Raw genomic sequence first — 576,716 nt, 5'->3', positions numbered from 1 at the left:
GACCCACACACCACCAAAACCAACCTCCACCAGGGAATGAAGACAGTCGCCGAGTGGATGAGGAGCAGCCGTCTGAAACTGAACTTGGACAAAACGGAGGTCCTCATCCTAGGTCCCACCCGCTCTGCATGGGACGACTCCTGGTGGCCGACCACACTGTGAGCAGCCCCAGCACCCACGGACCACGCACACAACCTGGGATTCATCCTCGACTCCTCCCTCTCCATGTCAAAGCAGGTCAACGCCATCTCATCCTCCTGCTACAACACCCTCCGCATGCTCCGCAGGATCTACAAATGGATCCCGACCGAAACAAGAAGAACCATGACCCAAGCCCTCGTCAGCAGCAGGCTAGACTACGGCAAGGCACTCTATGCAGGAACCCGGCCAAACACCTGCGACGATTACAGCGCATCCAGAACGCCTCAGCCCGACTGATCCTCAACGTCCCCCACCACAGCCACATCACCTCCCACGTAAGAGACCTGCATTGGCTCCCTGTCAACAAGATGATCACCTTCAAACTCCTCACCCACGCACACAATGCACTCCACAACACCGGACCAGCCTACCTGAACGACAGACTCAACTTCTACACTCCCGCCCGCCAGCTCCGCTCCGCCAGCCTCGCCCTTGCCCCCGTCCCACGGATCCAACGAACAACCTCCGGCGGCAGATCCTTCGCGTTCCTCGCCGCCAAAACCTGGAACACCCTCCCCACCCATCTACGGCAGACCCAAGACCTGCTCACCTTCAGAAGGCTCCTCAAGGCCTGGCTCTTCAAGCAGTAGCACCCCCCCCCCGCACCCCCTCTCCCAGCGCCTTGAGACCCTCACGGGTAATTAGCGCGCTCTACAAATTCTCTGATTGATAGATTGATTGGTCTGTGTGGTTATTGCTTTTAAGTTTCTCCTTTGGTTGAGAAGTAAAGGGTAGCTGCATTTAAATGTATGATATTCTTACTGGCCTGTAACAGTACTAGTACATATTCTTATATCACATTCTCACTACAAGGGCAAAAAGTACTTTAGAAGGGCAGACCTTTCTATTGGGAGGGCACTGGTACTCCCCCATTTGAAAGGTATTTTCATGTACAGCACTGTTTGAAGCTACCAGCAAATTAACCCAGCTGCTTCCTCCCAGTAAAACTAATTTCATTCTCGAGGGATGAGCCAGAAAGATGAAATACTGAGCCAACGAGTGGGATTGGCACGGTAACAGTTGTTTGGAAGGACTGCACCCCTGAGGGAATTCTGAAAACAATATGGCCTAATGATGCATTGTACACCTCAGTTCTCAAAGAATTTCCTAGGAAGTCATCAATGAACACTCATAAAACAAACAAGTTCAGCAAAGACTTCTTCAGGCAAGTTGAAGCGGCTAATGCTTCCAGAGAAATCATTTAAAATAATGGGCCCACATTGTGCATTTTATCGAACAAATTCCAAATTGGCCACAAACATCTCTAGGTTTTAGATGCAGTTGTGAAGGGGCAATCAGAGACTGAGTTCCCAATTAGATCTTGTATTGTTTCTCCCACTTTTATTTCATCTTGTTTTCTATGCATCTTTCCACCTTCAAATGTATTTCCTTCTTTTTTCTTCTTCTATTTATTTTCTATTTGCATATTTTGTATTCATTTTTTATATATTTATTTTTCATCTTTTAATCTTTCTTTCAATCCATCTTAACTTTTGTTCAATTTTTTGATTCTTTACTTCTTATGTCCTTTCATCTTTCTTTTGTTTTTCCTTTCCATTTGTTCATATTTCCTTCTGTTTACCTTTCCTGTTTTTGTATCTGCTTTCATTCATTTTTCCCTGTACTTAACCATATCCTTCTTCTTCATTTCATTATTTTATTTACTTCCTCGTTTGTTTTCTTCTTTCTTGCTTCTTTTTTTCTGCTCCTTTTTGTCTTTCAGTCCTCTTTATTTTCCCTTCCTTCTTTCATTTTCTTGTCTTCTCTCAATCCTTTCTTCTTTATTTTCTTCTTTCCTCAACTCCTTATTTTTTCTGTCACTTTTTTATCTTCCCTTTTGGCTCTCTATCCTTCTTTCAGCCTGTTTCCTTTTTCACTTTTTCTTTTCAACCATCTTTCTATTCTTTTTCCATCTTTCTTTTCTCCTCCAATCTCCCCACCTTCTTTCTGTCCTTTTTTCATCCATGCTTATTTCTTTGTATCCTTCTTTCTTTTCCACTCCTCTAAGCTTCCTCCTTCAAACTATATCCATCCTAGTGCTGAGGGGGGGTGGTGGGGCCACTGGATGGAACGGGCTGATAATTTAGGGACAACTTGAGGGTAGGGGTGGGTGCGATAACTGTCTAGACTGGACAAACACTATAATAGACTAGCGGGCTGGCTGCGAAACTGTACGTTGTCTACCTTACTATTGAGTCATACGTTGAGTTACGTTTGCATAAAATATAAAAGCGAGACGAAATTTGTTTTGATATAAAAGTGATGTAGTATTGGTTGCCGCTATGATTGACTTTGCTGCCGGACCGGAGGTTGTCGGCTGAACAGCTGTGTATCCTTTATCTGAAACGAAATTTAAGTGTGGCAGCCGGCCTCAGGGTTGTAGGCGTAATGTTGTATATTGTTGGCAATTTTCAATAAAGTCTTGCGAAACAAAAAAACTAAAACTATATCCATCCATCCATCCATCCGTCCATCCACCCATCGTCTATTGTTCTATCTGTTCCCCCAACCCAACAGGTTTATAGTACTGCCCTCTTGCAAAGGTATGTGTGCGCGTCTGTTTGGAGATCAGCCCCGGGTCTCTACTATCAGAGTCTATTAAGCAGTACTTTGGTGGCAACCATCCCTGCTCGGGTAGCAGATGCTGGAGCGCTGGGAGGGCTGGTGTGTGAGGCTTCATGGCGCTGCAGTTAGAAATCTGTGAGGTGACGTCCACCCCGTGGGCAGCACGTGAAGGCAGACTCAGGCACATGGGAAGGCCTGCATGCGCCTACCTGGTTTGGCCCAATCCTTTTCAGGCAACGCGGTGAGAATCTGGAACTTAGTTCCGCCTCAGCTCCGGACCACCAACTCACCTCAACCCCCCTCCCCCCCCCGTCCTTCAAAACTGACCTCAAACTTCTCCTCCTTCCTTCCAAACGTATTTCACACCATATCTATTCCCTCAAGGAAGTAAGTTCTTTCACTGTAGGTAATACTCCATGCCTACAGAAGTGCCTTCCCAGTGTGTTCTTGTGTTTTGAATGACTGCCACTTATTGCAGTATTGTATTATATCTCTACCTGAAACCAATATGCTTATGTAACTTACAGAATCCATGCCATATCTATTCCCTCAAGGAAGTTCTTTCACTATAGGAAATTCTGTACTCCATGCCTATAGAAGTGCCTTCCCAGTGTGTTCTTGTGTTTGGAGTGACTGCCACTTATTGCAGTATTATACCTCTATTTGTATCCTGTACGCTTACGTCACATGCACACTTGTCACTCTTTCCTCTTGTAACGTATCGTTTGCTACCTCATCTTGTTTACTGTTGTTACTTGCACAATTGTCACTTTTTCCTCATGTAACGTAACGTTTGCTCTTGTACTATGCACACTTGTAATTTTCTCCTCATGTATCATTACTGTTCTTACTGTGAAGCGCTTTGACACCTTTGTGCAAAGCCCGCGCTATATAAAAACGCATTAATAAATAAATAAATACTTCATTTAACACTGTGAACATTCCCAGAGTGGGCCACTAGGTGACGCTATTTCCATATATCATGAATGGCAGTATCTTGACACTTACCGAACTGGGGGGCATATTATCAAGGACCAGTGTTAAAATTATCGACGTTTTATCAGCAGGAAACTCCCGATAAAACTGTGATAATGGGCTTGATAATACGCCCTTGTTAATTCCCGTAGAAGACCATGTTAACACCAGAACCTGGGCTTCTATGGGAATTAACAAGGGCGTATTATCAAGCCCTTTATCGCCGTTTTATCGGCAGTTTCTTGGCGATAAAACAGTGATAATTTTAACACCGGTCCTTGATAATATGCCCCTGAATTAATTCGGGCAAGTACTTTGTATTACCTTGGAGAACCTCTCTGGTTTCTTTTATTCATATATAAGTTTTATAAAGCGCTGCATGCTTTGTTTCCAGTAAAAGAGTAAAGAGCTCTATACGAAGAATGTCTCTTCCCCCAGCGCACAGACCCGCCCGGCTGCGTGCCCGGCCCGCACATGGCACCGCGCCCTCCCTGGAGGATACCAGCCCCGCTCCGGTTACCGCGGGGGCCTCATGAATGATTAATGCCCCCTGGCAAGAGAATCCGTGAGAGAGGCCTACCACGTGGAGCCCGGAGGAGTCACTGCCGCTACCTGGACAGGAGAGTGTCCAACACATCCTAATACTGCTACTTATTATTATTTTATTACTAGTAGTATTTTACTTTGTTTATTATTCTTGTTATGGTCATTATTATTTTTTTAACATCCGTGAAACCAATAAAAAACACCGAGAATGCATCTAGCATGCACTACCAACTCCGATGTCGCTCGTCAATGTGTAAAAAGTGGGGGTCTGTATTAACCAGCTCAGTGGCACTCCTTTCATCAACCCCAGAAGTAAGGGGGGCTGAGTCGGCGCTGCTAATGTGAGTATTTGGTCATCAGGAGTGTTTTTTGCTCTCTACAACAGGGCATTCAACCCACTGAGATATCTCACTAGTAAATCTTCGTATCAAGCATATAGAGATGTGCTTGCAGGCGTGGGGAACACATTTCTACGTGGGTTCAGCGTCTGCTGTGGATGAACTGTGTTAAACCTCAACGTTCAGACCCTGGCAGGGACGACTCCGCCTTTCATCAATGCCCGGTCCATGGAATGGAATGTTGTCCGGAAGCGCCCGGCAGCAGCTGGAGGTGTGCGCGTCACGAGGCCGCTGGACCCCGTCCAGCTCCCGCCAGTAAAAGTCCTGCTGGTGACCGAGGGAGCCCCCCCCCCCCCCCCCCCCCCCCTGGACGGCTGCCAGGGCTTTTCACCCTCTGGTTGTGTTTCCGATCGCTCTCAATAATTGATAGCGGCAGGAGCCGTGCCCGGGGAGGAGGCTTGCGTTTCGGAAAAGAGGGAATCTTCTGCGAGGCACGCACCGTGCCAGGGCCGCGGGCCAGCTCCTGCCAGCTGTCTCAGCTTTCCCGCCTGTCTGCCGCCATCCCAGGGCACGGCGCGCAGGGGCCGAAAGTGCTGTTATTTATATTTATCAGCCTGGACATTCCATCATTTAATTTGACTGTATTTAAATGGTACTCTGATGAGATGCTAAGGGCACTCCGGGGCAATGAATAAGTGGCCGGTATGTTCCAGCTTGAAATACAGCAACCACAGGCACTCCTCCCCCCTCAAAGTAAGTGCCACCGAGGCAGCTATCAGCCAACACTCTATAGGATGTTCCACCCTTTTATGATTTTAAGAAATCAAATAAAAGTATAGGATGGTGCAGGTAATTATGGAGCATGAAGACAGACTCTAAACACCATCCCTCTTCAGTAAAAACAACACAGCAACTAGAAAAGTTGGAAGAAAACAATAAACAGTGACAATTAAAATAAAATCACCATGAGATAAAACTTGCCAACAAACTATGACTGGTTAATAAAATAATATAATCACGAGGTAATACTTGCTAACCAGCTATTATTGCACAACAATAACTTTAAGCTGATCAGAAATACATCTACTGGTATAAGAAACCATGTGACGTGCCTCACTACTATGTATCACCACCTCTCCACCATCCAACCTCACCACTGTGTATCTCCACCTCTCCACCATCCAACCTCACCACTGTGTATCTCCACCTCTCCACCATCCAACCTCACCACTGTGTATCTCCACCTCTCCACCATCCAACCTCACCACTGTGTATCTCCACCATCCAACCTCACCACTGTGTATCTCCACCTCTCCGCCATCCAACCTCGCCACTGTGTATCTCCACCTCTCCACCATCCAACCTCACCACTGTGTATCTCCACCATCCAACCTCACCACTGTGTATCTCCACCTCTCCACCATCCAACCTCACCACTGTGTATCTCCACCTCTCCACCATCCAACCTCACCACTGTGTATCTCCACCTCTCCACCATCCAACCTCACCACTGTGTATCTCCACCTCTCCACCATCCAACCTCACCATCCAACCTCACCACTGTGTATCTCCACCTCTCCACCATCCAACCTCACCACTGTGTATCTCCACCTCTCCACCATCCAACCTCACCACTGTGTATCTCCTCCTCTCCACCATCCAACCTCACCACTGTGTATCTCCACCTCTCCACCATCCATCCTCACCACTGTGTATCTCCACCTCTCCACCATCCAACCTCACCACTGTGTATCTCCACCTCTCCACCATCCAACCTCACCATCCAACCTCACCACTGTGTATCTCCACCTCTCCACCATCCAACCTCACCACTGTGTATCTCCACCTCTCCACCATCCAACCTCACCACTGTGTATCTCCTCCTCTCCACCATCCAACCTCACCACTGTGTATCTCCACCTCTCCACCATCCAACCTCACCACTGTGTATCTCCACCTCTCCACCATCCAACCTCACCACTGTGTATCTCCACCTCTCCACCATCCAACCTCACCACTGTGTATCTCCACCTCTCCACCATCCAACCTCACCACTGTGTATCTCCACCTCTCCACCATCCAACCTCACCACTATGTATCTCCACCTCTCCACCATCCAACCTCACCACTATGTATCTCCACCTCTCCACCATCCAACCTCACCACTGTGTATCTCCACCTCTCCACCATCCAATCGATTACACACAGGATCAAGCTTATCTACCGGGATCACAGCCACTCTTTCCTTGTTCCATACACGACCATCACTCGTCCACACCTCACTGGATGAGACATGGACCACTTGCACAGGGATGAAAATGTAGGCGCTCCCATCTGCACATGTCTAGGATTTCTGACTCTGACCCAACACCCAACTATCAGCTTTGGGTCCTTCTCATTCTTACCCCTACTGTCATAACCTCTTTGCACTTTCTTCCTTAGATCTATTACATTGTGTGTAGGTGCAGATCGGCCCATCCATTCCCTGTTTAATTTGAAATCTGGGCCTCGTCCCCTCAACAACACAAGGACAAAACACCCGTGCTCACATTTGGTGCAGTTCTTATACCCTACACAATATTATCAGCTGGATATCTCCAGTTTAGTCTATTATTCAATGCTAATTGAAATTGATCTTCCAACATACAATAGGAACGTTCGACTAGCCCATTGGTCCTAGGATGATACAAAGCTGTACGTATGTGTGTGCATCTCCTCAGAGACAAGTTGCTTACCAGTATCAGTAACAAGCTCACTGGGACAAGCCTCTCTACCAAATACCCATTGTGAGAGCAAGGTTATGGTGTACGTGTCCACATTGTTTACAAAGGCAGCTTCAGGCCACTTGGACATATAAGCGAAGGGCACCAATGCATACTTGGAGGATTCCTCCAACACCTTGAATGCATCAGATATATTGAAAGCCAGTTTTGTCCACAATACCATAAGTGCTTCAACAGGAGTTATGGGAGCGGAATTGGCCACCTGCAACTTATTACCCAGTTTTCACACCCCACAATCCCTTACAAAACATTCTACAGCTTTAACCATGCCAGTCCACCAGAAATCCTCACATACCCTCTGCTTTATTGACTGAATGCCCATGTGAACCTTGTGAGCCAATTCCAATACCCTTTTTCTTAGGTTTACTGGAACACTAACTGACCAACTCACTAGACTAAACATCCATCACAAGACAATTTTAGCTCTATTTCTGGTAAGGGCTAATTCTGCACTCAGTCCCTTAACAATTAATCAATCAATCAGGGGATTGTATGTGCGCTACTCACGCATGAGGGTCTCAAGGTGCTGAGCGGAGGGGGCGGTACGCAGTTCCGTTCAGTCGAAGAGCCAGGTCTTGAGAGTCTTCCTGAAGGTGGTCAGGGAGGGGCGCATCTGATGTCTGCCGGTTACTTGTTCCAGGTCTTGGCTGCAATGTGCAAGAATGATCTTCCACCTGCTCTGGCTCTGTGAATGCTCAGGACTTCAGCAAGTGCAAGTTGGCACATCGGAGGTTTCCTTTGGGTACATGGAAGTTTATTCTGTCTTTGAGGTATTTGGGTCCGTTGTTGTGAAGGCATTTGTAGGCGTGAGTGAGGATTTTGAAGGTGACTCTCTTCTCCACAAGGAGCCAGTGGAGTCTCCGCAGGTGTTGGCTGATGTGTTCGTGTTGGGGGATGCAGAGGACGAGTCTGGCCGCAGTGTTCTGTATAGTCTGTAGTTTGCGGAATAGGGACTTGTTGATGCCGGCGTAGAGAGTGTTTCCGTAGTCCAGTCTGCTGGTAATGAGTGCGTGGGTGACTGTCTTCCTTGACCCATTTGAAAGTCTTTCGAAGGATGCGGAGGGTATTGAAGTAGCTGGAGGTGACTGTTGACCTGTCGTTTCATGGTGAGTGGTGAGTCGAGTACGATGCAGAGGTTTTTAGCGTGGCCTGAGGGGTTGGGTGGGCTTCCGAGGGCGCTGGGCCACAAGGCAATATTGACAACAACCAATTTTGAAATGATCATTAATAAATTAACGCAAAAATTACAGGAAAAGTTGAAGCAATCGAGACCTTCAAAAATCCAAAACAAAAATTCAAAGCTAACCGCCAGTACAAAGCTTTTAAATAAACTGATAAGAGCACAGTTCCTAGAAGGACTATCGTCTAGACAGATAGAAATTAATAAACTAAAGAACCAACTCAGGAGGGAAAAACAAAAACATAAGAGAATAGCCCAAGACAAAAACTGGGTGGATCTGCAGACAGCAGCAAAGCACTACAATCAACGTGTCTATTGGTCTATAATCTCCAAAGAAACAGGCACAAAAAAAGCACTACAAGCTATCCCAGTCCCCCCAAAAGAATGGAAAACTTATCTCGCCAATCTATATAAATTAAATACCATTTCAGAAATGGCTCATACGTTTTCAAGCAACCCAGATACTAAATCTCTAAACAGTAGAACATCTACCCCCTTTTCTATTGAGACGCACATTAGAAAAGCGAGATCAACAGGAGCTACAGGCCCTGACCAAATTCCAATCAAGGTCCTCCAGTCCGACCCCAAAGGATGGAGCAAGATGCTTTCCCCCCTTTTTAACTATATCTTTAGCACTGGGGAAATCCCGCAGTCCTGGAAGGGGAGCATCATCATTCCTATTCACAAAAAGGGATCAAGACTCCAACCTGGTAACTATAGAAAAATAGCTCTTCTGGATGCCACAGGAAAGATCTTTACGGCAGAGGTCTTGGACCAACTTAAAAACTGGGCCTTTTCATCTGGACTGATTCCTCTATACCAGGCAGGCTTTAGGCCAAAGCATTCAGTCACGGACAACATCGCGGTGCTGCAAACCATCCTAGACAAATATGTGACAATTAAATCTCAGATCGTCTATGCAGCTTTTATCGATTTTTCGACCACGTTCGACAGAGTGGACAGAGGAACACTTTGGAAAAAACTCAGTAAAATGGGTATCCCAAATCAACTATTACGAATATTAATCTCTCTGCACACAGACACCTGGTGCCAGGTCCAAATGGGGAGGGAAAAGGGCCTAACTAGTCCTATCCCAACCCCTAATGGCCTCAAGCAAGGATGTCTCCTCGCCCCCCTATTATTTTCACTCTATCTTAGTGACATGCCTCAACACTTCCAGCAAGTACATAATTTTCCACCAAAGATAGCCTCCCTTAATATACATACACTGTTATATGCAGATGATATTATCATATTAGACCTAACCCCATTCGGTCTACAAAACAATTTTCAGGCACTGCATAAATATACAGAGGAAAACTACTTCATTCCTAACATCACTAAAACAAAAATAGTCTAGTTTTCGGGGAGGAAAAAGAGCCCGAAATATTGCTGGACCCTTGGGGGAGAAAAGGTGGAAGAGGCGAAGGAATATACCTATTTAGGCAGAATTTTCTCCAATACTCTACAAAATCGGCCACATATTGTGAACCTGATCAGGGAATCTGACGTACATGCGGGAGCTCTTTTAAGATTATACGCAGCCTCGGGACACAGGCACTTCTCTTCCCTGCTTAAAGTGTACAGTGTCAAGATACCACCAGTTCTATCATATGCCCTGGAATATATTCCTATAAATCAATGGAGCTTCCTAGACCTAAAAGAAGGGAAAATACTACGGAGATTAATGAAGGTGTCTCAGGCTGTTCCAGTTCAAGCTCTTCGCCTCGAGTTTTCACTAGCCAGCTCTTATTCTCGAGGAATCGCTAATATTATCAGGTGGGCGTACAATCTCCTACATGCGGAGGAAGGAACTCTTAGATCTCTGCTCAAAACTGAGACCTTTGACCGAGACTCGTCTAAACATGTATTTTCTAAGAACATGTCAATAGCTTTTAAGCTATCAGAGATTAACACCGATTTGCTGCTAGCCTGGACACCAGCCCAGTTGAAGCTCTTTTTAAAACATTTTACTTCAAGATTTAGCTTTGATCTAGACTCCTCGCATTGCTCTAAACTAAATGTTTATAAGAAATTTATTGAATTAATAACATTCCAGAAACCTCAGCAATATATTGCTTTTAATCTTAATCATGGCGTTAGAAGAGCGATCGTTCTGCTCCGGTTTGGCATATTACCAGTCAAAACCGTAACATCTAAATGGCACTTAAAGGAAAGCCCGATATGTAACTTGTGTAATGGCGGAGAGCAGGATCTAGAGCATTTAATGTTTGTATGCCCAAATCCAAAAGTGGTGACGGCAAGGAAAACGTTTTTGCAAGCTATATACGTCAAATGTAAAATTAACTTAGCAAAGGAACTGATCGTTGTATGTAAATTTCCCCTAGATGAATTTGTCTGTCATAAATTTTACAAATTTTTTTAATTATTTTTAACTTTGTATTAACATGAGAAATTTTAAATGGTGTAAAAATTGAATTTTATGCTTAAAATATTTGTGGTCCTCAGTTGAGTACCAAAGCAAATAAAAATAAATAAACTTGAAACTTGTCCCATGCTGATGTGGTGGTTCAGAGTACGAGGACTTCTGTCTTCTCACCGTTGAGTTTGAGGCAGCTGTTGGTCAAACGGGACTGTGACGTCTTGCATTCCTTTCTGGAAGTTGAGTTTTGCGGTTGTCGGGTCTCTGGTGAGGGAAGAGGATGAGCAGGGTGTCTTTGGCGTAGGATAAGATGTTGAGGCCTTGTTGTCTGACGATGGCTGCGAGGGGGGTCATGTAGATGTTAAAGAGGGTCAGGCTCAGTGATGATTCCTGTGGGACTCTGCAGGTAGTTTTCGTGGTGGCAGAGGTAGTACGATCCTTTGGCTTCTTCTGGTGAGGAACGATCGGATCCAGTCCAGGGCTGTTCCTTGTATGCTGGCGTTGTGTAGTCTGGCGACTAGTGTGCGGTGAGAGACGGTGTCGAAGGTTGCCGACAGGTCAAGTAGAATGAGGGCTGTGGAGTGGCCTTGGTCCAGGAGGATGCAAATGTCGTCTGTGGCGGTAAGTAGGGCAGTCTTGGTGCTGTGGTTGTTTCGGAATCCGGATTGGGACGGATCTAAGATGGCGTTCTCTTAGATGAAGCGTGTCAGTTCCATGTTGACTATTTTCACTTTGTCTGCAATGGGGATGAGCAAGATGGGCCGGTAGTTGTTGAGGTCAGTGGGGTCTGCCGTGGGTTTCTTGAGCAGGGTCCTGACTTCTGCACGCTTCCAGTCATCTGGAAAGGTGGCTGTCTTGAAGGTGGTGTTGATAGTGTGTTGTAGTTCGGGGGCGATGGTGTCTGCGGCTCTGTGGTAGATGTGCAGGGGTGCGGGGGGCAGGGGTAAGAGGGGGCCCCCTAGTGGATGCCTTTCATGGTCATGGTGGTGTCAACGGTTGTGATTTGTGTCCAGTTGGAGATGGTGGTTGGCTGCTGTCTCTGGGGGTGTAGGGGGGTGGCTGTGGCATCTTGAGGGTGGTCGATGAAGTTGCCGTAGTGCGTTTTGATCTTGAGGTGGAAGTATGTTCCTAGTTTGTCGCAGAGGTCTTGGGAAGGGATGATGTCTGTGGCTTCGCTGCATGGGTTGATGAATTCTCTGATGACACTGAAGAGTTCCTTGTAGTTGGTGGAGTTTGCGGGGATTTTGTTGTGAATGAAGTTCCTCTTGGTAATTCTGACTTGGTTGTGGTAGTTCTTCATGGAGTCCTTGTAGTTGGAGTAGTTTTCGGTTGTCTCTGGGTTCCTCCAATTCTTCTCCAGGCATCTGCAGGTGCGCCTGGCTTCTTGGAGGTCTTTGGTGAACCAGGTGGCTTTCCTGGGGCGCTGTTTGCCAGGATTGCGGAGTGGGGCCAGCTGGTCTGCGCCGTTGGAAATCCAGGTGTGGAATTCTCTTGCCGCGATGTTTGCCTCAGATGTCAAGATATGGCTCCCTCGGGTGAGGGTGGAGGCCATCCATTCACCACTCATGCCCTGACTTGTTCCAATACCAAATTTTCATATAGACCAATCATACATTCTAAATCAGAAATAGCTCCATGCCACATAGCCTAAATATGTTTATCCAAGCACAACAATTCTTCTTCTTCACTTATGCTCTCACAAGTGGCAGTCTTGACAGGAAGTCATCAACACATTTTACCTTCATGGCACATAGTCCGATGATGAAGTACGCCCCCCTTGGGTAGGCGAGGGCTTTTGCTCTGACAAGAAAGCACTTTTTTTTACCATATTTTGTCTAGGGCACTACATTTTGACACCCTGACTTTTAAAAGGAACTTCACACTTCATTACATATGTATACTGTGTAAATGTATTTTTGCACATGGAACTGCCACTTCGCTATCCTTAGTGTGAGTTTTCCACCAGCCTTTGCACTTAACAGGTCGACCAAAGGCTTGTGGTCCATCAGTACCTCAAAGAGAACCCCCCAAACATGTGACCTGTAATGTGGTGCTCTCCACCACAAAGCTAAGGCCTCTTTTTCAATGGCAGAGCAAGTTGCTTCTGCACCATGGAGTGCTCTTGAAGCAAACACCGCCATTTCTTCTCTTCCATCTTCTCTTTTTTGTACCAACACAGCCCTCAGACCGATACTGGCATCGGAAACAATGATGCTTAAGTCCTTGGTGTCATAAGGCATTGATGGCCGAGCAGTTATGATGGGAAACATCACTTACAACACAACTTTTACCACGCAATGCTTTTACATCGCAACTTTTACAACGCAAACCATTACAACGCATTGCGCTGGGGGGCGCTCTAGGATAGGGAATAGATTTAATTTACTATCCAACACCTTCCCTACTATCCACGGGGACTGGAGTTGGAATAGTAAATTAAACTATTCACTATCCAGCACCCCAAAGCGCTATGCGTTGTAAAGGCATGCGTTGTAAAACCTGCGATGTAAAAGCATGCGTTGTAATGTCATACATCCGTTATGATGTATGTATGAACTCCATCAAACGCACACTGACATCCCTCACTCCATACATACACTGCTCCCTTCCTGAGCAGCTTCCTTAACGCGCTGTTTTGTAAGAAAAATGTGAGATACATTTCGAGTAGAACTCAACAAAACCCTAGAAGGATCTCAATTGCTCTTTGTTCATGAGAGCTTGGCTCTCCTCGATTTCCTTTAGGATTTTCAGGGCATATTACCAAGCAATAGCGATAATTATCGCTATGCATGGTTAGCGGCTAAAATTATATCGCCGCGCTCCGACGATTTTTACCGCTGAGATACCTTGCTATTATCAAGGTTTATCTCAAAAGCGGTAAAAATCCTGCAAAATGCATGAATATCGCTGAAAAATCAGCGATATTCATGCATTATCGGGACAATGCTCTTAGCCATGTTATCCACCTTCCATTGGATAACATAGCAAAGAACTGCTCTGGGCAGGCGTTAGCTTTTGGAGATATTCGCGCTTAGCGCGAATATTTCCAAAAGTAAGGCTTTGTTGATAATTGGAGATAGTGATGTTAGCGACTGTTTACAGTCGCTAAAATCTTGGCACGCCCACTTTGCATGTCATTAGCGATAAATATCGCTGACATGCAAAGTGGGCCCCAAGATGATGGCTATCTCCTACTAGCTGTCGCTAACTTGTGTTAGCGACAGCTAGGTAATAGGGCGATACAATTATCACCGCCTTAGCGGGAAAAAGTCCCGCTAAGGCGGCGATAATGGCCCTTGGTAATATGCCCCTTCATCTTTAGTTTTACCCGGCTCTTAGATATGTGATGGCCCACATAATCTTCGCTGTCTTCCTCAAACTTGCACTTGTCAAAACGCAAAGTCAAGTCTCTGTCATGCAACATTTTTAATCCATTGTCTAGTTGGGTGTTGTGCTCTCCCACATCTTCACCATACATCAAGATGTTTTCTTGGAACTAAAATACCCTTGATGCCCTGGAAGATCACTGTCACGAGTCTCTGAAACACAGAAGATGCAGACTCTAAACCCAAAGGGATATGCTTACAGCACAATAAAAGAAGTGAGATGTTTCGAATCTTCACTCAACAACTCCTGATGATGGTCCACAAACATATCAAGCGTAGTAAATACCACTGCTCTCTTCAACGGACACAGCATTTCCGAAATGTTTTGCACAGGCTCACAATTGACTCATATGTTACGAGTTCTGTCGAGTAAGTCCACACAAAAAAATACATGTTTGTCCCCCTTATGCATCAGGTTAATGGGGCCAACCATTCCTACCCCTCAAAGGGTTTTATAAGATTCAAGTCACACAATTTGCCTAGTTTTTTTAAAGTAGATCTTTCTTTAAACACAAAAGAACTCCCTGCATGTGATGAGCCACCGGCACTGCTTGGTCCTTCTAAATAATCTTGTGCTGAAGCCATTTAATCTCCCTAATTCTTTACCCCTTACCGACCTTTGACCCTGCTCGCAGGCAGGTCGCCCCCACGCCGCTGCTCGTCTTCTGACTGCCTTGGTTCCTGCCTCTTTTTTGCCTGGGTTTCTCCTTCCCCATTGCCCTGTGTGCCGATTCCCCCCGCCGCTTCCATCCCGACCCTTTCCCGCCGCTGCCACCCTGCGGCCCCGCCCCCCTGCACACCCATTCGCCTCCCCGCTCCCGCCTCCCAGCTGCTCCTCCCTCCCAAGCCACCTCATATGCAGGCCCCGGAGCGGTAGCAGGAGCGACCTTTGACCCTGCTCGCAGGCAGGTCGCCCCCACGCCGCTGCTCGTCACCTGACTGCCTTGGTTCCTGCCTTCTTGCTGCCTGAGTTTCTCCTCCCCTTCAGCCCTTGTTGGCTGGGTTTCTCCTTCCCCTCTGCCCTGTGCGCCGATTTCCCCCGCACCCCCACCCCGGCCCTTTCCCGCAGCTGCCTCCCTGCATCCCCGCCCCCCTGCACACCCATTCGCCTCCCCGCTCCCGCCTCCCAGCTGCTCCTCCCTCCCAAGCCACCTCATATGTAGGCCGCGGAGAGGCTGCGCAGCAGGCACGCCGCTGGTGTGCCGAAGGCGTGCCTAAAGCAAGCCTGTCTGCGCCCGGCCGCGTCTGGACAGCACCCAGTACCAGAACCCCTGGCCCCCGCAAACGCCACAACACCAGAATCCACTACGATGCCAGCAGCCTCCACGCACTCAACGCCGGCCGAAACCACACCTGCTTCTGGGCCGCCCTGAAATGGACCGACGGACCCTTCTCCTGCCACACCTGCAGCTTCACCTGTGACAGAACCACCAAACCTCCAAGGACTGGACCCAACCACCTCCGCTGCATACTCCTCAACACCCGCTCCGCATGCAAACATGCCATCGAGCTCTGGGATCTGCTCGACACCTCCGCCCCAGACGTGGCCTTCCTGACGAGACCTGGTGGAACGACTCTTATCTTTATTATACAGTTAATAAAAACCGTAATGTACAAACAGAGCAATGCATGTTAGATTAAAATTTTAAAATAAATAACAACATGATCAAGTTCTTAATGCTAGGCGTTTATGCAGTGCAGTTAAAATGATATTGACAAACTTCCCAGCTCTTGCTAAGGCCTGGGTTGAATTGTTACTAAAACACAAAGTCGAAGCTTCACTACAGTGTCTCAGTGATTGTTCCCGAAAGACGGGGATTAGTAGGCGATGTCGATCGGTGGCAAAGAATGGGCAACAGCAAAGCAGGTGGAGCCAGGACTCATGTATATATTTGCAAAACCTGCAAGTGTGCTGCTCATTCCACCGAGCCCACTGTGGGTTAAAGTCAAAGATTGGTAGGGCTAGCAGCCTCATGTATAATATTTTGTTGCGAGTCTGGGGGTTGAGGGAGTAGTTGAAGTATGTTTGAGGTTTCCCCTTGATATATGATTCGTTCAAGGCGGTGAAAAGTTCGTTTTTAGATAGCCCGGCAACGTTGGTCTGAAATGAAACTGAGATGATTTGTTTTGTTATTGTTTTTTTCCACGTTAGCAGAGGAATAGTTGGGTTAGTGAGAGAGGTTGGTTCAATCTTTAATGTGGAGATGGCAAGGTGCAACTGTTTGTGCCAAGGGGAGTGTTCGTCTTTAAACACAGCTTGTAGTTGCTCTTTCAAAGATTGTTCTGGTGCTCGTAAGGTGTGTATATAGTATTTGATTAGGTCGCCCAGGCAATAGAGGTTTGCGCATGTCAGGCACAGCTCGAGTCTCATCCTCGACCTCCTCACATGCTGCGGAACGGAGAAGATTTTCTTGTAAGCTTTTATTTGTAGGTTACCCAGAAATACGTCCATTTTCCCGGGAAAGGCCAAGTGGCCATAGGTCACTGCAGGTAGTAGTTTGGCCCGTAGCACCCTTAGGATTGGTTCGGCTGAAGGGCTGTGCACATGACGATTCAGACGCCTAAGGCTATGGATGATCCTCATACCCTTAGACCTTAAGTGTCTAAGGTGTACTGCTTGGTTTGCCCTGGCGTTGAACCAAACTCCTAGGTAGTTGTAACTGGTGCAGGTCGTTATTTGTGATCCCCCTGCTCTCCAAGTAAGATTTTTCTTTTTGTAGCTCCCAAAGATCAAAATTTTGGTTTTCGATGTATTCATCACAAGATGGTTCTTTGTATTATATTTATTGAGAGCGGTGAGCGATCTTTGCAATCCTTTTTTCGTATGGTCCATGATGATGATGTCATCGGCATATTGCATTGTCTGTAGGCGCAGCCCGCCCAGTTTTGGGGCAGCCAGGGCTGCGTCAGCCAGTTCCTTTGGTAAATCAGCGGTGTAGAGGTTGAATAGTAGCGGAGCAAGTACACAGCCTTGTTTTAGGCCGTTTTCAGTTGCAATTTTTTTGGATAATGTTTGTGTACTGGTTTTTAATCCTAACCCAGGTATTATGGTGCAAGGATATCAAGGCTGAGAGAAGAGGAGATGGTATTCCCCAGGAGTTTAGTTTGTTCCACAGCGTCCCTCGGTTGACCCGGTCGAAGGCTGCGCTATAGTCCACGAAGCAGAAGAATAGAGGTAGTTGGCAAGCCAAGGTAGCTTTCCGCGACAAGTAGGACAGTGCCATTATGTTGTCCATCGTGGAGCAGCCTGCTCTAAAGCCTGACTGGGAGTGAGGAAGGATGTTATTTTCGCTGGCCCAGTTTTCTAGTTCCGCCAGTAAGACCCGGGCGTATGCTTTGGCTTCGATGTCTAGCAAGGCTATCAGTCTGTAGTTGGCCGGATTTGAGAAGTTGCCCTTTTTGTGGATTGGGTGTAGGATTGAGCCCTGCCAAGAAGGTGGAATTTTGGCTGTGTGAAAAGCATGTGCAAAAAGGGGTGAGAGGAGTTCTACCCAAAACTGCCGGAATTTTTTAAAGACTGCTGCAGGTATTCCGTTTGGGCCTGGTGCTCCGTCGTTCTTCATGCGACTGATGATCTTACTTACTGCGTTTTCAGGTAAGGCCAGACCAGAAGTATTTCCGTTGAGTGGAGCTAGAGGCGTAGGGGTGGATGAACGCTCCCGTGCCCCGCCATTATAAGGTTGGTTAATGTGCTCCACCCATACGTTTTCAGGGACTCCGTTTTCTCTGGTGTGTCCGTTGTTACTAAGCTGGTTGATATACCTCCAGAAATGGGCCGGATTTCTTTCCTTTAAGAGGGAGAACATTTTTAGCCAGGCTTCCTCTATACGTTTGTTCCGTTGGGCCCATGCGCGTTTCTTACGAGCTGCCCTGTATGGCCCTTTCCTGGATAGCTGGGCAGCTCTTTCTGCTTTTTTCCTGCTATTTGGGCCGTTTTGCCTCTTTCGTTTATTTTCAGATGTTTCCTCGTTAGAGGGTTGGTTAAGAGCCTTTGTCATACGTTTTTTCTGAACGGCGGATGAGCCCCCCAGAGCCTGATGCAAGTCGCTCAGAAGAGTGGGCCAGTGATACAAAATGGCTTCTGGGCCGATAACGCTTTTCAGTTGGGCGTTTTTCGTTACCCAATCGGCCAGTTTTGGATCTAGGTTAATGGACCATTTAATCCTGCGTGAAAATTGCTCATTTTCCTCGCCTGTGGGTTCGCCTATTGGTGTAAATCTGCAGGATGCGGTGAGGGAAAGACTAAAGGAAGCTCTTAAAGGCCTGTGGTCGCTCTCGGTTCGATGATCGATGTTAAAATCCGTTAGGTGATGGGCAAGCGTATTTCCAATGAACAGATAGTCAATAGTGGAGATGTTTCTATAAGTTGGAAGGGGTGCCCATGTGTGGTCATTTGGTTTTCTTAGGCTGGAAGCAGATGATATAGAGCTAGCTTTAAATAGAGCTTGTAGATGCGCGACCTCTTTGGCGGGATTGTTTTCATTTGGCGGTTTATCGAGCAATCTGTTGTTAAAGTCCCCGGCTATGAGTGGGTTGTGGTTGGGGTATTTAATGAGAAAGTCTCCAATTGTGGCGGCCAGGGCGTCCAGAGCTTGGTTTCTCGGATGTAGGGCAGGATTGACATAGCAGTTGAAGAGAAGCAAACAGAGCGAGTTGTTGTAATTTTTTAGTGTGTTGATGCATACTACTTGTGTTCCGGTTGAGTCAGATCCTTTCATAGTTGCTTCCAGTCTGCGAGAGTGTTTGATATAGACCGAGAGTCCGCCCATTGGCCGCCCAAAAATATTCCGTCTCGTGGCTGGGACATGGAATTCATAGTATCCGGGAAGGGCGGTGGTGGTGGTTGCCCATGTTTCCTGAAGGCAGATTAGATCGCCACTTTGAAGGTACTCTACAGCCGGGATGTTCTTGATCATTTTCTGGAGCCCTGCCACATTCCAGGATATGATTGTGAGGCCATAGATTTGATTATTCCAAGTGTAGTCTGTTTTGTCTTTGAGGAAGTCAAAGATACCGTTGAGCGGACTGTCGACCATTTTCGACCTGGTGTCCTAGTTGGTAGCTGAGGGCCTGAGAGCTGGAAAGGACCCTTCTCTGGTTGCTGGAGCAAGTGATCCTCAGTTGTTCTTGCTGATGAGGAATATTGGCCTGATAGTGTCCGGGGCCCGGATATTCTCCGCACTTTAGAATGGAATAAGTGTTTTTTGGAATTTTCAGCTAGGACGTGAGGGTATCTAGGTTGAGATTGGGGCCTGATCTCTATGCCCCAGTCTGCAAGTTGATTTGCTTCACGTAGTATTGCTGTCAGGTGTATCTGTTGATTTAGCCCTACCACAGTTGACTCGTCGTGGGAATCGCCTGGCAGACTTAAAAATGTCACCCAGGCGATATCAGCGGATCGTATATGGTTCAAGGATGGAATGTGATTGAACAGACACAGAATATTTCCCCTGTTCAAGACGTCGTAATTGCCTTTAGCGTGGTATCTTGGAGTGAGTACGGCGGAACGACTCCTCGGCACCCGACATCGCCATAGCCATCCCGGATGGCTACAAGATCACCCGCAGGGATCGCGCCAACGGAATCGGAGGAGGAATACCCATCGTCCACAAGTCTACCCTCAAGGTCGCCACCCACGCAGACGACACCCTCAACACCGCCCAACACCTGCACTGCCGGATCCACACCGACCTCAACAACACCCTCATTTACAGACCCCCGGACCCCAGGCTCAGTTCAGCGACTCCATCGCCGACCTCGCCAGCACCCAAGCACTCACCTCCACGGACTACATCTTCCTCGGGGACCTGAACTTCCACCTCGAGAACAACAACGGCGCCAACGCCGCCACCCTGGTCGCCAACCTCGCCAACCTGGGCCTCAGACAACTCATCACCGCACCCACCCACGCTGCCGGCCACACGCTGGACTCCGTCTTCTCCACAGGCTCCCACGTCACCTTTGACCACACCACCGAACTCCACTGGACTGACCACCGCTGCATCCACTTCACCTTCAAGAAACCAACGACGCATCACTGCACCTAACAACTGCCTCACCACAGGTGGAGCAAAGTCACCGAAGACCAGCTGATTACTCCCTCGCCAAGAACCGATCCACAGACCCCCCCCAACCCAGATGCTGCAGCCCGCAACCTCAGACAGGGGCTCTACGACTGCGGCAACACCTTGGCCCCGCTCAAGAAACCCTCCAACAGCCACACTAACAAGACAGCCACCTGGTTCACCGACGAGCTGCAGACCTCCAAACGCGCATGCCGGAAACTGGAGAAGTCATGGCTTCACGAACGCACACCGGACAACCACGCAGCCCACAAGGACGCCACCCGCAGACATCACCACCTCATCAGATCAGCCAAGAGATCCTCCTTCAAAGACCACTTGGATAACAACGCACACGACAGCAAAGACCTCTTCAGCATCGTAAAGGAACTATCCAACCCCAGCGCCAATGCCAATGACATCCCACCCTCACAAGAACTGTGCGACTCACTAGCCATCTTCTTCCACCGCAAGATCGCTGACATCCACGACAGCTTCAACACCATGACCGCCCCGACCACGCCAGACTCCACCTCCCCTGTGAACACAACCAGCGCCAACCGCCTGACCTCCTGGTCCAACGTCGACGACGATGAGACACGCAAGGTCGTGAACTCCATCCACTCAGGATCTCCATCAGACCCGTGCCCACACCACGTAATAAACAAAGCAGACGCAGCCATCGCACCCGATCTACGGAAGGTCATCAACATTTCCTTCGAAACAGCAACATTCTCGGAAAGCTGGAAGCACGCCAGAATTAACGCTCTCCTCAAAAAGCCCAAAGCGGACCCCAAGGACCTCAAGAACTTCCGGCCCATCTCCCTGCTCACGTTCCCGGCAAAGGTCATCAAGAAAATCATCAACATGCAACTGGCCCGCCACCTGGAAGACAATAACATCTTGGACCCGTCCCAGTCCGAATTCAGACGAAACCACAGCACTGGAACAGCCCTCATCGCCGCCACAGATGACATCGGCCGCCAACTAGACAACGGCAAAACATCAGTCCTCATCCTCCTGGACCTGTCAGCCGCCTTTGACACAGTCTGCCATCGCACTCTAAAGACACGCCTCCTAGAAGCCGGAATCCAAGAGAAGGCCCTTGACTGGACCACGTCCTTCCTCTTCCGATCCGAAGCCACCCACATCATCTGCAGCATCCCCCAGGGCTCATCCCTCAGCCCGATGCTGTTCAACGTCTATAAGGCCCCCCTCGCACAAGTGGCCTGCTATCACGACCTCAACATCATATCCTACGCCGACGACACCCAGCTCATCCTCTCCCTCACCAAGGACCCAGACACCGCCAAAACCAACCTCCACGAGAGAATGAAGGCCGTCGCCCACTGGATGGGGAGCAGCCGTCTGAAGCTGAACTCGGGCAAGACAGAGGTCCTCATCCTCAGACCCACCCCCTCAGCCTGGGACAACTCCTGGTGGCCGACCACACTGGGAACAGCACCAACACCCACCGACCATGCACGCAATCTAGGATTCATCCTCGACTACTCCCTCTCCATGTCTAAACAGGTCAACGCCATCTCCTCCTCCTGCTACAACACCCTCTGCATGCTCCGCAGGATCTACAAGTGGATCCCGACCGAAACAAGAAGATTGGTGACACAGGCCCTGGTCAGCAGCAGACTGGACTACGGCAACGCACTCTACGCAGGAATCCCAGCCAAACAGCTACGACAACTACAACGCATTCAAAACGCCTCCGTCCGACTGATCGTCAACGTCCCCCGCTGCAGCCACATCACCCCCCACCTGAGAGACCTACACTGACTCCCTGTCTACAAGAGGATCACCTTCAAACTCCTCACCCACGCACACAAAGCACTCCACAACTCCGGACCAGCCTACCTGAACGGCAGACTCAGCTTCCACACCTTCACCCGCCAGCTCTGCTCCGCCTGCCTCGCCCTCGCCGCTGTCCCCCGCATCCAACGAACGACCCCTGGCGGCAGATCCTTCTCCTACCTCTCCGACAAGACCTGGAACACCCTCCCTACCCCCCTACGGCAGACCCAAGAACTACTCGCCTTCAGAAGACTCCGCAAGACCTGGCTCTTCGAGCAGTAGCAGCACCCCCCCCCCCCCCCCCCCCCCTTCCCTCAGTGCCTTGGGACCCTCACGGGTAAGTAGCATGCTTTACAAGTACTCTGATTGATTGATTGATTGATTTCAAAGAAAATGTCAGGGAATTTTTTCACTCAGTAAAACTTTGGGGACACATTCAGACAATTCCCAAACAGCATACTGAACAATTTAGACTTCCAGAGTATACACTCCGGGTGATTGGGGGTCTAATATGAAAGCCAAAACTATAAGAATGGCTTGGGCGGCTGGTTTTAGTTGTTTTGATTGTATATTGAATTAATAAACTGTTTCCCATACTTTGGGACTGTTATTTTATATGCCATGATAAAATGATAAATTAAGTTTAAAAAAATCAACAAACAACTGTTGTTCTGCTCATCTTTTAATTGCACAAACAGCGCCACCATGTGTGTCATAAGTGCCGGTGTTGACAATTAAGAGCCAGTGCCGAGCACCAGAAACCACCGGCTCAAATGAAACACTGTCCATGACAGCGCTGACCTCTGCATACCGCTCTGATGCTTGTAAATCGCGGCTACTCACCCGTAAGGGTATCAAGGCGCTTGGGGGGAGGGCGCTCCTGATCCGTCTAGTATTAACCAGTGGCTTTCCTGGAGCCACTGTCAGCTCTGCGCCGGCTCTCAGTGTCGCTTTGAGCAGGAAGGTGGGATTGTGCATATGGGAGGCGGTCGGGTTGTTCTTCAGTTTGAGTGTGTGTGGGGTACATTAAAAGGTAGTGTGGGGGGAGGTGGGTGACAGCAGGCAAGGTCGTTTTTTTATTATATTTGGGAGGTGAGCCACGCTATGTATGGCTCCCCCATCACTCCACTGCCCCTCTGCAGCTATTGAAAGCCAGGGCTGATGATACAGGGGCGCACATCACATACAACTGTCGATGGGTAATCGGTGAACAACAGGGACGATTTTCACTTTGGGGTTTTGAGTGACATCATAGGCAGTGGTCTCTGTGTTTGTTTATCCTGGAGTCGGTGCATGCATCGCCCACCCCTGCTTCAGTCTCCTTATGTCTAGTCTGTGTAAATGTAAATGTAATTTGCACTTGTATAGCGCCTATCACCCAGGGGTCTCTAAGCGCTGTACGAATACCGCTGTGGAAAACTTCCTGGCCTGTTCCTGTGAGGTGTCCACTCCTGGGCACCCCCAGGGTGAAGCCAGGCATCCCAGCGTTGTTAGGGCCAGTGTGGAGACTAAGCAAGCTATTGCCCAGAGTTGCAGAGTGGGACCCATGATTAGAATAGGCACCAAGGCGAGAATTATCAGGTCCGAGGACATTGAGCCCGAGACCCGCCGAGGCGGGAATTGAACCCTGGCCCCGGGCTAGACCTCTGCATCAGGGTCTGCCGCTCTAACCATTGAGCCACACTTCTCCACTGTGTTGCTTCAATGTCTATCTGTGTCTCCCCACCCCACCCCAGTGTCAGTGTCTCTCCCTCCTTGCTGCTGTGCCTCAGTGATCCCTATGTGTGGCTCTTACCCAGGGCCGGACTGGGGTCTCAAGGTAGCCCTGGCATCGTTTGTCAGACCAGCCCCAGTACAGTGCCTAACGAGTGAGCGTAGCAAGCGAGACTGACCACTACAAGCGAGTTTGGGGGAAGGGGTCCTCCAAGAAAAGTTGGGAACAAATGGCAAACATGGTGCATTCTACAACCCTTTTTTCATTATATATTCAATTATATTAGCTTTTAAAGTATAGAAAAGTGTGACATTGCAATGCACCAGGGCACCCAGTCATGCAAACAGATATTCTTATGGAGAACACAAAAAACTAAGACATCCTGCATGAAACATTAATTTGAATATAGCATACGTGCACACATTCACTGAAAACCCGATGAAAGACAATTTTGAAGGATGTTAGCATCCTCTTGGAACTTCCACCCCACTAAGCGGCACAGCAGGGCTGGCCTTAGCCCTGGTGGCTCCCCCCCCAAAAGGGCCTCCTCCTCTACAGAGTCCCTCACTATCACTCTCCAACAGTGCCCCTCATCTCCCCAGAGCCCCTCTCTCACATGAATCTCATTTCTTTAATACTGCCTTTCACACCAGTGTGGGTGGCAAAGCACTGTACATCACACACACATACAGAGACAATGAATCATACATGTGTAAATCAATGTATACAAAATGTTACATAAGACAAAGGTGATTAAAAGATGTAGGATTCAAATGTCATCCATAGTGGTAGGCGTCTTTTTAAGAGTAATTTGTCTGGAGAGTGCAAACTCAGGATTAAAAACATAACACAGGGGTTAGGGTTGGTTTTACTAATAATATTTTATTTCTACCCAAACAAACCCTTTTTTAGCAACATTAGGATACTGAAAGATTGGGAAAAAAATATAACTTTCTAACCTGTACCATTCAGTTTGCTTGTAGCTCTTTGATGGGAGATAATAGCTCATTGTGCTATATTAGGATTAAATCTTATGAACTGCAAGGAAGAAGCGGATCTCTATGACAGGAGCAGTAACCCACTGAGCGATCCATATAAACTAAAGTTCTGTGATTTGCATGGTACACTTCTTTGAAGCAGGCTTATTAACCGTCTGCGCTACTTTAGATGAGTCAAAACTACCACTAGGCAAAGCTCCCCTTCTCCAGCAGGAAGATTAATCACCAAAGTTATCTTGGCATTTTATTGTTGCCTGAAAACGTCTAGATATAAAAGGAACTTGGTGCTACATTTTTTGTGTTCTTTTTTTTTAAAGGACACACTCCAGTGTATGTGTAGAGTGCTGGCTGACCCCCCGGGAGGCTGGAACAGGAAGTGAGTGGATTTGCTTGCAAGCTGATTTGTTACTGGGGGGGCAATATTGCATCAGAGGAGCAAACCTGGCCCCCAGTAACCAAATAGGCCCTCAGGAAAAAAAAGTACCCCACACATACAGCCTCCCGGGAAAATGCCCGATGCCCCGTTTGGCCAGTCCAGCCTTGATTTTACCTACCTGTGTCTCCGCACTCCAGTACCAGTGTCTTTATCTCATTATCCGTGTGCCCGTGTGCCACAAATCTGTGTCTGCTCACCCCAGTGCCAGTGTCTGCACCTTCTTGCCCCTGGGTCTGTGCCTCTCCAGTCTGTCTGTCTGTCACTGCCCTGGTGTCAGTGTCTGTCTTCTTGCCCATATGTCTGACTGCTCTCTAGCTGTGTCACCCTGCCCAGGTGTCAATGTCTGAGTCTCACCACTCTCTCTGTGTCAGTCTGTGTCTTCTTGCCCCTATGGGTGGTGTTCTACCTGCCTCTTCCTATCTCAGTGTAGTATCTGTGTCTTCTGACTCCTGTGCTAGTGTCTCACTGCTCTCTGCCTCTGTCCCCCTACCATGGTCTCAAGGTTAGAGGTGAGTCAGAGAGCCTTGTAGCCCCAGCAGATCCAGCTGTATGGCAAGGCCGAGTGTGCTCTCTGTTCTATGTGTAGAGCAGGCACCTGTGTTGCTGCTGTGTGTGCTGTGTGAGCGAAGCTTGTACTGCTGGTGCCAATGCAACACCTGTTCTGAGTGAAAAGCTTGCAGTGCTAATACTACCCTGTATGTGTTTTATGTGTAAAGATCGTCCAGCTTAGTATTGTGCTCTCTGTGTTCATTGTGTCAGGAAAGCTTGCATCACTGCTGTCTGCTCAGACTGTATCTGCTCTGAAACTTGCACTCTTGCTGCTGGTGCTGTACCTGTTCTATAAGTGAAGCTGCATTGCTGCCACTCGTGCTGTATCTGGTCCGTGTGAGTGAAGCTTGCACTCTTTTCTGCTGGTGTTGTACCTGTTCTATAAGTGAAGCTGCATTGTTTGCACTCGTGCTGTATCTGCTCCCTGTGAGTGAAGCTTGCACTCTGCTGTTGTACCTGTTCTATATTTTAGCTGCATGGCTGCCACTCGTGCTGTATCTGCTGTGAGTGGTTGAAGCTTGCACTCCTGCTCCTGGTACTATACCTGCTCTGTAAGTGAAGCTGCATGGCTGCCGCTTGCACTTTATACGCTCTGTGTGGGTGAAGCTTGCACTCCTGATCGTGGTGCTTTACCTGCTCTGTAAGTGAAGCTGCTTTGCTGCCAGTCGTGCTGTATTTGCTCCGTATGAGTGAATTTCACACTCATACCTGTTCTCTAAGTGATGCTGCATTGCTGCCACTTGTGCTGTGGCCGCTCTGTGTGGGTGAAGCTTGCTCTTCTGCTGCTGGTGCTGTACCAGCTCTGTAAGTGAAGCTGCATTGCTGCCACTCGTGCTGTGTCTGGTCCGTGTGAGTGAAGCTTGCACTCTTGCTGCTGGTGCTGTACCTGTTCTATAAGTGAAGCTGCTTTGCTGCCACTCGTGCTGTTTCTGCTCCCTGTGAGTGAAGCTTGCACTCTGCTGTACCTGTTCTATAAGTGAAGCTGCTTTGCTACCACTTGTGCTGTGTGTGGGTGAAGCTTGCTCTCCTGCTCCCGGTGCTGTACCTGCTCTGTAAGTGAAGCTGCATTGCTGTCGCTCGTGCTTTTTTACGCTCTGTGTGGGTGAAGCTTGCACTCCTGCTCGTGGTGCTGTACCTGCTCTGTAAGTGAGGCTGCCTGGCTGCCACTCATGCTGTATTTGCTTCATGTGGGTGAAGCTTGCACTCCTGCTCCTGGTGCTGTACCTGCTGTGTAAGTAAAGATCCATTGCTGCTGCTCGCACTGTTTTCGTTCTGTGTCAGTGAAGCTTGTTCTACTGGTGCTGTACCTGTTCTGCAAGTGAAGCTGCATTGCTGCCACTCGTGCTGTATCTGCTCCGTGTGAGTGAATCTCGCACTCATACCTGTTCTGTATTAAAGCTGCATTGCTGCTGCTCGCGCTATATTCACTCTGTGTGGGTGAAGCTTGCACTCTTGCTGCTGGTGCGGTACCTGTTCTATACGTGAAGCAGCATTGCTGCCACTCGTGCTGTAGCCGCTCTGTGTGGGTGAAGCTTGCTCTTCTGCTCCTGGTGCTTTACCTGCTCTGTAAGTAAAGCTGCATTGCTGCCACTCGTGCTGTATCTGGTCCGTGTGAGTGAAGCTTGCACTTTTGCTGCTGGTGCTGTACCTGTTCTATAAGTGAAGCTGCTATGCTGCTACTCGTGCTGTATCTGCTCCCTGTGAGGGAAGCTTGCACTCTGCTGTTGTACCTGTTATATTAGTAAAGCAGCATTGCTGCCACTCGTGCTGTATCCGCTCTGTGTGGGTGAAGCTTGCTCTCCTGCTCCTGGTGCTGTACCTGTTCTGTAAGAAAAGCTGCATTATTGCCACTCATGCTGTGTCTCCTCTGTGTGGGTGAAGATTGCTCTCCTGCAGCTGGTGCTGTACCTGTACTTTAAGTGAAGCTGCATTGCTGCTGTATGTGCTATAAATTCTCTGTGTGGTTGAAGCTTGCACTCATGCCCCTGGTGCTATACCTGCTGTGTAAGTAAAGCTGCACTGCTGCCGCTCACACTGTTTTCGCTCTGTGTCAGTGAAGCTTGCTCTACTGGTGCTGTACCTGTTCTGCAAGTGTGTAGGAAGGTGGAATCTGACTGCATGATTACCCCCACTGTTTTCCTGCTGTTTTGCTGGTTTTCGACTAGTCTGACTGGGATCCTGCTAATCAGGACCCCAGCTTATCTGCTTTCTCCCTAAATTGGTTGGATACTGGGGTACCCTTATCAGTCCCTAGTATATGGTATACTATGTACCCAGGGCATAGGTACCCCAGAGGCCTTCCAGGGGCTGCGGCATGTATTATGCCACCCCTGAGAGACCATTCAAACTGACATCACAGGTCTACTACTGCAACCTGTGTAAGGGGGCGCATGCACCCCTTATTTAGATATAGGTTCACTATATCTATTTTTAATCACCGCACAAATAAACCTATCAGTCACCCCTATGGCAGGCCTTATCAATCCTGAAGGCAGGGTGCTGGGTTTTATGTGAGAAGGTGCACCTGCATGAGCTGAGCCCCTCTGCAGCCTTCAGAACCTATTTTCCGGGGTTGTTTGTGTGATGCAGCCAACCATATATATTTAAGTGCATTATAACCTCGCGGTACATGCTAACTTTAAAACTGCTGCTTAGAAACATGTTGTGTTTGGTGTCAAATACCTTGGAATCATACCTCCATATCAGTAGCTGGTGTGGGAGGTATGATTCCACCCTTCTAGAGGGACATATGTGACACACCTGGCTACACGGTACCAGGTTTCTAAACCTGGGCATCACAAAATGGATGCTGTCAGCCACTGACACGTGTCTGCCCTCCTGCTGCTGAGCCAAGCTCAAGCAGGGGAAGGCTTGACAATAAGTTTCCTGTCACAATGAGGTGTGACCACCTCCCATACAGGATTTAGTGTATTGAGGCTGGGTGGGTGCACTCTGAGAGTGTTTGAAGTCTGCACTGGGGCCACATTTGGTGTCCCTCTGCATAGTCCAGTTTAAACCGGTTGCAAGTGCCATTGGCTCCTGCTCTGGTACGAAACTGGACAAAGGACATGGGTGCAGCCACCCCTCTGTCCTGACCCTCCCATAGGTGGGTCCCCAGAGTTTGTCCCACCCCTTCCTTGGGTATAAAGTAGGAACCCCTGACTACAGGACTTTAGATTTTACCTGGACTAAACTCTGATACAGAAACCAAGTACTTCGACGATCTACACTTCACTGGACGACTGAAGAATCTCCCTTGGAGTAAAGGAGTTACTCCCCAGCAGCAGCAGGCTCCTAAATGCATCTGACCAGTTTGCATCTCCTGAGCTCCTGAGGACTCCGAAGATTTCTGCAACACAAAAGGTGGGGTCCCTGCCGTCCCTGAGGTTGATTTGACCTCTCAGCTATTCTGAAACCAGTATCTCTCGTGGGGACCGGGCAACCTGAACCCCTGTGCACCGTGTACTTTTGCAGCAGCATATGCTTTTTGGCAACCCCTGAGGCTGTGCTTTGGGCTACGTGTAGTCCTGACCCCAAGCAGTATTTTTACTGAAGATTTCCGGCCTACACTCCACGAGTGTTCCGTGAGCTGGTAATTCATGATTCAGCTCGAGGTCCCTTCGCGATCCCTGGTCCGTTGGGCTGTGGGTCCCTGTGAAGGTAACTTTGACTTTCCTTGGGCTTTCCTGGTTGCCCCAGACGTGTACTGACTCTCTATTGGTTGGAGAATCCCCAGGACCTTGCTAGTCCTCACCATAGCTAGTTTCCTCTGCCTGCGTGGGTTGCAGTTGCCAAGACTTGTTGGTGTTCGATCCGGACACTTACCCCCCACACTCCATATCCTTCATGGGACAGCTCACCTCCGGACTTTGGTCATCATCGACTTCTCCTGGTCCCCATGACTGCAGATTCAAGCACCCTATCTTCTCACCTGAAGCACCCGACATTGGTGGGCATTCATCTACTGAACCCCTGGTCACCCTGAAGTGACCCGGACACTGTCCCCTCTGCTTTCAGGTTCTTCTCACCTCGGATACAGGCTTGGATTCCACAGGACACTTTGATCTTCCCGGCAGCAGCACTTCTTCGCATCACGCCATTGAAAACAACAAGGGTTACCAACAGCACTTGACCCCTATGCAATCTGGGATAGTTCACCAGGGTACCTCACTACTCACAAGGGTGCTTGCCTTAGAACTTTCTATGTTCCAAAGGGTTTGCTTGAAGTCCTCTCTGAAGTGTCCTTAAACTGTAATTTTCCAACTGCGACTTTCCCTACGGTTGTACGGAGCTTGCGCCTGTGTTCTCAAACTGCACCCGTCCTCCGTGGGTCCCCTGGGTCACTACTTTGGGTGGTTCCTTGGGGACCCAGTGATTCTACGTGCTCTAGGCACTGTGTCTAGTTAAGTCATGGTTGTTAGTAGGGAAGAACGCAAGCTTGTGGGGCGAGCACTGGTGGCCGAGAGCCCTGGGTAGTACTCCTAAGCCAAAGGAGGTGGTTAAGACCTGGGGGTCTGGATGGATTCTTCTCTCAGCTTTCAAATCCATACCAAAAAAGTTGCTGACACGTGTTGTGGCCTTCTGCGAGGTCTCAAGCCCCTCTTGAAGTTTTTTGAACCACTGACACGCCAGCTGATTGTCCAGTCGACTATTCTATCTCAACGGTACTATGCCAGCTCTCTGCTGTTGGAGGCTAATCAGGCTGAAATTACTCGGATGCAGCGTGTTCAAAACGCTGCTGCCAGAACCTTGCTGGGGCTTCCTCGGTTCTGTCCTGTTGCAGGCACCATCCGGAAACTTCATTGGCTTCCCATGGCGGAACGGATTCAATTTAAAACGCTGTGTCTTTCTTTCAAAATACTGAAGCTCGCTACGCCTCGCCTGCTCTGTAATTTGCTTACCCCATATACTTCCCCCCGCCAGTTGCGCTCCTTAGGGCAGCACCTGGTCATTGTTCCCTGTGTAAAACGCTGTCGAGCGGGGTGACGGTCCTTCCGCTGCTTGGGGGCCAAGTTATGGAACTCCCTGCCTGTTCAAATACGTAGTTTGGAGAGTCTGTTGGACTTTAGAAAAGCCATCAAAACCTTCCTTTTTCCTTCAGTTTAGCTCTTTCTGGTCTTTCTTTTTGTTGGAGTTGTCCTATTGTAGTGGTTAGGCCCGTTTTCTGATGCTGGAAGCGTTGGGACGCCCCTTTGCTGTGGCAGCTGTGCGCTGTATAAGCACTGATAACATAACATAACATAACATATACCACTTTCTTAGTATATGGTTCTGTCTCCCCCTTGAGCCCACTGTGTATTGTGCTATTTACTGTTGATCTAGTGATTTAATATTGTGTGCTTTGTGCTCTAATCTCATAAAGAGGTTAGTAGAGAGTGTGGAGAAGTGTGGAGGTGGAGAAGTGTGGCTCAGTGGTTAGAGGCGGCAGACCCAGAAGCTGAGATCGGCCGTGGACCAGGGTTCGATTCCCCGCCTTGGCGGGTCTCGGGCTCTAAAATTCCACGGACTTGATAATTCTCGCTCCGGTGCCTACTCGACTCACAGGGTCACACTCTGCGACTCTGGGCAATAGCTTGCTTAATCTCCACTACGGCCCCTCGCGGCGGGATGCCTGGCTTTCACCTTGTGGATACCCTGCTGGGGTATCTCACAGGGGAATACCAGGACGGGTTCCCTAAGCAAGCGCTTAGATACCGTGTCGGTGATTTGCGCTATATAAATACATGTACATTTACATTTAGTAATAACTACATATATTTTATATATCTCTTGTGTGGTTCTCCTTACATTTGGTCCTTCAGGAGGTTCTGATCTGGTAAAACAAGCTGCTTTACATTCCTTCTAGACAGCCTGACAGCTGCTCTCCACAGCTACCACTAAGATAGCTTTCTATAAAGGTTGTCTTTAACCTACCATCAATAAGGGTCGTTTGGACTGGTACAAGGTGCCACTTTAATTAGTGGTCAGCATATACCAGGCCAACTTCTCACAAAGTGAAGCAGCATTGCTGCCACTTGTGCTATATTCGCTCTGTGTGGGTGAAGCTTGCTCTTCTGCTCCTGGTGCTGTACCTGTTCTGTAAGTGAAGCTGCAAGCCTGCCACTCGTGCTGTATCAGCTCCGTGTTGGCGAAGTTTGCACAGCTGCTTCCTCGGCTGCACATGCTCTGCCTGAAGTTTGCACAATGATAATTGTGCTTAACCTGCTTTGTTTTGGAGGAAAGTTTGCACATCTGTTAGTGCTGCCTGTTGGTGAATAAACATTGAGCTACTTAGATTTGTTTGGTAGTTGTCATGTGTGAAGAAAACATGCATGAATGATGATGGATTCAACCCAGATCTGTGACTGAGGGTGAATGTCTGAAAGGTTTCAGCGCTCCGTCCATCTCCTTATATTTGCTTTGTTCACCCTCAGTTGGCAGGGTATGCCCCAGATGTGAGTCCCTTGCTCACTTTGCCACTGGATTCAAGCTAGCCTGACTGAAGAGGGGTGTTACCCCGAAACTTGTCCCAGGATGCTTGTTTCCGGTCCAGGGAAGACATGGCTTGGCAGTTTGGGCTGGACTGTTCCCATGAGGTACAGGGTCAAGACTGATTTGCATATGGCTGGGTCCAAACTAGGGTGGCCAAGTGAGCTGAAGAATGATGATGGATTCAACCCAGATCTGTGACTGGTGGGGAGTGTCTGAAAGGTATCACCGCTCCGTCCATCATCTCCTTGAGTTTGCTGAACGGTATCTGTTCTGTAAGTGAAGATGCACTTTTGCCACCTGTGCTGTACATAGTCTGTGCATTAAGCCTTCACAGTTGCTGCCCAGGAAGTACCAGTTCTGTGTGCCAACCTTGCACCCCTGTGTTATATTGGCATGGTTTCTTTTCAAAATGCACAGCTACAGCTGGTGTGGTCCTTGTGTGTGTACGCGTGTGTGCCTGCTTACATGTGTGCGAGTAAGTGTAGCTTGCTCTGTTATCTGATCTGAGTGTGAAGCTTACATCACTGATGCCTTTGCCGTAATTACATAGATCTTATTATATTTGGACGAGTCACTGAAATCTTGAAGCAGGCTTGAGACAGATGCATGGATCTGGCTGTTTTAGTTTCTCTCGGAATCTTGAGTTCAAAACAAGGCAAACCTCCATTTGGCTTCTGCCTGCCACCTGTAACCGATGCACCTAAAATAAAGACAAATCAGTGATATTGATGTAAAACGACAGAGGAAGAGAGATGCCCATTTTCTGGCTGAATTTCACAATGGCGTCAATCCCACTTCCCCCCTTGTACAAATTGTGTGATCCTAGGCATATATTTTATTTCACTGAGTCCCTTTTAATTCATTACTATATATGAGCGCACCTTCAAATACGCGAGTTCAGAATGCGCGCTGTACAAAAACCTCTTGCGGTTCATTTAATAGACTATAATATTACTCCATCTATAATAAGAATCTAGGCTAAGTATAGGAAACAAATGACTTGCATCTTAGCTCACTAATGGCATTGTGGTCAAATTTGGAGGCTAGGAGAGTTTTTTTCATTCATGTTTAAAATAAATCCCTCACAATGCAATAATACTTTCAGAAGGTAAAATGCTTTAGCGCGTTAAAGACATACTTTTTTTTTTATTTGAAGAAAATTTAACATATTTTTATATGATGTTTGTTGCACGATTTACCTGCTAAATATTCCCAGGGCTTGGGTCGTGCACGGGCTCTTAAAACCAAGCCGGATCCTTGACTCGGCTCTGGCTCGCCTATCCCTGGATTCGGCAGGAAAAAGCCATTTATCAGCTTGTTGGCGCCACCATACATCTTCTTCACGTGATTGGTCGACGACTTTCAATTTTGAGGGCACAACATGTAACTGACCATTCACCTCCCGAGGGGCTTCTTTGGAACTTCCCCAGCACCTCACCAAGGAGTGCAGCCTGCGACCGACTGTGACGTCACTTCCTTACACCTCATAATGGCGATGTGACGTATCAGCAGCCTTGACCAGTGGGGGAGAGTGCCTTGGTGGGTGGGGCACGCGCCTCCTTTGGATGAGCTCAGAGGCGCGCGGGGGCGGGGCACAGGACGGAAGAGCGTAAAACAAAAGGACTGGCCACGAGCCGGCACGTGGAGGGAACACCGGCAGGAAAACAGCACCAGGTTAGACAGGCCCTTTCAGGTGTGGTTTACTCTGCGGTGGAATCTTCATTATTATTGTTGTCGTCAATAACAGTGTAATAACGTAATAACAATCATAATAGTTTAACTATAAATAGAAACAATCACGATAATAAATTCATAAAGAAAGAGCTTCAGTAATGTTTAACATGACCTTCTACTATTGTTAGCAATGATAGGAGGACGAACAGTATGTACTCAAGAATAATGCTAACAAAATGAATCAAGATTACTTTTAGTGATGTAATAAATGCCTTCGTTAGTCTTGTGGAAACAGCTCAAGATGGGCCCGTAAGGGGACGGCAAGCTCTTTTAAGTGTTACAAGGACTCTGTGACCAGATTTACCAAGGGTTTGCGCTGGTGGCTTGGGTTACACTAAGTGATAAGGGCAGCCGCGGCCCGTGGAGGGAGTTGCGGTGGGGCAGAGAGGAGGGCGGGGGAGGGCAGGGTGAGGAGAGCAATTTAATTATTTGCATTTTGCGATGCAGGGCTCGCTACGAAATTCGTTTTATTTATTAAATTGTTTACTTACCTCTCATTATCCATATTCCCGTTTTTAGCACCCCCCACCCTGCCCCTCTCCCGCCCCGCCTCTCTGCCCCACCGCAACTCCCTCCATGGGCTGTGGCTGGCTCAAAGGGCTTTAGCTCCACCCCTGCCCCTCGTGTGTGTCATCCTGGGCTGAGATAGTTTCCCAGGCACACACACAGACAGTTTTTGAGCTGCGGTAGGCTGGCTGGTCTGGTGTCCGTTTTATCGCAGCCGCACCTAAGTACTTCCCAGGTTTTTAAAAGACCATTTACTTGTTAACGAGACTTTGGTGTTTTTTCACCCCTTCTTAGAGCCCTTGCATCTTCACTCTGCCTATTGCTGGAAGAATTAGCCCTCCCCAAATCTTTATTAACCCCCCCCCCCAAATTTGTCTCTAGTTACGCCTCTGCTGACACCTATGGGTCAACCCCCGGTAAAATATTCCAGGAGGGCGTTACTGCGTGGACCAGAGCAAAACCTTTGGTTTTCGTGCAAAGCCAGATTTATTAAAATAGTATGATCTGGCTTGGGCCCAAAGCCAAAGAAAAGCAGGCGCAAGCAAGTGGTCAACCTGTATATCCAGTCCTTAATTTGTAAAAATAGTACAGCGTCTCCTTTGCATCACAGCGTGAGGCTCTGTGAGATACAGAACAACTTCTCAAACTAAGGGGGAGAAAGAGGGTCAACAGGGCGCGTCCTCCTTCCAAAGCATAAATAAAAGCAGAGAGCCCAATTGTTTCTAAAGGACTAACCCTCCCAAAGGAAAGAAAGCAATAGGTTTTCTTATGAAACCCTCACCCACCAGGGTTACCCCTTGGTGGCATGCTTCATCTTCAGGTCTATCCTGTTGCGCTGTTGAACAAGGCGTGCTACGACATACGATATACGTGGGAGCAATAGCAGTGGAAAGGTTTTTTGGAGAGTGAGATTAAAAATACCTTCCCAGTAGATGAAGCACTATTTTTTCTGGCCTCTAGTCGGTATGGTTAAAAACAACTGCCTGCCGTCCTAAAAGCTCAACATGTTTCACCCCAAAGGCTTTTTATCAGGACCAAGGGAAACTAACTGCCTGCTACCACTCCTGTCATGCTAATAACACGCAGACTGCATGCCAAACAGGACTATTTTAGTTTGCTTTGTTCAGCACCTGCTTGGTAATAACTGCCTGTAACTATAAACGATGCAAACATTTCCACATCACGGGTCCTCCGGTTGTGAGAGAAACCTGCTGTCACATTCACTCCACAGCTTCACCTCAACTTATCAACCGACTGACTCATAGACCGGAGTCCGCATGTCAGTTCCAGGGCCCTCATCAGGAGACCACTGTTTCTTTCATCACCCATTGCTTCTGTCAGTGCTGCCAAAGACAGTAACAAACTAACTACTAACCATGACACTCGTACAAGTGTGATCATGCATACTATACCAGCAGTAGCAGCCCGTGAAGGGAAGAGCGGTAGGGCCAAAGCCGCTGCTGTATACCAGGCTCCCAAACCTATGAGAATGTGGCAGGTATTAATCATTGTTAATGCATACATATATAGACACACACACACTCTCTTATACATATATATATATAATATATATATATGTCTATATATATATTATATATATATATAATATATATATAGACATATATATATATATTCCCATCCAAATGCCTGAGCTTTCGGGAGGTCACTTGACGGAGCCTCGCCTTCTGGCTCCCAAATGCAGTCTGCCTTTCCGCTCTCCAAATATATATATTTTTTTTTGAAAACTTTTTATTGAATTTAAAGAACAAGAAAACAGAGAAACAAAAGAAAACAAGGCAGTACAGTACAAACGTGTCACCACGTGGTTCGCGGGGGGGGGGGTACAAGTGTAAAGCAGACATCATTGCATTTGAAAAATACTGTGGGATGGGGGGAAGAGAAGGAGAACAGAAGCAAACAATACATCTATAGTCCTGCGGAGGAAACATCAGGTTGGGAGGAAGACAGGTCGGTATCAACTCCCGAAATGGGGGGGTACATATATCTCCACGGTATGCGTTCCACTGAGTCCAAATTTTCCCCCATTTGCCAGGCCTGCCTCGGGAGACATACACAGTCTTTTCTCGAAACATGGACCAGTCCATGTTCTGTTGCCATGCCAGAATCGTCGGAGGCCTCTGAGCGCCCCATAGCTGGGCAATGTCACGCTTGGCTATCATGTTACTCAATGTCACCCATCGAAGCTGCGCCTGGGTACAATCATTCGGTTCCCAGACATTCAACAAGCATCTCCGCGCTTCAGGCATCAACCGCACACCCGTGACCTCACTCATAACATCATGCACGCGAGCCCAATAGCGCAGTACAGCGGGACATTCCCAAATGATATGTAGGAACGTGGCCACCATACCGCAACCACGTCTGCACAATCCATCCGCCGAGAATCCCATGCGCACCAGACGCGGACCAGTCACATACACCCTATGAAGAATTTTGAGCTGGACAAATCGAAGGAGTGCCGGAATAGCTACCTCCTTAGGAGAAGAGAGCGCAGCCTGCCAGTCCTCGTCATCCAGCTCCAGACCATCACTAGTCCACAACTCTCGAAGGCTATCCAATAGATCAATCCTGGTATTGATTAACTTTTTATAAATGAGCGAGATCGTGCTATCAGGGACATGCCCATCTAGTATCCGATCTTCAAGCGGGGACGCTTCCGGAACATCCGAACCCAGGGGAAAAACAGACAGGACCGCGTGTCGGACCTGCGCATATCTAAAGGATTCCCTATCATTCAGCCCATATTCAACTTTCATTTCCTGAAACGACTTGACCCTACCCTTGATCCACACATCATCAACCCTGCTGATCCCAATCATGTCCCACCGATCGAACCCCTTCGACTGCCAGAGGGAGCCAAGTTTATCTGAAGCATAAAGCGGCGTGGCACGGGTCGGCTTGTCAGCCCATCCTGTAGCAGCTGTGGCCCGACGCCACACCTGCACGGCTGTTTTAGTGGGCCCCGTAAGCGACCCGACGGTCGACTTCGCATACAGAGCCCTGTTGTAGTCACCACCGGGCAGCAACCATTTATCCATCGCAAAGGCCGGGTTTAGCGAATGAGTGTAAGTGCCATGGTTGATGGCCCCCAGCTGAGAGGCCCAATAATAGCGACGGATGTCAGGGAGAGCAATGCCGCCATCGTACCACGGGAGCGTGAGCTTCGAAAGGGCAATACGAGAACGGCCCCCCCATAGCAATTGCCGCGGGAGGCTTTCAATCTCCCGAAAATAGCCAGCCGGTACAACATCAAGCGTGTTTTGAAGCGCATAGAGAAATCGGGGGAGCGACATCATCTTAAACAACGCCGCTCGTCCCAGAGGAGAGAGAGGAAGCCTACTCCACGTTCCAACATCTGCACGGAGGCGTTGGAGAGGGGGCAGCAGATTGCGTTCATATCGGAGTACAGGGTCCAGGGTAATAAAGATTCCCAAATACTTAAAACCCTCCAGTGCCACCGAGATTGGACATCCACGTGGCAGAAGGGGAGCATCACCGGAAAGAACATAAATACAGGATTTTGACCAGTTGATAACTAGACCGGAATTTTTATGAAAAGAAGTCAAAACGTCATAAAGGACGATCAACGACTTACGAGGTGACGTAAGGTACAAAAGTATATCGTCTGCATACAGAGATATACGATCTTCAAATTCCGGGGACCATCTAATGCCCTTCAAGGACGGTTCCCATCTCAACCAAGCCGCCAGTGGCTCCAGAGCAAGGGCAAACAAGAGCGGGGATAGAGGACAACCCTGGCGTGTCCCCTACCAAGAGCAAAGGGGGTCGAGGCACGCCCATTCACCACCACCCGGGCTAAAGTGTCAGCATAGAGCAATTGCACCCAGCGGATAAAGGCGGGTCCAAAACCGAATTTACTGAGGACCGCCCAGAGATAAGGCCACTCGATCGTGTCAAAAGCCATGGTGGCGTCTAAAGACGCCAAGACGGCCGGCTCCCGCAGAGTCCCCGCTCGCGCGAGGACTCCATGCAGTCTCCGAAGGTTAAGTGCCGTGTTTCGGTGTGGTATAAATCCGGACTGGTCCGGGTGAACAAGATCGCCTATAACAGATACCAGACGATTAGCGAGGACTTTGGCCAGGATCTTAGGTTCAGCATTTATCAGGGAAATAGGTCTGAAGGATTCACAACGGTCACGTGGCTTACCCTCCTTATGGATAACCACTATGGAGGCCAGTCTCTTGTCAGGAGGAAGAGACCCCTCCTCCAGTGATTCCAAGAACATCGATCGGAGATACGGCGCCAGTACATCCGGACAGAGCTTATAAAGCTCAATGGGGAGTCCATTAGGGCCTGAGGCCCTCCCCGAGCGAATCGAGCGGATAGCGGTCGCAATTTAATCCGCCGTGGGCGGAGCTTCCAACAGATCCCTCTCTGGAGCAGACAGGCATGGGAGCGAGATATGACGTAGAAGCAAGTGGGAGTCCTGCTCCGGTCGGTCAGACACAGGGGAGTACACTACCCGAAAATAGTCAGCAAATCACGTAACGATCCCAGCTGGGTCAGTGAAATCTACACCATTCACATCAACCACAACAGGAACCACCCGACTCGCGCATTCTCTCCTATCCAACCAAGCCAGCAATTTCCCAGCCTTATCTCCCACATCATACAGCCGCCCCTGCCGTTCACGACCCATCTCTTTCGCTGCATCAGTCACCAGCGCTCTAAATTCAAGCTGTTTCAGGTCCAGAAGGTGCAGCCTCTCAGGGGAGACCCCAGAGTCCAACTCCCCCTCAAGAGCGGAAATTTCAGTCTCAAGACGGACAACCTCCTCCCGCCTACATCTCTTAACATTGCTAATCGATGAGAGGGCCTGGCCTCGAATTACAGTTTTGTACGCTTCCCATAGAGAAATAGAAGAGGTCACTGAATCTACATTTTCAGCAAAGTAGTGATTGATCGCTGCAAGGAGTTCCTTCCTGATCTTAGGATCGCGGAGGTACCATGGGTTAATCGGGGCGAGACGACCCTCCGAACCCAGGTGCGCGTTCACAACCTACCACAACGGGGAATGATCCGAGATACCCCTGGCTAGATGTTTTACCTCCCCTATAAGGGAAGCCTGAGAGGAGGGCATCAGCACATAATCAAGTCTCGAAAGGCTGCCGTGGGCCCCAGAGTGGAAGGTATATTGCTGTTGCCCAGGATGATGTAAGCGCCAGCAATCGGCTAACCCCAGCGCCTCCAGGAAGTCCCCCAGCCAGGATTGAGACTGTGCGATAACACGGGGAGGGTAACGATCAAACATCCTAGACACTACCGAGTTGAAATCTCCCCCTATTACGAGCAAACCTTCGGGGACTCCCAGAACCACTCTTCCCAGATCGGCATAGGTCGTAGTTTGAAGGCCAGGCGGTATATAGACCGAAAACAAAGTGATCACCCTCCCCTCCCATCGCCCAACAATGGCGGCGTACCGCCCTCTATCATCAAGTATAATGTCGTCAACGGCAAGAGGGAGGGAGGTCCGAACCATAATACCCACCCCCCTGGAGCCAGAAGTGAAACCTGAGTGTGCAATGAGACGATAGCCATGCCTATTCATTGCATGGCACGTGTTGCCAAGCAGATGCGTCTCCTGAAGCAAAACCACATCTGGAGATAGGCGTCGCAGCAACTGCAAAACCACCCCCCTCTTAATTCTATCACCCAACCCATTGACGTTCCAACACAGTATACGTAGTCCCCTATCCCCCATCCCACAGACCACCCCAAGGTCCCCCCCACTCCAAACGCGACACGTAAACACAGAAGATCACCAGTACAATGCCTTGAAGAGAACAATGAAACACAAACCGAAACCCCTCAACCCCCCAAAACATCATCATACCCCCCACCCCGCACCCCTGCGTAAGACTCAAAAGCCACCCCAACTTGCAGTGTGCCTGTCGCCCTAGTATACAACTAATCTACGAAAAGAACCCCAGAGGAGGAAGATTCACCCGACCCCCACCCACACCCTGTTCAGACAACACAGTAGCAAACAATAGTAGCATAGCATCAAACCACTGCCGAAAGTCAACATGTTGGTCCGGGAGCCGATTTCGCTCCTCATTCCTGCTCCACCGGGCTGCCCTCCGCACCATCGGAGTGATCAGGACGGTCAAATTGTTCTCGAGGGGGCAGTGAGTCCAGCCAGTCGCTGGCTGCTCCAGGATGATCAAAGAAAAATGTTCTATCATTGTAGACCACACGCAGTCGAGCCGGGAAAAGCATGGCATACTTCATTTCTCTGTCCCGTAGTCTCCTCTTCACCCCCTGGAATCCAAGGCGCTGCTTCTGGACCTGCTGGGTGAAGTCCGGGTAGAAGTTAACCGCGGCATTGCGGGAAGCCTGTAGGATCACGTCTCTGTCACGAAAGTTAAAGATCCGTGCGATGATGGGGCGCGGAGAAGCTCCAAGCTTAGGTGGGCCACCCGGGATACGGTGGACCCGTTCTACTGCAAAAAACTTGCTAAGGCCCTTGGGCGCTAAGTGATTCAGGACAAGGTCCTCCACCAGTAGGTCCACCGATGACGATTCCGTCGTCTCCGGGACCCCGACCAGTCGGATGTTGTTCCGCCGAGCGCGGCCTTCAAAATCGTCCAGGCGTCGAGAGAGGTAGTCACGGGCGGACCTCAGGTTACCAACCTCAGTCTGTAATTCGGAGACGTCGGTAATAAGACTAGATGTCTTCAGATCAAGGCATTTGACCTTCTCGTTAGTCTTCGCAAGGTCCGCCCTGATCAGGGTAACATCTATGGCAACTGTGTCCAATTTATGGGTCAGGGCCTCATATTGCTGTCCTAGCGTGGCCTTCATCCCAGTAATGGCGCCCATGATGTCTTTCAACGATAGATCTCCATCCAACAGGGAATCGTCCCCAAGGTTGGCCGGGGGTTTGGTCGATCCGCCTGGAGTGCCCTTAGTGAGGGTGTATCGATCCATGACGTTGGACTGCACAGAGCCTCCTCGAGCTGCCGGTCTGGTCTTACGTCTTTCTCCCTCGGGCTTGGTGGCCATTTTAGGTCGTGCGCCCCGGAGGGTATTCTGAGACCTAGTGAAAATGGCTACACTCGAAGCGCCCTCAGCAATTCGGAGAATAGTTAAAGGCCAGCCACCAGTCAAGAAGCAGTGAAAACCAGGATCGCCAAGCAATGGCGCGCAATGTGAAAGGAGAAAACCACCAAGGCGACCAAGGCAGAGTCCATTAGGTGGAGGCACAAGAATCGAAACCGAAAGTTGAAGACCCGGCAGGGGAGAGTCGTACGTGCCGTTGTTATTCAATTACCACCCGGCTGGCAGGGAAATCAAGCCCGGGGCAGTACCATGGAGCAGGCCGAAAATGTTCAAAAGTCCATATCTTCGGCTCCCGGGAGCCAAGACGAAATGCGGAAACAGGGAAATGATCAGCAGGGTCACGACCACAGAAGCCCGTCAAATCAGGATAAGGTGCAGGATAATCGGTGGAGGTGGCGAGGGTCCGGGAGCTCTGAGCTCACGCGACCATCTTGGGTGCGCGCTAAGCTCCTCCTCCGCTCTCCAAATATTAAATATTAAAGCCAACGCGTTTCGAGGGAAAGTCCCCTTCTTCTTGAGCTGCCTGCAGAGAAACACCGTAGCCTCACATTCATTCATTAGCAGCTTTTATTGATGTATAACACCGCCCCTCAATGGACGTTTACGCAGTGCAGGTTCTAGTGAATGCTGGGACATGCAGTCCTAAATGCCAGCGTCAGTTTTCACTTACGGTAAGTTCAAGTGTTTCAGTGCACATTGAGGCTCAATACAATCCTTAGTAGGTGCTGAGTGGGATGGCAGGCTCGATTAGCATATGAAGCTCCGTGCTAATCGCTTTGATTAGTGCAAACAACAGCCTCTCCAAGCTGGATATGCATTTCCCTCCAGCCCGTGATGGTGCTCCTTCCCGTGGCCAGGCCGCCGTGTTAAACAATTTCATCCAATTGCCTGAGCTTTCGGGAGGTCACTCGATGGAGCCTCGCCTTCTGGCTCCCAAATGCAGTCGCCCTTTCCGCTCTTCAAATATTAAATATTAAAGCCAACGCATTTCGACGAAAAGTCCTCTTCTTCATGGGCTGCCTGCAGAGAAACACCGAAGCCTCACATTCATTCATTAGCATTGTGCGCCCTGCATCGCAAAATTTACGAAATTTGTTTTATTTTTCATTGTTTGCTTACCTCCAATCATCCATATTCCGGTGTTTACTACCCCCACCCTGCCCCTCTCCCACCCCACCTTTCCGCCCCACGGAACTCCCTCCACGGGCCGCTCCTGCCAGCAAGACCCACCACCCTGTGCCTGCAGAAAAGAATCATCCCCTTTCCCTGCTGTCGCTGACTAACAGCTTACGGAGAGCAACATTTCGACCTCCCGACCCCCATGCCCCCACTCCTCCGTCCCCTAGTGCATCCACGCCATGTGTAAGAAAAGAAAGATAAAGAAAGGAGAGAGTAAAAGTTCCAGAGGGGCTCCTCTGTGCTCCCTTTAAGTGCTGTCACTCCCCCTCTTTTTGTTATTTTTTAATTTTTTTTCCATCCCTAAGTGAAGTCGGACTCCCACCTAGCAAGGGCTTACTTTGTATCAGTCTCTGTATAGCAGAAATACGACCGTCCATCTTTAAATATCTTCAGCCGGGCTGGTGCCTGCAAAAACTGTTTTAAGAGGGTCGATCAACTGGCAGAGCCTCTATCGTCGATCCATTGTGGCCTTGCAGAGGTCCAACCTTACGAATATAAAGATTGAGTCCAGTTTGACAGGAGTGGAAGGACAAGTTTGGCATGGATCACTTGTCAGAGCAAAAATGACCTATAAATACCAGTATTGGATGAGGAATGAGATTACTTAGCTTGATTCCGTTGTGAGCTAGAAGACGGCAATCAGTGTGCCCGCTGAACCTGTGAGTCCATGTCCCAGTTGGCTAGGACTGGGAATGCCTGCTGGAATAGACTGACTATGTAGGGCCTGGGGTCCGAGCCTTTACTCCTGTCAGGCATACTGAAGACCCTCAGATTGTTTCGGCGCTGCAGATTTTTCAGGTCCTCGACTATTACCTGCAAAAGCATCATCTGGGTCTCTTGAGGTTTAATGTTCTTGCAGCGAAGGTGTTGACTTATTCAACTGCTGCGACCCGCTGCTGCAGGTCAGAGACATCGAAAGAAAGTGAGGTGACTTTAGTGGTGACGTCCGTTAGTGCCCGTTTTATCTCCCGACTGTTGCCACTGGCTTGGAGATAGTATTCTTGGGCTTCCGCTCTTTGGGTGGTTAGAACCTGTAAGATTCTGGATAGAGAAGGTTCCTCACAGTCAGTAGATCTCGAGCTGCCAGCCGGCGATCCTGCCATAGGGTCAGGTTGATTCATTGCTAATGGTGGCAGAGGTGAATGGCCCAATGAGTCAGAAGTCCCATCTTGAGTGCCGTCAGGACAATCTGATTGAGCCGGAAGAGAAGTGAAAGTATTGCTGTCAGCATGGGCGAGTTTGGGTAGCTGCCCCCCTTCGGAAGAGCTCACTAAGATGTCTATTCTACCTGGGTCAGACAGTCGAGAGACAATAGCTTTAACCTCAACCTTATATGCTACCCATCTGCGTAAAGGACTGGCGCCACAGTTAACCTTTGTCCGAATCATGGCCTGCTCTTTAGATCGCTCCTCCGAAAGAGTGGAAGGAGGTTTGAAACCTTCTTGTCCTTTCCCTCCTTTACCCCCTCCTTTAGCCCCTCTGGCTCGTTTGACTCCTTTCCCTCTTGAGGATTTGTCCCCTGACGGGGTACTAACCAGTTCTGCATTGAACTTGGCAGCCTCCACCGGCTCGTTCGATTCCATGTGCTGTACTGAGAGTTCCGGTTCGGCACTAGCCGGAGATTTTGAAGCAAAGTGAGTAGCTGCCAATGCAGCAGGTTGTACCCTTGGTAGCTCCATCTCAGGTGTAGTGAGGGGTTTCCATCATTCCCAGGATTAGGGGAATTTGTGGCTCAGGACCAGCCGAGGAGTCAGCTTGCAGATTTGAGTCCACGCCATCTAGCATTGTTACACTTGTATACTGCTTATACACGGTTGTGGACATGTGGAAGATATAGGGAGAGTAGTAGATAGCGAGAGGGCACGGGGGTAGCAGATGTCAAGTTAGCACTGGCTGCCATCTCAAACTCTGAGTGTCCAGAGTCTTGTACAATGATATTGGTGGAAGAAGGGCTAGCTCCCACAATGCCCCCCTAGTACCCGAGGAGCGGAGTAACTTTACCAATAGCAGGATAGGACGGGGACTGACCTTGGCACCCCAGCCCTCCTGCCCTGCTGCAATCAGTACGTCAGCCAGCTCGGGTCCTGGAGTGGAGTTCTCCAATCCTCAGGACTGGAGTAGACCTCCAGCCCTCTCGGAGAACAGCAGCAGTCGAAGAATTGGTTTGCCTACCTGAAAGCCGGGGGCTGCCTCAGATGCCCGCGCCGATGCCGATACCTTCACTGCTTCCCCCATGGGTTCTGTGGCGTTCTGACCTGCGGCAGCAAGAGTCTCGTCGCCTACAGGCCCTTCCACCAGCTCGCTAACTCGGCCACGTCCCTTCTGGGCAGCAGGTCATTGAGGAACCATGCTGCACCCTGCCGCAGCCCGGGTCAAGATGGAGGCAAAGTCATAGTTGAGACCAGTGAGGGGAGCCAGGGAAAACCACCTCGCCCATCTGCTCAGCTGGATGAAGCTGCAGACCGCAGCAGAACAGAGCTGGCACATCCACATTTTAAATGCCAGTAAGAGCAGTCCTTTTCTGCCGTGGGGTTTTAGCTGTTTGTTATGCAGTCTATGCATGGGGAAGCAAGGAGGAGGAGATGCCGAGGGCTGAGGGCCGGGGGAACCGGCGGGAGACCGCTGCAGGTGGTGCTCTCCTTCGCGGAGTCAACGTAACATTTTAAACAAACAAAAACACAGACATTCACTGGCTATATAGATATTTCAGGCACCCTTGCCATGCACTGCTAATTACCCCACACATTACATTACTCATGACATCTTCTAGGACATCATTGATAATATCACTGCAACATTTGCAATGAAATTATTGATAAAAAAAGCTGTTCATGGCGGGGGCTACAACAGTGGCGTAACGAAGCTTGAGGTGGCCCCCCTGCAAAGTAAAAGTATATGGAGGGGACACCCCTCACTACAGGAGCTGCGGGGGCCTTTGTTACCCCACTGGGATACAACTACATCTTGTATGCATTCTGATGGATCTTGAAGTTCTTTTAAGTTAAGAATATGGCTAGAGATTCCATGGAGATTTTGAAGGGGACTGGTAACAAGATGGTGGCTTGAGTTTTAGCTGCAGTTCGCTAGGATGCCCACAAGTCCAGGGTTGGCATCTGTCAGGCAAGAGGCGAAGTAGTTCAAGACTGTGACAGCAAAGCCCATTCATAAATAATGCGAAGATGTTGAGCGGGGCTTGATGATTGACTGTGTCAAATGCTATAGAGAGGTTGAGGAGCTGGGGGGGGAGCAGGGGGGGGGGCGCCATTTCCAGTAATAATGGAGGGCATCGTTTTTCTCCTGGGTGGTTTCTATCTCTATGGTACAATGCTCCTGTGTGAGGACTCTGCTCTTGCTTGAGGGTGTGCAAAGTTGCTATTTTATTTCTCGTGGACATCTCACAAAAACTGTAAAAGATTAATTTCCACACAAAATGTGTTTTTGCATGAAAATGTGCACTTTTAGAGTCTTTTGTGGTATTTTATGTTAAATCACTTTCGAGAAAAAGCTAGTCAAGGTATGCACCCACATGAAAAAGGCTTCCGAGTTTATCATGGCCACTGTACACTTGCAAGCCACAACTGTGTAAGTGTGTATGCTGGGAATTCTGTGACTAGGCCAATATTTAAGAATGCTGTGATGTTATGCTGATGAGAATAAAACTGTGCATTTCTCTGATTTTTAGGCTGCCATTTAACTGGCACACACTTGCTTTCTCAATGATCTTGCCTAGGAATGTTGCAGGTGTGAATTTTTTTCAGCAATATCAGAGCCTACCCAGGCCTATCAGGGAAGATGCCTTAGATGACAGGAGCGACCATGATGTTTAGTTGGTGCTTCACTGATTTTGGGCCTCATTGAAGAGGAGAGGATGATTCTGTCTTCTTAAGATGTGATCTTGAGGGATTCAATGAGGTTGAAGTTGCTGGTGATTTGTGTCATCGTGCAGCTGTCTCAGACAGGAATGACACTTGTTGCTTTGGTTTAATTTTGTGCTTTCTGATTTTGCCTACGGTTGGTTTGTTGGTGGGTCTGGAGTTGGTTTGACGCAGTGCTTGGTAGCTTTGAACAGAGCTCTGCTTCTCTTGGTCATTGTTTTTATGGTGTTGATGTGATGGGTTGCTTTGAATTTGAAGATGCTGCATACGGTGTAGAGACTTCTGGAGTTGTGATTAATGCCACTTCTTCTTGTGGAGTGTTCACCTGTGAGCTTGTTGCATGTTCCAATGGAGTATTTGGTTGGCTAGAGTAGTATGGTGCCGTGATTGATGGATTTGAACAGAAATCTGCTTCTGTTGGTACCTTTGTTTATGATGTGAGTGTGGTAGGTTGCCTTGGCTTGAAGATGCTGCAAGAGTTTTGGTGAGTGCTCCTGGAGAGGTGAATTACAGGTCAGGTACTTCAGCCTGTCGTATTTTAGCAAATTAAGCGGCTAAATATAAGAAAATACTACCACAGGTAAATATTAGTATTATATACAAATATATGTTAAGCTATTTCTGTATTTAAGGACATGTCATCCTATTTTTTTAGCTACCTATGCGCTCAGCTGTGAACCTGGAATTTATGAATGGAGAGTCGCTCATAAGAGCCTCAATTTGCTATACTTTTGCTCTTTTAAAAATACATATAGACAGGAAACACATTTTTATTTGTCAATATTTATCTGTAAAAATCTGTAAAAACAGGAACCTGCTGCCTGTTATACCTTTTCATAATAAAAAGTTTAGAATTAACGTTGTGGCAGCTGAAATAACCTTATCAATGTTCCAGTTAGACAACTAACCTTTATCATTGGCTTGTCACCATAACCAATTAGGAGCTCCTGTACTGAGCATATGTCTTCCCACAAGACAGCCTTTAGGTACACTGTATTACAATTAGAAATATGTGCCATTGTCAAACAACATAGCATCCCTCCTTAGAGGGGCTAATAAGGATAAACATTGTGTAAATATTCTATCCGCGTGGTTCCTTCGAGTCACCACAAACCCTGCCTGTTGTGGTAGTCTGTCATAGGCCATGCAACAACATGCCTGCGTACAGCCTTTAGCACGGTGTAATAACAATACGCCCTTAAAGCCTATTTCCTTTAGCACATGCTGTTCACAATAAGTAAGCTAGGCCTTATGGCTTTGTCATAACTTTTCATAATAAACAGATCAGACCTGTGGCATCGGACATAACTTTTCCCGATAAACTCCCCAGCCTTGTAGCATTTATTATTGGCTCGGCTTGATAACCAACTCAGTCCTGCTGTATTGAGCATAACATGTCTCACAAGGCCAGCTACTCACCTCCCTCGCCAAGAACCCACCCACCGACCCCACCAACTCTGACGCCGCAGCCCTCAGCCTTAGACAGTGGATCGACAACTGGCCAACACCCTCGCCCCGCCCAAGAAACCCTCCAACAGCCACACCAGCAAGTGAGCCACATGGTTCACCAACGAGCTCCATGCCTCCAAACGCGCATGCCGAAAACTGGAGAAGACATGGCTCTACAAACGCACACCAGACAACCACGCAGCCCACTAGGACGCTACCCGCAGACATTACCACCTCATCAGATTAGCCAAGAGATCCTCCTTCAAAGACCGCTTGGATAACAACGCACACGACAGCAAAGAGCTCTTCAGCATCGTAAAGGAACTCTCCGACCCCAGCGCCAACGACGTCTCGAATCACAAGAACTGTGCGACTCACTGGCCATCTTCTTCCACCGCAAGATCGCTGACATCCACGACAGCTTCAACACCACGACCGCCCAACTACGCCAGACTCCACCTCCCCTGTGAACACCACCACCGCCAACCGCCTGACCTCCTGGTCCAACGTCAACGACGACGAGACACGCAAGCTCATAAACTCCATCCACTCAGGATCTCCGAGTGACCCGTGCCCACACCACGTATTCAACAAAGCAGACACAGCCATCGCACCCCAACTATGGAAGATCATCAACATCTCCTTTGAAACAGCGACATTCCCGGAAAGCTGGAAACAAGCCAAAATCAACGCCCTCCTCAAGAAGCCCAAAGCAGACCCCAAGGAACTCAAGAACTTCTGGCCCATCTCCCTGCTCCCATTCCCAGCCAAAGTCATCGAGAAAATCATCAACATGCAACTGACCTGCCACTTGGAAGAAAACAACATCCTGGACCCGTCCCAGTCCGGATTCAGATGAAACCACAGCACCGAGACTGCCCTCATCGCCGCCACAGACGACATCAGGTGCCAACTAGACAACGGTGAAACATCAGCCCTCACCCTCCTTGTTAGACGGGGACCTGGAGGGTCGGCCGAGCACAAGGGGAGAGGCCTCCGGTGAGGGCCATCTCCAGCGATCGCACAGACAAGTAACTTCCCCCCCACAGATGGACACCACACGAAGATCAGATTAACACCTTTTATAGGCAGTTCTTGGAGTAAGGTAGTACGATACAAGGAGATCAGGACACGATGATCCTCTCAATTCTAGTCTCTAGTAGGGAAAAGGGGGTAGCGGGACAGTCTTGGTACCCACGGGTACTGCGATGACGGTGGTAGCTCACAATCCTCGAGCTCGGTGTTCGAACAGGTCAGACCGCGGCAGCGCCAGCAGGTCCCAGCAAGGATGGTAGTTACAAACGGGCCGCGGCAGCGGCAGCAGGTCCCCACGAAGATGATGGTACAACGGGCCGCGGCAGCGCCAGCAGGTCCCACGAGGATGAAGGTTGCAGAAGGCCGCGGCAGCGCCAGTAGGCAGGACGATAGTTCACAGGGCAGGGCTGCGGCAGCGCCAGCAGTCCGTCAAGGATGAGTTCTTCTCGGTGTCTCTCGACTCCAGGATACAACTGCCTTCCTGTTCTGGGGCTGCCTCAGTTATAGGTCTGGCGCCCTTTGATGTCCGGACCCTCGCTCTTGGAGGTCGGGAGGTCTGGGATGAGGGAGTCCAGACACCCAGCAGGGGGGTGGAGCCAGCGCCCGAGGAGGCTGGGGGTGATCGGCACCTGGCGGGAGAGAGCCATCGACACTTCTTACTCCCATTGACCTGCCAAGTGGTCCGTTCACCTCCTGGGTGGATGGTGGTGCCGGGATGTCGGGGCCTGGCCAGGCCCAGGGTCGGGGTCGGGCTGAGGCCGCGCGGCCGCGTGGTGCCGTGTCCAAGATGGCGGCTGGGCCGGGCAATGCTGCTGACGGTGGCCCGGGCCCGTGACACAGGGACATCCGGGAGCAGGCGTCCCATGGGGGACGGGTTGCGGGTTGGTTCTGTGGGTAGCACCCGGAGAGCCGGTGTCTGGGCTCTGTCATGCGGGGAGGGAGCGAGCCCGTCATGGGGCCTGTCCAACATGCGTCCCCCCCAGCTGAAGGCGGGGAGAGTCACCCATCCTCCTGGGGACTCTCCTCGTCGAGGCGGAAAAAGCGGGACAGGCCATCCGCGTTGGCGTGGTCTTGGCCAGGGCGATGTTCCACAGTGAAGTCCATCCCCTGCAGGGAGATGGACCATCTCAATAGTTTGGGATTCTCCCCCCGCATTTGCATTAGCCATTGCAGGGGCCGATGGTCTGTTTGTACCCGGAAGTGGGTTCCGAAGAGGTAAGGCCGGAGCTTCTTGAGGGCCCACACTACAGCGAAGGCCTCCCGTTCAATAGTGCTCCAGCGCTGCTCTCGGGGCAGTAGGCGTCTGCTGATGAAGGCCACTGGTTGGTCGACTCCCTCGGGGTTCAGTTGGGAGAGGACGGCCCCAATACCATGGTCGGAGGCATCGGTCTGAACGATGAACTCGCGGCTGTAGTCGGGGGCCTGGAGCACAGGAGCGGTGCACATGGCGGTCTTCAGCTTCTCGAAGGCCGCTTGACAGTCGGGCGTCCAGTTGACTCTTTTTGGGTGGTTCTTAGACGTGAGTTCCGTGAGGGGCCCCACAAGGCTGCCATAGTCCTTCACGAACCGCCGGTAGTATCCGGTGAGTCCCAAAAAGGCTCGGACCTCTGTTTGTGTTTCGGGGGGTTGCCAGGACTGAATGGCAGCTACCTTGAGTTGAAGGGGGGCCACCAGACCGCTCCCCACTTGGTGTCCGAGGTAGGTCACGGACCCCTGGCCGATTTGGCAATTGCTGGCCTTTATTGTGAGGCCGGCCTGTTGGAGGGCCTGCAGGACTTCTCGGAGGTGGTGGAGGTGGTCTGTCCAGTGGCGGCTGTATACTGCGATGTCGTCCAGGTCTGCGGCGCAGAATTCTTCGAGGCCCGCCAACACCTGGTTCACCAGTCTTTGGAAAGTGGCTGGAGAGTTCTTCATGCCGAATGGCATCACTCTGAACTGGTAGTGCCCATCCGGGGTGGAGAAAGCGGAACGTTCTTGGGCCCTGGGGGTGAGGCCGATTTGCCAGTAGCCCGCTGTCAGGTCGAAGATGCTTAGGTAGCGGGCTGCCCCCATGCGGTCGACTAGTTCATCTGCTCGGGGGATAGGGTGAGCGTCGGTTCGGGTGACCGCGTTCAGACCCTGATAGTCGATGCAGAATCGGAGTGCAGGTGTGGTGCCCGGGGCCGCGGCCTTGGGGACCAGGACGACCGGGCTGGCCCAGGGACTGTCCGAAGGTTCGATGACTCCGAGGGCGAGCATCTTGGAGACTTCTTCTTGGATGCAGGTACGTACCCGATCCGGTACTCGGTACGCCCGGTGTCGGACAGGAGGACTGTCCCCAGTGTCCACGTCGTGCCGGCACCAGGAGGTGACTCCGGGTGCGAGAGAAAACAGGTTTGCGAACGGTAGCAGGAGGGCCCGACAATCTTGACGCTGCTCCGGGGTCAGGGCCTCGGAGAGTCGGACCCCGTCCACTGAACCATCTTTTTCACGGGACCTCAGTAGGTCAGGGAGGGGCTCGGAGTCTCTTTCTGCGCCACTGTCGGTAGCCATCAGCAGGCTGAGCTCTGAGCGCGCGAAGTGTGGTTTGAGTCTGTTGGCGTGGAGCACCCGGAGGGGGTTCCGGGGGGACTCCAGGTCGATGAGATAGGTGACGGGGCTCTTGCGCTCGATCACCTTGAAGGGCCCCGTCCATTTGTCCTGCAAGGCGCACGGTTCGATGGGGGACATCACCCATACCTGCTGACCCGGTTCAAACTCGATTGAGGAGGCATGTTGATCGTACCACTTCTTCATGTCCTCTTGACTGGCCTCAAGATTGGCTTTGGCGATCTCCCTGAACCCCCGGGTCTGATTGCGGAGGGTCAGGAGGTACTTGTAGACGTCTGGAGGGGTCTTCAGGGGGGCCATTTCCCATTCCTCCTTCACTAGGCTGAGAGGCCCGCGAACGGGGTGTCCGTACAGGAGTTCGAAGGGGCTGAAGCCGAGGGACTTCTGGGGGACTTCTCGGTAGGCGAAGAGGAGGCACGGTAGTAGCACGTCCCACTGGCGGCGTAGGGGTTCTTCTAGTCCCATGATCATCCCCTTGAGAGTGCGGTTGAACCGTTCAACCAGTCCGTTTCCCTGGGGGTGATAGGGGGTTGTGAATCGGTAGGTGACCCCGCACTGCTGCCAGAGGGATTTCATATACTTTGAAATAAAGTTCGTACCCCTGTCGCTGACGACCTCCCGGGGGAAGCCCACTCGAGAAAAGATCCCCATTAAGGCTCGACCCACTACTGGGGCTGTTATAGTACGAAGGGGGACCGCCTCAGGATAGCGGGTGGCGTGGTCCACCAGGACCAGGATGAAGCGATGCCCTTGTGCTGTTCGGGGGTCCAGGGGCCCCACAATGTCTATTCCCACCCTTTCGAACGGGGTGGTCACCACGGGGAATGGCTGTAGGGGTGCCTTGAGTTTGCGGCCGCTCTTCCCGCTGGCCTGGCATGTCGGGCAGGACCGGCAGTGGTTGGAGACGTCATTTCTCATTTTGGGCCAGAAAAAGTGAGTCACCAGGCGGTGGTAGGTTTTGTCTTGCTCCAGGTGCCCGGCCAGGGGGACATCATGGGCCAAGTTCAACAGGAAGTTTCGGAAGGGGAGGGGCACCACCAGCACTCGACCGGCCCCCAGCTCTGCGATTCTCTGCTCGCTGTACAAGAGATCATTGTCCCAATAAATCCAGTGGGCCCCGGTGGTGTCTCCTTGGCTCTGGGCGAGCGCTTGCTGTCGCAGTCCCTCGAGGGAGGGACAGGTCTTTTGCTCCTGCCGGAATTGTTCTTGGGTGGGCCCCCCTTCTTGGCGCCACTGAGCCAGGTCGGGAAGTTCGGGGGGCGGTGCGGACTCCTCTGGGGTTGGTTCCGGGTGATCGGTATAGATGGAGTCTTCTTCTGGGGCGATCGGGGGCGGAGGAGCTGACCAATCGGGTTCTTCTGGTCTAGGGATGGTGCGGGTGGCCATGGACCGGGTGGTCACGCACGCCCAGTCCGGGAGACCCAACATCCCCAAATGCTCTCTTCTTTCAACGGCGGCCCACGGGGAGCTCTCGAGATCGTTCCCCAGGAGGCAGTCCACGGGGGCATCGTCGAGGACAGTTACTTTCAGCATGCCGGACACTCCTCCCCATTCGAAGGGGACGCAGGCCATCCGACACAGGCTCTCCGAATTGTCTGCCGATCGGACGGGGCACAGCACGTTTGGTAGAATTTGTTCTGGGGTCACCAGGTGACAACGGACGGCCGTCACACTGGCCCCGGTGTCACGCAGGGCTTCGGCCTTGCGCCCATTTATGCTCACCCATTGGCTGTACTTCCGCGTGTTGGCTGGCAGGGGAGTCCGCGGGACCATGTCTCTTCCCCCTAGGCAGGCCAGGGTCATGGCGGCGGGTTCCCACTCGAACTGCTCCGACTCGTATGCTTCAGGGTCTTCGGAGACTTGTTCTTCTCCTAGGGCGGCGGCCGCCACCTGGCGGGGCCCGGGAGCCGGGTTCTTCGGGCAGGTCGGGTCACTGGCATAGTGGCCGACTCGCTGGCAACGGTGACACGTAACGTTGGCTCGGAACCCCGGGCGCATCGGGGGGTTTCCCCGGCCGGCTGGGGGCGGGGTGGTGTTCGCTGGAGTGGCCGGGACCGCGTCTCTGCCCCGGCCCTGTCCTCCTCCTCCTCCTCGGGGACGATGATGACCTTGGTTGGTTCTGTTCTGCTCGTTCGGCCCACTTCGGGCCACTCGGGTGCTCTCCCATCGGTCCGCCTCGGTGGCGAGCTGCCGTGGTTCAGTCAATTTACTGTCGAGGAGGTGCTGCCTGAGCTCGACGAAACAGTTGTTGGAGAGGTGCTCCCACACAATGAGATTGAAGAGTTGTTCGTAAGTGGCTACGTGGTTGCCCTTGATCCAGCCCTCGAAGGCTCGGCTGAAATAGTTCACGTATTCCACCCAAGTTGTACCTGGGATCCGGGTGCAGTTGCGGAACCTCTGGCGGTACATTTCGGGCGTAAGCCCATATCGACTGAGGAGGGCGGCCTTCATGTGGTCATAGGACGTCATCTGATGGTCCGGAAGCTGCAGCAGGGCATCCCGGCCCTCATTGACGAATCTCCCCCATAGACCGGCTCCCCAGTCACTTCGAGCGTTCCGGTGGGCAGTCATGGCGATCTCATAGGCCTTGAACCACTGCTGTATGTCGTCGTTTCGGTGGTATTCTCGGACCACATCCTTGGGGATGTGGACCTTCTGCTCGGTAGTACCCGGGGAGCGCGGTGGTTCGGGCTCCCCTAGGTTTTTGTTCAGTTTGCGCATTTCTATCTCTGCTAGTTTGCACTCGTGTTCGTATGCCAGTTTTTTTTCTTCGAGATCCCTCTGTCTCTGTTTCTCTTCTCGTTCTTCTCTGAGCCGTAAGTGTTCTAAGTTTATTTTTTGTTCCGCCAGCTTCAATTCTCCGTCTAATTTGAGCCGTGCCAAGTCTAACTCGTGTAGTCTATTTTTTTCCCGCTCCTGGATCTCTTCTCGGGAGGGACCTGTTCTCCGTTCTTCCGTCAGGGTGGTGTTGACTTCCGGGGCTTCGAGGTCCCGGGGGGTGGCGGTATTCGTCTCTGTCCAGGCCTCTAGGGCATTTTTGAAGTCTTCCTTTGTGCTTAGCCCGGTGGTAGCAATGCCTAAGTCCATGCAAAATTGTTTTAGCTCTCGGTGGTTGTATTCCTCCAGCTTTTCTATCTGGAACTTCTCTGCCGATCCGCTCTCTTTGGTCGTCATTGTGGTTTAGTCGTAGGGTGAGTTACTGTCTGTACGGTACGCGTTGGTTCGGATCGCGCCGCTGGCCACCAATGTTAGACGGGGACCTGGAGGGTCGGCCGAGCACAAGGGGAGAGGCCTCCGGTGAGGGCCGTCTCCAGCGATCGCACAGACAAGTAACTCCCCCCCCACAGATGGACACCACACGAAGATCAGATTAACACCTTTTATAGGCAGTTCTTGGAGTAAGGTAGTACGATACAAGGAGATCAGGACACGATGATCCTCTCAATTCTAGTCTCTAGTAGGGAAAAGGGGGTAGCGGGACAGTCTTGGTACCCACGGGTACTGCGATGACGGTGGTAGCTCACAATCCTCGAGCTCGGTGTTCGGACAGGTCAGACCGCGGCAGCGCCAGCAGGTCCCAGCAAGGATGGTAGTTACAAACGGGCCGCGGCAGCGCCAGCAGGTCCCCACGAAGATGATGGTACAACGGGCCGCGGCAGCGCCAGCAGGTCCCACGAGGATGAAGGTTGCAGAAGGCCGCGGCAGCGCCAGCAGCCAGGACGATAGTTCACAGGGCAGGGCTGCGGCAGCGCCAGCAGTCCGTCAAGGATGAGTTCTTCTCGGTGTCTCTCGACTCCAGGATACAACTGCCTTCCTGTTCTGGGGCTGCCTCAGTTATAGGTCTGGCGCCCTTTGATGTCCGGACCCTCGCTCTTGGAGGTCGGGAGGTCTGGGATGAGGGAGTCCAGACACCCAGCAGGGGTGTGGAGCCAGCGCCCGAGGAGGCTGGGGGTGATCGGCACCTGGCGGGAGAGAGCCATCGACACTTCTTACTCCCATTGACCTGCCAAGTGGTCCGTTCACCTCCTGGGTGGATGGTGGTGCCGGGATGTCGGGGCCTGGCAAGGCCCAGGGTCGGGGTCGGGCTGAGGCCGCGTGGCCGCGTGGTGCCGTGTCCAAGATGGCGGCTGGGCCGGGCAATGGTGCTGACGGTGGCCCGGGCCCGTGACACAGGGACATCCGGGAGCAGGCGTCCCATGGGGGACGGGTTGCGGGTTGGTTCTGTGGGTAGCACCCGGAGAGCCGGTGTCTGGGCTCTGTCATGCGGGGAGGGAGCGAGCCCGTCATGGGGCCTGTCCAACACTCCTGGACCTGTCAGCCGCCTTCGACACGGTCTCCTATCGCACTCTAAAGACACGCCTCCTAGAAGCCAGAATCCAAGAGAAGGCTCTTGACTGGACCTCGTCCTTCCTCACCGGCAGAATCCAGAGCGTCCGCCTCCCAACCTTCCGATCCAAAGCCACCGACATCATCTGCAGCGTCCCCCAGGGCTCATCCCTCAGCCCGACGCTGTTCAACGTCTACATGAACCCCCTCGCACTAGCGGCCCGCCACCACGACCTCAACATCATCTGCGCCGACGACACCCAGCTCATCCTCTCCCTCACCAAGGACCCACACACGGCCAAAACCAACCTCCACGAAGGAATGAAGGCCGTCGCCGACTGGATAAGGAGCAGCCGTCTGAAGCTGAACTCGGACAAGACTGAGGTCCTCATCCTCGGATCCACCCCCTCAGCCTGGGACGACTCCTGGTGGCCGACCACACTGGGAACAGCACCAACACCCACCGACCACGCATGCAATCTAGGATTCATCCTCAACTCCTCCCTCTCCATGTCCAAGCAGGTCAAAGCCGTCTCTTCCTCCTGCTACAACACCCTCCGCATAATCTACAAGTGGATCCCGACCGAAAGATGGAGAACGGTAACACAGGCCCTCGTCAGCAGCAGACTGGACTACGGAAACACACTCTACACAGGAATCCCAGCCAAACACCTACGACGACTACAACGCATCAAAAAAGCCTCCTCCCGACTGATCGTCAACATCCCCCGCCACAGCCACATCACCCCCCACCTGAGAAACCTACACTGGCTCCCAGTCGACAAGAGGATCACCTTCAAGCTCCTCACCCACGCACACAAAGCACTTCACAACACCGGACCAGCCTATCTGAACAGCAGACTCAGCTTCCACACCCCCACCCGCCAGCCTCGCCCTCGCTGCTGTCCCCCGCATCCAACGAACGACCTCCGGCAGCAGATCCCTCTCCTACCTCGCCGCAAAGACCTGGAACACCCTCCCCACCCACATACAGCAGACCTAAGACCTACTCACCTTCAGAAGACTCCTCAAAACCTGGCTCTTCGAGATGTAGCAGCACCCTCCCCCCCTCCCTTCAGCACCTTTGGACCCTCACGGGTAAGTAGCGTGCTTTACAAGTACATTGATTGATTGAAGGCAAAACGAGAATACAAGCACTCTTTTACAGTGGAAGCATACAACTTTAGCCAAATAGAATGTGGTACTTGAGGTGATCAGCATGTGGGTGGAGCCCAAGTCCCTTTCTTATAAGTATCTCTGAAAGTTGTTTTTCTGTTGATAACATAAGATATGTGACAACTGCATTGTCAAGTGGAACTTAAAAACTAATACAACTTGCCATGTCTAGTCTTCCAGCACTAAATTTGGCACTTTATGTGTTCAACTGGCCATTTATGTGTCTTACATGCTGGTGAGGGCTTATTCAGCGCTTATGCAACTCACTTTGAGGCTGTTTCAAAGCGCTACAGATGAAGCAATGAGGAGCAGACACGATGAAGGGAGTATGATGTCACATCTTGTTATTCTCTTTGAAGTGCCTATTTGGAGCTCTTTAATTGAACGATAGGCTTTTGAAGTGCTACAGATATTTGTTAAGTGTTAAGTATATTGTGTACGTTCTAGTGTTGTAGGCGCTATGTGTGCATTTGAAGCACTGTATAGGCTCTGATCGCACAACCTAGACACTTTTTAAGTAGTGGCTATCCACATTAAGCTCTACATAGGCTCTTTAGGCGCTAGTTCTTTATATTCATGATATGTTCTTTAAGAGTCAGAAAGTTTCTTTAGGTGGCAGATAGCGCTTCTTTTTCTCGTTGAGTGCGACGTGGATTTTCGCAAGTTGCAGGGACACGTTGTAAGCACAGCATGGGCCCCTTGAGTGCTGATGTCGCTCGCCGGGTGTGTGCCAGGTAGCACTCAAGTTCTACGTTGGTTTTTCAAGTTGTATGCAGAAGGTGTGCACAGTTAAGTGCCAGATGTGCACTTTGGGTGCTATATACTTTGGATAGCGCCACCCTGCGCCCAGTATTGAGGCGTCTTCTGTTCTACACGCCCCCTTGAGCATCCAGGGATGCTGTTTTTATGGAGAATGACGTCACTGGTGCCTGTGCCCTTTGGCCCTGCTCGGTCTCACTATCTCTCGTCTGTCTGGGCAACAGAGTCCATCGCATCCCTGCCTCCTGCTGCCAGGGCCTTGAATGACACCGGTGACCTGCCCCCGCGCCTTGGAGCTCAGGGGGAGGGGCCGGGACTGGGAGCTCAGGGGGCGGGGCCAGGGAGGCCTGGGGGCGGGGCTGGGAGCTCAGGGGGCGGGGCCGGGGAGGCCTGGGGGCGGGGCTGTGAGCTCAGCCCGGACACTCCCTCCAGGCACAGCCTCAGCACCACAGCCCATGGAGAGCTCCTGCTGAAGAGGACGAGGAAGGGACCGAGAGGAGGAGAGGCTGAGGGTGAGGAGGACAAAGCAATGAGGAGGAAGAGAGAGAAGGAACTGGCGGGGGAGAAGTGAAGGAGAAGAGCCCCGGCCCCGCAGCCAATGAAGATCCGGCGCCGGCGCTGGCAGCGAGGCGAACTTCGAATGGGTAAGGGACGGCGCCCTCAGCCCTGTGCGTGGAGTGCACGAGAAGAGCTCGTGAGAATTAGTGCACAGAGACAGACATGACTGCCTGGGGCACGTCTCGGTGCGGGCCAGTGTGTGCGTGTGCACGGGAGCATGCCTGAGTGCACAGACATGCGAGAGTCCACGGGAACACGCGTGAGTACACAAGAATATGCGTGAGAGCACAAGACCATGCCTGAGTGTACTGGAGCATGCGGGAGTGCACGGGGAGCATGCGTGAGTACACAAGAATATGCGTGAGAGCACAAGACCATGCCTGAGTGTACTGGAGCATGCGGGAGTGCACGGGGAGCATGCGTGAGTACACAAGAATATGCGTGAGAGCACAAGACCATGCCTGAGTGTACTGGAGCATGCGGGAGTGCACGGGGAGCATGCGTGAGTACACAAGAATATGCGTGAGAGCACAAGACCATGCCTGAGTGTACTGGAGCATGCGGGAGTGCACGGGGAGCATGCGTGAGAGGCGAGCACAGGAGCCTGCCTGAGTGTGCGGAAGCTTGAGGGAGAGCACGGGACACTGCGGGAGTGCGCGGGAGCACGTGCAAACGAGAGTGTGAGATTCTTAGGGGATGTGGTCATTTCTCCGTTCGCGCTTATATGTGAGAGTGTGGGAGCACCGGACTGAGTACACAGAAGCGTCCGTGTGTGCACGAGAACACGTGACTGCCCACGATCATGTGAGAACGAGCCCACAAGTATGTTCAAGCGCATGGGTGCATGCCTGCGTGCTTGTGAATATGTAGATTACATGCATAATTGGATGCAACTCGCATTTGCTACTGCGCGCGAAGATATCTGGGAGTGCATCGAAGCATGTGTGAGGGCATGGACATATGTGTACGCGCACCAGAGCGCATACGAGTGTTTTGGAGCATTTTTGAGTGCTTGCTGCTTGTCCCTGTATCCGTAAGGACAGGCGTGAGTGCACCAGACCATGTGTGAGTATCGGGCGTCATGGAACAAGCGAGTGCAAGTGGGTAGGTGAGAGGATATATAAGGAGAAGAGCGCACGCGTGACTTCATCATGTAATTCTATGAGTGCACGAGAGCGTGTAGTACATACACGAGCATGTATGAGTGCACGCTATTTGAACACACACAAGCATGCGTGGACACAAAGTGCACACAAGCATGTGTGGACACAAAGTGCACACAAGTGTGAGTGCACGAGATCATGTGTGCATGCAGGGATATGCATCTTAGTGCGGCAGAGAACGTGTCCAAAAGTACATGATTGTGCAAATTCCCATGATGAGAGCATATATTCGTGAATGAAAGTACGTGTGAGAGCATGCACATGGACACGAGGCGAGCCCCGGGGCACGTGCTCCAATGTACATCACTGCCTGAGTGCGCGTGAGCCTTTGAGTGCATGTGTCCACGTGTGACTAGGTTCAGGTATTTTACTGTAGTTGTGAGTGCACATGTGGAGGAATGCGAGTGAGTGCATGTGTACATGTGTGAGGGTGTATTTCTAGATACACGATGAGTAGAAGGATGGATCGCTGGATGGATGAATGGATTTGAAAGATGGATAGTTACATTGCACGAAGGAGTATGTCTGGAGTGATGGGAGGGTAGCTAGATTATTGGCTGCACAAGAGCTACAACGATAGATGGGTGTATGGGGAGAGGTTATCGATGGGTGCTTACATTGCCGGGTGGATGATGAATGAGTGATGGGTGAATGAATGAGTGAGGGATGCATGGTTGAATCATTAGATGGCCAAAAGACTGCAATATTAGATGAATCAAACCTGAGATCTGTGGCCCGTGCATGCAGTGTGTGATGGCGCAGTGACTGATGCGATTGATACACGAGTGACTAGAGTCATGGATGAATGAGTGGGTTGTAGAGAGGGAAGCTAGACTGACAGATGTGTGAATGGCAGCGTTACTGGCGGATAATGGTTCCTTAGATGAGTTGATGGGTGAATGGAATGGATGAATGAGTTACTTGGGGAATGTTGGCTGCATTGGTACGCAGATGCATGGATGTGTGGCTAGGTGCGTTGATTAAGGTATAATTGAATTGGTAAATGAGTGACTAGATTGATGAGTGAATGACTAGAGTGACTGGTTGATGGCTGGATAGAGAAAGGTGTGAGAGAGCGCAAACTGATATAAATGTATGAGTACATCACACTTACCTATAGTAAGCACAAGTCATGATGAGAAATGCCATGAGTGCTAATAGTATCTGAAATTATATTCTAAATGTATAGCTAATATAGAGATTTAAGTAGAAGTGGAACTAATACAGAAATGTGTGACATTATATGATTTTATTAGACGTGATTATTTTGAATCTATGTCGTGTAGCTGTTAACATATAAGATGGTCTGTGGTAAAACGCAGAACGTGGTAGGCCTCAGGGCCAGAGCTGGAGCTAAAAGGGAAGGTGTTTCTTTTCACGACACAGATTGTTTAACGTTTTTGGTCATTGCATTAATGGGCCATGATTTAGAGTAATGTTTTCTAAATAATAGAATAAGAGTTTTAACATGCTTTAATTAAATGAAGAAATTGAATGCTATAATCATAATGTGAAATATTGTAGGCCTGAAATGTTTTAGCAGTGATTTACACGTACATGTCTGGGCTGAGAAATGTTGCAAGCCTTTTTAGAAGTCTATGAGAGTTGGGTTCTTGGCGGCAGATATCTGTCTGCAACAGGAAAGGGGGGATCCAATTATAAGTGAATGAATAGAGGTCTGTTCAGTAGACGGCCCAGACATGGAGGAGGGTTCTGGAATGTTTAAGGGGTATCAGCGGGCCGGAGAAGAGACTGAGAAGCAAGGTCAACTCTAACGTCTGAGGCCCAATACAAAGCATCATGGAAAAAGCCTGAAGTTGCACCACGTGAGAGGCGTTTCGCAAGGGGCGTCTCAAATGTTGTTGACTGTTTTGTATTAGGGACAGCACCCCTGGGTGGAGTTAGAGCAGAGACCTGAGGACCCTTTAGAGAGCGGATGGGTAGGCAGTGAGGGGTCATGACTGGAGAACTTTAGGTTTTCACCAAGAGACTTAGAGTGGGTGACTTCCCTTGGGGGTCATTCATTGCTGACACCTTTGTTAGGTTGGGATTTGGTTAAGTAGGGATACCATCTAGAACAGGGTAGGGACGCCTAACCTGTGTTTGTTTTCCTCCAACCTAAATGAAGGAGAGATATGCGTCTATGCTGATAGCTTTGCTATTTTTAGAACTTGTGTTAGTGATTTCTGTTGCTCGTCTGAGGGCTTTTCGAGAGCACATGTATGTAATTGGACCTGTGTATCTCGTGAATCTCATTCTGAGATGCTTGTATTTGCAGCTCATTATATCTTTACAATAAACTTTTGAAACCTAGAAGTTGTCCGTGATCTTTGAGAGTAGAGTCCTTTCTTGGGTGAACTAATTTGCAGATAGGTGTACTGTTTCCTTCCAAGACAGGCAATAAAGGTTCAGTCGACCAGATCGAGGTTTGGATCAATAGAGATAAGGTATCGATCAAAATCTCGCCCTTTCAGTTGGTAGCTATAGAGGATGGTTGCCTTCTTGAGGACGGTGACCTAGGCCAGGTTAGCTTACCCCAAGGCCCCTAGAAATCGATGATCGGAAGAACAGCCCGCAGATGAAGATCCGGATGACGTGAGACAGAAAAAGCAGCAGTATCAGAGAGAGTGAGTATAAAGGGTTATGCGTGTTAGATTGCGGTGTTTTGTATTGTATCTATGTTGTAATGTCTGGCGGAGTTGAATGTTTGTAGAGTGACTGTGGAACAGGTTGTGAGCGCGCGCAACCGGTGGAAATCTTAAGTTCAAGGAGAGCTTAAGTGGTTCGGGTGTATCGGACACCCAGAGTAATTGTCAACTAGTGTGAAGGGGGTCATGAGGTACCATTGATCACCCGAGAGACCGAGATAGGGGGAACGTAAGAGTGAGTGCGTGAGTAACGGACGCTGGTCGGAAGTTACTGTGTGTGTAAGTAACCTATCAGAAAGACGATAGACATCTCGTCAGTTGTGTTGACAATTACAGATAGACTGTGGACGTACAGTCGAGAGAAGTGACCGCTTGGTCGGAAGTAGTCATTTTTCAGTGTATGAATGGGACGCATGCATAACCGGGAGACGAGTTGAGAAAGGAGGGGTGCTGCTGCGAAGCGGAGAAAAGAGACGTCAGGTGGTGTCGCGCAGCGATTGGCCAACAGGAGAAAGACCGCGCTGTGATAGGCCAAGCTAGCAAAGCCGCGACAGGATTGGTGGATTGTCATCAGGAAGTAAACAGAGTAGCGAGGCTGGATTTTGTGCGCATAATTATGAAGTGTTTTAAATGGTTGAAAGCGCTGTTTAAGAAAGAGAGGAGAGGATCGTATGAAGGGGAAGAAGCCCCGCCGGAGGGTACGCCAGCTCGTTATATGGCTGTAAATGTTGGGTTGCATACGATCCTTTGGATATCAGAGTGGAGTAAGATTACTGAAGGAAATGAGGAACTGACGTTCCCGAAGTACGGGACGTTCAGATTAGAGGTGTTACATCGATTGAAATCAGTCATGACCTCAAAGAGACCCTTGCCTAGACCAACCCAGTTTGAAGCCCTTGAAGCATGGCTTAGGGCAGCGCATGAAAGGAATATGAACAGACGGCAAGAAAGGGTGAAACGCTCGGTAAGGGCAGTACAGGATGCCAGGTGGGATGCGGATGCTAAAAGATGGAGAGTGCATAATTTGGAAATAAATAAACTGTACCCAGTGTTAGAGGCGCCAGTAAATAAAAGCCCCCTAGAAGAAGATGACGAGAGCGAAACAGAGGACAGCCTGATAAACAGATTACTGACAGACAGGCCACCCCCGTATAATAGAGCAGGGGGAGAGGTCGAGAATACTGAAGGAGAAAAGGGGGGCAATGCAGGAGAGCATAGACTGCTTCCCAGTTCAGAGTGGGATCCTGAGCCAAAGAAAGAGTTGCTCCAGCCTAGTCAGGTGCAACAGGTAGTCGGTAGGTTTGTGGTACAAAGAGCGCCGGAAACGGAAAGCGCCACATCCTACCCATTACCAGATGCACTACAGGTACCTGTTACCATAGGTCCTATAATATCGATATATGACCAAGAGAGAGCAAAAGGGGAAGAACGGAAACGGAAAGACAGAGAAAGAGCAGAGCAGGCAAGGAGGAACGATACCACTAATTCCCCAAGTCAGATGCCGATACCCAGAGAGTGGAGTACCCCGATGCACACAGCAGGGGACCCAGGAGGAGATCCTGGGGGCCCCAGATGGCCAATGGATCTGAGGGGATCTGGACGAAAATCCTTTCAAGAGCTAAATGAGTACATGAAGCAGTGGGATGAGGCAGTGAAGGCTCAAAAGTGCATCAATGCTGCAGAAGCAGAAAGGGAAAGTCAGGACAGCAGAGCACGAACTCACTGCGGGGCTGGGGAGAGTAGCCCGGAGTGGGACTGTAGAGGGAGTAGGGGAGTCACCCATTGGGCCCGGAATGGAGGTAGAACAGACCTGGAAAACGGGGGCCCCGGGAGTGAAGGGGTGGCGTGCCCAATACTCAGTGAAGGGGAGAGGAGAGCGCAAGAGTACAGGAACAGCTTTAAGTGTCCACACTGTGTGCCTGGCACCAGAGAACAGAATGGGAGTTGTGAGAGGTCGCACCATAGTCCCTGTGATGGCAGAAATGAGCGCAGCCCAGGGAATATGGGGAACCAGGAAGGATCGTATCGGATACTGAGCGATACGAGGCAAAGGGAGTGTAGCGACCAGAGGGAAAATAACAGAGAGATGTGCGGTGAGAGGAGAGAAGAAGACGAGAGTGGGCAGAGAGAGAGTAGGGATAAAAGGCCCGTGTTCCATCACCTTCCAAGATTGGATGGCCGAGCATGGGACCTGGAGAGATGGGAGCAAGGGAGGCCACCCATTAATTCTCCTGAGCCCAAACGCAGAGCTCGAAGTTGGGATGGTAGGGAGACCAGTGAGCCCCCTTCAAAAGACATATTGCGAGCTGAGATAAAAGCCAAGAGACTTGATGTCTCCAGCTTAAGGTCAGATCTGGATGACATGGTAGATGGTACCCTGCCTTTAGAAAGAATGGAAATGTATGAACAGGATGAAATACTGTATATGGCAAAGGACATCACACGAAAGGCGAGAGCAGTCCATGAGAAGTTAGTCGAACTAGCAGGCAAATATATGGTGGACTTGTCAAGAACCAAAGCATTACAGGGTAACCACAGGCTACATTACTCAGATCGAGATCTAGATGAGAGGAGAACGATTGGGCTGAAAACACACATAAGGGAACTGATTACTGGAATAAGGACATGGAGGGCACTAGATAAGTGGGAAGAGAGGTGGTCCAAGAAAGGGACCGGCAGGAGAAGCATGATTGGTATAACACCAGGACAGCAGGGAATAGAAGCTTACCCTTTGCGTGAAGTTGCCAATGGGAGCTATGTACATGTCCCTTGGAGTAGGGGAGATTTAGCTGCTTTTACCACATCTTTCCCCAAGTTACGAGAGAGCCCCGTGGAGTGGTACAAGCAAGTCGAGAGGTTTGTAAAGATCTCAAAAGTCCTATGGATAGATCTGAACACGCTGTTTGACATTGTAGTACCAGGAGATCTGTGGACAGCATGCAAGGTTAGCGCTGAGTGGCCCACAACGGAGCCAGAGAGAGATGCTAGGACTAATGGGCCGTCCGAGATCGTGATGGCAAAATTCGAGAGAGTGATGACTTGGCTGAAAGAAAAGGTGCCAATGCAAGACATAGATTGGGTCAGAATAGACAGAACGAGACAAGAACCCAAAGAGACAGTCCATGAATATTACGAGAGATTGCTGAAGGCGTTTAAACAGTATAGCGGCTTGGATGTAATGGATCCAAAGGACATAGGGCAATTCGTGTCCAAGTTCGTCCTGGGACTGAGACCGGATATTAGTTTAATGATTCAGCAACACTCGATTTGTTGGCAAAGTAGACCCCTAGATGAAATACTGAGATATGCTAGGTACTGCTGTGATGAGGTAGACTCCAAGGCTAAGAAACTAAAAGAAAAGCTGATGGTGGTACAATTGCAGGCAGCAGGGAAGGGGGGACCGCAACAACAGCAGCAAGGGACAGGTACAGGAGGTAAGAAGCAGTACAGTCAGAACAAGGGTAATGAGGAGAGTACTACCTTCAGACCCAGAGTAGACATAGCTACCTTGAAGAAAACGACTAGGTGTCACCAGTGCAACGAGTTGGGGCATTGGAAACGCGAGTGCCCTTACAATGTAGAGATCGGAGAGCAAGAGATAGAGGAGGAAGAGGTCCAGAGCGCACCTATGAGAGGGGCGACGCCATACCAAGGAAAGGTGCTCAAAGGGGGGGGGGCTCCTCCCCGAGCCCAGTTCCCGCAACCTCCTCGAGTAGGGAGTATGGGTAAGACCTATAGACAAATGCCCCTGTTTGTGGAAGGTGAAGAGTGCTATTATGTGGACCCATTAACCGGACAGAGAGTGGAAAGAGAAGACTGCACCCTCGGGGCAGCCTTAGAGGTAGATCAGAGGGGACCCTATGTGGAAGCAGAAGTAGCAGGGTGCCCTACGACATTTCTGGTGGACACAGGAGCCACTAGATCCACGATCAGATCAGCTGCAGTTCCAGACCTGCCCATGTCTGGAGAGACCATACAGGTGGTAGGGGTCGCAAACAGGAGAATAACCAGCCAATTGACAGAACCGGTACAGGTGAAAATAGGGAAGTACAGCGATGAGCACCAATTTGTAGTTTGCGATTCAAGCCCTGTGTGTCTGCTAGGAAGAGACCTGTTGTGCAAATTGAATTGTACTATATATTGTACACCCCAGGGAGTGGAGGTATTGACTAATGATGATGATGCAGATTTCAAAGTTGCAAACTCAAGAATATGTGTGGAGCTGTACCCTACTTTGACAGTAGACGAGCTTCCCTGGGATTTGAGAGAGACAGTGGCATCAGAGGTATGGGATTTCACTGGGGAAGAGATTGGATTGGTCAAAGGGGTGGACCCAGTGAAAATTGTAGTGAAACCGCATGCTGAGTTCCCAAGAACACCCCAGTATAAATTGACTCCAGAAACGATTGCAGGCATAAAACCCGTGATCGAGTCCATGATTAAACAGGGAATACTGAAAGAAATCGTGGGTAGTCCATGTAACTCCCCGATTATGGGTCTGCAGAAACCAAATGGGAAATTTCGGATAGTGCAGGACCTTCGAAAGATTAATAACATAGTCGTTTCATGTTGTCCAGTGGTACCGAATCCATCAGTGATACTGTTTCAGATTCCATTCCAAGCAGAGTGGTTCACTGTGATAGATCTTTGTCAGGCTTTCTTTTCGATCCCTTTGGACGAAGATAGCCATTTTCTTTTCGCATTTAAGCTGGAAAATCGCGTCCTAACATGGTGTCGTATCCCTCAGGGGTATACAGAGAGTCCATCGATCTTTAACCAGCTTCTGAAGAAAAATCTTGAAAGTCTAGTGCTGCCCCAGAAGTCAGTTCTGGTCCAGTACATAGACGACCTCCTTGTGGCGTCAGAAACAGAAGAAGCTTGCAGGGAAGATTCCATTGCTTTGTTAAATCACCTAGCTGCCAATGGGCACAAGGTGTCCCCGGGAAAATTGCAGTACTGCCTGACAGAAGTACAGTACTTGGGACACAGAATTGAGAAAGGCAAACGAAAAGTGTCACCAGACAGGATAGAGGCGATCATGAAAATGAACGCGCCTCAGACACAGAGAGAGGTCAGGATGTTCCTAGGGATGGTGGGTTATTGCCGACAGTGGATCGTGAACTTTTCACTGAAAGCAAAGCCCTTGCAAAAACTGACGCACAAAGAGGTGAGTGATCCGGTACCATGGGACAAAGACTGTTTGATGGCGTTCCTACAGTTGCGAGAGGACCTGTGTCGTGCTCCGGCATTGGGAATGCCTGATTACAATAAACAATTCTTTCTTTACTGTTGTGAGAGAGAAGGTTGTGCGTTGTCTGTGTTGGTCCAAATCCATGGGAATGCCCGTAGACCAGTTGCTTATTTTTCAGCTACTTTAGACCCAGTAGCCGCAGCGTTGCCCGGATGTCTCAAATCCGTTGCTGCAACGGGTGTCAGCATTGAGAGATGTGAAAATATCGTTATGGGGCACCCGTTAGAGGTGTGCGTGCCACATTCTGTTGAACTGTTGATGACCAGGACCAAAACACAGCATCTGACCAATAGCAGGCTCACGCGCTATGAGCAAGTTATTCTTGCTGCAGAGAACGTGACCCTCAAGAGATGCTCTGTTTTGAACCCTGCTACCTTAATGCCACTTCCAAATGATATTGATGATGATGATGAATATACAGACCATGACTGTCTCGATGTGACTGAACTATGCACCAAACCCAGACCCGACATCGTGGATGAGCCACTGACGGACCCAGATGAAGTTTTCTTTGTCGATGGCTCATGTGTAAGAGACGAAGTTGGGCAGTTGAGAGCAGCTTATGCTGTTTGTACAATTGAAGGAGTTGTGGAAGCTGGGTGCCTGGAAGGAGTACACTCCGCTCAGGTAGCCGAGATTATTGCCCTAACACGTGCTTGCTTAGCAGGCAATCAAATTCGAGTCACCATCTACACCGACAGCCAATACGGGTTTGGGGTAGTTCATGATTACGGGCAGTTATGGTCTCAAAGAGGGTTCATGACTTCTTCAGGCTCTCCCATTCGCAATGGAGAGTTTGTGCGCTTGTTGTTAGAAGCATTGCAATGTCCAGCAAGTATCGCAGTTGTAAAGTGCATCGCACATACCAAAAATGAGGACTTTGTTTCGAAAGGCAATAGATATGCTGATGAAGTTGCGCGGTATTGCGCAGAACAAGGTTACTCTTTCACAGAGGTGGATGTGGGTGGAATAAATGTAAGAACTGAATTAGCCATGATACTGGAAACTGTTGATACTTGGGATGAATTGTCAACCATGCAAGAAAATGCTCCTGATTCAGAAAAGGAAACATGGGTAAAGGCAGGATGTGTAGTGGGTGAGACTCATTTTTGGGTCTCAGCAGACGGCAGAGCAGTGTTGCCCAACGAGATGGTGAGTCCAATGGCTAGACTCATACATGGTCCCGTACACTTAGGGAGAGATGCTATGCTGAGAGTGTTTAGACAGACTTGGTACAATCCTAAGTTTAGAATAGCAGCAGAAGCAGTGTGCCAGCGTTGTGTGACCTGCCAGCAGCTGAATGTAGGGAAAAGAACACCAGTTGCACTAAGTCACATAGGAAGGTCTGGAGGTCCATTCAACAGAATGCAGATAGATTTCATTGAAATGCCAAGATGCAACCGCCTCCGCTATGTCCTGGTGGTTGTTTGTGTGTTCTCCAGATGGGTTGAGGCATACCCTACACGTAGGTGCGACACCCTCACAGTGGCTAAGTTACTGCTTAGAGAACTTATCCCTCGGTTCGGGGTGCCGGCCTTTTTGGAATCAGATAGGGGAACACATTTTAACAGCGAGCTTGTGAAGATGATTTGTGTTGCACTGAATATAGACCAAAAACTCCATTGCAGTTACCGACCAGAAGCCTCAGGAATTGTGGAACAAATTAATGGCACGATCAAGTCCAGAATAGCGAAAGTTTGCTCCTCAACGACCCTGAGTTGGCCTGACGCCCTGCCATTGGTACTCATGAGCCTTCGTAGTACCCCAGACAGAAGAACAGGGTTGTCACCACATGAGGTGTTAATGGGGAGAGCAATGAGACTGCCATCTATTCCAGCTACTGCACTGTTAAATATCACAGATGATATGATCCTGGACTATTGTAAGGGGCTGTCTGACGCCATGCGTTCTGTGTCCCTTCAGGTGCAGGCTGCAGAGGTTCCAGCGTGCCAGGGCCCTTGCCATGACCTGTATCCTGGGGACTGGGTCCTGGTGAAGAAACATGTGAGAAGAAGCTGCTTGGATATTCGTTGGCGTGGGCCCTACCAGGTCATCCTGATCACAAGTACAGCTGTAAAGGTGGGAGGCCTGCCCAACTGGATACACGCGTCGCATACGAAAAGGGTTCCAGCACCTCTGGAAACAGCTCCTCTCTCGGATGGACGTCCAGCTGAGGACCAAGAAGCCATAGAGGGGGCTAGCCAAGCTGTAGAGGTGCCAGTGGAAGCAGGGAACGAGTCTGACCAAGCTGAGGACGGTCAGTACAACAGCGAAACAGAAGACGCTACAGAAGGAGAAGACAGCTGGGAGTACGAGTCTGACCCTGACAGGTCTGAAAGAGAGCGAGAACAGACCAGAAGGAGAAGGAGTAGAAGGGCACGTGGAGAAGCAAATTGGCCGCAAAGAAGAAGTTCTAGCCTGAGGTCAACTCCAGAAGCAACCCTTCCTCCGATATCAGAAGACTCAGACCCAGAAGAAGGTGCTCAGGGCGCTGAAGCACCAGACCGAAGAAGGTCAAGAAGAGTGCGTGTGCCTAACAGAAGATACTCCACACCTGAGTGGACATATCTGGCGACAAATGTCTGTGAAACCGGAGACAGGGAGGATCCGAGCGGTGGTGGTGTCCAGTTCTGAGCCCATTATCACCGTGGAAATACAACTGTTGGTACCCGGTGTCGAACAAGAAGGGTCACTAACATTCGTGCTCCCCAGACCTCCCCGCCTCAGCAAGTTAAAACACATGTTTCTTACAGAATTGAAATTCCCCGACTTTGGTACCACGATAACAGCACATGAAGAGCATACTCTTCGCATGGAAATATTGAACTATGCTATTGAAGCTGCAACCACAAATCTAATAGTCGATTGTTAAAGGACTTTGTAAATAAAGCAAGCAGAAGAAAAGAAGATTACCTAGCGCCCAGGAAGCAGAAAATTTTAGGGAACCCCTTGAGTGGATGGAGAAGGGCTAGGGTTGTCTTTTTGAACTGTGAAAGGACTTTTTGCGAGAAAGGCTGTCAGCCTCCAGCTGTGTGGATTCTAAAGACAAAAAAGGATTGAAAGAGACTGTAAAGGAACGAGAGGAAAAGAACTTTTTTGCAAAGAGAAAGGGAAAGCTAGATTGTCTGACGAAATGGAGGCCGGCACCCCGAACCGCAGAGCTAAATGTATAATAGGTACACTAATAGTAGGAGTGATAATATTAATAGCTTTAGTGGTAACAATTTCTTATGTAAAGGGACATGAGGAAGAGGTAAAGGTAACTGATGCGAATTCTGTAGTAACACTTACACCCACTGTTGCAGGTGAGAAAAGGGAAAACACTCAAGAGAAAGCGTTATTGGCTGCAGAAGCCCGCAGGTTACATGTAGACGAGTCCCAAGGAGACTTTAGGTCAAATGCTTACGCTAAACTTTTGTATGAATACGTGGATGCCATGGAGGTTAAGGATTGCTACGTCTGCATGCAGTTGCCTGCGTCTGTAGATGAAGGAATTCGATATCATCACCTCCCTCTGACATATGGCATTACATGTAGCTTATTGCTTAGTATATTTTATGAGAGAGATAGTTTTGAATACTATTTCTCCAATTATGATTCTGTGTTGCCAGAAGTCCCGAATTATAAGCAGATGAATAAATGGGATTACTGGAAGAGTGAAGACAGATTGGCCAAGTTCTTCATTCCTTGGATTACCTTAGATACTTCACATGCCCGTAGAAATAATCTGACATGCAAGGTGTCAGAAGTCGAGAAAAAGTTCATAGGGCAGGTGGATGATCGTTACAGGAGACAAAAGATTTTGAAAAAATCAGGACAAGGGAAATTAGATTGGACCGAGGAAGAGAAGTCACACAAGAGAAAGGGTAGTAGTGGTCCAATAGCTTTAGATAAAGCGCAGAAAGGAAAGTTATGTCTTCACCGAGCCAAAACGTATTATGAAAATGTATACGTGGGTGAAGTTGACTGTGAACATGCTTTTAATTTAGAGTACTACACTAAGGATTTCCTGAAGGGAATGCAAGTGATTCCAAATGTGTATTTTGTATGTGGAAGAAATGCTTACGTGAGACTACCTGACAACTGGTATGGATCATGTTACTTGGCAATTGTCTTCCCCAAAATATATCATGCACAAGACTTATTGATCATTGAGGGCCAGACATCATCGAGGGGAAGGAGAGATTTAGGCGATGCAGAAATGGTTGGAGATGTCTTTGGAGCTATGTTCCCTCTTTTGGGAATAATCCTTAATGATGTTAAAATTAGACGACTGGCAACAGTTGTCGACAGGTTGTCTGCCAGCACTGCTCAGTCCTTAATGCTGGTAGAAGGAGAGATGCAATCGATAAGGGCTATGGTTCTTCAAAATCGGCTTGCATTAGATGTCTTATTAGCAAAAGAGGGCGGAGTCTGTAAGGCTTTGAAGGTTCAGGAATGTTGCACTTACATTCCAGACCTTTCAAAACCCCTTGAGAAAGTTATTAAGAACATAACTAATATACACAAAGAGATCGAAGACTTGAGTAGAGAAAATGTCTGGGAAAAGGTGGGCCACGGAATGAGTACAGTTGGAGGGTGGTTTTCCACCTTAGGCAAAAGCTTTATTTGGTATATCCTAAAGCCTATCATCATAATATTGATCTGTGGGATAGTATTGTGGGGATTGGTGAGGGTATTCAAATGGTACAGAGCAAGAAGGTCAGAAAGGGCCCAAAGAGAACAGTTGCAGAGATTGGCTGCCATACAAGATAATCAGTACAGGAGCCTGAGAGCTCTGGAAGCGCAGAGAATGCCAGCAATAACTGCAGTTTAAATGTTAGTGATGACCCCGAGAGGTCATCAAAGGGGGGAACTGAGAGAGCGCAAACTGATATAAATGTATGAGTACATCACACTTACCTATAGTAAGCACAAGTCATGATGAGAAATGCCATGAGTGCTAATAGTATCTGAAATTATATTCTAAATGTATAGCTAATATAGAGATTTAAGTAGAAGTGGAACTAATACAGAAATGTGTGACATTATATGATTTTATTAGACGTGATTATTTTGAATCTATGTCGTGTAGCTGTTAACATATAAGATGGTCTGTGGTAAAACGCAGAACGTGGTAGGCCTCAGGGCCAGAGCTGGAGCTAAAAGGGAAGGTGTTTCTTTTCACGACACAGATTGTTTAACGTTTTTGGTCATTGCATTAATGGGCCATGATTTAGAGTAATGTTTTCTAAATAATAGAATAAGAGTTTTAACATGCTTTAATTAAATGAAGAAATTGAATGCTATAATCATAATGTGAAATATTGTAGGCCTGAAATGTTTTAGCAGTGATTTACACGTACATGTCTGGGCTGAGAAATGTTGCAAGCCTTTTTAGAAGTCTATGAGAGTTGGGTTCTTGGCGGCAGATATCTGTCTGCAACAGGAAAGGGGGGATCCAATTATAAGTGAATGAATAGAGGTCTGTTCAGTAGACGGCCCAGACATGGAGGAGGGTTCTGGAATGTTTAAGGGGTATCAGCGGGCCGGAGAAGAGACTGAGAAGCAAGGTCAACTCTAACGTCTGAGGCCCAATACAAAGCATCATGGAAAAAGCCTGAAGTTGCACCACGTGAGAGGCGTTTCGCAAGGGGCGTCTCAAATGTTGTTGACTGTTTTGTATTAGGGACAGCACCCCTGGGTGGAGTTAGAGCAGAGACCTGAGGACCCTTTAGAGAGCGGATGGGTAGGCAGTGAGGGGTCATGACTGGAGAACTTTAGGTTTTCACCAAGAGACTTAGAGTGGGTGACTTCCCTTGGGGGTCATTCATTGCTGACACCTTTGTTAGGTTGGGATTTGGTTAAGTAGGGATACCATCTAGAACAGGGTAGGGACGCCTAACCTGTGTTTGTTTTCCTCCAACCTAAATGAAGGAGAGATATGCGTCTATGCTGATAGCTTTGCTATTTTTAGAACTTGTGTTAGTGATTTCTGTTGCTCGTCTGAGGGCTTTTCGAGAGCACATGTATGTAATTGGACCTGTGTATCTCGTGAATCTCATTCTGAGATGCTTGTATTTGCAGCTCATTATATCTTTACAATAAACTTTTGAAACCTAGAAGTTGTCCGTGATCTTTGAGAGTAGAGTCCTTTCTTGGGTGAACTAATTTGCAGATAGGTGTACTGTTTCCTTCCAAGACAGGCAATAAAGGTTCAGTCGACCAGATCGAGGTTTGGATCAATAGAGATAAGGTATCGATCAAAATCTCGCCCTTTCAGGTGCATGTCTGCATTGGGTGGATGAATGGATTGTTGAGGACTTGGGAGATACACAAATGGGTCATCACGTTGTTTGGTGGATGGTTGCTTAGATTGTCAGATGGGTGGATGATATGATGGGCACGCCAGTGATACCTGGGTGGATGAATAGATGGGTGGGGTTGATGGTTGGATGTGTTGATGTCTGAAATGATGGATAAATGACTCGGTTGCTGATGTATGGATGGTAAAATTGGTTGTTAAATGGACTCAGTCGTTAGAGGAACGCCTGGACTGATTGAAGACTGAAAGCTGCATGGGTGAATTGTTAGATGAATGAATTAGATGGTTAGGCTAGATCAGTGGATACCTAGATTGGTTAATAAATGGGCTAGGTTTGGAAGTATGAATGGCTGCATTGTTATGAGGACACACAGCTGGATTGTCGGTGGATAGAAAGGCAGCATGTTAGGCGGGTAGGGTGTCAGATTTAAGGATTAATGTGGCTATGTTGCTAATGATTAAGTACAGGTTTATTAAAAATGTACTTGACGGGAGTTAGGAGATTGGTATTTTGCTAGATTCTTAGCTCAGTAGGTCGCCCGATCTCGAGAGTGATCTGTGGAGAGCAGGCTCGATTTACAAATGGATCACATATTGTGTACTTGTAAAGCGCATGTTCACCAAGAAGGTGTCGTCAACCTCGGAGGAATCCTGATCATCTCCCATCTCACCAGCATCATCAACACCTCCATCCAAAGTGGAACCTTCCCAGGCAACTTAAAACACACAGAAATCGTAGCTGCCCTGGAAAAAAACCCACGGCAGACCCCAAGGAGCTCAGCAACCACAGACCCATCTCACTCCTACCTTTCCCACCATCTTTCCCATCCAAGGCTGTGGACAAACCTATCATCAGTTCTCCAACTCTCCAGCATCGCAAATCAACTCTTACAGAGACTCCAGACCACCCAGAACCCTGCTGTCAGAGTCTTCCTTAACACCCCCGCAATGCACACATCACACCCCACCTCAGAGAGAGGTGATAGATGAAAGAGTAGATTGAGGCATGAATGGAAACCGGGATTAGTAGGTGGGTAGTAGATTGTCAGATTAGTTCTAATCTAGGCTGGTGGGTGGGTGGATGGCTAGATTGATGTGTAGATGGTGTCTATAATGTTGGACAGGCCACTAGATTATTAAATGAGTTAATGGCTAAAGTGAAGGATGGATAGATGGATGGGTCAACTTTGAGACAGAAATGTGGATGGGTGGACTGATCGATGGTTTAGAATGAAGAACAGAAGAATGATCGCTCAGACAGAGAGATAAAATGATGGCTGGTTATATGGATTTAGAAAGAGGAATACTAGCCACAGAAATGGTTGAATGGCTGTCATTTTAGGCAATTTCCATCACTCCCCACTACAATGTGATTAAAAAAACAACGAAAGGTTATTTGGCCATGCGCAGGAACGAGGCAGAAAGCGAGGTGCGAGGTGACTAGAATGCCCTTGTTTGTATGGCGGAGTACTTTATTCCTCATAATACATGGCGTGCATGGTGACAGTCATCCTGATCCATGGGCGCTGCTGTCATAATTCTGACGGAAACCCCGTTTTTAATAGAATTATGGGAATTAGATACCATTTGTCTTCATCCCAGGGTTTTGGAGAGCTTTTAAATCCTGTAAAGCAGTTTACTTTCGGATCATGTTTTAGCAGTTGTTTCTCTGTAAATATATCCTGCTCTCCGGGTTTGAGCAGTGCTCTAAGTAAATAGAGGCGTCTAATTGCTCCCTCATCAGCTAAAGACTGCGGTCTGACAGAGGAGGAAAGTTGACATGAAAGGAATGCGAAAGAGCCCTCTGACGGGTGCACGTGGCAGCGGGCGCCCTGCTCCGAGAGCGCTCTTCTGCCTGTCGATGGCTCTCGCGGGATCCCCTGTGACGTCAGAACTCACCTACCATAAAATGGATCGTTACAGCGGAGACGCCATTTTATTGTTACAGACCGGACATGATGTCACAGAGGAACTCTTCGGACATTTGTATTTTTTTTCGAGGTATTGCAGTGTCCCTTATAGTATATTAGATGCCTTGTTTGGGTCACAAACCCTATTTTTCGCTGCTATCTCTTCATTTTTAGATTATTTCTGATACATTTTAAGGTAGCCTTCCCTGTTTAATGGGTTTGCTCATATGCTTTACCTCCTTGCCGGTGTGACCAAACCATGAAACAAAGCACTAGCCATTTTATGTTCTTCTGCTCATTATAAGCTGCTCCCAGACGTGAGTTCTTGAGGCCCGTATTACTGAAAACCAATCTGAGTGATCCCAGGGAGGCTTTGACCTTATTACAACATCTTTCCAGTATAGATGCCTGCTTTGCCGTACTTCATTTCATAAGAGGAGCAGTAGCGATCAGAAAGAAATATGAGTTGATCACTCTTTGATAAAGGAATTGGATTCTGTTTCGCCCCTGATGTTTCTATACTATTTTTTTTTAAAACATGTTTTTATTGAATTGAACATGGTAGGCGATTAGACATACAGTTGATCATCATAGAGCATATAGAGTAAATACATCACTTTACAGTCAGGTTCATCCAGTATAGCACCATCAAACAGTAGGAATTCCAATAGGTGAGATGCAGCCATAACACAGCGCACCTGTACATAAATACAACTCTCAATCTGAGGTAACCTCATCCTCGTCCAACCGCAGGGGTTCGCATATATCACCCCTGAACTTATTCCATGCACCCCATATTTGCTTCCACTTCCCAGGGCACCCACGGTGGACAAATACCGCTTTTTCGGCCACCATAGCTTCATCCATGTCCCTGCACCAGTCCCTTAGTGTAGGCAGTACATCAGAACCCCACAGCCTAGCAATATTGCGTTTCGCCATCATCATACCCAACATAGCCCAATCCTGCTGACGATGAGTTAGATCAGTCGCTTCCCATATATTTAACAAACAGCGCCGGGGATCTGGCAGTAGGGAAACAGTTAGGGTCTGGGAGATGGTGCGCATCACAGCAGTCCAGTACATTTCCACCCGACCACAGTCCCATATAGAATGATAGACTGTTCCCTCCTCCCCACATCCACGCAGACAATACCCATGTGATGACTTCCCTATCTTGTAAAGGACCGTTCTGGTGTAGTATGTGCGGTGCAATATTTTCAGTTGGACTAATTTGAGCCTGGAGGGGATAGCCGTCTCCCGTGGGGAGGAAAGGGCCTCCTGCCACTCCGAGTCATCGAATTCATCAATATCACGGGACCAATTCAACCTAAGCTTAGATGCCATATCAGGAAGGTTGTTAACCAGCTTACGATATGTAAAGTATGTCGCTTTGCACAACATATGTTCCGTCAGTAACCTATCCTCGAGAGGGGTGGATTCCTGCAGGTCTGTCCCTGCCGGGATGGTTGTTTGTAATGCATGTCGAAGTTGGATATATCGAAACCGCTCCGTTTGCGCCATATCGTAATTGGTTTGCAGGAAAGAGAAGTCCACCACCTTGCCTTTCTTCCAAAGGTCTCCTACCTTCTATACTATTTTTAATGCCTTTTTAGCTTGTTAATTTACAAAGTGTCAAAGAGATTGAATCATGGTCCTCGTTGTAATGCTCTTTTTGAGATTGTGTGGAAATGCACCCTTGTATGTAGAATTTATATACAACTGCCTTAAACTCAACTCCAACAAAATAGAAGTTCTGATCTTCAGTGGACACACCACTCTTTGGAATGACTCCTGGTGGCCAGCGGAGCTCAGACCCACCCCCATAGCGAGAGACCACAACTGCAACCTCGGAATCATACCAGACAGCGAGCTCTCCATGAGACGTCGGGTCAATGCCGTCACCTCAGCCGGCTTTCACACTATCCGCATTCTCTGAAAGATCTGCAGATGGCTCCCCATTACCACCAGGAAGACGGGGACGCTGGCCCTCATCACCAGCCGACCTGACTACAGCTATGCACTCTCTGCCGGCACCACCACCACCAAACTCGAGCAAAGACTCCAGACAATCCAGAACGCAGCGGTTCGGCTGGTCCTCATCCTGCCGAAGAGGCCCCACATCACCCAACACCTGAAAGACCTCCACTGGCTTGGTGGACATGCTATCCCTGCCCGACATCAGACAAGCTTGCTTTAGGTTGTCTTGTGGCTAGACTCACACCTTCTTAGCACCAGGATACTGTTAGATTTGGGGGTCTCTAGTTGGCAGAGGTAGGCACCTTTGACCAAATAGGGACCCTTGCGTCTAGTCAGGGTAAGGGGGTACACTCCAAAAATAACCCCTGCTCACCCCCTTGGTAGCTTGGCAGGAGCAGACAGGCTTTTCTCAGAGGCAGTGTGTAAAGCATTTGTGAACACATACAGTAACCCAGTGACAACACTACAGATGGACACCACACAGGTTGTAGTATAAAAATAAGTATGAAACGTCGGGTCAATGCCGTCACCTCAGCCGGCTTTCACACTATCCGCATTCTCTGAAAGATCTGCAGATGGCTCCCCTTTACCACCAGGAAGACGGGGACGCTGGCCCTCATCACCAGCCAACCTGACTACAGCTATGCACTCTCTGCCGGCACCACCACCACCAAACTCGAGCAAAGACTCCAGACAATCCAGAACGCAGCGGTTCGGCTGGTCCTCATCCTGCCGAAGAGGCCCCACATCACCCAACACCTGAAAGACCTCCACTGGCTCCCAGTCCAGAAGAGATGCCAGTTGAAGCTCCTCACCCACGTCTACAGAGTCCTCCACCAAGGACCAGACTACATGAAGCACCGCCTGACCTTCCACCAATCCACCAGAAACCTCAGCTCCGCTCCACACACCTCGCCCTCGCTCAGACATATCACATCTGTCGTAGCCACGCCAGAGAACGTTCTTTCTCCCACCTCGCCTCAAAATCCTGGAACTTCCTCCTCCTCCACCTACGCCCCGCACCCTCGCTGAATCACTTCAGAAAGGGACTCAAGACCTGGCTGTTCAACTGGTACCTGCATCAAAGTCCCTGAATACTCACCGAGGTGATTAACCGCGCGCGCTATACAGATACAATTTGATTTATCGATTATGCTTTCATGAACAATGCTGATTTTAATAACTGTGTTTATAATTCATACGATAAGCACCTGTACTGTATAATTTATCTCTGACTTTTATGGCTCGGGCCAAATTAAGATTTTGATTGATTGATTGACATATCGAGATTATGTTCTGTTTTGCATACTTTATCTCTCATGGATATGTGAATTTATTCACATATCCATCAAACTCTCAGGCTGATTGCAGCCTGTGTTCCTACCTGCTTGATATCGTAGTTGCTCTGCCTTTCATCTACATTCAGTACATTGCTTACATTTATATTTATACTTCAGACTGATCATCAAAGGAACCTGGAGGGGAAATTTTCAACGTTTCACTTTTTATGAACATGTCTGAAACTGTAGGGCACTCAAGTACAAAATTGCAATAAACTGGAAAGTTTGACATGCTAGAACACCCCATTTTCTTGTAAAGTGTGTATTTAACATTTTTCAATTTGATACAGTATATTGAATGTCCTCACATTTTAGAATCCCCTTTACTAAGGTCGTGTGGCATCAATTTTCAGTGCTTAAATCAGATATGAGTGTGTTTTCAACTATAATTTATATACCACTTAACACAGCTGCACCAACCAGAACTGTAAATACCAGGTACCCATTTTATCCACGTCAGAATGATTAATGGCTGAGTTTGCTTTACTAGTATTCAACTCATGACTTACAGATCGCACCAGAAGACAGTGGCGAGTGTTTAACTCAGTGAACAGTCTCATCAGAGTATACTTAGTTGCTAGAAAGATTATCATAGATTGATAGATGGTGTATGGTACTGATGTTTTAAGATTGCCTGAAGCTGATCATTGTTCTCAACACCCTGCTGTGAGGTGTGATGGTCGTATTAACACACTCATTATTGTATTACGATTGTTTGACGCCTCTTAGTGGTTGGGCCACCAACCTCCTTACCGTGGCGACCATTTTGGAGTTCATTGCACAGATGGTTAGGTCTATTTACTAATCCCTAGCTTGAATTTCTTCCATGTATAGTTTGAACCCATTATTGGTTGGATTAGCATTTGTAACTACAGTAAACCTTTTCTTGCTTGTTAATTACTCCTCTTTAAATATTTATATAGTGATATCATATTTTCCCTGCAGACCAGGAGTGCCTAGCACATGTCCAGATTTTCAAGTTGTCCACATAAAATAAATTTAGATACAATGGAATAGATTTACAAAAGCAATGTACACTTTTCAGTAATTTACACTTTTGAGTTAGTTTACTACTTGTTGGCTGTTCTCAAAATCCAAGCGTAAAGTTACAACAATGTTTTAACTTACACGTTCCCCTGAAAATAGGTTGGACCCAAATTTATGAGTGTCATACATAGCCAACCTCTGGTACGAAAACAACATCCCATAGAAAATAACGGTGGTAGGAAATTTCAGTTACATTTCCTCTAGAAAATAATGCTAGATTAAATATAATTATTATAAATAGTTGCAAAAAAATAAGTAAATGTAATATAATGTTCAAAATATATAAAACAATGCATATTTATTTCTACATTTTAAAATATTTTAACAATTTTAAAGTAAACGTTCATGTAAAATGTTTTCAAAAATATAATTGAATTACTGGTAAATAATTCGGTATACAACCTTTACCACGCAACTTTTACCACGACCTACCTTTACCACGCAATTTTTACAACGCAGGATCCATTACAACGAAGTACCATTACAACGCATGTATTTACAACGCAGTACCTTTACCACGCATCCCATTACAACGTGGGGTCTCCTAGTGGTAAAGTATAGGGAAAAAAATAATAATATTTAACTCAAAAATAAAAATTACAAATAATTGATGTTAAATATTACTGTGAATTCATTTATTTTAAACTAGCAGCCCGTCCCGACGTTGTCCGGGTATGAAATGTTATGTGTGTAATGTTTGTAATAGTAAATCTTAATTTATTGTAAGATTTCACGGTATACCACATTTTTTGTCTCATTTGAATGTGGCCGTAGAATAAATTGAGTTTTGCAGCTTTTGTGTGTTGGTTTTATAATTCCCAAGCGGGTTGTCTTTGACGTTAATGTGTGTAGGCTGACAGTGCCCGGCGTGATCCTGTGTTTGCGAGGGCTGGTTTGAGGCCCCGCCTGAGCCCCGGACTAAATGTTAATTGTGAAGTGGCTTATATCGTGTGGTACGCTGCCTGCCTTCAGTGTCCGCTGGAGCCGTTGGAGCGTGAATGTCGCGGTGAGTGAATGGCGCGCTTGTGCGCCCCTTTTTTTTCTTTCCTGCAGCCACTTGTGAGAAATCTTACGTTCCTAAAGGAATAAAGTTTTGTTTTGTTAGTTTAATTTTGTAGGCAGTATGGCAAGGTCCGACAATGCGGCGCCCGTTGGTGTTTTGATACGGCCGTGTGAGAAGTGATCAGAACGCCAAGGCGGAGCGTGAATGGGCGCGCACATTGGTGGCAAAAGCCGCGCCCCTTTTTTTGTTAATTTTAGTGCAGCCCCCTCTAACAACGCTGATGCCCACAAAGTTTGCGCCGCACTATATATCATTAATGTCGCGTCATCAGAACGCCAAGGTGGAACGTGAATGTGCTCGCACATTGCTGCCGAAAGGCGCGCCCCTTTTTATTTTAATTTTGGTGCAGCCCCCTCTGACAACGCTGATGCCCACAAAGGTTGCGCCACACTATATGTGATTAATGGTGCCTGAATGGCAAATGCGGCGCAGCTTGGTGTTTGTAGACGGACGTGTGAGACGCGAAGGTGGATTGTGAATGGGCGTGCACTTTGTTTCTGAAAGGTGCGCTACTGAAGTACGCGCCCATTTTTTGTTTTATTTGTGGCATGGCCCTCTGACAACGCTGTTGTTCCACGCCCCCCTGTCAATGCTGCACGCCCACAAAGGAATAATGTAGTGTAGTTTGACACGCCCACGCCAACGCCCACAAGGGACTACTATACCCCTAAGGTTGTTTGACCTCTGTAATGTATATGGTGGCCAGCTGTATAGCCTATGTCCATCTGCTGCATCTCCCCTTTACAATTCTGTATTGGGTGTTGTGATTGGTGCTGTACTTCTTGAGTTTACCCGCCTCAAAGCTTTCAGCTCTCTCTTTATAATAGTAGTATAGATGTAGGGAAAAAATACTACAGCACTATTAACTTAGTTTTGAGAAAAAGCTTTAATTAATAATAATATATTACATTAACTTAAAATTATTTTTCTGAAGTTTATATTAAAAACTAAGGGCCTCATTAGGATGACGGTCGGACTTATGTCCGACCGCCGCCGGTTCGGAAATGGGACCGCCAGATTTCAAGTCGGCAGTCCCGCCAGGCCAACTAGGATGTGACTGCCACCACGGTGGTTACAATATCTATATTTTGTATTGAGGATGGTGCTGCGGGGTGCAGCACATGCTGCAGTACAAAAAATGGACATTACACATATCCCTGCACTACGTGGCAGGCACCATTTGATGCTTGCCACATGGTGCAGGGATATGTAGGGGGGGCACCTTAGGTTCCCCCCAAAACTCAAAGCTGAGGCCCAGGGGTGAAGCGGGGACTGCTATGGGTCCTCAGTGTCCCTTTCCGCAAGCCTTTTCATGGCGGGTTAACCGCCATGAATGGGCCAGCGGAAGGGAACATTGTAATACCTACGGCAGTGCATTGTAGGTATTACTGCACCTCTGACAGACCAAAGGGCTCCTTGAGCCCATCGGATCCATGGAGCCTGGTGTCTCCAACTGCCAAAGAACTGCCCGCCATCATAATGAGGCAAGCGGCAACGCAGTCATGGATGGCGGTGGGACCGCCACCGACGGGGTGACAGTGGCAGTCCCACACCATCCTAATGAGGCCCTAAGTTCCCACCTGAAGAAAAACATTTCTTAGGATTCCATTAATAAATATTAAAATTGATGTATAGAAGTAATTAAAATCGTTATAGTTTAATAAAAACATTTTTTATATCAGGTATATAAGGTATTACAATATTTTAAGTTAAATAAATAATACATTTGTACTATTTTATAGTTTTGTTTTACATTAAACTATATTTATATTTTTAGATCTTTTAATTAAAAAAATGTAATTTAACATAATTTCCTATGGGGGATTATTTTAATTCTCTACATCCATTATTTTCTAATGGAGGGTGTTGCAGTACCATTGGTTAGCAATGTGTTATGCTGGACTTACTTACAACTGTTTTTTGGTAGACATTTACAATCGGATTATGTTAATACACAAAAGTAGTACATTTATTCAAATTTGTACATCTGCTCATGTGCATCTGCTCAGTCAGTGGTTATTCTGAAACTCTGGAATGGACGTGCTATCCCTGCCCGACATCAGACAAGCTTGCTTTAGGTTGTCTTGTGGCTAGACTCACACCTTCTTAGCACCAGAATACTGTTAGATTTGGGGGTCTCTAGTTGGCAGAGGTAGGTACCTTTGACCAAATAGGGACCCTTGCGTCTAGTCAGGGTAAGGGGGTACACTCCAAAAATAACCCCTGCTCACCCCCTTGGTAGCTTGGCTTTTCTCAGAGGCAGTGTGTAAAGCATTTGTGAACTCATACAGTAACCCAGTGACAACACTACAGATGGACACCATACAGGTTGTAGTATAAAAATAAGTATTTTTATATAGACTTAACACAAGACCACTAATGACAAAAATCCACAATAATGTACTTAAAAATGGTAGAATTAGCTTAGTTCTCATGTGATGTAAAATGTGACACTTTGAGTTCAATGTGCCTTTGGATGCGTAACGCTATACAACGAAAGTGTTGCAGGGAAGGTGATGCGTCAGTTCCTTACACGCAAGAACGATGATGCGTTGGGTCCCTACTGATGTGTAGGGGATGCATCGGTTCTTCTCAGCATGGGGAGGTGATGCGTCGGTTTCTTACTGCGCTTCCGTGGCAATGCGGCTTGCAGCGCCATGATGCGATGTGTATTAAAAAAGTATAAGAACTCTGATGCTGTGTGCAAAGGGGGCAGGGTGAGTGAGTGTGAGGGCGGAGTCAAAGATGTGGCAAAACAAATTAAATAGTATGTAACTTTTTTCGGTCTTTCACCTTCAGGTAACTACATATAAAATAGTGAACAGTTTAAATGAAAAATAAATAAATGCAAGATAAGTTAATCAGGGAGAAGTCCACTATCGTACATTATGAAACAACTATTAGTTAATGCACTGCAGAGGTCGGCATGTGTAACCAGAGAGCCATAGAATTGAATCCAGGTTGGTGCAGAGGAGAATAGAGGAGAATAGTGTCTTGTGTATGTTTAGTGCTATGAAGTCCCAGTCTATGATAGAAAGCACTACAAATATGTAAGTGCATTTTTTAAACTTGCATTAAATACTCTATAAGATAGGCTGCTATTAAATGCTCAAAAATGTGTAAGATAAAAAGTGCTTGCCAAACATACATTTTTATAATACCCAGAATGTAAATAGTGCAATTTTTCTAAAACTGTCCTTTAAAAATATACATTTCTGTCTAGTGGTGGGTTATTGATGGAAAAGAGATGCAGTCATGGCTATGTGAGTACAAGTGTAATCTTCGGTATGAGTTGAGGTAAGCCGAGGACAAGTGGTGCAAGATGTAGTCTGGTAACACTCGATGGAGAGCCCGTTAAAGTGGTGAGACCAAGGTGGGGGATGTGATACATTGCATAGGCTGCAGGAAAAGACATACAAGCGCCAATTACGTTGCTGCGCAGCATCAATGGCCACGCTGGTGGTGTGAGAAACGCTGGGGGCGTGTGTCCGGCCTTCATGCCATGTGAACGCAATTGCGCCGCATCAAGGGGCACGCTGGGGGTGTGAGAAACGCTGGGGGCGTTGCTATGTTCCGCCCTTCATGCCATGTGGGTCGTACATTAATCAGAAGATCGTCTGCTGTAGCCGTGTGCTGGGGGCGTGACAAACGCGTTCACCTGGAGGCCTGGTAAGTAACGTTACTGCAGCCTCTCCTGCGCGTTGTTACTGAACTCTCTCATTCAACGAAATTACACGCGCCTGCTACCATCCACCAGGGCTCTAGCCGGGCTCAGGCGAGGATCAGTACACTAATTACACGCGCCTGATAACATCAACCAGGGCTGCAGCTGGGCCTCAAGCGGGGGAACACGCGCCTGATAACATCAAACAGGCCTGCATCTCGGCCTCAAGCGGGGGAACCCGCAAATGAGCTTCTCTGCGGGGACAATTACTGCAGCCTCTCCTACTCGCTGTCCCTCAACTCTCTCATTAAATGGATTTACCCGCGGCTGATAACTCTCTCATTCAACGACATTACACTCGCCTGCTAACATCAACCAGGGCTGTAGCCGGGCTCAGGCGGCGGTTCACTACACCAATTACAGTGCCTGCTAACATCAACCAGGGCTGCAGCTGGGCCTTCTCCGTCCCTATTGTAATGAAACAAAAAATGTTGTCTACCGCGAGATTTTAAAATAAATTGCCCTTGCCAAATACACACATTCAACAATCAAAGCGCCAGACCTCGGGGGTCTGTAAACAGTATAAAGGAGCTATACTACTGGGCCGTGGAAGTATGATTCAGTGCGGTTAAGTAAGATATAGAAAGACAGTAATGCAGAGTCCACAGCTTGTGTGAGTTATAGTAAATTAGAAAACATTTTATGCCTAATGTGTTGTTAGGAAAGGATAAGAAACATAGCATTTCTGTATAGGATGAATCATGCCTTCGCGGAGGGAGCAGGTCCTGTGTCCATCATGGTTCGCGGCTCTTCATCGAGGCCTATCAGTAGCATGCTCTCTGACTCTGGACAATGTTTGGTTAGGCGCCTTGACGCCCGTTGGGCAAAGTTTGCGCGTTATAAATTATGTTTCATTTCATTTCATTGGTAGAACCTCTTTCACCTAGGAACAGATGGAGGTCCTTTTGGCTGGTAAAGATGTGGTTTCCTCTATTAACAGTGACTTTGAATTTCGTCGGTCCGATGAACGAGGATTGAAGGTTTTAAGACTTGAGTTTTGGGTCTGAGAGCAAGGAAGCCCTTCCTTGTTTCCAGTGTAGGCCTTGAGTAGTCTTGGGATATATAGATGTTATGGCCTTGCCAGAGGATATGATTGTTTTTGCGCACGTAGTTGAGGATCAACTCTGCATGTTGGTATCTCAGTCTTTTTTGAAGGAGAGGCATGTCATTTGGGGAAGCTATTTCTGTAGGAAGTCCAAACATGAGATAGATGAGTCTTCTGTTCCTTTGGGCATCCCAAAGATAGGCAGATTACCCCTGCGGTTACTATCCTCCAATTCACCACATCTTTTCTTCAGCGTATCTATATTGATTTGTAATATTATTAATTCTTTCTTTATTCCTGTGCAAAAGCATCCATAAAAGATACAAGAATACAATCACACAATAAAACAAGATACATTTTTTTTTGTTAATTTATTTTATTAGCATATATAAAGGGACATTACAGAAAAAACAATAAGAAAGAAAAACATGGGCAATCCACACGGGCCATGTCAGTCCTCATAAATAACATAAAAAACGGGACCTTAAGCATATAATAAAGAATAGCAAAAATACACAGGCAATGAAATGACACATTGGTAGACAGCAAACTGCAGGTCGATACATCTTATATCCAGAGACCCTGACTCTCCGGAGATAGCACCATTCACCCTAGCACTCATCAGGGGCACCCGTGGGACCCGTCGCCAAGGTCCAGTACCCCCCTCCCCACCGAGAACAGTCAATATTGAATCGTTTACATATCGGTCTCCGTCATTGTAGTCAGAGCAGTGTCAGTCAGTGGGGGAGAGGAGTTCTCATCCGACTCATCGTCACCTGTGCGGCGTCTATCAGTGAACAGGGTCCAGTAGTTCTTAGGCCTATTGCGCGGCGGGAGCAGGTCGCTATACAGTTCCGTCTGTGTGCAGCAGAAAGTCATTTCCCTAGTCCATTGTGCTAATGTAGGGGCCGGGCCACGCATCCAAGTACGCGCAATACACCGTTTGGCAATAAGGAAAGCCATATCTACCAGTCTTCTATACCTGGGGCGAAGGGGCTTGGAGTATCCCAGTATGGCCAACAGGGGGTCAGGACTCAGCGCGAGTTGCTTGATCTCGTTGACTTCACGGTACACTGAGTTCCAAAAGGCGAGGACACCTGGGCAAGCCCAAGCGACATGTATAAAATCGGCTAGTAGAATTCCACATCTCTCACACTTAGCATTGTCGCGTAGGCCACATCTATGTAGTCTATCGGGGGTGTTGTACACCCTGTTGAGATATTTAAAGTGCTGCAGCCTAAGTCTGCCATTTAGAGATATTCTCCTCGTGCTCGTGCAGCAGTACTGCCACATCTCTTCCCCCAGTTCAATTCTCAGGTCAGCCTGCCACGCCAATCTCGGTTTGGTATATTCCGCTGTTCTCTCAGAGAGGACAATGCGATACAGATTAGTGATTAGTTTAGAAGGGGCCTTAGCATTGACAATGTAGTCAAAAGCTGTCACTATCACAGGTTCCTTCATGTACTCCCCCAATAGGCCCGAAGAGCGAGCCGCACTCTGTGGAACTGGAAGCGTGCTAAAAGTGAATGCGACCCATCCTCCGTCTCTATCTCACTCCAACTCCGAGCAAACCCCACAGAAAAGAGGTCACCCATAGTATGGATCCGCAGCCCCTTCAGAGCCTCCACCACTCCTCTGTCCCTACATGGAGGTAACCACGTGCACCACTCCACAGGAGCGTTAGGGGCGTATAGGAGGCTACAAGCCTGGATATCCATCATATGATGCCAGGCGTGCGTGACAACGTTTAGAGAATCAAGGAGACCTGTTTTGCGATCCGGAGGTCTAGATAACAGTGCCAGCAAGGGCGTTGGGTCTGCTACTATGGACTCTATACGTATATGGGGAATGTTCACTGGTCGGTGGATCCAGTGGTAGGCGTGGGCACACTGCGCCACCCGGTAGTAAAGCTCCAAATCCGGGGCTCCCAGCCCTCCCGTCTCGTATGGAGGCACTAATATTTTCCATGCTACTCGGGGCTGTTTCCCGGCCCAAGCCAGTTGCAACATTAGTGATTGTATTCGCTGGAAAAAGTGCCGCGATAAAACCATAGGGATGTTACTGAATAAAAACAAAAAGCGCGGGAGAACAACCATTTTCATCGGGGAGATTCGTCCCATCAGCGATAGTGGGAGCGCTATCCATCTCTCCACATCGTCCTCTAGCTTTGAGACCGCCACCCCATAATTCTCCCGGAGTACCACTTCCGAGTCCGTGTGGAGACGTATCCCCAAGTACCGAACTGCGTCTGTGGACCACTGAATAGGATAGTCCGGCTCAAAGGGCCGCGTGGCGGGGGTGAGCGGAAACATAAGGGTCTTCTTCCAGTTGACATGTATCCCCGATAGCGAGCTAAACAGGACCACCTCACGGAGTACAGCCGGCAGGTGCACCTCCGGATCCCTTACATAGAGGAGGGTGTCATCAGCGTATGTAGAGACGATCAAATTATAGGTGGGAAAGCGCATCCCTCTGTGGCTATGATATTCCCGCAAAGCGCAAGCCAAAGGTTCAGCAACCAGAGCGTATAATATAGGGGAGAGGGGGCATCCCTGCCTCGTGCCTCTGCCAATCTGTATAGGATCCGAAGTGAGAGAACCTATGCGTATGCGGGCAGACGGGTGGGTGTACAGCGTAGCCAGTAATTGCAGAAACAGCTCGCCCACCCCCATGCGACTCAGAACCTGGCGAAGAAAATGCCACTCAACGGAGTAGAAGGCCTTCTCCATGTCAAGAAAGACCGCCACCGCGGGGACCTCAGGACGTGTGTGTTGAAATGCCGCAAAGACCGTCCGGAGATTGTACGTGAGGTTTTGGGTCGGTACAAATGTGGTAAATAAATAAATAATACCTCTATTTTTGACTGGATATAACAATAACAGATAGCTCAATAAATAAGAGTCAAGATTCGAGGTAGTAGGAGTTTGCAGGTTTAATACAGCATAAAGGACAGGACCAGGACAACCTGCACGGACAAGATCTGGGATGGCTAGCAACTTTTAATAACAGTGCACAAGTATATATACTAAAACAATTGCATTACAGTTCATACAGTAGGCGTGGCAGTGGGTGGGGTTCGTAACAGTTCGCGAAAGATAAGGGTGAAAGTAGGTGTAACAAGAGGCGTGAACAGGGCGTATACATAGACATGTGATGTAAACGTAACAGAATATGTCATAAATGGGGCGGAAACATGGAGGGGGCTACCTAAGGAGCCGGGACCTCTAACCTAGTGGTGCGCGCAAGCTGGCAATGACGTGTTACTAGGGAGAAGCTGGGGGCTATGACTTCTGCGCTAGGAGCAGAGACTGAAGTCTGGAGAGTCAGAGCGACATGTACCTAAACACTATCTAGTATCTGATGTTTTAGAGAACATGTTGATAGAATCCAAAAGTTATCAGGGTAAAGGCTAACAGATTCTAAGACTGGTGCATGCATTATTCTACATGTAGTACGTGTTGGGGAATATTAAATGACCATTAATACAGTATTTCTCTTACATGGAGACGTAAAGGCTAGACTGTGACGGAAACTATTGATGCGATTCAGTAGCTTAGGAATGCAGAGAAGGAGGGCTGGACTGATAACTAGAATCATAACATACTCTTGGCAGACTGGCAGGCAGAGCCAGGACGAGCCGGGCACTGTGAGGCAGGAAGTAAGTGAAGGGTCAGGGATACAGGTGGGGGCTGTATCGCTCCTCAGCGAGGGTTCAGGAGACAGGAGCTGAATCTGAGTCCGGGCCCTTTTGAGGCCTAGAAACGGGGACTTTACAATGAAATAACGTGCACACTGTGAAACGTGGCAACGTAGCTTTACATAGGCCTGATATTCGTTGTATTCACGGAAACTGGGGACTGACATACTAGAGTTGGACACAACTGTAATTGCGTCTTTAATCGATCATGGGGAATACATATGCATATTAATCATGCACATATAACATAAGATGGGGAACACGTAGGGACACAGAACATGGCAAAATTTACTTTTCCACATTCCCTCCTTGTCACTACGTTTCCATCAGGAAACATCAATATTCATGATACCATCTATCATTTCATACAGTATCATTTGCTCGTCTCGAATTGTCTTGGAACGGGATTTAGGACGGGACTTGGGACTAGGAATACAAGAGGTAGCACAAATGCCGCAAATCGCAGGGCCACATTGTATACAGAGGCAGCAACTGAATATGATCGCTACTGCAATACCTAGAAATGACAATACTTTCCATCCCCAGGCAGAAATTATACTCCAAAACCAACCGGACCATGTCCAGGTGCCTGGATTCTGGTGTAACTGATGGGCAATTTTATGAAGTCTGGTTATAGCTGAATAAACAGACGGCGCGTTATTAGGAATAAAAATGCAGCAACTAGATCCGATGACTCTACATGCTCCTCCTCTATCGGCCAGTATGACGTCAAGAACGAGACGATTTTGGAGCACGACAAATCTCATAGCAGATTGCTCTTCGGTTAAGTTACCTAGAGCAGAGGCAGTCTCATTAACTACTGCTTCAAGGGTTCTGGTTAATCTACGTATTAACTTACTATTCTGGATAGGGCCTATAAAGAAGAAGAATCCTCTATTGAAGTCTGTATACTGTTCTAGAGCAGTTTCAGTTTGATCGACAATCGGGGACTCGATCTCCCTTTTATGTCTAATGTGTACTAGATGTGTGTTTCTGTGATAATTAGACGGGGCTAGGAAAACTGGTGGCAGTAGGAAGGCAATGTAACAGGTTCCCTCCCAATCGAGGGGCAGACGAACATATGCGGTCTGACCACAAACAAAATAAGAATGACGTGAAGCTTTGAAAATAGATTTCCCACTGTCACTATACTTGATAATAGTAGTACAATCACTATGTCCTACATGTACGGAACCATTATTTCTAACACATAATTCGCCTTTGACTGGTAGTACTGAAATAGCAGGTAAGTCTGGAGTAGGATCAGACTGAACATTCAGGACCATGAAATTCGAAGAATAATTACCTAAATTATAAACTTCATTTTCTAGATCTAACCCGGTTCTATGGGAAAGACCTTGCTTGTCTGGAAAACATGTACTGTTCAGAAAGGACATATCTGTTGAAGATGACGTTAACATGGACCATGCTCCACACGAACCATTATGTGAAAATGGATAAGGAAACAGTGGCAGAACTCCCTTCGGTGTCTGGAAAGGGGGGAGTCGACCACACACCCAACAATTAGTGGCATTGCTGGTCTGGTGTGAATAATGTAACATACGGATAAATGAATTGTTGCGCATAGCAAGACGATAAGATAGTTCATGAGGAGGCAGATCACTAAACGTGTGCTCTACTGTAGCATTAGAAAACTTATTTACATGAGAAATTGGAAAACATAAATGAAATGCATAACTTGTGCAGGTAATCATCAAAGTCAAAAATAATATGAAACTTAGAAAAACGATACATCGGATTGAGTTTTGACTAACTCTCTCACTATGGGGGTCTATTTCATACATGTCAGAAACCTGTCTAACCGTTTCACCTAGGGGAGGACTTAGACAATTAAACTGGCTGACTTATTTTACTAGACCGTAACTTCTTTTTATACTCCTGCTGCGGAGTTTCCTCTAACAGGGGAGGCTTGGTATCAATGTCATTTGCGGGACAGTCCTTGAGAATAGTATTTTGGCAGTCTTTAGGTAAAATGCAATCCTTGGCAAAAGTTTTAGGTTTTAGTCCATGAAATTTCTTGACGTGAGACAGATGGACCCACCCCTTATGGCCCTCCAACTTCACGGCCGTACGGGTGGTCAGAAGGACTTGCTTCGGTTCCTTCCAGCGAGGCTCCAGCGGACTTGAACGATCAAAGTTGCGAACGAGGACCAGGGTGCCGGGAAGGATCTCGTGTGGCTTGACTTCAGTATTGTCGGGAAATGCAGCGGCAACCTGTGAACGACAAGAGTGGAGGGCAGACATCAAGGAAGCTAGGTAATCTGTCAGCATATTACTGGAAACATCTGTAATACTTCGGGGTCTGGGTGTACCCCACATATTTGGGGGGCGGCCGAATACGACCTCATACGGGGACAGACCTGATCTGGAATGTGCGACCATGCGCATATAGAATAGGGCGACTGGCAGAGCTACTAGCCAGTCCACACCTTTCTCTTGACAGATTTTAGCAATACGTATTTTCAAGGTTTGATTATGTCTCTCTACGAGACCGGCTGCTTCAGGATGGCGTACACAATGAAACTTCCACTGGTACCCTAACAAAAGGGAAACGTGCTTCATTAGTTCGGATGAGAATGGCTGGCCGTTATCAGAATACACGACCCTAGGGAGTCCGTAGCGGGGGAAGAATTCACGAACCAACTGCTTGGCAGTGGTCGCGGCTGTATAATCTGGAACTGGATATGCTTCTGTCCACCTGGACAAAGCGCATACAACTACAAGGACATACTTGAAACCTCGACATCGCTCCATCTGAATGTAATCCATTTGGAGGACTTCAAAAGGGTGGTCAGGAGGCTGGAATCCACCTTGTTCCACCGGGACACTTTTACCTGGATTAAACTGGCAACATATCATACAAGTACGGACTTTCTGCTTGGCTGCAGCTCGTAAATACTTGTTGAACCAAATGTTCTGGATACTGTCTAACATGGCTTTTTCTCCTAAGTGTGCTGGACTATGTGCGGTATTGATAATGACTTGAACCATTGAGTCGGGGAGAAACCATGTGGCTCTTCCCTTCGTCAACCATCCCTGATCTGTCTGGACCCCTCCTTGTTCGGACCATTTCTTGATTTCTTCGGGAGTAGCATGTAACTGGATATCTATGACATCTTGAGTGGGGTCCTTAACTGTCATACAAGTAGTCGGATCTAGAGTGGATGTCGGTGTCTTGTTAACTGGTATGTCTGGTGTCTGTGCTGTAAGCTTGGCTGTTCGATCTGCTAGATCATTACCTTGGGAAATAATGTCTGTGACTTTCGTATGTGCTTTGCACTTCATGATAGCGATAGCTGTCGGTAAATGTATTGCATCTAACAGAGCCTGAATAAGGAGACCATGCTGAATCTTGGTTCCATGAGAAGTCATGAAACCTCTCTCCTGCCAGAGCACTCCAAAGTCGTGTACGACTCCGAATGCGTAGCGTGAATCTGTGTAAATATTAACTTTCAGGTTCTTAGCGTGTATGCAGGCTTGAGTCAGAGCAACTAGCTCTGCTGCTTGAGCAGACAGGGTGTCAATACGGTGTGTTTCAATAACTTCAGTGTCAGTAGTCACTGCATACGCGGCTACTAGATCTCCTGTACTTGTTCTCATACATGAACCATCCACATAAAGTGTCAGGTCGGGATCTGGTAATAGAATATCTGTCAGGTCTTGTCTTGGCTTGGTCATGGTGTTAACTACTTCCACACAGTCATGTGTGGCAGGATTTGAAGTAACTGACGGTAACAGTGTAGCAGGATTCAGAACATTGCAGCGTCTGATTTCTATGTGAGGCTGGAACAGTGTCAGTTCATAACCTGTTAAACGTGCAATTGTCAAGTGCTGAGTCTGTGTTCGATTTAAAAGAACTTCCACGGAGTGTGGAACTTGTACTGTCAAGGAATGTCCTAATACTATGGAGTCACTTTGCCTGATAGCTAGTGCTGTGGCTGCAACTGACTTGAGGCACGCAGGCAAAGCCTGGGCTACAGGATCTAGTGTGCTTGAAAAATAAGCACAGGGCTTGTATTGTCCTGCTTGATCTTGCGTAAGAACAGATAATGCTGTACCATCACGTTCTGTGACAAAAAGTGTAAAAGACTTACTGTAGTTCGGTGTAGCTAGAACAGGTGCTTGGCATAAAGCTTTCTTTAGCTCATTGAAACTAAGTGTATGTTCAGATGTCCAAGGGAGGACAGTCGATACGGCTGCCTCCTGTGTCGTTAACTGTATCAGTGGTTTGGCTAGAAATGCATACTGAGGAATCCATTGTCTGCAATAAGAAGTAAGGCCGATAAAAGCACGTACCTCTTTCTGTGTCTTGGGATGAGGAAGACTCGCTATTAACTGGATACGATCGGGTGTCAACTGCCTACCCCACTTGGACAGTAAGTGGCCTAAGTAGATCACTTGCTGGACACAGAATTGAAGCTTCGAAGGGGACACCTTGTGCCCCATCTCGGCTAGGAAATACAGAACTGTAAGGGATGCTCGCTCGCAAGCACGTTCAGAACGGGCCGTGATCAGTAGATCATCGACATACTGGAGCAGGGCAGTGTCAGTTGGCATGTGAATATTGTCTAGTTGTCTCTTAAGTGCTTGACTGTAAATACTAGGACTTTCTGTGAAACCTTGAGGAGCTCGTGTGAATTTATAGCTCCTTCCATTTAAACAAAAACCGAAAAGGTACTGGCTGTCTGGATGAATGGGGACACTGAAAAATGCGTTCTTGAGGTCTATGACAGTGAAAAATGTGGCTTCAGAATCAATGGCTGTCAATAGGGATGAGATATCTGGAACAACTGGATACTGGGGAATGATACATTTATTGAGTTCTCGAAGGTCAATCACTAATCGATATACTGGGGGTGCATTTGGATCAGTACGTTTCATGACTGGAATGATAGGAGAATTACATACATTGGAGTCCGTTTCTACAACTACTCCTTGAGCCATGAGCTCGTCAATAATTTTGGATAAGGCTGCTACAGCCTCAGGTGGCAATCTGTACTGTCTGATTCGTGGTAACACTACACCTTGCTTGAGAGTCACACGATGGGGTGTGATTTGCATAAAACCAACATCAGTTGGACCTTGTGCCCATAGATGCTGGGGGACATTCAATAATCTGGGATCAAAGTCACGTACAACATAGTGACCCTTGAAGTCACGTAAAAACAAACGTATTCCCTCTGGGGAGCAGCAAATAACTGCACCTAATTCTTTCAGTGTCTTAATGCCTAACAAATTTTCTGGACATGATTTCGTAAGTAACAGGTCAGTAGTTCGGGACAATGGACCTACTTCTAGAGTTACTGGTTTTGATATCTCGTTTACAATAGGCTTTCCTGAAAATCCAAGGGAAACATTTCTTGAGCCTGAGAGCGGAGCCCCTGGAACCTCGTCGTGACTTATAGTCGTCCTACTTGCCCCTGTATCAATCAGAAACTTTCTGTCTTTCCCTAATACTTGACTGTGTACATAGGGACCCTCTTGATCTACAGGTATCTCGATGAGAGGCAAGCCTACCTCCCTCTCTAGGCTGTTTCATGAATACTGCTGGTACTCTGGATACTCGGACTGTGCATACTGGTACATCTGCTGTGTAACATGCTGAGTTGCAGCAATAGGCTGCGGTGCTGGAACTGTCGGTTGTACATTCTGTGGTGTCTGAGAAGTCTGTGAAACTTGCTCTTGTCTAGGCGGACGTGGTCTTTCTTTTGTTTTACCGGTAGCTATATTGTGTTTCAGAACTGCACACTCGTTTATAAAATGACCTGGCTGTTTACAATAATTGCATGTCCCTTTAACGGGAGCTGCAGGATGACTGGCTTGATTCGTACCCCTCTTCTGACTGTCTTGAGGAACAGATTGTGCAACTAGTACTTTCATTTTCGTGTCTTTCATACGTTTCCTTTCATGATCTTGCTCTTCTCTGATTCTATTCTGGTGATACTGGAGCATCTGAAGCATTTGGGACGGAGTATTAGCTTGCCAGGTACTTTCGACTTTCAAAACTCGATTCTTAACTTGTGGACTCGAATTCTCGACTAGTTTAGTAACAAAAAGATGAGGGTATGACTCACTACTCGTCTTGAGACCACTGTTAATGCTAAAGCATTTCTCGAATCTAGAATAAAAATCACTAGTATCTTCGTCTGGTTTCTGTTTACAGGCTGAGATTGCATCCCAGTCTTCCTTTTTAGTGGCTAATAATCGTGGCAAAACTTGTATTAACAGTTCGGGTAATTCTTTACATTTACCTCCTAGACCGGTACCTGGTACACGTGTATTTTCTTCAGCTTCTAGAGCTGTCCAATCGATCTTTTTCTCTCCCACCTCCAAATCTTTTTCCTTGAGTTTTTCGTATATGCCCGCAGGCAACAGGACTTTTAGCATTTTAATAATATCTGGATACGTATATTCTCCCATACGGAGCATGTCCTTTAATTCTCGGTGGAACCCTGCTGGATCTTTGTCGTGACAGGGAATTAATTTCTTCATTTCTAAGAGTTTCATCTTGGTAACTGGGGTGTAAACAAATACTCGTTGCATTTCACCACCCGCTGTCCTAACTGGGTGTACTTCTCGTAACGGATTCTGTCTGTCTATGTAAAACGGTTTACTTTCTGGGGGTGAGACATGAACAAAATGTGGGTTCAGAAACGTTCTATATTTGTGGCGTTGTTCTAGAATGACACTAATTAAATCGGTACCTAAACCTTTCCATCTATACTGGAGTAACTCGTTCAGGATATCATGTAACGGACCTGGATCGGAATGTTGACCCTCATACAGTGTAATGAGGTGCTGGATCATATACATACCCACCAGTCGCTGCTCGGCTGGGGGCAGTTTCAGAAACATTTGTGCCACTATTTCGTCTGGAAAAGTGGTGGAATCAGTAATCCATCGGACTGCTGATCGGGCTAGTTCTTGTTCATGCATAGTACTTAACTCACTATAACCGATTCGTGATCTCAGAATTTGATCCGTAGCTTGAAATACTTGTTCTAGAGAGCCTTGTTCTGATGCTGAAAGATGAAAGGTTTTCTTGTGTTCTAGGCGTAAATGTCGGTCTGGAAATCTAGATTTACCTACATACGCTATTCTGGCGGTATTCTCGTCCTCTACCTCTTCAGTAGAAGAGTCATTTTCTTTCTCGCTTCCTAGAGCTTCTTTGCGTTGTTCGTGTAACCTTATTATTTCTTTACGAATTTTCTTGTACATATGCTCTATACTATTGAGTGTCTTGTGCTTACCCTCGGCTATATTATCACTCCACCTTGTCAGAACTTTCATTTCGACCGGATCTTTAGTCGGGGAATCTTGTTCCCGTATTAAACAATTGATCAGGAACTTTAATAGCATGAACTGGATCTCAGATTTTCTAAGAGACATGACTTCAGCAATACTTTCTGGATCTTGTCCTGTACGAATGAAACGATACATTCTGTCTAGATCTTCTTTCATATTCGGTAAGGTGACCAAATACTCGGACACCTGCCTTATACGTACGGAATATAGAACCATACTATCCTCACCTGGGACTGGATCATAACAACATTCAGTAAGAACTCGCCTGATTTCTGCAATGGACTGATATTTGGGTGTACGCTGTAACGCACGTTCATGTAACTCGACTGTTCCTAAACGTCTACTTGGCGGCGGGGTACCAGGAGGACCTCCTCCCGCGGCCCCTATACTGGAATCATCGACTGATACTCTTCGTGCTGGCAGAGTGACTGATGTGGCGGGGATTTGTACTACGGGCTGGACCGGGGGTACCGTAACAGGTACTGCAATAGGTGCCCCGGTGACTGGAGGAGCAGGAAATACATTATTCACAGGAGCTGGCTGAGCAGGATTTGCATATTCTGGGACTGTGTCGTCCAAATAGGACGAGAGAAAAATATCAGCTGCGGTCGGTTTGTGACGTAGCTTGGTCGGAACTAACGGTGGCGGAAAATTACTGGATGCTTCCGGGGTTGCTTTTGGCAAGCCCTCGGCAAGAAGAGGATACATACCCTTAATGAGGGCATTTCTCTGTCTGTCTGACTGTTCGGTTTTAACTCGTTCACTTATCTCGATTAGTTCCCTTTCTTGGGCTCTTTCTGCGGACTCCCTACTTAATTCTGACTTCCTGATTTCTTTTTCTGTTCTTTTATGAGATTCTTTGCGCCATAACTCGATGGCATCTTTCTGTGACTGTCTGGCTTTCTTTTTCCATAATACTTCTTCTACTTGCATGATGCACTCGGCATCCCACGTACCTGATACGGGCCATCTATACTTCTCCTCTAATTCCTTGGTGTACTCCACCCATAAATCTAGATATAATATGGCGCTTATGCCATGCTTTTGATACATAAAATGACCTGGACTGTCCCTAGGCGGGACAGGAACTGCTTCTTCGAGCAGACCTTTTCTAGTTTTTAACTGACGTAACTTGGAAAACAAAGGCATGACTGGGCTGGAGTCTAGACACAATACAATACACAATAAACACGATAATGACTAAAGATACCCCACTTTCATACCACGACATTGAAATACATAAATGACATTTAAAATAACAGTTCTGACAAAAATACTACCTGGAATACTGAGAACAGAAATACATGAATTTCTCGAGAACAGAACAGACTAGAACAGAAACTAGATGCACTGCTAAAACAGTACGAAACTTACCGGTCTCATAAAGAGACACGTCAGGACCCGCATCCACCTAAGTGGACACTTCGTGTTGGATCTGTGTACCCCAAACCCACGGACCAGAGACAATGCAATTGACCCTGTCTAGATACTACCCCAGCAACGGTACTCACCGGGCAGCAAGAACGGAAGGCCTCGGACTGGACTGGACTGCTACGACGCCGGACGGACGAACTTCGGACTTCAGTTACGGGTGGGCCTCCGGATACCTCGGACCTTGGACTCTCGGCTTGGGCTCTGGTCGGGACTCGCCGCGTTCCTCCACCGCCTCGTCTGGATGCTGGACCGCAACCTCCGTCTCCTCCGTGGGCCTGAGGGATACTTGAAGCAGAAATATCTGCCACTGCGCAGGATGGTTCCGTCACGACTGCAGAGGATCAGGGGGCTTGCGTGGCTTCTCCGGCGCGTGGGGAAAGGGCAAGTCCCTATTCGGGCGCCAATATGTGGTAAATAAATAAATAATACCTCTATTTTGACTGGATATAACAATAACAGATAGCTCAATAAATAAGAGTCAAGATTCGAGGTAGTAGGAGTTTGCAGGTTTAATACAGCATAAAGGACAGGACCAGGACAACCTGCACGGACAAGATCTGGGATGGCTAGCAACTTTTAATAACAGTGCACAAGTATATATACTAAAACAATTGCATTACAGTTCATACAGTAGGCGTGGCAGTGGGTGGGGTTCGTAACAGTTCGCGAAAGATAAGGGTGAAAGTAGGTGTAACAAGAGGCGTGAACAGGGCGTATACATAGACATGTGATGTAAACGTAACAGAATATGTCATAAATGGGGCGGAAACATGGAGGGGGCTACCTAAGGAGCCGGGACCTCTAACCTAGTGGTGCGCGCAAGCTGGCAATGACGTGTTACTAGGGAGAAGCTGGGGGCTATGACTTCTGCGCTAGGAGCAGAGACTGAAGTCTGGAGAGTCAGAGCGACATGTACCTAAACACTATCTAGTATCTGATGTTTTAGAGAACATGTTGATAGAATCCAAAAGTTATCAGGGTAAAGGCTAACAGATTCTAAGACTGGTGCATGCATTATTCTACATGTAGTACGTGTTGGGGAATATTAAATGACCATTAATACAGTATTTCTCTTACATGGAGACGTAAAGGCTAGACTGTGACGGAAACTATTGATGCGATTCAGTAGCTTAGGAATGCAGAGAAGGAGGGCTGGACTGATAACTAGAATCATAACATACTCTTGGCAGACTGGCAGGCAGAGCCAGGACGAGCCGGGCACTGTGAGGCAGGAAGTAAGTGAAGGGTCAGGGATACAGGTGGGGGCTGTATCGCTCCTCAGCGAGGGTTCAGGAGACAGGAGCTGAATCTGAGTCCGGGCCCTTTTGAGGCCTAGAAACGGGGACTTTACAATGAAATAACGTGCACACTGTGAAACGTGGCAACGTAGCTTTACATAGGCCTGATATTCGTTGTATTCACGGAAACTGGGGACTGACATACTAGAGTTGGACACAACTGTAATTGCGTCTTTAATCGATCATGGGGAATACATATGCATATTAATCATGCACATATAACATAAGATGGGGAACACGTAGGGACACAGAACATGGCAAAATTTACTTTTCCACACAAAGCCAGCCTGTTCTGGGGCCACCAGCAAGGTCACCATGGGGGCAAGGCGACTGACGATCACCTTTGCAAATATCTTCGCATCGACATTAAGCAGTGACAAAGGGCGGTAGGAGGCACAGTCTCCTGGGTCCTTATCGGGTTTGAGGATCTCCACTAAGATAGCTTCACGTAGAGAAGGCGGGGTGTGGTATCAGTAATTCTGAATAGGCCATATAAAAGACCGCAGATAGGCCATCAGTACCCGGTGCGCCACCAGCCCTCATCGCCGATAGCGCCCAACCTATTTCTTCCCGTTCTATTGGCTGTGCCAGGAACTCTCATTCCACGTTAGACAGCCAAGGAAGCTTGATGTGGGTGAGGTAATCTAGTATATGCTCCTCAGATATAGGGCCCCGCGAAGCGTATAGTTTCGTATAATACTCCCGAAAACGCTCTGCCACCTGCTCATCAGGGAGCGGCTCCTCAGACGTAGGGGACCTCATTACTGGGATCGATGTTTTGTTCCGTCGGTGCTTAGCCAACTGCGCCAGAACTGCGCCCGGGCGATCCCCCGCCCCATACATCCGAGCTGTTGCGTATTTTCCCAGATGTTTTATCTCCGAGTAGGCCTCCTCATTGTATTCGCGCAGCGTGCTGGCTATCTCCTGAGCTAGTGCTACACTGCCTTCGTGGACCTGCTTTCTCTCCAGCTCCTCCAGTTTGGATTAGAAAGTACGCAGCCTTCCCCTGATCGATTTTAGAACTCCCGCATGTTTCGACAGGGTGACCCCTCTAATGTACACCTTGAACGCCTCCCAGACAGTCTGGAACGAGTCCACGGAGCCCACGTTAGTTTCAAAAAAGGTCTCAATGGCCACCGCCAGCTCCTCCTTAAAGGAGGCATCCAGCAGCGACTACGGAGGAAAACGCCAAGCAAACGGTGGGATGCGCTTCGCTGGGTCCATCAGCGTCAGCAAATAGGGGAGGGGTCCAAGTAGGTACGCGGTAAAACCGAGCATGCGCGTACCATTCGAGTAAGGCTTGTCGTAGCCAACCAGTAATCTAGCCTGGTGTGTATGTTGTATGGGGCCGAGTAGTGTGTGTAACCACCTTGCCTAGGGTGCAAATGTCTCCATATGTCATGCACGTCCAAGCGGGCCATTTGGGATTCTAGTACTCTAGCCAAGGCCGAAGGACAGAGGTCGGGTCCCTCCGATCTATCTAGGTGAGGTTGCCTAGTCATATTAAAGTCGCCCCCCCAGAGCACGTCCCCTTTTGAGTACTTCTCAATCTTTGCCCCTAGTCCGTGTAAAAGTAATGATCATCGTAATTGGGGCGTAAGTATTCACCACACAGATATCCATGCCTTTCCCACAGCACCGCATGATGGTATATCGTCCGTCGCCGCCAGTCGCTAAAGGCATCATCTTGATGTGCGTCTTCGGGTTGATCCACGTGAGCACCCCCCTGGCGTGTGATGTAAACCCAGCGGCATGAGCGTTCCCCACCAAGCCTCTGTAACGGAGAATTGGGCTGTCAGGGTGTAAGTGCGTCTCCTGCAATAGCACGTTATCTACACCACGCCGCGCAAAACATTGCAATACCTTGCGGACCTTTCTATGGTCTTTTAGAGCCCGAACATTCCAGGTTAGCAACGTCAGTGGGTCAGGATTATCCCCAGGAGTGTCTGTCCACCTAAGGCGGTCTGCGTGCCTGTGCCATAGTGCGTACCTGTATGTACATCTCAACTCTGTGTCGTGTCCAAGATATATGAGGTGACCCAGCAAAGGTGCCCATTCGCAACAAACAAATTGCACAGCATGAAAACAAAACATAACAACTCCCCACAAAAGTCAGACTGGGCCTACCCAAACTAATATGAACTATCAGTGCCGTACCCAGAAATCTGAAAAACATATCAAGCTGACTCAGCATAATCTGTCTCATTTTAGTGCAAATGCCCGGTGCACAGACATAATATCGACTCCAAAATATCGACTGGAAAGAATATCGAGTTTTAAATATCGTTTGGAGAAAATATCGACTAGACAGAATATCGACAGTCAAAATATCGTTTTTAAGGTAAGTGAAGTAATATCGACTGTAAATAATATAGACAGTGAAAATATCCAAGTATATAATCTAGATAGTAAAAAATATAGTTTTTTCAATAATATTTAATTATTTATAGTGTTTTTATGTTATAATATATGTGAAAAGTGTCATTTTTTTTAATAATTATTTTTAATTAATATTTTTTTTAAATTATTGTGTAATTTTATTCTGTAGCGGGTTGTGGGTTTATAGGGGAATAGGGTGGGAAGTAATTTAATTATAATAAATTAAATATGTAAATTTATTAATTGGTAGTAATAATTAATTAATTGGTAATTAAATAATATATGTTAATTATTTACAATTTAATTGGTAATTAATTTAATTTAATTGATTAATTGCTAATTATGTTAAATTAAAGGGGTATTTTTAGGGTTCAGGGTCAGTTTTCAGTTTTTGGGCAAAGGGGTATTTTTAGGGTTCAGGGTCAGTTTTCAGTTTTTGGGTAAAGGGGTATTTTTAGGGTTCAGGGTCAGTTTTCAGTTTTTGGGCAAAGGGGTATTTTTAGGGTTCAGGGTCAGTTTTCAGTTTTTGGGCAAAGGGGTATTTTTAGGGTTCAGGGTCAGTTTTCAGTTTTTGGGTAAAGGGGTATTTTTAGGGTTCAGGTCAGTTTTCAGTTTTTGGGCAAAGTGGTATTTTTAGGGTTCAGGGTCAGTTTTCAGTTTTTGGGTAAAGGGGTATTTTTAGAGTTCAGGGTCAGTTTTCAGTTTTTGGGCAAAGGGGTATTTTTAGGGTTCAGGGTCAGTTTTCAGTTTTTGGGTAAAGGGGTATTTTTAGGGTTCAGGGTCAGTTTTCAGTTTTTGGGTATAGGGGTATTTTTAGGGTTCAGGGTCAGTTTTCAGTTTTTGGGTAAAGGGGTATTTTTAGGGTTCAGGGTCAGTTTTCAGTTTTTGGGCAAAGGGGTATTTTTAGGGTTCAGGGTCAGTTTTCAGTTTTTGGGTAAAGGGGTATTTTTAGGGTTCAGGGTCAGTTTTCAGTTTTTGGGTAAAGGGGGATTTCTAGGGTTCAGGGTCAGTTTTCAGTTTTTGGGTAAAGGGGTATTTTTAGGGTTCAGGGTCAGTTTGGGGTTTTTGGGGTACATATACAATATTGCCTATTATTTAATTAAATTTTGTTACTATATATATATGTTTTAAGAAATATGATGAAAAAAAAATATTTTTTTACTTTCATTAATTATTTAATTATTAAAAGTTATTTTAAGTATTGTTAATTATATTTTAGTAATTAATTTTTTATATTAATGTAATTAAACATTGTTTTTAGTAAAGTCGATATTTTTAACAACGATATTTTTGTAAACGATATTTTGTACTCGATATTTTTGTACTTACCTGTTTGTAGATAGAAACTCGATATTTTGTACTCGATATTTTCTCAACGATATTTTGGGTAGTCGATATTCTTTCAGTCGATATTCTTTCAGTGATCCCAAATGCCCGTCGCTCCAAACATTCCCCCCCGAACACCCACCCACGCCTGCCCTGCCCCAACTAGGCCGCGTACACCCTTCCACCCCCCAAGTCCCGCCCCATTCCCCCTACCCCTCACCAATGCAACAAGGCTCATAGCCAAAACAACTAAGTCAAACATCCCAGCCCACCCCCCCCCCATAGCGCACTTTAGAACTCAGTGGGTATCACGCAAGGGCAAAGGTAGCCCGCAAATACAGTCAGTTTTCAACAAGAAAAATGGGTGCCATCGCCCCCCACCGCTCCCCCGTCTCAAAGAGGAAGCAAATTACGAGCTGTAAATACAATACCATCAGTATTAGAAACCCCACATAGCAAAAGTATTAGAACAATGAGCCCCCGCAGCCGTAGCCAGGATCCAGGAACAGCCCAGACCCCCTAGAGGATACAAAACGGCTGTACCACTGGCCAGTAATCCTCAGTCACTACCCAATGGGCAGTAGAACGGGGCATCACAACGCACAGCGGCAAGGGAAGTATGAAGGCATCTGCAGCAGTCACATCGTACCTACCCTGACCATCAGCGGCATGGGCAGATGTTACCAGTCAAAAACAGGTACCCCCCTGGAGCACAGACTCACACAGCAGCATCCCCTCCACCCCCCGCATCTGAGCAGGATACATTATGAATTGTGCAGCTTATCTGTACAAGGTCTATTCAGTCCTGCTCATCCAGGGCGCCATCCGCAGCATCCGCCGCCCCGTTTCTAGGTGATCGGGCCTCTCTCTGCCAGTCCTTCGGGGCCTTCTGTAGCACCTTGGGATCCGTGAATATCAAAGACCGCCCCTGGCTATTAATCCTCAGCTTCGCTGGGTAGAGCATTGCGTAATCTGCTCTTATCTCTCGCAGCTGACGCTTCATTGGGGCAAACTGCTTCCTGGCCTCCTGCACCCTAGCGGTGAAATCCGGATACAATGAGAGCACAGAGCCCTCATACTGCAGAGGTTTCTTGTCCCTGACCAACTTCAGGGCCACATTGCGGTCGCGAAAGTTAAGCAGTTTGGCGATTATAGGTCGGGGGGGCACGGCTTAAGCCGTGGACCTAGCGATCGGTGTGCTCTCTCGACCACAAACATGGCGGAAAAGGCGTTGTCCCCGGGAAGTTTCTTCAGTAGACTCTCAATAAAGAGTTCCATGTTGCCAGTCTGTGTGGTCTCCAGCAGGCCCATAATACGGAGGTTGCACCGCCGCGACCGGGCCTCCAAATCTTCAGTTTTATCAAATAGGGACTGCAGGGCTATACCGATCTGCTTACTCTCCGCGTCCTGGGAGGACTTGGCCTCCTCCACTTCAGTAATCCGTCTCTCTGACATATTGAGGCGTTCTGCATGTTTGTCCAGCCGCTCAGCCATTCGGTCCATACGGTACGTGAGGGCGTCGTGTTTGGTCCCCAGAGTGGTCATTTCCCCCTGTAGGTTCTTCTCCATGGTGATGAGCAAGCCACGCAGGTCCTGTTGCTGAGCCTCCCCCACCGTATTGCGTTCCACATGACCGCTGCTCCCCGCATCTTCCACCGGCTTAGTACCTCTGGGGCCAAAGGAGATCTTGGGCTGTGTCCTGTCCGAACGACCCATGGCAGCACGCAATGCACACTCTCAAGCAGGAAGACTGAACCGGTACCTCCAGTCGCCGCGGGTCAAGCCTCCGGACCAGCACACCCAGGGTACATGTGACAAACTTCCCAATAGAGAACCCGACTTCAGGGGCTGCAGGCAGTGAGTCGCGGCCGCTTGCCGCAGGGTGGAACCAGCACCGCCAACTTTCCCTCCGCAGAATATGTTCGTCCAGCGGCACCGGTGAATGGGGGCACCACAATCCAAGGAGGTCAAATGAAGATAGAGCGAGGGAGCCTCGTCGCCAATCGATCTTCCAGTGCCCCTGTTGAAGCAGCCAGCACCGGCTCCTGGAGGGTCAAAACCAGGGACCGCTAAGCCCGGCCACGGACCCGCACCAGGGCAGTCACGCGTGTCAGCGTTCCCAGGGAGCTCCACTGGTCAGGCCGCCCCGTAGGGAAGGGACGGTGCCTACACAGCCGGGAGCCCGCCTTCCCCCTGCACGAGGGGCCCACTCCAAAATGGTGTCTGCTGCACTTCTGGGCCTCCAGTGCCCCAGACCAGTGAATCAAGCCTGCAAGGGGGGCGCAGCAGCACTTGAGGAGGTCTCGTCCCCCACCACTGACCAATATTGCAGTCAATGCACCAAAGGGCCCCAGGGCGTCAGGGAGGCAACTCGCGCCCAGTTGCGGTGCTGCAGGGTTGGTTCCTCGCACAGTACTCCCCAGGAGGGCCCGGGAGGGGGGCACACGGGTCCGCACTGCGCCCAGGGATCACTGCAGGGCAGCTGGAAGGGTCAGGGGCCCCAGTAGGCTGTGCGCTGCTCCCCGCACCGGCGATCCCAACGCGCCGCCAAGGCAAGCGGGGCCCTCCGCAGGGGGGGGTAGAGGGGAGAGGACCCGAGATCAGAGCCCCCACCACCGCAATCCCGGACCCCCAATACCACCGCTGCCGGGCACCTCCTCAGCTCTGCAGCCCCGTCAAAGCGCTCCGCAGTCAGGGATGTCCCCAGGAGAAGCCGCGCCAGGGGATCTTGGCTCCAGCCGCAAGGGGCGTGCACTCCAGGCCGCTGCTTCGTCAGGCCTCAGCACGGTCCAGGCCCCGACAAGCCTCGAGGCCTCTACAGGGCAAAGTACCAGGGCAACCAGTAGGACAGACGTGTCCACCACCGGGTCACACTACCCGCTGTTACGGGGTGTTGAAATAAAGGCACAACTCGCAGGATAGATGTAGGATGGCAGTGAGAGACGGAGGAGCTCTGGGATTAGGCGGCCATCACGGTTGTAGGCTAGCTCCGCCCCAATAAAACAAGATACATATCTTTAAACAACAATCACTACACACAGGTTAAAACATCACCCTCTTTTAAAAACAGTACAAACAGTCGAAGGCTATTCTCACACATCACGCTAGGAGGGGCTCCGTGGATGCAGGCATTCAGAAATTAGTCTATTCTAGAGAGCCTAGATCTATAGGCTGCCTGCAAAAAGCTTATCACAGCACAAAGGGCATAAGGATTTGGTAACAGCTGGAGATGCCTGAAATCTGAACCTTTCGCAGAAGCCAAAAGGCGTGTGATGGTTGTGGCTGTTCCACTCCAAGGCTGACCTGGTCTGTATGTTTCGCGTGAAATCTGATGCCATTTGTTGTCTGGAGGTGCATGTTGCAGCATCTCTATGTGATTGTCACCATATTTGTGCCTGTGACTTCAAGCTCTTTAACAGGGGCCGAAGAAATCTTTTTCATGGCAATGAAAACAACTTGCAAAGTAAAACAAAGTGGAGCATGATCTGTGGAGATCTGCGATCGCAGCCACAAGGACCCCTTTGGGTTGATGGAAAAAAAACGCTGGGGATGCCAGAAGGTGGTGAAGTTGGTTGAATCTAAAACGCGTGAAAAAAAATCTGTTGTGGGCGCTGTTTAATGCTAAGAGGTATGGCTCCATGCCCAACACAGATTTTAACTTTACATTAGCCCTTGCTGTGGATTTCTTAAGCTCAATGTTTTCACGCTGCACATTAGAAAATTTGTGGAATAGATCTTCTGTGATGTTAATATTCCTAGAGCTTAAAGTGAAGTGAGCAAAAAAATATCTGTTCTTCCTATTGCCGGAAAAGACTCCTTAACATAGCGTGGCCATGGGATTTATTTACCATGTTTCTTGGCCAAACAATCTGCTAGGATCAAACGGTTCAAGCCCTTTTCCGCACATATTCATATCTTTATCCAACACAGTGAGGGTTTGATTGCCACTTGGTCCACCAAATAATCAGCCCCTAGCTCTTTGTGCACAAGTCAGGCTGGGGTGCTTTGGTGGGCTCGAAGGATCTGGTGCAAAGACTTATTTTCTGCCAGTTGTAACCTCTAAGAGCTGATATACCCCAGATCTCGCTGCCATATAAAACTTTTGCGATGACCTTGGAGCTGTACAATTTTAGATTAACCTCCGGTGCCCAAGAGCCCAATCTGTTGGCAAAGCTACTGATGGCCCCCACCGATTTGCTAAACTCGCTCTCTTTATAGTGATTTTTAGGATTTGGATGTCTTTTATTGAGGTATTGGATTTGTCCTCTAGTGTTGTGATACGACCCTTCACTCTGATACTCTGTTGTTGATGGAACCAAGTTCTGATTTGATGGAGTACAGATCCTGTTGCATGACGTCCGTGTTGAGTTTGGTAGATTTCTCTAGATCATGAACCGTGGCCAGTTTTTTGAGTATCATGTCCATTGTGTTGCTCCCTTAGCTCTTATTCTTGGTCAGAGTGTCAGGTAGCGGAGGTTTCGCTTTGGAACGTTTATTCCCTGGTTTAGACACCTTATTGGTCATGGCTTTACCTGAGGTGGGCCGAGGCTGATTAAATGCCTGACTGCACCTCTATTTTGGCGAGTTCGGGACAATAGTGGTTGAAGCACAGAAAGTGGGTAGTCGCCCTGGGAGAGAGAACACAGGCACCTGAAGTATGTACTGAGGCTGAGCGATGGGGGTAATCTGTTCAGAGTTGCCAGAATTGCCAGATTAGATGTAGGATTGTTGTGGTGCATGCAGGCCTAGACTGGTTGAAGCACTAAAGGCGTAGGACTGTACAGAGATGAAGCAATGGGGTAATCTCTTTCGAGTTGACGGATTAACCTGAGGGTCGCTGAGTTTATGGGGTACTGTGGTGATCCTCTATGAGCAGGTCCTGGAAAGAGGGCTGTCTAGTGCCTTCTGTGCTCTTGTTCTTGTTGAATAGGAGAGGTGCGCTTTCTTCCCCCAGCATGCGTGTTGAACAAATTCAGTTCAGAAACATTCTTCTGTGACTTTTATAGCTTATAAACCACAAGGGCGGTGGCCATCTTAGAGTCATGGAAAGTGAGAGATCATCTAGTATGATCTGCCCTTTGATTATACGTGAAAAGGGCCTGGTGACTGGTTAGTGCTTAAGGAGGACTGCTGCATGTGGTAAGGGTCCACGGGCCGGAGGTATTACTTGGCACTAGCTGGAGTCGCGGGTTGTCCGAGGTAGCGCTGTGGCATCTGCCATTTTGAAGGTCCATGCATGTCGATCCTTGCGTCGCGGTGCGCACTTACAAACTCGAAGTAAACGCAGATATGGAGCTCTCTGTTCGTGGCGGCTCCTTCATCAAAAGATACCCTCGACCTTCCGCCACTAGAGCCTGGTGCTCAGTTAATCTGCTTGTATCGTTGTCAGATGGGAGGTTGCTGATTGTCTGCCGCAACGACGGGAGCGGCGCATCTATGCCGCCATTCACTGCGCCGTCCAAGCCACGTCCCTTTGAGGGTCTTAACCACCAAATCAAATGGAAAAAAATCGAAAACTACCTCTTTAGGTTGAAACCGCACATAATCCTGCTATAAGAAACAAAAATGACCTAGGGAGTGCCGAGAACTTTGGAAAGAGCTGGATCGCTGACGTCATTGGCTTGTCTAATGAAAGTAAGAAAGGTGGGGTAGCCACATTAATCTCTAAGACCTCAGACCTTTTCACCGAATCATACTTAATTATTAAAAATTGAAGGTGGGCCATAACAAAGCAAAAAACTCAGGGCATTTCCATGTATACAGCCAGAACACGGACGACCCTGATTTCTGGGATTCTCTAACACTACCCCTGAGCAAAATAGATACAGATGACCTCATTATTCTGGGTGGCGACTTCAACCTGCCCATGGATGTTACCATTGACAGCAGTCCAGGTCCTCTCTCCAACCATCTATGGCACATACATCACTACACAAACTATGCGATAGGTTCGATCTATGCGATTCTTGTAGACTTCAACACCCAGACACCAGGGACTTCACCTTTTTCTCTAATCCCCATAACTCCTATTCCAGAATGGACTCCCTAATGATATCCAAGCCCCATATTCACCTAATTGATCAAGCCAACATACTGACAAGACTATTTTCCGACCATTCGGCCAAACTCTTTCTCTCCCTGGTGCTAATGTGACTACCCAGAGTAAGATATGGAGATTCAGCGATGAGTCAAGTAGAGATGCTGCCTCAAAGAAGACAATTGAAAAAACTATTCTAAATTACCTGAATGACAAACTAATCTCTGATTCCTCTCCGTCCAACCACTGCGACGCCCTGAAAGCTATGCTAAGGGGGACCCTTATTAACATTCAAACCAAAATTAACAAGGAACATAATAAAGAACTTCTGAACCTAGAATAAAAACATTAAAACACTGGAAGCTGACCACATTTCTAACTCGAATCCCCAAACCCTATTAAACCTCACTAACAAAAAGTATGAATACAATAGTATCCTAAGTGTGGGAGAATGGGTCAACAAATACAAAAGCTTAAAATTGTGTGACACACGTACGGAAAGGAAAATACTAGCCTCCTATCTAAAACACAAACAGAACCACACGGGAATCGATTCCCTCACTGACAAAGATAATATCACCCACACTAGACCACAGAAAATACTAGAAATACTCAAAGATTTCTACCAATCTTTATACACAGATGACTCCATGATCACGGCATCCTCCTGTGCAGACTATCTTAGGGACATACCTTGGAAAAGTGTGGCTCACTGGTTAGAGGAGAAGTGTGGCTCACTGGTTAGAGGAGAAGTGTGGCTCACTGGTTAGAGGAGAAGTGTGGCTCACCGATTAGAGCGCCAGACCCTGATGCAGAGGTCAGGCCCGGGACCAGGGTTCAATTCCCGACGCGGCAGGGTCTTGGGCTCAAGGTCCGCAGACTCGATAATTCTCGCCTCGGTGCCTACTCTAATCATGGGTCCCACTCTGCAACTCTGGGCAATAGCTTGCTTAATCTCCACAACGGCCCCAACAGCGCTGGGATGCCTGGCTTCACCTTGGGGGGACATCTCACAGGGAAAGCCAGGAAGAGTTCCACAGCGGTATACAGTGCCAGGATGCCCCGAGATGGGGTGACAGTGCGCTTCACAAGTATACACACATTTACATACCCCTTCTGACCATCTCGGACCAAGAAAAAACTGATACGAGCTCCCCATTTACCCCTAAAAAAATCAATACTGCAATCCACTCTCTAAAATCTCATAAAGTCCCTGGTCCAGATGGATAGACAGCTACATTTTCAAAACTTCCCTTATATACTTAATCAGACCTTTTGGCCCCTTTTCCAACACTTCGCCGATTCCAGTATTGTATCTGGTACTACTAGTGAAGCCACTATAGTTGTAATCCCCAAAGATTGGAAAGACCTGACGCAGTTCAAAAATTATAGACCAATCTCTCTAATTAACCTAGATGCAAAGATCTATGCCAAGATACTCTGCAAGAGGCTGGAACCGCTCCTCCCCCTCCTGATTGAGCATTCGCAAGTGGATTTCATGAAACACAGACTAGCCAATGATAACATTTGTCTCCTCTGCCACATCATTGAAAAGGCTAAGACAGCCTCCACCGAAACATATGCGATTACCCTCGATGTTGAAAAAGCCTTCGCTAGGGTCTCATGGACCTTTCTACGTGAATCTCTTTGGAAAAGTAACTTAAGGGATCCTTTCACCAAAATGATCATGGCTCTTTACATCGGCCAGTCAGTTAAAATTATATCCCGAGGTCTACTTTCCCCAGAGTTTAATTTAGAAAGAGGTACAAGCCAAAGCCCTCTCTCGCTTTCACTATTCATCTTAAGCCTAGAACCCTTACTCCATAGGATTAGAAAAAACCTCAGCATACATGGTATCTCCTTCAATAGTGCTATAGTGAAAGTCGTGGCTTAGGCGGACGATATCTTAATTATGTCCGAAAGAGCTACTCAAGCTATTCCTGCCTTGCTCCAAACCCAAGAAGAATATGCCCAAGTCTTGACTTATAAACGTAACAAAGACAAGTCTGAAATCCTTACCCTATGCAAATGAGGGAATTCCTTTGCCTCTGCGTCTGTGCTGTATAAAAGACGCATATAGCGGCAAAGAAGCTCCTAGGGGGTGCACTCTCAGTGAGTGGGGCGCACTTACAGAGTGCGCCCCGTGAGAGCAGCCGTCTGGAGGGAAGAAAGGGGGTTCTATGGAACCTCCAGACATCCCCTCTGGACCCTTAGACATCCCCTTGCAGGTAGGTGCAGTCAGTGACTGGACCTGCCTGCAAGGGGATCTCTAATCCCCCTTCAAAGTACAGGTGGGTTGCCACCTGCACTGTGAAAACACAGGCAGCAGCCGCTCCGTGTTTTCACATGAATGCACTGCCCACAGGGCTGAGCGAGTTTGCGGCTGCCCTGGGGGCAGCGCGTTCACCCTAATGGGACACATAAATAATGACAATGCGGAATACGGCCCCATAACTTATCTTCCCATCTATTGAGATAGTTGCTGGCTGTCCCCTCACCAGCACCTGATTCACAGGAGCAGGCCATATGACCAAAACCCACTCCCTCGTGGCCGCATCCTGGGCATACGAGTGGCATTACTCGTAGTCGTGCGGGGGTTAGATATGTTCTATGGCGAAGTTTGAATTCAATGAGTTGAAGACCTGCGTTTATGGACACATACGTACATATTAAAGAGCCTGTGATCACTCTGCATCCGTCAGCTGGGCCCCACCTCCATCTCCCGCATCTCAGTGGGGTCAGTGGCTTGGTTTTAACATAACATAACGTAAGGTAACGTAACCTAACGTGTCGTAACATAACGTATCATAGACACAACATAACATAACGTAAAGTAATATAACCACAACATAACATAATGTAACATACCGTAACATAACACAGCCACAACTCAACATAACATAAAGTAACGTAACCACAACATTTTTTTTGTAAAAACAATTTTTATTGGCAGTCAAGTTCAAAAAGTACATTACAAGGAAAAGCAATCATGACATTAGCTGACAGGTCAGGATAACTTTACAGTTCCAACAAGACGCCTTTTATATAGAACAATCCCCCCAACCGAGCTGTCCCACCCTTTATCCCACCCCCGCAGTCAGTGTGCTATACTCCTCTCCCACAATCATTTAAGTGTTAGCCTATTCACTTCCTTGAGAAGCCGTAGTAAAAGGTAAGTAACGCTTATCAACAGGGAACCAAGACTCTCAGATCCGTTATCAATATTTGTAGGTAGTGTGTGTGCCTCGTGGAGTGTGAGGTATCCCTTATCGCAGTGTCCCTATCCTGATGTTCCCCTCTCGTCCTCGCTCAAGTCATCCTCTGGCTGCTGAAGCACCCCAACTAGGGCCTCCCACGACCTAGCCATCTCCAATGCCCTGTCATTATCCAGGCTCCTGGCCTGTCGCAGCCGCTAGGCACTCTCCGCCTTCGCCCAGCGCTCCAGAGTGGTCCTCCAACGCAAGTAGCTGGGTCCTTGGCTAGATTTCCAGTGCATGGTGATCTCTCGTTTGGCTAATATCAAACCCAAATCATAAAATTTACTGGTAACTCGAGTGCGGGGGGTGTGAGGGAACCACAATAATAGGCAGGAGCCCATTTCAGGAGCAATCTGCCGGTCCGTGACAGCATTCAGGCAGGACATCACCGCCTCCCAGTAACCCGCCAGCGTACTGCAGGTCCAAAACATGTGAGCGAAGTCCGCGTCCGCTGTTTTACATCGAGGACAGAGCGATGATGCACCCTCGAAATATTGCGAGATTTTAATTGGTGTTAGGTATGCACGGTGTAGGGTGAAAAACTGGACCAATTGGAACCTGGCGTTCCTAGTGCCCTTCCATGCCCGTCGCAATAGCTGCGGCCACGTCGACTCGGGAATTGGTCGCCCAATGTCCCCTTCCCACTTGGTCCGCAGCTCATCTAGGGGTCGCAGGGTAGCAGTCGACAATCTCCGGTAAAGGCATGTGACAGCCTTGTGAGTGCTAGCAGCCATGACCACGTATTGACAGCACTCCGAGGTCGGTGGTTCGGCGAGCCCATTCTTCCAATAACGGCGAATACCGGCCACTAACGAGGCATGCAGCAGATAGCCTCCCCTCGGTAGATCATAAGAGTCCCGCAGCTCTTGAAACGTGAGCAGCGATCCATCCTTGTAGAGATCGCCGATCATCTGCAAGCCAAGCTCCTCCCAGATCGCCAGGGCTGACCAGTCGCCACCGTGTGGAAAGGCCGTGCACATCCCTAGCGGGATTTTAGGGGCATAAGGGCGAGCGGTACCGGAACGCCTGTGGCACCGAAGCCAGCAACTGCGAATCGTGCGTTCCTCCAGCGTGAGCTGGGCGAGGTCCAATTTCTGGCCCAAGATTATAAAGGAGATGACGTGCCTCGGGAACAGTCTGCCCGCTACCCCCTCCGGGCCTCGGAATTCCAAGGCCACCACCTGGGTGAGCCATTGCAGCTGCGCCGCCAAGTAGTACCACTCGAAATCCGGGGCCGCAAGTCCCCCGTCCGCCCTGGGGCGCATCATCGTGGCCAACGCCACTCGTCGTCTACCCGACCCCCAAATGAACCCAGATGTTAGGGAGCGGAGTCTGTTAAAAACTGACGCAGGGATCCAGATCGGCAGGGTGCGGAACAGATATAACAACCGGGGAAGTGCCACCATTTTCAAAAATGCCACTCGTCCCGCGACTGAAAGCGGCAGCGTCCGCCAGAAGCCCATGCAGCCCTGCAAACTCCGGATAGCCCTGTTGATGTTACCGTCTAAGAGGGCCATCGGCGAGTGGTAGATGTGCATGCCCAGGTAGGGGAGGCAATGGTATTCCCATCGTAATTCGCCCTCCGGTTGGGAGTCATCAGCCCCCGGCGTCCACGGGAAGAGGCAAGACTTCCCCCAGTTGACTCTCAGTCCCGAGAGATGGCCAAAGTCCGACAGCAGTCGCTCGGCCCCCCGCAGGGAATCGCTCGTGTCCGCCAAAAACAGCAAACAGTCATCCGCATAAAGAGAGATGTAGTGGGTGTCGGCTCGTAGAGGAAGACCCGCATACGCTCGACCCATACGGGCGTGCGCAGCCAGTGGCTCAATAGCAAGCGCAAATAACAGGGGGGACAGAGAACACCCCTGTCGGGTCCCCCGACCTACCGCGTAAGGGGCTGAGATGGTGGTCCCTGTTTTGACACGGGCCGTGGCCGCGGCATAGAGCAAGGCAGTCCACTTCACGAAGCGCTCGCCCAGTCCGAAGGCCTCTAGTACACGGAGCAAGTATGGCCATTCGACACTATCAAATGCCTTCTCGATGTCAATCGAGAGGACAGCAGCACCCGGGCGAGTAGCGGCTTCACCCCCCATGATCCGGATCAACCGGCGCACACAGGTGGCGGTGGTGCACTGGGGGATAAAGCCCGCCTGGTCACTGTGTACCAAGGTGCTCATGTGGGTCAGCAGCCGCGTCGCAAGGACCGTGCTCAGGATCTTGTAATCCGTTGTGAGCATCGAGAGTGGGCGGTACGCCGAACGGCAGCTCGCGTCTCCCTCCCGCTTTAGCAATGGTATCCCCAAAGCTTCGCGAGTAGACGCCGGTAAGTACCCGGTGTCCCAGGCCTCTCGGTAAACCGCCTGCAATCGCGGAACGAGCACATCCGCATAGGCTGTATAAAATTCAATCGGCAGCCCGTCCGTGCCAGGGGTCTTGCGGCGGGCCATGTGCCTGATGGCCACTCTGATCTCTCCCTCAGAGATGTCCCCGCCCAGATGGTTCGCGTGTTCCGGGTCAAGCCGGGGCAGCTGCGCCGCCAGCAGGAATCCTCCAGCTCCTCCGGGGGATCCGGCATCCTGCTCCTGTAAAGGTGCGTACAATACATGAGGAACTGGTCGTTGATGTCCGATTGCGTGTAAACCATACGCCCCTCTGGAGTGGCTAGCTCCACTATCGGGGAGCCACGGGTCCCAGGGTTGGCCAACCACGCCAACAGTGAGCCCACTTTGTCACGCTCGGCGTGAGCCCGGACAAGAAACTCTTTATAGTCAAAGCAGCACAGCTTTTCCATTGTTGTCGCCACTTCCTCTCTTGCAGTCGAAACCGCTCCTTGAGCCTCAGGCGTCGAGTGGCTGCGTCGTTCCTCCTCGCGCAAGCGGCCCTCGCTGCGCTCTACATCCTGCAGGAGGGTCTTACGGACTCCCGCGGTAGCCGAGATACAGACGCCCCGAATCACCGCCTTAAAGGCGTCCCACTCCAGCGCCCTACTGGAAGCCGTGCCCACATTAGCGACGAAATAACCCTCCATCCCCGTGCGCACCTCGGCCTTAAACGTCGGGTCTTCCAATGTCAGTGGGTTCAACCGCCACGTCGGGATAGCCTGGCGTTGCCTCATCCATTGGACCAGTACTAAGCAAGGGTTATGGTCGGATGTCGTCCTGGCCAAGTATTCGCTGTGGCGGACCAGGCTCTGAGCGTCCGGCGAACACAGAATGCTGTCAAGGCGAACATGCAGATCGTGCGGGGGGGAGTAAAAGGAGAAGTCCCTTTCCGTGGGGTGTTGAGTCCGCCATGCATCGACCAGGCCCCAGCTACTTTGCCACTCTCTCCTACTCTTCGCCAGTCTGCGAGCTGTCGCCTGCGCCAGTGGCGGGTGAGATCGATCTAATTCCACATCCAGTACAGAGTTAAAATCCCCCCCAATCAGGACCGTGCCGGCCAGGACCGTTGCCAGTTTCCCAGACAATCGCGCAAAGAAGGCAGGCTGGTCCACATTCGGGGCGTAAACGCTGCAAAGTGCCACGTCTCTCCCATCTAGGCGGCCCTGTACAGCCACAAACCTCCCCTCAGGGTCAACCACTGTTACCAAAGGCTGGAAGGGAATCCCCGCCCGCACCCAAATCAGAGCCCCCCTAGCAAAGGCCGAGAAGGTTGTGTAAAACATTTGTCCCCGCCATCTGCGCTGCAGAGCCCGCCCCTCAGTGCGATAACGTAACCACAACATAACGTAATATAACATAACAAAGCAACACATTAGTCTTCAATTTCATAAAGTAATATTTTTAATTTTATTTCCAATTGCACAATTCAAAATTTACACATTAACAATCTTATCTGTAAAATCTTCATAGTTGAAATAATTTATTTAAAATTTTCTCAATGCTAATGCCTCAACATATTAATCATCTACCCCACACCCGTCCCCCAATCATATATAATCCTTGAAATAACAACCACTAAACAGATTTCCCATATTATTATTTTAAAAAAAAATCTGTTTATTAACAAACATCGACATAGCAGTAATCATCAAGATGCCACCATATTGAAAAGAACGGGGCCGGCCCGTAGGGTTGTAGGCCATCAGCTATGTTAAGTTGGAAGTGTACAATAAAGGCCTTTTAAACACAAAAAAAAAAGATGCCACCATATCAATATACAAGCATGCCAATAGAGGCAATACGTCTCAATAGTATACACAGCAAGGGTGCAGTAAAGAGGAGGCAGATCATCGGGTTCACTACTTTATGCGGGCGCACGGATGTTTCCATGCTATGGATCCCACAGCGATCCTATATGGGACCTCATTCCAGAACAGGCTCAGGTTGCTCATCACGCCATACATAACAATGACAATTTAAGGGGAAAGCAGATCATCGAGCTCAATACTCTGCGGGGGGGGGGGGCTGCAAATGTCACCTCGCGTTATGAGTTCCACCATACACAAGACCATTTTCTGGGGCACCCTCGGGCAGCGTACACTTTTTCCCTGAACATGCACCAGTCCATGCTCGTCTCCCATGCTTCCAGAGTGGGGGGTGTTGCTGCACCTCAGGCCTGAGAGATGTTTCTTTTGGCAAGCATGAAGCCCAAAGTGGCCCACTGTGTTTGATATGCGTTTAAGTCAGTCAGTTCCCATATGTTTAGCAGGCATCTACGTGCTTCAGGGTGAGTAGGGACATTTAGGACTGTCCTCATCACTGTGTGTACCTCCCTCCAATATATTTGAATGAGCGTGCATTCCCATATAATGTGCATAAAGGTGCCAACTTGCCCACATCCCCTGCGACAATCCCCTGTCTCCGCTCTTCCCATCTGTACCAGTCGAGGTCCAGTCATGTATATCCTATGCAGGATTTTAAGCTGTACTAATCTTAGTCGGGCTCGAATGGTCACCACCCGGGGAGAAGATACTGCCTCCTGCCACTCCTCGTTATCCATTTCTATGCCATCTGCGACCCATTTCTGTCGCTGTCCCTGAAAGGGGGTCTTCCATTTTATGTTCTAATTCATTAATGAGATGGTCTTGTCCGGGATGTGGCCATCCAGTATTCTATCCTCCAACGGGGATGATTCAGGGAGGGAAGATCCCTTCAGGAGGAGTGAGTGTAGTGCATGGCTAATCTGTCCGTAGCGGAAAATCTCAGTATCAGCCAGCTCGTACTGAGTTTGGAGAGCTGCAAACGGTTTCAACCCCCCACCCCACATATCCTTAATTTGTGAGATGCCAATCAAGTCCCACTCATCAAATCCTTTAGACGTCCAAAGATTATCTAGTTGTGCAGAGTCCCATAGGGGGGTAGCCAATGTCAATTTACTTTCCCATCCGAGGGATCTATTTGCGGCGTGCCATACACCGACTGAGTGACCAGTGGGGCCAGTCAGTTGAGGCCAGCCAGGTTTTGAGTAGAGTGATCTATTATAATTCCCTCCTGGGAGAAGCCACTTGTCCATACTGTAGCCTGGATCATCAGGGCCACCGTACGTGCAATGATTAATAGCTGCTAGGTGGGCCGCCCAATAATATTTTTTAATGTCTGGAAGGCTGATGCCACCATCATACCATTTTAGTGTCAGTTTATTCAAGGCTATGCGAGGCCCGCCTTTCCATAGCAAGTCCCTCTGGAGGTGTTCAATTTCTTTAAAATATTTCGGGCGGACAGGATCGAGTGAGTTTTGTAGGGCATAAAGGAAACGGGGGAGTGACATCATTTTAAAAAGAGCTGCCTTGCCCAGAAGGGAAAGAGGAAGAGATTTTCAGCTGGCAATGTCCCGTTTCAGGCTAAGCATTGGAGGAAAGAGGTTTTTTTCGTATTGAAGTGTAGGGTCTAAAGAAATAAATATTCCCAAATATTTAAATCCCGAGGTGCTGACCTGAACTGGACAATTGCGAGGCAAGGCGGGTAGGCCCCCTTGAAGAATATATAAATGTGATTTAGTCCAATTGATAGTGAATCCCGAGTATTTGCCAAATATTGCCAATATGTTTAACACTGCAATTAGGGACTTTTTAAGAGAAGTTAAATAAAGTAATATATCGTCTGTGTATAGTGAAATACGGTCCTCCCATTCAGACGACCAAAGCATACCTCGAATAACTGGATCCCGGTGGATCCACGCCGCCTGATTTTCCAGCGCTAGTACAAATAGGAGGGGGGAGAGCGGGCATCCCTGACGGGTACCCCGGCTCAAGACAAACGTGTCTGACTTTTTATTATTAACCACAACTTGTGCCAGTGGTTTTGAGTATAGGAGGTGAACCCAACGAATAAATTCCTGACGAACCCCATTTTTCGAAGGACACCTATAAGGTAATGCCATTCGATAGTGTCGAACACCCTGGTGGCGTCCAAGGAGACAAGGATAGCCGGTTCCAGAATCATGTCCACCCTACCTAAGACTCCATGTACTCTGCGTAAATTTAGTGCCGTGTTTCGATGTGGTATAAAACCGGATTGGTCTGGGTGTACCAAGTCTGAAATTGTTTTAATTAGGCGGTTAGCTAGTACTTTGGTGAGGATCTTTGGCTCCGCATTAAGGAGGGAGATCGGCCTATAAGAAGTACATTCTGTTTTGGGTTTTCCTTCCTTATGTATAGTTAAAACAGTGGCAATGCGTTGGTCCAGTGGTAGTTCGCCCAAGATTTCCCATATTAAAAAACACATTATAAAAAGCAATTCTGAAATAGAAAAAGAGGGTAAAGGACGTTGACTCAGGCATGTGAAAAAGGAAAGGGTGTCAAGGCTCATGTGTAGGAATGTAAACAGACACACAAAATGAGAGTAGAGGTAAATACCAAAAATTCTATAATTAATGCACCACTAATCTCCATCATAGAGGTGCGATTACCAATGTACTTCTCCATCACACATCCATGGCTCTGAGACCGACCACAAGCCCCCTAGAGATATATTCAATGTCCTCTTTCTGTTCCTGAAAATTAAAACAAGTTCAGTCAAACATACCCCGCCATACTCTAGGCATGTACTGCGGAAACTGATTGTGTTGTCCTACATAAGAAAAGAGCATCCTTTTATTTCAATATCTGTTCTTCATCCACTGTCACAGAGTAGGTGCTTATTCATTTTGTAACAATGTAATATATAGTAATATCACATAGCAACAGATCGTATCGTAGCATAGCTCAGTATGACCTGCCCTGAAGAGGCAGAGGCGCACACACAGTGGTATGGACTGTGTAAGTGAGAGTGGATGTATGACGTTACAACGCAGGCTATTACAACGCCTGCCTTTACAACGCGGTTTTTACATCGCAATCCATTACAACGCATAGCGCTTTGGGGTGCTGGATAGTGAAAAGTTTAATTTAATATTCCAACACCAGTCCCCGTGGACACTAGGGAAGGTTTTGGATAGTGAATTAAACTTATTCCCTATCCTAGAGCGCCCCCCAGCGCAATGCGTTGTTATGGTTTGTGTTGTAATGACCGCGTTGTAATGGTAGTGCGTTGTAATAGTTTCTTTGTAAAGGTTGTTCACCAGTGAGAGTGAACCACTTGCACTCAACACCCACCTGTGGTGCAGGGAGATGAGGACACCCCATGGTGGGTGAAGGTTGATGACACCGGGGCCACACGGTGATGTAGAAGTTGAGTCTTGCTGCAACAGTTGGAGGTGTCCTTAAGGGCCCCGGAAGCAGAGAGTAGACATTCGATCCCACCCAGCGGTGGAAAATCCATCCAACTTACATGTCTAAGGAGGAAATGAATATGCTACCGGGTTAGTTGATATCAGTAAAGTGCCTGCAGGATTCCCTCTGCTTGATGCCTGCTGCACAGTGGAGGAAGCACTGGCTCTATTCACAGACTTGAATATCATTGGCCCATTTCCACCACCCACTTAGATTTTATACTTCCAACACATTTACCACTTTTAATTTGTCCTCGGTGTAAAGTGTGGTATTTTAACTCAACAATCTCATGAGAGCTACTGTAATTAGTTTAATATTTTACAGCAATATTCTAGCCCAAAAAGCATGTTCATGAATTAATAATATCATAATAATTAAGAGAAGATTAAAAGGTGTAACAGAGTAGCTAATGAACTGTGATAATGGCATTTAAAGTAGAACCACAGACTGATTTTCCCGAAACAGTGACTTTTTAAGTTACTGTTGAGGTGGAAGTAAAGCAGCTTTTACCAAAAGCAGTAAAACTCTTTAGCTTCCAGTGTTTCGGCGCCAAATGAAAGCAGCTCGGAATGGCCTTCACTCATACATTCATGGGTAACTCTCTCTGATTACAGCTCACACTCATGTAATGGAAGACCCACGTTCAGTTTTGAGCCAAAGCTTTCTTGTTGCTTAAAAAAAACAGGCTTCATCATATTGTTCTTATGTCTTTTGATTTTAAATATGTCTTTTGATTGTCATACCACTCCTAAAAAAAACGGACGCCGATTCATTGGCTCCTGCCAGTTATCGTCCCATCTCACTCCTGCCCTACCTTGCAAAAGTCCTTGAAACCCACATCACCACTACCCTAACCGCACATATTGAGACAAATCATTGCCTCTCCCCCTGTCAAGCTGGTTTTCGCCCCATGCACTCTACTGAGAAGGTGGTCGTCTCAGTAATGGACAAACTGCGTGAAGGTATTGACACCAACCTTCCGCAAGCCTTGATACTCCTAGACCTGTCCGCCGCTTTTGACACGGTGGACCATTCCATCCTTCTCCATCGTGTCAGGGCGGCGGGCATAGAAGGCCTGGCCTTTTCATGGCTTGAGTCCTTTCTTGCGGGGAGAAGCCAAGCGGTACGTCTGGCCGGCTACGCTGCGGCCTCACGCAAGGTAGAGTGCGGGGTTCCCCAGGGCTCATCACTTTCTCCCCTTTTGTTTAACCTTTATATCTTTCCCCTCATTTTTATGTTACAGAAGCTGGAGGTCACCGTGTTTAATTACGCGGATGACCTCCAGCTAATCTTCAATCCATCCCACTCATCTTCATCTGCTTTGAACGTCCAGACAGTAATGACGTTCATTCACGATTGGATGAACTGCAACCACCTCAAGCTCAACCCAGACAAGACCGAGCTGGTTTTGACTGGAGGTGGTTGCAGTCCATGGTCCCCCTCCTTTTGGCCCCCTTCCCTTGGTGTCCCCCCACTCCCCGTGCCCAAAGTGAAAACCCTGGGGATCTACCTCAACTCTCAACTCACTGTCCATTCACGGGTTAGTTCCGTAGTTTCTTCTTGTTTCTTTTCCCTTAGAATAATTAGGAAAGTCTCCCGTTTCTTTTCCACCCCCGCTTTAAAAATCATCGTGCTGGCCATGGTTTTGTCCCGTATAGACTATGGGAACATAGTCTACAATGGGGCCCCGGCCTACGCAATCCACCGCCTGCAACTGGTGCAGAACCAGGTGGCCCGCCTGATCTTTGGCCAGCCCAAATACGATCGGGCTACCCCACTGCTCAAAACCCTGCACTGGCTCCCAATAAAAGAGCGCGCCCTCTACAAGCTTGGCTGCCTCACCTATCAGGCCAGATCAGGCACTGCCCCTGAATTCATTTGTTCGGCCATTAAGCCCTATCTTCCCGGCAGAGAACTCCGTTCCACCTATTCGGCCCTTCTTACTATTCCCCGCTTTAAAAAAAACAGAAAGCGGGTGGATCCAGTTTTTCTGTCTTGGCTCCAACCTTCTGGAACTCCCTCCCTGCTGCCTTGCGCACTTCTCCTTCCTACCTCCTGTTCCGGAAGAACCTTAAAACCTTCCTCTTCACGCAAGCCTACCTGACATAGACTCTTCTTGTCACCGCCGCCCATCGTCCGCCACTAGCGCCATGAAACCGCCTGGTAAACGAGCGCTGTACAAATGATTTTAAATTCAAAATTCAAATTTAAATTCAAATTCAAATTGTTAATTTATGTATTTATTTATTTATTTAAAACATTTTTATAGCGCAGCTATCACCTTACAGGCATCCTGGTGCTGAGAAATTCTCTAAGAGGAAGAGGCAGGGAGAGGCAGAGCAGTATGGTGCCCATCAAGTTAACCCTTCCGAAACAGCCAAGTTTTGACACGTTTCCTAAAAAGAAGAAGTTCTTCCGTTTGACGGAGATCCAAGGGCAGACTATTCCAGAGTTTAGCGGCAGCAACTCCGAAGGATCTGCCCCCAGCCCGAGCTTTTTTAAATCTCGGCACTTTCACAAGACAAGCCGTTGCAGATCGAAGTGCTCTGGTTGGGGTATACCAGGCAAATATGGCTTGCAAAGAGCTAGGCCCAAGTCTATGCAGGGCTTTGAAAACGAGACAGAGGGATTTAAAGGACACTCGCTGTTTTAACGGGAGCCAGTGGAGTTCAGCCATCGCCGCTGTGGCCGAAGACCTTCTGGACCAGCCAAGGACCAATTTAGCAGCAGCAGACTGTACTCTTTGAAGTCTGTCTAACAGCAGGCCGGGAGACTCAAGTAACAGCGCGTTACAATAGTCAAGGCGACTTAAAATAGTACACCTGACTATTAATGCCCGGGCCTGTAAGGGAAGCAGTGGTAAGATCTTACGCAGGGACCGAATGAGGGCCGAACAGGTGGACACTGTTTTCGCAACCTGGGCTTCCATGCTCAATTTGTTATCCATCATAACACCCAGATTGCGAACAGTGGAGACAGGCTGAGTTTTTCCGCGGATTCTGGAGGCCAAAAATCCACCGGGAAGGGACGAGGAATCCGGCTACCAGCACAGAACAAAACCTCAGTTTTGGAGGCGTTAAACTGTAAAGAGTTGTTATGTAGCCAACCTGCTGTATCACGCAGACAATCGTGAAAGGACTTCAAAGGAATTGATTCCTCACCCTCCCAAAAGAGGATGAGTTGAGTGTCATCAGCATAATTAATAGCTTTTAGCCTGTGAGATTTTATCAATGTAATCAAAGGTTTTAGATACACGTTAAATAAAATCGGGTTGATGGCCGAGCCTTGAGGCACCCCATGAGACACCGGAGAAAAAACAGATTGAAACGGGGGAAGGGATACAGCCTGCTTCCTATCAAGCAGGAAGGAGCGAAACCATCGCAGGGCATTACCACCTACCCCGGCCTCCCTCAGTCTCTCCAGGAGGATCCCATGATTTACCGTATCGAATGCGGCAGACAGGTCCAGCAGAATCAGAGCCACTGCCTGACCCCTGTCCGCACGCATTCCAAGGTCTTCCATATCAGTGAGTAAAGCTGTTTCGGTGCCATGGGCTGGGCGAAAACCGAATTGTATTTCGTCCAGAAATTTATGCTGCTCCAGATGTTTGGAGAGACATGAGCTCACCCAACGCTCAGCAATTTTTGCAGGAAACGGTAACAAGGAGATGGGTCTGTAGTTCTGTAAACACTCTGGATTTAGGGAGGGTTTTTTAAACAATGGAGAGACAAGAGCCTGTTTCCAAGAAGCAGGAACTGTGCCACTAAGCAAAGATTGATTACAGATCCTGCATAAAATAGGAAAGAGTTCATCTCCATAGGCTTTCCATATCTTGTGAGGGATGGGGTCCAAGGGAGATCCAGATGAGATACCGCGAGCCAGTCTATCAAAGTCCATCTCAGTAATAGGGGGAAGCTCCAACAGTCAGTCCGCAGGCCGCCATCCTGGGCTCCCAGCTCCGGTGTCTATACTTCCTTCCACAGAGCAAGGGGAACAGAACAGAGTAGAGGTGGAGTTCAAGTTGCGAATGATGGCTTCTATTTTATCATTGAAAAACAGGGCCAAATTATCACAGAGGGCCTGAGTGGGGAGGGTCGATTTTTTTTTAGCAATCAGGGTGAGTAAGACTATTCAGAATCTGAAAAATGCTTTTGGAGCTATTTGCAGCAGTGCAAATCGTAGAGCAAAAATAGTCAGACTTGGATTTCTGGATCAGGGCTTTGTATTCGGAGAGTTTAGTTTTCCAGAGCAGTCTGCTGGCCTCGGTGTATCCCTGCCTCCATTTCCTTTCCGCCTGTTTACAGGCAAGTTTTAGAGCCCTTAGAGAGTCATTGAACCACGGAGACGACACTCTGCCTTTATGCTTGCGCGTTTTTAGCGGAGCAAGAGAGTCAACCCTCGTGGTTATCCTGAGACATAAGGCCTCGTAATTTTCATCGACTTGACAGTTTGAGGAGAAGCTGTCTTCCACCTTGAACACAGCTTCCATAGTTCTCAACCTCTCAAGGGCTCTCCAGTCCCTGTACATAAATTCAGAGGTAGTGCCTTGTGCCTGCGTTTTTACCCCCTTGCTGTTAACGTAAAATTTAAGAAGGAAATGATCAGTCCAGCCCATGGGCAAAATTTCATCCAGATATACTAGCTGTGGGACCGAAAAGATAAGGTCACTCTATGAGTGGATTCCCTAACATATTGATGGAGACCTACACTTTCACAGGAATGCAGAAGGTTGTGCAGCCCAGTATCTAGGGAACCATTCGGCCATAAGTTAAAATCGCCTAAAATAATCAGTTTATTGTGGGAGGTCACCATGTTGGAAAAGATATTAAGTAGTGATTGTTGTTGCTGAATGCTGAAGGTCCCAGGTGGTCTATAACAAATGATCACCGTGAAAATAGCCCCTGTATGACTATTAATAGAGAGGCCAAGCAGCTCAGCCCCAACAACCGGGTCCATGCCTATAGTATTACTATGCCAAGAGGCTCTGTAAATCACCCCCACCCCTCCGCCTCGTCCTTTCGGTCTGCGGAGGTGCAGGATTTTGTATTCCTGCGGGCAGGCCCAGCCTAGCTCGATTTCACAGTCAAGGTGGGTCCAAGTCTCAGTGATGAACAGGGCGTCTAGCTGATGTGTTTCCACCAGTAATTGAATTTCCTCAGCATGTTTGGGCAACGATCTGACATTGAGAAGTCCACAGGATAAAAAACCCCTGACCACAAAGTCTTTCAAAGGAAGAGCAGTATCTGCGAACGAGAGGCGACCCTCATGCGCATACTCACCCAAATTGAGCAGAGTCTCTCGGGAGTATAGTGGAGGAGCTGCAACCGTACATGAATTGCTTTGGGCAGCATGACCGGCACTAGGCGCGACCTGGGCGCGGACGGGCGCAGACGGGCTTGCCTTAGGTGCGCCTTCGGTGCGCTGACGGCGCGCCCGCTGCGCTCGTCCGCTGCGCTGCAGAGAAATGTGCATTGTTATGGGTGAGAAGGGGGCGTGGCTTCGCGCTAGTGGGCGTGGCCTAATGTCTCGTGGGCGATGGCGGCGATGAATTTGCCCTACCCGCGACAGCGCTGGATCCGCTGCGTGGGAGTATCCCCCAAGTCCCTGAGTAAGTAAGATCAAAACAGTGAGCAGCCAGGTAATAGCAGAATGTTTAAAATCACAAACGTGCAAAATACAATTTAAAAAATGATGGTTGTCTCTCCCGGCTTCCGCCTCAGGAGTAGCTATCCTCTAAAACGCCGGCTTGTGTTCAGCGCGGCTGTTTATAGCTGAGATTGGGGCGTGGCTTCGCGTTAGTGGGCGTGGCCTAATGTCTCGTGGGCGATGGCGGTGATGAATTTGCCCTACCCGCGACAGCGCTGGATCCGCTGCGCGGGAGTATCCCCCAAGACCCTGAGTAAGTAAGATCAAAACAGTGAGCAGCCAGGTAATAGCAGAATGTTTAAAACCACAAACCTGCAAAATACAATTTAAAAAATGATGGTTGTCTATCCCGGCTTCCGCCTCAGGAGTAGCTATCCTCTAAAAAAACGCCGGCTTGTGTTCAGCACGGCTGTTTATAGCTGAGAGGGGGCGTGGCTTCGCGTTAGTGGGCGTGGCCTAATGTATGTATTTGTATCACAAAACAAAGTTCCAAACATATTTTCTCTACAAATTTTGAAATTCAAATCCCTTCTTCAGGAGGAATGGTTTTGTCTACACAAAACACATTTTTATTATCTGACTTTTTTTGTGCCTACATTCTAGCAACAGCTTATATATTATTTTACCTCAAAATCCATACTTCATAGACAGCCGCAGTCCTTAAAACGCCTCTCCTTGTTGTGTTCAGAATGTGTCACTTTTCTTTAGCTGTTTTCAGTGTTCTGCCCCCCCCATCTTATCCTGACTCCAGCTCCCTGTTAACTCTTATTAGTTCTTGCCACATTTTAAATAACATCTCTATTCTTGATATTCGTTAAGTCCATCTGGACTGACTATCTCTAGCGCCTGCATCCACCAGTTCTCTCTTCTGAGCAGCAGATTCCCCATGTTGCTATCTCTTTCTGGTTTACTAACAATGTTACATCCTTGAATGTACAAGTGTGGGGCGGGTGTCCAAGAAATGGTATCTAAAGTGGATTTAGTATTGTGGTTTCACATTGTAGATTTAGGTTAATTCCTATCTTAGTCCAGTCTTCACATTGATGCACTCGCCCAGCAAACATTGCCTATCTGACGGTCCTCAGTTCACCCAATGATCTCACCCCTGGCTCTGGTGCACAGTGTTTGGTTCTGGTGGGAGCTCCATTTTCACCAGTGACATCTTGTACCACTCCTCTGGCACAGGGCTCTGGGTCTCTCTGTCCTGGACATACTTCAAGCTCATCAGCATGTTCTTCCACAAAACTTTGTTCTTACAACTAAAGATTGTTTCTGGATTCTGGGTCCATTTAGCCCCCGCAGCTGTGTGAACTCAGCAGTACCCAGTGTGCTAATCCTGTCTTCTGATAGAGTGTAAGGAAGGCCCTGCAGTTGTCGAACCTGCCTGTATGCAGTTCAGTAAACTTAGCGGAAAGTAAACTTAACCTGTAATAGTCCATCTTGAGCTCCACATGCCTGTTGTACACTCTTTAGTGTTTTTCAGTGCAAGAGAAATGTGACAGGGCAGATTGGACACAACTTTAAAGTGAACAGTTTATTGTGGTTCCATAATTCCTCAATTGTTAGTGTTGTGAGTGGACTTATGGCTGGAGAACCTGCTTCTGTTTGCAGTTTCCGAACTGTGATGCCCCTAATTGTGATGCATTCATTGTACTGTAGCCTGTCCATTCATTGTGCTCTCTCCTCTCTCCTCCTCAAGTGATCCTTCTGGTTACAGGTGATGGTTCGTAGCACCATGTTGTGGCCTCTGGTTGGGGCCAGCAGTTTCGTTTGATCATCAGCAAATCATGTTGCGTGGGCTGCAGCGAGTAAAACTGGTGAAATATTATGATGGTGGTTATGAATGCTATATAGTCATTGTGATTGGTTCGCGGACACACTGGACCCATGCCATCAGTCCACTGTAAATGTTTTTTATAAATGCACCTGAAGGGAAAGTGTGCAAGGCTCATCTGGTATCTGTTTAACAGCAACATCTGTGGCTGTTTTGCACCTTTTTGGTATCTCCACTTTGATCAAGAGTTCTGGGCCATGTCTTTTGTGAGAATCTTGTGTATTGTGTGCAGGCGCAAACATCTGAGACTTGTGTTGTGTGCACCCTGTCTCACTGAAGACAGTCTCATCAGCTACATCATGGGGCGCCCCACTAGATGCAAGCCTCAGACTGGATTTCCGCTTAAAGGCAACAGCATGGTCGCCAACCACCATCTCAAACTCAAGAAATATCCTATTCTTTCCTTATAGAGCTGACCTAAAAATTAAGTTAATATATCATTTCCAAAACTGAACACAGCAAATCTTTCCTCACTGTTTAGCAGAAGCCTGACATGCACCATTAAAACTGTCCTCCATCCTGCTGCCTGACTGATCTCTAGCAAAATAAATGGACCACATCTCCCCAATACTGACTTCCCTAACCTGGCTACATCTTGAAGCAGCTATCAAACGGCTTGAATCACAATCAACGCTTTACAAAGGAGCATCCAATCATACCCAGCTACCGTACTTACCGCAGACAGAGGGAATGAAAATCTAATATGGAATGTCTCCTGAAACCTAAACCTACCCAGGTTTAGGAAAAGGAAGCCGTCTCTGGCAATGCCAAACTTCACAAGATGTTGAGCTGAGGCCGAGACTAGCAATGGGGAAAGCAGGGTTGGAGAAGGAGGGGATCTAGGATCAGCAACGGGAGGTCAGCGGGGTCAAGCAGCAATGGGCGGGAGGTGGTGGGGGGTAGGGCAACTAACATCAAATGCGGGCAGGATGGGAGGGACAGGTAGAGTCAGCTTGCAGAATGATGCACCCAGATGGGGGCTATGCAGGTAAACCTAAAAAGCTCTGGGCACATCTTAAGGACAGTTGGAAAGCATCTCAAATAAGTAGCCTATGACAGCAATATTCGTTCCCTTGCTTCTGTCCTCTGTACCTGCATGGGTCATGTTCACGCTATATAAAACTTTCTAAGAAAATAAATAACATATGGAACCGTGCTACCTAAAAACTCTGACCTCCTGCAACAGAATCTAGCTTGCACCTATACATATGTTGCCAACCTCCTGGATCCTAAATACGCCATTCTCTATATAATGAGCCTCCATTACTGCGAAAATCTATGAAACTGTATATTGTATTGTGTTGTGTTGCATTGTGGTATTTGTACAGAATGCACTATCCCTATGTGGCTTGCTGAAGCAGATGTCTATGCAGGTAGCGCACTACACCACGTGTGTGTGTGGTTGGAAGTATGTTTGCTTTGCTTCGATCCTCTGTGGGAAGAGTTTTGATCTCAAACGTGGTGACCACCGAGGTGCGATTTTTGTGTTAAGGAATGCAAAGCTTAGCAGTGCAATGGATGAGGAAGTGTGAGAGATAAATGCAACGTGTTATAATGTGTTATGCTGGGTCCTCTGATTAGCTTTGAAGGTCCTTTTATTGTGTGGATAGTTCATCTTTCATGTTCTGGATCCGATTTCCTATGCTGGCTGTAGCAGGAGGCGTCCACGCTGTGATCTTTCGGATCCACAAGAAGTAACAGGGATCGATAAAGAAAGAGTGGGGATCGGCCTAGATACTCTACATTACATTGCAGCTTTATTTAATGGACATTATGAATTTTCAATTAAGGTGGTTTGCCAAGATGGGCTACATTATCTTCTTCCTTTTTGTCCTTCTGGGATGTAGAATGGTCAGATTTTGTGACTCTTTGGGTCCTGCCTGGTGGGCTATGTTGGAGTCCTCCAGTGACCAACAGTTTGTGGCAGATTTCTTTGGTCTCAGCATGCCTGCCTGGTTAGCACCGAGTGGTTGATTAAGCGGCTTCTGTAGCCTCCGTCTGTGCCATTCAGTAGCCAGCAAGGTTCCACGTGTCCTTTCATACAGTATATACCCGTCCCATTGGTGACGAGGCACCTGGTAATGATCTAGTATACAGTACCATATGGTGACATGGATTGTCAAGTGCCTGTTTGTCCTCTTGGCACTTTGTGCTGATTGAGACTGCTCCTTAGCTTAGTGATTGCATAGCCAGAAGTAGGGTGAGTTCTCGTTGAAGCTCACCCTAGTTCCGCTGACAGAGCGGCAACAGATTGTGGAACCGGCGTTAAGGCCCTGTGGACCGAGTGGCAAAGTGTTGAAGCCCTTACTTCCTGCAAGGATGGTATGGCTTAAACACTGTGTGACGGGGCTGGGGAGCCGGACACTCAGAATAAGGAAGAATGGTGGATGGCCACACCCCTTTTACCGTGCTCCTTGTCCCCACAGCATTCGCCGGCGGCATGGACCGAAGAGGAGAGCTCGGTCTGGTTCCCAGAATATACGGACGACGGTCCCTTTAAGACGATTGAGTATGGTAACGAGACTCCACCCCCTGAGGACGCAAGGGCGTCAAAAGCCGACACACCTGGAAAGGAGATGGAAGGCGCTTGGAGCAGGGCGGAGAATCCGGAGGAAGCTGACGAGAAGCATCTGGAAGCAGTGAACCAGGAGGACGACAAGCCAGGAGGCCACCGTTTCCACGCTGCGCCCTGCCACGTTCCCACGGGAGGAGCGTGGCTCCAAGAGGTACGGGGCCGGGTAGCGGGCTGGGTCGGGCGGAGGAAACACCAGTGACCGTTTTCCCAAACCAGCCTATCCTCCCCTCCCCTCCTGTCCCTGCACGAGCACTCCACCAACCCCGGGGTAGTTTAAGATTGCACGGACTGTTCATCCCTCACTCCCGACCCCTTTGCGTACGTCTATTACGTATGGTGTCCTGACATTTGGTTTCCTTTCATTTACCGGTACCGGAGCGGAACCCAGAGACAACGCCCGGAGCAGCCCGAACCTCAGGACTTCAGTTCTTCCCGAAGATCCTCTCACCGGACACCTTTATTTCTCTGTTTTGTTTATCTTGAGTTTAATGAAGAAGACTTACATTCCAATAAAGCCTTCGTTAAAACCTTTACTGAAGGCGCCAGTCTTTCTCTTTGAGCCCCCTACCCCAGTAGACTCCTCGGTACTCAGGGCGAAACCTCACGTCCCAGCCTCGACGGGACAATTGGTGTCAGAAGTGGGATCAACATCCGTCTGTCCCGAAAAGATGGAGGCCCTAATCGATCATATAATCAAAGGACAGGATAAACTGGAAAAAGCCATGGAAAGCCAACTATCGTCCGCCCAGGCCGATAGGGATTTATTCACCCACACGATAACAGCTCAGCTGGAAACGCTTAAAAACATAAACCCTGCTCCCCTAGTCGCTCAAGGCGAGGCGAGAGTGCACGCACCACATCCACCCGGGGTGTCTCTCCAGAAATACGTGACAGGAGACGACCCCGACGCCTTCCTGGTGAACTTCGAAAGAGCGGCACGAGCTCTGAGTTGGCCGGAGGAAAAATGGCCCTTCTTCTTAGCCCCTCTTCTCACTGGAGAAGCCCAGTCGGCCTATCAGGCGGCTAATCCCCTTGGTACCACCCCGTACGCTACCATTAAAATGGTAATACTCGACCATTTGGGTTTGGATCAGGAAGCCTATAGGGTGAGGTTTCGGAAAGAACGGGGCATACCTGGGGAAAACCCAAAGACGCTATTTTACCGGTTAAATATGTCAGCCGACAAATGGCTACGCCCTGACATCTGTAATAAAGAAGACATCCTGAAAAAAATATATTTGGAACAGTTCATGGAAGCCCTGCCTTACGCTACTCAGCGTTGGTTGCGACAACACGTGGGACTCACAGTAGAACACGCCATTGAAATGGCCTCCCAGTATGCGAGAGCGCAACCCAAGTCTCTCACGTGGGAACCGGACAAAACGCAGAAACACCTCCCGCCTCCCAAACTGGAAAAAAAATTCAAAGGCGGGCTTGAACCGCCTAGACCTCTTCGTCCGCCGAGCATGGTCTTTCAACCCCCCAACAAAGGGCCTCAATGCTTCGATTGCGGTGAATGGGGCCATATCGCAAGAATGTGCCCAAAAAGGAAACCACCAGAGGAGCCCATGGATGTTGGCTATATTCCGAGGACTGTGCTGTACTCGGCCGAAATGGGTAGCACCTTCTATGTGAGTATGAGGATGAATGGTTACACAGTCAAGGCCTTGCTAGATTCAGGGTGCAGGCAATCAGTTATCCAAACTAGATTCGTTAAACCAGACCAGTTGAATCCTAAGGGGCCGGTGTATATAAGATGTGTCCACGGGGATGTTAAACCGTACCCGGTTGCTTCCATCACGATCCACCTTCCAAACAGGGAACCATGTCGGGTGTGGGTAGGGGTGGTGGACTCCCTTCCTGAAGACCTGATCTTGGGAACAGACAATCCCGAATTCCTTTCTCTCTTCAAAGAACACCTTTCCCGTACCTCACATGCCAACGCCCTTCCCGCCTACCTGTCCCCCGAACCCTGGGTTATAGATCGCAGTTTCCGTTTTGCCCAGACCGAGGACCGGACCTTAGCCAATGCATGGGAAGCAGCCCAGGACTCCGATAAACAACCCCCTCACACTTATCCGCACTTCAGGATAAAAAACCAGCTTCTGTATAGACAAAACAGAGCGGACGGAGACGAACAACTACTGGTACCCCAGTCGTTTCGAGAGCAGGTCCTTTTCTTTGCTCATGCCCACCTGACAGCGGGACATGCTGGAAAAGAAAAGACTACGGATAGCATTATCCGACATTTCTTTTGGCCAGGGATACATAAAGACGTGCAGGACTATTGTGCCAAGTGTGAAGTATGTCAACGGCAAAACACTCGCCGACCTCCCATGGCCCCCTTACAAAAGATGCCAATCATAGGAGTCCCATTCGAACGGGTCGGCATGGACATTATCGGGCCATTGCCAAAGTCTAGTCGAGGGAACTTGTATGCCCTAGTCATAGTGGATTACGCCACCAGGTTTATAGAGGCCTTTCCACTGAGAACCCCCACCACCGCAAATATTGCAGAAAAGTTCGTAGAATTGTTTTCTAGGGTTGGGTTTCCTCGGGAAGTCCTAACCGATCAGGGAACTCCGTTCACATCCAAGTTAATGAAAGAGGTCTGTGCCTCCCTTGACATAAAACACCTGAAAACCTCGGTGTACCATCCCCAGACCGACGGTCTGGTGGAGAGGTACAACCAACCCCTGAAAACAACCCTGAAGAAAATGTTATCAGCCGAGGGACCCTCCTGGGACAGGCTCTTACCCCTCGCCCTCTATGTTATTAGGGCCCAAAAGCAAAGCAGTCTGGGATGTTCCTCCTTCGAACTCCTGTATGGAAGGGTGCCTCGTTCCTTGCTTGAAATAACCAAGGATATGTGGGAGAACGAAGAAGTCGAAGAACAGAAGTCCATGTTGGACTACACCAGTCACTTGCGGTCCACCCTGGGAAAACTGCAAGAGTTAGCATATGCTAACCTGGAAGTGCAGCAGAACAAATACAAAAAAACATACGACAAAGGAAAGAGCTTAAGGACCTTGAAGAGAGGTAGCTGGGCCTTGGTGCTCTTTCCCTCTGGGGTAACTAAACAGAAACAGGAATGGCAAGGTCCGTATCAGATAATCGATACCATTGGTCGTACTACTTACCGGTTACGCCTGTCCCCCTCTAAAACACAAATCTTTCACATTAACATGCTCAAGGAATGGCTCGGCCCTAACCCCGGGGACACCCCTTTAGTTGCCCAGACGGGTCTGGCCCCGTCATCCACTCTCGAGCACCTAGTGGTAAACCCCGAGCTGAGCCCTCAGGAAAAAGAGGAGTTAGCCGAGACCCTGAACCCCTTTTCCGGCGTATTCTCGGACTTGCCCGGAAGGACCAACACAGCAGAACACCGTATAGAAACCCTACCGGGTCATGTGGTAAGCAAAGGCCTTACCGAATCCCAGCTGCCCGAAAGGAGACGGTCCGCAAGGAAGTCCAGGATATGCTAAAACTAGGGGTCATACGGCCCTCCCAAAGCCCGTGGTCGTCGCCCATTGTGATGATCCCCAAACCAGACGGGTCCAAACGTTTTTGTATGGACTTCCGGGCACTTAATGCGGTGTCCCAATTCGATACATACCCCATCCCCAGGGTAGATGACTTGATAGAAAAAATAGGGGATGCCCGATACATAACCACTATAGACCTCACCAAGGGGTATTGGCAGGTGCCTCTTCTTGAAGAAGACAGAAAAAAACCGGCATTCGTCACTGATGACGGGGCCTATGAATTTACGGTTCTTCCCTTTGGGTTACATGGGGCTCCTGCCACCTTTCAACGTTTAATGAATCTAGTGCTGCAACCCTTCACTTCCTTCAGCTCGGCCTATTTGGATGATATAGTGATTTACAGCCGAGACTGGAAGGACCATCTGATGCACCTGTCTACCATTTTGTCTGCTTTGGAAAGAGCAGGACTGCATGTAAACGCCAAAAAATCCCGAGCGGCCTTTAAGACAGTGAACTACCTGGGGTACGTCCTGGGTGAAGGGTCGATAGCCCCCCAAAGTGAAAAGGTACGAGCGATCACTGCGGTTCCCTTTCCATCCAACAAAAGAGAGGTACGCGCTTTTCTAGGACTGGTTGGGTATTACCGTAGATTCATCCCTCAGTTTGCTGAGAGAGCAGCCCCATTGACGGACCTCCTGAAAAAAAACGCAAGGCCTAGCGATTTCAGGCAGCCCCCTCCTGAGACCCTGCATGCATTTCAGACTTTAAAATCCATCCTGACCACGGCCCCTCTGCTGACTTCTCCTGATCATACGAAACCCTTTCTCTTAGCAACGGACGCCTCCAATGTGGGTATCGGGGCCGTTCTGTCTCAAATAGGGAGCGATGGGGTGGAACATCCCGTACTATATGTGAGTCGGAAGCTATTTCCTAGGGAGTGCAAATATTCCACTATCGAGAGGGAGGCGTTAGCGATAAAATGGGCTGTAGAGAAGTTGAGATATTATCTCGAGGGAAAACCATTCATCCTTCATACTGACCACGCACCCCTGCGATGGATACATCAAAACCGGAGCAGTAATCCCCGAGTATTGAGATGGTTCCTGTCTCTCCAACCCTACGCCTTTACCATTCAACACCGTAAGGGAAAGAACAACGGTAACGCGGACTTTCTGTCTAGGGTCTTCCCTCTCCCGGAACGGGAGAAGCCAGGGGGGGAGGTGTGTGACGGGGCTGGGGAGCCGGACACTCAGAATAAGGAAGAATGGTGGATGGCCACACCCCTTTTACCGTGCTCCTTGTCCCCACAGCATTCGCCGGCGGCATGGACCGAAGAGGAGAGCTCGGTCTGGTTCCCAGAATATACGGACGACGGTCCCTTTAAGACGATTGAGTATGGTAACGAGACTCCACCCCCTGAGGACGCAAGGGCGTCAAAAGCCGACACACCTGGAAAGGAGATGGAAGGCGCTTGGAGCAGGGCGGAGAATCCGGAGGAAGCTGACGAGAAGCATCTGGAAGCAGTGAACCAGGAGGACGACAAGCCAGGAGGCCACCGTTTCCACGCTGCGCCCTGCCACGTTCCCACGGGAGGAGCGTGGCTCCAAGAGGTACGGGGCCGGGTAGCGGGCTGGGTCGGGCGGAGGAAACACCAGTGACCGTTTTCCCAAACCAGCCTATCCTCCCCTCCCCTCCTGTCCCTGCACGAGCACTCCACCAACCCCGGGGTAGTTTAAGATTGCACGGACTGTTCATCCCTCACTCCCGACCCCTTTGCGTACGTCTATTACGTATGGTGTCCTGACATTTGGTTTCCTTTCATTTACCGGTACCGGAGCGGAACCCAGAGACAACGCCCGGAGCAGCCCGAACCTCAGGACTTCAGTTCTTCCCGAAGATCCTCTCACCGGACACCTTTATTTCTCTGTTTTGTTTATCTTGAGTTTAATGAAGAAGACTTACATTCCAATAAAGCCTTCGTTAAAACCTTTACTGAAGGCGCCAGTCTTTCTCTTTGAGCCCCCTACCCCAGTAGACTCCTCGGTACTCAGGGCGAAACCTCACGTCCCAGCCTCGACGGGACACACTGTCTTTAAAGACATTTACACAGTCAGTGTAAATTTTGAAAAAAATTGGTAATACACTCACAAATGTGGGGTGGGAGCCCCAGATCTACAAATGTATGGAACAATGAAATGGTGTATGGGCACGGATGAGGCACCTATATGCAGCTCTGGATCAGTCATAGCTATTGTTGTGTGAAACTTTCTGATATTCCACATAGGGTTCACAGTGCAGTAAACAAAACATAAATAAATAAAATAAAGAAGCAATGCAACTCCAGGGTACGCTACATTGTCTGTCAGGGCCAGATCCGGGACACAGTTCTAATATAGTCACTGACTACGTAAAACATTACTATTAGGTTTGTTTGTAAGTTTATCCTGCACTGATTTCCTGACGCTTGGGCTTGAATCCAATTCTCGTGAATCATCATTGAACACCTCTGCTTTGGATGGACACGTGGGTATAGAAACGTGAGGGCAGTCATAACATTGTATATGGCGAAGTTAGCGACAATGTATAGTATATAACATTCCAACAGTGTAGGGGAATCTACTACACTACATAACTGACCAATGGTGATCTGCCCCTTCCTGTTAGATCCATTGGTTGTCATTGGCCCTCCACTCCCTATTTATGTGGAGGGCTTTTTCTGTGTCCAACCTGCACTTTGTTCAGTTCTTCTGACTTGCTTTTGGGCTTCAAGAAGATCTAGAATATTCTTTAGCCCGTCCCCTCCGCGTATGGTTGTGTTCTTGCCTTGCATGCTCCATTGGAACAAGATTCATCATCTTCGATTGGGGCATGTGCTGCGTTTACTGTTTACTCCTGTCTTTTATAATGTCCAACAACGTCTCAGTGGTGATATGAGTGCATAGTGGTGTAGCATTATTATGTGTTGTTGTTTTGCATTTTTGTGACCGGCATTTTCGCCCCCTCTTTGCTTGCGTTCATAATTTGGATGGCAAACGCCAAGTGTAATTGGTGATGTCCACAATGTATAATTTGCTTTTAGGCAGTAGTAATATGGCCATCATCATCTTTGCAAGCACATAGGCCCAGATTCATCAATTAAAAATCCGCTCGCAAAGGGGCAGATTCTCAGAATCTGCCCCTTTGCGAGCGGTATTTTTGCATTTGGGATGCATCATCCCAAATGCAAAAATCGCAATTTTAGAAATCGCTAAATTGCGATTAATTGCATTTCAGGAATCTCAAATTGATATGTGCACATATCAATCACAGGGGTGCAACAGGGTGTCCTTTGGACACCCCTGCACCCTTGAAATCGCAATCTCAATTTAGCGATTCGCAAATTGAGATTGTCTTCCCATTCATTCCTATGGGCCTCTAGGCCCATAGGAATGAATGGGGAGGTATTCCTTAATTGCGACTCGCAATTTGCGAGTCGCAATTAAGGAATTCTAAGAAATCGCTATTTTTTAAGTGATTTCTTGATGCATTCCATTTTGCAATTTTTTAATAGCGAATCGGTATTTTTCACTATTAAGGAATCGCAAATTGGGTTGTTGATGCATCTGGAGGATAGTCCATAGTGCATTATTTTTGTCTCCCTTTGATATGCGCCTCACCTTACTATGGTGTTGTTTGCATTAGTGGCAGGCTCCTCTGGCGGTGATACTCTGTGAGTAAGCAGGTGAGAGCTACATTAGTAAAAATGTTTGAGAGAGCAGTGTTTACTCAACTCTCTAAAAATACGGAATATAAGGTCAGACCAACAGTCCGGCTTCCGACCAAGCAGAGGTACCGTCAGCAATCATATCCATCGATAATTTCCTGGAGGTAACTTCTTAAAATGGCATGGCACTGAAAATAAAGTATGATGGAATAAAGTATGTACACATAAAGTGGAACAAACATTAAAAAAGCACCTGCAGATTGGTGGGGTGCATACACTCCCAGCCAGTGCCTTCATGGGCCATATGTGGCCAGGAGCTCATTGCTTCCTGAACCTCTTAGCCTAGTCGTGAAAAATGTACTAAAGGGCGCCTGGCAGAAACCATAAACTGGCCGTGGCTGGCTGTTCTGTCAGAGAATGGGAAGTTCCCCAATTTGAATAGGAGGCATCCCTACAAATGGAGGAAATGGTGGCGTACTAATTTGATAAGTAGTGCATGCCACTGGAATGCTGAAATTCTGTGAAGCAGTCACGATACTGCCTGTACCGTAAGCAGTGTCATTGTAGGTCCTGCTGTTGTTGCCATTACTGGTTCTGCTGCATTTCTATAACAGATGAAAATTGTAGGGTCAGGTCAAAAAGGAAGGAGATTTAGCCGATACAGGAAAAAGAGGAGCAATTATTTCCAAAAAATTATCATCCCATTTCATTATTAGATTTGAAGATGTAGCTAAAATATTATAGAATAACTTCATTTTGGATGGCGGGAGAAGATATCATAGTGCTGGAGCAGGCAGCATTTAGAAGAGGAGTAGATGAGCAGTAAAAGAGAAGTGCACATTTCAGCTTTCATTAATGAAATGTGCTACTTGAAATGGGTATTTATGCTATTGATAGTAAGCAGACTATTGTATAATAGTTGATGGAAATAGGAATGGCAGCGATTTGGTGATTCTATTGGATCAACCCTATGATTCAATGCTTGGGTGAGTACGCTCTTATTCGGGTAGTCCCAAGATTCAGTGTTTGGGCAAACACTCTCTTAATCATTTAGTCCCAAGATGCAATGTTTGGGTGAGTACTCTCTTATTCAATAGTCCCCAAATTCAGTGCTTAGGCGAGTATGCTCCAATTGATTAGTTCCAAGATTCAATGCTTGGACGAGTACACTCTTATTCATGTAATCCAATATCCAATACTTGGGCAAGTATGCTCTCAATCGATTAGTCCGAATATTAAATGCATGTTTGAGTACTCTCTTATTTGGGTCGTCTCAAAAATCAGTGCTTGGGCTAGTCTGCTCAATGTATGCGTGAGAACTCTCTTATTCGGGTAGTGCCAAGATTCAAAGCTTGGGTGGTTACTCTCTTATTTGAGTAGTCCCAAGCTGCAATGTTTGCATGACTACTCTCTTATTCAAGTAGTTAAAGATTCAATGCTTAGTTGAGTAACCCCTTATTCGAGTAGTCCCAAGATTAAATGCTTGGGAGAGGACGCTCTTAATAGATTAGTCCCAAGAGTTAATGTTTACGTGAGATCTATCATATTCGAGTAGTCTCAAGATTCAGTGCTAGGGTGAATACTTTTTTATTAATGTAGGACCAAGTTTCAATGTTTGGGTGAGTACTCTCTTATTTGGGTAGACCCAAGATTCAATGCTTGTGCAAGTACGCCTTTATTAGAGAAGTACCAAGATTCACTGGTTTGGCAAGTACGTTCATAATTAATTAGTCCCAAGAATCAATGCAAGGCGAAAATGCTCATATTCAAGTAGTCTTAAGAGTCAGTCCTTGAGGGAGCACACTCTTATTCAGGCAGTCCCAAGATTCACTGCTCAGACAAAAACGCTCTTATACATTAGTCACAAGATTCAATGTTTGCGTGAGTACGATGTTATCTAAATAGTCCCAATATTTAATGCCCTGGCGAGTATACTCATATTCGATCAGTCCCAGGATTCAATGTTTGCCTCAGTACACTCTTATTCGAGTAGTCTCAAGACTCAGTGCTTGGGCGAGTATGCTCTTATTCAATGTTTGCATGAGTATGCTCTTAATTGAGTAGTCCCAAGATTCAATTTTTGCATGACTTCTCTCTTATTCAAGTAGTCTAAAATTCAGTGCTTTGGTGAGTAACGCCTAATTTGGGTAGTTCCAAGATTCAATGCTTGGGCGAGTACTCTCTTAATCAATTATTCCCAAACTTCAATGCTTAGGAGAGTACGCTTCTAATCAATTAGTCCCAAGAATCAGCGTTTACTTGAGTACTCTCTTATTCGGGTAGTCCCAAGATTCAATGCTTGGGCCAATACTCTCTTATTTGAGTTGTCCCAAGATTCAATGCTTAGGTGAGTGCTCTCTTATTTGGGTATTCCCAAGATTCAATGCTTGGGCGAGTACGCTCTTATTCGGGTGGTCCCAAGATTCAATTCTTGGGTCAATACTCTCTTATTTGAATTTTCCCGAAATTCAATGCATGGGTGAGTACTCTCTTAGTTGGGTAGTCCCAAGATTCAATGCTTGGGTCAATACTCTCTTATTTGAATTTTCCCAAGATTCAAAGTTTGTGTGAGTACTCTCTTATTTGGGTAGTTCCAAGATTCAATGTTTGCATGAGAACGCTATATACAGTGCGTAATGGGAATGTTGAAGTCATCGATTTCCCTATCAAAAGGAAAGTGTGCTGGCCTCACCCTTTTTAGGCTCTTCTTTAATGACCTCAATGAAGATTTACTGGATCTAAACACTATTAGAACATTAGAATGTTGGCAGCTCCATTGAATACAATGGAGTGCTCCGGGCTACCAATGGCTGGTAGAAGCCCGAAGCTTCAACAATCTAGTGTTGTTATTCACAGCTGTTGCTGAGAACGAAGGCCTCACGTAGGCCGAGGGGATTGAAATCCCTTTGGGCTAAGTGAGGCCTTTGTTTTATTATTTTATTTATTTTATTTTATTTTCACATTTGTAGAGCGCTCTGTTACCCGGAGGTGTCCTGGCGCTGGCTGCTAGTGCTAAGATGAGTGGGTGCGCTTAGTGGGTGAAAAGCCAGGTTTTGAGCTCTCTCCTGAACAGCATCAGGTCCTGGGATTGTCTAAGCCTGAGCGGGAGTTTATTCCAGGCCTCGGCAGCCCCAAGGGAGAAGCTTCTGCCTCCCCAGCGAGCTCTTTTAGTTCTTGGGACCGTGACCAGGGCCTGTTCCCCTGATCTCAGTGTTCTTGTCGGTATATGCCATCGAAAAAGCAGTTTCATATGTCTGGGGCCCATTTCGTGTAGGGCTTTAAAAACTATGCATAGTGCCTTAAAAACAATTCGCTTACGGACGGGTAACCAGTGTAGAGTCACCAAGTCTTGACTGATAGATGCGAATTTGGGGGTGTCGGTGATCAAGCGGGCAGCTGCGTTCTGTAGTAGTTGTAATTTATTAAGGACGCTCAGCTGGGCATTTAGCATCAGGCTGTTACAGTAGTCTAAGCGGGAGAGAGCTAGACCTGTAACAATGGTTTTCCTATGGTCCCTCTCCACATAAGGAAGAATTTTTCTGATAGTTTTAAGCACATAATGCAAAGAGGAGGAGAGTGCGTTAACCTGGGGTTTAAAGGACAAGGAATTGTCCACCAAAATGCCCAGGTTCTTTACTTTGTCCACCGGAGTGGGGAGAGGGCCCATTTCATCTGGCCACCAGCTCGGGGACCAGAAGTTATCCGTGGCTCCAAAGAGCAGTACCTCTGTTTTCGAGGAATTAAGTTTAAGGCAGTTTTGTGCCATCCAGCATTCCACCTCACGCATGCAGCTTTTAAATCTGTCTGCTGTATCTTCCACATTTCCTGGTAAGAGAGACACCACAATCTGCGTGTCGTCCGCATATGCTGTGAGATGAAAGCCAAATGAACGTATCACCGGGGCCAGGGATGCAACATAGACATTAAAAAGGGTAGGGCTAAGCGAAGACCCCTGAGGGACTCCACAGGGCAGCACAAACGGGTGGGATTCGTAATCTCCTCCTTATTTGTTAGAACATTATGTCCTCTAGTGACGGAATGCCCTAATGACCTTAAAGCCCTCTGTAGTTGGGTTATACCGGCATTAAAGCCCCATTCCCTTGTTAAAGGCCTGAGCCTTTGTTTGGGCCTTTAACTTTGGAGAAGCGCCTATAATGGCCGGTATAGCTTGCTACGTCAGGCTGTAAGGCTATATTCGACCACTGAAATGTTGAGAGCTCCTTCGAAGAGAATGGAGTATCTCTTGGCTCATAATGACTGATATATGCCTTGTGATCCAATATTCCAATATTAGTCTTTCTGTTTCTCCATTTTTAATTTAGAACATTCTACCCTTAGTGGATGGAATGTCCTAATAGCCTAATAGCCCTTCTGCCTTGGGCTATGCCGATTGTTAAAGGCGCTCTCTTTCGTTATAGGCTTTCACCTGCAGCTCAGGCCTGTCACTCGGGTTCAGGGCCTTTAGCAACCGTTATAGCCTTCGGTGAGGGCTATACCAGAGCGAGTTCTCCCATTTCATGCTCTCAAGCTCCGCTCCACCACTACAGATGCAATTTATGGGGTAATGTGAGAGAAGTGGTGTTGCGGCCTCCAGGCTAGGCAAGGGATAGAACTGTTTACAGGTGTGCTTTGGCACCATCATAACATGAGTGCCAAAAATATGTTAGGAATTACCAAAGTTAAGCCAGAGCCAGCATTATGCCCTGATGGCACCAGTGTGCCATGGATATGCAAAATATGTCAGGATTGTCCATCTTTCTGTCAGGACCAGCTATGTCAGAGACAGGACCATCATAAAACGAGGGCCCAAAATATCCCAGAAATGGTCACTGCCAGCATTTTACTAGCGGTGGGCATCATACCATGGAGTCCTACAAGAAGCCAACAAATGCCACCATTATTCAAGAGACAGTTTTTTCAGGAGAGGGCTTTTAAGCATTTACCCACGAATACCCACATGTCGGCAAAAAATCACCACTACTATTTGAGGGACATCATTTTACTAGGGATGGGCCATTTTCACCATCCCTAGGATGACCAGACATTGGCAAGAATTATCAGCATTGTTGCAAGACCATTTTTTTTATCATGGTGTGATATTGGCATCCCCAAAATGGATGCCCAGAAGTTATGAAGAATTATTAGTGTTATCAGAGGTCAGCATTGTATTAGGGTTGGGTAATCCGAATGATACAACTGATGCCCACAGGGTGTTAAGAGTGACTGCCATTGTGCCCTATGCTTTACCAGGATGGGCAGTGAGCCCTTCACACTTACAGACTCACAGAGCATTCAGACATAGTTCACATAATTACCTTTACCTGTCATGTGGAGGCCCCATCCTGACTCCTGCTGTTGCTTCTAGTTGCCTCCCCCCTCCTCTGAGTCAGCACAGGGCAGCCTGCTTTGGTTCCATTTGTCCTTTTGCTGGATCCACAGAAAGAAGGAGTGGATCAGATTGTCTTAGAAGCCTGGGCCAAGGCAAACCCTGTCAGAAGGGGTCAATCCAAATGCATGGTGCCAGGGGGCAAATGGGGAACAGTTTGAAAGGCAAGTGGGACTTCCTTGGATGAGGGGTAAACAGGAGTGCTCCATGTGGATGGAGGCAAGTGAGTATACCCAGGGCATTGGTGTTCTTTAGGTTGCCAGGGGAAGGGACATCCGGTGTTCTTCGGTTGTCCAGAAGACGGAGTAATGGCTTGGAGGTTAGGTGAGGCAGGGGTGTTGGCAGTCTCATGGAGAGCCTGTAATCTCTGGTTCTGATGGATTCTTTTTTGTCCCCCCCTTCTTGAGAGGCTAGCAGAAGGACTCTTCTTTACCTTTGCTATTCAGGTGAGAGTGTTTTTCTACCTTTATAGTTATTTTACTCAGCAACATGCTTTTTTCAGGTACCTCTACATAACACCTGAAAGCGCCGTTGAGGTAAAACTTAAACATTTCTTCAATGGTCAAATTTAGCAAAAATATTTTCAGATCAAATTTGAAGTTGGTGAAAGATGAAAAGTTGAAAGAGCACTGATGTGTCTCCTCCTGGCACTGGTGGTAGACCATTCCATTGCTCTGGATATGTTAATTTGCCCAGTGTTCGGGTTCTGTTCTAGCGCTACATCTAAGCACATCTAAGCATGGAGGTATGAGGGAAAAATGTTTAGAAACATTCTTTCTAAACATTGTGAGGAAGAAGACTGGGGTTGCCTGTCTCAGAGAATTGTCATTGGGGTTTGTGGGTAAGTGGAGGCAGAGAAGTAGCTTGGCAGTAAATCAGTGAGTGAGCCCTCTGACCATATCTGAACTTCCAGATGCCAGGTGCAGGGTCAGATCTGCTCCTTGAGTGACTTCTATTACACATCCATATTTTCCTCTCATTACTTTTATGGCTCAATCCTGCCTCCTCCTCGCCTCACAGCACTGCCAGGATTTGGACCTGTGATGTTCGAGTCGCACATTGATGTTCTCAGTGTTTGCATGAACTCACTGGCTCTTCCAGTAGCATACGGCACCGCGAGTGGCAGCTATCAGAGGTGAAACATGAGCAGGCTGATTGAATCTCAATCCAGGAGAGAAAGCAAACATAATCATCCAAACTGGACTCTGGGTCAGCAAGGGCAGCCTGCTTTGGTTTCTGTCCTGCCGCGGTGGTGTCGTAGAGTGGTGTCCATGCAGCCGACTAACCCTCTTCCTCTTTTTAATTTTTAAACTGTTGAACAGCAAGCATCAACCAAACTGGCAACCCTCCTGCCATCAAAAAACATAGATAAGTCTGCATGATTCATCAGGATGGATTTTTCGTTCAACATATCAGTGTCCAAACAGGGCCTGGGCCCTAATCAGTCACAATGTTGGAGCACCAACAGAATAGTGTGAACCCAAAAAACAGGTTAGGCTCCTTAGATGTCTGAGATCATAGTGCAAGGTATTGGCATTCAGTAAATACTTAACTCAACTCATCCAGTTACTATATACCCTACACATACTGCTGTCTTAAGAATGCATCGTCAGAACCATGGACTCTATTTTTGTAGGCTGTCTCCCAAATGTATATATATTTAACCTCCTCCCATCTACTCTGCTCCTTCTCTTGGAGGCTTCAAGTCCCTTTCCACCACCACCAATTTCATATAATCCTGTAATTAATCATGCATATCTTGTTGAGGGAACCATTGCCTTCCATCTTATGGCAATACTCCAGTTGGTGAGTACCAACACCTTACACATGATCCCACGAGGTAGTAGATCAATCAATTAGACATGGTGAGGTCACCAGATTCCATCCAAGGTAGTCTGCCACATAGTTCTGAACTTCTGTCCACAAATGTTTCATTTGAGCTCAGCCTCACCACATATTAATTAATTAATTGTGGGTTTCTAACGTGCTAGAATCGACTCCCGAAGGAGTATCTCTGCGCTATAGACCGCTGGGGAACCCGTCCTGGTTTTCCTTGTGAGATGGTCCCTACTGGGTATCTCCAAGGTGAAACCAGGCATCCCTGGCGTATGTGTGGGGCCGTTGTGGAGATGAGGCAAGCTAATGCCCAGAGTTGCCGAGTGTGATCCCTAGTTAGAGTAGGCAGTGAGGCGAGAATTATTGAGTCCACTGACCCTGGTCCAAGACCCTGCCACGTCGGGAATTGAACCCTGGTCCCGGGCCATCCTCTGCTCCCGGGTCTGCCGCCTCTAACCAGTGAGCCACACCACTCCACAAATGTGGTATATGACAAAATATTCAAACTCGTTGCACCTGGGGTAAATAGGAGGTTTATCTGGGTTGATTTTATCAATCACTAGAGTAACTTTTCCCTCGTAAAGGCTTTATAATATATTTATTTGAAGCATCAGTTATGTTATGTGTCTGCACACAGTCCCCTCACTCAGAAACAGTCCTCAAGTTGGCATCACATCTGGCCTTCATCTTGATTGGTTCTCCCTCTCAAAATAGTGCCCAATCTATGTATTGTGGACAATATTCACCACATCCTGACTGTCACATTGTAAGCATCATTCACAAAAGAATGGCCTTCTTTGGGATAATGGTGCCCATTCTTGACATGTTGTGGATATTCTTAATATATTAGTGGGCACTCCTGGCATCACAGCAGTACTGAGAACCAATAAACACATGGTGTCCCCTGATTTGAAGGAGAGCGGAACAGGGGACAAATATATAAATAAATAGCAAATAATTCACCTCCCCATACGAATATAATGAATCAAGTATTTTTCTTTTTCGTTGTCATCATTTATTTATTTTCTTTTATATCATATTTCAAATATCAAATCCATTTACAACATCATTATATTTGCCAATTATTTCATTAACCATTCCAGTATTTTCACTTAGGGTCTTATGATGTCAGTTGGAAACTAAACCGCCCAAATCCTTGTCGGATTCGGTTCCGACTGACTCGTGGTCGACGGTTCCGCCTGACCAATTATGATGCATCCAAACATGGTTCGGAAGGACTCTCATTGACTTTAATGTGAGCCTGTGTTCCAAACTACAACACAGGCTCCTATGGAGAAAACGGGTGTCTAGGGAAAACCTTGCATCCTCTCATGGGCACCCCATGGTGCCTGCCACACTGTGTATGGTTTTACAGGGGGGTCCTTTGGGTACCCCTCGACCCCAAACCGGAGGAGGCAGGATGAAGAGGGCCTGCTAGGGACCCCCAAAGTCAGATTCCAATAGCCTTTTCGTGTCAGACAAACCGAGACGGAAAGGCGGTTGGAATCCGAAATAGTAATCGGCCAGACGGAAACGCTGTACGCTGAGCTGTACGAATCGACTTCGACCAACTCGGATTCTTCAAATGCTGGTCGGAACCGATTCGGAATAACCAAACGGTTCCCCTTCTGACCGTGAGCATCGTAATCGGTTAGTCAGAATTGTTTCCGACCAAGTTGGGTGGATGGGTTCTGACGCGGTCTAAGGGGATCCGACTGTCGGTCGTAGGCTTTCCGACCAACATTGTAATGAGGCCCTTAATGTCATACCTCGGCCAACACCATTTACACCTCATATCCTCCACTCAAACCATACTAAGAAAACAAATATCTCAATATGTGAATGATATCATTCCCGGTGTTTCTCAGAAAAATATGCAAAAATAGGGAAAGTATTGGACTATTTTGGGGGGAGGGTAAAATGTACTATTCTCATCCAGTCTCTGCAGCAGAAGGGAAAGCGTTGAAATTTGGAGGGGTAACATTTACTATTCCCACTCCAGTCTGTCTTACATTAGGGAAAGTATTGAATTGCAAAGAGGTTAATTTTACTAATCCTACTGCAGGTTAAGCAAGTGTAGGGAAAATACTTCACTTCAAACACATTATATATATGAGCAACCCCATGAATGTAGTAGAAATATTAAATTCTTAATGAAAAAACTTTTAATTAGTATAAAGAATATATATATATGTAGTAAAAAAACTAAAAACAATCACTTTACATAATTACTATTCAATTCAAAAAGTTATCAATTAATAAATAATTGTTATTCAATTATTAACTAATTAACTTCCCTACGTGTACTTCCATAACAAAAAACGATTCCATAACTTACATATTTAAATAAATTAAATATTTAACAATGAATAATGTACTGGGAATAATTATCGCTTAATTAACTTCTGACTCTAAACCCCTACCACCTAGCACTGCGCAACTAAAATTAAATTAAATTGAATAAGCATTACACAATTTACATATTGAAAATTCAATTAAACTATTAATTTACAAATAAGAATTAATAGTTAATTCATAATTACTTAATTACCTTTCCACCCCATAACCCTGATGAAGCACTTTACCTTCAGGTTTGTGGCTTATGACATCATCAGAATCTACGAAGGACATTAAAGTCCTGGATGAAACAGTTTTATTTGTAGTATATGTTATATGCAGCCCGTTTTACTGGGATATCCTAAGAAATGCCTGTCTTCTGTGGTTTTCCTGGACCAGGGACTTAAGACATTACAGGAGCAGTGACAGCGGGCAATTTAGAGTGCAGCTGTCTACACTGCCTTCTCCCTTTTTTGACACCAGTCAATCAATCAATCAATCAATCAATCATGACATTTGTATAGCGCGCTACTCACCCGGAAGGGTCTCACGGCGCTGGGGGGGGGCAACGTTACTGCGCGAACAACCAGGTCTTGAGTTGCTTCCTGAAGGAAAGATGGTCCTGGGTCAGACGAAGGTGGATGGGGAGGGAGTTCCAGGTCTTGGCTGCCAGGTAGGAGAAGGATCTTCCTCTGCGGATGCGTGGTACGGTGGCGAGGGCGAGGCTGGTAGATCGTAGCTGGCGGGTGGGCGTGTAGAAGGTCAGGCGGTCGTTGAGGTACTTGGGGCCCAGGTCGTGGAGAGCCTTGTGTGCGTGGGTGAGGAGCCTGAACGTGATCCTCTTGTTGACGGGGAGCCAGTGCAGGTCTCTCAGGTGGCCGGAGATGTGGCTGTGTCGGGGGATGTCCAGGATGAGTCGTGCGGAGGCGTTCTGGATGCCTTGGAGTCTTTTCTGTAGTTTGGCTGTGGTTCCGGCGTAGAGGGTGTTCCCGTAGTCCAGTCGGCTGGTGACGAGTGCCTGGGTGACCGTCTTCCTGGTCTCGGTGGGGATCCAGCGGAAGATCTTGCGGAGCATGCGCAGGGTACTGAAGCACGATGAGGAGACGACGTTGACTTGTCTGGTCATTGAGAGGGAGGAGTCCAGGATGAAGCCCAGGTTGTGTGCGTGGTCTGTTGGCTTGGGAGTGGAGCCCAGGGCAGGGGGCCACCAGGAATCGTCCCAGGCGGAGGGCGATGATCCCAGGATGCGACTTCCGTCTTGTCTGAGTTCAGTTTCAGGCGGCTGTTCTTCATCCATTCGGCGACGTCTTTCATCCCTTCGTGTAGGCTGGTTCTGGCGGTGGCGGGGTCGTTGGTGAGGGAGAGGATCAGCTGCATGTCGTCGGCGTAGGAGATGATGTTGAGGTTGTGTTGGCGTGCGATGGTTGCGAGAGGGCTCATGTAGACGTTGAAGAGGGTTGGGCTGAGTGATGATCCTTGTGGTATGCCGCAGATGACTTCGGTGGCCTCGGATCTGAACGGGGGGAGGTGGACTCTGGGTTCTTCCGGCGAGGAACGAGATGATCCACTCCAGTGCCTTCTCTTGGATTCCGATGTTGCTGAGGCGCTGTACGAGGGTGCGGTGGCAGACAGTATCGAACGCTGCGGAGAGTTCCAGGAGGATAAGGGCTGCTGTTTCCCCGTTGTCGAGCAGGGATCTGATGTCATCGGTGGCTGCGATCAGGGCGGTCTCGGTGCTGTGGTTGGCTCGGAAGCCGGACTGCGAGGGGTCGAGGGATCCATTCGTCTCGAGGAAGGCGGCGAGCTGTCTGTTGACGGTCTTCTTGATGACTTTGGCAGGAAAGGGGAGGAGCGAGATGGGGCGGAAGTTCTTGAGGTCGGTGGGGTCCGCTGTTGGTTTCTTCAGGAGGGCGCTGAGCTCAGCGTGCTTCCAGCTCTCCGGGAAGGTGGCGGTGTGGAAGGAGGTGTTGATGATGTCCGTAGATGGGGTGCGATGATGGAGTCGGCTTTGTTGAAGACGTGGTGGGGGCAAGGGTCGGTAGGTGATCCGGAGTGGATGGTGTTCATCGTGCGGGTGGTGTCTTCGGTGCTAACTGGGGTCCAGTTGCAGAGGGTGGTGGTGGGGGGGCGTTGGTTCGATGGTTGGTTGCATGGTTGGTGTGCCGAAGCTGTTGTGTATGTCGGCGATCTTGCGATGGAAAAACGAGGCGAGTGAGTCGCAGAGGTCTTGCGAAGGAGTGATGTCGTTGTTTCCGGCGCTGGGGTTGGAGAGCTCTTTGACGATGCTGAAGAGTTCCTTGCTGTTGTAAGCGTTGTTGTGTAGTCGTTCTTTGAATGCTGTCTTCTTGGTGGTGCGGATCATCTGGTGGTGCCTGCGGGTGGCGTGCTTGAGGGCGGTCATGTTGTCTGTGGTCTGGGCGTGGCGCCAGGCTTTCTCGAGGGTGCGGCAATTCTTCTTGGAGTCCTTGAGTTCGTCGGTGAACCAGGGGGTTTTCTTGCTGCCGGGTCTGTTCGGAGGGTTCTTTAGTGGTGCGAGGTCATCGGCGCAGGCGGTCAGCCATTGTGTGAGGTTGCTGGCTGCTTCGTCGGGGTCCGTTGTGCTGGAGGGCGGGTTCTGGCTGAGGGAGGTGGTCAGCTGCTCGGCGGTGATCTTGCTCCAGCTTCGGCGAGGCGCCTGTTGTGGGTGGTGGAGGGTCGTGTTTCTCCTGAAGCTGAAGTGGACACAGCTGTGATCGGTCCAGTGAAGTCCGGTGGAGTGGCTGAAGGAGATGTGCTTGCTGGCGGAGAAGATGGGGTCAAGCGTGTGGCCGGCGTAGTGGGTGGGGGTGTTCACCAGTTGCTGGAGTCCGAGGTTGGCGAGGTTGTCCAGCAGGCAGCGGTATTCCTGTCGTTGTTGTTCTCCAGGTGGAAGTTGAGGTCCCCTAGGAGGATGTAGTCCGTGGAGGAGAAAGCGTGCAGGCTGATGAAGTCTGCGATGTCTTCGCTGAATTGTGTGCGTGGTCCAGGGGGTCTGTAGATGAGGGTGCCTCTGAAGGTCGTCTTGGGGTCGGTGTGTATCTGGAAGTGGAGGTGTTCGGCGGCGGTGAAGTTGTCGTTGCAGTTAGTCGAGATGCGGATGGTGTTCCTGTGGACGATGGCGATGCCTCCTCCGGTCTGGTTGACGCGGTCTCTCCGGATGATCTTGTATCCGTCCGGGATGTCGATGGCGATGTCGGGCACTGAGGAGGCGTTCATCCAGGTTTCTGTAAGGAAGGCGACGTCTGGTGATGTTGTGTCGAGCAGGTTCCAGAGTTCCACGGCGTGTCTGTGGAGGGAGCGGGTGCTGAGCAGGATGCACTTGAGGTGGTTGCTGGTGGTGCTCGGCCTGTTGGGCGCGGTGCCGGTCCGGTGGCAGGTGAACTTGCAGGCTTGGCAAGTGAAGGGTCCGTGGGTGCGTTTTGGGGTGGCTCGGTAGCAGGCGGGGTTCCGTCTGGTGTTGAGCGCGATGAGGGTGGCGGCGTCGTAGGTCCGTTGTGAGGTCTGGCATCGCCGAGGGCCAGGGGTTCTGGTGCTGGGCGCGGTCCAGGCGCGGACGGGCGTAGACGGGCTTGCCTTTGGCGCGCCTCTGGCGCACAATCGGCGCGCGTACGTGCGGACTCCGCCATAATGGCGCAGTGGGAGGGGCGGAGTGGGAGGGAGGAGCAGCTGGGAGGCGGGAGCGGGGTGGCGCGGGGAGGGGATCGGTACACGGCAGAAGAGGAGGCGGGGGCCGCAGGGGAGCAGCGGCAGGGAGCAGGGAGGGCGAGGAGACGGCAAGGAAACCCAAGGAAGAACAAAAAACAAGAACAAGCTCAGGGACAGAACAAGCACTGGAAGCGAGCAGGGTCAGGCAGGTAGGGACACCGGGCACACTCACGGGGAGGCGCGCGGTGGGTGGAGCGACCGTCACCGACCAGAGTCAGGTCAGGTCACAGCTCCCCGCCGCGCTACCACCACTTAAATGATCCGAAGGGGGGGAGGAGCAGCTGGGAGGCGGGAGCGGGGTGGCGCTGGGAGGGGATCGGTACACGGCAGAAGGGGGGGTGGGGGCCGCAGGGGAGCAGCGGCAGAGAGCGGGGAGGGCGAGGAGACGGCAAGGAAGCCCAAGGTAGAACAAAAAACAAGAACAAGCTCAGGGACAGAACAAGCACTGGAAGCGAGCAGGGACAGGCAGGTAGGGACACCGGGCACACTCACGGGGAGGCGCGCGGCGGGTGGAGCGACCGTCACCGACCAGAGTCAGGTCAGGTCACCAGTCTGCTCAAAACACCATGAATCTCAAACTTTCAGCATTATACATTTATTTGGGTGTTGTATAGTTCACTGCGTGTAACCCTCTGGCTACTCCAGAGCACAAGATCTGGAAAGAGCACCGGCCAGTCAGAGAAAAAGGTGATCTAGAGGGTGGACATGCCGGATCAGGTAGGGTAAATGCGCCTAGATATTATGTGGTTTTAACCCCTCATGGCCCAGTGGGTCTATTACAGGGTTCTCCAACCTCTTCTGTAGTGAGAGCTACTTCTGATCAGTGAAAATCATTGTGAACTACTGAAGGCTAAACAACTTGCACATCGTTACCAGACACCTGCACGCCCAGCTTCATTTACTTTAAGCCTAATGTCCATAGAGCCAGAGACTATGCTTTGGAAAAAATACTTTGACTAGAGGGCACTATGACAGGGCTGCCATGTGTGTCGGTGAGAGCATGGTCTTTGGGGATGTATGAACATGTGTGTATATGAATGGGATATATGTGTATTGGTGACTGAGAGCCTGTGTTGTATGTATTTGTGGCACAGGACACACCTTTTGCCATATGTGGCACAGTTACTTGTATAATACAAACATAAAACCATTTCCTTTAAATGGGAGAAATGTAAAATGCAGAAAATGTTTTAAAAAATCTTAAAAGTATGGGGCATTTTTCTGCACTTTAAAGCACTCCCACTGTGCACTGTATTTTTCAGTTATACATATGGCACAGCCCACTGCCCACTGGGAGCAGGAGGCCTGCTGCTTGTAAATACAGCCCTTTAAAATGGGAGAAAATTCAAATGAAGAGTTAACGTAATCATTAAGGCAACTTATCATTTGAATTTTCTCCCATTTAAAAGCATTCAGAGACATCATTTTGTTCTCACACTCCAACATTGATTTGACAAGGACTTTTGTTTAAGGGTTAAATACCTCAGTGCTTCAGTTCTTCGCCTCTGTGCCCCAGCCTGGGTCATAAATCAGCCTTGGTGCTGCTCATTAGCAGGCTCTGCTATCTGCACCCTGATGATAACAATGTAAAATGAACACAGCCTTCCCTGAACCTTAAAAGGAAAATGAGGCTGTGAGCTACTACTCTAAGGTGTCTTGGGGCTACTGCTAGATCTGGATGGACTGGTTGGAGACAGCTGTTGTAGGTGATGACAGTGAGCTTTCGGATGAAGCCTTGGGAGATGCTGACATCTAATCTGCAGCCCCTTCGAATGTCCAAGATCTTTGTCTAAGTGAGCTTTAGAGAGATGCTGGACATCTATATGAGGATAATATGCCTTCAGTCTTTGAGGTTACAGATGTCTGGAACAGAGGAGAAGTTCAGAATGTTGTGTTGTAGTAGCAAATGTTGATGCTGTTAATGGTGCATAGAGCCCCAATGGGTTCATGTGGAGGTTGAAGATGACAGGGGGACTAGAGGAAAGCTTGTGAATCTACAGATAATAAGGATCTTCAGGCGACCTGGTGGCGCCCATGTGCATAAACTGATGTTGGTTGGGTACGCAGGAGGACAAAGTGAAGGGCATTGCCAATGAATTCCATTCAAGACTTGAGACTGGCAGAAAAGATATCATGGGGAAATGACGGGCACACGTCAAACAGAGGGACGTGCGTTATCAGAGCACAGGTCCAAACATGGGGTTTCTTCAGAAACAAAGAAGCCAGGCCTCAGTCAATGTCATTTATAAACCCTGTTCCTGTTTCGGTCCCTGCCCAAGAATGCCTGGCGGCTGAGCCCTTACTTCCAGCTTTCGCCGGCTGCAGGAAACAAGCGGTGGTATGGGTGAGGCACTACAGCCAGCCAGTGTGAGGTCACAGAAGCAACTTACCCCTTGGAGACCAAATAACCCTACACCTCACATCTGGTGGAAAAGTTAAATGAAGGGATCAATTGTACTGTGCTGCCATGTAGTGTTCACATAGTTACCCTAAGTACACCCTGCAGAAGGGAGATATTCCCTATCTTCCATCACCCTCTCACCATCAGGAAAGATGTCTGTACCAATATGGGACAGACAGACACATCCCAATGGCACTTGGAGTACTACAGGGCAAGCATTATAGAATGAACCTGAAGTGTTCTGTGTGAGGTGACATGGAAACACCCCCATTCTAATGATAGGTTGAAATGTAAGTGCCTGCCAGGGAGCTTCCTGACATGCATCGTCTTGGGAATCATTGTGACCAAGCCAGTCCCGACATTTAAAAAAGTATTAGCCACAGATGTAAGACCCATAAGCAAAGGCTCATGACAGTCCAGTCAACCAAGATTCACCACTTTATCTTTATTACCTCCTGGGTGGAGGGCAGAGACTTTGGGAGGCAGATGCCCTGTCGACTCAGAGCTGCCAACACTGTGCTACCCACGGTATTAAACCTGTTTGTTGCTGCCCATCAGGCCTTCCTTAGCAGATCAGATGATCTTTTCTCTCCACTGCTGTCTCTCTGAGGAGTGTTCCATGGCCACTAAGATGAAAGAAAAACAGCAAGTCCTGAGATACCATTTGAAACAATGGATTTTCACTCAAACGTGCAAGAGATTAGGGCGTGCTAAGCTTTTAAAACAGGCAGAAGTCCATCTCCCAGTCCCAAGCACTTGACTGGAACCAGTTCCTAGTCCAGAAGCTGTAGGGACAGCACCAGTCTGAAGAACCTGGAGGTGAAATGGTTTGGGTTTGATTTGGCCGTGGAACGAAGGGAAGTGATGTCAGTGCAGTTGTCCCAACACGTGGGCTGCAGCAGTAACAAGGGAGACTGGACATGCCCACGCCCCCAAAGCTGCATGTACCCGGAAGTAGCACAACCCATACAATGCTGCAGGTCTAGCGCCCCCTACCTAAGGTAACAGTGGCACGAACACTGCTCGTCCGGGCCTGCTACCTATCCTGTTCTGGGGTCCCGCTCTGCACATACTATGAACTGAAACCTCTTAGGGTGCCCTCTGCATGGCTTATCATCTGCAGGTTCTGCAGGGACACAGTGTCATCGTCACGCCTGGTAGTGGATCCAGGATGGGGCAACTTCAGGCCACAGCGAGCTCTTCGTAAGTCACCGAGCACCTGTCGCACAGGTAACCTGAGCGCCTCATTCTCGCTGCCAATCCGGCCTGGGCCGATGCCAGCTCCCCCAAGCCGAACACTGGACAAGGTTTCAATATCAACTTGCGAATTCAAAGGCAGAGGAGAGAGCTACAAGGAAAGGGAAACCCCAATGAGGGCATAAATCAACCTATAGTGTAGAGAGACCTGGCCTCTGGTTCATGCAAGACTCAGGTGCAGTCCCTGGAGTTCAGGCTATGGGCAGACTGCAAGACTCAGGTGCAGTCCCTGGAGTTCAGGCTATGGGCAGACTGCAAGACTCAGCTGCAGTCCCTGGAGTTCAGGCTATGGGCAGACTGCAAGACACAGGTGCAGTCCCTGGAGTTCAGGCTATGGGCAGACTGCAAGACACAGGTGCAGTCCCTGGAGTTCAGGCTATGGGCAGACTGCAAGACTCAGGTGCAGTCCCTGGAGTTCAGGCTATGGGCAGACTGCAAGACTCAGGTGCAGTCCCTGGAGTTCAGGCTATGGGCAGACTGCAAGACTCAGCTGCAGTCCCTGGAGTTCAGGCTATGGGCAGACTGCAAGACACAGGTGCAGTCCCTGGAGTTCAGGCTATGGGCAGACTGCAAGACACAGGTGCAGTCCCTGGAGTTCAGGCTATGGGCAGACTGCAAGACTCAGGTGCAGTCCCTGGAGTTCAGGCTATGGGCAGACTGCAAGACTCAGGTGCAGTCCCTGGAGTTCAGGCTATGGGCAGACTGCAAGACTCAGCTGCAGTCCCTGGAGTTCAGGCTATGGGCAGGCTGCAAGACACAGGTGCTCCCCCTGAGTGATATGGATGTCCCAAAATGCCAGGGAAAATGGAAGTAGCATCATGCACTCACTCTTCTACCTGCTGATTCCATCAGAGGGCTGAGCACGAGCCCCAGCATTCACCAATCAACAATCGCCTCTTGTAACTGGGTGATTAGAGGACGTCCAAGGATGGGCACTGCAGAAAGCTGCCTTCATGGCTCCTGGCACAAAAGGTGGGCTGGAATAGCTGCTGCTAACCATGGCTTCCAGTGGTGGGTGGCCATGCTTTCCCTGGTACTGCTAGGATTACAAAAGGGACCTGTGCTGCACTGTGCATATGGATTGCAAGCTTCACAGATTCATAAGAGCAGAAAGGCACTCCTCTGCAAGTGTAGTTTTCCAAGTTTGTTATATGTTTCCCCCCAAAATGTGGACCATACACAAAGCACATTTTAGAAGTGTGTAAAAAGTACAAGATGCTAATGGCTCACCGCATAATGCACGAGGCACTCAATCGCAGCAGCTGCACTAAGTAACGTTTATAAAATGACTTTCTCAACCTTCTCCCAAAAAACTGCATACTGATAAAGAGATATAGCATGAAAGTTCTTGGTGCATGTCTTTATGGAGCAGAACTATGGGGGTTCGCTAACATCAATGGGTTGACAGTTGCAGAGAATACATTTTTACGTAGGCTAATCGGCGTCCCGCAGAGTACACCATCTATTCCTCTCCTCTATGACCTAGGGAGGAAAAAAATTGAGGATCAGGCTCGGCTGCGCCCACTATTATTTTGGAGGCGCATAAAGTCTACGCCTGAACTGGCCCACTACGCTGCTGCATTTATGGACATTGTTAACTCTGATCGGTTCCATAAAATCATGTGGTTAAAAGAAATCAGGAATCTATTAAACAAGCTCCATCTTGACCACTTATGGACTATTACTGACCCTGCAGCTTTTCCCTCCAAGGATTTGTTGAAGAAAATGTACTGGGACATGATACTCAGCTCGGCTTTGTCATCTAACCAGCCTTCGGTGTTAATTTCCCAGTTTTTGGAACATAAATTAGTCCCAACTTGTGAACATTATTGGGACTTGATCACACAACCATTGGACAGAAAGCTGTACTTCCAGTTTAGGGTGGGCTGTCTACCGCTTAATGCATTTACATTAAAATGGTCCCCTGGTAATGTTAACACCTGTGCCCACTGCAAGGATCTTGTTGAGGACATTCCACACTTTCTGTTCGCCTGCCCCCTTTATGCGGCTCCAAGACAAAGATGGTTAAAACCTGCATGTAGAAATTTAGGGACTAGAATACATCAAGAAGCGCTTAGAATTCTAAGAACAAATTGCTCCCCTTGTATCGCCATTGCTCTAGCCAAATACTTGGGCTGGGCATGGATTACACGCACCCGCACTTTTATCTCATGAATTGTTTCAAAATTAGCAGAATGCTTTTAGATGATTTTCTTATTCACTTGACGCATCAGGTTTCTACTTTTAAACGGTTGTACATTTTTAAATATGTTTTCGACAGCACTCTATGTTTAATGTGTATTTTAATTGTGGTAATGTAGAATAGTATTTATTATGTATAGACTAGGGTGAAAATGCTTTTATGACAATGCTGTCGAATAAAGCTTTGAAACTTGACTTGATAAAGACATATATGATGTGGGTGATGGACAGAAGTTTTTTTAAGTATAAACACTACCATACACATTCCATATGTTCACTCGCACTGGTTCCTGTCTTCTTTGCGCCTTCTAGAACTTTAATATATTCAAAATAATTGTCATTTGTGTAGTGGCACTGTCATACTAAGGCTATCCAAAATGTGCTTGGAATTCCCACCTTCAAGCCAGGATCAGCATTATACTATGATGAGCCCTGCCAAGCCATACGTGTATACAATATGCAAAGAACTACCACCATAACTCAGGGACAAGATGTATAGCAGATGTGGATGTCAAGCAAGCCCACAATGTCAAGAAGTGCTATCCTTGTGCAATGAATGTCCACAATGTGGCAACAATGTCCTCCATATTGCCAAAATCATCAATGTTTCAAGGATGCCCAAAATATGCCAAGAATAACCACCGTCATGCCAGGGTGAGCATTGTGGCATGGTTGGGTACCATTTTGCAATGTAAGCTCACAATATGAGAACAATTACCACCATAGTGTAATAGATGGTATTACCACCATAATGCCAGAATCATGGGTGTTCTATGGATGCCAACAATAATGCCATAATTACCACCATCACACCAGAGTGATCGGCGAGCTGTGATTGGGTACAACTGTGAATGGCTGCAAAGAATTTGCATAATACTGCCTGGAACACCACTGGGCACCACTGTCTGATGAATGCACACAGTGTTATGAAGGACAACCTGAGTTGTCACATTATGCAGAAGGGTTTGCTGATGTTATCAAAGCGGACCGATTTAACAAAATTAGATGGTTTAAATCACTAAAATTAGCATTATGTGAACTAGGACTAAATGAACTGTGGTCCGATCCAGCCGGGTCATCCTTCCCATCTAAGTTATTTATAAAAAATCTTTTCTGGGAACGGGTTGAAAACAGGAGTTTGCTTAGTACTAACAATGGGTCTATGACTACTGCTTTCCTTGAGGTTAAGCTGTTTCCTACGTATGAAATGTACTGGGATTATATATCGAAACCCATGGATAGGAAACTGTTTTTCCAAATGAGGGCTGGTTCTCTACCTCTACGCAACTTAACATCAAAGTGGAGAGATGGAGGTCCAGCTACTTGCCCAGTATGTGGGGAAGGAAAGGAAACGCTAGGTCATTTTTTGTTCTCCTGTCATGTATATTCCGCTCCTAGACGTGTTTGGTTGGCACCTATGTGTAGAAATCTGGGTACTAAAAGTAGTATGGTAGCCTTGCGTATTGTAAAATCTACCTCCCTAACCTGGATTATAATAGCGACTGCAAAGTATTTGGGGTGGGCGTGGGTAATTAGGCAGAGATTGCTAGTAGGGTAACTACTCTCCGCTTAGTTGAACAGAGACTGCTAGATTATCTATTCTCTGTTCCGTCCCACGTGAGGTGTCTTTTCGGATGAATAATTTAAAAATTTTTACTGACTTTTAACAGTGATATTGGATTGTTTTTTAACCTGATTTTTATCAAATGAACTTTGCACCTGTGATTGTATGAAGTATGCTGAAATGTAATTATATTTTTCTTTTATGTTCAATGTGCTTATGTCATATTCGATCTTTGTAATTTAATTGCATTTTATTATGTGTTTGTATGTCTGCTTTTATGAGTAATACTCGAATAAAGCACTTTGAATTGAATTATGAAGGACAACCACTCAGGGCCAATGCTATGCCCGAGACCGCCACCATCATATCGTGAACGCCCACAGTATGCCAAAAATTACAACAACCACGCAAGGGTCATCATTTTACCAGGACGGCCAAAATGCCACGGATGCTCATGAGTTGCCAGGAAATTACCTCCATTATGCCAATGTCATCCTTTTAGCATGGTTTGGCATCGTGCAATCTATAACCACAAACTGTCAAGAAGCCGCACCGATATGCAAGAGACAGCATTTCACCAGGAGCTGGCCATGGGGATACTCTCTAGGATGTCACAAGTTGTCAGGAATTAGCAACATAGTGCCAAGACCGCAATTTTACCAGAGTGGGCAATGTGTCTTATCCCATGGATGCCCACACATTGCTAACAATTATCACATCTATGTGAGAGCCAGCATTTTAGTGTCTTTGGGCCATGGGAACTTTCCTATGGATGCCACAGGTTGTTACAAAATACCACCATTGTGCCAGAGCACACAACACAATGAAATAGTGCTCAGATCTTCACACATTTTGGCATGAACCTAGACATGTGCACATAAAGCACATGCACACATTCACAACCACACACAGCATCAACATTTTTTAGAATTTCCTTCTGATTTCTATGGTCAGCTCCTCTGGGTTGATGCTCTTACTCTCATACAGCAGACATGCTCGAAATTGGAGGGAGGAACTCTGAGCGTCTCGCAAGCAGGAATGCCCAGGGGAAGGAAGTAAGCAGCTGTACCGGGGGTAGCAAGTGTCAAAGCCTGGGGGAAGGAAGTAAGCAGCTGTGCCGGGGGTAGCAAGTGTGAGTGCCTGGGGAAGGAAGTAATCAGCTGTGCCGGGGGTAGCACGTGTGAGTGCCTGCGGAAGGAAGTAATCAGCTGTGCCGGGGGTAGCAAGTGTGAGTGCCTAGGGAAGGCAGTAATCAGCTGTGCCAGGGGTAGCAAGTGTAAGTGTCTGGAACAAGGAAGTAAGCAGCTGTGCAGGGGGTAGCAAGTGTGAGTGCCTGGGGAAGGAAGTAATCAGCTGTGCCGGGGTAGCAAGTGTGAGTGCCTGCGGAAGGAAGTAATCAGCTGTGCCGGGGTAGCAAGTGTGAGTGCCTGGGGGAAGGAAGTAAGCAGCTGTGCCGGGGGTAGCAAGTGTGAGTGCCTGGGGAAGGAAGTAATCAGCTGTGCCGGGGGTAGCACGTGTGAGTGCCTGCGGAAGGAAGTAATCAGCTGTGCCGGGGGTAGCACGTGTGAGTGCCTAGGGAAGGCAGTAATCAGCTGTGCCAGGGGTAGCAAGTGTAAGTGTCTGGAACAAGGAAGTAAGCAGCTGTGCAGGGGGTAGCAAGTGTGAGTGCCTGGGGAAGGAAGTAATCAGCTGTGCCGGGGTAGCAAGTGTGAGTGCCTGCGGAAGGAAGTAATCAGCTGTGCCGGGGTAGCAAGTGTGAGTGCCTGGGGGAAGGAAGTAAGCAGCTGTGCCGGGGGTAGCAAGTGTGAGTCCCTGGGGGAAGGAAGTAAGCAGCTGTGCCGGGGGTAGCAAGTGTGAGTGCCTGGGGAAGGAAGTAAGCAGCTGTGCCGAGGGTAGCAAGTGTGAGTGCCTGGGAGAAGGAAGTAAGCAGCTGTACCGGGGGTAGCAAGTGTCAAAGCCTGGGGGAAGGAAGTAAGCAGCTGTGCCGGGGGTAGCAAGTGTGAGTGCCTGGGGGAAGGAAGTAAGCAGCTGTGCCGGGGGTAGCACGTGTGAGTGCCTGCGGAAGGAAGTAATCAGCTGTGCCGGGGGTAGCACGTGTGAGTGCCTAGGGAAGGCAGTAATCAGCTGTGCCAGGGGTAGCAAGTGTAAGTGTCTGGAACAAGGAAGTAAGCAGCTGTGCAGGGGGTAGCAAGTGTGAGTGCCTGGGGAAGGAAGTAATCAGCTGTGCCGGGGTAGCAAGTGTGAGTGCCTGGGGAAGGAAGTAAGCAGCTGTGCCGGGGGTAGCAAGTGTGAGTGCCTGGGGAAGGAAGTAATCAGCTGTGCCGGGGGTAGCACGTGTGAGTGCCTGCGGAAGGAAGTAATCAGCTGTGCCGGGGGTAGCACGTGTGAGTGCCTAGGGAAGGCAGTAATCAGCTGTGCCAGGGGTAGCAAGTGTAAGTGTCTGGAACAAGGAAGTAAGCAGCTGTGCAGGGGGTAGCAAGTGTGAGTGCCTGGGGAAGGAAGTAATCAGCTGTGCCGGGGTAGCAAGTGTGAGTGCCTGGGGAAGGAAGTAAGCAGCTGTGCCGGGGGTAGCAAGTGTGAGTGCCTGGGGAAGGAAGTAATCAGCTGTGCCGGGGGTAGCACGTGTGAGTGCCTGCGGAAGGAAGTAATCAGCTGTGCCGGGGGTAGCACGTGTGAGTGCCTAGGGAAGGCAGTAATCAGCTGTGCCAGGGGTAGCAAGTGTAAGTGTCTGGAACAAGGAAGTAAGCAGCTGTGCAGGGGGTAGCAAGTGTGAGTGCCTGGGGAAGGAAGTAATCAGCTGTGCCGGGGTAGCAAGTGTGAGTGCCTGCGGAAGGAAGTAATCAGCTGTGCCGGGGTAGCAAGTGTGAGTGCCTGGGGGAAGGAAGTAAGCAGCTGTGCCGGGGGTAGCAAGTGTGAGTGCCTGGGGAAAGGAAGTAAGCAGCTGTGCCGGGGGTAGCACGTGTGAGTGCCTGGAACAAGGAAGTAAGCAGCTGTGCCGGGGGTAGCAAGTGTGAGTGCCTGGAACAAGGAAGTAAGCAACTGTGCTGGGGATAGCAAGTGTGAGTGCCTGGAACAAGGAAGTAAGCAGCTGTGCCGGGGGTAGCAAGTGTGAGTGCCTGGGGAAAGGAAGTAATCAGCTGTGCCGGGGTAGCAAGTGTGAGTGCCTGGGGGAAGGAAGTAATCAGCTGTGCCGGGGTAGCAAGTGTGAGTGCCTGGGGGAAGGAAGTAAGCAGCTGTACCGGGGGTAGCAAGTGTGAGTGCCTGGGGGAAGGAAGTAAGCAGCTGTGCCGGGGGTAGCACGTGCGAGTGCCTGGAACATGGAAGTAAGCAGCTGTGCCAGGGTAGCAAGTGTGAGTGCCTGGGGAAAGGAAGTAAGCAGCTGTGCCGGGGGTAGCACGTGTGAGTGCCTGGAACAAGGAAGTAAGCAGCTGTGCTGGGGGTAGCAAGTGTGAGTGCCTGGAACAAGGAAGTAAGCAGCTGTGCCGGGGGTAGCAAGTGTGAGTGCCTGGGGAAAGGAAGTAAGCAGCTGTGCCGGGGGTAGCACGTGTGAGTGCCTGGAACAAGGAAGTAAGCAGCTGTGCTGGGGGTAGCAAGTGTGAGTGCCTGGGGAAGGAAGTAAGCAGCTGTGCCGGGGGTAGCAAGTGTGAGTGCCTGGGGGAAGGAAGTAAGCAGCTGTGCCGGGGTAGCAAGTGTGAGTGCCTGGGGGAAGGAAGTAAGCAGCTGTGCCGGGGGTAGCACGTGTGAGTGCCTGGGGGAAGGAAGTAAGCAGCTGTGCTGGGGGTAGCAAGTGTGAGTGCCTGGGGGAAGGAAGTAAGCAGCTGTGCTGGGGGTAGCAAGTGTGAGTGCCTGGGGGAAGGAAGTAAGCAGCTGTGCCGGGGGTAGCAAGTGTGAGTGCCTGGGGGAAGGAAGTAAGCAGCTGTGCCGGGGGTAGCAAGTGTGAGTGCCTGGGGAAAGGAAGTAAGCAGCTGTTCTGGGGGTAGCAAGTGTGAGTGCCTGGAACAAGGAAGTAAGCAGCTGTGCCGGGGTAGCAAGTGTGAGTGCCTGGAACAAGGAAGTAAGCAGCTGTGCCGGGGGTAGCAAGTGTGAGTGCCTGGGGGAAGGAAGTAAGCAGCTGTGCCGGGGGTAGCAAGTGTGAGTGCCTGGGGGAAGGGTCCAGTCAAGCTGTACAGACTAAGGCCACTAGGGCAGAGAGGCAAATAAACAATGAACAATAGCTCCCAAGGATTCATTCACCACGAATAATCATGCCTCGAATAAAAGCAAAAGGTGCACATAGTTGTGTTCATTGAATTAAAGCATCCAAAAATTAGTGCAAGACAGGAAGTCTCAATGGGTCAGTTGTAAATAAGAAGACATTACAGTCATATCAAATCCATTTTAGAACAAGTAACAAAGGATTAAAAAAGTGGAGATGGCCCAGTGCTCTTGTGGCAAGTGCAGCCTTAAAAATCCCTTATTTGAAGATGCGCGAAGTGTCCACGTGGCCCACCAGCAGAGAACTGAAACGCTGACCTAATCAAAAGTCAGCAATCATAGGATTGAGTAACTCCAAAGAGTGCAGATTCACTGGAAGTGGGAGCAGTGAGAAAAAATCCTACTATGCCCCATAGGGCTACATTTTATGTATACCAAATGAAGAGTGTGAAGAAACTGGCATAGTGCAATTGAAGCACACGCAGGGTGTCACCGAGGAGAAAAGCAGTGGAAACAGGAAACATGCTAAATACAGTAATGTGAGAGGTGGAATCAGTGAGACAGAGAAGATATAATTTTGTCGCAGCCTTCATCTTTATAAAAGCTTAGGCGGTGCACAAAGTGCGATCCACAACATGGCAGGTGATAGGAGCATAAGAGAAACATAGCTGCACATAAAGTGGACATAAAGGAAAGCGTCAGTGTCCAAACTAAGGGGTCGATTAGGATGGCGGTTTTTCCGCATCCTCCGGGCCGGCGGAAGTGTCCGCCGGCCTGGAGGATGCGGAAAAACCGCGGCGGAGACTCCAAAGACCCACCGCCAAATTAGGATGGCTGGTGGGTCTGATAATCTGTCCGCCGCTTTTCCGCCGCGGTCGGAAGGCGACCGCGGCGGAAAAGCACTAACATGTCTGGCGGTGTCTATCAGACACCGCCAGGCATATTAGGATGTCTGAAAATATATGCTTTTCCGCGGCGACTTTACCGCCGTGGAAAAGCATACGGACCTTCACTTCGGGGGCCCGTTGCGGGCCCCCTGGGTGAAGGTGGGGTGGGGGTGCACATGGGGGGTACCTATGGTACCCCCCTGCATTTGCGTGCACAATGCAGCAGGCACCGCGCGGTGCCTGCCGCTTTGTGCACGCAAATGCTGTGCATGGATTTTTTACATTGCGGCGGATGCAGCTTGAAGCTGCACCCGCCGCAATGTTAGAGATGGAGGATGTGACCGCCACACTGGCGGTCACATCCTAATTTGATCGGAGGGAACGCCGCAGCCCATGCGGACGTTCCCTCCTCCTCAGGGGTCGCGGACGGACTCAAGTCCGTCCGCGATCCTAATCGACCCCTAAGTGCTGAGAATCAGTCCAAAAATCCAGCAACTATTCAAAAAGCATAAATCAAACATTATATGAATATAGCCTTCCTATGGATGTATCCATATGGACATTGTACTTCAATAAAAACTTAATATCATACATAATGGAATATTACATGTCAATATCACGCTGGAAGTAAAAGCTTTTAGGAAACCGTATCAGTTATATGACATCACTCACTTTTAAAGGCATTGCATTGTCCTTCAACTCATCTCAAGTCCAGTGCATTTATATCAAATAATCAAAAACGAAAAAGTTTCCATTCCTAAAAGCAGTCGGGGCTGCACAGTAGGAGGGTTGTTTTATGTGTAGAGCCACGCCCCTCAGTTCACACATGTCACTAAGGGCCAGATGTAGGTCGGTCGGTAACGGCCGAAAATCGGTATTTTCGGCCGTTACCGACCGGTATTCAAGAATTGGTATGTAGGGGCATATTTTTACCGAATCGGTAAATGTTAGAAAGGCGACACCGGGGGAGGCAGAAGATGTCTGACTGACCACCCCTAGGTCCACCTCTCCGTCGAGAAGTAGCCGAGCGTTTACCGAGAGGCCTCCTGAATGAGGGTCCTCTCCTAGGATCGTACAGTAGAGTAATCACAACACTACAGATGGACACCACACAAGAGGTCAAGTTCTTAAGCTTTTATAGATGATAAAAGGTTGCGGGTTCTTGGCAGTATGTACAAACAGATCAAGGGATCTATAAAGTCTCGTAAAAGGGGGTAAGGTAGCGGGACAGTCTTACTCTGGGTGGAGGAAGGGATACCCTACGCACAGCTCTCAATCCTCGAGCTGGGGGGTTCCGAGAGGTCGCGCCGCGGCAGCGCCAGCAGGCTCGTAGATGTCTCAGCAAGTCGGGCCGCGGCAGCGCCAGCAGGCTCTCAGATGGTTCAACAAGGTAGGCCGCGGCAGCACCAGCAGGCTCTCAGATGGTTCAGCAAGGTAGGCCGCGGCAGCGCCAGCAGGCTCTCAGATGGTTCAGCAAGGTAGGCCGCGGCAGCGCCAGCAGGCTCTCAGATGGTTCAGCAAGGTAGGCCGCGGCAGCGCCAGCAGGCTCTCAGATGGTTCAGCAAGGTAGGCCGCGGCAGCGCCAGCAGGCTCTCAGAGGGTTCAGCAAGGTAGGCCGCGGCAGCGCCAGCAGGCTCTCAGAAGGTCGTCGGGTTACGGGGAGGATGAGTTTGTCTGGTGTCGGCCGTGACAGCGTCAGCAGGGCTTCCAGTCCAGGATACAACTGAAGACCTAATCCAGGGCTGGCCCAGATATAGGTCTGGAGGTCTTTGAAGTCCGGACCCTCGCGCCTGGGGGTCAGAGGGGCCGGGATGAAGGTGTCCAGACACCCAGCAGGGGGGTGGAGCCAGCGCCCAGGGAGGCCGGAGGGCGATCGATACCAGGCGTCCGGGGACGGCTGGAGGGCCATCGAAACTCCTCTTCCTCCGGGATCTGTCGAGTGGCCACTCAACCACCTGGGTGGATCTTGGTGCCTTGATGTCGGGACTTCGCTGGGGCCTGGGCCGGGGCCGAGGCCACGTGGTTGTGACGGGGTGGCCCAAGATGGAGTCGGGCACGGCCTCGTGCTTAGGTCGTGATGGGCCTACGCGGGGCAGGCCTGCGGTGGAGGACCGGGGTGGTAGCCGGCCCTGTGGTGTTGGGGCGTGCAGGATCGGGCCGAAGGGGCCGCCCGAGGTCCGGTGGAGGGCGGATATCGTCCTGGGCCCGCCATGCGGGAGGGGTAGGACCACGCCATGAGGCCGGGTCCAACACGCGTCCCCCCCAGCTGAAGGCAGGGGAGAGTCACCCATCTTCTTGGGGATTCTCCTCGCCAAGGCGGAAGAATCTGGACAGGCCGTCGGCATTGGCGTGGTCATTGCCGGGGCGATGTTCCACGGTGAAATCCATTCCCTGCAGCGAGATGGACCAGCGTAGCAGCTTTGGGTTTTCTCCCCGCATCTGCATCAATCAACGCAGGGGCTGGTGGTCGGTCTGGACCCGGAAGTGGGTGCCGAAGAGGTAGGGCCGGAGCTTCTTGAGGGCCCACACCACGGCGAAGGCTTCCCTCTCGATGGTGCTCCAGCGTTGCTCTCTCGCCAGCAGGCATCGGCTGATGAAGGCCACAGGCTGGTCGATTCCTTCGGGGTTGACTTGGGACAGGACCGCCCCGATGCCGTGCTCCGAGGCGTCGGTTTGGACTACAAACTCTCTGCTGTAGTCGGGGGCCTGGAGCACAGGGGCGGTGCACATGGCAGTCTTTAGAGTTTCAAAGGCCGTTTGGCACGCAGGGGTCCAGTGCACCTTCTTGGGTAGTCTCTTGGAGGTTAGTTCTGTAAGGGGCCCCACAATGCTCCCGTAGTCTTTTATAAAACGCCGATAATATCCGGTGAGCCCCAGGAAGGCTCGGACGGCGGTCTGGGTGACCGGGGGCTCCCAGTCCCGGATGGCGTCTATCTTTGGTTGGAGGGGAGCCACGTGGCCGCTCCCCACTTGGTGTCCCAGATAGGTCACGGACCCTTGGCCTATCTGGCACTTACTGGCTTTGATGGTGAGTCCGGCCCGCCGAAGGGCCGTCAGGACCGTCCAGAGGTGGGTCAGGTGCTCACCCCAGTGAAGGCTGTACACAGCAATGTCATCGAGGTAGGCGGCGCTGTACTCCTCTAGTCCGGCCAGCACCTGGTTCACGAGTCTCTGGAAGGTTGCGGGTGCGTTCTTCATGCCGAAGGGTATCACTTTGAAGTGATAGTGGCCGTCTGGGGTCGAGAAGGCTGATCGCTCCTGTGCACCAGGGGTAAGGCCGATCTGCCAATACCCCGCCGTGAGATCGAAGGTGCTGAGGAATTTGGCAGCTCCTAAGCGATCGATTAGTTCATCTGCCCTGGGGATAGGATGGGCGTCGGTCCTGGTGACTGCATTTAGTCCCCTGTAGTCAACACAAAACCGGAGCTCCGGAGCTTCTCTGGGGGCGGCGGCTTTAGGGACCAGGACAATGGGACTGGCCCAGGGGCTGTTGGAGGGTTCGACCACCCCCAGAGCCAACATCTTGGCCACTTCTGATTGGATGCAGGCCCGAACCCGGTCGGGTACTCGAAAAGCTCGGTGTTTCACCGGCGGGCTGTCTCCGGTATCCACATCGTGGACACACCACCGGGTGACCCCCGGAGTGAGGGAAAACAGATCCGCAAACTGCTCCAGCAGCTTCCGGCAGTCTTGTTGCTGCTCTGGGGTCAGGGTAGAGGAGAGCCGGACCCCTTCGAAGGAGCCGTCTTTCTCGGAGGTGTTGAGGAGATCTGGCAGTGGGTCGGAGTCGTCTTCCGCTCCGTCATCGGTCGCTAGCAACAGACTTAGTTCAGTGCGGGCAAAGTGCGGCTTAAGTCGGTTAGCGTGTCGAACCCGGAGAGGGTGTACAGTCATAATATCGAGTCAATTATTTCGACTGGACAGAATATCGAGTAAAAAATATAGAATGGACATAATATCGACTAGACATAATATAGACAACAAAAATATCGACTAGAGAAAATTAATATCGAATAGAATGGACATAATATCGAATCAAAAATATAGAATGGACATAATATCGACTAGACATAATATAGACAACAAAAATATCGAATTTAAGGTAAGTTAATAATAATTTATATTTTTTGTGTAATATAAGTCTGTAGCGGGTTGTGGGTTTATAGGGGAATAGGGTGGGAAGTAATTTAATTCTAATTAATTAAATATGTTAATTTATTTATTGATATATATTTAGAATTAATTGTTAATTAATTATTAATTGGTAATTAATTAAAATATAATTGGTAATTAATTATAATTGATTAATTGATAAATATTTTAATTTTAGTAATTTATTTTCTGTAGCGGGTTGTGGGTTTATAGGGGAATAGGGTGGGAAGTAATTTAATTATAATTAATTAAATATGTTAATTTATTTATTGATAATAATTTAGAATTAATTGTTAATTAATTATTAATTGGTAATTAATTAAAATATAATTGGTAATTAATTATAATTGATTAATTGATAAATATTTTAATTTTAGTAATTTATTTTCTGTAGCGGGTTGTGGGTTTATAGGGGAATAGGGTGGGAAGTAATTTAATTATAATTAATTAAATATGTTAATTTATTTATTGATATTTTTTAAAAATTAATTGTTAATTAATTATTAATTGGTAATTAATTAAAATATAATTGGTAATTAATTATAATTGATTAATTGATAAATATTTTAATTTTAGGGTTCAGGGTCAGTTTTCAGTTTTTGGGTAAAGGGGTATTTTTAGGGTTCAGGGTCAGTTTTCAGTTTTTGGGTAAAGGGGTATTTTTAGGGTTCAGGGTCAGTTTTCAGTTTTTGGGGTAAAGGGGTATTTTTAGGGTTCAGGGTCAGTTTTCAGTTTGTAGGTAAAGGGGTATTTTTAGGGTTCAGGGTCAGTTTTCAGTTTTTGGGTAAAGGGGTATTTTTAGGGTTCAGGGTCAGTTTTCAGTTTTTGGGTAAAGGGGTATTTTTAGGGTTCAGGGTCAGTTTTCAGTTTTTGGGGTAAAGGGGTATTTTTAGGGTTCAGGGTCAGTTTTCAGTTTGTAGGTAAAGGGGTATTTTTAGGGTTCAGGGTCAGTTTTCAGTTTTTGGGTAAAGGGGTATTTTTAGGGTTCAGGGTCAGTTTTCAGTTTTTGGGGTAAAGGGGTATTTTTAGGGTTCAGGGTCAGTTTTCAGTTTGTAGGTAAAGGGGTATTTTTAGGGTTCAGGGTCAGTTTTCAGTTTTTGGGTAAAGGGGTATTTTTAGGGTTCAGGGTCAGTTTTCAGTTTTCGGGTAAAGGGGTATTTTTAGGGTTCAGGGTCAGTTTTCAGTTTATGGGTAAAGGGGTATTTTTAGGGTTCAGGGTCAGTTTTGGGTTTTTGGGGTACAGGGGTACTTTGTAAAAATAAAGTAAAATTACATTTAAATTACATTTATTTAATAAAATTAAATTATATTAAATTATATTATAATATTTTTTATTAATTTATATTCAAAAAATTATTATATACTTACCAATACTTATGTTGTAATGGTATGCGTTGTAAAGGTATATGCGTTGTAAAATCTTGCGTTGTAAATGTATGCGTTGTAAAAGTTTTTGCGTTGTAAAAGTTTTGTTGTAATGGTAGGCGTTGTAAAAGTATGCGTTGTAACGTCATACATCCCTGGAGTGGGAATAGTAATTTTAACCTCTACGCTATCCAGCGCTTTCCCTACTGTTGCACCCACTGGAGTGGGAGTAGTAAATTTTACCTCTACGCTATCCAACACTTTTGCTAATGTTGAACTCACTATAGTTGTAACAATAAATTTTAAACATTTTCTAAAATGTTATATATGTTTATTTAATAATATGTTTAAATATATATATATATATATATATATATATATATATATATATATATATATATATATATATATATATATATATATATATATATATATATATATATATATGTGTGTGTGTAATTTTTGGTGATGTAATTTTTTTAATTAGATAAATTATTTATTAAAATTATATTTTTTTAATAATTATTTCTAAGTTTATATTAAATATATTTATTACTATATTAGTTTTAACTTACTTTTAAGACATTTTAAAAAATCGATATTTTGACAGTCTATATTTCTGTAAGTCGATATTTTGGAGTCGATATTTTGGTACTTACCTGTTTGAAGATAGGGAGTCGATATTTTGTCAATCGATATTTTTGACTCGATATTTGTGTATCTCGATATTTGTGTCGTCGATATTATGTCAGTGATCCCCCGGAGAGGGTTCCGGGGGGACTCCATGTCCACTAGGTAGGTGACGGGGCTCTTGCGCTCCACCACCTTGAAGGGCCCCGTCCACTTGTCCTGGAGGGCGCAGGGTTCGACCGGGGACATGACCCAGACCTGCTGGCCCGGCTCGAATTCGATGGACGAGGCGTTCTGGTCATACCAGCGTTTCATCTCCTCCTGACTAGCTTCTAGGTTGGCCTCGGCAAGTTCCCGGAACTTCCGAGTCTGGTTGCGGAGTGTCAGGAGGTACCGGTAGACATCAGGCGGGGCGTCTCGGACTGCCGTCTCCCAGCCTTCCTTGACCAGGCTGAGGGGGCCTCGGACCGGGTGTCCGTACAAGAGTTCAAAAGGACTGAACCCCAAGGACTTCTGGGGTACCTCTCGGTAGGCGAACAGGAGGCAGGGCAGCAGGACATCCCACTTGCGCCGGAGTGGCTCTTCTAGGCCCTTGATCATTCCCTTCAGTGTTCTGTTAAATCGTTCTACTAGTCCATTGCCTTGGGGATGATACGGGGTGGTGAACTTATAGGCGACCCCTCACTGTTGCCATAGGGACTTCATATGCTTCGAGATAAAGTTGGAGCCCCGATCACTCACGACCTCTCGGGGGAAGCCGACTCGGGAGAAGATGCTCATGAGGGCTCGGCCCACCACGGGGGCTGTGATGTTTCGGAGGGGGATGGCTTCGGGATAGCGGGTCGCATGGTCCACCAGGACGAGGATGAAGCGGTGCCCCTGCGAGGTGCGAGGGTCCAGGGGCCCTACGATGTCGATCCCCACTCGCTCGAAGGGGGTGGTGACCACGGGAAAAGGCTGGAGCGGGGCTTTGACTTTCCCCCCGCTCTTCCCGCTGGCTTGACAGGTCGGGCAGGTCCTGCAGTGGTTATGCACATCGTTCCGCATTTTCGGCCAGTAGAAATGGGTCACCAGGCGGCTGTAAGTTTTGTCCTGCCCCAGGTGCCCGGCGAGGGGCACATCGTGTGCTAAGTTTAGGAGGAAGTCTCTGAATCGGAGGGGCACGACCAGCACCCGGCTGGCCCCTAGTTCGGCAATCTTCTGCTCACTGTAGAGAAGGTCGTTGTCCCAATAGACCCAGTGGGACCCCGCGGGGTCTCCCGCGGCCTGTGTCGCGGCTTGCTGTCGAACCCCCTCAAGGGAGGGGCAGGTTTTCTGCTCCTGCCGGAACTGTTCGCGAGTGGGACCCCCTTCTTGGCGCCATTGAGCGAGTTCGGGGAGGTGTTGGAGCTCTGGGAGATTTTCTTGCTCGGGCTCTTGGGAGCCATGTTCAAGGCCAGGGTCCTCGGGGATGACGGGTGGCGGCGGTGCGGGCCACTCCGGCTCTTCGGTCGGAGCTTCCCCCGCTGGGGTGGAGGCTCGGGCGGACATGGAACGGGTGGTCGCGCAGACCCACTCGGGAAGGCCTAGCATCCCTAGGTGCTCTCTTCTTTCGACGCCCACCCATGGGGAACTTTCTAGGTCGTTCCCAAGGAGGCAGTCCACGGGGGCATCGTTGCGGACAGTCACTTTTAACACGCCCGACACTCCCCCCCACTCGAAGGGGATGCGGGCCATCTGGCACAAAGTCTCGGAGTTGTCTGCGGACCGGACTGGGTACAGGACGTTAGGAAGGATCTGTTCGGGGGTCACCAAATGGCAGCGGACGGCTGTCACGCTGGCTCCGGTGTCACGGAGGGTTTCGGTTCGGTGACCATTGATGGTGACCCACTGTCGGTATTTCTGGGTGTTGCCGGGGATCGGCCCTCGGGGGATCAGATCGTGAGTCCCCAGGCAGGCTAAGGTCATGGCGGCGGGCTCCCACTCGGCCTGCTCGGGCCGTTGTCCTCTTCCTCACTTCCTTCTTCACCCAGGGCCGCGGCCATTATCTGGCGGGCTGGAGGACCGGTGGTGCCGGGTCGCTGGTTCATCGGGCAGAGGGGGTCATTCGCGTAATGACCCTGTCGCTGGCATCTGTGGCACGTAACATTCGGGCGGGGCCCGGGTCTGGCTGGTGGGCCCCCTCTCTGGCCCAAGGGTGGCGACCTGGAGGTAGGGGATGACCCCTGGGAGGCGTCCCGTCCCCGGCTCTGGCCTACTCTGCCGCCTCGGGGTCAGTGGTTTCCCGGGGATCCCCGGCCGGAGTCTTCCGTCGGACCCCGAGCGACTCGGGTGCTTGCCCATCTATCCGCCTCGACAGCGAGTTTTCGTGGCTCAGTCAGTTTGCTGTCGAGGAGGTGTTGCCGGAGTTCGACGAAGCAGTTATTGGATAGATGTTCCCACAGAATGAGGTCGACCAGCTGCTGGTAGGTGGTGACCTGACAGCCCCGAGTCCACCCCTCGAAGGCTCTGCTGTAATAGTTCACGTACTCCACCCACGTGGTACCGGGGATTTTTTTGCAGTCTCGAAATCGCTGCCGGTACATCTCGGGGGTGAGTCCGTAGCGAGTGAGGAGGGCGGTCTTCATGTGCTCGTACGAGGTCATCTCGGTATCCGGGAGCTCCAGCAGGGCGTCTCTCCCTTCGTTGATAAACTTCCCCCACAGGCCGGCGCCCCAGTCCTTGAGGGGTACTCGATGGGCGGTCATGGCGACCTCGTAGGCTTTGAACCACTGTTGGATGTCGTCGTTCTTATAGTACTCTTTGACGACATCCTTGGGTATATGCCGATTTAAAGTCTTCTTTGGTGCTTAAGCCAGTGGTAGCGATGCCTCGGTCTTTTCAGAATTGCTTTAGCTCCTTGTGACTGTAGTCTTCCATTCTCTCTTTCTGGAATTCTGTGCTCATGGTCGCAGTGGGTTTTTCTCGGTAGTGAGCGAATTACTCTCTGTACGATCTACGTGGGCTCGGATCCCAGCGCTTGCCACCAATGTTAGAAAGGCGACCCCGGGGGAGGCAGAAGATGTCTGACTGACCACCCCTAGGTCCACCTCTCCGTCGAGAAGTAGCCGAGTGTTTACCGAGAGGCCTCCTGAATGAGGGTCCTCTCCTAGTATCGTACAGTAGAGTAATCACAACACTACAGATGGACACCACACAAGAGGTCAAGTTCTTAAGCTTTTATAGATGATAAAAGGTTGCGGGTTCTTGGCAGTATGTACAAACAGATCTATAAAGTCTCGTAAAAGGGGGTAAGGTAGCGGGACAGTCTTACTCTGGGTGGAGGAAGGGATACCCTACGCACAGCTCTCAATCCTCGAGCTGGGGGGTTCCGAGAGGTCGCGCCGCGGCAGCGCCAGCAGGCTCGTAGATGTCTCAGCAAGTCGGGCCGCGGCAGCGCCAGCAGGCTCTCAGATGGTTCAACAAGGTAGGCCGCGGCAGCGCCAGCAGGCTCTCAGATGGTTCAGCAAGGTAGGCCGCGGCAGCGCCAGCAGGCTCTCAGATGGTTCAGCAAGGTAGGCCGCGGCAGCGCCAGCAGGCTCTCAGATGGTTCAGCAAGGTAGGCCGCGGCAGCGCCAGCAGGCTCTCAGATGGTTCAGAAAGGTAGGCCGCGGCAGCGCCAGCAGGCTCTCAGAGGGTTCAGCAAGGTAGGCCGCGGCAGCGCCAGCAGGCTCTCAGAAGGGAGGATGAGTTCGTCTGGTGTCGGCCGTGACAGCGTCAGCAGGGCTTCCAGTCCAGGATACAACTGAAGACCTAATCCAGGGCTGGCCCAGATATAGGTCTGGAGGTCTTTGAAGTCCGGACCCTCGCGCCTGGGGGTCAGAGGGGCCGGGATGAAGGTGTCCAGACACCCAGCAGGGGGGTGGAGCCAGCGCCCAGGGAGGCCGGAGGGCGATCGATACCAGGCGTCCCGGGACGGCTGGAGGGCCATCGAAACTCCTCTTCCTCCGGGATCTGTCGAGTGGCCACTCGACCACCTGGGTGGATCTTGGTGCCTCGATGTCGGGACTTCGCTGGGGCCTGGGCCGGGGCCGAGGCCACGTGGTTGTGACGGGGTGGCCCAAGATGGAGTCGGGCACGGCCTCGTGCTTAGGTCGTGATGGGCCTACGCGGGGGCAGGCCTGCGGTGGAGGACCGGGGTGGTAGCCGGCCCTGTGGTGTTGGGGCGTGCAGGATCGGGCCGAAGGTGCCGCCCGAGGTCCGGTGGAGGGCGGATATCGTCCTGGGCCCGCCATGCGGGAGGGGTAGGACCACGCCATGAGGCCGGGTCCAACAGTAAATTTACCGAATCTGTAAAATTCGGTATTTAAGAGTCGGTAAATATGATTTACCTACATCTGGCCCTAAGTCCAGTCACTGTGGTGGGTAACACGTCTATCCATCTACACTGACAGTTAGTTAGTAGATTCGTCAGGTTACCAGCTCTGGAATCTTGTCAGACCTCTTCAATAACCTTCCATTCCAAGTGATTATATGTATCCTAGTGAGGTAAGTACTGTTCTCCCTGGGGCCACAACAAATTCTACCTAATTCTCAGGAATTGTCCGAACAAGAGGGTATCACTTAAGGACTGTGGGTGGTGACTTTCTTATAATAACAAGCAATTTCTCTCTTTCAGTTTATGGAAAAAGCTGGTGTATATTTACTGTCTCCATGTCCTACCACTAAGTACAAATGGCTATCTTCCATTTGTGCATCTGTACAACTCTGTACACCCGGGCCAAACCTGAGTCTGTGCACCTGTACAACTCTGCATCTGTGCACCCGTTCAACCCAGTCAGTGCACCTGTACATCTCTGAATCTTTGCATCCGTGCAACCCGGAGCCAGTGCACCTGTACAACTCTGCATCTGTGCAACCCAGAGTCAGTGCACCTGTACAACTCTGCATCTGTGCAACCCAGAGTCAGTGCACCTGTACAACTCTGCATCTGTGCACCTGTACAACCTGGAGTGAGTGCACTTTACAACTCTGAATCCTTGCACCCGTAACAACCCAGAGTCAGTGCACCTACGCAACGTTGCCTCTGTGGAACCCGGAGTTAGTGCACTTGTACAATTCTGCACCCGTACAACCCGGAGTCAGTGCACCCGTACAACTCTGCATCTGTGCAACCCAGAGTCAGTGCACCCGTACAACCTGGAGTCAGTGCACCTGTACAACTCTGTATCTGTGCACCCGTGCAACCCGGAGTCAGTGCACTTGTACAACTCTGTATCTGTGCACCCGTACAACCCGGAGTGAGTGCACTTTACAACTCTGAATATTTACACCCGTACAACCCAGAGTCAGTGCACCTACGCAACTTTGCCTCTGTGGAACCCGGAGTTAGTGCACTTGTACAATTCTGCACCTGTGCACCCGTACAACCCGGAGTCAGTGCACCCGTACAACTCTGCATCTGTGCAACCCAGAGTCAGTGCACCTGTACAACTCTGCATCTTTGCAACCCAGAGTCAGTGCACCTTTACAACTCTGCATCCGTGCAACCCAGAGTCAGTGCACCTGTACAACTCTGCATCTGTGCAACCCGGAGTCAGTGCACCCGTACAACTCTGCATCTGTGCAACCCAGAGTCAGTGCACCCGTACAACTTTGCATATGTGCAACCCTTAGTGAGTGCATTTGAACAACTCTGCATCTGTGCAACCCAGAGTCAGTGCACCCGTACAACTTAGCATCTGTACAACCCAGAGTCAGTGCACCTGTACAACTCTGCATCTGTGCAACCCAGAGTCAGTGCACCTGTACAAATCTGCATCTGTGCAATCCAGAGTCAGAGCACTTGTACAACTCTGCATCTTGGCAACCCAGAGTCAGTGCACCTGTACAACTCTGCATCTGTGCAACCCAGAGTCAGTACACCTGTACAACTATGCATCTGTGCAACCCAGAGTCAGTGCACCTGTACAACTTTGCATCACAGAGTCAGTGCACCTGTACAACTCTGCATCTTGGCAACCCAGAGTCAGTGCACCCGTACAACTCTGCATCTGTGCAACCCAGAGTCAGTGCACCTGTACAACTCTGCATCTGTGCGCCCCAGAGTCAGTGCACCTGTACAACTCCGCATCTGTGCAACCCAGAGTCAGTGGACCTGTACAGCTCCGCATCTCTGCAACCCAGAGTCAGTGCACCCGTACAACTCTGCATCTGTGCAACCCAGAGTCAGTGCACCCGTACAACTCTGCATCTGTGCAACCCAGAGTCAGTGCACCTGTACAACTCTGCATCTGTGCAACCCAGAGTCAGTGCACCCGTACAACTCCGCATCTGTGCAACCCAGAGTCAGTGCACCTGTACAACTCCGCATCTGTGCAACCCGGAGTCAGTGCACCCGTACAACTCTGCATCTGTGCAACCCAGAGTCAGTGCACCTGTACAACTCTGCATCTGTGCAACCCAGAGTCAGTGCACCTTTACAACTCTGCATCCGTGCAACCCAGAGTCAGTGCACCTGTACAACTCTGCATCTGTGCAACCCGGAGTCAGTGCACCCGTACAACTCTGCATCTGTGCAACCCAGAGTCAGTGCACCCGTACAACTTTGCATCTGTGCAACCCTTAGTAAGTGCATTTGTACAACTCTGCATCTGTGCAACCCAGAGTCAGTGCACCCGTACAACTCAGCATCTGTGCAACCCAGAGTCAGTGCACCTGTACAACTCTGCATCTGTGCAACCCAGAGTCAGTGCACCTGTACAACTCTGCATCTGTGCAATCCAGAGTCAGAGCACTTGTACAACTCTGCATCTTGGCAACCCAGAGTCAGTGCACCTGTACAACTCTGCATCTGTGCAACCCAGAGTCAGTACACCTGTACAACTATGCATCTGTGCAACCCAGAGTCAGTGCACCTGTACAACTTTGCATCACAGAGTCAGTGCACCTGTACAACTCTGCATCTTGGCAACCCAGAGTCAGTGCATCCGTACAACTCTGCATCTGTGCAACCCAGAGTCAGTGCACCTGTACAACTCTGCATCTGTGCAACCCGGAGTCAGTGCACCTGTACAACTCCGCATCTGTGCAACCCAGAGTCAGTGGACCTGTACAACTCCGCATCTCTGCAACCCAGAGTCAGTGCACCCGTACAACTCTGCATCTGTGCAACCCAGAGTCAATGAGACTGCGCAGCCCTCAGTCAGTGCACTTTACAGCCCTGAGTCAATGGGACTGCGCAGCCCTCAGTCAGTGCACTTTACAGCCCTGAGTCAATGGGACTGCGCAGCCCTCAGTCAGTGCACTTTACAGCCCTGAGTCAATGGGACTGCGCAGCCCTCAGTCAGTGCACTTTACAGCCCTGAGTCAATGGGACTGCGCAGCCCTCAGTCAGTGCACTTTACAGCCCTGAGTCAATGGGACTGTGCAGCCCTCAGTCAGTGCACTTTACAGCCCTGAGTCAATAGGACTGCGCAACCCTCAGTCAGTGCACTTTACAGCCCTGAGTCAATAGGACTGCGCAACCCTCAGTCAGTGCACTTTACAGCCCTGAGTCAATAGAACTGTGCAGCCCTCAGTCAGTGCACTTTACAGCCCTGAGTCAACGGAACTGTGGAGCCCTCAGTCAGTGCACTTTACGAATACCGCTGTTGAGCCCATCCTGGCTTTCCCTGTGAGGTGTCCACTCCTGGGCACCCCCAAGGTGGAGGCCAGGCATCCTTAGCGTTGTGGGGGCCGTTGTGGAGATTAAGCAAGCTATTGCCCAGAGTTGCAGAGTGGGACCCATGATTGGAATAGGCACCGAGGCGAGAATTATCATGTCTGTGGAATTTTTGAGCCCAAGACCCGCCGAGGCGGGGAATTGAACCCTGGTCCCGGACCAGACCTCTGCATCAGGGTCTGCCGCTCTAACCATTGAGCCACACTTCTCCACCAGTAATAGGGAGATGTCGAGTGAGCCGTACAATCCACCTTCCATGTAAAAGAAAGTGAAGTCAGGATTTTATCAGACGTAAACTATGGGCAATAACCGCGGTTAGCGCGGCTTGTAATATCGCTGTGGGTGTCCTGGCTGGGCTTGTAAATACTGCGGAGGACAGATAGCACTGTTTTTAATGTTGTTTCTCCTGGGAACGCCTACTTTGCATCTCATTAGAAATGCGATGCAAGGAGTAAGGAAAACCGGTGCTGAGACAAGGAAACACTAGTGCGTGTTTCTTGCTCATAGTGCGATGCCATTAGCGCCGCTTTTCAGCCGAAAACAGCCGCTAAAGAGGCGATAATGGGCTTGATGATATGTCCCTTAGTGAGTGCGCCCGCTAGTCGTGTTGCGTGTAGCACTAGTTCTTAGCTCAAATTAATCCTTTTTTTACGTGAGGGGGGCATTTTTGCGCTAAGAAATAGAGCTAAATGCAGAATTACGGGGCATATTACCAACCAATAGAGATCATTTTTGTCTCTAACTTGTTTAGAGACAAAAATTATCGCCGCACATCGGCGATTTTTATCGCAGATAAACCTTGCTATTAGCAAGGTTTATCGCAAATGCGATAAAAAACGGCCGCAATGGCATGAATATCGCTGAAAAGTCAGCGATATTCATGCATTATCGAGCAAATGCTCTTAGCCATGTTATCCACCTCCCATTGGATAACATGGCTAAGAACTGCTCCTGGGCAGGTGTTAGCTTCTGGAGATATTCGCGCTTAGCAGCGCGAATATCTCCAAAAGTTGGTAATAGGAGATAGCGATGTTAGCGACTGTTTTCAGTCGCTAACATCTTGGCACGCCCACTTTGCATGTCATTAGTGATAAATATCACTGACATGCAAAGCGGGGCCCAAGATGGTCGCTATCTCCTATTAGCTGTCGCTAACTGGTGTTAGCGACAGCTTGGTAATAGGGAGATAATTTTATCTCCGCTTTCTTGGCTTTTAAAGCCAAAAAAGCGGAGATAAATCCCTTGATAATATGCCCCTACATCTCTCACGAAATTCTGCTAATTCTCCGTAATCTCCACGTGATTACGCTGCACGTAATTGCGCATGTTACGCTTACTGCTGGTAAAACGTGCATACAGATACAGCATAAACATCTTTTGTTGCTGATCATTTCTTTATACCAATTCCTCTCCGAAATGCGCCCTCATGAAGAAAGGACTGGAAGATCCTGTTGTCCACCGATGCCCTCTTTAGTGCCTTGTATCTTGTTTCTCGTCTTACACCCCCTGGGATGTCCCATCGTGACCCCTGCCTGGCCTCTGCACCCATTTTTCCACATCTCTTAATGCTCTACAATTGCATTAACCCTCCGCCCAGCAGCCTTTGCTCCAATTAAGCCTGGCTGCCTCTGTCTTGTAGACGCATGCGATGACATCACTGCTTTTTGTGTGTCCAGGGCTGCTGTTTTCTGTAACCTGGTGTGCACTGGGGTTAGAACCGCAGCAGCAGCTTGCTTTAAGGACATCTAGCGCCTTGAGGAGTTGCAGTTCAAGTCTGGAGAGCGGTGTTGTTGTTTTTTTAGATTTTATTTAATTATAGCCGAAGTCAGATAGAGTGCTGGGCACCTTAATGTATCACACTTTCACGTGTCCAGCACTGTTTTTCCACATGTTCTCGCTGGCCATATCTAATTATTGTAATACACGCTGTTCTTCTTCCTTCTTGCCGTGACAGATATCTTCCTCCTGGGAGGGGAGGTAATCGTTTTTCCTCTGGCCTTTTGTAACTTAGCCGGAGTAATGTTTTGTTTCCATGTTCGTCTTGGACAAGACGGCACCATGTACTTGCTTTGCTGCTTCCAAATGGGATTAAAACGTATTTACTTGCTCTAATTCGAGTTGCTGTGTTTCAACGTCCACAGTCTTTGATGTCTGTCTTTTGGTTTGACTATTTTGGGTGACCGGACTAAGGGGCCAATTATGATGTCCGGCGGATTACCCCCGCCAGGCTGGCGGTATCCACCGCCAGCCTGGCGGGGCAATCCGCCCGACATCCGCATTGAAATCCCCCCGCCATATTAGTATGGCGGGGGGGGACCTCGGCGGACAGAAAGACCGTCCGCCGCTTTTCCGCCCCGGTCACCTTGCGGCCGGGCGGAAGAGGAATAATATGGTGGCGGTGTCTATCAGACACCGCCAGCAATATTATGATGGGCAATTGTGAATGCCTTTCCGTGGCGGCAATGCCGCCACGGAAAGGCATGTGGAGAATCCCTGCGGGGGCCCGTTGCGGGTCCCCAGAGATTCCGGGGGGTGGGGGGTGCACATGGGGGGTACCTATGGTACCCCCTAGCAGTTCCATGCACAGCATGGCAGGCACCGCGCGTTGCCTGCCATGCTGTGCATGGAAGTGCACAGCATGCTTTCCTGCCATTGTGGCGGGCGGTGCTGAGTGCACCGCCCGCCAAAATGGTAGGAATGCGGGATGCGCCCGCCACTGTGGCGGGCGCATCCTAATGCTGCCGTCGGGACACCCGCCCTTATGGCGGGCGGTCCCTAGTACCGCGAGGATGGCGGGCTGGCAAAGTCCGCCCGCCATCCTAATGGGGCCCTATGTCTTTCTCGCCCTTTCTTTTTGCTCTCTCCCCCTCCGCTGCACTGCATATTTATTCCCATGTTGTATTTTTGTCTGTGGTTTGCTTCCTTACTGTCCGCCTACTATGTAATGTAATGTCCTTCTGCTGTTTACTGTGTGTATGTAAAGTGCTCTGATACCCACGGGTCGAGCTAGCATAAAACACTTTAAAAATAAATAAAATAAATAAACACTGGCCTGAAAATGCTGCTATCTTGAGATTGCAGTTTTAGCCAAGAAGCGTGCCTTGGGATGGAAAAGGCCCACTGATTGGCCCTGGAGAGCTCGCGCCACTGTGTCGAGATCGTCCCAGAGATTTTCTGTTGGGTTTGGATTATGGCCTCCCACCTAAACAATTGTGAAACTCTGATTGACTATTGCCAGCTCACTATGTAAAGTACGATAATATCAACTGCAATGATTTTGTAGCCACAAATATAAAATATACATAGTTCAGTGAATATGTTACAATGTATTTAACATTAAAAGAATGTAAAAATAATGTAATGAATTATGTTTAACCCAAATCTTTATAATTCAAAAATAAACATAAATCTAACTACGTAATAAATTTGATATACAGCTTAAAACAAAATGTTAACAAAAACAAATAAATACTAAAAATTAAGAGATGAACAAATATATTTTTTTTAATTAAAATATAATAATTAAAAGTTACTAATGATAATATATGCACTGAAAAAGGCATATATAATTAATAAAATAAACAAAATCACAGATACAAAATATAATTAATAAATCCTCAAATGAAACATAAAAATAATTTACTGAAAGGACATTTCTCCAAAAATAAAATACAAAATAACAGGAAAACATAAAATAACATATATAAATAAAATAAGTAAATACTTTAAAATAAGAAATGTTAAATTAAATAACATAACATTTAAATATCAACAATATATCTAAACATAGTAAAACATATATTTTTTTGAAAAACGTTCAAATGATAATACTTAAAAATCACATATGCTATTAATTATACCTCCATGCAAACAAAAGATATAAAACACATAAATCAAAGAAAACAAAATTTACTACTCAAACTCCAACCTAAGCAACAGTAGGGAAAGTATTTCAGTTTGGTGGGATCAAATCTACCCAACTCCAATATATGCGACAGTAGGTTAAAACCTGGACTTTCGAGGGGTCTGAGTTACTATTCTCACTCGAAGGTAATCAACGGTCGGAAGAGTGTTGGAATTTTTAGGGGTCAAATTTACTATTTCTACTCCAAACTGAGCACCATCAATGAAAGTGTTGGGCTTTGGAGGTTCTAGATTTACTATTTCCATTCCAAAGTAAGCCAACGTAGGGAGAGACCAGCAGTAAGCCTCTACAAAATCACATAGAATCAAAGTATTGATTGTGCATATAGTATTATAATGTGGTAGTTTATATATTGATGTGTGTGTGTGTGTATATATATATATGTGTATATGTGTGTATATATATAATTAATAAAAAAGAATTCAATCAATTAACAATATAAAATATAAAATAAATATGAATTAGTCAAATATACGAATACATAAATTTTATTTAAATTACTTCCTACCCTACTCCCCTATCAACCCACAACCCGCTCCTAAAAAAATGACACATTAACATAATTACCAATGAATTAATAATAATTACCGACCAATTAATAACTAATTAATAAGAAATCGATTCCTACAATTAACAATAGAAATATAAAATAAATAAATATTAATTAATAAAATATACATTTAAAATACATACTAAAATACATAACACTAACTAAAATAATGATATTTTTAACAACGTTATTTTATCAAACTATATTATTGACTTTGATATTTAAAACAACAATATTTCTTACCTTAAACTCGATATTCTGGTTCATGATATTCTTGCTTTCGATATTTCTGTTCCTCGATATTTCAAAGTCGATAGTAGTACAAGTCGACATTTGAAACTCGATATTCTGACTCTTTACCAGAGTGTTGTACAGTGGAGTGGCATAGAGTGTAATAGCATATAGTGTAGTTGGGTACAGTGGACTGGTGTACAGTGGAAAGGTGTAGCCTGGAGTGGTGTACAGTGGAGTGGGATAGAGTTTAACACAGGCCCTAAAAAATCATTAAAATGTTATTAGACCTGCAGGTCTACTGACTTAAATAATCTACTTGCCCTAATTTAATGCTCTTGACTCATAAACTAGTTTCATTTGATGTGATCCTGGGCAAATATTTTAATTCATTGAGCTGCGATTTTCTTTATTATCATATATGAGAGCACCTTCAAATATGCGAGTTCATCATATCTGCTGTACAAAAAACACTTTTGTTTGATTTAATAGACTAAATGTTTGCTCTATATATAATACAAATCTAGCCACAGATAGGATGCACACAACCCTTAACTTGCCTCTTAAGTTTATTAACAGCATTGTCATCAGGGTGGGGGCAGGCATGGTTCTCAAATCATGTTTAAAACCTATCACTTTTAACAAATACATAACTAAAGCATGAAGTGGCAGCACACTGTCATCTCCAATCATCAGATTCTATGAAATAAATGGCCACAAAATCTCGCACTGACATGCGGTTTTACTGATAAAACTATATAGTGTACAAACAATAATGTTTGGAAATCGTGTTTCTGTAAATATTTGTCATTTGCACATCACCAAGTAAAGTGTTCTGATTTGTTTTGCTTCTATATAAATCTTTGTTTGCATCACCCTTCTCAATTACAAAAAAAATTTGCTTTTGTACTTCCTGACATATTTTGAAATATTTTTACTATTCATTTGCAAGCTATTTAAATGTTATGTGTTAGCAAAAACGGATATCTTACAGCCTTTTTTCACAATTATGGTCAGACAGCTCACTTGACAAAAGCCTCCAGCTGCAGTAAGTGAAAGAAAAATAAACTTACTTTTTCAAGCAGCAATTAGTAAAAAGACAAACTGACATTTGACCTCTTTCCTTGAACAAACAGCAAATATGTCAAGATAAAAACAAAATTTAAAGGCATCTTTATTACTCATTCACTTTCTTAATGAACAGAACACTTGTTACTTCCCCAATTATGTTTACTCACCAGAATGGACCAGTAGGTGCTAAAAATAGTTCAATCTGATCCGCCATTGCAAATGGGCAAGTAGATTTTTCGAGGCTTGTATCATTCAGTAGAGTGGCATACCGTAGAGTGACTTCCAATGGAATAGCACATAATGGAGTGGTGTACAGTGGATTTGGGTAGAGTGGAATATAATACAGTAGTGTGGCAAAGATGTATGTTGCATACAGTGTAATATCAAAGAGTGGAGTGGCGGTCAGTGGAATAGTGTAGAGTGGAGTATAGTGGAGTGGCGTAGAGTAGAATAGCGTAGAGTGGAATAGCATACAGTGGAGTGGCATGGACTAGAGTGGCATCCAATGGACTAGAGTAGAAAGGAGTGGCAAGAGTGGAATGATATATACTGGAATGGCATAGGGTGGAGTAGCGTATAGTGGAGTGGCATACAGTGGCATAGCGTAGAATGGATTGGCGTACAGTGGAGAGGCGTAGAGTGAAATAGTATGTACTCCTCCTCAAGAAGCCATCAGCAGATTCGACGGACCTCCAGAACTACCGCCCGAAACTCCCTCCTTTCCTTCCCACCCAAGGTACTTGAGAAAGCAATCAAAACTCAACTGGCTACCCAACTGGAAAGCCACAACCTACTCGACGCATCCCAGTCGGGCTTCAGAGCCAATCATAGCACTGAGACAGCCCTGATGGCAGCCACAGATGACATTCGAGCACTACTCGACAGAGGAGAAACGGCCACCCTCATCCTCCTGGACCTCTCTGCAGCCTTCAAAACCTTCTCATACTACACACTCATCCAAAGACTCCGAATGACTGAAATCACTGGCAACGCACTCATGTTGATAGAGTCTTTCCTCACCGGACGCACACAAAATGTACACCTCACCCTGTTCACCTCGCCCCTCAAACGGATGTATGACGTTACAACGCATACTTTTACAACGCCTACCTTTACATCGCAAGTTTTACAACGTATACCATTACAACGCATAATACTTTTGGGCGCTGGATAGTGAATAGTTTAATTTACTATTCCAACTCCAGTCCCCGTGGATAGTAGGGAAGGTGTTGGATAGTACATTAAACCTATTCCCTATCCTAGAGCGCCACCCAGCGCTATGCGTTGTAATAGTTTGCGTTGTAAAAGTTGCGTTGTAATGGTAGTTCGTTGTAAAAGTTTCGTTGTAAAGGTTGTTTCCCCCCTCAAACACATCATCTGTGGAGTATAGCAAGGCTCCTCCCTTAGCTCAACCCTCTTCAACATCTACATGACACCACTCGCAGACATCATCAGATCACAGCACATTAACATTGTCTAACACACCTACTGACACCCAGCTCATCCTCTCACTTTTAGCGAAACCCACTGAGACTAAAGTCAACTTCCACGCAAAATGTTGCAACATGGATGACAGAGAGCTGCCTCAAGCTAAACACCAACAAGATTGAAGTTCTGATCTTTGGCAAAGAAAACACCCACTCCTGGTGGCCATCAGAGTTTGGAAAAAAAACTTGCAACTAAGGCATCATACTGGACAACAAACTCACAGTGAAACTCCAGATAAATATGCATTGGGAACGTTAAAAACAATCATAAATGCTATTGATGAAAAGTTTTGAAGTATTTACAACCATGAATTCAATGTGTTGATATAGAGACTACAATTTCAAAGACTTTGAGTATACATTTGTGTTTTCAAAAACTTTATTAAAACCATCAAGTGCATAAAGACTTGTTCTTCTCGCAGTGCTTGGAGGAGACTACCCCCTTGCTGGGGTAGCTTTGCAATAGACTTTGTAACTAGCCACGCTGTAGAGCACAGACAGCGATACCTCAACAGCACGCCACAGACCACAAACATTTTTGTATATCACAGAGGAATTAAGCAGTGCAAGTCCCATTCACTCCCCTTGTTAAACTCCAGATAAACTCAGTCACCTCATCCTGCTTCCACACCATCCACCTACTCCACAAGATCTTCCAGTGGTTACCTGCAAGCACAAGAAGAACAGTCTCGCAAGCTCTCATCACCAGTAAACTCGACTGTGTCTACGCACTCCACACAGGCACATCCATCCAGCGCATGCAAAGACTCCAGACTATCCAAAATACAGAAGCCAGGCTCATCCTTGACCTTCCCAAAAGGTCACACATCTCCACCCATCTGAATGACCACCACTGGTTTCCCTTACACAAGAGATGCCAGTTCAAACTCTTCGCCCATGCATACAAGGCACTACACAATATCGGACCCCACTACTTCAACCACAATCTGACTTTCCAACGACTGACAAGGAATCTCCGCTCCCCACACCCTGCCCTCGCAAGCACCCCTGTATATGCCCATCTCGCCGTCAGCTCCCCGAACGCCCTTCCTCTCCACCTACACACAGTCCCATCACTGACCACATTCAGGAAGGAGCTCAAGACCTGGCTCTGCAACCAATGTGGCCAGATAGCGCCTGGATACTCTTTGGGGTGACCAGCAGCGCTTTACAAGTTTCACTGATTGATTCACATAGTGGAGTAGCATACAGTGTATGGCGTACACTGGAGTGGGGTAGATTGTAATTGTAACCAGTGGAGGGGTATAGAGTGGAGTGCCGTCCAATGCGATACCGTAGAGTGGATTGCCATAGAGAGGAGTGGCATCCTCTGGAGTGGCGTGTAGTAAACTAAAGTACAATGTAGTGGAATACAGTGAAAAAGCATACAGTTGCGTGTTTGACAGTAAAGTGGTATACAGTGGTATACCGTGGAATAACATAGATCAGAGTTGTGTACAGTAGAATGCCTAGCATGGAATAGTATATAGTGGCGTAGCATATAGTAGAGTGACGTACAGTACGGCCAGCTTTCACCATAGTGGCGCTCGATTCACCAGTCTTTTTTGGCATCCCCCCCGCCTCCCCCCCCCCCCATGACCTCCTCCTCGGATTCCCTCACTACCACTGGGAAAAGTGCCCCTTGTCTCTCCATAGCCCCTCTCTCATATGCATTTCATTTGTTTTAAAGCGCCGGTAAAGGCTGGCTTTACTAATCCATTTAGTTAACCACATAGAATACAGATCTGTTGTTTTCAGCAGGCACATTAACCCTCTGTGCTACTTTATGACGAGTCAAAACTGCCACTAGATAAAACTCCAATCTCTCCTTCTAAAGGAACGTAAATCACAAGACTTAGCTTGACATTTCGATTGCTGCCTAAAAGCTGTGCACACCAGGAACTTTGCAGCAGGTGCTTTTAAATCATAAGTTACTGCTAAACACAGTGCCCCTCGGGTCTGCATACAGTGGAATGGCAGACACTGAAGTGGCGAAGAGTGAAGTTGCGTACAGTGTAAAAGCGTAGGGTGGATTGGCGTAGAGCGAAGTTGTGTACAGTGGAGTGCCATAGAGTGTAATAGTGTATAGTTGAGTAGTGTACAGTGGAGGGGGGTACAGTGAGGTAGAGTGTAATAACATACAGTGGAGTGGCATACATTGGTGATACATCCAGTGGAACAGTGTAGAAAGAAGTGGTGTAGAGTGGAGGTCTATACACTGGAGTGGAGTGGAGTTGAGTAGAGTACAGTGGAGTGAATGGCCATACAGTGGAATAGCATAGTGTGTAGTGTTCTAGAGTGGAGTGGTTTACAGTGCAATAGCATACAGTGGAGTGGCAAACAGTGGTAGGACATAGAGTGGAATAGCGTATAGTGGGCTAGCATCCAGTGGCTTGGCGTACAGTGGACTGCCATAGACTGGAGTGGCGTAGATTAGAGATGCGTACAGTGTAAGAGCATACAGTGGAGTGGCATAAAGTGGAGTCATGTACAGTGGAGAGGCGTAGAGAGGCGTGATGTGGCATGGATTGGAGTGGTGTACACTGCAGTGTCATATACTAGACTACCACAAAGAGTGTAGTGACATACAGTGGAGTGGCGTACATATGTATGTGAAAGTTAGGCTATGGAGTGTAGAGTAACACAAAACAGCTAATTGCGCTGGCTTGCGTTTCTCCAGATTTACCAATCAACGCAGGGCCACGCATGGCAGGCCTGTGTTGCTCTGTGAATCTAAATTTATTGCGTTGCCCATGTGACACCATGTGTGACGCAAACCAACAATACACATCACAATGACAAGCCACTATATAATTGGGTAAAGGCAGTTTTTAGAAAACGAAAAGACAGGTGTATTTTTTTACTACCCTTTGAATGTGTTCTGTGTTAGGGCCTTAGATATATGATTAAAAAAAATAAAAAAGTTTACAGAGTACTGCGCTAGTACCTGGCAAATTCTGTTCTTTTTCAGGAATTTCTATGGTACTTTGTACGCTTTTTTTTACACAATTAAATGTGTTAAAAATTGTAAAAACACTATACTACAATATGGGCCTCATTACAATGTCAGTCGGAAAGGCTCCGAATAGCATTCGAATTTTCCTAACCCGTGTCGGAAGATGAATCGTACAGGACCGTATTACCATGTCGGATTCTGACACTCATTACGAATCGGTCTATTTGACACAAAACGGCTGTCGGAAACTGACTTTTGGGGCCCATAGCAGGCCCCCCACCACCCGGACGCCTCTGGTTGGGGCCTGTGGGGGTACCCATAGGACCCCTCTTTCCATGCAAAGTGTGGAGTGCGACGGTGCAAGTTTTCCGGCAACCATCCCATTTTTCAATGGGAGCTTGTGTTGTTGGTTGAAACACGGGCTCCCATTGAAGTCGACTGAAAGGTGTTTAGAAACATTGTAATTGGTCGGTCAGACTCAACGAACCCGAGTCGGTCTGAACCGCTTCCTACATAGAGCCGGTCGAAATGCTTTACGGCCAAAATTGTAATGAGGCCCTATATGTGTGAAATATAGTTCATTATAGTATGTTTCAATTTTTTAAGTACTTATGTTTTTTACATATTTTTTAAACTACCACAGTACTTCCATATGTAGTACCGCTTTACTACATAACATTTTATATATATAAGTATATAGAAACTTAAAGTTAAGAAATAAATATAAAACATAATACTTACCTATATCTAAGGCCCTAATCCAGAACACTGGCAAAGTGGCCTTAAAACAACATGGCTGCCTTAAACTATTGTAAAGGTAGTCATTACCCAGTCAGATAATGACTTGTCATTACCATGCACCACCCTGTTCTCATGCAATTTTGCAACATTCTGCGAAAGTACAGTGGTCAGAGATATCACTAAGTTTAAATGCCTTATAACTTAAAAAATACTTACCCTACTTACCTGCAGTAGCCATCATCTGCGCACCATAATGTATAATCCTGCCAAATTTCATGTAAATCCGTTCTACTGTTTTTGTGCTATGTGAAATACAAAAGTCTATGTAAAATACATTAGTGGAAAAACGAGTTTTGGGACTCCACATTTATCTTTGCACTTCCTTAACGATTCACGACAAAAAATTACATCATCCCAAAATATAGAAAATGTTAAAGGTCTGGTAAGTTTTGTCAAATGGGTGGGAAGTTACTAAAGAGCAATAATCAAAGGAATTCCTAACTTTAACTACAGAGTGGCAATCAGATTTAATGTGGTTTCTTTCTTTTTATCTATTGTACTTGTTTATTGGTTTACATAATCATGTGACCCTAAGTGTGCCCTTTAGTTGTCCATGTAGTACTTCTGAAACGTTACATATACTGTTTTGTTTATTTTTGGACCTTGCTACTTTTAGTAGGATTGTGCTACATATGGAGCCCAAAGTGAATGAAAGCCAATCATTGTTGTTTTAAAAATTAAGATTATTAGTTTTTTTTCCAAGTGGCCAATTATCATGTCCTCCATGTAGTCATTTGTGTAGCTCACTGCTCGGTCAACTCTCCATTTTGTTGCATAGTAGTGCATAAGGAAGACGTTTTTTATTTAGTTTTTTGGGCACAGTTTTATTTCGTGAGACAGAGCATACAAAGAAAATCTATTTAGGTTAAAATGTATTCTATTTGGTATGCATTTGTGTATTGGTTTCCATTTGCATGTGACTATAAATGGGTCTTTCAGTTGTTTATGTAGTAAATCTGAAACTTTACATACGCAGTATAGTTTATTTTTTGGGCTTCCTTGCTACTTTTAGTAGTATTGTGCTACACAGATATCACTATGTTTTTGGCCCATATAACTCCATAACCACTTCATACATGCCAACCCTCTCCATTCAAGCAGGAGACTACCGGTTTCAAGGCTTCTCTCCCGCCTCCAGTTTCCTGCGTGCAAAATCCCATCTCCTCTGCGGGCTTCAGCTGACAGGGACTTGTCTTATGTGACTCGCAGAAAGCGCTGCCAGTAAACCACTACTCCTGGCCTGTGGAAAACATTTTTATCACACTTTCTCTTCCTGTGGTAGCAATTTATCCGTGTTTCTGAAAGGTAGAAAAAACAAATTATTTTTACATTTCTAATTTTCGATCCAGTAGCATCACACTTACAAGTTTCATATGTGACAATAATCGGATTCAACCAGGGCCGGACTGGGAACCGAAACCGGCCCTGGCAAAGTGCTCGGCCGGCCCCACCTCCCCCCGGGGATTTGGGGGGTGCGACCGCGTTCTTTGCTAGGACCGGTTTTCGGCCGATTTTGTTACAGTGCTGCAAAAAACGACCCTGTAACAAAACCGGCCCCCTGGGGCCCAAAACCGGGCCCCACCCTCGCGGCCGACTGGGGGATTGCCCGGTGCCTGCAACGGCCAGTCCGGGCCTGGATTCAAACCTCAATAGAAATCAGTGGGGGAAATGCATTCCTCCGATAATTTTTTTTAAATCTCCCACTTTTCTCTTCTAAAATGTTGGCATGTATGCCATTTCATAACATCACTTGCAGTAGCCGAGACACCTCCGGGTATTTGTTTGCGCAATAAAAATCCTATAAATAAATAAATAAATAAATAGCAAAATGATCATCTACATAGTCTAAGGTACATTGTAGTGAAATGTAATTGCTATCTGTTCAGCTGTTTTACAGCTACGTCCAAAACAAAAAGTCTATGTAAACTGCATTGGGGTCAGAACCTGTTTTGAGACCCCCTTTATTCTGTGTATTCCCTTGATCAAACGCCACAAAACTTTCTGTCCTCTGCCAATGTAATGGGGGCAATCGGCCTGAAACATTTTGTGGAGATTCTTTCAATGGGTGAAAGTCAGTGTCACTGCTCTCTCCCACGCAGCTCCACCGTTAAGGCTCTGACCTTGAGCCCCCGTCCAGGTGGGTGTTCGAGCCCCTCCTCCACCCGCAGGCTCCTGCCTGCGTCTCATCCCTGGTGGTCTAGTGGAAGAGCACCCTGCTCTTCTGCTATTCTACTCTGTCCTGTTGTCCTTGCTTTTTTGCTGTCTGCCCTTTCACTTGTCTGCCTCATTTGTGTGCCTTTTTCACTCTTTCTCTTTTATCCTTTGTGTCTCTTTCGCCTGTGTGCTTTTTAAAATCTTTTTTCTCTTATTCTTTTGTGCCTTTTTTCTTTTTTCTTTGCCTCTTTTTCTCTTTTATGCCTCTTTTCTCTTGTGTGCCTTTTTCTCCCTTTCTCTTTTTCTTTTGTGCCTTTTTCCTCTGCCTCTACGCTCCCTGCCTCCCTCTCTGCTTTCAGCGCTCCCGCCACTGCTGCTCCTGTGGCCCCTCCCCCAGCATGTTGCTCCCACCTCCCAGCTGATTGCCCTCCCCAACACCTTTGATTACCCTCCCCCAACACCTGCTTAATGGTGGCCGCTGTGCGACAAGAAGATCAAGACTCCTGACCTCCTTGGTCAGTGTCACTGCTCTCCACACGCAGCTCCACCGTCAAGGCTCTGACCTTGAGCCCCCTTCCAGGTGGGTGTTCGAGCCCCTCCTCCACCCGCAGGCTCCTGCCTGCACCTCATCCCTGGTGGTCTAGTGGAAGAGCACCCTGCTCTGCTGCTATTCCGCTCTGTACTGTAGTCCTTGCTTTTTCACTGTCTGCCCTTTCACTTGTCTGCCTCTTTTATGCGCCTTTTTCTCGGTTTCTCTTTTTCTCCTCTGTGCCTCTTTCTCTTTTGTGCCTTTTTGTCTGTGCCTTTTCGCTTCCTGCCTTCCTATCCGCTTCCCGAGCTCCACGCTGCTGCTGCCCCTCCCAGTGTGTCGGTCCATGCTTATGCAAATCTCTATCACACCAAACAGACATTCCATTGTAAAGCATACAATTATATCAGAGGAGAACACAATATAATATAATTCTTCAGGGATCTTTAATGTGTAGTTTCTCATATGATTTCCGCCAACACGTGTTTCGTCGCAAGGGAAATACCCACGACTTCCTCAGGGCTTGCGTTTGTCAGCAATAATCAATGAGCCTTCTGACTGGTTATAATTCCGTCCCAGCCTTAGGATGGCTGGGAATAGAAGAAATGTGTTCCCGCAGGCCACAGATAGGAACGCCGCCACGGCAAGAGGAGTGTTTAGCGGTGCCGATGCCTGAAGCACCGCCTTATCAGACGCGATACTGTCTGTATGGATAGCACCTATTTGTGCTAAGGGTCATCACGATCCGAATTTACAAATGTGGTCATTTCCTCAATTCATGAGGCCTGATATTGATGCACAATATTGACGCGGGAACACATTTCTTCTATACCCAGCCATCCTAAGGCTGGGACGGAATTATAACCAGTCAGAAGGCTCATTGATTATCGCTGACAAACGCAAGCCCTGAGGAAGTCGTGGGTATTTCTGTTGATGATCTTTGATCATATTTTGGGGTAATTTGGATGATTAACCCCTCTCTAAGCACCCAATACCAATATTAATTTCCTGTACAAATTTCACCAAAATCGAGAAGCGCCTCTTTTACCCAGGAAAAGAATCATCCAAGCACGCTCAAATCAGTGTGTCGGTCCCACCTCCCAGCTGATTGCCCTCCCCCTACTTGATAGCGGCAGCTCTATGGACGCGCGCAGCGGGCGTGCTGCTAGCGTGCCGAAGGCACGCCAAAGGCAACCCCGTCTGCACCTGTCAGTGACCCCTACCAGTGCCCGGGACCTTGGTCTCCTAACCCCATGCGGCTGCGACCCCAGCACTCTCCACGCATTAAACCTTGGACACAACAACAAATGCCAGCTCTCGACGCAGAGCAACACCCAAGGCCCAATCTACTGCCAACACTGCCGCCGCACCTTCACCCACCTCCGGACCCCCGGCAGCAACCCCGAGCCCACAGGACACCACAGCACACAAAAAACAAAAATGCTTCCTCCTCATTGTAAGCTCCGTGCACAGACACACCATAGAAAGTTGGGACCTCCACAACACTCACACGTCCGACGTCGCCTTCCTCACAGAGAGCCTGGGACCAAGGCCAGCTCCGCACCCGACATCGCAACCACCATCCCACCATCCTGAGAAAAGCCCACCCTGGCCGCCCAGGAGTAGGCCCTGCCATTGCCCACAAAAACTCCCGCCGATTGACAATCACCAACTCGGACGACACCTCACCACCCATGGAACACATCCACTTCCAGATCCAGCCCAACCCCAGAACCCCAGAATAGCGCTCTGCGGAACACCCGCCTACAGACTTCCTGGACCCCGCACCCTCCTTCACCAAAGTCATCACTGAACTCACCGCACCCGACGCCCTTGCCTCCTCAGACTACATACTACTCGGAGACCTGAACTTTCACATGGACAACCACAGTGACCTAAACACCACCACCCTCCCAGAGAACCTCACCAACATAGGACTAAGCAACTTGTCTCCGCCCCCACTCACACAGCAGGACACACACTCGACTCCATCTTCGCTGAAGGAAACAACATTTTCTTCTGCCACACCACAGAACTGCTCTGGACTGACCACCACTGCATCCATTTCTCCTTTATCCCACCACACAGAAGCACATACGCTGCCTCCCACGCAGAATCTGGAACAAAGTCTCTGAAGAACACCTCACCTCCGCCCTCACCTGAACTCCACCCCCAATTACGAAAGACATCAACACAGCAGCAAGCAACCTCCACCAATGGATCGCCAACTGCTCCAACTCTCTAGCCCCACTCCAGATCACCACCAGGCAACACAGCATGAAAGTCAACTGGTTCACCACTACTCTCCAAGAATCCAAGCGCTCCCGCCGATGACTGGAAAAGATGTGGAGAAACAGCAAAATCCCGGAAGCACGTTCCGCCTACAAAACAATCATCAAAGCACACCACCAGCTCATCAAATCCACAAAGAAGATTTTCCTCCAAGACAGAATCCTCTTCAATGCCCACAACTCCAAGGAACTCTTTGCCAATATACAGGAATTTGCCAAACTCAACAGCAAAATTACTGACGTCCCTCCCTCCCAAGATGTCAACAACAGACTCAGCTCTGCCTTTCACCTCAAGATAAAGACAACTTTGATGGCCTAGACCCTTGCACCACCCCAACCCCCACACCCAATGATGCCTCCCAACAGACCCTTCTCACCTGGACCCCTCTCACAACAGAAGGCACCCTAAAATTCATGAAGAGCATCCACTCACAAGCGCCGTCTGACCCCTGCTCTCCGCACATCTTCCACAGGGCCGCCACTGCCATCGCACCCAAGCTATGTCAAACTATCAACTGCTCCCGCGAGACAGCCACATTCCCTGACATGCCATAGTCAACTCCCTCCTAAAGAAGCCCTCCGCAATCTCAACGGACGTCAAGAACTTGAGGTCCATCTCACTGCTTCCATTTACAGCCAAAATCATCGAAAAGGCCATCAACACCCATCTCTCACCCTACATAGAAACCAACAACATCCTAGACACATCTCAATCTAGATTACGCAGCACCGAGACCGCCCTCATAGCCGCCACCGACGACATCCGTGCCCTCCTCGACTAAGGCCATATGGCAGCCCTCATCCTCCTGGACCTATCAGCAGTCTTCGACACCGTCTCCCACTGCACACTATCCACAAGGCCCCACAATGCTGGCATCCAAGGAAAGGCCTTATACTGGTTACAATTATTCCACTCATGCAGAACACAAAGAATGAGACTCCCACCCTTCCTCTCAGAACAGACAGAGATAAGATGCGGAGTATTCCAATGATGATCCCTCAGCACCACACTCTTCAACGTCTACAAGGCCCCCCATGCAACCATTGTCAGAAACCATGGGCTCAACATTGTCTCTTATGCCGATGACACCCAGCTCATCCTCTCCCTCACCAAGGAACCCGACATCACTAGGCACAATTTCCAAGAAGGGTTGAAAGCTGTCGCCACCTGAATGAAGAACAGCTGCCTGAAACTCAACTTGCAGAAAACAGAAGTCCTCGTTCTCGGTTCCACCTCCTCTGCATGGGACGACACCTGGTTGCCCCCCGCCCTCAGAAACCCACTCACCCCAACGGACCATGCACGCAACCTCGGCATCATACTGGACTCATCACTCACAATGAATCGCCAGATCAATGCCGTCTCCTCCGCATGCTTCAATACCCTACGCATACTATGCAAGATGTCCAAGTGGATCCCCCCTGAATCCAGGAAAACCGTCACTCATGCACTAATCACCAGCAGACTAGACTACGGCAATGCCCCCTACACTGGAATCAACAAAAAACTACAGACCCTCCAGAACATCGCAGCAAGACTAATCCTCGATATCCCACGGCACAGTCACATCACTCAACACCTCTGAGACCTCCACTGACTCACCTCCGAACAAAGACTATCTTTCAAGCTGCTCATACACGCCTACAAGGCCCTCTACAACAATGGACCCCAGTACCTCAACAACAAAATATCCTTCCACGCCCCCAGGAGAAAGCTCCACTCAGCCCACCTCTTCCTAGCCACTGTCCCACGCTTCTACAGGACCAGAGCAGGTGTAAGATTCTTCTCCTACCTCGCAGCCAAGTCCTGGAATGAACTCCCCCTTCACCTCCGACGAAGCCCGACACTGGACCAATTCAGGAAGGACCTCAAGACCTGGCTCTTCGGATGACTCGCTGCCCACCCCCACCCCAGTGCCTTGAGACCCTCACGGGTGATTAGTGTGCTTCTCGAATCCCTGATTGATTTATTGATTGATTGATTGAACAGGTGCAAATTAATTAAGGGGCAAAAATTGGAGGAATTCCTATGTCTGGTAACCCTAACTATAGAGTGGCTACTGCCACTCTGTAAAATATATGTGTATATATGTTTGACCAAGGCCGCTTGTACGGCCAAAACGCGTAATAGCGGAAGGTCAATAAACTAAAATAATGATTATCTGCATCGGTGTCCGCTTAATTTCTTCTTGGAAGGATACGAGAGGAATCGCAGGAGCGAAACATTTGTCGTCGGGCCCCCTGTACCTGCAGTGTGGTCGTGACTGCGGGAGACATCATTTCCCATAATTGAATCCCGAAAGAAAGTGTCACAGCCCAGATCCGGAGATGGCAGCATTTATTTGCTAAATTAACATAGGCAGCAGCCCTCGTTGATCACCCTGACGCGTTTCGGCAAAATGCTTTGTTCACGGGTAAGTAACAACACAGTCAAGTCCCAGATGTTTAAATACTGATTGCATCATATTACATGGGTTCTGGCAAATATGGTGATGGAGTAGGTGTGTTTACTGGGACTGGTGGTTGGTGGCAGTGCATCTGTTGCTGGTAATGCAGAGAGCTGGGACAAGCGAGCAGTACCCACCAAGCGGCAATAGCTCTCGGATCTGGCATATTGAAGGGACCAGTTTAGGCCCTTGAGGCCTAAAGACATTTGGGGTCCTCTCACTACTTAACTGTTGTCAGTCCCGGAAGAGTCATTAGTGGCAGTAAATCAGGGGCAAAGGGACTACCTGATTGTGAGGTAGTGGTGTCTGCGCTTGGAGAAACAGAATTGCACAATTGGTCTGATCTGTTTGAGCATAAGTGGCACTGATGTGCAAAATGTTAAAGTATTTTTTGCTTGTTTCTGAAAAAGGCAAATAAAAAAAAAAGACTGGGCAGTTATTCCGGGAACGCAGACTGTCGTTTGCTGCCAATAGATGCTACTGCCAGGATTCCTGCATCTTTGAATGACTCAGAATATTAGCAGCATCATTAATTACACAAGCAAGACGTCCCCCCAACACCCTCAGAAATCACAGGAACACTCTTTTTAATAACTGCAGCATCGTTTTACAGACTGCTCTTCGGTATCAAAGACAAGCAGTCTACAGATCAGTCTATCAGGCGCAAAGTACACACTTCTAAGGCTATGACAGTTGGATGCACTGCAAGGAATGGAGGCCCAGATGCATCAAAGGAAAATCTGGTCGCAAAGGGGCAGATTCTCAGAATCTGCCCCTTTGCGACCGGTATTTTTGCATTTGGGATGCATCATCCCAAATGCAAAAATCCCAAATTGAGAATTCGCTAAATTGCGATTACTTGCATTTAAGGAATCTCAAATTGAGATTCCTTAAATGCAATGCATTAAAGTTAAAAAAAATAGCGATTTCGCTAATAGGGCACGCAAATTACCATGAAGTACAACTTCATGGTAATTAGCAAAAACGTTGAAAAATGCACTAAAGTGCATTTTTCAAAGTTTCATGTTGCGCACACACATGCCCTAAGGGCATGTGTGTGCGCAACATATGTGCACAGATCAATTTCAGGGGTGCAACAGGGTGTCCTTTGGACACCCCTGCACCCTTGAAATCGCATTCTCATTTTGCGATTCTCTAATTCACAAATTGAAAATTCTTCCCATTCATTCCTATGGGCCTCTAGGAAGGAATACCTCCCCATTCATATGAATGAATGGGGAGGTATTCCTTAATTGCGACTCGCAATTTTGCGAATCGCAATTAAGGAATTTTAAGAAATCGCTATTTTTTAAGTGATTTCTTCTTGCATACCATTTTGCTATTCCTTATTAGCGATTCCTTATTTTTCACTAATAAGGAATCGCAAAATGGATGCTTGATGTATCTGGGGGTAATACCTGTGACTAATAAAAATTCACTGAGGACAACTCAATCAATCAATCAATCATAGCGATACTCACCCGCGAGGGTCTCAAGCGCTGGGGGGGAGGGGGCGTGCAGCTCCGTTAAGTCGAAGAGCCAGGTCTTGAGGCTCCTCCTGAAGGTGTTCATGGAGGGGGTGCATCTGATGTCGATCGGGAGCTCGTTACAGGTCTTGGCTGCAATATAAGAGAAGGATCTTCCCCCTGTTCTGGTTCTGTGTAAGCGTGGGGTTTCGGCGAGGGCATGGTTGGCGGATAGGAGATATTTCTTGGCTGCGTGGAAGGTGATTCTCTTTGAGGTATTGGGGTCCGGTGTTATGGAGGGATTTGTAGGCGTGGGCGAGTAATTTAAAGGTGATTCTCTTCTCGACGGGGCGCCAGTGGTGGTTCCGTAGGTGTTGGCTGATGTATTTGTATCAGGGGAGGCCAAGGACGAGTCTGACAGCGGTATCCTTTATCGTCTGGAGCTTGTGGAGGAAAGACTTGTTGATGCCGGCATGGAGAGCACTCCCATAGTAGAGCCTGCTGGTTGTGAGGGCGTGGGCTACGCCTCCCCTGGGGAGACTTAGGGAGGCAACCCAAGGAGAAATGTTCTGCAGCACACCTAGAGCGAGGATATCACCTCTCATGGTTGATTTTGTGCAGGACAGTGTCCCTTTCTGCATGAAAACAATCTCCCCACAATGCAGGAACCCTTGCACCATGGTGCATGGTAACCAATTGTGTGCCAGTGCAGGGTTGGAGCACAGGGATCCATCATATCGTTGTAGATATGACGCATCCCTGTGCTTTGTAAGTGACTCAGTGCGGCGTAGAAAAATGGCTTGCAGCACGACGCTGAGTCACTTTGATGTAAATAAGGCCCACCATTCTTAGCCTTGTGTAGTCCTGAAGTTTGAGCTACCTGTTGAGTTGGGACAGCCACAGGGCGGACCCATTGCACAAGTGCAGATCTTCATGCACCTCAGCTGTAGTGCAGTGCTTAGTTTGTGCCAGTGTTTGCAGATGATGGGCACCTGCACTTATTTTTGGGGACTAGAAGTTGGGTTTCTACATCAGACTTTTATCTACAGCAAGAAAGAGAAACGCAGGGGGCGTGGCTTGAGAGCCGATGGCGGAGGAAGCGTGAGCCTGCAGCTCCGCGCTAGCCCACTGGTTATCCTGATCGGGGGACCGGTGTGGCCCCCCAAATTGGCCCCCGGTGTTGGGGAGCGGCGACGGCGCTTGCCCTGACGATCTGGGGAGGCTGGCGCCCCCCCGGACTTGCTGAGAGCCATGCTGCGGCCCCGGGCCTGAGACGAGACTGGGACCTAAAATGGTGGCGGCCAGGGAGCGGGCGGAGTGTCGGAGCTCCGCGGATCCCCTTCGCCGCACCTGGGAGACCGGGTGTGAGAGCGGATTGCAGCGGAGGTGGAGGGACAGTTGTGGAGCGGAGCCCTCTCCGGCGGCCTGGAAGATATCAGCGGCAGCGCGGTGGTAGCCTGCGGCCACCCCTCACAGTGAGCAGACCCGGGAGCCAGGGTCGGCCGGCAGCTGGTCGAAAGTACCTCTGGACTGGGCCGAGCACCGGGTCGGGATATTGCCTCCTGCTGAACGCGGGAACCCAGGGGGCAGCCAGACAGCGGGCAGAGGCTGAGCTGAGCTGGGGGTTGAGGTTCCGTAAAAATTATTACGATGTTCTGGGCATTGCCGAATATGGACGAGTTTGGTATCTACGAACCGTAAATGACGAGTTCAGCAGGTGTGTGTATTTTCGCTACGCTACCTGCCAGGGTTCGTCTAATATTACGCGTTCTTCATCTGAACCCTCGGGTTCCATTTTAGATACGGCATCCATTTTGTTTCTTGCCCTCACGTAGTCAGCGAGCAGGTAACTGTTCGCCCCTTGACCCTCTAGTTCCCAAGCCTTGCGGAAGACGCATATTCCTTTCATGCGTCTTTATGGCCGGAGGAATGACACAGCAAAGGCAAATGGCACAGCTTGAGGGTAATCTGGTCGTGCCGGCTTATTGTGACAGCCGTGCAGGCGATGGGATCCAACTCTTTGATCCTACGATCATGCTTCCGATATTACCCCCACACTCTTTTCTCTACACGTGTCTGACTTCCTTGCAGCTGCTCTTGTCTCTTCTTCTTTTTTATTTACAACTCTAATGGGTGTGCCTAATGGTGGGAAGATGTACTTTTACAGTTGGGAACCGGCATGGCTATTGTAATGATGTTCCGGGATTCTGAACACATGAAAGCGACCCTTTTGAAGCCTACGGTGGGAACCGGATTGTAATCTTTTGTCCACATGTTATGCAATGGTAACACTCTGTATAAAAGAGAGCGACCTACAAACTCAAATTGAAGCAGACTCGCAGAACTACTCCATGTACTTCTTATGACTCTTGTTTCCCTGCAGTAATAAAAGCTGATCTTTGACGCCGAAGGAAGTGTCCCGTGTCTCTGTAGTTTGTGCGCCGAAACAGGTATCCCATGAAGGTTATAGGTGTTGTTCCCTGGCACCGCTGGTACTGTTAAAAGTCCAGTCCTTCAGTTGGCGCCCAACGTGGGGCGACTTCAGCGGTACCGGTCCAAAGCCTGATGATCGTGAGGAACTTCGTGTGAAATCTCCGAGGGAAGGTGCACCCCGCTTCATCGATCCTGTTGTCGAAATAAGTGGCCCGAAGTTTTTCCCTGCGAAGATTCCCGCCTCCTGACGGCTGCAACGGACCGATGCCCTGACTGTCGACCTGTCTTCGACGCCCGGCGCAGACCTTACGTACAAGCGAGACGATAGACGGGCCTTCCTGGTGACGCCATTGAAGTTCTGAGTTAAGTATTTGTGGGTAGCTCCCAGTCCTTAGTGGTTGTTCTAGCTTTTTGAAAGCTTTGTTGTTAGCCTTTAAGGCTTTGTTGTAATAGCTCACCGAGCTTTGTAATAGCCTCCTCAGGCTTTGTGGTTAGCTCTCCGAGCTTTGTGGTAGCCTTAAGGCTTTGTTGTATTGCATGGTTCCATTGCATTTGTGGTTCTTAGTATTGGTTCTTAGTATTATTTGACAGTTGCAATTGCCAAAAACCGAGGGTTTTGACTTACACGAGGTTTAATTGCTTCGGTAATCCTTGAAGTTTGATACTAGGTTAGTGTGCACGATGCCTAGCCATAGTGGTTTGTTTCGTATTTTCCAATGTTGCGCAATGGATTCCCGGTTGGAGGACTCGTGTCCGATACCTCCAGTTGGAACTCCGATACATGATCTTTATAGTCGACATGGGGTGGGTCCTATAATATATAATGATTACTGGGTCTGCTATACAAAGAAAGACGGTGACCTTAGATGGCCACCACATGGAACTTTTGAACTTTCGATTTTAGACAATCTTGAGGCTAAATTATTTTTGAAGAAAGCTAGGCCAGCTATGTTTGATTCCTTTCGGATATGGCGTAAAGAGGCCAAGCAGAAAGAAATCAAACAACTTAAAAAGGATCAAAAGCAAGGGTTCGTTCCTATAATTCAAACTATACGAGAATGTAAACAGGACAAAGAAGAAAAGGAAATGGAAATCTCTACTAGATTGCATCACATGAAAATAGATAAATGTTATCCGGTTTTACCGAATAATCTAGAAAAGAAAGAAGAAGATTTGAAGGAGGATTCCTTGTTGTCATATTTGATGAAATCACCACCTCCTTATGTACAGGGTGCTACTGCCCCTGTAGCTGCTCCTGTAGTACCTCCTGTTGTACCCCTTGTTGCTCCAGCGGCTGCGGGTCAGCCCGTTGTAAACCCTACGTTTGTTCCACCACCTGTCCTTGTTCCTACTGCTCCTGTACCTGTATCTTCGCAGACTGTTGTTTCTGCTACTCCGACTATCTTGTCAGTTCCTACTATGCCTCCTTTCACCTCCAGTGTTGTTGCCCCTGTTTTTCTTTCCCCTTCTGTTCGTAAGCGTGTTCCTAACTCTGTTGCTACCCTTTATTCACCTCTTTCTGGTCCATTATTTTCGTCTAATTTATCTGAAACTCCTCAGAGACGGAGTCAGATCCCTAGTGGTAGGGAGAAAGAAACGTTAGTAACCATGGCACATAGGTGGATAAGACATCCTGCCAACTACACTCCTCGTGTGGTCTTTGACACGTTTTCTCAGTTTAATGAGCCTACGCAGAGATTCGTGTTTGAGGAGATGTGTAACTTTTTGAGGGAAGAATGGTATAATGATGATGTAGATAATGTACCGTCTGACATAATTGAACTTCAGAGTCACTTTTCGACTGGTATGATTATAGGAGACGATGTGCGACGTGCCGTGGAACGCTTATTAGCGTTTAGATCCACAGCACATTCTCGGGTGTCCTCAGATGATACCACTGAGAATTGGAAAGCGGTTCCTGGTCAGTATCCTATGAGAGAGGTTCCGCCACTTTGGGTGCCTGGTGACCCTGCTGCTAACCCTCCAATTCTACCGCATTTTCGAAGGGTATGGATACATCTTCCATGGAAACGATCGGAAGTTTTGCAAGTGAAGCAATCCTTACCCGATCCGCGTAAAAATCCGGCTGGTTATTATAAGGAGTTATCACAACTGGTAGAAGCTTCTATTATAAACCTTGCCGACATCGACATGTTGTTTGGCAATGTTGTACCGCAACCAGTTTGGGCTAAAATTCGTCAAGCCAATCACGCAGTTGAATTAGGGGGTGATTGGGCTGCATTGATAGCGGCTGATGGACTACAAGTTGGTGGGGCTAAACCTGACCAGTTGATCTTGGATTTGCCTCAGAAAATAATTACGCTCATGAAAACTCTCATGCCAGCGATGAAGGTGAACTGGGATAAGTTATCAGCTTGTAAGCAAAAGAAAGACGAGAGTGTCTCGGATTTCTTTACAAGGTTTGAGGAAACGTTTGTCGACCACAGCGGTCAGGACATGGGAACTGAGGGAGGCCAGCGGTTATTTGTTGACAAATTTGTGTCAAATTTGTTGCCTGAATTAAGCAACAAATTGAAGAATTCGGAGAGTGCGTGGGCAGTTTCAACCCCTGCGCAAATACTAGCAACGGCCCAGTATTATGAGAATAGGGAAAAGGAAGAAAGTGATCGTGTAGAAAAGAAAACAAAAGAGCTCAAAACGAAGGTTTTGTTGCAGCAAGCATACCCTCCACGATCAAACCAAAATGATTCACAACAGCAGTATCGACCACGAGCACAGCCTGATAGGATGCAGCCGCGTTCTGATAACTTTGATTATAGATCTTCACTTGGGTATAATCAGTGCGCATATTGTAGGAAAGAGGGACACCTAAAATATGATTGTCTTGCCTTACGGGACCGCCTGAATGGTGTGTCGACACGTGGAAACCGTGGTGGTGGCCCCCAACAGGCATCACGTGGTAGAGGTCGTGGTTCATCCCACAATCAGATTGATCGTCATCAAAATCAATCGGATGCGAATAATTGTTTTGACCAGCGAAATATGGGGTCAGTCCGATCTGCACAGTATAATGTGGATGATTATTACGTAGAACATGAGACTGTTGTAAATGACCACTACTAGGACAGCCAACGACAAAGAGAGGGAGTAGTGTCAGTTCCGGTCGATCAGAGTGGGCCTTACGTTGCAGTGGCTACATCGGGTGTAGTTGAGCCTTTTCTGTTAGACACTGGTGCGACGAAAAGTTCCATCATGCATTCGAAACTCCCTGGCGCACCTTTGTCTGGCTTAACGAACGTTTCCGTTGGATTCTCTGGCGCCCCTGTTAGTAACCCAGTCTCTAATCCTTTGCCTCTTATGATTGGACCTCGTGAGCTAACGGCTCCGCTGATTCTATCTACTGGTTGTGGTGAAAATCTTTTGGGCCTGGATTTGTTGAAACGATTATATGCAACATTGTATTGTTCCCCCGAAGGAGTGGAGCTTACATTGGGACGGAGAGTGATCTCTCCCATGTATTTGTCGGTCGATAAATTCCCACCGGAATTGAGTTCCCTCCCTGCGTCCCTATGGGCCACAGGTCCCAACGATGTGGGCCTGTTAGACATTCCACCCTATGTGATTCAATTGAAACCAAATGCGCGATTACCACGTTTACCTCAATATCGTATTTCTCTTGAGGGCGAACGAGCGCTGTTAGCAATCGTTCATGATCTCATTGGAAAAGGTGTTGTTGAAGAAACTCGTGGAAATGTGTGTAATAGCCCTGTATTGCCAATTCTGAAACGAACTGACCCAACTAAACCTCCTGTGTATCGTTTCGTTATAGATTTGAGAGAGGTAAATAAAATAGTGGTTCCACAATTTCCTGTGGTTCCTGACATTACGGCCTTACTAACAATGATTCCGGCATCTGCCTCCTGGTTCACGGTGATCGATCTAAAGAATGCCTTCTTTAGTATTCCGATTGCCGAGGAAAGCAGAGACCTATTCGGATTCTCATTAGGTGGTCGCAGTTTTAGGCTAAAACGCGCTCCACAGGGCTACTGTGAGAGTCCGTCAATCTACAGCCAAGCACTTAAAGGTCAGCTTGATGCCTTTGTTTTACCAACGGGTGCAGCTTTAATTCAATACGTTGACGATCTTTTAGTGGCAGCTGATACAGAAGCTATTTGCAAAACAGCTACAGTATCATTGTTACACTATCTACATGACTTACACCACAAGGTATCGCCTTCAAAGCTACAGTATTGTTGTCAAGAAGTAACCTATTTAGGTCACTTGTTGTCAAGAGAAGGGAGAAGGTTGACCCCAGAGAGAATTGCAGCGATTACCCGAATGACTGTGCCAAAAACCCAGAGAGATGTTCGTGCCTTCTTAGGTATTACGTCCTATTGCAGACAATGGATTCCAAATTTTTCATTGTTGGCGAAACCATTGATAGCCCTTACGTGCAAGGATGTTTCATCCCCATTGCCTTGGACTGGAGAGTGTCAGAAAAGTTTTTCTGAATTACGTGATGCGTTGTGTTCGGCTCCTGTGTTGGGCACTCCTGACTACAGTAAGCTGTTTACACTATACGTTCACGAGAGGGGTGGTTTTGCGTTGAGTGTTCTGACACAACCTTTTGGTGGTAAGCAACGCCCATGTGCCTATTTTTCTTCGACTTTAGACCCAGTAGCAAGAGCCTTGCCAAGTTGTTTAAGGGCAACAGCGGCAGCTGCGGCGTCCATTCGACAGTCCGCAGGTTTAGTCATGAATAATATGCTCACGGTAATGGTTCCGCATGCAGTTGACACTCTATTGAATCGAACGAAAACTCAACATCTGACGAGCGCAAGATTGTCTGGATATGAGTTGACGTTGCTGGCCAGTCACATACGGATAAAACGATGTAATGTGTTGAATCCAGCAACATTGCTGCCAATCGACACAAAATCAAGTGGTGAAGCAGTACATGACTGTTATCTCAGAACTGAAGAGGAAACTAAGGGTCGTATTGACCTAAAAGATACTCCATTGACAGATCCAGATGGTACTTTGTATGTGGATGGTTCTTGTTTTAAGTTGCCAAACGGTGATGTAACGACTGCGTATGCTGTAGTAACATTGAGAACGGTTGTGGAAAGCGCAAGATTAAGTCAGAATTCGGCTCAGGCCGCCGAGTTAATCGCATTGACGAGAGCGTGTGTGTTGTCTAAAGATAAACGGGTGAATGTGTTTACAGATAGCCAGTATGCGTTTGGTGTGGCACATAGTTTTGGACGATTGTGGAGAGAGAGAGGATTCCTTACGTCACATGGCACGAAGATTCAACATGGTCAGCTTGTAAATGATCTTTTAGATGCACTCACATTGCCTAAACAAGTGGCCATAGTCAAATGTAGCGCACATCAGAAAGTAACAGATGATGTGGGTCGTGGAAATGCGTTTGCGGATGAAACGGCTAAAGAGACGGCTAAAGATTTGACGAACAGAATGTATGTTACGAGCTCAGTGAGATGGCCAACAGAGACTGGTATGTGTGAAGACACATTTGAAAGTGTGAAAGGAATACAGAATGAAGCCACTGAGACAGAGAGGACTAAATGGAGAGAGAGCACGGGAAGATTGGATGAGAATGGATGTTGGGTGGATCTATCAGAGAAGCAGAGATGGATGTTACCGGATGCGTATGTGCTCGCTGTTGTTACAATGGCTCACGGTATGGCACACATCAACACGAAAGGCATATGCAAGCTGTTGTCTCATGTATGGAAGAATGATGGGATTACTAAGTGTGCCGAGAGAGTGGTCAAGAATTGTATGGTGTGTTTGATGCACAATCCTGGTAAGGGCACTCCCACTCCACCTGGCCATTTTGCCCCTCCTACATACCCTTTCGAAGTCATCCAGTTGGACTTTATCCACATGGACCGATGTAATAACTTGAAGTATGTGTTGGTTGTGGTGTGTGCATTCTCTAGGTGGATTGAGGCCTACCCCCTTAAGGATAATACGGCTTTATCCACGGCAAAAATCTTGCTCAAAGAGTATTTTCCCCGCTACGGAATGCCTCGGGTCGTATGGTCGGACAACGGAAGTGAGTTTGTTGGGAGTGTGATGAAGAGTGTGTGTCGCGGTTTAGGGATAGTACAAAAATTTCATAGTGCAAACCATCCACAATCAGCAGGCTTGGTGGAGGGATATAATGGCACTCTAAAACTGAAGTTGGCTAAAATTCAGGCAACAACTGGTTTATCATGGCCCGACGCTTTGCCTCTAGCTCTCCTGTCGACCAGGGCAACTGTACACTCTCGAGTAGGGCTCAGCCCATATGAGATTGTGTTCGGCCGTCCTGCCAATGTATGGGGAGTCCCAAGACCTAAGGAATTTGATAGAATTGAATACCCTATGTTGATCGATTATCTCTATGATCTGACTGCTAAATTGAGTTTGATTCACCAACAGGTCTTTGAGGCTCTGCCGTCACAAACAGAGGGTCCTGGTCATCGGCTCCAACCAGGAGACTGGATCCTCGTCCGAAACTACGGACGAAAACGAAACCTTGAACCAAGATTTGTGGGCCCGTTTCAGGTGCAGCTGGCTACGAGGACGGCGGTTCGACTACACGGACGCCGGAACTGGGTACACGCTACCCACACCAAAGGAGTCCCGCTTCCTCTGCCGTCGGACACCTGGACGAGAAGAGGTCTTTCTTCATCTGAGACCGACACTCCGCAACGTTTCGTTCCATTCAGCGAAGCTCGGCTTGTATCTGACACCGTTGTTGATTCCCCTCAAACAATTTCCTCCACGTCAACCTTGGAAAATTTGACTGTTGAACAATCGCCTGAACAATTGAACACTCCTTTGCCGTCCAATCCACTGTTTGAAGATCAGACTCGCCCTGGAAGTAGCCGATATTTTCTTCGTCCACGAACAAGCCACAAATAAAAAGATTTTTTTGTTTCTAGGTTCTACATTGCTCTGAAAACAGTGGACATTATATATTGTGTATCTTTTTCTTTTTCGTACAGCCAAGAACATTATTTAGCTAGAACCTACCATCCAGGTTGACCGTAAGGCCGTGCGGGTACTTCCTTCTGTTTAGCAGCTATCGACACAAGGTTGGTTTCTATTATCGATTTCTGGGAACTCCTGGAAATTGATAACCGCTACTCAGAACGAAGTGCGTCAAGAACGTCGCGGACGGTCGTTAGGGGATGGAAACATCATTGTCTGAGCTGTCGAAAAGGGAGGAAATTTTGGCGCAAAAATCTGCAGTGCATAAAATATTTCATACGAAATGGGTTTTCTTACAGGTGGTCATACTGTTCCTGACTATATCTATGTTGCTGGTGGGGGGAGTATATTATGGGTCCCAATTCCTATTGTTTTCTGCTACATCTACTCTCCCATCTCGTGATCTATATTTCGTTTCTACTGTCTCTCCACATTCCTTTTATCCACTGCCTCAACACGAACAAGTCAGACGTGCGGAATTCAGAAACAACTCTTTTATTCAACTCTTGCATCAGCATCAGTTAGTGGTAAACACTACCAACTGTTGGGTGTGTGGGTTAATGCCACATACCATGGATAAGGGTATTCCGTACTTAGTTCTGCCTTATAGTGCACAAGGGTCAGCTCGAGCATTACAAACTATGTTCCGTAGCGCACTAGATTCCTACCCCCATCGAGAACCACGCTCAGCAAACTCTGGTCCTGGCCCGTACCACAAGACTCTGGCGAGAGCTATTGCAGACTTAGATAGAGATATTTTTGACGCATCGCTCATCCCAGAGGAAGAGATGCGAGCATATAAGGAACTAAGTGAGGCTGAGTACAGCTTATCAGTGGGTGAGAGGCAGCTTAAAAGCTCGCCACCGATATGGATTGTACCTCACCTTGGTAATTTCTGCTTGAAGGGTCTTGGTCGAAATCCGAGAGCTCAGTTTTGGGAGAGTGCTTGTACCGAGACGTATGTCTTAGCGACGCTCTCTTCCCCTGTTTTCCTGCCTGCCAAGGGTACCTACTTTGTATGTTATGATCGAGCCTATACGTGGTTACCTCATGACTTCTCGGGTACCTGCTATATTGCGAATCTTTTGCCTCCCACTTTCACTGTGGCCTCTGATAATCACAGAAATAGAATTGTGAGAAGTGTGGTTAGCAAAGAAGATACTTCCGGACAAGAAGCGGGAGACTTCTTTAAGGGTTTCCTACCGTTCTGGGGACCGATGGTTAATAGCAGGAACTTGAGGCAGTTAACTCGTGTAGTAGAATCAACTGCCAACATAACTGCAAACGCCCTTGGTAATTTGACAGCCGAGCTCCAAGCGGATAGACTGATGACGTTGCAGAACCGTATGGTTCTAGATATCGTTCTAGCAGATAGAGGTGGGGTTTGTAAAGTCATCCATTCGAGCTGCTGCGTATTCATACCTGATAACGCCCCAACGGTTTATCAAGCCATCTCTAAATTGCACAAAATTTCGGAGTCCATACACGTGGACGAAGGAAATTGGACGCTTCTGAGATGGTTTTGGGGTCTGATATCAACTTGGGGTTGGAAGATTCTGATGATCATAGGGGTTGTTGTGACATTTCTGTTTTCATGTTGTCTTTGTGTGCAATGTGGTCCTGCCTTATGTGGCCTTTGTGCTACGACGTGTATAAGACAGCCCGTTGTCACCAAAGAGGCATTGAAGGATAGAATAATGTATCAGCAACATCTGAATGATCTGATGAGTATCGAAATCGATTATGATTCCGACTAGTGCTTGCCTACATGAGGGCAAAAGGACCGTCTGAGGTTCCGTAAAAATTATTACGATGTTCTGGGCATTGCCGAATATGGACGAGTTTGGTATCTACGAACCGTAAATGACGAGTTCAGCAGGTGTGTGTATTTTCGCTACGCTACCTGCCAGGGTTCGTCTAATATTACGCGTTCTTCATCTGAACCCTCGGGTTCCATTTTAGATACGGCATCCATTTTGTTTCTTGCCCTCACGTAGTCAGCGAGCAGGTAACTGTTCGCCCCTTGACCCTCTGGTTCCCAAGCCTTGCGGAAGACGCATATTCCTTTCATGCGTCTTTATGGCCGGAGGAATGACACAGCAAAGGCAAATGGCACAGCTTGAGGGTAATCTGGTCGTGCCGGCTTATTGTGACAGCCGTGCAGGCGATGGGATCCAACTCTTTGATCCTACGATCATGCTTCCGATATTACCCCCACACTCTTTTCTCTACACGTGTCTGACTTCCTTGCAGCTGCTCTTGTCTCTTCTTCTTTTTTATTTACAACTCTAATGGGTGTGCCTAATGGTGGGAAGATGTACTTTTACAGTTGGGAACCGGCATGGCTATTGTAATGATGTTCCGGGATTCTGAACACATGAAAGCGACCCTTTTGAAGCCTACTGTGGGAACCGGATTGTAATCTTTTGTCCACATGTTATGCAATGGTAACACTCTGTATAAAAGAGAGCGACCTACAAACTCAAATTGAAGCAGACTCGCAGAACTACTCCATGTACTTCTTATGACTCTTGTTTCCCTGCAGTAATAAAAGCTGATCTTTGACGCCGAAGGAAGTGTCCCGTGTCTCTGTAGTTTGTGCGCCGAAACAGGTATCCCATGAAGGTTATAGGTGTTGTTCCCTGGCACCGCTGGTACTGTTAAAAGTCCAGTCCTTCAGGGTGTGGGAGCAGCGCGGAGGATTGTGAGCGCCTCCCCCCCATCTCTTCCATTAGGATGCTTTCTGCTCCCTCCTTGACAGCGGACCTCTGGGGGGGAGCGGACAGAGGTGCGGATGGCCCGGGCACTGGGGACACGCCCGGGACCGGGAGGACGCCGCAGTTCGTCGGGGCACGGGCGGCGGAGGACCTGTCCTGCTGCCTGTCTGGAGGCAGCAGCACTACCGGAGCTGGCGCGAGGCGGCCCCTCGCCCTATGCAGACACTGGGGCAGTCGGTGGATTTGATTATTGAGGGCACCTGGCGCATGACCTGCCGAGAAGCGGGCGGGACCCTTGCAGAAGACCCTGCACTGAGGACGAATTCTCCCTCCCAGCCTCGACGGACTTGTGGTGCCACGGCCTCTTGCTTGGCGGTGAGCGGCTTCAGCGGGGGGCCTTTGCGTGCGTGGCTGGATGGCACAGAACGGGAGCGGAGAGGATTGCCTATAGCGAGACTGTTGGGGACCCTGCAGCTGTTGGACCACCCAGGTGGAGTTGACTCACTGTAGTGGCCCTGCCGGGCTAGACCCTGCCTGATTTTGGGGACTTTCTGCCGCGGGAACCGGGTAAATAGCGGTGGTGCTTGGAGGTCCCTTGGTCCCCTCAGGGGTGTACGCAACAGACTATCCCGAGATCGGAGGAGGGAGAACGTATTCCTGGACTGCCTGTGCCGGCTGCCCCTGAGCATGGGGAAACCCCGGGGGAAGCAGGGGGGACCTCCTTGGAAAGTGCAGAACCGGATGTGGAGCGGGGACCGCGGGACCCGGATGCCGTCCCTCCTGGATTGCTCCCGCAGCACCAGGTGGTCCAGATTCTACAGGCTATTACGGACACTAGAACGGCCCTTCAACAACACATCGCGCAGGTGGTGACGGGCCTGGGACTCTTGAGGGCTGACCATGCAAAATTATCGGACAGAGTGCGACAAACAGAACTCACACTGAAGGACGTGGGCCCTGCACAGCATAAGTCGGACGCCCAGATGGTGGATGTTATGGCCCGGTTGTAAACCTTGGAGAAGAGAGCGGACGATGCGGAAGGCCGCAATAGGAGGAATAACGTCCGAGTGGTGGGCTTGCCAGAACGGATCAAAGGGACTGATATGGTGGCCTATCTGGAGTGCTGGTTCCGGTAGGTGATCACGCCGGAAGGCCTGTTGCAGTTCTACGGCTGGAAAGGGGTCACAGGGTGCCGGCACACCCGCCGGACCCGGGACGCCTGCCTCGACCGGTGGTGGCACGTCTTCTCCACTATAAAGGCAGGGATCTGCTCCTTCAAAGGGCCAGGACATCTGGCCGCTATAATGTGTACAATAGCAAAGTCACGCTGTTTCCGGATTACACGCTCGAGGTGCAGCGAACTAGGGCCTCCTTTTTGGCGGTCAAGAGGGCATTACGTGACGAAGGCTTGCAATATTCTCTGATGTTCCCAGCTCGGCTGCGGATAGCCCTGGATGGCAAGACACACTTTTGCAGTACTCTGGAGGAAGCCTGGTCCTGGCTGGAGGAGTATAAAGCTGGCAGGGGCGAGGCTGGGCTGCCCTCGAGGCGACCGGCACTGGAGCAGAGACTTCGTAGATCCCGCCGTAACCAGAGACGACGCTCTGTGCCTGGGGGCCCTTCATTATCCCAGACGGAGGCAGGGCGACTGGCAGCGCTGCAGGCGGTGGCAGTAATTGCTGGAGCGGAAGTGTCCCCCCCGGAGCTGGCTGCGGGTTCTGGAGAGGAGGCTGATGAAACTGAAACGGAACTGTCGGAGTCTGGCAGCCAGATCCTCCCTAAGGTGACACCAGGCACGGCAGATGACATGGTGGACGCTCCATGAAGATGGGGTGGCTCCAAGACTCTGGACCTGTTATGGTGGTAGCTATTGATTTACTCGAACTTCCTGGAATGTTGGGGGGCGGGCGGCTGGGGTCTGGGGTGCCGGGGCTCTGGGGGTTCTGGGGGGGAAGCCTGGCCACCACTGGAACTGTTAATCATTGATAGGGGAGCAATGCCGCTTTCACCTCTGGGGGCTTGATTGCTGATTAGGGGCTGGAGCTGAAGGGCCTTGTTGATTGTTGTTGTTCGTTAGGCTCGAACCCACCCCTGCTGGATGGTCCACAGTTAGTAAGCCTTGACATTTTGTGAGGGCTTTTGTTGGGAACAGTTTGGATGGGATTCACTATGTTAGTGCCTGATCTGGGGAGGTAGGGTCGTATTTGGGGGGGCTGGGGGAGTTGGGGATATGGGAGGAATTAGTTTGGGGATGGTACTCACCGGCGTGCCTTGGAGTGACCAGTGGATCAATGTGCTTTTCCATATTGACTATGGGGACATTACCTGATATTACATGTATGACTTGGAATGTGTTGGGCTTACACATGATGCGGCGTCGGCATAAGGTCCACTCCTACTTGGTACGCGGGTGGTGCAGATAGCATTCCTGCAAGAGACGCACCTGACTAGGGTTGAAGGGGTGGCGCTGCAGCATAGATGGCGTGGGCAACTTTATTATACTACCTATTCGGCCTTTGCGAGGGGAGCGCTGATTTGGATTAGGGCCGGGGTTCCTTTCCAAATGCTTGAGCAAATGGTTGATCCTGAGGGCCGCTACGTAGTGGTTGCGGGACGCCTTCACGGGCAGGACGTGACCCTCTGCAGTATTTATGCTCCCAACGTGGAGCAGGCGATCTTTTTCACTCATATGTCTGAACAACTGGCAGTTTATTTCACGACACCGGTAATAATGGGGGGAGACTTCAACTCCATAACGGACGTGACCAGGGACAGATCCCACTCCCCGCTGCCTGGCGCCCCCATCCATAGGCTTTCAAAGGTCAGAGCACAGTGGCAGGATAGTTGGGGACTAGTAGATATATGGTGGACGCAACATCCAAATGAACGCGAATACTCCTACTTTTCAGCATTGCACGAGCTACATGTGAGACTTGACGTGGTGCTGTGTAGCTCCGGCATAGCTGCTATGGTGGTACGAAGTGAATACCTGGCGCGCACTATATCCGATCATAACCCGCTATTGGTGAGTTTCTGCTGGGCCCAAGAGCGTCCGGCCGTGCCGACCTGGCGATTGCGTCCAGAGATGCTGGAGGACCCGGCCTTCCGTGCTGAGCTGGAAACGGGAAAAGAACGTTATTTTGCCGATAATTAGGGTACAGCCACAACAACTGCCCTAGAATGGGATGCCTTTAAAGTGGTAATCCGTGGCTTGTGTATTACCAAATTGGTGGGCGTACGGAAGTTGCTGTTGCAGGAGATTAACGCTGCAGAGCAGACACTTAGGGAGGCAGAGAGAGCGCACTCGACGGACCCTGAGGCCCGGGATCTAGTGTTGAAGTCAAAGGAGGCCGTGGTGGTAGTCGTAAAACGCTTGCGGTGTTTTGACTATAGGGCGTACCTAGCTAGGGTGCATGCCGAAAAGATAAGGTGGATACCTTATTGGCTTGGTTGGCTGACCCTGTCCCTCCCGGCGCCCCAATCTTGGCGTTGAACTCCCCAAGGGGTCAAACGGAATATACCCAGCGTCAGATTAATACCCACTTTCGCAACTTTTACGCAGATCTATATGATAGCAAGCTGCAGACTGGTGAAGTAGACGTCCGAGCATTCTTAGAGGATTTGGAGCTTCCTACATTGGAGGCAGAACAAGCTGATTCCCTTGGCCGAGACATCACCCTACCAGAAATTAGAAGCGCTATCAAACATATGGCGTGAAACAAAACTCCGGGAATTGATGGCCTGCCCATAAAGTTTTATGCGACGTATGTGGAGCTTCTGGCCCCAAGGTTATTATCGGTCTTTAAAGAGGCTAGAGAAGCCATCATTATTCCCCTATTGAAACCAGGGAAGACTTCCACAGACCCGGCTGCATATCGCCCCCTGTCTATGCTCACCTCTGATTATAAGATTCTGAGTCGCATACTGGCTACCCAGCTCCTTCCACACATGGTGCGCCTGGTACATCCTAATAAGGCGGGCTTTATCCATACTCGTAATACTGTGGGCAGTGTACGCCAACTAATACGCATGTTGGGAGAGGACCACGATGGGGACCCAATGGCAGCAATCCTATCTGTGGATATTGCAAAGGCGTTTTGACAGTTTGGAATGGCCCTACTTATTTCTTCTCATGAGAGCTTTCGGGCTTGGGGACGGTTATGTTCGCTGGACCGAAATATTGTACTCCTCGGCGTGCGCGAGAGTGAAAGTGGGGACAGTTGTATCCTCCTTCTACTCAGTGGGCCGAGGCACACGGCAGGGGTGCCCGCTTTCCCCGCCGTTGTTTGCCCTGGCCATAGAGCCATTGGCTATAAGGGCTAGATTGGGGAGGGCATTCCAAGGTTTACAGCTCCGGGGTTAGATGCATTTCATATCGTTATATGCGGATGATCTCCTACTGTTTTTAAAGGATGCGGGAGACGGATTGGAAGGGGCTCGAGCACTGCTCCATAAATTCGGTGCCGTCTCCGGACTTAGAGTCAACTGGGCGAAGACTTGGGTTTTCCCGGTTAATCCGGCGTGTGACCCACCTGCAGTGGCGCAGGGCATAGTGTGGGAACCTCACTGTCTTCCTTATTTAGGGACACATATTTATCACACTCAGGAAAACCTACTAGTTGGCAATATTGGTCGGGCGATGCGAGGCCTCAAGAATAGCATGCAGTTCTGGGGGACGCTGCCCTTGTCAGTGGCAGGTCGGGTGGCCCTGTTAAAAATGGTAGCACTTCCCCGGCTACTCTATTACTTTAGGACGTTGCTGGTATGAATACCCGCCTCCTTGTTTCGACAGCTCAGGTCCACAGTGGGTGGCTTCATCTGGGGGAGCGGCAGGCGGAGAGTGGCGCTGGACACACTGACACGCTTGAGAGAGGAGGGGGGTCTTGCGGTCCCCGACTTTGAATTATATTATCTGGCCGCACAGTTCCAGGTGCTTACTCAGGCGGTGGCGATGGAATTCAGGGGGCCCTGAAAGAGACCACGAACCGGAAATACGTCGGCATGTGCTATTGTTTCTTATACTCCAGCGGAAATTGCATGTAAATTCGCTGTCCATAGAGGAACGCACCCTACAACTCTGCTGGAAACGCTATTTCGGTTATATCAAACTGTGGACCGCTTACGCCCTGGAAATACCACTAGGTATGTGTACCGCCCTGCCACACGGAGGGGACTGGCTGGCCCTCGCAGAGTGGGAGTCCCTCGGACTACAGGTAGTGGGCGCCCTGTATGAGGGTGGCACGTTGCAGCCCTATAGCCAGTTGCAGGAGAGATTCAGGCTTCCACGCGGTCACTACTTACTCCATTCGGCCCTGACGGCTGCGGTGCGGAGGTACTGGGGTGAGGGCCTTTTGGAGCCACCGGTAAGCACGGCATGCCAATACGCAGTGATGGCAGCGGGCACTTACAAGGCCGTCACCTGTTTATATAGGCGCATGCTTGGAGAGGGATCGCAGCCCTTACAGAAGCTACGTGACCACTGGATGACAGATGTAGAGACATACCGGACCCGGCCTGGTCACAGATCGTTAAGAGGGCATGGAAGAGTATCAGAAATTCCAGATTTCAAATGGTCCATTTCTTCATACTGCATAGGGCCTACCTCACCCCGGCGAGGATCAACCAATACTTTCACGTAGATACAGCGCACTGCCCTCGTTGTAGGCTTGCGGACGCGGGCCTGCTACATATGTTGTGGGACTGCCCCCAGTTGGGTACATACTGGGAGGATGTGGTGAAGCAGGGTCACGGAACGGCAGATTACACTGGATAACGGTGCTTGCCTATTGCATTGGTCCCCCCATACTACTAAGACCAAAATAACGAGTAACTTATAAGACCTGGAAATCACAATCAATTGGAAGGCTGCAGGGGGGGGCCTAGTTATGCTAGATGGAAGGCCGCAATGCTTACATGGGCGGGGAGTGAGAGTGTGATTCGCCTGCAACAGGCCCAGAGGTCCCACAATGAGAAAGCGTTAGAGGCCGCCAGGGCGTGGGAAGCCCTGGTTACGGAATTGAAGGCAACTGATGCGGACTCTGGGGCAGATCTGAGTGTGTGCGCTCACGGAGTGGGACTTCGCAGGCGACAGCAACACTATAAGGAACGAAAGGTGTGAGTGTGCCCCCTTCCCTGTCTTTTCTGAATGTATGATTCCCTGAACAGTCATGTAGCTAAAAATGGTTTCTGGGATAGGTTACGCTGTAGTGGGCACGCCGGTGAGACGGGGGGGGGGGACGAGCGAGGGTTATGGAGGGGGAGAATAGTTGCATTAATATTGTATAATTCTTCAGCACCTGTAAACATAGGCTGCAATTGGCTGCACTATTAGACATAGGAGGATGGTGGGACCGCCCAAATGTTCTTGGACAACTGTTCATATTTATCCTGTCCACGTACATTGATGATATTATTGGATGCCATGTGGCCTTCTTGCTATTTCAATTGAGACAGTAGTGCTTGTTTGATAATACTAAACTATAGACTGTGTTGATGATGGTTGACAATTAATAAACAGATTTAAAAAAAAAAAGAAAGGGAAACGCATAAAAGAGGCAAGATGGAGAAGGAAGGAGAAAGATAGTAAAACAGAGACAAAAGAAGAAAACAGGGATGAAAAAGAATGTTTTCGAGTGAGATAAAGAGATGAGAAGTCTAGACTTGCAGAAGAAAGAGGCATGAGGCAGAATCAAGACCAGGCAGGCTTGGCATTTGGCAATCTATGCATTTGGTTACCAAATTGTATGGGCTAATAAGAAAAACTACGGACTCCTCCACATATACATTTTGTTTTACAAATGCAATGCTGTCATAAAGAAAGCAGGTGGTCTGCAAACGTGACCCCACTATGAAGATCTGCAACACCTCTTTCCCTGGTGCAGCATGGCTCTATTCATCGAATAATGAAATGTCTTCATTTTTTGCAAAGTCAGCCAGAAGCACCCAGCAATAGTTGATCTCAGTGCCCAATAACATAAGGGTATCTTTCTGCTTCGCGAGAGAAAGGGTGTGCTTCACCTGGTGCAGGGGTGGCTTCCAGTCGTGAAGTGCACCCTTTCTCTTTCGAGGCAGAGGGATACCCGTATGTTATTGGTAGTTTGAGTTCAGGGAGAGTGTATCCTTTTCTTCCTTTGTTTCACATAAAGACCGCCAGTAGCTTCCCGTGGAGGGAGTTCCGTGGGGCGGTGGGGCAGAGAGGGGAGGGGCAGGGTGTGGGAGGTAGTAAACACCGGAATATGGATGAACCGACAAGTAAACAATGCGATGCAGCACGCGCAACGAAATTCGTTTCATTTATTTAATTGTTTACTTACCTCCGTACATCCATATTCCGGTGTTTACTACCTCCAACCCTGCCCCTCCCCGCCCCGCCTCACCGCCCCACGGAACTCCCTCCATGGTCCGTGGGAGAGGTGTGGCGCCGCAGCCAGGGCGACTGACGCTGGAATCTGGGGACCACGGTTCGATCCCCGGCTCCGGCGGCAGGTTAGCCCAGCACCATGTGACTCTGGGCAATAGCTCGCTTAATCTTCCCGACGGCCCCCAGCGCCTAGAGACCCTTACGGGTGATTGTGCGCTTTACAAATGTGGACTTTACTTTACTTTACTGAAGACCTGCCTTCCCTCCCGGTAAGTAGGACACCTGACCTTCATCTTACCATTGGTGTGAAAACCTCAGTGCCCTTATAGATCAATGACATAGCTGGTCCAACAGACTTTCCCTCCACCAAGAGTACACCATGCTTTACAGGTGGTCAATAAATATACCAACAGCCAGAGAACATACAAAGCTCCCTGGCCAATCCATAGAGCATGTGATCAACAAGATGGGTGTTGTTGCCAGAGTTAGCTTAATGTTCCGAATGTCCTCCAGAGAAGAAGTGAAATGGCCGTGAGACTAACCCATGAGCATGCACATCTCAAAGGCAAAGAAACCTTTGAATTCTAAACCTGATAGCTTAGAATTGCCATTGTGTACCAGCAGCAACCAAAATGCTGAGTCAATGTCTCCCTTGCCAGCTAGCAGCCTTAACCAGTCACCCAAGCTTTTCCAGGACCTGCTCTAGAGGCGCATGTTTCAGGGAACAAAAAGTTGGTCTGTCGGATTGTTCATTAACAACCTCTGCGCAGTAGAGAAATTGTGGTTTAAACAAAACTAACCAGTTTTTTTTTCAAGATGTAAAATACCCTGATAGGAGCAAACAAAGCCCTCAAAAGCCTTAACTGGACCCCAATCCAACCTAACCAGTATGTTTTTCTTTAGTTTAACTAATGGCTATAAAATAATCTCACTAGCAACAACACCTGGTTCATGACAGCTTTGGATTCTAAATTCATGGTCAATGTCAAAACCCAATTCGGGAGCTGTCACCAGCCCCCAAATTGGCCGTCACGGTAGGCGTGTGCTCATAACAGCCAGGAACCGTCAGAACGTTGCCACTCCGCCCACGCGCTGGTAATTCCCCGCCTGTGCGGGAGAATTAATCAGTGGGCGGAGTTCTGACGGCTCCCGGCCATCTTGAGCACACGCTCACCGTGATTTATGACGGCCGGGAGCTGTCATGAGTACCGCAGCGCCACGCCCAACCCCGCCCCCTCGTACAGCGGCGGAATTCGTGCCGCGGCAAAGTGGTTAATACATTTTGTATGTAAAGTCAGAAACATCAACAACAAAAATATAGAAGACAACACTATTGTTAGAAAATAGGTAAATATATTGAATTGTAACTATTATAGACTATATAAACTTTGAAGCGTAACTACAAGTGCTACATAATACAATATTTAAAAAATGTACAATAACATTAAAATAAAAAATAAATTAATAAAATTATTACTGCAAAAAATATAAAAAAATATACATTAAACTAGCAGTAGGGTATGTGTTGAACTTTGGATGGGTCAGTAATTGAAATCCTTTTATTTAAATCTTTCATTTCTTATTTATTTTTCTTCCCGCTTTATTTCAGGTGGTTCATGTTTGTATGAAATTCTTAAACAGGCACAAAATGTGTGAGGCCTGTTGTTTGTTATTACAGATTGCTGTAAAAATCAGGTGTTTAATGTAATATACCAACCGGTATTATGCTAAGCAACTGATCTTCAGTCCTGATTATGATCCCAAATTCTCAGGTGATCGAAACGCGTCAACACACACTCTAACCCGTTATACAATGGTTTGAATCTTCTTTGTTCTGGGTGCAGCAGTGTTTCGTTTTTTATAATAAATGACCTTAGTGTTATATACAAATGTTGTTCACTGTCTTTTTGCCTGTATGTGTTCCAATGTCTTGTTTTGTCAGTTTTTAACACCTGCTTTTTGTTTTTTGTTCTCTGATATTACTTTGGCTGGGGTACTTCCTATATTCCTTTAGTTACATTTATATTTTGTAATAAAAACCCAAAATTCTGATCATCGAATCCATTCATGGAAATAATTATTGTATCCATGAGGACTATTTTGTAAAGAAATTTAACCTTGTTTGGGGGCTGTTGTTACTAGAACTACTTTAGCGTACCGGTGGCGTGCCCACGGCAAGGCCTTTATTAGGTTGGAAGAGAGGAGGGAGGGACGCTGAGGTGGGGGGCGTGGCAGCGGGCGCGAAAAACTGGGAGTTAGCGGCATGGGGCAAAGTCGCCACAACCAGATACACAAAGTCGCCACAACCAGATACACAAAGTCGCCACAATCAGATACACAAAGTTGCCACAAGCAGCTACAAAGTATCAAATAAAACAATGTAGTTGACAGCGCTAAATATACAGTACTAACTAGCAGAGGAATGCGCTAACTGAGCTATCACAGACAGATGTAAGAACTAATTAAGTGAAAGTTAGCAGAGATGGTTATGCAGTAAAATTAAACAGTTCCCCAAATAGCAAAATTAGGTCAGAGAAAAGACAAAACACAGTGAGCGCGGTTCGAACGGGTGTTCGCGGGGGAGCTGGACAGAGGAGTAATATTCAATAGCCCCCCCACCACTGGTGCTACTTCATAGCAGTGAATTATTGCATTTAGCATCAGGTTTTCATGTGAACCCTAGTATTACAATACTCCACACAGGAAGGCGGAAAAGGGGGAAGGTAGTTTCCATGTGAGTAGTGGGACAGAGCCAAGCATGCAATGAGTGTCGTTCAACTGGTCGTAAAGTAGACCAGCATCAAGAGACCTCTGTACCTACAGCCTATGGGCATTTTGGCATGTGGAGAACTACCCAGATGTACTTGTGGTTGAATGAATGAATGAATATTGGATTTGTAGAGGGCGGACTTAGCCCAAGGTGATTAGGTATACAGACTTGTTTTATGCTGTATTTGCGCTCAGATGTTCTTGTCTTATGCTGTACTTCTGCTTGGATGTAGTTGTCTTACACTGTCTTATGCTGTACTTGAGCTTGGATGTACCATACCGTACTATACTGTACCATACCATACCATGCAATACCATACCATACCATACCATACCGTACTATACTGTACCATACCATACCATGCAATACCATACCATACCATACCATACCATACCATACTATACCGTACCATACCATACCATACCATTCTATATCATGCTGTATCATACCATTCCATACTATGCTATACCATACCATGCCTTATCATGCATGGTCCAAAGATGCTCTTTTCAGCATCCTGACCCCATGAGCAGCATTGACCACCAGAACAAAGGCGGTCACCAGCGGAGTAGCCGCTGTAGCTGCATGCCCAGTTCAGGGAGTCAGGGGGGAGGGGGGGATGCGCTGCTCCCATAGGGCACATGTAAGGTTTAGTGGTGGCCAGAGGAGAAGGAACACGGTGACGCAAGGTCTGCAGGAAGTCTGACGAAAAAAGATGCATGGGTCTAAGGGGCAGGAGCAAGGGGCAAGCACAAAGGAGATATTTTGACAAGTACCAGTCTACCTACAGTTACACGAGCCTCATAGTTCGTATCTGATATCGAAACCTGTGTATATCCAACTCACAGGAGAACCAACTGAGCCCACCCCATGTCCGCTGAGGACATTCCACCTGCAAATAAGTTACTCATTTCATCCCTCTGAACTGCTGTGGCCGACCTCAAAGACGGTCAAAGCAGGGACAGCGCTGTTTCTCCACCCACTGGGGTCTCGTCACCAGAGGCCCAGTGCATGTCGGTATTGTTCATAGTACGGGGTTGGTAGTGAATACAGGGCTTCATATCATATTTTTAACATGCTTTTATATGACATGCTGTTAGCTGTTTTTGACATGCTTTTATTTTTTTTCCAGATGCCCTCAGTGCCAAGATCGTGAGGTCGGACTCATGGAGTCGCCACTGCTTGTTACCCGTGAGTAGTAAATCTGTTAACCTCACTAGCTGGTGGGTGCGTGGTAGACAGAGGCATGTTACCCTAGAGGGAAGTTAGAAGGTTTTCCATCAGACCAGTGACTGCTGCACCAATGGAATCCCCGCCCCTGCGCACTGGTTGCGTTTGTGACATCTTAGGGCCTCATTTATGAAAAGTGACGCATCTCTGCGAGAAAAAAGTGATATATCACTTTTCATTGCGCCCTCCTTCAAGACACCAGTAACCATATTTACAGTATGACGCATCAAGTCGCAAGGAGTTACAGATACGTCAGTATTTCTGACGTATCTGTAGGTACAGTAATGATGCATTGCTGGAGTGTGCCACTAAAGTGAAGTAACTCCAGCAATGGGTCATTACACATGGGCAAGTCCCATGTTAATTGTGACTGTGTCAGCCTTACGCCTGCATTGAGACAGGTGTGAGATAACGACGCATTTGTGTCCTAGTCTTATAGATTTCACTGCGTCACTTCTACAACCCTTTCTTGCGTCGGAACGCCCCTCCTGCATACATTCTACCTGGTGCAGGTATCATGTGGTGCAGGGGTTTACAAAGTGACGCATCTATCGAGATGCGTCACTTTGTAAATATGGTGCAACAAGGCACATTTTTTACCCTGCTGGTGCGTCACAAAAAGTGATGCACCAGCGGCGCAAAAGTGACGCAAGGGCTCATAAATAAGCCCCTTAGTCCTCTAAACGGGGGAGCCCTGGAGGCATGTGGGCACCCTGCGCCAGGGGAGGTTTGGAGGTGCAGCAGCTCTTTACCACTTGGAACCTCTGGGATGCAGCCTCCTTTTCTATTAAGTCGGGTTATTGATTACTGGCCCTGAGTCTATCGGTAAATTCACGACGCGTTCATTCTGGGTATGGTCTCCAGGGCCAGCCTGGGAAACCAGGGAGTGATTTCAAAAGCTGAAGGCAGTGCTGTCTGTAGAAATAACTTATGCATTTAAAAACACCTGCTGCAGAGTTCCTTGTGTGGCCAGCAGTTTTCAGTCAACAGTAAAAATGTCAAGCTAACTCTGGTGATTAATGTTTCTGCTGGGGAGAGATCAGAGTTTTGTCTAGTGGCCATTTTGATTCATTTTAAGGTAGTGCAGATGGTTAATATCCCTGCTGTAAAGAACGTGTACTCTACAAACCACAGAACTGTATTTTATGAGGATAGCTCAGTAGGTTACTGCTTTTGTCACAGACATCTTTTGTTTCTTGCAGCTCATAAATGACACTCCGTATATAGAACAATGACCTATGAACTGTCATTAAAGGGCTGCATGCAAACTGCATACTATAGGTTTGAGCATTATATTTTTTGTGCACAGCCTTTCATTATCCTAATGTTGCTAAAAAAGTGTTCATTTAGGTAGAAATACATTCTTATTTGTAAAGCCAAACCCAGACACTGTATTATGTGCTAAATCCTGAGTGTGTGCTTCTCTCGACCAAATACTGTTAAAATATTCTGCCTACCAGTATGGATAACGTGATTCCTTCGCCTTTTAAGCCTCATTGTCTTATGTAGCATTTTACTAAAGACTGATTTAAACATATATGATTCTTTGTCTCCGTATCTGTGTGTGATGTAAAGTGCTCTGCTCTTGTACCGGCAGTTGTCAAAAGTGGGCAGGATCGAAGGGGCATGATGTGTGCCCTTACTTTTTTAAATTGACCAAATACAGTTCCCATACTTTTTTGGAAAAGACGACCGTCCAGGAGCGGTTAATTACGAGAACTAAAATCCCTCATATGAAATGTAAGGCAGGAGTCTCCTGTGCTGTGCAAAAGAGGGAGAGGCAGACAGCTAAACAAGCCTTCTTGCTGGCATGCCTGCTTGCATGAAAGAAATGTAAATGTGTGCAGCTAGTCAATCTGAAAATGTGAAGGGTGCTTGGAAGCCAGTATTGGCTTTAATTAAGATAATCACTTAAAGCATTCTGGTAACACAGATATATTCTTTTTGAGTGGTATTGCAAGGGAGTTACCAGCCGAGCTGTGAAGTGGGTGCTTACAAAGGTCAATCAGCGACTCACACCCCCACACACGCACTCACAAACCTGTACAGTCACTCGGACACCCACTCACACGTGGATACACACAGTCACCTAGAGACTCACATAAACTATGTTAAAAAAAAGGAATCACTCATTAGTAGTACACAAAGCATACCGATTTAACTTTTGTGGTAACTTAGTATGTACGTTTGACACACAATTTTTTTTAGAAAACACTGGATGAAGTCATTGACCATGTCATGAGTGATGCAATATGTGAGGTTATAAGCAGTGCATTGCGGGGGGTAGTAAGTTAAAGTTTGCTCAGGTAACTATAACTGCCGAATTTCACTGGTTGTGTATGAGTAAAATCTGAGCCTAACTATAACTGCCCTTAACCTTTGGGTTTTTTTCAGTGAATTTCTACATTTTGAATTCTATTTCCTAACCAAACATCCCTGTACCTTTGCTTTTTTCAATGATTTTCTATGTTTTTTAAAATTCTATAATGTACATATAACCTTTGGGTTTTTTAAGTGAATTTGTAAGATTTTAAAATTTTATTTCCTAACTGTATCCACTAACCTTTGACACAAAGGGCCGGAGTACGATGTCGGGCGCACTGCAACTGACTGACCGTCGGTTGCAGTCCGCCTGACATCTGACATTGCAGTCCGCCTGCCACATTATGATGCGGCGGGCGGAGGCATTGAGCAGAGGGACCGTCCACAGCACTTACGACTTAGTCAAGGAGCACGCCGGTGTGTCAGAACCCACCATAATTCCCTAATGACGGCAGAGCCAGGCTCAGCTCCACTATCAGGATATGTGGCACTTTACAACAGGCATTTCGTGTCGGCCTTTCCGACATGAAAAAACTGTTGGAAAGTGTCTTGGGGGCCCCTAGCAAGGACACTTCCCCCCTGACACTCCACAAAAGGGCCTGTGCCCCCCGAAACATCCATGCACCGTGAAGCTGACACTGTGAGGGGCCTGCCACACAGTGAAGGAATGCCTACAAACATACATTTTGCTATTGCAGGTTGTGCTGTGGGCCTTTCCGCCCGCCACACAAGCTGCCATAGCAAAATTGATGTTTTCGACCACCTTATGGGCGGTCATATCCTAATTGTACGTCCGGAACCGCTGGCCGATGGTTGTGCGGTTTCCAGGCCGATACGATCGCCCGACATCGTAATTAGGACCTAAGTGTGTGAGTGAATGAGTATCTCAGTGGTTGTATGAGTGTCTGAGTAGGTTTATAAGTGCCTGTGGGAGAGTCTGAGTGGAACTGTAGGTGGGTATATGAGTGTCTGAGTGGGTCTCTGATAAGAGTGGGTGGTAAACTCCACCCCGCCGGTGGAGTTTTTTTAGTTTTGCCACTCCACATGGAACTATTTACATCCTACATACTTGCCCCACCGCCCCATCGTCTAGGGCCTCCTGGCAAACAACATAGAAGACCTCCGGCAAAGAGGTCTCTGCAAGGCCTGTTAGGCATTGCAGCACCGGGCCCAAAAAGGAGCTGTCCTATGATGAAGCATGACACCTCTTGCGGTGTGCGAGGACCCTTGCTCCTTATTGGAGCTCTCCCCTCCCTCCCTTCCCTTAGCTGGAGTCCCGTCTCCCCTTGATCCTCTAGACTACCCCCATAGGAACTGCATACCTACTGCTTCACTTTACACTAACCAGTGACATCCGTTCGCCGAACAGAGTGACATCACACCCCCATGATTACATCACTTAATGATACAAGTAAAGAGCCCACTCTAAGAAATGTGTAAAAGTCTATGTAACAATAGGTCTATTAATTGACAGCGAAAGCTGTCTAGTGAGTAGTCAAAAAGAGTAAAATACATGCACGACTAATCACACAACAATATGTTACCAATGTAGATAAGATTTCTTTTGGTCACGAGCCGTATGTCAGCGGGGTAAGGCCACAGTATGCTGCGGTGCACCCATGATATCCTAGGGGTGCAGCCTCAGAGCCCTTTCACACCAAGGTACAACAGTGACAGGGCACAGTCATCATAGGTGTAAAACCTCATGTACCAAGTGACAGAAGGCACCTTTCAGCCTGAACTGCCCAAGCTGCATCGTCTGCCCATGCCCTTACTCAAAGGGGGCTCAGTTGAGGCGAGGGTACCACAGAAGAGTTGTCAGTCAGTCCCTCAGTCAGGCACAACATCAAACGCGCAGGTACATCCCGAACGCAATGCCGGGCACAGCCTCCAATGCCCAAGCTCATCCATCAAATGTCCAGCCAGGGTGCCAAATGCCAAGTTACAACCATCATGTACCCATTCATATTCATCCCCTGAAATGCCAAAACTTAACCTGACATACCCAGTTATATCCTCAACATTCCCAGGCAGAGCCTGAATATCCAGTTATCTCCTGAAATGCCCAGACATAACCACAAGCGCCCAGTTACATCCTCAGAATCCCAAGTGTGAGCTTAGACGCGAAAGGCAGAACATCCATATGCCAAGCCTCATTCATCATATGCCAAGGCCCATGCGTCATATGCCTGGTACAGTCTTATGTGGGCCGGCGTAGTCTGATATGGTCAGGAACAGCCATATAGGTACAGGGCAGCCTCATCTAAATATATACAAATATATATCTAAGGGTAGACTCATTTTCACAGGTATTCCGCCTATACACGTATGCCCAAGTCAGCCTTTTATGCAGATAATTATATAGTTCTATGCGGTGTAATGCAGATAGATATTTCCAGTGCAAAGGTGTAAGAGAAGGTATAGTCTTGTGTGTCCAGTTGAGGCATGAGGTTATCAGAGATAACCTCATCTCCATGGCATAACATCATACTCAGGTGAGACATCATATTCCTTAAGGAAACCACAGAGCACTAACCTTTTTGCTCCATATACCTATATCTAGCCTCATATGTGCAGCCTTAATCATGCAGACTCATTGTAGCCACACCTGTACCTCTTGTGCCATACCCCCTTTTTACCTGGGGTACCTGCTCCTGTAGACCAGGGTCCAGAGGATAGACTGTACATTTCTCTTTCCTGTCATTGGTTCAAAGGAGGTGGAGTGGCGGCTACTTGCTGGTTTCATGTCACCTCGTCGTATTGTGCCTCTTTAGCTCACTGAGCTTCCAAGGCAATACCAATATCTAACAGAAATGTAGGATAATGGGTTTCTCCACAAGGACTTTTTTTTACTTTTGAAAACGCACAATTCTAGAGGTAGTCGTAGATGTTCTTCCCACTGGAATATCCGCTAGAGTATATTTTTGAACTGGAAAACTGGAAATACACTAGTCTCCTACACTGCCAAAATGTTAAATGGATTTCTTTATTGAATCTTGTAAAATCTGGAAATTCACTTCAAACATAGGACTAAATTGAATGGTGTAAATTTCTAACTCTTACAACTCTGCCTCTGAGAATCTGGCCCATGGTGTTTCTATAGCCAAATTTACTGCAATTGGCAGAAAAACAGCTTCTTTCCAGTGTATGGGGATCACACCAGGGAGCAAAATTTGTTTTAAGTGCTGAAAATGCTTGTACCGGTCCAGGCCCTCTGTTATGTTTTAGGGCGCACAGTCTGAGTCTGAGCCACATCACATCTATCACTGGGTGCAGAACTGTTCAGTTGCCTTATTACAGCTAATCTTCTGCCCTCGGAGCAGGCGTAACTTTGCACCTGTCATGGTGTCAGCCCGTTAGTGAAAGGTGGACCGGTTGTTTCAAGGCGGCAACAGGCCTGCACTTCAAAGTGTGGGAGGGGTTCCTTTACAAGCGAGTGCAACGTGTGACTACAACTGCCTACAGTGGGATGTCTAGGATGTCGATGGGACGGCCTTTCCCCACTTTTAAGGGGGAGCACCTTCAGTGGAACCCACCTCATTGATGTGCACAATAAATGCATCCCGTTGACCGCTCATTTGCATCTGTGTCTGATTCTATAATACGGCGCGGGTGCAAAGTGTCCCCTTGCTTGTTTGGGGCTAGGCCTCCATGCAAATGATGGAACGCCTCCACTAGACTGTGCCAGCACCATCTGTACACAATGGGCCGTGCAAGCATCTGTAGCCCCTTCTGTAATATCAAAGGACCCGGAGTGTAGTAAGTGGAGGCACATGCCTGTTACGCCCCCTGTGGACTTGTGAAACACGGCCTCAGGAACAAATAAAAAGACCTATCCAGGACAGTTTCAGATGAATATAAAACCAATCATTGGCAGGCGGATGATTGTCGCAAAAGGAACAAATGATGAACAGAATGCTGAGCAATGCAAACATTCACCCCCAGTCATAAAGATCTGGGTTAAATCCTTTGTTCTTTAGCTCACTTCGCCACCCCAGTTTGGACCCAGCCCTATGCAAATCATCATCAAAGCTTTATTTCGATATACAGAATATCATAAAAGCACATAAAAGTATAAAATCACATTTCATTTGCAATACATTTAAAAAAAGATTATAATAAAAACCTTTTATGTTACAATAAATAATTCAAAAATATATTACATTTTGGCAGCTTTGTGAAAGTTTAAACATGTAAAAGATTCAGCTAAAACTTAAATCATCTAATAGCCTTCAGCCTAATCATCCAGGCCCAACTAAGAAATGTGGCCACCCCACACACTAAGGTTGTGCTAGCATCAGCCTTAAGTATTCTGAGTGCAGCGAATTGGTCCCTGGTTCCAAGCAACAGGCACACAGGTTTGAGCCATTTCTGTCTGGGTTTAGCATAGGCTGGGCATACAAAAAAGACATGAGGGATATTTTCAATGACACCCTCACAGATTGGGCAGTCAGGAGAGGTTTGGTGCGGGGGCTTCCACTTACAGGTATGATCGCGAAGGGGGCGTGTTCCCAACCTAAACTGTATGAAAAGGGATCTATCTCTTGGTTTCTTGATAAAATCTAGGTAGGACTCCAGACGAGGCTTTAATTTATGCTGTCGAAATGCCTCAGTCGGCCTACCTAGGTTTGGGTCCCTCTGTTCTTGATCGTCAACCCATGACCAATAGGCTCGTTTGGTTTCAGCCTTGGATAATGATACCCCAGGCTCCCAATCAGTTGGCAGGCCCGTTACGAGCAGGAGCTTCTTTATGTTTCTAATCAAGCTAATTTTGTGGGCTCCATAAAGATTCATGACTTCTCTTAAACCATCTACATACCTTGAGAGCTCCGGGGTTCGCCATAGCCGGGCCCAATATAAAAGAGGGCGTAGAGTGGCTAGATCCTTAATAGAGCAGCGACCCAGACCACTCAAGAGTGGTTTGGTGGGAGTACCCCTCGGGAGCGATACCAGCTCCTTAAAAAACGTATTCTCTGCAGTGACTAGGGCATCAACACAGTCAAAGCCCCAAAGCTCTGCGCCGTAAAGGGCGCAGCCTACAGCTTTTGCAGCGTAGATATCCAAAGCAGGAGCAATGGGCTTAGAGGTGGATGCACGGTGTTCCCTCCCTAATACTCCAACTACCCTTTTAAGGCTTAATGCCATTTTATCAATGTGTGGCTGCCATTTCATTTTATCCGAAATTCTAATTCCCAAGTAGTCGAATTCTTTTACACGTTCCAATGGCACCCCATCCAGGGAAAGGGTGGATCTGGACGACCTACTCGGGTTAAAATAAAGGAGCTTAGTTTTTGAAGTAGTTATTACAAGGCCCCTGAGCTTACAAAACAGGCAAAAGCGGTCCAGCAGCTTCTGCAATCCTGCGGGAGTTTTTGATACCAACAGCGTATCGTCCGCAAAGAGAAGTGCGGTGACTTTATCACCCGCCAAAACCGGGGCATCAGCGTTGATTCCGAGCAAGAAAGAGACTACGCCATTCACAAATAGCGTGAAAAGTGTCGGGGCTAGTACGCAGACCTGGCGTACCCCTCGGTTCACAGGGATTTTATCAGTTTTTTGCTCCTGTGATCCCCATCTAATACGGACATAGGTACCGTCATGCATGCGTGCCAGAAGATTCACAATAGGTAGGGGAATCCCCATCTCCTCCAGGATCAGCCATAGGCGACCTCGGGGGACCATGTCAAAGGCGGTCTTCAAGTCAATAAATGCCAAATAAAGACCGCCTTTGCCAATGGTAACCACCTTCCAGTGTAAGAGTACCAGCCTAAATGCCTGGTCTATCGTGCCTGTGCAGGCCCTAAAGCCCGCCTGAAAGGATGAGATGATGTTGTTCTCATCAGCCCAGGAGAGAATCCTCTCCAAGAGTACCCTGCCAACCAATTTCTGCCCCGCATCTATGAGACTAATTGGACGATAGTTGGCAGGGTCATCCCTGAGGCCCTTCTTATAAATTGGGATCACTTTGGCCGCCTTCCATGAGTTCGGGACAGGTGAACCTTCCAACAGTGCATTCGTGAGGCTTACAAAATAAGAGTCCCAACCTTCAGGATTGGCTTTAAAAATGTCGCCCGGTACACCATCCTGCCCTGGGGCTTTAGCAGGTACAATCTTAGCTATTGCAGCCAGCACCTCTTTCTTATCAACTCTAATGAGGGGAGCCCGTCCGGAACCAGTAGCCAGGGCACCGCTAAAATGCCCTGGAGCTCCGGGCTGTTCAACGCCCCCATAGAGTTTACTAAAGTGCTCAAACCATTCAGTATCTGTAATAAGGTTGGGGATTTGGTCCGGGTCACAGCCGTTCGATCTTCTGACTAGAGCCCAGAATAGCTCACCATTCTTAGTTTTACTTGCAGCTCTGAGGCTTTCCCAGTGAGATTCTTCCCACTCCCTTTTAGCTGTTATTATGGCTTGTTTATAGTGCAATCTGGCCAACCGAACAGCAACTGGATTGCTAGATTTAATAGCAAGAATCAAGTTATTTTTCCTCATTCTGCAGTTGCTATCAAACCATTTCTGCGCTGGCTTGACAGTTATCGGGCTTTTTTTACTTGAAACTACGAACAGTTTGCCAATCTGATCTATAGTATCAGTATAAATGGTTTCTGCCTCCGCAGGCCCAGCCGCACCATTACATACTGCAGAAAGCCGTAAGGACTGTTCACTAAGGATTCCATCCAGTGCACTTAATCTAGTTTCGTCCATGCTAAACTTGGGCCACTTGAGGAATCTATTGCAGTTAGATGGTACAACTCTCTTAGTTATTAACCTCGCACTATTTGAAGGAGTATGCTTATTTCTCTGCCACACATCCACCAATGTGAGGGATAAGGGGTTGTGGTCGCTCTCCTCTGACGGTATAATGACCATGTCCACCACTGACTTCCATGCTCTCCTGTCCACCATTATATAATCAATTCTACTTTCACACGATACTCTGTTATATGTATTAGCCCCCTGAGCATCGGAAATGGTGCGACCATTTACAGCTCTTAGTCCTGTTTCTATCATGAGGGCGTTCAATTGGATGACAACTGGGGACCATCTCCTCACAGGCGTGAGCAAGAGGGGCGGGATGCCCCATCGGGCATCATCTTCATGCATTCCAAGAATGTCATCTACTGCCAAAGGCTCAAACGAGCAATTAAGGTCCCCAGCAACTAGAACTAAGGAATCAGGAGAACACAATTTAAGCAAATCAGATAAAATACTAATAGTGGAGGATTTCGCCCCCCCTTGGGTACCTCTAAGATATACATTCAAGAGTTCCCAAGTGGGAATACCATTCATGCCCCTAATGGAAAGTCTCATAATAACCAGAGATGAGCAAGTGTGATGAGTGATCTTAAGGTTAAGGTCAACCCTTACCCATGCCATAAGCCCTCCAGAGGGTCGTCCTCTCCCACCCGTGGTAGCAGGTACATAAAAACAAGAAAATCCCTGCTTGTATAAGGGTTCAAGGCACCATGTCTCCTGAAACATACATATGTCATACCCATCGATAAAATTATTCCAATCCGTTAGTGAAAGCTTGTTTCGCAGACCTGCCGCATTCCACGAGACAAGTTTAAGGTTATTAATGTGAGCATTACCGGGAATTGGGACACATGAGGTTTCACTTAAGTCTTGACTGGTAACAATATTAGTAATCCTCAAAGGTTCCAGGGCTAAAGTTGAAGACTCAGGGCTCAAGAACTGTGGTGACACAAAAGAGTGGGGAGAGCAACTACCCAGAGGGGAAGAGGGACTGTTCAACACTCTTACTCCATCATCGAGTCAATCAACAGCCTTCAAACAATCAAAACGGTTATGGTTGGAGATAGGGTCCAAGTGAAGGGAGGGCATAAGCCATCCCCCCTGAGGTGGTCCCCTCCTATTCCGCTGCACCAGTGTCCAACCCTCTCTATCTGTGAGGTAAAATGGCCTGGGGGATAAAAATAAGTCAGTGGGAGAGAGTGAATGGTCGCACCTGCACCGGGGTATCTCCAGTTACAAATATGATCAACAATTCTAGGGTTGTTAAAATTGATCAAAATACAGTCACCCCTTATATTTTTGGCCAGATGACCGACCCATGGAACCCTCCGAATCATAAGTATTTTGCCAACAAGGTGAGTGGGCAGTGGTCTGTTCGTGTTTAACCAATGTACAACCCTATTCCGCAGTTTTGTGGGGGTTTCCACCTCGTGTTTGCCCAATTCTGGTACCCCAGCTAAGATTACCACAAGTGGACAAACCTCCGGGGGTAAATTTAAGATGTTTTTCCCTATATTAGAATGGGCATTGAGATCTCACCACCTATGCTGTCTTGAGGTATATTATGCTTTTGTGATCTATTTATATTAGCAGATGCTATGTCCTTAATGAGAGGTGCAACTGGAGGTGCGGGTGGAACCTTATGGACTGTGTTTGATACTACTACGTCCTTCTGGACGGCTACTGCCGGAGCCTTTTCCCCACAAGTTTTGGCTATTGACTTAATAGCTGAGGGAATAATATCCCTTAAAGGGGGTTCTACGATTCCCTTGAGGTCGCACTCGATCCTTTTTAAATGGACCTCGATATTAGTCAGTCTGTCCTCTAATGGAGCTAGAAGAACTCTAAGAGTCTCTTAGATGGCATTTGACTCAACCTCCGTCACCCCTTCCCGGTCGCCTTGATTGGGCAAACCACCTGTTACCTGGTGCACCCTACAAGGCAATGAAGGATCAGCTAAACCCGGGGCGGAGTTTACAGAGGGCTGCTCCAGAGTAGTTGGGATTTCTTTCATATTTTTTGGGGCTTTCTTTTTCCTCCCACCAGTATTATTTACTAGCCCTTGCTTATTTTTTGGAATTGCCCCTGGGTCTCTCCCACGCTGTTGTCTAGTATTGTGCACCTTAACTATATTAGGCACAATGGGCAACTTTTGGGTGGATAACAACAATAATTCTGAGGCCGTGGACTGACTATCAGGTGGGGAGTTCTAGAATTGGTGAAGCACCTATAGCACCATTTACACCTAAGTTAATAGGAGTCCGCACATTCGCAATGTGTCCCATTGAAGACCTTCTTGCAATAGCCAATTCCTGGGAAACACGTTGCTCCAATATTGTGATCCCCTCATCAACAACACAGTTCATCCTCGTTATGAACTGGTCCATGGCTCCCGTAAAATTGGCAGTGTCCACTCTCCCCTTAGCCTCCTTAGGGGGCATTGCAGAAATCTCAACAAACTACAATAATGTACATAGGCAGAGTACTCACAAGGGTAGGCCGTATGGTGGATGAAAGGGGGGTGGCCCGACCCGGCCTTGTCCGGTCTTTAACGGGCTTAAACGGGCCCGCCCTTGGCCCGGGCTTTGCCCGGGCGCTCCCGCGCGCGACTCGCGGGGCGAGAGGCTTTCCTCTCTTTTGACGTGCCTCCGGGCGCTCTGCTGGCGTCACTCGCGCCCCACAACCGCCGGGGCACCTGGGAGTTGGAGTCCCTGCCCTCGCGGCGGCGAGGGTGCTGGCGTGGCGCGGCGAGCCGTTCCCCTCACGGCGAAGTGGTGATAGCCCCAAAGGAGAAAGATGAGCCGTTCCCCTCACGGCAAACGGGCAAGTCCTCTCTGTCTCTGTCTTTCGCAAACGCTCCCAATGAGCGCTCGGCGCTCCTCTCTTTTGACGCGCCTCCGGGCGCTCTGCTGGCGTCACTCTTGCGCCACAACCGCCGGGGCACCTGGGAGTTGGAGTCCCTGCCATGCGGCAGTGATGGTGCTGGTGTGGCGCGGCGAGCCGTTCCCCTCACGGCGAAGTGGTGATAGTCCCAAAGGAGAAAGATGAGCCGTTCCCCTCACGGCAAACGGGCAAGTCCTCTCTGTCTCTGTCTTTCGCAAACGCTATGCAAATCAGTCTTGATCCTGTTCCTCGTGGAAACAGTCCATCCTGAACTGCCAAGCCAGGTCCTTTCTGGACCGGAAACAAACATCCTGGGACCAGTTTCTGGGAATCATCTCTTATCAGCCAGAATAGCTTGAATGCAAGCATGGGATCCACATCTGGGCATACCCTTCCCACTTAGGGTGACAAAAACAAAAGGAACAAATGATGACCGGAATGCTGAATAATGCAAACATTTACCCCAGTCACAAAGATCTGCGTTTAATCCATCTTTCTTTTGCTCACCACGCCACCTCAGTTTGGACCCAACCATATGCAAATCAGTCTTGACCCTGTTCCTCATGGGAGCAGTCCAGCCCGAACAGCCAAGCTAGGTCCTCCCTGTAACAGAAACAAGCATCTTGGGACCGGTTTAGCGACATCACCCCTCATCAGCTAGGATACCGGCAAACCAAGCAGCGGCGGGGCAGGTAATGGGCTGCATCTTAGGAAGAGCAGAGTGTACTTCTCAATTACCGCATTGTTTAGCTGAGGAGGCCAATCTTTACTAATTAAGGGGTTGGAACCTGGAACGCTATCTGATGTTCAAATAGGCAAATTGGCGCCTACAAACCTGACTCTAGGTAAATTAGGAATATAGAGTGTTGCCGTCTATGATTCCTAGTTTTATTATCTTATATCACACCACGGTCCTGAAGAAGCGCAACGGGACCCACTAGCGACCAAGTTTTACCATGAGACATGTCGACCTAACCTCACTATCACCTGCACTTACACTCACGGATAAGAGAGCAGCAAGATAATACTCACTCCTCTACAATATTTGTTTGAAAGAGGACCTCTATATCCCTTGCTTTTAATCTTACCACCCGCACCCCTGAATAAAGTTTCATTTCTGTGAACCGAGGGGGTAATTTTAACTCACTCGCACAGCTATTAGACCTACACACCCGCACGCACAACTGCGGCGTCACTCCTGAAAAGATCTCTGACAATGAGCCCTCTCGCTGGGCCCATGGGGGACAGCAGCGCCACCTCCTCAAGGAGAACACGCCTGATGATGAAGCATGACACCCGCATGGGTTTGTGAGAGCACTTTTTCCGAAAGGAGGAATTCCCCCCCTATCTTCATTGGTAACCAACCTTCTCTGTGAGTTACATTCACTCACGAATCCTTTTTCAGCAACCAGACTAGGCTGCTCGCCTTCTTTCTCCATTAGGAGTAGTAACCCCCTAGAGATGACCACGTTATTCATTGGGCGGGTCGGTACTGGACCTCCCTTTTCCAATTAGCTCCCGGTCCCCCCATCTAAATTGCATCGTGTCCTCATGGGAGCAGCCCAGCCCAAACTGCCAGGTCCACGATTGCTGCACTCTACAGAGACCTTTCCAGCACCTTTGCTGCAGAGCATTGGAACAGAGTCAGCATGCATCAAACACAAGGATTCCTACTAATCCATTGAACCTCTGGTGGTTGCCAGCATTCATTTAGTGATTGTCTGCAAACCTGTGCTGATAAATGGGCAGCTCTTCCTGTGCCAGGTGGTTGCTCTCAGATGCCAGTTCAGTTTCTTTGCTAATGCCTGCCCTTGATAATGGAGGCACAATTCGAGGTGACATCAAGCCTCATGCTTTACTCCATGCAGAACGCTCCAAGATAAGGCCTTTCTCTCATCCCCACAGCTTGTTAGCGTCACGTACATTAAATATTTGTTTTATTGCAAGTATGTGACTGGCATGTTTAGCTGTTGGTTTGGTTATATTTTTCCTTTTATTGTTGTGGCATAGGCTTGCAATATGTGGAAACCCAATTTGGGCTTAAAATCAATCAGTGCTATGAGTCGGATAAACCTAACTGCTTTTGCTACCTAGGGCCTAACCAATCTAGAAGTTCCATTTACATTGGATGATGATTCCTCGCCCCCTTATTGTGGCATGTTCATCCTCAGCAAACTCATCCCACCATGGCAAGTTGATACTACCAGGGTGGACTCAACCTCTATAAGAGGGAATCTTAATACATGTTTGCTAGATAAGGGAGGGATCCAGGTCAATTAAAATACCTAACAAAAAAATCAATGTAGGATGTTTAGTGGCAATTACCCTTTCATCCATACTAAGACAGCATGTTTCAGCTCTCGCTATTGCCAATCATTGTCCGGGGCATTCATCAGGACTAGTGGGATCCCTGTCTTCCTAAATTATTCCTATCTCAATAGAATGTGAGGGGCTCAGTGAACAAATCTCCTCACTTGACAACTAATGTAAACTTATGTTTCTCGAAATTCTCAGCATTATTGTGTGATGGTCTGGTCAGAGGTGGCACCCTTTGTAGTCACACATTTGGCAAGAGTAGTACCTGTGGAACAATCTACTTGGCCCCCCATATAACCAGCCGCTCCACGTGAGTTGCTCGTTACATGGGGACCGGCGTTGCATGGCTGGTTACACAGGAGCCAAGTAGGTTGTTTCACCGGTACTATTCTTGATGAATGTGTGACGACAAAAAGGTACAACCTGTGTACATTTTCAGGAAGGGGGTTACAAGACTAATGGCACAAACGGAGTGGGGCCTTCTCCACCAGTTTACCTAGCGCTTGGACGCCTCCGGGCAACTACTTCGCGCTTTATAAAACGCATTTTCATTTCATTCATTTCATTTCATTTCATTTCACCAGTCTTCTACACAAAGGGGTCTGTCCCACTCCAGTGGGGAAGAATGGGGCAGAAGGGGACAGGAACTGTCCTCATACCTCAATAGGAGCCAGTGCCTCCTTCCCTCTCTTTAAAAGAGCATGCACCATTTCAAAACATATCACAAATGTTCTGTGGGATTCCTACAACTCACATCCAGTAGGCTCTCTATTGCCTCCATTTTGTCAACCATTTACACATACTGTGCAGTCAACCTTAGGACACATATTCATTGTTCACTCTTTCAAATGCTTACCAAGCACACAGATGCACCTTCCATGTACCGCCTGGATAGAGTGAAGGACCTGTATGAGAGGAACTGGCATACCTTTAATACAAGAGAGGCAAGTAAGAAATTCAGTCACTAAAGGCAAAGGGTAAATAAAGACATGCCTCATCAACTAATGGACTGGAGCCACCTCACCAGAGAAAACAGCACTAGTATTATAAAGACCATCCATTAAGGGGCCCCCACTGATCCCGGCTCTCACTACATCTACGACTTGGGAAAAACATTGATCACTGCCAACCTCACCACCATCATCATCCCCTAAATCCTTACTGGAACCTACGCAGAGGTCAAAGCTGTCCTGAAGAAACCTTCGGTAAACCCAGAAGAACTCAGATCAACTACAGACCCATCTCACTCCGAACATTTTCGTCCAAAATGAAGGAGAAAGAGATCAACAGGGATCTCTCCTCCCGCCTAGAACAGCTCCACCTCCTGGCCATCACTCAGTAGGGTTTTGCATCAACAACAGCATGGAAACCGTCCTCTTTGCAGCAATAGACAACATCCGGACCATCATGCACAGAGGGGAAACCACGGCCCTCATTCTCCTTGACCTATCAGCAGCCTTCAACACTGTATCTCACAGCACCCTCATCTCTAGACTTCATGACTCAGGAATTCAAGGACGCGCACTAAGCTGGATTGCTTCCCTCCTCTCTGACAGAATACAACGAGTCATACTCCCCTGGTATATCTCAGAATCCAAGAGGCTCACCTGTGGAGTTCCCCAAGGATCCTCCCTCGGCCTGACCTTCTTCAGTGTGTGCATGGCACCCCTCGCCCACATCATAAGAGCCCCCAACATCAACATTGTCTGCAACACCGATGACCCACAGCTCATCCTCTCCCACACTGATAAGAACACCACCATCAGGAATAACTTCACCGTCTGCATTACCAATGTGGCCAACTGGATGAGGGAGGACTGCCTAAACCTCAACACGGACAAAACAGAGATCCTGATATTCAGATTCAAGAGCTCTCGAGGGGACTCCTCCTGGTGGCCAGCCCAAATCGGACCCACACCCGCCCCTGTAGACCACACCGAAACCTCAGTATCATCCTAGATGACAAACTCACTATGAATAAACCGGTGAATAGAGAGCCCTTATCCTGCTTCCACATTCACAGAATTCTCTGCAAGATTTTCAAATGGCTCCCCATGCACACAAGATGTGCTGTCACCCTGGGATAAGAGAAAGAAAAAAAGAAGAGAAAAAGGGGAGCTAACCAGGGGAACCCCAACACTCATAAAAAAACAAAGTGAAAGAAAAGACAAAAGAAGAGAGAGGGGTTAGAGTGGGGACTCCCCTCTTTAAATGAAAAATAACCTACAATAAAATACGGTTTATCAAGAAGGGCATTCATCAGGTTTTTTCATCAGCCTGGTGAAAGCTTTTTGAAAAAGTTCATCATAAAAGATTCGAGGAAAAATATTCATCAAAATCAGTTTCTTCAGGTTAGTTTATTCACAAAAAGCCATCTCAATGCAATGCCACATGTATCTTCTCCTCTTACCAAGATCTGTGCCTTATGTTGGTCAGCACTGAGTACCTGCGTGTGGTGGTGCACCTTTCCACAGCCCTTGAGGCCTGTCCTCATGAAAGGTCTCCATGTACTACCCTGCAGTGCTCATCGGCTCTCATCATTGTGTTCCTATATGGGTGCTATCTTACAACTGCAGATTCTAACTGCAGATTCTTTACTTTAGAATTTCACCAGACGTCAGCCTCAATGCCGAATATTTTTTGTGAGCAGTACCCCTTCGCGCTGGTAGGTGGCGCTGATCAACTCTATGTCCGTCAGTGGTGTCGTTCATGCCGTAAATTATGTTGTGGTACCTATTTAGGAGCCACCCGGGTGCTCTGAAGTCTTTCCATGCCAGCTAGCGTTGATCTGGAGAAGAGCTACCCATCTGTCACTTTTTGACAGGCCTTTTTTCTACGGTTTGTCGACTTCTTTTGAGGTTACTTCCTGGTGTGTCGGAGATGTCCTTGTGCAAGTCGGGTTTTAAGCCCTTTGGCACCTGTCACTGGGACCATGTTGGCGATGGACCTATACCTCGTGTGTCTTTGGAGTTTGCAACGTGACCACAACACCCAGGTGTGCTCTGATTGCTGGGCCATGACTCCGAAGTCTTTGAGAGAGCAGTCCTGAAGCTGCTAATGGCTCGGCCTGCCATCCACGGCATTCAAGATCCTGGTCAAGGGAAGATACTAGGATCATTTGTGGGCAGAAGTCTTATTCTAGACGAGGGACCCTAGGCATTCTAGGCCTCGTTCTCCGTTACCTAAGCTTGAGCCGACTCCGAATTTTCGAAGGCCGGAGCAACTCCTGCCCAGTTAAGAGAGTTATATGAGCCCACACGCCTCATTTTTGGGTGGGCTGACCCAGACGACTCTCCTTCGGGCCCTGTGACATTGGAGGGGGCACTTCTAGTTCTGCGCTGGCAGCTCCAACCCCGGCTCTGGTGGGGCCCCATGGATCCATTCCTGGATCCCGACCAGCGATGGTTGAGTCGTTTCTACCTTCAATAGAGCCGGCCCTGACTACAATTCCCCTGCCGTCCCCTGGCAGCACTGTCCCCATCATCATTCCTGACTCCAACACAGAGCCATAGGGGCGTCGCCATAACATCGGGCAGGTGGGTTTTACAGATTATCCGAAGGGGCTACTCCCTTCCCTTTAAGACTACCCCTCACCCCATGCCACCATTTCATGATTGGCTGATAGAGGATCATCTGTCTGTTCTCCGGGAGGAGGTCATGCCTCTCTTGGCCAAGGGAGTCATAGAGAGGGTTTTGGTGCCAGACGCAGTCTGTGGTTGTTATTGCTGCTACTTTCTTGTTCCCAAAAAGGACAAGGGCTTTCGTCATATCTTGGAACTCTTAACCTCTTCCTCAAAAAGGAGAAATTCAAAATGCTCACATTAGCTCATGTCATGTCAGCCAAGTACCCAGGAGACTGGATGGTAGAGTTAGATTTGTAGGACGCTTATTTTCATATTCCCACTCTGCCTGCCTACCGGCCCTATCTGCGGTTTATGGTGGGCTACAAGCACTTTCAGTTCACCCTACCACCTTTTAGCCTTACCAACCCCCTGCGGGTGTTCACCAAAGTGATGGCGGTGGTTGCAGTTCATCTGCAGAGGTCAGGGGTGTCAGTCTTCCTACCACCTTGACGACTGGCTGCTGAAAGCAGACTTACCCCAGGCTGTCGTCTCCCACCTCCAGACTACAGTCGACCTTTTGCGCTCGCTTGGGTTAACAATCAACATGCCAAAGTCACACTTGACTCCCTCTCAGACGCTTCCTTTCATCTGAGCTATTCTAGACACAGTACCGTTTCGGGCTTATCCTCCTGAGTGGCGAGTCCAGAGTATTCAAGCTATGATACTGATGTTTCAACCTCTCTCCTGGGTTTTGTTGAGACTGACTTTGAGGCTGCTGGGCCTAATAGCTACCTGCATCCTGCATCCTGCTGGTGACACATGCCTGATAGCATATGCGGGTTCTGTCTCCGGTGGAATCACGACTCCACATCAATATGTTGCAACTCGGCCGATCCGACCAGCATTGAAAGCCTTTCTACCCTCCATTAAGGGAAGGTTGGTAAAATTGTTCATGGACACCATGTGGTACAGCAACAAACAGGGCAGGTGGGGTCATGAACCGTTTGTCAAGAATACCTGCATCTCTAAACATTGGTGGAATGCCAGGACATATATCTAGTGGTCAACATCTGGCAGGTTCTCTGAATGCCAGAGCGGACAAATTCAGCCAAAGATGCCTTGCGAATAACAAATGGCATCTCCATCCGGAGGTGGTGCAAGGTATTTTTCTGCAGTGGGGAGAGCCTTGGTTAGATCTGTTCGCCAGTGGTGAGAACACGCAATGTCAGCAGGTCTGCATGCTGGAGTTTCCAAGGCGACACTTGCTTGGGACTCTTTTTGCCTGGAGTAGAGCTCAGGCCTCCTGTACGCCTTTTCGCTCATACCAATCCTTGTGGCTCTGGACTGGGCATGGAGAGACTGGTACCCGAGCTTCTGAACATGGCCATTGATCCTCCACTCAGGTTGCCCCTTTGGGGGGATCGTCTGCTGCAGTAGGAGGGTGGGGTTTTCCACCCAAACCAGTCCACTCTCTGCCTTTTTGTGTGGAGATTGAGAGGCAGAAGTTGACAGCTTTTGACCTTCCTCCCGAAGTCTATAATGTAGTCTTGACACCCAGGCATCCCTCCACCAAGACGGTGTGCATCTGCCATTGGAAAAGATTATGGCATGGTATGCAGCTAAATGTGTTGATCCGCTCTCTGCCCCTCTTTCTGAGATTCAGTTTTTTTACCTTTTCTTGCCTAGCATGGATCTGCTCTGGGCACTCTTAAGGGCTATCGGTCTGCCATTCCTGCCTTCATCAAACCCTCTTTGTTCAAGTCCCCTATTGTACATAGGTTTCTCAAGTGTCTTACTCACCTCTTGCCTCCTTCACCAGTCATTATGCCTCAGTGGAACCTTCAATTGGTTTTAACTTTTTTGATGGGTGCTCCTTTCGATCCTCTACATAATTGTACCCTAGGCTTTTTACCTTGAAAAGAGTCTTTTGTGTGGCAATTACATCTGCCCACAGAGTGAGTGAGCTGCAGGCCTCATCATCTAAGCCACATTACCTCTCAGTCTAACCTGACAAAGTTGTGCTGCACACATGGCCTTCCTTTCTACCAAAGGTGGTCACTCCTGTTCATGTAGGCCAATCCATCACCTTGCCTTTCTTCTAAGCCACATCCTTGTAAGGAAGAGGAGTAACTCCACCTTCTGGACCCCAAAAGAGCGCTGTCGTTCTATCTTAACCACACCAGAGAGTTACGTGTGGACGACCAACTCATGGTGGGGTATGTTGTTGCAAAGAAAGGTTTTGCTGTGCAGTAACTGTCCACCTCCAGGTGGGTCATGCCCTGCATCAAAATCTGCAACACACTGGCCTAGAAGCAAACTCCTGAGGGTTTACAGGCTCATTCCATCAGAGCCATAGTGACAAGCACTGCATTTGCACACGGAGGTCTGGTCCTGGATATCTGCCAGGCAGCAAAGTAGGCTTCCCGGCTCATGTTCACCAAACATTACTGTCTAGACAGTCAGGTACGCAGGGATGGGTACTTTGCCTGTTCTGTCCTGAAAGACTTTCCCGTTTGAAATTGGTCCACAGACCCACCTCTGGGAATGGTATACCTGGGTATCTATTCTAAGGAAAGGAATCTGCAGATAGAAGTCTCTATCAGATGAACCAATTACTTACTTTTGGTAACGCCTTATGTAGAAGAGACTATCCCCCAGATTCATCATTGTCCACTTTTGCGAGTCCTTAATAGCGATTATTAAGGAATCGCTATTAAAGACTCGCAAAACGGGATGCATGTAGAAATCGCAATTAATTTTGTGATTTCTACTGCTTCCGTATTTGCGATTCGCTAATTGCTAATCGCAAATAAGGAATGGCTTTCCCATTCATTCCTATGGGCCTCAAGGCCCATAGGAATGAATGGGAAGTCATTCCTTATTTGCGATTAGCAATTAGCGAATCGCAAATAAGGAAGCGATTTCAAGGGTGTCAGGGTGTTCAAAGGACACCCTGTAGCACCCCTGAAATGCAAATGTACACAGGTGTTGCGCAAACACATGTCCAAAGGACATGTGTGTGTGTAACATACAACTTAGAAAAATGCACTAAAGTGCATTTTTCTAAGTTTTCGCTATTTACCACGAAGTTACACTTCGCGGTAAATAGCGGCCCCATATTGCGAATTCGCAATTTTAAAAAGATTCATGAATAGCATTTAAGGAATCTCTAATTGAGATTCCTTAAATGCGATTCTTCGCAATTTAGCGATTTCTGTAATTGCGATTTTTGCATTTGGGATGATGAATCCCAAATGCAAAAATAGCGCTCGCAAAGGGCCGGATTCTCAGAATTTGGCCCTTTGCGAGCTGATTTTACTTTGATAAATCTGGCCGTATATCTAGCTGCAGATTCCTTATCAGCCCACCCATCCTCCACTCTAAGAATGGATTTATAGGGAAAAATATGACCCCTTTCAGGGCCCTAGTTTCAGCGGTAGTCAGTGCAGGTAAGCACGGTGGAGCGGGGGCGGGGGCAGGGCGGGAGGGAGTTGACAGATGATAGAATAGGAAAAAATAAATAAATCCTATTCCATCCCCTGTTGACATTCTCCCCGCTCTGCCCCACTGCATTTACATGCACCGACCGCCGCTGCCTAGTTTTGATACACCGGCGGCCTGTGTTCTTCATGGCTCCACGCTTCTGGTGTGGAAAGTCGTGAAAAGTAACTGACGTCAGGGCAGCTTTGTGGCACCTATTTAGGTACTGCAACGTGATTTATGGTGAGCACGACAGCGATGACGGATGCAGAGCCAATCGACACAACCTAGCGGTGCACAGGGGTACTGCTCAGAAAAAATCTTCCTGATCCAGTCTGATATCTGGGGAAATTTTAAGGTAAGGAATCAGCGGCTAGATATAGTCTCTACCAAATAAGGTGTTAACGAAGGTAAGTAACTTGTTCTTCACAGTCTTGGGTGTTGGTCCAATTGGCCTCCAGGGTTCTTGCAGTTGCTTGGATTGCTCTCCAGATAACACAGCTGTATTGCTTGGCTCTCATCAATGCAGATCATAAGGACATTTCTCTTACTTTGTCTCAGTGGCAGCCTTCCGTGGCTGTTGTTGTTGAAGGCCTGTTATTCCTCTAGTAACAGTTTTGTGACTTATGTTTCTGTGAGTCTTGTGAGACAAACAGCCACCTGGATTTTCACTCTTCTTCTGACTCCTTGCCTTTAAGGAGCCAGCTCTCTCCACCTATTGTTGTTGCTTCGGATCACCTGATATCTTTCAAAGTGTCCCTTGAGTGGGTCTTTCCCTTCTTCTGACTGCTCTACTGGCAGATAGCTCTTATTGTTGCATGCCTCCAGGCCTGACCTGTTTCCTTTCCCTCTAACAGCTGCGCTCTGTGTCTTTTGTTGTTGCAGGCCTCCAGATGTGGCCTCCTCTTTCCTTTCACTGCGCTCTTTGACTCTTGTCGTTACAGTCCTTCAGGTGATGTTTCCTCATAACATGTCATTGGAAGACTCCAGGCATGGTTACCTTATTTCTTTCCTTGTCCCTGCAGTGCTCTGTACCACTTGTCGTTGCATGCCTCCTACGCCTTTCTTTTTAACACCAAAGTGTGAACGTCCATGCCTCTCACTACTCTGTTTGCCTCTTTTTGTTGCTGGCCTCAAGGTGTGATTTCCCATGCCTCTCACTACCCTATGTGCCTCTTTTTGTTCCTGGTCTCAAGGTGTGATTCCCCATGCCACTCATTACCCTCTGTGCCTATTTTTGCTGCTGGCCTCAAGGTGTGATTTCCATTGCCTCTCACTACCCTCTGTGCCTCTTTTTGGTGTGCTTTCAAGGTGTGATGTCCCCATGCCTCTCATTACCCTCTGTGCCTCTTTTTATTGCTGGCCTCAAGGTGTGATTTCCCATGCCCCTCACTATTCGGTGTGTCTCTTTTTGCTGCTGGCCTGAAGGTGTGATTTCCCCATGCCTCTCTCTACCCTCTGTGCCTCTTTTTGGTGCTGCTTTCAAGGTATGATTTCCCATGCCTCTCACTACCCTCTGTGCCTCTTTGTATTGCAGGCCTCAAGGTGTGATTCCCCATGCCTCTCACTACCCTCTGTGCCTCTTTTTATTGCTGGCCTCAAGGTGTGATTTCCCATGCCTCTCACTACCCTCTGAGCCTCTTTTTGTTGCTGGCCCCAAGGTGTGATTTCCCATGCCTCTCACTGCCCTCTGTGCCCCTTTGTGTTGCTGGCCTCAAGGTGTGATTTCCCATGCCTCTCACTACCCCCTGTGCCTCTTTTTGCTGCTGGCCTCAAAGTATGATTTCCCATGCCTCTCACTACCCTCTGTGCCTCTCTTTATTGCTGGTCTCAAGGTGTGATTTCCCATGCCTCTCACTACCCTCTGGGCCTCTTTGTGTTGCTGGCCTCAAAGTATGATTTCCCATGCCTCTCACTACCCCCTGTGCCTCTTTGCTGGCCTCAAGGTGTGATTCCCCATGCCTTTCACTACCCTCTGTGCCTCTTTTTATTGCTGGCCTCAAGGTGTGATTCCCCATGCCTCTCACTACCCTCTGTGCCTCTTTGTGTTGCAGCCCTCAAGGTGTGATTTCCCATGCCTCTCACTGTCCTCTGAGCCTCTTTTTGCTGCCGGCCTCAAAGTATGATTTCCCATGCCTCTCACTACCCTCTGTGCCTCTCTTTATTGCTGGCCTCAAGGTGTGATTTCCCATGCCTCTCACTACCCTCTGTGCCTCTTATTGCTGCTGGCCTCAAAGTATGATTTCCCATGCCTCTCACTACCCTCTGTGCCTCTTTGTGTTGCAGCCCTCAAGGTGTGATTTCCCATGCCTCTCACTACCCTCTGTGCCTCTTTGTGTTGCAGCCCTCAAGGTGTGATTTCCCATGCCTCTCACTACCCTCTGAGCCTCTTTTTGTTGCTGGCCTCAAGGTGTGATTTCCCATGCCTCTCACTGCCCTCTGTGCCTCTTTGTGTTGCTGGCCTCAAGGTGTGATTTCCCATGCCTCTCACTACCCCCTGTGCCTCTTTTTGCTGCTGGCCTCAAAGTATGATTTCCCATGCCTCTCACTACCCTATGTGCCTCTCTTTATTGCTGGTCTCAAGGTGTGATTTCCCATGCCTCTCACTACCCTCTGTGCCTCTTTGTGTTGCTGGCCTCAACGTATGATTTCCCATGCCTCTCACTACCCTCTGTGCCTCTTTGCTGGCCTCAAGGTGTGATTCCCCATGCCTTTCACTACCCTCTGTGCCTCTTTTTATTGCTGGCCTCAAGGTGTGATTCCCCATGCCTCTCACTACCCTCTGTGCCTCTTTGTGTTGTAGCCCTCAAGGTGTGATTTCCCATGCCTCTCACTGCCCTCTGTGCCTCTTTGTGTGGCTGGCCCCAAGGTGTGATTTCCCATGCCTCTCACTGCCCTCTGTGCCTCTTTGTGTTGCTGGCCTCAAGGTGTGATTTCCCATGCCTCTCACTGTCCTCTGTGCCTCTTTTTGTTGCTGGCCCAAGGTGGGATTTCCCATGCCTCTCTCTACCCTCTGTGCCTCTTTGTGTTGCAGCCCTCAAGGTGTGATTTCCCATGCCTCTCACTGCCCTCTGTGCCTCTTTGTGTTGCTGGCCTCAAGGTGTGATTTCCCATGCCTCTCACTGCCCTCTGTGCCTCTTTGTGTTGCTGGCCTCAAGGTGTGATTTCCCATGCCTCTCACTGCCCTCTGTGCCTCTATTTGTTGCTGTCCCCAAGGTGTGATTTCCCATGCCTCTCACTGCCCTCTGTGCCTCTTTGTGTTGCAGCCCTCAAGGCGTGATTTCCCATGCCTCTCACTGCCCTCTGTGCCTCTTTGTGTTGCTGGCCTCAAGGTGTGATTCCCCATGCCTCTCACTACCCTATGTGCCTCTTGTTGTTGCTGGCCCAAGGTGTGATTTCCCATGCCTCTCTCTACCCTCTGTGCCTCTTTGTGTTGCAGCCCTCAAGGCGTGATTTCCCATGCCTCTCACTGCCCTCTGTGCCTCTTTGTGTTGCTGGCCTCAAGGTGTTATTTATCCATGCCTCTCTCTACCCTCTGTGCCTCTTTTTATTGCTGGCCTCAAGGTGTGATTCCCCATGCCTCTCACTACCCTCTGTGCCTCTTTGTGTTGCAGCCCTCAAGGTGTGATTTCACATGCCTCTCACTGCCCTCTGTGCCTCTTTGTGTTGCTGGCCCCAAGGTGTGATTTCCCATGCCTCTCACTGCCCTCTGTGCCTCTTTGTGTTGCAGCCCTCAAGGTGTGATTTCCCATGCCTCTCACTGCCCTCTGTGCCTCTTTTTGTTGCTGGCCTGAAGGTGTGATTTCCCCATGCCTCTCTCTACCCTCTGTGCCTCTTTTTGGTGCTGCTTTCAAGGTATGATTTCCCATGCCTCTCACTACCCTCTGTGCCTCTTTGTATTGCAGGCCTCAAGGTGTGATTCCCCATGCCTCTCACTACCCTCTGTGCCTCTTTTTATTGCTGGCCTCAAGGTGTGATTTCCCATGCCTCTCACTACCCTCTGAGCCTCTTTTTGTTGCTGGCCCCAAGGTGTGATTTCCCATGCCTCTCACTGCCCTCTGTGCCCCTTTGTGTTGCTGGCCTCAAGGTGTGATTTCCCATGCCTCTCACTACCCCCTGTGCCTCTTTTTGCTGCTGGCCTCAAAGTATGATTTCCCATGCCTCTCACTACCCTCTGTGCCTCTCTTTATTGCTGGTCTCAAGGTGTGATTTCCCATGCCTCTCACTACCCTCTGGGCCTCTTTGTGTTGCTGGCCTCAAAGTATGATTTCCCATGCCTCTCACTACCCCCTGTGCCTCTTTGCTGGCCTCAAGGTGTGATTCCCCATGCCTTTCACTACCCTCTGTGCCTCTTTTTATTGCTGGCCTCAAGGTGTGATTCCCCATGCCTCTCACTACCCTCTGTGCCTCTTTGTGTTGCAGCCCTCAAGGTGTGATTTCCCATGCCTCTCACTGTCCTCTGAGCCTCTTTTTGCTGCCGGCCTCAAAGTATGATTTCCCATGCCTCTCACTACCCTCTGTGCCTCTCTTTATTGCTGGCCTCAAGGTGTGATTTCCCATGCCTCTCACTACCCTCTGTGCCTCTTATTGCTGCTGGCCTCAAAGTATGATTTCCCATGCCTCTCACTACCCTCTGTGCCTCTTTGTGTTGCAGCCCTCAAGGTGTGATTTCCCATGCCTCTCACTACCCTCTGTGCCTCTTTGTGTTGCAGCCCTCAAGGTGTGATTTCCCATGCCTCTCACTACCCTCTGAGCCTCTTTTTGTTGCTGGCCTCAAGGTGTGATTTCCCATGCCTCTCACTGCCCTCTGTGCCTCTTTGTGTTGCTGGCCTCAAGGTGTGATTTCCCATGCCTCTCACTACCCCCTGTGCCTCTTTTTGCTGCTGGCCTCAAAGTATGATTTCCCATGCCTCTCACTACCCTATGTGCCTCTCTTTATTGCTGGTCTCAAGGTGTGATTTCCCATGCCTCTCACTACCCTCTGTGCCTCTTTGTGTTGCTGGCCTCAACGTATGATTTCCCATGCCTCTCACTACCCTCTGTGCCTCTTTGCTGGCCTCAAGGTGTGATTCCCCATGCCTTTCACTACCCTCTGTGCCTCTTTTTATTGCTGGCCTCAAGGTGTGATTCCCCATGCCTCTCACTACCCTCTGTGCCTCTTTGTGTTGTAGCCCTCAAGGTGTGATTTCCCATGCCTCTCACTGCCCTCTGTGCCTCTTTGTGTGGCTGGCCCCAAGGTGTGATTTCCCATGCCTCTCACTGCCCTCTGTGCCTCTTTGTGTTGCTGGCCTCAAGGTGTGATTTCCCATGCCTCTCACTGTCCTCTGTGCCTCTTTTTGTTGCTGGCCCAAGGTGGGATTTCCCATGCCTCTCTCTACCCTCTGTGCCTCTTTGTGTTGCAGCCCTCAAGGTGTGATTTCCCATGCCTCTCACTGCCCTCTGTGCCTCTTTGTGTTGCTGGCCTCAAGGTGTGATTTCCCATGCCTCTCACTGCCCTCTGTGCCTCTTTGTGTTGCTGGCCTCAAGGTGTGATTTCCCATGCCTCTCACTGCCCTCTGTGCCTCTATTTGTTGCTGTCCCCAAGGTGTGATTTCCCATGCCTCTCACTGCCCTCTGTGCCTCTTTGTGTTGCAGCCCTCAAGGCGTGATTTCCCATGCCTCTCACTGCCCTCTGTGCCTCTTTGTGTTGCTGGCCTCAAGGTGTGATTCCCCATGCCTCTCACTACCCTATGTGCCTCTTGTTGTTGCTGGCCCAAGGTGTGATTTCCCATGCCTCTCTCTACCCTCTGTGCCTCTTTGTGTTGCAGCCCTCAAGGCGTGATTTCCCATGCCTCTCACTGCCCTCTGTGCCTCTTTGTGTTGCTGGCCTCAAGGTGTTATTTATCCATGCCTCTCTCTACCCTCTGTGCCTCTTTTTATTGCTGGCCTCAAGGTGTGATTCCCCATGCCTCTCACTACCCTCTGTGCCTCTTTGTGTTGCAGCCCTCAAGGTGTGATTTCACATGCCTCTCACTGCCCTCTGTGCCTCTTTGTGTTGCTGGCCCCAAGGTGTGATTTCCCATGCCTCTCACTGCCCTCTGTGCCTCTTTGTGTTGCAGCCCTCAAGGTGTGATTTCCCATGCCTCTCACTGCCCTCTGTGCCTCTTTTTGTTGCTGGCCCTAAGGTGTGATTTCCCATGCCTCTCACTGCCCTCTGTGCATCTTTTTGTTGCTGGCCCCAAGGTGTGATATCTCATGCCTCTCACTACCCTCTGTGCCTCTTTTTGGTGCATGCCTCTCACTGCCCTCTGTGCCTCTTTTTGTTGCTGGCCCCAAGGTGTGATATCTCATGCCTCTTACTACCCTCTGTGCCTCTTTTTGGTGCATGCCTCTCACTACCCTCTGTGCCTCTTTTTGGTGCAGGCCTCAAGGTGTGATATCTCATGCCTCTCTCTACCCTCTGTGCCTCTTTTTGGCGCAGGCCTCAAGGTGTGATATCTCATGCCTCTCTCTACCCTCTGTGCCTCTTTGTGTTGCTGGCTTCAAGGTGTGGTTTCCCATGCCTCTCACTACCCTCTGTGCCTCTTTGTGTTGCTGGCCCCAAGGTGTGATTTCCCATGCCTCTCACTGCCCTCTGTGCCTCTTTGTGTTGCTGGCCTCAAGGTGTGGTTTCCCATGCCTCTCACTGCCCTCTGTGCCTCTTTGTGTTGCTGGCCCCAAGGTGTGATTTCCCATGCCTCTCACTGCCCTCTGTGCCTCTATGTGTTGCTGGCCTCAAGGTGTGGTTTCCCATGCCTCTCACTGCCCTCTGTGCCTCTTTGTGTTGCTGGCCTTAAGGTGTGATTTCCCATGCCTCTCACTGACCTCTGTGCCTCTTTTTGTTGCTGGCCCCAAGGTGTGATAGCTCATGCCTCTCACTACCCTCTATGCCTCTTTTTGGTGCATGCCTCTCACTACCCTCTGTGCCTCTTTTTGGTGCAGGCCTCAAGGTGTGATATCTCATGCCTCTCTCTACCCTCTGTGCCTCTTTTTGGCGCAGGCCTCAAGGTGTGATATCTCATGCCTCTCTCTACCCTCTGTGCCTCTTTGTGTTGCAGCCCTCAAGGTGTGATTTCCCATGCCTCTCACTGCCCTCTGTGCCTCTTTGTGTTGCTGGCCTCAAGGTGTGGTTTCCCATGCCTCTCACTGCCCTCTGTGCCTCTTTGTGTTGCTGGCCTCAAGGTGTGATTTCCCATGCCTCTCACTGCCCTCTGTGCCTCTTTTTGTTGCTGGCCCTAAGGTGTGATTTCCCATGCCTCTCTCTACCCTCTGTGCCTCTTTTTGGCGCAGGCCTCAAGGTGTGATATCTCATGCCTCTCTCTACCCTCTGTGTCTCTTTGTGTTGCAGCCCTCAAGGTGTGATTTCCCATGCCTCTCACTGCCCTCTGTGCCTCTTTGTGTTGCTGGCCTCAAGGTGTGGTTTCCCATGCCTCTCACTGCCCTCTGTGCCTCTTTGTGTTGCTGGCCTCAAGGTGTGATTTCCCATGCCTCTCACTGCCCTCTGTGCCTCTTCTTGTTGCTGGCCTCAAGGTGTGATTTCCCATGCCTCTCACTGACCTCTGTGCCTCTTTTTGTTGCTGGCCCCAAGGTGTGATAGCTCATGCCTCTCACTACCCTCTGTGCCTCTTTTTGGTGCATGCCTCTCACTACCCTCTGTGCCTCTTTTTGGTGCAGGCCTCAAGGTGTGATATCTCATGCCTCTCTCTACCCTCTGTGCCTCTTTTTGGCGCAGGCCTCAAGGTGTGATATCTCATGCCTCTCTCTACCCTCTGTGCCTCTTTGTGTTGCTGGCCTCAAGGTGTGGTTTCCCATGCCTCTCACTGCCCTCTGTGCCTCTTCTTGTTGCTGGCCTCAAGGTGTGATTTCCCATGCCTCTCACTGCCCTCTGTGCCTCTTTTTGTTGCTGGCCCCAAGGTGTGATTTCCCATGCCTCACTCTACCCTCTGTGCGTCTTTTTGGTGCTTCTTTCAAGGTGTGATATCTCATGCCTCTCTCTACCCTCTGTGCCTCTTTTTGTTGCAGGCCTCCAGTTGGACGAGAACCTGCAGCGTATGATGGAAGGAACAATGATGCGGAAGGTAAAAAACAAGTATTGGAAGAAGCAGCGGAACTTTAGACTCCAGGATGACTGCATGACCATCTGGTACGATTCCAAGAAGGCTGGGAAGAGCGGATCCACCTGTATGTACCTGCTAGGGATTTGCATGCAATGATCCTCATCGCATGTTGTGCTGACCTCCTGGTGGGGCAGGGGTTGGTCCTTTAAGTAGTAGCATGTCTAGATTGTGATGGGGAGCCCCACTTACCAGCTACCATACACAAACCCACTTCCCCCACCTTGCCCAGCTCCCTAACATACCCTCTGCTTTACTAATCAGTTTCTCTGTACATTCTTCTTACTGTGGGCGTCTATTCAGGTTGTATATTCTCACCTTAGGATTCACCTGTTCACACATGCTGAGTTAATCGAATTCAAACATTATCTTTCCTACACTCTGAGACACGGTGCCCGGCGTTGTATGATTTTACTCTGATTTGGGATCCTTCCTCTCAAATCTCTTACCTGCAAATGGACAAACAACAATAATGCCACTAGCTTATATGACCTCTGTAAAGGAGGAGTTCAAGATCTGACGCATATTTTGTTTGTTTGCCCTAACCCCACTGTAGTTGCCGCCAGAAAGCCATTTTTAAAACTAGTTCAAACAAAGTGTAACTCTACAAATGTACAGAGTTTGATTTCCACTTTTAAATTCCCTCCCAATGAATTTGTATGCTATAATCTGTTTACATTTTTGAAAACTTTTTTAAATTTGTATTAGGAGAAGTGTTCACAATTTTGCTGACTATTAAATGTAATCCTACTGTTTTATTACTCTATTTGTTGTTCTCAGTAGAGAACTAAGGGCCAGATGTAGGTAAATTTTATTTACCGACCTCTTAAATACCGAGTCATACCGACTCGGTATTTCAGAGGTCGGAAAATAAAAATACCGAGATGTAGGTAATTGCAGATGTGCAATTACCGAATCGGAAACAGTCGGTAATTTCCGATGTGGTAAATACCGACCAGTTAATGCCCATGCATTCCTATGGGCTTTGAAGCCCATAGGATTGATTGGGCATATACCGGTCGGTATTTACCACATCGGAAAATACCGACTGTCACAAGGGTGCAGGGGGTGTCACTTTGACACCCTCTGGCACCCCCAAAAGAGGCTCGGGTGCCATGTGGCAGGCATACCTGCCCTAAGGGCAGGTCTGCCTGTCATATGGCATAGGTGTGCATGCACACATGTGCATGCACACCAGAAACGGTATTTTACCATCAAGTAGTATTTGATGGTAAAATACCGATTTTGTACTGCTTGTGGGACTCAGAAGAGTCCCACCTACATACCAATTTTCCGGAATCAGTAATGATACCGACTCGGTATTTTACATACTCGGTAAATTTACCTATCGGTAAATTTACCGAGTCTGTAAATTACAGGGACCTACATGTCAAATTGCTTTTACCGGGTGGTAACGGCCGAATTCGGCCGTTACCACCCGGTAAAAGCCTACCTACATCTGGCCCTAAATCACATAAATATATGTAAATGTAAATGTAGTATACTTGTAAAGCGCACAGCTGCCCCAGCAACGGGGCGTCCCGGCGCTGTATAACTCTGGGGAACCCGTCCTGGCTTTCCCTGTGGGATGGTCCCTTGCTGGGAGTCCACAAGGTGGAGCCAGGCATCCCCGGAATTGGTGGGGCCGTTGTGGAGATTAGGCAAGCTAATGCCCAGAGTTGCCGAGTGGAACCCCTGATTATAGTAAGCACCGAAGCAAGAATTATCGAGTCCGCTGACCAAGGTCCACGACCCTGCCGCGTCGGGAATTGAACCCTGGTCCCGGGCTGACTTCTGCTCTCAGGCCTGCCGCCTCTAACCAGTGAGCCACACTACTCCACAAATAAATAAATAAAATTACTGTGGACGTCTATTCAGGTTGTATATTCCCACTTTAGGATTCACCTATTCACACATGCTGCAGGGTTTCTAAACAGGTTAGCCATTTGTTCTCGAGCACTAGCCAATAAATTCACATGCTTCAACTATTCCACAGGTCAGGCTGAGAACCCTCAGGTCATATAATGAAGTGGATCTGCTAATGGTGGTCGATGAATCTTTTTCCCTTTCTTTTCAATGTCATGTTCTGTATTGAAATGCTGCTATGTTAACTCTGACTGCCATGGGCCCTAGTCTCATGTTGAGGAATAATTCAGTCATGTGAATCAAGAACAGAATAGAACTTTATTCTTTCAGCTATATGCCTTACAATTTAACACTTGATGGATTTTCTATACAAAAATACAATCAAAATATACATATGGTGACGAAACATGGTCTAAAAGCACATACTTCATCAATTAAAATGTTGTTTTATGTGGAATTTTCAAGTACTACGGCATACAGACAACGCTAATGTTTTATCACAGATGTTATAACAAAGTGCACGTGCATGTAGAGTTCAAAGAATTGCAGTTTGAGTTACAGCTAAAATATTTTAATTAAATTGTGTCATCAAATGTTATTCAGTCAGTCAGTCAAAAAAGCTTTATTATCGGTTGAAAACCATAAAAGCACATGTATACATACGTTGGATAAAAACTGTCCATATAAAACAAGTAATACATACAGGTTAACGGGCCAAAGTCGTAAAATAATTTAGATAAAAATATTAAAAATGTTAAAACAAGGCAGGATCCTATACAGGTTAAAATCAGAGTGAGGAAAATTAGTCCCTGAGCTTATAATATGTAGGGACCTTCTAGGTTACAAAGATTACGGTGGGACAATGGGGGTAATTTGACTTTTTTTTATTTTTGCGCCTCTTGCGCACCACATAGCCCAAAGGTATCTGGAGGTTACAAAGACAATCAGAGGGGTTGTGTCGTATTTTAATATTCTGAATACATACCTATAATCCCTGAGGCCCCTGGACTTACATAATTGGACGATCCATTTGGCTCTAGCCCTGGAGTACAGCGAGCAGAAGAGCAGAACGCGCAGACCTGTCTCTTCGCTGCTTTCGCACCCCGGGCAAGCACTCGGACCGTGGGGAACATTTGTCCACTTGTTTGTAACAGCCCTCACCGGGAGAACTCCATGTCTGAATTGGAGATATAATTTTTTTGCCAGTGGGGGCTGGATATTGTCCAGGAATTTCTCGAATTGGTAATTGTCCTTGACCACCAAAAAGCTAATGGTCAGCCTACCCAAAGAAGGATTGGATAGTAAAAGGTGCATACGATAAAGTTTAAGTTCGGCCCCCAGAGCCCTCTTGTTGGTCGTGGCACAGGTTACCTCGGGAGCAGACCACATGTCTCCCCTGCCCAGTGCGTGGCAGATCTGCTTAACGGACTTCAGCCAAGGGATTTTTCCCACACCCCTTATGGACAAAAGTGCCCCTAGGTCTTCCCTATAGCTTAAAAGCTCTGGGGTGGACCAGAGGCGCCTCCAGTACAGCAGAGGACGATTTGAGATGACCTCCTGTATCTGGGTCAAACAAAGATCTAGACGTAGTGGGATCAAGGGTGTACTCAGGGGAAGTCGCGCTAGGCGCCTGATAAAGCTATTCTCGGAAGTGGACAGTGAGGTGACGTTGACATGGCCCCAGAGTTCGGCCCCCCCTCTCGCCTGGGCCTTGTATATTTCTACTGGCGGGCCCAAAGTTTTAGATGAGCACTCTTTGAAAACCTCTAGGATACCGCCAGAGGATTGGCCCAACTTCAAGTTAGCCTTAATCAAATGCGTCCCCCAGTCCATCCTATCATTTAGAGTTACCCCTAGATAGTCGAAGGTAGACACTCTTTCTAACGCTTTTCCATCCAAGTGCGGATGCTGACAATTACATGATTTTACATTAAAAGCCATAAACTTGGTTTTTGAAAGATTAATCTCCAGGTTTCTAGATCTGCAGAAGGAGCAAAACGCCTCCAATGTTCGCTGTAAGCCCATGGGGGATTTTGATAGCAAACGGGTATCATCAGCGAACATCAGGGCTGGTATCTTGCGGGCAGCTAGGCTAGGTGAGTCCAGATCCCTTGCTCCCTCCAGGTGTTTGATCAGACCGTTGAGGAACAAGGAAAATAATGTAGGGGCCAACACGCACCCCTGCCTCACACCCCTTTCCACCGGGAAAGGAGCCGAGAGTTCCCCATTCCTCCCAAACCTCACCCTTGCAAAATTGCCTTGATGCATACGTTTGAAAAATTGGCAGAGATAGACCGGGACACCCATCTCCAATAAAATCGCCCAAAGCTTATCCCTCTGGACCAAGTCAAAGGCGGATCGAAGATCCACAAAAATCAAATACAAACTACCAGCCCCCATGGTCACTGTCTTCCAGTAGACCAGCTGGAGTCTAAACAGTTGGTCGATGGTAGAGACCTTAGCGCGAAAGCCCGCTTGGAGGGGAGTTAGGATGTGGTGTTCGTCCATCCAGCTCTGCAGCCTCGCTACTAAGAGGCGGGCACATAGTTTCTGTAAGACATCGATGAGACTGATAGGGCGGTAGTTAGCTGGGTCAAGAGGAGAAGCCTTTTTGTCGATCGGGATAATCTCGGCTCCCAGCCAGGTTCTGGAAACTCCATACCAAAGAGAATGGCATTAAAGAATAGCCAGATATAAGGGACCCAAACCTTCTGCTCGCTCTAAAATAAATCACCCGGGATCCTATCTAGGCCCAGGGCCTTACTAGAGGATAGACCTTTGAGTGGCACCTGGATTTCAAGTATAGTAAAAGGGGACAAGTCAGAAACCCCAGCTTCCAGTAGTGCTCGAGCAGATGAACTCTTCAATGAAGGAACTAAGTCTTCAGAAGATGGGAAGTCAATGTGGGAGAAGGGAGGCTTGAAGTGGGCTAACCAAACCTCTTTGGAATTATAGCGGACGGCCCCTCAACCGAGCCTGATCTAACTAAATTCCAAAAGGCCCTGTAGTCACGTCCGTCCAGGGCTTCTTTTATACTTTCCCATCTAATCGCCTCCCATTCCGACCTGGACTCTGAAATCATACTTTTATAGGTTTGTCTAGCTGCTCTGATGCTCAGCACAGACCCAAATGTAACCTCCCTTACAAGTGCACGTTTGGCTGCCCTACAGTTTTTATTATACCATTGGGCCCGATTTTTATCCTGTGGCTTATTGATGGCTGAGGTGTAGCAGTAGTTGGCCAACGTCGAGACGAGGTTGGTGTGAATGCGCTCTAGATCCTGGAAATAAGGCAAATCATAATTGTCCGCAGGGAGTTTAAAAGCCTCTGCTAGAGAATGGGCAACATGTCGATATAGCTCAGCAATTTTGTCAGGAGCTAACACAAACTTAGCCCATCTAATGCGTCGGCCAGCTGCCACTGAGATTAGGTTAAGATCAGCACAGAGCTCCATTACCCCCCTATCGTGTTGGTGTCCCAGAGTAGATTTTAATTCAAGTGACAAAATATTATGGTCACTATCTACCCTCTGAATTACAGTAAAGGCCTTCAGTTGAGACCAGTATTCCACATTGACCATGATGTAGTCAATGGTTGTGCTTTTCCCCACTCTGTTGTAGGTACACGCGCCTGGTACGTCCGGTAGGAGCCTGCCATTACATGCCCTAAGAGAGTGGGTAACAAGCAGTTTATTAATCTGGAGGGCCATGGGCATTAGGCACTTTGCCGGGTACATGGAGCACTCCTGGATGTGCCAAGACGAGTCCTCGTCTAGAGTAACAGAAGAGATCCCATCCAAGGGTTCGAAGTGACAATTAAAATCACACCCTATAATTCTATGAGTAGGTGAGGGAAATAAGAAACAAAGTTGATCAAGGGCTTCTAACGTAGATGACCCCAGTGATTGTGGCGTGGGGCCCAAATAAATGTTAAATTCCACCACCGTCGTAGCATCTGGGAATTTAAGTGCTATACAGAGGATATCCGGGGAATGAGAATCAGTTACTTTAACTGAGCACCCCAGATGTGTGGCTACCCAAATGCACAATCCCCCCGAAGGTCTTCCCCTGGTACCCTGCACGGCCGGTATGTAGAATGTTGCGAAGCCCACCCTTAGGGGGGCTGTCAGCAGCCAAGTCTCTTGGAAGAGACACAAATCATATTTGTCCATCAACTCCCCCCGCTCCGGAATGGATCGCTTTGAACCAAGCCCTGCTAGATTCCAGGACCCAATTAATGCTCTACGAGAACCAACCCCTTCAAAACTAACTAAAGTGGATTCTGCCCTATCAGAACCGGCTAAGGTAGGTAGGCGAACAGTAGGAAGGGAAAGTCCTGTAACAGTAACCAGCTTCAATGCAACCCCTGGGGATCTAGTCTTTAGACTTGGGCTTGGCACGGATGCGGACAATCCAGCACCCAAATGTTATTCATTGCCACATTTTTTCGGTCCTTCAGCATACTACTCTTTTCCAATGATGATCCGTTTTTCGCTAACATGTCACTAAGCGAAGAATGCCGTTACTGTTTAAATATGAAGCAACAACAATATAAATATGTTCATGATTTGGGCAAAGTTGTCAGTACATATCCAATATCTAATATAATAAAACAAAATGCAAGAACGTGTACAGTTCAAGCCACATCGCACCTAAAACAATTCCACAATTAAAATGTTGGCTTGCACTATAAAGCTAAACATTCTCAATAACTCCAGAACTTGTCTTTGCAGTGAATATACCCTTTCCTGCACGTGGCCAGACTGTCCATTGATAGGAATCTATAGAGGTAAAAAAATCCTCATCTGTCCTAAGGCAGAAGGCTAGTGCGGTCCTAGTGGAGACAATCTAATAATGCCTAAATAAAGAGAAAAGCCACCTTTGTGTGCAGTAACACATTTTGTACAAAGGAGCAGAATCCTATCCTTTCCCCAAACAAACACTCACAGAATTCACTTTCCCATGAGAACTTTGCACACCTGACCTCCCTAGTCAGAACTGGATATATATAGTCTGAGTTTCAGTTCTGGGTGGGTCTGATCCAGGTAACGCTTACCGTCTAGGCTTAATCTGCTGTCAAAATAATCACCCAACATGTCACTCTATGAAAGATATAATGCTGAAGAACTGTAGTTACAGGCAAGTAGGCTTTTGATCACCTTTATCCAACATGAATCCAACCATTGATGCACACAACTTCTCCATCTAAAGCCCTTCTCTGGACCTAGGTTCAACACAGACCCTTCCTCATCACCAGGCATTTCCCACAGTTTTTCTCTATATGTTACTCCGTTGCACGGTTCTTCTCTCTTCATCTTGTCCAGCTCCTGTGGAACTGTTTTCTCCTCTCCTTGTCCAGGTCCTCCACATGGTTCCAGTCTGCTCCCCTAAAACCAGAATCTACCTGTGATTCCACTCTGTTCTCCTTATCCAGTATCTGCCGTTCCTCTCTCCTCACCTTGCCGTCACATCTCTAAGATTCCCGTGTGATTTCTCTTTCCTCTATATGTCCAGATTCTGTCTTCATTGATTCTCACCTCTTCTCCAGCTCCTCTGTATGACTCTTCTCTCTTCTCCTTGTCCTGCTCTTCTATGAGATCCAATGCTCTGCCCCTTGCCCAATATCTATCTGAGATTGCCTTTTTAACTCCCTAATCCCATATCTATGATTCCCATCTCCTCTCTCTAGTCTCGTCCGTCAATGATTCCTCTCACTGGAGAAGTGTGGCTCAGTGGTTAGAGGCGGCAGACCCGGAATCTGAGATCGACTGTGGACCAGGGTTCGATTCCCCGCCTCGGCGGGTCTCGGGCTCATAAATTCCACGGTCTCGACAATTCTCGCTCCGGTGCCTACTCGACTCACGGGGTCACACTCTGCGACTCTGGGCAATAGCTTGCTCAATCTCCACATCGGCCCCTCGCGGCGGGATGCCTGGCTTTCGCCTTGTGGATACCCTGCCGGGGTATCTCACAGGGGAATACCAGGACGGGTTCCCTAAGCAAGCGCGGAGATGCCCCAGGGTAAGTCCTGCGCTATATAAGTTTCATACATTTACATTTACACACATTCTTGCCGAGAGCCTTGGATCACTCATTTCTCCTCTCTGTGCCCAACTACTCTCTGAACGTCCATACTCCTCTCTTGAAGTAGAATCTCTATATGAATCTTCCCTTCTTCTTGCCCAGCTCTTTTGTGTCATTCATCTCTCCTCCTCTTACCCGTCTACTCTTTGTCCCCTCAGATCCTCACTCCTCCCACCTCACTATGATTCCACTCTAACTTCCATCCTTCATTCCACTCTCCTCTTCCTGCCTTTCTCATCTCTATGTTTCCTTCATTATTCCTCTCTCCTCTCTTTATCCAGCTGCTGCCCATGTATTCTCTCACATTTCCTTGCCCAACTACTCTGCATAATTCTTCTCTCTTCTCTGTAACCTGCTCTACTATAAGATACCTTTATTTATACTGAAGCGCATGTTTGTTTCGCCTGCTCAGCATTTTGTTTTTGTTTTACTGAAACAAACTTTCAAAGGAGTGATGGTGAATGGGATTTTTTTTCAAGGGCTGAGCCAGTTGAGGCTCTACCCTCGGATACTCTTTGACTCAAATCAGCAGAACTGTGACCTTGACGGAGTGAGAACATCATCCTTTTTTGGTGACATTCCTGTTCTCCCAAACTCTCAACCCCCATGCCTGGCACACTAGTTACAGCCGGTTCCTGGGTGGCCTATTGTGGAAAGACTGCCCAAAAAATGACAGGCGCCACGTTTGTACCTGAGTTGGCATGACCGTCTTATTCAGGGTACCATCAGTCAGGTGGTGGACATGCAACCAGTGGAAACTCCTCAGGGTATGCCATGGGATGGAGTTACCTCCACCAGATACGGTGCTGACGCAGCCACCCGGTCCAGAGTGAATGGTCCCGTAACAGTCCTGGTTAACCATGTGACAGACCGCCATGGAAACTGAAGCAAGCCTTCATTGAGGATTGAGTATTATGCCTCAAAAACACCAGTTCTGTCTCCCAGGCCCCAGAATGTTAAAGAGACTATACACATGGGTGCTTAGAGATATATCCTGCTTCGATGGTAATTTGTGTCTTGTTTGCTGTCAGCATTTACACCAGGGATGACGATTTTGAGTTTTTTTTTAGAAATTCCTAAGCGTTTGATTTAGAGGCTCTGAATTCCATAGAACATATGTTATGTTATGTTATGTTATTAATATTTGTACAGCGCAACAGCTGCCCCAGCAAAGGGGCGTCCTGGCGCTATGAGAAGGCAAACACAACACAACATCAGTCTGGCGCAGAGAAGAACCTAAATTTAGACAAACAATAAGGTTTTGATAGCGCGTCTAAACTGAAGAAGGTCATCAATTGCCCGAGTCTCAGAAGGGAGGAGGTTCCACCACTTCGCTGCCAGTACTCGAAAGGAGCGGCCGCCAGTTCTACTCAGCCTGAAGCGTGGAACCACTGCCAAGTTCTGGCCCAAAGATCTCAGAGTCCGCAAAGGGACATAAGGAATTAAAAGATTCGCCAGAATTTGGGGAGACATACCTTTGAGGATTTTAAATGCCAGGCAGAGAACCTTGAATTTAATCCTCTGAGTTACAGGGAGCCAATGAAGCGAGTGCATCGTCTTGGAGACCGAGCACCGTCTGGGCAAACCTACCACTATTCTGGCCGCAGCGTTTTGACCTCGCTGCAGCCGAATAAGTTCAGCCTGATTTATCCCGGCCAAGAGCGAGCTGGCGTAGTCCAGTCGAGACAGTACTGATGCCTGAACCACCAGCTGTCTGGTGGGGGCATCAAAGAATCTCATTATAGGCCTTAGCCCTCTAATAACGCCATAGCAAGAGGCCGCCACCCTCTTGGTGTGGCAGATAAAACTAAGTGTTGGATCAAGCCAAACCCCAAGATTTTTTATCTCCGATACCGGAGAGGGGGTCATAGCGCCTCGAATGCTGAGATGAGTCCCTTGCTGCACTTTCCATGGTCAATACTAGTCTTAGAGAATATATATATAAACTTATATGTTAAGGATGAGGTGTTGATGCCTGTCTCCAACGGGTACTTAGCATCACAAAAAAACAATTAAAAAAGGGTTTAATAAAATACTGGTCCTGAAGCATTTACCCTAAACTCAAGTCACTACTTTTGGTTTGAAGTTCAGCAGTTTTTAGGTCTGGCTTCGCAGGCCAACAGTTTGCCAGAGATACTGTCACCACTTCAAAATATACATGAGGTGGGCTTTGGCTCCCCCTAGAGGAGTATGGCTCTCTCACCCAATGCTATTGGCTGTATATTGTGTCCTTCCGCCTCCAATGCAGTGCTTACACCTTTGTGTGTAGGGGAATATTTTACATCTCAAAATACACTGAATAATCACATATTACATTCTTTATCTCATGGACGCATTGTACACAGAAAGCACCCTTTATTTGCTTTGTTTTATCACAACAACAAGCTTCTATTCAATGGGTTAATCCGGACTGAAAATGCAAGCCAGACGTATTCGATTTGCCAGTCTTGGTGCACAAGGCTGAGGTGCTGGGGACTTTGATAGGCATCTTCAAGCCCTCGGGCAAGCAGCCACATGTGAGGCTTCCAGGCGCTCTGCTGTGGCACCCGAGGCCGATGTCATTTGTGCCGAACCCCGCTCTCAGATCCTTGCCGCATAACAGTTTTTTTTCTGTGCCAGGTACAGGACCCTCTTTCTTATTTTTCTTCAACTTCAACTGTGGTATTGAAGCTCTTTTCACTTTTTTTTAACCTTTTTAAGAGTGAAGCCACTCCCCCTTAGAATGGTGATTGCACTACAAAACAATAAAACGGAAGTCAAGTTTATACAATAAATGAATTCTTTCTACAGCAAACAACATTAGGGAAGTTAAGAAATACCTTCCATTCTGGATGGAAGTGGCTTCCTGCAGATACAGGCCCGAGGGCGACTGGCAGCTTTGGTTTGCATAGGTTAGCTATCAGTGGAGTGACGCTGCAAGTACCACGTTTTTACTACAACATTAGTAGGGCTTACAGAGTAATGATTGTGAGCACATCTTTGGAGGAATGTTGCATTCCTCTGAAGCATGGTTTGCCAGGATTCCTCTTCCATTGCACAAGGATTGTGTTGACGTCAAGAAGGTTGACCTTGGTTGACTTGTCACCTCCTTAGCAGTACCCCAACTCTGAAACCTGAGTGAATGTCCAGGATCACAGTCCTGACCACTGACTGTAACTTTAACCCTTGACGTCACTATAGCTTGACGCCATTGTCAGAGCCTAGGGTGGTGAAAAGTGACAGATAGTTAACAACGTTTAAGAACCTAGAATATGGAAGGTAAGGTCATGCCTAGGACAAGCCCCCAGCAGAGACCTGAGAAAAACAGGAAATGAGTTCACAAAGTGATAAAAAAAAGTGCTGCCTCAGCAAAGGTAAGACGTAGGCTCCTTGGCATCATTTCCATATGTTGGACGGGCCAGGCCTGAGCACAGGTAAAGACGGGGGCTCCCTGGGGTCATTTCCATGTGTTGGACGGGCCAGGCCTCAGCACAGGTAAAGACGGAGGCTCCCTAGGGTCATTTCCATGTGTTGGAGGGGCCAGGCCTCAGCACAGGTAAAGACGGGGGCTCCCTGGGGTCATTTCCATGTGTTGGACGGGCCAGGCCTCAGCACAGGTAAAGACGGAGGCTCCCTAGGGTCATTTCCATGTGTTGGACGGGCCAGGCCTGAGCACAGGTAAAGACGGGGGCTCCCTGGGGTCATTTCCATGTGTTGGACGGGCCAGGCCTCAGCACAGGTAAAGACGGAGGCTCCCTAGGGTCATTTCCATGTGTTGGAGGGGCCAGGCCTCAGCACAGGTAAAGACGGAGGCTCCCTGGGGTCATTTCCATGTGTTGGAGGGGCCAGGCCTCAGCACAGGTAAAGACGGAGGCTCCCTGGGGTCATTTCCATGTGTTGGAGGGGCCAGGCCTCAGCACAGGTAAAGACGGAGGCTCCCTAGGGTCATTTCCATGTGTTGGGTGGGCCAGGCCTCAGCACAGGTAAAGACGGGGGCTCCCTGGGGTCATTTCCATGTGTTGGAGGGGCCAGGCCTCAGCACAGGTAAAGACGGAGGCTCCCTGGGGTCATTTCCATGTGTTGGAGGGGCCAGGCCTCAGCACAGGTAAAGACGGAGGCTCCCTAGGGTCATTTCCATGTGTTGGGTGGGCCAGGCCTCAGCACAGGTAAAGACGGGGGCTCCCTGGGGTCATTTCCATGTGTTGGAGGGGCCAGGCCTCAGCACAGGTAAAGACGGAGGCTCCCTAGGGTCATTTCCATGTGTTGGACGGTCCAGGCCTGAGCACAGGTAAAGACAGGGGCTCCCTGGGGTCATTTCCATGTGTTGGGTGGGCCAGGCCTGAGCACAGGTAAAGACAGGGGCTCCCTGGGGTCATTTCCATGTGTTGGATGGGCCAGGCCTGAGCACACGTAAAGACGGAGGCTCCCTGGGGTCATTTCCATGTGTTGGACGGTCCAGGCCTGAGCACAGGTAAAGACAGGGGCTCCCTGAGGTCATTTCCATGTGTTGGATGGGCCAGGCCTGAGCACAGGTAAAGACGGAGGCTCCCTGGGGTCATTTCCATGTGTTGGACGGTCCAGGCCTGAGCACACGTAAAGACGGAGGCTCCCTGGGGTCATTTCCATGTGTTGGACAGTCCAGGCCTGAGCACAGGTAAAGACGGAGACTCCCTGGGGTCATTTCCATGTGTTGGACGGTCCAGGCCTGAGCACAGGTAAAGACGGAGACTCCCTGGGGTCATTTCCATGTGTTGGACGGTCCAGGCCTGAGCACAGGTAAAGACGGAGGCTCCCTGGGGTCATTTCCATGTGTTGGACGGTCCAGGCCTGAGCACACGTAAAGACGGCGGCTCCTTTGATGATGCATCTATGATGCATCCCTTCCAATGTGCCACTGATCTAGGGATTCCGCCACTGCCCAGAGCATTGCTTGCGCCTTGGATATGATGTCTTCCAAGGAGCCGAAGATCACACGCAGAGTCTGCTTGGCCCCAATCGAGGATGCTGCAGTAAGGCTTCTCGGAAGGGGAACCACTTACGCACCACCCTCTTCTCAAACGTGACGAGATTTCAAATGTGCAGTTTTGCATTGCGGATTGGCTGCGGTGGAGGCTGCCGCGAGCCAGACACGCCGGCCCCTCCCCCGGGACAGTGCCAGTAATTTCCCTAAGAGCTTTCCAGCCGCAGGAGATCCAATCAAGGTAAGTGGAAGCAGGTCACCGAGGCCACCATCAGTCCTTGTCCATGAGCTGCATTGCTAATGCTTGGCTGCCAGCAGGGCTGAGCAGTGCGGTCAGCCGAAAATGGACATGGGGCCAGGGACCGCGCAGCAGTGAGCGGCCACAGACATCTGAGCACTATGCATCATCTGTCAATCACATGCTATCAATCATCCCCTCTTCTCATCCAATCACCGTTTTATCGCCAGTTTCCTGCCGATAAAACGGCGATAATTTTAACACCGGTCCTTGATAATATGCCCTGTATTTTTTTATGATCCCTCGATATCTAATCAATTTTACTTTTGATATTCTGTAGTGGAAATGTTTTTCTATGAATTAATGTATTTAATGTATTGTACCAGGCACAAGAAACAATAAAAAAAAAATAGACTCTTTCCAGGGCCTGAAGAAATATGATCACATCCCCCTCATCCTGATAGAACCTCGTGGTCCTCTTGCCGGCCTGCGCAATCTTCAAACCCAGCTGCATCCTTCACAAAGCCATCTAAAGTAGCAGCCCCACTTATCTTGCAGTCAAACTCAGCATCTTGAGTGGCTCTCGCACCCAGGCAGCCTGGACCCCTTCAGACTGCAGACTAAGAAGAGTAAACAAGAAAAAAACAAGGCTGTTTCCATCTATGCACCCTGGATCTGGACTACCATCCTCGTATTCACCAGGACCGCCCCAATTCTGCACCAATTTAGAAAAGAGTTCAATATGCACCACTTTAAAGAGCACAACATCACAATGCATTAACTGTCCACAACCCCATGTTCAGTTCATGCTTGTCTTTAGCTCTACATAGTGCTCCGTTACATTTTGGCACGGTTTGCTCTACAAAAATACCACCAATATGTATACATATTTCCAACAGTGCTAATTAAGTCAAATGCAATTTGCGATTCCTTATTTTGCGTTTGCATTTAAGGAATCGCAAATTTTGCAGCAGTCTGAGTGCATTATGTTGGGAAGTCCGACATCCATTTGCTGTTTCCCCTCTGAGGTGTGTCTGATATTTGAATATACAGCAAACCTAATGTAGAGAATGAATTTAATCCTGCACAGCCACATATGTCCTCGAGGAACTTGTGGCGTTCTGTGCAGCTGTTTTTGCGTAAACCGTGCATCGATCTGCAAAGCCAAGTAGTCTGGTGTTGACTGCCAGCCTTTTGCCAATCCTTGTTTTATCCTGGTTTTTGCAACACTTTGTTGTTTGGGAAGCTGCCGGGCCCTCATCAATCTAAATATAAAACATTGGCAATGGCTATGATGTTGTTTTGTTGTCCAAAAAGCACACATTGACATAGTATCCCCTGGCACTGAAGGGAACTACTTTGTGTGCTGACATGCATCTTGTGAAAGGGCAGCGAGCTGTAACTCATAGTGAAGTCAGCCAACGGCTGCAGTGAACTGACATTGGGCCATATGCATCAAGCACAAATGCGTTCGCAAACGCTGAAATTCGCAGAATTTCGGCGTTTGCGAACGCATTTTTGCTAAAAGGTATGAATGTAGCAAATCTGCGTGCAAAATAAGGAATCGCAAAACTTGCGCTTCCTTATTTTGTGATTGCATTTAAGGAATCGCAAATTTTGCGATTCCTTAAATGCAATGTAAGAAGCACCAAAAAAGTGCAATTTCGCCTTAAGTAATCGCAAATTACCACCAACTTCAAGTTGGTGGTAATTTGCGATTTCTTTGAAAAATTCACTTTTTTGAATATTTCAAAGTGCCATGTGAAGCACATACATGCCCATAGGGCATGTATGTGCGCCACATGTGCACCCATGCTTATTTCAGGGGTGCAACAGGGTGTCCTTGAAATTGCATTCTCAATTGCGATTCGCAAATTGCAAATCGCAAATTGAGAATGTCTTCCCATTCATTTCTATAGGCCTCCAGGCCCATAGGAATGAATGGGGAGGTATTCCTTAATTGCAAATCGCAATTTGAGATTCGCAATTAAGGAATATGTAGGATTCGAAAATTTATTGCAAATCCTACATACATAGCATTTTGCAATTCTCAAATAGAGATTCACCAAAATCACTATTTGAGAATCGCAAAATGACATTTTGATACATATGGCCCATTGTCCCTTGATGCATACTGGAGGGGGTGGAAGAAAAATGTGAATGACAGAACCACAGACTAATGGATGGCGTCTGGCTGAAAACCCCTGTAAGTAACTATGTCATACACATCATTTTAGTAAAATAAAAAAAGCTGTTGGCCAAAACAGACTTGAAAAAGCCAATCAATCTGCCATTGGCTGCCAGTCTCTTGCCTCTGTAAAAGAAGTCGAGAAAGAAAGAAAGGGGAAGGCAAGAAAGAAGGAAAGAGATCTAAAAGAGGAAAGAATGAAAAAAAGGAAAGAAAAGGAAAAAATTGGAAGAAAGAAGAGAAGAACCAGGAAAGAATGAAAGAAAGAAGGAGAAAGACCAGCAAGAAAGAAAAAAGAAAGCAAAGAGAAAAAGAAAGAAAGAGATGCCACAGGCCTCTATCAATCAATCAATACGGGGGTTTAAGCTTGCTACTCACCCGTGAGGGTCTCAAGGCGCTGGGGAGGGGTGGGGGTGCAGCTCCAATCAGCCGAGAGCCAGGTTTTAAGGCTCTTCCTGAAGGTGTGCGGGCACCAGGCCTTTAATCATGTACAGTACCTTGGCATTAAATAGACCCCCCCCCCCCCAGGTATTGAGGCCCACCTCTGTCCATTGGGTTACCTCCTGTCGCAGATGGAGCGCAGTGCAACCAGGCATCGCCAGGGCTTGCACGGGGGATAATTGGTGGTGTAGGTGGTCCAGCAGGCTCTTACCACATGCATAAGGATGTTACCTTCGCTTCTAGGCACCAACACTTCCAAGCCCATCAACAACTGCAATACCTCTGGCGAAGAGGATCTCCTGAACCAGTGCACCAACTCAGACATACCGAAACCAGTCTGCCAGCGTGCCGGCCTCTGCAGTTGGATTGGTGTCACTACAACGCATGCTTTTACCACACATGCCTTTACAACGCGGTTTTTACCACGCAGTCCATTACAACGCATAATGCTTTTAGGCGCTGGATAGTGAATTATTTAATTTACTATTCCAACTCCAGTCCCCGTGGATAGCAGGGAAGGTGTTGGATAGTATATTAAATACATTCCCTATCCTAGAGCGCCCCCCCAGCGCATTGCGTTGTAATGGTTTGCGTGGTAAAAGTTGCGATGTAATGGTAGTGCGTTGTAAAAAATTCGTTGTAACCGTGCTACACCCTGCAGTTGAGCCGCGGCGTAATAGTATCCGTAATTCGGGGCGCCGGACCACCCTCGATCAAAGGGACATACAATTCAAAGATCGCCGCCCAGCATCCCCTTTTATTCCATATCAATGTGTTCAAAGTGAGCCGAGCCCCACGAAGAACCCCTCGGTGAACAGAGCAGGGATGGAGGAGGAGAAACAGAGCACTCTGGGGAGCACCGACATTTTGGAAATTGCTATAGGGTCCATAGGAAAGAGTAGAAGGGTCACTTGCAGGGAAGTTAGCCAGTGGCTAGAATAGGCTGACCCATTTCCCCATGCTGTATGTGTAGTGGGCGGAATCAAAATGTGAATGACACAAGAAACGACCAATGGATTAAAAGAGGTGGCTGAACCCCCCTTTATGTATCTATATTGTACATACAGTGCCTAACGCCAGACCTCTGAGTCCTACCCTTTCGTGTTTGTTGCCATTAACAGGCGTTACTGCATACAACTTTAGACAATTGAACAAACGGAAATACATTTTATTTGTGGAGTTTTGTGCAAGTTCATCAAATAGTCCGAAAATCATTAACTTTGCAAAAATAAGCTATTTCAGAGGGATTGAGTCATAACTTCATAGGTACCAATACAGCTTTTTTATCATATTATCTATCTGTTGTATGATAAACAGGTCATGAATGTGTATTGAGACTTTATCAATAAATAAATAAATAAATATGGCACAAAACCCCAAAAGATCCTATATCTACCAGCTAAGATCAGATACTCAACCTCAGTGCACTCATCATGGCCTCACCTATGACGTCACAGCGAACATCACTAATGGCACCAGGTATGACATAGTCAATGTTGTCACTAATGGCATTTCGGTACACTACCTTTAACTATATTTTCCAGTTTCTCTACTCTACACTAAAGGTCCACAGATCCCCCACTGTTTGCAGTAGTCGCTACCCCATAGTACATAGCAGGAGTCACAGTCCAGGACTAATACCTGAAGGGAAGATGTAGTGAGCATTTAGTAGTGGGAGAGAGTGATTGTGTAGGCGGTTCACTGTTTGCATGCGTGTAAGAATGAATAGTTGTGTGAGTTGGCAGATGACCAGAGGCGTGTGTGAGTGAGTGAAAGAATGTCAGTTAGTGGGCTCGTTGAGTATTTGACTTGTATGCATATGTGAGGGCGATTTAATGCGCGAGCCGGTGGGCGAATGAGTGAATGAATGAGTGAAAGGATCAATTGTGCATGGATGTTAGAGAGGTAAGTGTATGAAGCAGTGAGTGTGCGGATGAACAAATGAGATAGCGGTGTGTGGGTAGGTGAGTGAAGTAAGAGTAACTGGGTAACTCAGTCAGGGCCTCATGTAGGTAAATAGTATTTACCGATTCGTAAATACCGAATATTACCGATTCGGTATTTACGAATCGGTAAATGCTATGTAGCTAAAAAAATCGGTAAAAATTACCGAATCGTTAAGATTCGGTATTTAGCGAATCGGTATTTACCGATTCGGTAATTGCCATTCATTCCTATGGGCCTGGAGGCCTATAGGAATGAATGTCAATTACAGAATTGGTAAATACCGATTCAGTAAAAGGGGGAATACATTGAAGGGAGGCAGGGTGTCACTTTGACACCCTGTTGCACCCCTCAATTGTTTATGGGTGCACATGTTGCAGACATGTATGTTTGCAACATGGCACTGAAGCAATTTGCATTAAATTGCTTTTTTTTGTTATTTACCACCAACTTGTAGTTGGTAGTAAATAACGAACCCTAACATGGGATAAGCACTCATTTAAGTGCTCCCTACATAAGGAATTCAGTAATTTACCGAATCGGTATTTAGAAATCGGTAATTTACCGATTCCTTAAATTACCGATTCGGTAAATTACTGAATGCTTAATTTGGCCCCCTACATAAGAAAAGCCCATTACAGGTCGGTAACGGCCGAAATTCGTTCATTTCGGCCGTTACCGACCGGTAATGAGCCACCTACATCTGGCCCTTAGTCCTTGATTGTGAGGGTAGCGGTTGGGGGGCATATGGTGAGATAGGATAGTGAATACCAGATGCCACTGGTGATGTCATCAGTGATTTCATTCATGAAGTCATTGATGATACGATCAGTGACAAAATACAGGGCTGGCGCTAGGCATGGGCAGCGTGGGCAGCTGCCCAGGGCCTCACACTCAGCCGACCAGCATGGGGCCCGCACTGATGCATGTCCTGTTGTTTCCCTTTCAAAACACTAAAAGAAATGGGTCTCCTTGCAATTTGGGTTCATAGGAGGGGCCCCCTTCCGGGCCTCTCAGGGATGGCGTCTGGAGGCCTAGGGAAGGGAGACACTTTCTCTTGTCCCAATTGCAAGAAAACCATAGCGCCCCCACAGATTTAACTTTTAGCCCACAAGCAATTGGGTTGAAGGTGTGAAATTGTGGCCTGAAAGTTAAAACTGTGGGGGCGCTAAAATGCTGGACTATGGGCCACCCACAGTGTCTCTGAATTGTGTCCTTGCAAGGGGTCACTTATGTAAATTAAAGGGGTCTCGTACATTCCCTTTTGGCCCAGGGCCTCGCAAATCCCAGAACCGGCCCGACGAAATAAATTATTTATTTTACTGTCACCCATTTTGGGGAAATGTTTTGATTTTCAGGGAGATAAACTAAGTAAATCTATACAAATAAAACAGCAGGGCTATTTATTTATGTATTTGCAATTTTATATAACGCAGACTTTGTGTGTGGATAAAACTGGGTGTGCGTCTGGATGAAACCGTCTGAATGAAACTGTGAGTGTTTGTGTGTGAATGAAATCTAGTATGTAAATTAAACTGAATGAAAGCGCGTGAATGTAAACGAGTGCGCCTGTTTGTACGTGAATATGGCCCACATGCATCATTGTGTCTTTTTGCATTTCTTAATTTGCGAAAAATAAGGAATCGCAAATTAAGAAATGCAAAATGATATGCATCAATATTTTCGGTATTCTTGTGGGATTCGGTAAAAATCGCATTTTTTACCGAATCCCAAAGAAATACCGATTTCTTAACTTAATTTTCGCAATTCCCATTGATTCCTATGGGCCAAAAGGCCCATAGGAGTCAATGGAAATTGCGAGTGGCACTTAGAAAATTTCATGGGTGCAGGGGGGGGTCCAAAGGACCCCCCCATGCACCCCTGAAATGTACTTTTCAGCATAAGTTACATACACACATGTCCTAAGGACATGTGTGTGTGTAACTTTACAGTTTAAAAAATGCATTTTTGTGCATTTTGAATCAATTTCGCAATTTACCACGAAGTTGAACTTCGTGGTAATTTGCACTTCCAATTTAAAAAAACGCATATTTTTCTATAATGATGCATAGCATTTAAGAAATCGCACAATTGCGATTTCTTAAATGCTAACGCAATTTTAGAAATCGTAAAAAAGATGCGACTTCTAAAATGGCATGATGCATCCCAACAAGCACTTTTGCATTCGCAAACGGCCGATTTTAAGGAATCGCACCGTCTGCGACTGCAAAAATGCTTGATGCATGTGGGCCATTGAAACTGTGACGTGTGAGTGAACGTGTATGTGTATGCACAGGCGCGCATGCGTCATAAAGAGAGCTACAACCCCAACACTACTAGAGAACTTTGCTGGCACGTTGAGAAGGTCACGAGGGGTTCCCTGAGTCTTTTTCTCTGAATCCCTTGTTACTTCCGGTGCCCTTTGACCCCTTGCTCATACATTTCAAAGGGCAGGCTTCATGCTTCGCTGGCCTAGCAGGATAGGTGGCCTGGGATGTACACACCGCCAATGAAGGCCTCAGAGTTGGTTCAAGGACACGCCTTTATGATCTGTAAACTTAGGTGAAATGTTTCTGAGTTAAGAGTAGGGTGACCAACCGTCCGTACATTTCACGGACAGTCCGTAATTTCGTCCCTCTGTCTGTTGTCCGTGAAGGTTTCTTTAACGGACACCATTTGTCCGTAATTTTAACCGGTCGCACCTCCATAAAGCCGGCACAGCTTCCACCCACCTCCCTTCTTGACTCTGATGCTGTTGAGGTCGGGTGTAACAGACTCGGATGCAGCACCAAAGCTCAGGTACTCAGGAGCATGGGAGAGGCACAGCGGGTGGCAACCCTCACTCCTCCAGCCCTGGGTGAGCAGTTAAGAGGTGCTTGAAGGTGACAGAGGGAGGGGCTGCAGCTTCAGGAGCATCCATTCAGATGCAAACAGCCCTGAATGCATCATGTCTCTGCAATTTAAAGGGGCCTTACACATTCCCTTTCTGCCCAGGGCCCCAAACCTCCTAGAACCCTGATTACACTGAGGCACTAAATTGTAAGCAAACCTCGGTTCTTCAAACATGCAGTCTATAATGTAATAAAATAAAGAAACGGCACAATCACACCCACACTGATTAACAATGTATGGAGGACAATCAGTTAAATCAGTTCTCTTGTAGTTTGTTTTTTAAGTACTGTACATCACAGTGGGGGATGGCAAAACTAACATTTTGGAAAGAGAGCCTGTCTTCTCCTTGTCTTGTCCTCGAGGGGGTGAGGAGCCCTACCTCACCCTGGAAGAGACCACAATAATCCTGGAATACTGCATGCCCACCCTGGTGGATCCTGTTCTCCCTCCTGTGATGGCTTCTGTCCCCCCCTCCTGTCCATCCCCCCTCCGTGCTTGATCCTGTCTCTTCCCTGGGTGGTTCTGTCCCAGTCCTGGAATGGCTCCTGCAGCGAGGGTGAAGTTCTTGATGGGCCTCTTCTCAAAAAGGCTCAGCTCAAAATTAATATGAAACGGTGGGCAAGTGAGTAAATGAAGGCTGGATGAATTAGTGAAAGGGTGAATGGATGAATGAAAGATTGAATAGATGGAATGGATAATGAGAGAGGATGGATGGATTGATCAGTGATAGGAAGGATGGAAGAGAGAAAAGGTAAATAGCTGGATGTATGGGTGGAAGGGTAGCTGGATGGGTAAAAGGGTGGATGGATGAGTGAAAGGATGGATGAGTGAAAAGGTGGATGATGATTGAGTGGGTGGATGGATGAGTGAAATGATGGATGGATTGATGAATTGATAAGTGCAAGGGTGAATGGATGGACGGATGGGTGAAAGGGTGGATCTAAGGATGGATGAGTGAGTGAAAGGGAGGGTAGATGGACACAAGGATGAATAGATGAGTGAAGGAGTGGAAGGATAAATGGATGAGAGAAAGGATGAATGAGTGAAAGGGTCAATGGATGGATTCATGAGTAGATGAGACGATGGATGGGTGGGTGGGTGGATGGAAGGAAGGATTGCTAAGTGAAATGGTCGAAGGATAGAGAAAGGGAGGATGGATGGATGGCTGAATGGGTGGATGGGTGGAAGGATGAGTGACTGGGTGGATGGATGAGTAAGTTAAAGGATGGCTGGATGGGTGAACGGGTAAATGGCTGGATGGATGAGTGAATGGATGGATGGGTAGAAGAGTGGATGGATAAGTTTACAGATGAATAGGGTGAAAGGGTGATGGATGAGTGAAAGGTTGAATGAAAGGATGGATGAGTGAAATGATAGATGGAAGGATACATGATGGATAGGTTTGCAAATGGTTGAATATGGCTGCGCTTACTTATATACTATTGCACGACCTCTGATGTGTCTGTAAAACGTATCCAATTGTCCTGAAGTTTTGTCCTGAATTTTGACCTCCTGTCCTGAATTTTGACCCTTTTCTGAATTTTTACATTCACCGTCCTGAATTTGCACCAATGCCAGTTGGTCACCCTAGTTAAGAGATTGCAGCAACCGTGTCTCCCTGCAGACGAATAGAAGAACCCCATAATTACCGACAGGCAGCCGTGGCCGGTAGTGGGAGTACCTGCCGGGCGGTGACGTGGGGAGGGAGAGAGGCAGGGTGGGGGGTAGTACTGTATGGATTACGGAGCTTTAAAGGTAAGTAAACATATAAATAAATAAAACTAATTTAGTTGCGTGCACGGCATCACCAAATGAAATGCAGTGCGCGCAACGAAATTGGTTTTATTTATTTATATGTTTACTTACCTGTAAAGCTCCGTAATCCATACATTACTACCCCCCACCCTGCCCCTCTCCCTCCCCGTGTCACCGCCCGGCAGGTACTCCCACTACCGGCCGCGGCTGCCGACAGGAAAGCCTACACTGTGAATGAATCCCTCCCACAGCCAGTGGTAAGATGCACAGCCTACGCAGAGCGCTCTCTTCACAGCTATTGATAAGATGTGCAGCCTATGCTATGTTGCAAGCTCCCCTGATAACCAGTGGCCGAGGGCCCAGCCTAGGCAGGGAGCTTTAAGGAACACGCAATGCTTTAAAAAATGTTTCTTGTTTGGGAATGCGAAAGTCTGGATGGTGTTGTCCTTTTTCCTTGCATGTTGCCATCCCTGTGTTTGTATCCAATCACATGGGGTCACCAATAGCAATCTGCCTAATTAATATCCATCAAGTAGGTCATTCTGTGACACCCTGGTGAATGTGTGTTTTGTGATGCGATCTATCAATTCATAGGTTGCATCGCCAAATGTCACTGTGCAATTTGCACCCACGATTTGCTACCTGCCCCTTAGTAATTGCCCATGATGTGCAGTTTGGTCGTGAGTGTTGCACCTTCATTTTAGGAGGTGGCTGATGGAAACAACTGACAAGCAATATGTCAATGAGGAGTAAGAGAAGATGCTGAGTTGTTTACTACTAATGCATTGTGATGTAGTGTTCTGTAAAGAGGCGAGTCTTCAACTCTTTTCCAAATTGGTGGATATGGGGATGCTATTCTAGACCCTGGGTGCATATATGGAAAAGCCTTGCTGTCGTTTTTTGTTTTTACACTTCTTTGTCTGCAGTTTCATGGTGTCCTGGCTGTGAGTGCGCCCAGAACCACCATAGATAGTGAGATTGTCTGTAAGATAAGCAGGCAGCTAGTTGTGATGGCTTTGCAAATGATGTGGCAGGTTTTGAAGATGGTGTGGGCCGGATATGGAAGCCAATGAAGTTTCACCATGATTGGGGGTTCCTTTAATCCCTTGATGAGTTGTGCTGCAGCATGTAGGAAGTACCCAAGGACTTATGGTGTGAATTCTAGGAGGCCATGGATTAGAGCATTACCAGCATCCAGATGCAACATTATGAGGTTTTGAACAACAGTTCTGAAGTTGTTTTGAGGAAAAACAATGAGACTTTCTTCAGAAGAGATTTACCTGGCACCAGGCCATTTTTTAGGTCTCGCCTGAGCCAGCGCATGCGCTGTTCTAGCGAGACTTTTAGTAAGGGGGCTTTAAAAAGCTCACCACACGCCTTTTGTGTGGCCTCATGCTTGTGGTTACGCGCACAGTTACGTGCACAGGCTCCATCGGGCTTTCCCCTCTTGTCATGGCTCATTAAGCGCATCGCTCACGTGCACCCTTACACCGTGCGCACATCGCACACCACTCACCAGACATGCCTCCTTGTTTATTTACATTACAAATGCTTGTTTTACTTTTAGCGCGAGGCGCGTGCGCTTGATTAATATGGTTTCTTGTTGCTCTGGCCTCACCTTCGCCCCTTCCGTGTTGTGCTCGGCCTTCTGTGCACCCCACCTTTCTTTCTCGTCTGGGACCGTGACTACCTTTCTTAACGAACTCTCTTCGAGCCTGTTCGCTTTCTCCTAAACAATTCTCTCTCCCTGCCCACCTCTTTTCCTGACTCACACCTCTGCATGACTTACTACTCGTTAGTGTTCAGGGAAAATCCAAATTACTTGGCATTCAGTGAAAGTTAACCAAGGTACTCCGTTTCCCTCTAAACTAATGGCTCAAATATGGTCTGCAAACGAATTGGAATTCAACAGATATCCTCTTCTTATCATCCACAAACTAATGGTCTTGTGGAAGGCATTAATTCTGTCCATGCAAAAAGACAGAGATTGGGATCGCATGTTACCTTTTGCGCTTCCTGCAATCTGTTGTCTTATTTAAAGTTCCACTAGGCTTTCCTCTTTTGAGGTTTTATTTGGTAGTTAGCTGAGAATGTTTTTACGCATGGCTGGACAACATTAAGAGGAGCAAATTGGTGAGTCCAAACTACTACTAGACTGTGTCCCTAAACTACAAGTGCATATGGGCACTTATAGGGAAACAGTTCATGTTCACATAGAATAAGCTCAGGGTAGACAAATAGGACTGCATGATTAATGAGGAAGACGGAGCGGTCCAACCAGGAGACATTGCTCTTCTACTGGTAGCTGACTGATAATAAACTCCTGGCTAAGTGGAATGGCAATTACACCACTGTGAAAAGACTAGGTCACGCAACCTACAGGATGGCCTTATTTAAAAAGAAATAAGTTGAACAAACGTATAATGCAAATTCAATAAAGAAAATGGAACGATGATCCTAATATTACCTCTCTGATGGTGTCTGATTCTATTTTGCTTGATATTGAATATCCAAAAATAAAGAATTAAATCACCCAGTAGGTCACAATTTAAAGTTTTTTTTTCTCTAAACAGCTAAAAGACATTCAACATCTGCTAGAGGCTTGTCTTAATTTGTTTTCAGAACAGCCAGACTTGACAAATAAAATGAAAAACCTTGTTTTAACAGAATCCCAGAAAGTTGTCAGAAAAACAGCCTCATTGAAGTTCAAAGAAAAGTTGTTCAAGAAAAAGGCAGAAGATGCTAGCCCTGGGATTATCGAACCAACTAGAAGATAATGGAACTCAACAATAATTTTAGTTTCCAAACCAGGTGGTTGAATCCATTTTTATACAGATTTTTTGTGTGTTGTTTTCCAGTTCAATACACAACGAATGCCCAGGGTGGAAGGGGGCAATGGTCTTCTCCACCCCTACAGGCCTTTACCAATTTACAGCAATCTAATTTGAGTTGTGTGGGGCACTGGAACCTCTGAAAGACTTATGGGCCATATATTAGCACCACAAAGAAAATGTGCCTAGATGATATCACTTTCAATTCAGACTAAAGATTAATATCTAGATTATATTGATAAGGGGTTTTTGCACTTACAAAGCAAGGACTTCTTGTTAATGCAAAGAAGGGTATCCTTGCTGCCATCCAAGTAAGATGTCTGGAATATTTATTTGGAGAAGTATCCGAAAACTAAAAAAGCGTTAGGATTTTTCTGTGACATGGTTGGGTGCTGCAGATAATTCATCCCTAGATTTGCAGTTAAAGCTACGCCTTTGGCTATTTGTTTTTTTTTTAAACTCTTTTTATTGAGAAAACAAAAGGAGACATTACAGAAAATAAACCAAAATCACAGGTGATCGCATACCGTTGTATAACACGGGCCAATATGGCAAAGTACAGAATTACACACAACATTTTAAACTCGCAGGTCAGGGGGAGTCCAGCGCTTCTTGTTCTATTGCCGACATGGGCGGGGCACAGATCCCCAGCGATGGCTATTCCACGCCCCCCAAATTTTCTCCCACTTCCCCGTGCATCCCCTAGCAACATAGACCGATTTCTCTCTAAACATACACCAATCTAGGTCTTCCGCCCACTTTGTAACTCGGGGTGACTGACAAGCTCCCCAGAGCTATGCAATGTTGCTTTTAAAGTGGTACAAAAGGGGGTGGTGATGGACGGAGCATCTGAACCAATCAAATACTCACACCCAGTCAACAGATCTGGGTTTAATCCATCACCGTTCTTTAGCCCACTCTGCCACCCCAGTTCAGACATGGCCATATGCAAATCAGTCTGACCCTGTGCCTCATGGGAACAGTCCAGCCCGAACTGCCAAGCCATGCCTTCCCTGGACCGGAAACAAGCTTCCAAGGACCGGTTTCTGGCATTTCAGCCGTCTTCAGCCCGGCTTGCTTGAATCCAGTGGCAAAGTGAGCAAGGGACTCACGTCTGAGCATACCCTGCCAACTTATGGCGAACAAAGTGGTACAAAAGGGGGTGGTGATGGACGGATCATCTGAACCAATCAAACACTCACACCCAATCAACAGATCTGGGTTTAATCCATCACCGTTCTTTAGCCCACTCTGCCACCCCAGTTCAGGCCATATGCAAATCAGTCGGACCCTGTGCCTCATGGGAACAGTCCAGCCCGAACTGCCAAGCCATGCCTTCCCTGGACCGGAAACAAGCTTCAGAGGACCGGTTTCTGGCATTTCGGCCGTCTTCAGCCCGGCTTGCTACCAATTTTGTGTTTAGCCACCATGTATGCCAGTGTCACCCATTGCTTCTGATACACGTTCAGATCCGTGGGTTCCCAGACATTCAGAGAGGTTGTCGAATCCACCTGACCAGGGGCCAAAGGGGGGGCGTTTGCCAGGACTAGAGCTAGGGGAGAAGCTTCCACAACAAATTGGAATAAGTCGCGCTCTTGGCGCGGTTCTGTAGCTGTTATTAGGGGAGCCTCTATAACTACAGTTTGGCAATCCTCGCCTACTGAGAGCTGGGTAGGGGGGGTTGCTGTACAACATTCTCACTACCGCCTACCCCTCTTCCAGGCTGAACCTCCTGGGTTTCACATCTGCTTGATACCAAAGCTGTTAAGCTACCCACTTCCTCCGTTGTCTTATTGAGGAGTCCTCCTAGTCTGTTGACCTCTGCAGTAAGCTGATCGATTTTTGCCACAAGGGGTTTGACAATACCCTTGATCTTTAAATCGATCATATTTACTAATTTTTTAATTAGTTCGTCCTCCAATTTCACAGTATCACCTTTACCCATGATAACATCATCATTATCTAGGATTTTGGGTGGAGAAACTATTCTTCTACTAGCAGAACGTGACCCCCCTCGTTTAGTCTTTACTTTCCTGCACGCTCTGACTGCTCTAGGGACAGGAGTCGGTAGATTCTGTACCGTCGTATCCGAGGATACTTCCAGATCAACTGTGGGGGCAATGTTATGCTCAGGCATGTCACTGGCAGAGAAATCAAAATTAGCGATATCACTGCTGTCATCCTGTGCCGGTAATACTGGTGAAGGTTGCGCAGTGGGTGGTGTAGGGAAAGAACTTAACCCTAATGACTGTCGTCTTTCACTGTTAATTTTGCTCACAACCTTCACTAAGTAATTATCCAGGGTGTTGGGCACCAGGGAACCCTTTTGTTTAGACATACCCAATGGTGATAGTTGGAAAAACAATCAGTAACTTTACCAAGTTGCACAGGATAGAGCAAGTCACCTAAGCTAAACACTAGGAACTCAAGATAACCAAGAGGAGTGAATTTAAGTACAATATAGTCTCACTGTATGAGGGTCGCGGAAGTCCAGCGGCAAACAAGAATCAGGGTCCCTGGCCCAGCCCAGTCACGTCCAGTCCCGGACTGTCAAAGACTGTCCCGCCCTTGTCCCGGGCTTCTCCCGGCGCGTCCCGCGCACGTCCCGCGCGCATCCTCGCGGGACGAGGGACCGGTCAAGTCTTTATGCGCCTCCTGGCGCGTGGAAACAGCGCGTCCTGCCCCTGAGGATCCTGGGGCTTGTAGGCGTTGACAGACAGCAGCAGCGGTGAGACCGGCAGAGCCAAGCCCGGCCGGTCGAGTGAAGCAGGGGGCGGAGCAAAGCCCGGCCGCGTCAGGGAAAGCAGCAAAGCCCAGTGCCCAACAAACACCGGGGGACTCTGCACCGGTCAAGTCTTTATGCGCCTCCTGGCGCGTGGAAACATCGCGTCCTGCCCCTGAGGATCCTGGGGTGTGTAGGCGTTGACAGACAGCAGCTGCGGTGAGACCGGCGGAGCCAAGCCCGGCCGGGCGAGTGAAGCAGGGGGCGGAGCAAAGCCCGGCCGCGTCAGAGAAAGCAGCAAAGCCCAGCGCCCAACAAACACTGGGGGACTCTGCACCGGTCAAGTCTTTATGCGCCTCCTGGCGCATGGAAACAGCGCGTCCTGCCCCTGAGGATCCTGGGGCTTGTAGGCGTTGACAGACAGCAGCAGAGGTGAGACCGGCGGAGCCAAGCCCGGCCGGTCGAGTGAAGCAGGGGGTGGAGCAAAGCCCGGCCGCGTCAGGGAAATTAGCAAAGCCCAGCGCCCAACAAACACCGGGGGACTCTGCACCGGTCAAGTATTTATGCGCCTCCTGGCGCGTGGAAACAGCGCGTCCTGCCCCTGAGGATCCTGGGACTTGTAGGCGTTGACAGACAGCAGCAGCGGTGAGACCGGCGGAGCCAAGGCCGGCCGGTCGAGTGAAGCAGGGGGCGGAGCAAAGCCCGGCCGCGTCAGGGAAAGCAGCAAAGCCCAGCGCCCAACAAACACCGGGGGACTCTGCACCGGTCAAGTCTTTATGCGCCTCCTGGTGCGTGGAAACATCGCGTCCTGCCCCTGAGGATCCTGGGGTTTGTAGGCGTTGACAGACAGCAGCAGCGGTGCGACCGGCGGAGCCAAGCCCGGCCGGTCGAGTGAAGCAGGGGGCGGAGCAAAGCCCGGCCACGTCAGAGAAAGCAGCAAAGCCCAGCGCCCAACAAACACCGGGGGACTCTGCACCGGTCAAGTCTTTATGCGCCTCCTGGCGCGTGGAAACAGCGCGTCCTGCCCCTGAGGATCCTGGGGCTTGTAGGCGTTGTCAGACAGAAGCAGCGGTGAGACCGGCGGAGCCAAGCCCGGCCGGTCGAGTGAAGCAGGGGGCGGAGCAAAGCCCGGCCGGGTCAGGGAAAGCAGCAAAGCCCAGCGCCCAACAAACACCGGGGGACTCTGCACCGGTCAAGTCTTTATGCGCCTCCTGGCGCGTGGAAACATCGCGTCCTGCCCCTGAGGATCCTGGGGTGTGTAGGCGTTGACAGACAGCAGCAGCGGTGAGACCGGCGGAGCCAAGCCCGGCCGGTCGAGTGAAGCAGGGGGCGGAGCAAAGCCCGGCCGCGTCAGAGAAAGCAGCAAAGCCCAGCGCCCAACAAACACTGGGGGACTCTGCACCGGTCAAGTTTTTATGCGCCTCCTGGCGCGTGGAAACAGCGCGTCCTGCCCCTGAGGATCCTGGGGCTTGTAGGCGTTGACAGACAGCAGCAGAGGTGAGACCGGCGGAGCCAAGCCCGGCCGGTCGAGTGAAGCAGGGGGTGGAGCAAAGCCCGGCCGCGTCAGGGAAATTAGCAAAGCCCAGCGCCCAACAAACACCGGGGGACTCTGCACCGGTCAAGTCTTTATGCGCCTCCTGGCGCGTGGAAACAGCGCGTCCTGCCCCTGAGGATCCTGGGGCTTGTAGGCGTTGACAGACAGCAGCAGCGGTGAGACCGGCGGAGCCAAGCCCGGCCGGTCGAGTGAAGCAGGGGGCGGAGCAAAGCCCGGCCGGGTCAGGGAAAGCAGCAAACCCCAGCGCCCAACAAACACCGGGGGACTCTGCACCGGTCAAGTCTTTATGCGCCTCCCGGCGCGTGGAAACAGCGCGTTTTGCCCCTGAGGATCCTGGGGCTTGTAGGCATTGACAGACAGCAGCAGCGGTGAGACCGGCGGAGCCAAGCCAGGCCGGTCGAGTGAAGCAGGGGGCGGAGCAAAGCCCGGCCGCGTCAGGGAAAGCAGCAAAGCCCAGCGCCCAACAAACATCTGCGAGCCTCTGGTCTTATCTCGGCGCCCAAAACTCCCCCCAGTTCCTCATAGATCTTAGCCCAGAATATCTGTATCACCGCACAGTGCCAAATGGTATGCAACAAGGTGCCCATGTGTCCACATTCTCTCCTACATTCTCCAGTCTCTGCCTGTCCCATTTGTACCAAACGAGGCCCGGTAATATAGGACCTATGCAGGATCTTTAGCTGGACAAGACGGAGTTGCATCTGAATGGCACCAACTTTCGGGGAGGAAACTGCCTCCACCCAATACTCATTGTCTAGTTCTAACCCATCCGCAACCCACTGAGCTCTGATTAGCTCCAACGGGCTCTCGCTATTGTTTACCAATTTCCTATGTATTAAAGAAATTGTTTTCTCTGCATGATGCCCATCCAATACTCGGTCCTCCAGGGGCGACGACTCCGGCAGCACCGTATCCTTAAGGACATGAGTGGTCAGTGCATGCCTCACTTGCCGGTAACGGTAGTGCTCGTTGTCGTGGAGACTATACAACTCCTTAAGGGACTCAAATGAAAGCAAAGCATTCTTAGACCATACATCCTTAATCTGTGTGATGCCGATAAGGTCCCATTTGTCAAATCCCTTCGTTCTCCACAAACTACCTAGTTTCTACGAGTTCAGCAGTGGGGTGGCCAAGTCTGCACCTCCAGCCCAAATATTCATTGGCCGCGTGCCACACCTGTACTGCGTGCGCAGTTGGGCCTGTCAGCGGAAAGTTCCCGAACCTAGCATACAGGGCCCGATCGATCGTCCTACCCGGGGCCTGACCACGATCCATGGCATATCCCGGATCTCCCGGAGGTCCGTAGACGATATTATTTACAGCGGCCAGTTGGGAATCCAGGTAATATTTTCTCAAGTCTGGGAGACCGATTCCGCCATCATACCATGGGAGCGTCAGCTTTGCGAACGATATTATACACAGGAGTTGTATCTGGAGAGACTCGATCTCCTTAAAATAAGAGGCCGGCACTGGGTCCATTGAGTTCTGTAATGCATACAAGAACCGCGGCAAAGCCATCATCTTGAACAGAGTGGCTCTCCCAAGCAAAGACAGCGGAAGAGCCTTCCACCTCTTCACATCAGTCTTGCACCTATTCAATGGGGTGAGTAGGTTATTAGCGAAGCGCAGCCGCGGATCGAGCTTAATATAGATACCTAGATACTTAAACCCAACTGTCTCAATCTGGATTGGGCACGATTGCGGAATTGCCGGTGGGTCCCCGACAAGGACAAACTTTGCCCAATTTATAGCCAATCCAGAGTATCTACCAAAGATGGCCCAGACATCGAGAAAATTAGACAAGGATACCCTGGGGTTGGTGAGATAAAGCAGGACATCGTCCGCGTACAGCGAGATCTTATCTTCCCAATCTAGCAACCACCTTAAGCCACGTATCGATCTGTCCCATCTTATCCAGGCCGCCAAGGGCTCCATAGCGAGCGCAAATAACAGTGGGGACAACGGGCATCCCTGCCTCGTGCCCCTCCCAAGCGGAAAATCACCAGATTTGCAACTCTGGCGAGGGGATTCGCCCCCAACTATTTATCTGTTTTAGTGCAGCGTTATGTTCCATCTCGCGCACTTAGGTCCTCTACCCAAAATAAAGTGAAAGTACCGCGAATCAAGAGAGCCAAAATGGGAGGTCGGTCATTTTCCTTGCTAGCCCCCTCTCTTTGGAACTCCTTACCTCTATCTCTACGATCGGAAAGGTGTTTCCTGACCTTCCGTAAGGGTATCAAGACCTGGCTATTTGATATGTAAGTTGCTGCCCTATTGCCCCCTTCACCTTGCATACCTTGTGTCTACTTTAGCGCCGGGAAACCTCCGGGTAGCTGCGCGCTTAACCAAGTGTAATTATAAATAAATAAATAAATAAATATAATAGTCGGACCCATCCGATGAATTTGCTCCCGATACCTAGCTTTCCAAGCACGGCGAACAAGTATGGCCACTCCACTCTATCAAAGGCCATCGTGGCGTTCAGGGAGACCAATACTGTGGGTTCATGAATCTTCGAGGAGCCCCCCAGGACACCATGTAGCCTACGCAGATTCAGTGCCGTATTACGACGGGGCATGAAGCCGGATTGATCCGGATGTACCAGTGTCGTGATCACCTTGACTAGCCGAGTAGCTAGGAGTTTTGCCAGTATTTTGGGCTCTGCATTGAGGAGCGAGAGGAGTCTATAAGAGGAACATTGTGTTGTGGGTTTTCCCCCTTTATGAATGACCACAATGTGGGCCACGCGCTGGTCATACGGCAGCTGACCCTTCTCTCTGCTTTCCAGAAACATGGCCCGGACGTGTGGGGCAAGCCTATTGGCGTTTAACTTATATAACTCGATGGGTATCCGGTTGGGGCCGGTAGCCTTACCAGACTTCAGTTGCCTAATAGCCTGTGCCACCTCGTCGTCAGAGAAAGGGGAGTCAAGGTAACTCCTGTGGTCCTCTGACAAGCTCGGCATTACGATGTCTCTGACCATCTCGCTATTCTCATTCTCTGTGAAGGTGCTGTCAGCGGTGTAGACCTTCTGATAATATCTGGCAAATTCGTCCGCAACCTCCTGCGGGTTCGTGATATCCCGCGAGTCAACTCCCTCTAACGTTGGTACTAGCCTGGACGCCCGTTCTCCATGCTCGAGCCATGCAATTAGCTTACCGACTTTATCACCATGCTCATATATGCGGCTCTGCACGGCATTATTGTGTGCAATCACTTTATCTCTCACCCGGCTTTTATATTCCTCCTGTCGGAGTCTCAGGAGGTGAGTCTCCACAGGGGTGTTAGACCTAGCGGCTCTCTCCTCCAAAAGCATGACCTCACTCTCTTTCTGGGCGACCTCCGCCTGGCCTTTCTTCTTCTTCCCCGCCACCAAGTACAGGACCTCTCCCCTTACCACGATCTTGTATGCCTCCCAGAGGGAATCAACCAATCCCACATTCTCTAGGTAGTATCTGTCTGACACCCAGAGAACCTGTTTCTTGATATCTGGGTCTTTCAACTGCCAGGCATTGATAGGGGCTATCCTGCCTGTCTCTTGCCGACCACAGTGGGGAGTGATCAGAGATACCTCTAGCGAGGTGTTTCACCTCCTGGATCATGGACGCCATCGCTGCGGGCAATAACAAATAGTCTAACCGAGATGTGCGTGAAATGGGTCAGTGTCGGGTTACGCGTCCGCCAGCTATCAACCGAGCCAAGTGTGTCTCAGAATTCTAAAAGCCATCTCTGCGATTGTCTAAGCATTCGCGGTGGGTAACGGTCCCTCTCTCCATCCAATACAGAGTTAAAGTCACCTCCCAGGACAAGGCTGCCAAGGGGCAGCGTAAGAAATTCTGAACTCAAATCGTGGAAGGTATCCGCCTGAAGGCCCGGAGGAACATATATGGATAAAAATGTGACGGCTCTACCCTCCAGCAGTCCGGACACTCCAGCATACCTGCCCCTCTGATCTAACCACGTGGCCTGAATCGACAGGGGAAAGGGATTTTTTATCAAAATTCCGACCCCTCTAGAGCCGGTGGTGAATCCAGCATGCGCCACCTTTTTGTATCCCCCTTTGTGGAGAGCCATACATTTATTACCAACTAGATGCGTCTCCTGCAACAGGGCCACGTCAGGGGAGCATCTCCTAAGAAGCTGCCTAACCATCCCTCTCTTGATTTTGTCGCCCAATCCATTCACATTCCAACTCAGCACCTTCATCCCGGACCCTCGACTACTCTGTGCCATTGAACCCGTGTGTCAAACAATCCGCTGCATTATCATCACCGTCTTAAAAACAAATAAAAGAAAACAAAAGAAAAAATAACCCCAACAACTCAACAACATTACCTTCCCACCACCCCCCACCCTGCACCCCTGCTCTCGGCATTCGCCAACCCCCAACTCGCAGTGTGCCTGTCGCCCCATACTCTAACTAATAGTTATCTAAATATAGATATGAGGAGGACGCCAGAGCCCTGCACCCCCGCCCAAGAAATCACAGTTAGCTCCAAATACAATTGACAATACAAAAGGGTGATCGCTCCCCAGAAAGTCTCGCGAATTAGCGCTCTCTTCTCGGCTCGCGCCGGCCGGATAACAGCCATACTTATCATCCACGTTCTGGCGTTTCATGTCCATCGTCGCCGCCACCATCCCAGACCTCCTCCCGAGGGGAAAGGCCCTCGAGCCAGTCCAAAGCAACCTCGGGGTTGTCGAAGAACCACACCTTTCCCGCCACCTCCACTCGCAGTTTGGCAGGAAACAATATTGCATACTTCAAGCCCCTATCTCAGAGTCTCCGTTTAACTCCAAGGAAGCTCTGTCGTTGCCACTGCACCATTTGGGTAAAATCTGGGAAAAAGATTATGGTAGAGTTCTCGAATTTCAGGGGACCCCCGTTTCTGGAGGCCTGCAGGATAGCGTCCCTGTCCCTAAAGTTGAGGACTCGCGCAATCATCGGACTTGGCGGGACTCCCGGCCTTGGCTTGCCGACCGATCGTAAAATAATTACCGAGTCCCTTCGGTTTCAGATGGTTAAGGATTATTGTTTCGATAAAGAGATCCGGGGTCAACCCTTCAGCTTTTTCCAGGATGCCAATTATGCGCAGGTTATTTTTCCGAGCCTGTCCTTCGTACTCATCCTGCTTGCGGTTCGTCAGATTCCCGGAGGCCTGGAGAGCAAGAACCTCCTGCTGCAGTTGTGACACATCATCGGTCAAGCTCGCGGTTTTAATGTCCAAGGATTTGACCTTCTCACTGGTTTTGGTGAAGTCGGCCCATATCAGGTTCACTTTGATAGACACAGCGTCCAATTTGTGGTCCAGCGACTGCATCTGCTGCCCCAGGGAGGCCTTGACCCCTTCTATTGCGGACATCACGTCTTGCAGCGTGGGCTCCGACGCAGCCTCCAAGGATTCCCTAGTGCCGTCCGTCGTCCGCCCCGAACCAGAAGGCAAGCCCTTAGGCATTGTGTACCGGTCCAATTTATTGGATTGGATGGAGTGGGCTCCACGAGACCCCTTGGACACTGGTTTCTCAGCCTCAGATCGAGCCGCCATCCCGTGGCCGTATCTGTGGGAAGATGGACACCCACGCTAAGGCCGCTACGAATTTCCGTCGGGAAAACTTCTGTCTCCACTGGTTGTGTAGGCACCCCGGACCACTCCGACTTGACTCCCCACCCGCGCCCCAAGTCAGCACCAGGGCGGATGGACAGAAGTCTCACTGTGGAAGCGTACCTCGGTAGTCTCACTGTCTGCTCTCCGCCACTCCGGGCAACAAGCGCCGCAGGGAGAGTCAATTAGCTCACGTCGCTGCGGGGAATGCCCCCCACTAGTAGATCGTTGGCAAAGAGACCCCACCGGTGGGCCGAGCGCAACACACCACCACTGTCTGCGGTGACAGCTCCACCAGGGCAGCCCCGGGGGACCACAGCAGGACTCACCGCTCCACAGTTAGTGAGAGGCCACTGATCCCAGTCTGCCAACTTGTGGGGATATAATTGGCAGTATTAGCGCTACATAACGTGGCGGCTCAGGGTGCCTCAGTCAGTTCCATAAGTCAATCGGCAGTTCCAAAGCCGCATCGCCGGGCCAGAAGCACAATAGAAGGACGCTGCTCCCACTGCGAGCTGTCGAGATGCTGGCGCAGCCCGGATCCACCGCGGGGACAACGAGAGCCACACGGGGGGCAGAGCGGCCAAAGCGCCACGCGTAGCTCACGGCCCCGAGGTATGGGTCAGCACCCCCCAGAAGCCCGGGGGCGCCAGCAGCCACAGGAGTGCCCGTCCGTGTCGCGGGATCCCCGGCTCGTCACGCCCGGGTCCGCACCAGGACAGGGAGCCAACAACCAAGTCCCACTCCCTCGAGCTCAGTCCCTTGATCCATCTGCAGCATCGTCTCGCCCGGGGACTCCGGGCAGCTCACTCGCCTTGGGGGGGAGGGGGGAAAGGGGGCGCGGCCGCAACTTCCGGTTTCGCCCCACCGATGTTGATACACTAGGGGCCGGCCTCCCGCACACTCGAGACAGCGGCTCCCAGCTTGGCCGAGGCCCGAACTTCACCGGCACGTAGTGGCGTCACACAGTGACGGATTCGGACCAGATCAGCATCCAGACAAACCACTGTCCTTCCACCGGACAGGACGCCCAGCGGCGCGTCAAGTTCGATACAGGATTATGCGGGCGGGGAGCGGGTCTCGCAGAGCTACCGTCCTACGCGGCCATCTTGGATGCCCCCGCAGCTCCGCTGTGCCTTTGGCTATTTTACTACAGAATAAAACATGCCAGTCCTTGCCTTCTCCAACTCATGGGGTACTAGAAGCTTTTCCCATATTATGGAAAGTCTTTGAGGACTCAGGAGACCTGTGAGTAGCCTGTCATCTCTGTATATTTACAACAAGGCAAGGGCCAGGACTATGGACTGTAGGTTCACATAATTGAGGAAAGTATTGTTTTTGAAGTTATTGACCAATGCTGGGTTTTTTTGTTGGTATTTTTTTCTTGATTTGGTACTTTCTCTAGAGAGAGGTGAATGAGAAAGCCTAGGGATTTGGTGGTAGGTGACCGATGGAGTTCATATTATTGGACCACAGCCGGATGAGGGGTTCTGCATAACTCATCTTTCACATTATTCAGTATGCAAAAACATTGCTCAACCTGCAATACCCTACTGTTTATCTATACTGTAAATCATAACTTATGCAGAGGAGTAAACAATGTGTCTGCTGCAAACTAAGCATAATTTATACTGTCACAGCAGGCATAGTCCTTGTGATCGTTATCGCAAGCTCATATAACTGTATCTGTGCATTGCTGGATTACTAATTCTGCATCCAGCAAGTAGGCTTGAAGAATGTCTCTTGCATGGTACCATGGTTGCATCACATTCTTGTTCCCTCTGCCCTCCCAATGTGATTCTATTGTTTGAGACAGAAACATTCGAGTGGAATCTAAAGGTGGGCTGAGTTGAGCCCTAGGTAAGTGTCCTTAGGGTTCTAGAGTGGCGATGCAATGTCTTCTCATCGTTTGCCATTGTAACATAATGGGTTCTTTTCTTTTCACTCTCTCCTGCAACAGTTTCCATCAGTGACATTGAAGCTGTCCGTGAGGGTCACCAGTCCGAGGTCCTGCAGAGCTTGGCTGAAGAGTTCCCCCCTGAACGATGCTTCACCATCGTCTTCCGAGGCCGGAAAGGCATCCTTGACCTGGTGACCAACACTGCAGAGGAAGCAGAGTTCTGGGTCAATGGTCTCCGCACCCTGATCAAGGCTGTTGAAAACATGGACAGGAAGGAGATGATGGATCAGTATCCTTTGGGTGGGACTATCCAATGCAATGAGCTGAGGGTGGCCTTTACGGCCAGGGCCGGACTAGCCGTAGCATGCACTAGGCATTTCCCCGGTGGGCCTCCAGGGTGGGGGCCGGTTTTGGCCCCTGGTGGGCCGTTTTTGTTACCAGGCTTCTGCAATATCTGCAGCCTGCAACAAAATCGTCCGAAACTGGACCTAGCAAACAGCTCGGCAGGGGAAACATCCTTTACAACGAAACTTTTACCACGCAGTACCTTTACAACGCAGGTATTACAACGCAAGTCGTTACAACGACTTGCGCTGGAGGGCGCTGTAGGATAGGGAATAGTTTAATTTACTATCCAAAACCTTCCCTACTATCCACGGGGACTGGAGTTGGAATAGTAAATTAAACTATTCCAATATCCAGCGCCCCCCAACGCAAGTCGTTGTAACGACTTGCTCTGTAATACCTGCATTGTAAAGGCATGCGTGGAAAAAGCATGCGTTGTAACGACATACATCCGCTTGGCAGCACCCCCCATCGCCCCCAGGGGGGTCGGCCAAGCAGTTTGCCAGGGCTGATTTCGGTTCCCAGTTCGGCCCTGTTTATGGCTGGATTCCATCCCCACTTAATACCTGCATTGTCAGCATCACTGCATATGGCCCCTTTCCCGTTACAAATCAATAAGTAGTAGACCCATAGAAAATGGAAAAACACTGTTTCACAGCCTAGGACTTGTAAGACTTGCAAGGTAAATATTTCCCTATGGCATAACAAATAATTATACTCACAGCATGCTAAAAACTCACGCTAGACATCTTATAATATTTATACAATAAGCATATACTAAATACATAATGAGTCTAGAAGTTATTTCAGAGGAATGTATACTGTATGCTCCATCAACCATGTCAATCTAAAAATAGCAGAATGTCCTGAGCTGAAATTACTTAGGGGCCGATTAGGATTGCGGTGAATACGCATCCTCCGGGCCGGCGGAAGCCACTGCCGGCCCGGAGGATGCGGATTCACCGCTGCGGTGCCTTCAAAGACCCCCCCGCCAGATTAGGATGGCTGGGGGGGTCATCGGTGAACGGGAAGACCGTCCGCCACTTTTCCGCCGCGGTCGCCTTCCGACCGTGGTGGAAAAGCTCTAATATGGTGGCGGTGTCTATCAGACACCGCCATCCATATGACACCGCCATCCATATTAGGATGGGGCAGAAAACATGCTTTTCCGCTGTGGCTTTTCTCCCGTGGAAAAGCATGTGGTCTTTCGTGTTTGGGGGCCCGTTGCGAGCCCCCAGGGTGTTGGGGGGCGCACATGGGGGGTACCCATGGTACCCCCCTGCTTTGGCATGCACAGGGTGGCAGGCACCACACGGTGCCTGCCAAGTTGTGCATGCCAATACTACACATGCATATTTTACATTGCGGCGGGTGCTGCTTAAAGCAGCACCCGCTGCAATGTAAAATATATGGGATGTGACCACCAGGGTGGCGGTCACATCCTAATTCGCACAGAGGGACCGCCGCTGCCCCAGCGGATGGTCCCTCCACCTCTAATAGGTCCCTTAGATAGGTGTTAGCTAATTCCCAGAGGTGGCCACACCATTTCATGTGATATGGACCATTCATTACGTAATGGGAGGTGGTGAGTGTCATCTTTTACTGGCAGGCTATACAATATTATGCCTTTTGGTAGAAACCATTGTTAGGAAAACACATTTGCTTAAAAACTGTTTGACTGAAAGGATCTGTTTCATGTGAAGAGAAAACATTTTTAATGCAGTAAAAATAAAAAAATCATAGTACTAATAACAAATCACCCATGGTATTACATACTAATATAGAAGTAATTTGCATAACCAAACAATATTATTACATTTTTAATTTACTGTTTTTAGGCAAAAAGTAACTTCTAGAACTTCTTTCACTGAAACGCCTTAGATCAGGATCTCTCAGTAGAATACCCCAGCCAATATAGAGACCACCAGTTATTTCCAAAGGATGGCCACTTTCGATTAGCCTGAAAGTTTAAGTTACTCTGATAACTTCGTATATATCTTCATACTGATACAAAATGCAGCTAAGAAGCCAATGTCATTCTTTCTCAAGTAACCACATAGGATCAGTAGGCATTTATTCAGTGAGCAGCAGTATTAGAAACCCCATTCATGTCTTGTAGCAATAGTTATCCTTAACAGCTGCTCCAGGTGGATCTGGGACTGGTTCAAGAAAGGCGATAAGAACAAGGATGGGCGGATAAACTTCAAAGAGGCTCGACATCTTCTGAAGATGATGAATGTAGACATGAATGTCGAGCATGCCTATCGACTCTTCCAGGTGCATGCGAATTCCTTCTGTGGTAGGGAGTCTTAAAAAATATCAAGACTACAGACTGTCACAATTCTCTTCTTGTATATTTTATTGCGCATGTACTCTAACATTTGTGTTAGAATATAGGTCCTTCCAAGCAGGTATAAAAATGCACCCAAATTTATCTTAAGCTGTTTGAACTCTGACTCACTAAGTTGAAGTTGAAAATATTTGTAAAGCGCACTGTGGCCAAGCGGCTTTCTGGCGCTGGGTGATTGACGGTGGCAGATGGAAGGAGCACCAGGGGATTACTGAGTAGAGAAGGCTTGAGCGAACAGATGAGTTTTGAGTGCCTTACGGAAGTGCAGATAGTCAGTGATGGACCTGATGGTGCATGGGAGGCTGTTCCAGAAGCGGGGGGCAAGAGTGGAGAACCTAGTGCCACCTGCTCTGGTCTTGCAGAAACGGGGAACAATGAGAAGTGCCTGGCTAGAGGAACGGAGGTTGCGGCAGGGGAGGTAGTGGGTGATCATGGAATTGACTAAGTGCCAGTATTACACTTTGGTGGCCAGACTCAATTGAATTCTGACTTTATTGGAGTCTCATATCTTTTTCCATGGACAAGCATCAACTTCTGGTGATCCCAAGCAGCCCCTTGCAGTCCCCGCCAGTTCTACACAATAGATTTTCAAGTTTTGAGGGCTACCAAACATGAGCTGGAGTGAAGAGAAGAGAGTGTGAAGTCCCTTAGGCACTGGCACTCCCAGGCTCAGTGGCTGTCAGGCTGGTACAGTGGTGCTTGACAAGGAACACTGTTTGCTTGAGCCAAAAGACTCACTGGCATGAACTAGAACCAGCGGTAATGTACCCTACGGTCTTTGCTGGTCAGTTCTCAGTGAATTAACCTACAAATTACACAGCTCAGTGTCACAGGATCCATGGATTAAATTCCAGATCAGTATCACAGTATCTGTACAAACCCATAATACATGTGTATGTGATTCTGTTTGTTACTACTTTTTGTGCATGCAAGAATTCTAGATGCCGTTTCTCACTTAAGACCAGAATTCCAGTATATCAAGTGTAACTCCTCGAAATATCTTAAATACTACTATATAAGCAGTTACTCCTGAGGTAATACCCCAGAATATCTGCAAAGAACGTGTATTTAAGTGTTAACCGTTGATACAATGGTCTGGAGTATGTCTGCAGTTCAAGAATTTCAGCATTAACTCCTGTATTCTGCATCAACTGCTAATACTATATATTCAGCAACCATCCCAGGCCTTTCTCTAAGGGCCTTGTAGCTGCAGGGGTAAGGGGGTAATGGAAGTATTCCATAGAAACCAGGCCAAGAAGTATGTGGTCTTTGACAGAAAGTGGGCTCCCTCTCTTCTTTTACATTTACTCTCTTGGGTAGCATTGTAACCAAACATTGACAATCGTGCAGATTAAGTAACAGCACACTAAACAACAAAACAGAGTTTGAATACTGGGCACTCAGGTTACACTAAACATGCTGTTCACAGTCACTAACTAATTGTAGACGCTGCGCTGTTCGGAATTAAGAACAGGGAGGGTATTGTTCCTCCCATCAAAACTTTGTGATCCAAATTGTTCACAATTATTGGTAACAGTAAAAGAAATAGATAGTACAAATGATGCATCATGCGGGTAAAGAAAAAATGATTCAAGCATCAATCAAGTGCCTCAGTCTTCACAGTCAAGAGGTAAGTGTCAGGGAAACCTGGTTGTTGATAGTTCGAAACCCATTTATTATTGTGGCCTCAAGTACCCCACGGTGTAGGGATCAATGGTTTTCTTTCAGAGGGAAGCCTGGGCTTGATGTGGACCAATGGCAGACAGGGATCTGATCTTTTGGGGCAATTGGGGTGTGGGCCCGTAGGGACACATGCAGGGACAATGTGTGAACTCTTAAGGTTCCTCGATCATGGGAGCAAGCAAGCGAGAAGGATGCTACACAAAGGAAGGCTCTGGGCACCCGTTTGGCTTGGGAACACTTTTTCAACCACCCAGATCACTGAGTCCGATAAGAGGCCTGTGCATTTATTGGCATATGAGCAGGTGAGTTCCCCAGGCAGGGTCAACACTCACCTGACCTGGCTGTTTTATCATTCAAAGTGCTTCTTCATTGAGTGGCAAGCTTCTGTCTGTGATTACGTGGAAGGGTGAGCAGTGTAGGTCTCGATTGGTAGGGCTGTGGAGCAGTGGTCCTGTAAGCTCCATAAGCATGTTGGGTTGTGGGAACAGAGAGGCATGGGGCATACTGATGGTCCTTCCTGAATTTATTCCAGGGGGTTCTGCAGAGGAGTGGGTAGTTGTGTTACATCTCTGATTCTAAATTGGATCAGCCTTGGAGCAGCTCTGATGGATGCAGGGATATTATTCCAGATCCTGGTTTCATAGATTAAAAAGTGCTGCTGCCCTCTTTTTTCTTTTTTGCACCTGTTAGTCTGCAGTCTGATGATGTCCTGGCTGTGAGTGGGCCAAGCACCACCAGAGATAGTGAGCTTGTTCTCAAGATAAAAATGGGAATTCTGGTCATGATGACTTGTAAATGATGCAGCTGGTTTTGAAGATGGTGTAGTCTGGCAAGGAGAGCAAATGGAGTGTCATCAGAATGGGAGTGATGTGGTTATAATTATATTCCATCAGGCCCCGGATGATGCTCACAAGATGAGCTGTGTACGCTGTGCAGGAAAGTCAAGTCCTGCAGACCCCCTTAAGCCTGAACAGTTCCTTAAATCTCTGCATCTGCTCCTTTCACCTCTTTGCCAGCTGACTAATATGTCCCTGTCCAGGGCGGTTGTCCCCAGGGCTTGGAAACAAGCCATGGGGGTTCCTCTATTAAAGAAACCAACACTGGACACTGCTAAACCCTATCTTTCTCCTGCCGAAGCTTGTCCAAGGTTGCCGAGTCCCACGTAAATTCCATCCTGAGAGTATTTTTGGAAAATAACAACACGTTTGACTCTTCTCAGAATGGCTTTCGACCGGGTCATAGCACAGAGACTGCTCTCTTTGCTGTAACCGAACATCTGAGGGAGGCTTTAGATGCCGGTCCTACTTCGGCGCTGATAATTTTAGATCTCAGCTCCGCGTTCGACACCGTATCACATCAGATTCTGTTGCACCGTCTGGAGAAGGCTGGGATTGAGGGCCTGGCCTTGGTCTGGTTTGCTTCTTTTTCTACTGAGAGAACCTTTCAGGTGTCAGCCCCCCCTTTCAGCACCTGACTCGTACAATCAAGCAAAGGGTTCCACAAGGCTCAGCGTTGAGCCCAACTTTATTCAATCTATATGTTCAACAGCTTGCAGCAGTGGCTAGGAGTATAGGACTAACAGCGGTATCATATGCTGACGATAGTAGTTGCACTCTCCGATGACTCCACACAGGTTGCATTTAAGTTCAGGAGTGATCTGAAGGCCATTGCAGAGTGGATTACTGCCAACTGCCTCCAGCGAAATGCTAGCAAATCTGAGATCTTGCTAGTAGGGAGTGACACTGATGAGCTGTGGAGTGAGAGCTGGGGGCCTGCGATGTTGGGTTGGGTTGTGCACCCGTCCCTCAACAGGTGGTCAAAAACCTGGAAGACTGGGTTGATTCAGCCCTTAGCTTCCTAGGCCAAACAAAAAAAGTGGCTGGGACCTTCTTTGGGCTCATGCGAGGGCTCAAGCCGTTGCTGTTTTTTTTATTTTTATCCTACAGTCCGTCAAATCATCATCCGGGCTTCCATTCTATCTAGCCTAGACTTTGCCAATTCACTCTACCTGGGAGCTAACAAGGCCAAAATTCTACATTTACAACGGGTTCAAAAAGCGGCTGCTAGAACCCTACTGGGCCTTCCAAGAACCTGCCCTACGACCAACGCCATTCACAGAATTCATTCGCTGCTGGTGGCAAAACGTATTGAGTTTAAGTCCCTCTGCATTGCCCATAAAATCTTGAATCTTTCTTCCCCTGGTATTCTGGCAAACTTGATCTTGTCTTATACACCTCCTTGCCAGCTTTGATCCATGGGCCAGCACTTGGCGGTTGTCGGTCGAGTCAGGAAAGAACAAGCTGGTGGACGCTCCTTCAACGTCTCGGCTGCAAAACTCTGTGACTCTCTCTCGGTGCACATCCGTAGTATTAGCAACTACACGGCTTTTCGCAAAGCCATTAAAACGTATCTTTTCCCTACATTATAGGCCTTGCTATCCTTCAGCATTTCTCCAACTTCTGCTATGCTAGCGCTGGGACGCCCCTTTGCTGGGGCAGCTGTGTGCTTTATAAAACCTGCAACATAACATAACATAGAAGATGTGGCGAGAAGGAAAAACCCTCAAAGGGTGCCAGTGTGGAGCCTGGGAGGCCACAAAGTATGGTGTTACCATCATCCTGATGCGAGGGTGTGACAACTTGAACAGCAGTAATGAAGCCACTTTCTGGAGGAAATGGTTTCACTTTCTTTAGAATGATCTAGAACAACATCCCCGTATCCATGATCTGAAACAACAACCTGTATCCACCAGGACAGACCAACGCTGTGCCAGTTTACGAAAGAGTTGAAGACTCACCTCTTTAACGAACACAATGTTACAACGTTACAATGCAGTGTCCATCAGTGTCCATCACCCTGATACCCTCTTATCACTCATTGACTTGTTGCTTGTCTTTGACCCTTTTCAGCGCTCCACTGCCATTTGCCGAGGTTTGTGCACTTGATTGAAACACCATATACATGCATATATACATAGAATAGAGCCGGCACCAGGCCATATTTGTTCTTGTGGCAATGTGTTCCTTGAGGGTGAGGTTGGCATCCAGGGTGAGTCCAAGTCACTTGGCAATCAATGAGGTTGGAGTTGAAGCCCATTAAAGGGCATGCTATTGAGTGGGTTTGTACTGCTTCTTGTCTGTTGTTCTTGACAAATAAAAGGTATTTTGCCTTGGCTCTGCCGATCTTCTGATAAAGCGGTACAAAAGGGGGTGGTGACGGACGGAGCATCTGAACCAATCAAACACTCACACCCAGTCAAAAGATCTGGGTTTAATCCATCACCGTTCTTTAGCGACCCCAGTTCAGACAGGCAAAGTGAACAAGGGACTCACGTCTGTCGAGCTTCTGATAAAGGCTGAACATCCAGGTCTGGCTTGAGGCATTGGATGTGTGAAGAAGAGGAGACTTTCAGGTAGAGTTGTGTATCTTCAGCAAAGCAGTGAATCTCGCTGTTATCTGTGGGAAGAGCAGGAAGCAGCTTCATGTAGAGGTGGAAGATGACTGGGACAGTATGGTTGCTTCAATATGGATGTATGACGTTACAACGCATACTTTTACAATGCATACCTTTACAACGCATTTTTTACAATGCAACACCTATTACAACGTATTCCATTACAACGCATGCCATTACAACGAATTTTTAAAAACTACCTTTACAACGCATTCCATTACAACGCATACTACCTTTACAACGCATACCATTACAACGCATAACATTACATTGCATGTATGGTAAGTATTGGATAGTGTAGGGGTAAAAATTACTATTCTAACTCCAGGGGGGTGCAACAGTAGGGTAAGTGTTGCATAGTGTAGGGGTAAAAATACTATTCTAACTCCAGGGCGTTCAACAATAGTGTAAGTGCTGGAAAGTGTAAGGTTACTATGCGTTGTAATGTTATGCATTGTAATGGTATGTGTTGTAATGACATGCGTTGTAGTGGTATGCGTTGTAGTGTCATGCGTTATAATGGTTGCGTTGTAATGGCATGCGATGTAATGGATGTTGCGTTGTAAAAGTTTCGTTGTGCGTTGTAAAAGTTGTTTCCCCTTTAATATAGTGGTGTATGAATCTTATTGTTTGCATAGCAGACCCGAAAAGAGGTTTTTGTTTAATGATCAGGTTCTGTCCCATTCTTGTAGTCCATCTGCTCCAGGGGCTGTTCATAGGATTTGGATGTTAAATTGCTAGTCGACAGATAAATAAAACTAATAAGCACTTGAGCCCTTCAGAAAGGAAGCTGTTGGGGCTCGACTGCGAATACGAAATGTGAAACGGTTGCTGTTCCAACTACCATCCTTGGCATCAGTGTCCAATCACCTTGGTAACATAAAAATAAGGATTTAATTATGGAATATAGGGGCAGTTTAAATCAATTTCAAACCCCAGTTTGATATCGATGAATGGACATTACTGCAACACTGCACTCTGTACCTTATGTACGTATTGTACATATAACCTATACATGGGTTAAATGGTCAAAAATTGTATATGCTATTTTGTATATCAATTGTTTGGATGAGTTGTTTTTCATGTAAAGTATATATGCATGTATAACATCCTGACTGTGTATTGTAGAGAAGTGTGGCTCAATGGTTAGAGCGGCAGCCTCTGATGCAGTAGTCTGGCCGGGACCAGGGTTCAATTCCCGCCTCGGCGGGTCTCGGGCTCAATTTACTCGGACCTGATAATTCTCGCCTCAGTGCCTATTCTAATCATGAGTCCCACCCTGCACCTCTGGGCAATAGCTTGCTTAATCTCTACAACGGCCCCAACAACGCTGAGGATGCCTGGCTTCACCTTGGCGGTGCCCAGGAGTGGACACCTCACAGGGAAAGGCCAGGAAGGGTTCTTTGGCGGTATTCGTACAAGCGCTCAGATGCCTACGGGTAGTCGTGCGCTATACAAGTGCGTAATCATTTCATCATTTCATTTCATTGTACTTGAGTGTCCTTCTGTATCTTTTACCTGTAAGTTTCATGGTGTTTTGCCAAATAAAGTTTGTGATTTGGAACCCTGGGGGCCTCCGCATGCGTTAGGGATCTTTTGGGACCCGGAGGTGCCCATGTGAACAAATTGGTGTTGGCCGGATAGGTACAAGGGCATCCAGCAATCTCTGTACATCTAAAAGGATCATTGTGCTTCTGTGCCATTTTTGGTCATTGTGTTTCCCTTTCCTCCCACTTGCAGATGGCGGATGCATCTCACAGCGGAACTCTGGAGGGCGAGGAGTTTGTCTCGTTCTACCACGCTCTAACCCAGCGGGATGATATCCTAAGGATCTTCAAGGAGTACTCCAAGGATGGGAAGAAACTGACCCTGCTGGAGTTTGTGGACTTTCTGAAGCACGAGCAACTAGAGCAGGACGAAGTTCAGGAGCATGCAATAGACCTTGTAGCCAGATACGAGCCGTCCGAGAATGGTAGGCGATCCACGTGCACGCCATGACTTCAGTTTCTCTTTCTAACTTTTTCTATAGCTATTTCTTTTTCGCTCTGTCTACCTCTGTTTCAAAACCCTGGTCCTATGCTGGTGAGCCACAATCCTAATTTACACCTCCTGCTGTCCCGCTACCGAGATACCTCATTGTATCTGATGTTGGTTGGTAGGTCCCACAGCTGTCTCTCAGATTTATTTATTTGTAAATTAAGCATTTCTACCTTGAACAATGTACAGAGGGTAGTATGTCAGAATATCAAGTACAACAATATTGAGGTGCCAAAATATCATCATCTAAATCCCGAGAACAAAATATACGTAAGTATAGATTTACTACTTCCACATTTACATATGTTGACGATATATATTGTCAAGGCACATATATGTGAATTTAAGCATAGCATACTAAAGTAAAGCCAGTTGTTTCTACTAGACTAGCCTGGTCCATGCAGATAGCACCAGCTATGCTCTTGAACCAAAGGCCATTTTCGCAAATCGAGGGATTTGGGAAATCCTATTTATCCTATCTATCCTATTTATGAGGTGTAAGAGAGGGAGGTTTGGCAAATCATGTTAATAGAGTGTAATGAACACGAGTGCTGGAGAGCAGAAGGGCCCCGGGTCACAAGAGCCCTCCAGCTGCTGCGTTTATAGAAGAGCTAGATTATTGGGCTCGTGGCTTTATCCTTGGTACATGAAATGGTACCAAGCAGCAGATATTTCTGGCTCTTAGAGGGGTCAGTTCTGCAGAGTTCTAGTCTCCAAACTATAGCCTCGGCGCTTTACTTGATGTGGTAGAAAAAGAAAATTTTGAATTGTCTTTCGCGAACTGAAAAGACTGGACTAAAGGAAGTAGACTGCCTCCAGGTTATGAGACTGGCTTTTGGGACAGTTGCAGCATCACAGATTATATCCTGTCATTCTCTGGGATAAGAATGTGAACAAAGGCTGTGGAACACCGCAGTCTGAGAACGGAGCACAGCGTGAATGGACGACACTACACGTCTCAATAATTCTCAACAACAAATTGCTTCGCTTAGCTCAAAGGGTCAAAAGCCCATAAATTTAATCAAACATTTTTTAGATGATTGTAATCATTTGAAAGACCCAAATTCATTAACATATGTGTAACACAATAATAAAATGTCATTGTGTCTACATGTAACGAGGCTGCTACATAAATCATATAATAGTATCACTGTCAATAATGAACTGATACAGAGAAGTTCAAATACAAATCCCAATGCATTTCGGGTTCGACAAATGAACCCTTCTTCGGGGGTATCTGAAAATTCAGTGAAGAACAGGTAATTTCGGGGTATATTTCGCCACAGGAACCTGCAACACAATTAAGACATGTTGGTCTATGATACCAATGTTTGCAACATGTTTATGCGAGTATATACATTGATGTCATTTATTCAATAGAATTTGCACTCTTAATGATTTAAAAAGATTGGAGAGAGAAAAGGGAAACCATACAGTAAATGCTTAAATGCAACAAAAATAGAATCAAAGCTTGCAATAATACTGCTACAGGTTCAATAAAGCAGGAACTGTCACTTAATGCAAACCGAGTCTCCAGCATTCTTCCTAAATAGTTGCATGATCATAAATAACTAAACGTTACTCGATCTGTAATCCTCTTACCAGTCAAAAGATTCAGGTGTAAAATGCAGTGAAATGCCAAATGTGACGATATAGCCAATCAAGTCGGTGGCTAAATATCCAAGATCCCAGCGCTGTGTATGGTTGCGTATTGGAAATCTATCTAAAGCGGCATCTATTATGGTGTTAAAGTCCCCTCCTATTATAAGATCTCCCTCTGGAAGACCCAGTAAGAAGTCATTTAGTGCCGGTAGCGCCACTGTATGTAGTGCTGGTGGTATATAGACCGAGACGACATTGAAAAGCTTAACCTCCCATTGCCATGGACCGCTGCAAATCATCCCTGACCGTCTACTTTAGTCTGCAGAACCAAGAACAATGATGACTTTTTTATTAGCATGCCCTGTGGTGAATTCAGAATGTGCGATAATTTTATAACTAACGCTGGGCGTCCGAATCGGCTACGCCCACGGAGTAGGCGTAGTGTTGCCTCCTACGCATTTTGCGTAGACAGTGTAGCCGGCAACACTACGCCCACTCCGTGTGCGTAGCCGAGTCGGCCGCCACCCGCCTCCCTCCCGCCCTCCCCTACATACATTATTTAAGCAAAATACCCTTAATAAAACAAGTTTAAAGCACTTACCGTGTCCGGGGCTCGTCCGGGGCTCCCTCTTGGAATTGCGTCCCTTCATAGATACCAATGCGCATGCGCGGCCACCCGCGCATGCGCATTAGTATCCATGACGACGCGATTCCAAGAGGGAGCCCCGGACGAGCCCCGGACACGGTAAATGCTTTAAAATTGCTTTATTAAGGGTATTTTGCTTAAATAATGTATGTAGAGGAGAGCGGGAGGGAGGTGCGTAGTGGGGCTACGCGGAGTGCGGGAGTGGGCGTAGCTTCTCGCCCACTCCGCGTAGCTCCGCGGAGCCCCACTACGCCCGGGCTTATTTATAACCCCACCTATCTAGTGCTTTGCACGCCGACCCCGTAAGATGTGTTTCTTGTAATAGTGCTATCGCCGGGTTGTTCCTCTTTAAGGCCTGTAAAACCAGTCCCCTCTTTATTTTATCACCTAGTCCTCTCACATTCCAAGTCATGATCATGAGGGGCTGGACAGTGGTTTCCCACGCCGCCATGTCAGTGTTGCTCGCCCCCACCCGGAGCCTCGCCGGGAAAATCATAGAGTACGGTAGTTCTCTCACTCTCAGTTCTTTTTTAACCTCCTGAAAGTTCCGCCGTCGCCGCGAAACAGCCGCCGTGTAGTCAGGAAAGAAAGTCACCGTCGAATTCTGCACACGTACTGGCGGAGCTGACCTTGCGGCCCCTAAGATAGCATCTCTGTCGCTGAAGTTGAAGAGACGGGCCAGCACCGGTCTCGGGGGGGGCTCCCTGTTTAGGTCTGCCGCCAGGAACTCTATGCCCTCGTTCCACGGTAAAGAAGTTGGAGAGCCCTTTAGGCTTTAACACTGACTTTATCAAGTCTTCCACGTACAGGTCCATAGCTTGTTTGCCTTCAGTCTATGGAATTCCAATTATGCGTACATTGTTGCGTCGTGCGCGTCCCTCCTGATTGTCGAGCTTGTCGGCCAGAGATTTATTCTCTTTCTTGAGTTGGGTGACTTCAGTTTGCAACTCTGACGTGTCAGTCACCAGGGAGTTCGTCACAATTTCTACGTCTTTCACCCTGTCGGCCATTTTGTGAAGATCTGCCCTTAGGAGGGAGATATCCGTTGAGATCGTGCCAACCGTTGCCTGGACGTTCGTCAAAGCCACCATTACATCTTCCAACGTGATCTTTTTTGCCCCCTCAGCCTCTTGGTTTTTGGTCGTGGACTGTCTTCCTTCTGAATGCGGCACGGTGGTCTTCTCGAAGGCATATTTGTCCAGCTTGGATTGGGCATTGTTGGTTCTCGGACCCCTGTTCGCCATTATGCTGTCCGGTTCTTGGAGTGGGCGATTCCCTGAGTATGGGTACTGTCTCAGTGTCGTTTATGGCGTGTGTGGAGTTTGCGCTGATGAGTCTTTTGCGCCGCTCAGGTTTAGAACAGACCTCCGTTGTCCGTCGCGTCTCGGCGGTGCCCCGTTATGTTCACAGCGCGAGAAAGTAAGATATGTCCTGATAGTCCAGGTGCGGGCTTCACATCTTCCTCTGTGCTGCGTGTCCGCAGCCGCTCCGCAACAGTGTTCTCTCCGAGGTGTTGAGCGGTCACAATCAGACCTGTATTTGTGCCGGCTTAGGTGTCTAAGTGCCTTTTACAAGGATCGTGTCCCCTCGCCGTCCCCTCGCCAGGGCTCCCTATGAGGAGTATTGCGTCTCCTGTTTCTGCCGCGTCTCATCCACGAGAGTCTTGGGGTGATGAGCGGCGGTTACTGACAGTGTCTGTGAAGGGGTGGTACGTCTCGGCGCCGTCCCGCACCCTCTCCATGTAGCCTGTTCTTCAGGTGCCTATCAGTGGGGCAACGAGGGCTCAATCTTTGTTTTGGTGCCCCTAGCTGCTGCAATCCCGGAGGGGGGGGGGAGGAGTAATTGCGCCACTCACCCACAACCCCAAGAGAGCAGAACGATCTTCCGTTCTACCGCAGGCTCAGTCCGGTGTTTGATGCGCCTCCTGCCTCACACTAATCTCAGGCAGTCTTAAGCACCGCTTCTTCGGTTGCGGCACACCGATTGCTCCCGGAGATTAGTGTCTTGTGTGCAGTAGTTACAACTCTCTCTGGGGGCGCAGGTCGCCGGGTACGGATGATTCCCACGGCGAGTCTTCTTCCGGCATACTGATCCCTCGGGTGTCTTCCGGCCGTCTCGTGCCCACTTCGGCGTTGGTTCTCACTCGAACACCCGGTCTCTATCGGCTGGAAGGCCGCTCCATCGCTGTCGACAGTTTCTGCGCTTCTCGGCCACCGATTTACTCCGGAGTTGCAGCGGCTGCCACCGCTCGATCATGGGGTCCGGCTCCAGTGTCTGGGGGTCTGTTACTTCACGAATAAATGAGCGGATAGTCGGAAGGCCCGTGTCTTCCCCGGAGCTCCTAGGCTAAGCGGCCATCTTAGCCGGCTGTCAACCACGCCCCAGCTCACTTTTAAGGAGTAAACTAAGTGTCTGGTGGATTCAGCAGGGGTTGTATTATAGAGGTGCCCTGGGGGCGCAACAGTCGTTTGCGCCAGCGTTGGGTGTCCCCAGGGCACTTTAATATTACAGAAGGGGCTGCAGACGCTTGTGCGTCCCCTTCTGTAATACTGAAAGTGCACATAGCGCGCCAGTGCTTCCTGATGAGGGCATGCCCTCATTTGCATGGGTGTTACGCAAGGAAATGGTAGACCGAATGCTGAATGAATCATACATTCACCCCCAGTCAAGAGATCTGAGTTAAATCCATCAACTTTTGCTCAACATGCCACCCCAGTTTAGACCCAGCCATATGCAAATCAGTCTTGACCCTGTTCCTTATGAGAACCAGAAAACAGTCCAGACCGAACTGCCAAGTCAGGTCCTCCCTCGACCAGAAACAAGCTTCCTGGGACTGGTTTTGGGGTATTACCCCTCATCAGCCAGGATAACTTAAATCCAGTGGCACAGTGAGCAAGGGTCATATGTTTGCGTAGCACTTTTTGCCTTAAGTGGGATGGGTATGTCCAGATGTGGATTCCTTGCTCACTTTGCCACTGGATTCAAGCTATCCTGGCTGTTGAGGGGTAATACCCTGAAACCGATCCCAGGATGCTTGTTTCCGTAGCACTCATTTGCATGGGGGCGTGGCACAGCACATGTTGAACCCCTGCAAAGTATAGAAGAAAACTTTGCTAAAAGGCTACTGTCTGTTGCGGGTTCGTGCCCAAATGTTATTGTTCATAAAGAACTAGACCTGCCATACATTAGTGATAACATTAAAATAGCCCCACTTCTGTTATGGCTTTCAATTTGGAAAAGAGAAGAGGTGCTACTCAACTAACACATCATAAGGGATGCAATGAATCAAGATTGTGCAGGGTCCATTCCATGGCTTACATATGTGAGACAGACTTTTTCCTCCTTGGGTTTGGCCCAAGTTTACGAAAATCCCACTTGTTGTGTGACCTTCCTGAAAAAAGATTGAAAAATATATTTCTAGCTAATTTCTCTCATTCTAGACGGGAAAGGAACCTGGCAAAATGTAACGTAACTTTATATCTAGCTGTCCCGCCCATCCTCCCTGGAGCCTCCTCCTATCTCTCTTTTGTTGAGAACCAACATCATTGCTACCTGTCAACTAGGCTACGCCTAAATTACACCCCTCTCATGCTGGGTTACCCAGCTAATACACACTGTCAAGCTCACCTTCAAGCTTGCCCATGTGATGCACATTCTACACAACAGCCATACTGAGGCGCCGGGGATCGGATATAGGCTTGAACGCTGATAAATACAGCGCATCGAGGGCTGATCTAATACGCAGCCCCTATACTAACATGAGATTTACTTCACATCGTGCATCCTTGATATACGCTAGAATAAGACTTTTCGTGGAATACTTGCAACTTGCCCAGCCATAGTTAGGCTGGGACGGAATTATAACCAGTCAGAAGGCACATAAGACTGTTTCATCTACTTGAAGCCCCGAGGAAGTCGCGGGTGTCTTGTCCCAAGCGACGAAACACGTGTTGGCTGGAGTCACAACAAGAAAATCATTAAATTACTCATATTTTCTATGTATTTGCCTTGAATTTCAAGTTATTGACTTGTCATAATCATTGTGAATGTGTGCCAGGGCTTGATTCAAATTTTGTACAGATCTGTTGATCTGAATGGTGAGGTGTTGGATGATTACCTCCTCCCTGGGCACCTAAAGTGATAATTGAGCTACCAGATATTCACCGTATAGAGTGAGCGCCACCTCCATCCAGGGTACAATCATCCCAACAAATATTCACATTCTACACAAACCATCTCACATATCTTGTTCTTCTGTGTTGTTTATGAGAAAGAAAGGGAAGAGTATATTATCCTTTTATTATGAAAGTTTAGTGTAACTAATCACACTTCAGCATGTTCAGTTCTCCAACAATTGGAAACGCCATACGTTTGTCTTGTGATGGCATCTTTTTTTACAAGCGGCCATAAAAACGAGAAAGGCATCCACCATATAGTTATTTGATCTAGCTGCCCGAGTTTGGAGAGATGGTCACTATAGGGTGTATAAAGAAGAAAATGGCCCTCCATACTCTGCACTTTTGGGATATATGTTTGTTTTATTATTTATGGTAGTATACATGATGGTAATCTTTACAAGCACCTGTTATTAGCCTTACAGGGTTTTTATTGTTTTTTTTATCCAGTGATCAAGTGTATGGTGGACTTAACGTATAATCAATTTTTGTATGATATTTTATGCACTTTTATGCATTTTTAATACGAATAAAGTTTTGTTGATGATGATGAGTGGATTCAAAGCAGCTGCTCCATTTTTCACATGAATGAGTTTGTCGCTGCGCTGGGGGCAGCACATTCCCCCTAAGATGGCGCATTTTCCTTGATTGCACCGGGCTTACTTTTTAAAAGGTAGCGCCCGGCGCTATCAAAGAAAATATGCCATATGTATAATAAGGCCCCAGGTCTCTTACACCAGAATACCTGTGTCAACATGTTTTTTTTGGCCAGACAAGCATATGGCCTCAGCTGTTGATAGTCACCCTAGTTGTGCACTGAGGGAATAGTAAACTGGTGGCAAGCTTTGCTAAAACCAAGGTGGCCTTACCCTTGGCGAGCCCAGAAACCAGCGGGGAGGTATCTTGGTGGTCTGAAGATAGAGTGCATTCGCTGTTACAAAATCGCGAATGAATGTCATTACTGTGGCTTTATGAAGCAAGTGTTGGTCCATGTGTTATGCTCCTGCCCGAAGTTAACCCCTTCGATGCTCATGACGGAACGGTTCCGTCATGAGCGTCGGTTGAGCTGTGCTCATGACGGAACCGTTCCGTCATGAGCCCGTTGGCTCATTAGAACCTTCAGCACAGCGCGAAAATTCGCGCCGCGCTGAAGGTGTTAAAAAACAAATGCAGGATGTGGCTAAGCCGGCTTTGTAAGAGGATGGGCCTGCCCCATGCAGACTTCCGCCTTGCAGTGTCCAAGAGGCGACTCACTGCAATCGCCAGATGCATTTATGAAATTTACGGACTCGCCTAACTACTTTTTTGATAAATCATATTCCAGCAGGGTTTGCCTGTGGCTTTTTGTTCTTTAATTTATAAAATAACTTTGCAAATGTCTTAAAACGTGGGTCTGCTCTGTGAAGAATCTTTTTCTACTGCGAGGGCCAGCACCAGAGTCATATTAATATGTGTTGCACTTGAAGGTTTTGGCACCTATAATATTCTCAGATTGCCAGCATTGCTTTTAAAGTCTCTAATGGGGGCCTGTGATGAACGAGTTTGGTTGATTTTGTGCGCTGGCTGTGATCCGAGCCATAGCCATTGGAACACATTGATGGATTGTGTTTATTATGGTTTTTATACATCGTCAAATAATACTCTTTACTGTCAGACTTGATACAGCTTCATCAGTGAGGCTCAGTGTTGGAGTCGGACACGGCTCTTATACTGGAACCCTGTCACAGCTCTAATATTTGAAAACTTAAAACGATTTAATACCTGATACAGCAAGCAGTGGACGTGTCAGGGGTCTGTCACGGCATCCTTACAATGCTGCGGAAAGTCCTCCCCCTTCTTCCCATGGGGGCAAGGAGATCTATAGTCCAGCCCTTAGTCCTCTCGCGCCTGGACTACGGCAACTCACTGTATCTAGGAGCGCCGAAATCCACCTTAAGGAAGCTTCAGGTGGGACACAACTGTGCCGCCTGCCTACTGTCGGGTTCGACCAGAACGCAGTCGGCCATGCCCAGTTGGAAGACCATACACTGGCTGCCCATAGAGGAGAGGGTTACATTTAAAGCCCTATGTACTGCCCACAAGACCCTCATAAGTAAAGGCCCTCACCTCAACCAGTCCTTCATCACTGCATACCGTCCTAGGAAACTCCTCCGCTCTGCGAACCTTAATCGAGCCACCATCCCCAAAATCCAAAGGATGCGAAGCGGGGGTCGTTCCTTCTCATACAATACAGCTAAGCTGCGGGACACCCTTCCCCTACATCTGCGCTCAGAGACATCCCACCTCACCTTCTGGAAGTGTCTCTAAACCTGGCTATTCCAGAACATCAACTGGGAGCTACTTCTTCCCGTTCTTTCTGCCGCTGGGATGCCGTAGGGTAGCTATGCGCTGAAGAAGTGTTCATTAATAATAATAATAATAATAATAATAAAAATAATAGAGATCTACTACTGGGACCCTGTTGCACCTCTAATACAAGGTCACCCATACAGCTTTATCAGTTAGTGTCACTCATGCTACCCTAGCATATTATGACCCTGGTACAGCTCTTAATGCTCGCCCCGAGACGCAGTTCTATTACAGGGGCATCTTCATCAGTAGCCTCAATCGTGTTATGCAGTATTAGGAGCCTGATACAGCTCTAATACTGTTACACATCTAATACTAGGAACCTCATACACCTCTAATGCTAGGAACCTCATACACCTCTAATGCAAGGAACCTCATACCAATCTAAATTGGGACCCTGTTGCGGCTCTAATACAAGGTCACCCATACAGCTTTGTCGGTTACTGTCAATCATGCTACCCTAGTATATTACGACCCTGGTACAGCTCTTAATGCTGGACTGCGGACACAGTTCTATTACAGGCAGTGCTCAATTTGAGCCAGTGGTTTTCCAGTGCTCGGCACCGGCACTTAATTGTCAACACTAGTGCATGTAACTGTCTGCCTCAAGTTGGCGCTGTCTGGCTAATTTATAGAGAACCACAACATCAGGTAGTTTTAATTCAAGATACTTATGTAGTTACGTTCCAAAATTGGATCCGTAAAGCTACAGACACTTGCCTCCATGCCTCCCGCAAGAGAATTAGCAATCACCGCCCTCCAGCCCCTTGGTTCTCAGACAAGTTAAAAGCTGAGAAAACCAAATGTAAAAATATGGAAAGGTGGTGGAGAAGAGCCTATGCACAATCTGCTTATTTGCACGTCAAAAGAGAGTATCACTCTCTCTGTAGGGCCGCGCGTGCTAACTGTTTCCTTATCTTTATTCGATGCTAAGAACTGTTCCAAAGCATTATTTAAAATGGTAAAAGAAGGATCAGGCGCTGCAACTCAGCCTACTCCTCCCATTTCGAATGAAACGCAATGTGTTGACCCTGCTCAATTTTTTACTAACAAAGTGGAAGTAATATATTCCACTTTGACTGGGAATATGTCATCATCCCCCGAGTCACCACCTCTAAACCCCATTCAATTAATTCTGCCATTTGTTGACAAAACTTAGCTTGATCTAAATACCACTAATAAAATAGATAATTGGTCATTACTTGATATGACGTCCTTTAAACTGCACCTGGGCTGTATTAAATCTGGTTCCCCTTGTGATCCTTTCCCTATTTCTGTGCTGCAGCTGCTGGGCTTGTCTACACTTGCGATCATTATGGAGCTCCTTAATACATCTTAAAGGTATCTTTGGTCCCCTTGGAATGGAAGCATGCAATGGTAATGCTGACCCTACGATGTTGTCGAACTATCGTCCTATCTTGTTGCTTCCTGTATTTTAAAAAATATTGGAGAAGCCAATAAAATGTCACTGTCTCAGTTTATTGAAAGGAACAAGATTCTACATCCTTCTCAATCAGGTTTTTGACCTGGTCACTCTACGGAGACGGCTCTTCTTGGCGTAACCGAAATGTTGCGCCAAAATTTGGATGCAGGCAATACGATCGCACTTGTCTTATTGGATTTAAGTAAGGCCTTCGACACGGTGTCCCATGCAGTGTTGATAAATGCCTGACAATCCATTGGGGTTACTGGCTCTGCACTTAATTGGTTAATCTCTTTTCTTACTGACCGTACGTTTCAGGTCTTTTCCTCTGCAGCCAACTCCAAGACTCACTCATCCCCGTATGGTGGTCCATTCTTGGTCCTTTCTTGTTTAACATGTATGTTAGACCCCTGGCAACGATCGTGGAAGGAGCTGGGTTGTCGTTATTTTCATATGCTAACGACAGTCAGATTATTTTTTCACTTTCTGCGGAGAAAAATCCTGAGCCTTCTGCACTTCGGGCTGCGCTGAGTAAAGTGACATCTTGGATGCATGCCAATTTTCTCAAGATGAATGGTGAAAACACAGTTTTCTTGGTACTGGGAAAAGACAAAGAGCTCTGGGGCCCACAACATTGGCCTATAGAAATGGGTGCAGTACTGCAGCCTTCCCATCATGTTCGCAACCTTGGTTTTATTATTGACGACTCACTATCTATGTGTCACCAAGCCACAAAGGTTGCTGCAACATGTTTCACCATTCTGAAGTGGCTGAGAAAAATTGTGTGGATGCTTCCTAGCCCTACTCAGAGAACCGCAGTCCAGGCTCTTGTTACATCTAGACTGGACTACGGTAACATCTTCTATCTTGGAGCTAATAAAGATGTCATACGAAAGCTACAGAGAGTAAACAACTCCGCTGCCACATTGCTTTGCCGAACTCCTAGAACAGCTTCTATTTCCACCTCCTTGAGAGACCTTCATTGGTTAAGAGTTGAAAATCGGATTAAGTTTAAAGCTCTGAACTACATGTTCAGAATTAAGCACGGCATGGCTCCCATGTATGTGCAAAATTTAGTCCATCCCTATCTGCCTTCTCGTACTCTCAGATCCACTACTCAGGCTAAATTTCAAGTGCCAAAGATCAGACTATCCCGCATGGGTGGCCGGTCTTTCTCCTATTTGGGCCCTGTTCTGTGGAATGCTCTTCCGCTGTCACTTCTCACTCAGATGAATGTTACACTTTTTAGTCTCGCTGGCGTTGCAGCGCGAAGCGCTGCCGCCAACGAGACTTATAGTCACCTTGCTAGGTCCCAAGGGAGTCAGAGCTGTGCACGAGCCGCTCCAGACCTGGGCACGAGCCGACTCAGGCCTGTGAACGCGCGGGAACGCCAACGTGCACGTTCACGGCGTCACGCGTCTCTTCCGAGGCGCGCTCCAGGCCGACTTGCGGTGTGCGTGCTCCAGCGTTTCTGTGGCCGGAGGTAGACGGCATGTCGTAAGTGAGGGCCGGGGGGGATTTGTTTGCTTGTTTTATGCTGCTGTCGAAGCACATCTGTGCCTTTCTGCTCGTTTTGAAGTGCAGCTTTGAGAAGTCGTTTAAGCACACCAATGAATGTTTGCCTTTGACGACGGAGCACAGCTGCGAGTGGCTGCCGCTGCTGAAGTCCGCATTTGAGTTTGTGTTGTCGTCGCACTGTACACGTTAGCTTATGCTGTTCTTGTTCTAAATGTGTGCTTCCAGTTGGACAGGCTTCTTCTCTTGGGCTTCTCTTGTTGTCTCCAAGCCTCTGCAGCGGTCGGCGTGATATGTGGAGGGAAAGAGAAGAAGAGGACGTCAGTACTCAGAATGGAGAAGAAAAGGCGCGCGAGAGATAGAGGGCCGTTCAGGGCCCACGGTGGCAGGGCGAGGGGCCGTCTCATGCGCCGACGGGACCAAAAGTGCGGGAGGGGGCGCTGCTGGCTTCCGGTGGGGGCCCAGGGGAATGAGATGGCTGTTTGTTCCGTGCAGGGGGATGAATGCATCGGGAAGACTATGCTGCGATTGTATGGAAATTGCAAAAAACACAGTTGATGGACAGAATGTAGAACAATGTCATACATTCACCCCAGTACAAGGATCTGGGCCTAAATCCATCGTTTTTTTGCACGCCACACCACCCTAGGTTAGACACTGGCTATATGCAAATCAGCTCTGACCCTGTGCCTCATGAGAACAGTCCAGTCCGAACTACCAAGCCATGTCTTTCCCAGTCCGGAATCAAGCATCCAAGGACCGGTGTCTGGCTATCAGCCTTCATCAGCCTGGATAGCTTGACTCCAGTGGTGTGGAGAGCCTGGGACTCACGTCTGAGCATACCCAGCCCACTCGGGGTGAAAATTGCAAAAAACACAGTTGATGGACAGAATGTAGAACAATGTCATACATTCACCCCAGTACAAGGATCTGGGCCTAAATCCATCGTTTTTTTGGACGCCACACCACCCTAGGTTAGACACTGGCTATATGCAAATCAGCTCTGACCCTGTGCCTCATGGGAACAGTCCAGTCCGAACTACCAAGCCATGTCTTTCCCAGACCGGAATCAAGCATCCAAGGACCGGTTTCTGGCTATCAGCCTTCATCAGCCTGGATAGCTTGACTCCAGTGGTGTGGAGAGCCTGGGACTCACGTCTGAGCATACCCAGCCCACTCGGGGTGAAAATTGCAAAAAACACAGTTGATGGACAGAATGTAGAACAATGTCATACATTCACCCCAGTACAAGGATCTGGGCCTAAATCCATCGTTTTTTTGCACGCCACACCACCCTAGGTTAGACACTGGCTATATGCAAATCAGCTCTGACCCTGTGCCTCATGGGAACAGTCCAGTCCGAACTACCAAGCCATGTCTTTCCCAGACCGGAATCAAGCATCCAATGACCGGTTTCTGGCTATCAGCCTTCATCAGCCTGGATAGCTTGACTCCAGTGGTGTGGAGAGCCTGGGACTCACGTCTGAGCATACCCAGCCCACTCGGGGTGAAAATTGCAAAAAACACAGTTGATGGACAGAATGTAGAACAATGTCATACATTCACCCCAGTACAAGGATCTGGGCCTAAATCCATCTTTTTTTGCACGCCACACCACCCTAGGTTAGACACTGGCTATATGCAAATCAGCTCTGACCCTGTGCCTCATGGGAACAGTCCAGTCCGAACTACCAAGCCATGTCTTTCCCAGACCGGAATCCAGTGGTGTGGAGAGCCTGGGACTCACGTCAAGCTATCCAGGCTGATGAAGGCTGATAGCCAGAAACCGGTCCTTGGATGCTTGATTCCGGTCTGGGAAAGACATGGCTTGGTAGTTCGGACTGGACTGTTCCCATGAGGCACAGGGTCAGAGCTGATTTGCATATAGCCAGTGTCTAACCCAGGGTGGTGTGGAGTGCAAAAAAATGATGGATTTAGGCCCAGATCATTGTACTGGGGTGAATGTATGACATTGTTCTACATTCTGTCCATCAACTGTGTTTTTTGCGATCGTATGGAGGCAGACACTGCGACGTGAGCGCAACCGTCTCCCTCATAACACCCCTCTATCGCTCACGCTGTCTCCAGCCCTCCTCTCAACCCCCAAGCTCTGTACACAAGAGACGGTGAACAAATGCAGACACTCTCGTGAACTCAGCCCTCGCAGCAGAGAGAGGTCGGCACTCAGACGCGCGCGCTCTCCAAAATCTACATTTACTAATACTTATCCATGCTGCCCAAATTTTACCAATTTGTGTATACCGCTACTTCTGCTTGTTTTGCGTGCAACTGGCATAGCGCTCAATTGGCCATAAGACCGGCATCTCTGCGCTTTTGTTTGTCCGGGAATAACATCTGTGCTGTGTTTGCGGTAGGAAACCTTTCTCGTGCTCGCTTCGCCTGTCCTCTGTGTTTGGGCTGACATTTGACTCATTGGTGCCTCTAAGATGCCCGCAGGGTGTGTCTCCCTGCATTGTCCCGCTATTTCCTTCGTCCATCTTTGTTTCATGGGTGTTGCACATCCACACAGCAATTGCAGCAGAATATCACGCTATCGCCACCGTGATCAATAGCTGTGGTATTTCACGCCCAAGGTTACAGTAGTGACACGAGTACAGTGAAATACGTATTTTTTTTTGCTTGCTTGTGTTTTTTTTTTTAAGTGACTAGGAAGCGGTAGGAACCGCAGACTGACAGCCTGCGCAAACAGAGGAAACTGTCTGTCACACACGCATGACTCATGTGCACTAAAATAGTTTATAGCGCTGCCTCCTGAAAAGGGCAAATCGTTAATTCAGCACAGCAAAGTGGCACGGTAAGCTACGTGCATTATAGTTTTTTTTTGTTGTTTTTGTAAACACTCATGGAGTTAAAACTAACCACTTGAAATAAATATCAAATACATTCAGCAATGAGTCTCTTTGTGCATAAGCATCGAGTAAGCCGTTGGTACTCGTTTCTTGACCTGGGTAGGGTGAAGATGTAGGTCGGTCTTGTCAAGGCTAGTTCGACCTCTGGCATGTGATGTCAGCCCTCTCCATCGGACAATGGTGCACCCTTTCTCTTCCAGTAACTCCTTACAGCTTTTTACACTCTCATGAGCCCCTTTTCCGTTGTGTTCCCTTCTCTTTTCTACTATTCCTGTGCCCTCTCACACATGCAGGCTATGTGTACCCGTCCTATCACTGTCTCTTCCCTTTCTCTCTGCTTGCGACCCTCTCTTCAGTCCTCCCCCATGTCAGACCGCTCTCATTATCCCATTATAACTGTTTTCCCAATATTCATCTCCCACTCCCTTCCCCACTGTCTTCCCCTTCCTTCATTGCTGTCGTCCCCTCTCCTTGTCTCTCTTTCCATATTACCTTCCCACTTGTCGTTTCTCTATCTGCCTGCCATCTCCCCGCCCCAACTTTCCAATTCTCTCATTTCACTCTCTTTCTCTCTCTATCCTATTCTCCACACCATGTCGTCTATGTGTCTCTCTTACCGCCTCTTCTCGTTTCTTTTCCATCCTCTAGTTTCACTTCTCTCTCTTGCTCCGTTTATTTTTTTCTCACTATCTCTTCTCTCCTTTCTGCTCTCACTATTTCTTCTCTCTTTTCTACTCTCTCTCCTCTTCCACCTCTCTTTCGTACTTGCTGTTTGCCTCACATTCTCCTCTTCCCCCTCCCATGACTCGCTCTAAGTTTCACTTCTCTTTCCTTTCTTGCATTTCTCGTTCTCTCCCTTTTTTCTTAATAGTTAACCTTCTTTTGCGCCTTATCTCTCAGTCGTCTCTCTAGTCTGTTAATCCCTCACCCTCAATCCCCCCACCCCCTCACATACCCCCTAACACACCCCCTCACCCACCCCCTCACCCACCCCCACCCACCCCTCACCCACCCCCTCACACCCAATCACCCACACCCTCACACACCCCCTCACTCACCCTCACACCCCCTCACTCACCCTCACACACCCCCTCACTCACCCACCCTCACACAACACAGCACAACAAAAAACAACACAACAAAACACAGCACATCAAAACACAGCACAACAAAACAAAGCATAGCATTAATAAAACACAACAAAACATAGCATAGCATAACAAAACATACCATAACAAAACATAGCATAGCAAAGCATAGCATAGCAAAACACAACAAAACATAGCATAACACAACACAGCATAAAAAACAAAGCATAGAATAGCAAAACTAAACATAGCATAGCATAACAAAACAGCATAGGATAGCAAAACAAAACATAGCATAGCAAAAGATAGCATAACATAACAAAACATAGCATAACAAAACACAACAACACATAGCATAACAAAACATCATAGCTTAACATAACATAGCATAGCAAAACAAAGCATAGCATAAAAAAGCACAACAAAACATAGCATAGCAAAACAAAGCATAGCATAATAAAACACAACAAAACATAGCATAGCATAACAAAACCATTATAGCATAACAAAACATAGCATAGCAAAACACAGCATAACAAAACACAGCATAACAAAACACAGCATAACAAAACACAGCATAGCATAACATAACAAATCAAAGCATAGCATAGCAAAACATAGCATAGTATAACAAAACATAGGATAGCAAAACACAACATAGCATAGCATACAGCATCACTCCGCACCACCACAGCATCACTCAGGGGCACCACACCATCACCATGTGCTACCACTGCATCACTGCACTGAACTCCACAGCATCACTCGTTCGCCATCACAACATCACTCCGCGCCATCACAGCATCAATCTGTGCAACCATTCAACAACACCTGGTACAAATATGTTCTCTCAATGTTTCAAGCTTTATTACAAATGTAACAAAAAGATGTTAATATTTCACTTCTGTTCTTAGATTTTCGTCACAATAAAATACACTGAACATAATCTTCACAAATGTAATTCACAAAAGTTTAAGGTATTGCTATTATAAATTACAATAGCTTTTATTTAAGTATTAATTCTTAAAAAAAATGTAAAGCCATTGTTATTTGTAATATCAATACATCTAAGTCACGTAAATACAACACATATTGCATTACAAATGCTATAGGTGTCACATTTGCAAAAGTTAAAACTATTGGCATTGTCAATGACAAAGCTATTACTTTCGCTATTTTCAAAACCAACGCAAATACAAAATTTGTCTTTTACAATACTGTAGGAGAGTAGGGTCTGCAATCCTATGATCACCCAGATTTTTGCTTTTTGCTGCACTGGTTTACGACTTCCCCTGGCTGTGGGCCTGCTAATCAGACCCACAGCCTAGCTGTTCTCTCTATCCAAATTGTACTCAGGTACTGAATTGGCACTGGGCCCTCTCCAAGTCCCTGTACCCAGGGCTGAGGTGCACCCAGAAGTCTCCCAGGGGCTGAAGCATGTATTGTGCCACCCCTGGATTGACTAACTAAAACTGACACAACTGGCTGCACGACAGCTGGGGCAAGGTGGTGTACTCACCCTTTGCTTTAGATATAGTATACCTATATCTAACCCTAAAATGGACACACAGATCTCCTATCAGTCACTCCTATGGCAGGCCTTAACAATCCTGAAGGCAGAGTGCTTGGAATCGTGTGAGATGGTGTTCTGGCATGAGCTGAGCCTGTCTGCGGCTTTCGGGATCTATCCCTTAGCCGTTTCCATGATATCGCATACCATATACTCTTAAGTGCATTATAATCCTTGCGGTTAAATGCCAACTCTGGTATCGCTTTATCAAAACATGTCGAGTAAGGTGTCATACGAATTGGAATACTAACCCCTCGCCAATTCTGGCGACGGGGTTAGCATTCCACCCTTCTAGAGGGACACGACATGCATGTAACCTATAACCCGGTTAAAAGTCAGACAGAGCCTTAGCATCCACAAAATGGATGCTGCCACCGAGACACAAGTCTGCCCTCCTGCTGCTGGGAGTCCTCCCAGAGCAGGAGATAAGGACAAAGGGTTTCCTGCCAGGGGCGGTGCCAGCACCGTCCCAGACAGGGTTTTGTGTATTGTAGGTAGGCAGGGCTTCAGAGGAAGGTGACTGCACGTGGCACCCCGGTGCTCACTGTGCATAGGCTGGCTTAAACCAGTTCCAGGGACACTCCAGACCCTGTGCTGGGGAAAAGCCCGCCAAGGAAGTGGGTGTAACCACCCCCCTCCTGGTCCCACCCCTAGGGCAGGACTTAGTCGCGTGCCAGCCCCCTTTTCCAAGATAAAGGTAGAGACTGGCCCCCTTCCAAATCAGATCATCTTTGGAATCAAGATACCACTTTCCCCGAAAGGACTTCACGATTTCTTCCTCAAGATTCTCCCTTGTGGCTAAGGAGTAGTCACCCTGCATCCGCAGGCACCATCCAAGAACACTGCGGTCTGCTGCACGTCCTTCCTCCGGAATCCGACTGCCCAGCTCGACGAGACCCGGTTTCCCTGGCACCTCTGACCTCTACCCACCTCTACAGCACAGCTGAGAACCGTGGGTGCGACGAGACCTCGAGGGACCGGCCATCGCCAAGACTGCACGACTTCTGCACAGCAAGCCCACCGAGTAATTTCCTGGTGAGTGCTTTGGGGTCCGAGAAGCCCCCACCCTGAGCAGCTCCAGCACCGAAGAGCAGCCCCCCAGCATCTCCACGATCGGCGTGGGGCCCTTCTGCTTTTTGCTGCTCACCGCGTTGTTTGGCTACTAGCCCGCTGGCTTGTGGCCTTCCGAACGACGCCCGACGACAACACTGCTGCTGGTCTGGTTGCTCCAGACTGGCCCTTGCTTCCCTCCATCGGAGAAGTACCCTGGACCTCCTGGTCCGGCTAAGACGCCATTTTAGGTCCACCGCGTGGGCCTTGCATTTGCCAAGACTTGTTGCCCAATCCTGGGTCCAGCGACGTCGACAGCAAGAACCTTCGTGGGACAGCTCGCACCTCCATCCTGGTCGCCGACAACGCCTCCTGGTCCGAGAGACTGCAGAGCCCAGCAGCGCCCACTCACCTGACTGCGGTGACTTCGCCCGGTGCCATCCTGGTGCCCACTTAATCACTGGCTAGTGATTCAAGAACTTGGTCCCCTCTGCTTTCAGGTTTCCTTCTTCCTTGATCCAGGCTTGGATCCATCGAACTTTTCTTCACTGGTCGCCTGCCAGCAACTTCTTCCTTCCAGGCTCCTGGTCCGGCACGAGGATTCCCGACGTCTTTTCAGACCTATGCAGCTGCAGCCCCTGGGCTAGGTAACTTCGGCACTTCGGTGTCCCAGCATAGCCTCACTATCCAAGGGTCAGGATCCACTGTTGTTTTCTCCCTACCAGGTCGGGTTCGCCCGTGAACACTAACTTTGTGAATTCTAGCTCCCATAGACTTTGTCCCGCATCCCGCGTGAGAGTGCACACTCTGCACCCGAGTCCCCTGGGTCTCCTAGTAGTAATCTAACGATTCCCTAGTCAAGTCCTAGCGATTCCAAAGCCTATTAGTACTGTTACTTACCTGCTAGTAATTCGCATTCCACTTTTAGAGTATATGGTTTTTCGTGCCCCTCGGGCATTTGTATATAACGTGCTAACTTAAGTATTTTCATAAGAGTTTTGTTGTGTGCTTAGCACCCTGTCCACATAAAGAGTACAGGGTTGTTGTGATTCTAATAAATACATTGTTTATTTTCATACCACTTGTGTGGTGTCCTTTCACTGGGTGTTCAAGGGGTAATGTGATGGTAAAACAGCTGGCTTAACACGCCCTCTAGAGTCTTAGCCTTAGACTGCTCGTATCCATGCTACTAGGATAGCTGGTCTATAAGGTTGACTTACAACCAATCATCAATAAGGGTTGTTTGGACTGATATATAGTGATCACTAGAATAGTGAGCACTGCACATCAGGCCAACTTACCACATTGGTGAGCAGCGGTTGGGATTTGAGCTTGCTGTTGTTTTACCACACATGCCCTAAGAATATCTTGTGAAAGATCACATAAGTACTAAAGGTACATATAACTTAGCTTAGAATACTCTGAGTTCTACTGAACCAGCTGTTGTAGCTCCTAGGGCCTAGCACACCCTAAACTACAACTCTAGCAAGGGATCAGTAGGCAAACATATAGTGTAGGTAAGTGCACCACTTACACCTCACTAGAAAAGCATGTCTACCCAGGGAGAATCTACTGAGACTCCCCTGGTCAGTGTTGACCCTCCACAGGTCACTTCAAGATATGCAGCTCTCAGTTTTCAGGAGATGAGACAAATCTGTGTCTCCAGGAAACTGAAGCAGGGGTCTAACCCCACCATTCCCTTTCTGATAGGTCTCTTAGAGACATATGATGCCAGAAAGCTTTCTCAGTTACATGAGAACATGCCAGCCTTAGAGGGAACCTCTGGGGATCCAGACCTCCCCAACACTGCTACTGCAGTTGAGGAGGAGGAGGATCAGGAGGAACTCTCTGGGGATGAGGTAGACAAAGGTCTTGAGGTAGTCAGAAGGCTAACCAGGGCCAACTTAGACTTACTTGGGCTAGGAACTGGGGGACCCCCAGTACTGACCCGAAGTGGGCCTAACCTTGGAGTTAGGAGAGATAGATCTCTTTCTAGGGACTCCAATAGATCTCTGCACTCTAATGCCTCTTCTCAGGGGAGAAGGAATCCTCCACAGAGGAGATTTACTTCCCCTCAGAGAAGGGAGCATGAAGCTAGGATGAGACAAGCTGAACTGAGGATTGAAAGGGAATAACTTGCCCTGGCCAAAGAGAAGCTTGCCTTTGCTAGAGAGCAGCAGATGAGTGGGCTAGCTCCCACTGGTGGCAGCAATCTCCCAAGAGATAGAGAGAAGGGTTTAGATACTAAACACCTGACTAAAATAGTGCCCCCCTTTAAGCAAGGGGATGATATCCAGAAATGGATGGCTGCTCTGGAGAGGGCCTGCACTGTGCAGTGCATTCCCCAGAGTCAGTGGGCAGCTATACTGTGGCTCTCCTTTGATGGTAAAGGTAGAGATAAGCTCCTCACTACAAGAGTAGAGGATGCTAACAATTACCAGGTCCTGAAGAATACACTGGTTGATGGGTTTGGTTTAACCACTGAGCAGTACAGGTTGCTGTTCAGAGACACCCAGAAAACTCAGTCTCAGGACTGGTCTGACTTTGTGGATTGTGCCACTAAGGCTTTGGAGGGCTGGTTGCTGGGTAGCAAGGTTACAGATTACACAGGATTGTATAATCTAATGATGAGAGAACAAATTTTAAACAATTGTCAGAACCAGTTGCTGCACCAGCACCTTGTTGATTCAGATCTGACCTCTCCCCAAGAATTGGGAAAGAAGGCAGACAAATGGGTCAGGACAAGGATCAAGCAGAACCAGAACCAGAACCAGGGTGGTCAGAAGAAAGCAGACCAGAAGGGTAATGTTAAGAATGAGCAAAATGACCAGAAGTCTTCACCAGGTCCCCAACAAACCAAAGAGGGTGGGGGTCAGGCTTCCCAGAAGAAGAAGACTCAAGAAGGCCAGTCAAAAAGGTGGTGCCAGTACTGCAAAAGTAAATCTCACTGGTTTAGTGAGTGCACCAAAAGAGGAGGACAAACTCCTGCCACTACAGCCCCTAAGGCAACTGCACCCCCTAGTACAGTCAGTAGTGGTAGTGTACCTCCCAAGGCATTAGTTGGGTTAACCTTGGGCACTGAGGGGTCTGACAACTTAGTTGGCACACTCACTCAGGCTGTCCTTGTCTGTACAGGGGATATGGATATGTCCCCTGAAATAAGTCCCAATACTTTGGGCAAATACAGGCAGACACCTTTGATAAATGGCAAGATGGCTCAGGCCTATAGGGACACTTGTGCCAGTGTCACCATGGTGACACCTAACTTTGTGGACCCTGGACAGATCATGCCAGGTACTGATTTCCTGGTGACCAATGCCAGCAATGTCACTACTAGTCATAGTGTGGCAATTGTGGCTTTCTCCTGGGGTGGAGTGAAGGGACAAAAGAAAGTTGTAGTCAGTTCAGACCTCCCAGTTGATTGTTTGTTGGGCAATGATTTGGAGTCATCACAATGGTCAGAAGTGGAGCAGAGGACTCACATGGAGATGTTAGGCTTGCCAGCACATGTGCTTGCTGTGACTAGGTCACAGGCCAGAAGATGCCCCACTGAACAGGTGCTGGATCCTGAAATTATGGACCAGACACCTTCCAAGAAGAAGAGCAGTAAGGGTAAGGCTTTGCCTTCCCCCTTGCCCCAGGTTGAGGATCAAGTCTCTGAGGAGGCTGATCTGGAAGAGCTGAGGGAAACTGAGCCTAAAGAGCTTGAACTTGATCAAGTTGAGTTTCTGGGCTCAGGGGGACCCTCCAGAGCAGACCTGGGGAAGGAACAGTTGAGCTGCCCTTCCCTTGAACCCCTCAGACAGCAGGCTGCTGCTGAGGCTGCAGGGAATGCCACAGGTGCCCACAGGGTATACTGGGAAGATGGACTCCTGTACTCTGAGTCAAGAGACCCCAAGCCTGGTGCAACCAGGAGGCTGGTCATCCCCTTGTCTCTGAGAGGTTTCCTTCTCACCTTGGCCCATGAGATTCCCCTTGCAGGTCATTTAGGTCAGACAAAGACTTGGGACAGGCTTGTCTCACACTTTCACTGGCCCCACATGAATGAGAATACCAAGGAGTTTTGTCGCTCCTGTGTCACTTGCCAAGCCAGTGGTAAGTCAGGTGGCACAACAAAGGCCCCCCTCATACCACTACCAGTGGTGGGGGTTCCCTTTGAAAGAGTGGGGATTGACATTGTTGGTCCAATGGAACCCCAGACAGCATCAGGGCACAAGTTTATACTGGTGGTGGTGGACCATGCCACCAGGTATCCTGAAGCTATTCCCCTGAGGACCACCACAGCTCCTGTGGTGGCAAGAGCCCTAGTTGGAGTGTTCTCCAGAGTGGGTTTTCCAAAGGAGGTCGTTTCTGACAGAGGTACAAACTTCATGTCAGGATATCTGACTGCCATGTGGAAAGAGTGTGGTGTGAACTACAAGTTCACCACACCCTATCATCCACAATGCAATGGGCTTGTTGAGAGATTCAACAGGACCCTCAAAGGGATGATTCATGGACTACCTGAAACTCTTAGGAGAAGATGGGATGTCCTGATCCCCTGCCTCTTGTTTGCTTACAGAGAGGTCCCACAGAAGGGGGTTGGCTACAGCCCTTTTGAGCTTCTGTATGGGCATCCTGTAAGAGGACCCCTGTGTTTGGTGAAGGAAGGATGGGAGAGACCTCTCAAAAAGCCTGCAACCAACATAGTGGACTATGTACTTGGTCTCCGCTCCAGGATGGCTGAGTATATGGAAAAGGCATCCAAAAACCTTGAGGCCAGCCAAGAACTTCAAAAAGCTTGGCATGACCAAAAGGCTGTTCTGACTGTGTACCAGCCAGGACAGAAGGTGTGGGTGCTGGAGCCAGTGGCCCCAGCAGCTCTGAAAGACAAATGGTCTGGGCCCCACACCATCATTGAGCAAAAGGGAGAGGTTACCTACTTGGTGGACCTTGGAACTCCCAGGAGCCCTCTCAGAGTGCTCCATGTTAACAGGCTCAAGGCATATGTTGACAGGAAGGACATGAGCTTGCTCATGGCCACAGATGAGGGACAGGAGGAAGAGAGTGACCCTCTCCCAGACCTGCTCACTCAGAATCCTGATGATGGATCAGTTGATGGTGTTGTCTTTTGTGGCAGCCTCACTGAACATCAGCAACAGGATTGCAGGCAAGTTCTGCAATCCTTCAGACATATGTTCTCTCTGACACCCAGCCAAACTGATTGGTGTACCCATGATGTTGACACTGGAGACAGTCTGCCTGTCAAGAGTAAAATCTACAGACAGCCTGATCATGTTAGAGACTGCATCAAAACTGAAGTGCAGAAAATGTTGGAACTGGGAGTCATTGAGCCCTCAGATAGCCCTTGGGCTAGCCCAGTAGTTCTAGTGCCAAAGCCTCACACCCAGGGTGGTAAGAGAGAGATGAGGTTTTGCGTAGACTACAGAGGCCTCAATGCAGTCACTAAGACTGATGCCCACCCAATTCCAAGAGCAGATGAACTTATAGATAAATTGGCTTCTGCCAAATTCTTAAGTACATTTGATTTGACAGCTGGGTATTGGCAAATCAGGTTAGCTGAGGAGGCCAAACCGAAGACAGCATTTTCTACCCCTGGTGGGTATTATCAATTTGTGGTAATGCCCTTTGGATTGAAAAATGCACCTGCCACCTTCCAAAGGTTGGTGAATCAAGTCCTCACTGGGCTGGATGACTTCTGTGCAGCATATCTGGACGATATTGCTGTCTTTAGCTCCACCTGGGAGGATCACCTGGTCCACCTGAGGAAAGTGTTAGAGGCTCTGCAAAAGGCAGGCCTCACTATCAAGGCCACAAAGTGCCAGATAGGGCAGACACAGGTTGTATACCTGGGCCTTCTCAACAAACAGGAGCCTTAGGGGGATAGGAAGCAGGCCGCCCCCCACTCTAATCACTCTTACACAAAAATGACCTGCCCCTAGTGAGCTCTATGGCTACAAGGAATTTATCTTGTGGCCGAAGAAATGTATACCTTCTGACCCCACAGTTTGCACTTCGTTGCAGGTTTAAGTATGGCAATATTGCCTGTATGTGTGTGTTAGATGGCTCAACCGCCCGCTGCGTGTGCCCCTATCTTCCTGTCGTGAAAAAAAAGGGGGAGGGAAGGTTGACAGTGCCTCACGGGAGCAACACCAAGGGGAGGATTCTATCAGACTGGTACTCGCCTGATTCCTCGCTTCTCATCATCAGCTACTGTCAACCCCAAAAGAAAATGGGAGAAAAATAAAGATAAGGAAAGTGCATTTAGGTCAAACAACCAACAAGTGTTGTATGTGCGTGAACCCCAGTGTGATGTATCCGTGCCTCAAATCGTGAACAACAAATATACCACATTAAAAAGAGTGAGACTAACTGGCAACTCTTGACTTTATTCTGTGCTGTTAGCTCATTCTGTTAAAAGTCAACCAATGGTTCACGATTTGAGGCACGGATACATCACACTGGGGTTCACGCACATACAACACTTGTTGGTTGTTTGACCTAAATGCACTTTCCTTATCTTTATTTTTCTCCCATTTTCTTTTGGGGTTGACAGTAGCTGATGATGAGAAGCGAGGAATCAGGCGAGTACCAGTCTGATAGAATCCTCCCCTTGGTGTTGCTCCCGTGAGGCACTGTCAACCTTCCCTCCCCCTTTTTTTTCACGACAGGAAGATAGGGGCACACGCAGCGGGCGGTTGAGCCATCTAACACACACATACAGGCAATATTGCCATACTTAAACCTGCAACGAAGTGCAAACTGTGGGGTCAGAAGGTATACATTTCTTCGGCCACAAGATAAATTCCTTGTAGCCATAGAGCTCACTAGGGGCAGGTCATTTTTGTGTAAGAGTGTATACCTGGGCCACCTTGTAGGTGGAGGCCAGGTTCAGCCATTGGAGAGTAAAATACAGGCCATCAAGGACTGGGCTCCCCCAATCACCCAAACTCAGGTTCGAGCTTTCTGGGGCCTGACTGGTTACTACAGAAAGTTTGTCAGAAATTATGGGTCCATAGTGACCCCCCTTAATGACCTGACAAGCAAAAAGATGCCAAAGAAAGTTCAGTGGACAGCAAGCTGTCAGAAAGCATTCAATGACCTAAAGCAGGCCATGTGCACAGCACCTATCCTAAAGAGTCCAGATTACTCCAAGCCATTCATTGTCCAAACAGATGCGTCTGAGTTGGGTGTGGGGGCTGTTCTGTCTCAACTGAATTTTGATGGTAATGATCAGCCTATTGCTTTCATTAGTAGAAGGTTGACACCCAGAGAGAAAAATTGGTCAGCTATTGAGAGGGAGGCCTTTGCTGTGGTCTGGGCCCTGAAGAAGCTGAGGGCCTACTTGTTTGGCACTCACTTCACCATTCAGACAGACCATAAGCCCCTCTTGTGGCTAAATCAGATGAAGGGTGAAAACCCCAAACTGCTTAGGTGGTCCATTTCCCTACAGGGGATGGATTTTACAGTGGAGCATAGACCTGGTACTGATCACAGCAATGCTGATGGGCTCTCCAGGTATTTCCACTTAGAGCAAGAAGACTCACCTGGTCAAGGTTAGTTTATTGTCCCAAAGTTTGGGGGGGGGGGGGTCACGTAGGAGAGTAGGGTCTGCAAACCTATGATCACCCAGATTTTTGCTTTTTGCTGCACTGGTTTACGACTTCCCCTGGCTGTGGGCCTGCTAATCAGACCCACAGCCTAGCTGTTCTCTCTATCCAAATTGTACTCAGGTACTGAATTGGCACTGGGCCCTCTCCAAGTCCCTGTACCCAGGGCTGAGGTGCACCCAGAAGTCTCCCAGGGGCTGAAGCATGTATTGTGCCACCCCTGGATTGACTAACTAAAACTGACACAACTGGCTGCACGACAGCTGGGGCAAGGTGGTGTACTCACCCTTTGCTTTAGATATAGTATACCTATATCTAACCCTCAAATGGACACACAGATCTCCTATCAGTCACTCCTATGGCAGGCCTTAACAATCCTGAAGGCAGAGTGCTTGGAATCGTGTGAGATGGTGTTCTGGCATGAGCTGAGCCTGTCTGCGGCTTTCGGGATCTATCCCTTAGCCGTTTCCATGATATCGCATACCATATACTCTTAAGTGCATTATAATCCTCGCGGTTAAATGCCAACTCTGGTATCGCTTTATCAAAACATGTCGAGTAAGGTGTCATACGAATTGGAATACTAACCCCTCGCCAATTCTGGCGACGGGGTTAGCATTCCACCCTTCTAGAGGGACACGACATGCATGTAACCTATAACCCGGTTAAAAGTCAGACAGAGACTTAGCATCCACAAAATGGATGCTGCCACCGAGACACAAGTCTGCCCTCCTGCTGCTGGGAGTCCTCCCAGAGCAGGAGATAAGGACAAAGGGTTTCCTGCCAGGGGCGGTGCCAGCACCGTCCCAGACAGGGTTTTGTGTATTGTAGGTAGGCAGGGCTTCAGAGGAAGGTGACTGCACGTGGCACCCCGGTGCTCACTGTGCATAGGCTGGCTTAAACCAGTTCCAGGGACACTCCAGACCCTGTGCTGGGGAAAAGCCCGCCAAGGAAGTGGGTGTAACCACCCCCCTCCTGGTCCCACCCCTAGGGCAGGACTTAGTCGCGTCCCAGCCCCCTTTTCCAAGATAAAGGTAGAGACTGGCCCCCTTCCAAATCAGATCATCTTTGGAATCAAGATACCACTTTCCCCGAAAGGACTTCACGATTTCTTCCTCAAGATTCTCCCTTGTGGCTAAGGAGTAGTCACCCTGCATCCGCAGGCACCTTAAATATATCCGCAATCATAACCTGTACTTGCTTAAAATTCCTGACACTCTCCCCCGCATTGTCTGGTTCAATATTGGAGCCTGTCCGCCCCGGTCCGACTCGGCAAATATTGCCGTAGAGCGGAGGGCGGCCAGGTAAGAACCAGGCAGCATAATTCACACTTCCGCTAGAGCGGAGGTCAGCGCTCTAGCGGTCACCGCCCTCAGGGCTATTTAGCAACGCCCCCCTACAAACGCGCAGCGGTTGCGCGCAGGGGGCGCCTACGAGCGCGCCTAAGAAGCGCCGAAGAAAAGCCCGTCTGCGCCCGTCCGCGACAGGACGGGACAAGGGGCATGGCGCAGATTCCTGGTTCACTTACAACTCAGGTCAGCTCTACTTTACGTTATTCCAAAGAAACCCTACTCTGTTTAAACAATATCTCCACTGAGACATGCATACGGGACACGTGGCCTAATTTTGAAGGTCCTTTTTCCTGCATTAACTGCCACTTTCAGACTACTATTATATGCCCAACTAGAGATCTCCCCACTAATGCGGACTCTATAACTGTGACTAAACTGCCTGCTCGGACTTCCTCTCCAACTGTAGCTGATAAGATAGACCATATCACTAATGCTACTAGGAAAGGGTCCCCAGTACTTAAATGCTTTCTATTGAACATACGTTCATTACCTAAACACCATCTTCAATTGTGGGACCTTATCAATTCTGAGCTGCCTGACATCTGTTTTCTCACTGAAACTTGGCTCAAACCTCATACCATTCCCACAATCATGTTAGCAATACCTTCCGGGTATAAGATTCTGCATTTAGACCGACTGATTAAAACTGGAGGTGGGGTAGCTGTTGTCTACAAAGACAATCTAAAGGTCTCAATACTTGACCAGAGTAGCAACAACCAGATGGAAATAATGATTTTTAGATTCTCCTCCTCCCACAAGTCACAGTGGAAAGGGGCACTATTATATCGCCCTCCTGGCTCCTGTCAGGATTTTTCTTTAAATCTTATGGAATTACTGGCTCCATACCTTAGAACCAATGAAGATCTTATTCTCCTCGGAGATTTCAACATTCATGTTGATGTTTCTAATAATCCCGATGCCAGATCCCTACTGGATGATTTATCCAGTTTAGGACTAAAAATTCAAAACAATGGCCCGACACACATAGGAGGCCACACATTAGACCTAATTTTAACTAACTGTTCTAGGTTAACTTGTAGCTCACCAACCTCTGTCTACTGGTCAGACCATTACCTATTACCCTTCCAATTATTTGGCTCACACCCTCGGCTCCAAAAACCTCTCCCACCCACATGGAAAAGAAAATGGCACAAAATAACTCCTGAGGCACTTCAACATATATGGAAAGAACCAAATTTTCTTGAAGAAGATAACATTGATAGTGGATTGGCCAAATTTAACAAATCACTATTAGTGGCCATTGACCAAATTGCACCACTAGAATTACATAAACAACGTATTAGACCAAAGTCAGAAATTTGGTACACTGAGGAATTGAGAGTCGAAAAACAGAGATGTAGGAACTTAGAGAAAAAATGGAGAAAAATCCACACTCCGATGAGTAAAACACTTTATTTAGAAGCCCACTCTAACTACCTTAAGAACATAAGGAAAGCTCGGAGGAATAAACTTGACTCTCAAATTACGGAGGCAGGAAATTCCACTCGGGAATTGTTTAGAGTCATACAATCCTTTGTCAAGCCTACGGCTTGTGAGAGCCCAGATGATTTCAACCAAAACTTATGTGATGACATCTCTATGTTTTTTGAGAAAAAGATAGACCTAATCTATAACAAAATCACCAAAACCTCTTATAACAATAGAGATGACATAGACAGTCTCAAAGATGAACCCACCCAAAATGGAATATGTGGGCTCATTCTGACCTCAATTCCAGAAATTAGTCATGCTGAAGTAGAAGTGCTCCTTAAATCAATTAAATCCGGATCACCGACTGACTTATTACCAGCTTCGGTGGCTGTGCCATTGGGCAGCATTCTTGCCCCAAGCCTTAGAGCACTGATCAATATCTCCCTTAGGGAAGGCAGAATTCCCCACGATTGGAAAATGGCGGTCGTGAACCCCATCCGTAAAAACACCACGTTACCTTGGTCAGACCTCAATAATCTGCGTCCCATATCCCTCCTACCCCACATCAGTAAGATGACTGAGAGACACGTTAACATCCATCTCTCTAAATTCATCGAGGCAGCGGACGGTCTGGACCCCTCTCAATCTGGTTTCAGACCAAATCATAGCACGGAATCAGCTCTCCTTTCAGTGACCAATACCATCCGAATGGCACAGGATAGGGGAGGCTCTATGATTCTGGTGCTATTAGATTTGTCCGCTGCCTTCGACACGGTGTCTCATGACACCTTGATCAGTCGTCTGAAGGGAGTAGGAGTGCAAGGAACTGCTCTATCTTGGTTGAAAAGCTTCATTTCCAACCGATCCCAAAATGTTCGCCTGGGCTCTCACTACTCCATCTTTAGAGAGCTCACTAAGGGGGTTCCACAGGGCTCATGTCTAAGCCCCACATTATTTAATGTGTATGTGGCCCCCCTGGCGAAGGTCGCAAGGAAATTTGGGTTTATACCAATATCCTATGCAGACGACACCCAGCTATTGTTCCCATTCCAAAACATGACCTCTACAGTAAGGAACTCCTTTGCTGCTGGAATGAGAGCCATTGCTGGATGGATGACCTCCAATTGCCTACAGTGTAATGTGGGCAAGACGGAGGTCATGCTTTTTGGGAATGCACCACTCCTTTGGACACCTGAGTGGTGGCCCCCAGAATTGGGTACAGCTCCTTGTCCTAAGGAAAGCGTGAAAAATCTGGGCGTTAAGTTAGATCAATCCCTGGTACTAAAAGACCACGCTACACAGGTTACAGGAACCTGCATGAGAGTCATTGGCCTACTCAGAAGGGTGTTCCCATACTTAGCTGACCATCACCGGAGAACACTCGTACAAACCCTAGTCATGAGTAGGGTAGACTACTGCAACGGATTGCTTATTTCCGCTAATACAGAACAGCTGAAGAGATTGCAGGTTGTTCAGAATACTGCTGCTAGATTGATCCTCAATGCCCCTGCGAGATCTCCCTCACATCCTTTACTGAGCAAACTACATTGGCTCCCAATTCGCCAGAGAGTGCTATTCAAGATTTGTTGTACCATCCACAAATGCTTGTATGGTACTGGCCCTAGGTACCTAAATGAAAATTTCCAACTGTATCAGCCAGGTAGATCATTAAGATCTGAAAATCAAGTCCTGCTGCAGATCCCTAGGATCAGAAGAGAAAGACAGGGAGGCCGAGCTCTAGCATTCAGAGGTCCTACCTTATGGAATTCACTACCCCTTTTCATAAGACAGAACTCCAATCTTGCTACCTTCAGAAAATATCTGAAAACGTATCTGTTTCCCACCCAGCAACCCTAGCTAAGTCACACAATCCTCCTGCTCTCACTTATCTTCAAAACAACACAGCGCGGAGATATCTCTTCGGAGATCGAATTCCTGCGCTTTACAAGAAAACAAATAAAAAAAATAAATAAAAAAAAGGCACCATCCAAGAACACTGCGGTCTGCTGCACGTCCTTCCTCCGGAATCCGACTGCCCAGCTCGACGAGACCCGGCTTCCCTGGCACCTCTGACCTCTACCCACCTCTACAGCACAGCTGAGAACCGTGGGTGCGACAAGACCTCGAGGGACCGGCCATCGCCAAGACTGCACGACTTCTGCACAGCAAGCCCACCGAGTAATTTCCTGGTGAGTGCTTTGGGGTCCGAGAAGCCCCCACCCTGAGCAGCTCCAGCACCGAAGAGCAGCCCCCCAGCATCTCCACGATCGGCGTGGGGCCCTTCTGCTTTTTGCTGCTCACCGCGTTGTTTGGCTACTAGCCCGCTGGCTTGTGGCCTTCCGAACGACGCCCGACGACAACACTGCTGCTGGTCTGGTTGCTCCAGACTGGCCCTTGCTTCCCTCCATCGGAGAAGTACCCTGGACCCTCCTGGTCCGGCTAAGACGCCATTTTAGGTCCACCGCGTGGGCCTTGCATTTGCCAAGACTTGTTGCCCAATCCTGGGTCCAGCGACGTCGACAGCAAGAACCTTCGTGGGACAGCTCGCACCTCCATCCTGGTCGCCGACAACGCCTCCTGGTCCGAGAGACTGCAGAGCCCAGCAGCGCCCACTCACCTGACTGCGGTGACTTCGCCCGGTGCCATCCTGGTGCCCACTTAATCACTGGCTAGTGATTCAAGAACTTGGTCCCCTCTGCTTTCAGGTTTCCTTCTTCCTTGATCCAGGCTTGGATCCATCGAACTTTTCTTCACTGGTCGCCTGCCAGCAACTTCTTCCTTCCAGGCTCCTGGTCCGGCACGAGGATTCCCGACGTCTTTTCAGACCTATGCAGCTGCAGCCCCTGGGCTAGGTAACTTCGGCACTTCGGTGTCCCAGCATAGCCTCACTATCCAAGGGTCAGGATCCACTGTCGTTTTCTCCCTACCAGGTCGGGTTCGCCCGTGAACACTAACTTTGTGAATTCTAGCTCCCATAGACTTTGTCCCGCATCCCGCGTGAGAGTGCACACTCTGCACCCGAGTCCCCTGGGTCTCCTAGTAGTAATCTAACGATTCCCTAGTCAAGTCCTAGCGATTCCAAAGCCTATTAGTACTGTTACTTACCTGCTAGTAATTCGCATTCCACTTTTAGAGTATATGGTTTTTCGTGCCCCTCGGGCATTTGTATATAACGTGCTAACTTAAGTATTTTCATAAGAGTTTTGTTGTGTGCTTAGCACCCTGTCCTCATAAAGAGTACAGGGTTGTTGTGATTCCAATAAATACATTGTTTATTTTCATAACACTTGTGTGGTGTCCTTTCACTGGGTGTTCAAGGGGTAATGTGATGGTAAAACAGCTGGCTTAACACGCCCTCTAGAGTCTTAGCCTTAGACTGCTCGTATCCATGCTACTAGGATAGCTGGTCTATAAGGTTGACTTACAACCAATCATCAATAAGGGTTGTTTGGACTGATATATAGTGATCACTAGAATAGTGAGCACTGCACATCAGGCCAACTTCTCACAAATACCAAAAGCTCAAACTTTCCTATTGCGAGACCTATTGCATTGCAAATGCTTGTTCTTAATTCTCTTGGATTTTAATCAGTAAGTTCTACCCCCCTTTCTTCTGTCGCTTCCTCCTGGTGCCGGGAAACCCTTTTGGGTAGCTGTCACGCCTAGATATAAATTTAAATACCATAACATAACATTAAAATTGACTATTACCTGCCTCCCAAGCCATTCTTATAGCCTGAAATAGTCCGAATTGTCACACTTGTAGGACTGTGGTGGTTTGTGGTTGTGTTGTTAGGACTGTGGTGGTTTGTAGTTGTGTTGTTACTATCATTGGCAGCATAGCAGGGGTCATGTGTGGTGCAAGCTGCTGTGGCCTCCTGATGAGAGCCTTGGCACATTTTTTTTTTTAAACAAATTAAGCACTGATTACAGGGTCATCCATACAGCTTCATCAGCAGCCTCAATATACTGTTATTCCAGTACTAGGAGCCTCATACACCTATAATACTCGAAACTTGATCTAGATCTAATGCTGGGGCCTCACAGAGCTCTAATACAAGGCCCGTGCAGGTAAGAGCCGGGGGGCCAGGAGGGGGTGGTGGTGCTTATTTCAACATATAATGACGAGGGAAAAATTAATTATTTATTCAATTTTCCCTTGTGGTCCTCTGTCGAATCGCCCCCAACCTGGCCCCACTGGTTTTACCTGCATGGGCTGCTGCTGGCCCACACAGCGCTGTCAGTAAGCCTCAACCCGACCAGTCGAAGACTGAGACTCCGATGCCAGCATCGTACTGAGGACCCCGATGCCAATGTAGTACTAGGACCCTGATGCCATTATAGTACTGGTACCCTGATGCCAATGTAGTACTGATACCCTGATGCTGATGTACTACTGGGACCCAGATACAGATGGAGTAGTGGGCCCCCCATAATAATAGCTCTTTAACCCCTCCCATGCGCCGCCCGTTTTGCGGCAGTGCGGCAGTTCCGCAAAACGGGTGGGGCCGCGTCGGCCATTGGCCGACGGCAGCACCAGCGAGGTAGCGTTGCCGTCGGCCAATGGCCGACGGCAGCATGGAAGGGTTAAATATTGGGTCCCTGACAAAGTTCTGAAATTAGAAACCCCAAAACTGCTTTAAACTCGGGGTCTTGTGCAGCTGGTGCCCCTCTCTGCCTATCTGACCCACAGTCAGTGCAATGTCTTTCTTTTGCAGCCAAGAAGCTTCGCGCCATGAGTGCTGATGGGTTTCTGGCCTACCTGCACTCTCGCCAAGGCAACATCTTCAACCAGGAACACCGAAAGCTCTACCAGGACATGACGCAGCCCCTGTGTCATTACTTCATCTCCTCCTCGCACAACACGTACCTGATCGAGGACCAGCTACGGGGCCTGAGCACTATCGAGGGCTACATCAGGTGAGCAGAGGAGTGTGTGGTCCTGTTGCAAAGGGTTGCAGGTGAGGCGCCACAGAAGAAGGCGCGTGCCAACGAAGTGTGGTGGAACTCTTCCTCAGAGCCAAGAAGGCTTTGAAGACCTGTGAGTAGGACATGAGAGTTGTAGGTTGTGAGTGAGTAAAATGTCCAGTATTTGTAAAGCGCGAACAATTACCTGAAGGTGTCAAGGCGATGGGGGCCGTCGGGAAGATTAAGCGAGCTATTGCCCAGAGTCACATGGTGCTGGGCAGACCCCTGCCCCCGGAGCTGGGATCGAACCGTGATCCCCAGCGTCCAGCGTCAGTCGCCCTGGCCGCTGCGCCACACCACTTCCACTGAGTGGTGTTTATGAACAGCGGAGTGTGTTTTTATAGAGGTGGGGGCCAGTGTGGGTGCTGAAAAGTAGGTGATCCTGTATGTTGGAGACCATAGAGGGAGGGGGTTACAAAGTAAGGCGTTACTGAGCATTGGTATGTGGGTAGCTTTATACCAGGAAATAATGCCTCTATGTAACAGAAAGCTGCAAAATGACTGAATGAATGAATCCAAACTTTTATATAACACATAGGTACGCCTAGGAGTGTCCCGGAGCTCACCTCACAGGTAGAGTCTGTTCTTTTGTGAACAGCCATGTTTTCAGTCTTTTTCAGAATATGGAAATTGATTCCACTGGCGGAGTTCAAGAGGGAGCTTATTACATGAGGATGACCCCAGATAGAAAAAGGTGAATTTTGGGACTCCAAGCCCATAGGCTACTAGCAGGTTGCAGGTTCCTGGAGGGTGTGCACTCATAATATCGAGTCTTTTATTTCGACTGGACAGAATATCGAGTAAAAAATATAGAATGGACATAATATCGACTAGACATAATATAGACAACAAAAATATCGACTAGAGAAAATTAATATCGAATAGAATGGACATAATATCGAATCAAAAATATAGAATGGACATAATATCGACTAGACATAATATAGCCAACAAAAATATTGAATTTAAGGTAAGTTAATAATAATTTTTATTTTTTGTGTAATATAAGTCTGTAGCGGGTTGTGGGTTTATAGGGGAATAGGGTGGGAAGTAATTTAATTATAATTAATTAAATATGTTAATTTATTTATTGATATTTATTTAGAATTAATTGGTTTTTTTTTTTTTTTTTTTAAAACCTTTATTGAGAGACACGTATAAGTACAAGCGCAGGCCTACAACCACAGGGGCCGGCCGCAAAATCAGGAGATTCAAAAAGGAGCAACATCAATGTGTACGGTAGAATGAATACAGGATAGACGTGGAATAGTCGTTACACAGTAAGCGCCAGGAGAAGAAAGGTTTCATTTTATGATTTATAGAGGAGGCAGCAACCATATCTACCAGGGTGTCATGCAACATATACAGAAAAAGAGGGGGGGGGCGGGAGGGATATAGCCCCCCACGCAATCAATCAACCACAGTAGGGCGAAGCCCAGAGACATCCTATGCCCATAAAAGTCAAAAATAAAGGACAAATCATAGCAAACAAATAAGTTGGACGCCACATAGTCAGCCCTCCCGCCCCGAAAAAGGAGAAAGTGCAGACACTTACGAAACGAAGGAGTAAAAACCAAGGGACATAGCCCACCCCCTAGAAAAAGGCAAAAAGGGTCCATAGAATAAAACAAACTAAAATAACAAACAACCCCCCCACCCTACATCACTGTAATGGCTATGGCCTACCCCACTAAACAGCGTGCCTGTCGCCCAGAGTCACCCGAAATATAGAAGAGAGAGAAAGGGAGTAATAACGAAGAAAGAGAAAAGAGAAAGAAGGAGAAGGAGAGGAAAAAGAAGGATGAAAGAGGAGAGGAGCCGGCGATCGAAATACAGAACACCACCCCACCCGCAACAACAGATCACTAATCGAGGTCAAAAAGGATACTGAGAAAAGCCTACACAAAGGATGAAGACAGGAACTGTCCAGCTAAGGAGGCCCGGAGCTGTCATTTAACAAAAGAAAGGTCCCGCAGGCTCCCAGGCACAATCACCCCTGTCCACTTCTACGAAGAGCCAAGCTGCCAGATCCCGCCACGGCCAAGAAACAGCATGATACAGTATGTCCATACCAGTCAGGGAAAGCAAGTGGGATCTTCGCGGAACACCGTCCCAGCCAACAAGAAGCAACCAGGAAAACTCGGCAGCAGTCAGAATGCAAAAGTACCTCAAAGATCCACGTGGCCAAGCACAATATCTGAGCTGTCCAGCACGAAGCAAAGAGATCAGGATGTAGGAAACACTGCAGCATCGGCACCGGGTCCACTTGATCCCATGGAATCGAACACCCAGCCGGAGATCCCAGCACGGCAGCTGGAGAAGTTTCAACCATATCAACTCGGGGAGACGACACCGCGTCACAAAATGGCGGAGCAACCATGGCGGCGATCCGCAATTCCAAGTCCCGGCATTTCAAGGACATGTCGATCCGCAGAGCAGCCAGGGCAAACAAGACAGCACTCCGTGTAGGGGCCGCCCAAATCAAACGAGGTTTGGTGAGAGCAAATGCAGCAACTACCCCGTCTCCAGGAGAAAGGCACTCCGGGGGCCATCCGCCATTTTGAGCACAACGCCCGCCGCCACTGTCGCATCCGCCTCCAAGTCCACCAGGAGCACCGGAGGCCCCAGGACACACGGCCGATCCGCAGCGGATGGCGCTCGGCGGAGAAAGGAGAGTCACCAGAAGAACGGGCGTGCTCCCCTCAACACTCGGGGGAGCCCTGCACCGGATCCCAGGCGGGACAATCAACAGGAGTGGGATTCTCACCCGAGGGGTGCCGGACAGCGCGGCTTCTCTTCTTCGGGCAGGCGGGCAATCGGGCATGCAAGGCGGCCCACCATGGGGGTGGGTCCGCTCCGGCGTTTCCGGCTCGCGGCTCTCAGGCTCCCATCATCAGGTCTCTCCACCGGTTCCGGGCCACCGGCACTCCGAACACCTCCGGGCAGGCACAGCACTCGAGGCCCCGGCGTCAGGGCCAGGAAGGCCAGCACGGCATCAAGGGCAGAACGCAGAAACCACTGCACGCCAGAGCCCCGGAAAAGGACGGTAAGTGAAGGCTCTTCCTTGGTAACCGAATTCGGAACACCCCGAACAGGATTAAGGACAGGATAGGTGGCGGGGAGGAAGGGATCCCGGAGCGAGGCGTTTATGCGACTGTTCCGATCGCCATCTTGGCTCCTCCCCCTAGAATTAATTGTTAATTATTTATTAATTGGTAATTAATTAAAATATAATTGGTAATTAATTATAATTGATTAATTGATAAATATTTTAATTTTAGTAATTTATTTTCTGTAGCGGGTTGTGGGTTTATAGGGGAAACGGGTGGGAAGTAATTTAATTACAATTAATTAAATATGTTAATTTATTTATTGATATTTATTTAGAATTAATTGTTAATTAATCATTAATTGTTAATTAATTAAAATATAATTGGTAATTAATTATAATTGATTAATTGATAAATATTTTAATTTTAGTAATTTATTTTCTGTAGCGGGTTGTGGGTTTATAGGGGAATAGGGTGGGAAGTAATTTAATTATAATTAATTACATTTTTTTAATTATTTATAGATATTTATTTATAATTAATTGTTAATTATGTATTAATTGGTAATTAATTAAAATATAATTGGTAATTAAAATTAATTTATTAATTGTTAAATTGTAAAATAATTTATTGTTAATAGGTAATTAATTAGTATGAGTAGGCAATTTTTAAAATTAAATAATTTTATTTTGTATTTATAAATAAATATTTAATATTTTTTATACACAAGTAAAATATTTTATTTATTTGTAATTGATATTACTATTTATGTTATTTATATCTATTTGTGAAGTATTTACTTTCCCTATTATTGCACTCTCTGAAGTTGGAATAGTAATTTTAACCCCTACGCTATACAACACTTTCCCTACTGTTGCACCCACTGGAGTGGGTATGCAACGTTTACAACGCAACTTTTACTATGCACTACCATTACAACGAAACTTTTACAACGCAAAAACTTTTACAATGCATACATTTACAAAGCATGTTTTTACAACGCAGATACCTTTACAACGCATACCATTACAACGTAAGTATTGCTAAGTATATAATTATTTTTAAAATGTTATATGTTTGGGTTTTTGGGTAAAGGGGTATTTTTCGGGTTCAGGGTCAGTTTTCAGTTTTTGGGTAAAGGGGTATTTTTAGGGTTCAGGGTCAGTTTTCAGGTTTTGGGTAAAAGGGTATTTTTAGGGTTCAGGGTCAGTTTTCAGTTTTTGGGTAAAGGGGTATTGTTAGGGTTCAGGGTCAGTTTAGGGTTTTTGGGGTACAGGGGTACTTTGTAAAAATAAAGTAAAATTACATGTAAATGTATGAGTTGTAAAAGTTTTTGTGTTGTAAAAGTTTTGATGTAATGGTAGGTGTTGTAAAAGTATGCGTTGTAACGTCATACATCCCTGGAGTGGGAATAGTAATTTTAACCCCTACACTATCCAGCGCTTTCCCTACTGTTGCACCCACTGGAGTGGGAATAGTAAATTTTACCTCTACGCTATTCAACACTTTTGCTAATGTTGAACTCACTATAGTTGTTACAATAAATTTTAACCATTTTCTATGCTACGCTAAAAATGTTATATATGTTTATTTAATAATATGTTTTTATATATCTATATATATATATATATATATATATATATATATATATATATATATATATATATATATATATATGTATTTTTTTGGTGATATAATGTTTTCAATTATAGAAATTATTTATTAAAATTAAATTATTAAAATAATTATTTCTAAGTTTATATTAAATATATTTATTACTATATTAGTTTTAACTTAATTTTAAGACATTTAAAAAAATCGATATTTTGACAGTCTATATTTTTGTAAGTCGATATTTTGGAGTCGATATTTTGGTGCTTACCTGTTTGTAGATAGGGAGTCGATATTTTGTCACTCGATATTTTTTACTCAATATTTGTGTATCTCGATATTTGTGACGTCGATATTATGTCAGTGATCCTCCTGGAGGGGAGGTAAAAGCTAATTCTGGCCCTCAGGTAACCTTTTTCTGTGTGGCGAAACGCTTTGTGGACTAAATCCAGAGCTTTAAACCAAATCCTCTTACTCACCGGGAGCCAGTGGAGGGCACGTGGATGGAGGAACACATGCAATCCTGGAGGAAGTTTGAGAAGAAGGCGGGCTGGCGTGGTATGGGCCACCTGAAGTCTTTCGATCGGGTAGTCGGGTAGCCGTAGATACAGAGCTTTTGCATAGTCTAGTTCGGTAATCCCAGATACACAGCATTTGCATGGTGCAATCAGGTAGTCCCAGATACAGAGCTTTTGCATAGTCTAGTTCGGTAATCCAAGATACACAGCATTTGCATAGTCTAGTTCGGTAATCCCAGATACACAGCATATGTATGGTGCAATCAGGTAGTCCCAGATACAGAGCGTTTGCATAGTCCAACCTCGAAGCGAAGAGTGGTTGGACAACGGATTTTCTGGCAGAAAATGAGAGGAAGAGCAGAAAGGATATTAGAATGCGAAGCAAACTTAAGCAGGAATTGTGCATGAGATTGATCCAGCTTCATGAGTCGTGTTGTGCAAACAAGGCAGCAAGTAGAAACGTTGTGGTCTCCTGGACACATAACTATCATACCGTCAGTATGGCGAGTTCGAAGTACGCACAATTCACAGTCATTGACTGTATTCTAGAGTGACATGCCATTCACCTTCCTTCCTTCCAGTGGTTAGGACCAGAACATCATCATGTGTTATTATCGATCAAGTGTTTTGGTGTTCTTTGAAACTAACATAACTGAACCCACACAGCTTAACTCTTCAAGGAGGGCACTGTAATGGATACATCAAAAAGGACTTAAAGTGCTTAAGTAGAAAGAAGATTGACACTTGTGAAAAACGTCTTATGGTGGCCATATATATCTGCATCTCGGACCTACAAAAAATTGTAAACATTTACAGAAAAAAGTATGAGCAGAAGCCTCACATAAGTGCCAGGCCTCAGGCACAGTGAGCAATGTTTACTTAAAGGAAAGCCGTCTGCAGGGGAGGAAGAAATACAGAGAAGAGAATTTAGGATTGTAAGACTGCAAGGTTTAGAGAAGCAATGGATCTAGAAGAATGAGGAGCTGGCAGGCATACTACAGAGGTTGCTGTGCTCTGCATTTAAACACTATGGGCCCGAATCACAGAACTAACTTAAGACTAAATCCTAAACTTACTACCATTTTGGTATTCACAGAAGGCACTTAGGAGTCCTTAAGTTAGGAGTCCTAACTTTACAACTCCTAAACTGACCTAAAAACCCTAACTTTAAGACTTTCGGTATTCACACAAGGCATTTAGGAGTCCTTAAGTTAGGGGTCCTAACGCTACTACTCCTAAACTGAGAAAAATCCTAACTTTAAGACTTTTGGTATTCACAGAAGGCATTTAGTAGTCTTAAAGTTAGGACTCCTAACTTCTGTGAATACCGAAATGAGCAAGTGCCTTCTGTGAATACCAAAATGGTAGTAAGTTTAGGATTTTGTCTTAAGTTAGTTCTGTGAATCGGGTCCTATGTGGTGGGAGTGAGAAACCATGAGAGGGTGACTGAAGCACTGCATACCAGAGGTGTGGAGTGTAGTTCCAGGAGGGCAGATTTCAGGATGAACAATCACTGTGTAATTAACTTCTATTTGGCTTCAGTGTTTGCAAATATATATTATGTCAATATTCCAAACACCTGGCATGGATTTAGCCTCCGGGACCCATGCTGGAAGCCCCGGGTGTTGCCTGTTGTTATTTACCATGTGGCTCACTTAATAGGTTTTGGCAACCCCTGTGAGAAGACGAAAGAGTGGCCCTGTCCAATTGGGCACAGTGTGTGTGTGTGTGAGTATGAGTGTGTGCGTGCGTGTGTGTTATAAAGATGACCAGTAAAAGCCCTGCACTCCATTGTGAAGGCCAATCATGGTCCCAGGATATTCCTAGGGTGTATGGCATCAGTGGCAGCAAACCTATGATGCATGGGTCACCAGGTGTATCCATATCTCGCCGTTTGGTTGATCAAAGGCTTATTTAAGGTAGACACGAACAACACAGTCAGTATCCGGATGTCCCAAAGATTAGCTCTCACACTCAATAAAGAGAAATTTGTCTCTGCTCCCCTCTCGCACAGTTCTTTTCCGGAGGCCACTCCTAGACGCAGACGAGGCAAAGGTGTATCACTTCAAGACCGATGAGCGAGTCTAGCGGCGTTGGCATTAGATTCAAAACCCACACAATGTTAGGGTATGCCAGCTGAAAAGATCACTATGTATGACGTTGTCTTGCATATGACCTATACTCTTTTGTCGATACAGTAGGAACTAACTAATCAATGTGCACAAATTTATGCCTCTATCGATAACCAAATTCAGGTAACAGCGACAATGAAAAAGGCTCTCCGAGGAGAACGTCAATGAAGAACACGGAAGTAGAGCTATCATATCCTCTTCCACGAATTGATTTAGCATCTGATCTGGAGTTTGGCAGAAAGGTTAGTCCTTCAGAAACATGATGGGTATCCCCTCCGTCTTATTACAAGTGCATTATATCCAACTGCACTTGTAATAAGGTGGACAGGATATTGGTCACGTTTGTGATGGAGTACCCATTCGCCAATCTCTAAAGCAGGCCCTAAGTCTTAACCATGGATGCCTCAATGGATGGATGGGTGGTGCTCATCTTCAAGAGTAGACAGCCAAAGGGGATGTAACAAACATGAACATCAATGTGGGGAAACATCATTAGCTGTCTAACTGTCATGAGAGTAAATGCCAAAAAGGATTTAGCACGGGGGCTGTGCAACAAAAGTGATGCAAACCCGCTGCACAATCATAATAAACCTGGGCCTAGATCTGTGTACAACCAGGGCAAACAAGAATAGCCAGTTTATTACCAGCAGATAGCCACTACTGGAATTGAGGGAGCGTGCAGTTCTGATCACATGGTTATGGTTTTATGCGTTTGCTTTTCCACCTCTCCTGAAGTTTGCAAAGTATCACAAGCCTCAACAGGGAACTATGACGTATCATCTGAATTGCCTCACGGAGGCCCATTCACTAACAGTCCATGGATTTCCTGCAACTACAGGCAGAACCACCTATGCAGTTAGAAGCACAAACAAATCTCAGCATGAACCAGGGGCATACCCTTCTTCCTCACCCAGGATTGTTGAAGTTTTCGGCTCCTGAAATTCATGAGTTCTCACACCAAGCCATTCCTGCAGACTCTAAAGCCATCTTTGCCTCAGCCAGAGCACGATCACTAACAGAAGGTACACGACGAAATGGGAAAGGTTTCGCTTTGGGCGCTTATTATTCTTCTTTCAACCTCATCAGATGTTGACACACTTGTTACAGCTGGCACGGTTGGGCCTTAGGCATGCAGTCAAGGTACACCTCACAGTCATATCAAGGGATCTCTGCTCACCTGCATGACAATCCTCACAAAATAATAAAGGAATTCATAAAAGGCGCCTTTAGGCCCTTCTTCCGGGCGAGAAATCTCCACTACAAAGAGAACCCAACACAGTACTATCCTAATTGATGAAGTCCTTTTGAGTGATCCACAGAGCTGATCATAAGTATCTATCTGCATTATTATTGTCCCTCATCTCTGCACAGACATTCAATGAAATGCTTGCATTTAGGGGTATATTCACAAGAACGTGTGATAACTACCACATGGGTAGCGTAACGCAACTTCAACATCACAGCCCATCGCTAGAAAATAACCTAGTGTCAATGTGGAATTCACAACACGGTGGTACCATGCGATATACACCAGATAACGCGGCAAATGTCCACATGAAAACCAGTGCCACGCCGACAAAATGTGATACGCGAATGCAAAAAAACAGGCGATGAGGCCAACCGCAGTTCAAAAAGTAGCGATAAACAGCCACAGCCATGCCAACCCCACGCGTCAGTGGGGCAAAGCACCATAAAAACCACAGAAAACAAAAAGCCAGAAACAAGCCAAAGCATGAAGCAACATGGATGCACCCTGACCCAGTGCAGAGGCCAACTCGACCCCCACAACCCCCACAGACTACCAGCAAGGAACAACGGGGCCGGGGAAGGAAAAGGAGGAGAGGGAGAGGAAGACTGGGTGCAGCCTGCAGGAAAACAAGACCAGCGTCACGGAGGTGACAGAACACTACCAGCAACTGACCCACAAGTGGACCACCTGGAATGCAGTCGGAGTGCCGAGGAGGCCAAACCAGGAGGCTAATAGGCGCCGGCATGAAGTGACTAACGAAACCAGGTACCAATGAAGAAACTCAAGTCTTCATTCTCAGGGGTACTTGGTAATAAAGAACTTGGCACAGAAGCTGAAATATGAAAAGACATCTTTATTAAACTTAATTAAGTGAGGCCACGTCACGCAGAAGCCGTAGCAACTGAATGAGGTAGTCTAAAGAGTACAGAACACAGAGGCCTTTTATATGCTTAGGGTTACAAACTAAGCATAAAAGAAAGGGGCAGTCCTAGCTTTTGCAAACATGCAAAATACCTAACATGATCATACAGGATCTGCCAAATATTAGCGAATAGACAAACATTCACAATAAAAATGCATCATGTAACCAGAACATTCCCTTGAGTCGTGCTTTTGCCCAACCCGATAAGTGAATCAGTTACACCACCTACAGGTCGGTCAATAATGGCAGGACAACATGTTTGCGTGCTTCAAAGGAAAAGGTTGTGGAATAGGAAAACACAGGGAGAGAATAGCGAAGGCCAAAAGATAAGATACGACAAGAGAAGAATACTGAAGGCTAACAGATAGTTGATACAGGGATTAGGTAGTTCAGACAAGAATTAGTTAGGCCAGCTGGTGTCTGAGGTGGGTTTCAGAGCAAGGACAGAGGGGGTTTTCATCACGTTGCAGTCCAAAGGGCAGAAACACTTCGTGAATCATGCAGCCTGTGTAAAGGCAACATAAAATGACGACAAATGTAAGATGGAGTCAAAATTAAGGAACCTCACCAACCCGCTGTCAACAGGAAGGCAGCAATGGTGACAGGAGGTGGCAGTCCAGCGCCACAGGAGGAGCTGGAGAAAACCCAGGCAACAGTCATCAGTGTGGAGTGGGCAAGGAGTAGGGAGTACGTTCACAGCTCGTGAGGACCTGACACAGCATCAACAGGGGGTTCAACGAACAGGGACTAGGGTGACGGGGAGATGGGTACAATGGCATACATGCACAACGAGGTGTAGCACACTGCACACCCACAATCACCCGGATCATGTTCCAGATCCCCTTGGCACAGTGCAGCACACACATATAGCATGAACAGCACACCATACATTGACGACAACGTGGAACAACGTGCATAGCCGACACTGCAGAACAGAGGACAGAACTGGCTACGCATATGCACAGAAACATGCAAACTACATCTAACAGAGACGGAAACTGTGAAATGGAAATGTACGCCTACGACCTCACATGCGTCATGTAGTCCAAATGTACACTGTCCGGCAGAGGAATCCAGCACCCCCCAAACAGTCACAATGTTCATTGCTATACAGTCTGCATGCAAACAAGCACAATGCGGCAACATACATGACAACACAAAGTCAACATGCTCCTCCCCTTCACATTGCAGGGGGGCACACAACACCTTTAGCAGAGCACAGAATACAAGCCAAAAGTGATGTCGGAGGGGACCACCACACCGTCGCCCCGGACGCCCTACAACAGCCCATGGATATCTCACGTACCCCCCCACCAGGACCTGTCCAGCCAAGCCACTCAGGGGGGAACACCGAGCCTGCAACAGACCACACAGCAGGAGGCACCCACAAGCACAGCTGGCTCACAGCACTTCACCCACCCACCCATGGCACCCCAATACCATGTGTCAGCATGCCAAAAGGAGGTGGCCCAACAGGTGTGGGTGGGGTCCGAACCCATGGAATGCATACCAGGACACATACGTAGGTGTCTATCACCCTTCAGGGCCCACCCACACCCCACTAAGGAGATTCCACACTGCCATAGAGACACATGCGTATGCACATTCACAGTACAGAACCACGCCCAGGTGCGTCCAAATAGCAGTCACACACCCATATGGCTCTGCATACGACGGCCCTGGCCACTCCCCTTACGAATTGAGTGGGTGACGGCAAAGCTACATATCCAAGTTCCAACCTGCTGCCTGTGGTTACATGTCTGCATTCGATGTACACAGCACAATGTAATGTTGTAGGGCCCAGTGCCCCATGCATACAACAAGACCTGAGGGACACATGCAGATATTATGTTGAACTGGCTACGGGCACATGCGCCCGGCCTTTTATTGGCAGAGCCACATATACAGTGATGCCTGTGCTGGATGTGTGTGGGGTGAGTGCAAGGGGGAACAGCCATGACAACGCGGGGATTACCCCGCACTGCCATTACAACGCAGGGATTACAACAAAAGTTGTTACAACGACTTTCGCTGGAGGGCGCTGTTGGATAGGGAATAGTTTAATTTTCTATCCAACACCTTCCCTACTATCAATGTGGGCTGGAGTTGGAATGGAAAATTCAACTATTCCACTATCCAGCGCCCTCCAGCTAAAGTAACGACTTTCGTTGTAATCCCCGCGTTGTAATGGCATGCGGGGTAAAAGCCTGTGTTGTAATGCCATACAACCAGTGTAAGCCAGTCCGCACGGATTGCCTGGTGTTGGCAACCACCTGAACATCAGACACCAGTGCAACGGAAACAGAAAACACTTGCATAACAGATACAACTGCTAAGCAACATGGACTGAGCCAGAGAAAGTCCAGAGGACAGCAAACATGCAAACAGAAGTGTCCGTGAGTTGCAATGCACTGGGGTTGGGACACTACAGATGAGCGCGCTCATTTGAAGAAAAAGTCTTGGATTGTGTCCATTCGATATATTCCTGATGCAGATGCAGTGGGGTGTGTCAGACCTGCATCATCTTCCCCATCACCGTCTCAGGGCCACCAAACTGTTTGAGGTGACATGGCTGCGCAACCTCTTCACAGCACAAAACACAATCAGCAACGGACAATGGCCTGCGGTGCACATGCACCTGGAGTGCTGAGCAGGGTATTAGGCCGATTATGGCATCCACGACAGGTCTGAGCAACTCCGTAAGTATGTCAGGACCACCTTTTCAACACTGGCAGATGGCGCCTGGAAGTGGTCTTTGCGGTGGGGGTGTGCGGTGATGCGACGTCCTGGCCGGTCTGGACACGCTTTGGTATGTGAGCCCTGGTGGAACGCATTTTCGCCCATTTCCGATTGAAGCAACAAAAGTTTCAATAGCTCGCTCTCCATTACCACCTATGGAAAATGTAAGTCATGACTGCCCTTAACACCCAAAAGCTTAGAAACGCAGAAAGTCCCAAAAAACATATCAACCATTCACAATCGAAAAATCCACACTTCAAAATCATAATAACAACAAACTACCAATGCTTGCATCAACCTCAGAAGCAACTGTTTTGCTTATAAACTTCATACAAGACTGAAACCTGAACTATATCAACAGACCTCACCTTGCCAAATCCCCTACAGCAGGGTCATAATCCCAAACCAGCTTACCATAAAAAGCCAAACCAGCCTACTTACTAGAAATAGTCGATGCTGACATACCTCTATCAATAAACATCAACACAAAGTTCAAAGCCTCTTCCTTGCGCTGTAAAACTCCATCCTTACCAAACCCACGCTGTCTGGCACTGCTCTCAATCAACTTCTTCCATAACTCCAAATAGGACCTTCTAGTAGTACTAGATACGTAATGTGCCACCAAACTCGCAACCCTCATTCCCCCCGTGCCCAGATGTCCGTGGAAACTGCATCTTCTTGTCTTCTGCACCAGAAGCCAACTGCGGAACCTCTGCCACTGTGAACAATATAAAGCATTAGGTATATCATTGCTTTCACCCAGTACACGGTGATATAATGCAAACATCCTAGCATAAACCTCCTCAGCAGTCTCAGAGCCTGCAAATCACGGGCCTTCTGTTTGTTGACCAATTCAAGCACTGTCATGTTATGAACATTTAACAGCACCTGTCTATTAGCCACCACTGACCCCACAGGGGTTTAAAAAGCAAGGCTCCTCCCCTGTGTCATCTTATGGCTCTGGCTATTTCCCACATACCATCTACCGTCCCAGAAAAGGCAAAAACCTGCAGCTCCTGCTGAGTCTGAAAAAATTGAAACATGCCAAGATGTCTCTTCCTCAACAATAAAATGATTCCATTGAAATAAGCCAAAAATTGTTGTCAGACTCTGAAATCTGCTCTTAAAGCCAATGCCACCCTCATCTTGTGGTGCTGTAGCACTGCTCCCGACATTGCCAAACCGATCCTCCTGCAAAATGTTCTCCCTACTCGCACTGCCCTACATGTAAAATTAAGATGACCCAAAAGGCACTGCACTTTCCATAATTCCCATTCCTGAGCTTCTCTCGCCTCAGCTGGCAAGGCAAGTACCTCTTCCACATTATGTTCCTGCTCGTCCCCTGTTGCATCGCCCCCTTAAGAGCCGCTTCCCACTTTTCAGCCTCCCAGCTGCCCAACCCTCCCCCTCACACTACTTATTGGCAGCCGCTGCAGGATGCTCAGGCGTCAAAGACAAGCCCATCTGCTCCCTTCCACGACTGGACGGAGCCGAGCGCCACAGATCCTGGTTCTTGGACCATCCATTGCTATTACACCAGCACCCTCCAGGCCCTCAACACCAACGTCACTCCTCTTGCCACCTTGCATTGCCGAAGAACACCAAAGGCTGGTTCACCTTCCGCAACTGCAATGGCAACTTCACTGACCTCCGCTCACCGGACCTACCGACCTCACGACCCTCAAGAGCCAGACCTGGCCACCTCAGATGTATCCTACTCAATACCCGCTCCCTTGAAAGACATGTCTTGGAGACTTGGGACCTGCTCGACATCACCTCCCCCAAGGTCGCCTTCTTCACAGAAACCTGGATGAACTCTAGCTCAGCTCCGGACATCGCCATCCCCAACAGATATAAAATCATCCAGAAGGACTGCATCAACTGAGGACTGCATCAACTGATTCGGAGGAGGCATCGCCATCAAATACAAAGACACCCTCATCCTCATAACCAGCTCCGACAACCACTCACGCAACCTGGAGCACCTCCACCTCCACTTCCAGATCCAGAACAACCCGAACGCCACCCTCTGAGACATCCTTGTCTACAGACCTCCTGGACCCCGCCCCCCTTCAGCGAAACCAGAGCCGACATCATTGCACACCACGCTCTTGCCTCAAAGTACTGCATCCTCCTCGCGCTCTCAATGTCCACCTGGACAACCTTAAAGACCACAACACCTCATCTCTACTGGAGAACATCGCCACCGTCAGACTCAAACAATTGGTCACTATACCATCCTACTCAGCAGGACACACGTTTGACCCCATCTTCTCCGCCGGCAACCACATCGCTCTCAGCCACACCTCCGAGCCACACTGGACCGACCACCACTGCATGCACTTCTCCTTTACCAAACCCACCATACGCCACCATGCCTCCCACAATCTTCACAGAAGCCATATGTCCTTAGACATTTGTATTCAACCCAAGAAAAAGGGAGGGACTCCTCTAATATAACTGTCTGTTGATGCTTTTCAGCTTTGTTATTCCAGCCTCCTCAGGACAAATGAAAAAAGAGGTGTTGTAGTACCGATAGTCCATTCAGGCAATAGAGTCCCGTAAATTGTCTAAGAGTGTTTGGGTGCACCTAACTGCGTTCAAGTTGCTTGACTCACTCCAAGTCCTCATGCAGTGGCATCTAATACACCGTGGCGTTCACTCTCCAAATGCACCACACTGCCGCGAATAAGCTAACTTTAGACCTGATGTCTAACTTTAGACCAGAAGTCTAACTTTAGACCAGAATTCTAAACTTAGACTTCAATTCTAACATTAGACCTGAAGTCTAAACCTAGAGCATTAGACATTAGGAGCCATGTTATACAAGTGTCCCAGGGTGCAACGGCCATTTGCTCCTGCTGTGCGCACCCCTGTGGCAATTAGGTATTACAGCATGGGACGCAGAGGCTTGTGCATCCTCTTCTGTAATACTGAAAGCGCTGGCGTACATACAGTGCCAGCGCTTTCTCATGAGCGCTTTCCCTCATTTGCATAGGTGCATTGCCCCATGCAAATGAGAGAATCCCCTTGCCTCTGCATTTGCGCCGGGTTACAGATCCAGAGGCAAAGACGCTCTCAGGAGGCTCACAGACAGTGCACCACCTCAAAGATGGTGCACTGTCAGAGAAACCCCTGACTGCAGCCCTCTGGTGGGGAAAAGGGGGTTCCATGGATCCCCCAGACATCCCCTTGCAGGTGAGTGCAGTCATTCACTGAACCTGCCTGCTCAGGGCTCTCTAATCCCCTTTAAAAGTGCAGGCATGTGCCGCCTGCACTGTGAAAACACAATGTGGCTTTAAAGCAACCGCTCTGTTTTTCACCTGCATGTGCTGGCCCCAGGACAACGTGAGTTCGAGACTGCTCCCATGGCTGTGCATTCACCCTAACATGGTGCATTTTCCCTGATTGCACTGGGCGCACTTTTTAAAAGGTGTGCCCGGCTCAGACAAGGAAAATGCGCTGTATACGTAATGTGGCCCCGGGTCTAAACTTAGTTTAAATTTACCTCTGTGAATCGGGCCCTGCATGTTTCAAGAGTAATCCAAACTCATTATGCCATTTACACAACTAACTTTTTGTCCTGTTGACTTTTTTTCTTTCAACTTGCTAATCATTGTTGAAAGCCCTTGACAAGTAGTCTATGAAACAGACTACATTATTTGCATATGTACTCTGTATGTAAGTTTGTATGTTACAGTAAATCTGAAAAGTGCAATCCATAACCTATATTGTTGTCTATGCACAATATTTTGCTCTTGCCCATATACTCCCTTTTAGGCACAGTTTTGTGTAACTCCCTTAAATTCTGTCACAGTCTGTACAGCACTTTGAGACCCAGGTGGACCTGGTCTGCACAATTAAAACTCTAAAGAGTTCCAATGGGAATAAGGCAATGGAGGCCTAGATTATGTGTTAAGCCTGTCAACAATATGCTGCAAGAAAAGACAAATAATGTGACACATTAAGGACTAGTATTCACTTAACTCAATTTAGCACTGTATTGTCTGGGCAAGGAGTTCACCTCATGAGTACCAGTTACCACCTGCATATAGCAGGCATCTGCTGAAGGCGACCAGCCATGTGAGCCACCCGAATGCCCCTGCCACTTCCACAGATCTAGTAATATTATATGTGAAATTTAGTATTGTCAGAATTGAAACATTTTCAATTCTATTTATTCTCAGCAAAATCATTATTACTCCTTGATCTGGTCCTGCCAACATGCATTGGCAACACCAAGAGGTTTGAATTGTTTTAGCATATGATCATTGCTGGGTGATATGTGTGGACACAGACAATGCACAGAGTCACACTCAGACAATGGTTATTGCTTTCATTGATTCGTGAGAAAGTGTCACTCATTTGACATAGAATGTCACTCATACGCCAACGGAAACCATAGAAATGTCACACATAAGCAGTCTAAAAACTTGGCAGTCATAGAAAATACTACAGCTCCTGCTGCTAGTGCTACTAATAGTAATACAAATGATTACAAAGATCTCCTTCGCTGATCAGACCACATTAGCAGAGTTAAGCTGGTCCCTCGAAGGAGACTGCTATGAGATTGAGACAAAAGATTAATTTTGTATAGCAAGTGCTGAAAGGAAAGGGTGTACACAACAAAATGTAGAGTATTAGACACGTTTGAAAAGGGCCAGTACCTTTGTGGCATCTTTAAGAAAGCCCACGCACAGGGCTTTACTTTGTGAACAAACATACTGCAAATTCAACAACATGTTGTTATGACATTCAACACAATAAATGACATTCAAGGGTGATTAATGAACAGCAATGTGCCTTTATTATAGGTTTAGCCATCCAAGCATTAAAGCCATTAATCAGCAATTAAAATGTTGTTTTGCCAGCAAAATAAATACATCAAATAGCATACAGAGCCCCAATTTCAAGCTATGGTGTGTTGCATCTGCAGTTTAACAAAAGGACTTCTTGATCTCATTTTCAAAATCTACTGAGAATATGAATGGGACAATAGGACCATTCTTAAGATGTCATGGCCTTGATAGACACCATTCCCAGCCATGGCAAAGTGTTGTTTTTCAGTTCCTGAGTCTGGACCTTCAAACAAGGATACTGACTGCAAAAGTCCCAACTGTAGGCCCATCTCTTTGTTGCCAGCCTTGTCACAAATGCTGGAAAAGCTTGGTAACATCCAGCTTTCGGAATATCTTTAGAAAGGCAATTTACTACACCCCAGCCAATCTGGTTTTCGTCCCTGTCATAGCACTAAGGGCCATATGTATCAAGCAAAATTGCATTCGCAAATGCCGAAATTCGCAGAATTTTGGCGTTTGCGAATGCAATTTTGCCAAATGTTATGTATTAAGGCAAAATAAGGAATCGCAAAATTTGCGATTCCTTATTTTGCGATTGCATTAAAGGAATCGCAAATTTTGCGATTCCTCAAAGGCAATGTAAGAAGCAACTAAAAAGTGCAATTTGGCCTTAAGGAATCGCAAATTACCACCAACTTCAGGTTGGTGGTAATTTGCGATTTCTTTGAAAAATGCACTTTTTTGCATTTTTCAAAGTGCAATGTGAAGCACATACATGCCCTTAGGGCATTCGTGTGCACCACATGTGCACCCATGCTTATTTCAGGGGTGCAACAGGGTGTCCTTTTGACACCCCTGCACCCTTGAAATTGCATTCTCAATTTGCGATTCGCTAATTGCTAATCCCAAATTGAGAATGTCTTCCCATTCATTCCTATGGGCCTCTAGGCCTCTTGGCCCATAGGAATGAATGGGGAGGTATTCCTTAATTGCGAATCGCAATTTGCAATTTGCAATTAAGGAATATGTAGGATTCGCAAAATGTATTGGAAATCCTACATACATTGCATTTTGCGATTCTCAAATAGCGATTCGCCAAAAATCGCTATTTGAGAATCGCAAACTGAGTTTTTGATACCTATGGCCCTAAATCACCAGTACTGGAAATCTCTGACCATATCAAATGGGTGTTGGATTCAGGGAAAAATGCAGCCCTGATTCTTCTTGACATGTCTGCTGCCTTCAACACCGTCCCACACTCTATCATTCTGCACTGTCTTTCCATCTTGGGTGTGGAGGGTTCTGTGTGGAACTGCAGGCAGTTAAACAATGGGTCCCGGAGGGCTCTTCTCTTATCCCTACCCTTTTTACCATCTTCATGGCTCTCCTGGCATCTGTTGTTGAGCCGTTTGGCTGTAAACGTATTTCTTACGCCGATGACACGCAGCTGCTTTTTGCCTTCGAGGGTTTGCCTGCCTCTATCGCAGTCTCTTTCTTGGACTGCATGCGTGCCATCTTTGATTGGATGGAGAGCAGACAACTGAAATGCAATGCGCAGAAGACTGAAATTATCCTCTCAGCCACACTCTGCAGCCTGGACCGGTGAGCCAAGGCCCTGAAGACTCTTCCAATCCCGGACCGAGGCTGCGAGGACGCGCAGGCCGTGAGAAAGTCCGAATCTGATTCCAGTGAGTGCCGGTGCTACTGTTGGGCCCCCTGTGCGGGGCAGCTCTTGGCCTCGGTGCACTGCTCTCTGGACAGCAGGGGGGCAGCAGAGTTGTTGGCGATCCCCCCTGGTGCGGCTGGAGGGCCGCGCCGGTGGCCGGGTGCGGTGCTATGCCGGGTAGGCTCCGGTGTATGCCAATTCAAAAGGAACTGCGTGGGCACCATTGTGGTGTTTCTTCTCCGGCCCGAGGATGGCAATTAAGGTACGGTGCTGCACCGGGTGGGCTCCGGTGCACGCCTAATGATTGCCACTGCTGGCGCCCATATTCTATCGTTTCTCCAGCCCCAAGAACAGGGCTCGGCGCGGGGGGCTTCCCTTACCCCCCTCTCTCGACCAGCAAGCTCAACTCAACATTGGAAATGGTTCTTGGGGGCATTTGAACTGAATAGTAGATTGGCCCTATCTTCTAAGCTGAACTGGAGCCCCCCCTCCCTCAGGACTATTCATTTTAATGGTAGTGTTTCTCCTAATGTACTGAACTGGCAGAGGGGCGGCATTCTGGTGCTCCGGAGGTCTTCGCTGGACGCGAGCCAAACATATTCTGCGACCCCGTTGAGGTGTATTTGGGGTGTTTTCTTCCACGTCCAGGTGACTAGCGTGTTGTTATGGTGCGACCCGGTCAGTGACGCAGTTCTAAGGGCATCGGTTCCCTACAGTTTTCATGGAGCAGGTTGGTTCCTATTTTTGGCATCGGCACCATGGCCACTAATAAGGGTACTCAGCAATCTGGCTTGTCCAAGCTCACTAAGTACGCACTCTCAAAAGGGGAAGCTGCTGAGAATAAACAGGTGGAGTCTGAGGTGAAGCGACCGACGCCGGCAGAGGGCCCATCCCTCGTAGGCGTAATGGAGGCTATCGAAGGAGTTTTTAATTTTTTTAAAATATATTTATTGATTTTATATAACCATAACACGAGACTCATACAATGTTCCTGTCTTTCCAGAAATGCTTCATATACTAATATTCCTGCACAGCACATACATCAATACTCTGCCACTCGAGCGGATCGCCCGGAGGGCAGGAGGGGTGGAGGAGTGGCCTTGATAGCTCGCACTGACCGCCACTTTCAGACCCTTCCCTTCCCCCCTATCCCTGAAGTAGACTATCTGGTAGTACGTTCGACCTCCTATCAGACACCCCTGACCTCTGTTCTGATCTACTGCCCCCCTCATTCCACCTCTTCTTTCCTCTCCAGTCTTCAAGACCTCCTGGCTTCACTGGCGATAAATAACTTGTCGGTGTTAGTCCTAGGCGACTTCAATTTTTGGCCAAACGACCCCGCGGAAAGCTCTCTTTCTAAGGAGTTTACTGATCTTATGATCAGTCTCAATTTTACACCCCATATTCACAGTTCCACTCACATTCAGGGTCATTCGCTGGATCAGATCTGGGCTTTGAACGCCCCCTTAACGCCCCCCATTATTTCTCCCTGCCCTTGGTCAGACCTTTCGCTCATTTCTTTTTCCCTTGCTCTAGCCCCTGAGGCTAAACCCCAGCTCCCCAAGAACATCTGGATCAGGAAATGGGGCAAAGTTGATATGCCGTCCCTCTGCTCGTCTCTGGCCAATACCGCCCCTGACCTCTCAGGCCTTGCAGCCCCGGCTCAGCTGGTTACCATTAACAACTGGCTGACTCGGGCGGGCGACGAGTTCGCCCCTTTGGGACGAATCTCGGTCAAGCGGGCCCACGCAGCCAACCGATGGTTCACCTCAGATCTCAAGTAACCCTGGGCGTAGTGGGCGTAGTGGGGCTCCGCGGAGCTACGCGGAATGGGCGAGAAGCTACGCCCACTCCCGCACTCCGCGTAGCCCCACTACGCACCTCCCTCCCGCTCTCCCCTACATACATTATTTAAGCAACTACCCTGAATAAAACAATTTTAAAGCACTTACCTTGTCCGGGGCTCGTCCGGGGCTCCCTCTTTGAATAGCGTCCTTTCCTGGATACCAATGCGCATGCGCGGGCGGCCGCGCATGCGCATTTGTTTCCAGGAAAGGACGCTATTCAAAGAGGAAGCCCCGGACGAGTCCCGGACAAGGTAAGTGCTTTAAAATTGTTTTATTCAGGGTAGTTGCTTAAATAATGTATCTAGGGGAGGGCGGGAGGGAGGCGGGTGGCGGCCGACTCGGCTATGTACACGGAGTGGGCGTAGTGTTGCCGGCTACGCTGTCTACGCAAAATGCGTAGAAGGCAACACTACGCCTACTCCGTGGGCGTAGCCGAATCGGACGCCCAGGGTTAATCTCAAGGTGAAGAAACTGGCTGCACGGAGAGCCGAGCGAGCATGGAGAAGAGCGTATTGTCCTGTGTTAAAAACCACCTACCTATCTGTCCTTCAGATTTATAAAAAAGGTATCCTTGATGCCAAAACCGAATTCTACTCTAACAGGATACTGGCAGTGCAGTCCCAGACAAAAGAAATCTTTGCTACTGTGCATGAACTGGCCTTATCTGACAGAGCCATGGCTACGATTCCCCCATCCCAATCTCTTTGCAACTCGCTCAATGAGTTTTTCATTGAGAAAGTCGCAAAGATTAAAATTAACATCCCTCCCCCGTCATCTACATTTGTCAATCCCTCCCTTCCCCCCTCTGTCTCCAAATTAACCAGCATCCCCCTGCTGACTGAAGACACACTCCTCCCTCTACTCCAACGGGTGAAGTCGGGCTCTCCCTTGGATTTTGGCCCCGCTCACATCCTTGGAGAAATCTTTCTAGCTTGTCCTACTCCGCCCCTTACCTTCCTCAATGACTCACTCAACAATGGTGATGTTCCTAGCTTCCATAAATCAGCGGTCGTCATCCCAATTCTAAAAAAGGCCGGCGCTGATTCCTCATCCCCTTCCAATTACCGCCCTATTTCCCTCCTGCCTTATTTGGGAAAGGTTTTAGAAACACATGTTACCAGTACCCTGAGCGCCCATGTGGAAACAAATCGCTGCCTTTCTCCCTGCCAGGCGGGTTTTCGGCCCCTCCACTCCACGGAGAAGGTGGTGGTCTCAGTGATGGACGAGCTACGGGAAGGCATCGACACCAACCTCCCGCAAGCCCTCATCCTCTTGGACCTGTCCGCCGCTTTTGACACGGTGGACCACTCCATCCTCCTCACCCGTGTCAGGGCGGCGGGCATAGAGGGCCTAGCCTTTTCATGGCTCGAGTCCTTCCTGAGCGAGAGGGCCCAAGCTGTCCATCTTGCTGGTTTTACTGCCGCCTCCTGTGAGGTTGTGTGTGGTGTTCCCCAGGGTTCTTCACTTTCCCCTCTTTTGTTTAATTTATACATCTTCCCCCTCATTTTTATGTTACAGCAGCTCGAGGTCACGGTGTTTAATTACGCCGATGACCTCCAGCTAATCTTCAATCTTTCTCACTCCCCCTCATCTGTCCAGAATGTTCAAACAGTCATGCGGTTTATTCAGGACTGGATGAACTGCAACCACCTCAAATTGAATCCGGATAAGACTGAACTGGTCTTGACTGGAGGTGGTTGCAGTCCCTGGTCCCCTTCCCACTGGCCCCTGTCACTTGGTGTTCCCCCACTCCCGGTCCCCAAAGTCAAAACCTTGGGGATCTTTCTTAATTCACAACTTTCTGTTCATTCCCAAGTTGGTGCAGTGGTATCCTCTTGTTTCTTTTCCCTTAGTACAATCAGGAAGATCTCCCGCTTTTTCTCCCTCCCGGCACTAAAAATCATTGTGATGGCAATGGTGCTTTCGCGCATTGATTATGGTAACATAATCTATAATGGCGCGCCGTCCTATGTCATCCATCGCATGCAACTAGTGCAGAATCAGGCCGCTCGCCTGATCTATGGCCTGCCTAAATTTCATCACACCACTCCTTTGTTGCAGGCATTACACTGGTTGCCCGTGAGAGAGCGAGCTTTATTTAACTCGGCTGTCTCACCTTTCAGGCCAGGATGGGTACTGCTCCTGAGTTCATATGCTCAGCTATCAAGCCCTACCTGCCGGGTAGAGAACTCTGTTCTACCCACATGGCACTTTTGGCTACCCCCCGTTTTAAAAAGAAGAAAGCTGGTGGAGCAAAATTTGCGACTCTTGCCCCAGTTTTTTGGAACTCTCTCCCTGTGCGTCTCTGCACTTCATCCTCCTATCTAGAGTTCCGAAAAAGTCTAAAAACTCTGCTTTTTTCCCGAGTTTTCGCTGTATAGCCTCTTTTTGCTGCCGGTATTGGTTATTATCTGTAAAGCGCCATGAAACCGCTTGGTAAAAGTTGAGCTAAATAAATGTTTTTAAATTCAAATTCAAATATACAGTTCACATGGCATTTGCATTGTTCGTTTTGTTATCCCATCACCCACCAAATTCTGGACACTGTCATCAATCCTTCATAGCATAATATAAGGCACATAAGACAAACAACGCGCGTGTAACTCTACTCCTTAGTAAGTGACTCTGCGAGAGCAGCCTCTTGTACCTCACTCCCACCGCCCATCCCATCTGCACCTCTGTTCTCCACAAATGTTTTGTACAACGCCCAAAAACGTTTTGGTCTATTACGTGGAGACATTAAGTCACTATAGTTTTCAGTTTGGGTACTACAGTATAACAAAGTCTCCCCACCTCTGCGCCATTGTAGGGAGAGATCATCGTGACCAGTATATTGCCACACATCTCTATGCCAATAGCAGACCCATATCTATCAGCCTACGTGTCACTTTAGGAAGAGCCCTGGAGTACCTAAGTAAAGCTAGCATCAGCTCTGGCACCAGCGATAGTTCTGTAACTTGACGCAAAGACCTGTCTCCAAAAATTAGCTATCCCAGGACACGTCCAGGCTAAGTGGAAAAAATCAGCCGCCTGGGCATTGCACCTATCACATGTAGACTCCTCTCTAAAGCCATATCTATGCAGACGATTCGGGTGTAGTCAACCCTGTTCAGGAATTTAAAATGTATTAGTCTATGCCTCCCGTTGAGGGATATGCGCTTTGTGTTCACGCAACAATATGACCATATTTCGTCTGTAATGTCACTCTGTAGGTCTCGCTGCCAGGCTAATCTTGCTTTAGTGTAACTGTGTTTTCTATTAGACATCGACACTTGGTAAATTCTGTTTATCATCTTCGTGGGCGTCTCTGATTTAATGAGATTGGTCAAAGCCGAGAAGTCAGGGAGCTCGGCCATATCCTCCCGAAGAATCTCGCTAAGCGCATGTCTAACTCTGTGGAACTGAAATTGTGCAAGAAGAGTCGGTGTTTCCTCGGTACCAACAATGTCTCCCCAACTCTTAGACACTCCATCGGCAAAGAGTTCACCTATATGTTGCGCTCCAAGTACCCTAAGTGCCAGCACCACCCCTTTATCTGTTCATGGCGGTAGCTATTCACACCATTCAAGTCTGGTGGCCGGGGAATACATAATCGCTCCAGCCTGTAGCTGCAATAAATGATGCCAAACATGTATTACTGTATTTAGTGAGTCTAGAATCCCCGTGCGTCTATCAGGAGGTGAAAACAACAAAGCCGGAAGGGGTTTAGGGGCAGCCACTACTGTTTCAATACGGATATGAGGTATGTCCAACAGACCGTGTATCCATTGGTATGCCTGTGCGCCCTGTGCAGCTCTATCGTTGTTTGAGTAAACAACGATAGAGCAGGGAATTCCCGCTCCCCATAGACCCGAGCAGTAGCGTATTTGCCCAAGTGTTTAACCTCCGTATCGGCCTCCATATGACAATCTTCTAAGGTCAGTTTCATCTCTTGAGTGATCTCCTCATAGGCCCTGCCAACAAAGCCTTTTCCAAGGACACTAATTTTTGTTCTAGAAATGCAAGTCGGTTCCGGATCGACTTAAAAACACCCGCGTGCTTAGATATAGCTACCCCTCGTATGTACACTTTAAATGTGCCCCACACAGTTTGAAAGGAGTCAACTGAACCCACATTCTTATAAAAAAATATTTCAATAGCCTCTACCATTTCTTCCTTGAAAACTGTATCCAGCAAGGAATAAGGCAGAAACCTCCAGGTAAAGGGGGATATATGTGATCAGAATATGTGAGGGAAGGATCTTACAGGCACTAATATTTGTGCAAAATTGCCTAGCCACAAACCAGTAATCAATTCTAGTATGTAGATCATAATATGCAGAGTAGTGCGTGTAACTCCCTTGCATCGAATGTCGCTGACGCCAGACATCACACAGATCAAAGCGCACGAGTGCGCTATCCATAGCTCTAGCCGACACTGATATGCGTTTCTCCTGTCCCCCTGATCTGTCCAATGTGGGGTCCCTGACAAAATGAAAATCACCACCCCATAGAAGTCGTCCAACCACTTGCAATCCTACCATGTCAGCCAACTTTCTATTAAAGTCCGGGGTATCGTAGTTTGGGGCATAAACATTAACCAGAAGCAACTCCAGACCTTTCCCTCTGCATCTAGTGATCGTAAACCTGCCCTCCGCATCAGTCACCAAAGGCTCCAGTTTAAGCTGCCTTTTAGGGTTCACCCACGTTATAACACCTCTTGCGTGTGTAGTAAAACCAGCCACATGGATGTTGCCCTGCAGTCCCCTAGTGCGCAGTATAGGACTGTCTAGTGTTATGTTATGTTACAATGTTTTTGTATAGCGCAAATGACCACTGGTCTCTAATCGCTTTCACAGAAAAAGTACATAACCTGCTGTAACCCAGGACGCCATTCCGCCATCAAACCCCATTAGGGAATTGATGTTACCTTTTTAAACAAGTAGGTCTTTAAATTCTTTCTAAAGGAAAGTAATGTGGAGTCTCCCTGCAAAGTTGCAGGTAGCTCATTCCAGAGTTGCGGAAGGAGTACTGATAGGGCTCTGCCACCTTTAGATTTCAGCTTAAATCTAGGTTGAATTAGTTTGCAGGCTTTACCAGAGCGCAGAGCTCTACCCGGGATGTACTTCCTCAAGCGCTCTTTGATATAATTGCGAGCCTTTCCAATAATGGCTTCATGGGCCATACAAAGACATTTGAACTGCACTCTAAGTTTAATGGGCAGCCAGTGCAGCTTCAAAAGAAGGGGGGTCGCATGAGAGCTCCTTGGCAGAGAAAAGATCAGCCTAGCTGCATCGTTCTGCACAATCTGCAGTTTCCTCAGGAGTTTCTGCGTGAGGCCCAGGTACAGAGCATTACCATAGTCCAGCCGAGAGATGACAGTGGCGGATACTATGGATTGCAGGGTAGAGGTGGACAAAATGGGTACCAGCTTCCGGAGTTGCCTGAGCACTCCCACACAGGAACCTACCACTGCCGAGACTTGGGGGTCCATAGATAGATCTGCATCAATCTTCAGGCCTAGACTTTTTACCACTGTTCCGGTAGTTGGCATAGTCCCTAATTCTGGAGGCCAGAACAGCTCACACCAAGGATTTTCTTGATTGGTAATAACCAGCACCTCCGTTTTCTCAGCGTTGACTTTCAGGAGGTTGCTGGTCATCCAATTTACGGTGAAACTGAGCACGTTCTCTACCGAATCCTGTGCCTTTCTTGCAGAAGTGTGATGTCAATATCATGCCTATTCAAGTATCTGAAAATCGTACGCACTTTCCTGTGATGATTAAGGCCACGTACATTCCATGTAAGCGCACTAACAGTGTCAAGGCCAGCGACTCTATAGGATCTATCTGCACCTGCTATGAGGTTGCTCTATATACAGTTGCCTTACTGCATGCATCGACATACTATTATGCCTGCAGCACACATATACATAATGTGCAAAAGTTACAAAAACAATCAATGTGAGTCTCTGTACCATCCCTCCCCCCACCTATGCCAAGCTATGCCCAACTCTGCATTGGCGGAATCCCCCTTCAAACCCCCTGATTATCATAACAAATTAAAATCAAACAACTCTGACTGTAATTACTGAAGTGAGATACAAAGTGTGGAGCACACACGTGGGAGGGTGTTGCCTGTCCTTGTAGTGAGTAATCTACTATAAGGTAACTGTTAATTACCGTCCGCCATCCAAGCCAATAGTATCGTAAAGTGTGCTAAGACTCTCATCAGCCAATCCCCAACCCTACTCTAGTTGCATAACACTTGTCCCAGGGCCATCTATATATTCAAACCACATCATGCATGGAACCCCAACTGCCCCATTTAACCAGCAAATCCTCATGCGTCACTCGGAGCCAGTCTTGCAGCAGGTCATGCTACCATAATCGTCCCGCCAGCCCCTCTCTGATGGTTCCCATCTTATCTGTTAGCAAGAAGGGGCTTCTTGTATAGTCCTGTTCATCCAGGCTGCCTCCCGTCGCACCCTCCACTTCAGCAGGCTATGGACTCTGCCGATGTTCTTTTGCCCACTCGCTCAGAGCTTTCTGTAGCGCTTTGGGATCAGTGAAGATCCTGGAATGACCCTGTTGGTTGACTTGCAGCCTCGCCAGGTATAACATTACATAGTTCAAATGCTGGTCATGCAGTTGTTTCTTGAGTGATGCAAATCGTTTGCGGGCTTCTTGAGCTCAGGCTGTGAAGTCCGGATAGAGCAAGATCGCCGAACCCTCATACTGCAAAGATTTTTTTCTCTCTTGTAAGTCTCAAAGATGTGTCCCAATCTCTATAGCTCAGGAGCTTTTGCAATGATGGGTCGTGGTGCAACACCCGGGGAAGGTCGAGGGCCCAGCGAGCGGTGGTCTCTTTCCACCACAAACATATGAGAGAATTGCTCAGGGCCCAACAATGTATGCAGTAGTTTTCCCACAAAAAGCTCCATATTCCCAACCTGCGTGAATTCTGCCAGGCCGTGATGCATATGTTGCATCTCCGGGAACGGGCCTCAAGGTCCTCTGCTCTATCCTGTAGTGTTTGCAGCGATGTGTTCATCCGTTTCTGCATACTATCCAGTTCCGTCTGCGACGCTTCAACTTCAGTTACTCTGCACTCCGCTGTCTCCATCCTCTCCACTTGCTTGTCAATTCTCTCTGTCATCCTCTCCATCCGATACAATAGGGAATCTAATTTAGAGTCGATGGCAGATAGACTTGCTTGTAGGCTTGTCTGCATGGTAGAGAGCATGGCCCGGATATCGCCCTCCACCTGCTCCGGACTTTCCTCTGTTGCCGCATGATCCTCCTCTGGAGGGTCATCCCTAGTCTTGTTCTTCTTCGGATCAAAGGTGAGCCGTGGCTGGTTCTTGTCAACCCTCCCCATATCAGAGGCCTGAAGTGTTTATGCATAGTAAATCTTGGCTTTCAGCAAGCGCTGTTCAGTGAGGCTCCCCCCGCTAGGAGTAGAACTGTAGAATAGGGCCCCTGTCCCAGGACTTTGCATGTCGTTTCTCACTTTGGGAGGGGTTTTTTTCTAGATGCAGGTGCGTGCAAGGTCTACCCTGCCGCAGTCCAGCGTCAGGGTGCTCGCCTCCACAGCGCTTCAGTGACTGTTCAGCGCAATTTGGATCCCCCGATGTGTCGGGATCTATGTTGTGGAACCTCACGTTGTGTAGTTACGCACGGTATGCATCAGCCCGAGTCTCTCCCGCACTCCAGGCAGCCCGTTGCGTTTTTAGGGAACCTTGTCCCAACCGGAGAGAAAGGTCGCCAAAGCCACTAAAGCCACGCCCTCCACCAACTATACGAGGGCTTATGATTTAGCAGGGAAGTCAGGAAGTCTCATAGGACACCATTTAGGTCTTAATGTGGGTAATCTCCGAGCGTTAGCTGCAGCAGTGGCATAGCAGTCCCCTATCTCTTTCCGTAGCGGTAGGGGCATCTTAAGGGTGACTCACAGCCATCGGGGGCGTATCACGGCAGCCACTAACCGTTCAAGGGCAGCATCCCGGTTTCAATCCGGAGGCCTCCACAGCACGGCCAGACCCTCACTTCACGTCCGGCCCAGAGTGTCAGGCGATGCCAGGAAACTTCCAGGGGCGGTTCCGTTGGTCACCGGTTGCTCGGTTTCAGCGCCGCATCAAGGCAAAAAACGCTAATATGCCTTGTACGGCCACGGGAAGCAGCAGCAACCGCGAGTCCGTCTCTCCGGCAGCACAGCTCCAGAGCCGTGTCTGCAGGCGGGTCCTCTCCCCCAGCGGGATCACAGGCCCTGGAGCGTAGCCCTCAGTCGCGAAGGCCGCACCATGTAACTGCAGTCTCAGGGCACCCCCGAAGTTGAAAATACTCCCTATGTGTAGCTGGCACCGCTCTAACGCAGGATTCGTCTTGAATTATTGGATGAGGTTATGGAGCTCAAAACCTAGGCGGACATCTTCGTTACAGGCAAGCTCCGCCCCGGCTATCCTAGGATTTCGCACAGAATTGGAGGCTAAAATCGACACGGCCATGACGGAGATTACCTTCATCTGCGCCTACCTTTGTAAAATGGGAGAAAGAGTCAAGGAAACTGAGGACCCCGTCAAAACTTTGCAGACTTCATCAAAGTCCCTTGAGATTATAGTCAAACGTCTGCAGGCCCAAGCGTCAGACTTTGAGTTGAAGCTGGAGGATTATGAACTGTGTGCTCGGAGAAACAATGTCTGCATTTTGGGGGTTCCTGAAAAATCTGAGGGACAGGCAGCAGACTTGTTTGTAGAGGAGCTAATACAGAAACACTTACAACCTCGATCCCTTTCCAAGTATTTTTCTGTTGAACGGGCACACCGAGTGCCAGGTGGTTCCCCGAGACCCTGTGCTCCTCCAAGGCCCTTGCTGGCACAAATTTTTTATTTCCGAAATTGTGATGTAATCCTTCAAATGGCCAGGACGATTCCACCATTGAAGTTTAACAATACCACCATCACCTTTTTCACCTTCAAAGTGCAGCAAAAGCGGAGATCCTTACTGGAAGTCAAACGTGCGCTATGCGATGAGGCCCCTAAGTATGCCATGCTTTTCTAGCAAAGTTGCAAGTCCTGACAGATGGGAAAACTTGGTTCTTTCAAACTCCTGAAGAGACTTGGGACTGGCTTGAGAACTGGCGTGCTTCTAACACCCGTCACCGATCACCCCTGAAGCAAGGTCAAAACCTTGACATTCTACAGGAATGCTCTGGAAGTAACGGGAGCGGATGATCCTCGCTGTGCGTCAATTGTATAGGAATACTGAACTGTTCGTTCATAATATGTGGGCTCCTGGCCGTCACCCGGACACGATGAATGTTGAATGGCATTTTTGGGAGTGGGTGCCCTTCGCTAATGTTCTTCTGTTTAAGCTTCATTCTTCCACTTTGACCGATCTGGGCTCACACCTGTTTAATTTACCGGAGGGTGAAATGTTGGTGGGAGGTGATTGCAATGCAGCTCTTAAGGGTGACCTTGATCGCTTGCCGCCTAAGTGGGGGGAGCCACCTGGCAAGCACTTGATGGAATTTCTAGATTCCTTAGGTTTGATTGATGTGTAGCGTGTATGTAATCCAACATGTAATCCAACATCCAGGCAATACACTTTTCACTCCGGGGTACACAGTAGTATGTCTCGCATTGATTATTTGTTTTGCTAGGCAACCCAGCTTCCACAATTTGGGGAGATTACTTTTCTTCCCAGGGGTATTTCTGACCACTCACCTAGTGTTACCTACTATGGAGGCGTTTCCCCCCAACAGCCGCAAAATGACCCTCCCTCCTTGGTATCATCGCGTACCAGCGGTACGTGTCAAAATGCTGGAAGCCACCCAAAATTACTTTACTGATAATGATGGTTCTGTTGCCTCTGACATAATACTGTAGGAGACATATAAGACTGTCATCCCTGGGTGCGGAGTGGCAGGACATAAGAAGGAGAAGTGCAAACAACTGTAGGATATAGAGAGGGAAGTGACAACTTTAGAAGCTGATATTGTCATCTCCGCATCCTCTGACGTCTCCCATACATTGGCTATAAAGCAGAAAGAATACCGGGATGTATCTGAGGACGCCACTAGGGCCCATCATCGAGCCACTCAGCACCGTCTTTACAATATTGGCAATAAAGCAAGTAAGTTGTTGGCTTGGCTAGACAGGAAGGAGTGGGCCAATAGATGGGTGGCGGAGATTTTAGACTTGCAGGATGTCCGGCACCATGATAAGCTTGGGATTGTAAGTGCCTTTGCCAGTCATTTTAAGATTGTTTATACCCCCTCATCCACATCCACTCAGGCCAAGGCAGCAGAATTGCTTGCAACATTGCCTTTACCACAACTGGATCCGCAGGTGGTGCTAGACCTCTACGCCGATTTGACCTCGGAGGTGATTTCCAAAGCCATTAGGGTGCTACAATCTGGGAAGGTCATGGGTCCGAGTGGCCTCCCAATCAAACTTTACAAAATGACCGCCTCCGTTATCGCACCCTTTTTGGTGCGTATGTACGACAAAGGAGTATCCCTCGGTACTTTGCCAGCTACGCAGAGACTGGCCAATATTGTGGTCATCCATAAAACGGGCAAACCACCGGACCACTGCTCCTCGTATAGACCGTCTCTCTTTTGGACCCAGAGGTCAATATATTGGCCATGCTCTTGGCCCTTCGCCTCTCCTCATGTCTTCACAAATTGATCCACCCGGATCAATCTGGCTTTATGCCAGACATAAATACAGCGCTAAATCTGCGTCGTTTGTTTGGGGTGTAAGGCTGGGCCTCCAATATTCAGGAGGATTCAGTGTAGTGTCCTTGGATGCTAAGATGGCCTTCAATATGATTGAATGACCCTTTTTGTTTGCTGTGCTGGAGAGATATGGGTTTGGCGCTCGTTTTATATCCTGGGTGTGCCTGCTTTATGCCCGCCCTTGGGCCCGGGTTATGGTAAACGGAGCCTAGTCAGCTGTTTTTGAACTGGGTAAAGGCACGCGTCAGGTATGTCCCCTGCCGCCTTGTCTTTTTGCCTTAGCCCTAGAACCCCTGGGTATATAGATTAGACGTGACTCCATGATTCTCGGTTTGAATTGGTCCCCAGATTAGACAGACAGAATTTCCCTCTATGCCAATGATATTTTACTTTTCTTGACCCGACCCCGATACTCAATCCATTGTGTGCTACACTTTTGCTCTCTTCGAAAAATATTCCGGATGCCTTATCAACTGGGATAAATCTCTGGTTTACGTCTTGAGCGGTGAGCCTCCGATCCTCCCATTGGGTTGTCCTGCCCAGATCGTCACTGAGGGGTTTCGGTATCTGGGTATATATATTACCGAAGATGAAGGTGTTTTTCCACCGTCAAAACTTCATCCCTCCGCTCCTGCGGTTTCGTGCTGATGTGCAACACTGGAAATCTTTACCTCTCACACTCCTAGGTAGAGTCTCCTGTCTTCTCTGGATTGCCCTCGAGGCTGTGGGCAGCCAGGTACTTGTCTACATCAATGGTGGGATTGCCCCGCCCTTCAGAGATACTGGGGAACCGTGGTTTCTGCCATGTTCCAAATATGCCATTAATCAATTGAGGTATCCCCACGTCTCTGTCTTTTGAATGTTTGGGAAGCCACAGACCTAACCAGGTTTGAACGGCTCTGGGTCTCACTGGGATGTATGATCGCTAAACACAATATTTCGAGAACCTGGAAGGGGGGGTGTACTCAGACACACGGATTGGGCATTGGACATGGACTGGTGCATGCAAGCGGAGAGAGAAGTGTATGAGAGCAGGAGTTGCCCGGGTAAATGGACCAAAGTGTGGGGCCCAGGGAATGAAAGTAGAGGTTATATCTGTACCCCACTCACTGAGGCGACAGATGTTGTTGACAACGTAACACCATAGGCTGGCGGTCACAGGGATTGGTGATATCAATGTGTTTTCCTTTTATGCAAATGTTCTGTTCTTGGGAGCTGCTGAAGTCCAGGTGAGGCGCCTGCAGGTGGTTCAAAACGCGGCAGCCTGGTTACTTCTCCATCTTCCTCGGAGCTCCTCAGCGACAGCTGCTCTCAAGATTTTGCATTGTTTGGCTGTTAAGAAACACATCCTTTTCAATGCATTAGTGGTGGTCCACGGAGCAGTGTTTTCTTCGAGCCCTCAATATTTGGCAGTTAGATTGACTAACTATGGGGCATATTACCAAGCAATAGCGATAATTATCGCTATTGCCTGGTTAGAGACAAAATTTTACCGCTGTGCTGCGGCGATTTTTGTCGCAGATAAACCTTGGTATTACCAAGGTTTATCGCAAATGCGATAAAAAACGGCCGCAATGCATGAATATTGCTGAAAAGTCCGCGATATTCATGCATTACCGAGCTAATGCTCTTAGCCATGTTATCCACCTCCCATTGGATAACATGGCTAAGAACTGCTCAGGGCAGGTGTTAGCTTTTGGAGATATTCGCACTTATCGCGAATATCTCCAAAAGTTGGTAATAGGAGAAAGTGATGTTAGCGACTGTTTCCAGTCGCTAACATCTTGGCACGCCCACTTTGCATGTCATTAGTGATAAATATCACTGACATGCAAAGCGGGGCCCAAGATGGTCGCTATCTCCTACTAGCTGTCGCTAACTGGTGTTAGCGACAGCTAGGTAATAGGGAGATTATTTTATCTCCTCTTTCTTGGATTTTAAAGCCAAAAAAGCGGAGATAAACCCCCTTGATAATATGCCCCTATATTCCCCTCTGAACGCTGCATGCCTCTTCCGTTTCTCTTTTAGTTATTCCACGCTTTAAGCTGGTTGAAAGAGCCAGAAAGGCTTTTACTTTTCTGGCTGCTAGGGCCCGGAATGAGCTCCCCTGCGAGCTGCAAAGGACTGTTTCTGAGACCGTCTTCCAGAAAAAACGTAAGACTTGGTTTTTCTCTGGGGAGAAGTAGTTCTTCTAGAATGGAGCTGGGAACTGGGCTCTCCTGCTAGCCCCGGGACACTCCTTGGAGTAGCCGTGCGCTTTATAAATCCATCATTCCTTCAAGTGCTCAGTGTTTCCCACTTAAGAAGAGTAGGTAAAAGCTGGTAATTGGGGTAATAACTCGCTTTGAAAGAAAAACTCCACTCCCAAATAGCTGTATTTTTATTCATCTTTTGTGTCTGTGGTAGATGGGGTGGGTGAAGAAGGGGGACCGCTGTGGGCTTCATAGGTAGTCGACATTCCAAATGTGCAATAAAAATACCTATAAGCTACAATTACTTTTCAGTTTGAGGCTTGTGACAGATTTTGATTGTAATTGTTGTGTTTTTTGGGTTTAGCCCAGAGGGCTTCAAACTTGTTTGCTGTGGTCCCCACAAGCCAACTGTTTTGAAGTCGAGAAACTGTCCAAAACTTTATGGCAAAGACTACGGCAGTGGGAGGGGCAGGGCTGAGCGCAGGGGTTGGGGCTTATGAGATCATTTCAGGGGTACTCTTTTTGTAGCTCATAATCCACACTTAGGGGCCCATTAGAATGTTGGGCGGATCGCCACCGCCCGCATGGCAGTGGCGATTCACCCGACATTTGTGCCCGCCCGCAAGCCTATTCCCCCCGCCATATTAATATGGTGAAGGGGACCCCGGCGGACGAAAAGACCGTCCGCCGGTTTTTCACCGGTAGGCAATCCGCCTGATTGCCTACCGGGCGGAAAAGCAGTCAATATTATGATGCATGTGGGGTCATGCCATTAGGCAGGCGGTCCTCGGCATTGGGGGCCTGTAGCGGGCCCCCAGGGATTCTGGGGGGTGGGGAGTGCACATGGGGGGTACATATGGAACCCCCCTGCATTTGCCAGTACAACGTGGCAGGCACTGCGAGGTGCCTGTCACGTTGTGCTGGCAAATGCACAACTTGCATTTCGGGCATTGCGGCGGGCGGTGCTTTCTGCACCGCCCGCCGCAATGTCAGGAATGCGGGATGTGCCCGCCAGTGTGCCTAATGGAATGTATGGGACCGCCGCACCCTTAGCCATACTAATGAGCCCCTAAATGTGAGACTGATAGAAAAGCAGAACGCATCATTCAAAAACAGCACTAGATCAAAACACATTGCTTCCTATAATTTGGGTGTTCACTCCTAGGCCCGATGATACTGTGTTCTGCTGCACTAAAGATAGCTGTAGCCCTTAGTAGCAGGCTATTCTTCTACCCCGTTCACCTGTTCCCCACCATGTGTGGCCATCACTCTGATCTTAAAACAGGCTCCCTGTCGCGTTCTGAAAAAAACGAGCTCCACCTGTTGTCCCCCTCTTTGCAGTGAGGGTGATCGTGCCCCTTTTAAAATTAAGACAGTCATAATTGTGATGCAGTGGACCCTTCAGACGCCCGGGCCCCAGTGCTGCTGCAACTGCTTCACTAATGATAGCTACTGCCTTAATGAAGCGTGCTGTCTCCTCTGCACTGTGTTTAGGCTGAGGCCCAAACTAAGGCGCTCCGGTGCTTCAGTTTGCCCCTACTTTCGACCACTGCTCCAAGGTCCAAAGCAACACTGGCACAGCAAGTGAGCACTGTGCCCTAATGCAAGCAAGGGCTTAGTTGACTCCTCAAACTTGTTGGACTGTTGCCAATGAGAGCTACAGTCCTGAGCAGCAGGCTCTTGTCTATGCCCTACTGGGGGTGAGTGTTTGATTTGCTCAAATGCTCCGTCCATCATCCACTTTGGTTTTGCTTTGTTCGCCCTAAGTTGGCAGGGTATGCCCAGACGTGGGTCCCTTGCTCACTTTTCCACTGGATTCAAACTAGCCTGGCTGATGAGGGTTGAAAGCCGTAAACCGGTCCTAGGAAGCTTGTTTCCAGTCCAGGGAGGACCTGGCTTGGCAGTTCGGCCTGGACTGTTCCCATGAGGCACAGGGTCAAGACTGATTTGCATATGGCCATGTCTGAACTGGGGTGGTGAAGTGAGCTAAAGAATGATGATGGATTAAACCCAGATCAGTTGACTGGGGGTGAGTGCTTGTATTGCTCAAACGCTGCCTCCATCATCCCCTTTGGTATTAATTTGTATGCCACTGGGCCATCACATCTAGGCCTGAGACCCAAAGTAGGCCTTCTGCTGCTTTGTGTAGAAAAACACCCCACATCTTGTTCCACTGTTGCTTGGGCCCTGTTCCTTGCGCAACAATGACACTAGCCTCCCCTACCTCCCCAGGCCGGTTCCCATAACTACCTTCTCAGGTGGGTAAATGAGGACCATTGCGTCGAATTAGAACAGCTGACGTCAGAGCCAAGAGTGGGCAGTTTAATGTTCTGTATATCTATTTTCTTTTGGGGATGGGCTGTTTGAGAAGGTTACAGTAGCGTTTATGATTTGAGATGTCCCTGTTAAAGAACAGTCAAAGAGGAGTTGAAAAAGTTCATTTAAAAAAAGTTGCATAGTATTTTCATTCAATACACTTTACCAAGAAAGTTTATATATAAACAGACAATAATCAACATAGGAAGGATGAAAGAGTGAACTCGCTCTACACGTGTTTGAATCTGTGACCCAATACATAAATAAAATAAATAAAAGTCAGCACCTACCTAAAATATAAGTGCTTAACCATCTGAGCTAACTAGTCTACTGTTTTTCTTTGTTGCAGTTTTGTTTCGCGCAAACTTGTGTCACAATAAATGATTTATTCACGATCTGAGCAACTTTTTCGAGATCCTTGCGACAAGTGGCGGAACTGTTCGTTGACGCAGCGTTTTCTAGTTATTCGAAAGTCTTGGCTTGTTTGATGTTTGTTTGGTACTTAGATTTTGTTTTGTGAATTCATTACCCCCGACAGTACCTGCCCTTTCCAGGATCAGACATTTTTCCTATATTCAGCACTGGTACAGAGTATTGGCTTGTGTATTTATTTGACAGAAGAGAAAGAAACATCTACAACATCCCCCCTTCTACCATCCACCCACACCACATGTCATGTACACCCCTTAATGGAAGGATTTCTCGATGGTCTATAATGGGTTGAGTGGATTTCCCGGTTGCCATTAGTAACCACTAAATGAACTTCGATCTCAGTATTCTGTGACCCCTGTGCAGCGGGTCTGCGGTTTTGTTCGTAACCCTACAACGTGATGGAAAATGGACTGATAATACTATATTAAAATACCATATGTTTCTCATTTTTCAAACAGAGTGCGCTACATTACGTTACATTTATATGAATATGGATTATATCACGACCAGTAATTTTTCTTATTATTATAGATTGGTTTCCTCCGATACCTACCACCTTTATTAAGCTGTAGTAATGTGTAAATTACTCCTTCAGGAATCAGGGACGGTGGGTGACATTTGAAAGTGGTGGGGCGCAAAGTGATTTGCATACAGCACCGTAGCGAGTGACCGCAGCGAGCGAGCCCGAATCCCAAAAGGGGGGCTTGGGGGGGTTTACTCCTCCAAGAAAATTTTGAAAAAAAAGAAGAAAAATCGTGCATTTTCAAGCAAATTTGAGAAAGCAGGAAGGTTAATAAAGCAATTTTGAAAGTGCAGTTATTACATTAATAGATGGCATAACATAGGTAGCTGCTTATTCAGTATAACCACAGAGCTTCATACATTCCGTCCTATTACAGACTCCGATATTGGCATTAAAAGTACCCTCCAGCTTATCAGCTTCAGCAAGGTTTCCAACAGCATAGCACCCCTTTGCTACACACAGATTACAGGTTCAGCCACATGATGAAAATAGCAGCTCATTCAGTGTGATAATTAAGGGAGCAGAGGGCATAGAAAACCTATTTAGTGATAGGCCGAGCAAAATACAACGAACAAATTAACTTCTTTCATCTCCTTTATTTCAAACCATTTACAGGGCTCAGGAGTTTTAAACCGTGTAAAAATAACAAGCTAATTTGGTGAAAGCATACTTAGAAATCTGTATTTATGTATTGTAATTGTAGACTGGACCAAAAAACGAGTGAAGGGGCTCCACCAAAGCACCTCTCCCTTAATTATTTACATATAAATTTCATGCGGTCTAACAAGTTTGCCAAAGCTGCAGCAGACGAGCTGGGGCGTTTACTCCTGGCCTGAGTAATGCTGCAGAGCTGCAAACTAAGGCGCTACCAGGTAACCAAGACTCAAGTAGCACCACAGCATCAATCTGTGCAACCATTCAACAACAACTGGTTCAAATATGTTCTCTCAATGTTTCAAGCTATATTACAAATGTCACCAAAAGATGTTAATATTTCACTTCTGTTCTTGGATTTTCCTCACCATAAAATACACTGAACATAACCTTCACATTGCCATTATAAATTACAATAACTTTTATTAACGTATTAATTATAAAAAAAATTAAAAGCCATTGCTATTTGTAATATCAATACATCTAAGTCACGTAAATACAACACATATTGCATTACAAATGCTATAGGTGTCACATTGCGAAAGTTAAAACTATTGGCATTGTAAATGACAAAGCTATTAATTTCGCTATTTTCAAAACCAACACATAAATAAAAAAATTGTCATTTACAATACCAATAGCTCCAACTTTCCTAATGCGAGACCTATTGCATTGCAAATGCTTGTTTATCTAGATACTCCGTCAGGCGTCTGTCCTCTAATGGGGAGGCCTCTGGGAGAGTCGTATCATGTTGAATGACCGCCACCAGTGCGTGTTTAATCTGTATATAGTGAAACAGTTCAGTGGGTGCCATTTTGTAATGTTCTCGTAAATGGGCAAAAGTGACGATTTTACCCCCTCTCCTGAGGTCACCTAGTCGCGAGATGCAGCTTTAATTGAGATTGATACCGTGGGCCTCAGAGTAGTGATCAGTTGGTAGAATAGCATAGGTTGCCTATGTCAGTCACCGAGCAAGAACTCACAAGTTGCACCAAAGTGCTAAGGACAGGGAGGCGTTGCCACACCTAAACCTCCGAATTCCTTCTGTAGGCAGTAAGTGGCCAATGTGAAGTGAGTCATCCGTCAGGGTTACCAACCCCTGGGGCATGTCTTTGGACAGTGTAGGAGCCTAGAGTTGTGGAAGGATTTTGCTTTACCACAGGAGCAATGACACTGACAGTGTTACTATCGTCTTTGTAAGGTTAAATGCAAAGAGTAGGCCCGGCTGTGAGCTGGGCTGGTGGTCTGTGGATTACATGAGGATCTTCGGAGCAGCTGTTCACCCACTGACCTTTATGTAAATAAAAGTGCCAGATTACTTCAGTAAAATGTGCAAACATACATCAACCACTCCCTTAATGCCTTCAAAAAGAAATGTTATCTTTGTACTCGCGTCTTTACCTGGGAGGGAGGCAGCTCCAGCCGGCGCACCTACGCTGCCGCCTTGCACTGCCTCAGAGGCAGAGTGCGCAGGGCCGTGGCCCCTTTCATGAGGCAGATCAAAGGCCCACGGCTTGTCCAAACAGGGCACTCAGAGGCCACATGAGAGGCCGCTCCCGCCAACAAACGACGTGAGCCCGGCTGGAATCTCCCATCTCTGTCATTCCCGTCTGTCAAGAGGGGCCTTTTAACATTTTCGTAATTTTCACAGGAATACAAAGAGGATTTTTAATCGGTTCTACATGTTCAATAGCAGGTAATGCAATGTCCCTTCTTGAAAGTGAGATGGTGCTTCTAAAGAAACTCGGGCTGCTTTTAGGGTGCGGCTCTCACAGATCGGCATTCCTCATTTTGGCTCTTTGACTGGAATTGCACCAGATTTGGCCGGTTTAGTAACACAAGATGCCCAAAGACCCTTCTGAGAAGCATAAGGTCTATCTTTAAGGGTCGCTGGATGTAGAACGGCTTTTGTTTTACGTAGATATGCGGATAGGCAAGGTAGCACCCCCATGTTCTGTACTTGGTGCAACCCACACAGGGGTGTGAGCTGCTCATCCTGCCTATACCTTAGACATTGCAGTATAGTCAGCACCACACACCTCCCATCTTCCAGCAAGTAAATTACAGCAGAAGACACAATCACAAACCTTCAGTTCAGAAAGTTGACATCACGTCGGTGACGGTGAGGTGCCTCAGGGCCAGGGGAGTCAGTCACGGTGACACGGACGGGACACACACGGTCTCTGCTGCACACGAGGTGTGGCGAGTGAGTCACCACGAAACACTCACAGCAGCCAGCGCACGCATCCCGGCGATAATGGCCAATCACTACATGGCTTCACATGAAGTCACACAGTGATTGGCCATAACAGTGCGGCTGAGGCAGTGTGTGTCACCCCCACGCACGGCATCCAATGATCGATGCTGCGCGGTGGACCAGCCAATCCTGGCGCTGCATGCAGTGCCAGGATTGGCTAGGGGGGCATATATGGTGCTCGCCCAGTCGCCCCATGTAAACCCCCGGGGGCTGCGGCCGGGTAAACCAGCACCCTCTGGTCACGCTCTGTAAGGGAATGTACAACTGTGCGCATGCGCGGGCAAGTTTTACACCAACTTGCACTCACGCACTACGGTCTGGACTGGTCTGCTGCAGCCTGAGGGTGTGGTCATGGACTGAGTGACTGTCACTCAAGCTGCAGCAGGCTGAGGCCACCCCCCCTGCGCACTCCGAAATCGCCGGGTGTGTCCCGGCGGTCAGGCGGATTGCAATTTAAATTATTTGGGGAATGAATGGGATTGCTGCTAAATTGCTAATGCGCGATGCACGCCGACGGTGGGTCCATGTGGCTGGAGGGGCTACGCCCCTACGCCCCAATGGACGCACCACGGCTGTCAGGAATCCTTTTTTGTGTTGTGACTTTGGAATTTTCTCTAACATCCTACTCAATGGATGTGTGCTATGCCGTGCAGCACACATCCAGTATGTGGAATGATTGGAAATATTAAAACATATCTCCAACTTTGTGCCTGCGTCAAGGGGGCGTTATTTTTGACAAAAGCCCAGCGTGACTAGCTAAGCAGAAAAGGTTTTGCGTCAAAAAGTGTGGGGGTCTGCGCTGATCCACCCGTGTAATGTTCCCGAGATGCAAAGTGCTGCAAAGCATTACGAGGTATACAACACTGGGGAACGACTCGGTTTAGGAGAACAGAGGCTGGAATCTATAACACAATATTTTATAAACAAAAAATACCTCTGACACCATAAATTGCAGTCTTATTTGTTGCCACAATAGTCCCTTTAATTGACTTTGGGCTTTCAACTCATAATGTTTTCGTTATTTCACTATTTTATACATTGAGAATCTCCTTCATTTCAAAGATATATTCACCTCTCCTAGATTCCTATCTATACACAACATATATAAGCACAAAACATTACTTCATACAAAACATATATATACACCAAACATTGATTTATACACCATATATACATTCAGCTAATTGCTTGATGTAATTTAGAGTAGTTAAACTCGATATCAGTTCATCATAGTCAAGCATTACACACAAAAATTCTAATAATTCACAAATTAATTTTCCTCCATCCGGAGACTAGGCGATTGAGACCCGGAAGCACACGCCGAAGGAAGAGAAGAGGATTTATCGACCAATACAGGAGAAGGCGTTTGTAAATACAACAAATACGAGCATTGGAAGACCTAGAACCGTGTGAATTCAATTCAACACAACAACAACATCGTTGAAAACACATCTGGAAGATAATGGGTGTAGAGATGTCCTACTACGACAGTGTTCAGCCGTGAAGGAGACCTTTCATGAAAAAAATTTTTGGTCCTAATTGGAGAAGGTCGAAACGCGTCGGCATCAATAGTGGTTTGGAGCGTAAATGGAATAGACTTTCCCGCATAGGAATTTTCAGTGGAATGGACTTATTTTTCCACTGGTTGAATGAATTTAAATAATCTCATACCCTATATAGGACTCCATATTTGAAGTGACACTGAGGGCAAAGAAGGATAAGGTCTTGGTGTGGCAGTTTTGCAAATATAAGTAGGACAAATACGAGAAAATTAATTTGCCTTGAATTTGTGAATTATTAGAAATTTTGTTTATAAAATATTGCAAAGCATTACGAAGCGCTAACTGCTCTGAGAAAAGGCAAATACTTATTCCATTTAGGAATGATTGGGAAGGTATTCCTTGATTGCGAATCGCAATTTACAATTTGCAATGAAGGCATATTAAGGAACCACAAAAAATATTGCGATTCCTACCTACATAGCATTTTGCGAGTCCTTAACAGCGATTCCCTAAAAATCGCTATAAAGGACTCGCAAAACTGCTTTTACCTACATCTGGCACCTAATTCTTCTCTATAACTTTGTGCTTAGCAGTGTATTCGTAGATCAGCCCGTTGTGTTTGCTTACTCTCTCCCTCTGCCCATTACCCCCACACACTCTTTTCACTCCCTTACCGCGCTCCCCATGTTATCCATTATTATTATTTTTTTTTTCTTTCTTACGAGAGCCAACCTATTCTGTATCCCGAAATTTTGGAAAGTGAGAAATGGAGACTGGGCCTTCTCAGTCAGGACAGCACATTTTGGGACAAGCGACCAGCCCCTCTATGAGCCAGTAGGAACCTCATTCAATTCAGGAAACATCTAAACAAATGACTTTTCCCGGGATGACCAGGTTTGCACCAGGATGATGGACCTGAAGAAGGACTTAAAAGTGTTTCTGTTACTGATCCGTTTTTGGTAAGGTTGCTCAAGCGCCAGGATACCTTTAAGGTGAAAGTTGCGTTTTACTAATGTAATTAATAATAATAATAATAATAATAATAATAATAATACACCTTCCTGATAAGTGTATGGCCATATTGCACAATACAAGTTGGCCTACCACATGTGCATGCTATGCAGCCAAGTGGAAGAGATTTGTCCTCCACTGCATCTCTGAGCTACCTATCCCCTGTAGTATGTGTTAAAGAATGGGATATCATCTGAACCTGTATACGGTTGAATTGTAAAACGCTCGGACACCCAGGTTTTTGGGTCATGTTTACCCTATAGAAAACACCGATTAAATAAATAAATAAATAAATAAATAAACAAAAATATCCTTACAGAGTGAGAGCTCTAGGCATCATCTGCTACCCTTTAAATCTCCACAAGGCAAGTCTTGCATACACTTCTGCACATCTTCACCCACCTGCTGGCGTTTCCAAGGTAGGCATTGCCAGGAGAATCATCAAGTGCATCACACTTGATATTCCAAAGATAAACACACATCCGTACCTCCCAGAGCACACTCCACATGCCAATAGGGGGTGACTATGGCATTTTTAGGTAACATCCTGTTTGCATACTTAAGCAAAGCAGGATGTTACCTCCACAAACCTTTACGAAGCACTAGCGTGTGGCCATTCTGGCCCATCAACAGGCTGTGCTTGGCCAAATGGCATTCAGAACATTTTTCCAAACATCTGCATTACCTGCCCGCTAAGCACTGCTTAGGGGGAAACTGATTTACAGTCGATGCAATTCATGTGTATCTACAGCCACACATGCAACGAATGAAAAATGATACTTACCCTGCAAGCATCAGTTTGGAGCATATACTGTTGCAGATTCACGTGGCCCTTCTCCTTCCTGGAAGCTGGCAATGATGGCACTTGTTAACCTTTTCCACACTTTCGTTTTCAACCACTTTCTAATGTGCAAGGCACATCACAGTAGTTTTACTCTGACCTCCCCCTTCACCTCTCACCCGAACTGAAAGGAATTAAGGGTGGAGTCGGTGCCCATGTGATTGTGGCCTAAGGAAGGAGTCACAGCACATCTATTGACTCTAAACTCTTCAAAGAAAAACAATTTGTAATGTCTGAGCTCAACACGTGATGGCAGGAGTAGGCATGCATGTGAATCGACAGCACTACATGCTACAAACAGATGCTTACAGGGTAAGTAACGTTTGGAAAAAGTTACTTTTTTGACCTATTATATTAGAAGAAATTGCAACTTTGTTTAGCTAAATTGGACACATTTAGTAAAAAGTTAAGAATCAACATTGTACAAAGGTATTAAAGCATTTTTACAATGTTAGTAAATGAAATAACTGTTTTCAAAGCTGAATCTTGAAACCACAAGACCAGCATTTTTAAAGAATCAGAGGACAAGCAGTTCTAAACAGAAGCTAACAGGTCTGACTTGCACTATGTTAAGAGTTCTGTGGAGCCTTAGCCAGGGAAAGGCACCTTCAGCAGGGGAAGGCCAGGTGTGATGCTCCTTAGAGGACTGGAGAAGCTGTTTCTGCTTCTAACAGATCTCCACTTTCTGTCAGCGCAATAAGGAGGAGCAACTTTGCCACATCACCAAGGCCCACAAGTATCAACATTTGTATTCGCGATGACCAAATTGCGATTTTCTGCGAATTGCAATTCCAAATGTATGAAACTCATGGTTTCATTTAGTGATTCCTAGGGGGTCGCAAATCAACCTACCTCATTAATATTAATGAAGTAGATCGCAATTTGCGACCCCCCTGGGAATTGCTAAAATCACGGGGATGGTGGCCTGCTAGGGTCAGCAGACTACAATGTCTGTGATTGCTTTTCAATAAAGCAATCATTTTTTTTAAAAAGCGGCCTGTTTTCCTGAATGGAAAATAGGTTGCGTTTAAATGAAAAAAAAAATCTTTTAATTCATTAAGAGCAGGCAGTGGTCTTCACTGCCTGCTCTTCAAAAATATTTTAACCACCTTTCCCAAAGATGAGGGGGCCCCTACCCATTTGCAGATGGTTACCACCAACTTAAATTTGGTGTTAAAATGCGAATGTTTTGCGACCGCATGCACGGTTACACATACCACTACAAATCGGTATTTGGAAGGAACAACCTAAACAGGCCCCTTCCAAATACCGACTCGTAAACCCATTTTGCGATTTTGTAACAGGTTACCGAATCGCAAAATAGGGTTTGATACATGGGAAAAGCCTGATTCGCGTTCGCAAATGGGCCGAATCGGCCTGTTTGTGAACGCAAAATAGCCACATACATGTGGCCCCAAATCCATAATATGTAGTCAGGGGCACAGTGTAACCATCCATGAAATGCCTTGGTCCTGTCTTGATCACATGAACGCTTACAACTGACAGCCAAAGCGGCCTATAGGCAGAAACTTATTAGAGAACTGGCCTGAAATGCCTGTGATAATACAGATTACTATTTTTGTGAATGAAATAGGAGTAAGGGGTGTAGATGACTATTTCTAAATAGTTCTCGCCTTCTACAGGGCCTTGAAAAAGGGATGCCGGTGTGTGGAGTTGGACATCTGGGATGGACCCAATGGGGAGCCAATCATATACCACGGTCACACATTAACGTCGAAAATCCTATTCAAAGACGTGGTTTCCACCATCAACAAGTATGCGTTTAAGGTAGGAAACAGAGCATGATCAGTGGATGACCTGTTTTATCTTTTTTGTATTTCAAACTCACTTCCTCCATCCTCCCAACCCTCACCTTTACTCTAGGCCAGTAATTCTTAACCTTTAGTTTGTGCACCTTTGGCCCGTGACACTTACTCAGGGGTCCACTACCTGGGCCGGACTGGCCATAGCAGGCACCGGGCACTCCCCCGGTGCACCGCATGGGTGGGGGCCGGTTTGGCGCCCCTCGGGGCCGTTTTTGTTACAGGGACGTATTTGCAGCAGGAGGGGGCCCGGCCGAGCACTTTGCCAGGGCAGGTTTTGGTTCCCAGTCCGGCCCTGTCCACTACTGTGTATAAAATTAAATATTATTATTAGATTAATTAAAACATTCATCAAAAATGAGAACTGTAACTTTTAAGTTCGAAAACGCTCTGTAAAAGAAGAACATTTTAGAATTGGAAGCTAAATATTAAGTGCCTTATTTCAAGCCCCTTGCGCCGCTGGTGCGTCACTTTTAACATGGAAAAAAGTGACGTATGGGCGGCACATAAGGTTTGAAATTAAGCTTGATTGCTCTGCTTTTCTCTAACTCACATCTCTTCTGCTCTTTACCTCTCACCCTGGTGCAGTGTGCCTTTCTTCCTCTCTAAATTTCCTTATTCCTATATTTAGCTCGTCATAGTTCTTGAACTCATTCTAAAATCTTACATAGATCTCTTCCTCCCTTTCTCTCCATTTCTGTGTCTTTCTTTCCGGCTACCACGCCCTTTACCATATCTTTCCCTACCTCACCTGTGTTTCTCTTTTGCTACATCATGATCATTCTCTTTACTTCTCTGTTCCACTCTTGTCTCCCACCCTCTGCCATTCCACTTAATCAGCAGAGCAAGGAGCATCTATCTAGAGAGAGAAGTATGCACATTGACACAGTAGTGATGGGGCAGGGCATGGAGATTGAATTAAGGAGATAAATACCAGATTTCACATAGTAGACTGATGAAAATCTTCAGAGCAGTGCTTTGATTTTCACTCTTGCAGTGAACCTACCACTTGTGTAGAGAGGTTCATTTGTGGTTTCCAGTATCCTACAATTAAACCTACCATTTCTAGCACCTTATTGTTATTTTTTATTTTACTACCATGCCATAGTTTACTAAACATCCAACAAGTCACTATGACTTTTTCATTCCTTGGAATTCAAACAGTGCTTAATTTGTAAAACAATAAGCCCCACACCCCAACGTCCCTCTGCTGGTGCTACCAATTTCTTGGGTGCGCAAAATGAATATATGACGATACAACGCATACATTCACAACGCATACCATCACAACACAACTTTTACAACGCAAGATCCATTACAACGCATGCTATTACAATGCATGCCATTACAACGCAAGTATAGGTAAGTATATAATTTTATTAATATTAATTTAATTTTAATTTAATTACACATTTTAAAAATAATTTATTTAAATTAATTTTAAAATGTATTTATTAAAATTTAATTTACTATTCTAACTCCAGGGGGGGTGTAATAGTAGGGTAAGTGCTGGATAGTGTAGGGGTTAAAATTACTATTCTAACTCCGGGGGGTGTAATAGTAGGGTAAGTGCTGGATAGTGTAGGGGTTAAAAATTACTATTCTAACTCAAGGGGGGTGTAATAGTAGGGTAAGTGATGGATAGTGTAGGGGTTAAAATTACTATTCTAACTCCAGGGGGGTGTAATAGTAGGGTAAGTGATGGATAGTGTAGGGGTTAAAATTACTATTCTAACTCCAGGGGGGTGTAATAGTAGGGTAAGTGATGGATAGTGTAGGGGTTAAAATTACTATTCTAACTCCAGGGCGGTTTATTTAAAATAAATGTAATTAAAATTAAATGTATTTAAAATGTAAAAGTGTATTTCAATAAATTCCATTATAGTTATTTTAAGAAAATTAATTTAAAATGAAATTAATATTATTTTAATTAAATACTTACCCATACTTATGTTGTAATGGCATGCGTTGTAATGGCATCTGCGTTGTAATGGCATGCGTTGTAAAAGCATGTGTTGCAATGGATCTTGCGTTGTAAAAGTTTTGTTGTAATGGTAGTGCGTTGTAAAAGTTCCCTTGTTATGGTTGTTTCCCGTGCTGAATACCAGGACTGTGTAGTCCTTATTCCGCCTCATGCCTCTTGTATTCACGACTAGACACTCCCTGCCTTTTGTCTCATGCTTGCTCCTTCTTTCTCTTCTCAGATTTCTCCAGATCCCACTATTGTTCTGTCTATCTCTTCTTCTTTCCTTCAGTGTTTTGTGTTTTTCTCGCTCTTGCTCTGTGTGAAAGTCTAATGAGAAACCATAGGAGCTGGTCAACACAAATGAGTGCCAGTTGCTCCCACCTGCAACCACCAGCTCAAATTAAGCCCTGATCCAAGCCTTGCTTCAGTTCATTTTACCCAACTGGACAAATTATAATGGTTTGTGGACTTACAGATGTTTTCCAGCTGATTCGGAGCCCATTGGTTATGGTAGCCAAGTCCTCACTCAGAGTGTTTGTCCTTGACTCCTGTTACTTTATGTTGCATTGCAGACCTCGGAGTACCCTGTCATCCTCTCCTTGGAGAACCACTGCACTGTGGAGCAGCAAGATGTCATGGCCCACCATCTGAGGAACATCCTGGGCAACAAGCTCCTGATGTCCACCATTGATGGACTCGTGCCCACCGAGCTGCCATCCCCGCAGGTAGGACTGCCAACCGGAGCTTGCACACGCTGTGCAGCATTTAAATTTGTGGTGGACCTGGCAGAGCGGACAATATGCTTCTGAGGTTGTTGAATGTGCTTGCTTTATCTCCCAAAAGATAATAGGAACCACACATTCACTCTCTCGCTCACTCACAAGGTCACTCACTCTCCAGCTCACACATAGTCTCATTTACTAACTCGCTCAATCACTCACTCACTCATTCGCTCACTCCCTCACGGTATACAGCCTTTACAACGAAACTTATACAACAAACTACCATTACAACGCAACTTTTACAACGCAAACCATTACAACGCATAGCGCTGGGGGGCGCTCTAGGATAGGGAATAGGTTTAATGTACTATCCAACACCTTCCCTACTATCCACGGGGACTGGAGTTGGAATAGTAAATTAAACTATTCACTATCCAGCGCCCCAAAGCATTATGCGTTGTAATGGTATGCGTTGTAAAACATGCGATGTAAAGGTAGGCGTTGTAATGGTATGCGTTGTAACGTCATACATCCTCACTCACTCACTCACTCGCTCGCTCACTCGCTCACTCGCTCACTCACTCACTCGCTCACTCACTCACTCGCTCACTCACTCACTAGCTCACTCACTCTCCGGCTCACACAGTCTCATTCACTCACTCACTAAAAATCGCTCTCACACAATCAAAATCTCACTCACTCACTCTCTCCTGTTCACTAAGATGCTACATGACATGAGACACAGACGTGAAGACCGGTGGCATTTTCACGCTCCAGTGGTCCACTTGTATGTGAGTAAGAGTTTCAGTAAAAGTCATAGCAGATTCCACAGGTGGACTGTCCATGGTGACGGCTCAGTTTCTGCCATCGGTGTCCCCTTGGGACACAGATGGAAGACGAAAGCAAAAGCAAGATATGCTGTATGGGTTGAATCACTGTCTATGTGGTGCCTCCTCACGTCTCAAGAGTCACACTCACGGTGCCAACCTTTGTGTCTATGACTTACTACCACAGAGAGGAATCCCCTCCACAAGGCCGGCGTTAGCACTGGTGGCACCAATCTTTGCTAGTGCCACACCACCCCCCAAATACCACCTTCTCCATAGGGGTGGGCGGAATTTGCATAATCGCGTTACGCAAATCTCAGCGAAACGGTAAAAAATCTCCGCGAACACGCAGAAATTCCGCGAACACGTTGGATTGCTTGTTTGCGATGCTTTTTTACTATTCGCAATCGCTGTGTGCGTGCTCGGGGGGGAAATATCTCGCGAACACGCATTTTGAGAACGCGAACAAGCAAAACATTTCGCGAAGTCACGGAACGCAGAATTTTGGGCAATTTCGCGTTCTCCGCGGAACGCGAAATTACCCAAATTCCACAAATTCCGCAAGCGGAACGGAATTTACCGCCCAGGCCTACTTCTCCACAAATTCCCTCACTAGCATGCTCCACCAGTGCCCCTCATCTCTCCATAGCACCTCTCTCACATGCATTTCATTTATTTTATAGCGCTACTCATACAAGTGTAGGGTGTCAGTGCACTTTACATCACACACACATTATACCGAGCCAATAAATCATGGATATGTAAATCACTCTATAGGAAATGTAACATAAGACAATGAGGGTTAGAAGGTGTAGGAGTGACGTCATCGATACTCGTAGGCAGTATATTTTAAGAGTGTTTGGTCTGGAGAATGACAACCTCCCAACTTAAAACGTAGCTTAGTTGTCGGAGTCGGATTTACTAATAAGACTGTATTTCTATCCAAATTAATACTTTTTTAGCAACATTAAGATAATAAAAGACTGGGAAATAAAATATAACATTCTAACATATACCATGCAGTTTGCTTGCAGCTGTTTCATGACAGTTCATAGGTCACTGTGCTGTATTAGCATTGTAACTTAAGAACTACAAGTAATAAAAGGTTCACTGTGACAAAACCAGTAACCTACTGAGCGATCCACATAAAATACGGTTCGGTGATTTGTGTGGTACGCGTTTTTGTAGCAGCCACATTAACCCTCTGATTTAGTTTATCATGAAAGAAAACTGCCACTAGACTGAACTCTGACCCCTCTCCAGCAGGAACATTAATCCCAAGAGTTATCTTGACATTTTTATTGTTGCATAAAAACTGCTGGATACACAAGGAACTCTTCAGCATGTGGTTTTAAACTCGTGTTATTTCAAAACACAGCACCCCCTCCCTTCCAGAGGTCAGTGCCAGGTGCGGTTGCACCGGTCGCACCGCTCTAGAGCCGGCCCTGCACCTCCATGTAGTATACCACCAATTAAGTAATGGAAGACTAACAAATGTGAACTCAGTGGACTAAAGGGACAAAATTGAACTGAAATCCCGACCTACTGGACGCTGGTATGCAATTTAGGTAGAAATTCCTTCAGTGAGTTCAGACCCTACATTTTTGTGTGTTTAGCTCATTATTCAATAGTTGGTCACCTTTTTTTTATGAATGTTTTGAAGTTCACATTTTACACATTTTTCAAACATGATGAAATGTAAACTCATCAGGCCATGAGCGTTGAACCTGAATTTCATCTCTATGCTCTCTACAGAGGTCTCTGTCTCTGTGAAATATCTGCATGAAAATGTGCACTCATTTGTCACTGGTGCCCTAAGTAGTTTAGAACGAAGCACAATAGTTATCCCCAGTGGTAAGTATTACATGTGTCCAATCATCTTTATTTAGATACATCAAATGAAATGAGCCTGCCAGAAGTCATCGATATAGTATGAAGCAACAGTGGCTTAAATGGGTAGATACTGCCAGGAACTGATTACCTGCACTTCTTGCGTTTGAAACAGAGAGTAGCAGCACTTCTAGGAAGGGTTGCAGTACTTTTAATTGGAGAGCACCAGAGCTTTTAGTAGATGTTCTGAGATAGGGATAACTTGAACTGTTACATCCTGTACTTTTATATTTCCATTTCGAACTCTAGTCCACATCTCACTCTTGCTTCTTTTTTACATGTTAACTGCATTGCTGCCCACCAAGCTTTAGAGCCTCCAGAGAATGACCTGCATTACACTTTTTGGATGTTATGAAGCTAAAAGTGACAGTTCTTAATGAATGACAAAAATTGTTTGGAAAAAAGTTAATGATGAATTAAAGATCCTTTCAAGACATCACACTGGGGAAGAAAAGTGAAAAGAAGTAGAATTAAAGTAAATAGGATTAGGTATAGTTTTGAGGCAGACAATCTCAGTTATTTTTGGATTACCTTTTGGGAACTGCAACACCATCCAGTTGTAATGGCAGAAAGACAAGTGTGGATCAGTGAAGGCAGAAAATAAATAATAGATCTGAGAGTCACCAGCATAGCAATGTGAAATGAAGAGGTAATATAACTTAACCTGGTGGTATACAGATAAAGCAGTAGTAGAACAAGGAGAACAGGGTGGAAATACATGATAACTCCTTTCTTGCACCTTGAAAACTAATGATCAGTCAGTTGAAAGAATGAAAACAATTAAGAGCAGTGCCAGAAATCCCAAGTGTTGACAGAGAATGAATAAGATTTGAGTGCTCCACTGTGTCAGAAGCAGTAGAGAGATTAAGGAGAAAAAGAGCAGAAGATTGATTATTGTGGAAGGTGAATTAGAGAGTTAGGAACGAAAAGTGTCTCGGACTAGAATGACTAGGACGAAAACCAGATTGAACAAAAGAGACAAGATTATTAGCCTAGACAAAAGAAAAGTTGACAACACACAATACTTTCCAGTAACATAGAGCAGAACATCTGCAGAGCTGTTTCGTATGGAAAGCTGAAGGCAGCTAGTGATCCTTACTTTTTAATACTTTATTACAAATCACTCTGACAACCCACGAAGTCTGTATTATACTCTCAGTAATCTAAGTATTCCTATCTTGCTTGTCTTTCTCTTAGTTCTTTAATGTTCATGACTTTCCTCTTATTTCTCTTTTTTTAAATTTCTTTATTAAGTTTTGTTCTTTCGAAGGTATAGACCATGTTCATATACAATTACATTCCTCTCACACTATAGATGATACACTGAACATTCCAATTGTAAACTCAGGGGTATAGACTTATACTCTCCTCCAGAGAGGTTTCCTCTTATTTCTCTTACAAAATCTGTGACATCCAATATTTATTTTTCTCCTGTTTCTTGAGCTTCTCTTTTTTCTCTTCTTTATATCCTTCTACCCCAACCATCTCTTTCTGTGCTCCTTTGACGCATCTATTGTCTTTGAGGACAACATAATTTTCTTCTGGCCCTACTGCCTCTCCCATTGATGATTCCCATCCTCATGGTGAATTCAATCTCATCTCATCTCTTATCTAAAAACTATTTAGCAACTCCCTTTTATATGGTGTCTTTTATGCTTTCTATACATTTTCAGTTCTCCCTCTGCTCTAACAAATGTTGATTAATCTTACTACCTTTCTAATTTACAGCTGATTTCTCTTCTCCCATATTTATGTAAAATACTTTAACATATAGCTCTCAGTGAGCTCTCCTAGTTTCTGCGCAATCATCTCTTTTCTCCAGTTCAATCTAGCTTCTGTACTGTTTACCCTATAGAAACAGCTCTATTCTGTTTCCAATACTCTTCATCAAGCCAGGCATAATAAGCATTCCTCTGTCCTAATCTAACTAAACCTGTCTGTTCCTTTTGAAAGGGTGGGCCACCATCATTTTCTGGAATCTTTTTTTCTACACTAGGGATCACTGACTCATGTGTGACTCATATCAGTCTTATTTCTCCAATACACCATTGCCTCTTCTTGAAAATATTCTCTGTCTGTAGCTCACTCTCTTCACCATGGTATCAACCAGGGGTATTTTCTTGGTGCACTGTTATTCTCTGCTTGTACCATCCCGTTACACTCTGTTATCTCCTATTACGGTGTTGTGCCTCTTTCCACAGGGACAATGCCCAATATTTATTTTCATTATCCCCATTCTCACTTTCACTTCATGCCCAAGGTTCTGCTTCTCTTTCCTGCTTCAACATAAGTTCTTCCCATCTGTCTATTGTTTACCCACCATCTAAATGATTTTTCTCCACTCCAGCATCCAATCTTGATTTTGTATTTGACTCCACACTCTATGGGGCATATTTACAAGAGTTTATCACCACAGGAACATCACTTTTTGTGGCGTTCCTTTGGCGACAAGCTCTTTGCCTCATGTACAAGGCAGCATTAAGTCACTTAACGTGGCTGAACGCTGCCTTGTAAATAAGGCACCCTTTCACACTACAGTTACTGTGAAAGGGCAGGCAATGGTTATTGCGGTGGGCATTCTGCCGCAACACTAATTGATTTTGACGCTGCTCCCTATTTACAATGGTGGTGTAATGATGGGGCAGGGAGAGGTGCCCCGCCGTAGGTGATGCACCTTGTGCCTTTGATGATGTTCCAATAGAATCTACTTATTTTCTTTCAATTTGTATTTTAGCAGCTGAGCGGAAAAATCCTTTTGAAGGGAAAGAAGATTGGGAATCTGCATGACTGTGCGAATGGGCAGGGCAACGTACCATGCTCAGGGGAGGACACGGGTGAAGATGAAGAGGCGGAGATGGGGAGTCCCAGTAGTGGAAGGAGAAGCAAAGGAAAGACAACATCCCCTTCTTCTCCGCATCGTTCCCCTTCTCCGCATCGTACCACATCACCAGGTAGGGCAAAGGTAAGATAACTAACTCGGTAACCCCATCCCTCCAGCCATATCCTTCTTTCCAATGAGTTCCATCCGCTGCCAATCACCACACTATCATCCTCATACCCCTTGTGGTCACTTACGCGTCAAACTCACACCCCAGCAATCTCTTCTAGCCACTCACAATTCATGACTCTTATTATAGCCAGACCTTCTTTCAGCCAATGCCCCAACAGCTCCCCCGCCATCCTCCGTTCTCCCTCCTTCCTCACTGTGTCTCAGGCCTGCATTCTCCATTTACAGTTTGCACTTCCACCAACATCATATACGGCTTCTACCACTCCATAGCGGTAAAAGTACTTTTGCTACTGGACACTTCCACTCACAGTATCTTCACCTTGGCTTCCGTACAGATGCATGGGTATAATAGTGGCAGCTGGAGACATGTGAAAGTGGTGGGATGTAAACATCTTAAATATTTGATATTTTGTCCTAATATTTTTGCGGCTGTAAAAAATTATTTGTTTGAATCTCTTTATTGCATTTTGGTGGTTATCTCTTACAGTAACAGCTTATATGACAATACAGTAAACACCATATATATCACCTACTTCTGAATATAACAGGTGCCTATCTCATATGTGGAATTCAGCAAATGACAATTTCAGTATGGAGCCAGGATTACCGACGGCAATTGCCCCCTTCCTGAAAGGCATTTTTTTGCAACTGTAAAACACTTATGAAGCATAATACTGTACTTATTGGCAGGTTGTACAGTGCCCCAAGTGATGTATTTCCTACCTGCACACATGCTTGTGTCTTCTTTGCATCAGCTGATAAGCACTGACAGGTGAAAGATCTTGGGGAGCAACTTGGTCATCTCAGTATGCTATCTGTTTCAATGGGTGGGTGCGCGAAGGGGCTGTGATTCATAAGAGTCGACATCTCGACCTTTGCAATGGTAATAAATAGCATGTTGCACTCACTCATTGAATGCAAGGACTCCTGAGGCGAAAAGCCGGGAGGTTAGAAACTAGTTTTAAAAATTGTTATTTTATTGCACTGCACTTTGAAAAACCATTGCGCTCTTAATCACGGGCAATATTGAATTTTATTGTGTCAGACTGAAATTTTACCTGTTAATTGCCCCGACGACCACAGTCAGCAGCTTCTTCCTGCAGATTTAATTGCAGGAAACGAAGCCGTTTTCAGGGCTCCCGGTCACCTACAGCAATCCCCCTCGAGGCGCAGAACTTCGGGCGCCATCTTGGAACGGGTCCTGGACAGCGCTCTAGTGGCTGGGCGATTTGGGCCCACTTACTATAAAAGAGCCAGCATTCTGTCCATTTCCCATATTGAATGCAAGGACTTCTGAGGCGAAAAGCCGGGAGGTTAGAAACTAGTTTTAAAATTTTTTATTTTATTGCACTGCACTTTGAAAAACCATTGCGCTCTTAATCACGGGCAATATTGAATTTTATTGTGTCAGACTGAAATTTTACCTGTTAATTGCCCCGACGACCGCAGTGAGCAGCTTCTTCCTGCAGATTTAATTGCAGGAAACGAAGCCGTTTTCAGGGCTCCCGGTCACCTACAGCAATCCCCCTCGAGGCGCAGAACTTCGGGCGCCATCTTGGAACGGGTCCTGGACAGCGCTCTAGTGGCTGGGCGATTTGGGCCCACTTACTATAAAAGAGCCAGCATTCTGTCCATTTCCCATATTGAATGCAAGGACTCCTGAGGCGAAAAGCCGGGAGGTTAGAAACTAGTTTTAAAAATTGTTATTTTATTGCACTGCACTTTGAAAAACCATTGCGCTCTTAATCACGGGCAATATTGAATTTTATTGTGTCAGACTGAAATTTTACCTGTTAATTGCCCCGACGACCGCAGTGAGCAGCTTCTTCCTGCAGATTTAATTGCAGGAAACGAAGCCGTTTTCAGGGCTCCCGGTCACCTACAGCAATCCCCCTCGAGGCGCAGAACTTCGGGCGCCATCTTGGAACGGGTCCTGGACAGCGCTCTAGTGGCTGGGCGATTTGGGCCCACTTACTATAAAATGAAGACCCCTTACCGCACGCGCAGCGGGCGGGCGCAGGGGGCGCGCCGTTGGCGCGCCAGAGGCAAGCCCGTCTGGGCCCGTCTGGGCCCGTCCGGACCGAGCCGGGCCTAGGGCCAGATACTATGCCCATTTCTACCAACCATCGCATAAAATACTCACGAGATGAACTTCTACATCTCAGTATCACAACTGCTCCCCTCGCCCGTTCCCCACCTCCCCAGAGTGAGCCTACAGGGAAAGTCAATCGCAAGAAACCTAAGATTGTCAGCCTTGCTTTGCTGAACTGCAGATCTGTACCTAAACATTCCACAGAAATTAACTTGCTGATCCAAGATACCAACCTGGATATACTATTCCTCACGGAAACATGGCTGACTCCGAACTCCGAGGCAGATAATGTCAACATGTTACCCCACGGCTATTTAATACAGTTCCACAATAGAACCCAGGGTAAAGGAGGCGGTTTAGCGATAGTTTACAGAGACAATCTTACATGCCGGACACAAGAGGGAGGAATCGCGGACTGCGAAAGCCTCCACTTTTTCCTCCAAATTACACCAAACAAATCCCTCTCTGGTATTTTGATATACCGCCCGCCCGGAAGCCTAGGAGATTTCGTAGGCTCATTGCTGGAGACTACAATTACTTCCTGCACCGAGACATCCAATTTTATGCTACTAGGAGATCTCAATATCCATTTTGATGATCGCACTGATAAAACTGCTAACGACCTAATATCAGAACTGAAGGCATTTGACCTCTATTTAAAAAACTCTGAGCCGACGCATGCTAAAGGACATCTTTTAGATCCAGTTTTCACCAATAGCTCTAGAATAGAAATCTCACTCTCACTCCCACTCCTATGGACCGATCACTCTCTCATCCCGTTCACATGGCAAACCAACTCAGATACCCCTCAAGTTCAAGTATTTAGATCCCAGGAGAGAATACGGTCCAAACTCTCATTCGAGAACTGGACTCGGGAATTAATACAATCTGCCCCTCTCGCGGACCCTGACCCTGTTAAAGCAGACGCTAACTTTACTAGGTGGCTAACCACCACTCTTGACTCAGTAGCACCCAAGAAAAATTTTAAGAAAAAAAGCAAAATCTTCAAATCCCCATGGTACTCTCAAGAATTGAGGAACTTAAGAAAAATCTGAAAAACTCTGGAGCGGAAATGGAGGAAGGATTGGGACCCCCTCAACAAAGAGAAATACAAAATAGCCATGAGGACCTATAAGTCCGCCCGGAAAACAGCCCAAGCCTCTTTCTTTGAAGAAAAAATTAAATCTGCCTCCAACTCGTCCCGGGAGACCTATAAAATAGTAAAGGAGTTACTTAAAATACCAGACCCCCCTTCAACACAAGAATCCACGGTCACCAGATGTAATCAAGTAGCAGCTTTCTTTGACAGCAAAATAACAAATATTTTACAATCCCTCCCGCCAAAATCTGACAGCAATGCCCCTACGGCCTCTACTGATACAACTTTAGGCCCCACCCTGGACAGTTTCAACAAAATATCTAATGAAGACTTCCAGAAGGCCCTAACAGGCTTGAAAAGTGGATCCCCGAATGACCCAGCCCCTATTCACATCATTCAACAGGTGGGACCTACCATCTCCTATCTGGCCACTGACCTTATCAATGCCTCATTCAACCAAGGAGTGGTTCCCCCTAATTGGAAACATGCAATAGTTAAAGCTCTGCAGAAGAAACCAGGATTGGACCCCCAAGATCTGTCTAACCTTCGACCAATCTCTCTTCTGCCAGGTTTGAGTAAGATTGCGGAGAAGGCCGTCAATCAACAACTCTCGGCCTTCCTAGAAACTAACAATCTTCTTCGCCCCTCACAAACAGGTTTCCGCCCGGGTCAGGGGACTGAAACCGCTCTTTTGACAGTAGTCGAAGAAGCTAGGTGCATCTTGGATTCAGGAGGATCGGTTTTACTGATCCTCCTGGATCTAAGCGCTGCATTTGACACTGTAGATCACAGGACCCTGATCCAGCGACTCCTTAATTTGGGGGTGAGAGATACCGCATTATGCTGGCTCACATCCTTCCTAAAGGACAGAACCTTTCAGGTTTGTGAAGGAAATGTGCGGTCCAAGCCTCTCCCCCTCCAGTGCGGGGTTCCTCAGGGCTCCTCATTGAGCCCTACATTATTTAACATTTATATGGCCCCCCTGGAGGATGTGGTCATCCCTTTTGGGATCAAAGCCGTCACATACGCTGACGACACCCAAATGGTTGTCTCATTCTCACTAGAAAGAGACAAACTTAGAAATCTGCATGATTGTCTTGCAGGAATCCATAACTGGATGTGTGACTCGAGACTTAAATTAAATGGCTCAAAAACAGAGCTCATGCTTCTGGGTCATCAATTAACATCTTTTCCCATCGCGATGTGGCCATCATGTCTAGGAGCCCTTCCACAACCCAAGACAGAACTCAAAAGCTTGGGGTTTTGGTTGGAGCAAGACCTCTCTTTGAAAACTCAGGCCAAAAAGACTGCTGGTACCTGTGTGGGCCTACTCCGCTCAGCCAGGAAGATTCTCCCTCTTCTCCCCTCACAGTCCCAAAAATTACTCATCCAAGGGCTCATATTATCTAGATTAGATTACAGCAACGCCCTCTTCATGGCCGCCCCAGAATCCACTGTCAACATCCTCCAGCGAACTCAAAACGCAGCAGCGAGGCTACTCACAGGCACCGCTCGTAGAGCTTCAGCAAAACCTGCGCTTAGAGCTCTCCATTGGTTGCCGATCCGCGAAAGGATCAAATTTAAGGCCCTGTGTATTACTCACAGATCACTGCAGGGCATAGTCCTATGCTGAGGACTATGCTCTACCCCTACAAACCCACCAGGTCCTTGCGCTCATCTCAAGGCAATTTGGCCACTGTGCACAGAGCCAAGAAGGCCCGTACTGGAGGGCGACGTTTTTCGGTCACAGCTGCAACCCTGTGGAACTCTCTTCCAACCCGGATGCGCTCTGAACCTAACCATATGAAATTTCGTAGATTGCTGAAGACCTACCTTTTCCCACAATAACTCAAAATCCACCTCCTCTACCCTTCCGCTTTTCCTCAGTTTTCCATTGCACTCTCAGCGCTGGGACGCTCCCGGGCAGCCATGCGCTCTATAAATCCTTTCACAGTACATTACATTACCATTTGTGCTATACTATTTTTTGTGTGTAGTAATTATCAACCAAGATATTTCACAATAATCAGAGAAAATGGGTTAAATGTGTGACTGTGTTGCTGGGATACATTTATTATAACTGAAGAAGCATAACTATTCTGTTATAAAAAAAAGTGGTCCTGTGAAGCATGTCATTTAGGAGAATGGTTAGAGCGGCAGACCCTGATGCAGAGGTCTGGCCCGGGACCAGGGTTCAATTCCCGCCTCGGCGAGTATTGGGCTCAATTTCCTCGGACCTGATAATTCTCGCCTCGGTGCCTATTCTAATCATGGGTCCCACTCTGCAACTCTGGGCAATAGCTTGCTTAATCTCCACAACGGCCCCAACAACGCTAGGATGCCTGGCTTCACCTTGGGGGTGCCCAGGAGTAGGCACTTCACAGGGAAAGGCCTGGAAGGGTTCCTCAGCGGTATTCGAGCAAGCGCCGTGAGGCCTCCGGGTAGGCGTGCGCTATACAAGTACCTCTACATTTACATTTACAACAAATGCAATAAAAAACGTACGTTCACACGTTTATGACTACAGCGCAAACGTTTGAGGGGAGCAACTTAATGCTCCACCGGCCACACAATTGCTTGATGCCGATCTGGCAGTCAGTTTCTTCACCATACTTCTATATACCAATATTTTTCATCATTAAACTGTTCATCATATGTTTTGTCTGAAATCTTCAACCTTTTCCATCAGTCCACAGACGGGTAATTGTGCCATTTTCTAGTTTCTAATGTGAATGCTGTGCCCATCCAGACCTCTTGCATAAACATGACAAATGCAGGGGGTTCATCCAAAACAGCGTTTATTAAAAACCAATGCATTTCGAGCATCAAGTGCTCTTCGTCAGGGTACGCTGTTACATGCGCTCTCGCTACTCGTCAACCAAGTACTTCTCTACTACAGCGCAAACGTTTCATGTTGATACTATGGAACAGCTTAATGGCTTCGGATAGCATTCTAGAATCATTTGTATGACAAAATGTATTATACACCGCAATGATCGCCGGTGTATAATACAGCATACAGATTGTCAGATGCTGTTGTAATTTCAAATTGACAGAAGTTACCATCCTGTCCAGGACACCCATTGACTTTCCTCAGCCATTATATCAACCCTAAGAGTCCGGCTTAGTATGGTAGCTATCTGTATGCTAACCTCATTAGCCACAGCAAGACATTTCTGGTCAGCTGTGCCAATTGAGCCTCGGCCGGAACTTGTATATATTCCCATCAATATTTCTGAAGGATTTGGCATGAGTACTACCTTTTGGCCTCTTACAACAAAATCCCTGATTTGTAAATACTTGAAAAAAGTATTCTATAATAACCCAAACTCTGCATTTAATGAGACTAGTTTAGTTTAGTTTTTAAATTTATAATGCGCAACAGCTACCCAAAAAGGGTTTACCGGCGCAAAAGGCAGGTCAGGGTGTAAAAGACAGAGGAAGCAATTTTTATCTGTCGAACAGTCAAGTTTTTAAAGACTTGCGGAACTGGATATAGTTCGTCTAGTTACGAAGTGCAGTGGGAAGAGAGTTCCAAAGTAAGGGCCCTAGGTAAGAGAAGGACTTACAGCTCATCCTGGTTAATTTAAATTTCGGGACAACGAACCTTCCTTGGGTAGCTGAACGGAGATTTTGAGAAGGAAGGTAGGGATTGGCCAGGGCTAGAAGGTAGCTGGGAGCGTTGCAGAATTTAATTTTGTGCATATAACTAAGTGCCTTGAATTTTATTCGATTTTCAATTTTCAGCCAGTGCAGTTTGCGTCGATAGGTTGAGATGGAAGAATGAAACCCATGAGCATCATACAGTTGTCAGATCTGATTAATGCAGTTACATTGCCAGCTTTTTCCAATAGCCTCTTGAAATATATCGGGCAGCACAGGGTTGCCTCATAGCAGCGTATAATAATGAAGCCTGGGTATGGCGTATTGTTTACAGATGTCCTGCCTCTCCATAGTAACATCTCTAACTACCTAAGATGTAACACGCTCGAAGTAAATAGGATCAGAGGTCTTGTACAACATGAACCCAGCCAACTGACCCCGAGCTACCTGATAGGACAGCAAAGCCGGACAGCCATCAGATCCACGGAGCAAGCCATGAATTCGGCCAAGACAAGCGGCCCAGTAGTAAAGCTTAAAGTCTGGGAGTTACAACCCCCCTTGCATAAAAAGTAGTTTTTTAAACCGAAGAGCCCTCCTGGCGCGTCTATACCCCCAAATAAAGCTACCTATGGCACTGTCTAATTGCTTAAAAAAAGACAGAGGGACCCGCAGAGGTACTGAACGGTATAAATATAAAAATTTAGGCAGGGCATTCATTCTAATTATGTTGCACCTCCCTTAGATGCTGAGAGGTGGCTGATGCCAGCTGTGCAGTTTAGTCAAGACTGTTTTAAGTAGTGGTTCATAGTTTAAAGACACAATGTCGTTGACCTGACTGCTAAGACACACACCAAGATAAGTAGCTGTTTGTATAACTCCTAGTGAAAGAGGCAGGTCGTCAGATTGAAAATTTACAATCGTCTGAGTCTTGGCTAAGTTCAACTTATAGCCCGAGGAGGAACCAAATAGCTCAGCCTCTCTCGTAATATTAATTATAGCTTCCCCAGGGTTGGCAGAGAAGACTGTAATATCATCTGCGCATGCAGTTACCTTGAGTTCCACTCCACTGAGACACACTGGGAGTATCCCTCCATTCTGTTGCAGATGCCTTATGATCGACTCGATATAAAGTGCGAACAGTAAGGGAAACAGCGGGCAACCCTGCTGTGTCCCCGTTGCACTGTAAAGAGGGCACTTGTTATGCCATTCAGTTTGATTGCTGCTACCGGCTTCTTATAAAGCTTCTGCACAGAAGAAATAAATCGAGAGCCAAGACCAAATGTTAGCATAGTCAGCCCGAGAGCTTCCCAATCAACTTTGTCAAATGCATTTTCTGCGTCCAGCATGACCATAACTATCCGTTGGCTAAGTTTGCCAGAGACATTCAGCAGTGTTAATATGCACCGTTGTGTCTGTGTCAGGGAAAAAGCCATGCTGCTGCTCCTAGACTAACTTGTGAATAACAGGAGCAAGGCATGAAGCTGGAGTCATAGAAAAGTTTTTTGCGTCAGAATTAATTAGAGATATTGGACGATAAGAACCTCGGTCGTCAGTTGGCTTCCCCTTCTTAGGGAATACCACAATATTAGTAACAATCCATGAGGCAGGAGCATTGCCCCCACTAACGATATCCATGCTTAGCTGCGTGAAGACAGGTAAAAGTATATCCCTGAAAGTCTTATAAAATTAGAGCGGGATGGTATCCTCCCCAGCCGCTTTGCCGAATGGCAGAGATTTTATAGCATCGTCGACCTCAACTGGTTCTAGATCTTTTTGTAACTCTGTAGAGTCAGGGGAGTCAAGTTGGGGCAAATGACTCTCCTGCAGATACGCAAAAAAGTGTATTAAATGGTGTGGACTCAGAGTATAAATTAGCATAGAATAATCTGAACTGCTCCACTATATCCTGTGGTTGAGTAAAGGACGAGCCGCCATCCTCTTTAATCAATTTGATATTAGACCTAGCCTTCTGATCTGCAATTTGAACCGCCAGTACCTACAATCAATCAATCAATCAGTGGCACTTATAGAGCGCGCTACATACCCGTAGGGTCTCAAGGCGCTGGGGGGGGGGGGGGGGGTGCCGCTACTGCTCGAACAGCCAGGTCTTCAGCTTCTTCCTGAAGGAGAGGTGGTCTTGGGTCAGGCGCAGGTCGGTCGGGAGGGAGTTCCAGGTCTTGGCGGCCAGGTAGGAGAAGGACCTTCCTCCTGTCGTCGCTCTTCGGATGCGGGGGACGGCGGCGAGGGCGTGGTTGGCTGATCGGAGGTGGCGTTTCGGAGCGTAGAAGTTGACGCTACTGTTGAGGTAGCTCGGGCCTTGGTCGTGTAGGGCTTTGTGTGCGTGGGTGAGGAGGCGGAAGGTGATTCTTTTGTTGACGGGGAGCCAGTGAAGGTCTCTCAGATGTCCGGAGATGTGGCTGGTTCGTGGGATGTCGAGGATGAGTCTGGCTGAGGCGTTCTGGATCCGCTGGAGTCTCTTCTGGAGCTTGGCGGTGGTACCGGCGTAGAGGGCGTTGCCGTAGTCCAGTCGGCTGGTGACGAGGGCCTGGGTGACGGTCTTCCTGGTCTCGGTGGGGATCCACCAGAAGATCTTCCGTAGCATGCGTAGGATGTTGAAGCACGCCGAGGAGACGTTGTTGACTTGCCTGGTCATGGAGAGGGAGGAGTCCAGGATGAAGCCCAGGTTTCGTGCATGGTCTGCCGGTTTGGGTGCGGTGCCCAGGGCGGGAGGCCACCAGGAGTCGTCCCAGGCGGAGGGTGAGGAGCCCAGGATGAGGACCTCCGTCTTGTCCGAGTTCAGCTTCAGGCGGCTGGTCGTCATCCACTCGGCTACCTCTTTCATCCCTTCGTGCAGGTTGGCTCTGGCGGCGGCGGGGTCGTGGGTCAGGGAGAGGATCAGCTGGGTGTCGTCGGCGTAGGAGATTATGCTGAGGTTATGTTTGCGTACGATGGCCGCGAGGGGGCTCATGTAGACGTTGAAGAGGGTGGGGCTCAGAGATGATCCTTGGGGGACGCCGCAGATGACGTCGGAGGCCTCAGACTTGTACGGTGGTAAGCGGACTCTCTGTGTTCTTCCGTCGAGGAAGGAGATGATCCATTCCAGCGCCTTGTCCTGGATTCCGATGTTGCCGAGGCGCCGTACTAGGGTGCGGTGGCAGACCGTGTCGAATGCCGCGGAGAGGTCTAGGAGGATGAGGGCCGCTGTTTCTCCATTGTCCATCAGGGCTCGGATGTCATCGGTGGCGGCGATGAGGGCGGTCTCGGTGCTGTGGTTGGCTCGGAAGCCGGACTGTGAGGGGTCGAGGGATCCGTTCGTCTCGAGGAAGGCGGCCATCTGTTTGTTGACGGTCTTCTCGATGACTTTGGCTGGAAACGGGAGGAGCGAGATGGGGCGGTAATTCTTGAGGTCGGTGGGGTCCGCTGTTGGTTTCTTGAGTAGAGCGCTGAGTTCGGCGTGTTTCCAGCTCTCCGGGAAGATGGTGGTGTCGAAGGATGTGTTGATGATGTCTCGCAGGTGGGGTGCGATGACGGCGTCGGCCTTGTTGAAGACGTGGTGAGGGCAGGGGTCGGTCGGTGAACCGGAGTGGATGGAGTTCATCGTGCGGATGGTGTCTTCGGTGCTGATCGGGGTCCAGGCGTGGAGGGTGGTGGTGGGGGGTGGTTGATCGGTCATGGTGTGCGTTGGTTGGTTGTTGAAGCTGTTGTGTATGTCCGCGATCTTGTTGTGGAAGTATGACGCGAGGGAGTTGCAGAGGTCTTGCGATGGGGTGATGTTGTTGTTTCCTGCGCTGGGGTTGGAAAGCTCTTTCACGATGTTGAAGAGTTCCTTGCAGTTGTGTGCGTTGTTGTCCAGCCGGTCCTTGAATGCTGTTTTCTTGGCGGCGCGGATCAGCTGGTGGTGTTTCCGGGTGGCAATTTTGAAGGAGATCCTGTTGTCCGGTGTCGGTTCCCTTTTCCAGACTTTCTCGTGGGCTCGGCAGTTCTTCTTGGAGCTCTTGAGTTCATCGGTGAACCATGGGGCCTTCTTGCTGCCGGGTCTGCTAGGCGGGGTCCTCAGTGGGGCGAGTTCGTCCGCGCAGTTGCTGATCCACGTCGTGAGGTTGTCGGCGGCCTGGCTGGGGTTCGCTGAGCTGGCAGGAGGGTGCTGGCTCAGGGAGGTGGCGAGCTGGTGTGCTGTGATCTTGTTCCAGCTTCTGCGGGCCGCCTATTGCTGGTGGTGGTGAGTCGTCGTTCTCTTGAAGGTGAAGTGGACGCAGCTGTGGTCCGTCCATTGAAGCTCAGTGGCGTGGCTGAAGTCGATGTCTGTGCTGGACGAGAAGACTGCGTCGAGTGTGTGTCCGGCGAGATGGGTGGGGGTGGACACCAGTTGCTTGAGTCCCAGGTTGGCGAGGTTGTCGAGCAGGGTGCTGGTGTTGCGGTCGTTGTTGTTCTCCAGGTGGAAGTTGAGGTCCCCAAGGAGGATGTAGTCGGCGGAGGGGAGGGCGTGGGGGCTGACGAAGTCGGCGATGTCCTCGCTGAATTGTGTGCGTGGTCCAGGGGGTCGGTAGATCAGGGTGCCTCTGAGGGTGGTGTTCGGGTTGGTGTGGATCTGGAAATGCAGGTGTTCGGCGCTGGTCAGGGTGTTGTCGGTGCTGGTCGTGAGGCGGATGGTGCTCCTGTGGACGATGGCGATGCCTCCTCCCATCTGGTTGGCGTTTCGGTCCCTCCGGACGATCTTGTAGCCCTCTGGGATAGCGATGGCGATGTCTGGAGCTGAGGAGGTGTTCATCCAGGTCTCCGTGAGGAAGGCAACGTCAGGGGCTGTGGCGTCTAGGAGGTTCCAGAGTTCGATGGCGTGTCTGTGGACGGAGCGGGTGTTGAGCAGGATGCACTTGAGGTGGGTGCTGCTGGAGTTCGACTTGGCGGGTGTTGGTGCGAGGCAGGTCCGGATGCAGGAGAACTTGCAGGCGTGGCAGCTGAAGGGTCCCTGGGTGCGTCGTGGTGTGGCTTGGTGGCACTCTGGGCGTCGGCCGGTGTTGAGTGCGCTGAGGGTGGCGGCTGAGTACGTCCTGCGGGTCGGTCGGGATCTTCGAGGTCCAGGGGTCCTGGCGCTGGTCGCGATCCGGTCGCGGACGGGCGCAGACGGGCTTACCTTTGGCGCGCCTTCGGCGCACAATCGGCGCGCCCGCTGCGCGTGACCGCTGCGCGTTCGCACGGTCGCCATTTAAGGTGAAGTGCGCGGGTGGGCGGAGCAGCTGGGAGGCGGGAGTGGGGAGGGTTACAGAAGAGAAAAAAGGGGCGGGGACAAGCGGCGGTGGCGGGAAGGGAGGGCGGAGGGCGGCGGACAACAAGGAAGGAGAGCCAGAAACACGGGCAAAATGAGGTTAGACAAACCAGGCACAACTATTTGACAAAACAAGGGAAATAAGGGGAAAAATAAGAAGTTACACGGAGTAAACAAACAGGCACAACTTTTTGACAAAACAAGGGAAAAAAGGGGAAAAATAAGAAGTTACACGGAGTAAACAAACAGGCACAACTTTTTGACAAAACAAGGGAAAAAAGGGGAAAAATAAGAAGTTACACGGAGTAAACAAACAGGCACAACTTTTTGACAAAACAAGGGAAAAAGGAGATACACGAAGTTTTGGCAAGACAGGCACAAATGCTCGACAAAACAATCCCCGCAGCGGAGGCAGCCGGCAACCGGCAAACGAGGCAGCAGCGAGGCAGAGGGCAGGCAGGGGGCACACGCAGCAGCTGGTGGCCGTGCGGCGCGGGGGTGTCCCACAAGTGGGTCACCCCCGCGCCGCCTTTTCTCCATACTCGTACTGTAAAGTTTTATTCTTCTGATAGTTAATAGCAATTTTATCCATTAGCCCTCTATTGATTTTAGACCGGGCCTTCAGAAGCCAAAGATATATCTAGCTGCGCCATTGGGTCACTTGCACCGATCGCCCTAGCATGTTACACTTTCCTCTCATTGTTCAAAAAACAAACACCAACAATTGACATTAAATTAAAAAGTATAAATATGAAATATTCATATTAAATTATTAAATGAAAGAATTAAAACCAAAACAATTAATAAATATACCATTTATTTAAACAATTGTATACTTAAATAAACTGATGCATTAACAACAATAACTTATTTTTGAATAACACCTCACCCTAATCTCCTACAAACCTTCCAACCCGCAATTAAATTAAAAATGTTAATTATTTATAAACATTTCATTTCACTTAAAAAATAAAAACAATATATTAAATTATAAAAAAAATGTTTTCTCCAACTATGCTAAATACAACAACTGTATTTACAATAGTATTTAAAAAACACAATAGAGGGGCGTGGCCAAGATGGCGATAGAGTAGGACGTGCCTGTTCGTTGCTCGTTCCTCAATCCCGGGCCTCCGGCCGTAGCATTGAGTAGCTAAGCCGCAGCAACCGTTCCGTAGCCCTGGGTGACAGCAGAAGGCGAAGAGAGCTGCACAGTGGCCTCGGGACAAGCATAGGGGGCTCCTCCGTCGTCCTACATGGCTGAGAAGTGCTGTCGGAACTGAGCCCAGAGCCGGCTCGCAAGATGGCGAGAGGGCGCTGCTTCACAGCCATACGCAATAAAAGGGAGTGAGCACAGCTCAGAGACAAGCGGCTGAGGAGGACCGGGAAGACAAGTGAGCATAAGCCGCGCTCCGTCCCCAGTTGGAGCAGCAGCAAACAAGCCCTGAGGAGTCAGCGAGGCAAGGCGCCGCCTCTCTACGAGTGAGCTGAGGTGCGAGTGACCAGCGACGAGCCGTGCCTGTCGGAAGTCCGCCGGCAGGGCCCAGCGTTACAGAAGTGGCAGGTGCTTGCCTTGAGATGGGGGTATTGCGAGGGGCTCGCAAGGCAGCACAGAGGTGAGGTATCGAGGCGGCTGCTGCACAGAAGGGCTTACCCCCGTCTAGGATGCCTGGAGGGCTCCCAAGTTAAAGACCTGCTACTCAAATCAACCGGATCCAACTGCACAGATATGTCGGAATCGACAGAGCCCAGGGATTCTGAGGCTCCATTCACCTGCGCTTTTATTGAGACTCTATTTGCTGCTCTACGCGAAGATTTAAAGCAAATGATGTCTGAAATAGCACAAGAGATTCGAGAGGTGAGGAAGGACGTTGATTCGGTGGGGGACAGAATGGACATGTTAGAGACCCAGGGCTCGAATAGAGATGAAGAGATCAACCTTCTCCAGCAGGGGGTAATTCACCTGAAAGACCAGCACCTAGACCTCCAGGCACATGCGGAGGACCTAGAGAACCGCTCTAGGCACAACAACATCTGAATTCGCAACATACCACACGGTGCAGAGGTTCAAAATATTGCGTCATTTGTGGAGAGCCTCTTCCGAGTGATTCTGGATGCCCCTGATGAGATGGAGATTAATATTGACCGCACTCATCAGGTGGGCCCGGTGATGCCCAGATATTATCACCTTTGTGCATGATTTCCAATTGAAAGAGCGTATTCTCCAGAAAGCAAGGGATAGCAACTCAATCCAGTTCCAGGGACATCGGCCTCTCTTCTCCTAAGATCTAGCAGCCTCAATGCTACAGAAACTGAGGGCTTTTTGGCCCATCACAATGCATCTCTGAGACAGCAAGATCCCACAGTCGTAGGGGCATCCATTCCGCCTCATCTTTCGCTTCAATGGTAAAATCCCCCAAATCCGCTCAGTTAAAGAGGCCTGTCGACTGTTGAATATCCAAGGAGACTCTGTGGCTAACCCTCCTTCGACTGCCGGGTCTGGCAGGAAGCGGGAAACAGAAAGCTGGAAGACGATCACCTCGGGTTCATTGCGGATGTGTCCAGACCCGGAGACCATTGTTAAAGAGAGACAGGCTGACCTGGCATCATTAGGAGAGAATTCGAAGAGCCCAGCATGAGTCTCCCTGCAACAGTGCCTGAGGCTACAGTCGCCACACACACATGAATATGTGATCGATACGGTATACTTAGGTCTGATCTGACAGGCCGGGGTCTTGAAGGAGTATGGCGGCCCGAAGACCTGGAACTCTTCCACCCCCTTTCTGTGGGTATACACACCAAGGACACTTACATAATTTGCTGTGATATGTTGTTTATTTGTTGTATTCAGTTGGGGTTAATATTTAGTTTAGGTCCCCCCCCCCCTCCGAATCTTCTGCACACTCCACCAACTCTATATGGTACCCCGTCAGAGGCCAAGCCTGTCCAACTCAGGGAAGCAGACTTACTGTAGACACCCCTGGGATTCGCTGGGCGACGCACTAGACTCAACTCTTAACAGCTGTCATGACTAAGTCACTTAAGATTTAGGATTTTGGCTCTGAACGTAAAAGGATTGAACAGCCCCATTAAACGCTGAGCTGTTCTGTCATATTTAGAGCACTCTGGAGCACACATATGCCTCCTCCAGGAGACCCACCTTCTACCCTGGGACACGCACAGACTCTGATCGCAGGCATTCCTGCAACAGCTTTTTTCCTCTCTAGCTACAAAGAAGGCAGGCATCTCAAACTCCTTCCCGGTAAGCAAGGGCCCAAAGTGGTGGAACTAAAGGGAAGTTTGTTGGCCTATTTTTTTATTTTGACACTCAAACATTCACAATAGGATCAGTTTATGCCCCCAATGAGGGCCTAGAGGAGTATCTGTCGAAGGCGGTGCAAGAAATTAGCTCTAGCCCTGGACAGAGTGATCCTGATGGGAGGAGACCTGAACATAGCTTTTGACAACACCCTAGATAGATCTGACCAAAGACAGGGACAGACTGGAGCTCTCTCCGAAGAGGGGAGACAGATGCTCGCGGATGCAGGCCTATTTGATATATGGAGAGATAAACACCCAACATCTAGAGAATATACCTTTTAGTCACATTCCTACAAAACCTACGCTAGGATCGACTACATTCTAGGCAGGGGGAGCTTAAATACCTACATCAAATAGATAGATATATTGCTGCGCACACTCTCAGATCACTCGGCAGTCACCCTGACCCTTTCTCTGCCAAGGACTCAGACCTCCTCTCGGACTTGGCGACTCCGAGATGCATTGCTACACCACCCAGAGTTCGTCCAGCAGATCTCAAAAGCTCTGCAAAACTACCTGGAAATAAACGATACCCCCAAAACCCCCATAGCTGTCCTGTGGGACACACTAAAAGCAGAGGTTAGAGTAGAATTGATAGCAATCGCTGCTGCAGATAACAAATCCCGCAGGGAGAAAAGAGAACTCTTGACACACCAGACACAGGAACGAGAACGCTTCCACCAGATAACTGGGGCACCCAGAGTATGGAGACAACTTGAAGCCATGCGCTCTGAGCTGGCAGCTCTAGATTTAGACAGGACAGAGTACGCATTGCTTAGATTCCGTCACGCTTTTTATACAGGAGGGGTCAAAGCGGGGAGGCTATTGGCTCACAGATTAAGAACACAGAGCTAAACATCTAGTATCACCTTAGTACTTGCTCCCACAGGGGAGGAGAGAGTTACCGACCAGCAAATAGCAGAAACATTCCGCCAATCTTAGGCAGATCTTTATAAAGCACAAGATCTCTCCCTGCAAGCCCAAGCTTAATACCTTCTGGGAGTGCCTACCTGTTCCATTACACCGGACCAAGCAGAGGACATTGAATCCCCCATCAGAATAGAGGAGGTAATTTCAGTCATCTCTAAGCAGAAATCACTTAAATCCCCCAGACCAGATGGCTTTCCTGCCTTGTTTTATAAAACCTTCTGCAGTATACTAGCCTCTATCCTCACTAGCGTCTACAACGCTATAGGGACATCCTCCGCTCTCCCTAAAACGATGTTAGAAGCCTTGCTTATTGTTATACCCCAAAGCTGGGAAAGATAAACGTCAATGTGCTTCAGACAGGCCCATCTGCCTCTTTAATGTCCATTTTTAGTTATTCACAGTGAGGTTCTGTAATTCTCGAGTCTGACTCCATTTTGTTCTGTGCCACCATTTTGTGTTGCCCTCACGTAGGCCTGTAAAGGTAGCCTGGCGAACAAAGTGGCCTGGCCTTCTTAGTTCATGTATACATTAAATAGGTTTCTTTTTGACTCTGAAATGAACTGTAAGAAACTGACCTCTTCACCTGAAACTGACCTCGCAAAGCCAATTTCCCTGATCGATCTTTGTCTGAGATTGCCAATCAATGTTCAGGACATCGTTAACTTTTTAGTTTCCTTGCACATGCCTTATCTTGTTCAGCATCTGTTACTGTTTCTTTTTTTATGTTTCTTCATTACATGGGTTATGCTTTCAATTATAGGTGTGTCCGGCTTGTGGAGATTGAATTTTGGACTTTCCTAATAATTAACTTTTGGGTTGGGATACTGTAAATAGAGATTTTGCTTTGTGATACTTTGTTTGAAAATGTATCTTATTGGCTAGAATTTTGTGCAGTGGGTGTACATTTATAATGTGAATATTGGGTATAAAAGGAGAAGTCTCGCCTTAATAAAATGAGCAGTCTCCTGAGAATTTACACCGTGATGTATTTCTAGGATCACTGTTACTAGCTGCAGCTAATAAACTTGGTCTCTGACGCCATCCAGAAGTATTCCGTGTCTTTGAATACCAAGACAGGTGAACTTAGATCTTAGGCGTGCCCCTGACGCCGCTGGGTTAAACCCCGGTTCTTCAACTGTCGCCCAACGTCGGGCGACTTCAGCGGTACCTGTCCAAGCCCGAAGATTGTGAGGAGCCCCGTGAGGAAATTCTGGAGGACGGCCGCCACTTCATTGACCCCTGCATGTCGACGTGGACCGAAGGTTTTTTCTGCGAGGCTTCCCCTTTCCGACGGCTGCGAAGGACTGCTGCCCTGACTGTCGCCCTGTCTTGCACCCTCTTGCGATGATTTGTAAGGCGAGATGTTAGACGGTCTTCTGGTGGCGTGACAGACATTTTGGTTAAGTATAAGTGGGTCGCTCCCACGACTTTGTTTTGTTTTTTGGTTTTGATTCGACCATTGCAATAGTCGAAGCCGAGGGGTTCGTATATTTACGAGTGTATCATTTTTGATAACCCCTTGAAGTTTGAAGCAAGACTAGTGAGCTAAAGATGCCTGGTTTTGGCAAAATTAGGAAATGGTTTTGTTGTAGTTATAATAAGGATTCCCGATTGGAGGACTCGTGTCCGATACCTCCGGTTGGAACTCCAACTTATGAGCTCTATTCAAAGCATGGTGTGGGTCCCATTACCTTTAATGAAGTATGGGTCCGTTATACAAGGAAAGATGGTGTTTTATGATGGCCCCAACATGGTAGTTTTGAATCAGATGTTTTAGATAACCTAGAAGTTGCGCTATTTAAGAAGAAAGCCCGGCCGGCGATGTTTGACTCTTTCCGCCTTTGATGTAAGGAAGCCAAACAGCGAGAAATTAAGCAAGCTAAGAGAGAGAGGAAGGAAAGGAATATGTCGGTAATGCAAGCTGCTAGGCAGTTTAAGGAAGATGAAGAAGATCGTGCGATTGAAGTGTCAGATAGACAACATTGCATGGCCATTGATAAATGTTACCCGGCTTTGCCACCTCCCCTTTCAAATGTGACTGAAGACCCTGAAAAGGATCATTTGATGTCACATTTACTGAGATTACCACCCCCTTATGTGCAGGGTGCTACTGCACCTCCGTTACCTCCAGTTGTTACACCCCTTGTTGTCGTTCAACCCCCTGCTGTTGGTCAGCCATCTGTTGCTTCACAGGTGGTTCTTCCTCCCGCAGCGCAGCCCCCTCCAGGGCCGCCAGCTTTGTCACCAGCCTTGCCTCAAACTCCTTTGCCTTACACTCCTTTATCTTTGACTTCTCTTATTTCTGTCCCTACGTCTCTCTTGCCTCAAAACACTTTGCCTCCTGTCCTCATGTCAACTTCTACTCCTTCTGCTCGGCAACGAATGACTGAGACTGTCACTAGTCTTTTATCTCCTTTCTTTGGGTCACTGAATATGGCCCCCGTTTCTGAAAGTAAGCAGAGACGTAGTCAGCTTCGTGGTCCAGAAGAGCGGGCAGTGTTAGATCTCCTTGACGTAGATGGGTTTTGAATGCCTCCAAGTATGGTCCACAAGTGGTTATGGATATCTTCCTACAGTGGAAGGCACCAAAACAAAGGTATGTTTTTGATGTCATGTGTACCTTCCTTCGTCAGGAGTGGGAAGATAATGAGTTGGGTTCAATTCCACTGGAATTGATTAATGTTCAGTATGAATTTGCTAAAGGAACGATAGTGGGTTCCGATGTTGAGGAAGCGGTAGAGACACTACTCACTTTTAGGTCTTGACTTCCACCTCAGTTATTGTTCGAACCTGACCCTTCTGTTAGGAGAAAAGTGAAGCAGTATCCTATGAGAGAGGTCCACCCTGTATGGAGAGAGGCAGTTGTGGCTGATGCCGTTCATGGTATTGCGGCTGCACCGGCTCATTTTCAGCGAGTGTGGGTGCATGTCCCTTGGAAGAGAGCTGAGGTCCTGGCTCTTAAGCAGACCTTGCCTGACCCCCGTAAAAATCCTGCTGGTTATTACAAGGAGTTGTCTCAGACAGTTGATGCGTGTGTTATGAATTTAGCTGACATAGATATGTTGATGGGTAATGTAGTTCCTCAACCCTTGTGGGCGAAGATCCGTCACGAGGATCACGCGCCAGAGTTAGGAGATACGTGGGTTAATATTACTGCTGCAGATGGTCGGTAGGTAGGAGGTGCCAAACCTGAACCCTTAGTTGCAGAACTACCTGGTAGGATTATTAATTTAATGAAAACTATGATGCCTCCTTCGCGGTTGAATTGGGACAAGTTAGCAGCATGAAAACAAAAGAAAGATGAGAGTGTGTCTGATTTCTTCACTAGGTTTGAGGAAACATTCATTGATCATAGTGGTCAGGACATTAGTACAGAAGGTGGTCAGAGGTTGTTTGTAGATAAGTTTGTTTTTAATTTATTTCTTGAACTTTCTAATAAGTTAAAGGACTCTGAGAGTTCATGGGCTGTTTCTTCTTCGGCCCAGATATTGGCTACTGCACAATACTATGAGAATAGAGATAAAGATGAGAAGGATAAAGTAAAGAAGAAGACTAGAGAATTAAAAACGAAAGTTCTTCTGCAGCAGGCTTATCCGCCTCACCCTAATCAGCGTCAGTTTCCGCAACCCCCACAGTTTCAGAAACTGTTGCAGAAGCCTGAGTCTTTTGCTTTGCGACTCCCGCTAGGTTCTAATCAGTGTGCTTATTGTAAAGAGGAAGGTCACTTCAAGAATAGTTGCCCATACTTGCTACAGCGTGCGAATGGTATGTCTGGTCTGAGAGGTCGTGGTGGTTACCAACAAGTACCTAGGGGTAGGGGACGTGGTACGTTTCCCCAGAATGAGCGTTCCTTTTCCCCTCAGAATTCTATAAATTATTTTGACCAGCAGAATGTTCCGACCGTCCAGTCCGCTCAGTACTACATTGATGATTATTATGTTGGAAGTGAGAGTGCTGGTTTTAATGATAGTTAGGACAGCCATGGACAAAGGGAGGGAGTAGTGTCAGTTCCAGTAGACCAGAGTGGACCTTATGTTGAAGTGATTACATCAGGTGTGGCAGAACCTTTTCTTTTGGATACTGGTGCAGCAAAGAGTTCTATCATGCACTCTAAACTCCCTGGCGTACCCTTGTCTGGCTTGACTAATGTTTCGGTAGGATTTTCTGGCGCCCCAGTTCGTAACCCGGTTTCTTGTCCTTTGCCCCTTTCTATTGGTCCTTGTGAATTGGAGGCTCCCCTTATTCTAACGACAGGCTGTGGCAAGAATTTGTTGGGTTTGGACTTGTTGAAAAGATTGCATGCAACATTACATTGTTCTCCTTTGGGAGTACATCTTACAGAGGGTAAGAAAGTGATTTCCCCGATGTATCTGTCTAAGGATCGCCTTCCACTGGAATTGTGTTCTCTCCCTCATACACTTTGGGCTACAGGTCCTAATGATGTTGGTCTCTTGCAGATTCCACCCTACTGTGTTACCCTTAAGTCAAATGCTAAATTGCCTCGCATTCCTCAGTACAAAATTTCCAGTGATGGCGAAAGAGCTCTTTTAGCAATTTATCTATATTTTGGTTGAGAAAGGTGTGGTTGAAGAAACGAGAGGTAATGTTTGTAATAGTCCTGTTCTGCCTGTCCTTAAGCGTACCGACTCTTCTCAGCCACCTGTGTATCGGTTTGTGATCGACCTTCGAGAGGTCAATAAGATTGTTGTGCCACAGTTTCCTGTTGTTCCAGACATTACTGCTTTATTGACTATGATCCCTGCTTCAGCTGCTTGGTTTTCTGTTATTGATCTGAAGAACGCTTTCTTCAGTATTCCGATTGCTGAGGAAAGTAGGGATATTTTTGGCTTCTCTTTAGGAGACCGCAGTTTCCGGTTTAAACACACTCCTCAAGGTTATTGTGAGAGTCCCTCCATTCATAGTCAGGCTTTGAAAACTCAACTTGATACTTTTGCATTGCCTTCTGATGCTACTCTTATCCAGTATGTTGATGATTTGTTAGTTGCTGCTGATGATGAAGAGATTTGTAAACAGGTTACTCTTTCTTTGTTGCGACACCTGTATGACCTTCATCATAAAGTGTCACCTTCGAAGTTGCAGTATTGCCGACAAGAAGTGGCCTACTTAGGTCATCTCTTGTCGAAGGAGGGAAGACGATTGACCCCAGAGCGTATTCAAGCGATTGCCCAAATGACTGTGCCATGCACACAGAGAGAGGTGCGTGCCTTCCTAGGTATCACCTCGTATTGTAGACAGTGGATTCTGAATTTTTCTTTGCTAGCGAAACCTTTGTTGGCACTTACTCTTAAGGACACACCACACCCTCTTCCTTGGTCTGACGAATGTCAGAAGAGTTTTTCTGAATTGCGTGATGCATTGTGTTTTGCTCCGGTGTCGGGTACCCCCGACTATAGTAAACCTTTTACACTTTATGTACACGAGAGAGAAGGTTGTGCGTTGTCAGTGTGACGCAACAATTTGGAGACAAGCAGCGCCCATGTGCGTATTTTTCAGCCACTTTAGATCCGGTAGCTAGGGCGTTGCCTAGTTGTCTAAGAGCTACAGCAGCAGCGGCTGTTTCTATCCGACAGTCTGCTGGTTTGGTATTGGATAATACATTGATTGTGATGGTTCCACATGCAGTGGATACCCTATTGAACAGAACAAAGACTCAACATCTTACCAGTGCACGTTTGTCAGGTTATGAGTTGACGCTTTTGGCTAGCCATGTGCACATCAAGCGGTGCAACAGATTGAATCCAGCCACATTGTTGCCAATTTCTGTAGAGACAGATGTTCAGGAACAGCATGACTGTTTTCTCCAGACAGAGGAGGAAACAAAGGGTAGAGTTGATCTGAAAGATACTCCTCTTTCGAATCCTGATGGTACCCTATGGGTAGATGGTTTGTGCTATAAGCTTCCAAATGGAGAGACGACTGCAGCATATTCTGTCACAACTTAGCACACGATTGTTGAAACAGCACGTATTGTACAGAATTCAGCACAGGCAGCGGAGTTGATAGCATTGACTAGAGCGTGGGTGTTGTCAAAAGTAAAGAAAGTGAATGTTTTTACTGCTAGCCAATATGCATTTGGCGTGGCTCACAGTTTTGGTCGTTTATGGAAAGAGAGAGGATTTCTTACTTCCCATGGTATGAAAATTCAGCATGGACAATTGGTGAGTGAACTTCTTGAATCACTTACTTTGCCGACCCAAATTGCGATAGTAAAGTGTAGTGCGCATAAGAAGGTTACGGATGATGTGGGTCGAGGGAATGCGTTTGCAGATGAAGTAGCGAGAGAAACAGGGAAAGATGTGACGAGTCGGATGTATGTTGCAGGTCCTGCCAGATGGGTTGTGGAAGGAGGAATGTGTGAAGATACAACAGAAAGTGTGAAGATGATTCAGGCAGAAGCTACTGAGAAAGAATTGAGTATGTGGAGAGAGAGAGTACGGGAATGTTGGATTCGACAGGCTGTTGGGTTGAGTTGTCAGAGCACCGGCGATGGTTGTTGCCGGATGCATATGTGCTCCCGGTGGTTACTATGGCTATGGGCTGGCTCACATTAGTTCAAAAGGGATATGTAAGTTGTTGGCTCCGGTATGGCAGAATGGTGGAATTTCTAAGTGTGCTGAGAATTTGGTTAAACATTGCATGATTTGCTTGATGCATAATCCTGGAAAGGGACCCCCAACTCCAGCGGGTCATTTTGCTCCTCCAACGTATCCGTTCGAGGTGCTACAGATAGACTACATTCATATGGAAAGATGCAATAACTTGAAGTATGTCCTTGTGGTTGTTTGTGCCTTTTCCAGATGGATAGAGGCCTACCCCCTAAAGGATAATACTGCCTTGTCTACAGCCAAGGTTTTGCTCAAAGGTTTTTTTCCCAGATATGGCTTGCCGAGGATGGTATGGAGTGTGAATGGAAGTGAATTTGTGGGTCAGATTATGAAGAAAGTATGTGCGGGTCTGGGTATTAAACAGAAATTTCACGCTGCGAATCACCCCCAGTCAGCAGGCCTGGTCGAGTGCTATAATGGCACTCTGAAGCTGAAGTTGGCCAAGGTACCAGCGAGCTCTGGTCTTACATGGCCCGATGCCTTACCATTGGCACTTTTGTCCACGAGAACGACAGTACATTCTCGCGTGGGACTTAGCCCATACAAGATTGTTTTTGGACGCCCGGCGAATGTCTGCGGTGTGCCGAGGCCTAAGAAGTACAGTGATATCGAGTACCCTATGTTGGTTAACTACTTACATGATTTGACTGTTAAATTGCGTGTTCTTCACCAACAGGTCCATGAACCTTTGCCTTCAGTTTCTGTGGACGCAGGCCACACGATTCAACCTGGCGACTGGATTCTAACCAGGAATTTCCAGAGGTCAAAGAACTTGGAACCAAGATGGACCGGTCCATACCAAGTTCTGTTATCAACTCGGACTGCTATTAAGGTGTTCGGCAAGAAAAACTGGGTACATGGTACCCATTGCAAGATACCTTTGCCCTTACCGTACGATAAGTGGGTCCGGGAAGGTGTTGCCGATTCCGAGAGTGAAAGGGTTCCAAGATTTGTACCTTTTAGCGATGCACATCTGAAATGAACTCAGTCAGAACGTGCGGATAATGAAGTCTTGCAAGAAGCTGTGCCGCCGTGTTTGAGATTTGATACTACGCATCCAGAGACACTCTTTCAGGATCAAACTGTGCCTGGTAAAGAACGCTACAACTTAAGGTCTAAAAAGGACAAATATAATTTGAATTTTTTTGTGAATTACACTCTTTCAGACAAGAGACTATTTTTCTTTTTCTTTTTTGAGTCACCATCTGGGTTCAGCTGCAGGGTCGCGGTATAAGACTTAAGGGGTGGCCCGCGTATTGACGAAAGGTCTGCGTTCATACAGTTGTTGCATCAGCATCAGTTAGTAGTAAATACCACTAATTGTTGGGTTTGTGGTCTTATGCCTCATACGACAGATAAAGGTATGCCAAATTTTTTTTTGCCTTTTTCTTTTAATGGGTCTGTGTGGGCTTTACAGACCATGTTTATCTATGCAAATGAGGTACACCCCTTACGTTCCCTTAAAGATAACTCCAGCAATAGTGCTTTGATAAGGGGAATAGTAGCTATGATCCGAAATATTGATGCATATAATGCTATCCCTAAGGATGAGGTGCAGGCTTATGTTGGTTGGAACATGACTGGATATAGTACCAGCTTGACAGAGAAGGAGAGACGAAAAAGGTCTCCCCCTATTTGGATTGTACCCCACCGCGGCCATTTTTTGTTTGCAAGGTACTGGTCGGAATCCGAAAGCTCAGCTAGGTAAAACTGTGTGTGCTCAAACCTATGTCTATTCATCCCGGACTTCTCCACCGTTTGTGCCAGCTAAAGGCACATATTTTGTTTGTCATGACAGAGCCTACACATGGTTGCCACCTGATTTTTCAGGAACATGTTATGTGGCGTTTTTGCTTCCCCTTACATACACTACTGCTTCAGACTATTATAGAACGAGATATGGTAGAGGTGTCTTCAATCAGGAAGATACTGCAGCACACGAAGTAGGAGATTTCTTCAAGGGCTTCCTGCCCTTTTGGGGTCCTATGATCAATAGTAGGCATATTCGACAGCTTGTCCGCGTTGTTGAAGCTACTATTAATGAGACAGCAGGTGCTCTTAGTAATGTTACAGCTGAGCTTCAAGCGGACCGCCTTATGACTTTGCAGAACTGTATGGTATTAGACATCATACTTGCAGATCGAGGAGGAGTATGTAAATTGATTGGATCCAGTTGCTGTGTTTACATACCAGATAATGCCCCTACAGTGTACCAAGCCATCTCTAGGTTGCATAGGATCTCTGAGTCTATCCATGTAGACGAAGGAGACTGGTCATTGACGGGATGGTTTTGGGGACGCTGTCCAAATGGGGATGGAAGATTCTGACATTCCTTGGTATGGTTTTAGCCATCCTTTTCTCTTGTTGTCTTTGCATCCAGTGTGGTCCCGCCATTTGTAGTCTTTGCGCTACTATGTGTGTTCGGAGATCTGTCCTGAGAGAAGTAGAGAATAATAAAATGATGCTACAGCAACACTTTGATGACCTAATGAATATCGATATAGACCTAGATTCAGATTAACATGAGTCTTAGGTTATTGCCTACGTAATGGCAAAAGGAGGGTCTGAGGTTCTGTAATTCTCGATTCTGACTCCATTTTGTTCTGTGCCACCATTTTGTGTTGCCCTCACGTAGGCCTGTAAAGGTAGCATGGCGAACAAAGTGGCCTGGCCATCTTAGTTCATGTATACATTAAATAGGTTTCTTTTTGACTCTGAAATGAACTGTAAGAAACTGACCTCTTCACCTGAAACTGACCTCGCAAAGCCAATTTCCCTGATCGATCTTTGTCTGAGATTGCCAATTAATGTTCAGGACATCGTTAACTTTTTAGTTTCCTTGCACATGCCTGATCTTGTTCAGCATCTGTTACTGTTTCTTTTTTTATGTTTCTTCATTACATGGGTTATGCTTTCAATTATAGGTTTGTCCGGCTTGTGGAGATTGAATTTTGGACATTCCTAATAATTAACTTTTGGGTTGGGATACTGTAAATTTCGTTTTTGCTATGTGATACTTTGTTTGAAAATGTATCTGATTGACTAGAATTTTGTGCAGTGGGTGTACATTTATAATGTGAATATTGGGTATAAAAGGAGACGTCTCGCCTTAGTAAAATGAGCAGTCTCCTGAGAATTTACACTGTGATGTATTTCTAGGATCACTGTTACTAGCGCAGCTAATAAACTTGGTCTCTGACGCCATCCAGAAGTATTCCGTGTCTTTGAATACCAAGACAGGTGAACTCGAAGATCTTAGGCGTGCCCCTGACGCCGCTGGGTTAAACCCCGGTTATTCAACTGGCGCCCAACGTGGGGCGACTTCAGCGGTACTGGTCCAAGCCCGAAGATTGTGAGGAGCCCCGTGAGGAAATTCTGGAGGACGGCCGCCACTTCATTGACCCCTGCATGTCGACGTGGACCGAAGGTTTTTCTGCGAGGCTTCCCCTTTCTGACGGCTGCGAAGGACTGCTGCCCTGACTGTCGCCCTGTCTTGGACCCTCTTATGATGATTTGTAAGGCGAGATGTTAGACAGTCTTCTGGTGGCATGACAGACATTTTGGTTAAGTATAAGTGGGTCGCTCCCACGACTCTGTTTTGTTTCTTGATTTTGATTCGACCATTGCAATATTCGAAGCCGAGGGGTTCGTATATTTACGAGTGTATCATTTTTGATAACCCCTTGAAGTTTGAAGCAAGACTAGTGAGCTAAAGATGCCTGGTTTTGGCAAAATTAGGAAATGGTTTTGTTGTAATTGTAATAAGGATTCCCGATTGGAGGACTCGTGTCCGATACCTCCGGTTGGAACTCCAACTTATGAGCTCTATTCAAAGCATGGTGTGGGTCGCATTACCTTTAATGAAGTATGGGTCCGTTATACAAGGAAAGATGGTGTTTTACGATGGCCCCAACATGGTAGTTTTGAATCAGATGTTTTAGATAACCTAGAAGTTGCGCTATTTAAGAAGAAAGCCCGGCCGGCGATGTTTGACTCTTTCTGCCTTTGGTTTAAGGAAGCCAAACAGCCAGAAATTAAGCAAGCTAGGAGAGATAGGAAGGAAAGGAATATGTCGGTAATGCAAGCTGCTAGGCAGTTTAAGGAAGATGAAGAAGATCGTGCGATTGAAGTGTCAGATAGACAACATTGCATGGCCATTGATAAATGTTACCCGGCTTTGCCACCTCGCCTTTCAAATGTGACTGAAGACCCTGAAAAGGATCATTTGATGTCACATTTACTGAGATTACCACCCCCTTATGTGCAGGGTGCTACTGCACCTCCATTACCTCCAGTTGTTGCACACCTTGTTGTCGTTCAACCCCCTGCTGTTGTTCAGCCATCTGTTGCTTCACAGGTGGTTCTTCCTCCCACGGCGCAGCCCCCTCCAGGGCCGCCAGCTTTGTCACCAGCCTTGCCTCAAACTCCTTTGCCTCATGTCCTCATGTCAACTTCTTCTCCTTCTGCTCGGCAACGAATGACTGAGACTGTCACTAGTCTTTTATCTCCTTTCTTTGGGTCACTGAATATGACCCCCGTTTCTGAAAGTAAGCAGAGACGTAGTCAGCTTCGTGGTCCCGAAGAGCGGGCAGTGTTAGATCTCTTTGCTCGTAGATGGGTTTCGAATGCCTCCAAGTACGGTCCACAAGTGGTTATGGATTTCTTCCTACAGTGGGAGGCACCAAAACAAAGGTATGTTTTTGATGTCATGTGTACCTTCCTTCCTCAGGAGTGGGAAGATAATGAGTTGGGTTCAATTCCACTGGAATTGATTAATGTTCAGTCTCAATTTAACCCCCGGTTCTTCAACAGGCATCCTGACATCGCGCTTGTCACCCTCTCCTCTCTGGGTTGATCGACCCAGATCAAGTAGGATTTGTACCCAATCGCCAACGCGCAGATAACACTTAGGGCCAGATGTAGGAAGGCAAATACTGGTCGGTAACGGCCGATTTTGGCCGTTACCGACCGGTATTTGGAGTTTGGGATGTAGGGGCATGTTAAAATACAGATTCGGTAATTTTACCGAATCGGTAAAATACCGAATCGGTAAAATTACCGAATCTGTATTTTGACATGTAGGTAGCACTGTAATCAGTGCTACAGGGGTTTAAGAATTGGTTATTTACCACCAACTAGATGTTGGTGGTAAATAATGAAAACCCTTTAAAAAGCATTTCTTTTGCTTTTTAAACAGTGCCATGTTGCAGACATATATTCCCTAAGGGCATGTATGTCTGCAACATGTGGACCCATGCACAATTGAGGGGTGCAACAGGGTGTCAAAGTGACACCATGCCACCCTTCAATGTTTCCCCTAATTACCGAATCGGTATTTACCGATTCGGTAATTGACATTCATTCCTATGGGCCTCCAGGCCCATAGGAATGAATGGCAATTACCGAATCGGTAAATACCGATTCGGTAATTACCGAATCATACCGATTTGGTAATTAAATCGGTAAAATTACCTACATCCCGATTGCCAGTTCTTAAATACCGAATCGGTATGATTCGGTATTTAAGAATCGGTAATCTGGGATTACCTACATCTGGCCCTTAGTGCTTACTCCTCATAATAGACAAAGCCCAACAATTTGACACCGAATGCATGCTCCTGTCGATGGATGCCTAAAAAGCTTTTGATAGGGTCAATTGGACATATCTGCAGGCGGCATTGTTGGCTTCCTGAAAGGTTTATAGCTTGGGTCTTCAGTGTATAAACTAACCCCGCAACCTCAGTCCATGTGAATGGTCGCACCTCTATCCCTTGACTTATTCAAACAGGCACACACTAGAGCTGTCCCCTCTCCCTATTACTTTTTGCCTTATACATGGAACCAATGGCCCACTTTGGGGGGGTCGTACAGACACTAAGTTTATATGCAGACGACGTTATACCACCATTAGGAAATCCTCAGACATCCCTCCTGGCCATTCTGTCCGAACTGGAGTGTTTCTCCCTAGCAGCAGGTTTCAAAATTAACATTCATAAGTCATATTCACCCAGTGAAGAGGGTAGGTCGTAAGAAAGCGCACAGGGCAGCTAAACTCCTAACACATAGGAGCCAGGCCCTATGTGATAACCACCGGGTAGTGTTGAAGCCTGGATTTTAAACCTTAGGCAGATCCAGATTATCACAGGTATATCCCCATACTAGGGATTGAGCATCTTCTTTGGCTTAAATGTATGGCCGATGATTTTTAAGTGTAGATAGTTTTTGTCTTTCATTTCCCGGTCCTGAAGAATCGCGAGTTACTCAACACAACGCGAGAAACGCGTTGACCTTCACTTCTTAGTAACGGACACACTAATAGGAGACATTATATCCTGATGAGTGCTGTGCTCACTGTTTTTAATTAAGGTAGGAGACCCCCAGAATAAAATAATCAATGCTAGGTACTCCCAGCCCTATCTTACTTCACCTACTCATCTACACATTTCTGGCCCCACACCCGCACCTCAACATACGGCTGTTGGATAAAAGATCTCCGATAAAGTGCCCCCTTTTAGGTGAGCACGTTGGGTATTGCACCGCCGACCCAACGAGGAGCAGCCCATATGATAAAGCATTACACCTGAGTGGGTGTGTTAGGGCATTAAAATCCAACAAATGGATTCCCAACTCTAGAACGCACTAGGGTCAAGTGGGTCCTAGCCTTTCGTTTTGACTCCGTCTATTCCTTTCTTCTCTCCCCCTCTGTGAGGAACAGCATAACACCACTTGGTTGATATCCTTAAATGCAATCACAATTTGAGAAATCACAATTAATTGCGAATTCTCAAATTGCGAGTGCCTTGACCTGGATGCATCACAAATGCACCTTTTGCACTTGTAAAAATGCTTGATGCATGTGCCTGTAAGAGCTCTAATAATGAGCACTGGTCCATCTCGTTCCAGACTCCGATTGTGGGTACAAAGGAGGTTAAGAGAAGAAGGAAGTGTAAACGCATTGAGAAAGGGTCCATGTCCTTTAAGAGGTTGGGATGTTGAAGCACTTCAAAAAAGATAGGCGGTCCAAGCACCTCAAACGGGAGTTGTGTCGTATTCGGCTAAAAATGAGAGGAGAATTGTTTGTTTTCCTCCAGAACTCTTTCCATCACTTGCAGTGAAGTCAGCTGGAGTTTAAAGATGTAACAAGGTTTGAGTGATGCAATTTAACCCCTTGGTCACGGCGCGAGGGGATGAGCTCGGCACCTCTGTGCTCGTGACGGAACCACGTCGTCATGAGCCACGGGTGGCGTGTGCTCATGACGGCGTGGTTTCGTCATGAGCAGGCAAGGGGTTAAAAGAAAGCTCTCTCTTGACTAGCATTGACTAGATCTGTATGAATTTTAAAAATTACTTGAACCTTTTCCTGGAGTGGATTCTCAACAGAATGCATGTCTGGTGGTGGGCCTGTTAAACGTCTGACTGAGGTGTGGACTTGCTGCGGTTCCAAGCCTTACCCGATTCTCTCTAAAGGTGTTGACCACTCAGTGGAGAAAGAGTGAAAAAATGAGGATGAGACAGACAAATGTGGTAAATGTTGCAGGGTGGCATTGGTAAAACTAGTACAAGCCTAGTGCTGGCTTCTTGACTGATATGTAACCTGTCTTTGATGATCCATGGTCGATGCCATACCGAATAAGAAGGGTAAGTATCAAAACGTTAGGAACTAGGCTGGTATCAGATACTACAACACCTTCTAAGAATAGTGAGGAATCTTACCCTGCTCCAAGACGGATGGAACTTTGTTGATTGCAAACGTCAACTGGGATACAAGCACTGATCCCTCACGACACCAGAGCGTAGGGAGAATTTAACAGCAGCAGCAGCAACAAGTAGGCAGACAAATAATAACCAGTGTAAATTAGAGACAAAACCACAAGCAAAAGGGCTATTAATGGACCAACAAGGAACCAGGAAGAAAGAACACCACAAAAGTGTTGCAACGCAAGGTCAAGTAGACAAACTTTATTGGAGTGGAGAGCCAATTAAACTACCAGAAGTGACCAGAGCCATGTTTGCAGTGATGTTAAATATGCTCTGCTTGTGATAACCCATGTGCCTATTTTACTAGGAACTTGGCAGCCCTGTGGTGGTTAGCGGTTTAGCTGTTCTCCGATACCATTGTCCCGTCTTCCATATCCTCCAACACCGGCCTTATCTGTACCAAGTAATTTTGTAATTCATTCAGAGAATAATGATGTGATGACCAGTTTTGCCAGATCTCTTCCTTTGGGAAATATTTCTTGTTTGCTTCCGTACTGATATTGTGACACTGACTTCCTGTATGCACACTCCACGGGCACCAATACAGGGCACAGATGACCACAGAGGACTGTATCTTGAGGGAATCCTGGATGAAGAGAGACCTGGTGCCAAGAAGCCTGCGCTGTGGACTTGGGGGAGAGTTACCAGAAAGAAATTTTCCAACAGTTATGGAAAAATAGGTCTTCATTATTTTGTCTACCTCCAGAAGACCAGGACAAGGTGCTGATGCTCATTCAGGGAGGACGCACTCATAGCGGGCAAGAAAACCAGGTTTGACAACTCAGAGCTTTTTGCTACACTGAGTGACAGTTGGTAGGGAAAGCATCTTCAAAAACTGACTAAGGCTGAAGGTAAAACCTTGGATCTGCAGAGGTGGTACATTTTTGCCAGTAGCAAAGCAACCTTGGTGTCTACTCAATTATAGCTTAGTGACGCTCTGATTGCTTGCCATTAAAACCAGCAGCTTCAACAGGAGTTTGACAACAATGTATTTGACTTCAAGAGAACCTCGTTTGGTTTGTCTTGAACCCTACCCCGTTGCAAGATTTTGACCTCCATAAGAGAAGCTAAGGAGGCTAAGTCCAAAGGTAAAAACTTTGACCAGGACAGCTGCTTGGTGTATCTGACCTCTGCTCCATTGCAATCGTAGCCTGCCTCTGCCATTGAGATTGACTAATTCAGAATCTATTTTCCGCCGAGACCTTAAGACTTGGCTCTTCTCCAGCGCCTAAATACCACTGAACTTACTCACCTCCTTTGCCTGTCCAAGCGCCGGGACACGCCCGTTGGGGGTAGCTGCGCGCTATACAAGCTCCTGATAATAAAATAAATAAAAAATCAGCCTCACATCAAGCCGAGGCCAGTCAGCTGCGAACTGTTATTTTCCAAACTGTACATATTATTTTCTCCAGTTTCCCTTATCTGATTTCAATTGTTTTTTGTCTCTTTTTGCCATTAAACATTTCTCACTGTTTTTTAAATTGGATTGGGAATTTTGCAGTGTTGGTTTCTTGACTTTAAAACTGTTGGTAATGCCTGGATTTAACTCTCAATTCTCTTGGGATTGCCTGCTTCCTTGTCCCTTAGCTGCTAGGGTTAGCACAGAGATTCTGTAAGAACTGTGGACTGCCCTTTATAAGTTGGTAGGGATCACCATCTCCCAAAATTGAATGTATGCTCATACCACGCATACAAACACAACGTGGTCTTTTACATCGCTGTTATGACAACGCAAGTCGTTACATCGACTTACGGTGGAGGGCGCTGGACTCAGGAATAATGGGCCAGATGTAGGTAATTCCGATTTACCTACTCTTAAATACCGAATCATACCGATTCGGTATTTAAGAGTAGGTAAATTGGAAGTAGGCAGATGTAGGTAATTTGAAATTCACAATTACCGATTCTGTAAGATACGGTATTTACCGATTCTGTAAATACCGAATCGGTATTTCCCATTGATTCCTATGGGCCTTGAAGCCCATAGGAATCAATGGGAAATACTGATTCTGTATTTACAGAATTGGTAAATACCGAATCCTGGCAGGGGGAACGGGGTGTCACTTTGACACCCTGTAGCACCCCAATTGCAGGCGTGTGTGCCATGTGGCACACAGACATGCCCTAAGGGCATGTCTGTGTGTCACATGGCATAGGTGTACATGCACAGATGTGCATGTACACTGGAATTCGGTATTTTACCACCCAATAGGATTGGGTGGTAAAATAAGAATTCCTAAGGGCCTGTGGCACTGCAAACTGTGCCACCTACATATGGATTCACAGATTCGGTATATTTACCGATTCGGAAAAATACAGAAGCGGTAAATTTACCGAATCGGTAAATATACCGATTCTGTAAAATCCGAGCCACCTACATGTCAAAAGCCAAATACCGGTCGGTAACGGCCGAAATTGGCCGTTACCGACCGGTATTTGGCTACCTACATCTGTCCCAGTGTGAATTACTATTCCAACTCCAGTCTACGTACAGTAGGGAAGGTGTTGGAATAGTAATTCTCACCATTCCTTAGTCTAGAGTGCCCTCCAGTCCAAGTCGTCGTAATGACTTGCGTTGTTAAAACCACGATGTAACCATTACGCATTGTAATGGTTGCGTGGAAAAGGATGTTTCCCCCAAAAATTATACCTCGGTCTCTGTCAGCGGGGTGCTGTCCGAATGTGAGAAGTTGGCCTGATATATGATGCTCACTAATTCTAGTGATCCCCTTGTATCAGTCCAAACAACCCTTATGGTGATTGGTTGTAAAGTCAACCTGATAGACCAGCTATCCTAGTAGCGTGGACAAAAGCAGTCTTTAGGCTAAACTCTTTTGGCATGTGAAGCCAGCTGTTTTACCACAATATAACCCCTTGAATACCAGATGAAAGGACACCACACAGGTTGTTATGAAAATAAACGATATATTTATTAATAACAACACCTCTGAACTCTTTATGAGGTCAGAGGGCTAAGCACATGACAATACTATAAAAGAAATACGAGTTTGCACATTATCTACAAGTGTGCCTGAGGGGCACGGCAAACCATATACTCAAAACAATGGAATGCGAGGAAGGAAAGTACTGTAAGAAGATCCAGAGGCTGGAGGATCGCTGGGACTACGCTACGAACTAGGTAAGTAAGGAGCAGGAGGCCCACGGGACTCACGTGCAGAGTGGGAACTCTCACGCGGGATGCGTACCAACGTCTATGGATGCTACAGTTTAGAAAGTTACGGATTCCGGACGAACCCGGCTGGATGGAGGGAAAACAACAGTGGACCTGGACACTAGGATAGTGAACACAGACTTCAGCACCTAGGAGCTTTAGTTACCTAACCCAGAGGCTGCGGGTGCATAGGGTTGAAGTTGCGTCGGTTTTGCTGCGTTGATCCCGGTGATGCCTGAAACAAGAAGTTGCTGGCAGGCAGCCAGATGGAGGAGTCCGGTGGTTCCAAGGATGGAACTGGAAGGAAGAAGTCCTGAAAGGGAAGGGGACAGAGTCTTGGTCACTAGCCAGTGACGGTGCTGGAACCAGGAGGGAACCAGATGCTGTTGCCGCAGTCAGGTGAAGGAAGGGTCGCTTCTCTCTGTAGCTGAGCGGACCAGGAGCTGCTCTTCACGGCCAGGCTGGAGGCACGAGCTGTCCCACGTAGTCTGCTGCTGTCGGCGGTGTCGGATCGTCGATCTGGACAACAGGCCTTGGCTAATGCAAGCCACGCGGTGAAACAAAGATGGCGTCTGGTGTGGACCAGGAGGGTCCGGGGTGCTTCTCGTTCACAGGGAAGCAAGGGCCAGTCTGGAGGCCCAGACTAGCAGTGATGGGTTCTTCGGGTCATCGTCTCAGAGGTCACTAGCCAACCGGCAAGTGACCAGACAACAGGGAATGCAGCAACCAGGCAAAAGGGCCCCACGCAGATCTCGTGGATGCTGGGGGGCTGGTCTTTGGTGCAGGAGCTGCGTCGGTGTAGGGCTTCTCAGACCCTGATGCACTTACTCGAGGGTCCCTCGGTGGTCGTGCTGGAAGCACTGTGCAGGTTTCTTCAAGATGGCCGTCTCCACGTTGCTCGTCGCACCCACGGGTCCCAGCTGTGCTGTGGATGTGGGTAAAGGTCAGAGAGGGCTGGAGGTCCGGGTCTTGTCGAGCTGGATCGTCGGATTCCGGGGTGGAAGGGCTTTGCAGCAAACCGCACAGGAGCTTGATGGTGCCTGCGAAGCAGGATGGTCACTCCCTGACCATAGGGGAGATTCTTCAGTCATCTGATGTTCAGGAGGTCGAAGGTCAAGAGATCTTCGTGGAAGTTGTCAAGATTAATCTAACTGGGAATGGGACCAGCTCCTACCTTTATTCAGCTAAAGGGGGCTGCACTACGACTAGGTCCCTCCTCTGGGTGGGATCAGGAAGGGGGGTGGTTACACCCCCTATCCTTCGTCCAGTTTCCCGCCAGAGCCGGGGCTGGAGTGCCCCAGCAACTGGTTGGAACCGGTGTATGCACAGGGCACCTTGTGTGCCCCAGGCATGTCTCATTCCTTTCAGCCTTGCCCTACCTAATACACAAAATCTTGTCTGGGGTGGTGCTAGCACCTCCCAAGGCAGGAAACCCTTTGTCTGAGCCTCCCTCGCTGGAAGGACTCCCAGCAGCAGGAGGTCAGACTTGTGTCTGTGGTGGCAGCATCCATTTTGTGATGCTGAGGCTTGAGTTAACTTTAACCGGGGTTTACAGTTACATACATGTCGTGTCCCTCTAGAATGGTGGAATGCTACCCCGTCGCCAGAATTGGCGAGGGGGTAGTATTCCAATTCGTATGACACCTTACTCGACATGTTTTGATAATGTTATACCAAAGTTAGCATTTAACCGCGAGGATTATAATGCACTTTAGAGTATATGGTATAGCGTTATCATGGAACAGCTATTAGGACTTGGTTCCGCAAGCTGCAAACGGGCTCAGCTCATGCCAGAGGACCATTTCACATAATTCCAAGCACTCTGCCTTCAGGACTGATAAGGCCTTCCATAGGAGTGATTGATAGGAATATATGTGTCCATTTTAGGGTTACATATAGGGAACTATATCTAAAGCAAAGGGTGATTACACCACCTTGCCCCAGCTGTCGTGCAGCCAGTTGTGTCTGTTTTGGATGGCCAGCCAGGGGTGGCACAATACATGCTGCAGCCCCTGGTAGGCCCTGGGTACACCTATGCCCTGGATACCTAAGGTATACTGTACTGGGACAGATAAGGTGGCCCAGTACCAATTGGTAAATGCACCTAGGGTACATGGTTGTAATTTAGAGAGAGAACAGCTAGGCTGTGGGTCTGATTAGCAGGCCCACAGCCAGGGAAAGTCGTAAATCAGTGAAGCAAAAAGCAAAAATCTGGGGTGGCCATGGGATTGCAGACCCCACTCTCCTACACCGAACACTCGCCATGATGAGCCGCCACTATAATGCACGACACCTGCCCCACAATAAACCACAAGCTCACAACTGTACACTTAGAGTTACTGTGAAATAGAGGTGATTCCATGCTCAACATTTTGCGTAAAAATTGTTTAAGCATGTAATACTCCGTTCTTTACAGCAAAAAAAATGTCCACTGTGTAAAGACTAAACCTAATGCAAGAGACCCCTAGACACTGTGTTGTTGGAACCAGGGCACTGATGCCAGGCAGTTCTTGGTCCCATTGCTAAACAACGGCTGTACCAGGCTTTGTGCTGGACCACGTAACCCAATCTAGCCTGTGTGGGAGCATAGTGGGTCCTTCCTCCTCTTCATCACTAGGGCTATCGCACAAACACAATGACGTCCCTCAGCCGTGTCAGCGCAGCCAGGGAGTTAAGGGAAACTGTGTGTTCCTCGTGACGGAGCTCCTTCCAGTTCTCCTTTGTTGTAAGAAGATACTGGAAATTCTCAGAGGTCGGGACCAGTGCATGACCTCGCGCAGAGGTGAGCAGTAATTATATCACTACTTTACAAATAACTATTACACAGGATTTAGGCTTTTAGGGCCCCATGCATCAAACTAAAAACCGGTTGCAAAGCCGCAGATTCGCAGAATCTGCCATTTTGCGACCGGTATTTTTGCATTTGGGATGCATCAGCACAAATGCAAAAATCACCATTTAAGGAATCGCAAAATTTGCGATTACTTAAATTGCGATTGCATTTAAGGATTCACAAATTGCGATTCCTTAAATGCAAAGCATTAAACAAAAAAAGTAGCGATTTCGCTAATATGAATTTCAAATTACCACCAATCTAAAGTTGATGGTAAGTTTTCGATTTTTTAAAAAAAAGCACTAATGTGCAGTTTTCAAAGTCACGTTACACACACACACAAAGGGCATGTGTGCGCGCAACATGAGGTTAAATTGTAATCTCAGGGGTGCAACAGGGTATCCTTTTGGAACCCTTGCACCCTTGAAATTGCATGCGCAATTTGCGAGTACCTATTGGGTACTCGCAAATTGCACATGCAATTGGCATTCATTCCTATGGCGATACAAAAGGGGATGATGGATGGAGCGTTTGAACAAATCAAACACTCACCCCCAGTCAACTGATCTGGGTTTAATCCATCACCATTCTTTAGTTCACTCAGCCACCCCAGTTCAGACATGGCTATATGCAAATCAGTCTGACCCTGTGCCTCATGGGAACAGTCCAGCCCGAACTGCCAAGCCATGTCTTCCCTGGACCGGAAACAAGCATCCTGGGACCGGTTTCGGATTCATAATCCTCATCAGCCAGGCTATCTTGAATCCAGTGGCCAAGTGAACAAGGGACTCACGTCTGAGCATACCCTGCCACACTGAGGGCGAACAAAGCGATACAAAAGGGGATGATGGATGGAGCGATTGAACAAATCAAACACTCACCCCCAGTCAACTGATCTGGGTTTAATCCATCATCCAACAGCGGCAGCGGCGGCACGCTTCTCCGGTGATGTGATGGCATCTACTGTGACTGCGACACTCTTCTCTGGTGATGCAACGGCTGCGGCGGTGACACGCTTCTTCGTCTTGAGTTACGCTTCCATCAACCAGCGGCACACAGTCACTCAGAAGGCCCAGCTCAACAGCAGGCATCTCAATTCTCAGCAAGGGAAGGCAGGGGAGCTGGTTGGTGAAGTCTGTTGTCCCTGAGACTTCATCAGGAGGCAAGCTCTATTTCAAGCCCTTGGAGATCCTTTACAAGTTGATTTGAAACTAGCACAAAGTACGTTCTCCTTTCTTTGGCAGTCAGGCAACCACTGCAGGCCAATCCCCCAAACAGCACTCAGCTTAGGTATAGTCTCCTCCAGTTTCTCTCTGGTTCCTCTCCTCAGCAAAAGTTCTTCTTGTTTCCCAAAAGTGATCTAAAGTTCTTGGGTCTGGGTCCCAATATTCATACTAGCAAATCCTTTGTCCTCTGAAGGCTGAGGGTCCAGTCCAAACCAGTTCTGTGCAGTCCTGGAGCACTTTGTTGACAAGATTCCTTCTTTCCTTTGACAGTGTGGGCCAGGGACATCGGACACACCATAGGAGGTTGAGCCAGCATCCCTTGGCCCAGCCATATTCAGGTCCCAGGTGCAGCACCTCCCACCCATCTACTTGCAGATAGCTCTATTCAGCCCTGTGCTGACTCACCCTGTCTCCTGGAATCCCCCAGCCTCTGTCACTCAAACTCCAGTCAAGGAATACACAACCTAGCAGAGGCAGGCTTGGATAGTTAGGCAAGAAAATACCCACTTTCTAAAAGTGGTATTTTCAAACACAGAATGTTAAAACCAACTTCACTAAAAGATGTATTTTATCATTCTGAGTTCAGACATACTAAACTCGAATTTCTACCTAGTTGCCTGAGTCAGTCAGATGTTATAATCAAACTGCCCATTCTGGCCTATGGGGAACAGGTAGCCTTGCAATAGTGAAAAACAAAAATGGCTGTAATTCACTATCAGGACATGCCACACACATCAGGGCATGTCCTACCTTTTACCTATAATGCACTCTGTCCTTGGGCCTACCATAGGGGTGACTAATAGGCAGAAATAGGAAAGTTTAGGGACTGGCAAGAAGGTGTCTTTGCCCAGTCAACATGGCAGTACCAGACTGCACACAGTCTCTGCAATGGCAGACCTGAGACACACTTTACAAGCTGCTTCTGTGGGTGGCACAACCAGTGCTGCAAGCCCACCAGCAGCATTTGATTTACAAGCCCAGGGCACACGCAGTACTAGGGTCTGACAAGTAAACCCAACCAGCCAATCATGGAGTCACTAATCCATACATCAACTTACAATAGGGAGAGCATATGCACTTTAGCACTGATTAGTGCCCAGAGTCATAAAACCCAACAAAAACAGGTCAGACAAAATGCAGGCTGAAGGCAAAAAGTTCAGGGATGACCCTGCAAAAAGGGCCAAGTCCAACAGCAGTGAACTAAACGATCCAACAGGGGTCCCTGGATTAGTAGGGACCGGCCTCTGAACACAACCATGCCCGGACCTCCTAAATCAGCTCATCTAAATCACTGATAGCTTCGCTGCCTCATGGAGATGATGGTTTTGTTGCTGTGTACCAGTAGGGGTCAGAGAGTGAAGAGGGGCAGTGGCAGCTCCTGAGGAGGAGGAGTGTCGCCCCACAGCTTTTCAGGAGTGGAAGAAAGTAAAAATAAAATAACAACACATTATTATTATCATTTCATGTTTCCTTACTGAGGCTGTTTTACGGGGCGGGCAGGGCTGTCTCGTAATCACCAGGGGGAGGAGTGGTTCACACACCTAAGTGCACATGATGGTTTGGCCGGACGTCTTGGGCCGGCCAAACAGTTATGCACACTTAGCATTTTCTCCACTAGACTGTATTGCACAGCCTGGGTGGAAAATGTGCACAGGCTCCCAGTCCCCATCTGAGCGCTGAATCACGGTGGTCAAACCAATCACAATGCTGCTGTCATGCTGGTGACAGCAGCGTCGTTATTGGCTTAGGGTAGGCTGTGTGCTTCCTGCTTCTGGAGGAGAGACGACGCCGCAGGAGAGAGAGAGAGATGGCGTCCTTGCAGAAGAGATAGGTGGAGTTTTTCTTTTTTCTTTCACCTCCCTCTAAATCCCCCCCACTGACCAACCCCTTTCTTCACCAGCTGCCGCTGGAAGGGAGGGCAAGGGAGGAGGCTAAAGGAGGGCTAAAAACATCCCAGCTGAATGATAATGAAGGACTAAAACCACTTGAAACTGTCGAATCAGACCGAAATGAACAGGCCGGGATATGGCTGGAGCAAGATGAGAAGGGCACTTCTGTTGGCATAACCTTAATGCACACACCTCTATGCACCCCTCAGAAAATTGCATAACCTTCATGCACACATGGCGCCCCTCAGAAAATTGCCGCCCTGGGCCCAGCTCACCCTTGCTAAAGACCTGCCCTAGCACCCTCACTGGGACCAGACATGCAATCTTGGCCTAAACATGGATCACCGCAGCACACAGTCTGTGCTATATAAGAGCTGCTTTCAAAACAAAGTGTACCATGACACATAATAAACAAGGACTGTTATTGGGGAATGAGTGTTGGTGGGCATACGTTGAGGTGAAAGAAGGAGCTTTTATTTGTATAACAGTCTTTCCTGCCCCCTGCGGGGTAACATGGAATTGAACTGACAGGTAGCCCAGGTAACAACATATGAGGACGGGTGCTGGGGGCAGGGCCCGGGTGCCTTTGGCTTGTTTGTGTGTGCTAAGAGCAGCCGCAGGTCACCTGACCCCCCCCTCCCCACTGAAAACCAATGGTTGGATATCAGTTTACCGGCCGCTAATTGAATTAGTGCATTAGCAGCGGCAGGCCTCTCCCACACAAACTAGGGTCACTTGCTGTGTGACTGCATGGTTTGGCTGGGGTTCGGCCTACTTCACACCAGCATACATTTTATAACAAGCATTGGCAAAACCAATAGCTCTTGCATATGCAATATCTATTGGCTCTGTCAATTTTTATTTACCATGAAAATAAAAGTGCTATGACGCGGTAAGTGTTGACTGTACCATAGCAATTTTGTGTTTTTTTACTTTTAAGTTGCATCACAGACGTTGTGCTGTCCAACATGGCTAAAAAACATATTGACCAAGCTGAAAGATCTCGCATAGGCAAGGCCTATTACCTGTGCCAATGCTGGTTTGTGTATTGATCCATGTCATAATCTTGCGGGGGAACAGGGAGTGTGAAAGGAAAGGCTGTTGGATGTTAGTTTTTATCTATACCAAACGAAATGTAAATACCAGTATATGAACTTGTAAATATTTCAAATTATATAAGCAACTGGGAAAAGCACAAATGAAGCATTGTTTTGTAATTCTGAAGTGTGATGGAAGCCAAAAAAAATAATTGGATCAAAACAATTTAAGACAATATACTTGGTGATGTGCAAATGATAAATATTTGCTGAAACCAGATTCTTACACGTTAGTTTGTGGACTATGGTTTTGATCAGTAAAATGCATGTTAGTGCAGATTTTGTTTTTCGTTTCAATAGAAAATGTGCTGTCTGTAAATTACAGTGCACTTCCTCACCATGCTTGTACATGTCATAAAAAGCGCACCAGCACTTTAAGCCTCAAGGGTTTTAGACACTCCAGCATATTGAATAGCTGCTTTTAGCTTTTTCGCATTTCTGTACGTATTATGAATAGGAACTGAGCGGCATATTATCAAGGCGGGCGATATGAACTTATCACCACTTTAGCGGCCGTTTTCGGCCGCAAAGCGGCGATAATTTCATCGCCCTATTAGCAAGCTGTCGGTAACAGCAGTTAGCGACAGTTTGTAGGCGATAGCAAGTGGTTTGGGTCCCGCTCTGCACGTCAGCGATATTTATCACTAATGACATGCAAAGCGGGCGTACCCAACCTGTTAGCAACTGAAAGCAGTCGCTAACATCGTTATCGCATATTAGCAACGCAGAAAACTAACGCTTGCTCAGACCAGTTCTTAGCCATTATATCCAATGGGAGGTGGATATTCTGGCTAAGACCCTATTGGCGATGATGCGGGAATATCGCTGGTTTTCCAGCGATATTCGCGCATTTCGCCGCTATCGCCGGTTATTTTATCGCATTGGAGATAAACATTGCTAATAGCATGTTATCTCTGCGGTAAAATCCGGTGATGCTAAGCAATAAAGAAAAAATGTCGCTAAGCTTCTTTAGCGATAAATATAGCTAGTTGTTGATAATATGCCCCTGAATTTTGTTCTTAAATCGTTGGTTGCTCAGAGATGTTTTTACCAGAGTCACTCATTTAAATGACCTCTTCTGGAAGATTAGGCAATGTGTACAATTTTAAGTGTGAATTTTGATGACTGTATCATCTACGGAATATGGCAAATGATTTAAGCAATCGTGCAATAAAAACTTTCATTCATCCATTCATTCCATGCTTGTAATATATTTGTGAGTGTTCTCCACAATTGTACCCCCAGCTGCACACCACACCCATATTTCTCCTCTGCTGAATGAGCATTACTTATGTGCTATATTTGTTCTTCATGTGACACTCAGATTTTTCACATTCCCTGACTTCAGGGATGTATATTGATGGCAGCACCACCACACTGACAATTGTTCCAGCTCGACTGGAATACACTTAGAAAAAAGAGGCCTCATTCTGAGAGGGCCACAGATTCCACTCCATCTTGTTAGCAAATTGTGTGTCTGTTAAATACAGAGTAATCAAGGTTTCGTATTTACTGGATATGTAATTTGCTCACCGTTTTAATGTATGTAATTTTGTAATTAGGAAGAAAGCACTAGTAGTGGACATTATACCCCATTCTGAGGTGCACGAACCTCTGTGGCGGCCTCCCCATTAGGGCGCAGGAGTGTCGCCCCACTGCTGCCGGTGCAGCAGAGAGTACAAATAAAATGCTAATAATATGAATTACCAGTTTATTTTCACTGCTCCCAACCTGAGCAGTTTGAGGTCGGGCCATTGCTGCTGACTTGCATCATGGGAGTGGCGCTCACTACAGTTTAGAGTGTGCATGTCACTTGGGCCGGCTGTCTTGCGACGGCCAACCTGACATGCACACTTTAAACATCTTCACTAGCTATCTTAGACAGCTTGGTGGAGAGCAGGCACATACCTCCAGTGCCTGCGGGAAACATCCTTTACAACGCAACCATTACATCGCACTACACTTACAACGCAGTCATTACATCGCAACATCCATTACAACGCATGTCACTACAATGCAGGCATTACAACGCATGACACTCCATCGCATGACACTACATCGCATGTTACTACAACGCAGGCATTACAATGCATACCGTTACAACACATACCATTACAACGCATAGTACCCCAACACTATCCAAAACTTACCCTAATGTTGCACCCCATGGAGTTAGAATAGTAATTTTTACCCCTACACTATCCAAAACTTACCCTACTGTTGCACCCCCTGGAGTTAGAATAGTAATTTTTACCCCTACACTATCCAACACTTACCCTACCGTTGCACCCCCTGGAGTTAGAATAGTAATTGTTACCCCTATACTATCCAATACTTACCTTAAATGCAATGTAATGGAATGCGTTGTAATGGTATGCGTTTAAAAGGTATAATGCAATGTAATGGAATGCGTTGTAAAGGCAGTTTCTAAAAATGCAATGTAGTGTCATGCGATATAATGAAGTGTGTTGTAAAGGATGTCGCGATATAAAAACTGCGTTGTAAAGGCATGCGTTGTAAATGTATGCGTTGTAATGTCATACACAGTGGCGGCTCCCCCCTTGGGGCGTGGGGGCGTTGCCCCACTACTTTCTCGCGGTGCAAGAAAGCAGAAACATAAATGGTAAAAACTACCATTTTATGTTTCTGCCTTCTCGCACTGCACAACAGTGGGCAAGCCACTCCCCCCTGCCCTCGAGCAGGACCGCCCATTCTCCATTTTTCTCTATGTAGGCTGCAGCAGCAATAAGCAATGAGCGTGGGAAGTGGAGCGCTTTTAAGTGCAAAGAAAAAAAAATTACAGAATTCCACAGTGAGGGAGCAGGCTGCAGAACACATGATTGAAAGTGGGGCTGGTTGGAACTTACATGAGAATAGCTGTCGGAGCAGCGAGTGGGGGCTGGGTGAAGCTGCACATGCCCAGCCTAGCCAGACAGAAATCTGGAAAGGGGGATTTGTGGCAAGAGAGCAGAGAAGCGGTCTCCGGAGGCAGAGAAGGGCTGCAAGCTGTTGTTTCTAACTCCTCTTTTCCATCCAGACAGGGGCTATGTCAATGGCGGCACGGTGCAATGCACAAAAAAACCACGCGCCGCCATTGCCAAAGGCCCTGTCCTGGCTGCGCATGTCAGAGTGAGCACGAAGGAGACAAAACAAAATTAACTATTCATAGCGCGGCGCTTATAACGAGCCCCGCGCTGATGTGAAACAAAGTTCCCCTTATTCATGGGAAACAAGGAAGTAGTCCCTACATGACTACATAACACCGAGCAGCGGAACGAAACTGTAGTTAGTAAGTGCTGCTTCCTGAATAAGGGAAGCAAAACGGAAGTGACTCATCGGATTCCAAGCCAACGATAAGCCTGCTAACAAAAAAATGCCAGAGTTAACAAATGGCAAGTGGTAGGAGAAACTACTGTCAATAGGCGGAGTTTCAACCACAACATACAGAATACATGATGCCTCGTAGAGGCAGCGCATGCGCTGCTCTATGCAAGACCTAAAAATGCCATTATCTTTTTGGCTCACTGACAGGCACTGTGAGAAACTCGCATTGCCTTTGACCTCAACTCCAGAGCTCTTAGTCATGGCTCGTTACAAACAACAATCTGTTGATGAGCCATGATAGAGAGCTTTGGCGTTTGAGCCTGAAAGCATTGCGATTTATTACAATGCCTGTCACTGAGTTTGGCTCTCGGTCCACTCAACGCCTCTCCACTGTTGAGGGTCGCCGCCCGCCACTGGTCAACCATGCACGTGCTCTATTTGCATCAGATTTTACCTTGTGCAAATCGTGCAGCTAAAAAAAACAATTTGTAATTTTAATACAAGCAACTATTTGCGTCCAATCGATATTCACTGGAATCTCATAATAAGTACCTATGTAGTTTGTTAAATACACAGTCACATTATTCAAACATAGGCCTAAATCACGAATGAACTCAAGTGATGTTGTTGTTGAAGAGGGTTTACCTATTTCATTTGTTTTGCTTTTGTATGAAGTTCTACTCTACCAAATGGGTGTCAGTGCATTCTACAGGCAAACATCATTTGAGTTGCTGTGTCTCAAATACAGCTATCTGGCCTTCAGAGGACGTTTGTCTGCGGTTTTGCGCCCCGCTTTGCGCGGAGTCTTTGCCTTAAAATCCCTCCCATCCATTTCTCAACTTATAAGCCTCCCTGAGTCTCCCCGGTTATCTGGGGCCCAGATCAGCTCCAGTGGCGAGAAGATCACTCACACCAGCCAGTAACTCAGAAGGTCCCTGCAAGATGTGAGCATGATGAGAGGAGCGGATGAGGCATCAGACCATCAACTTGTCATGCCCAGGCTAAAGTTGCAGCTGAAAAAAGCATGAATGGAACCCACAACTTGACGTGCCTGACTCTAAGATGGCTCCCAAAACCACACTCCTTCTCCTACCTTGCCATCCTCACCAGCGCCTACCACCCGTCTTTGGTTTCTAGCCTTCTGAGCCCCTCCTGATCCTCACTCTTCTCTGGCAGAGCCCTAAACGCATACATGGCCGCTTCCCAGTGGAGCTGCACTGACAGTTATAGGGGAGATTGGCCCTAGCACACCACTATGGCAATCACCTACCCAGCTGGATCACGGACATTTGTCTCGTTTTCTTCCCTGCTGCTGTCTCCTTTCTGTGGATTACCTGCTGTCCCTGGTCTTGACTTTAGTTTTCGCTAATTTATTGCGGTATTGTTTATTCATCCATTATGTAACTACTGTGAAACTTTTGTAACTTGTAACTCTCTGCGTCCTTATGTAAAGTGCTCTGATACCTCCGAGTCTAGCCAGCGCTATATAAAACTCAAGTAAAAATAATAATAAAATTAAATAAATTAAAAATAAATAAATAAATAAATTAAATAAAACAATAATATGCCTCATGGATTTAATCAAGAAAACTCATGATGTTCCTCATTCCGCTTCCCCCAAAAGCATGATGTGGTAGATGAATATCCTGTCAATGTGCCAGGTGAAGAGGCACAAGTTGTGCATCTGGTGCTAAGAAGCCTTAAAAATGACTGTGCCAAAGACTTTAGACACAAGGGGTTCTGTGCTTCAGAATATACCACACATAATTCCTGCGCCACTTCTGTTTCATTCAGAATTGCGGTGCCCAGAGTACATTCTGATGTGGTTCCCCTACTAGCTTGTAATAGCTTTATTATATATGGAAGCCTTCAGTAGCTCAGTAGTTGTGACACTAGAAGTCAACTCTAATAACTTATTATAGTTGACCAGCTCCTCATTTCTTTATTCTCTGCTGCATAATCTGTAGAGTTTAACCAACAAAAAATGTTTCTGGCTCAAACAGTTCAAAAGGCACTCACATGTGGCGACACGCGGTCCAGCGTTTTGGAAGATGACTAGTCGTCTTTCAGAAGATTATTTCTGCATTTGGTTCTTAAGCTGGTATGAGTGAGGTGTAATCTTTGTCCAGACAATGTTATAATGTGTAAAAATGTCAAAATATTAAATCAATATGGAACCAATGCTATCACAAAATGTGCCGCATTACGCCCCCTAATTAGCTTTTTCTTGCTGCATAATTTAGTCAGAACTGCCAACCCTGCCACATAATTTGTCCTAACTTGAACTGAATTCTAGTGTCCCTGATTTCAGGTAGCTAGACATGTTAAAAGTCATCTGTAATAAGGAAATAAGAGATAGATTTTTATATGCTGATTGCTACCGCCCCTGTATTATATTTTAATATCCTATTATAGCCGTGAGGCATTATAGTACCTCTGTGAGAACCAGCAACACGAAAGGCAAAGCCATGTGAAGAATTAACTTTATTCCTTTAAGCATTTTAATTGTACGCTTTGCATTTACTAATTTTGCTAAATATTTTTTAAAATAATGTAAATATGCATTGTGATTCCGGCAATCAAGAAGGGCGCTCCACACACACACACACACACACGCACATGCACGCACGCACATTTATACGATTACTTATGTTGCAGTCAGTTCAGGTCCTTTGTTGTCACAGAGTAGTCAAACCTAAGTTAAGCTGCTTGGTCCATGTATTGTTCTACTTCAAATCTATTTCACTAGTAACATGGTTAGTTACCATTCATAGGCAGTGTTCGCTGCACTACATTTATTTGGTTTCGCCTACTAGACAGCGCATGCACAGTCTGTTGCGAGACATATTGTGGGCTTACCAAGAATGCACAGGGGCTTGAATCCTGGCTTGTCAATCTTGTGTTCGTCTCTCCCATGTAGCATTTACCTTTACCATCAATTTTGATTGGCTGGCTTCTACTCTTCAACTGATTGTTTTTCAGACTGTACTTTTTTCTTTTCGTCTGAGCACTCCATGAGAGTCCCTCCTTTTTCAGCTAGCTCCCTTGTGTATCTTGTTTCTCCCTGGGCTCTGTTACTCTCAGCTGTCCATGTGCTTCTACCTATGCCCTCCATGTTGCGCTCGCCCTTGTGTCCTTCCACTTCCTGTTGCTTTCGCACCCATGTGCGTCTCCTTCGTCCGCTCTTCCTTGCTTTGTGGATCGTTGCTTCTCATACCCACCCCAGACTCAGTGTTGCTTCCTCAGTCTGCAGCCCCTCCTCTCACCCGTTGCTTCTCCTCCCGGCCTTGCACTCCCCAGTTGCCTGCTCACATACGTGCTTCTTTCCTGCATGCTCCAAGTTGCTCTGACGCCTATGGCTTTTCTCCTAACCACGCCTTTCATGGTGCTTCCTCCTTTCCCACCGCGTGTTGCTTTCCCCTGGTCTCTGTTGCTTTTGCCTCGTGCATTGTTTCCGCCCTCAAGTATTGCTTCTGCCCACACCTGCTTTTAAAGGAAAACACTTTTGCCCTTTTTTTCTTAGTTACTGAACCAACTCTGATCGGTAACTAAACAGAAAAAAACAGTAGGTCATTTTATTGGTGGGTGCATGTCTGGTGCTTGTTCCCACAAGATAACGCCTTGGCCATGTCTTTTTATTCATTAGCGACTCTGCACAGCATCCGGGATGCTCTCCTGCATGGCTAAAACCATTGACAAAGCCAGTAGGTCCCACAAGGAAGATCGATTGGCTTTGCCAATGCTTTTTCCTTTTAGACCGTGCCACAAAGTCCAAGTGGAACGGCTAGCATTTCAGACTCGGGCATGGCGAGGGAGCTATTTCATTTGCATTCCAAATCTTCCAATGTCTTTGCAATATCTCATTTAGATGTATTTATTGATTGAGATGAATGGGAAGGGGATTGAAAGTTGAGACATGCATTATTCTATTCTTGTTATGTTATCTGAAGTGTATTTGTAAAGCGCACTGTCACCAGTGAGGGTGGCCTGTTGTTGAGTAGGTGTGAGTGTGCCCAGCCATACCCATGGTGGGTTGGTTAATTGAAGATCCAGGTCTTCAATATCTTGTGGATTTCAATAAGAGAGGAGGAGGCTCCGATGTGGAGACGGAGGTCATTCCATGCTTTAGGAGTGATGTAAGAGAGCGCTCATCCTCCTGATCTGGCTTTGTGTACGGGTGGGATGTTGGCGAGTAGGAGCCCTGCAGAGCGGAGGTGTCTGGATGGTTAGCGGAAGGAGAAGTGACTGTTCAGGCAGGTGAGGCCTGAGTCGTGGAGTGCCTTGGTGTGTGTGTGTGAGGAGTTTGCATTGAGTGTGTTTGTGTAGTGGAAGCCAGTGTAGTGTCCTAAGGTGTGGTGTTATGTGAGTTCTGTGTGGCAGGTTGAGGATGAGTCTGGCTGCCCAGTTCTGGATGGTCTGTAGCCTTGTAGTGAGTTTCCTGGTGAGCTCTCATGGTACAGAAAGGTCTCTCTGTTATTGTTGGGAGTCCCACCCTATGAGAACTGCTTGAGGTAACCATGTAGCTTGAGTTTAGTGGTGCGCTCTGATGTCTAATATATTACTTTGGCATAACTCCTACAGACGTACAGTATTGGCTAAATAGGATATCCACTAAGGCGGTCAGCTTGTTTTTTATGTGGTCCCGATCTTTGGTTGTTTGTCAGGTTGTGTTCCTACATCGACCACCACTACAATGTTCTATAGCTACATTGCTACTACTACATTTATTGCTACTACCTGGTTCGTTTTCCATGTTCCTACCTCCCCCTACATGTACAGCGACTTTCTTTTTAAAAATATTTTAATAATTATTTTCTTAATTGTAATCAGACCATTTCTGTCTTGTGCAATTTAAATGTTTTATTTATATGCATCAGATGACTATATATGAGTACATATCAGGATTTAAGTGCTCCCTAATTATGTTGAATAAAGTGAAAAAAGTAGGTCTCAACCTACTAATTTGGCAGTCCAGAATTCTGTGTGCATTATTTCAGTTTTGTCGACTTGCCAGTGACAAGTGTTATCACTTGATGTCAGAAAGGTGCAATCAGTGGGAGTCTCTCCTCCCAAGTTCACTCATAGGGGCTGATTACGATGGCGATCTGCCCGCCATCAAAAGGTGATTTACCCACCGCCATATTATGATGGCGGTGGGAATCACTATTTTTTTTCCATCGACGGTCCGAAACGTTTCTGCACGGCAGTCCTTTTCCGCCCGCCTTGCGGAAACCGGAACCAGGCAATCATTGTGGCGGTGCCTTGCAGGCACCGCCGTAGTGATTACAATGGGCCTCTCTGCCTGTCTTTTCGTGGCGGATTCTCCGCTGCAAAAAGGCAGGCGGAGACTGGCTTTGGGGGCCCGTTGCTGGCCCCCGGGTGGAGAGGGGGGTCAGTTGTGCACTGGGCCCCTCCATTACCATGCACAAGGAGGAAGGCACCACGCGGTGCCTGCCACGTTTTATGGAGGGAAATGCACAACATGGCCATTTCACATTGTGGCGGGTTGCTGCAGCCACCAGTACCCGCCGTAATGTTAAATCGCCAGATGCGACCGCCGCGGTGGCTGTCACATCATAATTAGGGTGGCAGGACCGCCCCATTTCAGGCAGGCGGTCCCGTTACCGCTAGGGTGGCGGGCAGACTAAAGTCTGCCCACCATCCTAATGACCTCCTAAGTATGAATGGATGAGTTCATCTAGTTCAATACAAGTATATTTTGCACAGGATCATAAGAAGGCAATCAAGGTATTTCTTGACAATGTTTTGACCGTCTGCTGGTACTTTGTGTGCATTCTAAAGGCGTGCTCATTTGACACACTTTGCATGGAGAAGTGGTCTGGATGTTACTGTTAAAGTCAGGCCAGTCAATTTGCTGCCTAAGCTGCAAGGGTTTGCCTGGTCTTGGTTGTAGGAGGTGGACCATAGTTTCCTGCACAGTGGTGCAGGCTGTACATAGCACTCTCTTATTGAGGTATAAGAATAAAACCGTGGGGGTTGATTACCCCACTGCCAAAGCAGATCAATCAACCTGATAAGCTGTAATATGATTTCCTGTGTTTCAGAAGTCCAAGGTTCGCCTCTCTCAGGCGCTCAGCGACCTCGTCGTTTACTGCAAGTCTGTCCATTTCAAGGGTTTTGATCGCGCTGCCGCCCACGGAAAACCCTACGAAATGTCCTCTTTCAGCGAAAACAAGGCCCGCAAGCTGATCAAAGATTCTGGTAAGTGTTGGTGAGGTCACGAGGCAGCATGGACAGGGTGGCATGGGGGTGAAGTTGGGAAGGGCGACAGAGCAAAAATCTCGGGCTCCAAGGATGTCAAAACGAGACCGGAGAGATGTAGTCCTTAAAATGAATACTTGTAGTTAAAATGATGGGCCATCCCTTCACTAATGTCTGTGTGCCCATGGAGACCTGTCAGAACCAAAACTCCATTGAATTTACTGGGGTTATAGAGGGACTTTGAAAATGAGGTGTGGTTGCTCTCAGACAAGGCAATTTTACCATATATGGTACCAAGGCTAAGGTCCCCAATGAATCCCTGCTATTTTTGGGTACAAGTATACTTTCCTAAACCAATCTTTCAGATGTTTTCAGTTTTAAAGTCAGCTGCACATTGCTTTTAAACAATCTTCATCTATGCACCACATGAATGACTACAAGAATCGATACACGGGGGTCTCACTGCGGATCAAGATCTGAATACTATAAATGCTGAAGATGCCTTGTTGAGCTTACATGAGCATCTTTTTTTTTATAGTTTATGTAAGGTAACCCGACTTGAGACTCCATAAGAATGGGAGTGTCTTCGTGATTTGTCACTAGAAAGACTCCATTAGAGCTTACAGGTGTATTGAATGAAATGAAATGAAAAGAGTTTTTATAGAGCGCGAACAGCTGCCCTGAGGCGTCCAGGCGCTTGTAAATAGGATGAACCTTCTGCTGAAGTAGATCACTGTTAGTTAAAAAGAAAGGTTTTTAATTGTTTGCGGAAGGTTGGTAAGTTGGGATTAGACCTTAGATGAGGAGGAAGAGAGTTCCACAGCTTAGACGAGTTGTAGGTGAAAGATCGGCCTCCTGCCCTGGATCTTCGTATCTGTGGGACGGCAACTAGGAAGGCTTTGGAGGAGCGAGGGTCTTTCTTGGGGTGGTACGGGGTGATCAGAGAGTGATTGATCGCCGGACCGGATTTCCAAAAGGCTTGGTGAGTGATGCACATGGCCTTGAACTTAATTCTTTCCCTAACGGGAAGCCAGTGTAGATACCTTAGGCCAGGGCTTATAGGGTTTCTGTGGGGGATTTCAAGCAGTGTGCGGGCTGCACAGTTTTGAATCCGCTGAAGTTTGTTCTGGCAGTATTCAGGAGCTCCTAAACACAGGGCATTGCTGAAGTCAATACGAGACTGAATTAGACCCTGGATGACTACCTGTTTTGCCTCGAAGGGAAGAATTGGGAGGATCTTTTTCATCATCCTGATCATTCCAAAGCATGTTGCTGATAGTTTGGTGACTTGTGTGTTAAATGTCAGGGATTTATCTAGCCAAATTCCAAGACTTTTTATGTTGTCTTTGGGTGCAGGGGGGGGACCTAAACTAGGGGGCCACAGTAGCTCTATGGTGGAGGGGGCTGAGGGGCCGAGGAGCATGAGCTTGGTTTTATCCCCATTGAGCTTTAAGCATGACTTTGTCATCCAGCTCTTTACCTGTTCCAGACAAGGAATTAGGCTGCTCTGTGCTTGCTGGCTGTTCTTGTGCGCAAGGGAGACCACTAGCTGGGTGTCGTCCGCATAAGTGACGATCTTAATACCATGCGGACGAAGAATGTCACCCAGTGTTCTCATGTATGCGTTGAAAAGCGTGGGGCTTAGTGAGGAGCCCTGCGGCACCCCACATCCCAGAGGCTTACTTGAGGAGACTGAGGCTCCTTTGAAGACTCTGAAGGTACGGTCTTTTAAAAAGGACGTGAGCCAGGCTAGGGCTTCTCCTGAGATTCCCAAGCTCAGGAGGCGGTAAAGAAGGATTTCGTGGTTCACCGTATCGAAGGCGGTGCTAAGGTCGAGGAGGTTATGCAGTAGTAAGACTGAGAGATGTACAGGGTCATTATATTTCAATGTAGTAAGACTCTCTTAAAGTTTAAAGCGTGGTTAGGTTTGCTAGTAGTGAGAGGCCAGTACTGTTCACAGAGCCTTTGAAATTTGGTAGTAGTACCTCTACTTTAAACTTTACCTGGCCATTTGGGGTTTACTAGCACTAATAATGAACTAATGTCTGCAGGGCCTTTGGGGTTTGGCAGTATTCAGGTTCCAATAATGTTTACAGGACCTTTGATGTTTTGCAGTAATAATGATTTGTTAAGGTCTACAGGGTCATTGATGTTTGGCATCAGAATGACTCAGTTGATGTTTACAATGTCCTTAAGGTGTAGCAGTAGTAAAACTCCATTTAATGTTATAGTATCTTTAGATTTGTCAGCTCTAGGCTGCATTAGGTTTATAGAGGAATTAATGTTTCTCAGTAGCATGACTATGTTGAGGTCTGGCAGTAGTGAAATTGCATTGCACTTTACACTAAGTATCCACCTCAAGTAATGATCACAGTCCTTGTCAGGGCAAACCCTGAAAGTCACTAAAATAGTCGAGCTCAACCCCCTGGTGACTATGGCACAGAGAGACTGGCTTTATTTACAGGCAATGTGTAAAATGTTTATGCAGTATTAAACAGTAATTAACCCCTTCCATGCTCATGACGAGCTCAGTTCGTCATGCAGTACACTGCTTGTGTGCTCATGACGAGCTGAGCTTGTCATGAACAATGGGAAATCTGGAGTAACAGCGCTCAGGGGGAATTGCCTTAGCACTAATGTGGTTAAGTCAAAATGCAAAACAATGAAAATCACAAATTAGACAAATAGAGTACAATTTTATACACAAAGTGACACCAAATTTACACAAATCCAATAAGGGGAACCAGAGACATGAATGTTTAAAGTTGTAAGTAGAAATAGTGCCAAGAAGCACAAAGTTGTAGTAGAATAGGACCGAGAAGCAACATTGACGCTGACCACGATGGAGTGCGGGTCAGATACACTAAGCAGGATCATCCTAGTCAAAGATTTTACATTCTGACTTAAGTACTTTAAGACCCAATCCACCTCAGAATTACCTCCCAGGACATTAGAGGAGACACTTAGAGACTCACGGGGTGGCAGGCAGAGACCAGTGCAGGTCCAGTTGCCACTGTTCAGCAGGGCAATTTGAGGAAAGCCCATGTAGCTTGTTGTGTCCCTGTAGCTTTAACAGGAGGTCATCTTAATGATCTTGGAGTCCATTTGTGTGACTTGGGTACAAGAGGGAGTGCTGGTCCCGTCTTCTAGGCTCTTCTCAGGTCTCAGACAGGTCACAGACAGCAGCTAAAGTCCTCTTCTGATCTTTCATGAGTGTTCTGAAGTGGATACATGGAGATGCCACAGTTGTGCCTGGCACATGTTATTGAGAATTGTCACATCTAGGGCCACTCACCTCAATTACAAGGACTTCTCCTGAAGCATAGATATTCCACCACTTCCCCTTAAGGGTTAAGCTTTAGTATCAGAAGAGATGACTGATACCGGTGACTAACCCTTAGGAGTTAAGGATTTAGCAAGAGAGAGAGAGAGGAGAGGAGAGGGACAGATTTCCAAGAGGTGTTGCCTACCCCCAACTTCCAGGGGAAGATGTCCAGGGTATTCCTGTCGCAGTCAGCAGGGCTCAGAACTAAAGGTGGGAACTGACGGGAGACACAGCTCTCTCTCAAAATGGATCAACAAAGGCAAGTAGGGGAATACGTTTGGAAGCTGTATTTATAGCCAGTCATACAAGTGTATATCTGGCGCCTTCTAGAAGATTACTACGGGCCCGATTCACAGAACTAACTTAAGACAAAATCCTAAATTTACTACCATTTTGGTATTCACAGAAGGCACTTACTCATTTCGGTATTCACAGAAGTTAGGAGTCCTAACTTCAGGACTCCTAAATGCCTTCTGTGAATACTGAAAGTCTTAAAGATGGAATTTTTCTCAGTTTAGGAGTAGTAAAGTTAGGAGTCCTAACTTTAGGACTCCTAAATGCCTTCTGTGAATACCGAAAGTCTTAAAGTTGGGATTTTTCTCAGTTTAGGAGTAGTAAAGTTAGGACTCCTAACTTTAGGACTTCTAAATGTCTTCTGTGAATATCAAAAGTCTTAAAGTTAGGATTTTTCTCAGTTTATTAGTAGTAAAGTTAGGACTCCTAACTTTAGGACTCCTAAACTGAGAAAAATCCTAACTTTCGGTATTCACAGAAGGCATTTAGGAGTCCTAAAGTTAAGACTCCTAACTTCTGTGAATACCGAAATGAGTAAGTGCCTTCTGTGAATACCAAAATGAGTAAGTGTCTTCTGTGAATACCAAAATGGTATTAAGTTTAGGATTTTGTCTTAAGTTAGTTCTGTGAATCGGGCCCTACGTGTTTCCTGTCAATTAGAATGCTGTCTCCGGTGGGAAACTGAGGCAGGAAATTGAATGTTGAGTAAACAAACATATTGAACACTGGAGCCTTCCTGGCTATTATTGAGTGTTTCCAATTAGAAGGCTGTGTCTGGCAGGAAACTGTAGCTGGGAGTAGAGGCCTCTAATTAGATTAGAACAAATAAACTACAAGAAGCATACCAGGTGACCCTCTGCAGGAAACGGAAGCTTTTTAGTAATCAGCACCACCTTTTACAGCAGTTAAACAAATAAACAACAGACAAGTATCAGGCAATCTTGAGGTCAGCTGTAAACAAAGGCTTTTAACTAATCAGTAATACTTGTTGGCATTAGCACTTAGGTAAAGAAATCGGCAAACAGTTGCACCTGCCCAAATAGAAAATAGTATAAAGTGCATAGCAGAGTATATGGTATCTTCCCAACGAAAAAACTGTGAAACGTGCATAGCAGAGTACATGGCACCTACCCAACTAGAAAACAATGACAACAATGTGGAACAGTAGCACAATAGCGTCCACCTACAAGGAAAGAACATGCTCACACAGCACTCACAAATGGCGATGAGATCGCATTTAAAATGTTCATCAAGTAAACTGAAATCCCATCCAATTATTCATAAAATAGAAGATTTATTTTCCAATTCATGATTCACATTCTTCATATGATACTTCTCATATTTAAGAATCCATAATCATTGGGCATTAAACTTGTATGCCAGAGTACCAGGTAGCATAGACTCTCCGATAAACCTTCGTCAGGAGGAATTTCCTGAAGAAAATTACAATTTACTTAATGAGCTAAAATCCAAGAGCTCTTGAATTCAAAGCAAAAGATACGCTAATGCTGTAGGTGACCAAAAAATCATGCAGAGGATCAGAGACTGTCCGAAATTTTAAATCAAGTGCTGAGTAGAGCGGGGCAAAAAGAGAAAGAACATGAAACACCCAAAGAGTGAACAGTGTAAAACACAAAATGAATGTGCGTGACCGAATGAACAGACAATAATCGTAGGTATAGACAAGTGTACCTAGAATGAAACTTCATGCATCGTTTGTGATATAAAGATGGGAAATTATGCGAGCTGACGCTCACGTAAATGCGAGTGAAAAAACACGTGACAAGTGATATTAAGAAACATCACGTATATGCACAAAACCATTGTGCGCTTTACTGAAATAAGTGAAAACTGCACATAAGCGACCGTAAAAACAAAAACGCGTACCTGCTACTAAGTACAACCCTCGGCATTCTAGTAACCAAGTGTGGTGTAACCCACTTCTCTCGTAACCCAGAAATGAAATGCCGGAGGATCCGGAAGTAAACCACTATGCAACCTAAACACTGAAAAAACACTTGCATGCAAAAGAATCACATCGGTGAAGCTGTAAAAAAAGGTTTCAAAAAGACAAATAAGTGCATCCAAATAGTCCCGAATAGAGAAATAGACCATAGAAACGAAAATGGGAGAATAGAAGAGATAATCCTAATTGAACTAAAAAATGTGGAGAAAAGCGAAGATGCATGTCAGCAATGTAATGTAAAACAATAGCATGCATAAAACAGCATAAAGCACATGTTGGAAAAAAATGAACAATGGTCACTTACATAGTGCAGTTCTAAAAATGATAAATAGCAACTAAATTCTAAACGCTCATTTAACCCCATTGGATGTACAGATTTTAGTTTGTTAATCCAAAACAATTCACGTTGTAGGAGAAAACTTCTGTTATCTCTCCCTTCGCTTAGTACTATTTGTTCCAACACCATAAACCTGCGTTGACTGATGTTATGGTTCAACTCTAAAAAATGTGCCGCCACTGTAGACTTGGTATTTTTTGTTCGTATGTTGCTTTTATGTTCCGTGAGTCGGGTCTTCATTTTGCGTTCAGTTTTACCAACGTATGGTAATCCGCACAGGCATTTCAATAAATATACTACGTTACTGGAATCACAAGTGGCGGTTACTCGTAATTTGTTCGGGGTACCTTTGGTGGGATGCATGATGGTAGTACCCTTAATGGGATGTATGACGGTACCACGCGTACTTTTACAACGCGTACCGTTACAACGCTACTTTTACCACGCAAGTCGTTAAAACGACTTGCGTGGAGGGGCGCTGGATAGTAAATTTTTTAATTTACTATTCCAACTCCAGTCCCCGTGGACTCTAGGGAAAGGAGTTGGATAGTAAATTAAACTATTTACTATCCTGGAGCGCCCCCCAGCGCAAGTCGTGGTAACGACTTGCGTGGTAAAAGTAGCGTGGTAACGGTACCGCGTTGTAAAAAATGCGTGGTTACCGTTGTATACCCCCTTAATGATGTTGTTACAGCTGCCACAATTATGACAAGGAACAGTACCTCTATATTCTGCTCCTATTGAGGGCTGCTCTTGTTGAATAATTGTTGCAAATTGTAGGTACGTTGATATGCAAAGATTGGAGGTTGATGGAAAATACCCTTGACAATAGCTTTAAGGGCTTTTTCACTGCAATAACATCTTCAACATTAACGTTTTACATGTCTTGCATTTATTGCATTTAAATACCAAGAACCCTGCCATATGGGTATTAAGGTCTATTTAGGGTTGACTTATAAATATTTTAAAGTAAGGTTTAGTCATGTCAGAAGTAAAATTTGCAGTTAAAATTAATTTAAAGAGTCAGCAGGAGTAAAGTGCAAAGAGTTCTACTGCCAATGAAAACTGTCACAGCAAAAATCTGAGGGAATACTACGCAAAAGAATGACATTTCCAACAGGTAATGAGTAGGAAGACTCCATTAAAGTTTACTGGGTCATTCAGGTATAGCAGTAATGAGACTTCATTAAATGTCACAAGGCCTTTCAGGCTAGACATTAAAGGTTCCTATAATAGTTACAGGGTCTTTGAGGTTTGGCAGTAATCAAATGACATTAAAGTTTACACGGTCTTTGAATGTTTGCCGTAATAAGTCTCCGTCTAAAGTTTACAGGGTTATGCCGGTTTGATAATAGTAAGACTCTACTTGTTACAGGGTCTATTGGGTTCGACAGTAGTGCATCGTCATTAAAGTTTACTGGGTCTTTGAGGTTTGGCAGTAAAAGATTCTATTAAAATTTACAGGACCTTTGATATTTGGAAGTAGTAGGACTTCATCAAAATGTTAAAGTTATTTGAGGTTTGATAGTAAATAAGACTTCCATTGTTACAGGGTCTTTGGGGTTTGTCAGCAGTATGGCTCCAGTAAAGCTTATTGGGTCTTTGAAGATTGGCAGTGAAAGACCCCATTAGAATGTACAGGATCTTTGATGTTTGGCAGCAATAAGACTATATTATGGTTTACTGGGTCATTGAGGTTTGACAGTAGTAAAACGTTATTAATATTTAGAAGGTCTTTGTGGTTTGGTGGTAAAAAGACTCCATTAAAGTTTACAGAACCTCTGAGGCTTGGCAGTAATAGGACTCCATTAAAGTTTACAGGACCTTTGTGGCTTGGTAGTAGTAAGCCTGAAATTGTTGTAGGGTCTTTGGGGTTTGATAGTAGTGTGGCTTCATTAAAGTTTACTGGGTCTCTGAGATTTGGCAGTAAAAGACTTAATTAAAGTTTACAGGACCTTTGATGTTTGGCAGTAATAGGACTCCACTAACGTTTACAGGGTCTTTGTGGTTTGACAGTAATAAGACCCCCTTAAGGTTTACAGGATCTTTGATGTTTGGCCGCAATACGAATAATAATGAGGTGGAACGTGGGATGCCAACTTGGTAAGTATTGTTCTGATCAATACTCCAGTCTGTAGCATGGAGTGTGAACAGGAGACACTTGGTTTATCTATCTGGGTTTTAGATAAATAGCCGGAGACTTACACTGCACCATGAACACGATGGTGAAGATTTACAAGCCCCATGCGCTACATTTACGCCGCTGTTGCGTCACTTCTGTGACGCAGCGGTGGCGTAAACCATGCGCCATATTGCGTCTTATTTACAACGTGACACATCTAGGCAGATGTGTCACGTTGTAAAGCTCTGCGCCACATGAAACCTGCGCTAGGTTTCATGTGGGTGTTCCGGCGTAGGGTGGGCATTCCGTCGCAGGAACCCCTCATAAAAGTGACGCAGTGAAATCTACAAGATTTTTCTGATTCACTTTTATGTCCATGCAGCGTCAATACCCTGCGTCTGCTTGATGCAGCATGTTAGGCATAGGGTGCCCCTTTGCATTGCTGGAGCCGCGTCGCGCTTGCGACACGACTCCAGCAATGCACCGCCCCTACGCCACAGGTTGCGACATGCATTTACGGCTCCCTGCGCCGTGGTGCGCTGCATTGTAAATGCGATGCATTTGTGGTGGCGCAGGGAGGGAATAGCGTGTTGCATCTGTTCTGGCGCATCCCTGCTGATTTCCAGAGATGCGCCAGAACTCAGAAATCTGCCCCTCTATGCACATATGTTCATTAAGGTAGTTCCACAGATACCTCCTATCATCCACTCACTCTCTGAGTCCTGCTACATTACAAACAGTACACATTTGAACCCCCTTCCTGCCCCTCATCATGGGGTTGTTGTTGATTGCAAGAACTCTCTACAGTGGGCAGGGGAGAGGCTTGTGGCATGGTGGGGATATTCCTAGACCCCAATCATCAGGAAGAACACACTGTCTCACCACCTCTGTCTCTCTGCACAGGGAACGAGTTTGTCCAATATAACTCCCGGTTCCTCTCTCGGATCTACCCGAGTGGCATGCGGACTGACTCCTCCAACTACAATCCCCAGGAGATGTGGAACATGGGATGCCAACTTGGTAAGTATTGATCTGATCAGCAGACAGTGCAGTGCTGGTTGTTTATTTTTATTTCTTAACTTATATTTATATTTTCAAAAAAAACATTACAAACAGGTCATGTTGAAGTAATAAAAAGTGAAAAAGTTGTGAACACATAGGCCAAGCCCAGTCCACCAGGGCTGGGCAGAGGCAGCTGAGCTCTGCATCATTGCCACACAGACATGTGGTCGGTAGCCAACATTCAGCTTCACCTCCAAATGACACCCAATGGGAAAAACAGTCTTCATGTTGACCAACCAAAGGACAGAATTCCAAAAGCTAGTGACCCATAAAGGGGAGTAGATGTTGGGGAGCAGGTAGAGTGCAATTGGAGAGGAGGTAGGTTCTTCAAGTGCAACAATACGTCAGGCATATGAAGGTTACATGGGCAAGCACAGTGCTTGTTTTCTGGCCTCACTTTGCTTGTGTTTATGTGCAGGACCTCACTGCTACAGATATACTGTGGAGAAACAACATCGTCAGTCGAGGTTAATTGACAGTTTCGTAGTTTGTAGAGGGAGTCTCAGCATAGCTGTGGCCCCTAGCACGGATGTACAACGTTACAATGCGTACTTTTACAACGCGTGCCGTTACTACGCAACTTTTACAACGCAAGTCATTACAACGAATTGTGTTGGGGGTGCTGGATAGTAAATATTTTAATTTACTATTCCAACTCCAGTCCCCGTGGATAGTAGGGAAGGAGTTGGATAGTAAATTAAACTATTTACTATCCTGGAGCGCCCCCCAGCGCAAGTCGTTGTAACGACTTGCGCTGTAAAAGTGGCGTGGTAACAGTTCAGCGTTGTAAAACCTTCGTTGTAGAGGTTGTTCCCCCCTAGCACACATGGCCTGACTACTGACTCTAACCATGAAGTGCTGAAAATCATGTTAATATGACAGAGATAACAGCAATACTTGTGTGTTCTATTTTCTAATATTTAGTAATACACTCACCTGATACACTATATTTAAAATGAGCCGTTTGGAAGTCTGACTCACCCTGCTCACAAGCAAACAACCATGGCACCACACATGTTTTGTCTCAAGACTTCAGGGAAAGTCCTTTTGGTTCTGCAACTCTAGTTTTACACTCATCCCTTTGGGGGTGATTAGTGGTAGAAATCCATTGTGTGACTTCACAAAGGGCAAGTTGAAGTCTCATTTATTCAAATAGCCACTGGGAGTCCACTCTGTATGCGTGAGTACTGGGGGTGCCCATGATTATTTGCAAGCAACCAATGGGGTACTAGAAGTTGGTTGCAAACCTGAGCTATAGATTTCTGCATTTTTGCTGCATTTGTGAGTATCACCTGGAGAGGCCACTCGAGAGGAAAGAAGATGGAGGGGCTGAAGATTGCAGCGTCACATCCTCTCATTCACTCAGTCTCTCACTCACTCTCCCCAGAGTCCCAGCGGAAAAGATACAGAAAAAATCTGGGCCCTCTTCATTCTCACTCAATTTTTGGATTTCACCTACATTCAGATGTCTCTGTCTGTTGGCAGGCAGACCTATTGCATCCATTACAGACTTAGGGCCTGATTTAGATCTTGGCAAATGGTTTACTCCGTCACACCGAAATATAAATCCCATAGGGTATAATGGGATTTATATTCCGAGTACGGGATATTCGTCACCGTTCTGACAGAGTAACCCGCCCGCCAAGATCTAAACCAGGCTTTTAGAGTGGGCTTTTTTCTGCCCCTAGCTCACTTTCTTTACTATCTCAGTTTCCTCCTTCTAGCTGGTGAGAGTGTGTGTTTGTGGAAAAGTGGAGGAATTTTACAATGTGAACAAATGGAGAGCTGAGGGAGTGCACGGATGAGTGATCAAGTAACTGAGTGCGACACAACCTTTGTTAGACAGAGCACAACCCAAAAGTATGTTATCACAGTGACTTTAGTAAATCAAAAACCCATGTGACATAATGAATGGCACAACTCGAAGATTGTCCAAAAAACAGAGAAGTCTTTAATTTGCGCGAGCCCCAAAGGAGGAGTAGCTTTGTCCGATAAATCGGAGTCTGGTGGGAAACAGAAGGAACAGATGTTGCAGGATATTCTGGAAGTCATCACCTCCGTCCGCACATCATTGGAGTCGCGTATAGACACAGTGTCCACCGAGGTGTCCCTTATCAGAGAGGATATGCGCTCAATGAACTCGCGACTAAAGGATGTCGAAGTCAAGGTGGCCTCCCTGGTCGAAGACACGTCAGAGTTGCAAAAAAAGGTGGAGGATCTGCAAATGCTGCAAAGCTCGAAGCGCAGTTGGATGACTATAAAGGGCGCTCCAGGTGCAACAACATACATATAATTGGGGTTCCGGAATGTGTGGAAGGGCCATCCGCGGACCTTGATCACTACCTACCTCCAATTTCTTTTCGGTGGAGCGGGCGCACCGGGTGCCTGGGGGCCGGAACCTCTCGCTACGTGGATTCGCAGGACCCCGCTATTCGGGGTCTTAAATGGAAGTATGGGTGGGAGCACCGCATTTCATTGTACACGGACGATATCCTGCTTTATCTCGCCTCCCCGGCAACATCTCTCAACATGGTGATGGATATTTTCCACATTTTTGGCAGGTTCGCAGGTTATTTATTTATTTATTTATTTATTTATTAACAGCTTTTATAGAGCGCGCACGAAGGCCCAAGGGCATCTCGGCGCTAAGATATCTGCAGTGTTTAACCAAAGAAGGGGAGACTGAGTTTACAGATTAAAAAGCCAGGTCTTAAGTTGTTTACGGAAAGACCAAAGTGAAGGGCTTGTTTTAATTGAGTGCGGCAGAGTGTTCCATAGTTTGTGCGCTGTAATCGCATCAATTGGTCCAAATCTGTGCTTTATGTTCTTAGTGGGCGACGCTCTCAGCTACCCCGGGAATGCCAGTTGACGGAGGCCATTGCAGGCTTCAAATATCTGGGTATCTGGGTGTCTAAAGATCTGACACGATTTTACAACACTAACCTCTAGCCACCGTTTGTGCTACCTTAAGTCTGATGTCCAACACTTGAAGTCACTCCCCCTGACCCTCCTGGGACGTGCTGCACTATTCAAAATGCTGTCCCTCCCCCGTCTTCTGTACGTGTTGCAGAACACTCCTCATCTGGTAGCGGCGTCGTATTTTAAAGATCTGGAGAGGACCGTGCGAGATTTGCTGTGGGAGGGTAGGCCACCTCGCATCGCCTTGCATAAGCTCACACAGGGGTGGTTTGACGGGCATATTGGGCACCCGACTTGAAAAGATACTATTGGGCCTCGCAGCTCTCTGCTATTAATCAATGTACTTATAGGTGGCATGACGACCCGGCATTTCGTATCGATTGTTGGCTTCTCCCGCGGGGGTGGGTTTGAGGGCGCGCTATATACAAAGTCTCAGAAACATATCTTGTCTGGCCCGATCAAACACGCTATGCAGATATGGAAAGATGCTACTAAAAGCCTGTGGTGGGATGGCGCACTTACCCATGCTACGCCGCTCTGGCACTGTGACCAGCTGGGTCGGCTGTCAGGTTCTTTGGGGTTTGACAAATGGGACACCATTGGTATTTCCAGAATTGGAGACCTATGGAAATCTGGGAACGTCATACCATTTGCCCAACTATGTCAAGAGTTTGAAATGGCTAGCTCTGAACAGTTCCGGTATCTCCAAATTAGACATGCACTACTCTCGGCTCTCCCTAAGGGCACACATCTCCCAGCATCCTCCCCCTTAGAGGACAGGGTTCTAGATGGTGACTTGCCCGAAAAGGCCATATCCCTCATATACAAGAAACTTATCAACAACATGGCTGATCCTCTGACTTATGAGGTAAATGGGACCACAACGTTGCAGGCTAGATGACAAGGAATGGCGTTACGCAGTGACTTCTCCCTGCGAAGTTGCCATTCCTCCAGACTTCGTCTGGTTCCGTTAAAAATCCTCCATAGGATATACGTTTCCGGTCCCTCGATGGTTCATATGGGATACGCCCAAGACAGTGGTTGTGCACGGCGATGCAGACAGGAAGGTACCTTCAGTCATACACTTTGGGAATGTGAGATGATTCAGAAGTTCTGGGAGGGGGTGGTTTTAATGATGGAGGAACTACAGTGCACCATCAAATTGATTTTGTTAAACATCTGGGACCCCACTGACCTTACAGCCAAGGAGAGGATCTGGGTAACTTTGGGCTTCATGGTGGCCAAGCGAAATATTGAACGACTGTGGAGGGCTCTGACCACACCCAGTATTGCGGACTGGGCCAGAGATATGGATTGGTGCATGGTGACAGAAATCCCCATCTATGTATCCAGGGGATGCCCAAAGAAATGGTCTAAAATTTCAGGGCCTTGGAATACCTTCCGGGGAGAGATTTGTGTGCCGTCGGGGGGTAAGGGGGATGGGGCTGACGATTTTGGATGATGTAACACTCCTAAATGCATTCATATAGCTTTATGAGGAGGAGGTCTAAAAATAAATCCCCCCAAAAATCTAACCTCTGTTCCCATCGATATTGTTTGTAAATATAGAAATAAATCATTTTAATTAAATGAATGTATGAAATCCAACTGAACGAGTTTTAACCTGTTCTATGTGAGACTATATGACCCTTTATGTTACAGAGTTGCGTAGGAGCTGCCAAATTAGCTTGTCAAATATTCAAAAGTTAAGCTTAATGAGCCAACCATGGTGAAGTGAGAAAGACGTCAAGCGTCAAGCGTTAAATTTCTCAGCAGCACCGTATTCTCGATGGTCTTTAAGATGTATGTGCTCGAGGGTAATGCAGAAGAGGTCCTGTGAAGAGCAAGCCTCCTCCATAGCCAAAGACGAAATATCAGCATGACACCAGAACTCAGGCGTGACCCCAAATCAAGTCACAATATTGTAGAACAAATTCAAACCATTTCATACAGTATGGATGGGTGAATTTTGTAGTGTTGCGGTTGGGGGTATTGGAGGTATGCCAGTCCTTTGGGAGCTTATTAACCAGTGGTTTAAGGCCGCAGGCAAACACGCAGTACAGATACAAAATGCACACAGTCAGTCACACAGAAAATCTTGACCCCATTGGAACCCCGCAGATACTGGGTAAAAGGAGATGAATGGACCCAGGCGCAGAGAAATAAAACTCAATGCTCACCAAAACAGCAGTGAAAGCACACAGCAGGTACAGGGAAAACACAAACAGTGTACGAAGGGTGATTTCATCGAGAGAGGTGGCGGGCTCTTTCTGCTCGCAGATTGGTGCATGCAGAGGGACGGATAGCAAAAAGGTGCCAGATACAGTGTGCATGCGTGGAGACACGGTGGGAGGAAATAGGGGTGCTAGCGAACAGCGTGTCTGAGAAGATGGGCATGGGGAAGGGGAACCTGGAGAGGTACCACGTACTGAATGGGGGCACGCAAAAGTCAAAGGGGAGGAGAACCGATAAGTGCCAGTCTGTGTGGGAGGAGAACCGTGTGCGCAGAGAGGGGCACAGGGGAAGGTATATAATAAGGGTGGCAGGCAGTGTGTGGATAGCTGGAGACTGCTGTCCGAGTGAACAATGGGCACTGAATAGCTACATGGAGGGACGGGGGTGCAGCCCATAAACGCTTCAATCTGCTTTTGGAGGGGTGCCAGGCACTGAGAGTGCGCCCACAGGAGCGTGGGATATGCCTTGCCTTGAGCGGATGAATTGAGGGAATGTGGTACGTAAAGAGGTGCCAGACACTGAGCTGTGGCGCGTAGGTTTACACGTAGAGAGCGGTCCAGAACAGAAAGGTGTCAGCCATAGAGTGTGCACATGGAGGGAGGGGTGTTGCCCATCACCTGATAGAGGTGCCAGTCAGATATGTGTGGGGACCTGGGATGGGTTCAGTTCTAAGCACGATCCAAAGTAGACACGCAGCCCGTCCAGGCTGTTTGCATTCTTGTGAAAGCGCAGCGATTCGTGACTGTCAAGACGCTCTCCAAGCAGCATAAAAGCGAGGCGCGCAGATGCTATTCTTAAAGCGTCCCGCGCTGCAAAAATAACTATATATATATTTTTTGTTAACTTAACACGCATTTAAAAAAATAAAACACACGGGCACCATTGCAAGTCCCACATTTCAAAAAGAAGATGCACAGGCACCATAACCTTCGTGCCGCGTTGTGAAGATGCACAGGCGCCATTACTGCTGTGCCACGTTGTGAGAAAAAAAACATACACAGATTAAAAAAAATAGAGTAAACAAAAGAAAGGCACGGGCCGCTATAGATGAACCAGGTGCCATGGTGCTTTAAAACCAATGAAGTAGTTCATAAATGAAAAGATACGGCCCTGCAGTAACTAAACTGGCCATGAAAGCGGACAAAAACTGTAGCTAGGCGGTGCAGCTTCCGGAATAAACGGAAGTGATGCATCAGATCCACAGCCAATAATCAGCCGGCTAAAAAAAGCAATGCCAGACTTTACTAATGGCAAGCGGAAGGAGAAATTACCGGCAATAGGCCTCCGCTACTCCCCTGCTACAGATTACTTGAAGTCTCGGAGAGACAGCGCATGTGTGCTACCTAGGCGAGACCTAAAAAGTAGCGCCTGAAAAAACGGAGCAGTGGAAGTAAGTAAGGGGTTCACACGGGAAACAACCTTTACTACGCGGTCAAAACACCGCAATACATTCCCAACGCAGCTTTTACAACGCAAGTCGTTACCACGACTTGCACTGGAGGGCACTCTAGACTAAGGAATAGTGTGATTTACTATTCCAACACCTTCCCTACTGTACGTAGGCTGGAGTTGGAATAGTAAATCATACTATTCCTAAGTCCAGCACCGTACAGCGCAAGTCGTGGTAACGACTTGCATTGTTAAAGCTGCGTTGTGATGTACCACGATCATTTTGATGGCGTTGTAACATCATACATCCGGTTCACACTACAGCGTAGGGACAAACAACAGTTGTGAAAGGAAAGCCCACAAAAGCTGACGAATAAGAAGCACGCAAATGATAGTGACAATAAAGATAACAAATGGTAAGCATTGGGTGGGCTGTAATTCCCCTGTAAGCTAACAATGGGGCATATTATCACGGACCGGTGTTAAAATTATCGCCGTTTTATCGGCAGGAAACTGCCGATAAAACGGCGATAATGGGCTTGATAATACGCCCTTGTTACTTCCCATGGAAGCCCATGTTAACACCAGAACATGGACTTCTATGGGAATTAACAAGGGCGTATTATCAAGCCTATTATCACCGTTTTATCTGCAGTTTCCTGCCGATAAAACGGCGATAATTTTAACACTGGTCCTTGATAATATGCCCCAATATGTTTTGCAACAGACAGTGCATGTACTGTCTTAGGCAAGATCTAAAAAGTGAATAATGGCCAGGGCATGCCTCAACCAGGGGAAACATCCTTTACAACGCAACTTGCATTGCGCTGGGGGGCGCTCTAGGATAGGGAATAGGTTTAATTTACTATCCAACACCTTCCCTACTATCCACGGGGACTGGAGTTGGAATAGTAAATTAAACTATTCACTATCCAGCACCCCAAAGCACTATGTGTTGTAAAGGCATGAGTTGTAAAAACAGCGTTGTAAAGGCATGCGATGTAAAAGCATGCGTTGTAATGTCATACATCCCTCAACCAGGGATCACTGGAGCTGGAATGGAGGGCTTGGGCATGAACCAGCAGCAAAGGAGTCAAGGGGGCGTGTCTCGTGCATGCTCAGACTGGCCCTGAGGCAAAGATGGGAAGTCAGCTCATCTACCTTTCCTTCCAGGGGCATGAGGTCAGAGGAGCTGTCATGCAGCCTCTCTCAGTCAGTTGCTAGGATCCTGTGATCCTGAGCAGCAGGCACACTATGCCGAGGATGTTCTTGTCAAGATGACATGATACTTCATGCCTGTCAGTCAGACAAGCTGGGTGCTGCACGAGTGAGGCAATGACACCTAAAGCGCACAGGCTAGAAGAGGACTAGATGGATGGAGGGCATCGTAGGAGACAGATGGAGACAGTAGAAGACGATATCCAGAGTGAATATATCCTGGTGTCCAGAGAGTTCAGGGAGCCGTGTACGCACACAGGGGTCCATAATGACCCAGGCATTTGGTGTACCCCACAAGGTGCGCCAACACACTACCCGTGGTACGGGGGTACACATGAGGCATATGTGGAAGACTTGCTGTCTTGACCCCAGTCAGCAGGAGTTGAAGGACCCCACCACAAGCCACAGGCAGCTGCCTTTGCTCACCCCAAACAACAACAGCCTTGGGTCTCCAGTGGCCCTTGGAGCATTGCTGTGAGCATGAATCTGTGCACTGGGCTCATTGCTGTCATTGGCCCATGTTACCGTCACTGGACCCCTCCACCCCCTCCTTCATCCTTCCTCCTCTGGGGGGTGCCGCTTCCACACAGGTAGACAGGGGTGTGGCTTCATGAGGGTGTTTGTGGTGTCACCCCTTCCCCCCAAATATATGCTTTCTTGGCTTGCCAGTTGGGTCTGGGGGCCCTGGGTTGGGTCTGGTATGTCTGTGTCGGTTTTTGTGGGCCAAGCATGGAGTCGAAACAGCAACTTTTGATGTAAAACAGAAGAGAGAGCGCGACAGAGAAAATCATCTGGTGGCTGAATTTCAAAATGTGAAACCAGATAACTTGGAATCTATAAAAGCTTCCCTGCTTGTTAAAATTGTGTGATCTGCGCAAACTTTTTATTTCACAGAGTCTCCTTTTTCTTTATGAACACTTATGAGCTTTCAATCAATCAATCAATCAATCAATCAATCAATCAGAGGACTTATATAGCGCGCTACTTACCCGTGAGGGTCTCAAGGCGCGGGGGGAGGGGTTTAGGTGGCGCCGTTACTGCTCGAAAAGCCAGGGCTTGAGGTCTTCAGTCTGACGTAGGTGGGTAGGTAGGTTGTTCCAGATTTTGGTGGCGAGGTGGGAGAAGGATCTGTCGCCGGAGGTAGCACGCTGAATGCGGAGCGGAGCTGGCGGGAGGGTGTGTGGAAGCTGAGTCTGCTGTTCAGGTAGGCTGGTCCGGCGTTGTGGAGTGCTTTGTGTGCGTGGGTGAGGAGTTTGAAGGTGATCCTCTTTTCGATGGGGAGCCAGTGGAGGTCTCGCAGGTGGGGGTGATGTGGCAGCGGCGGGGTACGTTGACGATCAGTCGGGTGGAGGCGTTTTGGATGCGCTGGAGACGACGCAGGTATTTGGCTGGGATTCCGGCGTAGAGTGCGATGCCGTAGTCCAGCCTGCTGCTTACGAGGGCCTGCGTTACTGTTCTTCTTGTCTCGGTCGGGATTCATTTGTAGATTCTTTGGAGTGTGCGGAGGGTGTTGTAGCAGGAGGAGGATACGGCGTTGACCTGTTTGGACATGGAGGGGGTGGAGTCGAGGATGAATCCTAGGTTGCTTATGTGGTCGTTTGGCGTTGGTGCTGTTCCCAAGGTGGTCGGCCACCAGGAGGCATCCCAGGCTGAGGGGGTGGGTCCGAGGATGAGGACCTCCGTCTTGTCCGAGTTCAGTTTCAGACGGCTGCTCCTCATCCAGTCGGCGATGTTGGATTTGGCGGAGTGCGGGTCCTTGGTGAGGGAGAGGATGAGCTGAGTGTCGTCAGCGTAGGAGATGATGGTGAGGTTGTGGTGTTGGGCCACTTGAGCGAGGGGGGCCATGTAGATGCTTTCAGCTCAGATCATACAGGTGTCTTCGACCTGTTTTGGCAAACTGAAAATCTTAAGAAAATTCATCCATTCAATACCTGAGGACTGTCGCACGGTGACGGCTAGATTGGACTACGCGAACAGTATATATGTAGGCTTACCTGCATATTTGATTAAAAGACTGCAAATGGTCCAAAATGCGGCTCCGAGAATGATTAGGCGAGTACCCTACCGTATTCAGATCTCTCAACATATCAAGAAGTCCCACTGGTTGTCCGCGGCCAGGAGAATTGAATTTAAGGCCCTGACATTTGCTTTCCGCTACTTATATGGTAAATGTCCAGACTATTTGAAACGGAGCTTATGCAGCTATAAACAGAATATGCTCCTGAGATCGAATTCCTTAAACTTACTATGCGTCCTGAGGTTCAAGAAAGTGCGGATTGGAGGAGGAGCCAAGATGGCCACCGGAGCGGACGTGTAGGCTCCCGGCTCCGCGAGTTCTCGAGCCCCGCTCTGAAATCCTGATTATCATCCTGAGGTCGCGCTGCAGCGGGGTGTTGGTGATTGCGCGCTGTCCTCATTCGTGTTCTCCTGGGGTTTCTACCTGCCTGGTAACTGGAGTTATTCGGGAAGTTGTTTGGTGGCCTCCACAGCCCTGAAGCCGGGACCTACGCAGCTGAATGCCGCCGGGTGCTAATTGCTCAACACCGGCCAGCCGGGCCTGTTCGGAGCTGGCCCTTTAGGACGCATTGACTGCCGACGGGGAGCAGGAACAGAATTTCTCTGCTGGGGCGCAGCGCCTCGCACCACGCGACTGGGGTGCATTTGCGAGATGGGGACTCACTGGGAATACTTCTTCTTTGTGTAAAGCTGGAGGTGAGCAGTATCGACCCCATTTTCGAACTTGCCCGGTTTTTGCGGACCACCCCCGAATTTGCCCCAGCCTTGAATTGATGTGGGGATGGCTGTTACCGAGGATCGCTCCTTAGAGGTCTGCCTCGTTGGCATCGGTATCTTGGACTGCTGCCTGCCGGTGCCGTCCTCGCCCCCATCTTATTGTCATTCTCCCTCCATGGTGGAAACGTTTGATGGCTCCCTGCACGAGATAGGCTGCAGTACCCTGCCTATCGCTGCGATGTGTGATGGGGTGTGCGGGTCATCTCGTAACGCGGTGATGTGGGGTCCCCAACCTGAGCTATCCTGTGGCACCATTCTCGCTGCTCTTGGGGACCTACGATCTGCGTGGAGGGATGGTTACCGAGAGCTGGGTGAGAAGCTTGATGGCGTTGCGTTCACTCTGAGGCGAATATGGCTGGACTGCTCCCAGTGGGGTGACGATTTGCCTTCTCCAGTTCCTGAGGTGGCTACTATGTTTCCCCGCGAGTGCGGAGGGGAGCGGATTATCCCTGATAGTGTTGTTGCCTGCGGACGGCCGTCTGCCAGCTCCTGTGGCGCTGCAGTGTATCTCTCCCTCCTGGGGGCTGAGATTTCGTTCACGGTATCGTCGCTATTGCCCCGAACAATGCTTTTGCAGCTGTTAGCCCCTTTGACTGCATCCTCCTTCCAAGCCCCACGTTCCTTGCTGTGGACTGAGTGTCATCGGGCGAACCTGGGGATGATGTTTGTCGGTGAAGATGGACCTATTGGTAACGGGCGGCGTCCATTTTGTGTTCACAGACCTCTCCTCTGCCATGCGTGGACATTTTGTTTCTTTGTGTTGGGTGGGACGGGCTTTCCTCAGGGGCCATGTTTAGGGGGGCTCGCACGAACGGGCCAGGGCTAGGTGCTCCCTTTTATAGTTGATGGCTGCTTGGCTGGCGGAGGATCGGATTTATATGTCCCAATGTAACATTCAGCTGCGCTGTGTCTGATGACTCTCCCCATTCATTACCGTAACTGTTGCTTATTATTGTTGCCATTTACTCTTGGGGTGGAGAATGAACTTGTGGCTTGGGAGACCGGGAGCTCATATGTATGACCCTCCTCCGATTTATATGGTTTCTTCTTCTTTTCTTTCTTTCCTTTTCTGTGTCTATATTTCGGGTATTCTTTATTGGGCGACAGACACACTGCTGGGGGGGGGGTAGGCCGTAGCCTCTGCATGTGTGTAGGGTGGGGGGTGAGGAGGGGGGCTTTTATTTTGTCCACTTTCAGTTCCTATGGGCCTTATTTTTTCTCTTCCCTTTTTTTTTTTCACAACAAATTTTATTAGGAGGATCAGGCAAGAGATACGCGTGGCTCCCCACATTCAGGAGAACACCACCAAACATCATGTTACCAGAGCAGCACAGTACCAAGTGACTAATCAACCAGTCAAGAAAAATAGATACAGAGGAACATCTCCATGCCTTCTCCACCCTTATAAACCCCAACTACCCACCCCTCCCAACTCCAACCCAGTGTCCCACCCCACCCCTTTGCACGCGTGTAGAACCGCTGCTGTGTCACAGCATGATATAAGATTCGTAGCAAAATGCAAGGACTAGCCAATATCATACTTCTAGAAATCTTCTTCCAGTTCCGCTGGCGGGTCGAGAGTCAGCCCCCTATATTCAGCCCACCTCTTCCATATCTTGAAATGTTTGCGGGGGCAACCGCGTGCTTCAAAAATCGGCCGCTCCAGGCCCATGCAAAAGTCCAGTCCGGCCCTCCAAGCACACAGGGGGGGGGCCCTCACATCTTTCCACGCCCGGGCCAGGTCTCTCTTGGCCACCACTAGACCCAGGAGCAGCAGGTGTCTTTTATATATATTTCCACCAACCCCCTCTAAGATGTGCAGTAGGCCTAGGCGATGGGTGCGAGGGAGGGTCCAACACAGCACTTCCGACAGGCAGCCCCACACACCTCTCCAGAAACCTACCAGCCTCGGGCACGACCATAGCGTATGGAGCAAACCGCCCACTGCATTCCCGCAGCGCAAACATTCTGGGGACTCAATCAAGCCAGCCTTCCACAGTCGTTCACGGGTGAAGTAGGCCCTATGGAGGACCTTGAACTGGATTAGCCTAAGCCGCATAGCAATGGCTGCTCCCTTAGGGGACTCCAGAGCTTCCCTCCAGTCGTCCTCATCAAGGGGGCCAACATCCGCTTCCCAAGCCGCCTTCAACGGAAGAAGGGTGGAGGAGCAATGCATGACCAGGGTCCGATAAATGCGAGACAGTTTCTTTTCTCCCAGATCCCCCATAAAGACTTTCGCCTCTATGGGACTAAAATCGGGAAGGGAACCTAAGTTGGTAATACTGGGCATCAACGCGTGGCGAAGTTGTAAATACCGAAAAAATTGGGATTGAGGCATATCAAACTCCACTCTAAGCGCCTGGAAGGACTTGAGCGTCGTTCCGGACATCACGTTCCCCAATCGTGAAATCCCGATCGCATCCCAGCCATCAAAGCCTGCTAATGCCGACAATTCAGGCAGGAGACCATTATGCCAAAGCGGCGTCTCAGCGGTAAGGCGACCCCACCAGCCCATGCGACGCAAGGCCTGTCTCCACACAGCAAAAACAAGGCACGTTACCCTCGGCAGGCCCCGCCGCAAGCGGGCCGAGTAAAGGACCGTGTGGAGTGTGCTGTCACCCATCAATGAGCGCTCCAGGGCATAGGCCGGATCCCCTCTATCACCATACCACCAGTCGTTCAGGATAAGTAAATGAGCGGCTTGGTAATAGGATAACAGGTCCGAGGTGGCGAGGCCTCCACAATACGTGGACAGGAAGCATGTACGAAGTGCTACTCTGGCCGTCCCCCCAGCCCATAGAAAGCGGCCCATGACTTGTTGGAACCACCGGGGTGCAATCGGATAGGGATGATTCTGCAATTGGTAGAGGAGACGTGGGAGCGCCACCATCTTAAAAATCACGGACCTGCCAAAAATAGAGAGGGGCATTCGAGACCAGGTCTTGACATCTGACTGTACTCGATCCCAAACTTGCACGACATTGCGCTCCCATGCAATGTCAGCCGATCTTGACAGGAACACCCCCAAGTACTTCAGGCCATGCGTAGCCACTTGAAGCCCCAGTGTCCAGGGATCTGTCACATCGCCGCCATCCAGCACCCAGAGGGTGGATTTACGCAGGTTCAAATAGAGACCTGAGACCTCCCCAAATACTTGCATAATTTCCAATACACGCGGGCCCGAGCGCTGCAGATCGGTAAGAAAGAAGAGGACATCATCCGCGTAAAGCGCAATTCTATCGGTTAAGCTGTCACTCCACACGAACCCCCGCATTTGCGCATCCATACGTACCCAGGCGGCCAACGGCTCCATGAGGAGAGCAAACAGATAGGGGGAGAGCGGGCATCCCTGTCGAGTCCCTCGACCAATCGGAAATGTCTCCGACACCGCCCCTGCAACCCGCACCGAAGCCGTATTGTCAGTGTACAGTAGCTTAATGTAGGACAGGAAGACCGGGCCTAGATTGAGCCGGGGCAGTAGTGCAAATAGGTATGTCCAGCTGACGGAGTCAAAGGCCTTATTAATGTCAGCTAGCAATAACGCCGCCCGCTCCCCCCTAGCTCCCATTGCGTCAATTGCCGCCTGCGCGCGTCTGATGTTATGGCGCGTCGCCCTATGAGGCATGAACCCCGCCTGATCCGGATGCACTAGGTCTGTTATGCATGGGGACAGACGATTCGCCAGAGCCTTAGCCAGAACTTTAGCTTCAAGATTGAGCAGGGAAATGGGGCGATAGGAGTCATGCCTCTCTGGGGGTCTACCTGGCTTCTGAAAAACCACGATTTCGGCATGCCTCCAGTCCCGGGGCAGTGTGCCCCGTTCGCGCGCAGCCTCAAGCGCACGGTGATAATGGGGCCCCAGCTGTACATGGAACTTTTTGAAGAACTCACTCGGGTAGCCACTCGGACCAGGGGCTTTCCCCGTATTAAGCTGTCCCAGGGCATCGCCCAATTCCTCAGCCGAAATGGGCATATCTAGGGCCTTCTTGGTTTCCTCAGACACTGCCTTGGGGGGCAGGTCCTCAATAAATTTAGTCACCTCGTCAGCAGACAAGCGGTCGCATGGGGTGTATTGGGCAGCATAGTAAGCAGCAAAACTCGCCGCCAGTTCGATTGGATCCGTAATGACCCCACCGTCGGCAGACGTGAGTCCTGGCAGCTCAAGCGGCTGGAGATGGCGTTGGCAGAGTCTATGGAGCATCGTACACGACTTGTCCCCCCACTGGTATATTCTGCTACGCGTGGCCAGCCACGCCTGTCTAGCCTCATCAAGCAGGACAGATGCATAGGTCTGTTGAGCCTGGAGAAGAAGTCGCAACCCGGCATCATCACCCCCTGCGCGATACTGCCCTTCCAATGTTTCCACCTGCGTGGCCGCGTCTGTAATTCCTTCCCGCCGCTTCCGACGCGCCGCAGCGCACCACGCAATATCTACTCCACGGATAGTGGGCTTCATAGCTTCCCACACCACCCCGGCATCTATGTCCCCTACAAGATTCTCCCGCCAGTAGAAGTCCAGCGCCTCCCGTATGTGCGTCACGTAGGCCGGATGCTGTAGATGCCATGAGGACATCCGCCATCGAAATGGTTGGCGTTGACGGTGGAGTTCCACCCTAATGGAAACCGGGGAGTGGTCGGACAGACCCCTAGGCAGGATGTCAGCACTCTTCACCCTACACAAGCAGCCGCTAGGCACAAACACACAGTCCAATCTCGAGTAGGAGCCATGCACAGCAGAGACATATGTATATTCACGATCGGAAGGATGCATATGTCTCCAAGTATCCGACCAGCCTAGTCCCTCAATCATAGCATGCAATCTGGTGCGGGCGGAGGGGGGGGCAGTGTCAATCACGTCCCGGCGCCGCTGGCGATCCACACTTGCATCCATCACATCATTCCAATCACCACCAACCATCGCCAGAGAATCCGGGATGTCCTCCCACACTGTGAAAAGTTTCTCAGCCAGGGCCCATTGTAGAGGGGGGGGGGCGTAGACACTCCCAAAGACCACAGATTCAGCGCCCACCATGCCTCTGACAAAGAGAAATCGACCCTGCGGATCAACCCATTGTTTCTCGTGGACGTAAGCCACCCTGCGATGAATCAGAATAGCTACTCCCCTAGAACCCCGGGCAAAACCGGCATGGAACACCTGGTGGTAGCCAAACCTCTGCAGGCCCAGCACCTTCGAGCCCATCATGTGTGTTTCTTGGAGCAATAAAACGTCAGCACCCTCATTTTTCCCCCATCGCAACACAGCACCACGCTTGATCTTGTCAAGCATCCCCCTGACATTCCATGTGACCACCCGCAGAGACGCCTCGGGGAGTCTATGAGTCCTATCAGCCATAATCCAGCGGGACCCAATGAACAGATCGCCCTCGCCATTGCCACTCACCACGCACAGTAGAGAACACTACAGCAAAACACACGTGCAATCCCACCCTCCCGCCCCAGGACCCCAACAAAACCAGATGAGCAACCCTCATCCCTCCTTGAACCCCAAAACTAACCATCGATTGAACATCACCACAGTCTCGATCAAAGAGCAGCCCCAACTCAGTGGCCTTGTCTCCAGCCACCCGCACCCCTCCGCCCCCCACCCTATACCTCAAGAAACTATGAAGTACCTGTCGCGGCATGAGTGACCCGGGGTCCAGAACAGAGAGTCCCGAGCCAGCCATGCCAATGGATCCCAACACCCCCCGAAACAGTAATCTCATCCCTCCCCCCCCTAAACCTCCCACCTTCGTAGGAGAACAGTAGCCCCTTATGTGCAACCCCCGAACCCCCACACCCAATTCCTTTTCACGTTCAGTGAACAGTCGCAAGTAATCTTGAGGCAGCTCTGACGCCGCCAGTCCATCGAGCCTGAGTGCCTGTACTCCCAAGGCCAAGACCTGCAGTTACCAAAGGTCAGAGGAGTATAGCAGCATCAGATCCTGCCATTATCCACTTCGGACTGGTCCGATTCTTCGGCCCCACCACCGGCCTGGGCGTCGCTGAGGGAGGCCGACCGCTTACGCGACCTGGAACGTCGGTTTCTCTTGGGCTTGGGCCGGTCCTGTGACACCTCCCCCGAGGGCCCCGGATTCAGCCCCGGCTGGGGACTCGGCCGGACCCTCACTGTCTCATCGGTCCATTTGAAGAGGGCCTCCGGAGTATCAAAGAACAGAGTACGTGATTGAAAAATCACCCTCAAGCGCGCTGGGTACAACAGAGAGTACTGGAGTTTAAGGCCGCGCAGTTTCGCCTTGGCGTTCGTGAAGGATTGGCGCTGCTGCTGAACTAGCTTCGTGTAGTCGGGAAAGATCATAATTTTACGATTCTCGTAAAGGAGGGAGTCCCTGGATCTCGCTTCCCGTAGGATAACATCCCTGTCATGATAGTTCAGCAGCCTGGCGATCACTGCCCTAGGCCGCTCACCCTCCGGCGGCATCTGCGACAGGGCGCGATGCGCACGTTCAATAACAAAGCAAGTAGATAAGGCCTCCGGGGGTAGCCAGGTCTCCAGCCACTGCGTAAGGAATTGTTCCATGTTACCCTTCTCGCATCGCTCCGGAAAACCAACGAAGCGGAGGTTGTTGCGGCGTGCGCGCCCTTCAGCGTCCTCCACCCGAAGCGCCAGGCCACGTTGCGCCGTTTCCATTGCCGCCATTTTCTTCTTAAGTGCGCCGACATCGTCCTCTACGACCGACACCCTGGATTCAGTCTCGGTGATCCGTGCCACAGCATTCCGCAAGTCCTGACGCAAAAGGGTGACATCTGCGCCCACCGCTCCTATCTTGGCATCGATCGCATCCCTTGATTGGGTAATGGCAGCCATCAACGCCGCGTTGTCCGGTCCACCTCCTTGTTGCTGGCCACCTCCTGACGACCCAGGGCCCCCACCAGGCCCGGTGAACTTGTCGATCGTCACCTGTTTGGTAGAACCGCCACCTCCCCTGGTCATGGCTGCAAGTCTCTCGTGGACCGACCACAGGCCCCCACAACCAAGCAGATCCGGGGAGAGTCGTATGGCGGCAGCTGGACACTGAGCGGGCCCGGAGAACAGTAAATGTGGCGATGCCCCGCGGCCAAGTAAGGTCCAGACAAGCCCCGGGACCAGCGCTCCCCCCGCTGGCAATCAGAGACCCCGGAACCCCCGTGGGCAGTGTGGCGACCCTTCTACACCGCTCCCGGACTGCACAGCGTACAATCCCCAGCAGGGCCCGGGGGGGGGGGAGGTACTCACGGTCCGTCTCTGGGCTCCCGGCAGGCCAAGACGCCCCAAGCCGCACGCCACCGTCCAGTCACCGCCCAGGCCTCCAGGGCAGGTGAGCTCCGAGCACCACCGGGCAACAGCAGGTGTGAGCGCAGGGCCGATCTATGATGGCGCGCAAAGTGCAAGGCCCAGGCTGCAGCCCGATCCCAAGACCGCCGCAGCGGAGCAGGCAAAGTTTTGGCGCCAGGAATGCACACCCCTCACACAGGGCCCCAGAAGGAGAGCCCCCGATCGACTCCCAGTCCCAGGGCAGCAGAAGTGCAGCGGCGGTAGGCGGGCCAGCCGATCCACTCACAGGCCGGTCAGTCGGGGGCCGCCAAAATCGAGGCCCCGGCGCCTCCCGGGGATACCAGGCCACAAATGTCCGAAACTAGCCTCCTCGCGTCTAAGCACAGACGCAGGTATGCACCAACCGCCGTCAGCCACAGGGTCCACAGGCCGTATACCCCTGCAAATCGTCCTCCGTGCAGGGGCAGTAGGGAGGGTCACTGCCAGGCACAGCGTCGGGGCCCCGCTCGACCCCGGAGGCGGCAGCAGTTCCCAGCGAGCCCCAGGCGGGAGTCGCAAGACTCGAGGCCCCCGGCCCGGCCGGCTTCACCAGGCCACAGCGTACAGCAGAGCGAGTCTGTGCCCCTTCCGGATCCCCAGCGTCTCACCGGGCTCTCGGGGAGAGAGCGCCTGGGCCAATGTAGTATCAGGCAAGCGGCCGGGCGGTCCCGCCGCACTGGTAGCTCCGGCCCCGGCTGCGCCAAAATCGAGTCCCCTGCTTCCTAGGGGAGCACCGGGCCGCACACCCCTCACCGTCACCTCAGGTGTAATCCAGACGCCCGGGGCTCCGCCGACCCCACCGGAGGAATGCAGGCACTTGCAGCAGCGATCGCCTCACTTTGGGCGTGATGGAGAGGTTCGGGGATCAGGATAAGTGCCGGATAAGTCGCGGGCAAGCGGGAGCTCTAGAAAGCTGCGACAGCCATTGCCGCTCGCCAAGCCACGCCCCTTCTCTTCCCTTTTTAAATTCCTTTTCTCTTCTTCTTTCTTCGGGTCAGTAGGGTGGCTTGGTGTGGGGTGGGTACGGACTGGCGCGAAATATTTTGGTGGTAGTTTATCCTTCCATTGCTATTTATGTGCCGATACTTTGCTTAAGTTTCTCTGTTCGTTAGATATCCTTTGGTAGGCGTTGCCCACTCTTACTCTCGCTGGACTGTATGGTTACTGATCCTTCTCTGTTTCTATCCTTTTACGTATATTGTTAAAATTTTAAAATGAACCTTAATTCTCCTGTTTCTCGGCAGTCTGATGTTTTCCAGTGTAATTCTGAATGCTTGCTACTTTGTATTGATGTACTGAGTCACCGCATAACTTATGAAAGTGCTTAGACAGACGTCGAGGCCGGCCGGGTGGTTGTAGGCCCGTAAATGTTTGATGATACTGCACAATAAAGGTTTTAAAAAAAAAAAAAAGAAAAAAAAAAGAAAGTGCGGATTGGAGGGAGATCCTTCATGGCTATGGCCGCTAAGCTATGGAATGCTTTGCCTAACTTCTTGCAACAGATAGAATCTGAGTCGCTTTTCAGGAAGGGAAAAGCAACAGGAGTAAAACCTGCAGACCAGATTGAGGTCTGTGTACATATGTATAAAACAACAATATCTAAATCGGATTCAATAAAGTGGCAGATATATTTGTATGTACAAGACATTACAAAGGATGTGGATGAAAGGGAAGAGAGACTCAGAATTTCAGGTTTTAGAAAGTGCATATAGTATCATATATTTGAGAACACATTTTATACAAGACAGTTAACGCAGCACTGTAGGCATAGAAAGCGATGGCAACCGAAGGGGGCTTTGTGCACTGGGTGATAGCGAAGCAAAGAGTGACAACGCGAGTGACAAAGGGGTGAACACAGCGAAGGATGCAAAGTGACACAGTGAAAAAACAATGTATACAAAAACAATGGTTCGTCCTCAGTGAATGAGTAATTGATATTTGATTGAGAACCAAAATAGATGATGCGCCATGAGAAGCACTGTATTGGGGGTCGACGGCGTTTCGATCCTATCTAGTTAGAATCTTCACCAGGACCGGGTTGCCGGATTGGGTGAGTGCTAGAGGGAAAAGGAAGGGACATGTAAGGGGCCTGGGAGGAGATTGAGGTATGCGGCGTGTTTGCAGGGTAGGAGGGAGGGGATGGAAACTGTAGGGTGGCCAGGTGGCGGTGGGGAATGGTGGTGGGGTGGGGAGGGCTAAAACGTAGGTCGCAGAGCAGGATCCAAGTTGGTCCAAGGAGAACTGGATCACCTGGGGCAAGCCACAAAGTGGTAAAAGGCCCAGGGTGGGTCTGCTTACTTGGGTAGCGTGGTAGGCGCGTGGGCGTCATGGAAGGGAATTGTAACTTTGTTAGTGGAGGATGAAGGGGGCGCATATGGCCCCAAGGAACAGTATTGGTCACAAGTAGGATGGTATGTGGTTAGTGTTGAAGTGAGAGTTGCGTGGTTCAACGGCCCCTGAGTATGATCAATAAGAGTTGGAAGGGGATTATAAGAAGATGGGAGGAGTGATGGAACGCACGGTGGACTGGTATGTCACGGGCCTTTTACCACTTTGTGACTTGCCCCACATGATCCAGTTCTCCTTGGACCAACTTGGATCCTGCTCTGCGACCTACATTTTAGCCCCCCAACCCCACCCCCATTCCCCCGCCGCCTGACCACCCTACAGTTTCCATCCCCTCCCTCCTACCACAGCACCATCACCTAGATTGGGAGAAGCCCTCCATGGGAGTCGGGTGCAGGCTTGATGCTGGATACAAGAGCTGCCGCTTTAAGGGCTCCGGGTGTGCTCTCATTTTGAGGGCACAAGGGGTGGGTGGGTGAATAATGCTGCTTCATTGTATTAAATCAAACAGTGGCTTTTCAACTCACTCAGTTCCCTCGGACAACAAGAAAAAAAACAGAACCATTAGTTCAGGGTTTTGTATAGTGAAAATGTTTGATCTCTTTACACACAGCAGTAAAAAGGATGTAAGCAAACGGGTAAGGGTGGAACACAGCTCTGGAACACTGATGCCTCAGCAGGATTGGGAAGTAAAACACGAATTAGCAGTCGGTAAGGCATATGTTCACTGCTGAAGCAGTTTCTTGAAGCAGATAACAGATTCTGGTACTCAACACTTCGGCACTCGTTATACTAAGAATGAAAGGCAGAGGGCACCTAGTGATAATAACAAACACGCGGTGGTAGAGTGGGAGGCAGAGGAGATGCCATGCGTGCGCACATCGCCTGTCCATGCGCGCACATGGTTTGTCTCTCTTCGCTCACCAAAGCCCTAACAATAGAGGCTCGCCAAGCGAAGCAGCGCATGCGCTGCGTTCGCTAGGCGAGATCTAAAACACTGCTTTATTGACAAGCAGTCCCAGACATGGAGGTCTGCTGAGCCCAGCAGGCCATCATCCCTGGGAGGGCCAACCATTCCTAATGGGGTCGCAAATTGCGAGTGGCTCGTTAATATTCATGAGCCTCGCATTTTGTGACCCAGTTGGGATTCGCAAACAGTGTCTCTGAAACTGTTGTACATTCCAAATCGCGACTCACAATTTGTGACTTGCAATTGAGCACAAATTGCAACTCGCAATTTGGAATGGTGGTACATCTGGCCCTGAATGTATTATGATGATATAGTAAAACAATTTTAAGTCATTTACAAAGAGTGGCTCTTTGTTGCATTTTTTGTGTATTGTTAAATTGGTAAATGTATCATTACAGGTGGGATAGACACCAGTTACCTGTAGTAAAGGAATCCCACGGAACCATTGCGCTTTTTTTGTAGTACCATTTGTATGCCACAAACCAGCACTGCGGTATATGTTCATGCAGATATGGGAAGGCTATCAATAGGATTAAAGAAATGGTGATGACTGTTATTTGGTGACCACAGGAGCCAGTCCCTCAGCAGACCAGTGCACATGGCTAGACTGAATCTTGGTGCAAAACAGAAGGAGCTCTGCAGCCAGCCTCTCCTCAGTCCAACACACTGGGTGTGATGGAGAGCTCTGGAGCACACCTCTCCACAGTCCAACACGCATGGTGTGACGGAGAGCTCTGGAGCCAGCCTTTCCACAGTGCAACACATATGGTGTGAAGGAGAGCGCTGAAGCCAGCCTCTCCACTGTCCAACATACATGTAATGTAATGTAACATCACATTTGTATAGCGCTACTACCACTCCATGGAGCATCTTGGCGCTTTGGGCCAACCCAGCTGGAATAGGTTGGTGGACTAGAGGCAGCTAAGTACATACTACACACTTTACATCAGTGCCCTACAGGCAGCATCAGTGAGGGAGAACACCCAGGTCTTCAGGGACTTCCTGAAGTGGCTCTCATTGGACATTAGCCGAAGCTGAGGTAGCAGTTTGTTCCAAGCCCTGGAACCCAGGACAAAGAGAGATTTCCCACCTTTAGTGGCAAGTCTGAATCTAGGGGTTACCAATAGATTTTGATTAGCGGACCTCAGGCAGCGAGCTGGCTGATAACGTTTAAAGCCATTGGACAAGTACCTGGGCCCTTGTAGCTGAAAAGCTCTGAAGGTGATAATAAGGATCTTAAATAAAATACGCTTGTGTATTGGTAACCAATGGAGAGTCTTAAGCGCGGCCGAGGCAGATGACTTTCTAGGCCAGGGAAGTACCAAACGGGCAGTAGCCTGCTGGACCAACTGCAGCCTGTGGAGCACGGCTTTATTAGTTCCCGCATACAGGCTATTGCAGTAGTCCAGTCTCGATGTTATCAACGCTACTGCTACCATTTTCCTTGCTGCCAAAGGAAGAAGATCAAAGAACTTCCTAAGCGATCTAATAATATGGAAACACGTGCTAGCCACGCCTACCGCTTGCTGCTTAAATGACAATTGGTCATCAAACTTGATGCCCAGATTATGAGCAGAAGAGATAGTGTTGGGAGGAGCTTCAGCATCCTCGGGCCACCATTGTTTGGGAAAAACAAGTTTTGAGGACCGAAGGGCAAGATTTCCGTCTTCCCGGAGTTACACTTGAGGTGATTGCTATTCATCCACTCAAATGTGGCCGTAAGGCAGTTTTTCAGATTTTCCTCTGCTCCGGGCAGCTCCCTATCCAACACCAGGATAAGCTGCGTGTCATCCGCGTATGATATTGTGCTAATCTGATAAGAGGCGATTAGCTCAATCAGGGGTACCTTGTTAAGGTTGAAGAGTAAAGGGCTCAAACTGGAGCCCTGAGGGACCCCTGAGCTGATGACTTTTACTTCAGAATTAAATTCACCCAGTACCGTGACTTGACGGGCCCGATTCACAGAATGAATTTAAGACTAAATCCTAAACTTACTACTATTTGGTATTCACAGAATGCACTTACTACTTTCGGGATTCACAGAGTGACCTTACTACTTTCGGGATTCACAGAATAAACTTACTACTTTCGGTATTCACAGAATAGATTTAAGACTACTAACTCAAAGTCCGAAATCGGGGAGTAAATTCCGGGCCGGAGGCGGAGCTTCAGGCGTGGGGGCGGAGCTTGCGGCCCGGAGGCGGAGCTTGCAGCCCGGAGGCGGAGCTTCCGGCCCGGAGGTGGAGCTTCCGGCCCGGAGTCGGAGCTTGCGGCCCAGAGTTGGAGATTTCAGCATGGCAAAAATCCCCACCTCCGAGCCGGAAGCTCTGCCTCCGGGCCGGAAGCTCCGCCTCCGGGCCGCAAGCTCCGCCCCCAAGCCGGAAGCTCCGCCTCCGGGCCGGAATTTACTCCCCGATTTCGGACTTAGTGTTAGTAGTCTTAAATCTATTCTGTGAATACCGAAAGTAGTAAGTTTATTCTGTGAATCCCGAAAGTAGTAAGTTCACTCTGTGAATCCCGAAAGTAGTAAGTGCATTCTGTGAATACCAAATAGTAGTAAGTTTAGGATTTAGTCTTAAATTCATTCTGTGAATCGGGCCCGACGTCTTTAGTTGAGGAAATTTCTAAACCATGCCAACGCCACTCCTCCTATCCCTGCGTTAAATAAACGGTCAACCAAAATTGTATGTGAGACCATATCGAAGGCCGCCGATAAATCGAGTAAAATCAAGACGGCCTTTTTCCCTTGATCCATAGCCATTCGCAGGGTCTCTGCCGTAAACAAAAGGGCAGATTCAGTAGAATGTTTAGCTCTAAACCCTGATTGATTGATGTGCAAGATGTTATTCTCCTCAAGAAAATTCGTAAGTTGGTTATTAATGAATTTTTCCGTCAGGTTAAACACCACGGGGAACAGGGAAATAGGACGCAGGTTAGAAAGAGTGGTTGGGTCAGGCAAAGCCTTTTTCTGAAGGGGCTTGACCGCTGCAAGCTTCCATTCGCAAGGGATTTCTGCCGTAGCCAATGATGAATTAATAATGCTATTAATAGTTGGATTTACCTCCTCGACCAACGCCTGTAAAACCAAAGGCGGACAGGGGTCGAAGGGGGATCCAGATTTACTTACTAGAATGGCCTGATGTGACTCCTCTAGGGAAATGGGGGCAAATGAATCGAAACAAGTAGTATTAGTTATTTCCTTGCCCAACCCCATCCTTTCCAGGTTCATCGAGGTCGATGACACCGGGGGAAATCCTTCACGATATCTAAGATCTTCTTCTCAAAATAATTGGTAATAGCATTACAGAGAGGTAGAGAGGGGGGAATTTCCTGCGAGAGTGCTGTAGGATTGGTGAAACTGTTGACTATCTTAAAGATCTCCTTCTGTCCATTTCCAGAGGTAGATATAGCCTCTAAATAATGGGCTTTTTTTGCCAACTTGATTGCGGCATGATACTTCCTTCGGGTAATTTTATAGGTGTCACGGGCAGCAGCCTCGTAGTTTCTTCGCCACCTCCGCTCTAATGATCTCACTTCGCCTAACTCCATTTTTAAGGCTAATGAGAACCATGGGTCACTCTTTTTATTTTTGATACCGCTTGAATTTTTTGCATAAGTTGAATCCGAGGACGTACCAAATGTCGTAATCCACTCACAAAATTGCTGGTTATCTATCGAGGTATGGCCAGTTAATGCGGGTTTGCTCTCTCTTAATTTCTCCACGAGGTCTGGCTGAGTGAGTAAGTTTTTCCAATCCGGTTTACGACTGGCATCTATTATTTTCATACTTTTCACCGGGACATTATGTTTTAAAAGAAGGTCAAATGGAGTGAGTTTATGGTCTGACCAGATTTGGGCACAAGGGGATTTGACTATCAAACTATCTGAATTAGAACAAATACAATCTAGTACATGACCTGCTATATGAGTGGATTCCAGCGTCAACAGGGTAAGACCAAGAATATTGATGATGTCCATGAAACAGGTTGCCCCTGGCTCCTTAGGGGAGTCCAAGTGGAGATTAAAGTCTCCTAACACCGTACAGTGGGCAAACCTAAGCGTAAGATCGCTCAGTACGTCTCCAATGCTCTCTAAAAATTCGGTGGGTGGGCCAGGTGGACGATAGATCAGGACGCCAGAAAAAGTAAAAGAATCATGAATACCAAGACAAAAAGCCATGGCCTCTGCCCCCTTAATCTCTGGTAACTCGTACGTAGTACACTTCATTGTGCTACGATGGATGATTGCCAAGCCTCCTCCCCGTCGCAGAGGCCTATCTAATCGCTGTATTAAGAAGCTTTGCGGAAGAGCCACTGGTATATCCGGATTACACCAGGCATTAAGCCAGGTTTCCGTAATGAGAAGCCAATCTAAGTTCATCTCTGTGATCAGGTCATTAATATGTTGTGCATTTTGGCACATCGACCTTGCATTGATAAGCCCCCCTCATAAAACAATAGGTTGTGTGTCCAATTTAAGAGATGGCTCTGGAATAAGCGTCGCCTTGCAATGGGAGCAACAGGCTGGGCCGTCCCGTGTATCTGGTATTAAAGCATCGTGACAGTGCGTGGAAAGTTTATTAAGGGAGCATAACAACTCCCTAGACAAACCTGGGCCTCTATTACATGGAGCGGAGTCCCTTGCCTCTGACGCCTCCTTAACTCTGACGGGCGCAGACGGGCAGGACTCTGGCTTGACTCCGGCGCGAATATGGCGCGCCGGCTGCGCGTCACCGCTGCGCGTCTCCATGACAGGTTTAAATAGGGGACTCGCCTGCACGCCTGAGCACCAGAGCGCTCACCAAGATGGCGAGGCCAGACGTCCCTACCTACCCCCAAGATGGCTGCAAAACGTGTGGACCTGTTAATAACCCGCTGAAGCAGCGGTGGATATGACAATTATAGTGCAAGTATGCGCTATAATTACAGTTAAGATCAGGGGTTAAAAAAGGAAATTTTTAAAGAAAGAATACACAAAACAGGGAGATTTTAAAAACGCGCTCGCTTCCACGAATTAACTCGCAAAAAGCGCATAGTGCCTAAAATGCGCAGCGTAGCACAAAAGATACCTTGTCCAAGGTACCATACCATGGTGTGACGGAGAGTTCTGCAGTCAACCTCTCCACTGTACAACACACATGATGTGACAGAGAGCTCTGCAGCCAACCTCTCCACAGTCCAACACACATGGTGTGAAGGAGATCTCTGCAGCCAACCTCTCAACTGTCCAACACGCATGGTGTGACGGAGAGCTCTTGAGCCAGCCTCTCCACAGTCCAACATGCATGGTGTGATAGAGAGCTCTGGAGCCGGCCTCTCCACAGTCCAACACGCATGGTGTAACGGAGAGCTCTTGAGCCAGCCTCTCCACAGTCCAACATGCATGGTGTGATAGAGAGCTCTGGAGCCAGCCTCTCCACTGTCCAACATGCACGGTGTGACGGAGAGCTCTGGAGCCAGCCTCTCCAATGTCCAACACGCATGGTGTGACGGAGAGCTCTTGAGCCAGCCTCTCCACAGTCCAACATGCATGGTGTGATAGAGAGCTCTGCAGCCAGCCTCTCCACAGTCTAACACGCATGGTGTGATAGAGAGCTCTGGAGCCAGCCTCTCCACTGTCCAACATGCATGATGTGACGGAGAGCTCTGCAGCCAACCTCTCCACAGTCCAACATGCACGGTGTGATAGAGAGCTCTTGAGCCAGCCTCTTCACAGTCCAACACATATGGTGTGATGGAGAGCTCTGCAGCCAGCCTCTCCACAGTCCAACATGCATGGTGTGACGGAGACCTCTGGGGCCAGTCTCCCCACAGTCCAACATGCATGATGTGATGGAGAGCTCTGCAGCCAGCCTCTTCACAGTCCAACACATATGGTGTGATGGAGAGCTCTGCAGCCAGCCTCTCCACAGTCCAACATGCATGGTGTGACGGAGAGCACTTTAGCCAGCCTCTCCACTGTCCAACATGCAGGATGTGATGGAGAGCTCTGGGGCCAGTCTCCTCACAGTCCAACATGCCTGGTGTGACGGAGAGCTCTGCAGCCAGCCTCTACACTGTCCAACATGCATGGTGTGACGGAGAGCTCCGGAGCCAACCTCTCCACAGTCCAACATGCATGGTGTGACGGAGAGCTCCGGAGCCAACCTCTCCACAGTCCAACAGGCATGGTGTGACGGAGAGCTCTTGAGCCAGCCTCTCCACAGTCCAACATGCATGGTGTGATAGAGAGCTCTGCAGCCAGCCTCTCCACAGTCTAACACGCATGGTGTGATAGAGAGCTCTGGAGCCAGCCTCTCCACTGTCCAACATGCATGATGTGACGGAGAGCTCTGCAGCCAACCTCTCCACAGTCCAACACACATGGTGTGACGGAGAGCTCTGCAGCCAGCCTCTCCGCAGTCCAACACACATGGTGTGACAGAGAGCTCTTGAGCCAGCCTCTTCACAGTCCAACACATATGGTGTGATGGAGAGCTCTGGAGCCAGCCTCTTCTTAGTCCAACATGCATGGTGTGACAGAGAGGGTATACAGCCTTTACAACGAAACTTTTACAACTAACTACCATTACAACGCAACTTTTACAACGCAAACCATTACAACGCATAGCGCTCGGAGGCGCTCTAGGATAGGGAATAGTTTTAATGTACTATCCAACACCTTCCCTACTATCCACGGGGACTGGAGTTGGAATAGTAAATTAAACTATTCACTATCCAGCGCCCAAAAGCATTATGCGTTGTAATGGTATGCGTTGTAAAACTTGCGATGTAAAGGTAGGCGTTGTAAAAGTATGCGTTGTAACGTCATACATCCGACAGAGAGCTCTTGAGCCAGTCTCCCCACAGTCCAACACGCATGGTGTGATGGAGAGCTCTGCAGCCAGCCTCTCCACAGTACAACACACATGGTGTGATGGAGAGCTCTGGGGCCAGTCTCCCCACAGTCCAACATGCATGGTGTGATGGAGAGCTCTGGAGCCAGCCTCTCCACTGTCCAACATGCATGGTGTGATGGAGAGCTCTGCAGCCAGCCTCTCCTCAGTCCAACACACATGGTGTGATGAAGAGCTCTGGAGCCAGCCTCTCCACAGTCCAACACGTATGGTGTGATGGAGAGCTCTGCAGCCAGCCTCGCCACAGTCCAACACACATGGTGTGATGGAGAGCTCTGCAGCCAGCCTCTCCACAGTACAACACACATGGTGTGAAGGAGAGCTCTGCAGCCAGCCTCTCCACAGTCCAACACGCATGGTGTGACAGAGAGCTCTTGAGCCGGCCTCTCCACTGTCCAACATGCATGATGTGATGGAGAGCTCTGGGGCCAGTCTCCCCACAGTCCAACATGCATGGTGTGATGGAGAGCTCTGCAGCCAGCCTCTCCGCAGTCCAACACACATGATGTGACAGAGAGCTCTACAGCCAGCCTCTCCACAGTCCAACATGCATGGTGTGACGGAGAGCTCTGCAGCCAGCCTCTCCGCAGTCCAACATGCATGATGTGATGGAGAGCTCTTGAGCCAGTCTCTTCACAGTCCAACACACATGGTGTGACAGAGAGCTCTTGAGCCAGTCTCTTCACAGTCCAACACATGTGGTGTGATGGATAGCTCTGCTACCAGCCTCTCCACTGTCCAACATGCATGATGTGATGGAGAGCTCTGGGGCCAGTCTCCCCACAGTCCAACACACATGGTGTGATGGAGAGCTCTGAAGCCAGCCTCTCCTCAGTCCAACACACATGGTGTGATGGAGAGCTCTGAAGCCAGCCTCTCCACAGTCCAACACACATGATGTGATGGAGAGCTCTGCAGCCAGCCTCTCCACAGTCCAACATGCATGGTGTGACGGAGAGCTCTGCAGCCAGCCTCTCCGCAGTCCAACATGCATGATGTGATGGAGAGCTCTGAAGCCAGCCTCTCCACAGTCCAACATGCATGGTGTGATGGAGAGCTCTGCAGCCAGCCTCTCCGCAGTCCAACACACATGATGTGATGGAGAGCTCTGCAGCCAGCCTCTCCACAGTCCAACACGCATGGTGTGATGGAGAGCTCTGCAGCCAGCCTTTTCCGCAGTCCAACACACATGATGTGATGGAGAGCTCTGCAGCCAGCCTCTCCACAGTCCAACACGCATGGTGTGACAGAGAGCTCTTGAGCCAGCCTCTTCACAGTCCAACACATATGGTGTGATGGAGAACTCTGCAGCCAGCCTCTCCACAGTCCAACACACATGGTGTGAAGGAGAGCTCTGCAGCCAGCCTCTCCACAGTCCAACACGCATGGTGTGACAGAGAGCTCTTGAGCCGGCCTCTCCACTGTCCAACATGCATGATGTGATGGAGAGCTCTGGGGCCAGTCTCCCCACAGTCCAACATGCATGGTGTGATGGAGAGCTCTGCAGCCAGCCTCTCCGCAGTCCAACACACATGATGTGACAGAGAGCTCTACAGCCAGCCTCTCCACAGTCCAACATGCATGGTGTGACGGAGAGCTCTGCAGCCAGCCTCTCCGCAGTCCAACATGCATGGTGTGATGGAGAGCTCTGCAGCCAGCCTCTCCACAGTCCAACACATATGGTGTGACAGAGAGCTCTTGAGCCAGTCTCTTCACAGTCCAACACACATGGTGTGACAGAGAGCTCTTGAGCCAGTCTCTTCACAGTCCAACACATATGGTGTGATGGATAGCTCTGCTACCAGCCTCTCCACTGTCCAACATGCATGATGTGATGGAGAGCTCTGGGGCCAGTCTCCCCACAGTCCAACACACATGGTGTGATGGAGAGCTCTGAAGCCAGCCTCTCCTCAGTCCAACACACATGGTGTGATGGAGAGCTCTGAAGCCAGCCTCTCCACAGTCCAACACACATGATGTGATGGAGAGCTCTGGAGCCAGCCTCTCCACAGTCCAACACACATGGTGTGATGGAGAGCTCTGAAGCCAGCCTCTTCACAGTCCAACACACATGGTGTGATGGAGAGCTCTGAAGCCAGCCTCTCCACAGTCCAACACACATGGTGTGATGGAGAGCTCTGAAGCCAGCCTCTTCACAGTCCAACACACATGATGTGATGGAGAGCTCTGCAGCCAGCCTCTCCACAGTCCAACATGCATGGTGTGACGGAGAGCTCTGCAGCCAGCCTCTCCGCAGTCCAACATGCATGATGTGATGGAGAGCTCTGAAGCCAGCCTCTCCACAGTCCAACATGCATGGTGTGATGGAGAGCTCTGCAGCCAGCCTCTTCGCAGTCCAACACACATGATGTGACAGAGAGCTCTGAAGCCAGCCTCTCCACAGTCCAACATGCATGGTGTGATGGAGAGCTCTGCAGCCAGCCTCTCCGCAGTCCAACACACATGATGTGATGGAGAGCTCTGCAGCCAGCCTCTCCACAGTCCAACACGCATGGTGTGATGGAGAGCTCTGCAGCCAGCCTCTTCCGCAGTCCAACACACATGATGTGATGGAGAGCTCTGCAGCCAGCCTCTCCACAGTCCAACACGCATGGTGTGACAGAGAGCTCTTGAGCCAGCCTCTTCACAGTCCAACACATATGGTGTGATGGAGAACTCTGCAGCCAGCCTCTCCACAGTCCAACATGCATGGTGTGACGGAGAGCTCTGGGGCCAGTCTCCCCACAGTCCAACATGCATGGTGTGATGGAGAGCTCTGCAGCCAGCCTCTTCACAGTCCAACACATATGGTGTGATGGAGAGCTCTGCAGCCAGCCTCTCCACAGTCCAACATGCATGGTGTGACGGAGAGCTCTGCAGCCAGCCTCTCCACTGTCCAACATGCAGGATGTGATGGAGAGCTCTGGGGCCAGTCTCCCCACAGTCCAACATGCATGGTGTGACGGAGAGCTCTGCAGCCAGCCTCTTCACAGTCCAACATGCATGGTGTGACGGAGAGCTCTGCAGCCAGCCTCTCCGCAGTCCAACATGCATGGTGTGATGGAGAGCTCTGCAGCCAGCCTCTCCACAGTCCAACACACATGGTGTGACAGAGAGCTCTTGAGCCAGTCTCTTCACAGTCCAACACACATGGTGTGATGGAGAGCTCTGCAGCCAGCCTCTCCACAGTCCAACACACATGGTGTGACAGAGAGCTCTTGAGCCAGTCTCTTCACAATCCAACACACATGGTGTGACTGAGAGCTCTGGAGCCAGCCTCTTCTTAGTCCAACATGCATGATGTGATGGAGAGCTCTACAGCCAGCCTCTCCACAGTCCAACACACATGGTGTGACTGAGAGCTCTGGAGCCAGCCTCTTCTTAGTCCAACATGCATGATGTGATGGAGAGCTCTACAGCCAGCCTCTCCACAGTCCAACACACATGGTGTGACTGAGAGCTCTGGAGCCAGCCTCTTCTTAGTCCAACATGCATGATGTGATGGAGAGCTCTACAGCCAGCCTCTCCACAGTCCAACACGCATGGTGTGATGGAGAGCTCTGGAGCCAGCCTCTTCTTAGTCCAACATGCATGATGTGATGGAGAGCTCTTGAGCCAGTCTCTTCACAGTCCAACACACATGGTGTGATGGAGAGCTCTGGATCCAGCCTCTCCATTATCCAGCATACATGGACCCTTGTATTTAACAAACAGGAGAGATCTAGAGACAGTCCGTTCATGATCCAGCATACATGGTTAGACAGACCCTTGTGTATATCAGACAGAAGAGCTCTGGAGACAGTCCATCCATTGTCTGGGACACATGGTTAGATTGACTCCTCTTGGGAATGGAGGAGAGGAAAGGAACCAGGCCCTCCGTACACCAGTGCACATGGCTAGGCCGAGCCTTTGTGCAAGAGAGAAGACTCTCTGGAGCCGCCACTCCAGAGTTCAGCACAATTGGTTCCTCTCCAGCAGCTATGTGGAAGACATACGCTGACCCCATTTGTGTGATAGAAAGAGCACTGGAGCCAGCCCCTGTGCAGACCAGCACACAGGGCTAGGCCGGCCCTTTGTGTGAGACGGGAAACAACCTTTACTACACGGTCGAAACACCGCACTACCATCACAACGCAGATTTTACAACGAAAGTCGTTACCACGACTTACACTGGAGGGCGCTCTAGACTAAGGAATAGTGTGATTTACTATTCCAACACCTTCCCTACTGTACGTAGGCTGGAGTTGGAATAGTAAATCATACTATTCCTAAGCCCGGCACCCTACAGCGCAAGTCGTGGTAACTAAAAGCTGCGTTGTGATGGTATTGCGGTGTTTTGACCGCGTAGTAACATCATACATCCTGTGAGACAGGAGCGTCCAGGAGCCATCCCCTGGGTGTGATACAGAAAAGCTCTGGAGCCAGTCCCTGTGCAGACCTTCACACAAGACGAGACTGACCCTTTGTATGAGACAACATCTAGCAGCACACATAGAAGTTACAAAACGGCATTTAAAGATTGTCTATGTGCACACCCCTGCGTTTTCAGAATGGAGAAGCGTGGTGTCAGCAATGTTTGCTTAATGCCACGCTTCTCCATTCTGCTGTAATTATGCCCCATTGTGGCCAAATTGGTCTTTTGCAAGACTTTTTATTAGTAACCCGAATGGTTTGATATTTTCATAAACTACATTTAGGACACATAATCCTGACAGACAATATTTTCATTATGATATTCGTCACCACACCCAGCCTGAGAAGTAGCTATTAAGATTTTAACTCTAGTCTTATCAGAAGGCCAAGCCATTGGTGAGAGGGAGTCCGTGAGTGGGTGTCATTGTAGCCAAGAGTTACAGGACCCATTGTGTGGAAAAAGACCATCACGGCAGTTTTTGGGTTCAAAAAGCTCAGCCTTGTAGAGGAGACTAAAGTTAGTCGTCTGGGTGCGGAACTCCAGTGTAGAAGTAAAGAGTGGATCAGTGGATGAAGCCCTGATGCTGGTGCTGCCTCTGACATGAGATAGCCCCCGGTGTACAACCAAAGCTGATGAGGCCCTGGGTCTACACCTGTGGGATGTCATTGACACAGAGGACAGATGATGTGATCGTGATAGCTCAAGGGGTACCTGTATCTGTGAGAAAAGTGGAAACATCCATCACAACGCAACTTTTATGACGCACTACCATTACAACGCAGGATTTACAACGCAAGTCATTACAACGACTTGCGCTGGAGGGCGCTGTAGGATAGGGAATAGTTTAATTTACTATCCAAAACCTTCCCTACTATCCACGGGGACTGGAGTTGGAATAGTAAATTAAACTATTCCACTATCCAGCGCCCCCCAACGCAACTCGTTGTAATGACCTGTGTTGAAAAACCTGCGTTGTAAAGGCATGCGTAGTAAAAGCATGCGTTGTGATGACATACATCCGAGAAAAGCGCATCTTGACAGATGCGTTTGTCAAACTGTTGGCGGGTCCCTAGAGCCAGTCATAAGGAACAGGCATCCAAAGTAGGCCAACAAGGGCTGGATCCAGTACAAATTTCATATAAATCATGAAATATTTAAATGACCTATACTAGGACTTATTGTATGCACATTTCCTTCTATTTGGATATCTTTGGAATTTTTGCAGGAATCCACTCCATCGGAATCTACACTGGACACCACTGTATTTATCACACCCAAGGCTGCAAGCAGTGTTATTCTAGCCACTCAGTTGCAGGTGTATGATGGAGGTTGTGGTCTTAAAAGCTTGTGTTGTCAAATGGCACATTTGCTGAGGAATTTTCTTCTTGCTTTGCTTACAGTGGCCTTAAATTTCCAGACGGCCGGTGTAGAAATGGACCTCTGTGATGGTCTCTTTCACCAGAATGCTTCCTGTGGATTCCTTCTGAAACCAAGTTTCCTTCGGAAAATTGACAGCAACTTTAATCCGGAACAGCCGGAGGACCAGGATGGCTACGCCCCCGTCGAATTAACCATAAAGGTGAGAATGCTTTGCACTGTGTTATTTATAGAGTATTGTCTGCTTACATCCCAGTTCCTTAGTCCTTCTAAATTGGCACAAGGACGTTGCCGGCTTTCCCTGCCTTCAGATTAGCTGAGCATGACTGGTAATGTATGGGTCATGGGCGAGCGCTGTCGCCATCTGCAAAGTAGCATCTAATGCAACCTTACAATGTCTCTAACCAACTTAGCTTGGTGGCATCTCTCTTCCATCCTTGGCGGAGGTGCCCTTCTGGAGAATGCTCTCACGTGTCACTGTGAGACTATTAACCTCTTTGATGCTTATGACGAGCTCAGCTCGTCATGAGGCACAGTGGAGCTGTGCTCATGACAAGCGGAGCTCGTCATAACTGCCGCGGAATGCCAACGCGGGGCTAATTCCCCTCCTTTGCGGGCGTTCTAAAGGAGTGGGCGGAGTCGTGACGAGCCCAGCTCGTCATGAGCACAGCTGCACTGTGCAGCATGACGAGCTGGGCTCGTCATGAGCACCGCGGCGCCGCGTGCGGCCCATCCCCCCCTGCACGGCGGGGGAATTAGCCCCGCATGGAAGGGGTTAAAGTAGTGTTGCCAATGGCAGAACCGCTAGACGCACCACAATGTATACTGAAATATCTGCTGCGTAGTCGCCGCTAGAATAGGGGTCACATCAGACACCACAGTACCAGATTGAACAGCCACTAGAAATAACTTAATTGTGGCCATAAAATGTTCTAATTCAATCCCAAGAAATATTCCAGATCCATGGAGGTCACATGTTTTAACACTGTCTGCCAGTAATTGTGACAAATGAGGTAACCAGATCCAATTTGCCACTGGCTACTTCTGATGGTAGATCAAACACACAAAAGATGATGAGAGGATGCTTGTAATAAGTCTAACCACTGCCATCGCTTGGGAAGCATTCCAACCATCGTTCTTTTGCTCAGTTTGCTACCCCAGATGTTACCCATCCATATGCACATCAGTCTCGACCCTGCCCAGTAGGAAGAGTCCAGCCCGAAAAGAGCAGGGTCAATGCTGATTGGCGTATGACTTGGGGCAAATCTAAGGTGGAATGGTGGTGAGAAGAACGATTGGTTGGAATGTTACCCAGAGCAGTTTTCAGCGGTTGGACTCATTACAAATATACCTCCCATCACCTTCTGGGGAATATTTACAATAAAGTGTGTCATTAAGTCATCAAGGCTAACAACACATTTCGTCACATTAGAAACGCAGGACTGCACCATATTTACTAGAATATGGTGCAGCCCTACGTTTCCCCCTGCACTTGCTTAACCTCTTCCATGCGGGGCTAATTCCCCCGCCGTGCAGGGGAGGAGGGGCAGCACGCGGTGCTCGTGACGAGCCCAGCTCGTCATGCTGCACATTGCAGCTGTGCGCACGATGAGCTGGGCTCGTCATGACTCCGCCCACTCCATTAGAACGCCCGCAAATGAGGGGAATTAGCCCCGCGTTGGCATTCCGCGGCAGTTATGACGAGCTCAGCTCGTTATGAGCACAGCTCCACTGTGCCTCAGGCCGAGCTGAGCTCGTCATAAGCATCAAAGAGGTTAACGCTACCTTGTAAACACGGCAAAGCCCCTCTCGCCACCATAACATCACTAAAAGTGACGCTCTGGTGGCGATAGGGGCTTGTAAATATGTGTGTTTGATACTTCTGATGATAGGCTTGGGCTAGCCATCTCACAGGCTATGACTCCAAGCCATAGTAATTTAAGATTATCAAGTGCAGGTACAGGAAGCAATACAGATCTAAAGGATAAAATGTTTATAGTAATGGCTACACAAAATCTAAAATTGAGTGGTTTTCTTCCAGAGAGGATAGGCCTAAGACCCTGTGGTTGCAGGTTGGTGGTAGGTCTCTCCAGCTCATCCATCGATGTTCTGCCTTTCATTTACGGCACACAGGCTACCATTTCCTTCCATGGTCCGAAAACGGATTCAGTGGAGGTTTGACACCAAATGCGATGGATTCATCTCCCGCTCTGGTTGTGTTTTGCGGTTGCAGGTCATCAGCGCCCAGCAGCTGCCCAAGGTGGAGAACAGCGAGTATGACATTGTGGACCCGCTAGTGAAAGTGGAAATCCATGGAGTTCCCATGGACCAGGCCAAGCTGGAGACCAAGTACATCGACAATAACGGTAAGTGAAGACGCGCTTCCTGGGCACGACTAGACTGACTAGGGCGGACCAGGAACATCTAACAGGTTACCCATATTCTTTGCAATGTCACCATTTCTGTCGCGTGACAGGAAAATTGTGGGCAATGGAATAAGTTTCACAGCTTTGCAGAATTTGGGAGAGGCCAAGGCAGAGCATGATGATATACCATAGTATGCAATGGGAAACTATTCTACATTCACAAGCCAGGCATTATTTCATCTAGTGCTTGGGTAGTTTAAAAGGATAACACGACCCTAAGCCCACAATGCCCCAGTGCACAAGTGTCATCTTCAGATTGCCTTTTCTGCCATCGGTCATTGGAAGCGTTCGTAAGGGCTGAATTGAAGCTACAAAACAGTTAATTAACTTGTGTATTTATTTATTTTTAAATAGTTTACTTAAACCCAAAGGCCCATATTAACATTCACAGCAGCATCAAATACAGTTTAAATCACAAAAACATGAAATGATTACTAGGAAAAATTATAATCAATAAAATCAAATAAAAACCTTTTTACCTAATTATATTATTTTGAAACAAATCGACTGCTATAGACAATTTGGCCAAATGCAGGATGAAAATATACTTTCGATGAAGGAGGTTCTCTGCTGTTTAGTAAAAAGCATCCAGTTGATATGGAAAGTTAAGTGGCAAAGCCAGAAATCTGACAGCTGTTCCAACTGGACTGTAAACTAATGGAAGCTCCTTCATAGTTCTGGAGTTTTGGAGTTGACCCTAACAGGTCAATGACAGAAGAGCCTGAGGACGAGGGTATCCTGGGCCCCACAAGGATCAGGAGTTGTGAGCTTAGATTTCAAAATCACTACAATGCAGGTGAGATCGAGTTTAGTTGACTTTACCTCTTACAGCTCCTTAGAAAAGAAATGCATCTTTGCCACAGGTGCCATGCCAATCCGGGCACAATGTGCCCGCACGCCAGTCTGGTCTGGAAGGAAATAGCTGGAGGGGTCCCTGTCCTAGACTCTGTGTGTTATAAATGCCCCCTGTCTTTGGACTCTGTCTTTTGTCTGTTCTCTTCCTTGGTGGCCTGTGCAATGGCAGCTGCCTGTTTTACGTCTCATGGCTCAAATGTCTTTGCCTTTTGCTGGAGCCCCCAGTGTATGTACCCGTGCCTCAAGATTAGAGCCCCCCTGCCTTAGAGTTCAGTGCCAGTGGTCATGTCCCTGTGTTAGGATTTTTTTGCATATTGTTTGTGCCTTATGCCCACAGTGCTCTGATTGCTGTTAAATCACTTTGGCGCATCTCTGCAAATCAGCAGGGATGCGCCAGAACACTTGAGACACGCAAAACCACCCGTGCACCACCACTGATGTGCCGCATGGACAATGCGCCGCGCCGCACGGTGGGCAGATGCGTGTTGCATCCTCCAGCGTAAAGGCAGCGCATTGCTAGAGTCTGCGACGCGGCTCCAGCAAGGCTCGGTGCGCCCTGTGACATGCTGCGTCACTCAGCTTCAAGCAGGTGCAGGGTTTTGACGCAGCATGGCCGTAAAAGAGACGCAGTGAAATCTTGTAGATTTCACCGCGTCACTTTTACGAGGCGTACCTGCGAGAGAACGCCCACCCTGCGCCGGAACACCCACATGAAACCTGACGCAGGTTTCATGTTGCGCGGGGCTTTACAACGTGACACATCTCCCTAGATGCGTCAGGTTGTAAATACAGCGCAACGTGGCGAATGGTTTATGCCAGAGCTGCATCACAGAAGTGACGCAACGGCGGTGTAAATGTGTCGCAAGGGGCTTGTAAATCTGCCCCTCGGTCTTTAAACTCTTTCTGTTGCCATAAAACATTCCTTATGGATATTTACCTCGGATGGGGGGTCGCATAAGCTAAGGTGATGGTGGCAGTGTCCATCCAAGCCATTGGTTACAGTTATTGGCCCGTAAGATGGGCCCTTCCCCGGCTCCCCTCAGTACTGTATACAGCTTTGTGGTTGGCTTCCACTCCAGCCCTTCTTTCAACTAATATTTCAATGTTTTGATCTGATCTCGTGAACATCAACCCTTTATACTGGTGATATGTTTCCTAGAAACGAGAACATATAACATTCTAACTTCTTGTTTCCCATTAAATCTATCAAATGTGGCGCAGTTCCATGAGAGTTATTGGATTTGACATGATAGACCGATTGTTTTAAGTGGTAACTAGTGAGGTGCATTTTGGGTTCATCCAGTTCAAAGCACCCGGCTCTGGTCATTGCCGAGACTAACTACTTGAGTTTGCAAATCCCGCCTTCATTCTTAGAATTTCACCAGAAAATTGCGTATAATGACGGTGTCATTTGCGATTCTCAAATAGCGATTTTTTTGAGAATCGCTATTTGAGAATTGCAAAATGGTATGTATCTAAAAAATCGCACATTTTTAGCGATTTCTTAATATTCCTTATTTGCGAATAGCAAATTGCGAATTCGCAATTAAGCAATAATTTCCCATTCATTTCTATGGGCCAGGAGGCCCATAGGTATGAATGGGAAGTTATTCTCAATTTGCGAATCTCAATTTGAGAATCGTCTATATAAGGGCTTGAACAACAAACTTACTCACTCAAGTATATGAGTGTCATCTATAAAGGGCTTGAACAACAAACTCACTCACTCAAGTATATGAGTGTCATCTATATAAGGGCTTGAACAACAAACTCACTCAAGTATTTTCCTAGTAATACCCCTGCCTCAGCATTTTTTAACAGACAAAAGCAGTCAGACTTGAGTGGAGTCAAGAGGCAGTCTAACATGAGCAATCACAAAAATTTAATATAAACCAATCATTTTTCAACAGAGTTTTAATGTTTTAGAAAAGGAAATGTATTAGCCAAATGACCAGTCCATAAGGATGGAAAAAAGGGTAAACCGCCCAAACCCTGGAATATTTAAAATCCTCGTCATTGTATTCAGTCATGTACACAAACTATTGAAGAAACAAATGTGACATTACATAAAATAATCTCTCAACATTGTTATGTTAATATTCTCTTCCCATTCAACTGATATTCACAATTGTAGTATGTTTTACGCACTAGTTTAAATAAAGAAATCAAAGTGACACAAAGCTAATAATAAAACACTGTTGGATTAACTTGGGGGCAGATGTATCAAAGCAATTCTTAGTCGCAAACGCAATTCGCAAAAAAGCAGCGTTTGCGACTAAAAATTCGCTAAATGGTATGTATGTAGAAAATTGTATCGCAAAATTAAGGAATTGCAAAATTTGCGATTCCTTAAATGCTATGCATCAAGCATTTGATTTTAGCGAATCCTCCTTAAGAAATCGCAAATTACCACCAACTTCAAGTTGGTGGTAATTAGCGATTTCTTTCACAAATGCACTTTTTGGCATTTGTGAAGGTGCCATATGGTGTACATACATGCCCTTAGGGCATGTATTTGCGCCATATGCGCACACATGTAAATTTGAGGGGTGCATCAGGATGTCCTTATGACACCCTTGAAAATATTCTCAATTTGCGATTCTCAAATTGCGAATCGTAAATTGAGAATACCTTCCCATTCATTCCTAAGGGCCTCCTGGCCCTTAGAAATGAATGGGAAATTATTGCTTAATTGCAAATTCGTAATTTGCTATTCGCAAATAAGGAATATTAAGAAATCGCAAAAAATTTGCGATTTTTTGGGATACATACCATTTTGCAATTCTCAAATAGCGATTCTCAAAAGATCGCTATTTGAGAATCGCAAATAGGTATTTTGATACATCTGCCCCCAAGAAACTATACAGTGCAGAGGTATAAAACTACAAACGTATAGAAAACTAGGACATGTTTTGGCCCTTCAATCAGGATGCATCTGCATTCATAGGCCTTCATCAGGATCACCAATGAATAAAGACACACCAAAACAAAAAGAAGTAAATGTATAATGAATATGTCTGATGAGCAAGGTCTATCAAAACACATTCAGTGATAATTTTGTGACTATTTAGCTTATAAATTATGCCAGGAATGTCATAAATCTTATGACTGTTTCCCGCCGTAATTCTATTATTTGAATCACTTGCTTTTAGGCTTCTTTCTTTTAGTTTTAGATTCTTAAACACACGCAGAACAGGTTCCATTTGAACAATACTCTCCATTTTAGTTAGCCTATCCAGCTTTTTTACTTTTGGCCCCGAAGCCATCCTAGGTAATTGAGGTCGCCATCTTAGACCATGGAGGCTGCCATTTTACCTCAAACTATGTAGAATGAACAACATGTCTGTCTTTGATGCAGATGTCATCTGTACATATCGGTACAAGAACTGTGAAAATGTCCGGTCATTCAGATATAGACATTAACAAACCCCCCAGTGCAACAACAGTCTGGGGCGGGTGCCTTTTCCAAGGTCATATAACGTATTTTTACCTTATCAGTACATCTCCTGTTGTTTATGATTATCTAAACATTCCTAAGGTGACTTTGCAAATCCATCTTAGATAAGTTGCAATAGCTGAACAGAATGGAAGAGAGCACATGAAGGGGTCTAACAGATAAGTTCTAAAACAAGGTTCAAATTAATACAATATAATGTAATACATCAGGCATACATGACTCCCGGGTGCTTCATAAAATCTACCCTGAACATGCAGACTCTTTTCCCAGATGCAGGTATTCAGGGACACACTTTGTCCATATGATATGGGATTGCCCCAAGTAGGCGGACTATTGGGGGAAAGTGATAGACAACCTGCAGACTGTCACAGGATGGACAATACCAAACACTATCAAAGGGGTGGTGCTGGGGCTCCTTCCCGCACCAAAAAACAAAAAACTTACTAGGAAATTCATTCAACTGGGCTTAGTATTAGCAAAAAGAAGAATACAGTTTGGTGGTTGAGTTCAGATCCCCCCATGGTTGAGAGATAGGCCAGGGGGATGTATGACGGTACAACGCGTACCGTTTCAACGTGTGCCTTTACAACGCGTCTTTAACAACGCAAGTCGTTACAACGACTTGCTTTGTTGGATGCGGAAAGTGAATAGTATAATTTACTATTCTAACATCAGTCCCCGTGGATAGTAGGGAAGGTGTTGGAATAGTAAATATACTATTCTTTATCCTTTAGCGCCCTCCAGCGCAAGTCGTGGTTACGACTTGCGTTGTAATGGACGCGTCGTAAAAGCACTGCGGGGTAACATCCGCATTGAAAAGGATGTTCCCCGGGCCAGGGATATGCAGGAGTGGGCCACCGCAGAATTAGCTTGAATGAAAAAAGTTAGGAAGGACAACAAACTTGAAGAGAATGCGAGGGCTTGGTATTTAATGATAACAGATATAACCAAAGAAAATGACCCCCCAGAGAGGGAGGTAGACCCATTACAACCCATTCAGGGTAGGAATGACGCATCGGGGACGCCTGAGGCCCCCCATGTGCCAGATAATAGCTCAGACAGTTGAGGTATTTGATAAGGAGGTGACTTTCCAGTTTCCAGTAAAACTGGAGGGGGTGGGGGATAAGTTTAAGGTTAATGTTGTTTACAGTTGAAAACATGACAGTGACATATGCAATCTATGTGATAAAATGGGACGATAAGAACAGAAGTAACCAATATCATATGATAAGTGCAATCTTATTCACTGATACACTACTGTACACGCTAATACTAGTCCAACTGTTGTTGAAGTGTTCCTCCCTCCTTTCTTTTTTCCTTTTCTTTTTTATTTCCTTTTTTTCATTATTTCCCTGTTGTATCTCTTGGTTGACAGTGAGTTCGTTTCTGCTGTACTCACAATGACGTTCATTTTCCCCTCCCTGTTTACCCTTTACACAATGTTTATTGCACACTGCCACGATCAGGAGACTGTAGCCCAGCGATCCATATGGCGCGATGGGATGTGACTCCTGTCTTTGACCTCATCCGTGCCAACCAGGGAACACGGCCTAGAACAATCGCTGTTGGCTTTTATGACCACCTTGGTCCTTTTGCAGTGACACATGCTACAGGCACTGCAACCCGAGACTTTTCCTGGCACTGATAATTGCGAACTAATGCATCTCCCCTGGCTACTGTTTATTTTTACTTATGTATGACCGACATGTCGAAACAAGTTACTGGCTGGGTAAAGTTTGTAGTTTTTATGACATTGTATGATCATTTGGTTTGTTACTTGTGAAACTAAATAAAATCTGGGACCATTGGTCTTTAAAAAAAAAAAAAAAAAGTGCAATCTTATCCTTGTCGAATGAAAACAAGCATTAATGTAATGTTGAGATATATCTATTCGGAACTGTACTGGTACTATGCAAATGTCAATAAAAATATATAAAAAATAAATAAATAAAAGGTTGCAATAGCTGGCAAGCTATCCCAAGCAGACAACAAGCCATGTTGTCCAAGTATGCGCACCACCTCCGAAAGTCAGGCTTGTTGTTTATTACTCTGCTAGAACCAGCATAGCACTTAGAGATAGCACAGTCAGGGCTATAAATTGTGATCTTACACATTTTCCCTGTTTTCACTGTTATCGAAAAGCCTAGCTGCTTTTCATGATCTTCTGTAATGCTGCTAATATTATGTGTACTAGAGCTTAACATTTTAAAATAACTAGTTAAAAACAAACCTCTTGAAATAGATATTCTGTTTCTGTTGATCTTGAGTGTGTAAATCATCATGGGCGTCCGCAGGGGGGGCAAGGTGGGGCGCTTGCCCCCCCCTGGATCCAGGCCCGGTTCTAGAGGATGGGCCCACATACCTGGGCCGACTTTCCTGCTGGGGCGACACCTGAAAGGCTGCAACAGCAGCCCGAGTGTGAGCCCCAGCAGGTCACAGAGTCAGCCGGCCGGCAGAGGAGACACAGCTTGGAGCATCTCCCCCCATCCCAGGCCTCTGGAGATGACGATGAGTCCTTGGGGAGCTGCTGGTGCCTTCGAGCAGCACAATTAGCAAGTCTTAGGCAGGGGACGAGAGCTTTAGTCCCGCACAGCAGGCCACAACGATCTGATAAAAAGTTACGGGGCACGGGCGGGGGCGTTTGGGGATCGGGCTAGTGCCACATTCTTAGTTTAAAAACTGAAGTGACAGGCCGGATTGAAATTGAAAGTTTCATTCTTATGAGTGCTGTATACAGCTAAGTGAAAAAACTCCGGAAAAAAAACACTAAGGACTGAAATAACTACATTTAAAGAACAATATGACTAAAAATGGAAAAATATGAAAATTCGATTTTGACAATGGTGTAGTGAAAAATGTAATTTACCCTCCCTGTTGAGTCAAAGTTGAATCAAGTTCTCCCTACAATGTCACTTATTCCAACCAAGCACATTATTGCTTTCAATATAAGATAACCAGAGAACCCCCTATACAAACCAGTGGTCCAGTTCTGAGCTTTCCTTTTAAAAACACTTGTAATTCAGAGGCACGGTCAATTTGTGTTCATTCATAAACATCCAGTCTAAAGCTACCCCGATGCAGTTGTTTTGTGAAATAAAACTCCAGGACTGGAGCGTTCCATTGTTTGTGGCACCAGTCATTTGGTCACATTAATAACGGGCGAGTCCATGTTGCATGCTTAATTACGAATCATTTACATTTGGCTAGTACAGTGCTAACGTTTTGACTTGAGACACAACAGTAGCCATCACGTTTTGCTCAGATTTGGAAAATTATAAACGCATCTCTGCCAATAATTCTCATGTCACGAGGGTCACAAAAGCCAGGACTGCTGTTTGTCTGCCTGGAACATTTACAATATGCTGTTCATTACGGGTGTTGGTTGAGGGCAGGGGTCGTGACTCACCAGAGGTGGAGCCTCGAGTGGGTAATGACGCCATTTACCACCCTCACGCTATTGGTGCAGGTCACACAATTGGTCAAGGTTGTGACATTGGTCTACATCCCAGTACTGATGTAGGTCGTGGTGTTAGTCTTGGTTACAGGACGGATCATGGTTGCGGTATATGGCTGGCACAGGTAAGCACGGTGGGTGGTGAGGAGGGGCTGGGCGCGGCAGGGACGGGTGACGTAAGAGCAGAGGAGAGAGAGAAAGAGCCAAAAGGAAAAATAAGAGATGGAGTGGGGAGTAGAGACAAACGGAGAGGGAGAGAGGAAAGAGGGAGAAATGATTGACGAGAGAAGATAGGAAAAGAGGCGAGAAGGGAGGGGAATAATGATAGATAAGCACAATGAGAGAGTGGGAGAGGGGAAAATGAGAGAGGGAAACAGCCAAGTAAAAGATGGAGTGAGAACAGACTAAGTGGAGAGAAGGTGAGAGCAATAGATTGGTAAAGATAGGGTAGGAAACAAAAGTGGAGAAGGGCGGTGGCAAGGGGAGTAAAAAGAATAGTGAATGACAACGCAAAGGATGGATGCAGAAGAGGATTATTAGAAGTTTCCTGGTCAGTATTAATAAGGAAAGGATTCATCAAGGCCTCTCACACACTTCTTAGTTCTAATTTTCAGCAGCCTACAGCTTGATTTAGAGGTTGGTGATACTTTGAGGAAGTGCTAAATCAGGAGTAGAATCCAATAAATATGACACCATCACTTCAAAAAAGGATAGTTTGGTAAAAGAAATGCCACATGTGGAGTCTCCACGGTATCTAACAACTCCTCCAGAAATAGGTAGATTTTCCTTTACCACTCAACAATAAACTTTCTTTTGATCTAATGCCTACTAAAGGTTGAACAAGGTCTTTCCACTTTCCTAACCTTTAGAAGCATGCAGAACTGAAAGCACTCACAGGGACAGGAATCTATTTAATGCCTACAGAGAAGGGTCTTCTGCAAATGACAAGGTTTGATAAAGCAGGTAGTTGGCATAAGAAGACATAACTGAAGAACAGGAGAATTTTCAATACAGGAAAAAGAACGAACGTAAATCTCAAGGAAGCAATAGGAATTTAGAGAGAGGGGACTAAGGACATGGGAGGTAGAAATAGAACGAAGTATAGAGTGTATATGGGAGACAAGTGAGAAAGAGGGGTACATTATAAACTAAGAGAGAGGGAGGGAAATAGCGCAGGGACAAATGAAATGGGAAAATCAGTAACAACGGGAAGAGAGAGAGGAAAAGAGGGATGGATAACGAAAGAGATGGATAATGGGATAGAGTATGATAGGGAGACAGACGGGGGAGAGGGAGACAGAGAGAGAGAGGGAGACAGAAAGGGAGGGAGACAGAGGGAGGGAGGCAGAGGTACGGAGACCGAGGGACGGAGAGGGAGACAGAGGGAGGTAGAGAGAGGTAGGGAGATGAGAGAGGAAGACAGAGAGAGAGAGAGAGGGAGACGGACAGAGTGAGTGAGACAGAGGGAGAGAGATAGACAGAGGGAGAGAAAGAGGGAGACAGAGAGGGAGGGAGACAGAGAGAGGGAGGGAGGGAGATAGAGACAGACAGAGACAGATGGAGGCAGAGACAGGGACAGGGGAAGACAGGCAGAGACAGACAGATAGACAGAGAGGGAGACAGAGGGAGGGAAACAGTGACAGATAGAGACAGGGACAGACAGATAGAGGCAGGAACAGACAGATAGAGGCAGAGAGTAAGGCAGACAAAGAGACAGAGAGCGAGTCGGAGGGAGAGAGATAGAGAGGGAGGGAGACAGAGGGAGGGAGACAGCCAGAGAGCGAAAGACAGAGGGAGACAGACAGAGGGAGGGAGACAGAGGGAGGGAGACAGAGAGAGGGAGGGAGACAGAGGGAGGGAGACAGAGGGAGGAATACAGAGGGAGGGATGGAGAGAGAGAGGGAGACAGAGACAGAGAGAGAGAGAGAGGGCGTGAGACAGATAGAGAGGGAGACAGAGAGAGAGCGACAGACAGAGGGTGACAGACAGAGGGAGACAGACAGAGGGTGACAGACAGAGGGAGACAGACAGAGGGAGGGAGACAGAGAGAGGGAGGGAGACAGAGGGAGGGAGACAGAGGGAGGGAGACAGAGGGAGGAAGACAGAGGGAGAGAGAGGGAGGGAGGGAGAGAGAGAGGGGAGACAGAGAGAGAGGAAGAGAAACAGAGGGAGAGAGTCAGAGGGAGGGAGACAGAGAGAAAATGAGACAGAGAAAGGAGACAGAGAGAGAGACAGAGGGAGACAGATAGACAGAGGGAGACAGACAAACAGAGGGAGACAGACAGACAAAGGGAGACAGACATTGGGCGACAGACAGAGGGCAGGAGAGACAGAGGGAGACAGAGGGAGAGAGAGAGGGAGACAGAGGGGGAGGGATACATAGAGAGGAAGGGAGGGAGAAAGAGACAGACAGAGATAGAGACAGACTGAGACAGGGACAGGGGAAGACAGGCAGAGACAGACAGATAGACGGAGAGGGAAACAGAGGGAGGGAAACAGGGACAGATAAAGACAGGGACAGACAGATAGAGGCAGAGACTAAGGCAGACAAAGAGACAGAGAGTAAAGTCCTCATTTGTAAAGCGCACAATCACCCGTAAGGATCTCTAGGCGCTGGGGGCCGTCGGGAAGATTAAGCGAGCTATTGCCCAGAGTCACATGGTGCTGGGCTAACCTGCCGCCGGAGCCGGGGATCGAACCGTGGTCCCCAGATTCCAGAGTCAGTCGCCCTGGTCGCGGCGCCACACCTCTCCCACAGGGAGACCGAGAGAGCGAGAGAGAGAGAGCGAGAGAGGGAGACAGAGAGAGAGGGAGACAGAGAGAGAGGGAGACAGTGGGAGGGAGACAGAGGGAGGGAGACAGAGGGAGGGAGGCATAGGGAAGGAGACAGACAGAGGGCGACAGACAGAGGGCGACAGACAAAGGGAGACAGACAGAGGGAGGGAGACAGAGAGGGGGAAAGAGAGAGGGAGGAAGACTGAGGGAGGGAGACAGAGAGAAGGAGGGAAAAAGGGAGACAGAGGGAGACAGAGAGAGAGGGAGACAGAGAAAGAGGGAGACAGAGAAAGAGGGAGTCAGAGGGAGGGAGACAGAGTTGGGAGGCATAATGAAGGAGGCAGACAGGGCGACAGACAGAGGGCGACAGACAGAGGGAGACAGACAGAGGGAGACAGAGAGAGGGAAAGAGAGAGGGAGGAAGACTGAGGGAGGGAGACAGAGAGAGGGAGACAGAGAGAGAGACAGAGAGAGGGCGAGAGACAGAGGGAGAAAAACACAGGGAGAGAAACAGAGGGAGAGAGTCAGAGGGAGGGAGACAGAGGGAGGGAGACAGAGGGAGACAGAGAGAGAGAGAGAAAGAGAGAGAGAGGGAGACAGAGAGAGAGGGAGACAGAGAGAGAGACAGAGGGAGGGAGACAGACAGAGGGAGACAGACAGACAGAGGGAGACAGGCAGAGGGCGACAGACAGAGGGCGGGAGACAGACAGAGGGCGGGAGAGACAGAGGGAGACAGAGGGAGGAGGGCAACAGAGGGAGGGAGACAGACTGAGGGAGGGAGACAGACGGAGGGAGGGAGACAGACGGAGGGAGAAAGAGGGAGGGAGACAGAGGGAGAGAGAGAGGGAGGGAGACAGGGAGAGAGGGAGGGAGAGAGATAGACAGACAGAGTGAGTGAGACAGAGGGAGACAGAGAGAAGGAGAGGGAGGGAGAGAGATAGAGAGAGGGAGAGAGAGAGATAGATAGAGAGAGGGAGGGAGAGAGAGATAGAGAGAGGGAGGGAGACAGAGAGAGAGAGAGAGAGAGAGAAAGAAAGATGTGTGTATGCCAGGTCTGGTGGCTCAGTGGACGAAGGCGTCCGCTGCAGGGGCAAGTGTTCAACCTCATGGTCATAGTTTTTCTTGTTGCTCTAGCACAACACCCCACCACCACTGACCCCGCCCCCACCGGTGCAGCCCTCGGCCACTACCACACTGTAAATTTGGCCCCGAGAGAAAGTTTGTGAGTACCCATGCTCTAGAACCACATCAACTTGATTTGGAATGTTTTTGTTTTTTTCCGGCCATTTTTAGTTTTTCCCTCTGTTTTATTGTAGTTGCCAGGTCGTCGTCTGCTGTGGCGCCTCACACGATTTTTCTCTTCCCCCTGTGGGTTTCTTTGTTTATTTAAGCTCTTTGTCTTATTAGATTTTTTTTAAATGTATTTAATACTTGTGCTCAACCATGTCGGAGGATGGTGATGAAGTTAAAATGTTGCCCCCCCCCCTGGAAACATTTCTGCGGATGCCCATGTAAATCATTAATGATTGATCGTTTGGATTACCACTGCTCCCTGACAGTAAAGCATTGACACCACCTCATTTATGTATTGGGCGGGGCTCTGCCGGGCTACAATAACCTGTGTTTCACATTCAGCGCTGGTGCATTCAACTAAATTCACTCGTGTCACCTGTGGATGTGAAAACCAACCTTGTAGAGCTGAGCGAGAGACTCGCTTCATGCAACACACTGTCACAAAGCCTTGGAAGGAGCTATGGATAAGCCGTTCCAGTTTCTTTCTCTTCTGCTTTTCCAAACAAAGTGAAGCACTATAACAGAGCTAAGGAACAGACTAGGGTTATAGATGCTTCACTTTCACTGCTTTTGCAGTTTCTTCTGTTCTTTCATGGTAGGTAGTGCCCAGCATGCACAGTCACAACATTAACTAACCAGTGAACAGCAGAAGCTGTGAAAGCAGAGAGATGCCATTTTCAGTCGCTGGTGGCTTTAAACCTGGCTCCCTTTTTTTTCAAAGGCAAATAATGTTCTAATTGTATTCTAGCCTGTCAGATGGGGCTATTCTGCTTATAAAGTCTCGCTTCCATATCAGTGATCCTTGACTTTGGCTTGGGCCGTTAGAGATGGAACTAGCCTTTAATTTCAGGGATTGCCCATGGCGGAAGGCTGTAAGGCAATACTATTGAGCAACTGGTAGCCTGGGAGCTGCAACACAAGCAACAGGCAGACCACAACAGAGGTGTCAACAGGCAGACCACAACAGAGGTGTCAACAGGCAGACCACAACATATATCTACATGCCAACATCATATCTCAGAAATGTGCTCTTGATCAGATGTTCACTTTGACTAGGCCTTACTAAAGAACTTGTTTTACTAGGGCTGTTTTGTGGTCTCTCTGTGGCCTCCTGAACGCCTTAACGACTGCTTTAATTTCTTTCAATGATTATGTAGGAGTAAGTATGTCACTCACACCTGTGACTATTGCACTCCTAGTTTAATTGACCCAAGTGCCATCCTTGCCTGCTGTTTGCACATTGTCTGGCTTTTGGTTATGAAAGGGGTTAGAGTCCTGAAATGTGTGGGGCTATTGGGAGGTGGTGCTTGGGGGGTGATTGTGGCCCTGTGAGAGAGCCCGCCTCTGCAAACAGGCTTTAATTCGCTCACAGAAGCAGATAGAAGATGCATAGAGGTGCTATGGTCTCCTGGATGAGATGAACATTCTGTGAGTTTGAAACAAGAACAGTGAACCAGTAGAGCAATAGGCAAGAGATATGGCCTAGTGACAGAACAACATATCTTCTATCCTTGAGACCTGTGTCCTAATCCCAGCTTGACCAAACATTGTGTGATTCTCGGCACACATCTTCTTCTTAAATTGTAAATATGTGTAAACATGTCTGTATGTCCAATGTACTGTATCTGTCACATGCTGTCAAAGTGCTGTCCTAGTCATTGCAGGTAAACACCACCACAGATCAACATAACCAATTCCCTTCCCATGACATATCTACAGCTTTGTTGCTGCATACAGTGTTTATGGTGGAAATGTTTCTTTTACAAATAAATACAATTAAACGTTTTAAAGCCCATGATTCGACAGCAGTAACCTTCCTCCCTGACCGCGTCTATTCTCTTTCTTCACCCTCAGGATTTAATCCGGTCTGGAATGAAACTCTCCAGTTCAATATCCACGTCCCCGAGCTGGCACTTGTGCGCTTTGTGGTGAAGGACCACGACCTCGCCACAAAGAACGACTTTGTCGGGCAGTACACACTGCCGTTCACGAGCATCAGACCAGGTGAGATATTCTCTTATGGTGGCAGAGGACCGACAGGTGTGATGTGAGTTCCTCCCACCTGTTGCATGGATTTCATGGGCATAGAGTGTGTGTGAACTGGAGACTGAAGCCCTCTACAGCTGGCCAGATGCCCAGGCATGGATCTTTCAATGTCCAAAGGTTATTGTACAGCGCCAGAACAGTGACCTCCTGCTCTAACTCAAGGCGCCTTGTAGACCACGTCAACTAGGGCGCCACTGTCAGTGAATGGAGATGGAGTGACCTTGGGGAGGGTGGAGTGATAGCCCAGGCTGGACTAATGTGCAGGTCAGGAATGAGTAAGCCATTCACATTTGTAAGAAGAAGACATTGATGTCTACTATCTTATAATCAGTTCTACAGGATCTGGATTTGCACCAGTAAGAATAAGGCTAGATGCTCTGAGAACTTAACATCTCTGAGAACAGGAGGCTGGAGGTTCACTCCTTACACATGGACAGCAGCGAATACCAACATGACAGTAACATGACTCCTACCAGAAAATGTAGAGGGTCTTCATTTGTCTTCCTATCTTTCCCCCGTCTATTATTAGGTGTGAGATGGGGGCTATCCCACAAGCAGACTCAAAATGCTCCACAATTGTAAACTTTTTGTGGAAGGTATGGATGCTGCACAATATATTTTCAGACTAGCCTCTCAATTTAGACTTTTGGATTGGTACCATTTTCAGTTGTGCCTGCTCTGGACAAGGCTGTATATGGAAGCATGGGTCCTGCACAGAACAGCATACAAGTGTCCTGAGATGCTGCTGAATTCTCTTAGCATGTTAAGTACCTGTCTAGTTTTGAGATTGCCAGTAACTGCATGCGGTGGGAATGATTCAGGCATGCCAAATAGAAATGGCGCAATTGCTGCTACAAAATGTTTCCAGGATGTGGCTCCTGGCATAGCGAAAGAAGCCTCCTCAGAGGGAGAACCGTCTGCCACAGCTGCCGCCATCTTTAAATATGTCTGACCTTCTTCCCCCAGTGTGAAAATGTGTTTATTTCAGGCCTAATGTCAGTGAACCCCCAACTCTCATTGAATGACTGATCAGTGCAATGTACTTGTACAAGAATGCTTATTTCAAGTTATTCCACTTGCAGGCTATCGACACATCCACCTTCTCTCCAAAGATGGCACCAAGATCCCGCCCGCCACTGTTTTCGTCCATATAAAGATCACAAGCCTTAGTAATGTATAAACTGCTGAGGGTGTGTGTGGACCATACCCGTGCTTCTTTTTGAACCCCACAGCCGCCAGGGGACTGACCCCGGGGACTGTGGAGAATGCTGCAGACGGTGTACACCCGACCGCTCAACGCTCAACAATGCTGAAAATGGCCCGTCTGTATACCTCACCTGCTAAATCCTGGCTTTGCACTTCAATGCTGACCGCTATGTATATATATTTTTTTATTGTGTACATTGTACAGTTTTTGTTGCTGCTGTTTTTGTTACATGGTTTTCCGACCTGTAAGATATTGATGGTTCTGTGGTTGCCGGGTACATTATAAGTATGCAGCCCTGGGCCATAGAGAACTAATGTACATATAATATTTAATCTATGCTTTTATTTATTTGTTCCTACTTGTACATTACCAACAGTATTGCGCCACTGGGGATTTATTTTTTTACATTTGGGCCCTTGACTGATTAGCATGGTATTTTCTGTTTCCTGTGTCTGTCGATGCAAAGATATTGCTAATTTTAACATGTATATGCACTCAGCAGAGGCAAAGGATTTTAATGGGAAACATCCTTTACAACGCAACTTTTATCACGCAGTGCCTTTACGACGCAACTTTTACAACGCAAACCATTACAACGCATTGCGCTGGGGGGCGCTCTATGATAGGGAATAAGTTTAATTTACTATCCAACACCTTCCCTAGTGTACACAGGGACTGGAGTTGGAATAGTAAATTAAACTATTCACTATCCAGCACCCCAAAGCGCTATGCGTTGTAAAGGTTTGCGTTGTAAAAACCGCATTGTAAAGGCATGCGTGGTAAAAGCATGCGTTGTAATGTCATACATCCGATTTTAATAGATGTTTTTTTTCAGTGCACTGGCAAATGTTTCTAGCATGCCTATTGGTGTAGCTCCGCCCTTCTGCTACATGGCTCCCTGCGTCAGTTTCACGCCCACACAGGCCTGGCCACGTGCTCTGGTCGACCTGCAACGTTGCGTAATACCCTGTTTTAGCCCAGTTGCTGCATTGTGGCCAGCCCATTTTACAGTGTTAATTGTACATTTCTGTTTTATTTATTTTTATTTATGTATGTATGATTATATATTACGTCTGAAATACCGCTGTTGATTATGCTGCTTTTTGTAGGAAAAAAAGGTTAAGCAGGGAGGTTTGTACTTGTAAGCGTGGGAGGGGTACTAGGAGCAGTTTCCGGTATCGGAACAGGGGTTACAGCAGTAAGAGGCTGACCAGTGTACTTCTTTAAACTGGGTTTTATTTTTATGGTACGACGTGTTCTATACGTAAGTCTCTCCCTCGCAAACACTGAGTTATCCGTGTTGTTGGTCTTCTTGGTCTTTCTAGTGTCCCGGGTTACTGGTCTCCCTCCTGGATCGTCTCTCACCGCCGTGAGGTCTCAGGACTCCGGTCATGGAAAGAGAAGAAGGAGAGAGGGACGCCGTTAGCTACTACTGTCCTTATCGCGTTTGCCCAAAAGGAACCCGGTGTTTGTGCAGGGACACCCGTACTAACTAACGTGCTCTGAGGAGGGAGGATACGTGTGAGGTACAGGGGTACGGGAAACAGGGTAGCAGGTACGGGTAGCGGAAAGAGGGGGGGGAAAAGATGTGGTCAGACGCGCACAGACTTAAGAATCTTTTACGCTAGCAATAGGGGGACCCTTCCCCAACCAGCCCGCCAAACGCCGGCGTACCTGGCTAAGCCATACTCCTCCCTCGGGAGTATGGCACGGCGGAGCGTGAAAACGTTGGCCTCCTGGCTTTCCTCCACAGTCGGTCCCTTCGGTTTCTCTGTCCTCAGCTCGCGTCTCCGTTCTCCTCGCCTCGCCTGCGCCGGTCCTTCCTGTCCCGGTGTCGTCACACGCCGTGTAGAGGACTTCCCCCGTATTCATCCATCCGGGAGAGGAGACGTCATCAGGAGGCGGGGATTCCTCTTCGTTGCAATACGCCCACTTAAAGGAGCCCGAGGACGCTTCTTCGCTCTCCTCCTCCTGAAGCTCCCATGCATCCCTCGTTCTTCCAGTCTGTAGAGTAGAAGGGGAAATACCATCAGGTGTCCACCAGTCCTCCCGGCCACCCTTCCCGACCTTGTTACAGTACTACATGGTAAAGAAACATGAAGGGAAATATGTCTGATGTAATAATGTTCACCCCCCCCCCCTCTGTCAGAGGAAACACATCCGAAAGGAGGAACACTCCAGATGTTCCTAGCCCCATTTAGCATTTTCACTTACAGATAATATTAATAAATCTTGCCTATCACAAACTAACTTATTTAGAGCTCAGCGGGGGGCTCCGCAAAACCATCCAGGGTGGCATGGACTCAGCCTTTCCAGCTTGGAGGAGGACCGCCTGCCTTATAGTGGTCACTTTCACGGACATTGCTGTCAGCCAGCCGCAGTGACCGGGCCAAACTACGGGAACCCAAAGCAGACCCCCAAAAATGCCCAAACCACCCCTGCTCTCTTCCTTTCCTCGCTCAAACTCTTCTTCTCTGTCCATCCATCCATCCATCCATCCATCCATTCTCCCTCCTTCCCTCCTCTGAATCTTCTTCCGCTCGGGTCGCTTTCTCTACACCTCTCCCTTCCTTCCCTCTCTCATGAAGCCTCCTCCTGCCGGCTGGGATTGACCTCAGGGAGTTGGGGAAAGTAACAGAAGCCCCTTCTCAACACAAAGGGGAGTTAGAGAGCCCCTCCACTTAAAACAGAATAGTAACTCAAAAGCCCAATATGGCCTTCCATAATTATCGGTCAGAACACGAGTTTGTGTTTTTAATCATGTGCCAGGGTCTGGACGATTACATATTCGAATGGCACAGTTCCCTGGGCACATTTTTTGTTGTATGTCAAGTGTAAAGTCTGCAGTCTATGTTTATCAGAGAGCCTATCTTATACTCTACTAGCAGGGTGTTTTTTGCAGGGATATTGTAGGTGATTTATTATTTTTTCCACATTGTCAGATGAAGACACTGACCCAGGGACACTGTGTTGTTTTTGCCATGATTTTTGACTGCCTTCCCTGCAGTGTAAGCGCTCCGCCAATGATGAGAAGCAGGAGCGAGCGTCCATTGTTGCCCAATGGCTCGTGGTGGAAGCTTACGCGAGGCGACTCCTATTTCCTCTTATTATGTTTTTAAAAATCTTTAATGGAGTTTTAAATAGGGTGAACTTGACCCGACGGTATTGGGTATCAGAGTGCTTGACATAGCACCAGTTGCGTTACATGAGGACACATTCATTTTTGTTAGGCACAGGAAGATTAACCCCATCGGTGCTCATGACGGAGCGGTTCCGTCATAAGCGCCGGTTGTGCTGTGTGAACCATTCCGTCACGACCACGCCCGTTTAATAGAACCTTCAGCACAGCACAAAAATTTGCTCCGCGCTGAAGGGGTTAAGTGATTTGCCCATAATCACAGGATGTTCAGCGTCATTGCCAAGGCTCGAACCGGGTCCCCAGATTCGAGGTCGACCGGCCTAGCCGTTAGGCCAACTCCTCTCTCCATGTGTAGCCGAGAAGGCACGCAGCTAGTTTGACAATAATTGTTTGCCAGTAATACCTCTGGTCTTTTTTGAACCAGATGATTACACTGGCTAGTCCCTATACACTGAAGCTCTTTGGATTGGGCTGTCATTCAGTTGTGAAAAGAAAAAAAATCATTTTGGGGTGTGGGAAACTGGGGTCTTTTGAGTTACTCTGACAGTGACAGATGAACCAAGAGCGTCTCTGGGCTTTCAAAACCGGCCTCCAAGGGCTCCAGCCCACTGGGGAAATGCCCGGTGGAATAAAAGGCCTGTCCAGCCGTGCGCAGTGTCACTGCAGCCAGTCAGCATTTGTATTTTTATTTTATAAACCCACAAAGTGTGGTGGGGGGGAGGGGGTGCAGGGTGGGGGTGTTTGGGTGTTTCTGAAATATAAAAACAATGGCACTGTTTTTTTCGCTGTTGGTGGGGGCTGTTGATGCCCGCCATGCCTCTGATGGTGGACCCAGGCATTAAAAGGTAATGTTTGAGGTCCCTCCATACATAGGGGAAGGATGCAGGGGACCCTATTCACTGCCAAAATGTGACAGGTGAAACGCGACTTTTGATTAGTGTGACATCAGCTAATTTATGACTAATGTCCTGCTTTTGACTCATTTTAAAGGACTCCCTACATTTTTGAGTGCTGTTTACATAATAAGTGTTATCATCAACCAGCAAAGATTTCCAAGATAAAATCTATCAAAATAAACACCAAGCAAACATGTATAGATCCAAATCATTTGACCTTCAAGAATCCTAGATTTGCCCCTAAATATGTTAGTACTAGACTTCTAGGTAGCTGATTCCATACACCAGTGGGATGTGAGTTTAGCTAGATTTGGGCATTGTCAATAGATGATGGAGATTTGTTTCCATCTTTATTTTCGAGTCTTTTTAGTAGTTTATATTTTTAAATGTATATTTTAACCTTGAGTCGTCAATAGTTCATATTTTATTGCCCTGAAATGGATGAAAGGATGACACGTTCATTACGAATTAGGAATTGGTGCGATATTTGTCACACGCGGTAAAATGCATATTCTCTTAAACAGAATTTATTTGGTGCAAAAAAATACCACCAAAGTAGGAATTTTTATCAAGCGAAATAACATGGGCTCTGCAACTTACTGCACCAAAATCCGTATCTCCCAGTATTTACCAAGCATCTTTCTCCAGACAAAGACCAGCAGCTCTCACCTGACTAAAGTTATCCTGGGATGCAATTTTTATCACAATACTCATAATTCTGATATGCAAAGTAACAAGGGATATTGCACATATTGAAGTTTAACAGACAGCTGGAGAGGAGGCTCTGAGTCTGCTGGGATTTCATCCTGTGGCCTGCAGGTTCTACATAGAGCTCTGCTGCAGGGGAGTTAACCCACCAAGCAATCCCTTCTGAAGTGTTGTTTAATAATAATATGCTGAGCAGGAGTTTGAGAGTGCTGTGCCTTGTTGAGGCTGTGTAGATTGGAGAATGGTTGTTCATGACAGAGAAGAACTAGGAAGCAATTGGGAATTAGTTTGTTATGTTCTGACCACCCTTTAATATTCGGAAAAACCTCTCTCCTAAACAGGCAGCCCTTTTCATTGATGGGACATGTTTCTGTTCTTGGACCATCACAAGGGCAGCAGTGGAAAGAAATGCCTGCACCCTCCTCAATATCGGTGGCTACTGTAGCATAGAAACAAATTTAAATTAGAAATTTGACCTGATGCTACCACAGACTACTCCCCTGCTACCATCAGGTGTACCCAAGGGGATGACTATAAGTAATCCCATATATATGAAACCCAAACTGTCTGGAGCACACAACCATATGAAAGTATTATGCATCATTTGGAAAAGTACAGGAGGTTTTTATTTCAATATTAGATTAAAAATCACATTACAGCAACAGATAGATGCCCTCTCATTTGGTGTACATAGAATGAACCCAAATATATAGGACAATACCTGCCACAGTAAGTTCCAACAGTAATGTTCGACACATGGGACACAATACAACAAAAATAGCATGTTCTAAAGTTTTCCAGTAATGCACTGCTTGTGTGTCACGTGTACGGCTTGGCAATACTGTTATTCTATGCGAAATATACTGCTGCATCGGATGCATGGAAAACTGAAATATGTGTGTGTGTGTGTGTGTGTGTGTGTATATATATATATATATATATATGACGCAACTTACTGTCCTTGTGCTTGAGTACGATGGCACCTGTCCCCACCTCTTCATTCCCCTTTGGCTAAGGGGGATCCCACCCCTTTGGACAATGTGTTGGGAGAATCAGCTCAGGGGCAGTCTTGTCTGCTCCCTCTTGTAATGGCCAGTTTCCATGGAGATATGTTTGTATGTTTTATACCATCCTCCAGTTAATGGTGGAGTGGAATTCCACTCCAATCCAGGCGCACAGCGTCAGACGCATTTAGGTAACATTTCACCTTATTCAGTAATTGTAACTCGTACTCACAAATTATTCTTCATTAGATTTTATTTTTCCAGATTCTTTTCACACGCAATATGCTCATGTGTAAATAACTTCTCTTAACACGGATATGCTCCAGGCCTTTTTCCGTGTACGTTATACCAACATTAAACATCCTTGGTTGTAAGATTTTTATATTGCCCAATGCATTTCGGATTGTTCAAAATCCTTCGTCAGGGGTCCACTACAAAATACAAAACATTGCTATTAACATCTGATTTCAAGTCTCTAACATTTACTCTGTTACGTTAACATTTTAACTAATCCATGCTTCGTTTTAAACAGAACTTTTTGACAGCGCTTTCCCTCTAAACATAAAACTCAGTGCCCCAGTTGTTAAACCCGTTAAGGCATATATCAACCTGTTTACTCAATCTTTAACCAAACTGCATCGAAATGCTCTCATACCTGGTCGAGTGTTACTCTCCTCATAGCTTCCGCTAACAAGTCCTTCTCGCAATGCGCCTCATAGTGCTGCTAATAAAACGCCTGCGTGATTGCCCCGCCTCTAAGATTTAACCTCTCACAACCTTTCAATCGCCCTGTATGTTACCACTCATGCCTACACTTCCCAGAATACCCTTCGACTAAGGATCTGAATGCCCTTCGTACTTATTATGGATCTTTAATATGGTGCAGTATCATTCATAACATTCCTCAGGTCCTGCAATTCTATGCCCCGCCCTCCCTAATGAAGTTAACTAATGTGCTTATACAACGTTAATAAAGTTCATCATTCCAGATCTCAGTTCAACTATTGCATGAACGTATGTGACGTTTCACAAAATTGTTCCAAACAGTTCAAAAAAGTCCATGAAGTGTTTAAAGCCAAATGTCCATTCACAAAGTTTCATTAATCCTTGGATGTGCATTTTACGTGTGTGTTGATGTCTTTCATTCAGAATGTTCCATTTAATCTTTTCAATGGGTGCTACGCACAGGTGGGACAGTTGTACATCAAATATCAAAAGTGGAAGTGGAAAACGTGATCCGCCCCTTGTTCACGTTGGCGTTTACAACAGTTAACGTGAACAAGGGGCGGATCACGTTTTCCATGGCGCACGCATTAAGTGAATTATCGGTTAAAAGAAGGAATACAAGGAAATAAAAGAGGTGTGCACGACAAACTTCACATTTTGATATTTATACCATCCTCCCACACACGCCTCCAGGTACCCCTTTTTGCCCAACACCTCTCAGCTAGGTGTTGCAAGCTGTGTCCCCCTTTGTCTCCTACATTCCGTCCAGAACCTTTCATTACCAAGTGTACCAAATATATAAGGAATTTTCAAGAAAAATAATACTGAATTGTTTCTAAATGTCTGCTACATCACATGCAAAGAATAAACCTCGAAGGATGCCCGAAGTGGACATTAGTGCACTGTTTTTGTTCATCCAGTACGTGTTACAATATACAGAACCCTTCTGCAAGCAAACAAGATGCGAGGAAGCCTGGAAGGGAGAAAGCAGAGGCGAAGTAGATAAACTATGATTAAACAATGTCAGACACTGGAGCATTGCCCAATCACAAGGTGTGAAATTGAAAATAAAGCCAAGCTTTTGTGGAGAAATATTACTAGCCAGAGAGGACAGGAGTGTAGTGTAACGACAACACTGGGTGGCATGCTGAGAAGTCATATTTACATGTTTTGCAGCTTAAATACCCAGCAGTGCCTCCAGCATCCCTCCTGCTGCCCTGGGCACACCAGCCATCCACCATTTCATGCCACCTCTCCTGCCTGCTGTGCGTGTGCCTGTCATTGTAGCCTTTCTCTTAATGTGCCTTCTGCCATGTCGTGCCACCTTGGCGTAGGTAGGTTGCCATGGGCCCTAGTGCAATCAAAGTAACTGGACCCCCTCGCTAGAGTGATATCTTAATCCGTCATCTGCCCCCAGACACTCCTCAACCCCCTTCAACAGAGTCTGCCTCTGCCATTTCAAAACTCACTACCATTCTCATACACACACTATTGTATCTGCACTCTCTGCACTGTATTTCTGCAAGTCCATGTATGTGTGCCTGGCAAGGGTACATTGCCAAAGCCAATAGTGTTGTGCCTTGTAAAGTGCATTCACACAAAGGCATAACATGAATGGACCCCACACTCACACTGCTGTCCTCACATAGGCCCACCACTAACGTTGCTCCCACGCAACAAATGCCTCATCCTGCACTTACACAGGCACAACTTTCAACCTGTAACTCACTTACCCTGAGCTCACAAAAGACAATGTTAATCTTGTATTCACAAAGAACAGATCCCTCATAATGCACTCACAAAACATGGTGGCTGTCCTGTCCTCACACAAGCACTCTTCTCACACAGAGGTACTCCGATCTCTAGGAAGGAGCAGAGCTTGGACAGATGGTGGCCAGGGCCGGACTGGGAAAGCAAACCAGCCCTGACAATTAGGTCTTCGGGGTGGGTTTTGCTGGTGGGAAACACTGCTGCTGCTGTGTGTACAGGGACCGATATTGCAGCATTCATGCAAAACCGCCCCCCTGTACCAAAAATTGCCCCTACTGGTCCAAAACCAGCCCCACCCTTCCAGGCCACTGAAAAAACACCTGGTTCCTGCTACGGCCAGTCCAGCTCTGATGGTGGCATAGGAAGCACAGGTTGAGTTTCTGGTGCCTCTGCCCACTAGTGCTATTCAAAAATGCTGAGATAAACTTCACCGAAGCCTGAATGACAACTGAGGCTATCTAATCTCCCATCTTATTTGTGTTGACGTTTGTGGGGAAGAGTCTTTGGCATTAAAAAAATCCAACTTTCCTTCTAAGAAAACAAGGTGATGTTTTTTTTTTTAGTACAAGCATATTCTAAAAAACTTTAAAAATACCAACTAAATGTGGTGGGCATGTGCTTAAATTAAAAGTAATACTTCACACTGTTCTGCCATCTTAGAACAGCAAAACAAAATGCTTGAGTATGCAGAATACTGTCTCAAGATGGTGGAATGGTTTTGAAGCTTGCAGCAGTGATGCCTGGTGCTCTGCATAAGAAAGGTGTAGTCCAATGACAGCGCATCTGCTGGTGCTCACCTTACTCAATCAGCACCAGTCTGCATTTACAGGTGAGCTGTTGGGGGATGAATTTAAAGGAAATATCTCCTGAGGTCAGCCTTCTCTGGATGCAAAGTAGCACAGAGTAAGTAGGCAAATACAGTTACTCAGACTATCAGTTATGTTATGTTATGTTATGTTATTAAATTATTTATTGAGCGCACTATCACTGATTAGTTTCTTGGCGCTAAGATCAGCAGTAACAAGGTCAAGGTGAGAGGTGGAGAGTTAATTAAAATGCTTGTCTAAATAGCCAGGTCTTCAACGCTTTCCGGAAAGATAAAAGATCTTGGCAATACCTGATCTCCAGGGGAAAGGTGTTCCATAAGCCAGGGGCAAGTGTTGCAAACCTACGTCCACCATCACGTTTAAGTTTGAAAGGGAGAGTCTGGAGGAGGCCTTGGTGGAGTGAGCGAAGGTTGCCAGAGGGAACGTATCTGGTGATTATCTGAGATCCTATACACCAGCGGTTCTCTACAAGTGAGAGCCAAACATTGGCGATAAAGCCAATGGCTGAAGAGGGCTGATCTACTGCCAATTGTATGTATGCTGGTCTGAAGAGCTGAACCAATATGTGAATGACAGACACTCTGATGAATAACTGAAGCAGTGCTAACTAAAGCCTATTTTCTCTATGTAAGATTACGTGTTATTTTTTAGAAACATGAGGCTGGTGAGACAGCTGAAACATCTTTTGCTGAGACATAAAATACAAATAGTTAGAGCACGGGGAGCTGGAGCGCAGGGGGTCCTTGGTTCACACGCATAAGACATAAAGACAGTGAACAAGTGTACTACTGCAGTGACAGTCAGTGCAAGCTTATTTCCAAGGACTGGCACAAGTATGCTACTGCACGACTAGTCAGTGCAAGCTTCCTTTAAATACATGCAACAAGTATGCTACTGCAGGTCAAGCTAGTACAAGCTTCCTTCAAAGACATGGAACAAATGTGGTGCTGCAGGGACGGTGAAAGCTTCATTCAAAGGAACGGAACAAGTGTGGCAGTGTAGGGCCTGTGCAAGCTTCCTTCAAATCATGTGTGTAGTATCACAACAAGAATACCAAACATGGGAGGAGACCATTTACCAAACAACAAAACAGCACAATTATTAAAAGTTATATTATTTTTAATGATATTTCTTTTAAAAGCATATTGTGAATATACACATTTTTATATTAAAAATTGACAATGAAGCCAATTATTGCAATACTAAAACTAAATTATACAGGTGTATGTAAACATATCATTAGAAAAATTACAATCAATACTATTTCAAAAATCATACAAATTAATCAAAAAAAAGGGAGAGAGTGGCAATTAATGCTTTCTCTTCATTGTCAATTTTTAATATAAAAATTTGTATATTCACAATATGCTTTTAAAAGAAATATCATTAAAAATAATATAATTTTTAATAATTGTGCTGTTTTGTTGTTTGATAAATGGTCTCCTCCCATGTTTGGTATTCTTGTTGTGATACTACACACATGATTTTTTTCCCTGTCCCAGAAATTATCAATTTTGAACAGGGGGTCCTTGTTGTTTACATTACAAGCTTCCTTCAAAGACATGAAAAATGTGTGTTGGGATGGACAGGTCCTTTGCATGGGAAAGATTTGTCCCCCTGCCCCGAGTGTCCAACTGTACTCTTGTCTGGATCCCTAATGCTGATAGTTTTGTCATAGGTGAACACAAATCATGTATGTGCGCCATGACATAGACCTGTCTTACAGATGGTGGTCTTGTTGGACCGGAAGGGGAGCCCAAAGCGCTACCCTCATAGTGGTGGAAGGCGAGCGCCTTCACCAGGAGTTAAGCAGCCCAAATGAGATGGTGGCAGCATACCATGTAAGGATCAATAGGAGGGAACAGGACCATTTTACCCTGAATCACTGGAGTGAGGCTTACAGCCTCACTCACCTTTTTTCGAGTTCCGCTGCTGTGTGCTTAGCTCCCTATAGGCCTACGGTTTAACCTATATCTAAGACCTCTGATCCAGTCATTAAAAAACAGAAACGTTACCCTCTTCAATTACGCGGATGATCTCCAACTTATTTTCCCACTCTGCTCCCCTAACGCCGTAGCGGAGTTCCAGTCAATTATGCTCCACATCCAGCGCTGGATGGACATGAACCATCTCAAGCTCAACCCGGGTAAAACAGAGTTGATTCTGCCAGGGAAAAGTGAGAAAAGCTGGAATATGAACTCTTGGCCAGCGGAACTGGGGTCTCCCCCTATCCCCACCTCTTCGGTGAAAAGCTTGGGGGTTATTATCAATGCTGACCTCTCGCTACGCGGACAGGTGGGAGCCGTAATCTCCTCAAGTGTCCACCAACTCCGGAAAGTCAAGAAAATCGCTCACCTGTTGAACCATTCTGCTCTAATACAGGTGGTGCTATCCCTCATACTCTCAAGGCTCGACTTTTCCAACTCTATCTACCTGGGATTGCCTATCGGTCTACAAAAAAGACTCCAAATGCTGCAGAACCAGGCAGCGAGACTGATTGGAAAACAACCCAAATGGACGTCCGCCAGACCAGTTCTGAGGGAACTACACTGGCTCCCGATAGCCCAGCGTGTAGCTTTTCAGACGGGTTGCCTAGCCTACAAGGCTCTGCAGGGCAATAGCCCTAAATTTATCAGCAGCATGATCACCAAGCATACCCCCATGCGCAACCTCCGCTTTGCCCATCTTAGCCTTCTTACCACGCCGACCTTTAAACGGAATTGATTGGGAGGTTGCCGTTTTTCTTGCTTGGCCCCTAGACTCTGGAATTCCTTCCCTCTGACACTTAGATACTGTGACAATCTCCTAAGCTTCAGGAAGGCTTTAAAAACATGGCTGTTTGAGCAAGCCTACGTCTAGTAACCTCTCTACTGCAGCACTTGGTTCTCAGCGCCATGAAACTCAAGGGTGTATTAACATAACATAACATCCGGTAGATGTGGAGGGCTGTGTAGCGCAAGAGTAGTGACTGCGCTGGTTGTATGTGTGCCTGAGAAGATCACAGTACATCCAGAAATAGAGCAGTACTGTGCAGTACATGTGAGATTAATGCATGTGCGCAGTATGTATTCCTGTGAGGAATACATGACATGAAATTCCTATGTAGTCCGTACGCAATGAGAGCATGTCCTGAGTGTGTGTGTCTTGCGTGAAGTACAATACATGAAGGCTGAAGCGTAGTGCAGCACACTCAATGAGCATGGGGAACATCCTTTACCACGCGGATGTTACCCCGCGCGACCATTACGACGCGTCTCTTACAATGCTGGAGGGCGCTCAAGGACAAGGAATAGTTAATTTGCTATTCCAACACCTTCCCTACTATCCAGGGGGACTGGTGTTGGAATAGTAAATTAAACTATTCCTAAGTCCGCACCCTACAGCGCAAGTCGTGGTAACGACTTTCGTTGTAAAACACGTGTTGTAACGGTATGTGTGGTAATAGCCCGCGTCGTACCGTCATACATCCAATGAGCATGTGTGCTGGAAGTGTGCGTGTCTGTAAATAACACACCCAGGTTAAAGATAGAAAAGCTTCAGTGCTGAATAGTGTGTGAAGGCTAAGTGTGTGTGCCAAATGCATCTGTACATGTGATAGTACAATGCACTGAGGTGCTAGTGCTGGAGAGTAAGTGTGCTGTGAATGTATACTAAGTAAGTGAGTGTGCTTGCAATGGTACATGATATGGAGGACTCTGGGTTCTATTTTGGGAAGCCAGGCCTGCCTGGTGAAGACAGGAGGAGGAGAGAAATCCCCCTCGACAGATTTGTGTATCGATGCATTCCTGTGAGCTGTGTGGGACATACTGGAGGGAAGGAAGAGACTCCCTTTACACTTCAAAAAGGTGCCCTTTGATTCCGTGATAGGGCACTAGGAAGGGGCGTGGACATATCTCAGGAAGGGAGGTGGGGCTGATAAGCAAATCATAAGGTGTGGGGCTGGGGTTTGGGAGTAACCTTCTGATGCACATATCACTGTGATGACATCCAGGTGTTAACTTAAGTCACTCCCATTAGTGGTGTTGTGAGACAATCAGCTTCTGAGTCTTTCCTGCTGTGGCAGACATCGTTCATGACTAAGACCCTAAATCACACTTGGTGCCTGGAAAAGGATTATAAGAAAGGGAGGTTGATCCCCAACCATTAGTCATCTGGTCTGTGTGAGAAGGGGAAGCTCTGTAAGACTTCTGTCTGTGACGAGGACTGGGAGCCAAGGTCTGCTAGTCTCCCTGCTGGGTAACGGGACATCACCCAGGAAAACCAAGACTACCTGCCCTTGAGCCAGCGCCTGCCTGCCAAGACCAGTGCACCCTGTGAAGAAGAGAAGAGCATTAGAGGGAGCGAGGTCCAGTGGTGAGCCCTACCATGAAGACCAGCTGTGCATTGATCGTGACATAGCCTATGTGCAGGACTGTTTTCGGTAATCCCTATATGCCAGGAGTGGGCTGCCGTAGTCTGAGCCAAGTATCGAGCACTGTATGGAGGACAACAAGCCCACATGGCCTTGTTGCAGTGACCCATATACCGGGGGGGGGGGGGCCACAGTTGAAGTAGTTGTATGACCAGCGTGCCAGAACTCGTGAATACCTGAGTGGCGACCCTATATGCCAGGAGAGGCTGCTGTGGTGTGGGCAATTGGACCTGAGGAGTCTACATTGCATCCGGAAGGTACCCTGGCAACCCCGTGTGCCAAGAGGGGCTGCCATGACTGTCAACTGGGACTGGAGTGAGACTGCGACCAACGGGTTTAGCCGCACCAAGATCTGCTTTTATTGACTACCATGGACCAGGAGGATGCTCTCACGGGAGTCAGGAGCAGAAGGATTGAATTCCTCCTGTGTGGGGAGAACTTGACTTACTCCATCTCTGCGAAGTTGGAAGCTGCTGCAATTGCTCGGGAGAGCCGGCCGTACCACTCCGCATGTACAGCTAGCAGACCAATTTCTCCAAACAGGATCCGATCTGGTGAGTGCTTGCTCTGAGGGAACCCACTGTAATGCCAAACGCTTCCAGGCTGCAGGGTTGGGTGAGACTCGAACCAGGCATTGTGGTCTCAGGGATTCGCTGCTGAAGGTACTCTGGCTGACACTTCTGACTAAAACCCTAAGTCAGAGTCTTGTGTGCAACCTAATACTGTGCACTCCCCAGATGCGAACACTAGTGAATAACCTTGAACACATTACACACAGGTAGGTGGGAAAGGGATTTGCCTGCTAACTACTAGACCCCTAGCCTCAAGGGGTATTGTGTTGTTGCAATTGAATGTTGTATTTCTTTACATGTGTAAAGTTAGAAATAAAATAAAAAAAATTCTTATCAAAGCAAGTATTTGGCTGGACATTGATTTAATGTACGCCCACTGTGCACTTTGAATTGTACGTTGTGGTCACTGACCCTTATCTTCCTCCCCGCAGAGGGAGCATTGACTGCTCAACCACAGCTACCACTGAGAGTGAAGTACAGAAGGGGTGCTTGGCCCAGCTGAGCAGGGTCCATATGAGTTCGGGCCCCTGGACACCAGGAGTAAAAGGAATCAACCTCCACAGTTGTGCTCAGTAACCCATGCGTGCCCGCGGCCCTCTGAAATGGGTTCTGACAGTGTGGTACTCAGGGCAAAAGCAAGCTCGGTTTAAGGACATGGACCAACTGTGGAAATGCAGGGCCAGCCAGTGCAAGCTTCATTCAAAGATATGGAACAAGTTTGGTATTGCAGGGCCACTGCAAGCTTCCTTCAAAGACATGGAACAAGTGTGTCACTGGACAGCACCATTTAACTCCTCCCTTAGATACAATGAAGAAGCAGCATTTCAGATTTGGTACAAGTGTAAGGAACAGCCCTGGGGTGTATAAGTACAAGCTTGACTCACACGCTTAAGAAGATTTCCACACACAAAACATGTACACAGCAGCAAGGTTTGCGGACATTTCACTGCGGGACAAACACTGAAATGGCTGTCAGTATAATAAACGTGGCACAAAGCCAGCATACCCAGCATCGAGCAAAAGCACAAGCTTCCTTCACACCCATAGAACAAATGCCAATCTGGTCAGAAACAATGCAAGCGTCCCTCTCATGCAGATAACATGGAAAGCGTCTGCAGCACCAGTCCAAGCCTGTGTGTAAATACACACACAATGTATAGCATTTGGCAGCATTGTAGGTTCACCTCACAGACAGCACAGGTACAAGATGTTCACCCGCAGTGCAAGCTAAGATGTCCTCAAATACAAAACAGGTATCACACAGGCAGCAGTGTCTGAGCTTATTTCAAACGCAGGATACGAAGAGTATAGCGGTGGGTGAGCCACTGAAGGCTCAAGCCAGATGCCAGGCTCTGGTTCAGCTCAAGGTCCTCTTGAGCCCTCGAGCCCAAAATGAGCTGAACTTTCTTGTGGCTACTGGCTGCTGCCCATGCTCTGACCTCACGCATCAAGAAGGAAAGGCAAAGGTTTAAACTTTGATGTCAAACAGGAGCATGAAAGGGACACCAATCTGGTGGCCGAATTACACAACACGAAACCAGAAAACATGGGCTCAATCCCAGCGTGGCCACTTGACCAAATTGTGTGAACCTAGGCAAATATTTCATTTTATTGTGCCTCCTATTTTTCATTACAGCATATGCTGTGCAAAAACCTCTCTTGTGTTTGACTTAATGGACTATGATGTTGCTCACATATTAAGTGCAAATAGCAACTGACTTGCCTCTTAGTTTACTTCCATCTGAGGAGGTGGGAGGGCATGAATATTTCTAAATTTGTGTTAAAAACCTGTTAATAAATGCCTCTCAGTTCAGCGATGTAATCTGATGTACTAAGGTGAAACACTTGCCAAAGAAATCTCCTTTTTTGAATTTTGAAGATGCTTAATCACATAATTTAGAAAACTTGATGCACAATGTCCATGTTGAATATTCCCATGACTCAGCTCATGGCTGGGCTCTTAGAGCTTTGCTTGCAAATTTGCTAACGCACCCATCTCTGCTACACTCCACTCCTGTGTATAACAGTTACTCGAGGTCCCCCTCTCTAAGGGCCTTATTTATGGAGGCTTGCAATGCATAGGTTGCATCACTTTTTGTGACACAGCAGCAGTGTAAATAATGCGCCATGGTGCACCATATTTACAAAGTAACGTATCTAAGCAGATGCGTCTCTTTGTAAATACCTGAGCTACATTATACCTGCGTCAGATATAATGTATGCAGGGTGGGTGTTGCCACGTGAAAAAGCCTCGTAGAAGTGGCGTAGTGAAATCTATCAGATTTCACGGCGTCACTTCTAGGATGCTAATGAGTCATTAACCCACTGTCCCTTACCCAGTTCCCTGCCCTTGACCCCAACACTTTAGCCGAGCTTGTGGCCGGGTCAAATCAGGATCTCCCAACGATCGCTGCCCTCCCTCGGGCCTCCGGGACGTCTGTCTCAATCTGCCGGATCATATACTACCCTTGCTGAACGCTTCCCTTAATATTGGCACGTTCCCAGCTCTTTCAAGGAGGCCATTTTAATGCCTCTGTTGAAGAAACCAGGTGCGGACCCCGCCGATCCCTCCAATTATCGTCCTATATCCCTCTTGCCCTACTTGTCCAAGCTCCTCGAGGCCCACGTCACTCGGTGCCTCTCAAACTTTGTCGAGAGCTCCTGCTATCTTGAGCCTAATCAGGCCGGCTTTAGGCCGGCCCATTCCACCGAGGCCGTCATCTTGGCAGTACTGGACGCCCTGAGGGGGAACGCTGATAAAGGGACTATCATGTCGGACAGGCCGGCATCCAGGGTCCTGCCCTTGAGTGGATTGAGTCTTTCCTCGTCGGCAGAGCACAAGCTGTGCGTTTGGGCCCTTATACGGCAGCCAAGACACCTACGACTTGTGGAGTCCCTCAGGGCTTATCCCTCTCTCCCCTCCTGTTTAACCTATACCTCCGGCCACTTATTCATGCGCTCAAGAGGTGGGATATCACAGTGTTTAATTATGCTGATGATCTGCAGATCATCTTCCCTCTCGTCTCTCCTGACGCTGCTAATAGCTTCCAAACGGGCATGATCCACATATAGCAGTGGATGAACCACAATCAATTGAAATTAAATCCCGGAAAAACTGAGCTTATTCTTCCTGGGAACAGCCCAGTATACTGGGGCCCTCAGTTCTGGCCCAAGGAGCTGGGTTCCCCCCCCCTGCCCCTGCAAGCTCGGTGAAGAGCCTAGGGGTGGTCATTGACGCGGAGCTCTCTCTTAAGGCTCAAGTAGGGGCTGTGATTTTTGCCTGTATGTTCCAGCTTCGTAAAATTCGTAAAATAGTCCATTTACTACCGCATGCAGCACTGGTCCAGGTCGTCATCTCCCGCCTCGATTTCTCTAACTCTTTATACCATGGACTCCCACAATCACTGCTCCGCCGTCTTCAAATTGTGCAGAACCAGGCGGCCAGACTTATCCCAAAACGCCAAAGTGGCAGTCTGCGAAACCCCTGCTGCGCAAACTGCATTGGCTACCAGTCGAACAAAGGGCGGCCTTTAAGATCGGTTGCCTGACTTTCAAGTCTCTTCAGTGCACCAGCCCCGACTTCCTCAAAACACTGATCACGCAGCACCGACCGGCGCGCAACCCTCCGGTCGGCTCACCTCCACCTGCTGGTCACCCCCAAAGTTAAAACGAAAAAGTTCGGCGGCCGCAGATTTGCCCACCTGGCCCCCAAACAATGGAATCCCCTTCCCCTGTCAGTTAAGTCTAGCTGTTCCCTACTTAATTTTAGGAAGCTTCTGAAAACCCGTCTTTTCACCCAAACCGGTTAGCTTGTCTCATCACAATTCCTGCACTCTTTCTTCTAGCGCCAGGAAACTTATGGTGTCAGTGCGCTTTATAAATGTCACTTAAGATAAGATAAGTCACAACCTTACGCCTGCCTAGGCGGGCGTAAGGTGACGCAGTGCACTGGGAAGAGGCCTCGCCATGCATTGCTTACGACGCAACTCCAGCAATGCGTGGGTTTTGCGCCAACAGATATGTCAGGATTCCTGACGTATCTGTCATTCCTTGCGGCATGGTGTGTGGTACAATAAGTACAGTGCATCTGTTGTGTCTCCAGGGAGCACTGAAAAGTGTCACATCGCTGCTTTCAGGCAGCGATGGAACACTTTTCATAAGTGAGGCCCTCAGTATTTCGCGCTCGGGAGCATCATTTTGTTTTCTGAAATCCTGGCCCATTTCCACAGTTCTCAGAAGGATAACTATTCCTACTTCTGGTATTAATAAGGAAGAATTGTGCATTAGTGACACCAAGAACTTATTTTAAAGTAACCTGGGCAATTAATGTTTGTGGCATAAAATAAAACATTGCTCATATCATTCATTTTTCCAGTGCCAGCACTGCCACTGTCTTCCCTCCGCCTGTCATACTGAATGCAGTGATAGTGTGACTGTCTTGTCTTCAGGAGCCTCCCAGCAGCATAGGCATACCTTCTTCTTTGAACTCTGATGGCGTCAGGCAGCCTGGGCCGAATGGCACACTATGTATTTACAAAAGGGAACATGCGCACTGCTCGGTTCTTCAGTGTGCGCACAATGAAGCATTTGCAGTGCCCCGCAGGTGCTTCAGTAGATTCTGCTGCTTGGAGTCTGACTGCTGCTGCTGAGGGAATCGGCAGGCTCTAACACAAAGATCCTGGGGGCATATTATCAAGGACCGGTGTTAAAATTATCTCCGTTTTATCAGCAGGAAACTGCCGATAAAACGGCGATAATGGGCTTGATAATACGCCCTTGTTAATTCCCATAGAAGCCCATGTTAACATGGGCTTCTATGGGAATTAACAAGGGCTTGATAATACGCCCTTGTTAATTCCCATAGAAGCCCATGTTAACATGGGCTTCTATGGGAATTAACAAGGGCGTATTATCAAGCCCATTATCGCCTTTTTATCGGCAGTTTCCTGACGATAAAACGGAGATAATTTTTACACCGGTCCTTGATAATATGCCCCCTGGTGCTGTAAGAGCTCCTGTGGCTCTAGTAGGCAGTGGTGCTGGAACAAGTATCAGAGTGGGGGTGCTGCAATCAATGTGACATCACTGAACACCGAGGGATTGTAAAAAAATCCAAGCATCACACAAAGAACAAGTGTCGCAAATGAGCCGCGCCCATTCAGCAGGAGAGTGGTACGGGTGTGTTATGACGCCAGTGGTGCCGTTAGGAGCGCATACAAATGTATTACTAGAGCATGGTATGGTAACCACAGCTATTAACAGACACTACATTTCCCATTGAAATGACCTCTACCTTTGCACAGACACACACTTTTACTGATAAAACTGTATAGTGCACAAACCATAGTGTGTGGAAATTGTGTTTCAGCTAATATTTGTCATTTACACATCACCAAGTAAAGTGTCTTGATTTGTTTTGATCTTATTAAATCCTTATTTCCATCACACTTCAGAATTAGAAGAAAAAAACACGTAATCTGTGCTTTCCTGTTCATTTATTTTGAAATATTAGTACAGTTCATTTAGAGATATTTAAATGTTATATCGTTTTTCTTTTCACACCAACAAGACTTTCACATAGTTCACTTTACAGAAACCTCACACGTCGCCTTAAGCAAAGGAAAAGTAAACATCAGTGTCCAGGTTAAAAGAATAAGTAAGAATTTGTTAGACAACTGGCCAGACATTTGACTCTATGTTTGAACGCACAGCAAAAGTGACTAAACCAAAATGTAAAGTCATGTTTAATGCTCGTTCCCCTTCAGAATGCCATAATGGTTATTTAGGTGCCTTCTCAAGGCTCAGGGGGCTGTGGAAGTTAAGCCCCTCCTACCTCTGGGCCATGGTGCATTGCACCTGCTGCACCACTGATAGCTACCACACTCCCTCCCCTGCATCTCCTGCCTGCAGAGCTTGTTCCTGTCACTGCACCTCTTCTGAGTTTAGAGCTTGTGCCTGTCACTGCACCTCTTCTGAGTGTAGAGCATGTGCCTGTCTCTGCACCTCTTCTGAGTTTAGAGCTTGTGCCTGTCACTGCACCTCTACTGAGTATAGAGCATGTGCCTGTCACTGCACCTCTTCTGAGTGTAGAGCTTGTGCCTGTCACTGCAACTCTTCTGATTGTAGAGCTTGTGCCTGTCACTGCACCTCTTCTGAGTGTAGAGCATGTGCCTGTCAGTGTACCTCTTCTTAGTGTAGAGCTTGTGCCTGTCACTGTGTTTGTTCCTTTGAATGTTAGCTTGTACACAGAGACCTGACTAACACTTGTTTTTCTGCATATTCTCGCATTACCCTGAAGCCGGTTGTGATACATGCCTTTTCACCTTGTGAAACATAAATGACATGTGCAGCCTGTTCTGTCTCCTGTCTTCCTACTCCCCTTTCTGCCCAGATGGTTGGTAACTTCCTGCTCCAGACAGGACACGAAGGGTGCTCTGAAAGAACACTGTCTCTCTAAAAACATAAATTGGCAAAGCCAATCAGTCTCGCCTACATGAGAGCTATTAGCTTTCTCAATGATTGTTATGGCTGCATCATATCGCTTTCTTTTTCACCTTCAGACATGCTGAACAGTAGCTGCTGTAAGCACAGCTGAAAAGAACACTAACAAAGTCACTAGACCTCACGTACCCAAGACCTATTGGCTTTACCGGTGCTTGTTTTTTTCATTAGTGCTGGGATGGAGGGCGTCAAGGAAAACAACATTGAGGGAGGGTAGGGAGGGAACACACAGGGCATGTGGGGGAAGTGAAAAGGTGCTATGAAGCGGCCTGCAGTGAAGAATCATAGGGCCTCATTTATGAGGCCGTGCGTCACTTTTACGCCACAGGTGCGTCACTTTTTGTGACGCACCAGCAGCGTAAAAAATGTGCCTTGTTGCACCATATTTACAAAGCGACGCATCTAGGTAGATGCGTCACTTTGTAAACCCCTGCGCTACATTATACCTGCGACAGGTATAATGTATGCAGGGAGGCGTTCTGACGCAAGAAAGGGTCATAGAAGTGGCGCAGTGACATCTATAAGATTTCACTGCGCCACTTCTAGGACGCAAATGCGTCAATTTCCTACGCCTGCCTCACAGCAGGCGTAAGACTGACGCAGGCCCATTCACATGGGGCTTGCCCCATGTGAAAGGACACATTGCTGGAGTTGTGTCACTTTTGTGACACTCCAGCAATGCGTCACTTTTGCACCATACAGATACGTCAGAAATACTGACGTATCTGTAACTCCTTGCGCCACGATGCGTCATACTGTAAATATGACGCATCAATGGTGTTGCAGTGAGGGTGCAGTGAAAAGTGACGCATCGCTGTTTTCACGCAGCGATGCGTCACTTTTCATAAATGAGACCCCTAGTTTTTTTATGGCAGGTCCTGGGGGAAAATCAGATGGACGACAGAAAGTAGGAGCAAAGCAACACAGATGGTGGGAAGGGAGGATGGGGTAAAGCAACACAAACAGCAGGGAAACAACGTGGGCAATGTAATGTTGGGGGCCCTGGGCCCTCATTGCTAAGAATGACTGACACGGACACAGTCAGGTACTGGTACAACTGGCCCAGAGCACATGGGCTCGGCCCCTTTTATTAAAGCTGTGTCACCTGACCAGTGACATCAGTGGTGGGTGGGTGTTTAGTGTAGGGCATACAAAACACTAGACTGCTGACTGACTCTGGGACACTACATCCCTCCCAAACTTGGGGAAAATGAAAACAAAAGAAAGTCCAACCTGCGGAAGAAAAATTGCAGTTCGCAAACCCCACGACAAAGTTCAAACCTGTGGGAAAGAAAATGTACATTCAATACAACACTGGACTCTATGATTTGGAGTGAGTCTCTTTGGTGGATTGCAGGTCGCAGATGGTGTAGTTGCTGCATCCAGGACTCCTGAGTCACTGTGGCATGGTTTGCTGTTTTTTCGGCGGGTCCTATCTTCTGTCTGCGCCGCCTGGGTGTTGTTCTCGGTCTTGCCTTTGCTTGGCACCACTGGTGACAGTTGGTAGCTAGATAGGAGGGTGACGTGATCTGAGTATTGTTTGTCTTCTCGGTTCTCCTCTTCAGTCCTGGTTCTTGGTGATGTCTCTAGGCAAGCTTCAAAGTATTTCTGGGCAGATGAAAGGAGTAGGTGCATACATCCCTCTCACTAGGATGTCCCTCTCGCCGGTGTTCTTCTCTCACAAGATGTCCGGGAGGACCTCTTTGCCAGGCTTCCACTGGACTGGTGTTGTCGGTCATGTTGCTCCACCATAGCCTTCGGGCCGTGAGCGGGGCGCTCCACGATCTTCACCGTTGTGTCCGAGTTCCACCTGAAGGTTACGCTGTTGACTCTTTTCTTGCACGCGAAGCTTTCCTCTCCGTGGGTCTTGCAGACGCACCGTTGTGGACCTGTCTCTCTTGTGGGACTTGCTGCCACCAGAGTCCCTTGAGGCCTTTGCTTCTTGGGCCGCCACGGGTTGATGTGGAGTGGTCAGTTCCTCAGCCGGATGTGTGAGCACTCTCGCCATTCAATCTTCCGCTCAACCCCAAAGGTAGATCGTTGTCAACAGTCCAAACTTGCCCTCTTCTACGATCGCCACATGGATGGATGGCTTGTAGGTGGATGTCTTTGACTTGTGCCACCGGTGTTCATGCCAGGCCTTGTTCTCTGTTGCACTCCGGTGTTCTGGTGCATGTCACCATCTTCTTCTGATGGGTGTGTGAGTTGACTGGTCACACCTCTTCTCTTCTTGTGATCTTCTAGTGGCACCGTGGCACTCACTACCCTTCTTCTCCTCCATTCCTTTCACGACGTGGTTGGTCCCATTTCTTTTCTTCAACCACCCAGGCCATCTCCGTGTGACGTGCACTCCACACGAATCTCCCTGGTTGCGTCCTACCCTTAGGACACGCCTTCTCTTCTTCCGATGGCCAAACCAGGCATCGCACCTTTCTTCCTGTCGCTCCTTCTTTACTTCGGGTCGGTGTCATCAGACCTCTTCTGGGTCCTGTCCATGGACCTCTTCTTGATCTATTCAGTTACTATGCCTTTGATCTTCTGGCATGTCTTCGCAGTCGTGATCTTCTGACTGTCAGCTTCTCCTTTCTTTTTCCGGGTGACCAACTGACTGGTCACCTTCTCCTTTTCTTTCCGGGTGACCAACTGACTGGTCATCATCTCCTTTACTTTCCGGGCGACCAACTGACTGGTCATCTTCTCCTTTTCTTTCCGGGTGACCAACTGCCTGGTCATCTTTTCCTTTTCCTTCCGGGTGACCAACTGCCTGGTCATCTTCTCCTTTTCTTTCCGGGTGACCAACTGCCTGGTCATCTTCTCCTTTTCTTTTCCGGGCGACCAATTGACTGGTCCGCATCTGGCGGGGACTTTTTGGCAAGTCATCTTCGCTGTGACCTACTGACAGGTCTCCGAGGACGCGATCCCTGCGTTACTCGGTCGTGGTGGTGTGGAGTTCCTTCACTCCTTGCGCGTTCCTGCGCAGTGTTGTTCTGTCCTGTTGTGTGGAGTTCCTTCACTCCTTGCGCAGTCCTGCACGATGCTTTGCTTCTGGCGCATTCCTGCGTCGTTTCTTGAAGTGTCCCTTGCGCTTCTGGCGCGTCCCGGCGCCGTTTCCTTGCGTGTTCCTGGATTTTCCGGCACATTCCTGCTCTGTCTCCTGGATACTTCTTGCGCTTCCTGGGGTGTTCCTGCGTTTCTGGCGCGTTCCTGCGCAGTTCTATGCTGTCCTGTGTCACTGGGCAGTGACGGTGGGTTTGTGAACACTGTGTCCGTGCTGAAACTGCAGTACCTGCTGTGTCCTAGTGTTGCTGTCTGCTAGTGTCTTGGGTACTGTCCTTGTGACCAGGGCTGTGGTTAAAGGCAGGGTTTCACGGCTGGGGAAATCACTGGGTTCAGTCAGTGTATGTGATTAGTGGGTGCTGTGTCAGGCTGTCGCGAGCACGTGTCCCTGTATCTGCAGCTCTCTTTATGGCACACTGTTGCCTGTAGAAACCGTGCAATTTCGAGCAGTGTTTATTGTGTACTCTCACTCGGTTACTGTCTTTCATTTAAGGGGTGCCATGCTGCTGTTTGGCCACTAGATGGTGCTACTGCTTTCTACCATCGAGAGTTCTGTGGCCTCAGCGTTTTTTCCAGGCTGCAGCTAATGGCTCGCTCCAGTTCGTGCATCAGACCCGCCTTCACCCACAGCTGGTGAGTGCGTCTGTATTGTCTTTCATTGTTTTTGGGCCAGGCAGCAAAGTGAAATGCACATGCAGTGCTTAGGGATGTGCTGTAGCGGCCAGCCATTCATTTTGTGGTCCCTCGCCCTCAGGGCACAAGTCCTAAAAAAAGAAGTGGGGGGACTCTCCAAGTTAGGCGTGGTCACAGGAAGTGACATCACGACAGGAAGTGACATCACAACAGGAAGTGACATCACGACAGGAAGTGACATCACGACAGGAAGTGACATCATGACAGGTGTGAGCAGGACAAATGCAAGGCAGGGAGATCTGTTGAATAGGATGGCTCCCATCTCTCCCTCCGCCTGCACCATCTCTCCCTCCGCCTGCACCATCTCTCCCTCTGCCTGCACCATCTCTCCCTCTGCCTGCACAATCTCTCCCTCAGCCTGCACCATCTCCCCCTCCCACTCCGCCTGCACCAGCTCTCCCTCTGCATGCACTAGCTCTCCCTCTGCCTGCACCAGCTCTCCCTCTGCCTGCACCAGCTCTCCCTCTGCCTGCACCATTTCCACTCTACCTGCACCATTTCCACTCTGCCTGCACCATCTCTCCCTCTGGCTGCACCATATCTCCCTCTGGCTGCACCATCTCTCCCTCTGCCTGCACCATCTCCCCTCTGCCTGCAACATCTGCCCTCTGGCTGCTCCGTCTCCCCTCCGCCTGCACCATCTCATCCCCTGCCTGCACCATCTCTCCCTCTGTCTGCACCATCTCTCCCTCTGTCCACACCATCTCCCCTCTGCCTGCACCATCTCCCCTCTGCCTGCACCATCTCCCCTCTGCCTGCAACATCTGCCCTCTGCCTGCAACATCTGCCCTCTGCCTGTTCCGTCTCCCCCTCTGCCTGTTCCGTCTCACCCCCTGCCTGCACCATCTCATCCCATGCCTGCACCATCTCTCCCTCTGCCTGCACCATCTCTCCCTCTGCCTGCACCATTTCCACTCTGCCTGCACCATCTCTCCCTCTGTCTGCACCATCTCTCCCTCTGCCTGCACCATCTCCCCTCTGCCTGCACCATCTCCCCTCTGCCTGCACCATCTCCCCTCTGCCTGCACCATCTCCCCTCTGCCTGCAACATCTGCCCTCTGCCTGCAACATCTGCCCTCTGCCTACTCCGTCTCCCCTCTGCCTGCACCATCTCACCCCCTGCCTGCACCATCTCACCCCCTGCCTGCACCATCTCATCCCCTGCCTGCACCATCTCATCCCCTTGCACCATCTCTCCCTCTGGCTGCACCGTCTCCCTCTCAGCCTGCATCATCTCCTTCTCTGCTTGCACCATCCACCCCCTCCGCCTGCACCTCCCTCCCCTGCCTGCTGCTCTTTTAACCCTTTCCTCGTCGCCTTCTCCCCCCCCCCATGGTTTCTCCCACAGTTTGTGGCTCTTCTCAAAGTGACTGAAATAAACTCATGAAATGCGCTTTTAATTTGTGCACGCAAATTTGCGCCTACCCCGCTCCTACCCCGCTTCGATGTGCTGAGTATCGGAGGCTTTTTTAATACTTTTGTATGATTCAACTGAACATCCATTGTCTAGGGCAGGCGTGGCAAACAGGGTGAGGCCTTTTTTTCGTTCCTCCTGCCATCCTGCACACTCTGTGACCTACCTGCGTTTGGCCCATCATAGCGCTGTCCAAAGAAATCAAATGGTCTTTTCAGTGCTTCTCATATTAACATCTGCAGTAATGCAGGACAAGCCTCGCAACATATATACACGGATGATTCAAAAGGTTCCAAAAATTAACTGCAAATGTGACTTTTTACGAAACTCTGAAAGTTCTTACCATTAGAGATTGGGCCAATCTTGACTTTGTGTTCACTGAATGTGGTGTTCCCCAAACGCCCACATGCACTCGGAACATGAACACGACCAAGATCGCATCTCCGAGCAAAAAGAATAGCGAGCAGAAGGTCATGGGCGGAGCTCATTTTATACTCAAGCCCCTCCTGACAAAGCCGCTGCGCTCGCAGAACTGGGAAAAGGAAGATTCTGGCATCCGTCCATTTCCCTGCACTATAAACAGCATGGGACAATACGGACGGTGTTACTTGAACAGTAAATAAATAGCGAGGAGTTCATTTTGGTGTCAGCCCTCTGCTGGTGACACCCGGTGCGCCCCGCACCTCCCGCACCCCCCTTGTGACGCCACTGATCACAACCATCCACAGAAGAGCTCTCTTGTCCAATGATCTAACCATTCATCCTTCCATCAAACCCCTGATATCCACCATTCCAAATGTACATTGTCATCTATTAATTCTTTTATCCATCATGCAGTCTTTCACCATTCATTCTGTCCTTCCAACTGTGTGCCCCTCCATATCCAAACCTTTTCAACTATTTGAAAACCTATCCATCGTCTATCTTTCCATCCATCCTTTCAGTCATCCATCCCTTCATCCATCCATTCACTCACTCTCCATCCAACCGTGTACCATTTCACCCAAGCATCCTTTCACTCATCCATCCACTCTTCCACCCACCCATCCATTCACTCATCCATCCAACCATTTACCCTTTCACCTATCCAGCCTGTAAAACAATAAGAAATGTACATTTGTCAGGTGTCATACCTGATATGTATTGTTAGACAAATTAATTATCATAATGTTATCGATCTAGTGAAGATGGAAGGCTGATACAGCAGCATGAGATTAGGGTACCCAACACTTTTACACTTGTTCACTGAAAAACGATTGCATCATATTATGGTGAATATTGTGTTGAATATACCGAAGTGCACAAACATGTTTAAAAAAGCAGTCACAAAAGAAACATTTCCGGGGTGTCTGTGGATTCTTGTGCAAGGGCTATGAATCCCAAAAGTTACAGTGGAGTGGTGCATGCTTCCTCCCCTTTCCAGTAATTAAGCGGGTGGTTCTTGCCTTTTATGCACAGCCAGTTGCGGGGTGTTCGCCTCTGATTTGAGCAAGCAGGCTGGAGAGAAGGGACTAACATACCTCTTGGGAACTCGACTCACCGATTAACAGCCCTGCAAGAGCCTTCACTGCTCAGATTTTTTTTTATTTTAGACAAAAATGTGTGAAAAAACAGTCTTAAAATAATCGAACTTTTATTTGAAACACATTACACCCTCCGTTCATTTTCAAATGTTGCACATCGTGTTAGCTTTCAACATATGCCAAAAGAAGAGAGAGAGAGACTCCTGACCCTGTGGCAAGCAGCATACTTCTGGTGAGATTTTTGGGAATGCCCTTGACCAGCTGTTAATGTTGCCGGCGGCGCTACCCGCAGGAAGCGGCTCACCACATGCTGTAACACCCCAAACTGGCCCATTGACATTCTGTATGTGGCAATCAGCCCCATACAAAGTGACAATGGGCGGGGTGGGGCTGCTCTTGCGCTTCTAGCAGCCTGTGATTGCAGGAATGGGGGCGGGCAGGTGGAGAGAGGGCGCTCTGTGCCAATGTTTTGAAGCATGTGCGATGCAACAGAAGGTGGCATTTCTTTCAAGCTCCCCCACATCCTGCTCGGCGCCGCGGCACCCCTGGCTTCTCATCACGGCGCACCGGGGTGCCGCGGCGCACACTTTGGGAACCACAGCATTAGGGGATGATGGGCTAATAAAGCTGGCAGTGAGGTGCAATATTGGGAGAGTCTGTTTTCGTACATATCCGGCTGAGGCGGGCAGGCAGCAGGCGAGGCCGGGGACGAAGGAAAGTCTGGATCGGGACGGCGTTTTGATTGAGCAGGGTGGACGGCGTCCACCCTGGAAAACCCTGGAAAATAAGTGGGGGGATGCCGTCCACCCGCGTGGTACCCCGACTCGTGCCCTGCTCGCCCTTCACTGCAGTCTGTTTATTCCCTGTCCAGGCAGGGTAGGGCTCTGTTCTCGGCCACACGCCTATCGGAGCTGGTGCCTCCGTCACTCCTTTGTAGCAGGGCGAGGCAGGCGGTGCGCTGGACGGCTTCCTCCTTTCCCCCGGTGAGTTTCTTTATCTGGGCTGCACCAGGGTGTGTAGACGTTGCCTTTACCGGCTGCAGGCCGAATGCTGGCTTGTACTTCTGCTGCAGTATGGTTAGCTTGTGTGGGCGGCTTGTGGATCGCGTGTGCCTCGCAGGCGGTGACACTTTAGATTTGTTGCAGGGCCGGCGTCTCAGCAGTTCGGCCCCGTTGGCGCTTCATTCCTCACGGCGCTGCAGGCGGGGTGTAGCTGGCGCCGCCCAGGATCCACAGCCTCTCCTTCTCACTCCCGCGGCAGCCTCAGTGTTCGTTTCGCTGCCCACCTGAGGGAGGGGGTTTTAGCTGTGCTCACAGTTCTTCGCGGGTGAGCTCCGCTTTGTTTAATCGGCGCCCTGCAGCTCTCCACACGCTGCGGGCGCTCTCTGGTAAAGTTTATTCACCCGACCGCCACAGTCTCAGGGCATACACGCTGCACGGCGGGGGCAGACGACGCTGCTACAGGCAGGCCATGGGTGGGCTCCGCTGGCGCTGCTTTATTGGAAAGTCAATGTGGCTGCAATTACGCCCGGCAAGGCGCACTGGTCATGCGGGTGGGCTCCGCTTTCCTCAGTTAGGGCCCGGCAGCTCTCCACACGCTGCGGGGTCCCTTCCTCACCGCCGCAGCGGCTTCGGTTACCTGCGGCGGGGCAGGGGTGGCTGTATGCAGGCCGCGGGTGGGCTCCGCCGGCTCTGCTTTAACGTTAGTTTGTTGTCGGCGCTTGGCAGGGCGCCACGGCTATGCGGGTGGGCACCGCTTATGAGACCGTGACGGGGGTCGCTTTAGGCTTGCGCGGCCCCCTCCGCTCACCTTCGGCTGGCTGGCTGGCTTCCTTCATGCGGGTGGGCTCCGCGGAGGTTGTACCAGTCCTGGCGCGGTGGCGGCCGATGCAGGTGGGCTCTGCACGGCTCTCTCTTCACCCCAGGCAGGGGGCTCAGTCGCGGCCGACGCGGGTGGTCTCCGGTCGGTCCGCTCTTCTCCTCAGGGGCACCGCCACGGCAGGGCGGCTTGCAGCAGGTCAGAGAGGTGCGGAGTGGGCTCCCGGTCACCTTCTCTTGGATCTTTAGGCCCGGGGCACAGCACACGCCCCGCGGGCCTCTCGGCGGCCGGCGCCGCTTCCCCGGAGGGGTGCCCTCCACATGGGCAGTTCCCTTCTTCTTTCCGGGGTTTTTCTTTGATCAACGGCACGCGTGGCTAGCGTCCGCCCTCCTCGTCGCCAATGTAATGTTGGGGGCCCTGGGCCCTCATTGCTAAGAATGACTGACACGGACACAGTCAGGTACTGGTACAACTGGCCCAGAGCACATGGGCTCGGCCCCTTTTATTAAAGCTGTGTCACCTGACCAGTGACATCAGTGGTGGGTGGGTGTTTAGTGTAGGGCATACAAAACACTAGACTGCTGACTGACTCTGGGACACTACAGGCAAGAACAAGCAGTCTTATGGAGTGCTGCATATAAAATAGAAAAGGAGCGCTGAAAGAGCAGGCAACCGAAGGACACTGGGCAAGGAAGCAGTACTTGTAGCATACTCCAGGGTAGGTATAACCACAAGAAGAAAAAGTGAGGCTAGCACACGCTGACCAAAGAGAAGCAAGGAAATGGAAGTGATGATGAATACAACCAATAGTAAGCAGTGGGAGGGTCTAAGCCCCCTGTAAGTAAACAAAATGTCCCTCAAATGACAGCGCTTGTGCAGTGACTGATTTTTCTCCACATATCAAGCTACACACTGTGCTTTGCTTCGCTGGATTTTCCCTTTGTTTTGGCAGTGCTGTTGTTCTTTCACCGTACCCTAGTCTGTGATTGGGTGACTAAAAACATCTTTGTTTCCCTGTACTGTGTGTGATGTTCATGACGAGCTTGAAGCAGCGCATAGTATGTAAATAGCAGTTGTCTGGGGGTGACCCTACTTACGCCTGCATTTTTGTTTGAATATTCTCCACCCAGTGAAGTTCTGTCCATTCTGTGTTGGAATTCACCAGTGTTAACATAAATGAGTTGGAGCACTTATAAAACTAAAGGGGGTTGGACCCTCAAACTGCAATACCCATTGTGTTAGAAATTGGTTTTCTGGTTGTCAGAGTATGCACCCTGTACAAGCAGAAACCACAATCCTAATCAGGGTAATTCAGAGACACACTTGGAGATTACCTCTGCTCAACCTCTGGTAGCTTGGCACATAGCAGTCATGCTAATCTAAAGAGGCAATGTGTAAACTATTTGTGCAACACACACACACAGTAACACAGTAAAAACACCATAAAAAGACTCCACACAGGTTTAGAATTTTTTTTAATTATATTCTGAATAAAACAAGACCAAAACAATAAATATCCAATATGTACAAGTCAAGATATGAATTTTAAAATAGACTTTGAAGCAAATAGGGGGTACGTGAGGTCAAGCTGGACTGGGACAGACTCAAAGTTTGGGCCAACTGCGATGGAGCGCAGGCCGACTACAGGACCCACACAGACCCTGCTGAACAAAGTATCTTTCCTGGTCATAACACTGAGATGCATTGTGAGATGTGTTGATGTCAATCCCGCAGGTTGAGGATGCATCGATTCTTCTCCACGCAGGAATGGCGTTGCATCAGTTCTGAAGGCACGACGTTGCGCCGAGATGCCTTGGTTCCATAGAGCGATGCGCTGGGTTTCTCCTTGCAGTTGTGGGATGCGTTGATCTCTCTGAGCTGCGGCAGCTATGCACGGTCCCGACGCATCAGGTTCTTGAGGCACACCGGTCCCTCTTACATTCTAGCCCTGGTTCCAGACTATGAGTAGGGGGTATTCAGCCCTTTGTGTGGGAAACTGTGGGAGGAGCTTTCAAGATGGCCACCATGTAGGAGCTCATGGCGGCGGCTCCCAGAGTTTTGGATTACATATCAGCACATATCCTTAGCTTAACCCTGCCATCCACGAAGCCATCAACCATCCTAGGAATGAAGATCGCATGAGGAACACAGCGGGACAAACATCATAATTACTTACTTGATGGATCCTTGTGTTATCTCGTCTTTACGGTAAAGATCGACTCACCGCCAATCACTGGAAGTATGACAGTGTGGCATTCTGAAGGAACTTAACGTTGGACTGCAGACGCAACTTGATGGAAAAGATGGGCTCACTAGCAGCTGGGTCCCAGATTGATTGAACCGAAGAACCGGTGAGTGCTTCTACCTACCCCCTCGACCCAGCTCTGCAACCCGCGTTGACCCTCGCTAAAGGCTGTCATCGACGAGGACTTCCTGTTCTCTTTAGCTGCTGCACTACCTCAATTCGAACACCCCCGCCTGCCAACTTGCTGCACTTCGACGTGACTTGAGCAGGGGAGCAATGGAGCCATTGAGAGGCGGGTTGCTCTCGCCTCTTGACTGTCACAAGGATTATCTGTCCTCACCGGCTTTTCAACTCACACAAATCAACTGCCCCCACCTGCTGCCGCACACAGCAGGTATCGAGCATTTAACTGCTGGTTGAGGCTTAGCATGAGCTGGGGGTGGTGGAGTTCACAAGAGTCAGACGGGCCGTTTACCTTCTTCCTCTTGATCGCCTCAGCACTTGAGACACTGGGTCGACCCTCTTTCTACCCGTATTAATGATCGGTGACCTCACATATGATCCCTACACTATCCTGGCACTTTATTTCGCCACAGTAAGCTTGTGCCCTACCTCTCTTGTCAAAGGTCTCTGGCCCTGGAAAGAGTGGTTCCAGGACATGCTTACACCTACGTGGGTGCCCAAGGTCAATCAATTAATAGGGCACTCAGGGACCAAACCTCTATTTTGAGATTCACTTCGCCACTGACCTGGTTCAACCACAGAAGATACCCCCCCCCCTCATGAAAAGACAAATGAGTGTAAAATGCAACTAAAACTAAAACAAGGCTATCCCCTTCCTACAAGCAAACTTGCAAAAGGGGCGGCCATCTTTGACTTCCTATGCCTGGTACCCGTGACCCATAATTTTTTCTTTTCTTTTTTTTCTTCTTTATTTCCTTCTTCCCTCCCGCAGGGTTGACTGCTCACTGCATTGCTACCACCGCTCAAAATTCGTGCCTTAATCTATCATAGTCACTGCTTTTGGGGATTCTGAAGTACCTGATCCCCCCCAATTACTACACTCTCTTCCACCCTGCAGTCTTGGAGATTGTTCTAGAACCACCCTTCCCTCGAGCACATACCCCTATTCTTGCAGGGTCCTATTCATTCCCCGGAGGTCCCCTCTCTCATCAAACAATGGACACAAAACTAGAGCTCAATGGTCTCCATGCCTTCATCATTAAATACCCGCCCGATGTATCCAAAAATGCATCTAAAAGACTCAAAACAGTATCCTCAAAAGCCACCCTGAAACACTTACCTCAGACCCATATTTCTGCTCTGGCAAGGGTATATTAACCTCATCTTCTACACCATAAAATATGCACTATCTTTTATTCCATGCTTCGAATCACCGACACAAAGAAAACACCTCATAGCCTCAAATTATCTGTCTCTCCTTCGCTCTTCTGCAAGGCGAACTTTACCATATACATATACAACAATAGTAACATTCTAATGCAATCCTCGAATGACAGTATAGCAGCAATGGGTGAGATCTTCCCTATCCTCAAGAAGACGGCATATAATAAGAATTTACATCCCCTCCCTAATCACCCTAGCTACCCTGATGCCGTTCTCACACCCCACCCAACGTCCTTGGGTACTCCATCAATCATCCCACTCCCCGCCACCAGCGACTGCTACCCCATCTTCTCTCCTGACCTATCCATGCCGGAGTCCTCATTCCCGGCAGGGTATGAGAATCAATTTGTGAGTTACCAACCCATAGCACATGCTTCCACATCTGCTATTTGGGGAAACAGAGATTCCTTCATCTCTGGACCCTCTCCTGACCATTCGCTCTTTGTTCCGTTTGTTGAACTCCCCAGCGAGGTTCCCTCAGGTACGCCCACAGTGCCCACTTATGTCCTGAAGCTCCCTTCCTCTGGACCTATACACCCTAACTTGACTAACCTCTTGCAAACCAGGTCCTCTGCTCAGCGCATAATCCCCCCCTACCTTCCCTTATACCCCTGCCCCCATCTCCACGCAATCAGGTCCTCTGCAAGACCTCCCTGAACAACACACACCCCATGTCCCTAATAATGCAATTTCTTCTCAACCAGCCTGTCATGTGGCCTCTCACCTCTACTGGACATCACACCACAACCCACAACCAACTGTCACCACACTGCCTGGGATGCACGCCTTGATAAGCCTGCTCCACCTCAAGGATGAACTCCAGAAACTGACATCCATCACCAAAGAGCTTCTGCCCACGCATAGCTCCAACAGTGCCTTGATGAACTGTACCAGCTCCCAAACAGGCATGCATCTCTCCCATGACCTGTATACCTATTGTCTTAGCTCAAAAATTATACACTTCCTCAATGCCTCCTCTCATCCCAGGAGACTGAATGCTGATCTAGCTGACAGTGACAACCGCACCCTCCTCCTTTCTTACTCTCACTCGATAGATACTAATAAGTCCTACAGTGGTCAAATCCAAACCATTCAGGCTAACGCCTACAGAGAACCCAGCCACAATCTCACATCTGTAAATGGTGACAACCTCAAGCTTATTAACATCCCTCGGGCTGCCACTGTCCATACCAATAGCCAAATGAAATGTGTACTCCTCAACTGCAGATCAGCTAATAAACATGCACCCAATATCTACAAATTCATCATCACAAATGAGCTTGATATCGTTATCATTACAGAAACCTGGCTAAACAGCTCATTTCCTCCTATTTTAGACTTTCTAGTCCCCCTAGTCAGGGCATAATTCGACCAGATAGATTTACGAAACCGGTGGAATAGCCTGCATCTACCGAAACACAATCTCTGCATCAGGCAGAAACTGTCACTCTGTCTACCGGTGAATATGTTTGCATCAACATCGCTAGCAACAACAGTCTCATTAGCAAACTTCCCGCATTCTACCACCCCCCTGGAGACAACAAATGAACAAATCATGGAAGTCATCACATCCAATGATGACCCTCAAGTGGCCCAGATCTTCCTCTGAGAATTTAACCTCCAGTGGAATAACTCAAACGACCATGCAGTGAACTGCCTTAAATCTTTTCTATAAGACCATGAGTTGCTCCAATTCTGGGACAGTCCCACCCACAACAAGGGTGAGACATTGGATCATATAATTTCTAAAGTGAACAACATCACATTGGAATCCATTATCCCCTGTGATTGGTCAAACCACTACAGTATCAGATTCCTCATCAACATGGTGGTGACCACGAAGAGAGATCAACCCAAGAAAGCAAAACAATGGAAAATAAATCTTCAAAACATTAATCCTTATGACTTACCGACCCAATGTAACATTGCCTTGACTCCTCAGATGGGCATGGTAGATTTCCATGACCTCACAGAGTTCTACAATACCTTTATTCTGGATGTCCTTCACCTCATCGCCCTCCGTCAACAAAAAAAACCTTTCCATCAAAGTCTCTAAAACTTGGTTCAATTACAATCTAAACTATGAAAGATGCAATCTAAGATTAGCAGAAAAAGCATGGAGATTCATACCATCCACTGAACACCTAAAACGTTTAAGAACAGTAAGAAACACATACACAAGAAAAATCAAAAATGCAAAGGCCAACTTCTTTAGAACCCAGCTTAACCTAGCCAGAAATCATCCCCAAAAACGTTTTGAAAACGTCAAGAAACAATCGCTTAATGCTCCAAACCGGCTGGACCCTGGATCCTTCACTTCCCCAAACTGTGAGGAATTGGCCTCCTTCTTCTTGGGAAAAACTAAAACCATTGAAAACGACCTACAATCAATGAGAGAACTTTTTCCAGCTGCCTTGCACTCTTTTCCGCTCACCAACCAGGTCACGGATCAACTTGGTTCCCTTGGGGTGTCCCCAAAAACAATGCCTCCTAGCACAGTTTCACTCCCCTCAATAAAAATGACATCTATAACACTCTTCTAACTGTAAATCCATCTAATTACTTCATCGACCCGCTACCTCCGTCAATCTTCAAGGAGATAAAGGTTGCTATTCTCCCCTTATGGTCTAAGATAGTTAATGCTTCACTACGGCAAGGCACTATCCCTGACTGCCTAAATGTAGGGAAGGTAACCCCCTTTCTTAAAAAAACTAATGCAGACTGTTCAGATCTTAACAACTTCCGCCCTATCTCCAACATCCCCACTGTGGCGAACCTTCTAGAAAAATGTTTGCAGATTCAATTCTGCAACCACATAGAGAACTTCCAACTCCTGGACTAACACCAATCCGGATTTCCTCAAGGTCACAGCACTGCTTCTGCACTCACTCACATCATGGATGACATATAAAAAATGCTTAGACCTAAATGAATCATGCTTTCTGATACTACTTGACTTATCCTCTGCTTTCAACACTGTTAAGCACAACAGTTTATTGACTCTACTTGAACGGTGGATGGGCCTATCAGGATCTGTGCTGCAATAGTTTACTTCATTCCTCCACAATTGAACCCAAAGAGTCAAGGTGAATCAATCCCTCTCTCTTTGCCCACTGTGGTCACTCTGGGGGTACCACAGGTTCAGCCCTTTCACCCACTTTTTTCAATTTTTTCCTGGAACCTTTTGCAGACACCTTGAATTCTGCCAACATTCTTTATCACATGTATGCAAATGACACTCAATTGAATTTGAAAATCTCTTCCCAGAAGACATAATTTCCCTAAGCTGTACTCTGCAGAACACTGAAAAGTGGCTCACTGGCAACCACCTCAAGCTCAGCACTACCAAACTGTATTCATTCTCATTACTCTTCCTAACCACACAACCAATATCAACCTTTGGATGAAGCATTTAACAGCCCTCAACTTTTCTCCTCACATTATTGACTCTGCTATACCCTTGCGTAATACACTAGACAAATACATGAATATGCAGGAACATAAGTAATGCCACCGAAGGAGCAAATTACCAGATGAGTATTCTAAGGAAACGTAAACCCTTCCTCCCTCAGGACGACTTTAAACTGGCAGTAAAAGCTCTTGTGTTGCCAAGGTTGGATTACAGAAGCTCCACTCTATGTGGCCCATCTAGATATAAACTGGCCCAGCTAAGGGCCTCCCTTAACCCCTTCCACGCTCATGACGAGCTGGGCTCGTCATGCAGTAGCCTCCTGCTACACTGATGACGAGCCCAGCTCGTCATGAAGAGTGATGTTCTGGATTTTCCAGCACAGGGGAAAAATCCCCATAGCGTTCAAGTGGTTAACGCTGCTGCCAGACTTGTCTCCGGAACAAAAAGAAATAATCACATATCCCCAACACTTAAAAGTACTGAACTGGCTCCCTTATGAGGCAGAATACAAGTAAAGATTGAATGCTTGACTCATAAAGCCCTACATTTCAAGACTTCCAGATATTTGGCAGAAAAGCTAGAATTATTGGGGGATGCAGATCGTCACAAAGGGTGAACTCACTGCTACTGAAATCACAGATTTTCCCCAAAACGAAAACAAGCTGCAGAGCCTTCTTGGGTATTTCCCCAAGATATGGAACTCTCTGCCGCCGGATGTTTGCTTAATCTAGTCAACCTCCTCCTTCAAATATGTGACGAGTTTCTGTTTTCACAACTATATCTTGCCTTCCGCTCTGATACCCTCTAGGGTCATGTTCACGCTATATAAAACTTTATAAATAAAATAAAAATAAATAAAATATGAAACAGGACACTGCCTATTGAGGTGTAAGTGTCAGCTCCCCCTTTCTCCTCCTGCCCAGGAAGACCTATCAGAAGGCAGATGAGTTCTTTGTCATACCTACCCTTCCAGTGTTTATGGCTGTCTAGAGGGCATGCACAAAATGCTGCTAATACCCACCTCAGATGTGTATTGGAGATAGGCTGCAAGGCACAGAGCAGCAAAAGCAGAGAAATGGCTTCCTTTTAAAAGTGGAATTTCTAAAATAGCAATGTTAAGCACAACTTTTCCATGAAAGAGGATTTATCATTACGATTCCAAAGCTATAAAACTTAATGCAGATACTCCTTTCTGATCATGAATTACAGCTTTAAAGTGTTTTAAGGAGTTGCCAATGCTACTCTATGAGAGGAGTAAGCCTCACAGTAGTTTGTCACTACCAGTGTTGTATTCTGCTTTAGGTGTCCGTATATAGGTTTTCCTAAATCATGTCCTTATATAGGTACAATTCGCATTGTCCTTATTTAGGCATAAGATTCCAGCCCTTATTTAGGCATTTACCATGTTATCCAAATACAGGCATGGTTGCCTACATCCGCCCACTCCAACGTCACGACGAGTTTTTAGAAACCAGACCCTTAAGCCATTGAGAGTTACCCTAGCCTAGGATTATTGATTTCTCCAAGAACTCATTTATTATGCATGAACAGCCATTCCTTAAGGGTTTATTTATGACGTCTTCCTCTGCCCGACTTTACGTCAATGCAAACATTCCTAAACACGTTCCAGGTATAAATATACCTTCCCCTGCCATGACAAGATACGGCTCACCATGGCAAGTTCGGAAGAGACCACGACTTTAGAGGAATTCGTGCCTCAGCCTGACGCACTGACCAGAGACGCTGTCATCCCTGCTCGCATGAGAATACAGCTTCCAGTGTTTTGACTCCCTTCGCGGGGTGTTGGAGTTTGATACCCGGAAAGAGATTCCCACCTCTCTCATTCTTAGTTATGGAGCTGACTAGAACCTAGAGGAACTCTTGGCATGCCAAACTATAGCATACCACACTATATAATACAGCATCTACTTCTTACCTTGTACTACACTTAGGTTAGGTACACTGGGGTAGAACTAGTTAGAGAAGCATCATATGAGTATCCACTTTTTAGCTTGTGCTATTTATGTATATGTATATGAATATGTGTTATAGCTAAAAGACTATGCTACTGTAGTATTATTTCTTTCTACTGCTTATGCTGTACATATTATATCTTGCATACTGTCTTATGATTGTAACAGCTCATATCTCTTACACGAGAAACAACACTGTTCAATAAATCCTTCTATTGAAACGCCCGCCTATTCCTTTCTGTGTAGCTCTGAAGAAACTAAGCATGCACGATTAGCTGATTGAAACTGTTATCTATTGTTTCCACGATTCTGAGACTTGTTCCGATTCTAAAAGGGAAACAAAGTTGTCATGTTTATGCGGTTGCCAGAAACTACTCCCTTCTTGTTTACAAGGAGTTTCTAGTGGCCTCTGAGTTAGTTGGTGCAAAGTAAATTAAGTTTAATTGACTCGATAGGGGCATATTGACCTCAGTCCTATGCCAAACCTAGAGTGTATATTATTCCAATGCACAGAGCCTATTAGGGAAATAGGAACTACACTACATAGCGTCCAACTGTTTGGTAAGGCACCAATTTAATGCTAGATACTGAGTAACTCAGTCGTGCTTTTCTCAGCGACCCCTACTCACTACTCCAGAAGATGTCTGGAGTGGGTAGGGTTAATATCCAACATAGCTGAGTAGGACGAAAATCCTATGTATTAGCTGTTTGGTTTGTTCAGCGTTGAAGGATACAGTGTTCCAAAATATTGTGCACCTTATCTTTGTTTCCTTGAAACTTGTTCTACATTTTTCAAAAACAATGTCCCTTAACGGGGATACTAATACCGGGACCGGTGAAGCAGCGACTGACCAAGTCGTAACAGCTTTTAATTTTACAGCTTTAAATGAAACCGGTGAGGGTATTATAAACATCCCTCCAAATTTAAGGAGAGCCAAAACTCTAAAACTTATAAAACATGGCTTAACACTGAGAGGTGGTAGAGCAGTTTTTGTGATAGAGGCACATTAATCTTTTCAGACAGAGTAGTCTAATCATGGATTGTATAATCCCAGAATCAAATCCAGTAACAAAAGTGTTTCACTTCTATAAAGAAGATGAACCACCTGAAGAATATATTCCTTTCGAGGATGTTGAAATTCCACTCACATACCAGGAGCATAATCTCTGGTTTAAAGGCGCCCTAAAACATTACAATCACATTACCAGGCTCGGTCCACTAGGTAGACCAGGAGCAACATGGCCGATTTTAGCCGGCTACACACCTCATCCTGACATTGAAGCAATGTCAGACGAGGAATTACTCACTCAACTACAAGAGTTAATAGAATTACACAGTGAAGCCACAACTGTCTGAAGGTCCTGAGAAGGACTCTATTAAACACAAGCCTACATCTTCTAAAAAGAAGTGGGAAAATAACAAACAATATTCAAAAGAGAAACGTTCTCTTTAGGTCACCTCAAAAGGAAGAACTTGTGAAGTGCAAAGACGATCAACACGTTCAGAAAAACAAATCAAAACCTCAATTCACCAAAAAGAAGGTAGCAGGTCTAAAGATCAGACATGTCTAGAATACTGAGAACACAACTCAAAAATGGAGAATGGGCTTAGACAATGCTGGGCAGTGCAGCAGAAGTAACAATAGCTCGCCATAACCTGAAGGAACTTCTGGAGATAGTGGACTTGAATGAGTACATCACAGTTGAGACTGTAGACACCCGGGTTAGTTCTCCACAAACGTTATATGAAATAACATTCCAGATGGAGGGAGACATACCAAGAAAAGTGAAAGCACTTTTTTGGTAAAAACTTTCAAGGGGTTATGATATACTTCTAGCAGAACGGGACTGGCCACCAGAATTTGTCAGGGAGTGCCCACAAGGCGAGGACTTCATTATGCCAGCCTTCTCCAACCATATTCCAATTCACTTAAAATATACATTTGCCAGGAAATGGGCGGTTGCCCGGGCCCCAGCATTATACAAATATCATGTAGGATTGGATGAGGACTCACCTCACCACAAATTACAATTACAAAATCAACCTACTGCACAAAGACAGTATCCAATTAAGCAAGAAGCTAAAAACAGGTCAGGGAGATCTTAGATCAGCTTGAATACCAAGGGGTGATTGAAACATGCACCTCATCAATGAACAATCCTTTGTTTCCTGTTTCCAAACCTGACAATTCATATTGTCTAGTTTTGGATTACAGACACCGTATCACTTGTTCTAAAACCTTCGCAGTGCAAAATGCACATAGTGCAGCATTAATGAATAACATGGTGCGTAAAAAATATAAAACCACATTAGACATTTACATTTTTTTTTTCAAAACATAGCACCTGAACGTAGGTACTTTACAGCTTTCTCAATAATGAGAACCCAGGGTCAATTTTGTTGACTCCCACAAGGGTTCAGGAACAGCCCGGGGTTATTCACAGAAAGAGTAACAGAATTACTACAAATTTATGATGACGAGGCAGTGTCATATGTCGATGACATCTATCTGACAGACGATGACCTAGATAGGCACTTGGACAGGGTGAATACTATTATATTGGGCTTTGCCTCTGAGGGCTACAAATTCAACGTTAAAGAATCCAGAATTGCCCATCTCAATGTCCTTTTTCTAGGATATGAGCTTTCAAGTGAAGGCAAAAGCCTGGCAGCTAAGTTTTTAGAAAAGTGTGCACTGCTCCAACCTCCAAAAACGCTGAAAAATGTACAGCCGATTCTAGGTTTGAAAGAACTTACATTCTAAATTACGCAGAAAGGGTTAAACCTCTCTATGAATTAATCAAACATAATTTCTCAATCAAAAATTGGACACAGGAACACACAGATACCCTGCGTTCACTCCAAGCTAACATGTTAGCAAAAAATCACTTACAAACACGCGTAAATAAACGCAATTTAGTCATCCGAATAATTTCGGGTCAATGCGGATTCACCTAATTAACTTTTAATGAAGGTGAAAAAGTACCAATTGCATACAAATCACATTTATATACACAAGCAGAAATGCGCTTCACTTCAACAGAAAAAATTCTGACAGCAGTTCAAACCGCTGTAGCAAAAGAAAGAGCACTAGCTCAGGGGAAACGCATCATTGTCTTGACTCCAGTACCAGCCTTAGAGGCTGTTAGAAAAGCGAGCATTCCAAATGCAAAAGCTTTACATCCAAGATGGATACAATGGGTTAGTTCTCTTGCTGGAACGGATGTTGAATATGTATTTTATCCTTATTTAAAAATTCAAGCATTCCTGCAATATGAACATCAATCCACTCTGCCTATTAAGATTCTCCCTCTTGATCAGTACGAATTTATAAGTTATACTGACAGATATGCACAGCCCGCTAGGGGAAGTAAGCAAGCTTACAGTGCAGCGTGCGCAATTGTTAAAGGTCACAGGCACGATGGTAAATTCCTAGGAGATTGCACAGCTCAGTGAGCTGAACTACAAGCATTCAAATTGGCACTTGAAAATATGGATCACGAATTCCCCACACTTATAGTGTGTGATTCTTTTTACTGTGTTCAGTCATATAATGAATATTTACAGAATTGGCTTCAAAATGGTTTCAAAGATGTAAAAGGTGGCACAATAAAGCATAAAACGGTTTGGGAACAAGTTGTTCAGTTGAAAAACGGACTACAAAAAGCTCACATGAGTCTTCAACGTGATGGCGTTCACGTTGCAGGGAATTCATTGGCTGACGAAGCCACAAAGGGGGCTGTGCAAACGGATTCCGTAGCTGCGATCACTCGTTCAAAAACGAGAATGGACAGTGAGATATTGTTGGCTGTCAATGCTTCAAGCAAAGGCAGTGGTGCAGCGTTACCTATGAAATTTCCACTCAAGTACTCTTATGTAATTGATGCGAACAATGTTCCATTTGCTCGAATCCCTAGAGTGGGGAATAGGGTAATTCCAAACAAGGAACATAGAGCAGCCTTGATTTATGTAGCACATCTGGGAGAGGGTCTGTCACATCAAGGGATCTCTAAAAATATATTTACATTTAGGGTCCGATTCCGATTCGGCTCGGAAGTGCTCCGAACCATGGTCAGAGCCCTTCCGACCAAATCGGTCATTGCCGGCCGGATTCGTTCCCTACCGAGCCATTCCGATGGACTCGGTCGGGAAGGAATCTGACTCGGATTTCCAGATTGCAGACGACAGGCTCGGAGAGCCTGTCTGCAGTCCAGAAATCCTCCAGTACTCCCCCGGTCGCCTCTGTGCGACCGAGGGAGTACTATGGCAGCTTTTCCCTGCCTTTTCGTGTCGGTCTGTCCGGCACGAAAAGGCAGTCGGAGGCTGTCTCTGGGGGCCCCCAGCAGGGCCCCCAAGGGTGTGAGGCCGCCGGATGGCGGCCTGGGAGGCACCGATGGTGCCCCTCCGTTGATCCCGGCACCCGGTGGCAGGCACCTTGGGGTGCCTGCCAGAGGTTGCAGGGATGGACTGTACCCCTACCTTCAGCAATGCAAGCATGCTTTCCGACCGGAAAGCATGCTTGCATTGTGAAGTATACGAATGCGACCAAATCCTGTTCGGTTGCATCATATTACCAGGGCAGTAACCCACGACAGCAGGTCGGTGGGTTACTGCTCCTGACCGATGTCGGACGGACTCAGGTCCATCCGACATCGAAAACGGCCCCTAAAAGAGATGTACTGGTGGTCTGGATTGAATATACTGATTCACATTTTCATCAATGACTGCATAGACTGCAATAGACAGTGCAGTGCAGAACGCCACCAGACTACGAAGTAGCCTGCTCAGTACAGACACCATTATTAGACAGCATTAGACTATCTAAGCACAGGCATCCTTTTAGACAAATGCAATCAAAGAAACACTAAAGTCAAGGTTCCTATGGATGTGACCTCAGCACTCGGCTGACGCTCGAACTTGTATAAAAGATTTGCGAGTCTCTATCGGCACATACGCAATAGGCACACTACACTCTGACAAGGGCCCTGAGTTTAACTCTCAGGCTTACGAAGAAGCCATGGCCAGTCTGGGTGTTGCATTGCGGTACTCCTCTCCGTTTCATCCTGAGGGAAATTCTGTTGTGGAAAGGAAAAACCGGGACATAAAGCAGTCTATAACAGCTAGAGTATTAGGTTCGGGTGATGGGTGGGTCAAACATCTTTATGGGGTCTAACGCTCATTAAATAATTTGCCAAGAAGTTCTCAAGGGGGGGGTCACTCCATATGAGGTCCTATTTGGTACAAGAATGTGGGTTCTTGATCTCGAATGTGAAGGCACAGTGGTGGCAAATATACCATTTGATACCAGCCAACCACCACTGGGGAAATTCCAGCCGTCCCAGCAAGGCCTGTCTGGATCCCAAAAGTTGGGGATCTCGTCAGAGAAAAGATCGCGGACAAGAAGGAAAATGGTCCTTCTTACAGACAACCATTACCTGCCCTAGCCATCCACGGAACAAGAACAGTACTTCTGCTGCCCCTTGCAGGGAAAAAGGAGAAGAGATTTGTGTCAATCGACCTCATCAAACCACACTATGTGGCCAATACTAAGCAGTGGGCTTTGTGGACTCCTACCAAGTAGCAGACACACTCCTCTCGCTACTATCCAAGAGGTTCACACTAAAAGGCTCATCACCATCGAGGAGTCAGCAGTAAGAAATTAAGGACTAAGCAACAATGCTATGGAACTCATTCCTCTTGAAACTCAAGTGACAGTTCGTCCTGATACACCTGTCTACACCAACGTAACACGTGATCAACTGCTTCCAGCGGATTCAACGAATCCTGATGCAATTCCAACCATTGACAGAACTGCCTCTGGCTATTTCATTAACTTTGCTACGTTTTCTGAGGATCCAAGCAAACCTGAAACGACGCAAGCCAAAAGAACTTTCAAAGATCAAGTACAAGACTTCTTTCATTTCCTGAAAAAGACTTATCTGGTTTCACCATGGATTGAACTATGGATTATTCTGGAATATTTTTCTTTCTGCTTTGGCTAGATTTAGTATTGACTCTTAGAGTGCTGATAAGTGGAAGATATATTCATTTGGACACTGAAAGTAAAAATGTGAACTTACTTTTGAAACCACACAAATCATCCGAAGCAAGAGACTTGTCAGCAGTGAACATGACAGCTGTTCCTATACAAGAAGGTATCGTTTGGGACAAAACAGATTATGATATATTCGGCCCGTTGGAACTTTTGAAGATTCCACACTTATTTCAAATTTAATTAAGTGACTTTGGGGCATATGTATCAAATTCCGTTATTGCGATTCTTAAATAGTGATTTTTAGAGAATCACTATTTGAGAATCGCAAAACGGGATGTAATAAAAAATTTGCAAATATTTTTCTATTCCTTAATTGCGGTAAGCAAATTCCGAATTGCTATTAAGGAATACCTCCCCATTCATTCCTATGGGCTAGGAGGCCCATAGGAAAGAATGGGAAGATATTCTCAATTTGCGATTCTCAATTAGAGAATCGCAAATTGAGAATGCAATTTCAAGGGTGCCAGGGCGTCAAAAGGACGCCCTGTTGCACCCCTGAAATATGTATGTGTGCACATGTGGCACACATGTATTTGCACCAAATGGTACTTTGAAAAATGCAAAAAAGTGCACTTTTCAAAGAAATCGCAAATTACCAAATTTTGTGATTCTCTAATTTACGATGCCCTTTTGTGATGATACATTGGCCCTTTATTACCTCCAGTACCTATTCTGATGATTGAGATTTTTGAGACTGTTAATAACATGATGTCTGATCTAGAAAGGTCTGCTGCATTCTTTAACCATGAAAACCTAGAGGGTACATCAGACTATGAACAGCTTTATTGTTACAACCACTATGGTCATCATTTCTTACATAAATCTACAACACCTAGAAATGTATTTATGTAAACCAATGGGAACATTGTCCTACACCATCTGTCAGGAAAGATTCCTAAATAGAATACAGGGTTTTACTATCAATAGGCCAGACCCACGCTATGTTCAAAGACAGCATCCAGGGGTAGTAACAACATACAGTGTAGGAAAATTATGCCTTGATTGGCTACGGAAATCTACACTCGAGGATGTGAAAAAACACTTATCTTTACTTAAAGAAGGCGCAGACCTTAGGAATTTCTTGCTAGGTCCAAGAAAACCGCATCAAAAATGTTTCACATATGCCGGCATCTATGCTGCCTATAATGAAATATGTAAGGTTACCCAAGCAGAAGGCGCAGAAAGAATACGAGAAATTGATCGCATTAATTTAGAGAAATCTCTCGCTGTGGTTGACAATGGGTTAACGACTCTGTCAACCAGGATATATTCACTGGGCAACATTGTATCGTCTGCTATCGACATACTGGAACAAGATTTGGTCATGCTGCGACAAGGCCAGCCTCAGTTACGCTCTACTATGTTATTAGGCTTGATGCTGCAATCCTTGTATGCAGGCTATGTGCCTTGGCGTTTCATCAACACATCGTCTCTGTTTACAGAATACAATCTCACTAACTGCTTAACCATGGCGGCAATTATGCCGTAGTGCGGCCGTTTACCGTAGTGCGGCCGTTTACCGGAGTGGGCGGGTCGCATCGGCCAACAGACGTGCGCAGCACTACGGATGTAGTGCTCGCGAGTTATTTAATTATTGTTTATGTTTCTTACTATATTAGTAACATTTTTAGTAGTTATGAAATGTAATTTAATAAAATGTGTTTTTTAGTTCTGTAGCTGGTTGTGGGTTTACAGTGGTATGGGAAGTAATTTAACTCTATTAAATGAATGATTCTTTTTTAATGAATATTATTTATTTGATTGATATTTCATTTTGTTAATTGTGTTATACTTTTTTTATGTAAATGTTTTTGTGTGAGGTGTGGTGTTTATAGGGGTTAAGAGTGCAGTAATTTATTTTTTAATTATTCAGTAATTAGTTGTTAATTAATAATAATTAATGAATTAACAATGAATAATGTAAAACTTTTTTTAGGTGTGGGTTGTGGGGTTACAGTGGTAAAGGGTGGGAAGTAATGTATTTTTAATTATTTAATAATTCGTTGTTAATTAATAATTAATTAATTGATAATTAATTAAGTTAACTTTGTAATTAATTTTCTTCGTTGTGGGGATATAGGGGTAAAAGGTGGGACGTAATTTATTTTTAATTTATTGATAGTTGTTAATTCATATTATTTTATTGATAATTAATTATGTTAATTGTGTATTTTTTTGTGGGGTCATCGGGGTAAAGGGTGGGAAGTAATTTATTTGTAATCTATTAATATTAGGTGTTAATTAATATTAATTACTTAACTATGTTAATTCTGTATTTCATTTTGTTAGGGGGTTCTGGGGTTTATAGGGGTAAACAATGGGAAGTAATTTATTTTGTAATGATTAATAATTCTTTGCTAATTAATATTAATTATTTAATTGATAATGAATTGTGTTAATTGTTTAAATGTTTTTTAAGTTTGAGTTGCGGGGTGTATAGGGGTAAAGGGTGGGGAGTAAACTATTTTATTTTATTTGTTGATTACTTGTGAAATACTATTAATTCTTTAATTGTAAATTAATTAATTTAATTGTCTTATTAATTTGTTTTTAGCTTTATATTAGGTTGGAGTTGTGGAGTTTATACAGGTAAAGGGTGGGAAGTTAATTAATTTTCATGAATTTAGATTTAGATTTTCATAAATAATATTTGTTTAATTATTAAATATTTATGTTAACTGTGCAAGGATTTCTTTTAAATTTAGATGTGGGTTGTGCGTTTTGTAGGGGTATGGGATTGGCAGTAAATTATTATTATATATAATTTTTTTAACTTTATTTACCATTTGTTAAACACATCATAGCAATAGTACCGTGGTTGTTCCCTGCATTGACATTACAATCGAACTCAGTGATGCGTATCACAAAGCATCTACATAAAAATCTGACTTTTCCTTCATCATCAAGCAAGCGCATTACAGCTAGGACAACAGCAGTAGAAACAATTAATTTTAAAATGTTAATATTAAATATATTTCTATTTTTTATTCAACATTTTTTTTAATTTATTTACTGTTTTTAAAATATATATTTTTTAAAGATATTTTACTTGTTTTTAATTTTGGACTGACTGGAGTGGAAGTAGTACATTTTACCCCTCCACAATTCAACACTTTCCCTAGTGTTGCACTGACTGACTGGAATGGGAATATAAAAATGTTCCACTCCGCAATCCAACAATTTCTCAACAGTTGTACTGACTGGAGTGAGAACAGTACATTTTACCCCTTCATAATCCAACACTTTCCCTACTGTTGCACTGACTGGAGTGGGAATAGTAAATGTTACCCCTCCGTAATCCAACTTTCCCTACTGTTGCACTGACTGGAGTGGGAATAGTAAATTTTACCCCTCCGCAATTCAACACTTTCCCTACGTTTGCACTGACTTCAGTGGGAATAGTAAATTTTACCCCTCTGCTATCCAACACTTTCCCTACTGTTGCACTGAGTGGAGGTATTATTTTTTTTTGTTAGTTAGACATTTTATTGTTGTGTAAGTGTAGTGGGATTATTAAAGTGTAGTATTTTGTAATGTTATATTTTTGTCATTTTATATTTATCGTAGTTAGAATAGTAAATCATATTTTTGTAAGATGTAAAATAGTGTGTTGTGTTAGGTGGGAGTAATTATTTTTATATTTATTTAGTATAAAATTGTTTTCTTTTTAATGTGGTGGGAAATGTATATGTATTTATTTTAATTTGTAATAATGTATTTTATGTTGTAATTTATAGAATTGTTTGATTTATTATAATAATAATATTAGAATTTGAAATCTTTTTTTGTTTGTAACTTATTTTTAATTAAGGGCCTGATTACGATGTCGGTCGAAAACTAAACCTCCCGAATAGCCAATTATGATGCTTTCGAACACCGTTCGGAAAGTCTCCTGTTGGCTTCAATGGGAGCCTGTGTTCCGACCGACAACACAGGCTCCCATTGAAACAAGCATTGGCATAGCCAATAGGTCTCGCTTGTGGGACCTTAGAAGTATTTAGTTTTGCAGCACAATATCCGATTATGCAACAAGGATATTGTGCTGCAAAACTAAATACTTCTGAGGTCCCACAAGCGAGACCTATTGGCTATGCCAATGCTTGTTATATAGTGCGGACAACAGTAGTGATACATGAAGCAAAAATTACAAGTGAGCATGTTACAAAAGCAAACGTTACGTTACATGAGACAATAGTGACAGTTGTGCAAGTATCAAGAGCAAACAAAATACAAGAGGTAGCAAACAATATGTTCTTAGAGGAAACAAGCTTCTCGGCATTGCTGGGTGGGGGGGTGGGCGGGGGAGCAGCAGGCAGATGCGAGTGGAGCGCGCGCTGGAGAGGGAGGGGGTGGGAGGACTAGGCAGCGGGAGAGAGGGAGAAAGGAGCGCGAGAGCCCAAGGCGATGGCGGCGGCAGAAGAGCGAGGGAGCAGTTTTTATAAAGCGAGGTCAACAGTAGTGATACATGAAGCAAAAATTACAAGTGAGCATGTTACAAAAGCAAACGTTACGTTACATGAGGCAATAGTGACAATTGTGCAAGTATCAAGAGCAAACAAAATACAAGAGGTAGCAAACGATATGTTACTAGAGGAAACAAGCTTCTCGGCATTGCTGGGTCGGAGCAGCAGGCAGATGCGAGTGGAGCGCGCACTGGAGAGGGAGGGGGTGGGAGGACTAGGCAGCGGGAGAGAGGGAGAAAGGAGCGCGAGAGCCCAAGGCAATGGCGGCAGCAGAAGAGCGAGGGAGGCGTTTTTTTATATAGTGCGGACAACAGTAGTGATACATGAAGCAAAAATTACAAGTGAGCATGTTACAAAAGCAAACGTTACGTTACATGAGGCAATAGTGACAGTTGTGCAAGTATCAAGAGCAACAAAATACAAGAGGTAGCAAACGATATGCAATAGCATATCTGAGGGAACACGGCCTGGGGGAAGCTGGCTGGGGAGGGGGAGGAGAAATGAAAGGAAGGCTGCGTGCGGCGTAATTAGGGGAGGAGAAGCCGCAGAGCGCACACTGGGCGAAGCCCTTTGATGTGCTGTGCGGCAAATGGAGGGAGGCTGATGCGCGTTCATGTTTGAACACGTGGTTCACATGAACTTCATGAAAACGCAAGCAAAAAGCTGGTGGTTTCATGATGTTTTCGCCGCTTGAATTCTCGCTCCGCTCGATGCGCATGGCGCATCGATAGGTCGCGAGACCTAAAAAGGGGTGGTTGCGGAAAACCTTGCACCCTGTGGAAGGCACCCCATGGTGCCTGTCACAACGTGCATGATTCTACAGGGGGGGTCTCCTGGGTACCCCCACTTCCCCCAACCGGAGGCCTTGGGATGGCCTGCGATGGGCCCCCAAAGTAAATTTCAGACAGCCTTTTCGAGTCGGACGGTTTGAGTCGGAAAGGCTGTCCGAATCCGACATCGTAATATGTCGGTCAGAAATGCGGTCTGTAAAGCTGTATTATTTGGCTTTGACCGACTCGGAGTTTCGAATGATGGTCAGAAATGATTCAGAATGACCAGTTACCATTCCACCGTAATCAGTCAGTCGTAAATGTTTCCAACTCGGGCCCAATTCCGATGCGGTTAGGAAATCTTCCAGACCACATGGGTTTGGGAATGGTTTCTGACCCACTCGGATCGGAAGAGTCCGACCGACCAGGTACGATGCATCAGGATGCTTCCAGATTGGATTGGGTCGGACTTCCATTGACTTCAATGGGAGCCTATGTTGCGACCGAATACATAGACTCCCATTGAAGAAAGGGGTGGCTGGGGAAAATCGGGCACCCTGCAGCGGGCACCCCAGGGTGCCTGCCACACTGTGCATGGCTGGTAAGGGGGCACCCATGGATACACCCACCGGCCCAATTGGGAAGACTCTGGGTGCAGGGGGGCCCACTACAGGCCCCCAAACTCTGATTCCGACTGCTGATTGGAGTCGACTGCACAATTCAGAAATGCTGTACGAATCCAGCATCGTACTCTGACGTTTGGAAATGCGGCCGGTAGAGATGTATGATTCTGCTCCGAAGGGCTCGGTCATTTCGAATGCCATCGGGTTCGGATATTTCTAATGCCTAATTCGTATCATACTAGGTTGGTCAGATAACTTTTCGAGTCGGTAGGAAAGGCAAATTCCCAATCCGATTCGGATGGAGCACGGTTTACGAAATTCCAAATGCCATTCAGAGCCTTTCTGACCACCTTCGTAATCAGGCCCTAAATTGTCAAATCTGTGTGTTGTTTAATTTTTATTTTAAATTAAATGTATTCCCTTTTTTAATATTTTATGTTTTTGGTATATTTAAATATGTTTACATATATTTTTGATGATATGCTATTTAAGATTTTTTTTAATTATATTATTAATTAAAATATTCATTTATATTTGTGTGTGTTTACATTATTAAAAGGAAGCTTATTTGTTGTATTTGTTAAAATATACATCTAATTATATTACTTTTATAAATTAAAGTTAGTAATTAATTTATGTTTATTTTAATATTTTAAATTATATATATTTTAAAATCGATATTTCATACAACTACATTATTCTAAACAATATTTTTTTTCAATATTTTTGTACTTACCATTTTAAGTATAGAGAGTCGATATTTTTGTATTCTATATTTTTCCCTTGGTATTTTTTGCACCTACATTTTTTAGGTCGATAGTCTGTCCTTGGCCAGATGGGATCCTACTAAACAACACGAGTATTTTTGATATGGCTAATTCATAAGTTGTGATTACAACAGTTACTCAGAGGCAGGGCGCTTAGCAGCAGGCCAGAAACAAGTACAGACTGGATGAGACTGGCTGCTGTTTCATGAGGTGAGCCTGGCTGTGCGGGCAAAGGGACTCAAGCAAGGGCAGCACACACCGAGGGAAGTGACAGTGCTCTTTTAGAGATTGTCCTTAGTACTCTCTACTGGAGCAGAAAACGTCCATAGCAGCTGGAAAGGAGGCAGAGCGAGGGCACAATCACTGGAATCACCATGAATGTCTTTCTTGGAATATTCACTCGGGCCCACTGAATCATAAACCCTGCTGTGAATACTGGTGAATATTAAAGTATTGTAAACATACTCTCACAATTAGTATTACTGGGACAACACAGGAGACAAAATGATAAACACAACTTTGTGTTGTAAAGACTAGGGCCCAAATTTTCTAAAACGTAGTGTAACACAGCAAGACAAGTTGCACCAGCACGTTGCATGACAGGGAGAGAGCGGGAATGCACCATATCTACTAAGATATGACACATTCTTGCTCTCACCTTATGCTGGCGCACTGAGGGCCCGATTCACAGAATTAACTTAAGACAAAATCCTAAACTTACTACCATTTTGGTATTCACAGAAGGCACTTACTCATTTTGGTATTCACAGAATGCACTTACTCAATTCAGTATTCACAGAAGTTAGGAGTCCTAACATTAGGACTCCTAAATGCCTTCTGTGAATACCGAAAGTCTTAAAGTTAGGATTCTTCTCAGTTTAGGAGTCCTAAAGTTAGGAGTCGTAACTTTACTACTCCTAAACTGAGAAAAATCCTAACTTTAAGACTTTCGGTATTCACAGAAGGCATTTAGGAGTCCTAATGTTAGGACTCCTAACTTCTGTGAATACTGAATTGAGTAAGTGCCTTCTGTGAATACCAAAATGGTAGTACGTTTAGGATTTTGCCTTAAGTTAGTTCTGTAAATCGGGCCCTCTGTGCTGCCTAGTGCCAACGCAGGCACACTTGCACCATGGTGCCAGGCAGGTAGGTTGTTTTGTGAAAGAAGGGACATCTTCCTCACACAATCAATCCTAAGAGACATTTTCCTCTATCTATGTGTGCTGTAAAATGCAACACACATAGAAATAGGAAATAACAAGGAAAAATGAACATTTCTCTTCACTCCGCCTGCTGGGCAGGCATACCATTTTGACACATTCCCAGGCTTACTACTCTTGATAAACCTAGGAAAGTGCCAACATCGATCAGCGGATGTGTGCTAACACCCACATTCCTACCATTGAAGGTCTTTCCCCCGTGCAAAATAATGCAAGGCAGGGACTTAACCTGCCTTGCGTTCCTCTAGATTACCAAGCCTTGCAGAGCCACGCACGGTGGCTTTGCGTGGCACAGTAAATCTGACTGTAAGGCTTGCGTTGCCTTGTGTGTCTCAATAGCAACGGAAGTACTTAGGTTATCTGGGTCTAGAGGTCCAGGACTTTCTAAGTTCCTGTGGCCCAGATTTATAATTATTTGTTGCAGCGTGACGCAGTAAGACAACTTTCTGTGCTGCGTCAAATGGAGAGGGTAGGAATGTGCCATATCTAACGAGTTAACGTGCATTTCTGCGCTCTCCCTGCGCTGGTGCACTGTGTACTACTTAGCGCCAAAACAAGCGCCCTCGGGCCATGGTAGAAAGGTGCTGTTTTGCAAGTAAGATTGTTTTTGTGCAGGAAAATGACAACTTCCTGCAGAAAAACAATCCTTGAAGGTGTTTTCCTCTATCTAATTGTGCTGTGGAATGCAAAAAGAGGAAACAATGAGCAGAAATAAAGATATGTCTCCTAGTTACATCTCTATCAGGAAGGCAGATGATTTTGATGCATTTCCCAGGTTTACCAGTCTTGGTAAATGTGGGAATGCACAAAAAAGCATAGCTGGATGCGTGGGAACACCCACACTCCTTCCTGGCGCAGAAAAACACAAGGCAGCAACTTCCGCTGCCTTGAGTTGCTCCAGATTGACCAAGCAATGCAGGACCACGGAAGGTTTGCAAATCTTACTTAAGGATTGCATTGCCCTTGTGTCAACTTGCGTGGACAACACAATCTTTTGATAAATCTGGGCATTTGTGACCAGTGGACACATCTCCAAACCTGAGAAACAGTTTTAAGCAGATAATGTTAAAAAATAATCCACTTCTGCTTAACGCAATAGATAATTTCTAAGAATGCAGATTTTACAGTTAACTAGCTTCTGAGAGACAAAGCTGACTAAGGCATAGATGCATCAAGCTAAAAACCGGTCGCAAATGGGCAGATTCTCAGAATCTGCCCCTTTGCGACCGGTATTTTTGCATCATACCAAATGCAAAAATCCCAATTTAGGAAATCGCAAAATTGCGATTACTTAAATTGCGATTTCATTTAAGGAATCTGAAATTGAGATTCCTTAAATGCAATGCATTAAAGTAAACAAATTAGCGATTTCGCTAAAAGGGAGAGCAAATTAGCATGAAGTTGAACTTCATGGTAATTCGCAAAAACTTTGAAAAGTGCACTAAAGTTCCATTTTACACACAAACATGCCCATAGGGCATGTGTGTGCAAGATGTACCCATATGCAGATGTCAGGGGTGACGCAGGGTGTCCTTTTCACACCCTGGCACCCTTGAAATTGCAATCTCAATTTGCGATTCTCTAATTGAGAATCGCAAATTGAGAATGTGTTCCCATTCATTGCTATGGACCTCTAGGCCCATAGGAATGAATGGGGAGGTAGTCCTTAATTGCGACTCGCAATTTGCAAGTCGCAATTAAGGAATTTTAAGAAATCTCTATTTTTTAGCGAGTTCTTCATGCATAGCCTTTTGCTATTCCTTATTAGCAAATCCTTATTTTTCGCTAAAGAGGAATCGCAGAATGGATACTTGATGAATCTATAGGAAAGTTCCTTGTGACTGCATTATCAAATATGGGGAGAATTGATTGACAAATTATTGTACTGTGTAGTTATTCATTTGGCCACTTGATGGCAACCTTGCTCCATTAATACCAAGTCTGCTGACCGGAAAGGATTTATTTTATGTTTGTCCATTGAGTTGAAACCTCAGTGCTGGCCTTGGAGGCATTTCTTAAGGCACCATGGCTGAGCGTGCTATTTTCGGGACCAGCCAGACACAAATACACAATGATACCCTAATTATAATTGCGCTAATAATCTTTTTACGGGCGCAAAGCGAGATGCACGTTGGGCTCAAATCACTCACAGTGCAGCGTCTTGAAGTGAATATGCCAGTTTTTTCAGTGGTCGAATTGGGCGGGAGCAGCAGGGCACGGCGTGCTCCTACTTTTACAAATTAATAGAATCCGTTCCCCTCCTTTTTAGGTCTCGCTAGACGTAAGCAAAAGCGAAGCTTTTGCGTCTAGCGAGACAACTATAGTAGTTACTTTTCGGGGAATGAGGACAGGAAAGTGCCACGCGCATTTGCAGGCCGAGATTCGACCTCGTGAGTGCGCACGTCGTCACTCACGCATGCGCACAAAGAAAGCCATACACACACTGCATATACACACACGCACCCCCCCTTAAACATACACACGCGCACACAGACAGACAGACGCACGCACAAACACACTCAAACAGACACACACACGCGTACACCCCACCCCCACTCACCCCTCCTCTCACTCAACTTACCTGTTCTGGCGGTGCACGGCGGCGGCTCCTTCTCCCGGGTGGCGGTAGCGCTTTGCGGGGCTCTCTCACCACATGAGAGCCCCGCCTTCCCCATGCGCCCGCCCGCTCTTCACCCGGTCCCCCATCTCGGGACCGGGACTCAATGCGGAGCCTTCGTGGCTCCTCGGGCAGCTCTCTCTCCCTCTCGCCGCGATGGGGCGGGACTTCCGGTTGGGGCCGCGCTGTGATTGGCCGGCTTCCCAACCGCTTCCGGGTCGTCGCAGGCAGCGCGGCGGCCCGGCGGGGATTTGTTTTTTCATTTGCAGTTACTTTCGGAAATTTTCATACGTCAAATGAACACAGGGGTCATTCTGATCACATTCAAAATACATACATTTATAATCGCGAAACGTAATTGTCGCTACTTATTTTAATATTCTACTCTACTTTCACTCTTTCATTCTTAACAAATGTGGGGCACGCAGGAACTGATGTAAAAAGTTCCTTTGTGATCAGAAACCCTGCATTTTTCAAAGCAGCAGGGTTTTCAACATTAGTTTTTTTTTCTTTTTTTCTAGTTACTACCCTGCAAACGGGAAATGCCATTCTGACTGATAAAAGCGTTATGCAGCCCGCTCTAAATTGCGTTTAAGAAAGTCCTTGCGAGACTCTCCAAGTTGTGGTTCGTAATGACCATCATCAATGATTTGCGACCACAGCCATTGATCACAAAGTGACACCCAAGGTATGGTGGTTCTGATTCGCGAATAGAATGCTTTATCTTAGGGACAGCTTTCCCTTTGAGAATCATATCAGATGGCCTCAGGGGACACCCCCCCCCACAATATCTTCTCAAATGGGAGATTTTATTTTTATAAAGCAGGACCTGCCCCTTTATACCTTTATAGGGCTGCTTTAAAAAACAAGCATTTGCAATGCAATAGGTCTTGCATTTCCGCGAGTTTAAGCTATTGGCATTGTAAATGACAATGCCTATTATTTTTTTTTTTAAACGTAAATAAAAGGCATTGTCATTTACAATGTCAATAGCTTAAACTCACGGAAATGCGAGACCTATTGCATTGCAAATGCTTGTTTATTTTAAACATTCGTCCCAAAATGGTAGACATAACCAGTGCCTATAGATAAGGCTCTGCTTGTTTGGGGATGGGCAGGGTGGCAGAGAAGGAAAGGGACTCTGGAGCATATTTACAATAGAAGTGACAGAGTGCAGCATTAGCCTTCTTGGCTTGACACCGCACTCTGCCACTTCTGAAACGCAGGGCTGCACCTCATTTACAACAATTTGGTGCAGCCCTGTTCCCCCTACGCTAAATTTAGCTGCTTGGCGCTAACACACGCACTCTTGCACCATAGTGCAAGGGTGTCTGCGTTGCAGGGAAAGATTGTTTTGTCAGAAAGGGGTCCCTTCCTGCACATAAACAGTCTTTAAATAGCTATTTGTTATTTCGAAGTTGTAAAAAAAATGTTTTGATGATTGTTTATGTGCCGGAAGAGACACCTTCCTGCACACAAACAATCAATGGCGCTTGCTGTTTCCATGTGTGCTTCACAATGCAGCACACATAGAAACAGCAAAAACAAGGAGAAATGAAACATTTCTCCTCGTTGCTCCAGGGTAAAAGCAGGTTTGCCCTGTTCTTAATTTTGGGGCTACCTCATATTTACACCACCCTTGTAAATATGGGGAAGCGTCAAAATTAATGGGTGTTGTAGTGGGACACCCACCGCAACTCTGATTGACCTCCCCTTTCACGCTAAGTATATAGTGAAACAGTGCCTTATTTATAAGGCGGCGTTAATCCTTTAACGTGACTTAAACCTGTCTTGTAAATAACTCGAAACCACTATCGCCACCGCAAAGTCGTGAAAAGTGACATTGTGGTGGCAATAGGGGCTTGTAAATATGCCACACTGTCCTTTCCTTCTTGCCCAAAGAAGACCATGATAATGTCCACTTCTCCTGCTCTGCCGCTGGCAGCAGCCCCCTCTCTCTCCCTCTCTTCTCTCCTCTCTCTCTCTCACTCACTCTTCCTCTCTCTCTGCCTCTTCCTCCCTCTCTTTCTGTCTCGCTCCTCCTCCCTTGCTGAATGAAAACCGTGACTTCAAGAAACGGCTCTTACCCTCTCTTTCCTCTCCTTTTCTTCATTCTTCTACTGTGAAATGGATCCAAAAGAGAAAGGAACACTTTTGCTAGAAATCTTGTCTTTTTCTGACATTTTTCTATTCCAAAGTGCAGCCTTGGGACGGAGAGAAAAAAAGTTAAAAAATACGAAAAAGAACTAAATGAAGCAAGACAGAGTTTTCACAAGTGGCCACATCGGTTTAATTCACACCCAAACACATTACCGCCACTTTACAGAGTTTGCTAGTGAAGCAAAACTTTAGTTTTCTCGCCTTACTTTGAAGAGCATTGTTTTCCCTGGGTGCGGAGGTGCACCATTCTATGAGGTACTGGAATACCTGTTTGATGCATGGAGTGGAAAACTTTAATGTGATCCTTATCAGCTGTTTTCCTTATTTTAGTATATACAATTTGTATCACGCCTCTGTGTTCAGGGATGAGGTCTTTTTAAACAATACTGCTAACGTTTTGTAAGCATAAAAGCAATGGACATTGAAATGGGTCTTTTCCGGGCCCTGTAGTCATGTCCTTAACTTTTCAGGCAAAAACACTCACTGATTTCTATATAATGAGCGTGCAAGCATTTAGGTAACCATGTTGTTACTGCTTACATTTCATATCCTTTACTTAATCTTGCATTTCCTATGAGTGTTTGCTTTTTCCAGGATGTTACTACTTTTTTTCAGGCAGCATATTACTCTTGCCTAGTGCAGAATTGGAATCGAGTCAGATCAAGGTGTTATTAGCAGGGCACAATTGGGTTATAGCTGAAGGCAGTGCAAGTTTCACTCAGTGGGGCAGTATGGTATTCAGTGGGGGAGAGGATGTGGCACTATGGCCAGATCAGCCAAATTTGGAACTGGGGAACCAGGCACAGCCTTCATGATCAGTGTGGGTTAACCTTGAAGGCTTGTCCACCATAATCCATACTGAAATTTTACCTCCAGTGTTGCAGTCAGGCCTATGAAGCAGCACACTCTGACTCTGTGACCTCAGTGACTCTGTCACTGAGGTCACAGGACCCTTGAGGACAGCCCGCCTCACCCATTGGCACCTCCATTTGCCATGTTTCAGCAGTACTAGTGCAACTTACAAGATATTGGCAATGCAGGATTTGCAAGTACATCAAACTAAGGGGCCGATTATGAATGCGGTGAATCCGTATCCTCCGGGCCGGCGGAAGCCACCTGTGGTATATAAATAAATAATACCGGATCTAGGTTTTACTGGACATAGCAATAACAGATAGCTCAATAAATAAGAGTCAAGATTCGAGGTAGTAGGAGTTTGCAGGTTTAATACAGCATAAAGGACAGGAACAGGACAACCTGCACGGGAACAGGATGGCAGCGCTGCCGGGGGCAGGATCAGAATCGGCATAACATTTAATAACAGTGCACAAATATATATACTAAAACAGTTACATTACAATGAATTACAGTAGGCGGAGCAGTGGGTGTGGTCAATAGCAGTCGCGAAAGATAAGGGTGAAAATGGGTGTAACAGGGGCGTATACATAGACATGTGATGTAAACGTAACAGAATATGTCATAAATGGGGCGGAAACATGGAGGGGGCTACCTAAGGAGCCGGGACCTCTAACCTAATGGTGCGCGTAAACTGACAATGACGTGTTACTAGGAGAAGCTGGGGGCTATGAACTCTGTGCTAGGAGCAGAGACTGAAGTCTGGAGAATCAGGGCGACATGTACCTAAACAGTATCTAGTATCTGATGTTTAGAGAACATGTTGATATAAACTAAGAGTCAGGAGGGGAGAGGCTAACGGACTCTAAGACTGGAGCATGCATTATTCTACATGTAGTGCGTGATGAAGAATATTAAATGACCATTAAATGCAGTATTTCTCTTACATGGAGACGTAAAGGCTAGACAATGACGGAAACTATTGATGCGATTCAGTAGCTTAGGAATGCAGAGAAGGGGGGCTGGACTGATAACTAGAATCATAACATACTCTTGGCAGACTCGTAGGCAGAGCCAGGCTGAGCCGGGCACTGTGAGGCAGGAAGTAAGTGAAGGGTCGAGGATACAGGTGGGGGCTGTATCGCTCCTCAGCGAGGCTCAGGAGACAGGAGCTGAATCTGGTGTCCGGGCCCTTTTGAGGCCTAGAAACGGGGACTTTACAATGAAATAACGTGCACACTGAGAAACGTGGCAACGTAACTTTACATAGGCCTGATACTCGTAGCTTTCACGAGAACTGGAAACTGGCATACTAGTGATGGACACAACTGTAATTGCGTCTTTAATCAAACATGGGGGATACATATGCATATTTAATCATGCACACATAACATAAGATGGAGGACACGTAGGGACACAGAACATGGCAAAATTTACTTTTCCACATTCCCTCCTTGTCACTACGTTTCCATCAGGAAACATCAATATTCATGATACCATCTATCATTTCATACAGTATCATTTGCTCGTCTCGAGTTTTCTTGGAACTGGATTTAGGACGGGACTTGGGACTAGGAACACATGATGTAGCACAAATGCCGCAAATCGCAGGGCCACATTGTAAACAGAGGCAGCAACTGAATATGATCGCTACTGCAATACCCAGAAATGACAATACTTTCCATCCCCAGGCGGAAATTATATTCCAGAACCAACCGGACCATGTCCAGGTGCCTGGATCTTGGTGTAACATATGGGCAATTTTATGGAGTCTGGTAATAGCTGAATAAACAGACGGCGCGTTATTAGGAATGAAAATGCAGCAACTAGATCCGATGACTCTACAGGCCCCGCCCCTATCAGCCAGTATGACGTCAAGGACGAGACGATTCTGGAGCACGACAATTCTCATAAAGGATTGTTCTTCGGTTAAGTTACCTAGAGCAGAAGTAGTCTCAATCACTACTGCTTCAAGTGTTCTGGTTAATCTACGTATCAGTTTACTATTTACAACAGTACCTAAGTAGGGGAAGACACCTTTATTGATATCTATGTATTGTTCTAGAGCAGTTTCAGTATAATCGACAATCGGGAAATTTCTCTTGTGTCTAGTATGTACTAGGAGGGAATTCCTATGATAGTCAGGTGGGGCTAGGAAAACTGGTGGCAGTAGGAAGGCAATGTAACATGTACCCTCCCAATCGAGGGGCAGACGAACATATGCGGTCTGACCACAAACAAAATAAGAATGACGTGAAGCTTTGAAAATAGATTTCCTACTGCCACTATACTTGACAATAGTAGTACAATCACTATGGCCTACATGTACGGAACCATTATTTCGGACACATAATTCACCTTTGACTGGTAGTACTGAAATAGCAGGTAAGTCTGGAGTAGAATCAGACATCGCGGATCTTGTCTCAAATAGGGAGCTAGACCTAGCCTTTCTAACGGAAACGTGGCTCACTGAAGCCTCTACCCCGATTATGGACATACTAGTCCCCCCCAATTATCACATCATTAGGCTGGACAGGTCTCCTGGCAAGACGGGCGGGGGAATTGCATGCATTGTTAAGAGCAACCTCTCCGTTACTCAAGTCACCTCCCCCTCCCTTTCCTCCTGTGAACTCCTCTGCCTAGACATCATCAGTGAGGGCAAACAAGTATGTACTTTACATCTCATTTATCACCCGCCTGGTGACAATCTCATATTCACCCAACAAGTCATGGACCTGATCACTTCCAACGCCGGTCGGCAGACCACTCAAGTCTACCTGGGTGACTTCAATCTCCACTGGAACGATCAGAAAGACACTGCAGTGAATAGTCTAAAAACTTTCCTCAATGCGCTTGACCTCACCCAATTATGCGATAAACCAACACACGACAAAGGCGCGATACTCGATCTCATCATTGCCAAAGAGAACGCTATTCAACTGGAAGCGATTCTACCCTGCGATTGGTCAGATCACCACATTATCACCTTCTTTATCAACGAAAAAGTTAAACCTAACCCTACTCAACCAATCAAATCCAAAACATGGAAAAGGGATTTGAAGAATCTTAACCCCTCCACCCTACCTCCCCACATCGGCAACCTCCTCCTTCCCCCTTCAGGTGCCTCAGATGTTCAATCACTGACTGACCACTACCTTGACTCTATGAATACAATAGTCAATGAAGTCGCCCCTCTGCAACTGAAGAGAGTCTCCACCAAAATTTCTAACCCCTGGTATGATGACAGTCTCAATGACGAAAGGCGTAATATGCGAATGGCAGAGCGCACCTGGAGATCGGACCCTTCAGCACTGCATCTCAAAAAGCTCAAGAACAAGAGAAATGCCTACTTTAGGAAAATAAAGCGCACAAAGTCGGACTTCTTCAGCCGCCAGTTGGACCAAGCGAAGAATAGGCCAAGAAAACTGTTCGAGCTAATCAAGACCCAAACAAAGGCACAACCCACACAATCAAATAGCACAACAAATGACACTCCACACTGTGAAGCCTTCTCTGCTTTCTTTAAACATAAGACTGACAACATAAGAAATGACCTCATAATGGATGTAAATCGATACTCCAACTACACCAGAATGGCTGACACTCAACCTAAAAACAAGGCATCCTGGCAGTACTTCGACACCTACTCGGAAGAAGCTATACACAAACTGCTCTGCACTTTGAAGCCCTCTAATCACCTCACAGACCCTCTACCTGCTAATGCGGTAAAAGACTTTATCCCCTTGCTCCTCCCTCTCTGGACCAAGATCATTAACAGCTCTTTGCAACAAGGACACATTCCAGACTCCCTTAAGGTGGGGCAAGTCACGCCTATACTCAAGAAACCTACAGCTGATCCGTCTGACCTAAACAATTATCGGCCCATCACCAATATCCCCACCCTGGCCAAACTGTTGGAGAAATGTGTCCAACTCCAACTAACAAAACACATTGATAAATTTGACCTCCTCAACCCTCATCAATCAGGTTTCAGAGCGAAACATAGCACGGAAACAGCTATGACACACATAATTGATGACGCCCTCCAAATTCTGGATCGTAATGAGTCCTGCCTCCTCATCCTTCTTGATCTCTCGTCAGCATTTGACACGGTCAAACATGAGAACTTGTTGGAGCTGCTAAGTACTAGGATGGGGCTATCGGGAACTGTTCTCAAATGGTTTTCGTCTTTCCTTCACAACCGGTCTCAGAGGTTCAAGATCGACAATGTACTATCTACACCGGTGCCTGCAGATCTTGGGGTTCCACAAGGATCCACCCTCTCTCCTACACTGTTCAACCTCGTTATGGAACCCCTCGCCACCTTGCTTCAAGCATCCAATGTTCAATTCCATATGTACGCTGATGACACACAACTCTACCTAAAGTTACAGTCCCCGGAAGATATCAAACAGCTGAATTCCACGCTTATTAACACCCAATCCTGGCTGGCCGATAATCACCTCAAACTAAATGCTCTAAAAACTGAGTTCCTACTCATCTCACCTCCGGCGAAAATCTCCACCACCCAAACCTGGCTCAACAACCTAACAGCACTCAATGTCCAACCTACCATCGTGGACTCTGCGAAATCCCTAGGCATCACACTCGACGCCAAGCTCGACATGCAGCAGCACGTCAGCAAAGCCACAAAAGCAGCTAATTTCCAAATTAACACGCTGAGGAAAATTAAACCCTTCCTCCCGGCCAAAGACTTCCAAACTGCTGTACAAGCTCTAGTCATCCCTCGAATAGACTACGGAATTGCGACCCTCAGCGGTCTCCCGCTATCCACAACAGCACCCTTAAGAGCCTCCCTGAACGCTGCCGCGAGACTCATTACTGGCTCTAGAAAGCACTCGCACATATCCCCAGACCTAAAGTCTCTAAAATGGCTGCCTTTTGAAGCCAGAATACAGCTAAAAATTGCAACTATGACACACGCGGCCGTGCACCACAAGGCACCCAACTACCTCGCTCAAAAGCTGTCTATATCAGGAGGTTCGAGATCCAATAGGAGTACTAAAAATCTACTCCTGAAACCTCGTAGATTTCGGAAAGCGAAAACTTACAAACGCTCCTTCTCAGGAATGGCACCCAGGATCTGGAATGCGCTCCCTCCTGAAACAAGGCTAATCACCTCCACTGCACTCTTCAAGAAAGAGGTGAAAACAATGCTTCTGGCCAAGATCTCCTGATCGCTACAGATGTTGGGTCAGAGACTCTGCATTTCTTGTACCGCTGCTCTGCCTATCCCCTGGCACTATACTCGACTTGTTGGGGGCACTATTACGCTACTCTCTTACTACCGACCAAGATATGATACACGTTGGTTTACTGATCCACCTGTTCGCCATTGTAGTGGGATCAATGACCTGTGCTGCTCTATACTACTCCCTTACCTGATCATATATGGATTGGTTTTATGTTTGTTTTTTTCATCCATGTTATTACCATGTTATTACCATGTTATTACCTTGTTATTACCATGTTACCATGTTACTGACCTGATCATATATGGATTGGTTTTATGTTTGTTTTTATCATCCATGTTATTACCATGTCACTGACTATTATACTGTTCCCATTATCTCTGTTTACTCCTATTGCCCCTTCCCTGTCTTTGTGAAGCGCTCTGATATCTGTAAGGATCCTGTTCGCGCTATATAAAACTTTGAATAAATAAATAAAATAAATAAATAAACATTCAGGACCATGAAATTCGAAGAATAATTACCTAGATTATAAACTTCATTCTCTAGATCTAACCCTGTTCTGTGGGGAAGACCTTGCTTGTCTGGGAAACATGTACTGTTCAGAAAAGACATATCTGTTGAGGATGACGTTAACGTGGACCATGCTCCACACGAACCATTATGTGAAAATGGATAAGGAAAGAGTGGCAGAACTCCCTTCGGTGTCTGGAAAGGGGGGAGTCGACCACACACCCAACAATTTGTGGCATTGTTGGTCTGGTGTGAATAATGTAACATGCGGATAAAAGAGTTATTACGCATAGCAAGACGATAAGAAAGTTCGTGAGGAGGCAGATCACTAAACGTGTGCTCTACTGTAACATTAGCAGACTTATTTACATGAGAAACTGAAAAACACAAATAAAATGCATAACTGGTGCAGGAGATCATAATGCTGAAATATAGCAGAAAACATAAAATAATAGTGCAACTTCTAGAGTTCTCACTAACTCTCTCTCTGTGGGGGTCTATTATATACATGTCAGAAACCGGTCTAACCGTTTCACCTAGGGGAGGACTTAGACAATCAAACTGGCTGACTTATTTTACTAGACCTTAGTTTAAGCTTATACTCCTGTTGCGGAGTTTTCTCTAACAGGGAAGGGTTCGTAGCAATGTCTTTTGCGGGACAGTCCTTAAGAATAGTACTTTGGCAGTCTTTAAGATCCTCGGAAATGTTCTTTGAAACAGGTTTCAATCCAAAAAATCTTTTCACATGTGACAAATGGACCCAGCCCTTCCTGCCTTCCAGCTTGACGGCAGTACGGGTGGCCAGGAGGACCTGTCGGGGTTCCTTCCAGCGGGGCTCCAGCGGACTTGAACGATCAAAGTTCCTGACCAAAACCATGCATCCGGGAACGATTTCATGCGGTGCCACCTCGGTATTGTCTGGAAATGCGGCAGCAACCTGTGAACGACAAGAGTTGAGGGCAGACATCAAGGAAGCTAGGTAATCTGTCAGCATATTACTTGAAACATCGGTAATACTTCGAGGTCTAGGTGTACCCCACATATTAGGGGGGCGGCCGAATACGACCTCATAAGGGGACAGACCTGATCTGGAATGTGCGACCATGCGCATATAAAACAAGGCAACTGGCAGAGCTACTAGCCAGTCCACACCTTTCTCTTTACATACTTTTGCAATTCGGATTTTCAGGGTCTGATTATGTCTCTCTACGAGACCGGCTGCTTCTGGATGGCGTACACAATGGAACTTCCACTGGTACCCTAACAAAAGGGAAACATGTTTCATCAACTCGGATGAGAATGGCTGGCCGTTGTCAGAATATACGACTCTAGGGAGTCCGTAGCGGGGGAAGAATTCACGAACCAACTGCTTGGCAGTGGTCGCGGCTGTGTAATCTGGGACTGGATATGCCTCTGTCCACCTGGACAAAGCGCATACCACTACAAGGACATACTTGAAACCTCGACATCGCTCCATCTGAATATAATCCATCTGGAGGACTTCAAAAGGGTGGTCAGGGGGCTGGAATCCACCTTGTTCCACCGGGACACTTTTACCTGGATTAAACTGGCAACATATCATACAAGTACGGACCTTCTGCTTGGCTGCAGCTCGTAAATGCTTGTTGAACCAAATGTTCTGGATACTATCTAACATAGCTTTTTCTCCTAAATGTGCTGGACTATGTGCGGTATTGATAATGACTTGAACCATAGAATCGGGGAGAAACCATGTGGCTTTACCCTTCGTTACCCATCCCTGATCTGTCTGGACCCCTCCTTGTTCGGACCATTTCTTGATTTCCTCGGGAGTAGCATGTAACTGGATATCTATGACATCTTGAGTGGGGTCCTTAACTGTCATACAGGTAGTCAGATCTGGAGTGTATGTCGGTGTCTTATTTACTGGAACGTCTGGTGTCTGTGCTGTAAGCTTGGCTGTGCGGTCTGCTAGATCATTACCTTGAGAAATAGTGTCAGTAACTTTCGTATGTGCTTTGCATTTCATGATAGCAATGGATGTCGGTAAGTGTATGGCATCTAACAGAGCTTGAATAAGGAGACCATGCTGAATCTTGGTTCCATGAGAAGTCATGAAACCTCTCTCCTGCCAGAGCACTCCGAAGTCGTGTACGACTCCAAACGTGAATCTGTGTAAACATTAACTTTCAGGTTTTTGGCGTGTATGCAGGCTTGTGTCAGAGCAACTAGCTCTGCTGCTTGAGCAGACAGGGTGTCAATACGGTGTGTTTCAATAACTTCAGTGTCAGTAGTCACTGCATACGCGGCTACTAGTTCTCCTGTACTTGTTCTCATACATGAACCATCCACATAAAGTGTCAGGTCTGGATCTGGTAATGGAATATCTGTCAGATCTTGTCTTGGCTTAGTCATAATATTAACTACTTCCACACAGTCGTGTGTGGCAGGATTTGAATTAACTGACGGTAACAGTGTGGCAGGATTTAAAACGTTGCAGCGTCTGATTTCTATGTGTGGCTGGAACAGTGTCAATTCATAACCTGTTAAACGTGCAATTGTCAAGTGCTGAGTCTGTGTTCGGTTTAAAAGAACTTCCACGGAGTGTGGGACTTGTACTGTCAAGGAATGTCCTAATACTATGGAATCACTTTGTCTGATAGCTAGTGCTGTGGCTGCAACTGACTTGAGGCACGCAGGCAGAGCCTGGGCTACAGGATCTAATGTGCTCGAAAAATAAGCACAGGGCTTGTATTGTCCTGCTTGATCTTATGTGAGAACAGATAATGCTGTACCTTCGCGTTCAGTGACAAAAAGTGTAAAAGGCTTACTGTAGTTCGGTGTTGCTAGAACTGGAGCTTGGCATAGAGCCTTCTTTAACTCATTAAAACTAAATGTATGTTCAGATGTCCAAGGGAGGACAGTCGATACGGCTGCCTCCTGTGTCGTTAACTGTATCAGTGGTTTAGCTAGAAATGCATACTGAGGAATCCATTGTCTGCAGTAAGAAGTGAGGCCAATAAAAGCACGTACCTCCTTCTGGGTCTTGGGCTGAGGAAGACTCGCTATTAACTGGATACGGTCGGGTGTCAACTGCCTACCCCTCTTGGACAGTAAGTGGCCTAAATAGATCACTTGCTGGACACAGAATTGAAGCTTAGAAGGGGACACCTTGTGCCCCATCTCGGCAAGGAAATACAAGACTGTAAGGGATGCTCGCTCGCAAGCACGTTCAGAACGGGCTGTGATCAGTAGATCATCGACATACTGGAGCAGGGCAGTGTCAGTTGGCATGTGAATATTGTCTAGTTGTCTCTTAAGTGCTTGACTGTAAATACTTGGACTTTCTGTGAAACCTTGAGGAGCGCGTGTGAACATATAGCTCCTTCCATTTAAACAAAATCCGAAAAGAAACTGGCTGTCTGGATGAATGGGGACACTGAAGAACGCGTTCTTGAGGTCTATGACTGTAAAAAATGAGGCTTCAGAATCAATGGCTGTCAATAGGGAAGAGATATCTGGGACAACTGGGTACTGGGGAATAATACATTTATTAAGCTCTCGGAGATCAATCACTAATCGATATACTGGGGGTGCATTTGGATCAGTACGTTTCATGACTGGAATGATCGGAGAATTACATATATTGGAGTCAGTTTCTACAACTACTCCTTGAGCGATGAGCTCGTCAGTAATTTTGGATAAGGCTGCTACAGCCTCAGGTGGCAATCTGTACTGCCTGATTCGTGGTAACACTACACCTGGCTTGAGAGTCACACGATGGGGTGTGATTTGCATATAACCAACATCAGTTGGACCTTGTGCCCATAGATGCTGCGGAACATTAGACAATCTCGGATCAAAATCTCGTAATACATAGTGACCCTTGAAGTCACGTAGGAACAATCGTATTCCCTCGGGGGAGCAGCAAATGACTGCACCTAATTCTTTCAGTGTCTTAATGCCTAACAGATTTTCTGGACATGACTTCGTAAGTAACAGATCAGTAGTGCGGGACAATGGACCTACTTCTAGAGTAACTGGCTGAGATATCTCATTTACAATAGGCTTTCCTGAAAATCCAAGGGAAACATTTCTTGAGCCTGAGAGCGGAGCCCCTGGAACTTCGGCGTGACTGATGGTGGTCCTACTTGCCCCTGTATCAATCAAAAACTTTCTGTCTTTCCCTAATACTTGACTATGAACATAGGGACCCTCTTGATCTACAGGTATCTCGATGAGAGGCAAGCCTACCTCCCTCTCTAGGCTGTTTCATGAATATGGCTGATACTCTGGATACTCAGACTGCGCATACTGGTACATCTGCTGTGTAACATGCTGTGTTGCAGCAATAGGCTGCGGTACTGGAACTGTCTGTTGTGCATTCTGTGGCTGAGAAGTCTGTGAAACTTGTTCTTGTCTAGGCGGACGTGGTCTTTCTTTAGTTTTACCGGTAGCTATATTGTTTCAGAACTGCACACTCGTTTATGAAATGACCTGGCTGTTTACAATAATTGCAGTTCCCTTTAACGGGAGCTGTAGGATGACTGGCTTGATTTGGACCCCTCTTCTGACTGTCTTGAGGAATAGATTGTGCAACTAGTACTTTCATTTTCGTGTCTTTCATACGTTTTCTTTCATGATCTTGCTCTTCTCTGATTCTATTCTGGTGGTATTGGAGCATCTGTAACATCTGGGACGGGGTATTAGCTTGCCAGGTACTTTCGACTTTCAAAACTCGATTCTTAACTTGTGGACTTGAATTCTCGACTAATTTAGTAACAAAAAGATGAGGGTATGACTCGCTACTTGTCTTGAGGCCACTGTTTATACTAAAACATTTCTCGAATCTAGAATAAAAATCACTAGTGTCTTCGTCTTGTTTCTGTTTACAGGCTGAGATTGCATCCCAGTCTTCCTTTTTAGTGGCTAATAATCTTGGCAAAACTTGTATTAACAGTTTTGGTAATTCTTTACATTTCTCTCCTAGACCGGTACCTGGTACTCGTGCCTTATCTTCAGCTTCGAGAACTGCCCAATCGATCTTTTTCTCTCCCACCTCCCAATCTTTTTCCTTGAGTTTTTCATATACCCCTGCGGGCAACAGGACTTTTAACATTTTAATAATATCTGGATACGTGTATTCTCCCATACGGAGCATGTCCTTTAATTCTCGGTGGAACCCTGCTGGATCTTTATCATGACAGGGAATTAACTTTTTCATCTCTAAGAGTTCCATCTTTGTAATCGGAGTGTAAACAAACACTCGTTGCATTTCACCATCTGTTGTCCTAACTGGGTGTACTTCTCGTAACGGATTCTGTCTGTCTATGTAAAACGGTTTACTTTCTGGAGGTGAGACATGAACAAAATGCGGGTTCAAAAACATACTATATTTGTGGCGCTGTTCTAGAATGACACTAATTAAATCGGTACCTAAACCTTTCCATCTATACTGGAGTAACTCGTTCAGGACATCGTGTAACGGACCTGGATCAGAATGTTGACCCTCATACAATGTAATGAGGTGCTGGATCATATACATACCCACCAGTCGCTGCTCGGCTGGGGGCAATTTCAGGAACATTTGTGCCACTATTTCGTCTGGAAAAGTGGTAGAATCAGTAATCCATCGGACTGCTGAACGGGCTAGTTCTTGTTCATGCATAGTACTTAATTCACTGTAACCGATTCGTGATTTCAGAATGTGATCGGTAGCTTGAAATACTTGTTCCAGAGAACCTTGTTCTGGTGCTGGATGATGTAAAACTGACTTGTGTTCTAGGCGCAAATGGCGATCTGGAAATCTAGATTTTCCTACATACGCTATTCTAGTGGGATTCTCGTCCTCTACCTCTTCAGTAGAGTCATTTTCTTTCTCGCTTACTTGTGCTGCTTTACGTTGTTCGTGTAACTTTAGTATTTCCTTACGAATTTTCTTGTACATACTCTCTATACTACTGATAGTCTTGTGTTTACCCTCGGCTATATTATCACTCCACCTTGTCAGGATTTTCATTTCGGCCGGATCTTTAGTCGGGTAATCTTGTTCTCTTATTAGACAATTAATCAGAAACTTTAATATCATGAGCTGGATCTCAGCTTTCCTTTGAGACATGGCTTCGCCAATACTTTCTGGATCATCCCCTGTACGGATGAAACGATATATTCTGTCTAGATCTCCTTTCATATCTGGTAGGGTGTCTGAATACCCGGTCACCCGTCTTACACGGATGGAATATATTACTGTACTATCATCACCTGCAACTGGATCATAGCGGCATTCAGTGAGAGCTCGTCGGATTTCTGCAACGGACTTAAATTTGGGCGTACGCTGTAACGCACATTCATGTAACTCGGCCAACGTTCTACGTTGGTGCGGTGGCGGGGTACCAGGAGGACCTCCTCCTGCGGCCCCTAAACTGGAATCGTCGACTGATACTCTTCGTACCAGCGCGGCGGGAAATTGTAATGTAGGCTGGACCGGGGGTACCGTAGCAGGTACTGCAAGAGGTGCCCCGGTGTCTGGGGGAGCAGGAATTGCCTGATTTACAGGGACTGGCGGAACAGGATTTGCATATTCCGGGACTGTGTCGTCCAAATAGGACGAGATGAAAATATCAGCTGCGGTCGGTTTGTGACGTAGCTTAGTCGGAACTAGTGGTGGCGGAAAATTACTGGATGCCTCCGGGGTTGCTTTTGGCAAGCCCTCGGCAAGAAGAGGATACATACCCTTGATGAGGGCATGCCTCTGTCTGTCTGACTGTTCTGTTTTAACTCGTTCACCTATCTCGATTAGTTCCCTTTCCTGGGCTCGTTCCAAGGATTCTCTACTTAGTTCTGACTTTCTGATTTCTTTTTCGGTTCTTTTATGAGATTCTTTGCGCCATAACTCGATGGCATCTTTCTGTGACTGTCTGGCTTTCTTTTTCCATAATGCTTCTTCTACTCTCATGATGCACTCGGCATCCCACGTACCTGATACGGGCCATCTATACTTTTCCTCTAACTCTTTGGTATACTCTACCCATAAATCTAGATATAATATGGCACTTATGCCATGCTTCTGATACATAAAATGACCTGGACTGTCCCTAGGCGGGACAGGAACTGCTGCTTCTAGCAGACCTTTTCTAGTTTTTAACTGACGTAATTTCGAGAATAAGGGCATGACTGAACTGTAATCTAGACACAATACAATACACAATGAACACGATAATTACTTCACATTCATACCACGACATTAAAATACATGAAGAATATTTAAAATAACAGTTCGAACAGAATACTACCTGGAATACTGAAAACAGAATACATGAATTTTCTCGAGAACAGAACTGACTAGAACAGAAACTAGATGCACTGCTGAAACAGTACGAAACTTACCGGTCTCATAAAGAGACACGTCAGGACCCGCATCCACTGAAGTGGACACTTCGTTTTGGGTCTGTGTACCACCAACCCACGGACCAGAGTCAATTAGATTGACCCTGTCTAGATACTACCCCAGCAATGGTACTCACCGGGCAGCAAGAACGGAAGGCCTCGGACTGGACTGGACTGCTTCGACGCCGGACGGACGAACTTCGAACTTCTGTTACGGGTGGGCCTCCGGATACCTCGGACCTTGGACTCTCGGCTTGGGCTCTGGTCGGGACTCGCCGCGTTCCTCCACCGCCTCGTCTGGATGCTGGACCGCCACCTCCGTCTCCTCTGTGGGCCTGAGGGATACTTGAAGCAGAAATATCTGCACGTGCACGGTATTGTTCCGTCACGGCTCCAGAGGGTCAGGGGGCCGGCGTGGCTTCACCGGCGCGTGGGGAAAGGGCAAGTCCCTGTTCGGGCGCCATTATGTGGTATATAAATAAATAATACCGGATCTAGGTTTTACTGGACATAGCAATAACAGATAGCTCAATAAATAAGAGTCAAGATTCGAGGTAGTAGGAGTTTGCAGGTTTAATACAGCATAAAGGACAGGAACAGGACAACCTGCACGGGAACAGGATGGCAGCGCTGCCGGGGGCAGGATCAGAATCGGCATAACATTTAATAACAGTGCACAAATATATATACTAAAACAGTTACATTACAATGAATTACAGTAGGCGGAGCAGTGGGTGTGGTCAATAGCAGTCGCGAAAGATAAGGGTGAAAATGGGTGTAACAGGGGCGTATACATAGACATGTGATGTAAACGTAACAGAATATGTCATAAATGGGGCGGAAACATGGAGGGGGCTACCTAAGGAGCCGGGACCTCTAACCTAATGGTGCGCGTAAACTGACAATGACGTGTTACTAGGAGAAGCTGGGGGCTATGAACTCTGTGCTAGGAGCAGAGACTGAAGTCTGGAGAATCAGGGCGACATGTACCTAAACAGTATCTAGTATCTGATGTTTAGAGAACATGTTGATATAAACTAAGAGTCAGGAGGGGAGAGGCTAACGGACTCTAAGACTGGAGCATGCATTATTCTACATGTAGTGCGTGATGAAGAATATTAAATGACCATTAAATGCAGTATTTCTCTTACATGGAGACGTAAAGGCTAGACAATGACGGAAACTATTGATGCGATTCAGTAGCTTAGGAATGCAGAGAAGGGGGGCTGGACTGATAACTAGAATCATAACATACTCTTGGCAGACTCGTAGGCAGAGCCAGGCTGAGCCGGGCACTGTGAGGCAGGAAGTAAGTGAAGGGTCGAGGATACAGGTGGGGGCTGTATCGCTCCTCAGCGAGGCTCAGGAGACAGGAGCTGAATCTGGTGTCCGGGCCCTTTTGAGGCCTAGAAACGGGGACTTTACAATGAAATAACGTGCACACTGAGAAACGTGGCAACGTAACTTTACATAGGCCTGATACTCGTAGCTTTCACGAGAACTGGAAACTGGCATACTAGTGATGGACACAACTGTAATTGCGTCTTTAATCAAACATGGGGGATACATATGCATATTTAATCATGCACACATAACATAAGATGGAGGACACGTAGGGACACAGAACATGGCAAAATTTACTTTTCCACACACCGCCGGCCCCGAGGATGCGGATTCACCGCGGCAGTGTGTGTGAAGACCCCCTGCCAGATTAGGATGGCTGGGGGGGGTCATAGGCGGAGGATAGACCATCCGCCGCTTTTCCGCCGCGAGACCGTGGCCGAAAAGCTCTAATATGGTGGCGGTGTCTATCAGACACCGCCAGCCCTATTAGGATTTGCCCTGGGACATGCCTTTCGGCGGCGGCACGAAAAGGCATACGGTCTTTTCTTTGGGGGCCCGTTGCGGGCCCCCAGGTTGAAGGGGGGGGGAGCGATGGGGGTGCACATGGTACCCCCTGCATTTGCATGCACTAAGCGGCAGGCACCGCGCGGTGCCTGCCACTTTGTGCATGCAAATACACTGCTTGCAGTTTTAACATTGCGGAGGGTGCTGCTTCAAGCAGCACCCGCCGCAATGTTAAAAATACAGGATGTGACCGCCAGGGTGGCGGTCACATCCTAATTCGCATGGAGGGACCGCCGCTGCCCCTGCGGACGGTCCCTCCACCTCTGGGGTGGCGGACGGACGCCATCCCACACGCTTGACCCTGTCTTCTCCTCCAGCAAGCACATCTCCTTCAGCCACTCCACCGGACTCCATTGGACTGACCACAGCTGTGTCCACTTCAGCTTCAGAAGAACCACGACCCACCACCACCCGCAACAGGTTCCTCGCCGGAGCTGGAGCAAGATCACCGCCGAGCAGCTCACCGCCGAGCAGCTCACCACCTCCCTCAGCCAGAACCCTCCCGCCAGCACAACGGACCCCAACGAAGCAGCCAGCAACCTCACACAGTGGCTGACCATCTGCGCCGACGACCTCGCACCACTAAAGAACCCTCCCAGCAGGCCCGGCAGCAAGAAAGCCCCTGGTTCATCGGCGAACTCAAGGACTCCAAGAAGAACTGCCGCACCCTCGAGAAAGCCTGGCGCCACGACCAGACCACAGACAACATGACCGCCCTCAAGAACGCCACCTGCAAGCACCACCAGCTGATCCGCACCACCAAGAAGACAGCATTCAAAGAACGACTGGACAACAAAGCCCACGACAGCAAGGAACTCTTCAGCATTGTCAAAGAGCTCTCCAACCCCAGCGCTGGAAACGACGACATCACACCCTCACAAGACCTCTTTGACTCACTCGCCACCTTCTTCCACCGCAAGATCGCCGACATACACAACAGCTTCGGCGCACCAACCACGCACCCAACTGCCGAACCAACGTCCCCCACCACCACCCTCTGCAACTGGACCCCGGTCAGCACCGAAGACACCACCCGCACGATGAAAACCATCCACTCCGGATCACCAACCGACCCCTGCCCCCACCACGTCTTCAACAAGGCCTACTCCATCATCGCACCCCAACTCCGGGACATCATCAACACCTCCTTCCACACCGCCACCTTCCCGGACAGCTGGAAGCACGCCGAGCTCAGCTCCTCCTGAAGAAACCAACAACGGACCCCACCGACGTCAAGAACTTCCGCCCCATCTCGCTCCTCCCTTTTCCTGCCAAAGTCATCGAGAAGACCGTCAACAGACAGCTTGCCGCCTTCCTCGAGACGAATGGATCCCCCGACCCCTCGCAGTCCGGTTTCCAAGCCAACCACAGCACCGAGACCGCCCTGATCGCTGCCACCGATGACATCAGATCCCTGCTCGACTACGGGGAAACAGCGGCCCTCATCCTTCTGGACCTCTCGGCAGCATTCGACACTGTCTGCCACCGCACCCTAGTACAGCGCCTCAGCAACATCGGAATCCAAGAGAAGGCACTGGAATGGATCATCTCGTTCCTCGCCGGAAGAACCCAGAGAGTCCGCCTCCCCCCGTTCAGATCCGAGGCCACCGAAGTCATCTGCGGCGTACCACAAGGATCATCACTCAGCCCAACCCTCTTCAACGTCTACATGGGCCCCCTCGCAGCCATCACACGCCAACACAACCTCAACATCATCTCCTACGCCGACGATACCCAGCTGATCCTCTCCCTCACCAACGACCCTGCTACCGCCAGAACCAGCCTACACGAAGGGATGGAAGACGTCGCAGAGTGGATGAAGAACAGCCGCCTGAAACTGAACTCATCCTCGGATCATCGCCCTCCGCCTGGGACAACTCCTGGTGGCCCCCTGCTCTGGGCACCACTCCCAAGCCAACAGACAAGTCAACGCGGTCTCCTCATCGTGCTTCAACACCCTGCGCATGCTCTGTAAGATCTTCTGATGGATACCCACCGAGACCAGGAAGACCGTCACCCAGGCACTCGTCACCAGCCGACTGGACTACGGGAACACCCTCCATGCCGGAACCACAGCCGAACTTCAGAAAAGACTCCAACGCATCCAGAACGCCTCCGCACGACTCGTCCTGGACATCCCCCGACACAGCCACATCTCTGGCCACCTGAGAGACCTGCACTGGCTCCCCGTCAGCAAGAGGATCACATTCAGGCTCCTCACCCACGCACACAAGGCTCTCCACGACCTGGGCCCCAAGTACCTCAGCGACCGCCTGACCTTCTACACGCCCACCCGCCAGCTACGATCGACCAGCCTCGCCCTCGCCGCCGTACCACGCATCCGCAGAGCCACCGCCGGAGGAAGATCCTTCTCCTACCTGGCAGCCAAGACCTGGAACTCCCTCCCCATCCACCTTCGGCTGACCCAGGACCATCTCTCCTTAAGGGAGCAACTCAAGACCTGGCTGTTCGAGCAGTAACAGACCCCTCTCCCTCCATCGCCTTGAGACCCCTCCGGGTGAGTAGCGCGCTATACAAATGCTATGATTGATTGATTGAATAGGCCCCTTAGTTTGCAAACTTCACAGTCTCTCTGCTTCATGCACAAGCACTTTTAACATGTGCCGACTGCGTTGAGGCCATTGGAATTTTGCCGCACAAGAGGGCAAAATGATGTGTGTTAACTAAATTATGCAGCAAAATAAAGGCTGCAGCATAATGCAATACATTTTCTGAAACATTATTTTGACATTTTTACACATACTAACAGTCTCTTCAAAGATTTTACCTCAGTGCCAGTGTAATATGCAAATGCAGCAGTGAGAAAGGTGACCAGTCAACCTTTGCAAAGGGCCGTCCACTTTGCAGCAACGCAAGTCACATGTTTTAGTAACTTTTGATCAGTTTGAGCTCCAATTTAAAATCGTCAGATTATGCAGATGATGTATTATGTGGCAAATATGTCAAAGCCATAATTATGTGGAAAACAATTGCATACTAGGGTATTTTGCCATTTATGTCTGAACTGCTCTAGTGGAAAAAGGGAGGAGAAGTGCTGATGACAGAATCGGCATGGCTCGGAGACAAATGGCTTGTGATTCCACCTTAAAGCATATTTGGGAAATTCGGTGATTGGAAACATATCCCACTTTGTGAATGTATTTTAATGTCAATAACTCTAATAAACCTTAATTAAACATGTCCCTCCATTGGTTGAATTAAATAATGTAATAAGCTGTAACTGGTCAGTGAAATACCAAACAAATACAAAAAATTGAGATGTTTTGCTCGTTCTGGCCACACCTCCGATTCTGCCCACTGACCAATTCCTCAGGTTATTCCCGCCTCTGATTCTTCGCCCACAGTCCCCCTACATTATTAATCTGCACTTCGTCCACTGACGCACATCGGAATGAGTAACTTCATGCTTAACGATGAAGCATGGGTGTAGGTCACCCAAAAATGGCCATCAGCAGACCTGCCAACAAAAATCCCCCCCAAAAAGGGTTGCTGAGGCCAGTGTTAATGTCTTGGGGTGTTTTCACACCCCTAGATAGACATTGGCAGTTCAAAGCTTCCGAAAACGAGCTGAAAATCAAAGTTCCTTCATATTCTTTAGTTGCTAAAGTTCTATTTGGAATCCTTTAAAGGTTTGCTACTTGGTAGTGGCAATAACAGGTGTATGCATAATGATAGCCTCCTGTCTTGCCATAAATTCCACAATTTACAGTGGTTTCTGCCCTTTTTCCATGAGAAAGAAAGAAGGAAAGAAGGAAAGAAGGAAAGAAAGAAAGAGGAAAGAAAAAAACAGAAAGACAAAGGAAGACAGGAAAGAAAAAGGAAAAGAGTAAGAAAGAGAGAAAGATACAAATAAGAAAGAAAGAGGCAAGAAAGAAGGAAAGAAATAAGAAGGCAAGAAAGAAAAAGTGAAGAAAGAAAGAATGAGTGAAACAAAGAAACAAACAAAGTGACAGACAGACAGTGGTTGAAAAGATAGAGCACCCTCATGAGCTTATATTCAGAGTGCATGTGAGCTGCTGGTATGGTGTGAAAAAGCAGCAGTCAGATAAATAATGAAATGGCACTTCAAACGGAATTTACAACAGCATTGTCTGGAGACAGGAACTGAAAGCTGAAATGTAGCTCTACAAACAAAGACAACACTAAAGTATTAATACATTAAAAACAATAATATTGGCACTTAAGGGAACTACCTTGTGTGCAGTTCACTGCCAATTTGACTTGGCATTTAAAACTACTTGCCAAACCTTAAACCCCCTTTTATAACATATAAGTCACCCTTAAGGCAGATCCTAGGGTGCCCTAAAGGCAGGGTGCTATGCAAGTAAAAGATAGGATATGTACTTTGGTGGTTTGCATGTACTGGTAGTGATATTCAGCCTAATTCATGTTTTACTACAGTGAGGCCTACCACTCTCATAGGTTAGCATTAGGAATTGCCTTATACCTTTTTAAGTTTTAATTCCTGGTCAGAGAGGAGTAGCTTTTTGATGTATCATATGTTTGGAATGGTATTGATAAATTCTACTTACTGGTGAGGTTGAATTTAATGTTACTATTTTAGAAATGCCACTTTTAGGAAGTGGACATTTCTCTGCACTTACTGCTCTATGTGCCTGACAGCCTGTCTCCAATACATGTCTGCGTTGGGCTGGGTGACAGCAATATTTGTGCATTCCATCTAGACAGCCACATAACAGGTCACTCAATCTGCATTTAGGACACACTGATTTACAGTGGCAGGGTATGCAATGCCGCACCAAAACCTGTCTTCTACACAATGTAATGGAAACTCAGTCGATGTTTTCTAATCGGTCTCATAAGACGTGCCCACCTCTCAAAACCAGCCACCATTGGTGGTTCTTAATATAATATATGCACATACAGTAAGAGAGACAAATATATAGAGACATCCATACACAATGAATTGGTTAGTCCATAAGCCAGAGCGAGGTTGTGATGTCAGAAGCAAGTCAATCTCAATGTGGTCATGAATCCTTTTATTCAGTGTTTTGGGTTTATACAGGTAGATTGTGCATTACAGCCAACGCGTTTCGCCTCAGATTCCAAAATAAGGATCTAGATGGTATCACTGGCAAAGCTACAAAAAATGGAGGAGCCGTGGAAGAACCAACATCTTTGCTACTGATGCTCTGCCCATAGGCAAGAGGGGTAGTCGTGTCCGAATGTGCATGGACTGGTGAATTGAGGCCATGGCCATACCATGATTACCACTGAGCAAGTCCATGTCAGTGTGGTACACATTTACGCCAAGATAGCGAAAGGTCTCAAAATTCCTGGGGAGGCGCCAAACTTCCAGCACTTCACAACGTTCCGGTGCAATCCAGCGTAAAGGGTAGATACCAGATTTGCCCCAGTTCACCCTGAGACCAGCCATTTTGCAAGCTTTACTGTTTGGAAAGTTTCAAGGCTTTTATCAATTAAAAAATATATATGCTTACGTCATACGTATTTTTGTGGTCTCAAAAAGCACTCATTACCATAGTAGTCTGTGGCACTTTAGGGAAATACTTTGTGCGTGGATGTGTGCCTTGAGAAGGAGATAATGGTGTCACTCACAATGACGTTAGATACTGGTTAAAGTGGGCTGACACATTGCACCATGCCTATTGCTAGTGCCTAGTATGTGGAAGGAAAACATGAATGACAGAATAATAGACCAATGCTTGCTAAAAACTCTTAGGAGTATATCATACATATATTTTTAGTAAATCAAACGTTCTTGGCTAATGCCAGACCTAAAAATGGCACTGGAGGAGCTATTCACCTAGTCATGGAGCGAGTTGAGATCTAATCATATGAAATAAAAAGTTAAGATATGTTTCGTTTGAACACATTCTCTTAACATTAAAAAGAAAGAAATACATAATCCACAAAAAGCAAAGTAGGCTGAAACCTGTCATGAATAAACTTCAGAGATTTCAGATTGACTTGTCCATTTTTAGGGAAGCCATTTTAGAACCTGTTCTGGACAGTGATGATCATGAGTTCTCCATCCTCATGTTGTCTTCACTGAAAATAGGGATGTCTGGTTTCAAACATCTCGTATTTACAAACCCACTCTGATTCCAGTGATGGATTTGGGAATATATGCACATAAAGGTGCACCCTAAAAACCTACCTGCCTCTGGTGTGTTGAAAATAGATCCCTGACCTCCTACAGTCAGGAGGTCAGAAACAAAGATGTCTGGGGAAGACGGCCTTCACACCACCTCCCTCAGGATGACCTACTGACAAGCCCTCCTAGGACAGCGAGCTTCAAAGAAGCTGCCGCCTTTGAAATGTGAATATGGCTCCCCTCCCCTCACAGAAGGGGAGGTCTACCGCCTTTGTCCAGAGCCCTTTGGCACCTGGACAAATTTAAAATTATCTAGTCAGGTAAGCATGCCCACCCCAAGCTAGTACCACCACTAAGGTGGCCTAACCTGATGTGGGTATGGCTTTTCAGAAGTAACCATCTTTGTGTTGGCATAGTTAGGAACTCTGTGACAGGCTTGTGCCCACTTACCACAGGAAATGATAATCTAGGGGTCGTAGTGACCCCAAGGGTCAGTAGCCCATTGGCTACCACCCTACACTCCCCTAACCCTCCTAAATTCAGTATTTAAGGAAGCCCCTGGCACCAGGTAATCAGATCCTGCAAGAACTGAAGATCCACCAACTGACCTGGCACCAACCCTGCCGGCCTGCCTGCTAACTTTGACTATTGTGCCAAAAGATGACTTGTCCTGCCGCTTCTGAGTCCCCAAAGTCCGGAAGACCTGCCAGCACTTCACCCATGAACCAAGACCTCCCGAGAAGTAGCAGATCAGCTTCCCTGCAACCTGCGGACATTCAAAGACTCCTGTGAGGCTTTGTGACCACAGAAACACGATGCCTGAAGACACCACTGCACCCCTTGCTCCAAACCTGAGTTGAAGTGGCCTAACTGTGTTATCGTGGTCCCCCATCCCTCTATTGACAGATTCCACAATGATTTCGCCCCCAGTGAATTCTCTGATGTCACCTGCAGCCTCTGCACACAGACCCCCTTTTTCATCGACTGCTCCTGGTAAGGAAAACCTGACGCCTAAAGACACCTCTGAATTAATCGCCACTGGGCCGTGTAGAAGAGTACCAAAGGTGTCCCTACAGCCCGAGCATCGTGAGGCCTGCGCCCCGCTGTTGGTTCGGCCCGACTGACCTCCCAATCCGAACCTGCAGCCTCTTTATGCAAAGACCAATCCCCGTAGAGTAACATTGGGCACCTGACGCTGTTTTGAAGCCCTGTACCCGGCCGCCCTAGGGCCTCTTGTGGTGTTCTGCTTGTGCTGCTTTGGACTTTGCTCACCTCTCACCTTAACTCCTGGAGATTGGTGCCGAAAGGTTTGCTGTACTGTACCTGAATGCCGCATTGACTTTTCCTCGCACAGAATAACATTGCAGCTTCTAAGAATTGCACTGTCAACTTTTTTAACTGAATAGAATTCCTATTTAAAAATGTACTTACCTGAACTAATTGCTTATGGTGCCTAAACATGTATAAAGATACGTTATTTTTATAAATTGTTGTGGATCAACTTATTGAGTTGTGGGTCTCATTTATTGACCAGTGTGTGTATTTTCAGATGTCTTGCCCTCCTCCAAGATAAGCCTAAGGCTGCTCGATTACACTATCCCTAGAAGAGTACCTTGGGATTGTTAGAGCAAGCCCCTGTCTACTTATAAGGGAACCCCTGGACTCTTTACATGCTTTAATACTGCCCATTCTCACCTCGATTTAAGAGGTCCTGCCGCCATCCCAGACCCTGTGCAGCCGAGCTAAACGCTGCCACAGACAGGCTTCGTCTCACCTTCGTGCCGCCATCGCCGAGCCTGATTATAGGCCACGCCCACTGCACGAGGCCACGCCCCCCACGCCCTCTTCCGGTATAAAATTATGTGCAACGCTCGGACGCGCAGCGGACGGGCGCAGCGGGCGCGCCATCAGCGCGCAGAATGCGCGCCTAAGGCAAGCCCGTCTGGGCCCGTCCGGGCCCAGCCGGACCCAGGCCCAGGATCTCTGCCGGTTTCAGCGCAGGATCGCGTGGTGTACACAAGTGAAACACTTTGGGCCCTTAACCAGGAAAGGAATCAGGACTGTCATTACGTCCACACTGTAGGTAAGCCCTTTGTCAACTGTGCTTGTTGTAACCCAGCCTTATCCCGCCCGGGAAAACCAGGACTACAGAGTGGCCTCCTTAACTGCCGCTCCCTCCCCAAACATGCGCAGGAAATCAACTTGATGATACAGGACCAGGGCCTGGACGTCCTATACCTTACAGAAACTTGGCTTTCCGTCAGCACGGATGCGGATATTGTTAATGCCCTTCCCCCAGGCTACCTTATCCAAACCGTACATAGACCCAAAGGGAGAGGAGGAGGGTTGGCAATTATCCACAGAGAACATCTTGTGTGCCGGACCAGCAATGCCAACATCACAGATTGCGAAAGCTGCCACTTTGCACTCCAAACTTCCCCGGGACACTCCATCTCAGGACTGCTGATCTACCGCCCTCCGGGAACATCAGGGAAGTTCATTAACGCCCTTACTGACGCAGTGTCACAATTAGCTTCCTCGGCCTCGAACTTTCTTCTCGTGGGTGATCTTAACCTGCACCTTAATGACCCCACAGACTCCTTAGCCTCGGGTTTCCTTCAGGACCTTAGGTCATTTAACATCCGACTGGCCAACAACGAACCTACCCATGATAAAGGTCACCTCCTGGACCCGGTTCTGACCAACATTGCGGATATTACCTCAGATCCCCCCATTACACTCCCGTGGTCAGATTGTCTGGTCCCCTTTTCCTGGCCCCGTGCTATAGCACCCCCCCAACTGCCCAAAATCCAAGTGACGGGTCGACGTTGGTACAAGCTGGATTCGGTTGAATGGGCTGGCGTGCTCGCAGACTCTACTCCCATCCTCTCCACGGACCCGGCCACGGCCGACGAACAATTTAACTCCTGGGTCACTTCCTCTTTGGATAAACTCCTCCCTAATACCACCTTTCTTAAACATGCAAAAAGAGTGGCCCCTGCCCCCTGGTACACTCCGGCACTTAAATCCTTGCGTCAGGAGTGCAAGAGAACGGAACGCTTTTGGAGGAAGGACAAATCTAATGAAAACAAGAAAGTTTA

General features: G+C 47.6%; 2 protein-coding genes across 2 annotated transcripts; both read left to right on the top strand.

The window, feature by feature from the left end:
• The first annotated feature begins 130,463 nt into the window (after positions 1–130,463).
• LOC144824404 (uncharacterized) lies at positions 130,464–136,162 on the top strand. Its single transcript, XM_078683515.1, has 2 exons — positions 130,464–132,244; positions 135,409–136,162. Exons 1-2 carry the CDS (start codon positions 131,102–131,104, stop codon positions 135,754–135,756), a joined length of 1,491 nt encoding a protein of 496 aa, XP_078539641.1. The 5' UTR covers positions 130,464–131,101; the 3' UTR covers positions 135,757–136,162.
• A 114,006-nt stretch (positions 136,163–250,168) lies between these two features.
• On the top strand, positions 250,169–494,974 carry PLCD4 (phospholipase C delta 4). Its single transcript, XM_078683514.1, has 14 exons — positions 250,169–250,319; positions 287,270–287,498; positions 289,702–289,831; positions 296,782–297,013; positions 330,478–330,679; positions 375,350–375,494; positions 378,068–378,220; positions 383,669–383,896; positions 434,243–434,399; positions 443,347–443,463; positions 477,400–477,578; positions 479,610–479,742; positions 493,491–493,640; positions 494,765–494,974. The coding sequence occupies exons 1-14, from the start codon at positions 250,190–250,192 to the stop codon at positions 494,860–494,862; spliced, it is 2,283 nt and encodes a 760-aa protein (XP_078539640.1). The 5' UTR covers positions 250,169–250,189; the 3' UTR covers positions 494,863–494,974.
• Positions 494,975–576,716: the final 81,742 nt, after the last annotated feature.

Source organism: Lissotriton helveticus, chromosome 3_1 (assembly GCF_964261635.1).
Source record: "Lissotriton helveticus chromosome 3_1, aLisHel1.1, whole genome shotgun sequence".
Lineage (NCBI taxonomy): Eukaryota > Metazoa > Chordata > Amphibia > Caudata > Salamandridae > Lissotriton > Lissotriton helveticus.
The sequence above is the reverse complement of the archived record's forward strand: the minus strand, read 5'-3'. Positions and strand labels throughout refer to the sequence as shown.

Bases quoted from the DNA above. Each gene is read 5' to 3' on its own strand.
- LOC144824404 (XM_078683515.1), top strand. From the start codon at position 131,102: ATGAAGAAGACTTACATTCCAATAAAGCCTTCGTTAAAACCTTTACTG. The intron at 132,245-135,408 runs GTGAGTATGAGG...TTGTCCCCACAG, and splicing joins AAATGGGTAGCACCTTCTAT to CATTCGCCGGCGGCATGGAC.
- PLCD4 (XM_078683514.1), top strand. From the start codon at position 250,190: ATGATGGAAGGAACAATGATGCGGAAGGTAAAAAACAAGTATTGGAAG. The intron at 383,897-434,242 runs GTAAGATAACTA...CCTGTGTTTCAG, and splicing joins CATCACCAGGTAGGGCAAAG to AAGTCCAAGGTTCGCCTCTC. The intron at 477,579-479,609 runs GTGAGAATGCTT...TTGCGGTTGCAG, and splicing joins CCGTCGAATTAACCATAAAG to GTCATCAGCGCCCAGCAGCT.